Here is a 563633-nt window from a genome sequence, read left to right as displayed (position 1 = left end):
CGTCTTAGGCAATGAGTCCATCAACAAACTATCTTGTTAGTGCTTGGAACAATAGAAAGCAGTGCACAGCTGGGGAAATTGTTAAAGCTCCTTCCTCAGTAGAAATGTGATTTAGGTCAAAGGATATCTCCTGACTCGGGAGAAAGATTGAAGCAGTGTATAGATTGGATCATCTCAACAAGACTAAAGAAAGGGCTGGGATTCAGGTATGTGTGTGTCCATGGCTCAACCAAACACAAAGAATACCGAGATACATCTGATTCCTGGTCCCTGGAAGTTCAGGGCTGGTTCCAGACCTGGGTGGGGCTGGGAAGACAAGTGCCAACACCCAACTCATGTTGCTAATAACTATTGTTCCACCAAGGTTGTTTTAAATAAACCAACTTAGCAAAATATTTATGGATGTTTAAAAGCTATACACAAAGGGAAGGGTGCTTCCCCTGATGTTTTCTGGAAAGCCATTCTTCTTGTGGCCACTCTTTAGAGTCAGATGGACTCTTACTCAAGATTTGGTTCAGATTTCAAGATTGATGATGACACACACACACACACACACACACACGCACCAAGAGAGTATGAAAAGGTTTATTACTCATATTATGAGGCTTTCTGGGGAGAGCAAAATAGGATTCCCATGCCGGTCTAAAAATGGCCTGAGAGAGCAGGGAAAAGAGACAGGGTTTTATTGTGGTTGAGGGGTGGGGAAGGAGGAAGGTTCTCTGGGCAAGTTTGAGCTGCCTGCCGGGGCCAAAGGAGGCAACGTGCAGACTTTCTTATCAGCTTGCCTAAATATAAGGCACAAGAGGAAGAGAGAGGGTGAGGCTTAAAAGCTGCCAGCAGTCATACATCAAAAAATAGAGTCAGATTCTTTATTAAAATCCTTGACAACACGTTGTCTGTTATTGAATTTTACATTTTTCAAAGAATTTTCATGTTTTTCGTGATAGGTTTGATTTAAATGAAACCAAGTTAAATGACTAATCAGGGAGACTCAATCAACTTTTGCTATAAAAATGCATTTTTATTTGGTATTACCTTGCTACATATTTTTAGAAATCAGCTTAGATGTCATAGAACTCATAGAATTACAAAGGTACACACTATATCATGAATCTGATATTTTGTTATCAGTTTTCTAGTCATATCAGAAAACTGAACAGTAATATGATTATTTTTGCCATAGTCAACTACAACAGATGCTAGTTTAGTCACAGCGTGATGAAGCATTGCTAACCCAAGGGGTAAATCAAGAATATGTGGGGGATATTGCTTTTATGCTGTACCAGGAAGACAGCAGCCACCATCAAAGCCAGAATCAAACACAGAAAATAACATTCAAATAGTACTTTATGGTTTAAAAATGGATTTGGATTTTGTTTATTGCTTGTCTCCCATATTAGAATGTAAGCCCTATGAGAAAAGAGATTTAAATTCTGTGTTCCACTCTCCTCTATCTTCAGGTCAACAAACTGGTACATGGCAGGCACTTGTGAATGAATGAATGAATGAATGAATGAATATGTGAATCAAAGAGATTAAAGAGAACCAGATTTGAACCTTCCTTTTTTTTATATATGAAAATTTAAACTCTTAACCAAACTCTTAACTAAAACAAGAACTGCACCTTTGGCCAGGAAAGAACCTATCCCAACCACACCACATGATAAAAAAAAGATGCTGAAAATGACTCTTGGAGGACCCTTCTGCCTAGCTGCTCTGCATTATCAAGGCATGACTCATGACTTCTCATAGGCAGGAGCAATCCCTCTGCAGGATTTCAGCAACCATATAAAGTCAAATGCTAACATGAATAATCACATCTGCAGGAATAAGTTTAAGTTGGATATAACACAGACAACCACCACAGTTAGGAAAAAAAAAAAAAAACTGTTTCAGTTGAAATAACTGAAGTAGCTGAATAAACTACTCACATTTAAAAATTTTTAATGAATATGTCAGACAAAGAAAGATAAATACTGTATGATCTCACTTATATGTGGAATCTCAAAAAGCCAAACTCAGAAAAAAGAGTTGCCAGGGGGCAACCCAAGTGGCTCAGCGGTTTAGCGCCGCCTTCAGCTCAGGGCGTGATCCTGGAGACCTGGGATCGAGTCCCGCATCGGGCTCCCTGTGTGGAGCCTGCTTCTCCCTCTGCCTGTGTCTGTTCCTCTCTCTCTCTCTCTCTCTCTCTGTGTGTGTGTCTCTCATGAATAAATAAATAAGATCTTTCCAAAAAAAATGAAAAGCGTAAAAAAAAAAAAAAAAAAAAAAGAGTTGCCAGGGCTGGGGTGTCAGAGGCAGCAGAAATTGGGAGATGCTAGTCAACAGGTACAAACTTCCAGTTGTAAGAGAAATAAGTTCTGGGAATGTAATGTGCAGCACTGTGACTACCATAAACAACACAGTATCAGTTTGTTAAGAAATTTGATCTTAAATGTTCTCAACACACACACATATATAGAATAGTAACTATGGGAGGTAACAATGTGTTAACTCACCTTAGGTGGTAAGCATTTCACAATATGTACATATACCAAATTATCGCATTATCCATCTTACACAGGGTTATAGTCCAATTATGTATCAATAAAGCTGGGAGAAAATATTTTAAATAAATAAATGAAGTTCTTAATGAAAAATATACATAGTAATATCTACCCCCAAAGAAAGAATGTAAATATAGATATATGCATAGAAGGTATCCAAAAGGAGGGATCTCTGGGTGGCGCAGCGGTTTGGCACCTGCCTTTGGCCCAGGGCGCGACCCTGGAGACCCGGGATCAAATCCCACATCGGGCTCCCGGTGCATGGAGCCTGCTTCTCCCTCTGCCTGTGTCTCTGCGCCTCTCTCTCTCTCTCTGTGACTATCATAAATAAATAAAAATTAAAAAAAAAATTAAATGAAAAAAAAAAAAAAAGAAGGTATCCAAAAGGGTAGAGCAAAGTTTTGTTTAATGACTACTATTTGGAAGTAGAGTATTGAAAGGGTGGCAGGAGCCTTTCAAGTGTAGAGCATATTGAAGACTTTTGCTCATTACTTGGTGTGATTTTGAACTGGTTTAATTTCTTTTACATAAACCTGGGATTTGTTAATATTTTTTAATTTGTTATGATTACAACATCCCATAATGCTTTTCCTGTATATAACAAGTATTCAGTATTTTTCAGTTGATGATGTTGAAAACATGCTTACTATGGCCACTCAGCCCAATTTGCCTTAATATCCACCCTATTATTTATCTACATAATTGCACTTATAGAAATACATGTTTTACATTTATATTTTTATAAAATACTTTTATACCAACATTTGCACTCCTTTTGGAATTCTGTGTCTCACGCTAATAACTCAGCATGATTTCTAAAACTGGTACAAACAAAAGCTATTATCAAAAAAAATTTAAAGTCGGTGCTAGGGAGGATGTGAAGAAATTGAAACCTTTGTGCCCTGCTGGTGAGAACATACAATAATGCAACCACCATGGAAACTAGTATGGCAGTTCCTAAAAAAAACTAAAAATTTAATGACCATATGACCCAGCAATGCTGTTTTTGGGGATGCGCCCAAAGGAATTGAAAGCAGGGCCTCAAAGAGACATTTGCATACCCATGTTCACAGAGGCATTATTTACAATCGCCAAAGGTGGAAGCAACCCAAACATCCATCGACCGAGAAATAGATAAATAAAATCTTGTGTATACATCCAGTGGAGTATGAGTTAGCCTGAAAAAGGAAGGAAGCCCTATTACAGGCTACAACATGGATGAACCTTGAGGACATTCTACTCAGTGAAATAAAGCAGTCTCAAAAAGACAAGGACTGTGTGATTCCACTAATATTAGATGCCTAAAGTAATCAAATCCATAGAGACAGAAAGCAGAATGATGATTGGCAGGGACTGGGAGAGTGAGAAATGGGGAGTTGTATAATGGGGAGAGAGTTTCAGTTTTGCAAGATAAGAAAGTTCTGAAGATGTTTCATCAATATGAAGACACTGAAAAATGGTTAAAATGGCAAATTTTATGTTATGTGCTTTTTACCACAACTTTTGAAGAAAACATAAGAACTGGCACAAACAGTATTTTGTTATCTTAACGATCCTTTGAGCTAATTATGAAACCCATTTTACAGGCAAAAAAAAAACTGAGGCTCAGGGAAGACATGGCAAGATTGCAAGTAAGATGGATCAGCCAGTCTGCGGCCCAGGACCGAATCAATAAAGCCTATTAAAACAACTGCAGAAAAGAGTAGGCATGGTGCCGGTCAAGTCTGGTTTCCAGTTATGTATTAATGGATGAAGTGTATATTGTCTCACGCCCATCAAATTAAACAGCGTTCCTAAGTGAGAATTAAAATAAACACTTCTTACTAGTCCCGGCCTGTCTCTATTTGGTATTTTTGGCATATGTATGCAATTGCAGCCAGCTGAAATCTAAAACAAAATATTGCAGGGCATCATGCTATTTACTGGGAACAAGTCACTTATTCTATTCAATAAAGTTCAAATCCTTTCATATACCTTGAAAAAAGTTGTCCTGTTTCATCGAAATTCAGTTGAGCAAATATTCAAAGGATATCAGAGTGAAAGAAAACCAACCCATTGGCCTCCTCAGAGCACCACTTTTTGCCTGCTTGGTCTATCCACCTGTCTCACTCAGCCTGTGATCCACAAGACACCTCAATCCTAGTATAAGTTCTATCATCACACTTAATTTCATTAATTTTAACATAACGATCAGTAATTGTTCCTTCCACTAGACTGTGAGCTCCATGAGGGCTAGGGTAGTGTTTTACTCTTCTTTGTATTCCTAAAACCCAATCCCCTTTCCATGTGCCTGGACCATAGCAGTATCACTACATATTTGTTGACCGACTAGATAAATAAATAGATGTTTGAAACCTGGAGCTAGCCTTGACTCTCACACATGAGGGTAAGAAGTTCTAATTTAATATTACACAACTCAGAAGAAATTCAACCTGGCCTCGGGTCAATCTCACCTTGAACTACAGTTTAAGTAATGAGCTTTATATTATTCTAACACCTAGGCTCAAAACCCAGTACTCAAAAGTCCTCCCAGTTTTAGGGTTCGTCTTTCTCTAACCTTCCTTCAGCCTTCCCCCTATTTGCTCACTCATTCAACATTCATTCATCAAATGTCTATTAACTAGTTACCAAGTCTCACACACCATTCTGAGCACTGAAGTTACACTAGTGGAGAGGGAGAAAACAGACAATGGATCCTTGCCCCCTTGGAGCATCTGGAATAAAGAAAAAGTATATTGAGAATTCCACCAATGGTCAGGCTGTGAAGGGGATGCCTTATGAGTAGGTAAAAATCTCAACAAGCATATAAAAGGGGTGAGGGAGTGAGTCAAGCAATAGCCAGGACAATGGAATCGCGATTTGCACTCGAGCCGATGCCAACACTCTAAGGCTGGAGCAAACTTGGCAAGCTCAAGAAGCAGAGTCAACAGCGGGAGAAGAGCCTTGGTAGGTGATGCCAGAGAGGTGGAGCTACTGCACAAACATGAGCCCACCCCTTCAACCTAACCTCCTCTTTGCCTCATCTTGACCAGGTATTGCAATCAGGGAGCCAGAAGTCAGAGAGGCCCTGGGTCAGTATTCCTTTTCACCTTGTACCCACTCCATAATTTTGGGAAGCAGTTCCCTCCTACCTGTAAAATAAGCACTTCATGCAAGTGGTCAATTAATCTTTAAAAAAAAAAAAAAAAAAGACTTATTTACTCATGAGAGACACAGAGAGAGAGGCAGAGACACAGGCAGAGGGAGAAGCAGGCTCCCTATAGGGAGCCCAATGCAGGACTTGATTCCAGGACCCCGGGATCATGCCCTGAGCCAAAGGCAGATGTTCAACCACTAAGCCACCCAGGTGCCCCTCAACTAATCTTTTGAAATGTTCTGTGACACAGAAACAAGCATTTCCACTGTAAACGTTAAAACTGTGGTTTATAGGTTTCAAGAAACTTCAGGAACATGCCCAGAACCGTCAGCCTGGGAAATTACTGGATCAGGATGTGATCTCTGGTCATCTGATCCCAAAGCCTGTGTCCTTCCTCACGACACATGAGCTATGCTATACAGGTGTCAGAGTCTGGTACGTGATAAGTGCTCAATAAATGTGATTCCTTTCTCTCTCATCACCTTGATGAGTTCCCTGAGGTTGTCTGCCTTCTTAGAAGATCTCTGAGTGCTAGCTGCTCCTCTGTGGCTCATTTCTCATGGACACACTCCTATATCCCAGAACAAGCCCAACAGTGCCAAATGCCTGTCTACTGCCATGGCGGCATAACCTGGGGCAAGTCATATCTTCACTTGGAAACTGGGTTTGGTGATGATGCCTGCTTGCTCTGATGACAGACACATAAGAAAGAATCCCTGGAAGGTATTTCTCACAGAGCCTCCAGCCTCTAAGAGGCACTTGACACTAGTTATCATCATGCCTTCCAGAACTTGCTTTTTGTCTTCCCCGCTGGCCTCTCACCAGCAGTAGATTGAGCCAGCCCCACTCCAAAGGTGGGAGTAGGGGGTGGGGATTGTGGGTTCTTCCCCCCTGTAGCCTCCTCAGAAGTCCTTCCCACCTCTGGCCACAGCACCAGATGGGACAAATATATCTAATGCTTTAAACAAGCATGTATATTTGATACATTTAATGTTTCAGCTACAAACGTGGGGTGGGAGGGAAGCAACTAACTCCACTGGGGCCAATTTAGACTGTTAATGTACTTAAAATTTTCCTGGAATTCAAACAGTGTTAAGAAAGTTCACTAATCTTTGCAATCGATGACACTTTCCCTCTTAGAAGATGAGCGCAAATGGGGCTGTGGATGTGGCATTGCTCAGCTCTCACTGCCCTGGGAGTCCTCGTGGGGCTGTGCAGCTAGTGGCCCTAGCAGCAAAGAAGGACAAATGTGCACCCATCCCCCAGCTTCTGTGCATGTTGGCTGCTGGGCTCTCAGCTGTCACCTTCTCCGAAGGATTGTCCTTCCCTCAGCCAGGCCCATGAGGCCAATGGAAGGAGGACAAAATAGTTAACCTACAGACACATTGGGTGAAGGTCAGCAATCAACTCCATTGTGGTGGCGGTGGTCCTTTGTGACTGGCTGACCTGAGGCAGCACTTGAAGCCTGGCTTCTGATCCTAACCCAGTTCCCTTCCACGGAGTGACATTATGAATCCAACCCAGCTCAGCCTCAAGACTGTGATTTTGACCCGCCCACTCTCTCAATCAAAATTCAGATGTTGCTCTTCAGTTGGCATTCTTTCCACGTTGAACAAAAGTTATGAGTCATGGAGAAAGGAGTCCAAGAAGAGACTCAGATTTCCAAACACAAACCTCAGAAAAATAGAAGCAAAATGTTTTCCTTGCAGAACACACACCCCTGCCCTGAAAAAAAAAAAATCTCAATTTCCAACACTTAAAGCATAACCTATCAAAATAGGTGAGTATATTGCAGCTGTGATATATTGCAGTATATTGAGCTGAGTATATTGCAGCTGTGATAAATTTCACAATGATTTAATATAACTTTAAACAATTCGTGTTTTAAATTACGTCAGTGACTCCAAGACAAAACAGTCCAATAGCAATAGGCATCTATTTGTGTGTGAAATATGTCTTGTTTCCTTAGGAGAAGGCCTGCAAAGGAATTTAACTCAGAACTACTTGAATTGATTTAATTCAACTATGTGGATGCCTCAATTTCCAGCAAATTGGCCACTTTCTGTATAAATCACTTTATAACATTAAAAGATACTAAACAAATGATAATGCTTATTAAGGCATAACCCTATCTCAAGCAAATTCTTTTAATACGGGAAATATATTTTCTTTCTCTAAAGATAATAGCAAATGTTTGGAATTTTCTGTCGTTGAACTAAAAGAATATTAGAGCCCCATCTGGTGGATTTGATGCTTATTCAAGAGATAAAATGAAATTTTTTACCAAGCCATTTACCGAGCATAGTGCTGGGTCACTGCTTTCAGAATGTGGGTGTTCATCTCTGCCTCTTCATTTATCCATTCATATGTCCTGTCTGAGTGGTGGACTAGTCCCTCCAGCATCTGTCCACCGCCCCCCCACACCCTAAAGAAACAGCCTTCAGCTAGAGAGTGATTAACATGATTCTCTATATAATAAACATTTTATAAAGAATAACATTTCAAAAGGATATATAACAAAAGAGATTAGATAATGTGATCACATAATTGTATCATGGCATAAGTTAAGGATTATATGTGATACATATACATTATAAATTATCAAATTTATAATATTAAAACATATATATTAAACTTTATATACACCTTGTAAGTATATATAAGATAGACAAATTTCAGGAAAATAATAAGGGCCTTCATTGTCTGAAAAGATGAGACTATCTACTAAGGTAGAAGGAACTCAGCTGGTCAAAGGACTGGAATAGTTGAGAACTGGGGGAGAAGGAGAGCTCCTTTCAGAAAAGTAAAAATAATAATAAAATGTTTTAAGTCAGATGGTACTAAGTGTCCAGCTAGGATTGAAGGGAGACAGGGGGAGAAAAAGAGAGGCACCACGTTTATCTGGTTACCATAAATATCAGCAATTTAGCAAGATTTGACACTGGAATTCTGCTAAGTGCATGCTTTTATAGTATCTACAGCAGATAGAACATAACCATGCCATCAGGTTTTGGAGGAAGCTCTGAATCCTGGGACCTCTGCTTGGTTCCAAGCAGCTCTCTATGTATCTATTTTGTTTACCTCTGGCCTACTGGCTGGTTCTTTCTGTTTATTCCACATATATGTCTTTTCTCTACCACTCAGCTTCTCTTGACTCACCATTTCCACTACTCCCTCTTGACTTTACCTAGAATTCAGCCCATCACGAGTTTCTCCTCTTTTTTCATAATAACTTTTGAGTTTCAGCAAATTTTCTCTGTTTTCGATCTAAGTTCTCAAAAGAGACGAGTAGCCAACCAGAGCAGGGGGTGAGGGGAAGTTGGCCAGCCTATTGAATGGCAGTTCTTGGATCAAATTCCCATTCCTGGTCCATAAGAGCAGCAGGGTGGGAGGTGAGGATGCAATCATACCATGCCCACTGGCCTTCCCTTTCATCAGTGACTGTGGGCAGAGGATTCCTCCAACGGGGGCTTATGCACACGGTAGACATTCTGCGATCTGCCTGTCCGATACTTTCCTTCTTACAATTTCCAGATTGGTACTCTGCATTCTCCATAAATTGCTTGTGGAACTTGTGAGTGTGACTCAAACTCTACTCTCTTTCGTCGTATGGAGTAAAAACAGAAGTTTAGAATCTGAAAATTAACAGATATGATCCAGAGTTTATCGTGACTTCCGTCAAGTTACAAAAGTTATGCGACTCAAGCCAAAAACACCTAAGTTTTCTAGACTAAATAGTCTTTAAAAAAAAAAATGTAACTACCAGAAATGGAAACATACATAATCCACTAACTTCAACCAGCCTCTTCTGAGTACACAGATGGCCATAGCACTGAGTTGGATGACTCTGCAAATAAGAAGAGGAAAATTGTCTAGGCTCTGCCTTCAAGATGTACTCCCCATGATGGAGACTGATTGGTATCTCTATCTTCAAATCTGTGTTATCTCTCTGTTCTCCTTTTCTGTGTCTATTATGGGCAAAACAAGCTAAACAGAGCTGAACCCAACATGCTCAGGAAGTGTGCTGCATTTTCCAAAGAGTTCTTGAAAATATCTTACCTGAGAGTTGCAGACATGACTCACTCTGGTTCCATATGAAGGAGTTCAGTTCCAGGCATCATGCTAGGAGGCAGCGGTGTGCGTCATACAGCCCATTCATGAGGGAGGAAGGACTGTGGATGGTTTTACTGAAAGCTTTTACAAAGACAAGAGACTCTTAGAACTCTCTAGTTCAAACCTCTCATTTTGCAAATATAGAAAGTATGTTGCGAAGAAATGAACAGTTTGGACTGAGGCCCCACAATAAACCGCAGAGTTGGGGCTCATGTCTTCGGCAGGTGCCACCCAGTATCTGACTTGGAGAAGAGGAGATCTGGAGAGATAGATCGCCAACAACTGGAAAGGCGGTGGAGGGAGAGAGAAGCCTTTTCCTCCAGTAGCCCTGCCACATGAAGCAGGCACCAGCACGCCAGCTTTTTCCTCTTCCTGTCACTTGTTAAATCGACTCACACTTGTTCCCTCCTCCCATCATACAAACAACATAAGTAATGTAGAAACTAATGAAAGACGTTTTACCCAGTGAGCTGCGTCCAGCTCTCCCGTGACTCACAAAGTGCCCTGCTCCTAGTCACCTTGCCTTCTTCCGGTTCCAATTCTCCTTTAGTAAAGTTGGCCTACTTTCGTTTTCATTACTTCTTTGTCCCCAGAGGTATGTGGAAGCAAGGATTTTACTGTGGTGCAATATTGGCACTTCCTTTTAGCGAAAAGCAGGACACATGAACAAAGAAATATCATTTGTATTCTCTATTATTTACTATTTTTTTAGTAAGATCTTATTGGTTAAGATTCTTACCAGCATATATATTCGTACTGGTTCTTCCTTGATTGCCTTAGCTCCGATCTACCTTTCTTTGGCATTCTTTATAATACTGGAACTGGGTCCTTGTAGAGACATTTCTTCTCTGCTGTTTAGCTTGATGTTTGTGTTTGCCAACAGGAGGCGCCAGGGGGACAGTCCCTGAGAAACAGGTGGGAGGGACTTTCTTCTTCTCTGCAGCCCTCACCTTGGCAGCCTCAGACCAACTGCCCAGGCCCTCGGTGCATGTCCCCTGTCACCAGGAGGATGCTTGTTTTGTGGCTACCATGCCCTCACCAAATAGGACTGGATCCAAACTGGTGAAAGGCATGAGGTATCTCTTCTAAAGTTCTAAGTTCTTTTCTTGTTCACATTCCCTCCTTCATAGCTGTAGTAGCTGCTTTCTGGGCTTGCTCTCTATGTACTCAACTAGGGCTTTATTTCATCTAGTGAACTGCCTTTTTACTAACAATTCTCCTTTTCTAGAGAGGGAGAGATGGGTGGGAAGGGGCAGGGGGAGAAGGAGGAAGAGAATCTCAAGCAGGCTCCAAACCCAGCACAAGCCCCAGGCGAAGTTAGATTTCACCACCCTGGGACCATGACCTGAGCCAAATCAAGAGTCGGAGCTTAACTGAGTCACCCAGGGGTCCCTAGGTAACAATTCTTTATATTAAATATTACCTATTTAAATTACCAGCACGGTTGTTGTATCTTAGCTGAATCTCTTTCAGTGTAACTCTGGCTCAAAATCCTTTTTCTGCCCTACCCTCACCCTCCATATAAAATCAACTGTCTATTTACTCATCCTTATTTCCAAAGCCTCTGAAAAACCTTACACCATTTTTCATTCCCAGGACCACCCACCCTGACCTAGAACCACATCACCTCATATCTAAACATGTGTTTTTGTCTTTTCCTCGGGTCTCTCTTTCCATATAACATGCACACCATTGTAAAAGTAATCTTTCACCACATCACCTCTCATTCAAATCTCTTCAATGGTATCTCCTTAAATGTAGGAAAAGAATCATATTTGGTAGCTGAATGTGACACAATACGTATATAGCCACCTCTTTGGGGGACCATGATTTTGCCTGATACAGGATGTATAAATTTAGATAGATAGATAGATAGATAGATAGATAGATAGATAGATAGATAGAATTATATATTTTAAAATTATATCTTAGTATAATTTTAATATAATATGTTAATTATATTTTATATCTCTATATCTGGCAGATAGAGAAATTCATTTCAGGGAATTGGCTCACACAGTTTTCAAGGGTAGCAAATCCAAACTCTCAGGCAGAAATACTCCAGTCTTGCCACAGAATTTCCTTCCTCTTCTTCAGGGAAAACTGTTTGCCTCCGATCTTCTTCAGGGAAAACTGTTTGCCTCTGATCTTTCAACTGATTGGATAAGGCCCATGAAAATTATTGAAGGTAATCACCTTAAGATCAACTGATTCTAGATGTTAACCACATCTACAAAATATCTTCAAAGTAACACCTAGAACAGGATTTTAATTGAATAACAAGGAACTATACCCAGGCCAAATTGACACATCAAACTAACCACCAACATGGCAAGGAAGAATTAAGGTTTCAGATGGAATTAAAGCTGTTAATCGACTGACCTAAAAATAAGGAAATTATCCTGGATGATCCCAGTGGGATCATTAAATGTTGAAGAGGGAGACAAAAAAGTCAGTGTCAGAGTGAGTGATGTGAGAAGACATTGCTGGCTTTGATGATGTCAGGAGCCATAATCAGAAAATGTGAGAAACTTCTAGAAGCTGGAAAAGGGAAGAAAATGGATTCTCTCCTAAACCCTCCAGAATTTGATCCAGCACTGCTATGATGCTAGCCCAGTGAGACTCATTTTGGACTTCTGACCTCCAGAACAATGAAGCAATAAATCTGTGTTGTTTTAAGGCACTAAGTTTGTGACACTCTTACAGCACTAATAGAAAACTAATTCAGTGGGGGTGCCTGGTGGCTCAGTTGGTTGAGCAGTTAGCTCTTGATTTTGACTCAGGTCATGATCTCGGGGTCCTAGAATGGAGCCCTCCATCAGGCTCTGTGCTCAGCAGGAAGTCTGCCTGAGGATTCTCTCTCTCCCTCCCCTCCACCACTCCCCCTACTCACTCGTGCTCTCTCTCTCTCTCTCTCGCTCGCTCTCTCTCTCTCTCTCAAATAAATGAATAAATCTTAAGGACAAAAAAGAAAAGTAATTCAATGACCAATAAAAACTTTAAGTAATCTAGTACCAATACATCTCTCAAATATTATTCCCCACTTTTCAGCTTATACTTTTACTAATTTGGTCCCCTTATTAACGTATGAATATAAATGATATTGCACAAAGCCCTCAAATTCTAGAACTCTCCACCCAACCTATTTTTCAAATTCATCATTATCCAAGATGCCAGACCAGCGCATTCCAGTTCATAGGGGTTTTTATTTCAAACTCATTGTATTTAATGCTTTGACAAAAGGTCATTGCCTTATAATACATCTTTCTTACCATTGTTTTGCTTTAACAAAGCAAAATCACACAATGTTTTGTGTGATTTAACACATGCAGTTAGCAGTTAGTTCTTTACTCTTCATAACAATGTATCTTTTCTGCTCAGGAATATAAAGTCCACCAGAGCTGGTATTTTGTGTTAAATTCCTTTATATCCCCAACATCAGAAAATAAGTCATGTTTATCATAAACACACACACACACACACACACACACACACACGGCCAGAGTGAATGAGTATCAATGAATAAAATATACTAAGATAGTAACTATCTACTCTATACTTTCATACATAAAGAAGAAAAATGAGGGTAGATTTGTCCTGGAAGATATGTATAGTATGAAGCTATAGTAATTAAAACAGAATGGTATCCATTTACATTATGTATTTGCAGTTCAATCATCCCTTTTGCCACATAGGATTCCATTGTATGAAGAGACCACATCTGATTTATCCATTCTACCATTAGCAGACATTAGGACTGCTGCTTATTTTGGATTATTACACACAGTCATCTGAGAACTCTCTCTTATAGGTCTTTTGGTGTTCACTTATGTATTCATTTCTGTTGCAATTGTATCTAGTATAAATCATTTTAATTTAGAAATTCTACTTATAGAAACAATTCTGAATATTCTCAAAGAGGCTGATATTTTTAAATTCTGAATTCCAGACTCAAACTTTCAGAAAGAGTCCTTTACCACCTTCCCTAATATGAAAAATAAATAAATTTCTGTGAAACAAAAGGTCACGAACATTGAAATATATCCAAATATTAATAGCATAGAAAGTGTAGTAGAAAAGAATATTAGCACTTAACTGATTCATACCTTTGGTCCATAATTGTGAGTTTTATTTTGGGGAGTGTTCAAATTCTGATTTCCTTAATATATTTTAATCTCTATAGAAAATGAATTCTGGCGGCCAGAACCCAAAGCCAAGCAGTTTTTGCCTCAGTTCAGTCCAAATTCACTCTCCAGAGGGCTAGTTGATTGAAGGTTATATTGAAGGAGCATAAAAATAAGATTCTGCTGGTTGTCAGTGATCCATCTGCAGCTTTTCCCTCCCAGAACACATCAGCCAAGAGCAGGACAGTCAAGGGATATGGGTAACAATACTAATGAATGCAAAAAATAATCTTTGTTGGAAACGCAAAATGGCAAAGCCACTTTGGAAGATAGTTGGGGGGGGGGGGGTTCTTATGAAGCTAAACATAGTCTGACCATATGTTCCAGCAATCCTGCTCCTTGGTATTTATCTAAATGAATTTAAAACGTATGTCCATACTAACACCTGCACACAAATGTTTATAGCAGCCTTATTCATAGTTACCAAAACTTGGAAGCAACCAAGCAGTAGGTGAATGGATAAACAAACTATGATACATCTATACACAATGAAATATTATTCAAGAGATAAAAAGAAATGAGCTATCAACAATAATGAGGTACCATTATGCTATCACACCCATTAGGATGGCTAGTATTTAAAAATAAATTTTTTTAACAGAAAATAACAAGTGTTTGTAAAGATGTGGAAAAATTGAAACTTTTGGGTACTGCCGGAGGATGTGTAATAAAGTGGCACAGTAACTATGGAAAGCAGCGTGGTAGTTGTTCAAAAATTAAAAATAGGGGCGCCTGGATGGTTCAGTCAGTTAAAAGTCTAACTCTTATCACTTCTCGGCCTTTTGGCTAAGATCAAGTGAAAAGTCCAACTCTTGATTCTGGCTCAGGTCATGATCTCAGGGTCATGAGATCAAGCCCTGCGTTGGGCTCTGCACTAAGCATGGAGCCTGCTTAAGATTCTGTCTCTCCTTCTCCTTCTGCCTCTTTCCCCTCCAAGCTCTCACATGTATGCTCTCTCTCTCTCTCTCTCTAAAAAAAAAAAAAAAAAAAGTAATTAATTCAAAATAAAACTACAATATGGCCCAGCATCAGGATCTTAAGGAGGTATTTGCACATGCATATTCATAGCAGCATTTTTCACATTAGCCAAAGAATAGAGATCACCCAAGAATAGAGCCTAAGTATCCATGGATACTTAAACATTCAAATAAAACGTGGTATACATGCAATAGAATATTATTCAGTCTTAAAAACGAAGGACATCCTGATATGTGCTACAACATGGATGAACCTTGAGGACATCAGGTTAAGTGAACTACACAAAAAGACAAATACTCTGTGGTTCCATCTTTATGTGGCACATAAAGTAGTCATATTAACAGAGAGAGAAAGCAGAATGGTGTTTCTCGGGGGACTGGTGAGGAATGGGGATTAGGGAGTTATAATGCAAAATAACTTTTTTTCAAAATAAGAAAGTGGAGGTAGATGGTGGTGATGGTTGCACAGCCATGTGAATGTACTTAATACTACTAAAGCAAACCCTTAAAAATGACTAAAATGGTAACCTTTATGTTATATATATTTTACCAGAGTTAAAAAATAATTTAAAGAAGGAAAGTAGGGGCCATCAAGGCAAGAAAAACATGGAGGGAGCTTAAATGCATATGGCTAAATGAAAGAAGTCATTCTGAAAGCTTATAAGCTCTGATTCCAACTACGTGACATTCTGGAAGAGACAAAACTAGAAAGATAGTAAAAAGATCAGTGGTTGCCCAGAGTTCAGGGGAGAGGAAGTGAGTAATGTGTCAGTAAGTCACAGGGGATTTTATAGAGCAGGGAATCTATTAGTCTGTGTGATGTGTTAATGATGGATACATCTCATTACACAGTGGTTGAAGCCCAGAAAGCCCTACAGTACAAAAAGTGGACTCTAATGTAAACTATAGACTTTAGTTATTGATAATGTGTAAGTACTTGTTTATCAACTGTAATAAATGAACTACATTGTCTCAGTCAGTTCCAGCTTAACAAAATATCCCAGACTGGGTGGTTTATAAACAACAGAAAATCATTGCACACTGTTCTGGAGGCTGAAAGTCTAAGATCAGTGTGTCACCATGGCCAAGTGAGGGCCCTTTCTGGTTGCTGGCTTCTGGTTGTCTCTTCCCATGGCCAAAAGGAAAATGGATTTCTCTGGAGCCTCTTTCATAAGGGCACTCATTTCATTCAGCCCCTCATGACCATTCACCTTTTATAGGCTCTATCTCCTACTACCATCACCTTGGGCATTAGGTTTTCAACATATGAATTCCAGGGGCCACCAACTTTCAGACTATAGCACAGGCCAATGCAAGATATTATTAAGAGGGGAAAATGTTGATTAGAGGGATGTGTTTTAAGAGAACTCCATAATTTCTGAGTTATCTCTCTGTAACCTAAAACTACTCTTAAAGAAGAAAGTTTACTATTTTCTTAATGCCTTTGATCCTGTGGTCCAACCAAAGGAATCCTGGAAATGGAGCTTTCCAAAGCTTCTTCCTTCTCTGGGCAGTGAGGTCACTGTTCTTTTAATGGTCACTAAAACCCCCTCACAACCTCTGGTGCCTTTGCCCTGCAACCCTAGCTGCCTCCCAACCTCCTATTTGCCCAGCATGGCCTGACCTTACCTTGAGTCTGTCTGAATTATATCACTGAATTATATTACTGTCATGAAGGCAACCCTAATCCCATGTCTACTGATGCCAATCTGGCCACTGACACTGATCTTTGGTAGGGAGGACCCTATCTTTCCCGCCAAAATACAATAATCTCAAAGTGACCGAACAGGTGGTCCTGATTTCCTACTGAGGTCTTTGATACTCTTTTGTTAGGTATGACACTTCAACAAGGTGTCATATGAGTGATACTAAACAGAATGAGAGACAAAATATCCTTTTGTACCAGTACTCATTAGGCAATGATTAGGGAGGGAAATTGTGTCCTCTGCCTTCCTCCTATCTCTAATAGCCCAATCACCAAGAACACCACCAAACACACGGAAGGTCTAAAGTCTCAATCACTTCATATTAGTCACTTCAAAGCCCTTGAAACTGTTTTCCCTAATGGGATCATTGATGCTGCAAGAAATAGACTCCTAAGGACTCTGCCCTAGCATTCCAGGGTTCTCTGGCACTAGCATTCCCAAGTGCTGATCTGTGGCAAGGTTCTTACAATTACATGACACAACAATAAAAACAAAGATCATGTAATGAGTATTTTCACAAAGCCAAATTTTAAATGTAAAAGATTGCCTTTTGTTGTAGATTAAATCCTCTCTCCACATGGGGAGAGGTAAGGATAGTTAAATGTCAGTTTGTTAATGAAATGGCAGAAGACAAAGGTCATTTTTTTAACCTCATTTGGTTAAATAGAAGGCCAGCAAGCCTCTGTTGAACCCGAACGTTTTTTTGGAAGTCTCTTGATCCATAACAATCTGAAAGTTTGGGATTCATGGTCCTGGCTGAGTAACTGATTACCTTTCTTTCAAGAATTGGAAATGTGTAGAAAAAAAACTAGAAAAAAAAAAAAAAAAAAAAAACTAGATACTTGAAATTACTGCTTAAGCCAGAAATTCTCTAAAACCAAAACGTTCCACCACCTCCCTCTCGCACCATGTCTTCTGCTGGAGCTGCCAACCCAGATAGACTTTTCTGTGCTTCTTCTCTTTCTCTCTTTGGTGACTAAAAGTAGGCAACAGAAGGAAGGAGGTTGAGACCTGTAGGACTGACTCATCCATCTTCTGGACAATCAGAGACTAGAAAACAAGTTTTCTCTGTAGCCCATCTCACAGTTAGATTCAGCACCCAGTCAAAATCTAACAAACCAGGCCCGAAAATCTGAATTGAATCTTCCCATTAATGGGAATAGACATCAAGGGCCAAATCACCAAAGGCCTGCCATACGAATAACTTACTTCTCATAGCATAGCAACCTGTAGGCTTCATGTGGCTCTGAATATCATAGCTTGTACAAGATCTGCTCATCCCTGTGGAGCAGGGGATAAGGAAGTGTGAGCTGAGACCATATTCCAGGAAGACCATCCCACATGGCTTGAGGGGGGGAGCATTATTCCCCCTACTTGGAAAACAAGAGCTCATTTACTTCAGAAGAATCCCCTGTGGGCCACTCCACTGGCAATTGCCCTTTTTTGCAATCCAAAAAGTAGAATAACTCAATTTTATTAGTCACTAGCCAAGATTTTTGGCTATTAGTCATTAGACAAGATTTATATTAAAATTGGCATCATGGAAAATGTTGGTTTGTCTAAGATAAAAGCAAAATTCTTTACCCATATCCATTTCCAAATTGGTTCATTATTTCTCCCTGGCTTTGCATAATGATTCATTCAATGAACTTGGATCCCTTTCTTAGCATCCTTGAAAACAGAAGGGAGGTTGCTATTAATTAATATAACCATTTCGGAGTCAGGGAAATGGAAACAGAGAAGTGCAAACTCCTCAGTGGACAGACAGACTAAGCTGAAGAAAATATCCCTTAGCCCATCAGCATAGTACCTTCCCTGCAATCAGACTACACTGTATTTTAGGGGGGGAAAAAAGCCCCTAAGGAAATAAATATGTGATTTTAGTGTACACAGAATCCTTTGGCTTCTAAGATTCTCCATCATATCCATGTCCATCTAAGTCCTGTATTTGATCAAATGATAAAATGAATAGCAGAGGTTTTTCAACTGCTGCATAGAGAAGTCCCCATATAGAGGGAAAGAAGGTGTAGGAATGGGAGGGGGCTTTGTAAACGTTGAAACTTTGCCCATTATTCAACCAGAGCAAACCCACTTTTATACTTTATTGCATCTTGTGCATCCATGTAGTGATTCATTTCAAGAGAAAATCCATTACTTTCAAAAAAAAAAAAAGCTTACAAATCACTTATAAATGTGAAAATGTTTTCCAAACTATAAGGTACTATGGAAATATTAGATATAAATTTTCCTTCTTACACAAAGAGAATAAAGTCTGCTCATTAGCAGGACAAACTAACATTCACTGAATAACCATTTTACAGAAGAGAAAAATGAGGTAAATTCCCACATCTAGGAGTTTTTGAGAACGACTAATTCCAGAGCCGGCATTTTTTTCTTCTTCATCAATTTCTCTGACCTTTCAACCAATGCATATGTCCGGCCCCTCAGAAAATTCAGCACCATACTCCTGCTTCCAAAACACCCTTAGGGGTTCACCCCGAGTTAAGGTTGGTCAGTTGGGCTTTTACTGCTGTTAATAGTATTATCACACTGTAGGGGGAGGAAAATAATTCTCCCTCTACCATTCTAAGTTCTTATTTGAGATTCCATAATAAAAGACAGATTAACAAAAGAAAAAGAAACAGAAGTTTATTAACACTTAACATCATATAAGTATGAGAGAGAGCGGGGGGGGGGGGGAATGAATTAACTCCTCAAGGTGGCTTAGAATTCAGGCTTAAATACAATCTTAATACGGAAAGGGGTGGGGATGTAGGCCCCTTCGGGGAAAGGAAATGATTTTTAGGGAAGATAAATGGGACTTTAGAAGAACAGATGGGAGTTATGGTAGTTTGTGACAAAGTCTGTCTGGGTGGGGGTGGACCTTTAGTCTGCTTTCCTGTGACAAAAGTCAGTCTTCCCTGGTTGAGGAAACTCCCAGAGAGCCCATCTATGACAACTGAGCTCTGTTTAGAGGAGCTGAAGCCTCCCCCTGCTGTTTATCAAGAGTCTACAGCTCAGAATAATCACTAGACCAGAGTGGCATGTTCTGGGAGGCATGTCCTAAGCTCCTCCAGGCATATTTTGGGGGGTCATATTCTGCAACCCTCTAACACCAAGTGTCAAGAACGTTTTCAAATTAGTTTTTAAAAACACTATTTCTTTTTCAAAATAATACATGTCCAGTTTATATAATGTATTCCTGAATCCATTTATCAAAATAGCTCAATAGGGTGGCCCCACGTGGTGTGTATTAGCCCCAAAGCAGAAAACATACCTGAAAATTGCGGTCTCTAAAAGTGCTTTATTCAGTCTGCACTGCATTTTTCCTTTTCTTCATCAGCTAGAGCCCACAGAGATGCAACTGTCTGTTGTTTGAAAAATGATTGTCATCTTTCTTAATAACTCTGATAAGGAGCCCTATTTTTAACTCCAATCTAAAATACATTAGGGGAGCCATCTAGTTTTCAAAGTTGGCATTTAGGAGTTACATAGAACATCCCTCCTCCCTAAATTTGATTTACCATCTGTGCTCATTCTCAGTGTTCTGAAGCATCCACACAGGTTATATATTTCATTTTGGGGAGAAATAAGATTAAAAATAAGAGCTCTTTAAGCTGCCTCACACCTGATTCCCTGGTACTTGGAACAAGGAACTTAGCTCCACGGTTATTTCCAGTTCTTTCTTGGGGACCAGGAACAGGAACAGCAAGGTAACAGAGAAACAGTTGGTCCATTTGAAATAAATACATTACATGTGCAGAAGCCTCCTAAACAGGAAACATGGGTTATAATTAGCTCTTTTCCTACACCAAAATAGGGTCAAATTTGGATATAGGCAGTGCAGGTAACAGTCTACTTGATGAAATTCCAGGAGCATCAGGGAAGGCCCCCAAATAGCTTCCTCCACCTTCTGCTTCATGCTTGCTAATTTCATAGCAGCTCTACTGGGATGTAATTGACACAGCGTAACCTGTGTATGTTCAATAGACCGTGCAAGTCCATGCATTTCCGCATATGCACACACCAAAAACCATCACCCCAATCAAATAATGAATAGTTCATTATCCCCAAAAGTGTCACAGTGCCCCTTTGGAAATCTATCTGTCTCTTGTCTTCTCTTCCCCTTCTAATCTCCAGACAACTACTGCCCTGCTTTCTGTCATTATAGATTGGTTGGCATTTTCTAAGATCCTATAAAAATGAAGTCATACAGTATGTACTCCTGTCTGGATTTTTCCTTCAGCCTGGTGATCTTGGAATTCTTCCCGGTATCAATATTTTTTTGCCCTTTATTGATAAGTACTGTTCCATTATAGGGATATGCCACCATCTGTTGATCCATTCACCTTTTCATGGATATTTGGATTATTTCTAGTATTAGGCTTTTTTTTAAGATTTTATTTATTTATTCATAGAGAGAGAGAGAGGCAGAGACACAGGCAGAGGGAGAAGCAGGCTCCATGCAGAGAGCTTGACATGGGACTCAATCCAGGGTCTCCAGGATCATGCCCTGGGCTGCAGGCGGCACTAAACCGCTGCGCCACCGGGGCTGCCCTAGTATTAGGCTTTAACAAATAATGCTGCTGCAAATGTATGTGTATAAGTCATTGTGCAGACACTAACTTTGATTTCTTAGCTAAATTTCCAGGAATGGAATTATGGCTTATGTGGTTGGTATTTGTATAATGGCCTGTTTTCCAAATGGTGGTATCATTTTGCATCCCACCAGCAATGTAGGAGTTTCAGTTGCTCCAAATCCTTGCCAACTCTGAAATTTCCAGTGTTTGAATAAAATATGATTTTATCTCTTCCTTTCCCATATGTTGACCTTTTATCTCTTTTCCTTGCCTTGTTTTACTCCAGAGACCCTCCAATACAATGCTGAATAAATATGGTGAGAGAGGACCTCATTGCCATGTTCCTCATCTGAGGAGGAAAGCATTCATTCTTTCACCATTAAGCATTACGTTAACTATAGGTTTTTTATCATGTCCTCTATCAGGTTGAAAAATTTCCTTCAATTCCTAGTTTCTGAGAGCTTTTCATCATAAATAAAAATTGCATCTTGTCATATGCCTTTTCTCTACCTATTAAGATGATGATATTATTCCTTTTTTTAATAGACTTATTTTTAAGAGGAATTTTAGGTTCACAGCAAAATTGAGAAGACACACAGATTCCCCATATTCTTTTTATTCTATTAATATGGTAAATTGATCTTCAAATGTGAAATCAACATTACAGTCCCGGGAGAAACCCCACTTTGTCATGCCACATTATCCCTTTAATATATTGGTGGGTTTGACTTGCTAAAAAATTTTTCAGAATGATGCAGCTAACAAATTCTGATAAAAAGTGGGGAAGAAAACTTGACAGTTCAGGACAAACAAGATAAAAGAGACATTACCTATTTTAAATTTTTGAGAAGGCAATCCTAGCCAGAAACTAATGGTTTGAGAATCCCCATCAGTTTTCCCACCAGACTGTCTGGATTGAAAATGCTACACTGTACATTCTGAGCTTTGATCTATGCACTTAAAAAACAAAAGAATCAGTTTAGGGGAAGAGAATATCAGATCATAGCTTTATTGTGGGTATAACTAGTTAGTTCTAAGATCAGCTATGTCCAAAAAGCAGTCAAGCCATTGTTGTTACCACATTAGATTAGCTAAACAAATAGTTAATTGAATGTGTATCCTCTTTTCTTTTTTTTTTTCAGCTTTTATTTTTAATATTATGTAGGCCTCTTACTTTTTCAGGGACCAGATGAAATTTATAATAGAAATATAACAAAGTTAAAAGTAAAGAAAATTTTACCAAAAATCATCCTATAAAGGATTGTTTATTCATCAAGAAGTTTTAAAATAAACCTTTTTGGCTATAAATCATAAGAATTTGCAAAGAAACCCAATAAATATAAAGCCTCCCCCTCTCTTACCATGCCTTTTACCCACTCCCACTCTTCCATCTGCCTGGACTCCAACACACAGAACAGGAAGAGATTGGAAACCCACCAATTCCATGGTCTTGGCAAGACTTCCAGGAGTCATAGGTTCTGGTCTTAAGGATTAATGGTCCTAAATCCTGATGACATCATAACACATTACCAAGAATTTGGGGTATAAAGAAGTCATTGTAAGTATAAAGTCTTGGGGTCATTTTTCTGCAAAAAATGTGTTTGCCAAGAAGTTTGGCCAAAGAACAGCTTTATCTAGACCAGCTGATCTCTGCAAGCAGACATGTATTTCCCAGTGTACACATCTCTAGTAAGCTTCCATCTCTCTTTTCTTTCTCAATTCCCTCTCCTTCTCATCCTTCTGTCCCCTCTGTTTTCTCTCCTTTCTCTCTGTCACTGCTTCCTTAATGTGTGTGTGTGTGTGTGTGTGTGTGTGTGTGTGTGTGTGTGTGTGTCTTAAATAGAGCAGTAGTTAGGAGCATGGACTCTTGATCTGACTCTGGCTCAAATTCTTACTATGTTTCCCTTTAGCAAAATGACTTCAGCCACTTAATTTCCCCCACTTCTCTGTGTCTCAGTGTCCACATCTGCAAAAGTGAGGATAATAATTGTTCTTACTTCATAAGAATGTTAAGAGAATTAAGAAGTTAATATATAAAAACATTTAAAATAAACCCTGGCACTTAGTAAATTCTCCATGAGGATTAGCCGCCATCATCATTATCAAAGTAAGGAATATTGACTCCCCTGGAAGGATGGAAAGGGAGACGCCCTTTACCTTTTCTGCATTGCTCTTGCACTCAGCTTCCATTCTGACCACTCTCAGAGGTTCAGTACAAATTTGAGGTCCCCTAGAAGAGATACTTTCTGAGTAGCTTTAAGAAGTCAGCCAGCAGATATCCAAGAATAGAGCAGAACAAGGACCAGCTTGTCAAAAGTATACATGGAGAATCAACCCAGATTTGCTGCAAACATTCAATGTCACCTTGTACCATCATTTTACTTCTCCAGTTCTCAAATTTTCTCAACTGTGACTTGAAGGACTTGAATTAAAATTATTCCTTAATGGGACATCTAGGTGGCTCAGCAGTTGAGTGTCTGCCTTTTGGCCCAGGGCGTGATCCCGGGATCCAGGATTGAGTCCCACATCAGGCTCCTGTCAGGGAACTTACTTCTCCCTCGGCCTGTGTCTCTGCCTCTCTCTCTCTATGTCTCTCATGAATGAATAAATAAATTTTTTTTAAAAAAAGTAAAATAAAATAATTAAATTAAATTAAATTATCCCTTAATCCTTCCATGCTATTTCAATTCCCATCCTCTATTCCATGTGATCTTTGCATTTACAAAACACAGAATATACAGGACATTCAGAAATTATTGATTCTGTTGATATTGGGAAATTTGTAGGAAAAGGAAGACTGTCACATTCTTGTGGGGTATGGCCACATGGGTTACGACCAATCCAGCTCTTGACACCTCAACACCACGTAACCAAGAGGGAAATGCAACTAACAGTGTTCTTGACATCTGCCAGGACAGCAGCATCTTCTCCATATAATTGTCCTTCTGGCTGTGTTAAGGAGCATGTCACCAGAATCAGAAAGCAAGGACACTCCATATCCTCACTACCATCCTTTGGACCTTTTCTCTAGTTTTCTTCTTCCCTTCCCACTCTCATTTCCTTTTCCCTTTCTTCTCCCTCTCTGTCTTCAACAACACTTCCCACTGCTGCAGCCACTAAAGTAGATGACATCTTTCCAGATCCTCTTTCTCATTTGATGAGCATGTTTCTCATTTACATGAAGCTAGTTGCACAGTTTCATACAGAGAAATTATATAATTTTGAACCTAACAAAAAAAGAAAAAGAGAAAAGTAAAGAAGAAAAACTTAACCATCAATATTTTGGTATATTTTCTAACATTTTTCTATGCATAGATATTTATGCTCCAGGGAATATCATATATTTCCGTTGTGTTATAATACCACAATTAAATCTGCCTTTTTCACTTAGCACTGTTTCTTAAGCACCTTCCATTATAGTATATATGCATCACAAATAAATTAGTTGTGTTCATTTTGCATCCTCTAAAATACATTTGCCAAAGCTTATGTCATCTATTACCTGTTTCTAAGCATTTCAGTTATTTCCAGTTTTTCAGTATTATCATTGGCACTACAATAACCATCTTTGTGCTTTAAGCTTTTTACATATTTAGACATATTTATATAGGATCCCATAAATTAAATCAAAGAGTATTAACATTTCTAAGCTATGTTTTTCCAAAATGTTCTTTAAAAAAAAAAGTGTACTGATTTCAACCACTTATGTGTTATTCAGTCATTAATTCATTACAAATTTCTATTGAACATATACTATGTGCAGGCACTATCTGGATGCTGTGAAGAACAGTATAAAAAAGGCAGACTAGAAGCTTCCCTTCCTTCTTGCCATCTACAAGAATATTCTCCCTCTGTACTCAGGACTGAGCCATCCCTTACAGAGCTGAGATGACAGCAGTTAGTGTTTCATATGCATTGATGGCTCCTACAGGTCAGTGGTTTATAAAGTTGGTTATAAGCATTCAAAAATGTTTACTTTGTAATAACCCTACAAATAGATAGGTATTATAATAACCCTTTCGTACAGATAAGGAAAATGAGGTTGAATTTATGATAAAGGGCAGGGCTCAGGCCAGGTCTGTTGGCTTTCAAATCTCATTCTTGAATCAATAGAATCGGTTCTGCTTCCCATTTTGCAGCTTTATGTCTTTGGGACCTGCCCTTAATTTCCCATTTTTCAACAAATCCTTTGTTACTGGTCAATTCTCCAGCTCCTCACCTCTGGGATCCTCTCTTCCTATCCAGTTCAACTTCCATGTCATGGTTCTTCACTTCAGAGCGTCTCTCACCAACCTCCTAAATCCTTTGCTTTTGTTCCACATCAACCACTCTGCAGGTCTCAACCCTGAAAACATCCAGACTAATGTCAAATCCCACTCCCCAAACACTTTAGATTTCCTTCAGTTCTCTGAATTCACCATCTTCCTTCTCAGCCTAGGTGTCTGAGCACCATATTCCCTCTGCCCAAATCACTCTTTTTGCCACCTCTTTGTCCAACTTTTACTTATTCTCCATATCTGGGATTATGAGTCACTTCCTCCAGGAAGCCCCAGAATCTCTCCTGTGTGTTCCCACAGCTACCAGAACATGGAATGGTAATTTCTGGTCTAATGGTCACCTTTGCTATAATATAAATTCAATGGGGACAGGAATCCTGACCATCTTATTTACTGCTGTATCCCATTCCTAGCCTAGTACCTGGCAACTGTTAGGTGTCTATTGTTAATTATAAAATGAATGAATTTTCTAAAAATTGTTCCTTGTGGAAATGCTCTGCCAATGCTAACGAATAATTTCTTGTACTCTATACTTTAAATGTCTTGGGTGGTCTCCTTCTTTATGGGTTTAATACTATGTACAAGGGCATGTTCCTGTTCTTATTTTCTTTAATCTGCAGATATAAGTTAAATATATATATATATATATATATATATATATATATATATATATATATATTAGTTTGCTGGAACCATGTTTTGTTTGGACTGATGGCATTTATTAATGCCTGTTTGTTAATGACTGTGGCTGTTGAATAAGAAACCTTACTGAATTTGAAATGTTTCAGTGAGTCTACTGGGGTCTGTGTTTTCTCAATTTTTTTAGATTTTTTATAGTGATAGAATACACATAATATTTACCATTTTAACTATTTTTAAGTATATAGTTCAGTAATGTTACATTCACATTGCTGTGCAACTCATCTCCAGAACTGTTGTGTCTTCTCATGCCTCTTCCCTAGAACAGGAGTGTCTAGATTTTTCAAATTCAAAAACATTTTCTTAATATCAAAAAAGTTCATAGAACCCTGCAGGATAATAGCCATGCCGTTGACAATACAAAAATAAACTATTAATTCAATACAACATATAAAGTGATTTGCATTTTACTACTAATCACAACAAAATATTTATGTAAGTGTAGTAGGCAGGGTTTGGATTTGCTTTTAATCCCCCAGGTCATAGGGGTGAGCTTCTAACAGCCACATTACACAGAAATAGCCACAGATTATGGAGCAGAAGTGGCCACCTGACTCATTGAACTAATCAAATTCCTACACTAAGAATTTAAAAATAGCAGAAAGACAGTAATAGGTAATGATTGATTGATTCAGTGTTTCCATGTAACCAAACTGTAAGATAAATTCAGAAACAGTGGATGATCACAATCTACAGGTTCATCCATGTTCTATGAGGTGGTAATTATTCCCATGTTACAGATGGCAAAACTGAAGCTTGGAGAAGTTTTAAGCCTTGAAGCCAAACACTAGTTGTTTGCCAATAGTTTTATACAGTGGAACACTCTTGAAACTGGGCTGCCATTGCAAGTTCATTTGTCTGTCTTTTCCATTGAACTCTGAGCTCCCTGAGATTTCAGATAATGTTCTGCTCCACTGGTGCCCAATAAATGTTTCTGACATAAGTGAGTGACTTTATACCTGGTACTATATGAGGTTACAGGGAGTACTAGAAAAGTGGTCTATAGGAAATCTACACAACTTACCCAAGAGTTGGAAAAATGCAGTTGCTGTTTCTGAAATACACCAAGACTGGTGTAGACTTTAGCATCTATCCTACAAGAATCTGGAGAAGGAAAATGATTGATGTGTTTTGTGTCAACCTAACCCAAGTATGAGTAATGAGATAAAGCTGTGACAAAAGTTTTCTTGTAAGGCACTCCAAAGCAAAGGCAGACCAAATGATGTCTTAATTGTCTGGGTGTTTTTATTCAAATATCGTGATTAACACTACTTGAAATGTGACTTCCAGACTCATAAACTTTATGTATACCTGTTGTCAAAGTTTTTGAGGGGCTATTAGTTCAACTATATTCCACTCCACAGTAATTACATGATGTTAAAGAAAATAATGAGTTTCTTTTCAATTGTTGGAAAATTAAAAAGGCCTGTGGAAGTGAGATCTAAGTGATTTATGCACCAGGATCCAAAGATGCTTTGGTCTTTGAGAATATTCTACATGTAAATTTAATCTCCCTTCAACACATGTTTAAATTATGCCTTGATCTATTTTTAACACTGTCATAATCCTAATGACTCTCAAAAATTTGAAAACATAATCATTTCAGGATTTCAATTCAAACTCTATATTAAATACTGATTTTTAAATACTTGTCAGAATTGACAGCCTCCACATCCTGGCGATATAAATTAGAAAACTTTATTTGAGGGAGGTGGCTGGGGGATGGGCTAGATGGGCGATGGGTATTCAGGAGGGCACTAGTGATGAGCACTGGGTATTGTATGTAAGTGATGAATCCCTGAATTTACTCCAGAAACTAATACTGCACTGTATGTTAACTAAAAAAATTTAAATTTTAGAAAATCAAAACATTAATTAAAAAAAAAAGGAAAGGAAACTTTGATTAAAACGCCAGGGAAAAATTTTTCTCTAGTGTTATTGATAGATGTCCCAATCTGTCTTCAGATCAAACAGACAAGTTTCCAATTTATTCATAGAACACATTTCACACCTCCTCTGTGTCATAAGTTGAATATTCTTCCTACAACATATTGTATCAAAATGCATAATTGAAATTGGTTCTGCTATAAATTGTTTTAACAAAAGTCTGAAATCAGATTAGTACTTACTGTGAGGCAATAAATTTCTGTCATTTCAGTCATCACGTTTGTGGTGCTTTGTTACTATAACCCTAGGAGACTAATACACCAGGCCAGTTGTCTTGTAGAATATTCCACATTCTAGATGAGAAAGTGTTTTCTTTGTGCTATTGTTTAACTTGCTCCTCTTTCTCCTATATTTCCTGTAACTTGAAAGTTACATCTAACAGCTTGATTGGATTTAAATCAAAGATTTTTGTTGAGACTATTTCATGGGTGCTTCTATTCACCTCATACTGTATCACATCAAAGACGCATGATTTCAGGTGGTCCCTCTGTGGTGACATTAACTTGGATTTCATGCTTAAGGTAGGACAATATGTCTTTAATGACTTAAAAATTGCTTAGCCACTTCACGAACACCAGGGAGGTGGTAAGACGAATGGAGAAGTGGCATGTGGCAGGTATATTTCCATCGAAGGGGCACTCCTTCCTATTGTTCTGCTCCTTCCTCTGGGGACCTCCACCCTCTTTTTCATCTGTTCCTGGTGGACATATCAATCACAGCACCTTAATCCCTATATATGAATGGACACCTAGATATCTGGACCCAGTAAGTGGTTCCAAGATGGGTATGTGAACTGTCTTGGCTCAAGGGCCCGAGAAAACAGCCTGAGGCAAAATTCAGACATGAACACACTGATGAAGGAAACAATCCCCAAAGACCAAAAGGAGGAAGGAAAAAAGGAAAGAGAATGGAAAGGATGAAAAGCAAAAATCAGGTAGTGTAGTACTGAGCTGGCCACAGCACCACCAAAACTATGGTTGTTGTGGAGGATATCTTTAGACACAGCATGGACCCCGCGTGTCAGAACAGTCCATCAGGGAGGAGACAGGGAGAATCACTCATCCACCAGCTCCTTCCAATCTCCTGTTTCTCACAGGTCAAATTTCATCCTGGAGGACACTAGATCTTCGCATCATGGGTCACCTCTGGGGAGCCACTGAGAAGCCAGCTCCTACAGTGGCCACAGCAGCATGAGCCAGGGACACTTCCTAACAATTACCTGTTGCCAGTGATATTTGAGTGATAGTTTAGGCCAACAACATGCCAAAGTGCCCCAAAATCCTAAAGCTTTTTGTGTCTCAGCCATGACACAGAAATCCTGGAAGTAATTAGCAAAGGCCATGAGTGAGGAATAATATGATTTGTTGCACTGAGGTTTCATCAAAGTACATCCTTTTATCCGGAGGATGTCTTGGCCATCTTGGAGCACACTGGTACGTTGTAGGTGATGTGCGTATATTTATCACTAGGTGGTGGTACAACATCACACTCAGCCCTTCCCTCCCAGAGCACCAGAGAAAATAAATGAATGCACGCTCGGTTAAATCATTACCAACTTTCCTTCCACTTCAGAAGTCGCTGAACCTTCTATCACGTGGCAAAGCAACCCAGCCAACAGGCCTCTCAGGTCTGTTCAAGTTAATGATTTATTGATCTTGTTGGCTGATGTTTTCACTTAATCCTTGGGCTTGATTTAACTGAGCTTCGGTAGTTAAAAAAAAAATAATAACAAAACTAGTCGGTCTTGCTAGAATTCTAAACAAAGAAAAATAAGCCTCCTTGTTTATAATCATCTACTGTGGGGCCATTGGCTCTGTGGATCCTAGCAGGGGCCCCAGTTCAGGAGAGAAACAGTAATACGGAGGAGGGAAAGACCAGCAGGTGGGCAGCTGACTCCGGTAAAACAATTCTAGTCTCTGACCTCTGGCTGAGCCCGACATCTCAGCTTCGGATTGCCTGAGTCATAAGTCTCAGGGGGAAGCCAGCTGAGAGTTGCAGCAACCAGTTCCTGCTACCAGAGACTGGGAGGGTGAGCCAGCACCTCAAGTTCATATGCAAATGAAAGTTACACCCAATCCACCAAAAAAAAAAGCCTTTTGAGTTTCCTGAAAGGTCCAGACTTCTAGAGGCTTTTGCTAAAGATCATGTGGCCACCAGTTTATTTCACTTGATCCTTAATCCATTTAATCACTGGATTATTTCACAATCGATTTGATTTATAGCATAAATGCAAATTAAAGAAGAAGACTGTAATACAGTACGATGCTCACATGTATGAAGACATCTCAAGGAAAATCTAACTTGTGGGGTTTTTTTGTTTTTTTTCATTCCAGTATAGTGAACGTACAGCGTTATATTGGTTTCAGGTGTACAATACAGTCATTCAACAATTCTGTGCATTACTCAGTGTTCATCATGGTAAGTGTACTCTTAATCCTCTTCACCTATTTCACCCATCCCCCACTCACCTCCCCTCTGGTACCATCTGTTTGTTTTCCACAATTAAAGAGTCTGCTTTTGGTTTGTCTCTGTTTCTTTGTTCATCTGTTTTGTTTCTTAAATTCCACATATGAGTGAAACTATATGGTATTTGTCTTTCTCTGACTGACTTATTTCATTTAGCATTATACCCTCCAGGTCCATCCATGTTGTTGCAAATGGAAAGATTTCATTCTCTTTTATGCTAATATTCCATTGTATATATACACCACATCTTCTTTATCCATTCATCCAACAATGGACACTTGGGTTGCTTCCACAACTTGGCTATTGTAAATACTGCTGCAATAAACATAGGGGTGCATGTATCTTTCCAAATTAGTGTTTTCATATTCTTTGGGTGAATACCCACTAGTGGAATTAATGGATCATATCGTAATTCTATTTTAAATTCTTTGAGGAACCTCCATATTTTTTTCCACAGTGGCTGCACCAGTTTGCATTCACATCAACACTGTACAAGGATTCCTTTTTCTCCATATTCTCACCAATACTTGTTGTTTCATGCGTTTTTTGTTTTAGTCATTCTGACAGGTGTGAAGTGATATCTCATTGTGGTTTTACCTTGCACTTCTCTGATGAGAGTGATTGAGCATCTTTTCATGTCTATTGTCCATTTGTATGTCTTCTTTGGGAAAATGTCTGTTCAAGTCTTCTGCTCATTTCTTAACTGGGTTATTTGGGGGGGTGTTATTTGGGTGTTGAGTTGTATAAGTTCTTTGTATGTTTTGGATGTTAACCCCTTATCAGAGATACCATTTGCAAATATCATCTCTCATTCAGTGGGCTATCTTTTTGTTTTGTTGGTTGCTTCCTATATTGTGCAAAAGCTTTTTATTTTGATGTATTCCCAGTAGTTTAATTTTGCTCTTGTTTCCGTTGCCAAAGGAGACATATCTAGAAAAATGTTTATATGGCTAATATCAAAGGTATTACTGCCTATGTTTTCTTCTAGGAATTTTATGGTCTCAGGTCTCACATTTTAAACCTCTCTGAGCTTATTTTTGTGTATGGTGTAAGAAAGTGGTCCCATTTCATCACCTTGCATGTAGCTGTCCAGTTTTCCAGTTTTCCCAGTGCAAACTGTTGAAGAGACTGTCTTTTTCCCATTAACTTGCATCGGGTTTTTTTGTTTTCCTTAGTCAGAGCATGTTCCAGAAGTCACCTGCTTCAACTTTAGGGGAAGAAATCACCAGTGGGGTTCTAAAGTAAGGGGAAGCATGTGGAAGGCAGATTGCCCTGGAGTTCACACAAGGGGCAGGCCTCAGCCCCTCTGCATTTGAAGTGTTTAGCTCTCTAAGGAGGAGGAGGAAATCCTACAGGTGCTCACCAGGTGCCTCCTGAAACTGCATCCAGAAAAGTAGAAATAGCCAAGCAGTAAGACCTATGTCCCTGCGAGCCCCTGAACAAAGCAGAGGCCAGCCTACCTCAGCAATCCACGTGACTGGCACAGACCTCATTTAGCATCACACTAGCATCCCTAGTGTGGGAGGTACAAGACCAGGTGTCCTCACTGACCAGGGCCACCATGTGAATGCAAGTGAGGCTAAAGAGTTCAAAGGGCTGTGTTTTCCCAGAGGAGGCAGCCATTCCTCAATTGTGGAAAATTTCTGAGGCACCTGAGTGACTACTCATTCATTTTTTTTAAGATTTATTTATTATTCATAACAGACACAGAGAGAGGCAGATACACAGGCAGAGGGAGTAGCAGACTCCTTGCAGGGCACCTCATGCAAGACTCAATCCCGGATCCCGGGATCATGCCCTGACCCAAAGGCAGAAGCCCAACCGCTGAGCCACCCAGGCGACCCTCTAATATGTTCTATAAACAAGTAAAATAGATTTCAGTCTTCCTTCTAACAAAGAGAGAAATTTGTTCTTTCTTAGCCATAGTTTAGAAAGGTAGGTGTCACATGTCATTAGTGTTGACACTACCTACACTTTTAAGATTGCTGTCATATGTGGAACAGATTTTATTGAGCTTCTGTCAGCATGTGATAATATCCATAATCTGGGCCTTTTGAGTTTCCTTTGTGAACTGATTAAATTTTAATACTCTGAAGGAAGGTCAGTCATTAACTGGTTTTTCAATATAAAGAGTTTTGTAAAGAAATTTCCATTGTCTTGATTTCATGAGAAACCAGTGAGAAACTCTTTGTATTCATCAAGATGTTTAAGATTTACTTCTCTTTCCTTTTTTTAAAAAAAATTTTTATTGGAGTTCAATTTGCCAACATTTAGCATAACACCCAGTGCTCATCCCGCCAAATGACCCCTTCAGTGCCCATCACCCAGTCACCCCATACCCCTGCCCACTTCCCCTTCCACTACCCCCTGTTCATTTCCCAGAGTTAGGAGTCTCTCATGTTTTGTCTCCCTCTCTGATATTTTCACTCATTTTCTCTCCTTTTCCTTTATTCCCTTTCACTAATTTTTATATTCCCAAATGAATGAGACCATACAATGTTTGTCCTTTTCCGATTGACTAACTTCACTCAGCATAATACCCTCCAGTTCCATCCATGTCCAGGCAAATGGTGGGTATTTGTCGTTTCTAATGGCTGAGGAATATTCCATTGTATACATAAACCACATCTTCTTTATCCATTCATCTTTCGATGGACACCGAGGCTCCTTCAGTTTGGCTATTGTGGCCATTGCTGCTATAAACATCGGGGTGCAGGTGTCCCGGCATTTCACTGCATCTGTATCTTTGGGGTAAATCCCCAGCAGTGCAGTTGCTGGGTTGTAGGGTAGCTCTATTTTTAACTCTTTGAGGAACCTCCACACAGTTTTCCTGAGTGGCTGCACCAGCTCACATTCCCACCAACAGTGCAGGAGGGTTCCCCTTTCTCCACATCCTCTCCAACATTTGTTGTTTCCTGTCTTGTTACTTTTCCCCATTCTCACTGGTGTGAGGTGGTATCTCATTGTGGTTTTCATTTGTATTTCCCTGAGGCCAGTGATGCAGAGCATTTTCTCATGTGCTTGTTGGCCAGTGACTACTCATTCAGTTAAGCATGTCCGATTCTTGGTTTCAGCTCAGGTGATGATCTGGCATCAGGCTCCTCACTCCGTACAGAGTCTACTTGAGATTCTCTCTGCCTCTCCCTCTGCCCCCCCCCCTCAAATAAATAAATCTTTAAGGAAAAAAAAGTTTCTGGAAAGCATGGCTCTGACACTGACCATGTACAGCAAAGATCCATGGCAATAAAAAATGATTAAACTTTAGTTTTGATACCTAACCACTTACCCCTCCTCACCTTAGGATTCCATAACCCTCAAGTTCCTGAACAATCTGGGACAATCTCCTGAGAAGGAGATACTGACCTTTCTGCCAGTCAAGGTTGTTTGGGTTTTTTTTCTGCCAGTCAAGCTTTAATTCTTTAAAGAAATGAGACCATGTTTGCATTCACAGTTAGGGAAGTAAGTCACACCATTAACACCCAGAATACTCCTCCAATGGGCAAAGCAGATACTGCTGCTTCCTGAAGACAAATTGAGGCTTAAGGAGATTACATAACTGTTACATAGAAAGGAGATTATGTAACTGTTACATGCAACAAAAGGACTGGAAGTACCCACACCCTGTTCCCAATATTTTGATCTGATAGGTTTAGGAGTCACAGTCTTGCTTTAATAATTAGTTCATATTGCCTCACAGATGAAAGATGGGATATTATGGCCAATTGCACCATAAAAATAATCATTAAAAATAAATACTGCAAATAAATTCCCAATTTGGCCAGCTGAGACCTTGGGCAGATCCCTTGAACCAAAACCTTCCATGTCTACAAAATCCACACAGTGAGGGCTTGACTTGTCTCTTGCAACTGCAGAATTCCCATAATCTGAACAAAAATGAGCCTTGAGCATAAAACAGAAATTAAAACAGCCTCACAACGGCACTGCCGGGTATTATTATCCTGACTGTAAGGAAAGATAAGAAAACCAAGGTCTAGAGGGACAAACCCTCTTAGACAGGATCACTCCTCTTGTAAATGGAGAGCCAGGAGGCATGAACATCTGGCTGCAAAGCCGACACTCATTGACACCCTACATTGCTGTATCAGTTATTCATATAAGATACTGCTTCTTGGGCTCCCCTGCCAGGAGGCTCCCACTATGATTTAGTCCAACATATTTGGGAGGAACCATCCATCATTTGCAGACTAGTGAGAATTTGTTCATATATGGCCATCCAAGGACTGTGGTACTTGGTGGAGAGCTGAGAATGCTGCTAATTTGGAAAGACATAGTATTTGACGAGTATGCCTGGAGGGAAAATAGGGGCTGCCATAGAATGCGGGAATTCAGGCACTTGAAGATTCTGGAAGGTAGCTCAGAGCAGCAGTTGCAAACCAATGGCCCACAGATGTATTTTTTGGTAGCACAGCACATTTTTATAATTGAATGAGTTGCTGACATTTTTTAATGTTTTCTTTTTTAAAAAAATCCAGATTTCCAGCCCAGACTATGCATATCAACTTAACAATAAGCTGGAGCTGAGAAGCCATGTCCCCCTGCATCTTTACTTCTCTTCAGTCATGATTCCATCTCATTTTAGGAGCTTCAGTCATCATCCACTCCCCCAGGGACATCTGCGGGGGTCGAAGACCTGGTCCTAGAGACTTTGAACTGGAAGAGGAAGGAGAGTGGCTCCAGCAGGTAGGACGGGGAAAGTCAGACAGGGCAATAGGACAGTACTAAAGATAACTTCCCAATGATTCCAAATTTTGAACATAAGACTGGCCAACCCCTGTGCCATGAAGAACCCGCAGGCTCAAGCTAAGCAAAAAGATAATTTAAATTAATATGAGAATTAAAACTAATTAATTAATTAATTCAAGGTCTAAGATCAGAGTACTGAACATTAGCCCAGGGCCACTCCACCTGCTCACTCTACCTGCTCCTATATTGCTCTGCCTCTCTGATATCTCATTACCAATCTTTGTTTAATTTCCAGATTCTCTCCTACCCTATTTCTCCAACAAGATTCACTGAAACCGTGGTCTTGTGACTCATTCTTGGATTCTAAACCACTTCTGTCACAGAGTCAGTGACGCAGTTGTGACGATGCTGGCTGGATTATTCTGTAAGCTTCCCTCAGTCACAAATAGTTAATGCTCCACATCACTAGCCATCAGGGAAATACAAATCAAAACCACAATGAGATACCACCTCACACCAGTGAGAATGGGGAAAATTAACAAGACAGGAAATAACAAATGTTGGAGAGGATGTGGAGAAAGGGGAACCCTCTTGCACTGTTGGTGGGAATGTGAACTGGTGCAGCCACTCTGGAAAACTGTGTGGAGGTTCCTCAAAGAGTTAAAAATAGAGCTACCCTACGACCCAATTGGACTGCTGGGGATTTACCCCAAAGATACAGATGCAGTGAAAAACCCAAGACACCTGCACCTCAATGTTCATAGCAGCAAGGTCCACAATAGCCAACTGTGAAAGGAGTCATGATGTCCCTCAACAGATGAATGGATAAAGAAGATGTGGTATATTCACAATGGGATATTACTCAGCCGTCAGAAAAGACAAATACCCACCATTTGCTACAACATGGATAGAACTGAAGGGTATTATGCTGAGTGAAATAAGTCAATCGGAGAAAGACAGTCATCATATGATTTCACTCATATGTGGAATATAAGAAATAGTGAAAGGGATTATAAGGGAAAGGAGGGAAACGAGTGGGGAAAAAATAGAGAGGAAGACAAACCATGAGAGACTACTAACTCTGGGAAACAAAGGGTTGCAGAAGGGGAGGTGGGGTGGGTAAGGGGATGGAGTGATTGGGTGACAGGCAGTAAGGAGGGCATTTGATGGAATGAGCACTGGTGTTGGTGTTTGCCAACACATAGTTGGCAAATTGAATTTAAAGAAAATATTTTAAAAAGAAAAAAAACAGTTTATTGGGCAAAGGTTGTCGGTCTCTGTATTGGACTCAGCAGGAAAAGAATCTTACCTGAGAATTCAGAACCACAGCTTGGACCTTACTCAAGCCCAATATATATATTCTGTATATATTATCTTTATAATTCAGAAGCCCAGAAATTAATATGAAAGTTAGCCCCAACCTTATGATACCTCTGAGACTCCAGGCAGAAACACATGAAACCATTCTAAAGAGAAATCCTCAAAGATTATACTACAGTCCTGTCCCCAATGTAAAAAACCCTTGAATAATCAGCTCTCAATTCAAAATTATGAAAAAGACTGTCACTGAGGGGCACTTGGGTGGATCAGTCAGTAAGTATCCAACTCTTGGTTTCAGCTCAGGTCATGATCTCAGGGTCATGAGATCAAGTCTCTGGTTGAGCTCTGCACTCAGTGGAAAGTCTGTTTGAGTTTCTCTTCTTCTCTCTTCTCCTCTGCTCCCCACCCCACTCATGCTCACTTGCAAGTGTACATGCACATGCTCTTTTTCTCTAAAATAAATAAATAAATAAATAAATAAATAAATAAATAAATAAATAAATAAATCTTTTTAAAAAAGAACTTCATTGAAATACAAAAATTCAGCTGCTGAGCTAAGCATCAAATTCAATATAGCTGAGTAGATACTTAGTGAACATGAAGAGAAGTCTGAGGAATTTACACAGCATGAAACACAAAGAATTAAAAAGATGGAAAATGTAAGACAGAGCTTAAAGGACATGAAGGATGGGAATGATGGTCCAACCTGTTTCTAATAAATATTCTAATTGGAACTCATACAATGGAATACTATATGCTGTGACAAGAATGAATAAATAACAAATACATACAATAATATGGATGAATTTCAAAAACATAATGTTGAGTGAAAGAGACATAGAAATGTATATGTCACAGATTTCCATTTTTATTAAAGCTCAAAAAGGAAACTAATCTATACGGATAGAAGTCAAAATGATGCTTATTCTTGATGGAAAAGGTAGACAGTGACTGGAAGAGCCTGAGGAGGCATTTGAAGTCCTAGTATTATTCTATTTCTCTTCTCTCTCTCTCTCTCTCTCTCTCTCTCCCTCTCTCGGGGGGAGGGGCAGGGGGAGAGAATCCCAAATAGGCTCCACACTTAGTACAGAGCCCAACATGTGGCTCAATCTCATGACCCTGAGATTATGACCAGAGCCAAAATCAAGAGTTTGTCACTTAATCAACTGAGCCACCCAGATGCCCCTGTTCTATTTCTTGACCAGGGTGATGGTGAAACAGGGGTGTTCAGCTTGTGAATACTCATCAAACTGAACACTTATATGCATTTTCCATGTATTTTATACACCAAAAAATTTACATTTGTAGGAAAAAAATAAAATCTTGTGATACAATAGAGAAAATGTGCAAAAGCAATATTCTTGGATACAAAGGCTGACATTTTTCTGGAAGTGACAAAAGGCATGACTCTGCAGACTCAGAACAACAATGGATCCCAAACAGAATGAGTAAAAAGAAATCCCCACCTGGACATAGTGTAGTAAAACTGCAGCAAACAACAGAGATCTTTAAAGCCACTAGCAAGAAAAAATATATATATTATCTACAAAGAAAGCACAATGAGATTGATTACAGACTTCACAATGATAACAAAAGAAACTGTAAGGCACTGAAATGATACCTTCAAATTACTGAAAGAAGGTAAGTATCAACCTGGAATTCTAAACCCAACTAAAATGCCATCTAAGAGTGAGGACATTCAAAAAAAAAAAAGAGTGAGAACATAATAAAGACATTTCCAAAGAAGTCAAGATTAAGTGTATTTGAGGAAGAAGGAAATGGAACACAGAAGAGTAAGCTACAAAATGCAAAGGAGAGAAATAGTGGGTAACTGAATAAGTAAATCTAATGTCATGGCAAATTTCAAGTGTGCAAAAATAAGAAAGAGAGTTGTTACAGATTGAATTGTATCTCCCCAAATTTCCTATGTTGAAGTCCCAACCCTCAACACCTCAGAATGTGACCTTATATGGAAATAGAATCATTGCAGATGGAATTTGTTTGGCTAAACTGAGGTCATTACAGTAAATCCTAATTCAAAATGACTGGTGTCCTTGTAGAAAGGAGAAATTTAGACAAAGGAATATACACAGCAGGGAGAAGACCACATGAAGATCAAGGCAGAGATCGGGATGATGCCTCTGCTGACCAAGGCATGCCAAAGGTTTGCAGAAAGCCACCAGAAGCTGATGAGAAGCATGGAAAAGATTCTCTCATAGTCCCTAGAAGAAACCAATCCTGCCTTGATCTTGGGCTTATAGCCTTCAGGGCTATGAAACAAGAAATCTGTTATTTAAGCAGAGGAGGAAGGAATCCATCCAGCTAAAAGCCATTTTCAAGAGACACACCTACAACAGAAAGATTTGCGATGATTAAAACTAAAGAGATTTACTATACACATACTAAAAAAGACCTGTCAGAACTATTGTGGTAAATGGAATGGTGACCCCTTCCCCCCACCCCCAAAGATATCCCTGCCCTAATCTCCAGGATGTATGAATATGTTAGGTTACATGGCAGAGGAGAAATAGGTTGCAAATGGAATTAAGGTAGCTAATCTACCCTTTAAATAGAGAGATTATCCTGTATTATGTAAATAGACCTGATGTCATCACAGGGGACCTGAAAAGTGGAAGAGGAGCTGTCAGAGAGAGATGTGACTCCGAAAGAACCGCACAGAAAAATGTAACATTGCTAATTTTGAAGATGGAGGAAAGGTGGATGTGAGCCATGGAAGGAGGTGTCCTTCCAAATCCAGAAAAGGCAAGAAAATAGAGTCACTGCTAGGCCCTCCAAAAAGGAATACAGCCCTGTCAACACTTCAGTCTTAGCCCTGTGAGACCAAGACCAGGGCAGACTCGTCACATACAGCACTGTAAGATATCAAGTTATGTTGTTTTAAGCAACTAAATTTGTAATGATTTTTTGCAACAGCAATACAAAACTAATACAACTACATTAATATAAAGTTAAATATACTTTGTATCCAACTGAATTCTTAAGGATAAACTGGTTAACACCTAACCGTCACCCCAATGTTGTAACAATTCTGCACCTGGATGTCCTTGAATGACCTTGCCTTAATATATGTGAAGCAAATATAAAAGCATTACAGAGAGGAATTGAAAATGTAAGAAATCTCTGAAGAACTGATAGATTAAGCAGACAAAAGGTAGTTAGGATGTAGAAAATCTAAACACACAATTACAACTTTAACTGAACAAGGAGAACCCATTGAACTTTATTTACTTGGCTCTAGTCTTAAATAAAAGGAAATTATGAGATTGTGCTTAAAGAAATTCAGGAGCATGTCTTGATATAAAAGCAATGTTTTAAGAAAAATTGGAAAATGCTACATAGTAAGTATTAGGAAGCTTCAAAATATGAAATCCCATGGTTCTTCTATTTCTATAGTTTCTAGATAACATTATCATGAAAATTCTGAAATATTCTTACAGGATAATTTGAGTTGAAGGATCATGTGATTGTGGTTCGGAACAGCTGAAAAACTGTGAGTTCAACTCAAATTGATGGGTCATTGCGGCTATATAACGTATGGGTGTTCTTTTTGTATCCAGGTGTCACGTTACCTCACCAGCAGCCTAAAAACTGCACAGAAAATACTAAATTAAACAAATTAAAAATTCCTGGTGAATGACCATTGAAAAGGGATGAACCTGGTTTTACAGTGCAGCCAGATGAAATGCGTTCCCTACAAAAGAAAAGTCATCATTCCAAAGTGAAGTGTTCACATAGAAGTAATTATCTTAGCTCTAGCTGATTGCTTGGCTTCATAAAAGGGGCAAATTACCCCAAAGAGTAACAGCTCAAATTAATTTCTTCTTTCAGATCTCTTCCTCCATTTAGAATTGATTCGAATGACACAAGTGTGCCATCTAGCCCAGGAAGGCCTGATCCATTTGTGAGACGTATTCTGTGAAATCATAAGCTGGAAATGCAGAGGATACTAGGTCACCTGAAATTTTCCTTACTTAACTCAGCTTGAAGTTCCCCTGCTTTCAACAAAGCTAGCTGACCACCCATCCACATAACAAAAGCCAAATGAATGTGCAAGAATTGCACAGAAGGACACTCGAAATGCACACTGTGTTGTTATGTAGCTTTCCTTTATTGCAAAACAATAATGAAAAGACACACATCTACATTAGCTTTCGGACATGGGAAGTCCCTAAAATTCTTCATGTTGAGAGCCAAGAGGTAATGGAGAATAAATAGCAGTGGGGTCTTCCAAGCTGAGGTAGCAGCTCTCCAGAGCCAAGAAAAAGCTTGGTCAGATTGGACAATGATGAATACCACAGTTCTACATGGTTAGAAGGTACAACAAAATGGAGCTGGCAATGTGGCAAGATACAAGGCTAAAGAAGGAAGCAGAAGCTGCCTCTTATTTTAAGACAATTGTTCTCAAAGTAATTTAGCATTCATCTGCATCACTTGGAGGGCTTATTGAAACCCAGTGTCCTGGAGCCCACACCCAGGATTTCTGATTTAATGGATCTGGGATGGGGCATGAGAATTACGAGTCTAACAAGATTCCAGGAGATGTTGATGCCCTTGGCCCAGGAAACCTCACTATGAAAATCACTGCCCTGGGATGCTTCTTTAAAAAATAAAAAAATAAAAAAAAGATTTTTTTTTTTTAAATTTATTTATGTGTGAGAGACAGAGAGAGAGGGAGGGAAGCAGACACACAGGCAGAGGGAAAAGCAAGCTCCATGCAGGGAGCCCGATGTAGGACTCGATCCTGGGACTCCAAGATCACTCCCTGGGCTGGAGGCAGACCAAACCACTGAGCCCCTGGGGTTGCCTCCTGAGATGCTTCTATGTTATCTTCAATGTTTTGGAAATAGAAAGGAGTGGAAGGCTTCTGGAGATACGTCATAGATGAACAGTGCTCGGTGCCTACAGAGGGCAAGATTGTGAACCAGAGTCAGAAGGGTGTGCAGGGGCCTTGATGGTGAAGACATTTTGAAATAGTTGAGGTGGGAAAGAAGAGAAAACCCAGACCAGGGGTTCGTAGGTACACAGCTGGTTATTTTAAAAGCGTGGATGAGATTGGAGATGATACTCTGTGGTGGCTAAATGTTATCAGTTGTCTGACTTTCCCTAGCAGGATGAGGAAGTGTAGGGGTAACAGAGAATGAGAAGCAGTGGTTTAGGTACAGGACTAGAGTTTTCCTAATTACTGAATAAAAAGAAGGGGGTAGGATGCCTGAGTGGCTCAGCGGTTAAGTGCCTGCCTTCAGCTCAGAGTGTGATCCTGGAGACCCGGGATTGAGTCCCACATCAGGCTCCTTGTATGGAGCCTGCTTCTCCCTCTGCCTATGTCCCTGCCTCTCTCTCTGTCTCATGAATAAATAAATAAAATCTTTAAAAACAAAAAGGGAGGGTGAGGCAAAAGGAGGTGAAATGTTGGACAGTGGTATGCTATTGTGACTTATAAGAAATATATATTAGGTCACTCAGATGACCAAAGTATATTTCTCATATATACCTGGTCTTTTTCCGAGGTTCCTAACAAATCCCAAAATCCTTGGAATTTCTTGAGCAATGGGAGCATTTTTAAGAAATATTTGGTCTCCTGTCCTTAGTTCCTGAGAAGCTTCAGAGCCATAAAGTGAAATGTGTATCTTGTTATTCGTAACAAGTCCCTTCCCACCACCATAAGTGGGTTTATGTTAATGAGGTGACTTTTGAGAAGCTTCTAAGGATGAGGGCTGGTAGAAAATCAACCCTGGGGACAGCTAGCTGGCTCAGTCAACGGAGCATGCCATTCTTGATCTCAGGATTGTGAGTTCAAGCCCCAAGTTGGGTGTAGAGTTTATTTGAAAAAAAAAAGAAAGAAAAAAAGAAAGAAAGAAAGAAAGAAAGAAAGAAAGAAAGAAAGAAAGAAAGAAAGAAAGAAAGAAAGAAAGAAAGAAAGAAAGAAAGAAAGAAAGAAAGAAAGAAAGAAAGAAAGAAAGAAAGAAAGAAAGAAAGAAAAGAAAGAAAAAGAGGAAGGAAGGAAAGAAAAATCAATCCTGAATAGAGTTTAGAACATTTACTCCCACCCCCTGAATTTCTGATGAGGAGAGAGGTTGGAGGTTGAATCAATCATCAATGGCCAATGAGTTAACCAATCATGACTGTAATAAAGTCTTCATAAAAACCCAGCATGAAAACCCAGTCCAAGAGTTTCCAGGTTGGGGAACGAGAACCTCCGTGCCTGACCCTAGGATAAGCTCCTTTGTTCAGGACCTCACCCTGTGTATTTCAATCAAGCTGTTGATTCCTAGCTTTCAATATCCTTTGTAATAAACTAGTAACCTGGTGAGTAAAAGGATTTCCTGAGTTTTGTGAGCCACTCTTGCAAATCAACCAAACCTGAGGAGGGGTCATGGGAACCTCCACTCCGGAGCCTGTTGGTCAGAACTACAAGTAATAGTGCAGGCTGACAATTGGCATGTGAAGTGGGAAGCAGTGTGGTAGGACTGAGCCCTTCACCTGTGGGGTCTGGTTACCTCTCTGGATAGTATCAGGATTGAGTTGAATTGTAGAACACTCACCTGGTGTCAGAGAATTGTTTATTGTCGGTGCAAGGGAAACCACACCCCCACCACCCCACACATTGGAATTGAATGTGCAGGACGTTCTGTGTCTAAACTACTTGGGAAAGGAAATTAAGACCAGTGTGTTCTGATACACTGATAGAAAAGCCAAGAGCAGGAGTCTGGAAGTCTTGATGACAATGTGTAAACGTGTAGTGGTAGTCATGGAGGGACGGTTGTAACCATAAGTTGTGACTTCAGAGTAATAGGTAAGCCAATGAATCTCAGAGTTAGAGAAGTTCCAGGCTAGGGCAGGAGTGAGTGGATGGGCTCCACGGGCTCTGAGAACCCCTTGAAATAATGGAAAATATTATGTGCTCTCCAAACGATATGTCTCTGAGGGGCCATTCACTGCTTTCATCTAAATTTCAAAAGACTTTCTGACCCATAACTGTTTAAGAGTCAATAGCAGAAGAGAGTGACAGAAATGGACTGGAGGTGATGGTGTCTGGGTTTGAAGAGTCCAGATAACCATGGAGCAGAGCATGGAGAGAAAAATGTTACAGAACTATCTATCACAGCCACTAACTCAGGAAAAGAACAGGTGAGCTCCAACCCCAGGGAACCAGAAGGGGGGCTGGACAAATCGAAAGCATAGCTCCTGGCTCTGTTTGCCAGCACTGTTGATGAATAAGCTCAGACAAAATCTTCACAAGAGAAGCCAATAACACAAGGGAGGGGGGTTTGGACAAAGAAATTTATTTCAGGTGCCAGCAGCTAAGGGAGGTGGCAGGCTCAAGCCTTAATAACTGACCTCTCGGCCTGCAAGATGGACAACTAGAGTTTTATAGAGAGGTTCAGGCAGATACATGCAAGAAAGCAGTCAGGGAGCATGTGATCATGGGTGGAGGTTGGTATGTTCAGCCCATTATCAACGTCAGAGAAGGGAATGTGTGGGATGTGGTCTTCTAGGCATTCCATTGCTATCACGGCTTTTCTGGCCTGGTGGTTGGTATGTTCTGGGTCATTGCAAAACACCTTCACCAGTGCCTCAAGAAAGTGTGATAAGAAATAAGAACAATGAGTTTCAGTTAGAGCACGAATGAAGCAGTCTTCTCTATTTCAGGTTTTAAGTGTTGGGGTCTAGAGTGAAGCACGAGGTCTCACTAACAAAGACTATAAAGCTGGAAACCAAAGAATTAGAAAGCAGAAAAATCACAGAGTAGACAGGTGGTTGTGGTGGTCACCAGAGATAGCAGTTATAAAAGCACTTTGCACACAGCCAGTACTTCTAATTCTATACAGGTTATTTATTATTTTGATTTTATTTTCTGATTACTAAAATCAAAATTCCCACTTTGGAAATTATTGAACATACAGAAAGGTTTTAAAAAATTTGAACAAATATGACAGAACTCAGATTAGATTATTACTGTTAATTCTGGTAGCTTTATGGTAAAATGATGAATAGCCAATGTACCAATGTGATCTTGGTATCTGGAAAGCCAAAAATCAGATTAAAGCAGCCTAAAAGAGGAAAGCCCTCTCTGTCAGGCAGCATTCACTCACAGGGGCCACTCAAACTCACTACTCCAGCTAGATAAGCTTGTGATTACAAAGACATTTATTACTATTATAGAGTCATGCCTACAAATAGTGAAAAAATGCCTGCAGATCTCCAGACTCTTGAGTTTTCAGTTGGACAGATTTCCTCTATAGCTCTAGCCTTTAAGTACTGACATCTAAATTTTACATTATATTTCTATGCTCAGCCCAGAACCCCACTTACAAATTTAAAAATTCATTTAGCGGGTGCCTGGGTAGCTCAGTCAGCGAAGTGTCTCACTCTTGATTTCAACTCAGGTTATGATGTCGGGCTCGTGAGACACAGCCCCAGATGGGGCTCAACACTTAGCTTAGTCGGCTTGGGCTTCTATCTCCTTCTCCTTCTCCCCCTCCCCACTTGTATTCTCTAAATAAATAAATAAATAATAATGTGGGGTTTTTTAATATTTTATTTATTTACTATAAAAATCCTATCTTCCAATACAAAATCTTATTTCCAAGTAGTTGCTTGGAGAAATCATAAGTGCAAATACTGCTTTTAAAATACATCTATATTTTCAATTTTTCTGAGCAGGAGTCTGATTGGTAGATAATCTCTCCATGTGAATAACACACAAAATTTGGATGCAACTCATTTTCTCCAACAAACAAGCTATTCATCATTTAGTGTAAAATCTTGACACTACAAATCCTGTGGTTCACATCAAAGTCCTTTTCTTTGAGTTTAGGGCCTATGGCTTGACTTTTTTCTTCCTCCCTTATTTTTAAACCAAATCATCTGTTTTCTAGTCTGGGTACTCTTAAGAACCACAAGAAGAGGGAGGTGGGTGGGGGATGGGCATTAAGGAGGGCACTTGTGAGGAGCACTAGGTGTTACATATGTAAGTGACAAGTCACCAAATTCTACCCTTAAAACCAATATTACACTGTATGTTAACTAAGTAGAATTTAAATAAAAACTTGGAAGAAAAAAAAAAACACAAAGAAAATCTGGGTAGAAAATCTGAATGCAGATGTTTGTAATTTTTCCCCAATTTTCAACATTAGTTGCCTCACCCACACCCAGTTCAACAGCATTTTTTAGTCACTTGCCTTTAAGTCTTTCCCAAAGCATTCATTAAGTTTTCATCAAAAGAAAGACAATGCTTTCATTTCACCCTCCTATTTTATCAATTTATATATTTCAATAAATTATGTAACTATAACAGATATGTCTGGCATAAACACGTACAGAAATCTGATTCTTGGTGAGCACAAATCTCTACAGGTGGGGCCTTAAGGCACAAATGAGTAAGAAAGTATCTCACCAGAGAACAGACTCTGGCAGCCATATGTTTTAAAAGAAAAGTAGAGAATGTCAGTTAATTCACGAGTCTCATAAGAGGAAGTCAGGAGCATTAAAGGAAAACAGTTAAGAGAGCTTGTTATATATGCCAAAAAACAACAACAACAACAACAACAAAAACCAAACAAAAAAACACAGACCTTACAAATCTATTTTAATGACTGATGTCCAGAACACTGGCAACAGCACCTTCTGGTGAGGTTGTAGAGCAATAGAAGCTTTCATTCATTGCTGTTTGGAACACAAAATGGTAAAGCCACTTTGGAATACAGTTTGGCAATGTTTTACAAAACTGAACATAGTCTTACCATAGATCCATCATGACCCTGCTATGTATTTACACAACTAACTTGAAAGTTTACACCAATAAAAAAAACCCACACTTGAATATTTAAGCAATCTTATTTATTGCCAAAAATTGGAGGTAATGAATATCCTTCAATAAATGACTATATGAATGAACTATCATTAGGTCTTTTCAGTGTAATCACATTTATATGAAATCCTAGAAAAGCCAGAATTGTAGAGATCATAAACAAAACTGTGGTTTCCAAGAGTTTGAAGGGAGTGGGAAGAATTAAAGAGGTAAAATATAGAGAATTTCTTAGGGCAGTATAACTGTTCCATATGATGCTGTAACAGTGGATACATGACACTTTATATTTACGAAAAATATTTTGGTATTCACCAAAACTCTATAGAACTTTACAACACAAAGAGTAAACCTCAACATACACAAACTTTAAACATTATTTAGGTGGTCAGAGTACTCTAGGAAGGAATGGGGAAGGTGTCAAAAGATTCTGTGTTATAAATGTATAAAAAAAAACCACACTGAAACAGGTGGAAGGAAAAAGTCTTTACCTAAATAAATTTAGAAATGAGTAGAGTCTAAGGCAAAAGGAACTGTAAACAAATACTGTACTTTTGTTGAAAAATTTTTTTTACATGGAGATATGGGCTAGCAGTTCTGAAACCACAATGCATGGGGTATAGGAATAGAACAACGAAGTACGTTGATGGTGGGAGCCAGGTCTCTTGCTCTTGGACTGGGGGGTTACAGAGAGCTAAGCAGATCTGACCCATGCAGTAATGTTGGAGATGTATAACCCTCCAAAATATTTAGGAATCCATACTGGTATAAATAATAAATGGATGACAAGAGACAAATCTCCCATGCAGAAGAATTCCAAATAATTTTTAGAGATAAAATGAGAATAAAACTCCTTAAGGATGTGCTGTGCACAATGATTTCCTTCCAAAGAATGCAGCATGAAGAGGGGGAGAAAGAGAAACTTTATGGAAGAGATCCCCAATAAACACTACCCCAGCCATGTGGTCAAGGTCAATATCAACAATCCTAAGTTATGTTGATAATATGTACCCTTGATGTTTTAAGAATGACACTTGACCTCTGTGATCTTCTTCCTCAAAACCTATAACCCCCATCTAATCATGAGGACAAGATCAGAATCTCAGTTTTATAAAATATCTGACAAGTACGCCTCAAAGCCATCAAGGTCATCAAAAATAAGGAAAACCTGTCACAGCTAAAAGAAGCCTAAGGTGACACAATGACTAAATGTAAGTGGTGTTCTGGATGGTACCCTCAGAAAGAGAGAAAGAGAGAGGGAGACATTAGGTAAAACCTAAAAAAAATAATCTGAATGAAGTATGGATTTTAGTTCATAATATACCACTATCAGTTTACCAATTGTAACAAATGCATCCTACTAATGTAAGATGCTAATAATAGGGGAAATTGTGAGTAGAATATATGGGAACTCTATGTGCCACCTTCATAATTTTTCTGTAAATCTAAAATGGGATATAGGGATCCCTGGGTGGCGCAGCGGTTTGGCGCCTGCCTTTGGCCCAGGGCGTGATCCCGGAGATCCGGGATCGAATCCCACATCGGGCTCCCGGTGCATGGAGCCTGCTTCTCCCTCTGCCTGTGTCTCTGCCTCCCTCTCTCTCTCTCTGTAACTATCATAAAAAAAATAATAAAAAATAAATAAAATGGGATATAAAATAAGAGGCTTTTTTTTTAAGTCAGCTGGGTTAGAGAGGCCTCTCACTAGCCAGGAAATCTTCTTTTTTAAGAAAAAATATTATTAAACGACTAATACATACTGATTAAACATCTATTCCTAAATCTTAATCCTACTAATAAAATTACAACTTGACTAAATAGATAGGCCAAACTTCTGTTAAAAATGTGCTGTGTAACATTTGCTAATTTGGAAAAGATGAGAAAGAAAATGTTTTAGCAGAAGAAAATAAATAAAAGATTTAAAATATAGATGCAATTACAGTATAAAGTGGATCATTTATATTCATTCAGCAGAATCACAGAAGATTTTAAATGTCATAGATAGCAATGAAAAGTGACTGAAGAAGCAGTAAGAACCCTGTGTTAATTGTATTAAGGGTTTGTTTTTCTAAATCAAGTGCGGGAATGTATGTGTATTTTTTTAAGATTTTATTTATTTATTCATGAGAGACACACAGAGAGAGAGAGAGAGAGAGAGGAACAGACACAGGCAGAGGGAGAAGCAGGCTCCATGCAGGGAGCCTGACATGGGACTCGATCCCAGGTCTCCAGGATCAGGCCCTGGGCTGAAGGCGGCGCTAAACTGCTGAGCCACCCGGGCTGCCCTGTATGTGTATTTTATAGCCAGGATCCAGACTTAGTCACCCTTTTCCTCCCCTGGCATATGTATATAAGGTGAAATAGCCTACCTCAGCCACAGCAGTATACATACGACCCTGATTGTCCTGATAGTCCTACTGTGATCATGAAACACTGCCGGCCTTTTGTTTTGCCATTACTCTGTTTGACTTTATTATAGGCTACATGGTGGATACGACTGCAGCAGTGGAATGATGCTGTCCTTGAAGGCTGACCCTGTGGAATAGCTTATGCAAATGCTTTGTGTAAGGACATCCTTCAGAACTCTCTCGGATTATATCCCAGAGACCTACTTATACAGTGCCAAATTGTTCTCTACAGAGAATAGTGTGGTGGTCAAGTTCATTTAAATGTAAATGGCTTACTGTATTATAATCCTAGACAATAAGGGAAGTTACATTGTGTCCTAGGTTAAAACAAGGTCCTTGAATGGCACCATCTTACTAGAACTATGCACAGCTACAGATGAGCGGAGTCAATTGCATGCACAAGAACCAGGCTCACGGAACCATAAATTGGTGCTGTGTAATCTGAAAAACTATGAAAAGGAAGCTAAGCTACCTTCCCAGAAGAGAAGAGAAGAAAGGAGAGAAAGTCAGAATGACCCTTCAATTGCCTAGGATACCAGCATTGCCCAAGTGCCTAACCATTCCATGAAAGAAAAAATGCACAGTTTCTGTCTATATAACCTGGTCAACCATGGCTGAGTGAATAGCTTATCAGTAAACTGTAGGCAACCAAGACAGGAATATACTACAGGCAAATAATACAGGGAGGGGCGGTAACCATGGAGAAGGGGGACATCTGGCAGTTGGGATGGGAACGCATCCAGGAAAAGTTGGGTGGAGTTGGTTGGGAGCACCCACGTAATGGTTACATATGGTGAGGGAATACCCAATGCTTAGGGTTTGCGAAGGCTCTGGCTCATTTGGTTTCTTTGTGAGTTGACTGTTACACCCTGAACCATCAATAAGTAAATAGCGTTCACCTCACCACAAAGCTTGCTTGTCTACAGTGTCCAACTAAGACAAAGAAATTATAAGGGCCCAGTCATGCATAACCTACTTCAAACTGTGAATGTCTTGGAGTTCGTGGTCAAGGGATTCATGCCACTGATGGAATGCCCTAAACAATAGCCAAGAGTACTAGGCAATAGTTGTTCTCTGCCGTGTTGATGAGAACATTTTTTTAGAAGTGATTCTTCTAAAACCAAACGTTCTAGAAGCAGGCCAAGGGTAGAACCTTTGGGACACATGCAGAATATAGTACAGATGTCACCAGGGATCCGCTCTGTGCAGCTGTTCAGCTTTCATAGCCACGAGTCTTCTTGGATATTTCTGGGCCAGCATTAGTACCCATGCTCTGTGCATTCCTTATGTTGTCTGCCTAACATTCTTCTTGCCCTTTCTGAGAAAGTAGCTGACCTGGTGTGGAACAGAAGCAAAGGGCTTCATGCTGTGCTATCTCCCTAAATAGCTGTGGTTTGTCTTTAGACTCGCACAGAGCTACACAGCAACAGTGGATCACATTTGACCCTAGTATAGGAAATTACTGGACTAGACTAAGCCTGTCCCCTTAACTCTAGATCCAAAAATCCAGTGGATGACATTAGCACTTCTAAACCTAGAAATGTCCTTGGACTCATGGGATAAGATAGCATCATGGAAAGAGTGCTAAACTGGAATTGGAGGACTTTGTGTCTTATTATCGCCCCTAACTTAGTGATCTAGGACAAGGCATCTAAACTCTGAGCCTTCATTCTTGGAATCTTCAAAAACAGGAGCAGGAATGTCCTGGATGGTGTCCACTGGCTCCTCTAGCTTCCCTCTCCATCCTGCCTTCTGTCCTAGGAGGCTGGCTTGTAGGAATCCCATTAGTCTCTTTGGCCCTCTACCTTCTGGTTGGGGCCCTCCAGCCCCAGGAGGAGGCTAGGAGGAGAACAGAGTGTGAGGCTGGGTGTTTACCCCCTGCTCTTTTCTGTGGGGTCTCCCAAAGGTCACTTCTCTCTAGGGCAGCCCTCTGTCCCGTCTTCTCCCAGCTGCTGGTCTGCTGGGGTAACCACACCACTGTTACTAGCCCTAAGGGATTCCAACATCCTGTGTGGCTTGCTAGCCCTGCCTATGCTTTTGTAAATGCTTTCATTAAGTTTAACCCCCACTGCATGCACTCTCATTTCAGAGTGCAAACTGTTTTCTGCCGTAGCCACAGCTAATACGATGAGCTGGATCAGAGGCATGTGAATATCATGGGGTGCCTCTGAGGTTCAATTTGCACTTTGACTTGAATTTTATGGATGCTAACTAAATCCCATAGAAGAATGAAACCAGTTTCCAGAGCCCCATTTAGGAGTTTTTGGATTTTTCAAAATACCTTGACAGTTCTCTTTGGTTGATGCTATCATGAGTCTATAGAATACATTTCAACTTAAAGGGATATTTTACTAGCAAAATTCTACTTCATTTGTTTTATATACCAGTTTCATATAAAATGTTTTTAAGATTTTGAGAGAGAGAGCAGGTATGAGAGGCGGGGGGAGCAGAAAGAGAGGGACAAGCAGACTCCACACTTAGCCCAGAGCCCAGTACAGGGCCTGATCCCAGGACCATGAGATTATGACCTCAGCTGAAATCAAGAATGAGATGCTCAGGGATCCCTGGGTGGCGCAGCGGTTTGGCGCCTGCCTTTGGCCCAGGGCGCGATCCTGGAGACCCGGGATCGAATCCCACGTCGGGCTCCCAGTGCATGGAGCCTGCTTCTCCCCTCTGCCTGTGTCTCTGCGCCTCTCTCTCTCTCTCTGTGACTATCATAAATAAATTAAAAAATTAAAAAAAAAAGATTTAAAAAAAAAAAAAAAAGAATGAGATGCTCAGCCAACTGAGCCACCCAAGTATCCCCTTTTTATTTTTTCAATGATTTTGTTTATTTGAGAGAGAGAGCAGGGGAAGGTAAAATTTTATTCAAAAAGAGGCTTTAATGCTTTAAAACGTTTGATAACCACTGGTAGATAGCCTCTAGTTCTCTTCCAAAATTCTAAGACTCTAAATATTACACTTTGAGGAGACGGGCAAGACTAAGCTTCTACGCAATGAAATAGGGTGACAGCCGCCAGTGGCAAAAGTATAGAGAGAACTCCACAGACCATTTCCACCCCTGCCCAGGGTGACAGCCACTGGAGATACCTCACGAAGGTGATAGAATTCAATAGAGCATCCCTCCCTACTCCTTTATTTCCTTAGCTGAAACAGCTCACTCTTTTCCTCATCAAGATCTCTTAGTAATAATACTCATAGCCACCTACCATTTCTTAACCTACTACGTGTCAGGCTCTGTATATTTGTATTTGTATTTGTATTTGTAACTGCTTCATATTTGTGTATTTGTAACTGCTACCTGACATTACCACTAATATACAAAAATATAATGCTGGCAGCCCAGTTCCCCTAACCAACGGGAAAGTCCAATCCCCACCCCTTCTGTCCACCACAGTGCTACCCCCATCTACTCCACCTCCTCCAGGAATCTCTGTGCCTCACTAGTAAGGGAGGGGCTTCCCACCAGTCCTGACTGCTTCCTTCTCCTCCTGCTGAAACTCAGTCAAAGGCACTTCACCCCAAGCTAGACGGAATCTTCTTTTAGGTTATTCCCCTGAGCTGCTTCCTTTAAGGTCCAACTCTGCCCTCAGGAGAGCTGGGTTGGGATATTTAGAATGCAGGGAGCCTCCGCAGGGACCAAGAGACACACCTGAACCCCGGACTCTTCACTAACTCAAGGCTGTAGACAGCTTCCACCAGCTGCTACAGGTTACACTCCTTTCTACCCTATTGGTAATTTTAGTTTAGGGTCTTTATTACCTTGTCCCTGCTGAGAGTCCTGAACTTTCTGGAAGAGTGTTCTGAATTTTGACTCTGGGGGCAAGGGGTTAGGGTCTTGGTCTCCAAGGTCCAATGCTCTTCATGCAAGTTGCTCAAGGTTCATCCAGCTCTCTGCTTTCCACAGAGTAGGGGATGGGGAGAGGCCAGTGGAGTGTTCCCAATCCCCTCTTCCACTCCCTGTAGTAAGTCAAGTCTCCTCCGAAGTGATGTTTGCAGTCTCTACCAAGAGCTGGCCAAGGTTTTAGGGCCTGAATCACTAAGCACTGAGAACTATACACATCCTGTTGACTCATCTCCATCATCTCCATGTTCCAGCTGAGGAAGCAGCAGCTCTGAGACGTGATGGGCCTTGCCCAAGATCACCCAGTGAGCCTTTAAAATTAGGTCAGTTGGGTTCCAAAACTCAAGCTTGGTCCACAAGGAGGCTCCATACTCTAAGCACCTCTCTTTTGCTCCTTTAGTGTGGCTACAATAACTGAGTAATAATGATGGTTGAGCTCCCTCGGCTACAGCACACAGTGGCCCTGGCCCGACATCCAGGAAAAGGCTTATCTGCATCTTCTTCTTTTAGGGCAGAAGAAAATGCAAACAGTTACTCCTACTTCTAATTTCTATTATGAGCAGAAATCTCTCGAATAAATCCTACTGCTCTGACTTTTAAATTAATCTCGTATTGTCAGGATACCAGACTCTAAAATAGAGCACTGAGGGAGCCAGGGGTAATTTTAGAATCACAGTGAATTACAGAGCAAACAGAGGCTCAAAGTCAGAGTAAGGCAAATGTCTCTGATGAATGAGTTAGCAAAAAAATTTGTTCCACTTCAGTTCAAACCCCTGAAGTCAGACTATGCTGTTTTTAGAATATGTAAAGGTTCTGCTAAGTTCAACTCAAGTTCAGTGGTGTAAAAGAAGAGGCATACTCAGTTGTCGTAATACAAGAGAAGAAGCTCAGGCTTTGGAGGCAGGAAAGGACTCCGATCCCAAGGATGCATTATTTCACTTCTCTGAGGCTCAGAATCTCATCTATAAAATAAGGACAATACTACTTACTTTTTTGTGAAGAGCCAAAGAAATCATAAATCCCCGGCCTCAGGATAATCCTGCCACACTGAATAAGCATTCACTATTTTAATGAATAATGGTCCAGAGCACTTGATATTCACTCAGAAGTACTCAGTGAGGGTTGGTTCTCGAAGTTAAAGCCTTAGGTGTTGACTCAGATCATAAAAGGGAAAGGATAAGGTGCAAAAAAAGAGAGGGGCCTAGAAATAGATGGTGTGAGCAGGACAAACAGACGAGGCAAGGTCATGGCAGGAACCCAGGAGGAACTACAAGGAAGTGGCTTCCCTTCCCACCCTCTATACCACCACCTCCTCCCACCCTTGCCCCCTCCTCTCTTCTCCACCCTCCATCTCCCACTAGAAACCGGAAGTCAAGGGACTCCAGGTGATGCTATCTACAAAGGCCAGCCAGCTGGGGAAGAGGGCAGGAGGGAAGGGTAAAGAGTAGCAGCAGAGAGGTGGAATGGGGGTGGGGGGGAGAGAAATACAGGCCCTCGACTCATAATTCTGTAAACACCTTCAATCTGTCTCTATCCCTGACAGATAAACTATAACGTAACACCACATCTTTTAAGACAGTCTGTTGTTCAGAATCTCCACAGAATCTAACTGGCATTTCCCCAGCTGGCCTGAGTGGAGTTTTACTGCCTGCTGTGTCACACGGTGAGCACATTGTAAGACCAAACAAAAACACCTCAGTAGCTCTATCAGATGGCAAGGAGCCACCGCACTGTTGCTTTTAGAAATTCCCAAATTTGAAAACAACTTGAGAAAATACTTAAAAATTAGAAGATTCTTAGAAAAATTCTTAAAAAAAGAAAAGGAGGAAAGAAAGAAATGTCTATGATGTCTGCTCTGCTTCTCTCTCTGCGTCATCCCTTTGTAGGGACAAGAACTATTTCAGCTCCTTTTGTGAGGACAGATGTGCCCTGACCTACCTTCCCTCCCTGACCTCCCTGAGCTATCTTTGAAACTGGGTCTGCACCGGGGCCCGCGTGTCCTCAAAAGCCTAGAGCGAATCACCAGGCCCTAAGGACCAAGGTATGTAGCTTTTGCTTTTCAGGCCTGCCTACCACTGGATATCCACCCAACCTGGGCACAAGCATGCACACACACACACACACACACACACACACACTCAGCCACATTTCACACTGTAGTCTGCAATGACCTCCAAACTTGGAAAGCCTAAGTGTGTCACCCAACCTGGAGTGGAAGCCAAACTTCCAGGGTGAAGCTGGAGCCACAGCTCCACTTTCTCACCTGAAGACCCACAGGCCAACAAACTCAGACTCACAGACCCCAGGGCCCCAGTGTAGGGAGAGGCCGTGCAGTTCATGGACATTCTAGTCAATGCAAAAAATCTATAGCTACTGCCCAGCGTGTATCAGCAGTTCTTCCAATTTTTTGCATAAGACAATTTTCCTCTAGGCCTGTGCAAAGCATTCTTTGCTAGCAGTGTCCCAGACCTTCTAAATGTGAGGTAAAACAGGGGAGTCTTAGACTTACCCTCTGGGATCCCTGGGTGGCACAGCGGTTTAGCGCCTGCCTTTGGTCCAGGGCGCTATCCTGGAGACCCGGGATCGAATCCTACGTCGAGCTCCCGGTGCATGGAGCCTGCTTCTCCCTCTGCCTATGTCTCTGCCTCTCTCTCTCTCTCTCTCTCTGTGACTATCATAAATAAATAAATAAATAAATAAATAAATAAATAAATAAATAAGAAAAGAAAGCTTCCCTTTAAAAAAAAAAAAAAAAGACTTACCCTCCCCCTCCTCACAGGGTTCCACTAGCTAATGTATGAATTGAACTATAGGAAATTGCTGTTGTTTTTAAGGTAAAAATGGTCCAATGTTGGCATTCACATAATTCAACCTAAGTCCTAGAAACCATAGTCAAAGGATCCATGTTATGAATGGCTTGGAAAAATGCCTAACAATATCCCAAAGACAAGTCTTTCTGGGGAAACTGGATCAGAAGAAGTACATAACTGGGACCGAGATGGAGTTTCCAGTTGTCTTTGCCTAGAACTGATGGCCAGGGCTGTGACTTGTCTCCCTCCAGAGTATAGCAAGAATGGAGGTCCTCCCCAAACCAGGGCACCCACCAAGGTATGCTGGTGGCCTGGAGGACTGCCATAGAGGTGACAAAGTGGGAGGGTTGTCCCTTTCTGTCATTTTAAACTCTAGATAGAAGCCACCCCACAGGTGGCCCTGCATCAGCCTGGGATGTGAAGACCATCAGAAAGCACAGTGTGGTTGTGATGGCTCATTTTATGTCAACCTGACTGCACCATGGGGCACCCAGATTAAGCATTATTGCTGATGTGTCTGTGTTTGCAGAGGACGTTAGCATTTGAATCAGCAGATTCAGTAAGGTAAATTGCCCTCCCCAATGTAGGTGGGCATCATCCAATCCATTGAGAGCCCAAATGTAACAAAGATTGAAGGAAATAGGAATTTGCATATCCTCCTTTTTTCCCTCTGTCTTACTGCTTAGATTGGGGTATCTCATCTCATCTTCTTCTGCCTTTGGACCTGGATTTATACCATTGATCCCCCTGGTTCTCAGGCCTTTGGACTCAGACTTTTTAAAGAGTAAGCACATGTCCATGAGCCCAGGGGTGGAGGGTGGAGGGAGAGAGAGAGAATCTTAAGTAGGCTCCAGCTTCAGCTCAGAGCCCAACTCAGGGCTGGATCTCATGACCCTGAGATCATGACCTGAGCTGAAATCAAGAGTCAGACCCTTAACCGACTGAGCCACCCAGGCGCCCCTGGGACTCAAACTAAATTATAGCATTGGCTCTCCTGGGTCTGCAGCTAAGCTGAAAGAAGCATTGATCCTGCCATGGTGAGGGGAGAAGCAACCAGCAGCAGAAACCTGGGGTTGACTCCCTGACCAGGGAGTTAGATGGAGGCTAATGTAGAAACTAAGGGTTTCTAGAACATCAGCAAGAACCAAGGGAAGGCCAGGTCACCCGGGCAGGCTACTAGTCTCTATGCAGCTGTGAGAATAGATAACACATTTTTTTTAAAAGATTTACTTTTTTATTTTAGAGAGAGAGCATGAATGGGAGGGGGAGAGGAGGAATCTCCAGCAGACTCCCCTCTGAACACAGAGCCTGATGCTGGGCTCGATCACACAACCCTGAGATCATGACTTGAGCTGAAACCAAGAGTCATGCTTAACTGACTGTGCTACTCGGGTGTTCCAGAACAGAACACATTATTAACCACCAAGATTACAGATCCAAATGTGGCAACTAGAGCTAGCAGGGAAACCAGCATCTAACAAAGTTCTGTGAGTCACTCCATACTCCGTGCATGTAGAAACTATCTCAGGCAGGTGAGAGAATAGAATACCTACAAGGGAAACCAAGCAACTCTTGTAAAAGGCGCACATACTAAAGAAGCTGCTTACATTTACTAGATAAGACAATATTTTTCCCCACTTCTCCTTGGGGGATGTTTGGGAGGAAGAGGAGGATTGCTGAAGAAGAAAATGAAGAAATCACATTTGCCCTGACATCTGAGGACAACGTGAGCAAAATCTGTGACCCTGCTAATACATACTTCTTCAATTTATTTTGGAGAAACAAAACTGAAAAAGCCTACACTGCAGTTTTTACTGAAACTTGGCACAAGCTACTATGAATTTTAGTTTATACCAAATATTTATCTCATCTGAAAGGTTCAAGATACAAGACTGTACAGGATTAAGTTTTCAATCCCAACTCTTCATGCCTCCTTGTATCCTGTAACCCTTCACTCTGGTCCTTCATCACATGATTCTGAAGTTAACTTCTACACAAAAGATTGTGTGAACCTCCCCACCCCTGCCATTCGCTTTGGACATGTGACTTGCTTAGACCAAAGAGCTGCTGGCAGGGACTTGACCTGTGGCTATATGGAAGCTGGTTCTCTATTCTTCCATCACCAGAAGACAACAGGCCCTCAGCAGCCTGCTGATACCAGAAGGATGAGAACTACATGGAACAGAGCTACCCCAGTCAATCTGCAATAGGAAACAAAGTTGTCTCAGGTGACTCGTACATTCATAATGTTTATCGCTATAGGACATTGAGATTTTGAGGTTATTATGCTGCTGTAGCTGATGGCAAAAAAAAAAAAAAAAAAAAAGACTTTAATGTGACTTCATCTATCAATATGGACCACAAACACAATATTGGAAAGCAGAGTATCTTTCATTTTACCTCTGACCAACACTGTTAATAAAGGGAAACTATCCATTCAAATAATAGAAATAGAATATAGACAAAATTTCTTCACTCCCCCTCCCCCCCATAACCACAATAAAAATAAATCTGACTGACAGGACTTTTCACTTCACTAGAAAAAGGAAGAACACCTGTCTGAACTTCATATCTTTCAAATGAAGGTTGCTATTATTTTTAAGATTTTATTTATTCATGAGAGACACAGAGTGATAGAGAGAGAGAGAGAGAGAGAGAGGCAGAGACACAGGCAGAGGGAGAAGCAGGCTCCATGCAGGGAGCCTGATGTGGGACTCGATCCTGGGTCTCCAGGATCATGCCCTGGACTGAACACGGCGCTAAACCACTGAGCCACCCGGGCTGCCCTGAAGGATGCTATTATAAGGGATAGAGTAATCTCAATGAAATCTGTGATATGAACTCACTTTGCAAACTCTTCCTGACTAGGTAATTTTGACAATACATGGTGCTGGTAAAAAAAAAAAAAAAAAAAAATGAAGGCAAAGAAACAGGTGAGTAAAACACATTTAGCCTGGAACACCAGAACCACGCACCATCTGAAACAGTGAGATCTGGAGGGAGGTCGGGGGCTGGCCAGGAGAGACTCTGAGCAGAACCAGGAGGTGGGGCTGGGAACCTTCTCTACATCAGTGGGAGCCATTACCTGGTCTGGAAATCTGCTCTGTTACCTGCTGGGCCTGTGATGGTGGCAAGTGATAATCGCCTAGCTTTAGATACCTTGTCTGTAAAACAGAGATAAGACTTACTTATGCAAGTTGTACTGGGAACAAAATAAAAGCCATATTTGAAGCACCTAGCATACCTGGCCAGCACATCCTGCTCTACAAATGGTAAGTTTCCGTTCTACTGAAACATGACCCAGGGCAACATTCTTCCTCACGGGACAATGGTGAGCCAGAGGGAAAATAGGGAGGAACCTAATGTTCAACAAGAGGAAATGGCAAAATAAATCCTATTACATAAACTCAGTGGGATATTAAGAAGCCATTTTAAAAGATAAGTATGAAGTCCATAAAAAACTTAAAAATGGTTTGTTTAAAAAGACAAAATTCTAGATGTACTCTGATTATAATTATGTAAATATATGGGCTGCACAGAAAAGATATATGGAAAAAATAAAGATAGAATACTAAAATCATGAATTTTTTTGGTAAGTTCAACATCGTTAGTTATTAGGAAAATGCAAATTAAAGGCACGATGAAATACCATTATACACCCACCAGGACACCTAAAGAACTTCAGTGTACCTAAGTTACACCTTAATTTTTAAGAAACAGATTATTAATATTAAATAATTTAAAAATTTTAATCAGAAAAAAATTAGGAGAAAAAGTCGAGCAGATTTTATCTTATCTCTCTTTTCTCTGTTTTTTTTTTTTTTTTTTAAGTTTGGAGAACTACCTGATGTACTCAGTGGGAATACATTTCTGAAACAAAAACAGTTGGCCATTTTTAAACCATTATGCAAAGCATAATGCAGTTAAATCTATTTTTGATTTTTTTTATTTTACTTTATAACATTGGACAATCTTTTCCAGATACTTCTGAGCTATAGTTTGTAGGTTAAGAATTTTCTGTGCTTCATTTGGGCCATAAGAATTCGTGAACAAGATCCTGCTAGCATTCAAAAACATTTGGGTATTTTCAGGAATATGTAAAATGTTTGATGTAGTATTCCAGCCTAGGCTACCTTATGTACTTGATGTGTTCGTAGATTCTTTTATGGTTAATGCAATCTCTTTTGTTGCAAACATTTCCCCTTATTTCACTTCTATCTTTTGATTATATATTGTATTCTAAAACATAAATCCTTAAAACCAAAGTTCCTCACAATTTAGTTCAAGTCACTGATTTGTCTTCTGTAGTCTCTTGAGCTCTGTCTCTCCAAGAGTTAAATTTTTGTAGAATGGACTTCCAAAGAGACACATTGAACTTCAAATTGTAGCTTGTCTGGGCAGTTTAGTTTACTTTGTAGATGTGGCAAGAAGCTTGTCTACAGAAATCCCTTCTCTAAGGGCTCAGGACTTGCCTTTTCACAATCAGTCCCAGATATTCTTGGGATCCCAGAACTTCCTCCAGAATCTGCCACCACCACCTCCCTGATCCCCTCCACTCCAGAGAGAAGAAGAGTAGGGAAGTTCTCCTCTGCAAGTATCTGATGGTTGGGGCAACTCCTGACGACAGTGACCTCCCATTACTGTTTATGACAAATGGGAATGGTTCCAAAATGGTGCCATCCCCATTTCTTTGGTAAATTCAACTTACATCAAATAATCCAACAAAGACCAGTTACTAACCAGTTCTCCTAATGAAATGGGTTTTCCCCTTTGGGACAAGAAGCCCAAGGAAGCTTTTCCTCTACCTCTGCTTGTGCTCACCAACCTTCCTCCCCCGATTTTTTACCTGGCATCTGACAGGTCTGGAAATCTTTCTGGCCCTCCTTCTGTGCTCACTGCTGCTGCTTCCCACACTGTGTGCATTCTGCTACTTCACCATATGAACTAGAGTCAGAATAAAGGCATTTAGAATTCCATACCGATATGCCATTAGAAAGGATCTAGGCCTATGCCCTTTGGGAAGAAGAATTGTTTTTATAGGCATGAAGGTGCTGTACTGCATTAATTTACAATTTCCAAAGGTAAAAAATAATCAAATCTTTCAATAACTATGACCACAATCATCAAAGTCAGATTACAGACTAAAAGAGTGTAATCAAAGAATGGTATGATGAGTTGTCAACCCAGCAGAGCCTCTTACCCAGCTAAAAGAGTCTGGGCTGAAAAAGAGATGTATACAATACCTCTCTCTGGGGGCTGCTCCTTACACACTACTTGGGCAGCTGACCTATTTCACTGTCGGAAATAAGGACGTGAGCTTGGATGTAATATTTTTTTTCAACATCTGTAGGCTTGAAAATAAATAGTTTTGAAAACCTGCAGCTCAGCACTTGGCATTTGACCAGAACTTTCCCAAGTCCCAAAAGCCAAATCTGTTTTCTATTCCACTGTGGGGTGCCTCATTTCTCTTTCCCAGGAGAAAATGTGATAAAAACTAGAGGATTTTGTTCAGAGGACATATAATGGACACTTAAAATGATCATAGAATAATAGTTTCTTATGGAAATTGTAGCGGGTCTAGGTTTTTCTAAAAATATGCATATAAATATTAATCTAGCACCCCAGTTTTTATTCTCTTTGATCTCGTCATTAGTAGATTAATGTCAGGTAGGAGAGATTAACACAGCTAACACAGACTAAATCACATGTCTTTTAGTATAATTATTTGCAGAAACCTGAGGATAAATTTTATAGTATCATGGATATCAGACCTTTATTCAAGAGGGGACAAAAAGATCTGATAATATACATCTTTATATGAAAATTCATTTTTTATCAGAAAAATGATAAAAATTGATTTGATGTAGCCTTTTAAATTAAAAAACAAATCTCTACAATGGGAAAAGAACTCAGAACAGTCCTATATGCTAAAATCTGAAAGTACAGATTTAGACTATCCTTGAGGGGTCAGATTTATTTCTGTGAGAATAATCTGGAAAACCCCTGTACAAACTTAAACCATCACAGAATTCAGGGTGGCAACAGGCCCACCACAAGGCCTATTAATTTTACACATGTACGTGTATTATTTTGACCAAAACTTTAAATGAGATCAAAATGTTTAAAAATGTTCAAATCAAAAGCAAATTGTCATTTCCAGGTTGGCCTGCAAAACTGGTTGTATAACCACCTCTGTAAACATCTGAAAGCACCCCTGCTTCTGTTAACCAGTTCACAGAGTCCTTGAGAAGGTCAGCCAGCTGTTCAGCTGCTTCCACTGGCCCACAGTGCAGCCCAGAGACAAAGTAAAAAAAAAACTGTTGTTCCCAGGCTAGACAAAGCTGCCAATGAAGAATGTCCCCATGGACACACCTCTTCTTTGAGCAGGTATCAATACTGTCACCACCTTGTGGAGCATAAAAAGGTGATTGCACATATGTCCACCCCATAGAGCTAGCTGTCCTCCTGCCTGTCTTATGCTGTAAAATGGGAGTTCCCTAGTTCATTTATGAGGTAAAGGACAGACTAGGATGTGTCTTGTCTGTGGGAAAATCTGCACCACTGTCACCTTCTCACAGGTCATCATGGAAAACAAAAGAGCTCTGGCTAAGCTGGTAGAAGCCATCAGGGCCAATTACAATGAGAGATATAATAAGATCCACCATCAGGGGGATGCAACATCAGAGTTCCAAAAAAATCCAAGGCTGTCATTGCCAAGCTGGAAATGCAAAGGCTGAAGATCTTTGCCCACCAAACTGGGATAAAAGTCCAATGTTAAGCATTCTGAACATAAAAAAAAAAGAAATTATCCTTCAAAAAAGTTCAATCTCCTAATGATCTCTTCACTCTCCAAGTTCACATAGTACTATGCCTAGAGCATGCAAACTCATGCATGAATACTTATGGCTACATGTTGTTTTATTAATTGGGTTAATGGGAGTGACCTGTCTTCTCTAGCCCAGTTACAGTCTACAAATTCTCATCTCCCCAAGTTTATGAAACATTCTTCGTCGCTCTACTTTGTAAATACTCAATGGATGTCGTATCTCTCCAATCAGGCTGCAAGTTTATTGAGGGGAGAAAGTGTATGTTACTCATCCTTGGCCTAAATTGATTTAGGGCTAAGATCAATTTTTTGCTGTTCATAGCATCAAAGTTCCTAGAACAATTCTGCTCACACAATAATAGTTTGGAGGCAACAAGCAATGCCAAAGAGCATCCCCCAGGTACTCCATGTGCCGACACCATCTGCCGACATCCCCCAGGTACTCCCAGCTTCTGCAATTACCTCTACACTACAAGTGGTGAATAAGTTAGTAGTTCCAATAATACCATGGTTGAGGACTACTTATAAGAGTCAGCATAACACTAGTCTATGCTACAGCAACAAATGCCAAAATTTCAATGCCTTATCATGGCAAGAGTTCCACTCCTATTTATAAAATGCCTAATATAGATGTTCTTGATGTGGTGACTTAATAAGAGTCTGCTTCCATCTGTGGCTCCTCCATGTCAAAATGGTCACCACCAAAGGGAAGAAGATTTTGAAACCTAAGCTTGTTTTTAACTGCCTTGGGACAAAAGTGACCAATATCCATTTTGCTCATAGTCCATTGGCTTAATGTAGACCCGTGGCCCCAACTCAAGTATAAGCAGGCTGAGAACTAGAAGAGTCCATGGAATATCTGGTGGAGTATTGCTGTCTCTATCATGCAACTGAATTTTTTAAAAATAGAATCAGGGGGCCAGTTAAGGAATGCCACTTGTATAGAGAGATGACTCTACCCACATTGTTATGTGACAATGGTATTGTGTTTTATTGTATCATTGAGTCAAGAGCTCCACCACTTTTACAAGATCCATATTAATGTAATTGATTTTCTCCATTTTGAAGGAAAGTAAGCCCTATAAAGAAAATGTGTTTTCTACTTCATGCAAAGCAATGAGGTATTATGAGTTGGCTTTGGAAAAAAGTTCTTAAAATAATATATCAGGCTCATCTGTTGAGGCCGTCCCTTTGCTGCAGCTTGCTATTGCCCAGTTTTCTATCTCTTATAATAGTAACCAGCTTTGAAGCCAAAATAAACTCTCTAGTTGTTCTTCAGAACACCCCATCTGCCTCATCCTTCAACACCAGGAGTACTTCCAGAGCTCTTAATGGCTGTGGCAAGGAATACTATAAATCAATTGTCATATGGCTTAATTCCATCGAGGCTAAAAAGATGTGCCTACTTCATCACAGTCGCAGGAATATTCAAACTTTTTAATTTCACACAGTAATTTTTTTCAGATCACTAGCTTAAGGACATCTTTGAGATGGTAAGTGGAAATAGTTATTTCCCAAGCAAAAAAATCATCCCGTTCTCTGAAAAACACCCCTTTGGGATCAAAATAATATCAAAAGAGAATAGTCACAAGAGTAAGTTTTATATCTATTAACAAATGCATTTATTCTATTTTTATGCACACAATAATAATTTCCTTATAATCCTTAGTTCATTAGAAAATAAAAAAGAATGGCAAACTCTATTTTTGTAAATTATAAATAATGTTTTTATAACTTATAATTCTAACTCCTTAAAGGTTATGACAAAAAAAGTTATAAAAATCACATTGATGTTCTCCCAATATTAGAAAATTTGGAAATACACAGGTAAACACATAATCAGAGTATGGCATACAGTTGACTCTGGTTTCTCTTTATAGTTCCTCGTAGAGATACGAATGGAACTTTTCTTCTAGAATCTCTTCCAGGTGTTTTGTGATGGCATCACATTCAAATCAAAGAAATAAGGGCTGAAAAATGCCAGCAACTGGCAAAGTCACCAGAAAGAAGTTATTCTCTTCTTGCAGTTTTTGCAATCACTAAAATTGGAAAGTGGTTACCCAGAATCAGAGTGAGGTAAACACACCCCCACACGTGCAAACACGTGTGCACACAAACACTTAAAAACATGTATACGCTACAGAAAATGCATATGTGGATTCTTGTCTTTTTACTGGGCTCACTTACTGTATCAGTTCAGATGCTTTTGCATGTGACTTGAAGAAAGCAGAATCCATATTGTCCTAAACAGAGAAATTAACTGACTAATTAAACTAACTGTAATTTTAAATCCAAAGCAGTGCTTCACAAACTGTGTGGTGAAGGACAACAATCAACAATGGTTCTAATGCACAAGACTTGTACACAATTTCCATCACTTGCAACACATCCCTTTGTTGGACAGCACTCAAACTGGTCTATACAACTATACAGATCCACTGGGTGCACACCCACATGTCTTGGCCATGTCAAATCACTGCAAAAGCTTTTCAATACCACTCTTAATTTCTGTGCTTATATATCACCCTACATTTTGAGCAGCACTGGTCTAGACATAGGGTAGGCATCAGTGACTTGTGTTCCATCTTCCCAATACTCAGGTTGTCTTCCTCTGTGTTCCACCTGCCTTTGGGGACTGGTAAGGAGATGTATGCCATGGTTCCAGTACACATTCCAGTCTATCCAGGAGGAAGACAGGGTTCTTTTAAAGGTATACCCCAAAAAAGCAAAGAAGAACTCTCCCAGGAGACCCTGATAAAATTTTTCACATATGCCATTGTTCTTAGCTATGTTACATTCCTGTTCCTGAGCCTGTTACAGACAAGAAAGAAGGCATTGTTCTTACATCAATTCAGCTGTAAGGGAGCTGGATCTGGGGTTCCATTCTTGGGGCAATGGGTTGCACAGGAGAAATAGTCTCTGAGAAATAAAATTAGGTCTATGTGGTAAAGGAGGGAAGGAGGGATGGATGTTTGATAGGCGATCAACATTGTTGGAAGCATAAACTAGGCTATTGGCATCATCAATAGTCTAAGGAAGGGTTATTAAATAGCCATTAGTTTAATAGCCATGTATTGAGCTTGGGCAAACAGAGAGATTGACTTGTCCTAGAATTCCGAGCACCCGTGGAAGGGACTATGTTGACTCAACTTTCTCTAAACATCTGTGGCCAAGAGATCGAATTTCATAGAACAAATATGGCTGCTTAAGAGAGAGGGTGTTTGAAAGAATGGTGGGGAAGTGGGAGAAGTTACCTTTAGGGATTTAGGGGAGAGAAGCTCCCAAGGAACGAGGAGTCATGTGAGCTGGGCAGATGCCACAGAAAGTGTCTCCTGCAATAGTTTAAAAATTAACTCTGTAACTCCCCATTCCTTAACTTTCTTCCAAAAAATACAGTCTGGAAAAGGAGGAGAAAAAAGAGTAACTTTATAAAAGTTAGACAAATTCCAATAAAGGGACATCCTACAAAATATCAGAACTCTTCAAAACTCTCAAGGTCATAAAAAATAAAAAAGTCTTGGTCACAACCAAGAGGCACCTATAGAGACAAGACAAATAAATGTAATGCAGTATCTTGAATGTGACCCTGGAGTGGGAAAAAATTACTAGATTAAAAACTGAGAAAATCTGAATAAAGTATGGACTTCAGTTAATAATTTATCCACATTGGTTCATCAGTTATAATAGATGTACCACACAGATGTCAGGTGTTAATAATAGGGCATGGGGAGATGGGAACTCTATCTGCTCAAATTTTCTGTAAATCTATAACCATTCTAAAAAGTAAAGTCTTTGAAAATTTTTAAGTGCCTGCTACTAAATAAATGGCTAAAAAATGAACTTTAAAAAGCATATTGCAAAAGAACATATCTAAAATAGCAATTAGAAAAATAAAAATGTATTCAACCCTGTTAGTCATGAAGGAAATGTAAAATAAACCACAATGAAGGATTACCCACCCATTAAATGGAAAAAATTTAAAAGACTGTCAATTCTAAGTGTCAATGAGATACGGAGAAATTACAATTCCTATACACTGCTGATGAGAGTATGAAATGGTGCAACCACTTTGGAAAACTCTTTGTCAGTATTTATTAAGGCTGAACCTACACATCCCCTATGAGCCTAAAATCCCACTCCTGCATGTGTGCATGCATATATTTGCTTATATGTTTGTATTCGGAAAAATACAAACACGGATGCACCCAAAGGTAGATACAGAGTATTTGTAGACATATTCAAACTAAAAAAGTGGAAATTACTCCCAAAAGATCATCAACAATAGAATAAATGAATACAATTGTATGATATGCAAATAATGGCATGTGGCAATGAAGTACTACAAAGTGATAAAAATGAATAAACTCCTGCTACACACACAACATGCAAAATTCTCACAAATATACTGTTGAGCAACAGAAGTCAGAAACAAAAGACTTTACACTGTAATTCCTATAATTCAGAACAGGCAAAACTAATCCAAGGTGATAGAGGTCAGGGCACTGGTTACATTTCAATAGTGATTAAGAGGGGCTCAAAGGGGACTTCTAGGCTGAAATGTCCTGTTTCCTTTTCCTTTTTTTTTTTTTTTTTTTTTTTTTTAAGAGAGAGAGAGAGAGCACACCAGCAGAGGTTGGAGGGACAGAGGGAGAGAGAGAGAATCTTAAGCAGGCTCTGTGATCAGCATGGAGTCCCATGCAGGGCTCCATTGCACAACTCTGAGATCATGACCTGAGCTGAAATCAAGAGTTGGGCACTGACTCAGCCACCCAGGTACCCCAATAATGTTCTGTTTCTTAATCTGGGTGCTGATGATGTGAATCTGTCCACTTTATGAAAATTTACCAAATTTACCAAATCGGCTCACTTTTCTCTATATTTGTAGTACCTCAATAAGGAAGGTTGTTTTATTTTTTTTTCTTTTTAAAGATTTTATTTATTTATTCATGAGAGACACAGAGAGAGAGGCAGAGACACAGGCAGAGGGAGAAGCAGGCTCCATGCAGGGAGCCCAATGTGGGACTCAATCCTGGGTCTCCAGGATCACACCCAGGCTGCCCAGGAAGATTGTTTTAAAAATTACCATAATTAAATGTACACCAGTGGATGGATAGATAAGCAAAATATGGCATATATATATATATATGGATATCATTTGGCCTTATTTAAAAAAAAAAGATTTTATTTATTTATTCATGAGAGACACAGAGAGAGAGAGGCAGAGACATAGGCAGAGAGAGAAGCTGGGTCCATGCAGGGAGCCCGATATAAGACTCAATCCGGATACTCCAGGATCACGCCCTGGGCCAAAGGCAGACGCTCAACTGCTGAGCCACCCAGGGATCCCTCATTTGGCCTTAAAGGAAGGAAATTCTGATACAAGCTACAACATAGACGAACCTTGAGAACATTATGCTCTGTGAAATGAGCCAGATGCAAAAGGACAAATATTGTATGATTCCACTTATATGAGGTACCTAGGATAGTAATTCATAGAGACAGAAAGTAAAATACGCAGTAGTAAAATAGTAGCCCGGAGCCTCAGGGGGAGAGTGGAAATGAAAAGTCAGTGTTTCATGGTACAGAGTTTCAGTTTGGGAGGACAAAAAAAGGTTCTGGAGATGGACAGTAATGAGGGTTGCACAGCAATATGAATGTACTTAATGTCACTGAACTGTACACTTAAGATGTTTAAAATGAAAAACTATATTTTCCAAATGAACATAATCATGATAAAGTATGGTAAATATTATCGTGGTGATATTACTCAGAAATGATAGGTTTTATAAGTAACAGGTGTGTTCTCTATTCTCCAGAAACTCTGATATATATTGAGCATTAATAACAATGTAGGCTAACTCTAAGTAAAAGCTCAGGAGGTGATTAGTGAAGAACAGGGAAACTCTCCAGAAAAAGCATAATTTGAAGTCCTTTTACAAGAAAGGGAAGAATCTGGCTGAGAGGAAGTGTGGGTGACGTTTGATCCAACAACACTCTAGGAAGATTTAAGCTTCTAACTGACTTTGGATTTGAATCTGCTTGAGTTGGATTCAAGCAGAGCACTGGTTCACTAACTCTGACTAACCTTGCAGTGGCCCACCACCCTGCCCACACCTTTGTAAGTAAACTTCCCTGAGTTACCCAAATTTGAATGAGCCACCTGTGTCTTGTTGGGACCTGGACTGACGTATGGAATCAAATTATAAGCCACCAGATTTGGAGTCAGCCTTGGGCAAAATTAAAAAGGCAACTACAGATCATGTGATACCCAATGAAAAGACTTGGAGAAAACAGTATGTTGACATACAATTTGCAAACTCAAAAAGGTGCTGGTTATTACCCTTCTTGGTAAGATGAGAAGACAGAGATAGTCAATATAGTTCAGACTTTCAGAGCAGAGAGCAGGGCAGGAAAGGTGGAAGGTGGATCTAGAAGGGCAAAGGGAAGCTATCCAGCATATTCAAGGAAAATGCTACAGAAGGTTGTGAGGTGGGTCAGTTGTGATACTCTTGGCTGTGAAAAAGAGTAGACCCAGTTAATAGAAGTTAATAGGAGGGATTTATTATTTTACAGTAGGTCCAGAAGAAAGGCAGTTTCAGAGTTTCAAACTTCAAAATTGAGTTTCAATTTCACCATGTCCTTAAAAGCAAGGGGCTTTCCAGGATGCCTGGGTGGCTCAGTGGTTGAGTGTCTGCCTTTGGCTCAGGGCCTGATCCCAGGGTCCTGGGATGGAGTCCCACACCAGGCTTCCTGCCTGGAGCCTGCTTCTCCCTCTGCCTGTGTCTCTGCCTCTCTCTCTCTCTCTCTCTCTGTCTCTCATGAATGAATGAATGAATGAATGAATGAATAAATAAATAAATAAATAAATAAATCTTTAAAACACACACACACACACGCACACAAGAGGCTTTCCATATCACTGGCATGAAAGCAAAGTCTCCTTTCTGGGCCACAAGATGGCTGTAGATGTTCCGAGTGTCACATACCAACCCAACAACATGGAGCCAAGAATGAGAGTTTTGCCTTCATTGTTTTGTTTTAGTGAGGGCTAAACTCTCCAAAAAGAATATCCTCAGATCTTATCAGCCAGAATACTGGCCTACACTATTCCCTAGCAATTTAATTGACACTGTCACTTAAAGTTATCATGATTGACCTCCAAGACTCAGGGCAGAGGGAGCCATCAACTCAGGGTTCTGTCAACAAAGGGTGAAATTTTCTGAGGGGTAATATCCAACATGCTCATCTCAAGAGAGGATAACACTCTTTCCTCAAAAGATAGGGTTTCTCATAGCTTCTCCCTTCTTTCCACAACATGGATCCCCCAAAGTCATGGAAAAACTTTTCAGTGAGAGAAAGATTGGAGATTTCTCTTCCTCTCTGCACCCCTACCTTTAAGAAAGTGTAATGTGGGGGGGGGGGTTACTTAATATTCTTCTTTGATTCATTCCTTCAACAAACATTTGAGAACTTGTATCCAACTTTAGATAACAAAAAAATAAGACAAAGTCCCTGAATTCTGGGAGCTCACAAGAGATGTTAAGAGAGTGACACAAAGAGAAGGGACAGGTGTTTGCAGTCAGACAATAAACAAAGGTGGTCTGGAGCTACCTTCCACTCTGGAGAGCTGGGTAGGCATTGGTTGTAAACCAAAGGAAGCCCAGAAGATAGTTGCCTACGACTTATTTTAGACTCCATCATTAGAAGGGAGAAGCAAAAACCTTTACTAGGGTAAGAAAGTGGCAAGGAAGCAGGACAAAGCTTCAGGACAAAAATTGTGATTGGCAGAAGCTCTCGCTGAAGCTGAGTGGGATGGTGGTGATTCATGCAGGACACCCCCTCAAAACAAGGCAGGGAGGAACATGGCAGGACATCCTAGCCAAGGGACACCATAGGAGAAAGCCTGGAAGTGGGAATCCCAAAGCTAAATGTATACACCTGTGAGATTAGCCTCCCTTGGAGTAGAAGTTGGGGGTTAGAGGATAGAGAAAAATGTGATCAGAAACTACTCTTCATGTAATTCATTCCTAAATGAATGGTGCTAATAAATGACTGTAATAAAGATGATGATAGTGCTGATGCTGGTGGTGGTGGTGATGGTGACCCTGATGAATGACTGGTCAATTTTTAAGCCCCTTAGTTTAGTATAGGTGTTCCCTTGAGTACTCTTACAGTGCCACCTACAGGGAAACTTGAGAAAACTTGACCCTTTCGATGGACCCATAAATTCCTGAAGACCTGATTGATGCTTTCTGAGTAGGATGTTGTTAAATATTAAGCTAAGGATTTGTTGGGTTTTCACCCATACCAATATGAGCACTATATCCTGTTTGAAATGTTCCCACTTCGGAAACTTGCACCACCCCACCAGTTAATGAGCTTTTCTATACATAGTTTCTTCCAGTGTATAATTACTGGCCTGGCTTTATATTATTTTAGGATAGTGTCAGCAGCTAATTGTGGTACAGTCTGAATGCTCTGAAATGAGCTCGGCTGAGTATGAGAATAGCTCAGCAAATTTAGGGCTGTGTGTGCATCATTTTTAAAATCTATTGTTTAGTAGGACACTGAACATGGCAGATTAATGGTGGAGTCCAATTCAAAGGGCAAGCAACTATAGAGTATGACCTGCCTTACATCTCACTTTGAACTTCTCATTCCTCAGTACCTACTTGCCACTCTCAAATACCATTGGACTTGGGTCTGGCCTAAGTGTACCAGGAAGCCTTGGGTCCTGGTGTTGCTGAGTCCCCAGACGTATTGCAGGCTCCGGCATAAGCAGCAGCATGTATTCCCCACCTTTCCATTCCTCTGGGGGCAAAATATGGGAAAAATATCTCTGTCATCTTTTGTCTCTCTTACATACTATTCCCTTAGGTATTAGGGTAGAGGAATGGAGTATCTGATGGATGAGTTTAAGAAAAGGAATGAACATTACTGGCTCGGCCACTCATTCCTTCTTTCTGTATGTCCCTTCTCTTGTGATCCTTTTGGGGGAAGCAGCTTTAAAAATGGCTCCCAAGATCCCCACTTCATGGTACTCACTCCCTCATACAATCCCTTCTCCTTGTATAACTAGTGACTTGCTTCTAGCAAAGACAATATGCCAAAGTGATATGATATCAATTTCAAGATGAGATTATAAAAACCTATGACCACCATCTTGCTTATATTCTTTCTTGTTTTCTTAGCTTGCTTGCTTGTTTCAATGAAGCAAGTTGCTGTGTTGGAGAGGCCCGAGTGGCAAGGAGCTGAGGGTAGCCTCTGGCCAGCAGCTAGCATGAAACTGATGCTTCCTGCCAACAGCCCACGAGGAACTGAATCCTGCCAGCAACCACATGAGTGAGGTTGAAAGGGGATCTTTCCCATTTGAGCCTTGAGATAACAATAGCCCTGACCAATACTTTGCCTGCAGCCTGTAAGAGATCCTGAAGCCAAGGAGCTGACTAAGCCTTCCCAGATTCCTGAGCCACAGATTTTGTGAGATAATACGTGTGTGTCAAATAACTACATTGTGGGATAATTTGTTACATAGCAATTATTAACTAATATATATTCCTTGGCCTTTTCATCATTGATCAAAGCCTTTTTTTAAATTTTTTAATTTTATTTTATTTTATTTTTTTATTTATAATAGTCACAGAGAGAGAGAGAGGCAGAGTCACAAGCAGAGGAAGAAGCAGGCTCCATGCACCGGGAGCCCGATGTGGGATTCGATCCCGGGTCTCCAGGATCGCGCCCTGGGCCAAAGGCAGGCGCCAAACCACTGCGCCACCCAGGGATCCCAGATCAAAGCCTTTTTTAAAAAAAGATTTTATTGATCTATCTGAGAGAGGAAGAGAGAAAGAGCACAAGAGGGGGAGGGGCAGAGGGAGAAGCAGGCTCCCAGCTGAACAGTACTTGATCCCAGGAGCCCCGGATCATGACCTGAGCTGAAGGCAGATGCTTAAGCAACTGAGCCACCCAGATGCTCCTTGTCAAAGCCTTTTGTGGATAGCTTAAATAAAAACAGAGACGAGTGTGACTTACACAAATTTAGGATAGTTTACGGAAACATAGCAGCTACCCCACCATGCTAGGCAGGCAACATCTTGGCTTAAACCTAACTCAAAAAAAGAAAATGTTCATGCAGGTGTCAGATTCTAATATTCCAATATCTTCTTTCCAGTTCTTTCTGAATGTTGTCTGCACTATCATATTCCAAAAACATATTCCAGTACAAGGGAAGGGAAGCAAAAGATACCTAACATCCCTTCACTACCCACAAATCATCTCTCCAGCCTTGACTCTCCATTATGCTTATTCATTCAACATTTAGTAAACATTTCCTATTCTGACACTATTGTGGTTATGGAATTATAAACAAAAGAAATGAAGCCTCGCAACGGCCACATTTTAGCGATTGGGGCAATAAACAAACAAGCAAAAATACATATTGTAATGTCAGGTAGTGAGAAGTGCTATGAATAAAAATAAAATGAAGTAAGAAGGAAGTGAATGGCAGAGTGGCATTGGGAGGAGGGGCAGGTAGTCCAAGGAAGCATCTCTACTACTGGAATACTTTAGGAGAGATCTGAAAGAAATCACAAAGCAAACCCTGAGAAAATCTGACTGAAGTATATTCTAGTCTGATGAAAAAGCAAGTGCAAAAAGTCTGAGGCAGGAACAAACTTGGAATGTCAAGAAATAGCAGGAAAGCCAGCATAGCTAGAGCAGAATGAGCAGTTAGGCATGAGAGCAAGAACGTAGGAGAGATGGGGAAGGGCTTAATTGTAGAGCTTGGTTGGCCATTGTTAAGGGTTTGGGTTTTGAGCATGATGAAAGACTGTACGGAGTTTGAGTTTAGATGATTCCAGATTACCTAACTTTTGTACATGGAGAGAAACGAGCTCCTAACAGTCTGAGATATTTCTGGTAGAAGGGTAAATTGATAGAGAGCCTTTGGTAGGCTCTTAAAAAGTTGAAACGTATATACTCTACAACGTGGCAGATCTATTTCCAGTATATAACATGGAGAAGCCACCACACATTTACACAAGGAAACACACGTAAGGATGTTCATTGTAGTATTGCCTTCAGTGGCAAGACCACTGAAGGGCAATTGAATAAAATAAGGTATATTCACTTGAGAGCTATTAAAAAGAATGAACAAGATCTATCTACATGAGCATGGATATGTTTGAGAAAAAAATGATAAGTGGAAAAATGAACATGTAAATCAATATGAATAATATCATTTATGTAAGTTGAAAGCAAAACCCATTCACAAGCAAGTATTACATAGTAGCTGTAGATGCTTAAATATACATATGTAAAGAAAATAAGGAATTAATTGAATGGACACCTATCATAAAATTATGATAGCAGTGGCGGGAAAAAGACTGGGACATGAGATCAAATGTCACTTAAGGTATATCTGCAGTATTTCATTTTTTGCAAAAACAAAAAGGCAAGCGTAACAAAAATACTCTATGTTAGCTCCAGGTGGTAAGAAACATGTGCCTTTTATACTACATTTTTCTACCTTTCTATCTATATAAGAAATAGCTCAGCTGCTCTACAGCAAGTAGTTGGAGCAAAAGTAAAGTCATTTTGCATACTTATGGCCACATGAGATTATTTTGCCTTGAACAGGTAAAATCAGGTATCTTTTTTGGACTCAGGAAGATAAAATGTTTTCCAGCCTTTTGGTGGGTAAAGTAGGCCTCTTAGAAGCCACATGCGGTCTCTGAGGCTTTGGGTCTTTGCACTCTCTCCTGTGAACGCTCTCCAGCAGCCTCAGAGCCAGGGTCAATGACGCTTTCATCATTTTATGTGAAGAGGTCTGTTCACACAGTCCTTAAACCTACATCCGATCAATTAATTTAAAAGGAAAAAAAAAAAAAAACCTCCTCCCTGTCCCTGGGATGAGATCCAAGGACTGAGACATCCTGTGGGCTGAGAGAAAGTTTAAACCAAAATAAAGATTTAAGCCTTTAATCCATTGATTTCATTCAGCGAGGGGGCCTACATCAAAACTTGTCTCACTGGTTGTGAAGACTAGAAATAAATAAGCAAATTTAATTACATTTTCACCACAAAGCAAATCAGTGGGTACATCCTCTTAGTGCCTGAGGGAGGGATGTGGGGAGGAGGGGGATCTGTTCCTTCCTAGGAACTGGCACGTTTGTTTGCAGAGCCTCCTGCAAGCTGACACAACGGCCCCTTCTGCTGATGTGACAAATGGGCCCTCACGTTCCTTTGGCTCCCCTCTGGCACATTTCTACCAGATCTTACGTTTTTTTTATGCTAAGAGTTCAACCTCTGAGCCTGCATCCATCCATCACCCCCGCCCATTCAGTCTCAGGCAAACAAAAAAGGTTTTCCTCCTCTTTTATGTGGCAAATGAGACATTTACTGTTCAACCCTCAAATATGAGAAACTTGACATTTCTCTCTTCTTCTGAGTCAAGTGGATCATTTTGGGTCCCCGCCAGCCCACTCCCTAAATGAGCCTGGAGAGCCTGGTTAGGAGAGGATGTCTCCCATTTTTCATAGAATTATGTGAGAATCCTGAAGCCAGAAAACCAGAAGAGGGGCTGGTCCAGGGTTTGGACTTTGCTTTGTTGCTGGGGCTCCCTCTGGGCTCCTAAAAGCCAGGGTCTCTCAACAGACCACCCTGTGAAGCACAGAATCCTCCCCCCAACCGCCCTCCTCTCCAAAGCTGGCCTTGGCAGGCTTCCTGTTGTGATGATCAGAGGGGTGGTTAAATCCACAAACAGGTACATTCCTCCAGGAAGGAATCCTGAGATGTGTTTCTAAAGGCCCAGGCTGGGGGGATCCCTGGGTGGCTCAGCGGTTTGGCACCTGCCTTTGGCCCAGGGCGCGATCCTGGAGTCCCGGAATCGAGTCCCACGTCGGGCTTCCTGCATGGAGCCTGCTTCTCCCTCTGCCTGTGTCTCTGCCTCTCTCTCTCTCTATGTCTATCATGAATAAATAAATAAATAAATCTTAAAAAAAATAAAAAATAAATAAAAATAAACACCCAGGCTGCCACCCAAATTCAAACTCCACCTTTCTGTTCCTGTCAGGGTGAGGGGGAGAGCTTCTGTTTCTCATCCCCTTTGAGACTATGGAAAAATAAAATAAATATGGATGACCAAGTTACACCCCAAAATTGAACTTTCATGTTTAAATGTCTTCTCTCTTTTTTCAAGACCTCCACACCAATGGCGATAAATGAAACAGATACAAAATGTTGAAGTGTATGCATAAATAGATCTAATTTTTTAATAAGAGGACATATATTTTGCAGATTTTGACATGTTCATATCTCTCCTGGCCTTCTTCCTTTTTATAACTGCAACTCCCAACTGTGCCCATCATCCCACGTCTGTCTCCCCCAAACTAATAAGAGTGCCATAGCTATGAGACCATTCTGGAGTATACTAGTTTGTATTAATTATTTAAAGAATTCATTATCAAATGTCATGCTTTATTATGAACATAAATAATCTGTGGCATGCTTGATGAACACCACAAAGACCTCAATTCAACTGCATCTCTACTGCAATATTATTTCAACCTTTCCCCACCCTCTAAACCCAGCCCCAAACCTGTTTCTCCCTCCACCTGTGACTCCCCCTACCTGCTTCCATTTCCCGCTGGGCTCTGGTCCCATCCTTTCTCTGGCTCGCCCTAAAATGCCAGTGTGACCAAGTCACTCTCTCAGTGCTGCTGACGGCCTTTAGAATAACAAGTACAATGCACCCCCACCCTGGGAATGCGGTATGGGTTGCATGTTCACCGCACACACCCCGAGCTCCAACCAGCACCGATTCCCCTAAATGCACTCTACCATCTAACAGCCCCCATTTCCTCCATTCTATTCTGCCTGTAATACCACTTTCTCTGCCTCTGTCTTCCCACTCCTCTCCCTGACACCTCAGCTTCATGGTGTGTTGACACAGCTGGGCTCTAGGTCCAACTGCTTGGGTTCAAGCCCAATTATACCTCTGCTAGGCCTTGAGCAAGGCACTTAATTTCTCTTTGTCTTAGTGTCCTTATCTGTAAAACTGAGATCATAATGTGTTAATAAAATGTTAATTTAATTGATGATGAACTGATTATAAATAGTAATAGCAGCACCTATTCATAGGATGGTGATAAGGATTCGATTAGTTAATACGTTAAGTGCTTGAAGCAATGGCTGGCACTAAGGAAAACCACACTAACAGTTCATGTCCAACTTGATCTCCTCTGACGTATCCCCCTCACTCCTCCAGACTGCCTCCAGCACCTTGCCTCACTGTTATGGGGATGGTTTGCTTAGCATTAGTGCATTCCCTCAGATCAGTGATTTCTTTGTCATTAGTTCTGTGCCCATAGTGGCTCATATTACAATGAAAACATATTGGAGTTCAACCAACCCAGGGTTTTCCAACACCCACTGCACATTAGAATCACCTAGGGAGCTTTTAATATGCTTCCTGGGCACCAAGCCAGACCAATTATAACAGGATCTCAGAGGATGGGGCAGAGACTTCAATATTTTTTAAAACCTTCCCTAGGTGATGAAGAACCCCTGAGCTAAACCCAGGTCTAAATCTCAACTCCCTCACTTCCTAGATCTAGGACCTTGGGCAAGTTACTATAAAGCTCCCACAGTCTATTACCACATCTACAAGATGCGGATGGAAATGTCTATTTGTAATAGGAACATTCAGAGGGGCACCTGGGTGGCTCAGTCAGTTAAGCATCTGACTCATGATTTCAGCTCAGGTCATGATCTCAAGGTCCTGAGATCAAGCCCCACATCAGGCTCCTCACACTGTGAGGAGTCTGTTTGAGATTCTCTCTCTCCCTCTCCCTCATTTCCTCTGTTCACTCATGCAATTGCATGCACTCTGTCTCTGAAATAAATCTTAAAAAAAAAAAAAATAGTGACACTCAGAGTGTGATCCCACCACAAATCAGACCTCCACACAAAGAGATCAGAGTATTTACTTTCCTGCCTGCTACCCTGGCAGGTTATCAGAAACGTCTTGGGTCTCTCCATCAAATGCCGAAAAACTCCCATTGGACAGACGTTTCCTATAGATAGAACCATTTACTCTTATTCTAGTAACCATGACCTTCCCTTGCCTCTTCCAATACTGGGGCCATGATGGCTTCCTACTCACTCCATCCTCACAGCCCTTCAGTATTTGTTGGTTCTCTTCAACTCTATCCACACTTTCATAAATAATCCCATTATTAAAATTTCCATAAGCTCATCTGAGTGTGCTATCTATAATCCTGCCTGATTATAATATGGGACAAAAACACTAAAGAGGGGGAAAAAAAACAGAAAAAGAACTGGAATATCTGGTTACATTTTAGAAAAGTATAAACAGGGACACCTGGGTGGCTCACTGGTTGAGCGTCTTCCTTCGACTCAGGTCTTGATCCCCTGGTCCTGGGATCGAGTCCTGCATCAGGCTCCCTGTATTAAACCTACTTCTCCCTCTGCCTGTGTCTCTGCCTCTCTCTCTGTGTCTCTCATGAGTAAATAAATAAAACCTTTATAAAAAAAAAAGAAAAGTATAAACAAAAACAAAAAGCCCTCTTAAACCCTATCTTTACTTGCCAAATATTCTTATGGCAGCTTGAAAAGTCCTCTGAGTATCTATTGTTTACTATATGGAAAAATAAATAACCAGATTGTAGTCCATGTTTCTCTGAGACTTTATTTCAGACCCTTTTCTTCTTCTAGTTCATTCTTTTCTTTCCTTTACAATTTCTTGTTCTTTTCATATTGACAGAAGTCATCTGACAAGATTGCAGTAAAGATTTAAATGAGGTACTCCATGAAAAACGTACCTTGGGGGAAATAGTCTAACAGAATGGTCTCAGGCTTTGGTGCCAAAGTAGATTCAAAATCTGAGTCCCATTCCTGGTTCTGTTAACTAGGACAAGTTGCTTATTGCTTCTAAAAATGGGGTATGAATGGTATGAATTCCTATCTCATGGGTTGTAAGATGCTACATCATGATAATTATAATAGTTAATATTTTTTAATTCCTTTACAGGTCAGGCATTGTGACAAGGACTTTATATATGTATTTAATTCTCACAAAAACTCGATGAAGTAGGTAGTATTTTTAATCCCTAAATGAGGAAACTGAAGACCAGGGAGGTTAAGCAATTTGTCCAAGGTCAAACAGCTAGCAAATAACAGTGTTAGGCAATAATATATGATGTAAGTTGCCTAGAATGCATATTAGGTACATGGTAATGACATCCTCTGATATTTTGATAAGTATTAATTTTCCCCTCCAAGGGAAAAAACAAAACAAAACAAAACCAAAATGAGTTCAGGACAATCTAGTAAAGTTTCTAAGCTAAGTAGTTTTACTACTTTTTCTTAACCCAGTAGCCTGGAACTTAAAAATGAGCATAATGCTCAGTGTCTCACTCCTGTGAATTTTCCCAAGATAAACTATATCCACAAAAAGATGTATACAAGAATGTTCACTGTAGCCTTATTCTTAATAGCCTCAAACTAGAAACTTCTCAAAACCCATCAACATAAAAATGGAAAAAATGAATTATGTAGCACATCCATGCAATGGAATACTAGTCAGCAATAAAAAGAAATGAACTACTGATATACACAACAACATGGATGGATCTCAAAAATATTATATTTAGTGAAAAAAGGCAGAAAATGCACCCCCTTATTCCCATCCAACAAGAGAAAGTAAGGGGCTTGTCACTAGTTATCTTAGAGAACTTTCCTAAAAGCAACACTCCCTGCATCTCTTTGGCCAGAGTTGGATCACTTGCCTGTTCATGAACACATTCCCTGGTCAGGAGGCTTCATTTATTCTTGTAGCAGTGAGGCACACCGATGAACTAAGAATAATCTCCCCAGCCCACTGCTGCTACTTAAGGGAGAAGAGCGGATTTTGGAGAGGCATTCGTAATATCCACTAGGGTGATTGGAAGGTCAAGACTGGAGTATGAGGCTTAGCCCAGGTTGTAGAGAATAGTAACAGACTGCAGAATTTGAGTTTAACATAATTAGTAGGGAAAAGAAAGTGACCTGGGGGAAATAACGATTGTAGTATTAAGGGCATTTTCTTTTTTCCATCTTTGCTAAGATAGAAGTTAGTTGAAATGGAATATACACATTAGCACTAGTATAAAAGAAACTGTGCTGTCCTATCATTTAAAAATTTATCTTGGGACACCTGGCTAGCTCAGTGGTTGAGCGTCTGCCTTTGGCTCAGGTCATGATCCTGGGGCCCTGGGATCAAGTCCCACATTGGGATCCCCACAGGGAGCCTGCTTCTCCCTCTGCCTATGTCTCTGCCTCTCTCTATGCATCTCTCATGGATAAATAAATAAAATCTTTTAAAAAAAGAAAGAAAAAAAAGAAAAGCTCATTGGATTTGAAGTCATAGTTTCTAAGCCTGGTTCTGTGGCATGTTAACTGTATAAACTTTGACTCCCAAGTCTCTTAACACCTCAGGGCCATCATTCCTTTATCAGTAAAATAAGAATAATAATGAGCAATTTCAAATATATTGTTATGAGAACTGTAGTGAAAGATATATTTATCACTCATTCTATCTATATTTATCAAGAATTTGTTAAACACTTGCAATAAAATTTAATAATATAATAAAAAAGTAAGAATAAATGATGCTAAGAACACGAATCCACTCAATAAGTCACTGCTAAGCTCCTTGCTTTGACATTATTCTCTGCAAGTCATCTCTGGCTATCTATGCAACTCTACGTGTTTTGTTTTGTTTTGTTTTGTTGTTTTTTCTGCATCCTTGAAAGGGGCATGTCCTCATGCCTTCATTCACCCAACAAACATTATTATGGGGGGAGTATGAAAGGCTGCTCTAGCATTAATGCTTCTTGCTTTCACGATGTGACTGAATTTAGTTATCCAGACAACCTGGCCCCCCCACTCATGATACAAACAGTGTGCAGAGCAGACCAGCACCCTCCTTAGTGCCTCTCCTTTTCCTAGATGACTTAGGATGTCTCCATTAGGTCCATGGAAACTGAAAGGAATCACATCTGTTGTTTGCTATTTTCAGAATCTCTTTAGGAAAAAAAAAAAAATATTTGAATGAATGGCAAACTTCTGCAGTTTTCCTTAGGACACTATGCCCTTCTAGTTGAGATTATAATTAAACAGAATCTAGCTATTTCTTTTTGATGCTTGCAAAGGTCATTGATATTCAGTACTCAGATATATTTCTTTACACCATAATGAAATGAAGCAAATTAGCCTGAAGAGAATGGATAGCTAACAAAGCAAGAGTTGCAAATGACCAATAAATGTATAAAAAAATTCCAGGTCTTTTGTGAGTGAGGATATCCAAACTAAAATAATAATGAAGCATCTTTTGTCACCAAGTAAATTTACAAAGATGAAAAAGAATGGTAATGCAACGTGAGGGAATTCTCAAATAGAAGTAGGTCTTTGCATTTTTCTACTCTCACAACTACAGCATTTTGCTAGAGCTATAACATTGGGACAAACTTCTTGGAAGGGAATTTGGCAGTAAATATCAAAATTTAAAATATGCATATCCTTTCTCCCAGCAATTCCATTTCCAGAACTATATAATAAGGAAATAATCAGAGATGTGAGTATATTTGCATGTACCAAGTTAATTCATTCCAATGTTATTTATAAGTGAAAAAAGTTGTAAAAATTCCAAATATCCAACAGTAAAAAATTTTAATACTATGTAGTCATCATGTTGTAGAAGAGTATTTTATACTAACATTGAGAAATATACACAATATAACAAAGATTTTTATTTAAGCCACAAAACTGTATATACTATGATCCTTCTAAAAAACATGTATGTGTGTATAAAGGGGAGAGCAAAATGGTGGGACATATGCAAAATAGTAACCCTGGCTATCCTACAGTTTTAGAATTAAAGGGATCTTTAACTCTTTTTTTGCACGTTTTTCAAGTTTTCTGCCATGAATACTTATTTCCTAATAATGGAAATGCAGGGAAAAAAGCATCTTGTGATTCTTAGACTTTTATCAAATTCTCCTTTACCTTAATCCAAAAGTACAAAATAAGTAAAGTTTAAAATAAGACAACACCATATTATTAAATTATATCTTACAGTATATTAGGACAAGGTCCAATTCTTACTACTACCTCTATTCTCTAGATTAATCTTTTCAAATTTAAGCTCATCTAACTAGGTATAACTAGTCCTCCTATGGCAAGTCTCAGATATATTCTCAAATCCATAGTCCCTACTGCTACCAATATTATCTTCTTTTTAAAATAAGTTATCTGGCTCTCTGCTCCTCCCCGTTCGACAGACAGCCGCATCTTCTGGTGCAGGGCCAGCCGCGTCCCCGAGACACGATGGTGAAGGTCAGAGTGAACAGATTTGGCCGTATTGGGCGCCTGGTCGGTCACCAGGGCTGCTTTTAACTCTGGCAAAGTGGATATTGTCGCCATCAATGACCCCTTCATTGATCTCAACTACATGGTGTACATGCTCCAGTATGATTCTGCCCACGGCAAATTCCACGGCACAGTCAAGGCTGAGAACGGGAAACTTGTCATCAACGGGAAGTCCATCTCCATCTTCCAGGAGCGAGATCCCGCCAACATCCAATGGGGTGATGCTGGTGCTGAGTATGTTGTGGAGTCCACTGGGGTCTTCACCACCATGGAGAAGGCTGGGGCTCACTTGAAGGGCGGGACCAAGGGGGTCATCATCTCTGCTCCTTCTGCTGATGCCCCCATGTTTGTGATGGGCGTGAACCACGAGAAGTATGACAACTCCCTCAAGATTGTCAGCAATGCCTCCTGCACCACCAATGCTTGGCTCCTCTAGCCAAAGTCATCCATGACCACTTCGGCATCGTGGAGGGCCTCATGACCACCGCCCATGCCATCACTGCCACCCAGAAGACTGTGGACGGCCCCTCTGGGAAGCTGTGTCGTGATGGCCAAGGGGCTGCCCAGAACATCATCCCTGCTTCCACTGGCGCTGCCAAGGCTGTGGGCAAGATCATCCCTGAGCTGAACGGGAAGCTCACTGGCATGGCCTTCCATGTCCCCACCCCCAATGTGTCAGTTGTGGATCTGACCTGCCGCCTGGAGAAAGCTGCCAAATATGACGACATCAAGAAGGTAGTGAAGCAGGCATGGGAGGGCCCCCTCAAGGGCATCCTGGGCTACACTGAGGACCAGGTTGTCTCCTGTGACTTCAACAGTGACACCCACTCTTTCACCTTCAACGCCGGGGCTGGCATTGTCCTCAATGACCACTTTGTCAAGCTCATTTCCTGGTATGACAATGAATTCGGGTACAGCAACCGGGTGGTGGACCTCATGGTCCACATGGCCTTCAAGGAGTAAAAGCCTCCTGGACCACCAGCCCCAGCAAGAACAAGAGGAAGAGAGAGGACCTCAGCTGCTGGGGAGTCCCTGCCCCAACTTAATCCCCCAACACACTGAGAATCTCCTGACCTCCAATTTACATCCTAGACCCCGAGGAAGGGGAGGGGCTTGGGGAGCCCTACCTTGTCATGTACCATCAATAAAGTATACTGTACCCAGCCAAAAATAAAATAAAATAAAATAAAATAAAATAAAATAAAATAAAATAAAATAAAATAAAATAAAAGTTATCTGCAGGGTGGCTCAGTCGATTAAGCAGCTAGGTCTTGGTTTCAGCTCAGGTCATGATCTCAGGGCTGTGGGATCGAGCCCCACATCAGGCACTGCACTCAGTGTGGGGTCTGATTGAGATTCTCTCTCTCACTTTCCCCCTGTCTCTCAAATAAATAAATATTTTTTAAAAATTTTATTTTTGTTTAAGATTCATTTACTTATTCATGAGAGACACAGAGAGAGAGGGGCAGAGACACAGGTAGAGGGAGAAGCAGGCTCCCCATGGGGAGCCCGATGTGGGACTGATCCAGGATACTGGGATCACACTCTGAGCCAAAGGGAGATGCTCAACTGCTGAGCCACCCAGGTGTCCCAATATTTTTAAAAGGTTTTTAAGAAGAGTAAGTTATTTGTTTGTTCTTTACAATGGGTAATATATGCAACTGGAACAAAAACCCAAAATGTAAAATAGGCAGCTATGCCTCTAAAATATTTACATATATATTGTTTTCTTACCTTTTGATAGAAATAGCTTGTGCTTTTTATTACACAGGTGTATCTCTTATCAACTGATGTTAGGTTGATGCAATTGTCCATTGTTATATTCCCAATATTCTCCTTCACTTTGTTTTAGGTATGTTTTCTTCAGATGCAGGTAGTCAGGTTTTGTGTAGTCATTCAATCAGAGTCTTCTTATTGTTGTTATTAGGTGAAGCTAACTCACCTACATTTATGAATATGAACGGTATGTGTGGTCTTGGTTCTGTCTGCCTATTTTGTTATATTACTAATATTTTCATTGCCTTTAAAAATACCCTTATACTATGGGCTATTTCTTTAGTTTTATTTTTTTTTTAATTTAATTTATTTATGATAGTCACAGAGAGAGAGAGAGAGAGGCAGAGACACAGGCAGAGGGAGAAGCAGGCTCCATGCACCGGGAGCCTGATGTGGGATTCGATCCCAGGTCTCCAGGATCGCGCCCTGGGCCAAAGGCAGGCGCCAAACCACTGCGCCACCCAGGGATCCCCTATTTCTTTAGTTTTAGTATGTTTTTTTAATAGTTGGAAAATGTCATGTTTTTGTTCTAATGGGCACATTCATAACTATAATTTTGCTTTTCTAATTATTTTGTATTTTTCTATTCTTTTTTATTAGCTAAGAAATGAAAATAGCACAAAATTCAAAAGATATAAAAGAGTGTACAGTAAAAAAATGTCTCCTTCTGCCATCTCCCAACACTCATTTCTTACTCCTAGAGGTAATTATTGTTATAGAATTCTTTATAGCTATAATTCCATACAGTTTATTCAATCATTTGTTTTTAGACAGTGTCAATCAGGGTGCCTGGGTGGCTCAGTCAGTTAAACATCTGCCTTTGGCTCAGGTCATGATCTCAGGGTCCTGGGATCAAGCCCCACATTGAGCTTCTTGCTCAGCGGGGAGCCTGCGTATCCCTCTCCCTCTGCCCCCCCTCCTGCTCGTGCTCTCTCTCTTTCTCTCTCTGTCTTTCTCTCAAATAAGTAAATAAAATCTCAAAAAGAAATTTTAATAGATAGTGTCAGTTACTCCTATTGTAAGCAATAATAAAATATACTTCTTTTTTCTTCCACATCGCCACCATTGCCTTATTTTTGTTAATTGAAAATTGTTCTTGCTGTTTATCCTTACATTCTTTAAATATATTTTACATGTGTTGACATGTTAGATTTCACTGATTTCTTGTACCTCTAACATCAAGCGTTGCAATTACAGTATTGAGATTACCTCCAATCTTCTTACTACTCATCCTCCCAAATTTTGATAGTTGTGTCATTTCTACACTGTCAGAGTTTATAGTATGTATTTTTCACTCTTCAATCATTACATGAGTTCTGTATTAGTCTTAATCCTCTGAGTAGGATTCACATTCACACTATTTTTCCATTGAGCTTTCATTGGGCTGAGGTTTGTTCTATAGTAGTTTCTTCAAGAAAAGTTCACCGAAGCTAGAGTTCCTATATTCTTGATTATTCAAAAGATTTGTATGTTGTTCATATACTTAAAAATTGTGACTAGGAAAAAAATGCTTGAGTCACTCTTTCTCTAGGGCTTTTGTGAACAAAGCTCCATTGTCTTCTAACACCAAATGTTCTGCAGAACAGAGGCCATTCTGATCTTTTCTCCTTTACAGGTGGCGTAAGTCCTCCCATCCCTCACCCAAAACATGCCAAAGATTCTTGCTTCATCTTTGCAGACCAGTAACCCTACCAGGGTGTGTATTGCTGTTGATTAGTCTATGTCAAATAATTTTAGATAAACAGGTCTTTTCAAACCACAGAGTCAAGTCTTCTTTTACTACTACTAAATAAATACCTGGAATGTTTGTTTCTTTTCTGGGACAACTGAATATTCAAATCCTCTTTTACTCTTGGAAATGTTTCTAAACATACCTTTAAATATTTTTCCAGAGTCACCTGGGTGGCCCAGTTGGTTAAGCATCTGCCTTCCGCTCAGGTCATGATCCCCGGGGTCCTGGGATCGAGCCCCACGGCAGGCTCCCTGCTCAGCAGGGAGTCTGCTTCTCCCTCTCCCTCTGCTCCTCCTTCCCCTGTTCATTTTTTCTCTCTCTCTCAAATAAATAAATAAAATATTTAATAAATATTTTTCCAGTCTCCTGAATTCAATTCTCTTTTTTACATAACCACTTATGCATTATGTTAGGATGCTTTGTCTTCCCATTGCTCTCAGTTTCTTTCTAAGCCTTTGTTAGTTTGCTCATTTGTATTACATTTTGTTTGCTTTTCTCAGTGTTATCCATATGCTCCTTTGAGCTACTTTAATGAAGCTTTTATTTCTATAATAGTAAAAATTTATTTTCCTCTTCTTCTCTGAAATCTGTTAGTTTGTTTCATCTCCTTCTGTTGCCCTGCTATATTTTTCCTGAATTTTGTATATTTCTTCTCTGAGCTCTTGTTTAATAGACACCATCGAATGGAGCATGAATTCGCTGTGATTTTTAGTTATATAATGGTGCTCATGTTTGGCCACAATCTTCAACTACTCTGAGGTAATACTTTTCTGATGAGTACTTTTTCGTCTCCCAATTGGTTGCCCTCGTTCCTCACTCTTCTTTCAGGATCCTTGTATAATTATGATTATACGGTTACAATTTGTTATAGGTTGCAAATTACAGATTACTGATGTTTGGTATTAGTCATTGTTAGATAATCAGTTCCTCTTACACCAATTACAGAAATTTCATAAAAGAGGGATGAAATTTCTAGAGTATCTGGTTTACAGTTAGGGTCCTCTGACACAGGATTTCATGCAAGTGAGGTGTTTTGCTTGTTTTTTGTTTTGTTGTCATTTGTTTTCTGTTTGGGGTTGGATTTTTTGGTGTCTACTTTTCCGCAATCCAGACTGGTAGCTTCTGTGCTACTCATAATAGAGTCTCGCTCTACTCCTACTTATGGGCAAACTGCTTCTGGCAAATATGGTGGGTCTGTGTGTTTCCCTTTGTTCCAAATTAACCGTAGTTGGTTTTGCCCTGCTAACATTCTGGGAGCTTTGTGCTCTGGGTGCCCCATCTCTTGACACCCAAGCCCGTATTTTACCTTCCCTGAATCTGGCCATCCTATCTCACATCTTGTGCTTCAGCATTACAGCTGTCTCCTCATCTATTCAAACATGGAGGGTTTTTTTCTCTGTTTATTTTTATTTTCAGATATTTTTAGAGAGGAGACTGGCGGAAAACTTTCCTACTGTGCCATTTTAAACACAGATATCTCATTTTCTTTATAAAACACAGAGGGATTTTTTTTAATTATTGCATAAAGTGCAAAACCTTGCTTGCATATGCCCTGTGTTTCATAATCAGACCCCAGCCTGTTGCTAGACCTCCTCTTTCCTCCTTCCTCGCAGTACTTCTATACTGGCCACAAGACAATTTTATACATCATCCATGGAAAACATGTTTTCTTCTCCTGAGATGCATAACATATATAAACTTTATATATACATAGGATATAGAACAATCAGAGGCCAGCCTGATCTTTCCCCGTCTCGGGAGCTCAAGTTCTCCCTCCTTTTGCCCCCCAAAAATGCCAAAGATTCTTGCTTCACCTTTGTGGTCAGTAACCTTACAAGATGTGTAATGCTGTTGATTACTCTAGGTCAGATTTTATATAAAGGATGTTAATCGTACTTGATAAACATTTCAAGATAAACACAGGATTTAGATATAGAGAGAAAACACTCATGAAAGAGTGATCATAACTATCACAGAGAATATTTGACAAAACAAAACCAGATTCTCCCCTGAAGACATTGAAATGTATGAATCAAGAAGTCCTAGGTTTTACATAAGAAAATAATAATTTCTCCCTTTCTCCAATTCCTTTATCAATCTGAGATCCTTTTTTTTAAACAAAAGAAACTGTTCTTACTGAATTATACACACAGATAAGTGCACTAAGTCATAAGTTTACAGCTCGATGAATCATCACAAAATGAACACATATTTGTTATTCCCACCCATATCAAGAAACAGCATGTCTGGCCCCCAGAAGCCCTGCATGGGCCACTTTCCAGCCAGTACTGTCTCTTTCACCACAGAGGTCTCCAATATCCTAAACTGCTGATCATACAATGTGCTTTGGGTTGAGCTTTTTCACTTAGCATTATGTTTGAGATTTATCCATTTATCCGTGTGTTTGTTTATAGAACTAGTTTTTTCATTTTCTTTCTGTATAGCGTTCTGTTGTGTAAATATATCACAACTGATTTATGCATTGATGCGAACTTGGATGTTACCAGTTTGGGAGTACAAAGATGCTGCCAATATACGTTATTTTACATGTCTTTTGGTGAATATATATGCACATCTCTGTTGTGTATACCCGAGAGCAGAGCTGCTGAATAATAAGCTATATATGCCCAGCTTTTAGTAGACACAACTTCAGTATTCCAAAGTAGTTGTATCAAGTACAAGGCTCTTCTGGAAAGATCTTATGCCCGTGGTGAATTTGCATCAAGAACTTATATATCAATTACTTTGGGACTGTAACAAACTATACCAGAATGCAATGGCTTAAAACAACTATCTGGCTATCATTCATGATACTGTAGGCCTGTAATTTCAAAGGCTAGGCCAATCAGGTTTTTTGCAAGGGTCATTCATGTGGCTGTAGTTATTCAGTGGCCCTACTCGGGTCAGATGGGATAAAATGTCCTCACTTAGGTCTTGGCTGAGCCATAAATCTTCAGCAGGCAAACTTGGGCTTTTCACATAAGGCAACATTCCAAAAAGACAAGAGCTGAAGCTGTAATATCTCCCAGGCCCTAGGCTAGGAAGCCATATGCCCTCACTTCTGCTGCATCACATAAGTCAAAGTCCATGATGAGGCCAATCTCCATTCAAGAGCAGAACAATAAACCCCACTTCTTCATGGGAAGGCCAGTAAAATATTACGCCCATTTTTCCAAGCTACTATCATCTTCTACCTGAATGCATTATTTAGTTTCCTCCCCTATGCAAAACACATTCATCCCACCCCAGGAACTCCACATGTCTCATCCAACTGTGGCATCATCCTCACCAAGATCTCACCATCTGTATCAGGTCCAAATGAGGCTTCCTGGGTACTTATCCTCAGGTGCAGCTTCTCTCAGTCTGATAACTACATCAATTTAAAAAGCAAGTTTCTGCCCCCCCCCCATACACAGCCCAAAAATATTAGTAAAGCAGAATAACCATAGTAGATACTCTGAATCAGGAGGAGAAATTGGGAGAGGCATCGAAGTCATTGTTCCATGGCCATTCTGAAATACAGGCACAAGAAGTAGGGAATATTTCTTGATTAGGGTCCATTGCTGCTCCCTGGGTATAGAAGCATCCAGTCCATTTCTCTCAGAGACTCTTAGTTCTACACCCTGCTGTCTTGGCTTGGCCATCTGAAATGAATTCTCTTTTCCATCAAAAATGGCCCATTTTGTAGCTGAGTAGCTTTTTCAGTCTGATGCCTACTGAAAAAGCTACTCAGCTACAAAATGGGCCATTTTTGATGGAAAAGAGAATTCATTCTCTGTCCCCTTTAGACTAAACTGGCAATGTTTCTGCCAGCAACATTCTCTTTAAAATGTTGTGGATTTCCTGTGATTCTGATACAGGTCTACTCAATGGGGCAAAAGTCACATTTATAATTCCTTGAGAGACAAGTCTCTTTCTATGTGGGGTCCTAAGTCAGGCAGTAGTGGGACAATGCTGTCTACTGAGTCTATCTGGCACTGCCTTCAGAGTATGACATTACAGCCACACACTTAATTTGGACCTTGGCCCCAGTCCTCATTTCATTTTGAGAATCTTTAATTGCCTATGGACAGTGGGGGAAATAAATGAGTTTATTTTCCAGGCCAGCAGCTGTTGGATCTTTTATATTTTCTCTAAATTATGCTTGCAAACTAAATAGTTGCAATTTGACTTCATCTGTGTCTTCTTATACCTTATCATATGCATTTAGGACCAACAAACTGACACTTCAACATCCTGCCTGGTGATTTCTTTAGCCAAATCCAAAAGTTTATTAGCAGTGTGTCCCATCTTCCAAGTTATCATAGACAACAGTTTCACAAATTGTGGCACCGCTACATAACGCCACCTGCCACTTACCCAGATTACCAGAGGAGCTTCCTCTCAGTTTTTCCAGTCTCCACAAACAGTTGCTTTGCACACATTCAGCCTTTACTGAAAGTTTTTTCATCATTGTCTGATCTTTCTCTGGGGCAGGATGGTCTATTCAGCTATTAACCTTGAGAGATGAGGTAATATCTCCCTGGGGACAACGAGCAGGCTTGGTTGCTGCTTCCTCTAAGAATAGTAAGTTAATAAATAAAATATTTGTTTAAGGGGGAAGGATGCTCGAGTGGCTCACTTGGTTAAGCATCCAACTCTTGATTTTGGCTCAGGTAATGATCTCAGGGTCAGGGTATCAAGCGGCCATATCCAGCTCCACACTCAGTGCTAAGTCTGCTTGAGATTCTCTCCCCCCCATACTTCTCCCCCCACTCTCTCTCTCTCAAATAAGTAAATATAATCCTTTTGTAAAAAAAAAAAAAAAAAAAAAGAGTAGTGGGTTCCCTATGCTCTGTGCTTCTCAGCTGCATCTGACACCCATTGCATGGAAAATATTCATCTGAGCCACACCACATTGACCCCAGGACTTACAGGCAAAGAGAACCAAAGCAAATGTGCTGATGCTCAAGCTGCTTGCTCTGCCACGAATAGAAACTGTTCTATCTCAGCCCTGGGCAATCTGTGTGTATTACCAGCACTTGTGAAACAGCAACAGGGAAGTAGGGAAGGATCAAGTCCCTGACCTTACAGTCTCTGTCTCCAGAAGGCATTCTCAGTTTAACTTTCAATAAATCTTGACTCAATACTACCAAAGTCTGGCTATGACCTGCAAAAAACATCTCGCTTCCCAAAGATAAAATTAGAGGCAGCATTTTTTTTCCCAAATTCAGGATTATATCAGAATTCAGAGATTGAAGCAAATCGTATTGATGACTCTGTGCTCACATTGCTGTGTGTGTCCAGAGATGGCCTCACCTCAGATCAAGTGAAATACTGCAGCATTGTTGAAAATTGTATATTCTTCAGGTGCCTGGGTGCTCAGTTAGTTAAGCATCTGACTCTTGATCTCAGCTCAGGTCTCGATCTCACAGTTGTGAGTTCAAGCCCTGTATTGGGCTCTACACTGGGCATGGAGCCCCATTTAAACATAGATAAATAAATTTTAAGATTTTTAAAAAAGAAAATTGTGTGTTCTCTTCAAGAAAATTGTGTCTTTGGGACTGTTTATCAATCTAGCAACAGAAAAATGCCAACCACTGGCTAACATGACTGGTTTATACAATTTCTAGATGAATATTATCATTTTTAACTTTGTGGTTCCCAAATACGTCTGCCTTGCAAACAATAAGTCAAAAGAAGAATAGGGATATTAGAAGGGGAATAAAGGATAAATAACACTCATTCAAGAAAGACAAATACTGTACGATCTCACTTACATGTGGAATTTTTAACAGTCAAATACACAGAAAGTACAAAGGTGGTGCCAGGGGGCTGAGAGGTAGAGGGAATGAGATGTCAATCAAAGGATATGAACTTCCAGTTACAAGATGAATAACTTGAGGGAGGGGCAAGATGGCAGAAGAGTAGGGTCCCCAGGTCACCTGTCCCCACCAAATTACCTAGATAACCTTCAAATCATCCTGAAAATCTACGAATTCGGCCTGAGATTTAAAGAGAGAACAGCTGGAATGCTCCAGTGAGAAGAGTTCGTGCTTCTATCAAGGTAGGAAGACGGAAAAAAGAAATAAAGAAACAAAAGGCCTCCAAGAGGGAGGGGCCCCACGAGGAGCCGGGCTGAGGCCGGGGCGAGTGTCCCCAGGACAGGAGAGCCCCGTCCTGAGAAGCAGGAGCTGCACCGACCTTCCCGGGCGGAAAGGGGCTCGCGGGGAGTTAGAGCAGGACCCAGGACACTAACAGACACCTGCGCCCCGGGAGAGCCCCACACCCCGCGGCCGAGCTCCCTAAGGGCTGCAGCGCGCACGGCGGGACCCGGAGCAGCTCGGGGGGGCTCGGGGGCGGCTCCGCGGAGGGGGCTGCGCCAACGGGAGCGCGAATCCAACAGCGCAGGCCCCGGAGCACAGGGCGCCGGGACACAGCCCAGGATCCGGCCTCCCCCGGGACAGGCAGAGGCCGGGAGGGCCCAGGACAGCGAGGACGCTCCTGCCCGGGAGCTGAGCAGATCAGCGGCCCCGCCCCGGAGCCTCCAGGCCCTGCGGACGGAGAGTTACTGCGGGGGCTGACTCCAGGGCTGCAGAGCTGGCCCCACCACTGCGGTTGTTCCTCCAGGAGCCTCACGGGGTGAACAACCCCACTGAGCCCTGCTCCAGGCAGGGGCAGAGCAGCTCCCCCAAGTGCTCACACCTGAAAATCAGCACAACAGGCCCCTCCCCCAGAAGACCAGCTAGACGGACAAGGTCCAGGGGAAGTCAAGGGACTTAAAGTATACAGAATCAGAAGATACTCCCCCGTGTTTTTTTTTCTTTTTTTTTTCTTTTTGATTTCTGATTGCTTCCCCCACCCTTTTTTTCACCTTTCTTTTTCTTTCTCTTTTTCTTCTTTCTTCCTTTTTTCTTCCTTTTTTTTTTCTTTTTCTCTTTTCTTTCCTTCTCTCTCTCTTTTTCTCCTTTTCCCAATACAACTTGTTTTTGGCCACTCTGCACTGAGCAAAATGACTAGAAGGAAAACCTCACCTCAAAAGAAAGAATCAGAAACAGTCCTCTCTCCCACAGAGTTATAAAATCTGGATTACAATTCAATGTCAGAAAGCCAATTCAGAAGCACTAATATACAGCTACTGGTGGCTCTAGAAAAAAGCATAAAGGACTCAAGAGACTTCATGATTGCAGAATTTAGATCCAATCAGGCAGAAATTAAAAATCAATTGAAAGAGATGCAATCCAAGCTAGAAGTCCTAACGACGAGGGTTAACGAGGTGGAAGAACAAGTGAGTGACATAGAAGACAAGTTGATGGCAAAGAGGGAAACTGAGGAAAAAAGAGACAGACATTTAAAAGACCATGAAGACAGATTAAGGGAAATAAACGACGGCCTGAGGAAGAAAAACCTACGTTTAATTGGTGTTCCTGAGGGCGCCGAAAGGGACAGAGGGCCAGAATATGTATTTGAACAAATCCTAGCTGAAAACTTTCCTAATCTGGGAAGGGAAACAGGCATTCAGATCCAGGAAATAGAGAGATCCCCCCTAAAATCAATAAAAACCGTTCATCACCTCGACATTTAATAGTGAAGCTTGCAAATTCCAAAGATAAAGAGAAGATCCTTAAAGCAGCAAGAGACAAGAAATCCCTGACTTTTATGGGGAGGAATATTAGGGTAACAGCAGACCTCTCCACAGAGACCTGGCAGGCCAGAAAGGGCTGGCAGGATATATTCAGGGTCCTAAATGAGAAGAACATGCAACCAAGAATACTTTATCCAGCAAGGCTCTCATTCAAAATGGAAGGAGAGATAAAGAGCTTCCAAGACAGGCAGCAACTAAAAGAATATGTGACCTCCAAACCAGCTCTGCAAGAAATTTTAAGGGGGACTCTTAAAATTCCCCTTTAAGAAGAAGTTCAGTGGAACAATCGACAAAAACAAGGACTGAATAGATATCATGATGACACTAAACTCATATCTGTCAATAGTAACTCTGAACGTGAACGGGCTTAATGACCCCATCAAAAGGCACAGGGTTTCAGACTGGATAAAAAAGCAGGACCCATCTATTTGCTGTCTACAAGAGACTCATTTTAGGACACCTACAACCTGAAAATAAAAGGTTGGAGAACCATTTACCATTCAAATGGTCCTCAAAAGAAAGCAGGGGTAACCATCCTTATATCAGATAAACTAAAATTTACCCCGAAGACTGTAGTGAGAGATGAAGAGGGACACTATCTCATACTTGAAGGATTTATCCAACAAGAGGACTTAACAATCCTCAATATATATGCCCCGAATGTGGGAGCTGCCAAATATTTAAACCAATTAATAACCAAAGTGAAGAAATACTTAGATAATAATACACTTATACTTGGTGACTTCAATCTAGCTCTTTCTACCCTCAATAGGTCTTCTAAGCACAACATCTCCAAAGAAACGAGAGCTTTAAATGATACACTGGACCAGATGGATTTCACAGATATCTACAGAACTTTACATCCAAACTCAACTGAATACACATTCTTCTCAAGTGCACATGGAACTTTCTCCAGAATAGACCACATACTGGGTCACAAATCGGGTCTGAACTGATACCAAAAGATTGGGATCATCCCCTGCATATTCTCAGACCATAATGCCTTGAAATTAGAACTAAATCACAACAAGAAGTTTGGAAGGACCTCAAACACGTGGAGGTTAAGGACCATCCATCCTGCTAAAAGATGAAAGGGTCAACCAGGAAATTAAGGAATAATTAAAAAGATTCATGGAAACTAATGAGAATGAAGATACAACCGTTCAAAATCTTTGGGATGCAGCAAAAGCAGTCCTAAGGGGGAAATACATCGCAATACAAGCATCCATCCAAAAACTGGAAAGAACTCAAATACAAAAGCTAACCTTACACATAAAGAAGCTAGAGAAAAAACAGCAGATGGACCCTACGCCCAGCAGAAGAGGAGAGTTAATTAAAATTCGAGCAGAACTCAACAAAATCGAGACCAGAAGAACTGTGGAACAGATCAACAGAACCAGGAGTTGGTTCTTTGAAAGAATTAATAAGATAGATAAACCATTAGCCAACCGTATTAAAAAGAAGAGAGAGAGGACTCAAATTAATAAAATCATGAATGAGAAAGGAGAGATCACTACCAACACCAAGGAAATACAAACGATTTTAAAAGCATATTATGAACAGCTTATACGCCAATAAATTAGGCAATCTAGAAGAAATGGACGCATTCCTGGAAAGCCACAAACTACCAAAACTGGAACAGGAAGAAATAGAAAACCTGAACAGGCCAATAACCAGGGAGGATATTGAAGCAGTCATCAAAAACCTCCCAAGACACAAGAGTCCAGGGCCAGATGGCTTCCCAGGGGAATTCTATCAAACGTTTAAAGAAGAAACCATACCTATTCTCCTAAAGCTGTTTGGAAAGATAGAAAGAGATGGAGTACTTCGAAATTCGTTCTATGAGGCCAGCATCACCTTAATTCCAAAACCAGACAAAGACCCCACCAAAAAGGAGAATTACAGACCAATATCCCTGATGAACATGGATGCAAAAATTCTCAACAAGATACTAGCCAATAGGATCCAACAGCACATTAAGAAAATTATTCACCATGACCAAGTAGGATTTATCCCCGGGACACGAGGCTGGTTCAACACTCGTAAAACAATCCATGTGATTCATCATATCAGCAAGAGAAAAACCAAGAACCATATGATCCTCTCATTAGATGCAGAGAAAGCATTTGACAAAATACAGCATCCATTCCTGATCAAAACTCTTCAGAGTGTAGGGATAGAGGGAACATTCCTCGACATCTTAAAAGCCATCTACGAAAAGCTCACAGCAAATATCATTCTCAATGGGGAAGCACTGGGAGCCTTTCCCCTAAGATCAGGAACAAGACAGGGATGTCCACTCTCACCACTGCTATTCAACATAGTACTGGAAGTCCTAGCCTCAGCAATCAGACAACAAAAAGACATTAAAGGCATTCAAATTGGCAAAGAAGAAGTCAAACTCTCCCTCTTCGCCAATGACATGATACTCTACATAGAAAACCCAAAAGCCTCCACCCCAAGATTGCTAGAACTCATACAGCAATTTGGTAGTGTGGCAGGATACAAAATCAATGCCCAGAAATCAATGGCATTTCTATACACTAACAATGAGACTGAAGAAAGAGAAATTAAGGAGTCAATCCCATTTACAATTGCACCCAAAAGCATAAGATACCTAGGAATAAACCTCACCAAAGAGGTAAAGGATCTCTACCCTAAAAACTATAGAACACTTCTGAAAGAAATTGAGGAAGACACAAAGAGATGGAAAAATATTCCATGCTCATGGATTGGCAGAATTAATATTGTGAAAATGTCAATGTTACCCAGGGCAATTTACACGTTTAATGCAATCCCTATCAAAATACCATGGACTGTCTTCAGAGAGTTAGAACAAATTATTTTAAGATTTGTGTGGAATCAGAAAAGACCCCGAATAGCCAGGGGAATTTTAAAAAAGAAAACCATATCTGGGGGCATCACAATGCCAGATTTCAGGTTGTACTACAAAGCTGTGGTCATCAAGACAGTGTGCTACTGGCACAAAAACAGACACATAGATCAATGGAACAGAATAGAGAACCCAGAAGTGGACCCTCAATTTTATAGTCAACTAATATTCGATAAAGGAGGAAAGACTATCCATTGGAAGAAAGACAGTCTCTTCAATAAATGGCGCTGGGAAAATTGGACATCCACATGCAGAAGAATGAAACTAGACCACTCTCTTGCACCATACACAAAGATAAACTCAAAATGGATGAAAGATCTAAATGTGAGACAAGATTCCATCAAAATCCTAGAGGAGAACACAGGCAACACCCTTTTTGAACTCAGCCACAGTAACTTCTTGCAAGATACATCCACAAAGGCAAAAGAAACAAAAGCAAAAAATGAACTATTGGGACTTCATCAAGATAAGAAGCTTTTGTACAGCAAAGGATACAGTCAACAAAACTAAAAGACAACCTACAGAATGGGAGAAAATATTTGCAAATGACGTATCAGATAAAGGGCTAGTTTCCAAGATCTGTAAAGAACTTATTAAACTCAACACCAAAGAAACAAACAATCCAATCATGAAATGGGCAAAAGACATGAAGAGAAATCTCACAGAGGAAGACATAGACATGGCCAACATGCACATGAGAAAATGCTCTGCATCACTTGCCATCAGGGAAATACAAATCAAAACCACAATGAGATACCACCTCACACCAGTGAGAATGGGGAAAATTAACAAGGCAGGAAACCACAAATGTTGGAGAGGATGCGGAGAAAAGGGAACCCTCCTGCACTGTTGGTGGGAATGTGAACTGGTGCAGCCACTCTGGAAAACTGTGTGGAGGTTCCTCAAAGAGTTAAAAATAGAGCTACCCTATGACCCAGCAATTGCACTATTGGGGATTTACCCCAAAGATTCAGATGCAATGAAACCCCGGGACACCTGCACCCCGATGTTTCTAGCAGCAATGTCCACAATAGCCAAACTGTGGAAGGAGCCTCAGTGTCCATCGAAAGATGAATGGATAAAGAAGATGTGGTTTATGTACACAATGGAATATTACTCAGCCATTAGAAACGACAAATACCCACCATTTGCTTCAACGTGGATGGAACTGGAGGGTATTATGCTGAGTGAAGTAAGTCAATCGGAGGAGGTTAAACAGTGTATGTTCTCATTCATTTGGGGAATATAAATAATAGTGAAAGGGAATATAAGGGAAGGGAGAAGAAATGTGTGGAAAATATCAGAAAGGGAGACAGAACATAAAGACTGCTAACTCTGGGAAACGAACTAGGGGTGGTGGAAGGGGAGGAGGGCGGGTGGTGGGGGTGAGTGGGTGACGGGCACTGAGGGGGACACTTGACGGAATGAGCACTGGGTGTTATTCTGTATGTTGGTAAATTGAACACCAATAAAAATTAATTTATTAAAAAAATGAATGACTTCCAGGGATGTAATAATGTACAGCATGGTGACTACAGTTAACAATACCATATTGTATACTTGAAGCTTGCCAGGAGCAGATCTTAAATGTTTTAACCACAAGAAATAAAATGTTAACCATGTGAGCTGATGGATCCATTAACTAACCTTACTATGGTAATCACTTCACGATATGTTGTGTCTATCAAATCATCAAGCTGCACACCTTAAGCTTATCCAACATTATATACCAGTTATATCTCAATAAAGCTGGAAAGAAGATTCATACCATATGCCAAGAAACTGCAAAAAGGACCTTGCTGACATTTAGGTGAAACCTTGTTATAACGATTGTGGTATTCATTATCTAAGAGATACTACAGCAGAGCACGTAGGAACACAGGCTCTGGAAAGAGACTACCTGTGTTCACAGCCTAACTTGAAGGTAATTAGCTCTGACACAAGGAGAAAGTCACCTTCTTGATGCCTTTGTGTCCTCATCTGTAAACTGGGAATATTGGCTCCTATTTCACTGGGTTTTGTGTTGAGTCAAAGGGTTAACACACGGAAAGTGCTTACAACAGTGCTGTTTCATTTCAGTAAATAATATCTATGTCAAAGATAGTAGGTGAAGAGATCGAGAGAACAATGTTATACTGTGCAGGAGCAGGAACGACCATTTGCAGCACACTCTGCAGATTCCAAGAAACTGGGATAAAGAACTACTATCCCTGAATGCCTGAATTTCCTGATAACTAAGAAAAGTAACTCCTGAAGCTTTTCTTTTGCTCCATCAGCTTTCTCAAATAGAGGAATTCTACTTTTTCTGATCTTGGATTTCTAGTTTCCAGAACTATAAGATGATACATTTCTGTCATTTGAGGCACCCAGTCTGCACTGTCAGTGGTACTCTGCGATGGCAGCCCTAGAAAACAAGTACAAGATTCTCTGCCAAATATTTTCTTTCTTTTCTGTCTTTTTCTTTCCTTTTTTAAAAGATTTTATTTATTTACTCATGAGAGACACACAGAGAGAGGCAGAGACACAGGCAGAGACAGAAGCAGGCTCCCTCTGGGGAGCCAGATGCAAGACTCAATCCCGGGATCATGCCCTGAGCCGAAAGCAGATACTCAACTGCTGAGCCACCCCGGCGTCCCTGTCTTTTTCTTTTCTAATCAAAGTAAGAAATAGTGGGGCACCTGGGTGACTCGGTTGGTTAAACGTCTGCCTTCGGCTCATGTCATGATCCCAGAGTCCTGGGATGGAGCCCTGCATTGGGCTCCCTGCTCAGTGGGGAGCCTGCTTCTCCCTCTCCTCCCTGCTCCATTCTCTCTCTCTCTCTCTCTCTCTCTCTCTCTCTCTCTCGCTGTCTCCTTCACTATCTCCCTGTCTCTCTCTCTCTAATAAATAAATAAAATCTTTAGAAAAAAAAAAAGTAAGACATAGTAGCGAAGTGTTTATAATGACAGGTAACACTTTCCTGCCCCATCCCTCCTCTGTTGCACCGCAAGAGCCTTTTAAAGGACTCTTACACTGCCACTCCTTCAAAGCCCTTCCCAACTTCCTGGAAATGCGCTTCAGGGCTTCTTGTTTTCACTCAAATTATTCTGATATGAAGACTCCCCTTTGTAGCACATAAAACTCCTATAAAACTCCTATGCCATACCTATGTGTCATGGATGGTTTTTTTTGTTTTGTTTTGTTTTTTGTTTTTTCTGTGTTTGAACTACTCTGAGTCAATCTCCTTTGGAAAGAGGTTTGCTTTTTTTTTTTTTTTTTTTTTGGAAGCCTATTTCACACAGTAGGTGCTACAGCCAAGTGAAAATAAGGCTTCACACCCAAGCACGCCCGACTCCCTACTCTATCTGCCACTAGCCAGGCTACTTCAATGCCTTATTCGTGGTTGCTATATTTTAAAATGGATGTAGGGAACCGATATCTCAAAACATTAAACTCACTGCTCTTCCTTTCTTCTTTCATTAATTATAGCATTGTGAAATATGAAGCCATCACAGAGCTGTATGTCCAGGAGATATGCAATTCTAAAGTCTCCAATACCCAAGTTAGAAGAAAGAACGTTGCCCTGCTCCAGTGATGTTCAACATGACCAGCCACTAAAGACCATGCAAACTAGGACCATGATGATCTATCACTACATGCCCTATCAAAACAGCTCAAATTAAAAATAACAGCAATACCAAATGCTGGCAAGGATGCAGAGAAACTGGATTCCCATACTTCGCTGTGGGAATGTAAAATGGTGCAGCCACTTTGGAAAACACTTTGGTAGTTCCCTATAAAACTAAAACATATGATCATCACACAAGCCAGCAATTGCACGCCTGAGCATTATTTGAGAGAGGGGAAAAACATGTCCCCACAAAAGCCTGTACACAAATGTTTATAGCAATTTTATACATAATAGCACAAATTCAGAAACAACCAAAGTATCCTGGAACAGGTGACTGGCTGACCAAACAATGATAGATCCATAAAGTGAAATATTACAGAGCAACAAAAAGGAACAATTTCTACCAATAATTGTTCTTCTAATTTCTATTTCTACTAATAATAAAACCAATCTGGGTGGATCCCAAGAGCATTATGCTGATTGAAAAAAAGCCAATCTCAAAAATATCATATATTGTACAATTCCATCTATGTAACACTCTCAAAAACTATGAAGTTTTACAGAAGGAAAATAGATGCTTGTTTGTCGGGGATGGACGGTGGCGGGGGCCGGCGGGCCAGGGTAGGGAGAGGGTGATGACCAGGAAGAGACAGAACAAGGAAGATCTTTGTGGTGACAGATCAGTTCTGGATGGTGTTGGCAGAGGTGGACACTGGAAACTACACATGTGATAGAATGCTACAGAACTGTCTACATACATTGTGCCAACATCAATTTGTGCTATAATTATTTAAGTTGCAACTATTAGAAGAAAGCTTGGTAAAGGGTCTTCAGGGCCTTCTGTACTCTCTTTACATCTTCCCATAAATTTGTAATAATTTGGAAATAATTTTTTTAACTCTGAAGTAGTCACCACTGAAGTCAAAAGATAGGAGAGTACCCTCGCTCCAGAAGTCTCCTGCCCCACACACTCCTCGCCACCCATAACCCTCCACATTTATCCTGTGGTGCTGAATTCTTGATTTGTGCCGTACACTCACTATCTCCATGCTTCCCCAAAAATATAGTGTATCTTTTGCCTAACTTAAACTTTACACAAATGGAAGCCATCATATGGAATCTTTTGAACTTAGCTTTTTCCACTAAACATCATGTTCGTGGGTTTCATCCTTAACATGGGTGGCTGTAGCCCTGTATTCCATCAAACGAATGTGCCACAATTTATTTGCCCATTTATTTATGCCCATTTATTGCAGTTGGGCTTTCGGGTATTTCTAGTTTGGAGAATGTTAAATTGCTGTTATGAGCAATGCTGTCATGAACATTGTTATACCCCAGTGCACAGGTGTGTGCTTTTTTCTAGAGCATATACTCAGGAAAGAAACTGCGGGGTCCTGGGATATGCTTATTTTTGACTTTATAAAAGAATAGTAAACTATTTTCCAAAAGGTTGTAGCACTTTTCAGTCCCATCAGCTCTGGGATGAGTTTGTGTTGCTCTTTTTGCATCCTGAAACGCAGACTTTAGCCATTCTGGTGGGTGCATGATTGTGTCTTATTGTAGTGAAAACTTGCACCTATCTCCCTGATATTCTTCAGTTGAGCATGGTTTCATTTATTGGCCATTTGGATTTTCTCTGTTATGAAGTGTCTGCTCAAGTTTTTGCTTATTTTCTACTGTGCATCTTCTCCTGACACATTTGTAGGAATTTTTACAAATTCTGAATACTAACATTTTATCTATGGCTTGTCTTTTCTCTCTTTCCTATTTTCCTTTCCCTGACTCAGTGTGGATGATGCTCCCCCTTTCAGTCAAAGGCATCCATTACCTCAGGTAAAATGATGATCAGTAATAGAATTATAGAGAAAAATAAACAGCTTTTGATCTCCTAAACTGATTATTTAAAACCATATTAATGGAGTGCCTGGGTGGCTCAGTCAGTAAAGCGTCCGACTCTTGGTATCTGCTCAGGTCATAATCTCAAGGTTGTGAGACAGAGCCCTGTGTAGGGCTCCAAACTCAGTACAGAGTCTGCTTAGAGTTTCTCTTTCCCTCTTCCCCTTAGATATTTAGAGAGCCATGCTCACTATCTAAAATAAATAAATAAATAATCTAAAAAAAAAAGAAAAATGTAAATTTTGTTTTTTATCACAATAAAAATATTACTGGAATCATTTTTAAATAATATTTTATTCATATAGAAAGAATATCTGCACGTTGAAAAATAGACATGTAAGAATAACTAAAATTTTTACATTTCCACCATCCAGAGACCCTCAGTGTGGTCTTCTAGATCTAAAAATAGCCTTACACTGTAACAATGTCTTATAATACATTTTAATGAGTACATGATCTCTACGTTTCCACATTAAACTTTTTCCAATTGACCTAAACATGTATGATTGTTTGTAGAGAGGGGTGGCCAGCGAGACAGAGGGAGAGGGAGAGAGAGAATCTTAAGCAAGCTGCACACCCGGCATGAAGCCCAACTCAAGGTTCCATCCCAGGACCCTGAGATCATGACCTGAGTCAAAATCAAGAGTCCAACACTAAACCAACTGAGCCACCCAGGGGCCTCAGTACAATTGTTTTTAAAACAAAATTTTAGGGCAGCCCGGGTGGCTCAGTGGTTTGGCACCGCCTTCAGCCCAAGGCATGATCCTGGAGACCCAGGATTGAGTCCTATATCAGGCTCTGCATGGAGCCTGTTTTTCCCTCTGCCTGTGTCTCTGCCTCTCTCTCTCTCTCTCTCTCTCATAACTAAAATCTTTAAAAAATAATAAAAAATAAAATAAAATTTTAAAACAGCCAAAACCTGTCTTTTTCTTTTTCTTTTTTTATTAAATCAGAAAGCAAAGCTCTGAAGAGGTCACCCATGACATTTATTCTTAAAACAAGAGCTCAGGAAGACCTGAGACCAACCTAGGGGAGCACAAGAAAACCGCAGGGTTGAGAAAGGGAAAGCATGGGTCCTTAGCTCCTGGATGAAGAGAGTGGCCTTGGGACAGCCTGGCCCTATCCAGGTGAACACGTTTAGCCCTGGCACTGAAAGTGAGTCAGAACCTCAGCCAAAGCTAGCAACCACTACTGCCACTCATTAGCACTTCTTGCTCTCCTAAGAAGCCATGGTGGTTTTGCTGGGTCGCCAGAGGTCCTTCCAGGCAGCAGTGAGCCAAGTGCCAGGTGACCCCCAGCCATAGGGATATCTATCAGAAGCTTCAGACTTTGCACAGCCCATCTGGACTCGTCCAGGATCCAGGACGTGTATGTTCCTGAATGCACCCTAATTCTTGAGCAAAGTGCCTTAAACAACCTATCTTCAACGGTTGTTTTAAGGATGCAATAACACCCCTGAAAGCACCCACAATAACATCAATCTCAGCCCTAGATGTCCATCTTCCTTCCTCTTAGGTAGGCCCATCTCTAACTCCAATTATACAGTAATTGGCAGAGTGCCAATGTCACCTGTACCAAGTATCCTATTCTCTGATAATTCAGAAGCTTACAGGAAAGAAAAAAGAAACACAAGTAACCGCATTGCGTGAGTGTAAGTAATGAGGGCGATTCTCCTAAACATGGCAATCTGACTGAAAAAAATTCCCAGCATGGAAATTTCCATACTGTTTTGAGCAATGGCGCAATCACTGAAGAAAGCATATGGTCCCCCCACTTTGAAGATCAGCACTCATTTCAGGGTGTTAACTCTTGTGTCTGTCATTCTCATGTCTGTTTCTAACTCTTGGCCTCATGAATATCCTTTTTGTCATTGCCCAAGATGCTTTTCATTAGCTTTTTAGGTCCTCAGAAATTATTAGGCCCACCAAAAAAAAAAAAAACCTATCTGTACTACAAAATTTTTCTTTTTATGTTTACATTTACCAGTTTAACCTCTTCCATTACCAGGCAACAAATAACATCAGTACTTAACTGAGTAAATACCAGGCACATGCATTGTTATTGGCAGTGAGGTGTTACAAAGGAGAAATCGGACATGGTCCCTTGACCTCTGGTGTCTGCGATCTGACTAAAAAGATAAGACAGCTTAACAGTGAAATCAGGAGTAGAAGAAGGGCCAACTAGAAATATCCTTAATTTTTACAATTCGGGATCCCTGGGTGGCGCAGCGTTTTGACGCCTGCCTTTGGCCCGGGGCGTGATCCTGGAGACCCAGGATCGAATCTCACATCGGGCTCCCGGTGCATGGAGCCTGCTTCTCCCTCTGCCTGTGTCTCTGCCTCTTTCTCTCTCTCTCTCTCTCTCTCTCTGTGACTTCATTAAAAAAAAACAAAAATTTACAATTCACATCAGCTTTTCCAATGCCAAATTCAAAGGAAAACTTAACTTTTTTATGTTCTTAGCTTTTTTCACATTTATCATTTCAATAAGCTTTCATTTTCACATTTGCTTTAAATTTTACTATGTCATATTCATTAAGTTTAAGAGGAAATGAGAAGCTGAGTGAAGTAAGTCAGTCGGAGAAGGACAAACATTATATGTTCTCATTCATTTGGGGAATATAAATAATAGTGAAAGGGAAAATAAGGGAAGGGAGAAGAAATGTGTGGGAAATATCAGAAAGGGAGACAGAACATAAAGACTGCTAACTCTGGGAAACGAACTAGGGGTGGTAGAAGGGGAGGAGGGCGGGGGGTGGGAGTGAATGGGTGACGGGCACTGGGTGTTATTCTGTATGTTAGTAAATTGAACACCAATAAAAAAAAAAAAACTGAAAAAAAAAAAAAAAAAAAAAAAAAAAGAGGAAATGAGAAGACCTAAGTGAAATAGGTAAAAAAAAAAAAAAATTAGATGATGTGTTTTTGAAGGAAAGAAACCTGTCAATTATAGTGTTTTTGTCTGAATATGAACCATTGTTAAAATCTTTGCATTACAAACCATTTGAACTGAATATAAACCATTGTTAAAATGTTTGCATTACAGGGGCACCTGAGTGGCTCAGTCAGTGGAGTGTCTGCCTTTAGCTCGGGTCATGATCCTGGGGTCCTGGGATTGAGCCCCACATGGGCTCCTGCTCAGAGGGGAGCCTGCTTCTCCCTCTCCCTCTGCCTGCTGCTCCCCATTTGTGCTATCTCTCTCTGTCAAATAAATAAAATATTTTTTTAAAAAATCTTTGCATATACAATATTTGCTCATTTAATTATTCAATGGGAACATGTCTCAGAGCGAGGTATGCAGGTTTTATGATGCCCACTTTACATAAAAGAAAGTGTACATGAAAGGTCATGTGATTTCTCCAAAATCTCACCAAGAGTCATAGAAGCAGAAATCAAGGGTTCTCTTAGTCTTTTCCTGTGTCCACTTCACCCTATGTTCACTTATTTCAAAACATTGCTACTTCAATGCATTTCCAGGTTCTTTTCATAGCTGATTAGTTATGCCTACAATGGCTTGGGAAGATCTCTTACATGTCCATTTGTTCTCAAAGGGTACTGGCCTTCACACAACTTCGGAGCTGGAAGGGCTCTTTGAAATCTAGTCCAACGTTCTCATTTTATAGATGAAGGTCCTGAGGCCCAGAGGTTAAGATGCCATAAGAGCAAGAAGATCACAGAGGTGATCAACGGTGTAAGAATAGATTCTATAAGAAAAGGTTAAAGACACTGAAATTGGTTCCCCCAAACAGATAATTTAATAACCTTTGCCTGTTAGAATTATGATTCAAGATAAGGAAGTTTTTTTTTGTGGGTTTTTTTTTTTTAACTTCTCTCTGTCATTACCAAAAACAAAACAAGAAGAAATGAGTTTTGATTACTGTGAGCAAAAACAATGAGGCTGAATACAAGAAAGTATTTTCTGGCAGTCAGGATAATCAACAACTGAGATAGAAAAGCTAGAGATATAATTTACATAACCTATAATTCACCCACTTGAAGTGCACCATTGGGGGCACCTGGGTGGCTCTGTCAGTTAAGCATCCAGCCCCTGGCTCTTGATCCCAGCTCAGGGCTTGATCTAAGGGCCATGAGTTCAAGCCTTGCATTGGGCTCCATGCTGGGTGTGGAACCTACTAAATAAATAAATAAATAGCACAATTCAATGGTTTTCAGTATATTAATAGTTGTGCCACAATAATGGAACCCATTTTAGAATATTTTAATTAACTCAAAAAATACCCATACACTTTAGCTATCATTCCCGGTACCCCCATCTCCTCCAGCCCTAGGTAACCACTAATCTCTATGGATTGGCCTATTCTAAATATTACATGTAAATAAAATCATATTATATGTGGTCTTCTGTCTTCTTTCCTTACCAAGTTCATTCTTGTTGTGGTATGGATCAGTACTCTATTCTCTTTTGTTGCCAAATAATACTCCATTGTATGGATAGACCCCATTTTGCTTATCCATTTATCAGTTATTAAGCATTTTAGTTGTTTCCACCCTTTGGCTTTTATAAATAATGCTGCTATGAATATTCACATGCAGTTTTTGTGTGGACATATGCTTTTATTTCTCTTGGGTATATACCTAGAAATAGAAATGCTCGGTCAAATGGTTAACTCTTTATTTAGATTTTCAAGGAACTGCCAGACTGTTTTCCAAATTGGCTGCACTGTTTTGTATTCCTACCAGCAATGAACAAGGGTTCCAATTTCTCCACACCCTCACCAACATTGTTCTTATTGACTTTTTTTTTTTATTATAGCTATTTTAGTGAGTGAAATGGTATCTCATTGTGGCTTTGCTCTGCATTTCTTTGATAACTTATGATGCTGAGCAACTTTCCATGTGTTAATGGCTACTTATATAACTTCTTTGGAAAAATGTCTACTCAGATCCTTTTCCCATGAAAAAAAATCTTTTTTTTAAATATTTATTTATTTGGGGCACCTGGGTGGCTCAGTTGGTTAAGCATCTGACATTGCCCTAGGTCATGATCTCAGGGTCCTGGGATTGAACCCTGTGTCAGGTTCCCTGCTCAGTGGAGAGTCTGCTTCTCCCTCTCCCTGTGCTTCTTGCCACTCCCCCTGCTTGTGTTCTCTCTCATTCTGTCAAATAAGTAAATAAAATCTTTTACTTTTAAAAGATGTTATTTATTCATTTTGAGAGAGAAAGAGAATGTACACATCCATGCATGGGGTAGAGGGGCAGAGGGAAAGAATCTCAAGCAGATTCCCCACTGAGCAAGGAGCCCCACCCAGGGCTCAATCCCACAACCCATGAGATCACAACCTGAGCTGAAACCAAGAGTTGGACACTCAACTAATTGAGCTCAGAAAATTTTCTTTTTGAAAGGTTAAGTGTGTACTAGACTCTTAATATCTGGGTTGGTTATTTGAGACCTAATCCTCCATTATATAAATTACATGAGTCCTAATCAAATGAATTTGATTTATTCTAGTTCTTCCTAGTTTTATGAATCAATGGTTTGAAAGAATTTTCGTATCTCACGTTAGATTTTCATAGAATGAAAGCTGACCATAAAATGCATCAAAAGCTCCCTACTTCCTTCAGAGATGAACTTTTGAATAGAGGATCGTGGAGACACTTTGCAGGAGGGACCTTGGAGTGGTAAGTCCTGCAAAACAGGCTCTCTATATTGGTGCAAAAACTGACAGAGAAGGGGCCAGTGGGCAAATGTGCTTCATTTTCTATGACACTTTGAAATTATTGCCTGAAAAGATAAACCCAGTTTTTGTCTGAATTACATTATGAGGTGATCCATCTTCAACCCCAGCTGAGAGGATAGCTGAGCTGTTTCCCTAAATGAATGATGTAACATGAAAATGTGCATCTCAAGATAAGCAATTCAGCAGAGGCTCAGTGCGCACATGTTCATGAAAGGTATGGCCATGGATGGGCAAAGCAAGGCCTTTGCTTCCAGGCCTTTCCCTTCATCTCAATAATAATATATCATGTTGCTTCATTTAAATGTGAACATTTCAAAAATATTTTTAAGTTTTTTTTTAAGTCTGTAGGCTCAACAGGCCCAAAAATAAGGCTCTTGATGGTAGGAACGAAGGAAGTGTGTACCCACTTATGAGTGGGTAGATGTAAGATTTGAGAGTTAAGAGTAAAAAATGATGACCAGTTCTGGGGCAGCTGAAGGCATCACAGTTGATCACTTGAACACAATATGAGCTCATTGAATAGTCAAGAATTGAGGATACGAGGGGTTTTTTCTTTTATTTTTTTAAGATTTTATTTATTCATGAGAGACAGAGGCAGAGACAAAAGCAGAGGGAGAAGCAGGCTCCCTGTGGGGAGCCCAATGTGGAACTCGATCCCAGGACCCTGGGACCACGCCCTGAGCCAAAGGCAGCTGCTCAACCACTTTAGGTGCCCCTAAAAATTTTACATTTTATTTATTTTTATTTTTATTTTTTTTTAATTTTACACTTTAAAAAGGAGAAGATGGGACTCCTGGGTGGCTAAGTGGTTGAGCATCTGCCTTTGGCTCAGCACATGGTCCCAGGGTCCTGGGATCAAGTCCCCATATTGGGCTCCCTGCAGGGAGCCTGCTTCTCCCTCTGCCTATGTCACTGCCTCTCTCTGTCTCCCGTGAATAAATAAATAAAATCTTTAAAAAAAAATAAAATAAAAAGGAGAAGAAAAACAAGTCATGGAGCTTTCTGATAACCCAAGACCATTCTGGTTCATCTGTGGCTAGATAGTGAGTGGAATAAAAGGTGAGCAGGGCCACAATGGAAAACATCCACCACAGTCCTTCCCATACCTGATCCTTTAGACTATCTTCATCCACCGTGATGCTCCCTGCTCAGCTATTCTTCCACTTGTTGTGCCTGCTAATGAACAAATCGATAGATATTTCCCTGAATTCAGTCTTTGATGTAGGTTTGTAATGCCCAAAGTTCAGCCAGGGTAGCCGAGGTTAGCAAGAACCTTCCAAAAAACAAAGCAACTGTCAATATATAAAAGGTTGGAGGGAGAGCTGAACTTCATTTTTAGTATGCTCTTCATACATCTTATAACCAGCTTATAATCATTCAATCACTGATTCTTAAGCTGCAAAAGTTCCAGTTTTGGATTCTTGGTAGGATCCTTGAGTGAAACGCCATGAGGACACCCCTCTGCCATCACCTGTGCCCATGAGCCAAAACATCATGTGATGGAAATGAGGACAAAGAAGCAAGGAATGGAGCCAAGTAATTTCAGGATTTGCAGAGACCTTGAAAGTGCTTAGACGTCACCAATAAAAAGTATGACCCATCCAAAAGGGTCTGCACATGTCCTATGAAACAATTTTGAAAAGCAAAAAGTTTAGTTTTAATTAAAGCTTAATTATCTATAAAAATTATAACAAACAGAATGATGAAATGCTAGATGTAGCAAACTAGGTCACGGAGGACCAGGACAACCTAGGCCAAACTTGGTAAGTGAATATATCATTTAAGAACTTAAACTACAAAAAAAAAAAAAAAAGAAAAGAAAAAAGAAATTAAACTACAAACCAAACTGCCAAAAACGTATTTAATAGGGAGGTTTTTTTGTTTCCATAGAAATGTATCTTTATCTATTTTAGAGATCAGTTTCTTTTTTTGGTGTTGATTACTAGAATAAAATTGAAATCCACAGATAAGGAAACTACACCTATATTTTCAAAGCTGAAGTTGATGACATGTGTGCCCAATCCAAGCAGCCCTCAATGGGTTTTGAGTTCTCAAAGGTCAGAGCTCCCTTTCCTCTCTGTGGCTTTGGGAACAGATGGGTTAGCCTAGGATTCCTGAAAGCCTAGATGGCCCATAAAGCTTATATGGTGGGCAAATTGAAACAGGCCAACAGCATGACACTGCTTACCTCCAGCGGGTCATAATTGCAGTCAGATGTCTCCATGGTGACCATGAGGCCGGAACTGTGGGATTAATGACATCCCACGACTGGAGCAACCACAGTGTAGAGAACAGCTTTGACTACTGTAAGTAATCTCCAAACCTCAAATTTAGATGAAAAGTTTAAGAACTTAATCCATACCGAGGAACCAATTTGAGTGGGTCTAGAGGGAAAGTCTCTTTGTGTAAGATCCAGGAGGCCCTTTTAGCTCTTTTACCTTCTGGAGTCCCCATAGTAGTATCAATGAGGAAGGGAAAGGACAGAGAACTTACTAGACAGAAAGCTAGAATGAAAAAATGCAAATATCATGATTGCTCACTGTTCCTTGATACTGTCTTAAATTAGCTGCTGACTGCTTCCATGTACTTAAGAAAGCATCACTTGAGTAGGGTTGCCCAAAAGAACATAGACCATTGTCCTAACTATATGTGCAGTTATCCTGAAACAATAAAAAAAATGAGTTTTTATTTCATTTAGGTGGTTCCAAGGAAAAACCTTTCCAGGACCCATGTATGAGCACAGCTGTTCTCCCTGACAAGGATCCTTGCAGTATCCAAGTAAGACTATCATCAGACCTTGTTCTGTGTCTGGCCACTGCTAATTGCATTATTTCCTTTATAACAAAAAGGTCCTACTTTCTCCTACAATTGTGATATTCATGATCATTTCACTATTTATTCACTGACTAACCAAAGTCCAATCCACCAGGATTTTCTATCCTACTTTCCTATAGAAGGAAAGCCCTTAAAAGTCCTTTAGGGCTTTTAAGGGTTTTCAAGTTTGACTTTTAAGAGCTGATTCTTAATTTCTCATGTCTCAAAATAAATTCTACTTAAAATTTTTAGAGGTCCTATCTTAGGCCTCTAAATATATTAAAAATATTTAAATATCTTATGGTTGTGTCCTCTCAGAGGCTCAGTATATTTATTTTAATTTCAGAGATTACTAGTTAAGTAAAGGAGGGAAAACATAATTCATTTTCATTGCAGGGAAGACTAAATCAACCACTAAGTGATAAAAACCTACTAACCTAATGGATTGCCTTACCTGATTCTCCTAGAACTTAATCCCCTAACTAGGTGTAAAAAAAGCCAGGGCACCTGGGTGGCTCAGTCGGTTAGGCGTCTGACTTTTGGTTTCAGCCCAGGTCATGATCTTAGGGTCATGAGTTCCACCCCGGCTTTGGGTTCTAGGATTCCCCTTCCTATTCCTCTGTCGCCCCCCTCCCCCACTCACACATGCTCTCTCTCTCTAAAATAAATAATATAACCTCCCCCCCCCCAAAAAAAAAAGCCAAATCACAAAGAAAATTATTAGATGCAGGGGACTTGTCAATGGCAATGCCTTTATTACAGAGACTTTAATTTAGACCTTCCTTTTTTTAAAATTTTTTTAAAAGATTTTACTTATTCATTCATGAGAGACATAGAGAGAGGCAGAGACATAGGCAGAGGGAGAAGCAGACTCCCTGTGGGGAGCCTGGTACAGGGACTTGATCCCCAGATCCCAGGATTACAACCTGAGCCAAAGGCAGATGCTCCACCAATGAGCCACCCAGGTGCCCCTAATTTAGACCTTTCTAATCAGTTTTGCTCTATTGTTCCATCACTCACTTACATGTATATATGCTGAAACACCCATAACTCTAGTAGTGGGAGACAGCATTGTGTAAGCATTTTGGGAGAGCTATACAACTGGGACACAGTTATGAACCCTCAAATTAAAAATACCTGGGTGGCCAAGTAATAATTGTCTTAAAGCCCATATGAGGTGGATTACAGGAAATATGCTCTGCTCTATCCTCTGTGCCTATTTTATATCCTTCTAATGCACACAGTTATCTGGTTTCCAAAGCACACAGCAAACCAAATGATGAGAGCAGCTGATGAGTAGAGACAGCCATCATTTTATGTTGGTAGCTACATTAAGTGGCACATGACAAGAAAAAGAAAAAAAAAATGCTTTCAAGAAAAGCAGGTAGTGATATAAGACCTCAAACCTCAGAGCAATTTTTGTTTCAGAATGAGCAACCTAAGTGGCTTCTGTAGTCATCACCCTATTTCAACACAGTGTAATAATGACTTAATTATCCTCAAATGCAGTGGCTGGGAAGATAACCCTAGGGATCTAGTCCAATGCTCTGGATTTACAGATGAACAAGTGGAGGCCTACAGAAGCCTTGAGGGCCAAGTTCAGGATTATAGCTGGTTAGCGGTGGAGTTCCCACTGGAACCAGGATCCCCTGACCCCAATGCATTTTTTTTTTTTCGATAAAAAAATGGTTGGAGTCTCACTGGTTAAACATAATGATTGAATGAGATAATGTAGAGGGTTAGCATTCAGACACAGAAAGGGAGTGAAGTCTCATTGGCTAGTATATTGTGAATAACAAAACTGATACACAACTGTGGAATATTTTTAATATTAATCTCTGAAATAACTTTGCTCTCTCAGAAAATTGTCATGGAGCAATCCCTTCCCAGATGTTAAAATGTCCCCTCTTCAGAAAGATCGCCCCTGACCAACCTGTTAAAAATAAGACCACTTTCACTTTCTATCTTCTCACCTTGACTTAATATACTTTATAACCTAACACTTACACTTTTCCTCTACAGCTTGTCATTTTCTTCTAGTTTTTAAACAGAATAATTTTCTTTCCTTAGAAGAGACTTAGCCCTAATTCTGTAGCTCAGAACCACTAAACAGTCAATACATACGGGCCAAGCCCCTGGAAGAACAGAAATCCCTGCAACTTAGTTCACCTGAATCCAACCTGAATAAGAAATTATGTAATCCCTTTATAAATGATGGTGTTTAGATGTAAATACCAATCAATAGTCCAGTTTTCAGCTGTGCTTTATCAGATTTTCCATATGCAGTTCTGTTTTAAAAGAAAATACTTGACTTACAGCTGAATCCAAGCAACACAAGCCTTTTTACAACATGGTTTCAATATCATTCTTACTTTACATGGCAGTAAGAACTTAAAACACATTCCTGCTTTTCCCCTACTCCTTTCCCTCATGCTTTAAAAGGACAAAAACTATTATCTCTCTGATAATCAAGCAAAAACATTAGCATAAAGAAAGCTAATTAGATTACACTTCTATTGAGCTGGGAGGAGGACACCATCTGACATCTCAGCATTAGTTTGAACTAATGTCTTTAAATAATTATTTTAATTTCATATTGTTATAGCATTGTTTCTCAGTGAGAAGGGAGAGAGGTAGATTAGACTGTTAAGAGCGCTGAGTAGCTGAAGAAAATTTAGAAAAAATAAATATTACTCCTCAAGTACAAGAAAATACAAATACAAAATAATCCTTTCAAATGTTATAGTACTGACTTTTTCTTTAACATCTCTGCCTACTTGCTCTTCCAACTATCTTGACATTCATTTGTGGATTCCCAGGTATTAATTCCTTGCCACTAGAGATCTAATTCCCTTCTCATGACTAATAATGTTCAATGTACCACCATCAGTTCCCTCTTAGGATTATACTTATATTGTGCATGAATTATAATCCTCCTCTGCCTAGCCTCTGAGCGCCAGGATGTCCCAGGGCTGAATCCTTGACCCTCTTCTCTCTTCGCCAGGCAATGCCACCTACTTCTGCAGCCTTATATGCTATGAATAACATGCCTCAGTGGGTATTTCCAGCCCTGTCCTCTTCCAGGCATCCCTGTCCAACTGCTTGCTGGATGTCACCACTTGAATGTCTCCTTAGCATCTCAAATTTACCATGAATGAAACTCACCTCTCAGTTTCTTCTCGCCAGACCTTACCCCAACTCATCCTCGTTTTAGTGGCATTGACCAAGTCCTAGGCAGCCTTGACTTCTCCATCTCACTTCCTCCAGAAGAGGATTCACCATGGAGCTCATGAAGCTTAAGCTTCCAGACCATTTGTTCACATAGAGGGGACCTCATTTTTGCTCAGTGTTTCACTTTTCTTTTGGAGAGCCCTCAAGTTGTGTTAAGTTTCAGGTCCCACAAAACTTGGATCTGCCTCTGTACCTTACATCCTACTCTTATTTTGGAAAGCAAACTATCTCAATCAGACTACTCTGGACACTATGGAATTGCTATATAGTCCAAGCCACCTTATTCTCTGACCCGAAGTACTACAGTGACCTCCTCCCTAATGATCTTCCAGCCTCCTCACTCCCTCCTACTGTTTCCTATATTGCACCAAAATAACTTTCTGTAACTGTTTAAATGTTAAATGACCTGTTAAAACTGCTCATATCCCTTAAAATGGGATCCACATAAAATAAGTCATACTCCTGAAGAATCACAATGCCCCTGGCAATCTGGCCCCTGCTTGCCTCTCAGCCCTCCGCTCATATCTTACTCCTCTCTGGCTGTACCCTTCCTTCCTCCTGGAATACACCCAACTCCATTCCGCCTTGGGGCTTTTGCACTCGTTGTGTCTTCCAATGGAAATAGGAATTTCACCTATTTCTTCAACTGGTTTCATCTTTCAAGACTCTGCTCAGATATCTTCCCCAAGGTCCAACCAATCACTCTTGACCTCATTATCTTCTTTTCACTGGTCCTAAGATTTATCTAATCTACTCAGTTGACTTTTTTTATTGCCTGGAGTCTTCTAAAAGATAAGCTCCACAAAAGTGGAAACCCAGTTCTGTTCAATCCCCACAAAGAGTGCCCACTGCAGAGAAAGTGCACAATAAATATTTGCTAAATAAGTGAATAAGTAAAATGTCTAAAAAAAAATGGTAACACTTAAGTGTGGCATAGAGCAGTACAATGCATGGTGTGGGTGGAATTGAAGAGTATGAACTATATTATGAGGTTCCTTTAATTTCTACCTCATTAATTACAGACCACTAAAAATCTCTTCTGCCAGTACATGCAAATTTGAGTTGTAGATTGATGTCACAATTGATATCTCACTGTGAACACCATCATAATGCATGAGGTAAAATATGCACATCATAGTATCCAAACTGTGAGATGCTAAATCATATCATTATCTCCCCAGTCTCTTTCCTCCAAAATAATGGCCTAAGAATGTTCAGAAAGTTTGAAGGTTATGAATGTTATCATCCATGTAGTCTGAATTGTATTAAAAAGTGTGAAAATAGAAAAAATAGTAACTGAGGTTTGGATCAATTTCCTTCAGATCGCGAAGGAAAAGTATTGTTTAAAATAACACGTTTATTGAGATACAATTCACATACCATAAAGTTCAAACTTTTTAAGTGTACAATTGTTTGGTGTATCCAGAGTTTTATATCCATCACTACCATCACATTCCAGAACATTTTCATCACCCCCCAAAAAACTCCATACCCATTAGCAGCCACTCTACTTTCCACCCTCTCCCCTCCAGGCCCTTGGCAACCATGAATCTACTTTCTTTGTCTATGGATTTGCTGCTTTTGGACATTTCACATAAATGGAACCAAAAAACATGTGACTTTTTGTGTCTGACTTCTTGCACTTAGCATAGTATTTTTAAGGTTCATTCATGTTGCAATATGTATCAGTATTTTGTTTCTTCTTATTGCCAAATAGACATACAGCATTTTGTCTATTCATCAGTTTATGGATATTTTGGATTGTTTCCACATTTTGACTATTCTGAGTAATGTTGCTATGAACATTCATGTACAAGTTTTTGTGTAGACATGTTTCCATTTCTCTTGAGCAGGTATTTAGGAGAATTACTAGATTATATGGTAACTTCGTGTGCAACTTTTGAAGAATTGCCAAACTGTCAAATGGACTGCACCATTTTACATTCCAATCAGCAATGTCACAGGGGTCTAGTTTGAGGGGTCCAATTTCTCTACATCCTCATTAATACTTGCTATTATCTTTTTTATTATAGTTATCCTAGTGGTATACCCTTTTATTGGTTTTGATTTGTATTTATATAATGCCATTGAACATCTTTGAGCATACTTACTAACCATTTGCAGTCATGTATCTTCTGTGTGGGAAGGTCATCTAAATGTCTGTTTTGCCTATTTTTTAATCTAGTGTCTTTTGGTTATGGAGCATAAGAGTTTTTTTTATATATATTCTGGCTACAAGTCCCTTATCAGATATAAGATCTGCAAATATTCTCTCCCATTCTGTGGGTTGCCTTTTCACTCTCTTGATGGTTTCCTTTGAAGCACAGAGTTTTCAATTTTGATGAAGTCTAATTGATCTTTTCTCTTTTTTTCATCTTTTGTAGTTTTGGTGCCATATCTAAGAAACCATTGCCTATCAAAGGCCATGAAGTTTTATTCTTATGCTTTCTTCTAAGAATTTTACAGTTTTAGCATCTACATTTAGGTCTATGCCCCATTTTGAGATTTGCATATGGTACAAGACAGCAGTTCAGTTTCATTCATATACATGTGGATATCCAATTGTACCAGCAACATTTGTTGAAAAGACTGTTCTTTCACATGAACGGCCTTGGCACCTGAATTTGTTGGGGTTCTCCAGAAAAAAAGAACCAATAGGATATATATAAAGAGACCTATTTTAAGGAACTAGTTCATGTGATTATGGGGGCTGGCATGTGAAATCCTTAGGGCAGGACAGTAAGTGGAAATTCAGGCAAGAATTGATTTTGTAGTATGGAATCTGAAATTTGTAGAGCAAACCAAAAGGTATTTCTATGTCCTGAAGCAGAATTCCTTCTTCCTCTGGAAACCTGCCTTTGCTATGAAGCCCTTGCATTGGTTAGATGAGACCCACCCATTAGGGAGGGTAATCAATCTACTGAGAGTCAACTTACAATAAACGTTAATCACATCTACAAACACCTTCACAGAAACATCTACTGTTTAACCAAACAACTGGATGCCACAGGCTAGCCAAGCCAAAACATAAAATCAACCATCATAGCACCCTCATCAAAAATCAATTGACCACAAATATAAGGTTTATATCTGAAGTCCTCATTCAAGTCCATTGATCTTCGTGTCTATCCTTTTGCCAGTATCTCTGTGCTTTATAGTAAGTTTTAAAATCAATGTGTGAGGGATGCCTGGGTGGCTCAGCAGTTGAGCATCTGCCTTCGGCTCAGGGCGTGATCCTGGGATCAAGTCCCACATCAGGCTCCCTGCATGGAGCCTGCTTCTCCCTGTGCCTATGTCTCTGCCTCTCTCTGTGTGTCTCTCATGAAAGGATAAATAAAATCTTAAAAAAAAAAAAAATCAAGGTGTGAGTCTCAACTTTTATTGGCTTGAGATTATTTTGGCTATTTGTAGTCTCTCACAATTCATATGAATTTTAAGATCAGCTTTTTCTGAAGAAAAAAAGCAGTTGAAATTTTGATAGTATTGTTTAAATCTGTAGATCAATTTGGGGAGTATTGCCATATTAATATTAAGTCTTCTAATTCATGCACATAGAATATCTTTCCATTTATTTAGACTTTCTAAATTTCTTTAGCTATTTTATATTTTCAGTGTACAAGTCTTGTATTTTGTTAAACTTGTTCTGAGTATTTTATTACTTTTTGATGCTATCACAGAGATTTTAATTTCATTTTCTGCATTGTTCATTGCTAGTACATGGTACATGATTTTCTGTGTAGTGATCTTGTATCCTGCAACCTTGCTGAATTCATTTATTTGTTCTAATAACACAATAATAATGGATTCATCAGAATTTTCTCTATACAAGATCATAATATCTGTGATTCTCCAGTACAATGTCGAATAGAAATGGTGAAAATGGACATTCTTATTCTTGATCTCAGGAAGAAAGCATTCATTTTTTCACCAGTAAGTACGATATTAGCTGTGGAGTTTTCATAGATGACAATCCATTTGAGGAAGTTTCCTTCTATTCCTAGTTTGTTGAGTGTTTTTATCATGAAAGCATGTTGGATTCTGTCAAAGGCTTTTTCTGCATCAATTGCAAAATCATGTCATCTTTATACTTTATTCCATTAATATGGTGCATTACATTGATTTATTCTTATGTTATACTAACTTTGCACTCCCAGGATAAAACCCACCTAGTCATGATATATAATTCTTTTATATGTTGCTGAGTTCAATTTCCTAGGATTTTGTGAGAATTTTTGCATCAATATTTGTGTTGGTATGCAGTGTCCTTGTGATGTCTTTGGTTTTGGTATCAAGTTAAAACTGGCCTTGTAGAATAAATATTCATTCTGCTTCTAGTTTTTGGAAGAGCTTAGAAAGGATTGGTGTCAATTCTTCTTTAAATGTTTGGTAGAATTCCCCAATAAGGCCATCTAGTCCTGGAACTTTGTGGGAAATTATTTTTATTACTGAGTCTCTCTACTTGTTATGGGTCTATCCAGATTTCCTTTCCTTTCCTTTCCTTTTTTTTTTTTTTTAACATTCTATTTATTTAAGAGAGAAAAAGAGCACAAATGTGTGAGCAAGCAAACAGGGTGGGGGAGGAGGAGCAGAGAGGGAGAGGGTCAAGTAGACTCCCCACTGAGCGTGGAGCTGAGTGTGGGGCTTAATCTCAGGACGCTAAGATCATGACCTGAGCTGAAACCAAGAGTTGGACACAACCGACTGAGTCACCCAGGCTCCCCTCTATTCAGATTTTCTATTTCTTCTCTAATTCATTTTGGTAGTTGTGACTTTTAAGAGATTTCCATTTCATCCAGATTATCTAATTGGTAGCATACAATTGTTCATAGCATTTCCTTGTAATTATTTCGTTCCTGAAATTGGATATTGATGCCTCCTCTTTTTAATTTTAGTAATTTATGTCTTTTTTTTCTTGGTCAATCTAGCTAGAGGTTTGCCAATTCTGTTGATCTTTTCAAAGGAATGCCTTTTTTCCTCTTCTTTTTTTTTTTAATTCTCTATTTCACTTATTTCCTTTCTTGGTTTTATCATCTCTTCTGCTTATCTGGGTTTAGTTTGACCTTTCTCTGGTTTCTAAGAAACTAGGTGACACTATTGATTTGCGCTTTCTCTTCTTTTTTATTGAAGACGTTTGCAACTCTAAAGTATCCCAAGAGGACTGCTTTCACTGCATCCATAAGCTTTGGTCTCTTGTGGTTTTGTTTTAATTCATTTCAAAGTATTTCCTAATTTCTCTTGTGACTCCTTTAACCCGTTTGTTATTTAGAAGGATGCTGGTTAATTCCCACTTATTTGTGAATTTCTCAAATTTCCTTTTGTTCTTGCTTTCTAATTTCATTTTACTGAGGACAGAGAACACACTTTGTATGATTTGAGTCTTTTAAAATCTACTGAAACTTGTTTTATGGCCCAACACGTGATCTCTTCTGGAGAATGCCCCTGTGCACTTGAGAAGAATATGCATCCCGCTATTATTAGATGGAGTACCTACAGATGTCTCTTAGGTCTAGATATATAATGTTCTTCATGTCTTCTGTTTATTGTTAATCTTCTGCCTAGAGGTCCTATCCATTATTTTTTTTTAATTTTTATTTATTTATGATAGTCACAGAGAGAGAGAGAGAGAGGCAGAGACATAGGCAGAGGGAGAAGCAGGCTCCATGCACCGGGAGCCTGATGTGGGATTCGATCCTGGGTCTCCAGGATCTCGCCCTGGGCCAAAGGCAGGCGCTAAACCGCTGCGCCACCCAGGGATCCCCCTATCCATTATTAAGAGTGGAGATTGAAGTCTCCAACTATTTTGTTGAACTTCTTCCTTCAATTCTGTCATGTTTTGCTTCATGTATATTGGGTACATGTGTTTGTAACTGTTGTGTCTCCCTGATCGATTGACCATCTTTTTATCATAATAAATATCCTACTTTGTCTCAGATAATTTTATCTTAAAATCTATTTCGTCTGATACAAGATGGCCATTTTGGCTGTCTTTTGGATACTGTTTGCATGGTATGTCTTTTTTCATCCTCTTACTTTCAACCTACTTGTGTTCTAGGGAAAAATGCTTAAAACTAAATTCTTTTACTATGTATATTTTTATTTCAGGTGCTAAAATGCAGCAAATGATGGTTTTTAAATCTATTCACCACATTTAAATGAAAATAATCAGCATTAAAAAAAAAGATGTTCTTCCTTCTTCTAGTTCTTAACTAGTTCTTGACTTATAAGGATTCATTCTAGAAGCTCAAATCTGAAGTCCTACCTACTTTCTAAAGGTTCACAAATCTGTTTAATGTCAAACCAGCAGGGAAAGGAAATTCCCAAGCAAGGAACACTGCTCAGGAAGTACTGTACCATGTCTCCAAATCCCTGAGAATCAAGTCAGAAAACTGGAAGTAACAGAAAGCACTATAAGGTAAGTGATTTCCACTTTGTTTGTTGACAAATCACTTCCTAAATCTAAATTAACAAAGTATGCAGGACACTTGTGTGTAGCTAGTTGGTTCTTTTACTCTTTAGCAAAGGTACTGTTGAACAGAAATAGCATGTGAACCATAAATGCAAGTCATATTTATAATTTTAAAGTTTCTAATATTCATATTTGAAAAAGTAAAAATAGAAAAATATAGTTAATGATTATCACTTATTAATGAGCATAAATAACACTTTAACTCAATGTTATTTCATTGAGTTCACATTTCTGCATGTGATCAACATAAAATTGTTATTCTTTTTTTTTAAGATTTACTTGAGAGAGAGAGAGAGAGAGCACAAGCAGGAGAGGCAGAGAGAGAGAGAGGGAGAGGGAGAGAGAGAATTTCAAGCAGACTCCTCTCTGAGCGTGGAGTCCAACGTGGGGCTCAGTCTCACAACCCTGAGATCATAACCTGAGCTGAAATCGAGTAAGATGCTTAACTGACTGACTCAGTCAAGTGTCCCAAAATTGTTATTCTTAATTTTCTACTAAGTCTCTGAAATTTAATCTATAGCTTGTACTTAAAGCACACCTAATTTCAGACTAGCCACATTTCAAGTGATCAAAAGCTATAATGGCTAATGGCTACCACTCTGGACAAAGAAATGTAGCATTTAACACTAAAAATGGCCTTAAAATGCTCTATGAGGATCACATCAAACTTAAATTTTTTTTCCTTAACCACAATTTATTATACATTATGATCACATGACTGCTTATATAATAGGAGTATAAAAACATAATAACCTAACGAGTAAATGGCAATCAGAATTAAATGTAGAAATCTTGGAGGTATCCATCTGCATCAGTAATGACAGCTAACATTTATTAAACATTTACTTTGTGCTAGGCATTACGCCAAGTATTTTAACACATGGTAGAAAATACTTCTGTTATGTCCATTTCATGGAAGAGGGAACTGAGGCTGAGAAAGTTTAATTAACTTGAGCAAGATCACAGCATGTAAATCGTAAAGTCATTATTTGAACTCTCATTCTGGTTGGTTCTTGGAGCCTGTGATCCTAGCCTCCAAACTCTACTTCTTCCTAAAATGTATCCAACCACCGGCAGACATTCAGTGAATTTCATATATAAAACTATGAGAGAGAAAGAAACAGAGAGAGAGGAAAAGAAACTAATCGAATTCAAATTTCCCCTGCCTGTGTTCAACAATTTGCTGACTATTGTGGGCAGTGCCCTTTCGGAATATGAAGATTTCACTTGCCCCTGGTTGGCACGCTCTGACTGTAACAGACCGCTTCAGACAAGGGCTTGAAAGTCTTAATAAAAAGCAGCTGAAGAAATGTAAACAGTTCATCATTTTATTTCCAGCAACCAGCTTTCCTCAACAGTTCTCAGCTCTTTTGCTGATTCTTCTCTAACCAACAAATGGCATCAATATTAGAGTTAGAAATCTTATTTATCAGTCAAATGCCTATTAACTACCATTAACCTGTCAACGTACTATTTAATTATGCATGATTGGGAGGGTGACTAATAGAAAATATACAAATGCACTTTATACACACACAAGTGTGATACATACATCTATATCACATGTAGTTTTAAGAGTAATTACTTGTCTATTTCTTATTTAACCCTAAAATCCATCTAATTAATAGAAGCTGATAATTACTGAGTACTATACAGACACTATGCTATGAGCATTTACAAATATTATCCTAAGTTTTACAATGTCCCTATGAAGAAGTATTGTTCCCCTTTTCCAAATGAGGAAACAAAGCCAACTTTTTTTCATTGTACCATGTTAACTATTAATACAAACACCTGTAAATAATACCATCACCTTATATATGTATAGTTATACATAATATTTTCATTCATCTTATTTAAACTAACCCTCATTGTAAATTGTGATACAGACAGCACATGTTTACAATTACCAGGACAAGTAGTTGAGGTTCCTTTGGAGTCCTGTGGCAACTTTTAAAAATGTACAGATTGTTCATTAGGGAGAATCTTGTTTTACTTACATTCAGCATCCAATAAACCAGAAATGACAGACAAGACCAAATTCTACTCCAATTGAGAGAAGCTTTCACAGGGGTTTTCCAAACCTAACTTCTCCAGCCACTTCCATCAACATGAGAACCCATCAAACCAAGAGCAGTACCTAAACAAGATTCTGTGCTCTCTCGTTAAGGAGTCTTGCCTCCTGTATTATTATAAGTAGGTCATGACAAGGCTGTGCAGTACCTTCTGACACACATCAAAAAATCCCAAGTTACCAGGGCACCTGGTTGGCTCTGTCAGTTAAGTGCCGACTCTTGGTTTTGGCTCAGGTCAGGATCTCAGGGTTTGTGAGATGGAGCCCCACTTGAGGCTCTGTGCTCAGTGGGGAGTCTGCTTGAAGATTCTCTCCCACTGCTCCTTCCTACTATCTCTGTTTCTCTCTCAAATACATAAATCTTAAAAAACAAAAAACTAAAAACTAAACTACCTAGATTTCATGTCCCAGTTGAGAAAAACTTCCAGTCTTCCATTTTCCCAACCTCACCCTTTTTCACAAGGGGCTGTAAATGCTCTGAGCAAATATGCCCCGGAAGTAGTGTCAGGTCTAATAAGCTGAAGTGAAAGGTATCAGGTGCTGGCTGTTCCGTTAACCCATCCAAAGCAATGACAGCTAATCAGGAGCAAGCAAAACTTAAAAGTTTTCTACCACTCCATTTCATTTCCAATTATAGTTTAATGTCAGAACTTTTGTGATTAATATTATACCTTCATAACCATTATTATTCCATATTACAGATGAGAAATTGAGGCTTAAAAGACATTAAGTACTCACTCAGGTTCACATAAGTAGTAAGAGATTAAATATCCAAATCCATTCAACTCCAGTTCAAGGTTTTTTACCTTCCATCAATCTCCTTGGGAAATAAACCTATACTCTCGTGGGCTGCCATTATACAATATCTAAGTATTTTCTTATGGGGAAACAATACTCATAAACAAATAAGACTCTCTCCATGGGAAATGGGTTTCTAAGGGCAATAAATTCCCTGAAAGCTGAACATCAGGAACTCTCCAAACTGGCAGGCCTGCTGTTGAAAATGCAGTTCCTACTGGGGCTTCTTCCTGGACACCAAAACCGGTCTCAATTGTCCAAATGGCTGATATCCACTCCAAGTTTATAGGAATTTTTCCCATTTGGGGATCTCTTTGTTCATTACTCTTAAAAAAATCTCCTTCCTCTTTGATTGGATACTTACAATATTAAAAATAAGGCTGGGCTGACATTTCAAATTCTAGCAGTTGATATCACCACTAACTTGTTTTATTTGTAACCTGATTATTTCAGGTTATAATAAGTTTGTGCTTTGCCCCACCAAAAAATAAGCTCCTTGGAATGCCTGGGTGGGTCAGTGATTGAATGTCTGCCTTCAGCTGAGGGCTGATCCTGGAGTCCTGGGATCAAGTCCCACATCAGGCTCCTTGCAGGAAGCCTGCATCTCCCTCCTCTTGCTCTGTCTCTCATGAATAAATAAAATCTTTAAAACAAAACAAAACAAAAAACAAGCTCCTTGACATATTTGTAGACTTACATTGGAATTTCTATTATTTAATAATCATTAAACAAACATATGTAATCTACAGAGTCATTGCCCATAAAACACATACCACCGCAGATGTTAAAAAGTAACTGGAGGTCAGGCCATATCCTAAGCAAGCCTCTACGCAGTTTATCTTATTTCACTGGTAACCTAGACATAAAACAGTTTTGATAAGAAATCCCCCACATCTTAATCATCTTGGGTGAGGGAAAAGCTTCCTCAAAATCTGGATATGACCACCACTGACCTAAATAAATACCAAACAAAAAACAAACAAAAAAAAAAACCTACCCCAAACTAATCTACATATCGTCTATCTTCAAATAAATAATGTGTCCTAAGAACAACGAAGCGTCACATCTAAGAAGCATCAGTTGCACAAAGGTAGGCCTGCGGACCTCTTGTAGGGAGTTCATCATCACTGCCACAGCTCAAACTTCCTAAGCCAGTTTTCCCCACCAATCGGGTTAGAATCCTCTAAAAGATCTTGGCCGACAATCACAATTGCATAGCCATCCCGGGGCCTCGGCCCAGATTCTGGACCCAGTGGCCTGGATTCTTAATATACAGCGAAGGTTTAAAGTCATTCACTTAAAAGCAAATGTTTTACGCAGACTTCAGAGAGCAGAACTTCATGAGAGTCAACAGGAAATTAAATTCCCTACAGGTTGCCACAAGTGTAGTACTCTCCATCTCACCCAACGTGGAACCTCCTCCTCCCTACCAGTGTCCTTTTGAGGTTTAAAAAAAAAAAAAGAGGATCCCTGGGTGGCGCAGCGGTTTGGCGCCTGCCTTTGGCCCAGGGCGCGATCCCCGGGATCGAATCCCACGTCGGGCTCCCGGAGCATGGAGCCTGCTTCTCCCTCTGCCTGTGTCTCTGCCTCTCTCTCTCTCTCTCTATCATAAAAAAAAAAAAAAAAATTAAAAAAAAAAAAAGAATTATTTTCTCTACTATCACCCTTAGCTCGGTAGGGGCTCAAGGGAAGTGCCCTTTGATCCGAACACAGCTTTGGGCACTGGGCAGCTCTGTAGTAAAGGAAGATGGGACGTATTGTCTCTGCCAAATCAGGTCTCTGGGCCCCTGGATACCGGTAGCAATCGATAAACGTTTAGATCAGCCCTGCAAACCAGTGTTGCTTTAGGGAGGGTCTGCCTCTCTCTCGGCTTCTCCCCATCATGGACACAACGGGGACCCCAAAACGAGGAATCCGGGGGAATAGCCTCGGATCCTGGGTGGGGAGGGGATGGAGGCATGTGTGCTGCGTGGACAGCTCGGGACGACCCCGGGCTGGGGAGGGACGGGGGGGGGGGGGAGAGGGGAGAGGCCGGGGCTGAGTCACCCCGCTCCCCTCCAGCCGCCCAGCCCCAGGTGTGAGTCACCGGCGAGCGCGGCGTGGGGAAGGGGCGGCCTGAGTCACAGTCCTGCGGGAGGGAGCTCGGAGGGTCTGACCTGGGAACCCGCGGGTGGGGGTCCAGGGCCCCGAGACCTGGGGAGCTGGGGCGGGGGCGGGGGCGCAGGCCTCCCGCCGCGGACCAGGCTGCCCGCCAGCCCGCCGCGCCGAAATCTCCCGCGCTCCGGCGCTGGCCCCACCTCCCCGGCCGGACCTCACGCCCCGCGGCGCGGCTCCGCGCGGCCCGCCCGCCGGCCCCGCCCGCCGGCCTCCCGACGTCATCCCGGGCCCCAGCTGGCCGGCACAGTCCCCGCCCCGCCTCGCCCGCGACCAGCCCCGCGGCCCGCCGCCCCTCGCCAGTGACGGCACCGCGGGGTGCGTGGCCAATCGGCGCGGCCCCGGCGGAGGCGGCCTCGGCCCCGCCCCCCGCGCCTGCAGCCAATGAGGCGCCGGCGCTGGGGGCCGCGGCGGGGTGAGGGGTCGCGAGGCCCCGCCCCATCCTCCCCTTTCCCCTTTGCCCCGCCCTTTCCCGCCCGGCCTCCGCCCCCCAGCCCCGCGCCGCCGCTGGTGCAGGTCCCCGCGCTGGGCCCGCCCCCAGCCCTCCCGCCGGCCCGCCCGCGCGCCTCACGGCTCCTGTCTCCCCTCCCTCCTTCTCTCTCACACGCCTAGCGCAATGGCGGCGGCCGCGGCGGAGCAGCAACAGTTCTACCTGCTCCTGGGAAACCTGCTCAGCCCCGACAATGTGGTCCGGAAACAGGCAGAGGTAACCGAGCCCGCCGCGCCCCGGCCGGCGCGCCGCCCTTCCCCCGACGCCGCCCCGCCGGGCCTCGGCCGCCCAGCCGTGGCGGCGCAGGCCGGGCCGGGCGGCGGCCGCGCAGCCCACGTGTGAGGCGGCCCGCGGCGCCCGGCCGTGCCCCCGGGCCCTCCCGGCCCCGGCCGCCCGCCGCCCCTCGCGCACACGTGCGGCCGCCCGGGCCCCGCGGCCCCCGCGACCCCCGCCCGGGGCGGGCAGCGGGCGGCGGGGAGGGGTGGGGGGTGCGGGGCGGGCCCGGGCTCCCCTCGCCCCTTTCCCGCTCTCTCCCGGCGGGAGCCTCCCCCGCCCCGCTGGCGGGTCTCCACCCAGCCTGGCCCCGCGGCGCCCCGACCCCGGGCGGCTGCTGACCCGTCACCCTGCTTCCCTCCCTCCCTCCCTCCCTCCCTCCCTCCCTCCCCCCCCCCCCCTCCGAGACGTGTGTCTTGCCCTCCTGCCTTCCTACTTACTTCCATGTGGTCCTCTTTCTCTGGTCTAGTTCACAACCTCGGAAGCTGGATTTCCCTTCTCCCCCCCCCCGCCCCGCCACAATTTTGTGAAGTTGCCTTGAGGGTTTCTGTCCAAGCACCTTCCACCTTACTTTATTCTTCCTTCAGACACTTGTGCTTTGATCTCTAGAGATTTGTGGTCTCCTAACTGCGATGTCCTGGGACTTCCGTTGTTTAAGTGGGCCAGGGCCACCCTATGTTTAAGTCTTTCATTTCATTAAATCTAACCTGAATCTCTCTCTCTCTCTTTTTTTTTTTTTTTTTTTTTTTTTAAACCTCTGGCTTGTGGCCTCCACAAAGTGTGGAGCTCTGAGTAGACTTATTTTCAGGAGACAGTATTTCAGGGGTCTCTGCAAGCTCCTTTACCAAGTAGCAGCAAGCCCCACTTGGTTCAGAAGACTGATGTTAACGCTGTCAGTGTTGAGACCGCGAGGGATGCGTGAGACGCCCAGAAGGGAGGGCAGGGGCTGTCTAGTGTTTTTTGTTTTTTTTTTTTTTTTTTTGAAGTGCGCTCTCAGAACCTGTCTTCCAACTTGGCCACATGGAGAGGTCCCTGCCCCCACGTGATTGAGTATCTTTACAAGATTCGGTGAAGGATGTTCGGGTATTTTTACAAAGCAGAAATTTACGTGTAGCTAATGATATGGGGAGGGGGGGGGCTTGTCCTCCTGAATTTCATAGATGTCTTCAGAATCACAAAGTTAATATTTGCTTTGAATAGATTAGGATATGCTGGCTGCACTGAGTGGTTTTATGATACGTGATGAAGTCACTGTATTGGATGTTCAGTTCTGTGTGAAAAAGCATGTTGAACAACCGTTAGTCTACTGATTTTTTTAATTCATGTAGTATACATGGGATATATGTGTTCAGGGTAAAAATTGAAACAGTGCAAAATAGTTTTTTTTTTATCCCGTTCCCCGAAGATAACTTTTAAGTGTCTTATGAGTCGTCCCTGAAAATACAAGTGCATATGTATACATTGCATTTTTACGTGAATGAGCCTCTCATATGCATACTGTTGTGCAAGTTGGATTTTTTCACTCAAAAGTATTTCAAGTTGCCACATAAGAGATTTTGTTAAAGCAGCTACGCAGTATTCCATCATATGAATGTATTATTTATTCAACCAGCACGTTTACGAATGGACGTTAAGATTTCCAGTGTCCTCTTAAATATAGGAGTACAAGCATTCCAATCTTTTCGGACTTGGGTTTGCTGGGTTTGCTTGTGGAATACTTTAAAAAGTAGCATTTGTCCTTGGAAGTAATGTGCATTGATTAGTTGCATCAATGTGCACTCCTATCAGAGGGATGTGATGATGCCTATAAAAACATTTTAGTGCATTCTGCTAACTCTGGGGGTAATTTTTCACCAAAATAAGTTCTTAATCCCAACCCATAATAGAAATTGCCATGTGTTGCAAAGCAGAACAGCATTGTAATTAGTAAGCGAGTTTAATTCTCCCTCTTCCCTCCAGTTGCTTAAGTCTCTATTGTCAAGCCTAGTGGGGAATCTCTCTTCTATTGAACTAAATACCAGTGTCTGGTTCAGCTTGAATTCCAATTGGTGCCTGTTGTAAATCTTTTTATCACTTCCATCACTTTAGGGATAGTTAGCAGCATTCAGCACATTTTCTCATAAAGAACAATTGAAAAGTACAGTTGACCCTTGAACCACGTAGAGGTTAGGGACAGGAGCCCCCACCCTCTTGACTCCCCAGACACTTAGGTAACAGCCTCCTGTTGACTGGAAGCCTTACCAAGAACATAAACAGCCAATTAGCACATATTTTGTATGTTGTATGTATTATATACTATATTTTTACAACAAACTAAGAGAAGAAAATGTTATTAAGAGTATCATAAGCAGGGATCCCTGGGTGGCGCAGCGGTTTAGCACCTGCCTTTGGCCCAGGGCACAATCCTGGAGACCTGGGATCAAATCCCACGTCGGGCTCCTGGTGCATGGAGCCTGCTTCTCCCTCTGCCTGTGTCTCTGCCTCTCTCTCTCTCTGTGTGACTATCATAAATAAATTTAAAAAAATTTTTAAAAAAAGTATCATAAGTAGAGAAGATACATTCCAATACCGTCCTGTATTCATAAAAAATAAAATCCGTGTATAAGTGAACCCATGCAGTTCAAACCCATGTTGTTCAAGGATCAACTGTACTGTTATGGTTATTCTCTTTATTCCTATCATTCAGGTAACACATTTTTGCTTTCTTTGTATATCTCAGAAACACTAATATGTAAATTAAGTATCATAAAATAGAAAATTCTTTTTTTTTTTAATAGAAAATTCTTAATTTGACACCAAAAAAAGTAAATGTTAGAAGGGAAGTTTCCTAGTCTCTCTATAACACAAAGCTGGACTGTAAATAGAGCTGCTTACAAAAGCAAAATATTATTTGAAAAATAAAAAGCTGCATATAATGATACTTGAATACCCCTTTTTTTGCCTTATGAAATGAGCTATTTATAAGTAATCAAACTAAATTAAATTGAGTATTAAAGTCTGATATATAAAAAAAATAAAGTCTGATATAGCAAATATAGAAATTTTTTTAACAAGAATTGACAAAATCTCAGTAAATATCTTTGTAATTTCATAAATACTTAGTTGATACAAATACAAGACTGTTGAGTAAGGTGACTTGTTTTGTATTCAAACATGAAATCAAGTACAGTAGAAGACTAATTGTAATTTACTGTTGAAAACATTGAAGGTCTTCAGAACTTTTAAAAGTTTTTAAACTTCCATTGTATAAACCATTTGGTGGGCTTTATATTTTATTTCTGTTAAATCTTCAAGAATTTTTCTCTTTAACTTTATAAAAAATGTTTCTGATGCTTAAAAAAATTGTTTCAATGCCACAAGTCTCAAAATATAATGATTAACGTGAATAAACAATTGAATAAGCAGTTGACAGGTAATACAAAGTTGAATGTCCATGGCATTCATGACAAGACATTTTATATGACATAAGCTTAAGTATTTTATTAATCATATGCATGGATTTTGCATTCTTATTTTTTCCATTGACTTTTTCATTGAGTTTAAAGATTTTATTTATTTATTAGAGACAGAGAGAGAGAAGCAGAGACACAGAGAAGCAGGCTCCATGCAGGGAGCCCGACATGGGACTCCATCCTGGGTCTCACAGGATCACGCCCTGGGCTGAAGGCGGTGCTGAACCTCTAAGCCACCGGGGCTGCCCTTTTCATTGATTTTAATATAGAACTTCATTAATGAGGTTTTAATTGGAGGAGAATAACATACTGAAAAATATACTTGATTTTTGAGAAACCAGGGTGTTTACTAGGTAAAAGTTGTAGTTAGGTAAAACTTGTTCCCTCTTTTCATATGCAAGGTAGGCTTACCATGAATATTTATGGAATGAGTGAAATGAGTGCTTACTAGCATTTTTTTATGGACATGAAAGGGGAGGTGAAATCTGCTTTACATTGTGTGATTGTGCATGGTGAAACCAAATGGAATTGAAATTCTTTTTTTTTTTTTTTTTTTTAAGATTTTTATTTATTTATTCATGAGAATACACAGAAAGGAGAGAGAGAGAGAGGCAGAGAACACAGGCAGAGGGAGAAGCAGGCTCCATGCAGGGAGCCCAACGTGGGACTCAATCCCGGGCCTCCAGGATCACGCCCTGGGCTGAAGGCGGTGCTAAACCGCTGAGCCACCCCACCCGGGCTGCCCTGGAATTGAAATTCTATTTGCCATGACATTGGCAGCATTCACTGAACCTGCCTGGCTTAGTGCTAGGAATATTCTTAGAAAGATTCTTTATATTTTTATATATATTCTTTATGTATATACTTTGTATTTGCTGCACTCCAATATGCTAGGTGCTAGGAATACAAGGAGAAAGAGATACCATCCCTATCTTCGTGGAACTCTATTTAGGCTGATAACCTGGTTTTAAGGCTGTGTTCTTTTTTGCCAAACTATTATCCTTAACCAAAGTTACGGTGTAAATGTAATACTATATCTGGATTGCCACAGTGGAACGTAACAAATGGGGAGAACCCTCTCTCAGGAGTCAGATGTCACTCTTACTAAACTCTCTCTCTCCATTGACTTCTAATTCCTTAAGGAATAGAGTTTAGTATTTGACCTAAATGTTTTTAAGTGTCTACTAGAATTAGCATAGTATAACTGTCAAGCTATTAGTCCCAGTTGGGCAAGGTTTTCTGAGAGTGATAGTTCAGTAAAGAATTTTTTTTTTTCTGAAACTTGATTTAGATCACTGGAAAGTAAAATGGTAAAAAGTTATAACATCTGCAGTGCATCAGGGGCTAGGCTAGGTACAAAGGATAAAAAGACATTTTTATTGTAGTGTGAGAGACTGTGTTTAAATGAAAAGGCTATACTGGCCTTTGAGTTGCATTCATAAAGATTAAGTGAGAAAAATCAAGGTACATCTCTGTTTTTGCAATCATAGAATATCTCTACATAAAATTACTTCATTTCTGTGTACAGAAATTCAGACCATCTTCTCCGCTTTTTTTTTTTTTTTAAGATTTTATTTATTTATTCTTGAGAAACACACAGAGAGGCAGAGACATAGGCAGAGGGAGAAGCAAGCTCCCAACAGGGGAGCCCGATGTGGGATTCGATCCCATGACCCCAGGATCACAACCTGAGCCGAAGGCAGATGCTCAACCACTGAGCCACCGAGGTACCCCGATATTCTCAGCTGTTAATTCTTGTCACAGTTTTCAGCGTTGTTGTGTTCCTGCGTGCTAGTGTATTTGAGAGGAACCTAAGGTTATTGGGAGATTTTGAATTCTCCTTTCCCTCACATGTGTTCTTAGGATTAAGATACATTTGAGAAGTTTGAAAACCGTGTAGCACTGCATAAATAGAACTGGTTGGTTGGCGGAGTCATACAGACCCCAGGAGTGAAACACAGAAAGAGCATTCAGTGCTAGGGAGATTTTAAGTACAGTTGACCTCAGAAAACCAGAGTTGTTTCTGTTGCTTATTGTATGTGACCTTGGCCAGGTCATTTAACTTTTGAGCCTTTATTTCCTTATCTGTCAATATCTCAGGGATGCCACAGAGCACTTAGTAAAAGTTAAAATAAGGTAGACATGGATGGATTCAAGGAGACACTGTGTTTCATCTGTTGTCCTTGGGACTTCTATCCAGAGAAACAAAGTAGGTTATAGGGGTGGTGACTCTTAGAGAGCAGACAAAGGTCAAAGGTAAGAGTCTTCTTGGGGAAAACAATTCCAAATATATTTCAAAGAATAAGGTATTTTCCACAGTCCAAGACTGCTATTGTTAGAATTCTTAAATGTGCACATGAATCTATACTTCTTTTCAATTTAGTTTTGTAGACAGCATGTATTTAGATCTTATATTTTGATCCACCCTGACAATCCATCTTTTAATTGGTGTCAATTTTTTATTGTTAACTAATTTGTTCTCGTTTTACATTATTATTGGGAAAGGAAAGATGTGCCCTGAGTCACAAAACCTGGTTTTCTAGATTATTAAAATGATATTAAAGGAATTATATTAAAGTCTCTTGGCCAAATTTCTCCTGGCCATATTCATTTATTTATGTATATAAGTTTTAGTATAATCCTTGCTTGAAAGAAAAAGTAGCATAAGGAATGTGAATACTTTCTTTCCCTTTCTCGGATTTATTTCATTTGAGATATGTTTCTGTTGGTTGTTAAGTAGTGGTAACTTGAACCCAATTCTACATCTTCTGATCTAGAAAATGTTGACAAGATAAGTAGTTTTCCATGATGTAAAGGGATACTAGGTGAGCACTTTACAGCATGGTAGCTCAGGTCACATTGAAGATTTTTTTGGCCCTCTTTTGGCCTTGAGTTTTGTTCATTAGGGAAGCAAAGTTAGGGAAAATGCGCGTGCATTAGAAAAATCTTAAAGCTAAAGGTAGAAGGGAGCTTGAAAGTGATTCTCTGGACATCTTTTCTTTCCAACCAGCTGAAGTGTATTTTGTGGTAGGGGAAAATTTTAACAGCATGATTTCTCATGCATGAATCTTTCCCAGTCTTCATTTCATTTCTTTCCACTGGTGTGCTGATGACATTTTTAAACATATTCTAACCTTAAACATTTTTCTTTTTCCTGTAGGAAACCTATGAGAATATCCCAGGCCAGTCAAAGATCACATTCCTCTTACAAGCCATCAGAAATACAACAGCTGCTGAGGAGGTACTACTCTAATATTTGAGATTATGACATTCTTAAAAAACAAGTTGGAGGGGATCCCTGGGTGGCTCAGCGGTTTGGCGCCTGCCTTTGGCCCAGAGCGCGCTCCTGGAGTCCCGGGATTGAGTCCCGCTTTGGGCTCCCAGCATGGAGCCCGTTTCTCCCTCTGCTTGTGTCTCTGCCTCTCTCTCTCTCTCTCTCTCTCTATCTCATGAATAAATAAATAAAATCTTTAAAAAAAAAAACAAAAAAAAAAAACAAGTTGGCTATTAGATACGGGTCTACATGGGTAATGAGAACTGTTGCCATAGACGTTACCAGAACTTTGAACTTAGATTTGCTAAAAGATACTTTGCAGTTAGTTTTTTTGAGTACCCTATATTAAGAATGAAATTTCTTTTTTCCGTGTCAGGTTGATATGTCCAGGATATTTAAGTTAATTTTTTTTTTTAAGTTAATGGTTTTTAAATAATTACATAAGAATTTACTAAAGTGACTTCTGTAGCTATAAAAAAAATTTCTTCCTTTAAACAATTCATTCTGAAGGAGGAAATTTAATTCAGTGTTTTAATGTGTGCCAAATGTTTTCTGAGAAAATATGTATTGTCTGTCTAATCTCTAAGGTAGCAAAGAATATGTGCTAAAGATGTTTAGGAATAAAGAGACACTTTGGTGAATCCTTTATAAATCATGGTTTTCAGCAAATGACCTTATAACTGTACCAAATTTAAATTTGTTGTTTCTTACTGCTTTTCTATGCATTTAACAGTGGATTTTTTTTTTTCCCCAAAGTAATATCCTTATATATAGAGTCTTAAGTGAATGTCAAAATATCCCAAGTCTAGAAATCTAGTCTCACCTCTGTGAACCATGGAATTGAGAATTTGTAAAGTGAAGGAAGACTGGCTGGCTCAGTTGATAGAATATAGGACTCTTGATCTTGGGGATCATGAGTTTGAGCCCCACATTGGCCTTAGAGTTGGTTGGGATTTTTTTTTGTTGTTTTTTTAAGTGAATTTTTAAAGCAAGACTTCTTTACTAATATTAAAATGTGATGAAAATGAAGTCACACTAAACTGCTATATAGTATTGCACCTGACTTGTACTCAGTTTAAATTTGATGTTCTGTGGCAATGCTTAGAAAACAGTATAAAAGTGCCCCACTTTTTAAAAATAGATGACAGAAGGCGCTTCTTCACCTTCGTAATATATTCTTTAATTCAAAATGAATGTCACATATGAAGAACAAACATAAAGTAATGGCTGTTTTAAATCTTGAAATTTGAATCAAGTTAGCTATGAAACAAATTTTAAAGCTAAGAATAAATAATACTAAAAAACTCTCGAATTTTCTTTTTAAAAACCTATGTTGAACCTTTTTTAAATCTTGATTTAAGAATTAGATGATTGTGAACTAGCCTCAGGATCTTGACTGGCTTCATACTTGTTAGTGTAAGTGTGAGAATTGCGTAAACTTGAGATTAGAGATTCTAACCATTTTGAATCCTTTCTAGAGCATTAAAATTTCTTTAAAAGTTTGCTGTATGCCAAAAGTAATTCAAATAAAAAATTCAGTGAAAAATGACTTGAGAAAAAAATTGGCACATTTTATTTGTGTGGCTTAACTCTTTTTTTGTTGGCCACAGTTCCATACTGATTATAGTGATAATGAGCTGCAGCCCAGAAATGAAAGAAAACACGAAAAATTGGTTTAATAGTTTCAAAGGCCTGTTGATTTAATATGATAAAATTTCAGAATGGTGTTTGTCTTTGGATAATCTAAAGGGGAATATTTTACAGAAAATGCCAAACTTAAATATATTCTACAGGTTTTAAATGGGATAAGAATATACACATTGAAATTGATTAGCACTTTCAGGCATTAGGAGCTTGTAATGTTTGTTTGCTCAAATGAAGCATAAAGATAAATGGATATGATAGCATGTTATCTAAGAGGCTAATGAAAGGGCTGTGAAACAACGAGATAGTCCAGGGAGTAATATTAGTAGGTACACTAGAATGAGAGAGCCAGATGGAGAAGTAGGAAAGGAGCATTCTAGGGTTTGCAGTTTATATTAACATTTATTTTTCTTAAAAGAAGGTATTACAAATAGAAATTAAAGGCAGGTTCATCATTGCTAAGATATGTTTCTGATTTGTGACCTGATGGGTTCAAGGGCTTTTCCTTAGCTATGAATAAAAAATAGCTTTTGGGTAGCGTTTTCTGTACACTAGGCTAATGTGATTAGAGAGAGTTTTATTTATTTCACCTGTTTTGTAAAAAAATCTAACAGTGCTTTTGAAATGAATTGTAAAAATAGAATAGTAAAATCCATCAATGGTGGAGTGAATGTAGTCTGTTGGCAATTTTTTCTCTTGTAAGACACCAAGTTATTAACCTTGTTATCCATTTATAGGCTAGACAAATGGCTGCTGTTCTCCTAAGACGTCTTTTGTCCTCTGCATTTGATGAAGTCTATCCAACTCTTCCTTCTGATGTTCAGACTGCCATCAAGAGTGAACTACTGATGATTATTCAAATGGAAACCCAGTCTAGCATGAGGAAAAAAATTTGTGATATTGCTGCAGAGTTGGCCAGGAATTTAATAGGTGTGTATGCGATACATTCATTATTATGTTGTAGAAGAAAATGAATATATCCCTTTTTTTTAAGTGGCATCTTTTTAAAGAAAGATTCACAAGTACCTGAGTACTATTTATTCTGTTCAAAATGAGAGTGATCATGGATTCTGCCTTTAGAGCCAAAAATAAAATGTTTGTGAAGTACAGTCATAATATGTACCTGCTGGTTTTCAGAACATCTGTGTGGAGAAATAGTTTTGTAATTTGCTTAAAAATTGTCAGTTTTATTTCCCCCTTAATCAGGAAAGTTTGGAAAGCACAGTGTAACTTACAACTTACTTTGTAGGTTAAACTTACCAACAGAAGTAAAAATCAGTGGACTCCAGGAGCTTTTATTGTTACATTTGTGTATTAGTAAATTATGCACATAGGCTATTATACCACTATTCTGTGTAGTTTATGAAATACCTCAAAATATTTTTAAACAGTGAAATAAAAGGAAAATCTCTAAAAATGCATTTTACCAATAATCAAAACCCTCTTTGGTCATATTAAAAATATTAACGTGATTGAATATGCTTTGTTACTTTTTTTGACAGATTCAGATATATGTTTTTTTCAGTGAACTTTATTTTAGAGAGCGTGGGCAAAGGGAGGAGGGACAAGGGAAGGGGGGAAAGAGAATCTTAAGCAGACTCTATGCTGAGCACAGAGCCCAGTGCAGGGTTTAATTTCACAACCCTAAAAAAAAAAAAAAAAAAAAAAAAATTTCACAACCCTGAGATTACCCCTGAGCTGAAACCAAGAGTCAGATGTTTAACAAACTGCACCCCCCCAGGCACCCCAATAGATACGATGTTAAACTCAGTTCATTTATACAGTATATCTAAAGGTTGAAAAGGATGCCCCACTAAGTATAAGGCTAAATGGGAATATCATTGGTTATAAATCATGACACTAATTTTTTTTTTTTTAATTTAAATTCTGGTTAACATATAGTGTAATACTGGTTTCAGGAGTAGAATTTAGTGACTCATCACTTAAGTATAATACCCACCAAATTGCTCATTGCAAGTGCCCTCCTTAATGCCCATCACCCATCTAGCCCATCCCCCGCCCACCTCCCCTCCAGCAACTCTCAGTTTGTTCTCTATAGTGAAGAGTCTATGGTTTGCCTCCCTCTCTGTTTTTATCCTTCCCTTTTCCTGTGTTCATCTGTTTGTTTCTTAAATTCCACATATAAGTGAAATCATATGGTATTTTGTCTTTCTCTGACTGACTGACTTCACTTAGCATGATACACTGTAGCTCTGTCCATATCATTGCAAATGGCAAGATTTCATTCTTTTTGATGGCTGAGTAATATTCCAAGATTACCACATCTTCTTTATCCATTCATCAATCTGGACATTTGGGCTCTTTCCATAATTTGGCTATTGTTGATAATAATGCTGCTATAAACATTAGGGTGCATATACCCCTTCAAATCAGCTCTTTTGTATCCTTTGGATAAATACCTAGTGTAATTGTGGAGTATTAGGGTATGACACTCATTTTTTAATCTCCACTACCAGTATTGCCAAAATTCTTGTTCAAGTCAGCTGAGTGATATTTTTTTTTTAAGACTTTATTTATTTATTCATGAGAGACACAGAGAGAGGCAGAGACATAGGCAGAGGGAGAAGCAGGCTCCTTGCAGGGATCCTGATGTGGGACTTGATCCCAGGACTCCAGGATCACTCCCTGGGCCAAAGGCAGGCACCAAACCGCTGAGCCACCCAGGTGCCCCAGCTAAGTGATATTAACCAATTCTTAAAAGTAGGAAATGTGTTAAATTTTTTATTTTAAATAAGTTCAAAACTCACTGAAACCCTTAATTTTGAATTTTTTTAAGTAGCCTAGGGAATCTGTTTTAAAGTTTTTTTTAAATGTGCAGGTATAAAGTTTTATAGGTGACATATCATTTCTAATTCAAAATCATTTAATAATGCACGGTTTCTAAAATGTTTCAAAATGGTCTCTCCATAGATTTTTATTTTTCATTCCCTCTTGACCCCCAAGCATGACCTTTATGTTAAAGGGACTGATTAGGGTTGGTTTTTTTTTTTTTTTTTTTTTTTTTATGTCAGCTGTGGCAATGTACACTTGTCATTTCAAAAAAGTTCAAATATAGAGGGACATTTTTTAAAAAGTACATGCATAGCTTATCTGTAATTTCTATGTCTCTTAAAGTTCTTTGTGACAATATAATTGGTAAGTCATTTAACTGGTACAGATTTTTGTGGTTGTTCACTTTTATTTCAAAGTACCACAGAAATTCTGTTTTTTAAAATCTTATTTAAAAATAAACACCTTGATAGCATGAGTACTGCTCTGGGTCCTGGTATTCCCACTCCTAGATCTTCTCCAGTTTGCAGGCAATTTTTACAGTGTTTTGGTTTCAGGACCTTGATAACAAATATTAACTATGCCTACTTTTTAAACTTTTAATAGCAATAGTATAAATAAAAGATTTAGCCAATCATAGAGTCATAGTGCTGCCTTTTCTCCATATCCCACTCCTTAGAAATAACCATAGCCAGTGTCTGAGCACATAACCCAAAAGCATGGGTGTTTTTTTACAAGATTAGAATGCCATGTTATGGTTAAAGGACCTAATCTGATTAGGATTTTTTTTAAAATACATAGCGTGTAACATTTTCTATTACATACATTGGGGCGTATGAAATGAAAAGATTCACCCTTCATTTTTTGAAGTTTTGACTTCAAAACTTTATGCCTGGATCTCTTTACTTTTAGATGAGGATGGCAACAACCAGTGGCCTGAAGGTTTGAAGTTCCTTTTTGATTCAGTCAGCTCTCAAAATATGGGACTGCGGGAAGCTGCCCTTCACATTTTCTGGTACATACATGGATCTAATTTTCCTGAAAAATTGTCGTGAATGTGCAAAAGCACATTTTAATTGATTGTTTTAGTCTGACTTTTTAGACTTAAATAATGACTTTAGATGAGCTTTGTATTTGTGTTGGAAGTAAAACTGAAAAAACATAAAGCTTCTAATTTCATATTATAATCCTTTTTTGTACACAAGCGTTCTCTACAATTTTTTTCTTTCCTTTGTCTTGTATGATTCCACGAAAGACAGTTACTTCTTTATTTAGAGGTTAACACAGTACTGAATATAAATATGTCTTTTAGAAAACCACTATAATGATGAAATCTTGAAGAAGAAAGAAAAGGCTGGTGAATCCCTATTATTTTCTAGGTCTTCTATAGCCAGACTTAATAAAGTACAGTATTTTAATAAACTTCTATATACTTATAAGCAAATGGTCTAAGTTTAGAATTACGAGTATCTGCACTAAGAAAAATTTTGTCCGTGTTATCAGACAGTTCTACATTAAAAATATAATTGGATTTACAACATTTCAAGATTATATATTTTTTAAAATGCGATCTACCTTGAGCATCAGAAGAGAATAAGGGTAGAGATTACACCATTTTCCACGTCAGTTGTCAAATGTATCTTACCTATATTGGTAATCCAGAGAAGAGAATTAGTTAAAAGTATTCAGTGTAATTGTTAGCCACATTTAAAGCAGAGCAGAATTTGGACTACCTGGATCACTGACTAAACAAGCAGATTATTAGGCAGTGTGGTTACTGCAGCTACCATCTGAAACGTTGTACTTGCTTTTGCCCTATCCTGTACTCCAGGTCACCTTCCTGTGGAGACAGGGTGATAAGGATAAATTGTAGGGCTGGAATTGGCTGCTGAGTAGCGTGCGCGCACCTGGATTGCCCCTGCTTCCAGCCTAATCCTTTCTGCTCTGCTTGTTGCCATTTGTCCAAACCCCAAAAGAGGATTGCTTGGAGGATGGGTAGATGATGTTCAGCCTTCAAGGTTAATGCACACTTGAGTCGGGCTGATGTTTAAGGTTAGATTAGAACATTAGATGTTCCGGCTGACACTACTGAAATATAATGTCATTTTGGATCTTGTTTAGGAACTTTCCTGGAATTTTTGGGAACCAACAGCAGCACTATTTAGACGTTATCAAACGGATGTTAGTTCAGTGTATGCAAGATCAGGAACATCCATCGGTAAATAATTCCAATTCCATTAATATTAACACCTAATTCAATATAACCTTTAACTTGTGAAAGAAATTTCTATACTTGGAGATTATCTTTAGTTTTAATACTTTATAAATACTAGTTACTGATGAAAAATTTCATCTTGAGTAAGAAATCTTGAACTTGAATCCATCAAAAATTTCTCCTGTTTGACATTTTTTACTGTCTTCACTTTAGATAAGGACATTATCTGCCAGAGCTACAGCTGCATTTATACTTGCAAATGAACACAACGTTGCTCTATTCAAACATTTTGCAGACTTGTTACCTGGATTCTTACAGGTAAGAAAACAGTATAAAATAAGTGATCCTTAAATCCTTACTGGTTTTCTGCAGCGTAAAGTCTCATCAAAGTTCTCTAGTGCATTCAGTGTATTTGTTGCCTACTGTGTGCTGGCACTAGACACTAGGAGTTCAGCAGCAAACAAAATGCAAATCTCTAGCCCCATTGAACTCCGATCTTTTTCCCTTCGTAGACTCTCAGTCTCTTAAAAATTGTAGGTTAGGGTTTCAAAACCTTTCTATAACATAAATGATAAAAGCAATTTATGGCTATTAATGAATATGTAATCACATAGGTTATTGCCATGGAATCAACCAAATAACCTACAAAATGTAATGCCCATTTTACATAAGGGGAAACTAAAGAGCGGAGGTTAGGAAACTTGCCCAAGATCACAGTGTTGGTAAGTGATTGAAGCATGTCTCAAACCCAAATTGGACAGCAGTACTTAGTCTTCAATCCAGGGCTTGTAACAGTTTATACTATAAAGTAAATGGTTTATGGTTAATTTCACTTCAGGGTTATTATTATTTTAAGGATACCTTCTGCCTCAAGCAGAAAGTAAAATAAGATTGGGTAAGTTAGAGCAACTTGTTAGACCCAAATTTTGTAATAACTGTATTTTCCATTTTGAAATGCATAGGTAACATACATATGTACACATACAAGTTTAAAATATAAAAATAAATTGCCTTAAGTTGTTACAAAGAAGAAATAAAAAAGGAATAAACAGTAAAATGGCATGCTTTTCAACTTGTATATGGTATGGTATGACTTCAATGAAAGACATATAGACTAGGTGTTTTTTAAGTGACCCATGCAACACAGTAGCTAAACATTTGAACTGATAGATACTATTGACAAGGCAAACACCACAAATGCTGTTAGTATTGATGGTTTGATTTCCAGAAATGGTAAAGATCCAGACAAAACAAAGTTATGTATTCATCCTTGGTTTATACAGTATTTATACTTGGAGGGTGAGGGGGAACCCATGGTACATTAAAAACAAACAAAAAATAATTTGTGAATTTGGTTTTATGTTCAGATCATTGTAAATTAGGTTTTTGTTTTAGAAATACCTGACTTTTGTGACTGTGTGAGATGCATGATAAGCTCGTCATGTGAGTTCCTCAGAAGCATTTGTGTCACAGATGCAGGATATCTAGAAACCCTGGCCTTTGCTCTTCCTCAGTCATTGTGATGACCAAGAAAACTCCTGGGAGAAATAGCATCCCTATTGAGAACCACTGGCTTAGAGAGGATTTGGAAGAGCTAAAACTGAAAAGTTCCATATGAATTCTGCATATTTCAGTAATTTTGCAGGATTTAGTAGAAACTTTTCTCCCTATACTGTCAAACTGCAAAGATAGTTTAGGTCAATGACAAACATTAACTTGTCCATTCTATCATTTTAGTAGTTTATTACCAAAAAATTTTGTGAGTTACCCACTGCTACATTCTAATCTCAGATTTTTCTTCCCCTGAATTTAGAGTAAGCTAAAATGTTAGCCAAAACTTCTAGGAGTTGTCACTCTGAAATAGGGAATGGTAAGATACAGAGTGTATACTTAAATACACAGTGAGTTAACTTGATGTCAAAGAGAAATAAATTGAGTAATATTGGACATTTTAAATGTATCATAGGGTCTAGTAGTTACTGCATGTCTGAAAAAGACTAGGATATGGATATTGGAGGGACAGAGAAAAGTAATTCCTTAACAGCCTTAAGTTTGCTATGCTGGTTACTATAATTCCGGCTTAGATTTAAATCTTTGTATGTTTCTAGTTAATATTAGTCAAAAGGAAGGAATATATGCGGCTGTGAGATTTGCACTCTTTAGATTGCTAAATTGTTATTTAGTAAAAAATATTCTTCAATAATATTCTGTTGTCTGCCTTTTAATGTTTTGACAGTGAGACATCACATCTATAAAGTAACTTGAACCTAGACCTTTTTCTTTTCTCTTTCATTTTTTCTAGGCTGTGAATGACTCGTGCTACCAGAATGATGATTCAGTCCTGAAATCCCTTGTTGAGATTGCAGATACTGTTCCAAAGTATTTGCGTCCTCACTTAGAAGCTACTTTACAGCTAAGTCTAAAGGTAAATTAAATATTTCAGTAAATGTCTGTTTATCCTTTTCAGTTAATAATCTAAACTACTAAATGTATAAAATACGTTTTCTCTATAGTTGTGTGGAGACACGAACCTCAATAATATGCAACGCCAGCTTGCCCTTGAAGTAATTGTGACCCTCTCTGAGACCGCAGCTGCTATGTTAAGAAAACATACCAATATTGTTGCACAGACTAGTAAGTCAAAGGTCTTTAAATAGTTTGTTCATGTGGAAAAATTGTTGGATGAACTTGCTGAAAATTGTGTAAGCTCACAGATTTCTTGAGAATATTATAAAATGTCTTTCACAAACAGATGAATGGGGAGAAATTTATCTCTGTACACATTTATGTGCATGGACCCAATATGGTAACTATGCTGTAGACATTCTGAAGTCCCACAGTTGTAGGCATGACTTGTGACACCTGGATATCAAAATATATAGAAGACTTTTTTGGGGGAAATCGGATAACATGTTGAAAGACTAATAGAAGAACTAAACATTTCTCTTCAAATTGATCTATAAACGAAGACAATGTTGGTCATAAGGTTGATCATAGAATTTGTGTAAAATAACATATGGCCTGAAGTAGCCAAGTCAATTTTGGTGAGCAGAGTGGAGATCTTGCCTTCTCAGCTATGAAGATTTAGAAACTGTTGGTGGTACAGGTGTAGGCAAATGGATTGTAGGAAACAGGATTCTATGAGCAGATCCGCTTACATGGAAACAAAGCTGACTTTAAAAGATAAATAATTGGGGCGCCTGAGTGGCTCAGTTGGTTAAGCGTCTGTCTGCCTTTATAGCTCAGGTCATGATTCTGGGATCAAGCCCCATGTCCAGCTCCCTGCTGAGCAGAGTCTGCTTCTCCCTCTGCCTCTCATGTCCCCCCACCAAATAAATAAAATGTTTTAAAAAACTAAGAGAACAGTTATTGACCAAAGGTCATTTCTGTGGCAAAAATCTATCCCAACCTCGGATATCCTATAAAAATTAATTCAGGGTTGATTTAGCACCTAAATGAGCGACACGTTTTACAAACAAAGTTTAAGAGTAGAAAGAAGTTTTTTAAGACTGAATTACAAACCATAGGTACAAACATTGCTGAATTGGCAAATACTAAAACAATTTTTTGACCAGATACACTACAAGTGAAATTAAAAGACAAGCTGCAGGCTGGGCAAAAGCAGCTACAGTGCACACGGTCAGCAAGTTCAGGTCTGTAGGAAACAGACAAGGGCTAGGAACTGGAAATCCACAATGAAGGAGCTAATGAGCCTGCTCAGCGTCAGTAAACACCAGTGCAGTTGGGGAGTCTGGTGTCAGGTGTGGAGCAGAGAAGACTCAGAAAGCTTCAGGGCACTTCACACATGGTTGTGAAATGAGACAGGTCTCCTTTCAAACCTGGAGCAGTGCACATTTAATGCAGCCACTATGCAGAGCAGTTAGTCTTTCTTAGTAATATTGAAGATACCTGTAACAATTCCATGCCCTGAACTCACACTTGTCAAGGGTATATGGATAAGAATCTCATCAAAGCAAATTTTGTAATAGGGAGAAAATTAGAAACAACCAAAATGTCCATCAGTAGAATAGTGTGTTTATGTAATAGAATATTCTGAAGTAATTAAGTTGAAATCCATGTGTGTTGAAAAGGAAGCAAATTGCCTACGGATATATACATAGTATGGTACCATTTATTGTGTGAAAATTTAAATCTTGAGATAGTGCTATATTTGTTTACAGAAAAATCTGTAGTTCAAGTATAAAAACACTTTGGGAGTGAGAAGCATCGATTTTATGTTGTGCTCACCTCTGGTGAATAAAGAATATAGTAGGATCTGGGAAGTTTGTCTTTTCTTTAATGTTAACTCTTAAGCAGAACAAGATCTAAAGCAAATGCAACAAATATTTGTTAAAAATTTGTTGAAATTGGGCAGCCCAAGTGGCTCAGCAGTTTAGCACCGCCTTCAGCCCAGGGCCTGATCCTGGAGACCCGGGATCAAGGCCCACATCAAGGCTCCCTGCATGGAGCCTGCTTCTCCCTCTGCCTGTGTCTCTGCCTCTCTCTCTCTGTGTGTCTCTCATTAATAAATAAATAAAATCTTTAAAATAAATTTGTTAAAACTTAACAAACCAGATGTTGGAGGCACAGGCAGACTTTTCTGTCTCACTCTTAGAGGCAAGGTAAATCTTACTTTGTTTTTTACTTCTTAAAATTCTTGTTAATAAATGGTGATATTGATAAAAAAAAAAAAAAAGCCATAGTCTTCAGAGATGAAATGATGATTTGCTTTAAGTTCCTCAGATGTTAGCAATGATGGTTGACCTTGAAGAGGATGAGGACTGGGCGAATGCAGATGAGCTGGAAGATGATGACTTTGACAGGTAATCATGCACCCAGAAACTGCATTAGAGGCTCCCTTGGTGAAATGGAGCGAACTTGGGTGGCAGCTGGAGTATAAGGGTTCCTGGAGCCCGTCTCTTCCCACCATATTCTGTAATTCAAAGTTAAACTTCTAAGTTTAGAACATGGGATACTCGGCTTTCTGTGTCAGATTTTATAAATATTTTATTTTTCATAAAATAGGTATTTTTTCCACCCCATTTTACTCTAAATTTTCAAGATTTTTTTAGTGTAAGAGTATCTTAAAGTATGTATAAAAAAGCTTTATTGTGAAAAATGCCTTTACATACATAGACCTCATGTAGAATATTTGGTTCCGCACAGTTCCCTGCAAAATGCCCTGTTTTCCCAATTTCACACAAGTTAACCTTAGGCTAGAGAGGACAGTGGTGGTGAGATTTATACTGTAGCGTTCAGTGACACTGGAGCTACTGTTTAACTTGTTTAGACTTAGGCTTTCATGGATAAAGATTCCTATGGAAAATCCACTGGAATCGAATTCACTGTCTAGTAGTGATGGCCTCTTACATATGTATGAGACGTGCACTTCAGAACTCTATTAATGGATCTTTCAGTGGTCCTAAAGGTATATTCTCAGGTAGCGTTAGAAGTGGAGGACAGGTGGGTTGAGTGATTTGCTCAGGTTTTATATAGCCTATCTATAGACTGAGACTTCATGCTGTTCTTTTACTCTTTGCAGTTAATCAAACTACCTCCCTTTCTTAAAGAGAACTGAAAGTATTTCTCTGAAAGACTGGTAGTTGAAATAAGCTATTAAAACAGGCATTAGGTAAAATTAAAGACATTTGACTTAAAGAAAATACAGTGTGTTTTTCAACTTAGTCCCATTATTAAAAATGACTACTCTGGCTTGAATGCTATTTTGAAGTACATGAAAATAATCCTTCACTGGAAATAACCTCATAGGGCTAAAGGGAAGACCAGGCTCAGACTGAGTTTCCTTTGCCTGGTTCAGTTACTGTAATGTACTGCTCCCTATTCAAGGCACTTAATTTATATGGCTTATGAAGCTATTTTTCCTGGGCTAGATGAACAGGATTTTCTTATCTGGAAGTAAATAGGTTTTATTTTATTTTATTATTTTATTTACTTTATATTTATTTTATTTATTTATTTATTTATTTATTTATTTATTTATTTATGTAAATAGGTTTTAAATTATTTCAAAAGTAAGTTTAAATATATTCTCTAAAGAAAATTTGTAGCTTCATCTTTATAGTCTCCTCAACCCAGCAGTTTGAGATGATGCACATGACAAACTCATTACTAATCTTGCAGTTCAGAGACAGTGCAGAGGCCCTTCTGGCCAATTTTCTTCTGTTTTCCATGAAAACTCTGGTATTAAGTTTCACTGGTGCATTATTTGTGGCAACACAGTTTACATCCCTTTAAAGTACATAAACTCACAGCAAGGAAGTCATCCTCCAGAGTCTCAGCATGGCTTTCAGTTTTCTATGTTCTGTCCGTTGAGTTGAAGGATGTACAGGAAATGAGATAACAAGGCTCTCCTAAACATTGTACTCCTACCTCTGAGTCTTGAAAGCATTAAAGCTCAAGCGTTACCCAGTGAGGGGTGTGTGTGGGGAGAGAAATAGCAAAGTCTTGAAAATTAAGATGGAGACACAGCAGGACTTTTTACACTTTGGCAAATGAATCATGGAAATGTTATGTGCCCTCCCCTTTTTCTTTAACTCTGGATATTTAACCTATAAGTTCATAGGTTTAGAAGACTGCTTGAATTGGTAGTTTAATGTGATAACGTGTTTTAGATCTGTGTGTGTACAGTGCACTATTGTGTCTGTTGAACATAATGAATATGTTCTTTGGTCTCTGTGCAGCAATGCAGTGGCTGGTGAGAGTGCCCTGGACCGAATGGCGTGTGGACTCGGTGGGAAACTGGTGCTGCCGATGATCAAGGAACACATTATGCAGATGCTCCAAAATCGTAAGCTGGATATCCCAAAAGAGAGTAGTGTAGCGTGCTTTTCTAAATCTTCAGTTCTGACAGATGCTTAGACTTAATCTTTCTTTGCCTTTTTATATCCTGTGTTTAGTCCAATTTTTATATTATACTGATAAAATCCTATTTAGTCCTCTTTGGAACCATTCAGTCTTACGCTAAAGAATGTTTTTCCTCACTATTGCAGATATTCAGTTCTGTCTCTAGAATTGTCTTCAATCCATAGGGAAAAAAAATTTCAAGGAAAAGCTATAGATTTTCTCCCTACCCAGAAATAACTAGCTTTTAATTTAAATAAGACATCATTATTTCATGTCTATAAAATATTAGCATATTCAATTCCTATAATCTTCCTTTATCCACTACTTTTTGTTTTCAAAAATGTATAATCAGAAGAGAAGCCACTTCCATATTTCTCTTACTGTTTTCATAGCAAATATTTGGTCATTTGTATCTGTACCTTTAATTTATTTATATCAATATCAAAAATTATTAAATGTGTGTTATATTTTTATCTTTTTTTTTTTTTAAGATTTTTAAGTAACCTGCACTCACTGTGGAGCTCAAACTCATAACCCCAAGATCAAGAGTCGCATGCTCCACCAGCTGAGCCAGCCAGCCACCCCTTATTTTTGTCTTTTTATTTATAGAATTAAGGTGCTTGGCTTTTTTAAAAAATTCAAATACAGAAATGTATAAACTGAGAGTCCATTAGATTTAGAGGTGGCCAGTTAATACGTTTCTGAGACTTTTCTCTGACCTTCTTTTTGTATATGCAGTTTAAAAAAAAAAAGTGAACATAGCTTACGGACACACCATACTTACCTTAAGCTTTGCCCCAGGGTTAATCATATCACCACATAACAGCTCCCCCCTCATTTTTTTTTTTTTAACAACCACATAGCCTTCTATAATACCCCATTAGTTGTTAATAGTTTTTGTTGATTACAAATAATGCTAATGCATACACTCTTCTACAGAAATCCTGTATGGATCCTTGTATGGATATTTATGTCTATAGGGTACATTCTGTACAAGAGACACACTTGAGGGGCAAACCATTGGTTCTGCATTTTAAAGTAATAAAATGGAGTAATAATAGAATACCAGCTTCAAATGAAAGTGAACCATTGAGAACTGAAGCCCTTATGCAATTTACCTAATTCTTACCCCATGTAAGATTCTTTTGAAAAGGCATGGCCCAAAACCATTATCCCTTTTTAATGACGTGATTGTATATCTGGGTCTTGAATAATTGTCTTACCCCTTTTTTGCCTCCTAAATTTCTTGAGGGTTTTTTTTTTTTTCCTCAGAGGGATGGAGACAGCATTAAAGATTGCTTAAGTTATCAGAGCTGCTAGAAAGTATCTAGCTTTTCCATTTTTAAAATGAAGAAAGTAGCCCAGAAACATTAAAAGATTGCACAAGGTCACCCAGCTGTCACTATTTCACCATCAGTTCACAGTATTCTTCAAATCAGTTGTGAATGTGGTTGTGACATGTAGTAGAAATTTGGCTTTTAAATTTCTGCTGCAGTTTATTAGGTGGATGCTGAAGGCTTTGCATATATGGCAATGAACTCTAAGATATGTTACTGTTAACATTATGGCAGGTCTACTGCACCTTAATTTCCTCATCTGTGAAAGAGGAGAAAATGCAGAGATGTATTTAATGTGTGCACAAAGTGCTTCAGCAACAGCAAACAATATATAGCTCCTAGTAACATGTGCCCCACTTTCTTCCTTTTTTTAAAGATAGTTTTATGGGTTTTCCTTTAAGTAATAAAGAGCAAAATTTAAAGGAGAAACACTATTTCCAGATCCCCATACCATACCATCACATTCTGCTGAACTTATTTTCAGGAGCTCTGTCTACCGGAGATGTATAGGCATATCTTTTTTTATTCTCTGAACCAAATATGGACACTTTTCTCTATCAGTAAATATTTATTGTATCTCTTTTTTAGATTAGTAAATTCAGTGTGCAAAGATGAGCATCTTATTTACTGGTTTCTTAGGATGATTATTACTCGGTTGAAAAATTCTGGCTTAATGGTCTATTGAGTAATTGAAACACATTAAAAATATTTAAAATGGGGATCCCTGGGTGGCACAGCGGTTTGGCGCCTGCCTTTGGCCCGGGGCGCGATCCTGGAGACCCAGGATCGAGTCCCACGTCGGGCTCCCTGCGTGGAGCCTGTTTCTCCCTCTGCCTGTGTCTCTGCCTCTCTCTCTAGCTGTGTCTCTATGAATAAATAAAATTAAAAAAAATATTTAAAATGTTAAAAAAATATTTAAAAATATAAAAATATTTAAAATGTGACCTTGTGCACATTTTAATATTTAAAAATATCAAAAATGTTGTAAATAATAATAAGGGTGTAATTCTTAACAAAATTAGGAATTTTTCAGAAATTCCTTTTTTTTTTTTTTTTTTTTTTTTTTAAGAAATTCTTTCTAGTAGAATTAGTTACCGGCAGAGTTCATCTTTACGTGGGTTTTAGGCTCCCCAAAGTAAATAGTTAAATTGTAAAAGTTCTCAAACTTTCTGTTCTCGAGACCCCTATATACTCTTAAAAATTACTGAAGATCCCAGAGTGCTTTTGTTTATGTAGGTTGTGTCAACGTGTATACCTTTAGAAATGGAAACAAACACTTAAAATACTCACTTAAAGGTAACAATAATAAACCTGTTACACTTTAAGAAATAACATTTTTCATGAAAAATGACTTGTAAAACAAAAATGTTAGAAGAATGCATTTTTAAAAATATCTTCTAAGTATCTTAGCTGAATTTTTTTTCTGCTTTACTTATCTCGTGGGATTTTATATGTGTTGTAATCCTTCGAGTATTCCACTGGATCCCCATAATGAGAGTGAAAAAATATTATCAGGAGAATAGTTTTGATTCAGAGAACCCCAGGGTAGTTGGGCCCCACTTTGAAAACCATTGCTTTACTCAGATACTAACTTTCTATATTGATGTATCTTTTGCTTTACGCAACAAGTTATGTGAAACACCTTAAAGGGAACAGTTAAATGTTTAGAAATGAAAGTCAGGGAAATTATATATTAAAATGATAGGAAGGTTCAGTAAAATAAATACTGCTTAGCTAATATTCTATTAATCTAAAGTAAAGTTTGTCTATGTTCATTTACCATATTGCTAAATAAAAATTCTTTAAAAGCAGTATCTTTCCTCCATGGCTTTTTTCCTTTTTCCAGAAATGTGACGGGGGCTCCTGGCCGACTCAGTCGGTAGAGCATGCGACTCTTGATCTTGGGGTCATGAATTCAAGCTCCATGTTGAGTGTGAAAATTGCTTAAACAGATAAAATGATAAACTTGAAAGAAAAAAGAAATGGGACCATGGATGAAAATCAGTGAATCTATTCAATGAATAGGAATGTGTGACACAAAATCCAGATATTTGTTGTTTATGGTAAATCTTACGGGGAAAACCTTATTTCCAGTAGTTGGTATAAATACTAATAATTTGCTTCCATACTGCCTTTTAACTACCTCTGGAATAGAAATGCTTGTGTGATGTAACCGTCACTCCAGTGAAATACTCCTAGTCAGGCACTCTTTTCTGTCCATTTTTCTCATTAATGTATAAAAATATGTTGATAGTCTTTTCCAAATAAAGAGAACTTCATTTTATACTTCTTACTACCAGAGTGACATGCTAATCGCTCTTCTTTCATGTGTAATTGTTTTTTGTAGCTGACTGGAAATACAGGCATGCAGGATTAATGGCCTTATCTGCCATTGGTGAAGGATGCCACCAGCAAATGGAAGGAATTTTAAATGAGATAGTAAATTTTGTTTTGCTTTTTCTTCAGGATCCTGTAAGTACCAGTAAATATCTGACTAATAATTATTACCGTAGTTTCACATGGGAACCCATTGCCTTTACTCATACAAAGTAACCTATTCCAGCATCCAAGAGTAAGGTATGCAGCCTGTAATGCTGTGGGACAGATGGCTACAGATTTTGCACCTGGTTTCCAAAAGAAATTTCATGAGAAGGTAAGTAACAAGGCCTCAAACACTCAAGTCAGACTTTTAAGAAGAGGGCGTGTAGTATGTTATATGTATGCTTTGAAATGTGGCATTTCAGAATGTGTGCTCATCTGCTTTCATCTTCCAGGTGATTGCAGCCCTGCTACAGACCATGGAAGATCAAGGCAACCAACGAGTGCAGGCCCATGCCGCAGCCGCTCTTATTAACTTCACCGAGGACTGTCCCAAGTCACTGCTTATTCCGTATTTAGACAATTTGGTGAAACATCTGCATTCCATCATGGTTCTTAAACTTCAAGAGGTAAGTTACTAGGTTTTGAGCTCCTACTTAGAAATTAACATAGGTTAATTTAATGGGTAAGACCTAGAGAAAGAAACTTTTCAGCATGGCCATAAAGAATAGAAAGTTAGGATAGGCTATTTGAAGTAGAATAATTCGGTCTTGAACAGAGATAGGCCAATATTGGAATTGGGAAAGAAGATAGAGCCTAAAGGTTAGGTAAAAACAGTATTTGAATTGCCTTGAAAACAAGGCAGTTATTTTGAATTCTGATTTATGTAAATTTGGAAGAACCATTTTGTTCTTAACTGCTGCAAGAAATCATGATAATGTGATTGTAGGAAATTAGCGTGATGGCATTGTGAGGCATAAACAAAAAGGGAGAAGATTTAAGTCAAGACTGTCAGAAGATTATTTCTCAGAGAGCTTGAGTAGAAATTGGGGAAGATGATTCTGAAAGTCATTTCTCAAGCAGTTAACAGTTTCTGCTAGTTTGAATTTAAAAAGATGAAGAAGTAGTAAAAAAATAATGTTGACCATTCTTTTCACCTGGATGGCAGAAGTAGATAAGAAAAAAATCCTTTTTGCTTTAAATATGTTAGATTTCAGACAAGGCCTGGCTATCCAGATAGTTAAAGCTTAAATAAGAGGTGCAACCTAGAAACAATTGGCTTATTAATGTTTAGTACAGCTATGTATGAGAAAGAGGATGCAGGCCAGAAAGGTAAGGGTTTAGATTCAGTTTGCTGTCAAATCCAATGAAAATAAATTGCTGTAAAAATGAAATGAATAAAAAGGACAAACAAAAGCCTTTTAAAATGATTATATTCAATGGACATAAAGTTAACTGTCAAGTTGTTTATAAGTAAAGTCAGTCTGTAACATCATATACTTGATTTTTCTTTTTTCAGATTTATTTATTTCAGGGGGGAGGGTAGAAGGAGAGGGAGAGTCTCAAGCAGACTGCCCACTGAGTGCAGAGCCCAGCTTAGGACTTGATCCCAGGACCTTGAGACCCATGACCTGAGCCAAAACCCAAGAGTCGGATGCTCAACCAACTGAGCCACCCAGTTGCCCCTAGAATATCAATTCTTGTACATTAATTCATTGTGAACCAGTGATAGTTCATAAGCCACACTTTACCTAATTGTGTCCTAAAGGAACAAGATACAGTGTCTCAGAAGGCAAAGGAAGGGGTTTGAAATGGGATGGGTGCTCAATGTCAGATGACAGCAGACCAAGAACATGATGAAGGAACACGAGTTAGTCTTAAGACAGAAAGAAGTAGACCCAAGATGAAGGCATATGAGTTGGTTGGTTATTCAGGAATATATGGATCAAATGTGACTTTACAAGTAGGTTTGGGTAGAGGGCTGAAGTGTAAAGAGAGTTTCTGTTGCATCCTCTTCCGCCAGATAGGCAACATGTCAGATTTTTAAAGACTAAAAGAAGGAATTGCTAAGATCAGCTGGGGAAGAGGATAAAGTGTATGGGCAAGAGTTGTACAAAGAGAAGGTAGTTAAGGAAGAACAGCATTCCTCTGAGATGAGAGGTAGGTCAAGACCTGAAATGTGGAGCAGATGCAGAAGGGAGTAGGTTACTCTCTTATGGAGGTGGTGGAAGTGGTAGTACAAGATGAAGAGCTCTGTAGAGAGTGGCTATAGTTGATGAGGGGGATGAAAGAAATCTGGAATACCCACTGGGTTAGATATTCATATGAATCCAAGGGGATATTGACAGGTGACAACATGAGCCCAGTGGCAAGTACACGGTTACTGGCCAGGTCAGAGAACTAGGTCTCTGGTGCAGGGGAAAGGTGAGCTCATCGGTCTCACCAGATAGTAAAACAGTGTGCAGGAGAGCTCTGGCACCAGTGGTGGTGTTAGTGGTACCTTCTAGGGAGAGTCAGGGAAGGTAAAGGAATGGACCGTAAAGGGAGTTCTCTCCACATATGGTAGGACAGCACTAAGTGGGAGTAAGCGAGGAAAAAGGACTAAGAAAGGCACAAAGCTGGGGATACAGAAATTGGAAGAGGAATCTAATTTGTGCTCAAGCACTAGTTGCTCTGAGACAAGGCCAACATGAGGAGGGAGCACTTTGTTAACAGAGAAGCAAGGAGATCCTCTCTCAGTAGTTCCACAGGGACTCTTCAGTCTGCTCCAGAACCTGTGGTCTCCACTCAGGCTGCTGAAGGGTGGTCTCAGCTTGCTGTTTCAGAGAAGTGTTTGAGAACTATCAGGGGACATGTCTTCCAGCCTCTTCATTTCCATGATTTGTTTTGTGTGTCTTCCTTCTAGTTGATTCAGAAAGGCACCAAGTTAGTGTTGGAACAAGTTGTGACCTCTATCGCGTCAGTTGCAGATACTGCAGAGGAAAAATTTGTCCCCTACTATGACTTATTTATGCCATCACTAAAGCACATTGTCGAGAATGCAGTTCAAAAGGAACTCAGACTTCTCAGAGGAAAAACTATTGAGTGCATCAGCCTCATTGGTCTGGCCGTTGGGAAGGAAAAAGTAAGTAATTTATTCCAAGGTTGAATTTACTATATGTAATTTGGCTGTGGAGGCATTGAAGGTACTAGAGAGCCTTTAATTCTGATAAATGATTTTCTGGATACTTGTTTTTATCCATCATCTTACTCTTCTGTCACTCCTACTTTGTATGGAAATTCATTTTATCAGTGTTAATATTAAGTTTTTTCTTAATTCAGTTATGCTCTTGAAACCACCCCCCCTTTCCTACCACATTTACAGTCTTTCTCCTGGGAGGTATGTGGAGTTCAAGATCATATGTTTAGTTTCACCCATTTAAACATGTACTTGGAAACGTTCCACTTGATTTCTTGTTAATCCAAAAAACATCAGGTGTCCCGAGATAGAAATTCTATATGCATATAACACTTCAGAAAAATAATTAGCAAGGACTGTTCACCAGCATATTTTCCTTCCAGCCAGCACCTCAGAGTTGTCAAAGCCAATCAAAGGAAGTTTCTTTGTCATTGACCCCCACCCCGGGTTCTAACTCTCAGAACTGTCAACATTAGAACCTCTCTGATTGGTCTCCTCCAAAACCATCAGTATTAACTTATAAATAGTTTTCTGTGGGATACTGAGAAGCTAACCAGTAAAACATTTTTGTGTTCCATACTCTATGTATCTGGCTTTCAAACTGTCTTTGAAACACACTGTCTACACAAGGGAGATTGCTAGAACTATACAGAGTTAAATGAAAATGATATAGTTCTAGAGAGCAGTCTAAAATTTTCTTTCTGGAATTCGATTATCTTTTTACTGCTGGAAATAACAAACCATAGAACAAAACTTTATGTCATTAGAAATACCTTTACACTGCAGTTAACCCTGACCTTCATTGAAGAATCTATTTTTCTAGAAAGAGCACTAAGTCTGTGTAATATATAGATGAACATCTTTGAGTGTAACCCTTGTCTGAGGAGTTATGACCCATGTGGATAATGTAATGGTAACACTGGTGTTGATTTTCTCAAATATTTTTGTCTAGTTCATGCAAGATGCATCAGATGTGATGCAGCTCTTATTGAAGACCCAGACAGACTTCAGTGATATGGAAGATGATGATCCTCAGGTAAAGCAGCTTGGACACATTCGCCTTGATCCATTGAGGAGTTGTGGCTAATGCAAGGTTAATGAACTCGACAAAGAAATTAATAGGCTTCTTGAGATAACCCCTGGTTTCAGAGACATTCTTCACTGGTTTTCCTTCACTTCTCATACCACCTTTTTGTCAGCCTGCTGTAGCTGCCCCCTCTAAGATTCTCAATTTTTTTTGGTGCTCTTACGGTTCTGTCCTAGGCCCTCTTAGCTGCTGAGCAGTGTCATTTACATTGTGGCTTCAGTCTTCCTCTGTATGCTGTGACCTCCAGGTCGTTCTCTGAATTCAAGATTTATTTATCCAACAACTTATGAGACATCTTTGTTTGGATGTCTCCCAACCTTCTCAGTGCCACATGACTTCCCTCCCCTGTTGAAAAAGAAGTACAGAAACCTAACAATCTTAGAACATGCTCTGCTTTTCTTTCTGCCGTGAACAAACATTTGTTTCACTTAGACCCCCTCCCCCACTCAGCCTGACTAACCTCTGCTCATATTTCACATCCTGTGTGAGACTTGATACTATGTCCTTATGACCCTGGGGTGTAAATTGTGTGTCATAATCCTAATAGTATTTACGATGCCTAAAGTGTAACAGGCATTCCATAAATAGCTGCTGAATTACGTTTTGACTTTATACGGCCATGCTGTAATTGTTTCCCATAAACTTAAAGTTGGTTTTGTTCTGTTTCGTTTTAGAGTAGGAGTGGGTAGTATGTGTATGAATGAATATGAGGTAGTTATATTGGAAAGTAAAAAATCCCTTTCTCAGTTATCGAGATGATAAATTAGAACTAGATTCTCTATAGGTAATTTGCAGGTGATTAAGACTGTGTAAACATAGTAGTAGAAGAGGTGTCTTAAACATAACCCAACCACTTTGAAAAATTAAAATAGCTGGAAGAAAGGGATGTTTTGTTTCTTGGGTGTTAATGTTTAATACATAGAATGCTAGGCAGTAAGGATACAGATAAAATAGGTTCCTACCTTCAAAAGGTAATGCCTAGGAGTTGGTATGATTAAGTGGGTTTTATTTATGTGGTCCAGGTATTAGAGAATAACCGTATATTGCTTTTTGAAAGTAAGAGAAAATAAAACACGGTCCTGGTCTTTCTCTTTTGCCTCGCCTGCTGTCTGTATCCCAGGGTAAAGGTTCACAATGATTCTGTTGTTTCTGAATGTTTTTAAGTATATGACCTTAGAAAATGTACTTCTGTCTAAAAGAGATATGAATGTAAAATGAAACATTATTTCTATAAAATAGGGAAATGGCTTTCTCTGTGATATCTTTTTACCCATTGTTTTAAAGTCAATTTTAATTTCTTCCCCCAGATCTCTTACATGATATCAGCATGGGCCAGAATGTGCAAAATTCTTGGAAAAGAATTTCAGCAGTACCTTCCAGTGGTTATGGGGCCTTTAATGAAGACTGCTTCGATTAAGCCTGAAGTAGCCCTTTTAGATAGTAGGTGTCTTCATGAAGACATAGCAGTCATAAAATTCATCTCTGTGACTATTTTTAACATAAATTTGTTTTCTTCTCTGTTAATAGCCCAAGACATGGAGAATATGAGTGACGATGATGGTTGGGAATTTGTGAACCTTGGAGATCAGCAGAGTTTTGGTATTAAGACTGCAGGATTGGAAGAAAAGTCTACTGCTTGTCAGATGCTGGTGAGTGTGTACAGTGTTTACCAAATTTCAGTTGACAACTTCCCATAACACATACATAAATATTTCTCAAGGCATTTTTTCTGTAGATGCTAAAGAAGTTATTTTAATGAGCAAGAATATATTCTTTAAAAAGTAAAAGGTAGAAACCTTTTGACCCAACATTCCTACTTCTGGATAAAGAAATCATATAGGTGGGGCACTTGGGTGCTCACTCAGTCACTTAAGCAGCCAACTTTTGATTTCAGCTTCGGTCATGAACTCTCAGGGCCCTGGGATCAAGCCTGCTATGCTCAATAGGGAGTCTGCTTGAGGATTCTCTCCCTCTCCTCCTTCCCTTGCTTACTCTCTTTCTCTTATCCAAATAAATAAACCGTAAAAAAATCATATACATAAATTTCTATTTCTGATTCTATTCTGTTTCTAACAACAACAAAAAAAAGAAGCAGCTTAAATGCCTGCTCTTAGGAAGATAATAATACGATACCCTAGACTATTACACGGCTGATACAAAGCTACATGAGGGCAAGGACTTTTGTCTGTTTTGTGTTTAATGTATAGTAGATACGATGACAAAGGATTACTTTTTGAGTGAATGATCAGAAATTTGCTCATGATACTGAAAATAAAACTGGTATGGTTTCACTTATATAAAAATATAAACATGGTAGGGACATCAAAATGTTTGCAATGATTATCTCTTTATAGTATTTAGGGTCTTGTGTGTAAGTTCTCTTTGAGTTTTTTTCCCCCCTATAGACAGGGACAATATATTTTTTAAAAGAATTAAGTTATGGTTTCAGATTACAAATTTAGCAGTTAAATAAGTCTAAATAAAAATTAATTGCTTACAGTTTATCTTGTATTAATAAAGCACCGTTGTGTTTTCTAAGTCATTTAAACTTGTATTTCTTGAACTTTTGCTTATCATCAGTACTTACTATATTCTATAAATATTTATACCTACAATAATTTATAAACATTTTGAGTTTTTCTGGTATCTTTCTCAAGTAGAGAGCAATTATGTCACATCTCAGAACTATCAAATCTTTTAATGTAGTGGGAAAAAGTAAAGAAACAATGGTTTTTATTTTTTTATTTTATTTTTTTTTGAAACAATGGTTTTTAAAACAGCACTGTCAGGGGCGCCTGGGTGTCTCAGTCACTTGGGCATTTGACTCTTGGTTTCAGCTCGGGTGGTGGTGTGGGGGTCATGAGATCAAGCTGTATCAAGCTCTGTGCTGGGCATGGAGCCAGCCTGTGATTCTCTCTTTCCCTCTCCTGCCCTCTCCCCCAACCTCCATTCTCATGTGCTCTCTCTCTCAAAATAAATAAACAGTTCTGTTTTTCTGTTTCACTGCTGAAATGATTTTTTTTTTCTTTAAGATTTACTTATTGGGACACCTGGGTGGCTCAGTGGTTGAGCGTCTACCTTCGGCTAGGGGTCTGATCCCAGGGTCCTGGGCTCGAGTCCTGCATCAGGCTTCTCATGGGGAGCCTGCTTCTCCTTCTGCTTATGTTTCTGCCTCTCTGTATGTCTCTCATGAGTAAAAAAGTATAATCTTAAAAAAAAAAAAGATTTACTAATTTATTTAAAAGAGAGAGTGAGGGGTAGGGCAGAGGGAGAGAAGGAGACTACTTAAGCAGACCTCCCACTCAGCATGGAGCCTGAAGTAGGGCTTGATCCTGAGATCATGACTTAAACTGAAACCCAGGAGCTAGATGCTCAACTGACTGGGCTGCCCAGACACCCCTGAAATTTTTTTTTTTTTAAGATTTTATTTATTTATTCATGAGAGACACCGAGAGAGAGGCAGAGACACAGGCAAAGGGAAAAGCAGGCTCCCTGCAAGGAGCCCCATGCAGGACTTGATCCCAGATCCTGGGATCACGCCCTGAGCCAAAGACAGACACACTCAACCACTGAGGCACCCAGGCATCCCGATTTTTTTTTTCCTTTTTTAAATAAAAATAACAGCCTGTTTGCAGACAGAACAGATAGGCTACAGTTACATTTTTAGTTTTTGGTTTGGTTTGGTTCTTTGAGAGTGAGAAGACAAGCTGGAAGGGAGGAGCAGAAGGGAGAGGGAGGGAGAATCTTCAGCAGGTTCCACGCTCAGTGTGGAGCCAAACACAGGGCTCAATCTCAGGACCCTGTGATCATAATGTAAATAAATCAAGAGTTGGACACAACCAGTTGAGCCACCTGGGCACCCCTATATCTGTTTTTTGAGGTTTTTTTAAAGATTTTATTAGAGAGCTAGAGAGCTTGTTACAGGCATTGAGGGGAGGGGCAGAGGGAGAAGCATACTCCCCACTGAGCAGGGAGCCCGACATGGGGCTTGATCCTAGGATCCCAAGATCATGACCTGAGCTAAAAGTAGCTGCTTAACCAACTGAGCCACCCAGGCACCCCTCTGCATGCAGCTTTAAATGTATTTCTAGTCAGGGTACAGCATCCTGTGGTCCTTAGGATTCTATTTGTTAAATACTAATACCTAAAAACTAACATGGATCTTGATTTGATTTCTCTTTCCAATATTTTGTTTTCAGGTTTGCTATGCTAAAGAGTTGAAGGAAGGCTTTGTGGAATACACTGAACAGGTTGTCAAACTGATGGTCCCTCTACTGAAATTTTATTTCCATGATGATATCCTACAACTTTGAACACAAAACAATTAGTTAAATTATAGCTTATTCAAGTATTAGACTTTGTGTTAACCGAAGCCTGTGTCACCTTTATTCTTTGCACTAACTATAAGATTATAAACTTCAGTTTTTCATGTGCTTTAGTTTCATGGTTTTTTTGCTTTTGCCAAAAACATGAAGAAGAAAACTTTACCTGTCTTAGTTAACAGCTTTTTCTGTGAACGTCTAAAAGATTTTAAGAATTGATATTTTATTAGCAAATGTTTACATTTGTATATAATTGCTACATTTCTCAAATATCTTTTGATGATGTTAAGCAACTAAGACCATTCTAAATACATTAGAGACCCACTGATAACTTTCTGTGGCATAGCTCTACATTTCAAACATGGATACCACCTTTGGGGAGAAACATTTCTTGATAAATCTGCATGTTAAATATTCTCTTCTCAACATGATAATAGTAGTTAATACATTTAGAAACATTTTTATGCCTTTACATACACAGTTTCATACATAGATTTAAAGAAGAAATAAAGGACAGCTCAACAGTGTTTGAGCCCAGACCTAAACCCAGATCTGCCTGAGTGCAGAGCCCCTGTGTTGTAGTTTTTCATGCAGTATCCCATAGTGGCATCCTTTACAGAAGACCACTTTTGCCCAACAGAAATATACCATGATGCCAGAGGACAAAGAAGTCTTTTTTAGAGGAAATCTCCCGACCTGATTTTATAAATGATATTAGATAGGGAAGGGCATCTTGATCTTCCTTGCAAACTGAAAAGGCTCTGACAGGAGGAGGTCCTCATTCATTTTCCCAGGAAAATCATAGCTTTGGTTCCATTTATTAGAAACATATTGCCTAAAGTTTTGGGATAGGAACATCTTGAGACCTGCTCTTAAGGATCCCAGATCCTTTCACCTTTCGGTCTTGCTGCTGTGTTGTAGGTGACAGAAAAGATAAGAGATAAGTCTTAATGGGTAGGGAGATGTCTGTTTTTATACACACGCTCTATTTAACATAAGCTCCTGTATTGCAATCTCAGATAAACAAGTTATCTGGCGCTCAGTGAGCACTTTAACATTTACATAAGCAAAGTGATAAGAACGATCTTTTGAGGATAGTGATTACACTAAGCGGATCTAAGAATAGTGATCACGTTTCCTTAACAATAAACGTGTTCGAGTGGCAGCAGCAGAATCCATGCCTCTTCTCTTGGAATGTGCAAGAGTTCGTGGCCCTGAGTATCTCACACAGATGTGGCATTTTATGTGTGATGCTCTAATCAAGGCCATTGGCACCGAACCAGATTCAGATGTCCTCTCGGAAATAATGCACTCCTTTGCAAAGGTAAATATTCTTCTCTTAAAAATATGTATAAGGTTGTGTGTTCATTTATTAGTCTTGCTAAATAAATAAAATTGAATCTTTTTGTGCTATAACAAATGATTCTTAATTACCAGTAATGTTTAATTCTTTTTTAGTTTAATGTTTTGGTGTTGTCCTTTTTGTGTTTGTTTTTTTCAGAGTAGCTGCTCTTACAGTCCATTCTTGGTTAGTTTCCACCATCATTTACCTGATAATCCAGCTCCAGAATCTTGGCTCATTTCCAGCACATACATAGTTTCTGTCCTATTCTGTTTTGAGTCCTTCTGCTCTTCGCATTACCTTTGTGCTGAGATAACCTCCCTTGGATTGTTCCAGAAGTCTCTCTCCTTTCTCTCCCTTCCAGTTCATTCTCCTTTGCTTGAGCATGAACTTGCTCATAATTTGTCACTCCACTTCCCATATTCTTGGTTAGCTCCATGGCCTACCTGCTCCACAGTTCGTTTTAAAGTTTCATCACCAGTGTTTGTCCCCTTTTACACTCCTGCAGTTGAGTTTTCTTCTATTTTTCCAAAGAATGCATGCTGCTGGGCCTTAGTGCCACACACACACACACACACACACACACACACACACACACCCCAGCTCATGCTGCTTGGCCTTTCTCCAGCTATGTTTGTGTAGAGTATGCGTGTGGTGATTAAGCTCCTTAGGAGCTGGATGCTCTGCTCTATCTTTGAGACCTCAGCACCTAATTGTAATGCCCAGCATTTAAGATACGCTCAGGACATGTTTCAAATAATGCTGTTTAAATTCTTTTTGAAGTACTGTCATTGTAACACAACACACCAAGTATTAACTACTCATTTAGTCATTAGTCTTCCAGGGTACCGAGTTATGTTAATTTTTCTCATGCTTCCATGTGATTCTTAATGGAATTTAACTTTTGACTCTTAAAACTTAAATCCCATGGCCTGCTTGCTTTCCTTCATTTCACTGTAGTGCATTGAAGTCATGGGAGATGGATGCCTTAATAATGAACATTTTGAAGAATTAGGAGGAATATTGAAAGCTAAACTCGAAGAACATTTTAAAAATCAAGAATTGCGGCAAGGTAAGTTTTCCACACTTTTATTTCTGAATGTAATCCTTGACCATTTTGGCAATATTTAAAAAGACATTTATTTGGGTGTGTTTTAGTTAAAAGACAAGATGAAGACTATGATGAGCAGGTGGAAGAGTCACTACAAGATGAGGTAAATTATTCCCTTCAGAACCTAATTTATATGATCACGTGCATCTGGAAGATTTTTAAATGCTTAAGTTTCTAGAAAGTTCGTTATCTGACTTGTCATTCTGATGGTAATTATCAGTACTTTCCAGCAGAAGAATCTAACATATATTGCATATACTAATTGAGAGAAATAAGTAATTGAAGTTAGCTTATTTGTGTTTTGGATGTTATGGGAGAGTTTTTGTTGGAGTACCTCACACATAACAGCACTTATAGGTTCACCTAGTATTTTACATACTCCTCTCAGTAACTTTTTATTTGGTGGTGCCTTCAGCATTTTAAAGATAAGTGAACTCAAACTCAGGTGTTAAATGACCAACTGGAGCCACACACAGTTGACAATCTAGGACTTAAGGCCAGATCATTTTGTAACATCAGCTGTCTTTCTACCGTACCACAGAATAATGCAGGTTTTCTTACAAATGCTACACCTAGAGTGGTCGATGTAAGTCATCTTCACCTTGTTACTCCATTTTCTCCTCATTCACCTGTGTATTTAGGGCCCAGAGTGTGGCATGTGGCCATCCTGGTGGACCCATGCTAACATGTGCAGGTCATCCCATTTCTGCGTGAGGTGCTCACATGCTCACACACATTGCTCCCAAGGATGAAATGTAGTAATTGACCCCACATCCTTTCACCAGTCTGCTCCAAACTTAGAAACATTCTTTCAGAAAACAAAAAATAATGCTAAAGTAAAAACACAGAACTTCAGTATTTAAGTACGTTTCCAGAAAACTCTGGGATAAGTACAAATTTGCTCACACCTTTAATCTACCGATAGCAGATAGGAGACGTGACCCCCAATCATCAAGGTTACTGCGGTCTCCAGACTCTTTCCTGTGCCCTGAAGAAGTGATGAGAAATTTCTTAGATCTTTTAAAAAATAAATGTAACTGTTGGTCATAATGGAGATGCTTTTTAATACATATGGGTGTTACGCGTTTTTTTTGTTTTGTTTTTGGTTTTAGGATGATAATGATGTTTATATTCTGACCAAAGTGTCAGACATTTTACACTCAATATTCAGTAGCTACAAGGAAAAGGTGTTACCATGGTTTGAACAGCTGCTTCCGTTAATTGTCAACCTCATTGTAAGTGTTGCCTTTCTTTGACCGTTATTTTAGGTAGTTGCCTGGGATGTTTTCAGTGTAGCACTTGAAAACACACTTTCAGGTTAAAATGGGTCTTAGAAATCATAATTTTCAGAGTAGATCTTTAATTTTATCAAGTTTATTGCATTGCCGTTGATACTTTCTCACTTAATATATGCTTATGGTTGGCTAATTAACTTTTCCGTAGTTCGATTAAATTACAATGTGTTCCAGAGACATACAAATGACTTTTCATTATTTGAGGTTATGTGTGTCCTGCTAAATTAACAAAATGATTACTTTTTTTTAGTGGAACCTAGAGGATTCAGTTAAAATCCTTGTTATGTACAACCAGTAGTCGTTTATTGTGGATGATGGCCTTATGTATTCAGTTTTTAAAATATGCATGAAAAGCAACCAATAGGAGTTTGTCTTGTTTTGGCTTTTAATTTTGCATTGTATTTGGTAATGCAGCACGTTTTTTATAAAGGAAATATACGTATCTTGCTGCTTCTGCTGGTGGTTCTGGTATGTGGTAATGTCATGGTGAGATTCTTTAGAAAATCATACAAAGTCTTTCAAACTTGTACTTCATTAAATCTGTGTTGTAATTTGAGGATTGTTACAAAAAGTGATTATTACTGTGTTGTTTTTCATCGTTTGTAACAGGAATATCCATGTATAAGCTGATAGTCTAGAGAGAATTTTTTTTTTACATTCTTAATGTACTCCAGTATTCAGAGCTTAAAAGATTATCTCTTTTATAGTGTCCACATAGACCATGGCCAGACAGACAATGGGGATTGTGCATCTTTGATGATGTCATAGAACACTGTAGTCCAGCCTCATTTAAATATGCAGAATATTTCTTAAGGCCGATGCTCCAATATGTATGTGACAACAGCCCAGAAGTCAGGCAAGCAGCTGCATATGGCCTGGGAGTCATGGCACAGTATGGTGGAGATAACTATCGTCCTTTTTGTACAGGTACTTTCATTTGTTGGTTATAGGCATCCCTTTTATCATTTCCTTCTTCTCTTTTCTACACTTCCAAATATTATATAGCTGTTTTTATTGTATTCTTCCCTTTTTCAAACCTCTCACCTATAGTGCAAATGAATTGGCCTTTATTCTCATAGAAATGGAAATGAAGTTTGGATGAAATCTGAGCCTCACCACTCCTGCCCTCCAGAGTACAGTTCATTCAGGGTTTGGGCATTATACCCCAGCTGCAGCATAGGATTTTTTTTTTCCCCTTAAGATTATATCTATATGGAAGAGTGAGAGCACACATGAGCAGGGGGAGAGACAGAGGGGAAAGAGAGAAGCAGATTCCCCACCCAGCACAGGGGCTCTATTCAGGCACCCCTAGCATAGGACTTTGAAAACATACTGGGGTCCCTGTACGGTTAGTGCAGAAATATAGAGAGGCTTTTAAAGGCTTAAATACCCTGAGGTGAGGACTGTAAATCTGGGGGCTCCCAACTTCGTGTAGTCTTAGTAGAGTGCTGGCACTCCTGGCCGAGTGGGGGCAGCCTGCTGCCTTTCTTTACTCTAGGTCTGGTTCTGCAGCCAAGAGAACAAAACATGTCATGTGTTACACCTTACTAATTCTTCACTATAATTGATACAGTCAAAGCAAAAAAAGAAATTTGGCATAAGAATGTGAGATTTTAACTGACCTTCTTGCAATTGCTTATTTTAGAAGCACTTCCACTGCTGGTAAGAGTTATTCAGTCTGCCGATTCTAAGACCAAAGAAAATGTCAACGCTACAGAGAACTGCATCTCAGCAGTAGGAAAAATTATGAAATTCAAACCGGACTGTGTAAATGTTGAAGAAGTCCTGCCACATTGGTTGTCTTGGCTTCCACTACATGAAGACAAAGAAGAAGCTGTTCAGACTTTCAATTATCTGTGTGACTTGATTGAAAGGTAAGAAAAGGGACAAATAGACCTTATTTTTTTCCTCTTTATTTAAAATAGTGTTTCCTGTGCACAGCCCTCAGATGTTTAAACTGTAGGACAATTAACACTGCCTTACAATTAGATCTAATTTTGACTTTTTTTATGGAATTAAATTCAACAGATAAGGCATTGTAGAACATAATGTTTTTAAGAAGGTTCCCTTTTAATGTTGTCATCCACCCCGTTAATCTGGTTTTTATTTGGCTTTAGATTTTTTGAAATTTCAGCTTTACTGAGGTATGATTGACATACATCACTTATTAGTAGAATAAGATTAAAGTAGGTTTGTTGTTCATGCCATTATTTGACCCTCTTAAATTCTGGGTTTTTTCTTTGGATTCAAGAATCAGCAGTATAAGGAAAGTATTCCAGACTGGTAATCAAAATCTGGCCTTGGGCTCTGGCAATATTAGTGCTCTTTTGTGTTCATGAGGATATCAAAGAATTGCAACAACCTGGAGGCTATAGAAGCTATCAAATCAAAGGCGTGTTCTTTGGTTATCTGTTTTTCTATATCCAAGTTCTAAATATTAGTCAGATCTAGGCTCTGTCGCTGTTAATTACTGCTTTTATTCATGAATAGCTCCAAGAGCCACAACTACTCTCCTGGAATTTGTAGAAATAGGCCAGCAAGTGTATTCCATCGTGCCTGTTTCAGTTCAAGTTTGCACAAATGTTGTGTTTGAGTGTTCCCATGGAGAACTATCATTAAGGGATGTGATAGCCATCCTGGAGACTGTACACTCCTTATCTGCTCCTGTCTCTGAAGCCACCAGGTCTCCATCATTCTGTTTGATCATCTCATCTCCCTTGGAAATGACTTCTGAAAGTTTCTTAATGAAAGACTAGAATTCCAGTTAAATTTACTATTATGCTTCTTTCCATTAAACTTGCTTAAAGTTTATTTCCCAGATTACTCTTGAAATGCCCCTAAATCCTTTTGAACTTCAAATTTATTTGGAAACCACTTTCCCACGTGTAAGTAAAATACATGTTAAGAAGTTTATTCTTAGTAAAGCTTTTTTTTCCCCCTTAAATAAGTTACAAATTATTTATAAAGCACTTAGAACGTTCTATTCTTTTTTGGCCCTTAAAACAAACCTGAAAGATGAGTCAAGTATTTTGTTCTTAATTTACATGGGAAAGCACTGAAGAGCTAATAAATAAAATTAGCTGTTTTTACTCCCACTGAATTTGATTTTAGTGAATGCATAATAATCTTATAAAAACTTTGTAACAAAATTCCATGTTGGAGGAAGCATGTAGGAAAGTATGAGTGCTTGAGTGATTTCTCCTTATAATTTTCATTTATAATTGCTTTATTCTCTTTGGTCAGTAATCACCCCATCGTTCTTGGCCCAAACAATACCAATCTGCCCAAAATATTCAGTATAATTGCAGAAGGAGAAATGCATGAGGCAATTAAACATGAAGATCCTTGTGCCAAACGTCTGGCTAATGTAGTTCGTCAAGTACAGGTAAGCTGTTTTGCTTAAATTGGGGAAGAGGAAATAAAATAGTTTTTTGGGAGGTGTTTATGGTTTTTTTTTTCCTGTATTAAAAAAAAAAAGAAATAGGTACCAGTTTTCATTTTTATATTCTTTGTCTCTGAGTTTCAAATTAATATAAAATCTGTCTATATGTTCTCATTTTTTTTATTACCACTAAAATATTTGTCCTAAACTTGAGACATTTTGAACCTTGCAATTGGTACTTACTCACACATACATGTCTTCTAGGGGTTTTTTGCATTTACTCAAATAAAAAAAGAGATTTTAATAGTAAATAAGCCGTCAGCTACCAAAATCTTTTCAATGATTTATGCTTCCTGAATTCTAATGTATTGTTTACTTGACAGTGTTCTCTATCTAGTGTAGCTTTATCAGGTCAGATTGAATGAAGAAAACTTAGTGTAAATGAACTTTAAATAAATGGAACCAGGTGTCTTGCTTTTATAATGATAATCATGAAACTACCTCAGAAGAAAGTATTTGGCATTATTATAGTCTACCTAATGATGATTAGTAAAATCCTTCCAGATGACCATTTCACTGAATCTAAATCTATGAAACTGTTTTTTCCTAGACTTCTGGAGGATTGTGGACCGAGTGCATAGCACAGCTCAGTCCTGAGCAGCAGGCAGCCATACAGGAACTCCTGAACTCTGCCTGAGGGCCTTAATATCACCACCAGAAAACTAACTCCAAATAAACGTTTACCCTTTTGTTTAGGTTTCTTTGTTTTGTTTTTGAGCAAAAGAGGACGGTAGAGTTGTGTTGTCTAGGCCATTCTTCTGCAAAGCTCCAAGAGTGGGAAGAGAAGCACTGGGTTTCAGAGTGGTGTTTGAAAGGATTTCTATCGTACCACTGAAGAGGTTCCCCGTAAGCCCTACGGTAGCACTGAAGAGTATTTTTCTATTGGTGATAAGCCACTCACGTGAAGGTGAAAGGGAAGTAAAATTAAGTTTTCTCATTAGACATAATGAAATTTAAGACAAAACAGCTTTAAGATCAGCTATTCAGCATAGATGTGTGTTAAAACAATTTGCTCTACACCTAGTGTTAATTTTATTAATTGGAGTGTGAGTCTTTCTCAAGGGTAGAAAGAAGCCTTCTACCCAACAAACTAGTAGATCTAAAAATTGAAAAAAGAAAAAAAAAGCTGAAGACAAAAACAAGCATGAAGATGTCATATTTGATGTCACTTTCGGGTTTTTCCCCAAAAGGCTGATGCAGTGACTCAATTTGGAAAGCTTTTCAGCTTCCAGTCCTTGAATGTGAAGTGTCGTTGGCATGTCTGGCAGTAGTCTCTCATTCACTCCTCAATAAACAACATTGAAATACGAAAGAAGTTTGTGTAAAAATTCAGTACTGTCTGGCTTTGATTCATTTAATGTTTTTAATATAAGAATAAGCTAATATTTTTTTAGAGTAGTAACTATGGCTTTGAGTGTTTTCTTTTCCCCCAGTATTTTCCTTGTGCAGTTTGAACTTTAAAAGCATCTAGTTTTTACCATTTTCCACTTTAATTTAAGCTAAGTTATATATCTATTCCTTCATGATTGGTATCCTTTTAAGGCTTGCAAATTTTGACCAATAGTTTTTTTTAAATTAGGATCGTTCTGGTAGATAAAAAAGATTTGGCTTAGTATTTTCACTGCAAATTATAATTGATATGGAGCCACACACAACTTTCAAACTTTTAATTTTATGATAAATATTATGCCTAAAATTATTTACTGGTAAATTCAGGAAAATGTGTGAATTTTTTTTCTTTGTGTGTTAACCTCATACCAGTAAATGACTTGCTGTTGTTTCTTTACATAATTTTTCTAAGGGGTCTTAGTAGATTTCTGTTGAAACTTCAGTGTTAACATTTTTATAGTTTGTACTAAATTTAACCGTGATACAAAAATGAATTTTATGCATTAGATCAGAATTTAAAATTAAAGATTTTTTCTTTAAGTGATTTGCATTACTTTATTAAAACTAAATCTGAAATGGAATAGAAAAAATGAATTATCTTAAGATGGTTCACTTGGTAGCAGATACCATACCTTCAAATACATTTTCAGTTTTCAGCACAACATTGGTAGCCCGGAGAAGCTTCAGTAACTGGCAGAACAACGTTGAATGACTTCACCAGCACAGACATTGCTTTCAGTGGGCACCTCAACTGTTTTGTAATGTGTGGGGAGCAATGTTTGGAGCTACTTTATACCCTGTATTTCTGTTGGAGTAAAATGTGTCGAGACAACTTCTTTGTGCTTTCTTACATAGAGTTTGAAAAGCCAGTTTGTGTACTGATGCCTATCACAGTTTCACTTTTGTTTTTAATTTAAATTATTACTACACTTAAAACTAAAAATGTGGCACACTTGCCTGAATTGAGATGGAAGTGTGGTTGGAGAATGGCTGCAGACTTGTGGAGAATCTAGTGTCTGCAGAGTTCTGTGCTAACCACTTAGGAATATGACTCTCATAGCTTCTGGTTTAATTAAACATTATGGGAAAGTCATAAAATGGACGAGTGAAGAGTGGGTAAGATCCCTGAAGGAAGAAATAAAAGGGTACAAATCCACCTTTCTGGATAAATGTAGAGAAACATGTAATTGAAATTGAATTCATCAGGAAAGGTTGGTATTGAAGGCCGCTCATGTGACATGATCCTGAAATCCAGGACTCCTAACTAATTGTGATATGTTCATGAACTAGCAGTTCTTTGGAATTATCTGGGGAAACATTTTTAATACCTCATTTTGTCTACACAAGATGAAAATTCATGTTTTTTCCTTTTGTACCAAATTTAGTTGCCTAGTGGCCTTGTGTGTCAACCAGTAATGGTATATTTATGAATCCAAGCTATTTCTGGAAGGAAATAATGTGTGTGGCTCTTAACATTTTCTGGGTATTTTGTAACAAAGGATTAAGTTAAGTGCACAAGTGTTAGAAATTTGTAGCAAAACCCATTTGGAGTATTTTTTTAATGCTGTAAATTTAAAGAAAAGTAAATTGTCTTAAAGCTAATTTGACACTTCTGTAATGGGAGGCAACTTTATCATGACTCTGGAGTTGTAGTTTGGCTAACAGAACCATCACAAAATACATAAGCAAATAAACATTCTTGATGCACCTGGTCTCATAATAAATAAAGGGGGGGTGCATACTTAATAGTGGTGTGAGCATTATATTTTTTGATCTAATCTTGAATGATTGCCTATTCGGAATTTTAAGCAATTTGAAATACTGAGGGGATAGCTAAATGTTTTTAGTGTGGCTTCATTCTGCCTATGAATACTGTATCAAACAATTTTTTGGTTCCTGTCTTGTTCCATAGAAATGACTTTGCTCCTTGTGTCCCTCTTTGCTTCAAAGGAGTGATGGCCAAGACCTGCCATCTTTCATTTCCTTCACTCCAAATGTTATGAGTACCACTGTTTAAGAATGAATAACCTGCAAGGAGTAGGCCTAGATTTTTATTTCCAACACTTGAACTTTTTTTTTTTTTTTTTAAGATTTTATTTGAGAGAGAGAAAGAGCACAAGCAGGGGGAGAGGGAGAAGTAGGCATCCTGCTGAGCAGGGAGCCCAATGTGAGGTTCAATCCCAAGATCCTGGCATCATGACATGAGGAAGGCAGACGCTTAACCGACTGAGCCGCCCGGGCCTCCAACATTTGAACTTCTGCAGCTCAGGAGCAGGGGTAACTAAAGTCATCCTGGACCCGACTGCTTTCCCCTTTTTTATACACAGCCCTATAATCCTGTCACTAACTTGACCGTATTTGACCTAATTCTATTATGTATTTTGTTCATTTGAATGGACAGATACTAACTCTGAAAAGAAATTATAGCTCGTTTGTTACTCTGTAAAAAATGAATCCAAAAGCAGTGCAATGTATGATTTTTATGCAAAACAAGTCTCAGTTCTAGTTAAGGCAGCAGAGTGTACTTCTGAAATGTGTTCCTTGAGAATTCTGGATCTTTCATTGTTTTCTTCTGGTCTATACATTTCTGTCTTCTAGACTAGCATTCAGATTGTGATGGAAATCTAGATTGTGTGTTTGCTGTGGATTAGGAATTAGTTCCCTGTGTTCCGGAGGCTCTGTGACGGTTGAGTAGAAAATGTGTAAGTTTTGAATTGCAGCCTGACAACAATATGGGTCTTAAAGCACACCTTGAAAGAAAGATCATGGTGCTGAGTGATGAAAATCAAGGGTCAGCAAACTTTTTCTAAAGGGCAGTAAATGTGTTAGGCTTTGCAAGCCCTGGAGTCTGTTAAAGCTACTCCCTTGCCATTCTAACGCCAGAGCAGCCACAGAGGATTCTGAACCAAAGGATGTGGCCGTGTCCCATCAGTCTACAAAAACACTGGCTGTGGGACACCTGGGTGGCTCAGCGGTTGAGCGTCTGCCTTTGGCGCTCAGGGCGTGATCTGGAGACCTAGGATTGAGTCCCACATCAGGCTCCCTGCATGGAGCCTGCTTCTCCCTCTGCCTGTGTCTGTACCGCGCCCCCCACCCCCCCCCACCCCCCCCCCCCCCGTCTCATGAATAAATAAAATCTTTAAAAAAAACCCACTGTGGTTTGCTGACCCCTGATTAAAGTCACTGCCTGGGTTTAAAAATATGAGTGTCGACAGCATGGGTGGGCAGATTTAACCTCTGTACCTTAGTTGCCTTGTCTAAGGTAGAAATGATCGTGCACACGGTTTAGCCGCAGCTACTTCCTAGTCTGAGCCGTTGCGAGCCCATCCACCGCTGCCTTCGTGCTCCCTTTTAACTGTTCGACAGCACCTACCACATGAGGCTTGCAGTATGGACAAAACCTGTGGAAGCACTGGGGACAGTGCCTAGTAGGGCAGGGTCGCTACTTGAGTACACGTCTGAAGAGACAATTTGGGCAGGATCTGCTTTTACAACTAGTTAACTAGTTATTTCCTCTGGGAAATGGAAGTAGGATTTACCAACAAGAATCCAGCCAAGAATGTTACTAAGCTATGTAACAAAAATTGACCCCAGTACAAGTGCTGAGCAAAACATGGTCAGCCTTCAGTTAGGGGACACGTAATTCCATAACAAGGAAAAGTAGAGGGTGCACAGTGGAGAATTGGGAGAAATCCGAGAAATACCATAGTAAATAATGCAGTGTGCAAACACTGGCCTCAAATGGAGTTGGGCATTTAGCAAACTGTACCGTAGACACTAAAATTGTGCCCACTCCTGGCACCTGGGTGGCTCGGTTAGTGTCCAGCTCTTGCTGTCAGCTCACGTCATGACTGGGGTCTCTCCCTCTGCTCCAACACCCGTGCATGCTCTCTCTAAAACAGATAAATCTTAAAAACATCTATGCCCATTCCTGGTCACTGGAAAAACCGTCCTGGAGCTGAGGCTTTCAGTCTAGGCTTGCCACCACAGCTGGGGTTGCGCCAGAGTGTGGCCCAGGGTACGGAACCAGGATGGGCTACCTCGCAGGTGAAGGAGCCAGGCAGCCTGTTGGTCGGGTCTCCACGCCCTCTCCCCACAGCTGCCCCTGGCTCCTGCCTAGGGCGGGTATTACCATGAAGTCACAATTAGGTGACAGTGGAAAAGAATGTGCCAAGTGTCTTGTAGCCCATTTAGAAACCTGGTCTCAGTCCCCAGATGCAGCTAACTCTTGTGTCAGCATAGGTAGAAACCTGGTGGGGCCAGCAGCCTTTGTGTGTTTCTGTCCCAGCTGTACACGGCTGCCACTTTACCACTTTATTTCACAGTCCCAGGTTTTCTCAAACTCCTGTACTCTTGACCTCAGCTGCCATGTTTTCTGACATTTTAAATACTTGGCCTTTAAAATATTTATAGGGGGTGGCTCAGCAGTTTAGCGCCTGCCTTTGGCCCAGGGTGTGATCCTGGAGACCCAGGATCGAGTCCCACGTCAGGTTCCCTGCGTGGAGCCTGCTTCTCCCTCTGCCTGTGTCTTTGCTACTCTCTCTCTGTCTCTCATGAGTGAATAAATAAAATCTTTAAAAAAAAAAAAAAGTCAAAAGAAAAGTAAAAATATAGCAACACCGATGTCAGGCATTATAAAATGGATTGAAATTATAACTAATCGTTTAAAGAGCGGTGACTCCTGAATAGCAGTAGGAAGGATTCCGAGGCTCAATGAAGGTGGCATTTGGAGATACTAAGGGGCCTCCCTGATGCTCAATGGAGATGGCCCCTTGCTCTCCTGAGATGGAAGCCATGAGGTCTCTGTCAGCAGAGACCGTGAGTGGAAGGCCTCGCACCAGCCTTCAGCGATCCCACTCACCCCAAAGCTCCTTGCAGAGGCCAGCCCCCAGAAGTCATTCCTGGAGGCTGGGAGCCGGCCAGTGGGACCCGGTTCCACCCTGCCATCTGGCTCCCATCCCCAGCCCCAATTTCCTGGGAAGGGTGTCCTGGCCCCACCGGCTTCCCGCTCACTTGAAAACTTTTCAGACCTGCCGATAAGGGGCCGTTTCCCTTCATCCCCACTCCACATTGTTGTACTAGACCATTTTGTTTCTTGCCTGGCCCTGTTTTCTTTGCAGACATCCCCTCCTGGCCTTTACCTGAGCTAACTGGAATGGATGACATTGTTTCCAAATAGTTTCTCTTGGGAGCTCCAAAGGCTTCCTGTGATTTGTGTGTGGTGGAGAGCGCTGGGGACAGTTGAGTGGAAGGATGTAACCAAAGCGCTGGGGGGTGTGGGGGTGAGGATTCAGGGTAGCCTTACTGTGACAGCTCCGCCCAGGCCCTGGGGATCAGCCCCTAATCGGTCCAGGCAAACATTCCAAAAGCAACCAAGATTGAAAACCTGATAATCTGAGCTTTCTGCTTCAGAACTCATCTGAACATTTTGCGGAAAATATTTCCATTATTTATAAAAAGTTCCTTGACATCTTTTCTGAAACAGATGGCAATGGATAAGTAAGGACTGCTCTCTTCCTTAGTTCGTATATGGATATTTTCAGAAAAGGCTCAAATTCTGCGGTGTCTTAATTTAAAAAAATTATTTAACTTTTTACACAAATGGCCACTTGTACCTGGCTTAAAATTCAAGGTTTATACCTTATTCCGGGAAAAGTCTCTTTTCACTCTTGTGCCTCGGCTAGCACCTTTCAGCTTTCCTTCTGAAAGAAAAATTCAGACTAGGTCCCAACAGAACATTTTTGCTGTGTAATTCATAACCTTCTGGAAGAAAATTAGCATTCCTGATGAAAAGCCTATGTGTCTTTCTGATGGACATGGTTGGGTTAAAAACTATTCTAAGAGGGGTGCCCAGCCAGCTCAGTGAGTAGAGTGTGCAACTCTTCATCTCAGGGTTGTGAGTTCAAGTTCCACATTGGCTATTCAGATTACTTAAAAAAAAAAAAAATTGAAATGTATTTCTAAAAAAATCAAACTGTTCTGAGAAACTACCCACCTATCTAGTTAACCCAGCCTGAACTCTTACCAGACATTTGGTTTTTTGTTACTGTTTTTTTTTTCGATAAGTGGTTATCTAACCTTCTAACCCCCATTTTTTTTTTTTTTTTTGGTTTCTAAATGCCTCTGCTATGAAAGAAATCTTTGAAATTGCCCTGCTCAAGGTCTGTGTTCCTGCAGTAAACTTATACTAAAGTTCCAACATACTAAATTATCTGAAAAGGATTTTTTTAAACACCTTCCCCAGAAGGAAAGATTATCTATTCGTATGTATCCTCCCAGGGCGATAAATATTTAAATGGCTTTTTCGAATAAAAGTTACACCGTTTTGGCTAGAAATTATCAATAACATCTCTTAATGGTAGAGGTTAAACATCTTTTGCTTTTTAAATTGATATGTTCAGTATTGGTTATCAAATTCTTAAAACTAGATCATCACATTTAGAATCTTGTTTTGTCTTAAACTAAGTGGCATCTTGCTAAATATCTTTTTAGTACTAAATCAGCATAGAAAGTCTCTCTTTAGGGGAACCCCTGGTGGCTCAGCGGTTTAGTGCCTGCCTTCAGCCCAGGGCATGATCCTGGAGTCTTGGGATCAAGTCCCACATTGGGCTCCCGGCATGGAGCCTGCTTCTCTCTGCCTATGTCTCTGCCTCTCTCTGTATTGTCTCTCATAAATAAATAAATAACATGTTTAAAAAAAAAAAAGTCTCTCTTTAGGGAGCATATTTTCAAGTATGCATTTTGATAAAATGATGATCTTTACTAGCATTTATTTCATTTTATTTCGGGAACGGCTGAGTGGCTCAGCCATTGAGCATCTGCCTTCAGCCCAGGGTATGATCCTAGGGACCCAAGATCGAATCCCACATCAGGCTCCCGGTGCATGGAGCCTGCTTCTCCCTCTGCCTGTGTCTCTGCCTCTCTCTCTCTCTCTCTCTCTCTCTGTGTGTCTCTCATGAATAAATAAATAAAATCTTTAAAAAAATAAAAATAAGTCTGTGAGTTGATTTTTAAAATGATAACGTGGGGCACCTGGGTGGCTCAGTAGTTGAGCATCGGGCACCATTGCTGCGAGGGTACCGCAAAGATCATGTAGATGGTAAGACTGAAGTCGAATCTTTGAGATACTTTTTCTGAACCGAGGTTCCCAATGCAACCCTACAGGATCTGCAAGTTCTGTTCTCAGGGATGAGAGATGCAATTGCCCCGAGTCACGTCAGGTTAGACAAACAAAACTTGGCAAGAGTATGGCTCGGCCAACACGCTCGTACGCATGAACCAGAAACTAAAGAGCTGTACAGGTTTGGGAGGTTTCAAATTTTATTTCAAAACAATTTCAAATTCATAGGGAAGCGTAAGAAATAGCACAAACAACTCCCACATATCCTTCCTGCAGATTCGAGGGTCCAGCCTGGTGGGTTCAACGGGACCCCACGTACCCCTGATGTCGCCTCTTCCCAGGTTCCCATGCACCGAGCCCCACTCTGTTCCTTGACTGTAAACCCCCACTGGTCCTTGTTGGGGTGACAGGTGAGCCCCACTGCCCTGGACCCACACCTATCACAATGCCCACCCCACCCTCACCCCTTTCTTTTTAAGATTTTATTTATTCATGAGAGAGAGAGAGGCAGAGGGAGAAGCAGGCTCCATGCACCAGGAGCCCGACGTGGGACTCGATCCCGGGTCTCCAGGATCACGCCCTGGGCCGAAGGCAGGTGCTAAACCGCTGCGCCACCCGGGCTGCCCTCGAACCATCTTTCTTTAGCCAAAGCCACAGAATCCTACCCCTGGGTTCCCTTGTATTGCAGCACGCACCTCCTAAGGACAACGACGTGCGCGTCCATAGCACCGGACCCCCGGTCGGGGACCTGCCCGGCTCGCCCCTGGCACCTGCTGCAACACCCAGGCTGGACGTTCCCCAGCGGGCGCGGGCATCCCCCGGCTGTGTGCGCCGCCGCCTCGGCAGGCGTCCGAGGGATGGGCGAGCCTGGTGGGGTCCCGCAGGGCTTCCCGGCCGCCTTGGCCCCGGGTCGTCGAGGTTGACCACCTTAGCTGTTTTCAAAGGTGCGGTCGGTAGCGCGAAGGGCATTTACGGTGGTGCAGCACCTGCGCCCCGGGGCTCGGCGCCGAGACCCGCCTCCCAAGCGCGAGGGGTTCGAACCCTACCTCGGCCCCACGAAGAGCAGGTGCTCCACGAGCTCCCGCCGGGAGGGGGGATGGAGAGCGGGAGCCCGAGTCAGACTGAAGGACTGCGGGTTTCTCCTGGGAGGACCTGCTGGAGGACCAAGCGCGCGCTTGGAAGGCGTTTGAATTGCACAGACGCTGTTTATTAAGTGGGGGGATCTGGAACCCGTGCTTGGCACCCGCTAGCTTCCTACCTCAGTTTGCTCGCTGGGAGATGGGGAAGTGCATACCTACCCTGCAGGGCTGCGCCGATTGCGGTTGCTTAGCGAGGTCAGGAGCGCACCCTGGGCCCTGCCTTCCCCCTGCACCCCTGCCTGGCTCCCCCGCCCTCCGCAGGCCCCTCATGCCTAGTACGATTCTGAAAAACTCTTCTATCTCAGTACAAAACAGAGTTCAGGGGCGCCTGGGTGGCCCAGTGGTTGAGCATCTGCCTTTGGCTCAGGTCATGATCCCGGGGTCCTGGGATCCAGCCCTGCATCCGGCTCCCCCTAGGGAGCCTGCTTCTCCCTCTGCCTGTGTCTCTACCTCTCTCTCTCTCTCTGTGTCTCTCATGAATAAGTAAATAAAATATTAAAAAAAAAAAACAAAAAAAACAAAAATAGGGCAGCCTGGGTGGCTCAGTGGTTTAGCGCGGCCTTCATTCAGCCTGGGGTGTGATCCTGGAGACTCAGGATCTAGTCCAACGTAGGCCTTCTTGCATGGAGCCTGCTTCTCCCTCTGCCTGTGTCTCTGCCTCTCCCTCTCTCTCTCTCTCTCTCTCTCTCTGTCTCTCATGAATAAATAAATAATTTAAAAAACAAAACCAGAGTTGGTAGGTTGATGATAGACACAGTGAAACATTAATCAAGATGGAATTTGTGACTCATTTATACTGTGAGTATCCTACAACCTAAGAATATCAGATATTCGAAAAAAGGTTTTGCTCTTGACCTTAAAATGTATGCAAAATATATCTTTTAATTATGTATCTTAAAGATTCATCATCCTGAATGATGCTAGTTTGAAGTAAATGGCCACCTCACAAAGTAAGTGGAAGATAATATTACTGTCTTTTAATAACTGAGACTATCATTTTACATTATGAGCAGTTTACGTGTGATTCTTATATTCTGTTTTGGGTGGTATTTTTGGTTATTTAAAAATTTGTCTTTCTAGAGAAAAATCTGAGAACCTTGAGGGGGCAGCAGAGGAACATCATGACTTAGAAAGTTAAAGAACAATGAGTTTCATCATTTGGGGGAAGGAACACTAACCTGTATTGAAGCTGTTTCTAAAGAAATTATCAATTCTAGGGGCACCTGGGTGGCTCAGTTGCTGAAGCGCCCGCCTTCAGCTCAGGTCATGATCCCAGGGTTCTGGGATCAAGCCTCATGTTGGGCTCCCTGCTCAGTGGGGAGTCTGCTTCTCCCTCTCCCTCTGACCCCGCCCATTCATGCTCTCTCTCTCTCTCAAAATAAATGAATAAAATTTTTGGAAAAAAACATGCCAACTCTATTAGAAATACCTCAACACGGGGCTTTTGGCTGCCATTTCCTGTTGCTGGTCAGACTTCTACTTTCATCCTTCCAAGACCAACTTTGAGAGCATAAGTAGACAAGAAATACAGGTTATTGTGAATAATTAGAGCCCTTGGGGAAAAAGGACAGCAGATAATTCTCAAGTGGAATAGTTCTATCCTGGGTTAATCGTCACTGTGGGGCAGCCCGGGTGGCCCAGCGGTTTAGCACTGCCTTCAGCCCAGGGCGTGATCCTGGAGACCCAGGATTGAGTCCCACGTCGGGCTCCCTGCATGCAGCCTGCTTCTCCCTCTGCCTGTGTCTCTGCCTCTCTCTCTCATTCTTTCTGCATGCCTCTCATGAATAAATAAATAAAATCTTTAAAAAAAATTGTCACTGTGTTTGGATTGTATTATCTTTTCTGATCCTCTTCCATTGTTGGGACAAATAATCCGATTAACAACATAAACTTGATAAAGCTTGAGGCCTGAACTGCTATTTATGTAAATTTATTTTGAAAATTTTCCACATTGGAGGATTTTTTTCAAAACCCTTTCCAGGGGATCCCTGGGTGGCTCAGTGGTTGAGCACCTGCCTTCAGCCCAGGGCGTGATCCTGGAGACCCGGGATTGAGTCCCTGCGTGGAGCCTGCTTCTCCCTCTGCCTGTGTCTCTGCCTCTCTCTCTCTCTCTCTCTGTGTGTCTCTCATGAATAAATAAATAAAATCTTAAAAAAAAAAAACTTTCCATATTGTCAGTGCATGATAAATGCCAACTAATTATTTGACCTTTAATAAATATACAGCAAACAATTCATTGCTGTCTGATATCTAGCATCATTCTTTAGAGCAATGTTTAGATCACAGCTTGTACCCATTCCCATCAGAATTATGGCCTGGTACAATACAGTTGTATAAATAAGAAGTTGGAGAAGCCATGAGAGTTTTATGATAAAAATAATAGCATAGTAGGATTAAGGGAATCATAGAAGATAAATATTAGAAAATATGAAAACTAGCATGTGCTACCTTAAAATACAGGTTAAGCTAGCTCTATGTACTTAAATCATTTTTGAAAAGGAATATATGTACCAGATGGTGAATACTTTTTACATTGTTATTTATTTGTTATTTATCTCCAGGGGGATAAAACAATAGCCCCTCTAAATGGTAAAAACACACCATTTTGACATAACCCTGGATTTGTTCAATTCTGTCCTTCATCATCAGTGGCCAATATGAACACACCTAATTCTCCCACACTAAGCAGTCAACATGAATGCTCAATTTATTAATGTCTGTGCATGAGCAAAGCTTGTGTGTACTAAAATATGAGGTGGCTAATGACATTGAATATCTTTTTTTTTTTTAAAGATTTTATTTATTTATTCATGATAGATATAGAGAGAGTGAGAGGCAGAGACACAGGCAGAGGGAGAAACAGGCTCCATGCCAGGAGCCCGATGCGGGACTCGATCCAGGGACTCCAGAATCGCGCCCTGGGCCAAAGGCAGGCGCTAAACCTCTGAGCCACCCAGGGACCCCCTGAATATCTTTTCATGTTCTTATTTGCCATTCATACTCCTGTTTGGTGAAACATCCATTTATATCTTTTGCCTATTTTACAATCGTTAATTTGTCTGGTTTCTTTTACTGTCACGTTTTGAGAGCTCTTTATATATTACAGGCATAAGGTCTTTGTGGGACAGATGATTTGCAAATACTCTTCCCAGCCAAGAGCTTATCTTTTACCATCTTCAAAGGGTCTTGGCAGCACAAAGCAGGATAGGATCTGTATGCTGAAAATCACAATATGTGGACGAAATAAAATCCCCTAAATAGATAGAGAGGTATTAGGTACCAATGAATTGGAAGACTCACCATTGGAAAGATATCCATTCACCCCAAAATGTCTATAGATTCAACATAGTTCCCATAAAAATCTCAGTAATATTTTTTTTGCAGATATAGATAATCCAATTCTAAAGTTTATATGGAAAGGCAAAGGAACTACACTAGCCAACACGACTTTGAAAAAGAAGAATTCAGTGGGAGGAAATATATTACCTGATTAAGACAGTATATAGTCTTAGTAACCAAGACAGCATTGTACTAAAGAGGAAAAGGCACATAGATCAACGGAAGAGAAAAGAGAAGATAAAAATAGATCAGTGCATATGTCCAATTAATTTTTAGGAAAGGTACAGGGACGCCTGGGTGGCTTAGCAGTTGGGCATCTGCCTTTGGCTCAGGATGTGATCCCAGAATTCTGGGTCAAGTCCCACACTGGGCTCCCTGCGAGGAGCCTGCTTCTCCCTCTGCCTGTGTCTCTCCCTCTCTCTCTGTCTCTCATGAATAAATAAATACATCTTAAAAAAATAAATAAATAATTTTTAAAAAGAAAGGTACAAATCAGTTCAATGGAAGAAGGACAGTGTTTTCAACAAAAGATGCTGGAAAATTGGACATCCAGAGACAAAAAAAAAATGAAATTCAATCTAAAACTGTCGCTGAAAACAAAAATTAATTCAAAAATGGATCATGACTTTAAATGCAAAATATAAAGCTCTAACACTTGTAGAAGACAACTTAGGAAAAAGTCTTTGGATCCTAGAGCTAGGCAAAGAGTTCTTAGATATGACATCAAAAGCACAAACCATAAAAAAAATCTTTTAATAAATTAAATCTCATTAAAATTTTTGTGTCCATCTCTTTTTGATGAGCCATTCTTTCTCCCTCCCTCCCTAGATACGGGAGATGCCATTTTCTTAAATGATTCCATCTTTATGGCTACAAGGGATGGAACATTTGACCCAAGCTGACCAGTTGACATACCTAGTCTCCTGGTCATGGGAATTGGTGGGAAACATGAACACATGATGCAAATCAGGCTAATCAGACTTTTCTTGGGATTTTTCTGTCCGGGGCCTGGGAGAGTGAGCCTTCTTTCTTCTCCAACACTGGGATATGAGGATAGAAGCCCATGAAGGTCACTGGTAATGATGTGATAGCAGGTGTGCACTGGGAAAGCATGCCAAGGAAAGCAGAGTGACCAGTTTCATATGTTGTTATGTCAAGGCACCAGCCCTAACAGACCCCACCGCCTCCCCAGGGCTGAGGGAAGGGGTGCCACCGCCCACCTATAACCCACGCACAGTATCCTGTTTGGGAAGCTCTGCCATAGCCCACAAGTCCCCCGTTCTTCGCATGGGCTGTTTGAGTTGGGTTTTTGTCACTTGCAAAGAAAGGAATTCTGACTAATTTGAAGCAAACCTAGTTTGAAGACCCAAGACCATCTGGTTTCAAAGGCTGTGCTTTTTACCAACATATGACATACTGCCCCCCACCATGGGCACCCTCTTCTTGTTGAAATTATACTTCCCAGAGACACATTTTCTTCGGAAACTCTCCCATTTGGAAGAATCATCAATTGTATGTCCATCGTGGCTTCTACTACCTTTTCAACTACGCTGAATGCTCCTCTTTGTAAAGGACATTGAGATTCAGCAAACTTGTCTACACTGTTCCAGCTTTCTCATGGCTATTTTTTTTAAGATTTTATTTATTTACTTGACAGAGAGAAAGCACAAGAGGGAGGGGGAGAAGGAGGCTTCCCACCCAGCAGGAAGCCCAACATGGGGCTCGATCCAAAGCCTGAGCCGAAGGCAGACACTTAACCGACTGAGCCACCCAGGCATCCCTCATGATTTTTTCACTTAATACTCAAGTATCCTGTAATGTTATGGTCTTTGAGTTTCATCAATGAGGAAGCCGAGGCTGAAGGTAAGTAAAGGATTGGTCTGAGGCCAAAGGCAATTTTCATGCCACTGAAATTGCCGTGTCCCTGTGAACACTGCCCTTAATGAGCTCTGAGAATTTATGCCTACCCTAGTGCCTTTCCCTTTTTTTTCTTTTTTTGAATTAAAAAACTTCCTCTTGAGCCCTCCTGTATTGCTGGTGGGAATGCAAAATGGCTCCTCCACTGTGGAAAACAGTTGGATAGCTCCTTACAAATTAAACAAAGAATTACCATATGATCCAGCAATTCCACTCCTAGGTATGTACCCCAAAGAATTGAAAGCAATTACTCAAACAAATACATGGACATACATGTTCAAAGCAGCCCTCTTCCCAGCTAGAAGGTAGAAACATCGCAAATGTCCATCAATGAATGAATGGATAAATCAATTGATATATAGTCATACCCCACTAATACATTACCCTAAATAATGGAATATTGTTTAGCCATGGAAAGAAATAAAGTATTGATCCATGCTACAACATGGATGAATTTCAAAAACATGCTGGCTGAAAGAAGTCAGACACAAACGCCCGAATATTGTATAATTCCATTTATATGAAATACTTAGAATAGGTAAATCCATAGAGACAAAATGCAGATTGGTGGTTGCCAGTGGCTGGGGGAGAGAGAGAAATAGGGAGAAACTGCTTAACGGATACAGAGCTTTATTTTGGAGTGATGGAAATGTGTGGCAACCAGAGAGAGGTGTGAACGCACAACATGGATGTGCTAAATGTCACTGAAATTTTCACGTTAGAATGCCTCATTTTATGTCATGTGAACTTCACTTGAATCAAATTTTTAAAGTTCTCCTACACAATACATATCATTACACCAAAGGGAGTGAAATCTGCAATTGTCATCATACTATACTATGCTGGTTAATTTGATGCTTCAGTTTGACTGGGTTGGGGACACCCAGACAGCAGATAGAACATGGTTTCTAGGTGTGTCTGTGAGGATGTCTCGGGGAGAGATTAGCCTTTGAATTGGTAGACTGAGTAAAAAAGATCTGCCCTCATCAATACAGGACGGCATCATCCCCTTCCCTGAGGACCTGAATAGAACAATAAGGCAAAAGAAGAGAAATTTGCTCTCTATTTGAACTAGAACGTCCATCTTCTCCTCCCGTCCAACACTGGCACCCCTGGTTCTCAGACCTTTGGACTTGGACTGAATTATACCACCAGCTCTTCTTTTTTTTTTCTTTTTTAATATTTATTTATTTATTTGATAGAGAGAGCACTCATGGCAGGGGGAGAAGCAGAGGAAGAGGGATTCTTTTTTTTTTTTTTTTTAAGATTTTTATTTATTTATTTATGAGAGATAGAGAGAGAGAGGCATAGGGAGAAGCAGGCTCCATGCAGGGAGCCTGATGTGGGACTTGATACCAGGACTCCAGGATCACGCCCTGGGCTGAAGGCAGGTGCTAAACCACTGAGCCACCCAGGGAATCCCCAGGAGAGGGATTCTTAAGCAGACTGTGCTGAGCACAAAGCCTGACACAGGGCTCAATCTCATGACCTTGAGATCACGACCTGAGCCAAAACCAAGAATTGGATGCTTAACCGACTGTGCGACCCAGGTGCCCCACACCACCAGCTCTTCTGCTTCTCCAGTGTGCAGAGGGCAGATTGTCGCTTGGCCTCCATAATCCTGTGAGTCAATTCCCATAATCTCTCTCTCTCTCTCTCTCTCTATATATATATATATATATATACACACACACACACATATATATATGCTTATATTTATATATAAATACTTATATTTTTAATGTATAAATATACACATGTATACACATATATATGTGTGCCTATACATCCTATTATACATATACATATTTATATGTATATATACTGTTTCTCTAAAGAACCCAGACTAATACATATACATATTCTTTTTCTTTGTTTTTTTGTTTGGTTGGTAGGTTGGGTTTTGGGGGGTAGCCTGTGTTTCTGTTTTGGCTTGGCTTCTCTTCTTCTCCCCGTCCATCTTCCTATCAGGTCCTCCCCAGAGTAACTAATGTTAACACTGTGTTTCTCTACAAATTCTAAGACACTCATGCATATATACATAGACATATGCAAGGGGTTTTAGTTATCTCATAAAATAGGATCATACCATACTGTATGTTCCTTCTACAGAAATTCCTACTGAAATAGATCCCAGTACTGATATAACCCTAACTCTTTATTTTTAATGAGCATATATTCCTCTTCTAACTAAAGCTGAAAGATCTCCACACAACTTACAGTACTTACTATGTGCTCTTATTTTATTCTCCGATCAGTTCCTCCAGAGTCCTCTAAGTCTGTTTTTCATCCCTAAGAAGTCACAGAAGCCCCAAGATCAATGAGGTATTTACTTTTACAGTGTTCTTCCAATTGTGTGATGAGCATACTTTCTCACTCAGGCCCTCCTGGACAAACGACATGCATTTTTAAGAGGCCTGAAGTCAAGATGCATTCCGTAATTGTGTTAGGAGCAAAGTTAACTTGGGCACTTGGGGCCCGAACCCAAGACCGAGGCCTCATTACTGGCAGGCTTGCCACAGAGGCAGCCAGTGGCTGAAGATAATTAGCTGTGCAGTCTCACTCTCTCCTCTCATGGGTCCTTAATGACCAAAACAATCTTTTGAAGCTAACAAAACAGGCTCAGATTGTTTTTCTGCACTGAAATGCAATCATTTTCCTCAGCTTCCTCCAAAATAAGATTTAATAATAGGAGTTGCTGGTTTCAGAGGTTAGTCACACAGGTGGTAAAGAGGCAGGAATAATCCCTTACTTTGTTTATTCAACTTGCTGACAGCTGAGGCTGTTTTTCCTTGTTGTCTGCAGGCAAGGGAGAAAGCAGGGAACACTTTCTTCTCAAATTTATGGGGCACACGGCTTAGCAGGCTGCCCACGCCGTGCCCTGCGTCCCAGGAAGGTGCCAACCATTTTGATTGCTCTGAGGAAGGAACGAGTGGTCTCCACTAATGAAGATGGAGCTGCACGAGCCTGTAATCCTCAAGGGAAACCTAAAATGAGCTACATCACTGGGGCTGCGGCTGAGCCTTGCAAAGTCACGGTGGCCTCGGACGCTTCCCCAGGCCTTTCCTGGTGGATGGAACACGTGGTTGTGCTATTTATCAACTACAGAAGGGAAGTAACTATGATTTTTTAGTAGGAGACCTTCCAGATTTGGTGGCACTTGAGAAAAATAAAAGAAAACAAAAATAAATCACTTTTACAGTGCTCACAAAAATTGATGGCCAAGGGGACAAATGAGACGAGCTCATGCTACTACAGAAACCTGGAGCTTAAGCTCCATTATTGTAGTAGGACAACCCCTGCTTTCCTTTGTTTTTAGGATTTACTTATTCACTTGAGAAAGAGAAAATGAGAGTGAGGAGGGGGAGGGGTAGTGGGAGAGGGAATCTTTTTTTTTTTTTTTTAAGATCTTATTTATTCATGAGAGACACAGAGACACAGGCAGAGGGAGAAGCAGGCTCCATGCAGGGAGCCCGTCGTGGGACTCGATCCTGGGTCTCCAGGATCACACCCCGGGCCAAAGGCAGGTGCTAAACCGCTGAGCCACCCAGGGATCCCCGGGAGAGGGAATCTTAAGCAGACTCCCCACTGAGTGCAGAGCCTGATGTGGAGCTCCATCTCACGACCCTGAGAACCATGACCTGAGCTGACATCAGGAGTTGGACACTCAACTAACTGAGCCACCCAAGCACCCCTCCACCCCTGCTTTTGAGGACCTACTATGTGCTAGAAATTTTCACACACGGTCTCTCATTGAACCCTCCCAACAATCTTGTGAGGTGGTTATTCTTACCTCCATTTATTCAGGATGCCAAGAAAAGTAACCACTTTTTTTCTTTCTTTGTATTTTTTGAATTTTCTATATCATATGTATTTTCTTCATTATCATAAACAACAGTGAAGTCATTTCTTTTAAAGATTTTTTTTAAGACAGTTCTTTTTTTTTTTTAAGATTTTCTTTATCCATTCACAGAGACACAGAGACAGAGACAGAGAGGCAGAGACACGGACAGAGGGAGAAGCAGGCTCCATGCAGGGAGCCCAACGTGGGACTCGATCCTGGGTCTCCAGGATCACACCCCCAGCTGCAGGCAGTGCTAAACCGCTGCACCACCAGGCCTGCCCTTTTTTAAAGATTTTATTTATTCATGAGAGACAAAAAAGAGAAAGAGGCAGAGACACATGCAGAGGGAGGAGCAGGCTCCATGCCGAGAGCCCGATGTAGAACTCAATCTGGGGACTCCAGGATCATGCCCTGGGCCAAAGGGAGGCGCTAAACTGCTGAGCCACCAGGGATCCCCAGTGAAGTCATTTTCATTTTAGAAACGTCCAAGAAAGAAAGAAACACGCTCACAACTTTTGTGCACAGGGTTTAATGCAATTTTGCCAGCCTGTGGCTGGAAGCCTGCACTCAGTAGGTCCTCAGAGATATTCGTCTTCTGTCCTCACAGCTGGATCCTGTCTGGAAGGCTGCATTCTCCGCATGCCCAAGTTGTCTCTAAAGGGCTCGATGCCCAGCTAGGGGAGCAGGAAGAACACTTCATAGATAATGGGTCTATATCCCAAAAGACCATGATTCCAGAGAAATCAGGAAGGTTTTTTTGTGCCTAAATGGTCAATCTCCTCTCCTTCCTCATCATCTCATCCCTACAAAAATAAGCCAAATTCTTGTGCCTGTTGAAGCTCGATATTTCCTTAATAAGAAGAAACATTTTGTCCCCTAAATGGAATTAAGGCTTTATATTTCCTCTGGAATTTTGACATAAATGCCCCCTACTGGCTCCCCCATGCCCACCCCCTTACTGCAGCTGATTCTTATGAGTAGTTTTGGGAGAAGGTGGTGTTCTGAGGATGTAGTCAGCTCTTAAAACTACTGAGTTCTGGGGAAAAGACAGCCCCACCCACCTCCACCTGAATCATGAAATCTGGTTGTGTCACACAGAGGAAAGACATGGGAGTTCAAGATCCTGGGAGAGGATCCCCGTTGTCTATAATAGGGACTGGACTTGTTTTTGCCTGGTTCTCGATGGCAGGGCCTAGAGCAATAGGTGAAAGCTGTGAGTCCAATGTCTCGAGAAGGAAAAAGTTACCAGTAAATAGAATAGATCCAGAGAGGAATGGGTACCTTGTGAAGAACTGAATTTTCATCACTATTAATGTCCGACCTAAGGCTGAAGAAGTGATATTATGGAAAGAATTTCTCAGACTTTAAGGGAATTGAACTAGGCCATTCACATCTTAAAGCTTTTAGTTCTTAAGAGTATACTTCTGTTGAGCTAAGAATTTCGGGGGGGCTAAAAATACTCCACACACCACATGCTTCATTCTGCAAAATATTTGCTTCTCCTGTTATAATCCATATGTTTTTACCAACACAAAGGTCATCATTTTTCTCTTAGAAAACTTTACATCAGTCATGGGGAAAGGCTCCATTTAGTGTAGCCTGGAAAATAATAGACTTTTTAAAAAAATTGGGAATACAGGAGGGAATTGAGGGAAACTACCTGTTTGAGTACATTTTATTTGTATCATCTTACTCCTACGGGGGAGATAATAGTTTTGCGGATAACCAAAGATAAATTGAAAACTCAGGCAAGAAAGTCTGTTGATCCAGGTTGTTTTTTTTTTTTTTTTAAGTCTATTTATGTAATCTCTACAATCAACATGGGGCTTGAACTCATATCCCGGAGATCAAGAGTCACGTGCTCCACTGACTAAGACTGCCAGGTGTTCCAATCCAGGTATTTTAAAAGCTGAGTTTCTTGTTGTATCTTCTACATGATTATAACACTTGGAGCATCTATAAAGATGGCAGAAAAAAATAAAAAGATGGCAGGCAGTTTTTTTGTTTTTATTATTTAATTGCACTTTAATTTTTTATTATAGAACATTTTAAAGGTATCCCAAAGAGAAGATCCTAATGAACCCCCATGTGACTACCATCAAATTCAATAATTAACAACATTCTGCTGTCTTGTTTTACTTCCAACTTTTTATTCCTCAAGTAATCAAATGAAACCCCATTCCCTGCTCCCTTTGATTTATGTGTTGTCTTCTACCTTATCTTTCTTTTCAATTCCAACTCCACTCTCTCCTATAGCTTTAGAACACAGGTGTGTGGGGCTGAGGTCAAGAGTAGAAGTACCTGCCTTAGACACTATTCCTTATACAACAAAAATATCCAATCTTTTTTTTCCTTCCTCCGTAAAAGGATAACATTGGGGGGAAAAAATCAAATCCTAAACATCAAACATTTTATACTTGCAATACTTCAATACATTATAGCATTAAAAGAATGGGTTTTCAGGGGTTCTTTTTAAGATAAAATTTACCAGTAACTGGCAAAAAGTTGATCACCAAAGAGAAAAAAAAGATGCAGACCAAAGCCTTGTCATACACATGGATCAAATCTACATCGGACTGTAACTCGGCTGGTAGAGCATTTATTTATTTAATGAGCAAATACTTGTTTCAGTGACTACTATTTGCCAGGTATTGTACTGTGCCAAGCCTGGAAGATAGAAGACAGACAAGTCTTTGCCCTTGTAGAGCCAACACTGTAGAGGATTTGGGTAGATGAGAGCTGGAGACCTGAGTGGGTCTGCTATGGCAAATAAAGATAGGCACGACACCAGGAAAACACTGAAAGGTCATACAGCCAGCAGCAGATGAGGGGCAACGCGGGGGAACACCATCTCAGACCCCACCAGATTGTGCCTCCCAATCCGAGACAATGTGACACCTTGAGGACAAAGAAAATGTTGGCTGTCTGCTTCTCCCTCTGCCTGTATCTCTGCCTCTCTCTGTGTGTCTCTATAAATAAATAGATAAAATCTTTAAAAAAAAAAAAAAAAAAAGGGCAGCCCCGGTGGCACAGCGGTTTAGCGCCACCTGCAGCCCAGGGCATGATCCTGGAGACCCGGGATCAAGTCCCAGTCAGGCTCTCTGCGTGGAGCCTGCTCCTCCCTCTGCCTGTATCTCTGCCTCTCTCTCTGTGTGTGTCTCTATGAATAAATAAATAAAATATTTAAAAAAAAAGAAAATGTTGGCTGTGCATGATCCAGAATGACATAATCCGAGAGTTGACCCAGGGTCCAAAGGGAGCTATCACAGAGATGAGGCTTAGGAAGATGGCTAATGTTAATTTATTTCTGTAATACAGAGGTCCAACTCACACTATACATATGCAAAAATTACAAAAATATACTGCACCATCCACTACATAAGATCATTGGTAATATGATGCATTTGAGTGGACGACTATATTGACTTAGGTTATTTACTTATATTCACCTATGTGAATAGCTTTCTGTGGTGCTATAACCAATTCTCTCCCACGTTCCATCCTGCTCCTCTCATCAAGAGATGTGTCCTTTGAATCTGGGCTTTCCTTACCAGCTTGCTTACCTTTTAAATCCATGATCCATTTTTAGTTATTATTTACATAAGGTTGTAAAAGGTTGATTTTTGACGTTCATCTTCAATCATTGTTTTTGCTTTACTTTGTTTTTAAAGATTTATTTATTTATTTTGGGAGGGGTGGAAGACAGAGGGAGAGGGAGAGAGAGAACCTTGAGCAAACTCCTGCTGAGCACAGAGCCCAATTTGGGGCTCAATCCCACCTGAGCTGAAACCAAGAGTCGGGCTTTCCTTTCTTCACTTCACATTATGTCTATAAACTCCATCCATGCTACGCTCATAGTGTTACGTAATTCATTCTTTCTTATTAACATGTGGTATTCTGTTGAATAAACATGCCACAGTTTCTCTCTTCAAGTACTGATGAATGATTAGGCTCTTCTAGGAGGCGATTAAGCACAATGCAGCATTATTCACCACAGCCAAAGGGTGGAAACCACCAAAGTGTCTACTGATGGACAAATGGATAAGCGAAATGTGGTATTGGCATACAATGGAATCTTATTCAGCCATGCAAAGGAAGGACATTCCAAAGCGGATGAATCTTGGAGACCCTATGCTGAGTGAAATAAGCCAGTCGCAAAAGGAAAAATACTGTATGATTCTACTTATCTGAGGTACCAACATAATCAAACTCATAGCACTAGAAAGTAGAATGGTGGTTGCCAGGGCTGAGTGAGTTGGGGGGAATAAGGAATTATTGTGTAATGGGTATAGAGTTTCCATTTGGGAAGAAAAAGACAATTCTGGAGATGAATAGTGGTGATGATGGCACAACCATGGGAACATGCTCAGTGCCACTTGAAGATGGCTAACATGGTAGATTGTATGTTTTGTGTATCTTGCTACAACTTTTAAAAGAGACAAAAAGAAGAATGCTGCATTATATATTCTTTTTTTTAGCTTTCTTTTTTCTTCTTTTTAAAAATTATCTTTTTTTTAATTATCTTTTTTTTTAATTTACTTTTTCATGAGAGACACAGAGAGGCAGAGACATAGGCTTCTTGCAGGGAGCCCGATGTAGGACTCAATCCCAGGACTCTGGGATCACGCCCTGAGTCAAAGGCAGACGCTCAACCACTGAGCCACCCAGGTGTCCCTCCTCTCAGTTTCATTAAGACACAGTTGGCACACAACATGGTGTAAGTTTAACATGTACAACATGATGGTTTGATATAAGTATCCACTGCAAACTGATTACCCCAATAGGTGTAGTTAACACCTCCACATCCATCACCTCAGATCATTACAATTTTTGTGTATGTGTGGTGAGAACATTTAAGATTTATTCTCTTGGGAACTTTTATGCATACAATAGAGTACTGTTAGCTGTAGTCATCATGCTCTACATGAGATCCCTAGAACTTAAACCAATTTATAGCTGGAGGTTTGTCCTCTTTGACCAACATCTCCCAGTTTCCCCACCTTCCAGCCCCCGGCAACCACCATTCTACTGTCTGTTTCTATGAGTCTGGATTTTTTAAAAATTCCACACATAAGTGAGATTATTATTATGCGGTATATGTCTTTCTCTATTTTACTTAGCATAATACCCTCAAGAGCCATTCATCCATATTGTCATAAATAGCAAGATTTCCTTCTTTTTTATGGCCAGGTAATATTCCATTGTGTGTACATATGCATGCCATATTTGCTTCATCCATTTATCCATAGATGGATGCTCAAGTGTTTCCATGCCTTGGTGATTGTGAATAATGCTGCTGTGAATGTGTGAGGGAGGGGCAGGGTGGAGACGTCTCTTCAAGGTCATTTTCCTTCCCTTCAAACATAAGAAAATGGGATTGCTGGTTCACATGGCAGCTCTGTTTTTAATTTTCAGAGGAACCCCCATACTGTTTTCCAAAGTGGCTGCACCAATTTGTGTTCCCCCCAACAGTGCACGAGACTACCTTTTCTCCATACTCTCACTGATACTGTGGTCTCTTGTCTTTCTGACACTAGCCATTCTCACAGATGTGATGCATCGCCCATCCTTATCCATGGCTCCTAGTGGTGGTACTCATTTTTCCTGGAATTGTTGAATCATGGGGTAGGTGTATATTTAGCTTCAGTGGCTACTTGGGCCTGCTTCTAAGTTTTGAAGGCCAGTCACATTCCTATGAGGTGATTGTCTTCATTTCTGCTGCCATATAACAAATGAACATAAAATTGGAGGCTGAAAATAATACTCATTTGTTGTCTCCCGGTTTCTTGGGGGCAGGAATCTGGGCACAGGGTGGCTAGGTCCTCTGCTCAGGGTTTCACAAAGCTGCAGTCAGAGGCCTCTTCCAAGCTCATGTGGTTGGTGGCAGAGAGCAACTCCTTGCCGTGTGGGTCATTTCTGCCTCCCACAGTGACTCTGCATACGATTTCCTTCTCTTTCTGCTGAGGCCTGGGGAGCTGGCATCGCAGCCCTTACCTCCTCTGATGTTTTCTGCAGTGTGCTGGTCTGCTCCTCTCGAGTCAGAATCGCCTTGTGTGGTTCGGTCCACGTCCTGTCCTGGGTCTTCCTCAATGCTGGGGAGGTGAAGGGTAGAGAAGCATCCCGCTGAGGCACAGGACAGCCCAGAATCAGAGGGAGTGAATTTCCCTCTTGGTCTCAGTAGGGGAGACAAGAGCCAATGGCTAAATGCTCAGCATCCCTGCACTCCGGTGGGAACTTCTGAAAGATATTCTGTACCCTTCTCAGAGGGCCCATCAGACCTGACCCTTTGGGATTTCTCCATTGTTGCTTTCGGGATGTTGCGGTTTTTATAATGTTCTAAAGCTTCAGAGAAACTTCTCTAGCAGCCAACTATAGAAAGGATCCCTGAACATATAGTTTTCCATTCTTACTTTAAAAAAAAAAAAAAAAGATTTTATTCATTTATTCATGAGAGATACAGAGAGAAGCAGAGACCTAGGAGGGCCCAATGCGGGTCTCTTTCCTGGGACCCCGGGATCACGATCTGAGCCAAAGGCAGACGCTTAACCACTGAGCCACCCAGGTGCCCCTCCATCATTACTTTTTAAAACCCCAACTGGTTCATCTATCTATCTGTCTAGTTCCTAAATATATTTTTTAGCTTTTAATTCTGAACTAATTTTATTTTATTTCATATAATTTCTAGAACATTTATTGTAATAACCTATGTTTGCAAAAAAATATAATCTCATAAGGTTTAGCATCCTTTATTTGATGATGCTTCCCATGTGATTCCACATACCAAATAAGTCTATTTACTCTCTGTTTTCTATGAGGAGAAGAAATCCTTTGACTTGTTCTAGGGATCCTCTTTGAGATCATAAGACTTTATTTTAGAATTTGATTTGGGGGTGGTCTGGACTTTTGATTAAATAGGATCACTGATCATTATGATGATAATGGATAAACTTAGTTATCCATTTAACCAAAGCGGCATTGAAAGGCATCACAGGCAAATACAGAAAGTTAACTAGTTTAAAAATCTTAGCTCTTTTAATGTACAATAGACTGTTTTTCTCCCCTCAGTAATCAAAGACTGAATAATGACAAAATGTAGAATCTTTGTTTTTCTAGGCAGATTATGTGAAAGGTAAAGAAAAGCATGTGTTTACAATTCCTTGTAAAAAGCAGACCAATAACCTAAGAAAATGTTTTTTCAACAGAGAGAAAAACCAAATTCTAATTTTGCATCGGCTTATTTTTGATATTAAAACTCATTGATATATTTATTGTAATCTAAGTCAGTTAACCATATATTTTTTAAATTGCTTTTTCACAAATCTTTATCACATTTCTCCAAAGATCTTGTCCTAAGGTTTTCCTCTTTAAATAACCAGCCTCGATTTAAGACAAAATTACCTTTTTTAGTCCTCAACAAAAAAAAAGATGCATTTTCTTTCTTCACACCTTCTTCTACCCAAAGCACAATCCTACTTTTTTTTTTCCCCAAGTTTTAATTAAACTCCAGCTAGTTAACATACAGCATGATATCAGTTTCATGTGGGGAATTTAGAGATCACACATATGACATGGTGCTGGTTGCAATAAGTGCCCTCCTGAATCCCCACGCCTGTGTAACCCATCCCCCCTGAACTAATTTTAGACTTGCAGAAAAGTTGGAAAAATAGTTCAGTGTTCCTATAAACCCCCCACCCAATTTTCCCTACTGCGAGCCTGAGCCTCACGTAGTCTTTACATAACCATAGTGCAATGATCAAAACCAGACAATTTACACCAAAACAATACTATTAACTAAACCGTGGCCCTCATTCAAATGTCACTAGTTTTTCCATGAACAACTTTTTTCCATTCCAGCATCGTATGCAGGACTCCACATGTCACATTTAGTGGTTCTTTTTTTTTTTCTTTTTCTTAAGACTTATTTATTTGAGATTTGAGAGAGAAAAGCGCGAGTGGGGGGAGGAGCAGAGGAGAGAATCTGGAGCAGACTCCCCACTGAGTGCAAAGCCCGACGTCAGGCTCGTTCTCATGACCCTGAGATCACAACCTGAGTGGAATAGTGGGTGTTTCTTCTAAGTCTCCTTTGGGCTGTGACAGTTTCTTGTTTTTCTCTTGTCTTTTATGACCATGACACATTTGAAGTTCTAACCAATTGTTTTGTGGAGTATCTCTCAGTGTGGGTTTGTCTTCTGTTTTCTCGTGACTAGAATAATGTTACGGGTTTGGGGCAAGAGCACCACTCTTGTGTCCTTCTCAGTGTAGCCGACACGAAGATGTGCTATGTCAGAATGCCTTCTCACTGGCGATGTTAACCTTGATCATTTGGTTCAGGTGGTGTCTCCCAACTGTCTCTACTGTAAAGTGACCACCTTTTCCCCAGGGAGAGATGATTTCAGATGATTCCGATACCCTGTTCCCCCTCAAACTCTCTCCCACCAATTTCAGCAGTCATTTGTTCAATGGTTCTTGTCCATAACAACTATGTGTTAGCAAGTGGTGATTTTTCTACTTCGCTCTTTTCTTTTACATTTTTTTTTCTTTTACATTTATTATTTGACTTCTTCTGTAAGGAATATCTGTCCCTTCTTGCCATGTATGTGTTTGATTATTTCTATCAATATAGAAGAGCAGGTATTATTTTATTCTATAGGCTAAAATCCATGTTTCTCTCTCTCTCTCTCTCTTTCCCTCTCTCTCTCTCTCGCTTTCATCCTACATTAAATTGTTGCAGCTTTGGCTATTAGGATCCCCTTCAGATTGAGGTCTGTGATCTTTCTACAAGCTCTCATTCTTTTTTTTTTTTTTTTAATTTTAAATAAATTTTATTTATTCATGATAGTCACAGAGAGAGAGAGAGAGAGGGGCAGAGACACAGGCAGAGGGAGAAGCAGGCTCCCTGCAGGGAGCCCAATGTGGGATTCGATCCCGGGTCTCCAGGATCGTGCCCTGGGCCAAAGGCAGGCACCAAACCGCTGCACTACCCAGGGATCCCCAAGCTCTCATTCTTTTGTGAGCACTTCCTTACTTCTGACATTACAAGATGTTCCAAGATCATCTTGTACTTTCCCTGCCCAGGCCTGGAACTAACCATTTCTCCAAAGATCTCTGCTTCCTTTTATTGGAGAATGGTATTTAGAAACCAAGATTGGGGTGCTAGGTGTTCTCACTGTTATGTGGTGCCATTTCTTCTTGGTCTTCTGAATAGAGCCAGGAAGCACATGTATGTATAGACACTAACCCACACATGCACAGCCACATGGGAATTTCTGTATCTATCTTTCTGTGTATATGTTTAAAATCATGAATTTATACTAATTGGAATCCACTGCTATGGGGTTCAGTCTAGCCTGTGGTTGAAACTTCTTTCTCCAGTGGGAAGAAACCTGGCTTTCCTTAACTACCCTTACTTATTTGTTCAATTCGTATACACCCACAGTAATTCCAGAATTGCTAATCCATACACCTGTGAGAAACACATTTACTAATAAGACGATAGCATGTATGTAGCTTTCTGTTGATATCCAGGAAAGATATTGGTTATCAAAGCTACCCAGGTTAGTTGTTTTCTTGCCTACCCTCTTTGGTGCTATTCTGTGGTTCCTTTGTGATATACCTAAGGTTGATTTGTTGGTGTTTGTTTCATTTTAGGTATTTGAAGGGTATATAAAACTCTATTGCAGTTCTAAGAGTCAGAGCTATACAAAAAGTATACTCAGAGAAACGTTACTCTCTATGTTCCTGATATCTGATTATATTCACCCCCTTTTCTTCCTTTTTCTCATCCTTCTCTCTCATAGGTAATTGGTGTCTTTAGTTCCTGATTTACTCCTACTCTATTTCTTTTGGACAAATGAACAGATACATATGCATTTTTTGAAAAAGATTTTATTTATGTATTTGACGGAGAGAGAAAGCACAAGCAGGGGGAGAGGGAGAGGGAGAAGCAGACTCCCTGCTGAGCAGGAAGCCTGATGGCAGGGCTGAATCCCAGGACCCTGAGATCATGACCTGAGCCAAAGGCAGACGCTTAACCAACTGAGCTACCCAGGTGCCCCATGTGCATTTTTTAAAAAAGATTTATTTATTTATTTGAGAGAGAGAGAACAGTGGCAGGGGAAATAATCTCAAGTAGACTCCCCACTGAGTGTGAAGCCCAACACGGGTCTCGATCTCATAACCCTGAGATCATGACCTGAGCCAAAATCAAGAGTCACTTAACCAACTGAGTCCCCATGTATATTTTTATAATCCCTTCTTCCTTACATGAAATTCAGCATCCTACAGATTAGCGCTTGTTCTTTGCTTTTCTCACCTCATAATATGCCCTGGAAGTCACTCCGTACCAGGTCACAGCGCTAGCACTTCCCCATTCTTTCTTAGATCTGTACAGTTCTCCATGATAAGAACTTAGCATAGTTTATTCAGCCAATCTCCTGCATAAAGGCAATTACATTGTTTCCAACGTTTTACAATTATAACCAATGCTGCAATGCATAATTATATGATTCATGAAATCATGAGCAACAACATGAATTCATGTTGTTGGAGGCCTATCTACAGCAGAGTCCTAGAGGTCGAACTGCTGAATTCCTGCATCAAAAAATAAAAGTGTGGGGGCATCTGGGTGGCTCAGTTGGCTAAGCGTCTGACTCTTGATCTCAGCTCAGGTCTCAATCTCCAGATTGTGAATTCAAGCCTTGCATCGGGCTCCACACTGGGCATGGAGCCTATTAAAAAAAAAAGTAAAGGTGCATATATAGTATTATTAGATACTGCCCAGTTTTTCCCCAGAAGGATTATGTCAGGGTGTGTGCCCACCCGCAGTAGAAGAGACTATTTCCCCCCACCCTGACAACTGAATATACTGTCATGTTTAAAAATTTGTTCCAATCAGTAAGGGAGAAATGGCATCATAGTGTGATTTATTTCGAGTAAGCCTGGACATTATTTCATTCGTTTAAGGGCAATTTTTATGTTCTTTTTGTGAATTGTTTGTATTTAACCTCTTCCTATTTTTCTATTGTACTTTTAGTCCTTTGTCCCTCAATTTTCAAAAGATTCTCTATGCGTTAAGGATATTTGCCCTTTGTAGTATCATCTGTTGTGATTATTTTCTCCTACTTCATCAGTCATCTCTTGACTTAATTTTTTTATGCAGTCAAATTTATCAATCTTACTGCCACTGGACCTTGTCATAGTTGAGAAAAGCCTTTCCTACCCCAAGTTTAAAGAGGAATTCACCTCATTTTATTTGCTAGTACTTGGATGGTATTATTTTTTTGCCTTCAGAGTCCTGATTCATTTGGAATTTGCTTTGAGTGTGGAATGAAATATAAATCTAATTTTGTCTTTTCCCAAGTGGCCTTGCAATGCTCTCAACACCATTTATTAAAAAGTTCATTTTGACCCAAAGATCTGAGATGCCATGTTTGTCATATACTAAATTTCCCTGTATGTTTGAGTCTAATTTGGGCTTTTCATTTTATTCCCATGGTCCACTTCTCCACTCACCTGCCAGCACCACATTGTTAATTATAAAGGCTGTATCCTGCATTTTGATGTCTGCCAGGGCTAATCTACCCTCACAGCATTTATCCTCTGCTGTTTTCCATAAAAACTCTAGAGTCACACTGTCTAACCATAAAATAGCTTGTTGGTATTCTTATTGGGTAAGGTTGCACTGAATTTGTAAATTAGCTTAGGAGAACAGACGTCTTTAAAATGTTGAGTCATCCTATCCAAGAATAGGGGACATTTTCATTTTTGCTGAAGCTGATTTTTGTGTCTTTCAGGAGGATTCTAAAACTTTTCTTTCTTTTTTTCTTTCTTTTTTTAAGATTTTACTTATTTATTCATAAGAGACACAGAGAGAGAGGCAGAGACATAGGCAGAGGGAGAAGCAGGCTCCCTGCTGGGAGCCCCATGCAGGCCTTGAACCCAGAATCTCAGGATCACAACCTGAGCTGACACTCAACCACTGAGCCACCCAGATGCCTCTAAAACTTTTCTCATACTGTTTCTGCACGTGTCTGTTCTGATCATGTCCTATCCACCCCACTGGTGAAGGAAGGATTCTATGCCCTAAATAGTGTTTTATTGGTGGCCACACAATACCAGCACTGGATGGATGAGATGGACGGTGGCTCATTAGTCACATGCATTCACAGCCTAGGGCAGGACAACCACACCATGCAGGGCCATGGAGGAGCTGCACCTGGGAGCAGAGTGACCCAGCAGGTGCAGCGGGAGGCACTGTTTTGTAGTGACAAGAGGGGGATTATGATTACCATGGGACAATGTGACTGGCTTCTCTGGATTAGCATGGGGAGGCTTTCCTACTGGGTGGGGGGCATATCTGGCAAGAGCAGAACTTACACTAAGGCTTTGGGGCCCCATGAGGCTCAAAAATATCCAGGCAGCACATGGAATTTCAGGTTTTACGATGCAATATCTTCCTAATTTATTCCTGAATAGTTTCTCTTCTTTGTCATATTGTAAATGGGATCTTCTCTACCATTACATTCTGCAACTAAACAATATTTTTTAGAAACTGCCACAACCAGCAGTGTAAGGCAGCTGCTGTTCAGAGATATCAAGACAAGAATGCCTCAATTCTACAAGTGAAAAATCAGGGAAGACATTTATGGAGCAATTTAGGACCAAGCATTACCATCCCAGGTCAGTTACCCTGTCAATTTGTTCTGCTTTGACAGTAGAAGAACAACATTTGTAAATCCTCAAGAACAGAAAGGGCTACCATTAAAATCATTCATTTCAAGGATCATTAAAAATGGACAATTTAATTTGCATTTCAAAGGTAGACTCAGAAGAGTAATTTGTCAGTATGACTAATGGGGAAAGTTGATGGTATAAATTATTATCTTTTGTCTTAAGGAAAATACAGCATAAAATAACAGGGTATTTTAAGAAGAAACTAAAAAGATTTCAAAGCAACAATATTTATGATTTAACAAAGATAAGGAAGAAGAAAGTGACACCCACTAGCCCTCAAAAAAAACTTCAAACCATTTTATTTTATTTTTTATTTTATTTTATTTAAGTAATCCCTATGCTCAACACAGGGCTTGAACTCATGACATGAAGATCAAGAGTCGCATGCTCTACCAACTGAGCCAGCCCGGTGTCCCAAACCATTTTAAAATCCATAAATACCAAGATTGATGTCTAATTCATTTATTTATTTGGCAGCCATCTATTGAGCGCCTCCTGTGAGCCAAGACCCAATCTAGGAGGTGGCATTCAGAGGTCAGGCTTACCACCCCGGCCCTCTGGCTGCTCGCAGGCTTGCGGGGAAGATGGATAAGCAGACAAAGAGGCAGCGGGTGTCATGGGGTTCTATTCAAACTATATAGGAGGGCAAGGACGGGCCACCCGCCCCAGACTAAGAAAGAGAAAGCTTCTCAGGGGATGTTTAACCCTAAATTTCAGGGATAAAGGAAGAGTTAGCCAGGCAAAGAAAGAGGGGGCGGGAATTCCCAGCAGAGGGGAGAGAATCTGCATTCAGGGATTTGGAAAGTGAGGCAGTGCGGCTGGAGCTTAGGGGGTGTGTGCAAGTGTGGGGGGTTGTGTACAGAGGCAGGGTGCGTTCTGCATCCGGGTGCTGCACGGCCAAACAGAGCCAGCACGGGGACAACGCGGCCGCAGGGCCAGCTGACAGCCAGTTACCTAAAGACCATCGCAACAAAGTAAGACACACCAAGTGGAAATGTAGTGCCATGTGACAGTTACAATGTGCACCAAATCTCTTAAAAGAGTCACTGAGTGAATTAAAAAAGCAAGACCCAACCCAGGGCACCTGCGTGGCTCAGTCTGTTATGTGTCAGACTCGCTTTTGGCTCAGGCCTTGGTCTTAGGGTCCAGGGATGGAGCCCTGCATCAGGCTCCCCCCACTCAGCCGGGAGTCCACTTGAGGATTCTCTCTCCCTCTGCCCATCCCCCCATAAATAAATAAATATTAAGGGGGAAAAAAAAAACAACCCAAGGATTTGATGGATTTGGATTATGTCCAAAGACGTATTTAAAGAAAAGAGAAAAGAGGGATCCCTGGGTGGCGCAGCGGTTTAGCACCTGCCTTTGGCCCAGGGCACGATCCTGGAGACCCGGGATCGAATCCCACGTCGGGCTCCCAGTGCATGGAGCCTGCTTCTCCCTCTGCCTGTGTCTCTGCCTCTCTCTGTGTGTGTGACTACCATAAACAAATAAAAATTAAAAAAAAAGAAAAGAAAAGAGAAAAGGTAAGCTAAAATTAAAGCCCATGTAAATGGAAGAGAGGCAGGCATCTTAATCATGATCTCTGAAAAAAAAAAAAAAATCATGATCTCTGATAGAACTTAAACAAAAGCCAAGGAAATATCAACATTGGCACGTTAGAATGATAAAAGGCACAGTGAGTAATGACAACACAGCGATATTCATTAGGTGCCACACATTTTGTAACAACAAAATATATAAATGAAAAGATGACAGTCATCCAAGAGGAAATAAATAAAACTTGGGATTCCCTAGCACCCTGCTTTCAGAATTTAGCAGATCAAATAAACAAGAAGGTGGTAAAAATATCATGTTGCTGAACGAACAGTACCACCGGTCAGATAGAAATAACAAAGGGTTTCAGAGAACTAGATACAAAACTAGGGAATCTAACTTTTAAAAATGTATATAGGGTGCCTGGGTGGCTCAGTCAGTTGAGCTTCAGCTTAGATCATGATCTCAGGGTCCTGGGATGGAGCCCCGAGTCAAGCTCCCAGCTCAGTGGGGATCTTGCTTCTCCCCCTGCCTCTGCTGCTCCCCCTGCTTGTGTGCTCTCTTGCTCACTCGCTCTCTCTCAAATGAATAAAAATCTTTTTTTAAAAAATTAATAAATCTTTAAAAAATAATAAAATAAAATAAAAATGTATATGAATCTTTCTCGCACTCCAACTAACCGTGTATTGGGTTATGAAGTTTCAAGCAAATAGAATAGACAGGACATATGTAGATAAACTTAGAGATACAACAGCAAACATGTAGACAGTGTTAGGTGACAGGCACTGTTGTGTGTGTTTACAAATATCAACTCACTTAATTTTCACCATAAGTTATGAAGTTGTTGGTATTATTATGATCCTCATTTTACAGATGAGAAAATTGAACTGAGAGAAGTTACTGGCCAGATTCCTTGCTAGGAAGTGACAGTCACTCCACTGGGTACACAGGGGTAGCTGCCCACACCACACTTCTCTGTTCTGGGAGCCCCAGTGATGCTCAGACAGTGGCTCCACAGGGGTCATTTCTGTGTTGTATCCTCCCACTGGGCCAGGAAATGGACACCTGGCCCAAGCCAGGTCTACAGATTTTCTCTCCCAGGATCCGAAACCTGCCACAGAGAGATCCAGAGGCTCGAATGGATTTCCTAGCTGGGTCCCACGAGGCCCTGGCTGGGCCGCCAGGCATCTGCATCCCAGGACCTAGCTGATCAGTAATTCCTTTACTGTTTTTGTTTTTTTTTTTTTAAGTTTATTTATTTATTTAAGCAATCTTTACACCCAACGTGGGGCTCGAGCTCACAACCCCGAGATCAAGAGTCTCATGCTCCTCCGACTGAGCCAGCCAGGCACCCATCTCTTCCTATGCTATGAAGATCTGCCCCAGGATCCTTCCAATCTTCTACACTGTTACCTAAGTGATCCAGTACCCAGAAGAGCCTTAACTAATATCCCCATAGAATTTAAAACACTCCCCACAGTAACACCAGAGTTACAGAGAAAGCCCACAAAAATTAAAACATCTTATTTTACAAACACAAACTCCACCCATCAAAATTCATCAATGCAAAATGTTATTTAGAAGAAAATATATTTCTCTAAATAAGTATATGAAGAAGAAGGCAAAAAGGAAGGCGCATGGGTGGCTCAGCTGGTTAAGTGTCCAACTCCTGATTTCGGCTCAGGTCATGATCTCAGGGCTGTGAGCCTTGGGCTCCACACTGGGCATGGAGCCTACTCTAGATTCTTTCTCTCAGGGACACCTGGGTGGCTCCATTGTTAAGCACCTGCCTTTGGCTCAGGTCGTGATCCCAGGGTCCTGGGATCGAGTCCCACATCAGGCTCCCCTCATGGAGCCTGCTTCTCTCTCTGCCTGTGTCTCTGCCTCTCTGTGTGTCTCTCATTAATAAAAAAAAAAAAAAAAAAAAAAGATTTTCTCCCTCTCCCTCTGCTCCTCATCCCCCAAACCCTGTTCAAGCTCTCTCTTGAATAAAAAAAAAAAAAAAAAAAAAAGAAAGAAAGAAAGAAAGAAAGAAAAATAAAGAAGAAGGCAAAAGGAAGGTATAAAACAGATCTCAGCTGAAAGATTTAGAAAAGAAACAAAGTAGTCAAGCATTGTTCAGTGGGATAGCACTTAACAAATTAGAGACTTAAATAAATAGAAAAGATAAGCCAATGATTAGTTCTTCAAAGAGTTAACCAAAATAATAAACCACTGAATTAACTCAAAACAAAAACGAAAACGAAAAAGAAGAAAGTGAGAAAGCTATTAATTCCACTAGAGGAGGGAATTGGCAGTAAAAATAGGACCACACCTGTGTAATATAAAGTCACGGATTAGTTTAGCTTATAGGCTTAAATTACACATTTATTAAATCTGTATGGCTAAGCCACACTGTTCTTTGCTTCTTACCAGCTAATTCCTTTGCTTTTGTTTTGTTTTGTTTTGTTTTTAAGTGCCTTGTTAAAGAAACCTGCCAGGAGTTACCAGTCAGAATGCTCAAATCTAAGAGGATGGAAAGCATCTACAAGGGGTCAGATCTGGGTGCCAGAGCATCTGCACTGTCCTCCGAGGTGAGCCAGCACCCAGAGTAGTGGCCCTTACCACAACCCACAACGCTGTCCGCGATGCCCACCCCGGGGACTCTCACTGCTGCACCCATGCAGCATGGGCTCTGCACCCATTCTCCATATTCGTACTCCACCTCCACTCACACACCCACACCCCTTGGGGCTGGTGCCTTTGGGGTATCTGCTAAATGCAGAAATACCCCGACTACCACCCTTGCCTGTTTGGGGGGAAGCTCGAAGCATCTCTCTCTCTCGCTTCTGCCCCTCTCAAACCTTCCTCAGTCTAGTTCCTCACCTCTGAAAGCCCAGGGCACCCCCCATCAAAAATGGGGTGGGGGGATCCCTGGGTGGCTCAGCGGTTTAGCGCCTGCCTTCAACCCAGGACATGATTCTGGAGTCCCAGGGTCGAGTCCCATGTCGGGCTCCCTGCGTGGAGCCTGCTTCTGCCTCTGCCTCTCTCTCTCTCTCATGAATAAATAAATAAATAAAAATCTTTTAAAAAAATGGGTGGGGACGCTCTGCTGGATGCCTGGCATTTCTGCTTTTGGCTCAGCATCCCCCAAACCGTTAATGAACCCCTGCAGCAATGAAAGGCAGACTCTTGCTTCCTTGGAACAGAGAGGAGGAGAAGTATTCACAGCAGCAAGAGACAGACACAAATTACAATCTCTCCTGACACGGTCCCCTGTGGGTTTCGTGGAGGATTCCTCAGCTCCATGAGTGAGAAGCGCCCGTGGCTTGAGCTATTTGTCAGCCGTGCTCCTTTGGGCATCCACCAAGGAGGGTACGTGGAGGGAAGGGGGCAGAGCAGGCCTCCGAAAGAGGTGATGGGCCCTTTGACAGCATAGACATCATCCTTGTCAGCAGGAAAATGCAATTCTTAAGAGGCTACAAAATATCATCGCACCGATAGAGATCTATTTTTTTTATTTTCTGAAAAAAAAATTATCCTAAAGAATAAGTCAGTGTAATGGGTAACTGTAACAGTAAGTAAAGACCTACAGTTTTATAGATTTTCCCTGCTGTTGTAAATTGTTAGGAATAGTGGCGCCTGGGGGCTCAGTTGGTTGAGCATCTGACTCTTGATTTCGCCTCAGGTCATGGTCTTAGGGTCATAAGATGGAGCCCCCCCCCCCCCCCCCCCCCCCCCCCCCGTGTCCAGCTCCAAGCTGGGTATGGAGTCTGCTTGAGGTTTTCTTCCCCCTCTTCTCTGCCCCCCTCCTGCTGCTCACATGTGCACTGTCTCTCTCTCTCTAAAAAAAATTGTTAGGAATAAATGACCAGAAATAGAAGGCATTTATGGAAGTAGAGTCATTCATAAGTCTTGTCACCGGAGACCTGCCCAATGTTTTAGGTATTTGTTATCAAATAACCATGACTGTGATTCATCAGATTATAAGATAGATTTCATATCTTTTGGAATTGGGAAGTACAGGATATAAACCTAAAAATATATCCCCAAATGAGCCATTACAAAGCATCAAAGGAATTCTGCTACTTTAGTTAAATTAAGAAATAATCTGGGGATCCCTGGGTGGCGCAGCGGTTTGGCGCCTGCCTTTGGCGCAGGGCGCGATCCTGGAGACCTGGGATCGAATCCCACGTCGGGCTCCCGGTGCATAGAGCCTGCTTCTCCCTCTGCCTGTGTCTCTGCCTCTCTCTCTCTCTCTCTCTCTGACTATCATAAATAAATAAAAATTAAAAAAAAAAAAAAAGAAATAATCTGGGGCAGCCCTGGTGGCTCAGTGGTTTAGCGCCACCTTCAGCCCAGGGTCTGATCCTAGAGACCTGGGATCAAGTCCCACGTCAGGCTCCCTATGTGGAGCCTGCTTCTCCCTCTACCTGCACAATCTTATGAATAAATAAATAAAACCTTAAAAAAAAAAAAAGAAAGAAAGAAAGAATCTGAAAGGAATAACACGCTGGCTTGCTAATACATTCATATTTAGCAATTTATAATCATTATTATTATAATAATACAATTAGGATAGTAACAATTCATTATCTTCTAATAGCCAGTTGACTAAGTGCTCACTTGTGGCCTGTCTTTTTCTAAAAACTGTGTGAGTTTCATCATATTTAATTCTAATGAAAAGGCAGTTACTCTTGGGTCACTTGGCTGGCTCAGTATGTGACTTGGGTCACTTAGTAGAGTATGTGACTCTTGATCTCAGGGTTGTAAGCTTGAGCACCATGTTGGGTGTGGAGATTACTTAATAATAGGGATGCCTGGGTAGCTCAGCAGTTGAGCGTCTCTCTTTGGCTCAGGGTGTGATCCCGGAGTCCCAGGATCGAGTCCCACATCGGGCTTCCTGCATGGGGCCTGCTTCTCCCTCTGCCTATGTTTCTGCCTCTGTGTCTCTCATGAATAAATGAATAAAATCTTTTTTAAAAAAAGAGAGAGAGATTACTTAAAAATTTGAAAATTGTAAAAAAAAAGGGGGGGGTGGGGAGTTACTTTTACTGCCCCCTTTTTGAGATGAAATTGAAGCCCAGAGAAGTTAAGATAGTTGCCCAATGTCACACAGCTACTGCATGGTGAAGCTGCAACTTAAGCACAGGAACTATAGCTTCTCATACATCCATTTTCTATTTTTATCAAAGTAATGCAAGCTAATTGGTTAAAGGGGAAATTAAAACAAGATGGCCCTGTAATGAAAAACAGTAGTGCCCTGGCCCACTCTCCCCCTCCAATCAATCCTGCTCATCAGAGGCAACAACTTTCTTGGTAATATTTAAATGGTTACACAGTAAATTTGACTTTTTAAAGTGTATAGTTCCATGTGCTTAACACAGGCCCATATTTGGGTAACTGGCACCACAATTGGAGCACAGAGCTGTTCCATCACTGCTAATGTCGGTCATGCTGCTCATTTATAGACACACTGACCATCTAGATCTAACCCTTGGCAGCCACTAGTATGTTCTCCATTATGGTTTTATCTTCTCAAGAGTGACATATAAACGGAATCACACCATATGTGACCTTTAGAGACCTTCAGCATCATGCCTTTATGATTCATTCAAGGGATTGTATGTATTAGTAGCTTCTTCTTTTTTATTGTTCAGGAATATTCTGTTTTATGGATGTACCACAGTTCATTTGTCCATTTCACCGTGGATGGACCTTTGGACTGTTTCCAGTTTTGGGCCATTACAAACAAAGCCACTAAAGATTTGGGTAAAAGTTTTTGTATGAACATAGTTTTCATTTCACTTGGGTAAATACTGAGGAGAGTGATTGCTGGATCACAAGGTAAGAATATGTTTAACCTTAAAGAAACTGCCAAACTCTTTTTCCAAAGTGGCTATACGGTTTTGGATTCTCACCAGCAACTTACAAGAGCTTGTATTCACATCCTTGTCAGCCCTTGGTGTTATGTGTTTTATTTCGTTTAATGTCAATGGTGTAGTGGCATCTCATTGTGATTTTGATTTGCATTTCCCAGTTGCTAAATGATGTTGAGCATCTTTTTATCTGCGCATATTCCACCCTTATATCTTCTTTGGGAAAGTGTCTGTTTACAACTTTTTGCCAGTTTGTTAATTGGGTTGCTCTTATTATTCACTTTCAAGGGTTCTTTGTGTGTGTGTGTTTTAAGGGTTCTTTATATAATCTGGTTACAATAACTGGTGAAGCTACTTAGGTTACTTACAAGTACTTTCTCTCAGTCTGTGTCTTGCTTTTTGTTAGCTTAACAGTGTCTTTCAAAAAGGAGACTTTCTTGAGCTCCTAGGTGGCTCAGTCCGTTAAGGGTTTGCCTTCAGCTCAGGTCATGATCCCAGGGCCCTTGGATCAAGCCCTGCATCAGACTCCCTGCTAAGCAGAGAATCTGCTTCTCCCTCTGCCTGCTGTTCTCCCTGCTTGTGCTCTGTCAAATAAATAAAAGAAATTCAAAGGAAAGAAAGAGGAGACATTCTTAATGTGAATGAAGTTCAATTTATTGAACTTAAAATGAATTGTTTTTAAGTTATATATACAAAAAAAAAAAAACATTGCCTAACCCAAGGTCACGAACATTTCTTCCTATGTTTTCCTCTGGAAGTTTTATAATTTTAGATTTCATATTTAGATCTATGACCAGTTTGGGGTTTTCTTTTTTTTTTTTAAGATTTTATTTATTGGGGGATCCCTGGGTGGCACAGCGGTTTGGCGCCTGCCTTTGGCCCAGGGCACAATCCTGGAGACCCGGGATCGAATCCCACGTCGGGCTCCCGGTGCATGGAGCCTGCTTCTCCCTCTGCTTGTGTCTCTGCCTCTCTCTCTCTCTGTGACTATCATGAATAAATAAATAAAATCTTTAAAAAAAAATTTTATTTATTTATTCATGAGGGATACACAGAGAGAGAGAGAGAGAGGCAGAGACACAGGCAGAGGGAGAAGCAGGCTCCACGCAGGAAGCCTGACATGGGACTCCATCCTGGGTCCCCAGGATCATGCCCTGGGCTGAAGACGGCACTAAACCGCTGAGCCACCCGGGCTGCCCTGGGGTTAATTTTCATATGTTGTTCAAAGTATGAGTTGAAAATGATTTTTTTTGTGTAGATGTCCAGTTTTTCCAGCACTCTATTCTGCAAAGACTGTCCTTTCTCCATTGAATTGCCTTTGCACATTTGCTGCAAATCCATTTGCCATGTATCCATGAGTCTGTTTCTGAACTTTTTGTTCCACTGATCACTGTATTTATGTTTTCCTCAATACCACAGTGGTTTAGTAATAGTAGCTATATAGCAAGTCTTAAAATAAGGTAAGAGGACTCTTCTAAATTTGTTCTTTTAAAAAAAATGTTTATTCTTGTTCCTTGGCCTTTCCATATAAATTTTAGAACCATCTTGTCAATTTCAACAACCAAAAAAAAAAAAAAAAAAAAAAAAATTTCAACAACCAAAACATCCTGCTAGGATTTTTTTTTATTGCATTGAATCTATAGACCAATTTTTGAAAAGAAGTGCCATTTTAGCAATATTAATTGTTTTGCTGTTTTTGACATGCAATCTTGCACATTTATTGTTAGAGTCTTATCTAGGTATTTCAAGATTTTTTTTTTTATGATAGTCACAGAGAGAGAGAGAGAGAGAGAGGCAGAGACATAGGCAGAGGGAGAAGCAGGCTCCATGCACCGGGAGCCCGATGTGGGATTCGATCCCGGGTCTCCAGGATCGCGCCCTGGGCCAAAGGCAGACGCCAAACCGCTGCACCACCCAGGGATCCCTAGGTATTTCATGATTTTTGGCGATTTTGAAAGTAGAGCTGTCTTTTAGCTCAATTTACAATTGTTTATTGCTAGTTGACAGAGGCAGGATTCTAACATAAACCTATGACATCCACCTTCTGTATGTTCCCCTCATGTTGAGTGCCGGCAGATCATTTCTATCAGTAGGCAAAGGTGAAGACATCTTGCAGATATAATTATAATTCTAATCACTTGACTTTGAGTTACTCAAAAGGGAGATCGTCCCAGGTGAGCTTGATGTGATCAGGTGGGCACTTTCAAAGAGAGTCTACAGATCAGGCAAGAGAGAAGTTAGATGCTTTCCTGAAAGCCCTGAAAGAGAAAACAAGCAATGAGGTGATCTGCCCCAGAAAGGGGTGGGCTCTAGGAGCTGAGGGTTCTGTGCAAGGAAGTGAATCTGCTGACAACCTGAAGGAGCTTGAAAGAGGATCCTGAGCCTTACTTGAGATTACAGCCCCTGCTCAAACTTTCATTTCAGCCTGCTCAGAGCTTGGAGCAGAGATTGGAGCAGAGCTTGGAGCATTTAACCAGTTAGATTCTGAACGCATGGAAACTTTAAGATGTTAAGTTTCTATTGTTTCAGCCCATTAAATTTGTGGCCATTTGTTATGCAACAATAGAAAAATAATACCCTAGTACATGAAAATATGATTTTTCTGCATTGACTGTGTGTTCTGCAACTTGACATACTCACTTATGGTTCTAGGAGACCTATAACATTTGTTGAGATTTTTTACATAAACACTTATGTCATCAGCAAATAGAAAAGGAATTATTTGTTTCCAAACTCTTCTTTTTTCTTTTTCTTGCTTTATTGCACTGGCTACAACCTCTAGCACAGTGTTTGATAGGAGTAGTGAAAGCAGACATCCTTGCCTATCTAATCCTGAGAGGAAAGTATCTGTGTTCCTCATTAAGTGTGATGTTAGGTGCAGGTGTTTGCAGATGTTCTTTATCAGATTGATAAGAGTCCCTTTCTATTTCTCTCAGTTTTAAAACTGAGAATGGTGTTGAACATTGTCAAGTTTTTCCTGCATATTGGAGATGATCATATGGCTTCTTTTAATTTTTTGATATGGTGAATTACAGAGATTATTTTTAAATGTTGAACAAGCAGAACACCTGGGTGGCTCAGTGGTTGAGTTTCTGCCTTCAGCTCAGGGTGTGATCCTGGGAGAAACTCCTTTCTGGCAGAGCCTTCCCCTCTGTGGAGGTAAACCACTGGATACTCAGCTGTGTCCTCATAATAAACTCTACTTTTATCGAAGTCATTTAAGTGAATCTTAAGTAAAGCAAAGAAAAACTAAAGCAAGAGCTCTGAGAGTATATGAAAAGAACTAGAAATGAGACAAAGGGGCCGCTGGGTGGTGCAATTGGTTAAGCACCCAACTCTTGATTTCAGCTAGGGTCACAATCTCAGGGTTGTCAGATTGAGCCCTGTGTCAGGCTCCAAGCTCAGCAAGGAGTCGGCTAAAGTTTCTCTCTCCCTCCACCTCTCCCAACTATCTCTCTCTCTCTCTCAATAAATAAATAAATAAATAAATAAATAAATAAATCTAAAAAAAGAAAGAAAGAAGAGACTAAATATTGAGAAGGAAAAACAATTAGCATTATTTGCAAAAAGCACTAGCTAACATTCAGAGCATTTACTGCATGCCAGGCACTCCTCTTAGACTTTACAGATGCTTTATCATGGACTCATCACAGAGCCCTGGAGGGTAGGCACGATGGCTATCTCTGTTTGCAGCTGGGAGTAAACCCAAGTATGAAGTAAAGAGGTAACTGGCCTCACTAGCAGTGAATGGTGGAACTGGGGATGGGAAGTCAGGCAGTGTCTGCACCCATATCACTGAGCTGCACTCTTACCATGTAGTCACTCTGTTTCTAGGATTCTGATACTGTTCCTACAGAGTCTATCATGTTCCACTCAAAGATTGGAAGTTCCTTTAAAGTTAAGATTTTTTTTTGGAATATTATATGTGTAATATATTTTACCAATTGAAAAAAGAAAACATTAGAAATGGATATTAAACAAAATATTAATGTATCATTGAGAATGGTTTCCTTTCTATCTATCCGGTAAGGTTTTAGGCACACATGGGCATATGTATAAATGCAACAGTTAATAACTAAGGTTAATATTTTATTTTTACAGAATGGTAATATGCCACCCATACTATTCTAAAACTTTAAAAAAAAAAAAATCTTAGCATATCTGGGCCCACCTTCCAGACCAAAATGTAGAAGTGTAATTTTTTTCTTTAAAGAGCCACATAGTGGGGTACCTGGCTGGCTCAGTTGGTAGAGCATGTGTCTCTTGATCTTGGGGTTGTAAGTTTGAGCCTCACATTGGGTATAGAGATTACTTAAAAGTAAAATCTTTTTAAAAAGTAAAATAAACAAAGAGCCACATCGTATTCCATTGTCTATGTATGTCCTTACAGTTGGCCCTTGAACAACATGGGTTTGAACTGCTTGGGTCCACTTACACATAGATTTATTTCAACAAGTATATTGGAAAACTTTTTGGAGATTTGTGACAATTTGAAAAAACTTGCAGACAAACTATGTAGCCTAGAAATACAAAAAAAATTAAGCAAAAGTGAGGTGTTGTGTTCAGAACACAGTACATAACATATATAAGATATGTGTTGATCACCTGGTTATGTTACCAGTAAGACTTCTGGTCAACAGTGGGCTCTTGGTAAGTTTTGAGGGAGTCAAAAGTTATAGTGGATTTTTGACTGCATGGGGGTGTTGATGTCTCTAATCTCTGCATTGTTCAAGGACCAACTGTATTTTATTTTTACCTGTTCACTCTTGTTGAACATATCAATTGTTTTCTAGGTTTTTACCATTATAAATAATGCTACCATAAATATATTTTTATAGATCTTTATACATGTGCTGATTAAGTGAATATGTGCATTTCAAAGTTAATAGGAAATGTCAGTTTATGACAAAATTTGTAATTCTTCCTATCTGAAGGTTTAGAATAAGCTTTTTAAAACCCACATTTGGGGACACCTGGGTGGCTCAGTAGTTGAGTGTCTGCCTTTGGCTCAGGGCATGATCCTGGGGTCCTGGGATGGAGTCCCACATTGGGCTCCCTGCAGGGAGCCTGCTTCTCCCTCTGCCTATGTCTCTGCCTCTCTCTCTCTCTCTCTCTCTCTCTCTCTCTCCCTCTGTGTCTCTCATAAATATTAAATAAAATCTTAAAAAAATATATTTGCTCATTGCACTCCCCCATGGAGAACCTCTGAGCGCTTCTCATTGCATAGACTGTAGCCCCCGGTGTGCACACGAAGCTCTTTGCACACCAGCTCTAGTCAGCCTCCTCAGCCTCATCCCTTCATACCATACACCCTATTCTTCAACCACTCTGAGCAGCCTCTCATTGCTGGGTAATATCAGGATCTCTAGGATCCCATAGCTAAGTATAGGCTTCATTCTTTGCCTGAAATGCCTTTCTCCTTGTGCTCATTCTTCAAGATACAACTGAAATGTCTTGGTATTTATGAAACCTTTCTTAGAGTTCAGGGCAAAGATAGTCCTGTCTTCTTCCATGTCTCCAGAGCTCCAGGGTGGCTCTTACCACAAGAGTACTGTGCTATTGGCCTCAGATGTCTGTTTCTATCACTAAAATCTAAGCTCCCTGAGGCTATGTATTATCTACTTTTGAATCCACATGGTCTAGTCTGTGCCGGGTATGGGGAAGAAGCTCAGTGTTTTACTGACCAAGTAAGCAAACCAAAGAGGAGGAAGAAGAGATCTTATAAACAAAGTGCTTCTGTTACAGTTTTGCAGATGGTGACTTAGAGCAAAAGCAAGTGAACAGTCAAGGAGTAGCAAAAACTATAGCTCTAACTCTCTTGTCTTTGTGCTGAATTGGGCTTAGGAGGCTTAGCATCAATAAAAATAGTTGTGGGTAGGTTTATTCAGCATACACCTTTTCTATTAATTTAATACCATATTCACACACAATTCCCTTGGGACATGAGCTACAAAATGGCAAATCTGAAGCCCATATTTTGGTAAGATGTTGAATAAGTAATCCTATTAACCTATTAACACAAAAGTAATTACATTTTTTGGACAAATATTTCCTAGAATAGATCTAGATATTCATAAGTTTTACTAAGTACCTAATATGCTTGACTCAATAGTAAACCTTTCGTGTCTATTGAATTATCACAGCAAACATGGTTAAGTACCAACCTAATTTCATTGGTAAGGAAACAGGCTCAAATAGTCTACTTACCTGGTCCCAGGCAGCATACATGTTTAAGCCAAAAGCCTGGAGTTCCAATGCAAAGCCTTTGGTTCCAAACCTAGCATGCTACTCGCCACTCTGCAGCACTGCATTCACCTCTGAGCATTTTCAGCGCCTTTCGTGTGTGCGCACTGTGTGGAAATGACTCTTTCCAGAAACTCGGCATTGGGCAAACACCCCCACCTGCATACAAAACTGAACTAAATGTCAGTGTTTCCAAGACATGAAATTGGCAGTTAGAGGAATGTTTAAAAAAAAATAGCAGCCAGAAAAAATAATTTCTGTGTGAAATAACTCAGAGTAACAATTCTGTCTTCTGTTCTGATCAATGGGATTTATAAGAAAAATGATTTCTCCAGGCGCCTGGCTGGCTCAGTGGGTGGAGCTTACAACGCTTGATCTCAGGATTGTCAGTTTGAGCCTCATGTTGGGTATAGAGATTATTTCAAAACAAAATCTTCAAAAAAAAAAAGAAAGGGAAAGAAAGAAGAAAGAAAAGAAAGAAAGAAAGAAAGAAAGAAAGAAAGAAAGAAAGAAAGAAATAAGAAAGAAAGAAAGAAAGAGAAAGAAAGAAAGAAAGAAAGAAAGAAAGAAAGAAAGAAAGAAAGAAAGAAAGAGAAAGAAAGAAAGAAAGAAAGAAAGAAAGAAAGAAAGAAAGAAAGAAAGAAAGAAAGAAAAGAAAATGGATTCCAAAGTCTGTCAATTTCAGGTTGCTTATTTCATGGTCACAAGGAAGAGAAAATACATTTAAGAACCAGTACTGAACAAGAGTAGTTGTCAAAGACCTAGGGGTTTGTTGTTTTTGTTTTACTAAATCTTTTAAATGCTTTACTAGAGGTAGAAAAATAAAGGTGTTTTTTTTTTTAAGAATCATAAACACAGAAAATTAGTTATTGGCAACAAAAATTGATTGATGGGGACGCCTGGGTGGCTCAGTCGGTTAACTGTCTATCTTTGGCTCAGATCATGATCTCAGGGTCCTGGGATCGAGCACCACGTCGGGCGGCCTACTCAGCAGAGAACCTACTTCTCCCTCTCCCCTGTCCCTGCTCATGCTCTCTCTCACTCTCTCTCTCAAATAAATAAATAAAATCTTTAAAAAAAAAAGAGAGAGAGAAAATTGATTATTGGAATTTTGTAGGAACAAAATCTGATATCTTACAACAGCTTTTTACCTCACTGAATATTTATAGTGGGGCCGCGCTAACAGTTTTTTTCTTCTGAAGTGTAAGAATTACATTGACATTATAATTATTTAAATATCTATATGAGTTTCATTATATCACATGGAATTAGCATTAGGGAAACTATGTCATCCTGACCTGACTAAGGTGTAGGTACAAATGCAAGAATTTTCCAGGAAAGAGAATCATATCTTCTTTATCCCTTCATATATCATTCTCCACCACTGATAGACTATGACCCAAGTTCTGGGAAGGTATTCCTTGTTGCTATGGTTGTAAGGCACCCCTTTTCAGATTTCTTCCTTTTTTAGATGCTCTCACTCAGCCCTGGGGGTAGTGACCATCCCCATACCTTCTTTTCCTGTGTTCTTCAGGGTTCTCTCTACCCCTCAGTAGATAATCCCCTCTTAGAGTTAATACTTCTATTAAACTCGCCCTGTCGAGATTACCGTGTGGTTTCTTTCTCCTGAATGGACCTCGACTGGCACAGTGAGCTATTCCCATAATACTTTATAATAAAGGCTACCGTTTGTGAGCGTCTCTGATGTGGGAAACATGGTATTAAGCATGTTGCAAACATTATCTGCCTGAGTCCTGCAATAACGCGGTGATGTTGATATCATTACCTATATTTTCAGATGAGGAAACGTAGGTTCAGTGTTGCCTAAGTAAGAAATGACAAGCCTGGTCTGGTGGACTCAAAGCCTATGCCCTTAACCATCATACAAGGCAGAAGTTCAACTAAGAAAACAACACAGGGGTGCCCAGGTGGCTCAGTTGCTGCAGTGTCCAACTCTTGATTTCAGCCCAAGTCATGAGCTCAGGATCGTGGGATCGAGCCCTGTGTGGTGCTCTGTGCTGAGCATGGAACCTGCTTGGGGTTCTCTCTCTCCCTCTCCCTCTGCCCCTCTCCACTCATGCTCTCTCTCTCTCTCTCTCTCGGAAAAAAGAAAGAAAACAACACAACCTGATATAAGTAAGGCAAAGGTGCTTTCTGCATTCATCCACAGCTGAAATCACAAGGTTTCTTGGAAAACCCATAAACAACTAAAATTGCCTTCCCTTATAAGTATGTCCATCTGCTCCAGGGCAAACTGCCTTCCTTGATAATTGTCAGCTAATCCGCATGTCCAAAGACAAAAAATTAAAAAAAAAATTAAAAAAAAAAATAAGATCAATCTCTGGTCCACAGATGGTCTGCAATTTTTACTTTTATAAACTTTGCCCTGACTTTTTTCCATGACATTTGATTTGCAGATAATTGATCTCCCTTGTTTACGAGTTAGGTTTTGGCTGGGCTTTTAACCACATTCATTTTTCTGAATTATTTTTGATAGTAGTTTGTGGAGGTCCCAATGAGGTCTGCTCCCTGGAATGTGCTCTCAGGGGCCTGCAGAAGTGTGCAGCTCACATGTGCACCTCATCTGGATCCCATGAGTCCTGGTCTGCCTCCTCTTCGTCCCTCTGGGGATGCGCCAATTAGGTTCCTGAGCTCCTGAGTGTTGGTTCTCCTTCTGCTGCGCCCATGGTTATTGTGTGGGGGACAGAGGAGCTGCCAGACAGATCAGAGTGATCATTCTCTGGAAATGTGGTATTTGGGGAAGCTCCAGGGCTGCCATTCTTTCTCAAGTGGCTGCTAGGCTGCTTGTTCCCACATTGATTGATTGCAAGACTGTTGGGTCTCAAGGCTACGCAGCCTTAAAGAAAGGGGATGTAGAATAGGGCAATTAAAATGCCATAGTTCTCACCTGAGATTCAGTCACTTTTCTTGAAAAACAGGCTCTAGATTGTTGCAAGCCTTTGGTTACTTTCCAGACTTCTGAAAAAGTTGATTTGGGCCATTTTTGCTGGTGTTTTTGTTACTTTTATGGAAGACCAGATTATCGGAGATGCCTCCTACTCAATCATTCTAGAAGTGCTTTGAAAACAAGGTTTAAATAAACCATAAGTTTGAGCTCTTTGACATTCTTTCTGAACAAGTACGTTAGGAAACAGTATAAAACAAAGTAGTAGGAATCAGCTACAAATGCCTCCAGAGTTACCTTATCTCTTCTGAAGAGGTTTTTCGGCCATGTGAATATGGAGAGATTTCTAAACAGACTCTTGTATCTTTGGCTACTTTTGGAGGAAGTTAGTAAATTAAACTTTAAAATATCTTAAATTGGGCAGCCCCGGTAGCACAGAGGTTTAGTGCCGCCTGCAGCCTGGAGAGTTGATCCTGGAGACCCGGGATCAAGTCCCACCTCAGGCTCCATGCATGGAGCCTGCTTCTCCCTCTGCCTGTGTCTCTGCCTTTCTCTTTCTGTATCCCTATGAATAAATAAAATAAAAAATCTTAAAAAAATAAAATATCTTAAATTAAAAGACTGCCTATTATGATTGATTTGTAGAGCTGGATAAACACTTGCAATAAAAAAAAAGTTCTGAGTTGCAATTTATTATTTAAACTTTTTCAAAAGACCAGCATTCTTTTTTTAAGTATTTTTTTTAAAGATTTTATTTATTTATTCATAAACTCAGAGAGAGGCAGAGACACAGGCAGAGGGAGAGGGAGAAGCAGACTCCATGCAGGGAGCCCGACGTGGGACTCGATCCCGGGTCTCCAGGATCACACCCCAGCCTGCAGGCAGCACCAAACTGCTGCGCCACTGGGGCTGCCCTTTTTAAGTATTTTATTTGAATATTTTATTTATTTATTTATTTATTTATTTATTTATTTACTTACTTATTTATTTATTTGAGAGAGGGCGAGCATGAGTGAGGGTGGGACAGGGGCAGAGAAAGAGGGCAAACAGATTCCCCACTAAGTAGGGAGCACGACGCCAGCCTTGATCCCAGGACCCCAGGATTATGACCTGAGCCAAAGGCAGACTCTTAACTGAGCCACCCAGGTGCCCCAGGACCAGCATTCTTAAAGAATGTGGAGTTAAATTTTGTTTCTTCTCTAAGTATTCTTTAATTATGCTATCTTGATTTATACAAGCATTTATCAATCCCCATAAATTAAATTATCAGCCTTGATTGTTAAAGTATAAGATAAAAAGCAAGAAAAATTTGAGTTGTTACCAGGCAAAAAAAAAAAAAAGAGAGAAAATACTAAAGTCAGAAATATTCAACAAAATGTAATGGTTTTTAGAGTTTGGGTATATAAATACAGAAAAATTATAAAGGGTACCTACTGATAATATTACTAAACATGATTAATCCTTGGACAATTATATTGCTTTGGTACTTCTCGTTTTTTTAATTTATTTTTAAAGATTTTATTTATTTATTTGAGAGAGTGAGCGAGCATGAGCACAGGGAGGGGCAGAGGAGAAATAGACTCCTGGCTGAGTCAAAGCCAGGCACAAGGCTTGATCTTCGGACCCTGAGATCATGACCTGAGCCAGAGTCAGACACGTAACCGACTGAGCCACCCAGGTGCCCCTTTTTGTTTTAAAAGAACTGTCTGGAGGAAGACATAGACATGGCCAACAAGCACATGAGAAAATGCTCCGCACCACTGGCCATCAAGGAAATACAAATCAAAACCACAATGGGATACCACCTCACCCCAGTGAGAATGGGGAAAATTAACAAGGCAGGAAACCACAAATGTTGGAGAGGATGTGGAGAAAGGGGAACCCTCTTGCACTGTTGGTGGGAATGTGAACTGGTGGAGTCACTCTGGAAAACTCTGTGGAGGTTCCTCAAAGAGTTAAAAATAGATCTGCCCCACGACCCAGCAATTGCACTGCTGGGGATTTACCCCAAAGATACTGATGCAGTGAAATGCCGGGACACCTGCACCCCGATGTTTCTAGCAGCAATGTCCACAATAGCCAAACTGTGGAAGAAGCCTCGGTGTCCATCGACAGATGAATGGATAAAGAAGATGTGGTCTCTGTATACAATGGAATATTCCTCAGCCATCAGAAATGACAAATACCCACCATTTGCTTCAACGTGGATGGAACTGGAGGGTATTATGCTGAGTGAAGTAAGTCAATCGGAGAAGGACAAACATATGGTCTCATTCATTTGGGGAATATAAAAATTAGTGAAAGAGAATAAAGGGGAAAGGAGATAAAATGAGTGGGAAATATCAGAGAGGGAGACAGAACGTGAGAGACACCCAACTCTGGGAAACGAACAAGGGGTAGTGGAAGGGGAGGTGGTTGGGGGGATGGGGTGACTGCGTGATGGGCACTGAGGGGGGCACTTGATGGGATGAGCACTGGGTGTTGTATGTTGGCAAATTGAACTCCAATAAAAAATATACAAAAATAAAATAAATAAAAATATTTTAAAAAATATTTTTAAAAATATTTTTATAAATAAATAAAATTTAAAAACTGTCTTCTCACCGATTTTGTGACAGTATTAAAAAAAAAACTCTCTCCTAGTATTCTAGCTGATAGAAGGCCTGGGTTTATTTTCACACAGAAAGCTTAATCTGAACTTTTAAAATTTCCAGATCTGTTTTTAATGGTCAAATATTTTGACTAAATGTTTTACATTGCAAATGATTAATTATAATATGAGATATCTTCCAAATAATTTACTCTTTTTTTTTAAGGTTTTATTTATTTATTCATGAGAGAGAGGCAGAGACAGAGGCAGAGGGAGAAGCAGGCTTCCTGTGGGGAGCTCGATGAGGGACTCCATCCCAGGATCCCGGGATCATGACTTGAGCCAAAGGCAGACACTCAACCACTGAGCCACCCAGGCGCCCCTACTCTTTAAAAAAAAAAAAAAAAAAGATTTTATTTATTTATTTGAGAGAGAGAGCAAAGGGGGAGGGAGAGGAAGAGGGAAAGAATCCCAAGCAGACTCCGCTCTGAGCACAGAGCCAGACATGGGTCTGATCCCACAGCCCGGGATAATGACCTGAGCCGAATCCAAGAGTTGGATGCTTTGCCGACTGAACCATCCAGGCACCATGAGAGAAATAATCTTAAGCAGGCTCCAAAGCCAGCAACAGAGCCTGTTGTGGAGCTCAGTCCCACAACCCTGAAATCATGACCTGAGCTTAAATCAAGAGTCTGATGCTTAACTGAGCCACCCGGTGACACTCCACATTGGTATTTTCAAACAGCTTTATTGAGATAGAATCCACATACATAAGATTCATCCTTTCAAAGTGTAAGACTTGGTGATTATTAGAATATTCACAAAATCCATTACCATCACCAGTATTGAATTTTAGAACATTTTCAACATCCACCAAAGAAATTCTATACCTGTTAGTAATCACTTCTCGTTCTCCCCTTCATGGCCCTAGAACACCACTAAAGTACTTTCTATCTCTATAAATTTGTCTATTCTGGGCATTCCATATAAATTGAATCATATGATATGTAGCCTTTTGTGTCTGGCGTTATTACATGGCACAAGTATCCTCAAGGTTCTTCTGTGTTGTAGTTTGTGTCAGTACTCCTTCAGATGAATAATATTCCATTCTGTAGACATACCACATTTTTATTCCTCACTTCATAAACCCATTGATATTTTCAATTGATTTTTATTTAAATTTTTAAGTCCATTTTACCAAGGAATAACTTACATGTAGTAAATTCTCTGTGTTTACTTCTATGAGTTTTGACCAATTTGTATAGTTCTAGAACTACTAATCATCCACATAAATTCTCCAGTGTTCCTTTGTAAGTCCATACCCTTCCCATTCCTGGTCCTTAAAAACCACTGATCTGTACTCTATTCCTATAGTTTACTTTTTCTAGAATGTCATATTAATGAGTTCACACAGTCTGTAGCCTCTTGAGACTGGCTGTTTTCACTTAGCGCCATGCATTTGAAAAACTTGATCAGTTGCTCTCAGTCATAGATATTCTCTGGCCCCCTTTAGTGATGTTCTATGAACCTTGGCTCCCACCTCCTTGTCCCTGTACTTGAGAGCCTCCGGTGGAAGACCCTCCGATATTAGCATGTTATGCCTCATGACCTGTGACTCACAAACCCAGAGCAGTTCACACATCGACAGCTGTGCAAATACCGACATGAAGTGTTTACAAACTGAAGTCTAAGCAACTTGTGGGAAATGAAGCCTGAAGGACGAGAGTGGCATGTCCATTTTGCTGATCTATTTGTGAACTCCTCGATTTTCTAAATCGTTTTATTTGTACTTAGTTTTAATTTTAATTAAAGTGATGCATGTACAGAATTTTCAGTTGAATAGTATACAAAGCTTGTTATGAAAAACAATAGTTGGGGCACCTGGGTGCCTCGGCTGGTTAAGCATACAACTCTTGATTTCAGCTCAGGTCATGATCTCAGGGTCGTGAGATCAAGCCCCACGTCAGGCTCTATGCTCAGCAGGGAGTCTGCTTGAGGTTCTATCTCTCCCTCTCCCCCCCACCCAATGGCACAGGCCTTCTCTCTCTCTCTCTCAAATAAATAAATAAATCTTAAAAAAAAAGACAGTTGTCCCCCAATCCTATCACTAACTTCTCTTTCACCATGGCCCACTACTTTTATTTCATTTAACTAATTTTTTCTACATCTATTTATTTTTTTAATATTTATTTATTTATTTAGAGAGAGAGCACGTGAGTGGGGGAAGCTGCAGGGGACGAGGCAGAGAGAGAATCTCAAGCTGACTGTACTAAGGATGGAACCCAACGCAGGGCTCAATCCCACAATCCTGAGATCATGATCTACGCTGAGACAGAGTTGGATGTTTAGAAAACTGGGCCACCTAGGCACCCCTCCATCTCTTTACATAGCACATTTACATTGTTATGTCTTACTTTTTCTTTTTTTTTTTTTCATTTATTTATGATAGTCACACAGAGAGAGAGAGAGAGGCAGAGACACAGGCAGAGGGAGAAGCAGGCTCCATGCACCGGGAGCCCGACGTGGGATTCGATCCCGGGTCTCCAGGATCGCGCCCTGGGCCAAAGGCAGGAGCTAAACCGCTGCGCCACCCAGGGATCCCTTACTTTTTCAATATTAGGTAGCACCATTGACTTCCTGCTACGGAATATGATGATTGAGCTCTTCCTCACGTCGCTGTGCTCCCATTCCCTCGTAGAGCGATATTGTAATTTTGGTTAGAACAGTATCCAGTGTTCCATTCCCAGGGCCATGCAAATGCCACTGACAGGTGAGCTATGCAGTGTGCTCTGGTTATTATTTTTTTCCTATACAACTTTTTTGTTTTCTCTGAAGATAATTATGATTGTTTTTTTTTAATATCCTGGGTTTTCTATATTCTCACCAACGTTTTATCCCCAAACTCTCCCTAGTTTGTGTAAATTACCTCTCAACATTTTCATATACATTAGGTTTCTTTTTTTCTTTCTCTCTGTCTCTCTTCCTTCTTTAAAAAAAATCTCACCAGCATCCTCCTAGCATGCTCCGGACAAGACCGGCTGATCTCTGGGCTGCCTGCACAACTGCCTACCTAGGACCTCTTGTCACCATCATCCTGAGAATTCTTTATTTTTCTCTTAGTTGGAATCCTCATGTTTTTAATTTTTTGGTTAACTACTGCTTTGGTAGAACACATCTTTCCATAGCTTCCTAAATAAGGTACACAAAGAGGCAGCCTGGGTACTCAGTGGTTTAGTGCTGCCTTTAGCCCAGGGCATGATCCTGGAGACCTGGGATCGAGTCCTACATCAGGTTCCTTGCATGGAGCCTGCTTCTCCCTCTGCCTGTGTCTCTGCCTTTCTTTCTCTCTCTGTGTCTCTTATGAATAAATAAATAAAATCTTTTAAAAAATAAGGTACATGAAGGTAAATTATTTTGAGGTCTAAAAATTCTTGATTCTGTCCTTGGACTAGCTTGGTAGTTGGCTTAGAATGAGTTTCTAAGTAGGACATCATCTTCCCTTAGGATTCTGATGGCATTTCTTTATTGTCTTGAACTTCCAACATCACCATTGAGAAGATCTGCTCTTTCTGATCCTTCATCTCATATAGTAAACTTACTCTTCCCTCCAGGAAGTTTTTAGAATCTTCTTGTCTCCAGTGACTGGAAATTCAGGATAATGTAGCTTAGTGTGGGTCTAGTTTTGTCTACTGTCCTGGTTTCCTGGAGAGAAGCTTCTACTCTGAAAACTTAGATTCTTCAGTTCTGGGAAATATTCTTAGATCATTTCTTCAGTGATTTTTCTTACCTCTTTTCTTCCTCATTCTCTCTTTTCAGAATAACCGTGACTTGACTGTTGAGAATCCTAGACTAGACTTCTATTTCCATATTTTTATTTTCTACATCTTTGTCCTTTTGCTTTGCTTTCTGGGAGGTTCCCTCAAATTTGTCTTCCACATTTTCCATTGGGTTTTTGATTTCTGCTCTTCTGCTTCTGATTTTTAGGACCTCTTTTGTGTTTTGTAATTAAAAAAAAAATAGCATCCTTTCTTTGTGTCATGGATTGGGTATCTTCTTGTAAATGTCTAGGGATTGTAATGCTAGCCTAGCCCCTCTCCCTCCTCTCCTCTCTTTGGTCTCTCTTTCCCTAAGGATGCTTTGTTTTTTGTTTCTTCATTTTGCTCCCTCTCTTCTACACTGAGGACTTTCCTCCAGTAGCTGTTGAGTTGGCTCTCTGATCATAGTGGACCCAGTAAGGCTAACTGAATGCTCTGTGTATGTGGGTGCTCTTGCTAGGAGCTGGCACCAGCCCCTCTAAAAACATTGGTCTCTTAGGCAGGTCAGATTGCTCTGAGGACTTTACAATCTCTTGAATGTAGGGTGGAATGATTCCCGCAAGGGCTGGGGAGCCAGATGCAGGTCTGGGGAGGAAATGGCTGGGGGAACTTGTAACATTGTGTCTGTGAACTTCATCTCTGTTTGTGATCTGTAACCCTATCTGCCCTCTGCCTGGCACTCCACAGTCTAGAGAGGAGCCAGCCAGAGGGGGAAGGGGACCCCGGGCTTCACTGTTCTTAAACAGCCGCTCATCATCTGTGTTTAGCTCCTCACACACCCTTCTAGATGAATCGACCGTTGGCTGCAGGAGCCTCTGAGGACATTCTGGATTGCTTTTCTGCTTTTTCGCCTGCTGTTTACAATTCAGAATTCCTGGTCCCAGACAAATCCATTTGCTTAATCCATTTTTTCCTGCTTCCAAAATTTTGTTGGTTTTGTTTTTTCCTTTTTCATTGTCTTGGTTCTGGGATCCCTGGGTGGCGCAGCGGTTTGGCGCCTGCCTTTGGCTCAGGGCGCGATCCTGGAGACCCGGGATCGAATCCCACGTCGGGCTCCCGGTGCATGGAGCCTGCTTCTCCCTCTGCCTGTGTCTCTGCCTCTCTCTCTCTCTCTCTCTCTCTCTCTCTGTGACTATCATAAATAAATAAAAATTAAAAAAATATATTTAAAAAAAAAACTGTTCATTGTCTTGGTTCTTATTGTTTATGCTTTTGTTAAGAACAATTTTTTTTTTTTTTTTACTGAGGACTTAGAGGTTGGGAGACTAACAGGCATATTCAATCTGCCGTCATGTGTGAAAGTCTGAAGGCATTTAGCTCCTTAGAACTATTAAATAAAAACAGAAAAAAAGTGGCCATTTCAAAAAAAGCGACCTTTCCTCACCTAACATTTTGCTCTTGTTGCACTGAAGATGGGCAAAGCTGTTTGGCACTGAGACGAACCAGAAATATTGCATTGTATTCAGGCAAGAGTGGTGTGTTGTGTCCCCAGCACATTTAAGAGATGCCAAGAAATCAAGGAATGGTATTCACTAAGATGCCTACACATAGGAACAAACGTCCCATAGAATCAGAAATGAGTGTCATTAATTGTGTGAATTGCCTGTGTGCGTAAAATCCTAATGCCCCCAGATCAAGAATTTTCCTGAAAAGATAATATCTTTACAGTTTTCGTTCTTGCAATTCAGAGTTGCCTTGATTTTAACTAAGGCACCAACAAAATGCCCTTCAAAAGTGGGCTCGGAAATACCTTATGAAAGCCCCACCTAATACAGATAAACCAACAGTAGCTGAGTATTGATAAGTTAAATGGTGACCAATATGTACATTTATTAAGCATATCTTCTCTACATAGGCTTATGGAGTAGTAGAATAGTAGAATATTTTTAAAGGAAGGGAGTAAGAAAGCCTCATCCAAGTGTCCTGCCTTGCTGTCAGCTGCCTGGAAATTATTCAGATATTCACTCCCCAATACCTCCTTGTGTTGACTAAAATATTAACTCAATCTAAAGGAAGTTTTCTGTGTGGCAAGACTTACTTCCTTGTCACTTCATACTTGTGCACACGTGTGCACGCACACATACACATACGCACCTCACCAGTTGCGATTCTCTACTCAGGGGTGTCCTTTTAGGCACGATGGGATGGCTGTGGCATGGTGGAAAGTTGGCCAGAACAGCAGTCAGGAAGCACACCTTCTAAGACTTTGGCAAATCCCATATTTCTTGGGCCTCAGTTTCTGCCTCTGCAATTTTCATGGCTACTAAGGCCTCTCCCCCAGAGTAAGCAACCCTGATCCTATCTCTGGCTTGAATGGCCTGCTGGTAATTATTGACGTCTTGTTCTTCACAACTGGTCCCAGACTATGACGCATTGTTCCACCTCAGCCTGATGGAGTGGGTGTGCCAGATGCACTGACTGGGACCAAGAGGGCTTTCTTTGCCAAGCAATGCCTCCCCTGGTGAGTCTGTGGCTTCCTGTGGCTGCAACGTTGGTCTCCTGAAATTGCCACTAGCAGGATTCTAGAAAGTTCCTAAAGCATTCAAATTCCCCTTTCTACCACAGATCTGCTAGTCTCATCTACATGCCATCTTTTCACTGATTTTACTTCCATAGAAAGAAGGTGATGATTACAAATCTTGCAGTTATTTCCCCCTAGTCCTGAGAGCAGCTTGAAAAGCATATTTTGTACTCACTTACTTACAGTCTCAACAACATTCGATGTTGATTTGAGCAGTGGGTGTCAGATAGCCAGTGATTCTTCCTTGAGAATTTACCCCCTAAACTGTCACATGTGGCAAAGGACCCACGAGCAGGAAGGCTTGGTGCAACATTGCTTATAACAGCAGAGTCTCAGCTATGGAAGAGATGTCTATTGTAGGGGGATGGTGAATATCATGGGTCCCATCCATGTCATGGGCCATGTGTCCCTGGGAAGAAGGGAGGTAGGTCTGTTAGCCTTCACATTCAGGAAAAAGAACAACTCTTTTATTACTGAGGTATAATTAACAATGTTATTTTAGTTTCAACTTTAGAGCATATTGATTGGACAATTCTCTACATTTCTCGGGGCTCACCATGGTAAATATGGTCACCATCTGTCACCATACAGTGTTATTGCAATATTATTGAGTACATTCCCTATGCTCTACTTCTCGTCTCGGTGACTTACTGTTTTGTAGCTGGAGATTTGTATCCTTTAATCCCTTTTATCTATTTTGCCCATCCTCCCACCCACCTCTCCTCTGGCAACCACCAGTTTGTTCTCTGTACTTAAGAGTCTATTTTATGTTTGTTGTTTTATTTTTTGAACTCCACATTTAAGAGAAATCATATGGTATTTATCTTTCTCTGTCTCATTTCACTTAGCATAATGCCCTCCTGATCCATCCATGTTTTTGTAAATGGCAAGATCTCATTCTTTTCTTTAAAGAAAAAAATTTATTTATTTATTTGACAGAGAGAGGGGGGCAGAGACATAGGAAGAGGGAGGAGAAGTAGGCTCCATGCAGGGAGACCAAGGCGGGACCCTGGGATCACACCCTGAGCTGAAGGCAGATGTTCAACCACTGAGCCACCCAAGCATCCCCAAGATCTCATTCTTTTTTATGGCCGAGTAATATTCTGTTGTATATTTTTTGTCCATTCATCTATCAATAGACACTTGGGCTGCTTCCACATCTTGGCTATTGTAAATAATGCCACTATACATAGGGGCACATATTTCTTTTTGAATTGGTGTTTTCATTTTCTTTGGATATATAGCCAGTAATGGAATCACTGGGACACTTGGTAATTTTTTAAAATTTTTTTATTTATTCATGAGAGACACAGAGAGAGAGGCAGAGACACAGGCAGAAAGAGAATCAGGCTCCATTCAGGAAGCCCAATGTGGAACTCGATCCCCAGACTCCAGGATCATGCCCCGGACCAAAGGCAGGCACTCAACCCCTGAGCCACTCAGGCATCCCAGTAATTCTATTTTTAATTTTTAAAGAAATCTCCACACTGTTTCCTCCAGTGGCTGCACCAGTTTTCATTCCCACCAATAGTGCAAGAGTATTCCTTTTCCCCCACATCCTCGCCAGCACTTATTATTTCTTGTGTTTTTTATTTCACCCATTCTGACAGGTGTGAGGTCATATCTCATTTTGGTTTTGATTTGCATGTCCCTGAGGATGAGTGATATTGAGCATCTTTTCATGTGTCTGTTGGCCATCTGTATATCCTTTTAGGAGAAATGTCTGTTCATGGCTTCTGCCCATTTTAATTGGATTATTTGTGTGTGTGTGTGTGTGTGTGTTGAATTGTATAAATTCTTTATATATTTTGAAAATTAATACCTTATCATTTGCAAATATCTTCTCCCTTTCAGTAGGTTGCCTTTTTATCTGGTTGACCATTTCCTTTGCTATGCAAAAGCTTTTCATTTTGGTGTATTCCCAATAGTTTAATTTTGCTTTTGTTTCCTTTGCCTGAGGAGATATATCTATAAATATGTTGCTAAGGGTAGCGTCCAAGAGATTATTGGCCATATTTTATTTTAGGAGTTTATGGTTTCAGGTCTCACATTTAGGTCTTCAATCCAGTGACTATATTGTTGTGTATGGTATAAGAAAGTAATCCAGTTTTATTCTTTTGCATGTGGCTGTCCAATTTTCCCAACACCATTTATTAAAAAGACTGTCCGTTCCCCATGTATTTCAAGAATAGGGACAGAGAACTGACATCGGGACAATCTTACGTAAACAAACCTTACTAAAAATACTAGTTAGCTTCCATCAGTTCTTTCAAATGTCTCCTAGTCCCCTCCCCATGATTTTTCATTCCTCAAAACCCAAATCTCTTTTCTTTGGTTATAATTGTATACTAGCACTTAAGTCGGCTTTTTTGTGTTTTCATTCTTCATTGTAAACCTTCATGTATGTAAAAGTTATTTAAAATTGTACGCCTTGGGACACGTGGGTGGCTTAGTCAGTTTAGTGTCCACCTGGCTCTTGGTTTCAGCTCAGGTTCACATTGGGCTCCACATCTGCTTGAGGGTTCTCTCCCCCCACTCCCACTCACTCTCTCTCTCTCCAATAGATAAATAAATCTTGAAAAAATTGTCTGCCTTTTCTACTGTTAATTTATCTGTTGCTAGTTTAATTTGCAGGCCCCAGTGCTTGAGCATAAGACAGTAGAGGAAATGTTTTCCTCCTCACACTTCAAATCTCAGTTCTTCAACTTCCTATCTATATGACCTTGGACTCGTTTTCTTTCTTTAAGTCTTCTATGTGCCTGATTTTCTTTATCTACAAAATGATGATAATAATAGCACTCTCATGGGGTTGTAAAGCTTGAACAAGTTAATACTTTTAAGTCTTTAGATCAAAGTCTGATATTTAGTAATTACTTGGCAGATATTAACTGTTATTTTATGTGATCTTCAAAAGGTATAATAACTGCAATTTTATGATTGTGGAAATTGAAGTTTGGAGAGTTTATATTACTTGCCCTAGGCCAGATGAAAAATAGTAGAAACTCAAAACCAGCTCTTCTGACTCCAGATGTTATGCTGTCTGGCTTTTAAGTATTTATTATTTAACATTGTAGAGTTGTTTATAACTTTGATTCTTGCCAAGAGGATTCAGGGTGAAGATTTAATATTAATTAACCAGAGAACTTTGGAAACTTAAGAAAAAAGTGGAAAGATACAAAACAGCAGAGAGAACTCACTTCAAAGACAGTTACTGATACTGAGTAGGAGAAGGTTTAGACAACAAAGAGTAAATGACATATGTAAGGGTAAGTGTGGGAATGAAATTGAGTTAGATAAGTGAGATTAAAACAAAAATAAAAGATCAGGTTTGCTTTTGCCAAATCCCTTGTAAACCAGGGTAATAACAAAGAGCAGATGAGAGGAAATGAATATACCTTTTCACAGTGACCGCTTCCCAGATATCATTCACTCGATTCAGAAACTATAAAGATACAGTCCGTTCAAACAATGCATGGATTTCAGCTCAACGCCAGGATGACATTGAACAGAGATCCAACTAGTGTTATTGGTCATGTGGAGACACAAAATTATAAGACCCATATTTTTTCCTTCATAAGAGATTATAATAGAAGTCAGAAACTATAGGCCCTCTTGGCAGTTTAATTTTTTTTTTTTTAAGATTTTGTTTTTAAGGGCACCTGGGTAGCTCAACTGGCTAAGCATCTGCCTTTGGCTCAGGTTATGATCGTAGTAGGGTCCTGGGATCAATCAAGCCTTGAGTAGGGCTCTCTGCTCAGTGGGGAGTCTGCTTCTCTCTCTCCTTCTGCCATTCCCCATGACTTGTCTTCTCTCTCTCAAATAAATAAAATCTTTAAAAAAATTTTTTTACTTTTAAGTAATCTCTACATTCAACATGGGGCTCGGACTCACAACACTAAGACTAAAAGTCACATGTTCCACTGACTAAGCCAGCCAGGTTCCCCTAATTTTTAAAAAATTATAAGAATGGGGCAGCTGATACAGATTGAGATGATAAGCAGTCAGCCAGCCAGTAGTCTCTTTAAATAAACAAGGAAAAGTTACCAAATCTTTACAAGCCTGTACCATAAAACCTAAGTTAAATATGTATTTATTATGTATCTTGTTACCTTAACATCGTGTTTCTAAATTCTTTGTTAAGATGACAAAGGGCTGGGGCACCTGGGTGTTACAAATGAATAAATGTCCAACTCTTGGTTTTGGCTCAGGTCATGATTTCAGGGTCATGAGAGCAAGGCCCATGTCAGGCTCTGTGCTCAGTGCAGAGTCTGCTTAAGACTCTCTCTCCCTCTTCCTCTGTCCCTCCCCCCAATTTCTCTTTCTCAAATAAATAAATCTTAAAAAAAAAAAAAAGAATGATGAAGGGCTTTCTTATAAACTAAGGGGTTATTTTTAGTAGTTCTAAGGAATATTCACTTGTAATTTGGAATTTAAATATTTATTATATGAAGCTTGGTTTGTTAGAATTTTTGATTGAGAAACTGTTTCTTCTCTTTGAGCTTATAGTTGAAATCAAGCTCATAAAAAAATCAAGCTAATGATTGGAGCAGGGCTTGATGTACTACCACATTTATAATAATTTACTAAGTCCTCACTAATCTATCTCTACTGAACTGAAGATCTGTGCCTACTCTCTTAACCTTGGAACAGAAAGGATTTAGTACTTGTGAAATTCTTGTTTTTTTACAAATAAAAATAAAGGGTTTCAGCTCTGAGTAAAAATTATGACATGTGCATCAGGGGCCAGTTGGTCATGATTTAGGAGTCTTGGCCAGCATATGAAATGCCTACACTGGGGTACTGAAATCAACTACAGGAAAAGGACAGAGGGAAGCTTGGGTCTGTGGGGTCTCAGTGATGAAACCTAGAAAATCCAACAAAGTCTCAAGCCAGATCACCAGATGTGTGGAGAGCAGGTGAAGCAAGTAATGGCTTGCTCTCCTTTGCATCACACCCAAATGTTATGTTAAGACTCTAAGACCCTATTTCAGGAGAGACCACAAGAGCCCAGAGTGTGGCCCTATGTGGCAGCCACGGGCTATACAGCCGGCATCTCCCTTCAAGGATGACTGGCCTTCTAGCAGCAGGGAATGCAGGTGACTAGAGCCTCAAGCTACAGCATCTGTAGGCTCAGCTCAGCTTTCTGACTGAGGCCACTCTGCCTGGTGAGCTTCCAGCCCATGACTGACCTCACTGGGAGCCAGACGCCCTGCCATTTCTGCCTAGAGCAGGACCCGTCTCATGTACAACCTTTGAGCTCCTGGCTGGATTGGGCAAGGCTCTGAGCCTGCAGCGTGTTCTGAGCTCTGTGCAAAGTCCTGCTGGGTCGCCACTCCTTTCCCAGTGGTCAGCTTAGCATTGGGGTCTGAAGGCTTCCCCAGCCTCAGAGCTCATTTCTCCCCCTTATCTCTTATCTCTCAGGCATGGCTCCCACCTTCCCCCAATGCATTACTGGCACTCTTCAACACCATCTTGGCTTCGACTTCCCGAGAAACCCCAAGTGAGGGACAAGGTCAATACTTCTTAATACTAAAAAAAAAAAAAAAAAAAAAAAACTACTTCTTAATACTTAATCCTTCCGGGATCCCTGGGTGGCGCAGCGGTTTAGCACCTGCCTTCAACCCAGGGCGTGACTCCGGGTTCCTGGGATCGAATCCCACGTCGGGCTCCCTGCATGGAGCCTGCTTCTCCCTCTGCCCGTGTCTCTGCCTCTCTCTCTCTCTCTCTCTGTGTCTCTCATGAATAAATAAATAAAATCTTAAAAAAAAAAAAACTTAATCCTTCCAATCACTCTATCAAAGGACCAGGTTACAGTAGGTCAGAAACCAAAATTCTATCTTTTTTTTAGACAGATGGTTAAGTGTCAGCAGCTTCCTCTCAATACTTCGATGGTTCAATAAAAACCACAAGTCTCACTCTCCTGTCTTTGTGCACCAACAGTAGGATGTGAGCCTCTGATGAGCCTCCCTAGTGCAGCTTTTCAGGTACTATCTAGCTTTAAAGTTCTTTGGTTAGGTCAATAATTGAGCATTTTCACACAAGAGTCAAATCCGATTTCTTCCAGGTTGCTCTAACAAGCAGAAGTAAAAGTAGTTTTAGGAGGAATATTTCACTCCATATGGAGAGGAACCTTTTCACCCCTAGAGGAGTCCAAACATGGGATGCATTGGTACTAGAAAGTGTAGGCTCCTGTATCACTTTGCTGGGGCCACCATAACAAAGTACCACGGACGAGGTGGCTTACACAACACAAATTTATGTTCTCACACTTCTGGAGGCCGAAGTCCAAGATCAAGGGATCAGCAGGGTTGGTTTCTTCTTTATTTTATTTTATTTTTTAAAGATTTTATTTATCCATTCATGAGAGACACAGAGAGAGAGAGAGGCAGAGACACAGGCAGAGGGAGAAGCAGGCTCCATGCAGGTAGCCTGACATGGGACTTGATCCCAGAGTCCAAAGGCAGACACTCAACTACTGAGCCACCCAGGCATCCCAGGGTTGTTTTCTTCTGAGTCCTCTCTTCTTGGCTTGTTGAAAGCCATCTTCCTTCTGTGCACATGTGGCCTCCCTCTGTGCCTGGGCATGTCTAAGTTAAAATTTCCTCCTCTTTTTTTTTTTTAAACATTTTTAAAAAATTTTTATTTATTTATGAATGTCACAGAGAGAGAGAGAGAGAGAGAGAGAGGCAGAGACACAGGCAGAGGGAGAAGCAGGCTCCATGCACCGGGAGCCTGACGTTGGACTCGATCCCGGGTCTCCAGGATCGCGCCCTGGGCTAAAGGCAGGCGCCAAACCACTGCGCCACCCAGGGATCCCAAAATTTCCTCCTCTTATCAGGACATCAGTCATGTCCTATTGGAACAGAGCCCACCCATCCAATGACCTCTTTTAACTTAATTACCTCTTTAAAAATTCATCTCCAAATACAGTTACATTCTGAGGTTCTGGGGGTTAGAGCTCCAACATCTCAGTGTTGGTGGGCACAATTCAGCCCTTTACAGCCTCTTTGAAGACATTTTCTTTTTTTTTTAATATTTTATTTATTTATTCACAAGAGATGGAGACATAGGCAGAGGGAGGAGAAGCAGGCTCCATTCAGAGAGCCCAATGCGGGACTTGATCCCAGTACTCTGGGATCATGCCCTGGCCAAAGGCAGACGCTCAACCGCTGAGCCACCCAGGCATCCCTGAAGACATTTTCATTTGGAGTCTAGTGTCACTGTTAGAAAGTTGTAGACTGAGTGTGTCAAAGGCCCTTCCTTAGACAAAGATCAGTGCAAGAAGTTTGTTTGGGAGATAGTTACAAGAAATACTGGGTGGGCAAGGAGTAGCAAAGTGAGGCAGGAAAGAGAAAGAAGTCAATCAAAAAAGCTTCTTTATCTTAAAGATTTTATTTATTTGAGAGAGAGAGAGAGTACGAGCAGGGGGAGGGGCAGAGGGACAAGCAGACTCCCCGCTGAGGGCAGAGCCCAATGTGGGGCTTGATCCCAGACCCTGAGATCATGACCTGGGCCAAAGTCAAGAGTCAGTCTCTTAATCAACTGAGCCACCCAGGCGCCCCCAAAAGTACTTTTTTTAAAACCAGTTATCACTGTGGGTAACTGGGGCGCAAGCCTGCTGGGTACAGCACAGAGATGCACTACAGTTATCCCACCCAGAGGCGAGAGGGCTGGAAAATTCATCCACTGGCTTCACCACGGAGGGCTGCTTTCTGGGGACATGCCCTCGCTGACACGTCCCTCCAGCCCCGCACAGCCACAGCCAGTTGCTGCAGCCAGAGAGCTTCCTGGTGGAGTTGCAGGTGCTGACAGTTGGAAGCCAGGCCAGCATTTTCACAGATGGCTCCTGCCAAGGAGGCATGGGCCGAGCACTGATGCTTCTCCCACAGTGTGAGCTATGAGGTGATTCACAGCAGACAGAATGTGCAGCAGGGCCAGTCACCATTTGGTCTAGAATGGGTATTGCTTGCCACATGTAGGAGCTTAAGAGACGACAACATAAAAAGAAGGTTTGTTTCTGGGAACAAGCAAGAACTTTCCTTCAGACGTGTGAAGGGGAGTTCTGTCAAGGTTGTCCTACTCAAACTATCCTATTGAAAAAACATTACCCTATGACGGGGCACCTGGGTGGTTCAGTTGGTTGGGTGTCCAACTTTGGTTTCGGCTCAGGTCACGATCTCAGAGTCACGGGATCGAGTCTGCATTGGGCTTCACACATGCAGGGAGTTTGCTTGTCCCTCTCTCCTCCCTGCTCCCCCCGCCCCCCCCACCCCATATCTGCAAGCTCTTTCTCGAATGAATGAATGGATGGATGAATGAATGAATAAAATCTTTTTTAAAAACCCACAAAACATTACCATGTGAAACAGTAATCAAGTAAAGAGTAAAATCGCTAGGAATGTGGAATAAAATATACATAATAGGGAGCCTGGGTGGCTCAGTTGGTTGAGCCTCTGACTGGATTTGGGCTCAGGACATGGTCTCAGGGTCGCGAGATGGGCCCACATTGGGCTCTGTGCTGGGCATGGATCTTTCTTAAGAGTCTCTCTCTCTCTCCCCTGTCCCTCCCCTGCTGTCTCTCTCAAAAAATTTTATATATATATAACAATTTATCATTTTAACCATTTCTCAGTGTACAGTTTGGTTTTGTTAAGTACATTCACACTGGGGGACACCTAGGTGGCTCAGAGGTTGAGTGTCTACCTTCAGCTCAAGGGGTGATCCTGGGGTCCCTGTGGTCAAGTCCCACATCGTGCTCCCTGCCTGCTTCTCCCTCTGCCTGTGTCTCTGCCTCTCTGTCTCTCATGAGTAAATAAATAAAATCTTTAAAAGAATTATTAAGAATGCTTAAACACAAAATAAATGAGAGCACATAGAGGACAAATAAAACAATGTAAGTTTTCTCCTGTGACGTGTCCTAGAGGTACCACATGGTTTGGAACTTGCAGGGGTCGGGTGTGTCCCTTGTTCCTGGATGTCGAGGCTCCTCTTTTGGTCTCCCCATTGCCACTGTCTCCCTTCTGTGATGTATTCTAATTATCACTGCTTTTGTGTCCACCTCTGCTGCTTCCAATATGGATATCTGCCCATCTCCCCTTCTTGTCTCTAAGCTTTCCTTTGATCTGATCTTCTCAAGATTTCTGGTTCCTTCCCCTCTCCCAACAATTTTCATCCTTTTGCAAAAGAGCTGGCCTGTGTACATATAAGCTGTCAATCAGAGGACTCCTTGCCTTCCTTGGAATAAACTGATCCATTACAGTCCATCAACGGAAGTTCTGGGTCTTAAGTATTTAAGTATTTAAGGTTGCATTCATTTTAATGTCTTCTTGGAGTTGTCTGCTCCATCTGTGATTACCCAGGATAAATTTGGAAGAGTCAAATATAACTAACTAACTATATATGATTTTGCTTTATGTGATACAGCTGTAAAGCCTTGACTTCATGTAAGTATATTGAATCTCAAGTAGATATGAGTCCATTCTGGGCATGATGGTGCGCCATGATAAAAGATAAAAAGGAATTTCAAAACCTACTAAATATTGGTTCTAGAGGACAGTAGCATTCTGGTCAGGAGGCATCTGCTCTGGGTCTTACCATAATGTGAATGGAGTCACACTCAAAAAACATCCACTGCTCTTGGCTCTAATTCTCTGCTCACCAGGCAACCTTCTGGTTGTTGATTTGGGCTTTCTGAGAACCTAAATGCCTGGAAATGAGTACCGGGTTGGTATGACTTTTCAGGGGCATGAGCAATGGGATGCAAATAGATCGATCACTCTGGTTATCATCAGAAACTAGTAAATGGGCATTCTGTGTTATATATTATTTGTCTCTTCTAAATTTAATCAACATCAATGTGACCAACTGTGGGACATGACAGGATTGTGCTTTAATATATATAAGATGGAGTGTCAGATTCAAGATCCTGGATGCTGATAAAGTACCAAGATGATGTGCAATGTACATCTAAACTGCTGGGGAGAGCTCCCTCCACTCCACTCCCACCTCTCCCTAAGTTTATTTCAGACTATGCCAATGACCTTACCTTGTCTCTCTTTTGGAAATGTTTCAATGTTGTCTCACAAAAGGGCTGTTCCTGTAAATTATATAAAAGATGGGAAATGGTCACTTGGAGTTCTTTCATCCTTCATATTATAACAAATGGTCAAAAATGGCCCTGTCCAGCCTTTCCAAGAAATTTCTTTTCTAAAAGTAGGGGTAGTTGACGATCATTGGGTTGCATTTCTCCTTCTTCTCTATAGTTCATAAAGCTGTCACTTCCCAGGGCACATCCTTTGCCCTTCAGGGCAAAATGAGCAAAATGAGAAAAAAAAAAAAAAAAAAAGATACACAGTGCTAATGAAGTGACCCATGCTGAATAACTTTTTTTTTTTTTTTTTAAAGGACAGTTGTCTACCATTCAGTTACTACTATTATGTGTCACGGGCAGTCCTGAAAGATGGTGAGGTTTAGCCAGGCCACGACTCATGCAAACAAATACAAGCCAAATACTGAGTTCACTTAGGTAACATAAACGCAGTCAGTAAAAGTAATATTTAACAAACACCAGTGACGTGTTCCAAATTTCTAATATCATTCCTTGGGGAAGTTTATTCTTTCACTATTCTGCATGTCAAAATTATTAGATTTTATGTAACATCTATAGGTTATTAATTCAAAGTAAAAGGAAATTCTGGCTTACTTCTCTGTCCTCCACTTATTTATATAAGTATATGCTGAACAGAAAAGGATTCTTTTTAAAAAGTATTTATTTTAGAGACAGAGCCAGTGAGCAAGGGGAGGAGCAGAAGCAGAGGGAAAGGGAGAAACTTTAGAAGAGTTTGTGCTGAGCCTGGAGCCCAACATGGGGCTTGATCTCACGACCCTGAGATCATGACCTGAGCCGAAACCAACACTGGGACATTTAACCGACTGTGCCACCCAGGGGCCCCCAGAAAATGATTCTAATATAAATATTTGTTAAAGTATTCCCCAAACACTGAAAGTTCCTAAAAGGCCCCCTAACTACTGATTAGCCTACTCACATTTTCATTTAAATTGGGTGAATGAGGGGCAGCCGGGGTGGGCCTGATCCTGGAGACCGGGGATTGAGTCCCACATCGAGCTCCCTGCATGCTTCTCCCTCTGCCTGTGTCTCTGCCTCTCTTTCTATGTCTCTCATGAATAAATAAATATTTTTAAAATATAAATAAATAAATAAATAGGGTGAATGAGCTAGATTATAAAAATAGGTAGTAATAAACATTTGAATTCTATTAAAACTTACAAAATAAAAATGTTATTGAAAAAGCTAGTTTCAGTGTATCACCATAATCTAATTATTTTGAAAGAGGGAATCTGACCTAGAGGAATAATTAAACCATTTTAAAAAGGGCTTCACAACCCTTTGTTAAATTGGAAACTAGAAATTTTTCGCTGTGCCTCACTTCAGGGAAAAGCGCACGGCCTTTATTTCTATGGAGGGAAAGCAGTAAAGTAATGCTACCTTTGGCCCCTCTGATTCTTATTGTTGCTAGTTATCCATCATCATTTTTAGGTTCTCCAGAGAGAAATTAGCTCTTAACAAGCAGAGGTATCTTTAGTTAGTTGGCTATTCCTCCAAGCGTCTGGAATATTCTGGGGAGTCCAAGAATCTTTTATTAGAACCTGGCCTTCAGATTATTATAAAGGAATATTTGTCAAGGTAGCAGGCTATAACATATTTGACTTGGCACTTTGTTAGCTTGGCTCTAACTCTAAAGGATTTTAGTCCTGTGGACTGTGCCCATAAATGTATTGCTCGGATCTCTGCCTTCATCTTCATATGGCTTTTTTTTCTTTTTTTTTTTTAATGTCTGCAAGGGTGAGCATAACAAAATACCACAGACTGGATGGCTTAAGCAACAGAAGTTTATTTTCTCACAGCTCCAGAGCTCCAGGTCCAAAGTCAAGGTGTTATCAGGGTTGGTTTCTGGCAAGACCTCTTTTCCTGGCTTGCAGATGGCCACCTTCTTGCTGTGTCCTCACGTGGCCTTTTCTCTGCATGCACCTGGAGAGAAAGGGAACTCTCCCGGGTCTCTTCTTCCTCTTTCAAGGATACCAGCCCTATTAGATTAGGGCCTCACCCTATGACCTCATTTTCACTGGGCCCTGAGGATAGGAATTTGACATATCTTTTGGGGAACACAGTTTAGCCCAGTGAATTTTAACAAAGGTTAATGTGATGTGGAATGACCCAGCTATCCTTCTGACCATCCGTGCGTGTGCTAGGCTGTGTGATTCAGTGATGTCTTAAAGAAACGGTCTACACTGATAGTGGCTGTTGACGGGCCCTCAGGGTTGTACCTTTTAGCAGATATACCTGTACAGTGATCCGCGGGGGCTGAAGGGCTTGGTTTGTTCAGTGAGGAGTGAGATCAGGTTAGTCCACACCACAGACTTTTGCTGGCTAATTGCTTCTCTGGCTCTACCTTCTGTCCCATGATTGCACAGAATCATGGACAAAATTTGCGCTCACAGCCTGACTCCTGGGCTTGAGGCCTGGTTCTGCTAATACCTAAATGTATGGCCTTGGGCAACATATATACCAGCAGCTTTCAAACTGCAGCAGCAGAAGCCCCTGGAGGACTTGATATAACAGCCTGCTGGGTCCCACCCTCCAGAGCCTCTGATCTAGAAGGGCCTGAGGCTGACTCAGACATTTGCATTTTTAACAAGTTTGCCGGTGATGCCGGTAACACTAGCCTGGGGATTACACTTTGGGAACTGTCATTATATGCCATTGCCTACCAAGGAAAATCTAGGCAACCAACAAACTTTAAAATCATTTTATTTCTTTTTTTAAAGATTTATTTATTTATTTTAGAGAGAAGGTACACGCGCGGACGAGTGTGGGGTGGGAGAGTAGAGGGGCAGAGGGAGAGAAAGAATCTCAAGCAGACTCCCCCCTGAGCACTGAATCCAACACAAGGCTCCATCCCATGACCCTGAGATCATGACCTGAGCCAAAACCAAAAGTTGATGCTCAACCAACTGAGCCATCTAGGCACCCCGAATAAATGGAAAACATTTTAAATATACCAAAGTAGAGAAAACAGTAGAATGGATCCCTGTGTATTCACTCTGCTGCAGGGCCAGCTTCATGGGTGTGTAGGACCTGTGCACACAGGGCTCTGTGTTCAGAGGACCCCAGGTTTGGTTTAATGCTTTGCTATTGCTGTCTGGGAATTCTTCATAATTTCTATGAAGGAGGCCTGCATTTTCATTTTGCACTGGGCCCTGTAAATTATGTAGCTGATCCAGCCCCCTAGATTCAATTATGACCAATATTTTGCCAATCTTTTTTTTTTTTTAAGATTTTATTTATTTATTCATGAGAGACACAGAGAGAGAAGCAGAGACACAGGCAGAGGGAGAAGCAGGCTCCATGCAGGGAACTGGATGTGGGACTCGATCCAGGGTCTCCAGGATCATGTGCTGAGCAGAAGGCAGATGCTTAACCGCTGAGCCACCCAGGGATCCCATATTTTCCTGATCTTAATTAGCAAAATTTTATTGAAGACCAATGCAATGTGCCAACTACTGCACTAGGTAGTGAGGATCCTGGCTTTGGAGGGTCTGAAGGTCTAGTAGAGATAAAGCTGCTAGATGTAGCAAATAGAAATACAGGATGCCCGGTTAAACAAGGCCTTAGTTTAAGTGTATGTATGCCCCAGATATAAGTTTTAGACTCCAAATTTTTCTGGTGGACACCCTATCAGTAAAGTCCAGGTACATGCACTTAATAATGTTCATTTATTTATTTATGCATAGTACTCATGTACTACTATCATTAGTTAATATCTTAAGGTGAGAATTATTTTAGTCTTGAGTGCCTGGGTGACTCACTGGTTAAATGCCTGACTCTTGATTCCAGCTCAGGTCATAATCTCAAGGTCTAGAGACTGAGTCCCACATCAGGCTCCGTGATCAGTGCTGAGTCTGCTTGAGATTCTCTCTTCCTCTCCCTCTGTCCCTCTGGCTCCCTGCATACGCACTCTCCTCCCACCCTCTCAAATAGCTAATAAATCTTTTTTTTAAGAAAGAGTCATTTTAGGGATGCCTGGGTGGCTCAGTGGTTGAGCATCTGCCTTTGGCTCAGGTCGGGATCCCATGTCTGGGATCCGGTCCCTCATCGAGCTCCCTGCAAGGAGCCTCTGCCTGTGTCTCTGCCTCTCTCTGTATGTCTCTCATGAATAAATAAATAATTTTTTTAAAAGAGTTATTTTAATCTTAAGAGAGGCAGTATGTTTATTGGTTAAGTGCCAGGAGTCTGGAGACAGACTCAGCTGGTTTCAGGCCTCTCCTCCTTCTGTCCCCCACCTCTGTACACCATGGTGAACAACCATGATGGCTATTGCATCGGGGTGCTGTGGGGTTCCCACACCACTGCAGAGTGCTGATGAGGGTGGGATACACGGTGATTATTCAGGAAGCCACTGCGGCATCTCAAGATCCTAGGAGAATTGATAATAAATGATAACAGGTAGGATACATTAGTATAAACAGTTACAGCTCCAGCCCACTGTCATCATTCGAAGTATGATCATTCAGACAACTCTCTTTCTCTCAGTTGTATGAATTGTGCATATTATTGTTTTAACTATAGTAAAATGCACAAGACATAAAATGTACTATTGTAACTATTCTTAAAGATTTTATTTGTTTGTTTATTTATTTGAGAGAGAGTGAGTTGCTCCATGAGTGAGCAGGGCGGGAGGGGGAGCAGAGGGAGAGGGACAAGCAGACTCCCCGTGGACCCTTGGGCCTTGGGGCTCAATCTCACATCCCTGAGATCATGACCTGAGCCAAAATCAAGAGTTGGATGCTCAACTGACTGAGCTGCCTGGGCATCCCGATTATAACTGTTTTTAAGCATATGGTTCAGTAGGAAGTATATTTGCATTGTTACAGCCCATCTCCAAGACTTAGTTAGCTTCCCAAACTGAAACTCTTGTACCCATTAGATGATAGCTCCCCATTCTTCCTCCCTCCACACCCCAGCCCTTGGCAACCCCCATTCTACTTTCTGTCTCTATGAGCTGGACTACTTTAGATCTCTTGTGTGAGTAGAATCATAACATTATTGGTCTTTTTGTGACTGGCTTATTTCACTGAGCATAACGTCCTCAAGTTTCATCCATGTTGTAGCAGGTGACAGGATGGCCTTCTTTTTCAAGGTTGAATAATGCTCCACTATAGGGATGGGCCACATTGTGTTTATCCATTCATCTGTCAGTGGGTACCTGGGTTGCTTCTACTTGTTGAGTACCATGAATAACGCTGCTATGATCATGAGTACATGTACATTATTTATAACCAGTGTATCCACAAGTAGCAACAACCTTAGCCACCGTCATTTAGTTATTTGTGTAGCTCAGGCTTGTACAGCCAGAAACTGTAAGAAAAACACCTAAACCCTGGGACACAGCATCTGATATCCACATTTCCTGAAATCCATCCAGTGCCTGCATACAATAAATATTTTGGTGAACAAATAGGTCTGAAAAAAAGGTGAATTTATACCTCCCCTAAGGAGATGTTTTGAGGATCAAATAGGATAATGCACTCTGGAAATGGTAAAGGTGTCTTTATAAAAATATAGGTGTTGCTATTAGTTATTAGCATAGCTTCTTCTGGCCTAGATTTCCTTCCGTTCTTCTGCTGTCTCTGTCTCTACCATCTGTAGGGAAGGGAAAAACACCCCTGTTGCCCACAATTCCCTCTTTCTCAGATTTTCTTCATTTTGGTATTTTGTGAATCTTCAATTTCCTGCCTGCTTGTCTTGTGGGATCAAAGAGGCCAGTCCAATCCCAATGGGCCATGTATGATTTCTGCACTTTTCCCACGGCCAGGCTCAGGGCTACTGCCCAGCTCTCCCTAATAACTGCTGAACTAGGGGCTCCCCCAAGAAGCTAAAAACACAAGAAGCCTATCTTCCAGGAGGTGGAGGGGGAAGTTGTGAGCGGCTACCTATGAATTATTAATGTACCCCATTTGCTACAAGGTTTCAGGACTAATTAATTATCCCCTTACAAAGAGTCTGCTCATCTTTCTGCAGCGGCCTTTAGGCTGGCTTCTTGAGGCCCCTGGGTGCACAGGTTTCAAGAGCTGTGCATGTGGTGCTGGGCTGGAGCAGGTGCCCCCCTGGCTTTGACTCCGAGGGTGGGAGGCCGAGAGGTTCTGTGACCCTGGCTGGAAAGAGAGAATGCTAATGACTTGCTCCAGGTGAGTTATCACAGTTGTTGGGGTACCTGGTGATAGAAAAATCAGCCAAGGGGCACCTGGGTGGCTCAGAGATTGAGCATCTGCTTTTGGCTCAGGTCGTGATCCCAGGGTTCCAGGTTCGAGTCCTGCATCAGGATCCCTGCAGAGCCTGCCTCTCCTTCTGCCTGTGTCTCTGCTCTTCTCTCTGTGTCTCTCATGAATAAATAAAATCATGAAAGATAAAGAAAATCAGCCAAGAACATTCACCATTGCCTTATTATTCATGCTCATTATATACATCGAATGGCAGGATGGGGGTCCACCTCCTTCCTCCTCAGCAACCCCCCCCCCACCTTTTAGCAGAGAGACTTAGGAGCTGTGGGGCTCAGTTCTCTTATCACATGTGGCCACTGGAATAAAGTAGGGGGAAAGATCTTCATGTGAGAAGATCCAGTCCAGCGGGAGCCTGTGGCAGCTGGGATCAAAGTTCACATCACTTTTTCTCGTGCTGCCTGGGCTTCCGGCCACACTGCAGAAGATCCTTGGGAAAGTGAACATGATATTTTCTCATTCTGAAGCCTCTTGCTTTTCCCTAATGCATTTCCTCATGATGCCACATTTTATTTTTTTTTTTTTAAGATTTTATTGATTTATTCATAGGAGACACAGAGAGAGAGGCAGAGACATAGGCAGAGGAAGAAGCAGGCTCCCTTCAGGGAACCTGATGTGGGACTTGATCCCAGGACCCCGGGATCATGACCTGAGCCGAAGGCAGATGCTCAACCACTGAGCCACCCGTGTCCCTGATGTCACATTTAAAAATCCTTTCTTCCTGTCCCTTTTCTTGTCACTCCATTATTCTTCACCCTTGTTTCTTTAATCAGAGGTTGCTCTGAGAGTTGAGTATTAGTTCTGGTGGCTGTGTCCTAAAGCTTTTGGATAAAAGAGACCACACCACACGTCAGATATGTTAAAATTCCTTCGTCCATATTGCAGCCATTAAAAAAACCCAACTCACTAGTCCTAAGGAGTCCTGGAGAATTAACTAATTGTTTCAAAACCTAGTAGGAGGAAAGAATGACTCCTTTGGTTTGCCTTTCCAACCTGACCTGTATTCCTCTAGACATTTCTCATTCTAGAACATTTCGGCTTCTACAAATAAAGAAGGAATGATAGAACTGGAATATCTGTAAATATTTCAGTGTGTATGTCTAAAAGATGAAAGCTTGCTTTCAATACATAACCATGATTTAATTACTGCCTCTAAAAATACCCAGTGTCCAAGTGTTTGCAAATGAAATAAGGAATTTAAGCAAGAATCATCTATGAGTACAAACCACATAAAAAGAGACAACCAGATATTATCTGCCTCCTGTTGGAAGTTCACAATATCTACAAATAAAGTATTCCTTTAAAAAAATGGAACTCAACTGGATCAAGTCTTTAAATCTAACTACCAGTTACAGGATATATTGGCGTCAGAGGAACATATTTATACCACAAGGATGTTGTCAGCAAAATCCAGGATGTGGAAAACTATATAAGGCAAATGACCTGATTCCTTCAACAACAAAAAAATTGCAAAGGTAAAAACAACAACACAGGAAAACCTATACACTAAAGGAGATTTAAGAGACGTTGACAAAATGTGATGGGCAGACCTTGTTTGGACCGTGCTTCAAACAAACCAAATGTAGAAGCATTAATGAGACAACTGGGGAAATTTGGACATGAATATGATTAGTGAAAGTAGTGGTACTGTGATCATATCTAAAAATAGTCACACACGCATGCACTGCAGGCTGAAACATTTATGGATGAAATGATATGATATCTAGAATTCACTTTGAAACAATGCCTGATTGTGTGGATTGGTGGGTGTTGGGTGGGGGGCGTGGGTTATAAATGAAGCAAGATTGGTCAAGAGTTGGAAATGCTGAAGTCGGCCAATGGAAGTTCATTATAGTATTGTCTCTACTTCTGCGTGGCTGAAATCTTCCATAATGAAAGGTAGACTGAATGCTCAATGAGTGAATGCACGAGTAAACTAGCCCTCTGCTGCTCCTCACTCCAGAAGGGACAACATCCGAGAATGATTCCCCTGCTTCCCTGTTCAGAGTCAACCCAACCCCAATGGTTTGCTCCTCCCCTACAACCTCTGCCATACCATGGAGTGCGTGAGGCAGCAAAGACCTGCCCTCTATTTTTCCATTCTCCTAAGTCACTTAGAACAAGGACCTGTATTGATTCGAATCACACCAACCTTTAAAAGCAATTCATCATAGGGGCACCTGAGTGGCTCAGTCGGTTAAGCGTCTGTCTTCAGCTCAGGCTGTGATCCCTGGGTCCCGGGATCGAGTTCTGCATCGGGCTCCCCGCTCAGCCAGGAGTCTCCTTCTCCCTTTCCTTTTGCCTGCCTCTCTCCTTGCTTGTACCCTCTCTCTCTTTCTCCAATAACGAATACAATCTTTAAAAGAAAATAAAAGCGGAACCCTGGGTGGCGCAGTGGTTTGGCACCTGCCTTTGGCCCAGGGCGCGATCCTGGAGACCCGGGATCGAATCCCACGTCGGGCTCCCTGCATGGAGCCTGCTTCTCCCTCTGCCTGTGTCTCTGCCTCTCTCTCTCTCTCTCTCTGTGACTATCATAAATAAATAGAGAAAAAAAATTAAAAAGAAAATAAAAGCAATTCATTACATATTAACTGAAGCAGAATCAATGCACACATAAATATCATCTGGTTCTTAAATATTTAATCTTTTTCTCTCTGGGTCTTAAACACATCCAATGCTTTCAGCATGGCTCGCTTGAATATAGATACTGTGTGATATCTTGGGTGTTATTATTCAACATTTGTATGATCAACCTGCCTCAAAATTAGGTCAGCATTTATATTTCAGGGGTGGATTTTTATTCTTGCTTGTACTCTTCATGCTGTTGGCCTAGTTAGTCTTTAACGGTGCTTTCTCCTTCCACCTGGTCACGGGGCTCCTGTGAATTATTGGCACCAAAATCCTACCTGTGATTCTTCTGGCTTCCTTCCGAGGACACAACAGCTACTCCCAGAGTCTGCTCTCCCCTCATTTTACAATAACAAGGAGAAAAGCACATGTTTTGGGTCAGGAGAAAAGATTGTTAATTTTTAAAAGCAACCAAAACTTGAGAATTTTTTTTTTAATGGAAAGAATGCAAAAGTTCTTGCTTTGGGATCCTTTTTGATATTTCTTTGTTGTGCTGAGAAAAAAAAAATAGAGCCCCAAATGCAATAAAACCACATAAAAGCATGGGATGGACAGAGTATAATCATTTCTTTTTAAATCAAAGTAAAGTAGCCAGTTCCTATCCTTTAAATTAAAAAGAAAAATGAACTCCCGGGTCCTTTCAAAGACTAATTTTATTTTAAAAGCAGCATTCATTGCTTTAATAAAAACATGCATTAGTTTAATACTTTCCATATTCTAATTTAAGAAACGTTCATGGGAAATGTTAAAATATTCCACTGTGTTTGAAGTGGGAGTAGAGGCTGAAAAAAAATAGAGATAACTTTTTAAAAACAGTTTTGCTTCTAATTATATATTTCTCGGTTTTAATTTTTCTTCCTTCTGCATTTTCCTCACTATGGGCAATTCATGGTTTTCATACTAATAAGTGCCCAGAATCCACTAATTTTAACATCTTGGGAATTGTATGTCATGACTCACCACTAATTATATCTTTGCTATGAATGAGTGCCATTGCCATGCTACATCCCCCAATTCCCGAACATTCTATCAGCAACGTTTGAGCTTCTGCCGAGCAAACAAGGGATGACTGTCCCTTAGAGCAAAGAGCACCCTGTTTTGTTTTTAAGGGGGATAAGTTGAAATGTTAGAACCTATAGGTTACTGTTTGGCAAATATTTCTCCCAAGCATTTTAAAAAATAACATTTTTACTGAAGACCATGTAGATCAACTAAGCCTAAGTCCTGGAGAATTGCATCCTGTCTCCTTTTTTTTTTTTTTTTTTTGAAGTTGACTCTGGATTGATAAGTAAGGTGATGCTGTTATTAACTTCTGCAGGCAATTAACATCAGCTACCATGCTGTAGGTGGAGAAATATCAGGCTTGCGATAAGGAGATTTTAGAGAAGTTAAAATAAGGTGACCAGGGGCACCTGGGTGGCTCAGTGGTTGAGCATCTGCCTTCAGCTCAAGTCATGATCCTGGAGTCCTGAGATCGATTCCCGTATCAGGCTTCCCTTAAGGAGCGTGCTTCACCAAAAAAAAAAAAAAAAAGGAGCGTGCTTCACCTTCTGCCTGTGTCTCTGCCTCTCTCTGTGTCTCTCATAAATAGGTAAAATCATTAAAAAAAAAAAATATAATAAAATAAAATAAGGTGACCTGAAGCCTGGGTTATACAGTGGCAGTGCATTGACTTAGGGGGTCTCTAGGGGAATATCACACCCAGGATGTGGCCCCTGACTCTCTTAGTGGTGTAATGTGAGATGAACATGAACATACAGGAGACATGTAGCAACTCTGCAGATGATACAAAGAGCAGAGGGATACATACAGTGAGAGAGGACGAACCGAGGAGTTTCAAATAATGACGACGACTCAGGACACCGATCCAAGGCTAACAGGTAGAAATTTAAGGAAGATCAATGTAAACTTAAAAAAAAATGTACCTGGGACTTGTTTTAATTAGGTATGATAAGACATACAGACACAGAAATGACCGTTATAAAGGAAGATATTTTTATTCTTCTCAATCTTTCTTAGAAACGGGGTATGGGGAGCCTGGGTGACTTAGTTGGTTAAGCGTCTGCCTTTGGCTCAGGTCATGATCTCAGGGTCCTGGGATTGAGCCCTGGATCTGGCTCTCTGCTCAGCCAGGATCCTGCTTCTCCCTCTCCCTCTTCTCTCCCTGACTGTTCATGTTCTCTCTCAAATAAATAAAATCTTAAAAAAGAAAGAAAGAGAAAGAGAAAGAAAGAAAGAAAGAAAGAAAGAAAGAAAGAAAGAAAGAAAGAAAGAAAGAAAGAAAGAAAGAAGAAAGAAAGAAAGAAAGAAGAAAGAAAGAAAGAAAAAAGAAAGAAAGAAAGAAAGAAAGAAAGAAAGAAAGAAAGAAAGAAAGAAAAAAGAAAGAAAGAAAGAAAGAAAGAAAAAAGAAAGAAAGAAGGAAGGAAGGAAGGAAGAAGGAAGGAAGGAAGGAAGGAAGGAAGGAAGGAAGGAAGGAAGGAAGGAAGGAAGGAAGGAAGGAAGGAAGAAGGAAGAAGGAAGAAACAGAGGGCACGGCACACCACACAGAGCTCCATGGGGAAGCACCAGAGTCAGTTGGAGAAAATGTGAGCAAGAGCCCACCTGTTGTGATTTCCTTGGGAAAGACAAGGCAAGGCATGTTGGGCTGGTTTAGGATTTGCTAGTTTGCTAATCCCAGTGGGCTCTAGGGTATAGGAGATCCGTCCCTGATTGTCTGGTATATGGTTCTGGGGTGATTAAGACACGGGAATAGGGGCATAGAGAGGGAGAGCCCAAGAGAGGAAGTGGTTGAGGGTGTGGGCTCTGGATTGGTTGGCATTTAAAAGATGATCTTGCAGGCAAATTTTCTCTCTAGAAATTGGCTAGCTCTGGGAAGTGTTGTCCGTCCAGGGTCAGCAAGGCCCCAGGATGTCAAAGCATCAGATATGGAAACAAGAAAATGTGGTTGTTACATAAATACAATGCATGAATCTCATGCTGAAGAAAGAATAGGAAGAGGCTTAATTCATGTGACAAACACTAGGGTTTGGTTTGGTTTTGTTTGATAATGGTTTAATGAATCAACAGGATGATATTTGCTCTTCATGTACCAACTTGTCATCACTTGGGTCCCTGCTCAAAATTCACCTCAAAATTCACCTCCTATTCAAAACTCCCCTGGGTTACTTAGTCAGTTAAACATCTTACTCTTGCTTTTGGCTCAGGTCATGATCTCAGGGTCATGGGATGGAGCCTGTGTTGGGCTTTGCTCTCAGTGGGGAGTCTGCTTGACATTCTCTCTCTCCCTTTCCTTCTCCCTCTGCCTCTCCCCACCAAAATAAATAATTTTTTTTTTTAAAAAGTCACCTCCTAGGGGCACCTGGGTGGCTCAGTGGTTTAGCGTCTGCCTTTAGCTCAGATTGTGATCCCAGGGTTCTGGGATCGAGGTCCCATATCAGGATCCCTGCAGGGAGTCTGCTTCTCCCTCTGCCTATGTCTCTGCCTCTCTCTGTCTCTCATGAATGAATAAATAAGAGCTTTAATAAATAAAAAAATAAAATTAAAATGTCGCCTCCTCAGAGAGGTCCTCCCTGACCACCCTGACCAATACCTGTCCCCATTCCCAGCCACTCCCTATGACATTTCACTGTTTCATGTCCTCCTGGCACTTCTTTATCTGAAATTATCTGAGGCATTTACCTGTCTGCTGTTATAAACATCTGTCCCCCCTGCTAGAATGTAAGCTATTATTTACCTCTTTATACCTAGTATCTAGCACATCACTGGTACACTGTACGAGCTCAATAAATATTTGCCAAGTGGACAAATGCAGAGTTAAAATAGAGGTAAAGATAAAGCCCTGTCCTTCTATGTTGGCGGCTAGGGTTTAGCTCCAGCTGAGGTCTGGTTCTCTGGGAGGGCCTTGCTTTCAGCAGCAGCCAGATGGGGAAGGAAAGCCTCCAGTGAAAAACAGAGTGCATAGGAGGACTGTGGCTTCCTCAACCCTAATAATCTAAAGAAGACTTTGATCAAAGGCCAGACCTGGACAGCACTCTTAGGCTTAGCCCTTGACCAGCCCAATTTTGGCTGGTTATACCGCAGTCCACTTATGACCTGCTGGGTATACATGGAGATCAGCTCCTCTGGCTTGCTTATAATGTTGGTCCCATCTGTGACGGTTGCTTATTTGTGTCAACTTGACTAGGCTATGGTTATTCAACCTACGCTAGGTTAGTCAACTAACTACTGACCTAGGTGTTGCCATGAAAGCATTTTGTAGATTTCATCAACATCTCTAATCGGCTGATTTAGAGTAACAGAGATTACCCTCGATAATCTGGGTGGACCTCAACCAATCAGTTGAAGGTCTTAACAAAGATCAGAATTTCTCCAAGGAGGAAAAAATTCTGTCTCAGGATTGCAGCATCAGCTCCAGCGGCAGAATTTCCAGCCTGCTTGCCTGCCCTACAAATTCTGCTCTTGTCATTCCCTACAATCGCATAAGCCAGTTCCTTGAAACAAATTTCTTAACACACATACATGTCCTGTTTCTTTGAAGAACCCTGACTGATATGCTGCCCTGGCTTTTGAGGGGCATATGCTCCAGGATGCTTTTGTTCTGGACCCTGCCTTCAGACAAACTGTCCTTCTCATTCTTGATTAAATCCTGTGCATTAATGTGGGGTCTCAGCCTAATGGGCACATCTTGGGGCAGGTCCTCCCTGACCACCTATGCCACATTCAGCTCCACTTCGTGAGGTGAACAACTTCATTCCCACGGTAGGAGAGATCCAGTCTATCTTACCTTCACCCTCCCAAACACCTAGCTCCCGGCAGCGCTAGCAAGTGGTAGGTGCTCATAAGTATCCGTTGAATGCATACAGGGTTGCAAGTTTACGCACACCCTTCAGATGTACAAAATGCAGCTTCTTTAATTCACTAACCAAGCTGATCTCCCTGTGAGCACTCCACTCTGCTGAGTAGTAAAAGGGAAAATATTAAACTCTACTTCACTGTGTCATCCTCTTCTCGTTTAAATAGTCTCTTTCAGGGGGAAAAATTAATATATATGAAATAACAAGTGTTTCTAGGGGCAAGAGCATAATCAAAGTACTTCCCCTTTTCCTATAACTCAGCACTAAAGTTTTTTGTGGCTCTATAATTTCTGGCTACTTTGTCTTCACTGGGCATTAGAAATGTTATTTCTTTTTTTTTAATAATAAATTTATTTTTAAAAAATAAATTTATTTTTTATTGGTGTTCAATTTACCAACATACAGAATAACACCCAGTGCTCATCCCGTCAAGTGCCCCCCTCAGTGCCCGTCACCCATTCACCCCCACCCCCCGCCTTCCTCCCCTTCCACCACCCCTAGTTCGTTTCCCAGAGTTAGGAGTCTTCATGTTCTGTCTCCCTTTCTGACATTTCCCACACATTTCTTCTCCCTTCCCTTATATTCCCTTTCACTATTATTTAAAAAGATCCAAACAAAATGATTTGGAAGCCACCTCTAACCTTGTACACTGACTTCAAAAGACACTCTTTGGTTTATTTGGTTTTCAGTTCCCATAAAATTCATATGGTTTTCAGTTATGTTTTTCTAATACATCTAATACAGAAACATGAAAATTCTGCTTATGTTCTTTGTTTAACATTTTTAAAATTCTGATTAAATTTTAAGGTTTCCTAGGGAAAGTGCTCTAAACAACTGTGTTGACATAGAATGTTACATTTTAAAAGCACTAAAATTGAAGCTTCCATTGGGGATTTTTTATTTATTTAAAAAAAATTTTTTTAAAGATTTTATTTATTTGTTCATGAGATACAGAGAGAGAGAGAGGCAGAGACACAGGCAGAGGGAGAAGCAGGCTCCATGCAGGAAGCCCGACGTGGGACTCGATCCCGGGACTCCAGGATCACTCCCTGGACCGAAGGCAGATGCTCAACTGCTGAGCCACCCAGGCGCCCACCCCCCCTTTTTTTAATTGGGGATTTTTAAAATTAGGTTTTATAGATTTTTGATATGCTTCATAGAGACTATTTCTGTAAAAAGAAAGATATCTTTTATTGCTTTAATATGTATTTACTTAATGTATTCACTCATGAGAGAAACAGAGAGAGAAGCAGAGGCACAGGCAGAGGGAGAAACAGGCTCCCTGCGGGGATCCTGATGTGGGACTCAATCCCGGGACTCCAGGATCATACCCTGGGCCAAAGGCAGATGCTTACCCACTGAGCCACCCAGGTGCCCTGAAAGGTTTCTTTTAAATTACTTGATTTCTTTTGGATAAATGCTTAGATTTTTCAACCATGTCACTTCAGTATTGGCCTCCTCCCTTTTCTTCCTGCCTTTATTATTTTTTTTAATTTATTTTTTATTGGTGTTCAATTTACTAACATACAGAATAACCCCCCGTGCCCGTCACCCATTCACTCCCACCCCCCGCCCTTCTCCCCTTCTACCACCCCTAGTTCGTTTCCCAGAGTTAGCAGTCTTTACGTTCTGTCTCCCTTTCTGATATTTCCCACACATTTCTTCTCCCTTCCCTTCTATTCCCTTTCACTATTATTTATATTCCCCAAATGAATGAGAACATATAATGTTTGTCCTTCTCCGATTGACTCATTTCACTCAGCATAATACCCTCCAGTTCCAACCACGTTGAAGCAAATGGTGGGTATTTGTCATTTCTAATAGCTGAGTAATATTCCATTGTATACATAAACCACATCTTCTTTATCCATTCATCTTTCGTTGGACACCGAGGCTCCTTCCACAGTTTGGTTATCGTGGCCATTGCTGCTATAAACATCGGGGTGCAGGTGTCCCGGCGTTTCATTGCATCTGTATCTTTGGGGTAAATCCCCAGCAGTGCAATTGCTGGGTCGTAGGGCAGGTATATTTTTAACTGTTTGAGGAACCTCCACACAGTTTTCCAGAGTGGCTGCACCAGTTCACATTCCCACCAACAGTGTAAGAGGGTTCCCTTTTCTCCTCTCCAACATTTGTTGTTTCCCGTCTTGTTAATTTTCCCCATTCTCACTGGTGTGAGGTGGTATCTCATTGTGGTTTTGATTTGTATTTCCCTGATGGCAAGTGATGCAGAGCATTTTCTCATGTGCATGTTGGCCATGTCTATGTCTTCCTCTGTGAGATTTCTCTTCATGTCTTTTGCCCATTTCATGATTGGATTGTTTGTTTCTTTGGTGTTGAGTTTAAGAAGTTCTTTATAGATCTTGGAAACTAGCCCTTTATCTGATACGTCATTTGCACATATCTTCTCCCATTCTGTAGGTTGTCTTTGAGTTTTGTTGACTGTATCCTTTGCTGTGCAAAAGCTTCTTATCTTGATGAAGTCCCAATAGTTCTTCCTGCCTTTAATGTCATCTGGGGTCGAAGTGGTGTCTTAGCTCGGGTGTCATTAACAGAGTACCGAAGATAGGGAGGGGGACTTCACAGCCATTCACCTTCTCACAGTTCTGGAGGCCACAAGTCCAAGATCAGGGTGTTGGCACACTCAGGCTCTGGTGAGAGACCTCTTCCTGGCTTAGAGACCGCCACCTTCTTGCTGTGTCCTCACACGGGGGCCAGTCGAGGTAGAGAGAGCTCTAACTCTTCTTGTAAGGACACTTATCCTATTGTGAGGGCCCTGTGCTCAGGTCCTCTTCCAAATCTAATTATGTCCCACAGACCCTACCTCCAAATACCATCGCGTTGGGGGGCAGGACTTCAACATATGGATTTGGGGGAGGGGGCGGAATTCGGTCCATAGCAAGCATTTTAGCTGACCTCATGGTGGCAGGATGGGCAAGGGACCCCAGAATTATGCTCGTTCCTCTAGATGTGTGCTGTTTCCTGCTGTGATCTTCTAGCATTTTCTAGTCCCTTTGCCGGTAAACTGCTGAAATGTGACTGGCCCCATCTGGCCTTCTGGGATGACACATTGGCACCTGGCCCTGGACCCTGGCAGGTGGCTGTCTCATTTGGTTCTTCCTGGGCCTCTACTGGCCCACAGAGTCTCTGAAGCTCCCCCTTCCCACAGGCCCCAAACACCTAGGGACCTCTTGCAAGCATGTGTGGGCCTGTTTACAGGGTGAGCCCTTGGTAGGCATCTGGGAACCTAAATTTCTGGAAGGTTCCCACCACTAACTGGTAAGAGTGGCTTGCTGGGCCTAAACTGTTTCTACAAAGGATATGGTTTATGCTGAACACATGATTTCCTTCTGGAAGCCTGGGATTTAGATACATGTCAGGCAGAGGGTACTGTGTAGTGGGCCCCCAATAAAAACCCCGGGGCATTGAGTCTGTAATGAGTTTCCCTGATGGACACCCCCTTACACGTGTTATCACAACATGTTGCGTGGGGAAATTAAGCATGTTTTGTGTGACTTTGCAGGCAGAGGACTCTGGAAGCTTGTGCCTGGCTTCCTTGACTTTGTCCCATGCACCTTTGCCTTTGGTAATTTTGCTTGGGATCCTTTCGGTGTAATACATCGTAGCTGTGGACCCACATGCTGGGTCTGTGGGTCCTCCTGTGAATCACTGAACCTGGGAGTAGACTTGGGGACCCCTCCCCAACACAGCCCTACCTCATCTGGCCCAGGCATCTTTCTGACCTCATCACCCATTGCCATCCCCTGCTAATTTCCCCAGACTCACGAATCCATGCTGCTGCTTCTGTCTGGAGGGCTCTCCCCATCACTGGCTTCCTCACGTGGCTCAGGGCTCTGCTCTGACACCTGCATCAGGGAAAACTTGACTGCCACCACGTAACATTGCACCTGCCCCATCATTCTGTGTGCCCTCACTGCACCTGTTTCTCTTGTTAGCACTTAACACTACTTGATATGTTTATATTTACTGCCGTCTTGACTGCCTGTCCACCCCCAACTGCCTGCACCAGAATGAAACTGCCACGAAGCAGTAATTTTTTGTTTCCTTCCTATTTTGAGCAAACCATCCCGAAAGGATGCCTGCGAGAAATAACATGATGTCTGGGATTTGCTTTAAACTTTATTAAATAAAAAAAGATACGCTGCCATGACCAAGAGCACCAAGAATTCACTTGCGAGACTATGTAATGCAAAATGTCTGTGTGACTTTACGCACTTATTACATCATAAAGACAGGTTCTCGTGTGATAACTTTATAGGTACTTTATTTATATGTATTTTCTAAATTTACCATGAAAAGTTTCAAACAAAAGTAGAAAAGATAGTATAATAAATTTCTATAAAACAAAATGTGGAGCAAGTCATCACCAAGATTGTGTCATATTTGTTTTCTCTTTTCCTGCTTCACTGTAATATTTTCAAGCACATTTCAGATTTCATGCCATTTTACTCCTACATACTTCATCATGTATCTCTAAAAATTATGGACATTTTCTTACATAACCACGGGCCATTTACCACACCTACCAAAATTAACAATAATTTTTGGAATCATAACACCCAGACCATAATAAAAATCCCCTGGTTGTCTTAAAAAGCCTTTCTACATTTGTTTTGTTGGAGTCAGAATCCACACAAATTCCACACATGTTCTTTTGTTCTGTCTCTTGAGTCTTTGTTAATCTAAAACAGTCCCCTTTCATTTTTTGTTCAGTCAGTTATTGCATATGTTTTAAACTAAAATGTTCATTTCAGAAGCACAGATTAGAACGGGGGACAAAAGCAAAATTTTCATGTACGGTGGAAACAGGGTCTTGTTAAAAACATGAGAAATGCAGAATTAGGGAGAAAGGATCTCACTGGTTTCTCGCACAGAGCTTGTGGAGTGGGCCCTGGACCGAATTACGATCTGCTTTCTGCTTCTCTAAAGATAACAATGATTTTAATTTATGTACTTTCGTAGGTGCTGGTGGTGGTCTCTGACTCTGGAACATTTAGTTTAGTACCTGGTACCCAGAAGGCTCTCTGTAGACAGTTGAAAATTCAGACAATTTCATCAAATGATACTCTGAAACATTACAGCAGTTTGGTCTTCACCACTTCACATTGAATATGATGGTCAGTGGGAAGGAGAGGCCGCGGTTCTGTCACAAATTTGGTGCTTTGGCCGTAGGTCCCTGGGCAAATTGCAAATCTCTCAGGTCTTGTTTCCTCATATACAATGCTTTACAAAAATAAAATTTAAAATACAACCATCTTTGTTGTCCATTTTCCCGATACCCTGTTTTGTACAATATGGTTTGGAAAATGCTATCTTTGGATGACTTTACTCTCAGAAGAGTGATTGGATCAGAAATCTGCATTTTGTGAGTTGCATGGTTTTCCTCTTTGACCCCCAACCCCAACCCCCACCCTTTTGGCACTTAGCAAAAAAAATGTAAAAACTGCAGCATGTCTCAGGTGTGGAAAGAGGAAATAATCACAGCGTTGGAACATGCCTAGCACATTAATTAGGACTCTCTGACAAGAAATAGCACAAATCAGATCTGGCTAGCTCTTGTAACAATGGGCTTTATTACTCAGGCATTACAAGAAATACAAAAGCCAGGATACAGCCGCCTTAGAAATGGAACCAGGGGTGGAGGCAGTAGAATCCAAGATTCTGTTTTTTTTTTTTTTTTAAAAGATTTTATTTATTTATTCATGAGAGACACAGACAGAGTGAGAGAGGCAGAGACACAAAGAGAAGCAGGCTCCATGCAGGGAGCCCGAAGCGGGACTCGATCCCGGGACTCCAGGATCAGGCCCTGGGCCGAAGGCAGATGCTCAACCGCTGAGCCACCCGGGCATCCCAGAATTCCTGTTTTGGACTGAACTGTGTCCCGCAAAAGATTGGTCGAACACCTAACTGTGAACAGAACTTTATTTGGAAAGAGGGTCTTTGCAGATGTAATCAAGCTAAGGGGAGGTCACCCTAGAGTAGGGTAGGCTCCAATCTAATATGGCTGGTGTCGTTATAAGAAAAGGAGAAGGAGGGACGCCTGGGTGGCTCAGCAGTTGAGGGTCTGCCTTTGGCTCAGGGCGTGATCCTGGGATCCTGGATCGAGTCCCATATCTGGCTGCCTACATGGAGCCTGCTTCTCCCTCTGCCTGTGTCTCTGCCTCTCTCTGTGTGTCTCTCATGAATAAATAAATAAATCTTAAAAAAAAAAAAAAAGAAAGAAAGACAAGGAGAAGGAGAGATGACCAGAGACAGAGGGAAGAACACCAGGTGAAGACGGAGGCAGAGACTTGAGCGATGTCTTTACAAACCAAGGAACAGGAAGATGGTGACACACTGGAAGCGAAGAGAAAGGCATAGAACAGATTCTCCCTAGATCTTTCAGAGGGTACATCACCCTGCTGACATTTGCTTTCCAGCTTCTCACCTCCAGAACTATGACACAATAGGCTTCTGTTGTTTTTAAGCCATCTTAGTCTAAGACACTTGGATATGGCAGCTCTGGGAAACAAATACACCCTTCTGCCTCTTGCCTCTGCTTCCCTCTGAATATTTGTGTCTGTCTTCTTTCCTACTGCAAAGTCAGTGTCTCTGTTTTCTAGTTCATATGGTAGAAACATCCATCAACAACAGTTTCTGAGTTTACGTGCTACAGCCATAGAGATAGATGACATAGGTTCTCTTCCCTTCTGCTCCAAATTCTTAGGGAAGGGACTTAGGGTCCTCTTGGATTGAGTGCCCATCTCAGGCCCATTGAGTGCTGCCTGATGGGATGGGTTAGGATTGCATTTGTGGAGGAGGTGGGGTCTGATGGTCAAATAATCCAACAGATGTCTGCCAGACACATGGGTTCAATCGAGGAGAGACAGGAGGCCACATGCCACTAGGGTATCCCTAGGAGCCCAGTCCATGAAGTGTGAAAACCCCAAAGAGGCACAGACGAATGACCAGGTAAGGCACCACTTCACAGCAGAATATTTTCTTTTGCCCCACTCCCTACCACCACCTTTTTTTTTTTTTTTTAAGAGAAGGGTGTTTTATTTACATGAATGCTTTAATTGTATGATTTTACTTAATCCTCCAAAAAGCCATGTGAGAAAGCAATTTTCATCTCCACAAATGCAGAAACAAAGGCTATGAAAAATGAAGTTAGATGTTGAGGGTTACACTGCCAGTACATAACTGAACCAAGATAGCACAGAGATAGCACATAATTCTGGTAAATGATGGTGAGTTGGACAGCATGAATTCTGTGGTCTACAAATAAACTCTACAAGTTCTGGGAGTGTTGTTGAACAATATTTGCTTTTATGTGATATCTTTTTTATAAATACTTTGAATTACTTCTCATATATTCCCATTTGACTTTATATATTATCTTAAGATTTTTCAATATAATATAAAAATATTTTTAAAAAATATCTTATTTATTTATTTGACAGAGAGAGAGAGAGCAGAAGCAGGGGGAGCAGGAGAGGGAGAAGCACACCACCTGCTGAGCAGGGAGCCTGATGTGGGGCTCGATCCCAGGACCCTGGGATCATGACCTGAGCCAAAGGTAGATGCTTAACGGACTGAGCCACTCAGGCATCCCTAAAAATATACATATATATATATATGTGTGTGTGTGTATTTTTAAGTTAATTATTTGTTTTTAAAATTATTTTATTTTATTTTTTTAAACAAACTCAAGTATTTATACAGGAATTTATTTTTTTTTAATTTTATTTATTCATTCATGAGAGACAGAGAGAGAGAGAGAGAGAGAGTGAGGCAGAGACACAGGCAGAGGGAGAAGCAGGCTCCATTCAGGGAGCCTGATGTGGGACTCAGTCCCGGGTCTCCAGGATCACACCCTGGGCTGAAGGCAGTACTAAACTACTGAGCCACCCAGGCTGCCCTAAAAAGTATTTTTAAGAAGACAAAATAATATTCATGTTCTAATCTTTCAGAACTACTGGTTTTAATGGATATGTATTTTGAATATTTCTACTTTCTTTTAAATATCAAAATTTTAAGTTATAGTACATTAGAGAATCAGATTAGGTTGAAGTCAGATTTTAGATTTCATTTTGTTTTATTTCTCTACCACTTACTTTGTGATTTCCATTTTGCTCCCATGTCATCCTCCTTGACTGTTTTCTCAGATTTCCTAACATACAGTATTTTGTGTGTATCCTAAGTGTAGTTTTGAACACAAAGCAGAGTCGCCATTTTACAGGCCCCTATTCTGTGTTTTGGTGTCTTGATCCCTCTATGCTCCACAAACCGGGTCCCAAATATTCTGCTTTAGGAAAAAAATCAGTTTAGGGACACCAAAGACAAAGGCTATTGTCTTCAATTACCAACAAAGAGATGATGAGGTCAAGGGGATCAAGCAACCTGCTCTATTAGCTACTAAAACTCTCCCCCCTGTCTTAAGGGTCCTCATCACTAGACCAGTGCTTCTGCAGTGTCTTTATCTATTCACCCAACATGGCTCCCCCTGCAAAGGCAGGGCAAGTGAACACAATGAGAACCCCAAAATGTGGCAGGATTTTGCCACCATGGCACTGAGGAAAGGCTGGGAGGTGACATCTGCAGGTCATACCCTCATCTGATGTTTCTCAGTCCACTTAGTGTTTGCTAGCCTTTGAACAATATGCCCAAGAAACTACAAGCCAAGCCAGTGGTCACTCAAGTGGACTCTGCAGTGTCCCTAGAAGACAGGGTCTCTTTACTGGGCAGGACTAGACACTGAAGGCTCCTGGGTGCCTCAGTTTCAGTCACAGATGAAGTGAGAAGTTATATGAACACAAAGACACAAAGACTAAAGGAAAACTCTTTTACTTCTAGAAGCAGTGTTATGAATCGGGTTGTGTCCCCCTAAAATTCGTAGGTTGAAGTCCTAAACCCTAGTACCTCAGAATGCAACTATTTAGTGACAGGGCTTTTATTTTATTTTTTTATTTTTTTAAAGATTTATTTATTTATTTATTCATGATAGACATAGAGAGAGAGAGAGAGAGGCAGAGACACAGGAGGAGGGAGAAGCAGGCCCCATGCCGGGAGCCCGACGCAGGACTCGATCCCGGGACTCCAGGATCACACCCTGGGCAAAGGCAGGCACTAAACCGCTGAGCCACCCAGGGATCCCCCAGTGACAGAGCTTTTAAAGAGGTGACTGGGTATAAATGAGTCATTAGGATGGGCCCTAATCAAGTAACACTGGTGTCCTCATAAGAAGAGAAGATTTGGACACAGACACACACAGAGGTAAGATGATGTGAAGACACAGGAAGAAAATGGCCACCTACAAATGAAGGAGAGAGGCCCCAGAGGAAACCATCCCTGCCAATGCCTTGAGTCTAAGGACTTCCAGGCTCCAGACTGTGAGAAAATTAATTTTTGTTCTGCCCCCAGCCTTTGGTCCTTTGTTACAGCATCCTGAGCAAGCTCACACACAAAGGTGAGCCTCATGTTTGAGGGCACTTAAATTAACATCAAATTAGAAATAAACAAACATTGCAATTTGGGGTTTGCAAAATTGGCTCTCTGTCACATCATCTATTCTTCCTTCCATATGGCAGAGATACGACTTACTGTGGATGACTCAGTAGCATGAAAAGCAGAGAAACCCATTCCTTATTATCCTGACTGCAAGTCCTGGGAGTCCCCAGCCTCAGTCCTTGGATGTCTAGCTTCACTCACTCTCTTGGTGAGCTCCTCGGTCCTTGGCATCAAATGTCACCTAGATGCTTTTAACTTCTAAGTCAGCTCAGGCTGCCACAACAAAGTACAACAGACTGGACAACTTGAACAGCAGACATTTATTTCTCACCATTCTGGTTCCTGGAAGCCCAAGGACGAGATGCTGGCTGATTTGTTTCCTGCTGAGGACTCTGTCAGGCTTGTCGATGGCTACCTTCATGCTGTGTCCTCAGATGGCCTTTCCTTGGTACCTGCATATGGAGAGTGGGGGCGGGGGGGTTGTCTCTCTCTCTCTCTCCCCCTTCTTACAAAGGCATGAATCCTATCCTGGTGGCCCTCCCTCATGTCCTCCTCAATCACCTCCCTAATCTAGAGCCCCATCTCCAAATATCGTCACATTGGGGATTAGGGTTTCAAAATATGATGTGAACATTCAATCTATAACAATTTCTAAATTGTTAACTCTAGACTGGACCTCTCCCCTAAGACCATACATCTAGCTGTCTCTTGGCATTTCCTCTTAGATACTGAATGGACAACCCAAGCTCAGCATGATCAACACGGAACCTATCTGTTCCCCAAACCTCTTTTCGCTAGTCATCTCTAACTCAATAAATGGTAATTCCACTCTTCCAGTTGCCAAACAAACTTAAATCATCCTTGGCCCCCTATTCCTGTCTCCCTCACATCCACATCTGGTCTGTCAGTGAATCCTCTTGGCCCTGCCAAACTCTGGCAACTTCCTGCCACCTGTATCATTACCCCTTGATCCACACCACCATCATCTCCTGCCTGGGCTACTGCGTCCACCCCTTTTTCAACTCTTGATACAACAACCAGAGAGCTCCTGCTTTCATGAGTCACATGGTGTCCCTCCTCTGTTTAAACTCTCCAAACATTGCCCATCTCACCCCGAGTCAAAGCCAAAGTCCTGTCATTCTCTTTCATTCTTCTTCCTTCACTTCTGTGTCCCCAACCCCTGTGAGTCTAGCCCTGGGCCTTTCTGCCCCAGACATACCAGCTTCATTGCTAGTATCAGACATACCAGGAACTTTCTGTGGCTTTCCCCTCTCCCTATACTGCTCCCTCTCACCCAATAGCCATACAGATGGTTCTTATATTTCTTATAAATGGATATTTCTTTTTTTAAAAAAGATTTTATTTATTTATGAGAGAGAGAGAGAGAGGCAGAGACATAGGCAGAGGGAGAAGCAGGCTCCATGCAGGGAGCTGATGTGGGACTCGATCCCAGGACTCCAGGATCACGCCCTGGGCTGAAGGCGGATGCTCAACCGCTGAGCCACCCAGGTGTCCCTAAATGGATATTCCTTGTAGTTCTCCATCACTGTCTTCTGTTTTGTTTTTTTCTGGATTTGTCCCTTCTCATAAGGCCTTCCTGGCCACCCTATCCAAAATTGCAAGCCCTGAAGGCACTCACTCCCTTCCTCCTGTATTATTGTTTATTCTCTTTAGAATTCTTTATCATCTCAATCACTACAGATTTTGCACATATACTATGCATATTCTGTCTTCCCCAACACTAGAATATAAGCTTTTATTTTATTTAAAATATTTTATTTATTTATTCATGAGAGACACAGAGAGAGGCAGAGACACAGGCAGAGGGAGAAGCAGGCTCCCTGCGGGGGAGCCCGATGCGGGACTGGATCCCAGGACCCCAGGATCATGTCCTGAGCCAAAGGCATATGCTCAACTACTGAGCTACCCAGGTACCCCTAGAATAGAAGCTTCTTGAGGTGAAGCATTTTTATCTGTTTTATTCTCTATTCCTAGTGTTTAAAAGAATAGTTGGTGCATAGTAGGTGCTCAATAAATATTCAGTCCTTGACTAAGTCATATCGTTCTGTCTCTAGTTCTCTTCTGTGGATGGAAAAGTGAGGAGATGGTGGGTGTGGTAGATACAAAAATGCACCCTCCACCTCTGCAAAGATGTCCACATCCTGATCTCTAGGACTTGTGATTATATTGTCACGTACTAAAAAGGACTTTGCAGACATGATTAATTTAAGGATCTTGCCCTCAGGAAATTATTCTGGATTATCCTAGTGGACCAATGTAATCACAAAGGTCCTTATAGGGGCACCTAGGATCAAGTCCCGCATCAGGCTCCCTGTGTGGAGCCTGCTTCCTCCCTCTGCCTGTGTCTCTGTCTCTCTCTGTGTGTGTCTCTCATGAATAAACAAATAAAATCTCTCTCTCTCTCTCTTTTTTTTTAAAGTCCTTATAAAATGGAGGCAAGAGAGTTAGAGTGGGAGAAGAAGGTGACCAAGGACATGTGATGTTGGGGTAATGTGGCAAGGAACTCAAGCATCCTCTTGAGATTATAAAAAAGGTAGAAAACAGATTCTCCCCTAGAGCCTTCAGAGAAGGTAAGCCTTGCTGACACCTTCCCACCCCCCAGATTTATTGAGATATACACGACAAATACAAATTATATGTATTTAGCATATACGACATGATGATTCAGTACCCCCATACATTGTGAAATGATTATCACAATCAGGTTAACACATCCATCACCTCACATAATTACTTTCTTCTGTGTGTGGTGAGAATTTGTCTTAGCAAATTGCAAGTATACAATCCAATGTTGTTAACTGTAGCCACCGTGTTGGACATTTGATCCCCAGAATTTTATTCATCTTATAACTGACAGTTTGTATCCTATGCCCAGGAGTGGGAATCACTGGGTCACATGGTAGTTCTATTTTTTATTTTTTTGAGGAATGGAAGACTGTTTTCCCAAGTGGCTGTGCCAGTTTCCATTTCCACAAGCATTGTGCAAGGGTCCCGTTTTCTGCATATCCTCACTAACACTTGTTAACTCTTGTTTTTGTTTTTGTTTTGTTTTAGGGGGAAGGGACAGAGGGAGAGGGAAAGAGAGAATCTTAAGCAGGCTCCAAGTCCAGCATGGAGCCTTATACAGGGCTCAATATCATGACTGAGCCAAAGACTCAATCACTGAGCCACCAAGGTGCCCCGAGATATTTGGGTTTTCTGTAGCAGCAGGAGAGAGAGAGAGGTAGTGCCTCCAAAGGAAAGAGAGAAGAGAAGGGATTTCTTTCACGCTAAAAAGGAAAGAAGAGCCTGTGATCCCATAGGTGGCAGGAACCCTGCTTCACCTGTGGTCCTCAGCTTTGCCAACAGAGCCTCTGCCCCTCAGCAGGGCATGGAGAGAGCAGAGCTATAGCCCAGGACAGGAATGTGGCCTCCAGAGAGTCTCCCTAACACCTTGATACTACCTGACCTGCTGAAACTCTTATCCTGTGAGAGGTGTGGATGAGGGAGTGAGGGAAGCACACACCTACTCACCCCCAATCCCTCCACACCTGGGGGTGAGTTTCTTCCTGCCTGGAGGGATGAAGTTTGGAATAGACATTTATTTAGATGATATTTTTTGCACAACTGAATTTGGAAACAAATATAGAATTGTTTCTACCATTGAAAAAAATCAAAGTCGCAAGTTAATTACAGTGCGGATCTGCTTCAATGACTGATTTGTGAGAACTAAAGAAAGATGTAGGAGTGATCAGCATCAAATTACATTAAGATGGTCAATGAGATCATTTTGAGGCACTAGATGGTGGAAAGTTATTTTGATGACTAGATCACAAACACTGGAATAGAGAATTTTTGAGAAAATGAAAGGTCTTTCCTTGGAAATGCTTTAAAATAAGAAATTGGTATCCTCTGTCCTACAAGAAGGCTGTGGGATTGACTAGATGCCATTAGAAAGTCCTTATTAGGTCTTCAAATTTACACCAAAGGAAACCAAACTAAATAAAGGGATAGACACACATACAATTCTCAAGTCAGAGAAGGCTTTGGGGAAACAGTGAAGCATAAATCGGAAATTTTGTACTTTTAGGTTGTGGGAAAAATGCTGGAAGCATAAAGGTTGCAAATGGGGGAAGCATGGTCTCAAATTTTGGATAATTAGCTCAGTTTGGAATAGCTTAATGCCAAGAAAATGTGAAGAACATGAAATGGTAGTTTAATGATGGCTAATGATTGTAGAACTGCACATCAATACTCATAAAAAAGAAACACAGGGATATTGGAAGAAAGATATCTATAGTTATAAGTAATTTTGAGCCACACATCCTAATTCCTCTGTTCTTTCAACTTTCGTCCTTAGGCTATGCTTTGTAGTGGATATTATAGGAATGAATGAATGATGATGTATAAGGGCCACTCGGCTATGTAAATAGCGTGAATTCCTTTTGTCAAGGTAAAGGGCTTCTACTTCTGTCCATCCATCCGCCCACCTCCTTGCTCCTCCCAGGAGAATCACTAACTTAATGGGTTGTATGGACAGCAGGTGGAACCATGGGCTCTGAGAGGTTTTATTTCTTCTGTGCTGCCAGTGGACCACAAGGAATATGAGTAAACAACCATAGGGGAGGAATTATGAAAGAATATTAAATGTAGGAAAAGACATTCAAGTTCACCAGTAAGGAGAAAGACATGCAAACCAACATACACTGACATATCATTTTCAACTTATTAGACCGGCAAAAAAGTTAAATGGGGGACACCCCCCCCCCCCTTGCTCTGGTGAGGCAGTGGAGAAGAAGGAACTCTCATATATTGCTGGTTTAAGTGTAAATTGCAACAACCCCCTGGAGGGCGATTTCACAATGTCCATCAATATTATAAATGTGCTGGGATCCCTGGGTGGCGCAGCGGTTTGGCGCCTGCCTTTGGCCCAGGGCGCGATCCTGGAGACCCAGGATCGAATCCCACGTCGGGCTCCCGGTGCATGGAGCCTGCTTCTCCCTCTGCCTGTGTCTCTGCCTCTCTCTCTCTTTCTGTGTGACTATCATAAATAAATAAAAATTAAAAAAAATATTATAAATGTGCAATTCTGATCTTAGGAATTCATCCTGTGGTTGTATTCATGCTTGTGCAAAATGGCACAGACAGGGTGATTCATGGGAGCACTGGCTATAATACGGGATAGGAAATGCCTGTCAATAAATAATTTTAAAAATAATTTCTGGTGCGGAGCACCTGGGTGGCTCAGTTGGTTAAGGTGTCTGCCTTCTGCGGGGGTTATGACCCCAGAATCCTGAGGTTGAGCATCACATGAGGCTCTGTGCTTGGCAGGGAGTCTGCTTCTCCCTCTCCTTCTGTGCCCCCCACCCCTGCTCCTGCTGTCACTCTGTCTCTCTGTCTCTCTTGCTCTCTCAAATAGATGAATAAAATCTTTAAAAAAATAAAAATAAAATAAAAATAATTTCTGGTGCATCGATATAATGGAATACCAGATGTAAAAAAAAATGAGGAAGCACTTTATTTAATTTTCAATTTTTAAAAAGATTTTATTTTATTTGAAAGAGAGAGTACAGAGGGAGAGTAAGAGGGAGAAGGAGGCTCCCTGTTGAGCAGGGAGCCCCATACAAGGCTCAATCCTAGGACCCTGAGATCACTACTTGAGCCAACACTTAACCGACTGAACCACCCAAGTGTCCCTGAGGAGGCTCTGTAATTATTGATATGAAATTATTTCCAAGATTTTTCCCAGAAAAAAAATAGCATCATAAAAGTTCTACATTTTCTTTTCTTTTCTTTCTTTTTTTTTTTTTTAAGAGAAAAAGAGCATATATCTGAATTGGTTTTGATTCCCTAGAAGATAAAGAAGAAACCATCAGCAGTGGTGCCTCTCTGGGGGGTGGGGTCAGGCTGAGGAAACTTGGACTTGGAATCATGTTATGTGTTTTCTTTTGAAAAATTAAAATAGGATGATGGCATCACACTCAGTCAGCCTTGCTGGGGGTTCTGGTATCTTGGGGCCACCTGGAGGGGGTGAGATCCCACTATTTGGATTTAGGTTCTGAGCTCAGCCTCTGCTCCAACCTGGCTCTCCCAGAGCTTGGGATAGGTCTGGAGTCAGTGGTTTGCAACCAGACTGAGCATTAGAATCTCCTGAGGAGCTTTAAAAAATTCTGTTCCCACACTGCACCCCAGACCAACTACATCAGGATCTCTGGGAGGAATAAGAAGTGTCAGCGTTTTTTTTTTTTTTTTTTTTTTTTTTTAAAAGACACCCAAGTGATTCCAATATATACCCAAGTTTGAGAACTGGTGGCCTATATAAAAAATAACTTCCTCATTTCACACATTCATTTTCTGGGTCTCTCTGCCCCTCTGGGACTTCAAAGGTACCTGGGGTGACCAGCAGGGTGTGTTCAGACATTTCTAACTTTGAATGAAGACATCTGTCGCTAGAAATTGTGAAAAATGAACAAAAAAACAGACCTCCAAAATGTCTGCTAGAATATTCGAGTCCTCCAGTTAGAATCAGCTTGACAAATCAAAGATTAATACCAGGTTCATATGTTCCATGACTTTAGAAATTCCTTCCTAAGAAATATGTATTAAAACATATGTATTAGAATATGTGACAAAGATGTTTTCTGTTCATGTTAAGCAAGAGATCTATAATTAATCAGGGAATTAATTGTGTGATAATAGTACTGATCCTAATAATGTTCCTTCCAGTATTTTCTTCTTTTCTTTTTAAAGAAGAAAATAAAACAAAATAAAGATTTTGTTTTATTTGAGAGAGAGAGAAAGCGCGCGCGCGCGAGAGAGAGAGAGAGAGCAAGCAGGGGCAGAGGGAGAGGAGAAGCAAACTCCCTGCTGAGAAGGGGGCCCAACTCAGGGCTCCATCCCAGGCCCCTGAGACTGTGACCTGAGCTGAAATCAGGAGGTGGCTGTTCAGCAGACTGAGCAACCCAGGCATCCCTAGATTTGTATTCTTTATAACAGTTTTATTGAGTTAAACTTTAGATACCATACTAATCACCTATCTTTTAAAAGATCTATTTATTTATTTTAGAGAGAGGGGTGGGGCAGAGGGAGAGAGAGAATCACAAGCAGACTCCAAGCAGAGCATAGATCTCCAGGCAGGGCTCCATCTCATGACCCTGAGATCATGATCCTGAGATCATGACCTGAGCAGAAACCAAGAGTTGGACACTTAACAGAATGAGCCACCTTGGCACCCTCCAATTCACCCATTTAAAGTGTCCAATGCAATGGCTGTTAATATATTTTCAGAGTTCCACAATCAACTTTGGGACATTTCATCACCTCAAAAAGACACCCCACACCCCTTAAGAGTCAGTCCCCACTTCCCTTCAACCTCTAACCTTCCCATCTCTGTAGATTTGCCTATCCTTGAGCTTTCACATAAATGCAATCCTACAATCTGTGATCTGTTGGGACTGGCTTCTTTCACCCTGCATCATGTTTTCAAGGTTCATGGATGTCGTAGCACATGTCAGGACTTCATTCCTTCTTACTGCCAAATACTTTTCCATTACAGATATGTCACATCTGGTTTATCCGTTCACCATTTGATGGACATTCCAGTTGTTTCCACTTTGTGGCTATTATGAATAATGCTCATATAAATACTTGTGTAAGCTTTTATGTGGACATATGTTTTGGGGTGCCTGAGTGGCTCAGTCGGTTAAGCATCCAACTCTTGATCTCAGCTCAGGTCTTTACTTCAGGGTTATGAGTTCAATCCTGCATTGGGCTCCACACTGGGTGTGGAGCCTGCTTAAAAAAAACAACATATGTTTTCATTTCTCTTGGGTATTTACCTAGAGGTGGACTTCATCATTTTATGATACAATTTTCAAGCATACAAGATGAAAACATTTTTATAGTGAATATGTTTCTAGCCACCACCAACATTCTATAATTAACGTCTTATTCTCCTTCCTTTATCACCTCTCTATCTATTTCTCTCTCTCTCACTAACCATCCATCAACTGACCTTCCTTTTAAATCTATTTCAAGGTGAGACGCCTGGGTGGCTCAGTGGTTGAGCATCTGCCTTCAGCTCAGCGTGTGATCCCGGGCTCCTGGGATCAAGTCCTTCCTTGGTCTCCCTGCAGGGAGCCTGCTTCTCCCTCTGCCTATGTCTCTGCCTCTCTCTCTGTGAATAAATAAACAAAACCTTAAAAAAAATCTATTTCAAGGTACATGGCAAAAGTACTCTTCCTCCTCAATAGTTCAGAGTGAATAGCATTTGCCAGAGTTCAATATTTGCTCTGTTTCATTTCTTTTGGGGTAATGTTTACATATAATGAAATGCATAAATCTCAAAGTCTATACTCACTAGGTTTTCACAAAGTCATCTACGTGACCCAAAACTCCGTCAGTACATCATAATCACTCCAGAAGATTTTCTCATGTTGTCCTCACCAGGCGATCTCCACCTTCTGCCCTTCAGAGACAACCTCCATTCTCAGCTTTTCTCTGTGTATTTGGTTTGTGTATCATATAACATCACATAAATAGAAAAGGACAATATGTACACTTTATACGTGTGAAGTTCCTTTCTCAGTAAAATGTTTTTGAGATTCATTAATGTCAGTAGTTTACTTTTTAAAAAAAAAGATTTTATTTATTTTGAGAGAGAGAGAAAGTGAGCATAGTAGGGGGGAGGGGCAGAGGGAGAGGGAGAGGAAGAGGGAGAAGCAGACTCCCCACTGAGAAGGGAACCTGATGCAGGACTCGATACAAGGACCCTGAAATCATGACCTGAGCTGAAGGGAGATGCTTAACTGACTGAGCCACCCAGGCACCCCTAGTTTATTCCTTTTCATTACTGAATTATAAATCCATTGTATATGAGTATCCCATAGCCTACTTTTCCATTCTGTTGATGGGCATCTGTTTGCTCCCTCCACTTCCTATTTATTTATTTATTTATTTATTTATTTATTTATTTATTTATTTTAGTTTTATGAACAAAGCTGTTGTGAACATTTTTGTGCAAGTCTTCTTGTGGACATATGTTCTTGTTTTTCTTGGGCAAATACATAGGAGTGGAATTACTTGGTTTTGCAGTGCGTATATGTTTAACTTTATAAAGAACTGCCAGACTCCCCACCCCCCCACCCCAAGTGGTTGTGCCATTTTACATTTTCATCAGCAATGTATGAGTTTTAGTCGCTCTATCTCCTCATCAAATTTTGATGTTGGTCGTCTTTTAATTTTAGCAATTCTGTTGGATGAATAGTGCATCTCACTGTGTTGTTAATCTATGTTTTTCAGACTAATAAAAAGCTCTTTCATCATTGGTTCTTTGTATACCCTCTTTTGTTAAGTGTTCAAATCTTTTGCCATTTTTTAAAGTTTTACTATCTTGGGCAGCCCCGGTGGTGCAGCGGTTTAGTGCTGCCTGCAGCCCGGGGCGTGATCCTGGAGACCCGGAATCGAGTCCCACGTCAGGCTCTCTGTGTGGAGCCTGCTTCTTCCTCTGCCTGTGTCTCTGCCTCTCTCTCTCTGTCTCTATGAATAAATAAAATAAAATCTTTAAAAAAATTAAAAAAATAAAGTTTTACTATCTTGAATTATAGAGCAGTCTTGAAGAACCATTGATAATATACAAATCTGCTCTATGTTTAAGCAATTCTAAGAGAGGAAAATTTTCTACCTCTCCTTTTTGCATTTTTCTTTTTTGGTATGGCATAAATTCTTACTGCAAGAACTTAATTGACTTTAGATTACTGTCACTTAAGTCCATTTCTCTTGGTTACTCTTCACTCAGATTTAAAACAGAAATATTTTGGGACTCCTGGGTGGCTCAGCAGTTGAGCATCTGCCTTCGGCCCAGGGCACAATCCTTGAGTCCCCGGATCGAGTCCTGCATCGGGCTCCCTGCAAGGAGCCTGCTTCTCTCTCCGCGGGTGTTTCTGCCTCTTTCTGTGTGTCTCTCATGAATAAATAAGATAAAATCTTAAAAAAAAATAAAACAAATATTTAGAGATAATTTGTGATTAGGCATTGCATACTTATGTAAGTTATGCTTGAATGTTTAATGAGGATTACTTCACGGGGGCCCCTGGTGGCTCAGTGCTTGAGCATCTGTTTTTGGCTCAGGTGGTGATCCTAGGGTCCTGGGATCGAGTCCTGCATCAGGTTCCCTGCAGAGAGTCTGCTTCTCCCTCTGCCTATATCTCTGCCTCTCTCTTTGTGTCTCTCATGAATAAATAAATAAAATCTTAAAAAAAAGAAATTACTTCATAAATAATTCTTCCTTTCCCCTTGTATTCTTTTTTAAAAAAATATTTTATTTATTTGTTTGAGGGAAAGAGAGAGAGCGTGGTGGGGGCATGGTAGAAGGAGAAGCTGACTCCCTGCTGAGCAGGGAGCCAGACTGAGGATCCATCCAGGACCCTGAGATCATGACCTGAGCTGACGGCAGATGCTTAACCGACTGAGCCACCCAGGCGCCCCTCCCCTTGTATTCTTAATTTGTATGAAAGGGCAGAGGAATAATTCAACCAAGTACTAGTTTATTGCTACATGTGTCCACCTTCAACTCCATTACTAATGAGCTGAAGAACAGAGCTCTTGCTGAGAAAAGCAATATCCTACTGCTTAGGAAAAAGGTGTGGTTGTGTTTAGGATTTACTTTCTTTTCAAGGATTAAGAACCGTATTTTAGCAGCTGTGATCCCACACAGGAGGATAAAGATGTTAAAGCCCAATTAGTCAAGAAACTCCCCCCACAGATTTGGTGATAATTTGGGGGTTAAGAGGACCAATTGCCCTTAGCTATGCTGAGGGAACAGAAAAGCTCAGAGATGCAGGTGTCCATGTGGGCTAATTGTTTGTCATCCTATCCAGGTAGGGGCAAGTAGATGATTTCTTCTTTAACTTATGCTTTTTTTTTTCTTTTAAGTTTTATTTATTTGAGAGAGAGAGAGAGAGAGAGCACATGTGTATAGGGAGTGAAGAGGAAGGGCAGAGGGAGAGAATCTCAATTAGACTCCCCACTGAGCGTGGAGCCCACCACAGAGCTAGATCTCACATCTGAGACCATGACCTACACCAAAATTAAGAGTCAGATACTTAACCCACTGAGTTACCCAGGTGCCTCCTTTAACTTATGTTTGATAATCTTCCAGCGTGCATTAGCTTTAAGGATCTTTGGCAGCAATTGTTGGGGTGGCGGAGGGGGAATGAACTTTTTTTTCTATTTTTGCTTTAAAATGTGTGAAGATCCAATTTAAAGGAGAGAATAATTATGTAATACATATGGAACTCCTACCATGTATTACTAAGTATCAGAGTTATTTTGCATGGGCCTTCATACATGAGATCAATAAGACAAAGAGTTTTGCTGTTTCCATTGTGCGTATACACGTGGGTATGAGCAGATAGATGATAGATAGATAGATAGATAGATAGATAGATAGATAGATAGATAGTAGATATAGATAGAGATACCCTCCCCAACCCCATTCCTACTTCAGTTCTCAATTTTCTCTTGCAAATGCTTCAAGTAACCATCAACAATGATATACTTTCCCCTTAAGTATCACTTCATTTTTTGATAATCAAAAGGCAAGATCACAGGCCAGATTCAAAATCACTGCACTCTGTGACCTTCCTATGGTTTCCTCCTAAATTTCTCCTTTTGAAGGTGAAGTAGAGGGGCGCCTGGGTGGCTCAGTCAGTTAAGCGTCTGCCTTCAGGTCAGATCATGATCCCAGGGTCCTGGGATCAAGCTCCTTACCAGTCTCCCTGCTCTTGGGGAGCCTGCTTCTACCTCCTCCTGTGTCTCTTTTTATTTATTTTATTTTGTTTAATTTTTTATTTATTTATGATAGTCACAGAGAGAGAAAGGGAGAGAGGCAGAGACATAGGCAGAGGGAGAGGCAGGCTCCATGCACCAGGAGCCTGATGTGGGATTCGATCCCGGGTCTCCAGGATGGCGCCCTGGCCCAAAGGCAGGCGCCAAACCGCTGCGCCACCCAGGGATCCCTCCTCCTGTGTCTCTACCTCTCTCTCTGTGTGTGTCTCTCATGAATAAATAAATAAATAAATAAATAAATAAATAAATAAATAAATAAATAAAATAAATAAATAAATCTTCTATGTATGTATAAAAAGTAGAATGTGTAAGTCTACATTAAATGGAAAATAGACTATAGTGTAGTGAGGGAAAAAAAGGCAGGTTACACAAAGCATGCTAGCGGTTGTTTGTTTTTTTAAGATTTTATTTATTTATTCATTCATGAGAGACAGAGATACAGGCAGAGGAAGAAGCAGGCTCCATGCCGGGAGCCCGACGCAGGACTCGATCCCTGGACTCCAGGATGGTGCCCTGGGCCGAAGGCAGGCGCTAAACCGCGGAGCCACCCACGGATTCCCCTAAATAGATAAAATCTTTAAAAAAAGAATGTATTCACTGAAGTAGTAATAGACATATGTTTTGGCTATTATTACTATTATAGATAGAAAAAACCCCTACAGTTAAAGGTAAAAATTTCAAAGTGATTCTTACCAAGGTGCATATGATTATTTTTCAGAACTTGGCAAAATGATACTAAAATTCATCCAGAAAAAGATATTTGTAAAACTAGGCAGGAAAACATCGAAATTATGGGGTATAAGTTCTTTTAGATAGTAAGATGTTATGGAACTATGAACACAAACATTTTGCTACTGGGACAAGAATAGGCAGATGAGTAGAAAAGAATATGGACTCTACTATATGATAAAATTGGTATTTCAAACAAGTGTAGAAGAGATGGATTATTATAACTATCTGGGTTATTCCTATCCATATTATTATTAATTACAGTCATTATTCTTTTTAAAAAAAAGATTTTATTTATTTATTCATGAGAGACTGCAGAGAGAGAGGCAGAGACACAGGCAGAGGGAGAAGCAGGCTCCCTGTGGGGAGCCGGATGTGGGACTGGATCCCTGGACCCCAGGATCACTCACTGAGAGGAAGGCAGATGCTCAAGCGCTGAGCCACCCAGGCGTCCCTATTGTCATTATTCAAATGGTGTTTAGCCCTTTGGAAAAAAAGGAAAAGTTGGTTCCATGTCCTATTTCTTATGCTAAAATAAATACTAGATAGATGAATTATATAAAAATAAATGGTTAAAGTGTGAAAATACAGTGATTTTTCAAAAAGCCAGGGAAGACCCTTTCAAGCATAATGCAAAAATGTGAAATCATAAAAGCAAACAAGGGTGCCAGGCTGGTTCTGTTGGTAGAGCATGCAATTTTTGATCTCAGGATCATGAGTTGGAGCCCATGTTGGGTATAGAGTTTCCTTAAAAAGAAAAAGAAGGGGCAGCCCGGGTGGCTCAGCAGTTTGGCACCACCTTCAGCCCAGGGCCTGATCCTGGAGACCTGGGATCGAGTCCCACTCCAGGCTCCCTGCATGGAGCCTGCTTCTCCCTCTCTGCCTGTGTCTGTTCCTCTCTCTCTCTCTGTGTCTCTCATGAATAAATAAATCTTAAAAAAAAAAAAAAAAAGAAGAGGAAGAAAAGGAAAAAAATTGAAAAGGATGAATCTGATAATACAACAATTAAGATTTTTTAAAAAGATTTTATTTATTTATTTATGAGAGACACACACAGAGAGGCAGAGGCATACATAGGCAGAGGGAGAAGCAGGTTCCCTGTGGGAAGCCCAATGAAGGACTTGATCCCAGGACCCAGGAATCACACCCTGAGCCAAAGACAGATGCTCAACCACTGAAGTACCCAGGAGTCCCAAAATTAAAAACTTCTTATTGCAAAAACAAGTACCATAAACAAATATAAAAACAGAAAAGAAAAAAAAAACAGAAAAGAACATTCAGTATATGATAGCAGAGGGCTAATTTCCTTAAAGAATCAAGATAATATGAGTCAACAAGAAGAGACAACTGAACGGCAAAACCAGTGAAGGATATAAAGTCAGTTCACGGATGAAGAAATGTTAATGGATAATGAAAAAAAGAAGATTCCATTTACCTATAGGATTGGCAAATATAGGGCAGCCCGGGTGGCTCAGCGGTTTAGCACCACCCTCAGCCCAGGGCGAGATCCCGGAGACCCGAGTTTGAGTCCCACGTCGGGCTCCCTGCATGGAGCCTGCCTGTCTCTGCCTCTCTCTCTCTCTGTCTCTCATGAATAAATAAATAAAATCTTAAAAAAAAAAAGGATTGGCAAATATAAAAGTTTGCCAATACCAAGAGTGGGCTAAGGTGTAAGTAGTAAGCATTCTCAAGCATGGTTAGTGGGTGTCCCAGTCATCTACTGCTTCACAGCAAGCCATGCACAGTTTAATGGCATAAAATAGCCATTTTAGCATAGATTTTGTGGATAATTTAGAAAGGGCACAGTGGGGATGGATCTTATCCACTTCACAGTATCCTTAGCTGGTATGACCCAAAGGCTGGGGTGGCCATTGAGCCCGGGGATAGGTACAGTGGGGCTGGAGAACCCACTCTCTTCTTTACTCACTTCCTGATACTGAGCTAAGATGGTAAGAGATGGGGTCCTCTGGGACTGTCCGGTGGAGCACCACTATGTGGCCTCTTGATTATAGTGGTGTTAGGGCAGCTGCAATGTCTTACATGGCAGCTCAGGGCTCCAAGAGCAAGTGTATGTAGAGAATAAGCTCGAAGATGCATGGCTTTTTCTGACCGAGTCACACTGAATCACCTCTACTCTACCAAGTCGCAAGCTTGTCCAGATTCAAAGGGAGCAGACATAGAACCACCCCACTTCTCCAAGAAGGAGAATCAAAGAATTTGTGGCCGTGTTTTAAAACCACCACAGTGGAGGAGTAAGTTATGGCAGCATCTTTGGAAAAGTTATTTTGCAATATGTACCAAGATTGGCAGCCACTACCTTTTAAGCCAGAAGGGTCCTGCCTGGACAGTCCCTTGGCTCCTAGTCTCTACTTTCCCCCCCAACCCCATCTCTCCTTAACCTTTTCTCTGGAGGTTTCTGCCACCTCCACTGCTATCTCTTCCTCCCCTAGATCTAGAAACTTCTCTGTGAAATAATTAGGTCCTCCTCTCTAGAACCCTTCTTGGAGTCTATACATGGCTTTTCCTGGCAATTGCTTCCTCTGCAACTCAGTATCTGCTGGTTCCATTAAAGGGGAGTGGTGATGAGTGAGTGCTGGCCTCATGGTGGCAGGACTCCAGAAAGGGTAGGGCTCCATTCTGATGAAATGAAATACAGCTCAAAACCCCAAGGTCTTATTTCCCACCTACTCTCAGTTAGATTTATATTTTTCCTATTAACTTTGGATGTGTGTCTTTCTAATGTTACTACTCCTACTATATTATTCTGTGTTTGTTGCTTACCCATTGCTGCATAATGCAATTACTCCTAAGCTTAGTGGCTTAGAACAATAATGTATATCATCTCACACTTTCTGTGGGTCAAGGATCTAGGCATGGCCTTACTGGGTCCTCTGGCTCTGGATTCCTCACAATGCTGCAGTCATTTCAAGGCTCGACTGGGAAGGATCTCCTTGCTCCCTCCTCTGATTGTCATAGGATTCAGTGTCTCAAGGGTTCTTGACTGAGGCCTGGTTACCTTACCAGCTTCCTCTGTTCCTTGGCACAGGGGTCCTTCATGGGACACCTCTCAATATGGTGCTGGGTTCACCTAAGGCTGGGAAGAGAGAGGGCCAGCAAGATGGAATTCAGTCTTTTGTAGGCTAATCATGGAAGTGACATCACCTCACACTTCCATATTCCATATTCCATGTTCCATATAGCAGTGCGGCCCTCACTAGGTCCAGCCTCCAGTCAGGGTGAATGTGAGTATTAGGAGTCCCTGCCAGGGCAGTCCACAAATGCTAAGGGCAAATCCCCTCTTCCTTGACTTGGGTTCTAGTGTAGGTTCTCATGTTACTGCCAGCTATTCTCACATCCAGATATTCGGAGTGCCCTGACCCAGAAAGGTGGGGTTGCGGTGGTGGTGGTGGTATGTTTCCTGGAGAGAGGATGGTGACTACGGAATAAGAGGTTTCTTCTCACTGTGACACATGATTGCTTTAGCATAAAAGATTTAGAGATGCTTTTGTAAAAGCTTAGAACATTTGATTTTTTTAAAAAAGATTTTATCTATTCATGAGAGATACACAGACAGGGAGAGACACAGGCAGAGGGAGAAGCAGGTCCTTCGCAGGGAGTCTGATGTGGACTCAATCCTGGGACTGGGGATCATGCCCTGAGCCCAATGCAGATGCGCAACCACTGAGCCATGCAGGCATCCTGCTTAGAACATTTAAAAAAAATATTTTATTTATTTGAGAGAGAGAGTGCACAAGCAGGGGGAAGGGAGAGAGAGAAACAGAATTCCCACTGAGTGCAGAGCCCAATGATGGGCTCGATGTGGGGCTCAGTCCCTGAGATCGTGACCTGAGCTTAACCGACTGAGCCTCCCAAGGTGTCTCTAAGCTTAGAACGTTTCTGAGGGCTGTGAACCCCTGGGAAACTGATCTCTGAGAAAGGGGACCAGGAATGAAGGGAAGGGTCCCTTATATGCTTTACTTAATACCTTCTGTACTGCTTATTTAATTCTGCATGTACTACATTTATTGTAATAACAAACAGTTGCAATTTAAAAAGGGAAAAGTTAAGAACAGTGTAGCCACTTAATTCAGAAAGATTTCTAAATAACCCCATGTCATGGGGTAAAAAGGGGATCTAATTAATTACAAACCTTTATGGTCTGAAAGTAAGGCACAAATGAAAAAATGACAAGTGAATGCGTCCGTTTTTTAGGGATTCATTGTCCAGGCAGCAGATTTTACAGACCAGGTATCCCTGGCTTTACAGGCAGAGGAATTTAAAAAGTGCTTTCAATGAGATGAAGTACAAAGCACAGAATGTTCTGGAGAGCTGGAAGCTAGGTGGGGGTGGAGGTAGGTTCTCTAGTCGGTCCCAGCTAGCGCCCCTGGCCTGCCCTCTACTCTCTCCTGTGTTAACTATTATCCCTTGGTCTGCAAACCCTCTCAGACGGCCTCCCTTAAAAGTCCTTGCCTCAAAAATGCTGGCAAGATTAAGATTATAAAACATCAGATATATGGTGATCATACATGTGCTAAGAGCTAAACAACACAAACCTGGGATCCCTGGGTGGCGCAGCAGTTTGGCGCCTGCCTTTGGCCCAGGGCGTGATCCTGGAGACCCAGGATCGAATCCCACGTCGGGCTCCCGGTGCATGGAGCCTGCTTCTCTCTCTGCCTCTCTCTCTCTCTGTGACTATCATAAATTAAAAAAATAAAAAATAAATAAAAAAAAGTGAAAACTTAAAAAAAAAAAAAAAAAAACACAAACCTTATTCCAGACCTAGAAAGAAGATGAAAGAAACACTATAGTGTGGTGAAAATGTGTGTCTTCCAAAGAGAATGACTGGGTAAATTTTACTTTTCTATTTTCTGATTTCTATGGCTTTTTGTTTATAGTTGTGAAATATGACAGAGTGCCTGTGTGGCACTCAGGGCAGTCCCTGGCCTAGCAAAATACATAGCATGTGAGAACTTGTTAGAAAAAGTGTCCCAAACTGGATGGCTCAATCAGTTAAGCGTTTGCCTTGGGCTCAGGTCATGGTCTCGGGGTCCTGGGATAGAGCCCTTCATAGACTGTCCTGCTAAGCCAGAAGCCTGCTTCTTCCTCTCCTGCCTCCCCCCACCCCGCCCCACCGCTCGTGCTCTCTCTCTCTCTCTCAAATGAATGAATAAAATCTTTAAAAAAAGAAATAGTGTCCCAAGCTTACTAAACCAGAATCTGCATTTTAACAAGATCCCCAGGTGATTCACATATACTTTAAAGTTTAAAACAATTGTCCTCAAACCTGGCTTTACATTGGAATCACCTGCAGAACTTTAAAAATATTGAGGCCTGGATCCCAACCCCATAAATCTTGATGTACTTGGCTGAGGTGAAGCCTGGTCAATGAGGTTTTTTTTTTTTTTTTTTTTTTTATTCTATTTATTCATGAGAGACACACAGAGAGAGAGACAGAGGAAGAAGCAGGCTCCACGCAGGGAGCCCGATGTGGGACTCGATCCTGCGTCTCCAGGATCATGTCCTGGGCTGAAGGTGGTAAGCCTGCCCTGCCCGGTGGTAAGCCGCTGAGCCACCCGGGCTGCCCCTGCTCAATGGGTTTATTTATTTATTTTTAAAGATTTTATTTATTTATTCATGAGAGACAGGGAGAGAGGCAGAGACACAGGCTGAGAGAGAAGCAGGCTCTATGCAGGGAGTGCGATGTGGGACTTGATCCCAGGACCCCGGGATCACACCCTGAGCTGAAGGCAGATGCTCAACCACTGAGCCACCCAGGCGCCCCAGGGCAATGAGTTCTAAAAAAAAAAAAATCTTAGGTGACTCCAAACCATTATGCTAATATAGCAGTTCTCTGAGTGTGGGCCCAGCATACCGGCTAAGGGAATGCAAATTCTCAAGCCCCACCCCCGAGCTACAGGATCAGAAACTCTGAGGATGGGGCCCGAAGATCTACTAGTTAGCCCTGCAGGCCATTCTGATGCCCTCTGAGGTTGAAGAACCCGATAAGGTAGGTCTGGGGTGACACCCCAAAATTTACATTTCTTAGGATCCAGGTGTTGGAGGTGTGAGAGCCACACTTAGAGAAGCACTGGCCTAAACCCTCTGATCTATGGTTTGTCCAGAGCCACACAACTGCTCAGAGCCTGTCTTTTCTCTTTGGCCACAAACTGCCTTACTGCTGTTTCTTCTCAGGTCTGAGGCCGTGTACACGGCCCTTTTGCACTTCCACCTTCATCAAATATGCAAGCGTTAAAAAAATACAGGTCAGTACCGCATACTAAAAATTTGTCTCTTTGCTCCTTTCTAGAAACTACTCACACCTGCTGCCCCAGGTCCCCCCCCCCCCCCCCCCGTACTTCTAATGCGCTCACTTGTGTCAACCCACACCGCCACAAGGGGCCCCTGCCCTGCTCCTCTCTGGGTTCAGCTATAGCCTCTCCCTTGAAACCTCTCCACCTGGCTTGAGGCCCGAGAACTCCTGCGAGGCGCAAAATAACCAGGGCTGCGGAGCCGCCGGCCTTCAAGGCGGGAACCTCACAGGCTCGGGATCTATCAGGGGGTCGCTTGGGGTGCTAACCTGCTGCCGCTCGCCCTTTCTCCCCGAGTAGGAAGCCTACAGCGAGGAGGAGAAAAGGGGGCCCCGGGGGCTCAGGAAGGGGGGATGGAGACGGTGAAGCAGGAGCTCCCAGCTGGAGGGTGGGGACAGTGACTGTGTCCCGCCCCCCCCCCCCCCCCCCCAGCGGTCCCAGCCTCCCAGGTCCTGAATCTCGCTCCCTTCATTAAATTCCGCAAACCAGCTTCCAACCTCTTCCTTTCCCCGCCGGGGCTTTGCTCCGTCCGGTTCCTGGAGGTGGGGCACGTGGGGGGGGGGGGCGTCCTGGGGATCGCCGGGCTGGGGGACACCCGGCCGCGGCGCGGGGAGGGGAGGGGAGCCGCCCCTCCGGGATTAAGTGTCCCGCAGCCCCGGGTGGTGCCGGAAGGCCGCGAGTGTGGCTGGGGGGGGGGGTGCTCACACCCGCTTCCCGCGCGACCGCGACCCCGTAGGGCCCTGGGTGGGCGCCCACGCACCCCGTTGCACGACCTCAACCAGCGAGCGGCGGAGGCCGCGCCACCGACCTCCCTGCGGCCCTCGGGGCTGAGCCGGTGCCGCGCTCGCCTCCCGCGCTCCTCACGGCGGCAGGACCGGCGTGTCCCCGTGGCGCAGCGCGCTCCCCGGCGCTCCCCGAGCTCGGTTCGGGGGCGCCGCGCGGAGACACGGGCTCTGGCTTCGGGACCGAGTAAGGCGCGATCCGAGGGCGGCTCGCGGGGTCCGGGGGGGCGCTCCGGCCGCGGCCCCCCCTCCCCAACCCCCGGCGCACCTGCCCCCGGGCCGCGCGGGGCGGGGCGGGGCGGGGCGGGGCGGGGCGGGGCGCGCCGCGCGCAGGTTGCCGACCCGGACGCTGGAGGGGGCTGTGGCTCTCTCGCCGTCCCGCGGCCCCGGCGGCCCCAGCTCCCCCCGCCGAGGGGCCGGCCCAGGCCCGGGGAGGGGCGCGACCGCCGGCACTTCCCGCTCGCCGGCCTCGGAGGCGGCGGGTCCGGCGCGGGCGCGGGGCGCGGGGCTGCGGGCGCTCGGCCGGGGCGCGGGGCGCGGGGCGCGGGGCGCGGGGCGCGGGGCGCGGGGCGCGGGGCGGGGACGCGGCCGCCGCCCGCTTGGCGCCGCTCCTCCCCGCGCGAGCGGCTCTCGGCCCGGCGTCGAGGCGGCCATGGCGACCCTGAGCCCGCTCCCCACCCACCCCGCCTGCTCCGCCCTCCCCTCCGCCCCGCGCCACCTCTGATGGCTCGGACCTCGGCCGGCCACCCCCAGCCCCGCTCGCGCTCCCGCGCCGCCGCCGCCGCCGCCGCCGCCCGCGGGTATTAATAGCCGAGCGCCCCCGCCGCACGCGCACCCGGAGCCGCCGCGCCCTCGGCAGCCGGGCGCTCGGAGCCGCTGAGCCCGGAGGCCCGGAGCGGGAGCCGGAGCCGGAGCCGGCGCCGCGGAGGTAGGAGGCGCGGGGCGAACAATGACCGCGGCCGGCGGGGCGGGCGGGGCGGGCGGCAACTTGTGCGCGTCGGGGGCGCGGAGCCGACCCGCGGGGGCCGCGGGGGACACGGGGGCGTGCCCGCGGGGTCCTGCGCGGCGGAGGCGGGCGGCGCTGGGGTCGGGCTCGGGTCCGCCGGGCTCGGGGCAGCCGCGGCACAATAGCAGGGGCGCGGGGCCTCCGGGTCCCGGGCACCCTCCGCGCGGCGCCCACCTCCGCGGACCGGGCCGCCGGGCTGCGCGCCCCCCGCCCCCGCCGCCGCCCCCGCCGCCCGGGCGCCCTCCCCCCTCGGCTTCCTCCAGCCTCCCGGCCCACCCGGCGCGCTGACAGCGCGGGACGCCTCTTCCGCGCCTCCGGCCGTCGTGCTGGCCCCGGGGGCGGCTCGCGGGCGGGGGAGGGGCCGCGGCTTGGGTGCCAGGGCGCCGCCGGGTGCAGCCGCTCGCCCACGCGCGGCGCGAGCACCTCGGTAGGTGACAAAGAGGAACACACCCTCCGCCTAAGTTCGATTTGGTCTCTCCTTACCGCCTGCCTTTATGGAGAGCAAACTTGGTTTTTTTGTTTTCTTTCTTTTCAAGCAAAAGACACAGATTTCTGTGGTGAGCATTTCGAGACAGCAACTTCTGATTGTGGTTTTAGGATTTAAGTTCCGGAAACTTTAGCTGTGTGATCGGCCAGACCCTTGAGTGTGTGTGTGTGTGTGTGTGTGTGTGTGTGACTTGAGGGGGGCTGGGGGGATGCGTTCCCCGTGATCCTTCTGGACTTGGTGTGTCGTTGGGGCCCGGCTGCCTTGGGGTCGGTGCAGGACCCCAGAAAGGAGGGAGGTGGGGCTCACAAAGGAACGGGGCCCCTGCCATCAGATGGGCTTCTGGAGAGGTGGGCTGAGTGCCTCTCCTCTGGAGCAGCGGAGCGGTCTGCGCTGTCTGGGGCCTTCTGGAGTACCCTGGTGGCCTCTGGCTGTTCCATTTTATTATTGTTAATGCCTTTCTTGCTAGCTTCCCAGGCTCGACCTGCTCGGCCAGCTCTCCCCGGTTTCCCCTGTCCCCCCCAGGGCCTGGACTTTTCTGGGCCACTACCTCCCCACCCAGCAGGCAGTCTTCCCAGAGCCAGACCCCTTGGGTTAGGGTTAATGTGTTTTGCACGTGGTGACTTGCCAAGCCCATTTCTGAACATCCCCTTAGCATTGTCTTGCTTCTCTTACTCCCCCTAAACTGGAGTGCAGGAAGAAAGGCCTTTTTGGTGCTGAGAGCTTTGAGGGAGTTGCCTTAAAAATCGCCCTCATTGTTCAATGGGGTGGGTGGGCCCTTCTGATATCTCTCCTGTCTTTGGCTTTCTTCCCTCATTCCACAGCCTGCTGGCTGGGGGTTTACCCTCAGCCTTTCCAGAGGGTTGGTCCTCTGGTATGACAGTTTCTGACCATGCGCTTCGTATGTGGGTTCAGCATCCACATGGCTCACTTTATATTCTTGCAGCATCGTTCTGCAGCAAGGCACCAATATTGGAGTTACTCCAAGCACAACAAAACGTTTGTGTTTTTAGAATGTCTGGCTAATAGATCTGCCTCTGGGTAAAATAAATAGACATTATTGGCCAGTGACTGGCTCACCGGGCAAAGCGTTGGTGGAGATACTGAGTTGATGCCTCCCTAGCCCAGGCCTTCCCAGAATCTCCTGTTTCTTTCATGTGGGCAGGAAACTTGAAATAGTTGGTGATGATGTTGTGCCCCATTGGGTCACAGATTCTATAGCCCACCCCTTGTGAATTGGTGCGTGGTGGTTCATTTAGGGAGTTTGTCCCTATGGAAATCCTGCAGTTAGGTTTATAATGTGCCTTCTCACATTGATAGTCTCTTCCTGGAATTTGTATAAGTGATTTCATTCCTTGGGTCATAATAGAACACTAATGCTACTCTGTAGCCAAATTTACCACAAGGAAATTTAAAAAATCTACCCTAGAGAGTTTTCTTCTGGTGTGTTGCACTTATTTCATAATTATTTTGAGCCCGAAGGGAACCTGGGTGGATGTTTTTTTTTTTTAATATTTTATTTATTTGTTTGTAAGAGACACACAGAGAGAGAGGCAGAGACACAGGCAGAGGGAGAAGCAGGTTCCATGCAGGGAGCCCCATGTGGGACTCGATCCCAGGTCTCCAGGATCACGCTCTGGGCTGAAGGCGGGGCTAAACCGCTGAGCCACCCAGGCTGCCCGATGTTTTTTGTTTTGTATTTCATTAGAGAAACTGTCCAAGTAAAGTTTAAGAATTAAATACAGTATCGAAAAGGTTGGTTTTTTTAAACGGTGGAATTCATCCTCTCATACTCATTGAGCATAGCAGAGTTTAATTCATTTGGAAAACAATAGAAATTTTTAAGGAGGTTGCTTGCGACAACCATCAGAAGCAAAACCTTTTTCCATCCTAGAAGAGGTTAGAGCCCACTGGAGAAAAGGCAAGAGCCCGGTCTTCTTGTGCGCTCAACACTCTATAGGAAAGATGACATTGTGACTTTCCCAGAGAGCGGGGCAAGTTTTGCAGATTTGTAGGTCCCGAGCCAGTGATTTGGTAGCATTGAGACCTGGGCATTTGAAACCAGCCCTTTGTAACAGGCCTTGCTCATCTCCGCGAACTGCCTCGTGTTTTGGAGAAGTGCACCTTCCCCTGTAACTAAAGAAGCTCCAGAAAAGAGAGGGGCCCATATAATACCCGAATATAGTCGCAGGCTGGAGTCCTTTCCACCCTGGGTGTACAGGTGTATGTACCAGGTAGGCTTTTCGGTTGCGGTGCCTGCCTCTCCCTCATCCCTGGATGCTCGTGATTGAAAGGCGGGCTCTCCGGGCCTGGCTACGGAATGGGAAGCCGTAGGTCAACTTCTTTTCCTGGCTTTTGAATGCGTAGAGTTTCTCCGTCCGCCTCCGTTTCCTCCAGGTTAACCGCTTCCACATGTCCAGAAAGATCAGAGCCCAACGGTTTCCATTCAAATTGCTCGAAGTACTGATTTCACCAGCCTCCTTATGCCAAATGCTGTCTTTGTTTTTAATCAAGAAGCCCCTGGCAAATGTTGATTTTAAAGTGGGAAACTGGCTTTTTTAGGCTGTCCTTGTGCTGGTTTTCAGCAGTTAAAAATGTTTTGCCCAGTGGATATGCTAAGCAAAAGTGAGCACTTGACAGATATTAAATATGGTGCCTCTCAGCTTTTGATATTTGTGAACTAAGCCAGGGACCATCAGGTACACCGTGACTAAAATTGAATACATGCTCAGCATTGGCTGGGACCCTAGGTTGGGATGGCGGTTTTCTTATTTTAACGGGGGATGGAAATACTAGACAAACGAGAAGATTGGCAAGTAAGTGTTGTGGGAATTCATCATTTGCACTGAATTAATTTCATGTGTAAAATTGTCATATTTATGCATACATTTTCAAACAAAGGAGCCAGCGGCCAAACCAGATTGCTTTTAACTCTATTATGACAATATTTCTTAACCACAAGAGTAATGTCACTCTGCACACAGACTTTGGCTTCCCATAAACGTATCTTGTAAAAGAAAGCTTGTCAATCCAGTATTATGGGGAGTTTCATTTTTTGTTCTCATCCTGTTAACTCAGGATCTAGTATAGGCCTGGCACATAACATTCCCTTGGGAAATACTCGCAGTGAATATATAAACCTCGTTTTTGATGTCTTTTCCAGTTAGCATTTAAAGTTTTTTAAGGTTGCTATTCTGGGAATTTGAAAATTTGATATTTGATTTTGTTTCCGTTTCATTCTAATTTAACAATTTAAATTAACCTTTAGGGGGGCCTGGGTGGCTCTGTTGGTTAAGCATCTGCCTTTGGCTCAGGTCTGGATCCCAGGGTCCTGGGATGGAGCCCTGCATTGGGCTCCCTACTCAGTGGGGAGTTTGCTTTTCTCTTTCTCTCCCCTCCCCCCCATGTGCCTTCTCTCTCTCTCAAATAAATAAATAAAATCTTTTAAAAAAATTAACCTTTAATGCTGGGTAACATTGTAAAAAGACTATATCTTTTTTTAAGGAGACTATTCAAGCTTAGACCTAACAGCACAAAGAAGAAAGTAGAACTTCTCTGAGAAGCTAGCTTCTGGGAGAATTTTCCTTCTTCCTGGCGTACATTTTCTAGAAGTTTTATTAGTGAATGTCCGTTGGTGGTAGCATCTGTGTTTGTATGCCTTTAAATATCTTTGTTCTGGAATGATAAATGCCCTGGGTGTGCAATTCTGGATTGCTGTTGTATTAATCGACTGTCTCCTGGTTCCATTGTTGCTGCTGCAGTGTCAGCTCAGGCTGATTGTTTTTTTGTGAGTAGTCTGTCTTTTCTCTCTGGCTGCCTTTTTTTTTTTTCTTTTTTAATAGGCTTTATGCCCAGCATGGAGCTCAGTGTGGGACTTGAACTCACAACTCTGAGATCAAGACCCAGATGCTTAACCAGCTGAGCCACCCAAGCGCCTTTCTGGCTGCTTTTAAGATTCTTAGGAGTTCTGCCCTTTGACTATGTCAAGGTACAATTTCTTTTCTCCTTGACTTTGTTTTTTTTCTTAGATTTTATTTATTTATTCATGAGAGACACAGAGAGAGATAGGCAGAGACACAGGGAGAAGGAGAAGCAGGCTCCACGCAGGGAGCCCGATGCAGGACTCGATCCCAGGACCCCAGGATCACGACCTGAGCCGAAGGCAGATGCTCAACGGAAGGCAGATGCTCAACCACTGAGCCACCAGGTGCCTCCCCATTTTTTAAAGTTCTCCTTGACTTTGACCCCCTTCCTCTCCTACACTTGTTTCTCCCACCTCCTCCCTACTCTTCCCTCTCTACTCCTCCCTCCCATCGTCTTACCAATGTCTTTCTGTTGCCCAGTGGCATTTTAGGGCCTGGGCATGTCACCATCTGTCCGTCCACTCCTTCACCTTTGGCCACTCTGGTCGTTTGGTTTGGGCTATCATGCATGAAGCGGTCTGAACAGTTGTGAACAAGTCTTTGTGTGGAGATCTGTTTTTATCTCTGGCTCTTACAACAAGTATATGCATAACTTTATAAGAAGCTACAGTCCCAAGTGTTTGTACTGTTTTCCATTCTACCAGTGACATCTGAGCATTCCAGTTACTGTAATCCCCAGTAACCCTGGAAATTGTGTCTTTTTCATTTTAGCCATTCTGGTGGATGTGTCCTGGTGTCTCATTGTGGTTTAATTGTATATTTCCCTGATGGCTAATGGTTGCTTTTCATGTGCTTATTGGCTATTTGTTTATCGTCTTTTGTCTATTAAATCTTTTGTCTTTTCACTTGTTTTTTGTCTGGTCATTTCACATAGCTTTTGAGGATAATTGACATGATCAACTACACATCCTTAATGTCATTTTATTTTATAGTTGTGGAGATTATATATTCTGGATACAAGTTCTTTGTTAGATCTGTGTATTGTGAATATTTTCACCAGTCTGTTTTGACCTTTTTATTTCTTGATGCTATCTTTTGAAAAGCAAAAGTTATCAGGAAAACATTGTACATGATCTAATTATTGAGCTTATTAAAGGCCAGGGAATTTATTCAACGTTGGAAAAATAACACATTTTTATGTGTAAGGCTTAGGCTAGTGTTGCTCTTTTCAAGAGTTTGACTTCCATTTACTTTGAGGGTGATGGAGCAGTTTTATTCTTTCCTAACTAAAACTTAGTTGAAGAGACTTAAACTTGCAAGAGAAAAAAATACCAGCTTATTTTGAAAATCTGAGGAAACAAGGGTTTAAGATTATGATCAGATAAATTTCTAAAATTCAGAGCTCTATTTGTTTTTTAGCACACAGAAGAATTATGGGAAAGAAATATTTTTGAAATCAATACAAAAATGGAACCCTAGGGAAAAGCAAGATGTAACATATAAATTTTATTTCTTTTTTATTTCTTTTTTAAGATTTATTTATTTACTTGAGAGAGAGCAAAAGCACATGTGCATCAGGGGAGGGGCACAGGGGTAGGAAGGAGGAGAGAGAATCTCCAGTAGACTCACCACTCAGCGAGGAGCCTGATGCAGGGCTTGATCCCATGACTCCGAGATCATGACCTGAGCTGAAACCAAGAGTCAGACGCCCAATTGACTGAGCCACCCAGGCGGCCCAAGATGGAACATTTTAAAAAGAAGGCGGAATGGTGTATGTAGGTAGTTATGAGAGGGTTTTAGTTCTTCTATTTTGGCAGGAGTTATTCTTGTTGTCTCTGTTTTCTCCTCATTTTCTGAACTGGATAATAAACATTATTTGGTCAGAAAGTATATTTTCCTAATTTTTGTTTCTCCTGCCCAGAGAAGGTAAATAAATATTGGTTGATCTGAATTAAAATATGTGTAATGAACACCCCATGACATTTGAGAATGTGAGAGGTAGAAGGTGGTATCAGAGGTAGCAAGAGTTGGGAGTGTAGGCGCCGGAACCAGGCGGCTCTGCTGTCCATGTTTGTGATGTTGGGCAAGTTACTGGTGCTCTTTCTCTGAAACCTGAGGGGAACCTTTAAAAGCACGTTTGTCTTAAAATTGTAGAATGTCTGGCTGATAGTTTAAGCCATCATCAGACATTCACTTGCCTCAAGGAATTGTAAGGGTCTCCCAGTTTGGTGTCCCTGCTCACAGTATCATCAAGGACCCAGGTTCTTTCTCTCTTTCCACCCTGCCATCCCCAGCATGTTGCGTTTCGTACTAGGGCTTGTTGCCTAGTGGTTAATTAGGCTGCCGCCTCCTAATTAGCTATTATGACTAATGGCTGCTACAGCTTCATCCTCTCACACACCTGGTACAGTCAGGTCAGTAATAGCCTAGGCTTCTTCAGGCTCCTTTCATCATCAAGCCAGATCCTTCCCAGAAGCCTCCAACATCTGGGATGTGTGTGAAGGGGTTTCTGGGGAATATTTCTGTGCCCTTAAAAAGAGACCCAAGGACTAGGCTGAATGTGATGCCTGGAGCCATAGCAGCTATGTTGTGGTCAGCCTTGGGATGAAGGCAAGAGGATGATGGAGCTGAAAGATGGGACCAGAGTCCTTGTGGGTGTCACTGAATCATTGATCTTCCTGCACCTGAAGCTTAGTATTCTTTTTTTTTTTTTTTTTTTAAGATTTTATTTATTCATGAGGGACACAGAGAGAGAGAGAGAGAGGCAGAGGGAGAAGCAGGCTTCATGCAGAGAGCCCCATGTGGGAGTCGATCCCGGGTCTCCAGGATCAGGCCCTGGGCTGAAGGCGGCGCTAAACCACTGAGCCACCGGGCTGCCCTAAAGCTTAGTATTCTAAAGAATACTGGGCTTCATGTGCTAAATAATAATTTTACTTACTTTCTAGTTCTCTTATTGCCATCCAAAGCATCTTGGCTGATACATTAGTTGGAAGATTTTATCTTTCTTCTGATGTTTACCATTATCTCTGAGAAAACATGTTTCTCTTTATTAATTATGTGGGAAGTGACTTAGTGGTCCTACCAAATGTCTGTGAGAGATGAACTGTTTTTAAGGGCTTTAGGCATTTGATATTGTGTGTAAGTGTTGCAACTAAATCAACGTGAATTTACCTTCTTAAGGTGTCCTTGTAGGACATCTGTTTAGAATTGATCATTTGGCAGTTTGGATTACAGGAAATATTTTGAGAATAACTTCATTTCTTTAAGAAAAATGATGGCAGAACCTGCCATTTTTGTCAACCTAGAATGACATATACTTAATATTGCTTAGGAGATTTTTTTTTTAAGATTTTATTTATTTATTTATGAGACACACACAGAGAGAGAGGCAGAGACACAGGCAGAGGGAGAAGCAGGCTCCCTGCAGGGGGCCTGATGCAGGACTCGATCCCTGCACTGGGATCATGCCCTGGGCCGAAGGCAGATGCTCAACCACCGAGCTACCCAGGTGCCCCTGTTTAGGGGATTTTTGAGGAGACATTATTAATCAGAGATTGATGTCTCCTTTACAGTCCTATTGGAGGTTTTGGTTCTCTGCCATCAGATCTTATTGGAAGCCAATGTTACTAGTGGAGTGAGCTACTTGAAAACGTCAGGATTTGGATAAACCAGAGGTTTACCAAATTAAAAAATTAGACACAAATATATGTAAGGAAAAGTTAAATGATTTTGTAATAACTTTAATATTAAGCAAATGAATTGAATGTAAAATATCCAGGTGAGTGAAATACAGACTATGGAGCAGTAATATTTCTATTTCCATTTAATTGATACAACTTTTAAAAAGTTGTTTAAAAAAATCTCCCTCAGCCCCCCTTCCCCCATTACCATCACAGTAGCCAGCTGACCAGGGTAGTTTGCATATTCAGTGCTGTTTTATTTTTACTCTAGTTTATGTAAGGGCTTATCAAGTCAACAGATATTTATAAACATCTATGTTGAATATATTAACTACCATTGGTTCCACAAAAGTAAAGCTCAGTCCTTGTTCTCAGAGCATGGCATCCAGGGTGGATGGGAGAATTGTCGAGTAATTATAAATAAAAGGTAAAATATGACAACAACTTTGCAAAAGTTATAGTAATGGTGGAAGTTTCAGGATAGTAAGACAGTGGATCCTGATTGGAAGAAGTAACAATTGAGCTGAGCTTTAATTAAAGAAGTATGTTTTTGTTTATTTTAACATTCACTTTGTAGCATTTTTTTTTTTAAAGATTTATTTATTTTAGAGAGAAAGCACAGGTGTGAGTAGGGGGTGGGGCAGAGGGAGAGGGAGACTCTCCAGCAGACTCCTGGCAGCGCTGGAGGTGGGGCTCGATATCATTCCTGTGATTGTGACCTGAGCTGAAATCAAGAGATGGAGGCTTAACCCCCTTAAGCCACCCAGGCGCTCCTCATAGTATGTTCCTGTAACAGGATTAGAAAGTATTCACATATAAAACAAAGTCAAAAATCCCTTGTAATCCTGCCATTCAAAGATTATGAAAATTAAAAGTTGGTTTATTTCCATTTGACTTTTGGCAACATTTGGTATATTTCCAGTATTTTTTACCTGTGCATGCGAACATACCTTTTTCATAATTTGAGAGAATGATGCGTGTACACTGAGAAGCCACTTTTTCTGCTTTCACATTGAATGTTTTCTGAATTGAGTTTTCTTTGAAATGAAAATGTTTAATGCCTTTGTGATATTACTCTTACGTGATTCTATGTAATGTAACTAACATTACCCTTTACCAATAATTTTTTTTTTTTGCTTGCAGTATTTTGCTGTATTGAACCATCTGTACGTAAATCTATGGTACGAGCATCCCTAGGTCTCTTGTTGCAAGGGACAGATGCCTATCTTGAGCCACAGGATGCAGAATAGGGGTATTTCTTAGTTTTTAGTACCAACCTCAGAAAGGGCAGAGGTGGATCTCAAGCATAGAGACCCAGATTCAGAGTTGGCCCCTATGGGGTGTCTCTCATTGTATCTTGACTATTTTTGCAGGGTATCACTTTCACACTTTGGGTTACCCTTTCCACTGGCTGGTCAGGACAGTTTGGTGATGGTGGTGGAGGTGTAGGGGAGGGCAGGACGTATAGCATCCATGGCTCCTGCCTTAATATCCAAGATTCCTCTAGCCATCCTAGTGATTCATCACACATTTGAGCGCTTTCACTCCCCCTGGGAGAAGTGCTCAGATTGCTCCCTCTATGGTGAAGTATGGTGGGATCACCTAATGGAGTGTGAACCTCCCCCCTCACCTCCCAGAGGAGGCCTCTTTTTTAGGCTGCAAAAGGGACCACTCCTCTGGTGGGGGGTGTGTCTGGGGCAGGGGGCCAGGGAGACTTGAGATATAGTGCCCAGACACCATTAGCCTTTCCAGATGGATAGGATTGATAGGCAAACATAGGGAGGAAATAAAACCTTCCTGGGGCAGGGACCAGCAGGGGAGGGACTGGCAGAAATATAAAAGCGAGGCCTCTGCCCCACTTCCTCCCAGGGCCGTGCAAAGCTTAGCAAGTTCACCATCACATTAATGCTGTCTGTGCTCCAAGAGCAGCAGCTCTAACCTAACGATTCCTTATGAGGAGTGTCATAAGTCATTTGTCACTTGTAATATATTATCCCCACAAGGATGTTCACTCGTGGTCGAATGCATCTTCCAGAGTGGGGAAAAAAAAAGGGGGTAGAGGGATCCCTGGGTGGCGCAGCGGTTTGGCGCCTGCCTTTGGCCCGGGGCGTGATCCTGGAGACCCGGGATCGAATCCCACATCGGGCTCCCGGTGCATGGAGCCTGCTTCTCCCTCTGCCTGTGTCTCTGCCTCTCTGTCTCTCTCTGTGTGACTATCATGAATAAATAAATAAAATCTTAAAAAAAAAAAAAAAAAGGGGGTAGAGCTTGCTCAGGGCATGTTTATAGCATACCTGGCCTATAAATCTGGAGGTTGAGAAAGACCCAAAGTAGAGCCAGGAGCCCTCCAGTAGGCTAGAATGGGCGCTGTGCATACTGCTTTATTTTCTTCTAACGTGAGAATTTTTACCTGCTGACTTTTCTCTGTTGTGGCGGAAGCACTTAAGAAGTGAAGGTGCTAGATCTTCGCAGCCCTGATCCCCGCCTCCCCCCCAGCAAAACATTTGTAACACATCCAAGTCTTGCCTATTTTTCATATTCCCAATTAAAGCAGTGCCTGTTTCTGAATTCCATTGGCATCCCTTTCGGAATAGTGCAGTGCTTCGAGAGCTTACGGGGAGGGCGGAGGATGTAGGGCAGGGGTGCCACGCTGGGCAGAGCTGGTTTCACACAAATGGGTAAGGAATTCCTCCCTTGTCACCAGAATTAGTTCCTGGAGGTCGGGTTAGGGGCCATGTGCCCAACTTCCCTTTTTTCTTCCAGGTCCTTAGAAAAGAGCCTCTCTTTGATAGATTAAAGGAAAATCTTATCACAGATCATAGGCATGGGGACATCACAACTCTTTAAATTCTTAACGTCTTCACAAGTTACAAAGAGTAAAACTGATCTTACTTTTTTAACAAAGATCCGTTGAGCCCCTTTCAGAAGGTAGGTACTGTTCTTGACATTCACATCAGTGAACCAAACAGACACACATCGTTGTCTTCAAGGGGATCATATATAGATTTTTTTTTTTGTCCAAAAGAAGACATTTCTGGGCAGCCCGGATGGCTCAGCGGTTTAGCGCCGCCTTCAGCCCAGGGTGTGATCCTGGGGACCTGGGATCGAATCACATGTTGGGCTCCCTGCATGGAACCTGCTTCTCTGTCTGCCTGTGTCTCTGCCTCTCTCTGTGTGTGTCTCTCATGAATAAATAAATAAAATCTTAAAAAAAAAAAAAAAAAAGCAGGAGCCAGGGGATTCATTCTCAGCCATAGAGGAAAATAAGGAATGGTAATTGAAAGAAGGTAGTCTCTTAAGATACAAATCACTGATTCAATAACTTACTTGTAAAAGTCCTTGGGATCAGCAGTTTTTTTTTTTTTTTTTTTTTTTTTTTTAAGATTTGGAAGTCAAGAGGGCCCTTGGCCCTGAGAATGATTTAAAAAAGGATATATCTCTTAAGGGAAAAGGGAATTGAAATTGCTTCAAAAGGAAAGTACCTGTGCCTCTATTTTTTTAAAAATCAAGATTTAGTGAAAGTGACTTTTTTCCTCCTGTATACAGTTCTGTGAGTTTTACCATGTGCACCGATTTGTGTGAATAATACCACACTCAGGACATGGAACCATGTCAAACAGCTCAAAAATTTCCACATTGTTCCCGCTTTATAGTCACTGTCTTGCTTCTCCAGCCTCTGTAGACACTGGTCTTTGCTCTGTCACTGCTGCTGCTTGGTCTTTTACAGAACAATGTATAAATGGAATCGTAGAGCATGTAGCCTTTTGAGACCTTTTCAGTCAGTGTGACATCTTTGAGGGTCTTCTAAGCTGTTGGGAGCATTCATGATTCTTTCATTTCCATGGTTCTTTCACAGTATTCCACTGTATGGGTGTACCAGGTTTGTGTAGCCATTCACTTGCTGGAGGATATTTGGATTGTTCCCAGTTAGGAGGAGTTATGAATACAGTGTCTATAAATGTAGAGATGCTATAAACTTTCACGGGTAGGGTTTCTTTTTTAAAATATTTTAAAAATTTTATTTATTTATTTAGAGAGAGTGCAAGCAAGTGTGAGCAGGGGAGGGGCAGAGGGACAGAGAAAGGGAGAATCTCAAGCAGACTCCTCGCTAGTGTGGAACCCTTTGCAGGGCTCGATCCCACGACCCTGAGATTGTGACCAGAGCTGAAACCAAAATTCAGATGGCCAACTGACTGAGCTATCCAAGTGGCCCTCATTCATAGATTCTGATGCGAACATAGTTTTGAATTCTCATGGGCAAATACCCAGAAGTGGAATCCTCACCAGCTCTTGATATTATGAGCATTTTTCAGCCTAGCCATTGTAATAGGTATGTAGCAGTATCTTAGCATGGTGGTTTATTTTTTTAAACAAAACGTGCCAAAAACACACCTTTAAAAATGAACCCTGTCAGCTGCTTGTTTTGTGATGGTGTAGACCAAAAAGAACAATTGTGTATATAAAATCCCAAAGTGTAATAGTGCCGACAAGAAGGAGATATGTTAATCTTGGCTGCGCTTATCTCAGAGAACTGATAGGGTGTATAGTTTTGATTTCAGTAACTATTTTGCTCATTCTCTACGTGAATATATGGTGATAATAATTCACAAAAACAGTGATAGAAATTACTGAAAGGCAGTGTAGGTATGGAGAAAACACAGGCTTCAGGGCATGTATTAATTATCTATTGCTGCATGATGAATGGCTCCTAAATTGAGTGACTTAAACCAATAGTAAATATTAATTGTCTTGAACAGTTTCTGCAGGTCAGGTCTTTGAGGGTGGCTTAGTTCCTGTCTGCACATTTGCAGTAAAGATGTCAGCTGGAGCTGTAGGATCTGCTTCCAAGGACACTCCCCCCCGCCCCCACCCCCACCCCCTTGTAGCCTCTCCTTGAGCAGGATGCTTGAGTGTCCTCACAAGATGGCGGCTCGCTTCTCTCAGAGTGAGTGACTTCTGAGGAGTCCAAGGTAGACGCTGCCATGACTTTTATGAGCTAGGTTTGGAAGTCATACACTGTCACTTCCACAGCATTTTTGGTCACACAGGCCAGCTGTGATTCCAAGGGAGGGCACTACACAAGGTTTGGATGCCTCTGCACAGGGCTGAATCCCAGGACCCTGAGATCATGACCTGAGCTGAAATCAGGAGTTAGACACTCAATCCACTGAGCCATCCAGGTGCCTCTCCTTTTTTTTTTTTTTCCCTTAACAACATTTTCTTGTGTCTAGTTTACTCTAGGAATACAATATAGAACTTATAAAATATATGATAATTGACTATGTTATTGGTAAGGCTTCCAGTCAGTGGTGGGTGATTAGTAGTTAAGTTTTTAGGGAATCAAAAATTATACGTGGATTTTTGTCCATGTGGGGAGTCAGTGCCACCAGCTCTTGCATTGTTTAGCGGTCAACTGTAAATAAAAACGGACTGCCTGGCAACTTACAAGAAGCTCATGACATGGTAGGTATCATTTATATTATTAAACTATGAAGCTTTACATCTTAACTGCAGAACATATCAACAAAGACAAACACATTAGATAAGGATAAGTTTGTTTTTAGCAAAGGTATTGGTCATGGCTTCTTTCACTTTTATTTTTGATGCATGTGTATTTAAAAAAATGTTTTTAAAAAATTTTAAAAAGATTTTAAGTAGGGCAGCCCCCGTGGCTTAGTGGTTTAGCTCCGCCTTTAGCCCAGGGCGTGATCCCGGAGATCCAGGATCGAGTCCCATGTCAGGCTCCCTGCTTGGAGCCTGCTTCTCCCTCTGCCTTTCTCTCTCTCTCTCTCTCCCGCCCCCCCCCCCCCCCCCCCGTCTCTAATAAATAAAATCTTAAAAAAAAAAAAAAAAAAAGATTTCAGTAATCTCTATCCCCACCGTGGGGCATGAACTCCCAACCCCGAGATCAAGAGTCACTTGCTTCACTAAGTTAGCCGGGCACCCCCATATTTTCTATGTATGTTTAATTTTTTAAAAATATTTTATTTATTCATGAGAGATACAGAGACAGAGGCCTAGACATAGGCAGAGGGAGAAGCAGGCTCCATGCAGGGAGCCCGATGAGGGACTCCATCCCAGGACCCTGGGATCATGCCCCGAGCCAAAGGCAGATGCTCAACCCCTGAGCTATCCAGGTGTCCCTATATTTTTTTCCTTTCCTTTTTTTCCAGTCTTTGTGAAGTAGCGAACACCAAATTCATCATCTTGTCTTGTTCTCTGTCTTGTTTGAAGCAGTACCCCCAGCGAGAACTATGTTAGTCTAGGTCTGCCGTGTGCTGTAAGGACTCAGAGACCTTTGTGATGAGTTCAGGGCTGTCTGGAGAGCATATGTGAAGGATCAGCTCATTACATCTCTGCCTCTTTGTAGAATTTTTAGAAAATGCTTACTTGTAAACGTAATTTAAAAATACATCAGTCAGCACCCTTTGACTTAATTGGAATAGTCCGGAAAGCTTCCCTGTTCAAAGCGATCATGATGTGAGGTAACTCTACCTGTTTTGCTGTCACTGAAAAGAAGGCGGCTGCACGGAATCTGGTGTCTTGGCCTCCTTTTCTGTCTTCACCTCTTGTGTTCCATCCTCCCCCTGAGCTGCCCCCAAAACCAGCCACAGGAGCCCTCCTGTCTCACACCTTCCCATCTCCACACCAGCTCATCATCCCTCAGCGTGGAGTGCAAGGGCTTTCTACCCAGTTCTTCACCCAGTCCCTGCGCACCTCATTCCAGAAGCCTTCCTAAGGCTTCTGTCCCCCCCGACCCCGCCGCTTTTTTAAAGATTTTATTTATTTATTCATGAGACACACAGAGAAAGGCAGAGATATAGGCAGAGGGAGATGCAGGCTCTTCGAGGCAGCCCAATGTGGGACCCGATCCCTGGACTGCGGGATCACACCCTGAGCCAAAGGCTGACACTCAACCACTGAGCCACCCAGGCATCTTGGCTTCCATCTCCTTCTGGGGGCTGATCTGGACCCCCTGTTTCTATAGTGTGTTTTCTCTCCTCACCACTCATTTTACTTATTAGAGTACTCTTAGCACTTCTGAGTCTCAGGCTGAGCACTAAGTGCCTTAGATATACTGACTCATTTAATCATCCCCACTGCCCAGATTTGTATTCCCCATTTTGTATATGAGGAAACCGAGGCACAGAGAGTTTAAATGACTTGCTAAAGGTCATACAGCTTATAATTGGCAGAGCCCAGGAAGAAGCTTAGGAAGTTGGAGTACATGGGTGGATCAGTGGTTGAGCATCTGCCTTTGGCTCTGGTCGTGATCCCAGGGTCCTGGGATTGAGTCCTGCATCAGGCTCCCCACAGGGAGCCTGCTTCTTCCTCTGCCTATGTCTCTGCCTCTCTCTGTGTGTCTCTTATGAGTAAGTAAATAAAATCTTAAGAAGCTTAGGAAGTCTGTCTCCACTTACTGAGATCCCCTGCTACTGAAGTATTTTATACGTTTGCATTCCTGGTGCCTGGCAAAGTGCCGGGAGCTTAGGAGGTGCTCAATAAATATTTGTTGATACTTAAAATTGCCTTAAAAGGTAAACTTTGTCTCAGATAATTTCTTACATTTCTTTGTAAAATGTAGTCCCCCACCTCCTGGCCTTCTGCAGGATGATGAGATTCTTGAGTTTATTTCTTATGCTACTCATTGAGCTGCTTGTGTCTTGTCACCTACCTCTTCTTTTGTGGTTACACACTTAGCTTGCTACTTGAGATGAACACGTGTGTAAAGTTCTATGTAAAATAAACATTTATGTGTGTTGAGAAAAGGGTTTTACCCATGCTTTTCCTTTAGAGAGGACTTATATGAGTGGTCTCTAGTTTTTCCTTTGAACTTTATCTAAATGTCCCATATTGAATTTTTACTGCTTTTGTAATTATCCAGTCTTGTTATTTAAAATGAGGAAAGTAGGGGCACCTGGGATGGCTCAGTTGGTTGAGTCTCTCCCTTGGGCTCAGGTCATGATTCTGGTGTCCTTGGATGAGTCCCACATCAGGCTCCCTGCTCAGTGGGGAGTCTGTTTCTCCCCCACTCATTCTCTCACTTTCTCTCAAATAAATAAATAAAACCTTTTTTTAAAAAAGAGAAAACTGGGGATCCCTGGGTGGCTCAATGGTTTAGCACCTGCCTTTGGTCCAGGGCGTGATCCTGGAGTCCCGGGATCAAGTCCCATGTCAGGCTCCCTGCAAGGAGCCTGCTTCTCCCTCTGCCTGTGTCTCTGCCTCTCTCTTTCTCTCTCTCTACAGAGAATAAATAAATAAAATCTCATGAATAAATAAATAAAATCTATAAAAAAAAAGAAAAAAGAAAAGTAAACTATGTTTCAGAGACACAAGAAGAGGAAAACCTAAGACATTTTTCTGCGCATGAAGCAGAGCCAGTTCACATATGTGAACAGTCGTGTGAGACATACTTCAGGCATTGCAAATCTTTCCCTGCTGTATTATTGAAACCATCTACTTGAAGGTTGTTTTCTTTGTCCTAGTGTTTCCACGGCACAGAACAAAGGAATATAGGTGCTCATGACACTTGGGTGAGAGGTGGTCTTCTTGGGGAGATGGTGATGGAAAGAAAGGTGGTTCTTTATTTATGGTGTGAAGTTCAAGAGTGCCTGGGGTTTGTGCTCCAAGTCGTGGGATGCTTTTGTTTTGAAGGTAGAATAATTCATAAGGATGAACTCAGACTCTAGACTTTAAGAGCCTGAGAAAAGTGATAATAATGATCCTGAGGTCACATACATGAATCCCACAGTCAGCATGACCAGGTCCACAGTCCTGTGGCTGCAGGATGGTGACTGGCGGGTGGGGGTGGAAACATTTGCTTCACCAGGCTGACAGGTAAATTAGCATGGACTGGAGGGGATAAGAAACTGTCCTGGGGGCTTGATTCCTTTTATTGAAAGATGGCCATGCTTTGCTGTACTACCCCTGAGACACCCAGAGGTTGTTTTGTCTCTTAGCCATGCCAGTCTGTTTGGGTAGCACCTGGGCACTGTTCCATGTCTCTATCCTCCTCGCCCCCACTGTCTTCCCCCAGCCAACTCAGTACTGGGATTGGACAAGAAGAAAAGTTTGTCTTTAGGTGATGGTAAGGACCATCACCATACCTGTCCAACTGATTCCCTGAAAATTGCTTGAAAGTCTACTGCATGAGCTAACAGCACCTAGGAAACACGTTCTGGCTTCTCCTTGGAATCCAGCTACTTGGTGTGAGGCCCTAGAACCCCTGGATTCCTATTGGGGCCCTGTACTTGGCACTTTGCGTTTATTTTTACTTGAGCATTTATTCAGTGAGGAAGATATCCTCTCCATTTTACAGAAGAGGAAACTAAGCCGTATATGACTGGGTAATGTGCCCAAGGTCACACAGCTAGCTAATGGAGGTGAAATCAGATTGTCCTAAAGCCCATCCTCTTCTTTTTAGCTCAGGGTGGGATCTTCCCACAGTATGGCTGCATCTTAGCCCCCCCAGAACTGGGGTCAGAGCAGATGGACCCCGCAAGGTGATGGTCACGTCCTGTCTTTTATTTGAAAATTGCATTATGCTGTTCATTGTGAAATATTTTTTTTTATTACTTTTGATTTTTTTTTTTTTTAAATTTTTTATTTATTTATGATAGTCACACACACAGAGAGAGAGAGAGACAGAGACACAGGCAGAGGGAGAAGCAGGCTCCATGCACCAGGAGCCCGACGTGGGACTCGATCTGGGGTCTCCAGGATCACGCCCTGGGCCAAAGGCAGGCGCCAAACCGCTGTGCCACCCAGGGATCCCTACTTTTGATTTTTAATAAGAGTCGCTAAAAATGATTCTCTTAATGATGGGAGCTGTCTTGGCACTCCCTTCAATTTTGTTCCCAAGGCGAGTGCCTCCCTTGCCTCTCCCTAGTCTCAAGTGGCAGGCACTTGTGTAGACAGCATGATGACAGTCTCATCAGCCAGCAGAGGATTTCCTCATCCTTTCCAGCATTGTAATACTATTTTTTTCTTTCCTTCAAGAAATTTTTGGGGGCTGAGTCACAGTCATAAAGACATAATCTGGGCTTCACCTTTGAAGATGCTGCTCTGCCTCTGACAGACACGGTTCATACTGTGGGTTACTTACAAACCCAAGTGTGGCTAAAGCCACATGTTGGAGTCACCATAGCCTGGTGTTCTGTAACTGGATGCTCATGTTTGGGGGGTGGGAAGGAGTTTGGTTTTTAAACTGAAGCCATATAATACAGGAGCTGTGAAATAAGGCTTTCCAGCCCTCTGGCAGGTGGGTGCTTTTGGCCTGCTGCCGGGGCATGTGCATCATGGGGCTGCAGCCTGGGCCAGACTGCTCCCTCTGTCTCCCTGGGGTTGCCTCCAGGAGGGCTTGGGTGGCCTGGGTGGCCTCAGTAGATCACAAGGCCAGCCTCATGCATTTCACGTGGGAATTGGCTGTGTTTCAGAGTCTTTTTTTTTTTTAATAAAACATTAAAAAATAACCTTGTTTCTTGTGCGTGTGCCCTTTTTAATTGCAAAAGTAATAGGTCATGGTAGAAATTGAAAAGTAAAGTAGTCTGGCAAAACACACACAGATTGCTTTCTTCTTTATTTTCGCTTTATAGTTTCTTGGGTTTTTTTGCTTTTTAATTAAGGCCAACTTTGCTTTTTAGAGGAGTCTGAGGTTCACAGCAAAAAGGAAGAGAAAGTACAGAGTTCCTATATATACTCTTTATCCCCCGGGCCCCCATTATCAACATCTACATTTTCCTTAATGTTTCATTTTCTTCAGATATATAATATATTATACAGATGTTTTATGTGTTTTATGAATTTCTCCCCCACCTCAGTCTTGCTTCAGTAATACTTAAATTAATGTGATTAAGGGGAAAGGTCTGGTGAGGTCATTTCCTGTTGACCTTTCCTCTGAGGAATGCAGCTGAGCTCACAGTGGGGAGGGGGTGGTCCCCTGACGGCTTGCCCTTGGAATATTTATCATGTGGAGATTTCCCAGAATGTGCTTAGAAGGCTTTCAGGGGCTAGAAGAACTCTGCCCATCCTGTCTTTTTTATCAGTGGATTTTTTTTTTCCCTTCAGTGGTATTTGGGGGAAGGGGTCTGGGAACCACTTTTCATTAGAAATGTTGAGCCTTTCTCATGCATTAGAAAATAGAACTGTAGCAAGAGTGTTTCCAGAACAGTCTTGAGTGTGAAAGGAAACACCTAGCTCTGAAGGATGCCTCTGGGAATTAGTACTCCTGTGGGGCTTGCCTGTCTGCCAGCTTGGGGGCTGCAAAGTGGTGCAGGATTTCCAAGGGGGTGCGTGTGCGAGAATTGGGGAAATGTTTGCCTTCTCAGTGATGTGTGCTGGGGAAAAAAGCACTTTTCCCTGGTGAACCTGTAGATGCTGGCTTATTTTGTTCACATCTGTTGTAGCTACTGCCCAGCACAGACTATGGCCTACAGTCACGAGTGGTCATCAAACTGAATGAGGGAACTGAGGTACCCTTTTGGGGCTTCTTGGTGAAATTACCTTGAATGTCTCAAACCTGAGCTGACTGACCTCACCCACTGTTTGGCCCAAATCATCTGTAAAAGCTTTGAATTAATTAATTTTTAAATATTTCACTTATTTATTTGATAGATTGAGCACAAGCAGGGGGGGCACAGCAGCAGGAGAGGGAGAAGCAGGCTCCTGACCAAGCATGGGGCTCGATTCCAGGACCCCAGGATCATGACCTGAGCTGAAAGCAGACAGATACTCAACCCCCTGAGCCACCTAGGTGCCCCAAAGCCTTGAATTTGTAGTCACAAATCTACAGTTAGTCTAACTGTATTCATCACCCTGGTCCTTGGACACTGTTTATCTACTCCAGAGTACCCATCCTGTAGCTTCTGGACTTCATTTCAGTCCCTGCTATGCATGGGCCCATTTAGTCTCTTTGACATTAGAGAATCCTTAAAAAGGTTCTATAAATGGCTGAGGTGCCTTTCTTTTTATTTTTTTTTTAAGATTTATTTATTTATGATAGACATAGATTGGCAGAGACACAGGAGGAGGGAGAAGCAGGCTCCATGCTGGGAGCCTGACGTGGGACTCGATCCCGGGACTCCGGGATCGCACCCTGGGCCAAAGGCAGGCACTAAACCACTGAGCCACCCAGGGATCCCCCTGAGGTGCCTTTCAAATTGGAGCTTTGAGAGCTGAAAAATGCTCATTTAGGGGAAGAAAAACTTCCTTAGTGACCATAAAATCCGACTTCAGTGGCCAATGACTTGAATCCTCCTGGCTACCTCCCTTTCGATGAATTCTAAATAAATTGCTGGGTTGCTTGACTCTGAGCAATGCTGTTGGCACCAATGCCAAGTCTTACTTTGGGTGAACCTTGTATCTGAAGATTATGGGGGAGAGGAGGGAAAAAAAGGATCAGGGAATTGGCATGTAGGTATTTTGCCTCCATTAATGTTTGTCGATTTGCAGGCTCTGTTGGCCATTGTGAGGGAGCACCGAACATCTGGACTCTGTTTACCTGACACCCACTGGGCAGCATTTCAGGGACTCTTGTTTTGAGAAGGAAAAAAAGAGTATTTTAATTCGAGACTGAAGGAGCCAGAAAGTCTGGGGTGTTCTTGGTGGGTTTATGTTGAGGTCTCTTGATTTTTTCCTGATTGAATCTCTTGACTCTTGATTTGTATTTGATACCACAACAGAGCGACACATCTGTGGCCTTTGCTTTATAGGCATTTACACCTACTACTGTGAATCCAGTGGTGGCATTATTAATCCTTTAGAGAGCTGAGATTTTTATTTATTGTGAAACAGGCTTGTACTCTTCATTGTTGAATGAGGTCTATAGCATTCTTCATCGCTGTTGTTCTAGCTTCCTTCTCTGTGACCTCACGTGTATTTTCGTGTGAGAGGAGAGTCTCTGATTTATGACATAGAGTCAGTCTGGCAGGCCAAGAAGTTCAGCAGTTAGGGCTGCTCGAAGTGAAATGATAGGATTTTTGCTTAATCCTACCATTTATGTTAAAAATACTATGATGTTTCGTTTGATTTAAAATTCTTTTGCTTGAGCCTATTTTTGAGTTTGTGATATCTTTAAAAAATTGTAAAATTGTACTATAATTTGGCAATTATGTATTAAAGGAAATGAAACATTTTCTGAGAAATAGTGTTTTAAGGCCGATTAGAACTATTTAATTATGAAGAGGTACCCAGAGCATGCCACTCTGCACATAGCCCAACATGCCTTAGTTTTAAATCCCAGTAATTCAGAGTTCACAGCAGTCTGAACTCTGACAGACTGAAGTTTGTTTTAACAATGCAATGGGGAAAAGATTTGTTAAGCAAATAGGGACAATAAAGTCATATGGGGAAAGTTTATTCGCTGTAAGAGAAGAGACTTTTCCAACACTTGGGAAGGAATCATTCATGATTCTTACCATTAAAACAAACCTGGTAGGACTCTTTTATGTGATAATCTCTCATCATGTAAGAGCATAACATCCAGAAATACTTCATGCATCGACATTAAACATAAATGATACCATATACTATATATGTTGTGTTGTATGTTCTTTTCACTTAATACACTCTGAAGATTGTTCCAGATTAATATGTACAGATCGCTCTTGTTTTTTTATTGGCACATCATAACCATTTTATAGGACTGCCTTCAGTTATCTGTAAAGTTATCCTGTTGGTAGACCTTTAGGTTGTTTCAGAGATTTTGGTCTTATAGACAGTGCTGCAGTGAGGATCCTTGATGTCTCTTTGTGAGTATATCTGAAATATAAATTCCTAGAAGTAGGATGTGTGTCAAAGGGATATTTTTTTCAGTGTAGATATATATGGCCATATTGCCTTCCCAAGAGTTAATACTCATTTATTCATTTTACTCTTACATAGTATTTAGCATGTGCTAAAAACTATTATTATTATTATTATTAATATTAACAAATATTAATTTGTTTAATCCTGAGAGAGACCCTTAGAGGTACTGTCATGATCACAATTTTACAGATGGGGCAAAGAGACCATCTCATTTGGCATTTTTCTTTTTGAGGTTGGGGATGCCTGGGTGGCTAAGCTGTTGAGCATCTGCCTTCAGCTCAGGGTGTGATCCCAGGGTCTGGGGATCAAGTCCCGCCTACGAGGAGCCTGCTTCTTCCTCTGCCCATGTCTCCGCCTCTCTCTCTGTGTCTCTCATGAGTAAATAAATAAAATCTTTGAAAAAATAGTTGAGATTGGACATATTTTCAAATGTGGACAAGCCATTTGGATTTTCTTGGCAATCACTCCATTACCTATTCCTGCCTTTGCCCATTTTTCTCTTGGGTCACCAGTATTTTTCTTGTTGATTCGCAGGAGTTCTTTTGCATATGGAGAAAATTAGCTGTTTGTCAAATGTATTTCAAATATTTTGTCCTACTTTGTAGTTTCCTTTTTGGCTCTGTACTTTATTGGTCATTTCCTCTATAGTGTCTCGAATCTAGGTTATGTTTAGAGAGATCTTCTTCAATCTGAGAGCATTTTTAAAAGTCTCATATTTTCTTACAGAGCTTTATGGTTTTTTTAAAAAATTTATGTTGGTTTAAAGAGTAACATAGGATCCAACTTTATTTTTTCTAAAAACAGTCAGTGGTATTGACATGTAGCTATAAGAGAATAAAAACCAAACTCCCAGTAGATTAGCATTGGGGGGGTCATACTATTGTAATAGATTCTGCTGTGACTATTGACAGCTGCACCATGCTGTTGGCCATATGGCCCATGTTTATAACATGGCTTTTTTTTCCCCCTTTGTGCCCAATTCTACTTTCCCTGGAGTTAATAATTATCTAGCATTTCTTTGTTTCATTTTCCATATACTTACCTAATTTATTTCAGAACTCTCACTCTTACCTAAGTCCCTTAATGAGTATTTGAATTTGTTAGATGCCCAGATAGTCTATGTTTTCTCCTCGAGGAGATTTGTCTGGAACTCTTCTGAGCTGGTGCAGTCTAGGCTATGTTGCTTTCTGGCTTGGTCAGCACCCTTTAATGTCCCCCATGGTTGCCCCAGACATCCTTCTGTCTCCAGCACCTGATGTAGGATCTCTGGCCTAGTCAGCATCAAGGATCTCTCCTGGGAGTGCCCCTTGCTTCTCCTCCTGAAATCTGTTTCCTGAAGCCTATCTCATCGTTTCCACGTTTTCCCTTGTCATTTTGGTGGATCCCCTCATACAGTGTGTGGGGAGACCCCATGGGCTGAAAGAAGCTCTGGAAACAGGATGATGAGGTGGAAGGCTGTTCAAGAAGTACAGGTTCCAGGTCCTCCTCTGTACTTCCTACTAGGACAATGACTTAGCTTTCTGAACTCCTTCCCTCCCCCTCCCAATGTGGTTAGAGTAATGTGTTTGGTTAACTCAGTACTTGGTATGTACAGTATTATCACTGTATAGAGTGTTCACTGCTGAGCCAGATTTTTTTCTTTTGACTGCTTTCTTCAAAAACTTTGTTTACCTGGAGATAATTTACTTCTTAATAACTTGCTTAATTTTCTACGTATCTATTGTTAATATCTTCCAAATAATTCCAACAGATCGCCAAATTTTTTTAAAAAAGATTTTATTTATTTGGAGACAGATTGCTCATGAGCAGAGAAGGGGTAGGGGCAGAGAGAGAAGCAGACTTCCCGCTGAGCAGGAAGCCTGATGCAGAGCTCCATCCTAGGACCCTGGGATCATGACCTGAACCGAAGGTAAACACTTAACCGTCTGAGTCACCAGGCATCCTGAGATCCGTCAGTTTTCTTTCAACTAATTTCACCAAACTCTGAACACATCATATAACAATTCCATTTTTTAAAAAGATTTTATTTATTTATGAGAAACACACACAGAGAGAGAGAGAGAGAGAGAGGCAGAGACACAGGCAGAGGCAGAGGAGAAGCAGGCTCCGTGCAGGGAGCCCGACGTGGGACTTGATCCCAGGTCTCCAGGATCATGCCCTGGGCTGAAGGTGGCACTAAACCGCTGAGCCACCCAGTCTGCCCCATGTAACCATTTCAGCCTCTTCATCTTTTTTTCCCCCAATGTCTGCGACACTCTTATCATCTGACTCCTCTCTGAATGGGTTGTACTCTAGTCCTGGTACACAACCATCACTGAGAGGCTTTCCTTCACTGTTTTCCTTTCCTGGACCCATTCTTTTCTGTATTCTATATACTCTAGTTTCATAGTTTACTGCATTGTTCTGATAGATGCCTACTCCAGTAGCTTTCTCAGAAAGGTGCAATGAAGCTAAATTTCTTTAGAATTTTAAAGGCATGGAAAAATGCCTTTAATTTATGCTTAGATTTGCTTGCTAATTTTACTACATGTGGAATTAAAAATTGAAAATAGGATCTTTGAAATTTTGAAGATGTTGCTCCCTTGTCTTCTAGGATTCTTTGTATGGGACTTATTTCCTTTTTCTTTCTCTCTGAAACGTTTTAGAATCTTCACCTAATTCTTCATATTTTCACAATATTTGGCATATATCTCAGTGAGTCCTTTTAAAATTACTTCTGGGCATTTGCTTTTCTTTTTAGTTTGGAGACCTTGGTCTATCAGTCTGGAACATGTCTTGAATTTAAAAAAAAATACTTTCTTTTAATTCTTTCTGTAACTCCTATTATTTGAGGATTAGGCCTTACAGATTCCGTAGTTATCTTTTTAAATTTCCATTTATTTATTTTTTTGCTCTGCTTTCTATGAAATTTTTTTAGATTAACCTTTCAGCTAACTATAGAAACAAAAATTTCAGTTATCCATATTATTAATTTCCAAGAGCTGTTGGCCTGTTTTTATAGCATCTTTCCCTATATTTTGAGACATGATGTTCTCTCTGGGGATCTTAATTCTAGATTTAAAAACATTTTCCTCTGTTCCATCTAATGTCTGCATTTTTCAGAAGACTTTTTTCTTCCTTTACATTTTGGTCCACACTTTCATTTTTTAAGCTTTCCTTAAACGTTTGCTGATCCTTGGCTGTTTATTAAGAGCAGGTATTAAGAGTAAGGTAAAAAATCAGATTTGAATCTCTGTGTATGTGGACAGGGCTTGTCGATTGTTGATATTTCTTTAAAGTGATGATGCAGCAACCAGTCTTTCTGTTGGAGGAAACCTTCAAATGTCAGTTTGTGTGTTCATTCAGATTCTTCAGACAATGATTTCTCAAGCCTTGCCTGGAATAAGCCTGGGATAAGCTAAGAGTATTCTGGAAACAGGATGGAGGAAGGGGACAGTGGGTCCCATGGGGGTAGTAAGTAGACTTTTCCTTAATTCCCACCATCTCTTGCTGCATTTTCAGCACATAATCACATCTCTCTTTCTCATTGTGCCTGGTGCTACATTGAGTTCCTAATCTCCCCCATTCAATTTCATTGGACAGTAAGCCTCTTAATTGGCTATTGGGGCAGGTAGGGGAGGGGACCTGAGGACCCAAGGTCCATCCTTTTTGTATCTGACCTGCACCCTCTGTTTCACCCTGCCCTTCACCCTCCTCTTTGGCATGGCCTCCCAGGGACTTTGGCAAGGAATTGGCCTATTTGTTGGAACCCCTCAGAGCATCACTTAGGGCACCATCATCAATTACTTCTCTCTGCTCTTCATTCATCACCCAAGGGTCAGCTGATTGTCTTGTCTGCTTTCCTCTTTGTGGAAATTGTTTTGTCCTTTCAAAAAAGGTGTGTTTGCTGTCGTCTTGGTGGATCTTTGGTGGCAGCAGTGATACAGTTATGTGGTTTATCCATCATGTTTATTTTGCCAAGCTGCAAAAATCTGCTGTAGAAGTAGTAATAATACCAGATCTAAATTGTTATGAGAGAATTACGTGACATTTTCATTTTCTAGGGGTGCAGATTTAGTCCAGTACGCGTGGGTCAGTCTAAGAGAATTGTTATGATTTATTATGTGATAGGTTTGTTGTTCAAACACAGGAGTGCCTTGCATGTGTCTACACACTCCCATTTTTCTGTCTTTCTCACGTGCGTGCAGAAAACCAAGCTCTGTCTGTCTGAGAGGTTTTGTTTTGTTTTTTTGCTTTTTGGATTTTGTTTTGTTTTAAAATCTCTTGACCACAGCTGTTTTCCCCCGGCTCTGTGGGGGTTTGCTGGCCTCCGCCAGTCTAGCACTTCTCTTCTGGATGGAACAAAGAGAAGATGTCACTGACAACTCAGGGCCTCGGAAGGCCTGCTGTGCTTTTTCTGCTCTGTGCTGTTCCCTTTGGGTGGGGTGGGAAAAAGTATGAGAATTCCAGTTCTGATGAGCCACAAATGAGACATTTCCAAGCAGGAATCCAGCAGATGCCCAGGCTATTGATTAGATTTTGGCTGCTTAGGGAGGTCTTGGTGACCATGGGGATGAAGCGATGGGAAGAGGGAGAAACTGGCAAAATAAACAAGACTCTGAAAATAGGGCATCATGGGAGTTGGCACGGGGCATGGGCCTCGGCTCAGACGGGCTACTTTACCAGTGCCACCAAGCAGTTATGTGACCCCCTAGGAATTTCCCCATGACCTCACCTCCCCAAGGGTTGCAGCCAAAAGGATGAGAAGCACAGGGCTGCCTCTAGCAAAGCTCCCCTAAGATAGGTAGCCACAGATCTAACAGCTCCTCAAAGTTCAGCATAAAGGAGCAGAGAGAAGTCACCTGTGAACCTATAACTTGCCTACATTCTGGGTGGTTTTTAGACCTCGGGCAAGGGTGATGGTTTCCATGTTTATTTATTTATTTATTCTTTTGGGAAATGGAGAGGCTGGAGCAAGGAGGAAGTGAGCTAATTCCCAGCTTTTCAACACAGTGCTGACTTTTGCATTTCTTTGTACAGGATTTTGCCAGGCCCTTGACATTCGTTTAAAGAAAAAGAAAACTTCTTTCTCTTTGAACATCTGTGCAAAATCAGATAGGGTGGAGGGTTTAGAGCCCAGTGAAAGTATGGGATAATTTAGCACATTTCTGAAAACCCAAGTGAGAGACAACAGATCCACTCCATTGTAGTGCGCTGGCACTGACCCAGTAGCCAAGGCAGGCTGACAAATTGTGCCAAAAAGATGCATTCATATTGCCACATAATCGCGTTTTGAAAAACATGCAGGAGATAAGAGGAAATATGCATTCTGGCAGCTTCATAAATAAAAGTAGTTAAGGACAGCTGTCACTCATTTTTTTAGCTCTAGAGTTGGATATACATATCAGATAAGCAAACCCTATTGGCTAAATCAGCTTGGCATACAGGCCCTTCCAAATTCAGCATCATTTCATCGAGTTTTAGCCTCTGCATTGCTGTGAGCCAAGAAATCTCGTTTAATTAGGTCATTTGTTCCTGAGAGTTGTGTCCTTGCAAAGAAGGAGAGGAATTTTTATGGGCAGTTGGCATAAGTAAAAAGTCAGTGCATGGTTCCATGGTTTACTTAAATTTCAGGTGGTACTTAGGAAAGTTCCTAAAGGAGGAATTTGGTTGATTTCAGGATTTCAATCAACCCAGGTATAATTTCTTTGGATGTTGATTTTCAGTTACTCTAGCTTTTTGCCTCTCAACCTGGAGTCTTTGGGATCCTAAGAGTTTGCATCCGTGGAATGCAGGCCTATGAAGTATTTTTAGGATTTCAGAAAGCCAACCAACAATCATGGAGGCACAGAGTGGGAGTGGGAGGCAGGCCCATCTCATTAAGTCCTTGCAAATTAACAGAAGCATCAGTGTTGTTGGGCTTGGCTGGGTCTTTCTCCCCAGGATATGGTAACACACAATCACCCACTGATCACAAGGACTTACCATTCATTCACATGTCAGTATGACAAGGAAGTAGTTGCAGCCTGGCGCATGTGTTCTTTTTCTTGATCAAGGGTTTGGGGTTGGGGAGTGGTTTGGTGGGAGACTAGTGAGAGGGACCCTGACCCAGAGAGAAGTGATGACAGTGGTAGCTGAAGGCCAGCTGTCCCCACGTGCTGTGTTCGCTACCCACCCTCCCCCCCCCTTATCTGGTAAGCTGATGCTGATGGGGAAGTGCTCTCATCCTGTTTGAGGTTCTTTAAGCAAAAACCAGGGATTGGCCACAGTTTGTAGTCTCAGAGAATGGTGACAGAAAGGTCTCCACTGCTGGGGTATGGGAGGATTCCACTGGAGTCCTGGCTGCTTTCTTTTTTTCCAACTCTAGAATGTTTGTTTCAGATATTAGAAATACACAAACTGGAAGGAAATTGACCAGAACGTTTAAGACTTTTGTTTGCCAGCTGCCCAGTAGTAGGCCAGATGACCAAATTTAGCCACACTTTGCAGTGATTGCCTTTCCGCCTTCATTTGGCAGATGATCAATAATGAGATCTATTCTGTTGCTTTAAAGTGGGATGAACTTTATGTATTTTTGGTGTGTATTGGAACCGTCTCAAAGGTTGCTGACTTGGAGCATTTGACGGAGTTCATGGGTTGTGAGTCCAGCACACTTGAGGAGTTCTCAAACACACATGAGGCACTGTGGCCGAAACTCTAGTGGGAGCTGTAAGGAAAACCCTGGAGCAGAAGCTTAGACTTTCTGCTTATCGCTGCCCACAAGTTTCATATTTCTTTTGTGCAGATTCCAAATGTTTTTGGAAGGCTTGAAAGTGAATAAAATAGCCCTTTGATAGAACTGACAAACTGAGAGATTTGAGGGGTGGGCCCAGTGTGGGTCATTGGACAGAGGCATCGTGTTGTTAGCTTTGGCAAAGACAGTTCTTAGAGAAAGCTCTGTGAAGTGACTCACTTTTATGGGGCACGTGAGCGCTCTGCTTTGTCTCTATTCGACTGCCATTCCCTGTCCTTGAATAGTAATTGTGCACACTTTCAGAGCACCTGGTAGATGTCAGGGATGGTTCTAAGCATGGTTGACACACATCCCTTTCTCAACGAAACACCAAGAGGTAGATACTACGACATTTGAGGAAACTGGGGCACACAGAAGTCAAGCAGCATGTCCAAAGTCACACAGCTATAATCAATAAGAGGCATGCTTTGAACCCAGGCTGTGACCTCAACCATGCCTCTGCCTCTGACTGGGCTAGTGGGGGTGGTTCATGGTTAAATTCAGGTTGAGGGTTTTGCTGAAGCTCTCTCTGTAGCAGGTGTTGGGCAGCTTGATTTAATTAATTTTTTGCTAACCAACCAGTCTTTGTTGAGGCACTTGTTGGCTGTTTTCAAAAACAGTAGGTGCAACGAGGTTCTATTTTTTAAGGAATTCAAGGCCAGAGTTGAGATGTGAGATATGGTTGCTATGAAAGTTTACATAAGGCATAGTATTTTTTTGTTGTTGTTTAAAGATCTACTTATTTATTTGAGAGAGAGAGCTAGAGAGAGCATGAGTGGGGGCAGGGGCAGAAAGAACCTCTGGCAGATTCCCTGCTGAGCTGGGAGCCCAATATAGGACTCTATCTCCAGCCCCTGAGACCATGACCTGAGTCAAAATCAAGAGAATCTTAACTGACTGAGCCACCTAGGTGCCCTTAAGACATAGTTTTTTACGAGTAACTCTACGTGGGCATGTTTGTATCTGTCTTAGGAGAAAATGAGTTGCTATTTTATTTTAATTAATTAATTTATTTATTTATTTTAAATATTTTATTTATTCATTCATGATAGAGAGAGGCAGAGACACAGGCAGAGGGAGAAACAGGCTCCACCTAGGGAGTCTGATGTGGGTCTCGATCCCTGGTCTCCAGGATCACACCCCCGGCTGAAGGCGGTGCTAAACTGCTGAGCCACCAGGGCTGCCCTCAGTTGCTATTTTAAGTGAGAGATGGAAATATACCCAAAAGCGGGGTTACCAGAGCCCTAATACCTCTTTAATCTTCAACTGGTTTCTCCTCGTCTGTGAACAAGATTTGAGTTTTTCCTAATCTTAAAAAACAAAAATGAGTTAAGAAAATTTCTTTCCCAAACCATTCCTCCTATATTGATGTGTTCTGTCCTCTCAGATGAATTTCTTGAAAGACCCATCTTTGTGTGTGGCTTAACTTTCTCACCTAATGCTCATTTCCAACATGTTTCTGTAAGGCTTCCAGTGGCATCATTCCACTGCAATAGTGATTATTCTAAAACACATAGACTTCTTAAAGATTTAAAAGTAATACATGCTTATTGCAGAAAGGAAAATATGTATGCTAAAAAAACCTACTGTAACTTGTAAGAAATTTTTGTAGTTTGTAAGAAATTAGCACTGATCTTATGCTACCTCTCTTCCCCTTAGCTGCAAACTTTTGTCAATTACAAATTTTTATAATACAAAGGATTGTAGCATTTATATTCTGCTCTAATAACATAATTTCTTGTAGCTCTTAGTACTTATCACCCATCTTCTTACTGTGGTTTTGTCATTCCTGAGGTTTTGTTTTTCATTTTAGTTCATTCTTGGTTGGCAGGATCTCACTGTCGGATTGTTTTATTTAAAGCAGTCCTTGTGGGGACTGCATTCCCTGAGTTCTTCACTGCCTTGAGTGGCTGTTTCTTGCCTTTATATTTGAGGATAATTTGGCTGAATATCAAGTTCTTGGGTCACACTTTTTTGCCCTCAGAATTCCAGACATTGTTGTCCATTTTCAGCATTGGGTATTTCTGGAGGAGAAAGCTAAGGCCAGGTTAATGTTTCTTCTCTCTTACTCAGGACTGGTTTTTCTCAATCGATATGCCTATAGCATCTTTAATTCTTCCTCGAGTTTAGAGCTCTATTTACTAGCCTTCTGGGCATTGGTTGTTTTAGGTCACTTTCCTGGGATATTCTGTACCAGTATCTACAGTATCTGTACATTCAGGTGTGTTTTTGCATCAGAAAGTTTTCTTCTATTAGATCTGTTAATATTTTTGCACATAGTTCAAATAGTCTTCACTTTTCAAGAAATGTAGTTGTTGTATTCTGTTCAAATCTAGCATCTAAGTCTAGCATGTCTTTTTGTAATCATTTATGTATCTTTGTTTCTTTCCATTTAATTTTGAGTAAATTAATTTTAATTAATTTAAAGTTTGTTCCCTTTGTCTCTTTGTGTTTTCTGAAGCTTGCCCTGTTTATTGTTGCTGTTGTGTGGCTCCTATTCTGTAATTTTTTCCTAATCTACTTCTGTTCTATCAGTCTATTTGAAAATCTCTTAGAATAATGGTAGTAATCTTGGAAACTTCTAGTCTTTGAGCGCCCTTTTTTAGAGAGACCATTTTATCATTAATATTTTTCAAATGATGGAGGGCTATTTTTTTCTGAACTCTGAATCTGTTACCTTTGATTTTCTTGTCTACACATTCAAAAAGGGCTCTGCGCTTAGACTAATGTTCTGTGGCCACTGTCTTGAAATTCTTAATTTTTGAACAAGGGGCCCTGCATTTTCATAAATGCATTTTCAGTAGCTACAGCTACTCCTGTTGATTATTTTTACAGTGCATATTATTATCTGCCTTCTGCATGGGTTCTTAGGCCATAATTACTCATATTGGGATGAAGCTGAGCTGTTTGCTAAAAACACTAATGTGGGATATTTTGAAGGTTGCAAGGCTCATGTGGGGAGTATTGCAAAACATCCACTCTTGTTCATTGCATCCACTGTTTTATTATTTTTTTGTACCGTTTCTGTTACTTCTTCTACCTTGAGCGTAATCTTCCTTCAGTTTTGACAAGTATTTTAATATGTCATTTTAAAGTTACATGCTATAATAGAGATGTGGAGAAGATATAATTAGAACATTGTTTATACTATTAGAATCTGGAAGCAATTTTAAGGCAGTATATGTAGTGTGATCCTGTTTTTTGCTTTTTAAAAACTGTGCATTAAAACATATTTGAAGGGAAAAATATGAAATGATGTTTCCCAGATTTCTCAAATCTACTCTATTCTTGCCTGTGGGGATTCTGGGAAATGGGAGCAGGCTCTGCTTCCTTTGTAGTATCTCAGTAATAATCTCAGGAATTTGTGAGAAACTCCTTTTCTTTTCTTTTCTTTTCTTTTCTTTTCTTTTCTTTTCTTTTCTTCTTTTTCTTTTTCTTTTTCTTTTTCTTTTTCTTTTTCTTTTCTTTTTTTCTTTTCCTTTCCTTTCCTTTTCTTTTCTTTTCTTTTTTCTTTTCTTTTCTTTCTTTTCTTTTTCCTTTTCTTTTCTTTTCTTTTCTTTCTTTTCTTTCTTTTAAGATTTTATTTATTTATGAGAGACACAGAGAGAGAGAGGCAGAGACACAGGCAGAGGGAGAAGCAGGGTCCATGCAGGGAGCCCGACATGGGACTCGATCCTGGGACCCCAGGATCACACCCTGGGCCAAAGGCAGGCGCTAAACCGCTGAGACACCCAGGAATCCCCAGAAACTCTTTTCTAAAGGGATATTTCAGTTACACTACTTACTCTGTTTTTGCTGATTGAAGTAAAATTCATTTTTACATTTTTGGCTAATGCTAATAGTTGGTCATCTTTAAGCTGATGACTATTTTTTATAAGGTCTGTAATTTTAATGATGAGTACTTTGAATGGGGAGGAACCAGTTTAATAAACACTTCTCTTGAAAAGCAAAACCCAAAACAACCCCCCGGTTCATAGTGTTCGCTGATTCCCATGATGTAAATAGTACCACCATGGTCAGTTTCAGGCTACCAATGTGACATCATTGAACATTGTTCCGTAATATCATCACTATATGGATGCAGTGGGTGAAAATCACCTTGATTATAGATGACAGTAAAGACGTAGGCACAAAATCAGGAACTGATAATGTTTGAATATTTATTATCTTGTTTTTAATTTAAATGTAACTTTATTTTTAAATTATGCCTTTTTAATAACTGGCCAGTAAAAATTTCCCAAAATTTAATAGTAGCTCTTACGAGCTGATTCAAACTGGCTCCAGAGAACTCTTGACAGCACAAGTAGAGTAAAGAAAGTAAAGGGGTGCCTGGCTGGCTCAGTCAGTAGAGCATTGACTCTTGATCTGGGGGTTGTGAGTTTGAGCCCCACGTTGGGTGTAGGGATTACTTAATAATATCTTAAAAAAAAGTAAAGCGTTCAGGCATTGGGGTTAATCTGGTTCTTCAGGTGCTGTTTTGATCTAGAATTTTATCCTGGGGTGACTTACTTTTTTGTGTAAGGCTGCATAAGATCAGGATACTAGTAGAAGATGGAAAATAATCAAGTACTGTGTTCCTTGTTATATAGTTTCTTGGCATTTGGAATAGGATTGTACCTTTCTTGGTGGACATTATTCTTGGCATATCATTCCTTTCAGGAGTCTTTTAATACATCCCAGATGATTTTTATTCTCTGACATTTATTCATTCTTTTTTTGTTGTTGTTGTGTTGGTAAACTACAGATAACATGAACTTTACCATTATAACCATTTTTGAGTTTACCTTTCAGCAGCATTAAGTACACTCACATTGTTGTACAACCATCAGGACCATGCATTTCCAGAACTTTTTCATCTTCCTCTACTGAAATTCTGCATCCATAAACAATAACTCCCTGGTTATCCATGCCCAGCCCTCTGGCAACTTCTACTCTGCTTTCTGCCTCCCTGCATTTACCTCTTCTAGATACTTCATATAAGAGGAATCAGACAATGTTTGTTCATTTGTATCTTATTTCACTTAGCATCATATCTTCTAAGGTTCATCCGTGTTGTATGTTAGAATTTCCTTTTTTTAAGGCTGAAACATATATATGTATTGTTACTATTTTTGAGAGAGAGCATGGGGGAGTAGAGGGCAGGGAAGGGGCTAGGGGAAGAGAGAGAATCTTAAGCAGATTCCATGCCCAGCACGAAGCCCAATTCAGGGCTTGATCTCATGACCCCGAGATCATGAACTGAGCCCAAACCATGAGCCAGAGATGCTTAACTGACTGAGCCACCCAGGAGCCCCAAGGCTGAATAATACTGCATTGCATGTATATGCCGCATTTTGTTTATCCCCTCCTTTGTTGGTAGACGTTTGGTTTGCCTCTCCCTTTTGGCTATCGTGAATAATGCTGCTATGAACCTGGGTATAGAACTATCTGGTGAAAGCCCTACTTTCACTTCTTTTGGCTATATACCCAGAAGTGGAATTGCTGGATTGTATGGCAATTCTATGTTTAAGTTTTTGAAGTATTGCCATACTATTTTATACCACTCATTCATCATTTTTTGACCTGGAAATCAATATAGCTTTCCAAAATGATTGCATTCTTGTTGATTGTACTCCTTCCTGTGCAAATGATATGTCTTTCTATGAGTTTATCTTTTGTGATGGTGTTCTTTTAACACATCATATATTTGAATGTCTTAAGTGTGATGTGATAGCCCAATTAAATGTAAAGATAGTACCATAACATAAAGCATAATATGATGAGTGCCAGAAGAGAAATACAGTATGTTCCGAACTCTCCAATGGAGAAGAACAGGAAAAATTTCGAGGAGGATGTGGCATTTTAGGTAATCTTTGGTAAAGGAACAAAATGTTGCCAGGTGGAGATTTAGAGAAGGATAATCCAGACAGAGGTAAGGAAAGGGGGCTATGTGTCTTGAGGAGAGAGAGAGAGAAAAGTATGGAAAGGTAAGTTTGGGTCACCTTAAGGGACCTTGGATGTTAGACTTAATCATATATTCAGTTTTGTACGTAATAGAGAGCTATGAAAGGCTTTTCAGTAGGAATTCAGTAACAGAATTGTAGTTGAATTGAAAACATTTTAATCTGGGCAGTCAGATGGATTACCATGTGGAGCTGGAGACTGTATTTGCAAAAGCCATTTGGCTGTTGAAATAATCTAGCTGAAAGGTCTTATGGGGAAATGAATAGTTAGTTCTCTCATTCCCATTTTCCTCTTGTTGATGTAATGTCCACGATCAGAGTTTTGTTCAATTATGTCTGTCACCTTTTTACTTTTAGTTACATCGGTCTATTAAATATGATATATAATATATACATTGACCATTCTTATGGAGTCAGTCAAATCATTAAGACAATGAGTTGTGACTTGAGAAAAGTCACATCAAATCCTGAGGGGGAAAATGTTCAAACATGGTATTTCAAGTGGCGAAGACAGAGTCTCTCCAAGTTCTCAAGTTCCTCCTAGTGGGTGCAGTGTTTTTTCTACTGAACATGAGTTGGCAATATTATCAACTTGAATTTGGCTATTGGTCATCCTTAAGGGTGTGGGCTCTTCTGGTGAGGCTGACCTTTCCTGTTTTGGCAGCACCCAGGAGGGGTCCGGAGCAGTTGCTGTAAGAACGAAGTGTCTTGAATGTTGAATGAATTGAATGAATGTAGTTACAAGATAGAGACATGATAGGGAGGTTCTTAATGGTTTATAGTAATGCCGTGCACTGCCCACGTATACTGAGGGCTCGACATGGGCCTCACTGTGGCCATGAGGTTGGTGAGGGCTACGCTGACCACAGTTAATTCCCTTTGAAGGCCCTTCTTTCCTAGAGATGAGTTCCTGAGCAGTCCTCCTTCGAAGTGGTTTGTGGTATTAAACAGGAGTGCTTGTCCTGGATATCCAAATTATACATGTGGTCCCAGAGTCATTTATTTAACTGACATTGGCCTTAATCTTTAGTGGGGAAAAAGTATTGGCTTCTCACACCAGGATGTTTCTGAGATCAAAACTCCAGGTTGGCCCTAAAATGATGTGGCCCATGGACATTTGCCAGCACTGTGAGTGTCAGATTTCCACCTGCTTTCAGCATTCCTTCCCCGGGGCAGTAGAGAGCACTTCCACCTGTTGTGGGATGCATGGCCACTTACCTTTATGCTCCCAGGGAGTGACAAGCCTGGGTGGCCTGCTGGGTGCTGGCCGATGGAGGAATGCTCTTTAGCTGGGAGTGAGATTTAGGTGACAGGGTGGCCAAGTGCATGAACTAATGCCCTCTGAAGGGTTTGAAGTAGGTTGGCAGCCAAGGCAGACTGCTTAAGATTGTGATTGTCAGAAACGTAAATTGGGTTTTGTTGTTGTTGTTTTGTTTTTGGTAAACACAAATCTTTTTTTTTTTTTGCCACTCTGGTCATTATCACAGGTTGATAGTAACTGCTTTCAATCATGTGAGAGTAAAAGATTCCATTAAGAAACCTGATATTATAATGAGCAGTACAGAAAAGGATTTGAATAAATGATAAATTAATTCACCAGATTATGTAAATTGTAGGAATAGAAATTTCCTAGCCGACCAAATGTAATATGAAAATAAAATACATATTCAGTATAGACACTATTTATTATTGCCATGCATATTACAGAGACTTCTCAAGTGAGGTATAGTTAAATTTTTAATTTTTTTAAAAGATTTTATTTATTCATGAGAGACACACAGAGGCAGAGACAGGCAGAGGGGAGAAGTAGGCTCCATGCAGGGAGCCTGATGTGGGACTCAATCCTGGGACTCCAGGATCACACCCTGAGATGAAGGCAGGCGTTTAACCGCTGAGCCACCCAGGTGTCCCTAAATTTTTAATTTAAAAACTGGTTTATGGGGAGCCTGGGTAGCTCAAGTCAGTTAAGTGTTGGCCTCTTGGTTTAAATGCAGGTCATGGGGTAGCCCCCGTGGCGCAGCGGTTTAGCGCCGCTTGCAGCCCAGGGCGTGATCCTGGAGACCCTGGATCGAGTCCCATGTCGGGCTCTCTGCATGGAGCCTGCTTCTCCCTCTGCCTGTGTTTCTGCCTCTCTCTCTCTCTGTCTCTATGAATAAATAAGTAAAGTCTTTAAAAAAAAAATAAATGCAGGTCATGATCCTCATGGGTTGTAAGATTGAACCTGTGATATAAGAAATATATTTCAAATTTTTATTTTCAGTTCGAATTTTATTCACAGCCAGGGTTGGTGATGTCTTGTCTTTTCTTTCTTTTCTTTTCTTTTCTTTTCTTTTCTTTTCTTTTCTTTTCTTTTCTTTTCTTCTTTTCTTCTTTTCTTTTCTTTTCTTTTCTTTTCTTTTCTTTTCTTTTCTTTTCTTTTCTTCTTTTCTTCTTTTCTTCTTTCCTTTTCTTTTCTTTTCTTTTCTTTTCTTTTCTTTTCTTTTCTTTTCTTTTCTTTTCTTTTCTTTTTAAAAGATTTTATGTATTTATTCATGAGAGACAAGCAAAGACATAGGCACAGGGAGAAGCAGGGTCCCTGTGGGGAGCCTGATGCAGGACTCAATCCCAGGACCCCAGGATCCCACCCGAAGGTAGACGCTCAGCCACTGAGCCACCCACGTGCCCTGAGTTGGTGATTTCTGTTAATAGAAACCTTTTGGGTGATTCTTGTTTAAAAGCTTATTTTTTCTTTCTCATTGAAGTTCTCTGTCTTCCCATGATACAATATTTTTAGATATTAGATTATCTAATATCTAAAATAGTAATAAAAGTATCTGTATTTAGTGATTGAGATTTGCTCCTGTCTTCTCTCTTTCTCCTGTTACCACTGTATCATTCCCTTTTGCCCCTGTCTCTGGTTTTCTTGACCCTGTCTATAATCGCCTTTATGTATTAGCTTTTCTCTTTTTGAGCTCATCTATTGAAGAATTGTCACTTTAGCAATGCCCAGATGTCTGTAGTGGGGCAACTGAAGCGATCTCCACTCTTTTGTTATTTTCTTTAAAAATGTATTATTTAAAAAAATTAAAACAACAACAACAACAAAAAAACAAAAAAATATTATTTTATTATTTATTTATTTAATTTTATTTATTTAATTTTATTTATTTTTGTTTTATTTTATTTTATTTTATATTTTATTTTATTTTATTTTATTTTATTATTTTATTTTATTTTATTTTATTTAATAGGCTCCATGCCCAATGCGGGGCTCCAACTTGCAACCCTGAGGTCAGGAGTTGCACACTGGGTCACCTGAGCCAGCCAGGCACCCCTCTTGTGTTATTTTCTTTTAAAACTATTTCACAACAGTCTCCTTCCTGTGAGGATATTTTGCATTGGTATATGGACAGTTACTATGCAAAACTTTTAAAATGGATGCTCTTCCCTTGTCGTCCCTCTGTGACCATCTATTTTATTTTATTTTATTTTATTTTATTTTATTTTATTTTATTTTATTTTATTTTATTTTATTTTATTTTATTTTATTTTATTTTATTTATTCATGAGAGACACAGAGAGAGAGAACGGCAGAGACGCAGGCAGAGGGAGAAGCAGGCTTCATACAGGGAGCTTGATGTGGGACTCGATCCTGGGTCTCTAGGATCAGGCCCTGGGCTGAAGGCAGGTGCTAAACCATTGAGCCACCCGGGCTGCCCCCTCTGTGACCATCTTAATGATTGATGAAACTCAGGAAAATGTCCTTTCTCTCTCTCTCTCTCTCTCTCTCTCTTTTTTTTTTTTTGTTGAAAATGTCCTTTCTCTTAGACATTTCCATCTCTTCTTTCTTAGGGATACTTTCACTATAAATCCAAGTTCGAGGAAGATCCTACCTTGAAGTCTTTAACTCCATATGTTTATTTTGTACTGTTTTCTCCTGCCCAAACTTATTACTAGCAAAATTAAGGTTGGCTGATAGGAAATTTGCAGGGTCTGTTTCCTTCCCAGCCAGGTAATTGATGACACTTCCAGTAGCCCCGTAAACCACAGTGTTCCAGCTCTGGGTGTCAGAACAGCATACCGTAGACGCCTGGGTGGCTCAGTGGTCGAGCACCTGCCTTTGGCTCAGGGCATGATCCCGGGGTCCTGGGATCGTGTCCTACATCAGGTTCCCCGCAGGGAGCCTGCTACTCCCACTGCTTGTCTCTGCCTATCTCTCTGTCTCTCATGAATAAATAGAACAGCATAGTATAGACTTGAGTGGCTTAAACAACACGAATGAGGCAGCCCAGGTGGCTCAGTGGTTTAGCACTGCCTTCGGTCCAGGGCATGATCCTGGAGACCTGGGATCGAGTCCCACATCGGGCTCCCTGCATGGAGCCTGCTTCTCCCTCTGCCTGTGTCTCTGCCTCTCTTTCTCTCTGCCTCTCATGAATAAATAAATAAATAATCTTAAAAACCAAACAAACAAAAAAAACCAAAAAACAACCGAATGTATTCCCCACAGTTCAGGAATGTCCGAGATCTTGGTGCCAGTTAATTTGATTCCTGGTGAGGCTTTTCTTCCTGGCTTGCAGAGGACCTCCTCCTCACTGTCCTCACATGCTCTTTCCTTGGTAGCAGTGTGTGTGGAGAGGGGAGATTTTCTCTCTTCCTGTTCTTTTTTAAGATTTTATTTATGTATTCATGAGAGACAGAGAGAGGTGGAGACATAGGCAGAGGGAGAAGCAGGCTCCCTGTAGGGAGCCTGAGGGACTCGATCCCAGAACCCAGGATCACTCCCTGACCCAAAGGCCGACACTCAACCACTGAGCCACCCAGGTGCCCCTCTCTTCCCTTCCTTATAAAGGCCACTAATTCTATCAGATTAGGACCCCACCTTTATGACCTCATTTATTTATTTTAAAAAAGATTTTATTTATTTATTTGACACAGAGAGCGATGTCACAAGCAGGAGGGAAGGGTAGAGGGAGAAGCAGACTCTCCACTGAGCAGGGAGCCCAATGCAGGAGCCCCGCATTGGGCTCCATCCCAGGACCCCGGGATCATGACCTGACCTGGAGGCAGACGCTTAACTGGCTGAGCCACTCAGGTGCCCCTGGCCCTCATTTAACCATAATTGTTTCCTTAATGCCCTATCTCCAAAGACAGTCACATTTGGGGTTAGAGCTTCAACGTATTCCTTTTTGATTGGGGGAAGGGTCGGGGATTCACAGTTCAGTTTATAGCATATGCTTTCTGTTTTTTTCACATTAAAGACCAACTTTAACATAACATGGGTAGTCCTTGACTCCTGAGTATCCATTTGAATGCTTTAAATGTACAAACACTGGCCTCCTGCCACCTCCTCTAGACCAGCTCCTGATTTCTATTGCCCTCCTGTTCCCCCTTCCCTAAGAGTGGAAACTTGACACACACAGCATGGCTCCGACCTGATGCTCCCTGCCCAGCACTGCTGGAGGCATTATAGGAACCCCCAGTTCTGCCCCTGGCTGTTAACCTCTGATGCTGTTGTACGGCTGGGTTCCTGCAGTGTTCTCACAGGGCTCCCAAGAGCTTTGACCTGCAGAAGCCCAGAATCCTCTGCCAGGGTTCTCAGCATAGACCCTTCCTTGACTACTTGCCTCCCACCCCAACCATCCACCCCCAATAGAGCAACCTTAGGAGTCTCTGAAACAGGTGAAATGAGCACTGGGGGGACCTTGACTTGGGCTACAAAATACACTTTTCTCTCTCTCTCTTTTTTTTTTTTTAAAGGATTTTACTTATTTATTAATGAGAGACACAGAGACACAGGCAGAGGGAGAAGCAGGCTCCTTGGGGGGAGCCCGATGTGAGACTAGATCCCGGGACTCCTGAGCTGAAGGTAGACAACCACTGAGCCACCCAGGCGTCCCCAGAATATACTTTTCAATAGCAATGGAGCCATATACATAGTAGTTAGCTCTTGTTCATACTACTGGTAAACTTCATTGCAGTAAAACAGGCTTTCCAGGGCTGGCTGGAGAATTTTTCCACTGTGTAACAGTGGACACTTGAGTTCCAAATATTCATCCAAATGGGAGTAAATATTAGGAATATAACCAGTTCATATTCCGTAGATACCAAGATGAATTTCATCTCAGTTATGAAGGCAGTACAGGAGACTGTACTCCTTTCTTTTCTTTTTAATATTTCTTTTTTTCCCCTCCTGCAATGTAGCAGTAAAAACCAATCTCTGACTTAAAAGGAAGAAAAACACAATCTTGCAGCTCCAACAAATCAAATTCTTCACCTGTCACATTGAGACCCTATCTATGGTGTCCATAATCACTGTTCAAGTGCAATTTTGCATTCATTCATTCATGCATGCATGCATGCATGTCTGCAGGCAAACTCTGCCCATCATGAGGCTTAAACTTACAACCCCAAGATCAAGAGTCTTGTCCTCCTGAGCCAGGTGCCCCTATTTTTGTGGGTTTTCTTTTTTTACCTTAACAGTATATCAAGTTGATTTTCTTATGTTGCATAATCTTTATGTTTATAGTTTTTGAGTGTACACTATTCCAGGCAGCAGATGTAAAGTAATTTGATTAACTGTTCTTTGGGTATCCTGAGCTGACATGAATGTAAATGAGAATACAAAGAACACCTTGGTGTTTGATGCCTCTTTATTTATTGGGATGGTTTCTCAAAGATAAATTCTCCAAAATGGCACATTCTAGGGAGTCCACATTATTGATGGTATCAATGCATATTGGTTCTAGAAGTGTCATATCACATTTCCATCAACACCAGGTGTACAACATTGAGTTTTACTTGCTATTCTACTTCCAGGGAAAAATTCTCCCAAAAAATTCCTTTGGCATTTTAAGAGAAAAACATTGATTATAGGCAGATGTTTTAAACCAACCAGAAACATGAGGAAGTCAGAGAATTTTGCCCATGTTGGTAATCATTTTGTCCCTTTATTCTTCAATGGATATTCTGTGAAGCAAAATAGATGTTAGTGAGATGTGTTTGCGTTTCCAGTTCCTCACCTAGGCAACAAGGTATGGATGGATGGATAGATGCATGGTTGGATGGATGGACCGATTGATTGATTGATCGGAGCCCAGCAGTCTTTTACAGTAAGATGCCATACTGTATCTTCTGCTGATTATGGTTGTGGAGTCACTAGAAAACCAAGCTGTTCTTACATATGTTTATTCCCCCCCAAAGAAAAATCTGTGCGCAAGTAGAAGCAGCCAGCTGCCTTCTTTATTTAGAGAGACCTGTCAGAGCAGTGGTATTATAGATATCATACTACAAAGACATGTAATGTTGGGATGTTTGATGCATTCCTATCTTTTTTTTATTAAGGTAGAATTAATATACAAGGTTATATTAGCTGGTACATTTCTATTAAATATCCTGGCATTTCTTTGTGTTAGTGGTTCATTATCCATAAATATGATTTGCATGCCATTAAAACCTTTATTGAAGCAACTAACAAAAGATATCCGGTAAGTTACAAGGACTGGGCTTTTTTCTGGGACTCATAGTCTAGGGAGATGTTCTTTAATATTTAAAACGTTTTGGGTACATTGTTCAGTAGCAACCAGCTTTACTGTCACCCGGCCCTTACTCCTCCTGATGCACAACCATGTCACGAACACTTCTTTGGAACACCTCGCTGAATTCCAGCTATTGTACGGCTCTAATGATCTCCTGAGCTCCCCAAGTAAAAATCTGACAAAAACAGAAATGAGGTGATTGCAGCCTGATTTGTTCTTAATAAAGCCATCTTCGTTTCTAGCTTCCTTTCTCAAGTCCTCTTCTTGATGACTATCCATTTTGATGATTGGCCCTTAGCAGTGTATTTTTAATCATGGAACTACATAAAATTAATATATTCTTTTAGTTTCACTGCCTGCTTATTTTCTAGATGGATTTTATGTTGCTCTGTCATGCTCTATAAATATTCTCCGTGGGTTTTTGTATTGCAGAAAATTTATATATTCATTTAAAGAATTCTGTCTTAGCTACCATGTTGGTTCCTTCTCAACCCTAGTGGGGTTTTTCTCTCCATTTATCTTTGTCTTCTTCAGATTGCTAGTTAGCCAGGGCGCCTGGGTGGCTCAGTTGGTTCAGCGTCCAACTCGGTTTCGGCTCAGGTCCTCAGGTCATGAGATCCAGTCCTGCAGTAGGCTCCACGGTCCCCTTACCCCTCCCCCTATGCTCTCTCTAAAATAAATAAATCAGTCTTTTTTTTTTTTTTTAAGTCTTTTTTTTTTTTATTTTTAATTCATGAGATACAGAGAGAGAGAGGCAGAGACACAGGCAGAGGGAGAAGCAGGCTCCACCACGCAGGGAGCCTGATGTGGGACTTGATCCCAGGTCTCCAGGATCAGGCCCTGGGCTGAAGGCAGGTGCTAAACCGCTGAGCCACCCAGGGATCCCCAATAAATCAGTCTTTGAAAAAGATTTCTAATTGGCCATAATTGCTTATCAGGATTGATTAAGATCATTATGAATTACAGTTTAAAAATTGAATAGAAATAAAATAGCTCATGTCAGAATGGTAAAATTTTTTATAATGGTCATAATAAATACGAGAATGCAAGGACCTTTAGCTTTGAAACTGTTGTTTCAACCACTGTTGAAGTTCTGTTATCTGGGGCACATATAGATAAATCCCTGCTGATGATCAGGAGTGGAGCTCCATACAGTTGGCCGTTGTCAGATAGCCACTCAGAGGCAGCTTGACGCCACATGAGGCGCATGATATACAGAATATATGTAGCCTTCCTGTGTGGTGGAAGTGGACATTGGAAGCTGAGAATGTCTGAGAATCAAAGGTTTTAAATTTAATTCAAATTTAAGGGCCAGGTGACAGTAAAGCTGGTTATACCACTAATATACCACTGTATATTAATTCTACCTTAATTTAATTATTTGCCTTTAAATCGTCTATCCATTTCAAATTTATTTTGGTAGGAAGTGTGGGTCCAACTTATTTTTTTTTCCCAAATGGCCACCCATTTGTTGCAGTACCTTGCATTGAACATTTCATCTTTACTCTCACTTATTTAAATATCCTTTACTGTATTTGACGTACTTGGCCACATATCACACACATTTGGGTCTGAAAGTCAAAGGCTTGAGAGGAGGGATCTCTGTGCTCCCTGCTTCTTGCTGAGGTGCACCAACACTAAGTTCTAAATGTCTGAATTTTAGATGTGGGGCCATTGGAATGACTTACAGATATTTAAGCTTACTTTTCTGTTTCAAAATAGTGACAACTTTAAGACGTTAAATTGATGTTAGGTTTCTTAGTACAGTGGAGGTGGAGCTTACCTCCGTGGTTCTTTTCCTCAACCACAGGATCCTGTGTTCATGGCAGGCTCTACAGGTGGTAGTCACATGTCCCCTGCCCTGAGATAGATTTTATACCCTGACTGCCCAGCTCTCATGCCTGGCAGGGATGAGATCCTTTCTGGGACTCTGTCACCTGCTCTGAAGGATGACTGGGCAGCTCTTCTGGAAATTCTTCACAGGCTTGTATGTCTGCATTTCCTTCTTGGCCAAAAAGAGTTCCCTGCCATTTGTCCTGGAGAGGGCCTGCCCCTCCACACTGTCTGTAGATGGGTATCTATTTCATATTGACCTTTGGACCTTCTCAGAAGAAAAGAAAAATCATTTATAATCTTACCCCCCAAAGAAAATCTGTTTTGGTGTGCCTACTACCAGTTACTTTTCAGGGCCTACATATACACACACACACACACACACACACACACACACACACACACAAATATTAAGAATGTATGTTTGGTTTTTGGGGTGCTTGAGTGGCTCAGTTGGTTAAGCATCTGCCTTTGGTTCAGGTCATGATCCCGGGGTCCTGGGACTGAGCCCCATATTGTGCTCCCTGCTCAGTGGAGAGTCTGCCCCCCTCTCTCCTTCTGGCCCTCTCCCACCCTCGCTCATGTTCTCTCTCTCAAATAAGTAAATAAAATCTTTAGACAAAAAAATAACATGTTCAGTTTTTGAATGTGTTTTTTGATATCTCATGGTTATTCTATGCTACTATCATTTCTGGTTATAATGAATTACATGGTCTATTTCCATGGTCTAGTCTATCTCAGAATTCCTAGTTTAAGTCTTAACTTACTCATAGTAGATACTCTTGCGTGCGCTTTTGTCACTTAGGTAGGATTTTTTTTTGTAGGATTTTATTAAGAATTTTTGAATGTAACTTTTTTTTTTTAAAGATTTTATTTATTTATTCTTAGAGACAGAGAGAGAGAGAGAGAGAGAGAGGCAGAGACACAGGCAGAGGGAGAAGCAGGCATCATACAGGGAGCCTGACGTGGGACTTGATCCAGGGTCTCCAGGATCACGCCCTGGGCTGCAGGCGGTGCTAAACCGCTGCGCCACCGGGGCTGCCCTGAATATAACTTTTCTTTTGAAATGTTGTTTTGCTTGGGGTTAACTAAAATGAGTTTGCAACAAAACAAAAAAGGGACGCTTGGGTGGCTCAGCAGTTGGGCATCTGCCTTCAGCCGAGGGCATGATCCTGGAGACCCGGGATCGAGTCCCACATCGGGCTCCCTGCATAGAGCCTGCTTCTCCCTCTGCCTGTGTCTCTGCCTTTCTCTCATGAATAAATAAATGGAGTCTTTTAAAAACACACACACAAAAAAAACAACAACAAAAAAGGTTATTTATCTGTGAAATGTTGGGAGAATTTCCCAGGCTTATTTTTATATATAGACTTGGAGGAGATGTAAATTCCAGAATTATTTTCCAAGTTTTCCTTCTTTTTTTTTTTTTAACTTTTTATTTAAGTAATCTGTACACCCAGTGTGGGACTCAAACTCATGACCCTGAGATCAAGAGTCTCATGCTTCTCCTACTGAACCAGACAGGCACCTCTGAGTTTTCCTTTTTTTTTTTTTTTTTTTTTTTGGTCTTTTCATGTTTTCTGTAACAGATAATACACTTTTTGTTTAATTTTTACTTTTAATTTGTTTTTATATTCTCTTTTCGGTTTCAGAATTCTTTAGATAAAGACTGTTCATTCTTCCTGCTTATATTGGTGTGGGGAACAATCCATTTTCCTTTCAATGATACTTTGGTAGAATACTATTTACTTGTATTTTCAATGTTGAAACTGTTGTTAGGGACTTTAAGAAAAATGTCTTCACCATTGCCGTACTGTGGCACAGAGTAGTCAAGCTTGCAAATGACTGGTTAAGATTCACTTTGTTCTTTATTTCTGATTTTATATTTTATGATCTCAGAATATATGATATATATTATATATAATAATACCATTGAGCTTCTGTTACAGGTGAATTTTGCATTTCAGCAAAGTTGTTCTATGAAAACCTGGAGTTAGAGGAAAATATGTGTTCCTTATGTGCCATTTCTTGCTGTCCAGGTAGTGTTCTTTCTGCTCTCATTTATTCTATTGGGTGGGTTTGTATTTCTTTAATGGCTTGTTCCAGTGGATTATAGAATGTTGGTGCCTTAGGGATGCTGGCTTCTATGAACTAAGTGAGCCTCAGGTGCTCCCCATCTGGGAAACTGAGCTGGTACCTGCTTTCAGGCTGTAGGGAACAAGGAGACCCAGCTAATGAGGGCCAGACAGACCAGCACCTGCCATTCAGCCACCAGCTTGCCAGGACTTGTTTTCCCCTTCTTGGCGCACTAGTTTTTCACAGATTCTCCCCAGGAACCTTTCTTCTGCAGGGAGCTGTCTATATGGTGGTTGTGTAGTAATGACATCATAGCACAAGGAAGTGCTTTTTTTTTTTTTTTTTTTAAAGATTTTATGTATTTATTCATGAGACACAGAGATACGCAGAGACACAGGCAGAGGGAGAAGAGGGTTCCCTGCAGGGAGCCCAATGTGGGACTCGATCCCAGGACGCCCTGATGCTTAACCACTGAGCTACCCAGGTCCCCTGGGTTGTGACTTCTGTTAATAGAAACCCACTTCTCTCTCGTGACATGTGGCTGCAGAAAGTTCTACATGTGCTTTCATGTCTGTTTGTTTTCACCCAGCAGTGTATTCCGTGGGAGCCGACTCTTTGCTCTCTGCGGGTTATCTTTCTTTGACTTTGCCCGGCAGAAGCGATGCAGTTTTGCAGCACTTCTAAGGGCAGTGACTTGGCCTGTGCTCAGAGTATCTTCAGTTCTAAGAACTCGGCTAATCCACGGGTGTTGTGTGAATGCGCTGTCTACTGCCTGAACAGACATTTGTGAAAAATCCTTGCTCAGAGAAGTGAGAGAGGTTTTAAGGCATTTAAACAATTCATAACTTCGAACCATAAAAAGACATTACGCCATACTCTTTATAGGTCTAGTAATAATTCGGTAAGCATTTTGAGGATTTAATGGGTTTGCCCCTTTGGCATCCTTCGTAGCCTGTGTTAGTGATTAGCTTGGTGGTGGCTTGATTGGCACTTCTGTGCTAGAAAAGGTGTTCAGGGGAGGCTGATTGCATCTGAAATACTGAGTCCTGAGATCACTGAGTATTCGAGAGGGTGACAATTTTAGAGGTTATCTTGCCCAGGAGGGCCAATGATGATGGTGGTGAAGATGAGCCTGTCTGCCATCTGGTTCTGCATCTGCCACTTTACTAACTGGGTGACCGTGGGAAAGTTGACTTAATCCCTTGGTCCCAGTTTTCTTATCTGTAAAAGGGGTCAATGATAGTGTCCACCTAATGGTAGTTGTGAGGATTAAAGAAGTTAGTGTTTATAAAGCTCATAGAACAATGATCTGTCCTAGAAAGTGCTATAGAAGTGTTGGCTAAATTAAAATAATAGTTGTATATGTTTTTCCCCCTACAGTCTCTGAATGAGAAGCCTAAAATCTAGAAAAGGTTAATTTTAGAATGCATTCAAGCCTGTCAAAAATTAGGATTAGAATTGGTGAACAATCTGATAGTATCTAGATTGTTTTCTTTCCCTCTGCAGTCCAAGGCAAAAAATATTAGTCATAATTATTATTTTTTTAATGCACAGTATTATTTAAATACCTTATTTATCAGCCAGGCTGACATTTAAACTTACTGTTTTTTACAAGGAGTTTCACTTTTTTATTACTTACTTTTCTTACCTTGACATTTCACTATTTTAATTAATGATTAATTCTAGGGGAAGTGTTTCAGGATGTGATACCCTTTGCAATTCTGTTGAGTTTTATTGTGTCATTTGGTCTGTGATAATACTGCCTAGTTTACTTCTTGAATAATATTGAAACTGTGTGAGAGTAGAAATCTAACAGTCTATTCTTTAATGGCTTTAATAGAAATTGCTTTCCTTTTCCCACCCTGAAGGGAAGCCCTGTCATTTATGATTCATTGGCTTTGGTAAGCTTTAGGAAATGCTTTCTTTTTTTCTTAAAGTTGTGCGAAACATGCCGTTACTCACTCTAGCATAGATGTCAGGAGAATGTTCCTTCCGCAAGATGCAGGATGCATTTAAATTTTGGCATTTCTTTGCTTTTTTTTTTTTTTTAAGATTTTATTTATTTATTTGAGAAAGAGAGACCAAGAGGGAGAAGCAGACTCCCTGACCTGGGAGCTGAGCAGGGAGCCTGACGTAGGGCTCAATCCCAGGACCCTGGGAACACGACCTGAGCTAAAGGCAGACATGTAACCACTGAGCCACTCAGGCACACAGCTTGGCATTTATTTCTTTTTCTTTCTTTCTTTCTTTTTTTAAGATTTTATTTATTTACTCATGAGAGACACAGAGAGAGGCAGAGACATAGGCAGAGGGAGAAGTAGGCTCCATGCAGGGAGCCCCATGTGGGACTCGATCCCAGGACCCTGGATCACAAACTGGGCCAAAGGCAGATGCTCAACCACGGAGCCACCCAGGTGCCCCTTGGCATTTCTTTCTTTTCTTTTTCTTTTTCTTTTTCTTTTCTTTTCTTTTCTTTTCTTTTCTTTTCTTTTCTTTTCTTTTCTTTTCTCTTTCTTTCTTTCTTTCTTTTTCTTTCTTTCTTTCTTTCTTTCTTTCTTTCTTTCTTTCTTTCTTTCTTTCTTTCTTTCTTTCTTTCTTTCTTTCTTTCTTTCTTTCTTTCTTTCTTTCTTTCTTTCTTTCTTTCTTTCTTTCTTTCTTTCTTTCTTTCTTTCTTTCTTTCTTTCTTTCTTTCTTTCTTTCTTTCTTTCTTTCTTTCTTTCTTTCTTTCTTTCTTTCTTTCTTTCTATTTATTCATGAGAGACACACAGAGAGAGAGGCAGAGACACAGGCAGAGGGAAAAGCAGGCTTCACGCAGGGAGCCTGACGCGGGACTTGATTCCCGGGACTCCAGGATCAGGCCCTGGGCTGAAGGCAGCACTAAACTGCTGAGCCACCTGGCTGCCCTTGGCATTTATTTCTTAAGCATCATTTCCAGAGTGTCTGAAACTTAGCAGAAGACGATAGAATGTCAGTTAAGTCTTTTACTAAAAATTTCCTTATTTAATAATGAGGCTGTTGAGGATATCCTAACTTAATCTGAAAACAAACTTAATGCCTTGTAGTTTATTAAAGAAAATACCTAGCACTCTTTTCTCTCTCTCTCTCTTTTTCTTTCTTTCTTTCTTTCTTTCTTTCTTTCTTTCTTTCTTTCTTTCTTTCTTTCTTTCTTTCTTTCTTTCTTTCTTTCTTTCTTTCTTTCTTCTTTCTTCCTCCCTCCCTCCCTCCCTCCCTCCCTCCCTCCCTTCCTTCCTTCCTTCCTTCCTTCCTTCCTTCCTTCCTTCCTTCCTTTTCGGTTATTTGTTAAGTTCTGTCATTTTCCCACAAAGTAAAGAGAGTTATCTCGTAGGACCTCTGAGATAAGCGGCATTACCTGCTGAGGTGTGGGCTTGTCTGAGCTGGAAATTGGCAGCCAAGTGTCTGCTCACAGAACAGCAGGACTTGGTCTCATCTCTCACCTCAAGCCGAGCTGGCACCCTTCGGAGGTGACATCTATACCTTCCATTTCTGTAACTTAAAAGGCATTTCAGAGTAGCCTTGAACTGGAAGCAAGCATGATGTGCTTCACTAGGTGAAAGGATAAATAAGATGTGGTACCTGCGGACGATGCAATATTATTCTGATAGATACGAGCTGTCAGCCATGAAAAAAAAAAAAAACCCATGAAGGAACCTCAAATGCATATTGCTTAGTCAAAGAAGATAGTCTGAAAGAATCCTGTATGATTCTACCCACAGGACTTTCTGGAAGAGGTAAAAGGATAGACGATAAGAAGATCAGTGGTTGTCATGGGATAGGATGGAGAAGGGGGTGGGGTGAAGAACAGGATATTTTTAGGGCAGACAAGTGATGCTGTGTGATATCATAGTGGTGGATGCATGACATTTTGCGCTTGTTACACCCCACACAAGGTACACTGGAGTCGGACTCGAGTTAATAATAATGTGTCAGAATTGGTCCATCAGGGATGCCTGGGTGGCTCAGTGGTTGAGCATCTATCTGCCTTCAGCTCAGGTTGTGGTCCCAGGGTTGTGGGATCGAGTCCCACATCAGGCTCCCTTCTGCGAGCCTGCCTCTCTCTCTGCCTACGTCCCTGCCTCTCACTCGGTGTCTCTCATGAATAAATAAAATCTTAAAAAAAAAAAAAGCACCTTTCCATCAGTTGTAACAAATTTTTCACCCTAATGCAGATGTTTGTAATAGGAACTGTGTGTGAGGAGAGAGAGGGTAATGAGGAGCCCTCTGTATTTTCTCAGAAATACAAAACTCTAAGAAATAAAGTCTATTTAATAAAGATTAGTATGGAGTAATATATTTGCTGTCTGAATTACTAATGGTCACTCTGCCTTCTTCTTCCATTTCTCAAATGATCCCTTTTCACTCCATACCCATGACTATCCGATCATACCAGATCTCATGAATGGACTTTCTTCTTTATCAAAAGATTTTTAAAAAAAGTAATCTCTGCACCCAACGTGGGGCTCCAGTCATGACCCCGAGATCAAGAGCCATGCAGGCTCTACTGACTGAGCCGGCCAGGCACCCCACTACCATCCTTTCTTATGTGGGGTGTTACAGCTGTTTTCTGACTGGTGTCCTGATTGAGCCACCACCTCACTGTCAGATATTTTCTTAAAACTGCATGGTTTCCCCATCCTAAAAACCACAGTGCCTCATTCTGATCCACAGATCTACACTTTGGCCTATTTCAGGCCCACTGAAATCTGCCTCTCACCTACTCATCTCATTTTCTTTTCACTACTTTCTTGCCTCTGTTAGTTTGTACCCACTATTGGCATAGCTCCTGGCATAGGGCAGACACTCTTTTTTTTATTTTTATTTTTGAAGTTGTCTCCACACTCAGCGTGGAGCCCAGCATGGGTACCGAACTCACAACTCTGAAATCAAGATTGGAGCTGAGACCAAGAGTTGGACGCTTCACTGACTGAGCCACCCAGGTGCCCCTGGCAGACATTTTTATTGAATGAAAGAATGAATACCTATTTTCTCAGTTCCTGAGTTCTTTTGTAGCTTCTAAAATTTACATAATACCTGTTGTTAGAAGTAAACATGTTGCCTTGGACAATTACCTCTGAGCATCTGATGTCTGCTGCCTGATAGAGAACACATACCATAAAGACAAACCATATGGTGCCATGTTTTGGTTTTGGGTCCCCTATGAGGCTGAGGGTAGTTGCTGAAACATAATAGGTTCTTCTAAATGCCTGTGAATGGTCACGATCCCAATTATTGTGACATCCGAATAGTAGTCTAAACAGTCTGTTATTTTCGGAGATGCTCAGTAAGCAACCCACTGCTCCCTCACGGCGGGGCGGGGGGGGGGGTAGGCAGGGGTTAGGTGTTTTCCACAAATATTTGTGGAGAGGCTGACAAGTGTCATCTGGAGATAAAGGAAGAGGACTTTCTTTAGTAAGTGGATGAGAATGATGTGCTTTATTTTTATTTATTTATTTTTAAAGATTTTATTTATTTGACACAGAGAGAGAGCACAAGGAAAGGGAGAAATGGGCTCTCAGCTGAGCATGGAGCCCAATGTGGGTCTCCTGAGACTGAAGGCAGATGCTTAATGGACTGAGCCACCCAGGCACCCCGAAAATGATGTGCTTTAAATAGAGTGAGCTCGACAGCAGCCCACGAAGTGCAGCCTCTGAGTTGACACTCAGCAGCCTTGTGTAAGGGAACCGAGGGAGGGCGCAGGCTGGGGTTTTTTGTTTTTTGTTTTGTTTTTGTCTTCAAGAAGACCAGCTCTCTCCTGACATTTTATTTTCCCTGGCCTTTGTGTTAGAGGCAGAATGGAGAGGAGCTAACGTTTAATTTTGTACCCTCAGAGTCATCAAGAAATTGACATCACTGAGGGCAGCCGGTGGCTCAGCGGTTTGGTGCTGCTTCGGCCTAGGGCATGATCCTGGAGTCCCAGGATCCAGTCCCACGTCGGGCTCCCTGGATGGAGCCTGCTTCTCTCTGCCTGTGTCTCTGCCCCCGCCCCCCCCCCCGTGTGTCTCTCATTAATAAATAAATTATTTTTAAAAAAGAAAAAAAAAGATGGGGATCCCTGGGTGGCTCAGCAGTTTAGCGCCTGTCTTTGGCCCAGGGCGCGATCCTGGAGTCCCGGGATCCAGTCCCGCGTCAGGCTCCCTGCATGGAGCCTGCTTCTCCCTCTGCCTCGGTCTCTACCCACCCCCCGCCCCCGTGTCTATCATGAATAAATAAATAAGATCTTAAAAAAAAAAAAAGAAAAAAATTGACATCACTGACATGGGACTAATGGGAGACTGTCCCCACACCCTCCACCCCACTGGGCTAAAAAAAGCCCTCTTCCCAACACCTTTTACCTCCACTTCCATTCTACGTGCTTCTTGCCTTTGCCTATCTGTTCAGTGCAGGGAAGCTTCTACCAAATCCGTGAACGTGCAGATGAAAGTATTGTATTCAATCATTTTTAGAACAAGGTTGGGCTATATGTGAAAATGGGACTGGAGAAGAAATGCCACCATTTCTTGTCAAGAGCTTTTGAAAAAAAATCAGGCTCTCACTGTGTCAGGTGCACGTGGCAAAACATGGTCCACGGATGTTTTCTTGGTGAAGTTACCGCCCAGTCTGTTGTCAGGTGGATTTACTTATTTTAGCTGATCCTCGCGGGGAGGCTGGGAAGTAGAGCAGGGGTTCTCAGGCCAGAGCCTGCATCAGAACCTCTAGAACCTCCCGGAGGGCACCCTGAGCCTTTCTGGTTCAGGGGACCTGTGCTGGGACAGCATTTGCATTTCTTCCAAGCTCCCAGGTGATGTTGTTGCTGCTCATTTACAACCAGGGTTTAAAAACCACCTGCATGAGCCGGCCGGCTTTGTGTGCCTTTTCCAGGGAAGAGAGGGGTCATCTAGAAGAGAGATGTGCATCTGTGTGTGCACGCTGCCTGAAGTTCTCACAGTCCCCCAGCCAGGGCCGTCTCTTGCTCTGATACAGGAGGAGCCTGTCACTCTTCCAGGTAACGCAGCCCCTCTGGACTTGTCATCTAGTTGGCAAGGTGGGAAAAGGGGAGAAAGGCCTGGAAAACAAGTGAGGTTACAAGCCGAAAATAAGCAAAACCTCAGAGACAATAAAGTGAGGCTTTTTTTTTTTCCTTGAAAAAGTAGATCAGGGAAGGCTTTCTGGAGGAGGTGACATCGGAATCAGGGAAGAAAGGCACTATTTGAGAAGGAAGAAATAGAACAGCAGTGGCCAGCTGGGTTAGGAGACTGTTTATTCAGAAGTAGAGACATCAGGGTAGGCCGTGGAATGCCTGGCTAGGAATTTTCACATTTAACTTGCTGTATCGGTCAGATTAGGTTTTTGAGTAGAAAAGGGATCCAGTTAAAACCAGACTTTTGAAATCATGTCTATGAACCTGAGGAAACTTCCACTCTTGAGTTTTTCTTGAAGTACTTTCTGGAGATTTGTTAGGGGTACTTAAGCTAGCCTGTTTAATTCACTTAGTACTTTTTTTTTTTTTTTTTTAACTAGGGTTGGAGAGAAAAGACCATGAAGATAGTGTTTATGAAAGTTGATGGGGGTTTCGTCCTCTCCCTGCCTGTGCTGGAGAATCGGGGCACCCCTGCTCCAAGACAGTTAATGTCCTGGTCTCCTCCCAAGTGATCAAACGGGCCCAGCAGTCTCTTGCCTGTTTGAAGTCTCTGGTTGATACAACACAGATGATCTGCAGTTGTTTCTTTTGCTCCCAGACGTTTTTTTGAAGTAAGCAAATCTATCCGGAGAGATAGCTGGTTTTGAACTTTCTCAAAACCCCTTATCTGAGTCCCTGTGAAAAGACAAACTTGGCCTGGGTGCTCCTGAGTTCTGCTGGCCGCCAGCCTTCCTGGGGCAGCCCCTCCCTCCCTGCCTGCCTGCTCCGCTCCGGGGAGGAGCACAAGGTGGCTTTGTTACCCTGCAGAGCTGGGGTTACACACCCTTCGCCCTTTGCTCTTCTGAGTGTAGCTCCTTTTGGCCTCACAACATGGCTAATACGTGCTCCTTCCCTCTCGGCCTGGGGCGCTCGGAAGTGCTTTGGGGGCTCTAGAACCCAGTCCTGTAGCTTCCTAAAATCTGCATCCTGGGCTTCTGTGAGTAACAGTCTTCTGTGAGTTTTTCTTCACTCAGAATTTTTCAGTGGCATTTATTTATGTACATGTGTCTGTGTGTGTATTTATTTTAAATGTATATTTACGGAAGTCCTGTTTTTTTTTTTTAAGGTTTTAAATTCTAGTTGACCCTAGTGTAATGTTGATTTAAATGACTTCTACTTAAAACTGGAAGGAAAAAAATTCTTTGCAAATGTTCCTCTTGATCACCTTTCTATACTGCAGTTTCAGTTCCTTTAATGGTTTCGTGTTCTCAATGGGATCAAGGTCGTTAAGATATGTCCTCCTAGTAGATGATGAATTTTTTTTAAATTGTCTATTTCTGAATGGGTAATATCCTGCTCAGTCCCATCCTTCACCAGGGGCCAGCTCTCCTACCAGTCACGTCTTTGTCCTTCCAGGAAGGTTCTGTGTGTTCATAAGGATATTTGTGTGGGTGCACGCACTTAAAAAAAAAAAAGTTATTTTAGGGGCATTTGGCTGTAATTGGTTAAGCCATGATCTCAGAGTCATGAGATTGAGCCCTGGGTCAGGCTCAGGGCCTGCTTGGGATTCTCTCTCCCCCTCTGTCTTGCAGCACCCCCAACCCCATGCACCTGTGCTCTCTCTCTCTCTCTCTCTCTCTCTCTCTCAAAAGCTATTTTAATTCCAGGTAACATACAGCATGGTAGTAGTTTCAGGTGTGCAATATAGTGATTCAGTTCTCTAAATCACATGGTGCTCATCGCGACAAGTTGTGCATACATACTTTTTAGCCTGTTGATTGAGGTATAATTTATATAGCCTAACTTTGATGTGTTTTAAGTGTACAATTCAGGGGTTTTTAGTACATTTACAGAATTGTGTGACTACTGCCACAACTTAGTTTCAGGACATTTCCAGCACCCCTAAAAAAATCTCCATCCCTATGACCCTTTGCTGCCCACTCCCATCTCCTGAGCCCCAGGAAATTACTTTCCATCTTTGTAGATTTGCCTTTTCTGGATATTTCCTACAAGTAGGGTCATTTGCTATGTAGTCTTTTGCACCTGGCTTCTTTTACTTAGCAAAGTGTTTTTGAGGTTCTTCCGTGTTGTAGCATGTGTCAGCATTTCATTTATTCTTGTTGGTGAATAGTAGTCCTTTTTACAATTTTTTTTGGATATACCACCAGGTGATGGACATTTGTCTCCTTTCCACCTGTTCCCTCTTCCTTTGTGTGGACATGTATTTTTGTGTCCCTTGGGGAGATGCCTAGGCTTCAGTTAGGGGAACCCAAATGCTGGGTTATTTGCTAAAATTTATGATTAAATTTTAATGAAACTCCCAAAATGTTCTCCCAAGCATCAGCACCTTTTTATGTTCCCACCAGCAATGTAGGAGAATTCCAGCTGTTTCACACTCTAAATAACACACTTTGTTACTGGCCTGGCACCGTGGGTGTGAAAACCTGTCTCATTAGGGATGTCATTTGCATTTCAGAAGGACTAACAATGTTGGATATCCTTCCCTGTGCTTATTAACCATGTGGATGTCTTTGGAGATTTAAATATTCTTTTGTCCGTTTTAAAACCTGTGCTAACAGTTAATTTATCATGCTGCTTAACATCTCAGCTGGTCCTCTGCCCTTTTTTTTTTTTTTTTTTTCTGTTACATTATTTCTAGTTGTCTGGAGTTAACTATATTCTGCTATTATTGTCTTCCTCCCTCTTATGGCGTAAATGGATTTAAAGTTGACCAGTAATCCTTTTCCAGTGTTTTACCCCATTCACCCCTTGTTTTGCTGAGGTTTATCCTGCCAGGAGTTTCTTTTGGAAAGGCTTGGGCAACGATAGTCTGAGTTCTTGAACATTTAACATGTTTGGCTCTTAGGGGTGCCTGGGTGGCTCAGTCATCAGTTGAGCATCTGCCTTCAGCTCAGGTCATGATCCTGGGATCTTGGGATTGAGGCCCGCATCCGGCTCCCTGCTCATCGGGGAGCCTAATTTTCCCTCTGACCACCACCCTGCATACACATGCTCTCTCTCAAAATCTTTGAAAGAAAAATATTTGACTCTTCTACTTGACTGAAAATTTGGATTCCAAGTTTTGATTCCTCTTTTATTTCTTTGAGGATGGTTTCGACAATTTGAGCATTAAACATTGCTGTGGGTGAGTCTGGACTTCTGCCCCCTTGTACTTTGAACTTGGTGCCTGGGCGTCCGATTGTTTCCTTCTTCATTTTTGAAGGTTGATACAGGAAGTGTCTTGGTGTTGATCATCCTGTGTGAGTTGTTTCTGGAACCTATGTTCATTTACGATGGAGAATCCTTTTATTTCTGGAATGTTTTCCTTTAAACTTCCCACCCCCCATTCTATTTTTTTTTTTCTTTAGGGTCACTGGTTGTGGATGAGTTGCATCTCCTGTTTGTCTTCCATTGCTATCACTTTTCACTGTGTTTAAAATTTTTTTGCTCTTATTTCTCAATCTTTCCCCTCAAGACCCTCCTCTTTTCACCTGTGTGTATTTCGTTTTAGCCACTTCCGTTTTATGATTGTCTTATTCTCTGTGGGCTGCTGTAACAGTACCATGGACTGGGTGGCTTATAAATGACAGGACTTTCTTTCTCATGGTTCTGGAGGCTGGAAGTCCAACAGAAAGTCACCTGCTTCCTAGACTGCAGGCTTCCCCCCCACCCCGGGTCCTCACGTGGTGGAGAGGCTGAGCTAGGACTCTGGGGTCTCTGCATAAAGATGCCAATCCCACTCATGAGGGCCCCCCTCAACCATATAATCCCGTCCCAAAGTATACCCCTCATTCCCCCGACATACCATTAGTGGGGATTTGGTTTCAACATAAGAATTTGGGGGCAAATGAACATGTATTTTATAGCAATGATGATTTTATTCATACTCTGGTTTTCTCTTGAGGTCTTTCTTCCTGCTTTATTTTCTTCTCCTTTTTTCCCACAGCTTTCCTGAACTCTTATAAATCCTCTTTAAGATTTTATTTATTTGAGAGATGCCTGGGTGGCTCAGTGGTTGAACATTTGTCTTTGGCTTGGGGTGTGATCCCCGGGTCCTGGGATCGAGTTCTGCACAGACTCTCCGCAGGGAGCCTACTTCTTCCTCTGCCTATGTCTCTGCTTCTCTCTCTGGGTCTCTCATGAGTGAATAAATACAATATTAAAAAAAAAAAGATTTGAGAGAATGAGTGGGGGTGGGCAGAGGGAGAGGGTGAAGCGGACTCCCTGCTGATCGGGGAGCCTGGTGCAGGGCTTGATCCCAGGACCCCAGGATCATGATCTGAGCCTCAGGCAGATTGCTTAACTGACTGAGCCACCCAAACCTCCCTCTCATAAATCCTCTCATGTTTTTGTTTATGGAGTCCATTATTTCATTGTTTAAGTTGGAATGATATGTTTGGAGAAATTCTAATTCTTTTGTCCTCATATTTTTTTTCCTTCCAGCTTTTTAGTAAAGGCCCTTTGTTGTTTGGTGAGTGCTTTATGAACTGGTTATTTGTAGGAGCATCCTGAGAGCCAGGAGACAGGGCCGCATCCCAGGCTCATAGGAACTGTTGTGACCTGAGGGTGTGTGTGTATAATCCTTTCAGCCTCTGTTTTTCTCTGCTTGCTGGACTGCTAGCGTTCCCAGTGCCCTTTCTTGTCTTTTGCACCTGGCCTTGGCGATGGACTGTCCTGCTGGTGTGTCCTACCTGTGCTGTTACCCCATCAGCTCTACCTTTAGTGGGCACCCAGGGAAGCTGTTTGTACTAACCTCTGCATCTATTCCCATTGTTCCCAGAAAGTTCCTGCTGGCTTTGTTGCTCAGGGTATCTTCCATGTTTGGAGAGCACGACTCTACAGGCTTGGGCAGCCTTTCCAAGCATTTTCCTTCTCCTCTATCTGCCCTTGATCGTGATTGTTTCCCCTAGTTTGTGGTTTAGAGGTATAGATGTGTTTCTTCAGGGATGGAGGTGTGTGTGTGTGTGTGTTTTGTTGCTTTTGGGTACATTCTAGGAGGAAGTCTTTCTCTTGTTTTTCTTTTTTTCTTTAATTTTTCATTTATTTGAGAGAGAGCACAAGCAGAAGGGAGGGGCAGGGAGGGGCCCGGGGAGGGGAGGAGCAAGTAGACCCTGCTGAGCTGGGAGCCCAATGCAGGACTCGATCCTGGGACCCTGAGATCATGACTTGAGCAGAAGGCAGATGCTTAAACCGACTAAGCCACCCAGTTAGCCCCCAAGAGGAAGTCTTGAAGCCAGGATACTATGACAGGGCACTTCTAACTTTTTCGTCTTTTCTCTGCCAGTTAAAAAATTGTTGTTGTTGTAGTTACTGTTTCATACAGCCAAAGAATAAAGTCGTTTCAGGAGAAGCTTTTTACTTTCAGGTCTGGAATGGTCGTGTCAGTAAAAATGTACCACAAGGAAAGAAGTGTTAATTTGCCTTACTTTGATCATTCCTTAAGGAATTCGGAAGTCAGAGGTGGTTATGGAGGCAAAGTCCAAATGGAGCCTGGATTGATCTGTATAAGTAGGAGGCTTTTAGGGTTGTCAGACCTGTTTGCCTAGGAGGCTGTGTTGTGTTCCTGGACCCTCAGATTCTGATACCCAGCATCACCCTAGTCACCCATTTTTGACTTGCCAGCGTTCCTCGGATATTCCCGTGACATTCCTAGGATGCTCAACTCAGACGTCTTAGCTAGATTTATATTTGAGTTGAGCAGTAGTTTCCATGTACAGCAGTAGTCTGCATGCAGCTAGGAAAACAAAGGACGACTACATTGTTGAAATGTCCATAACCAGAAGTAGAAATAATACAGGCATGAGATCACTTGAAGTTGGAGGGAAAGGAATTTAAGGTACTAAATATCTATTAATAACTACCTCACTTTAATTTCTAAATGCCAAGGTGCTAAAATTGACAATACATCGTCATCTGGAGATCTTGGGCCTGAGGAAGAGAGCGGGTTCAGTTTAGGAGATGAGGGGCCTTGCCCTTTGCTCAGGCAGGACAAGGTGAAAGTGCTTTTGTAGGGAGGGTCTCTAGTACCTTTGAGGTGGGAGTGATGTGGGGGACCAGGCCCCTTCCTCCCTGCCATCCCCACCTTGTGGGCATCTGAGCCACATCTCCCTGACTCAGCAGAGGAGGCCAGGGGGCCGGGCCTGTCCATCCTGATGGAGGGCAGGGAGGAGGAGGAGGAAGGCAGCAGGGGATGCTTTGAGAGGCAGGGAGGGATCAAGATTAAATGAGGAAAAAGTACAGAGTTGGCTGGGGCTGGCACACTGAGCCCATGTCCGTTTTCTCTGGAGGTTGCGTTTATTTTTAACCATGAGACATCAAGCAGAAAACTGACAGGGAAATAACTTTGCTTAGTTGGCGAAGGTAGTTTTAAACTGATTTCATAACTAATCAGATGTGTATACCCACATCTGATTCACTCAACAAGCAGATGACCTGTTGGCACTTGCTGCACGGCCCCGTGCTCGGTACTGTAGATGAGCCTGGTCCCAGTCGCACCTCTCGAGATGAACAGTGAGTTAAGCAAAGCAGAAATCACACAGCGGACAGATTAGAATTAGATTCTTAGAGAATGCTTATTTGGGGCAGAAATTAGAAAGCTCCTTTCATAACAGATCTGTGAAGTCCCAGGTGGGCATTCAAAAAAAAGGAGGTGCAGTTTTCAGAAAGGCTGGTCCTTTAGCGTTGCCTTGCTACAGAACCCAACCTTGAAAGACTGTATAGAAACGAATAATTTTCTCTCATGGGCTTTGGTGGAAGAGTTTGTGGAGAAATATGTAGTAAGTGGTGTTTCTAGGCGGTCGTCAGACCCTTTCTCCATCCACCCCAAGGGTGCATCTTTTTAGGCTAGGGTGGTTGGAGTCAAGGGCCAGATTGAGGCTCCCCTCTGCTGACCTCAGGGCCAGCCTTTGGCCTCACAGCGAGAGTGCTGAGAGGAAGCGGGGAGGGGCTTCCAGATGGAATTTTGTTGGAGACCTCCGGCAGCCCAGCTTTTCAGGAGAAAGACAAGCCAGGAGTTAGGTGAGAAGAATCTACCAAATGAGATTTGCAAACTGCATTATTTTTTCTGAACAAAGCTTCTGAAGGGTGATTTCAAATACGTAAGACACCTTGCTTAGCTCTGTTCCTCATGCCACAGGCGACCCCTCTGGTGCCCTTTGTCTAACTTTCTCAGTCTCCAGGTTCTTTCTGTGCCTCTTTCCCATCTTCTGCATGGACTCTTCTTGCAGGGCCGCCATAACAAAGCACCACAGGTTGGGGACAGGGATGAGACAACAGAAGTGTTTCCTTACAGTTCTGGAGGCTGGAGGTTCAGACTGCGGTGTCCGCAGGCTTGGTTTCTCCTGAGGGCTCTCTCCTGGGATGCCAGACGGTCACCTTCTCCCTGTGTCCTCACGTGGCTGCTCCTCTGTTCTAGCATACCTGGTTTCTGTGTGTCCAGCTTTCCCCTTCTTATAAGGACATCAGTTGGACTGGATTACAGCTCATCTTAATAGCCTTATTTTAATGTAATCTTTCTCTTAAGACCCTTTCTCCAGATAAAGTCACACTCTGAGATACTAGGGGTGGGGACTTCAATATAAGAATTTGGGGTGGTGGTGAAGGGATGCCTGGGTGGCTCAGTTGGTTAAGCTTCTGCCTTTGGCTCAGATCATGATCCCAGGATCCTGGTATCGAGCCCCACATCGGGGCTCCCTGCTCAGTGGGGAGTCTCCCTTGCCCTCTGGCTCTCCCCCAACTCATACTCTCTTCTTTCTCTCTCAACCAAAATCTTTAAAAATTTTTTTTGTGGGGAAACAATATTCAGCCCATGACCACCCTCTTGACTAGGCACAGTGGTTCTCTTTGCTTTCTTGCCTCTCCCCCCCCCGCCCACCACCCTGCCATTTGCTTTCATTGTGGCTTTTGCTTGTACAGCGAGATGGACTCTGAACCCTCCACCCAAATCCAGCTGCAGCTTCCCCTGCAAAACCCTGAAAGTCCCCAAACTCCCATCTTCCCACCCATGTTCTCCTGTCTGCCCTGATATAAAACTTTCTAGTCATTGCTATACTTTTATATCCTCCTCTGGGTCGCTTACTGTTAACAACAACGGGTAAATTTTTCCATAAAAGTGGGTTTTATGGCCTCACATTTTCCTTTCAATCACCACTGTCCACTTTTTCCCCTCAGGCACAGATTGTCACGGTAGCTTTGTCACTAGACAACCCCCCCCAACCTCCCGCAGTCCCCACAGCTCCCGCCATCCATCTTTCTCCAGCCTGTAGGGTAGATCCTCTTCAGATGGGCTTTTCTAAAATTCTGCTTTTCTTATGTCTTTATTGTTACCCTGTGAGTAACCATACGTGCTTTATCTATTCATCTTTATAATACCCGTGTTACCTAGTAGGTTAGTGTGTCCATAGGAGATAATTAATGGATGCTAATGGTATGGCTTAGGCATTGTCTGTCTTCTTCCATCCAGGTTCAAGAAGTTGTGCCTAGCTTACTGAGTAATAGGTTGAACACAGCTGAATTCAGAGTATGAATAAGAGAGGACTATAAAACTAGGAAAGAAAAAAAAAAAAACTAGGAAAGAAAATATGCTAAAATATGCACAGCTATTTGCATATGTTGGTTGGTGGTTGAAGGTGACCTTATTTTTCATGAATGCACTGAAGCCTCCCCACACATGAGTCCTGTGTAGGGGACCAAGAGCCCACCAAGCTGCGGATCCTTGGATTCAAGGAAGGCTTGTTGGGGACCATGGATGTCCCTTAGGTGCTTGAAATGAGTCTCCTCCTTTTTTTTTTTTAATTTAGAGAGAAAGCACAAGCAGGGGGAGGGGCAGAGGGAGAAGCAGACTCCCCGCTGAGGAGGGAGCCCAATGAGGAGCCTGATCCCAGGACCCTGAGATCATGACCTGAGCGGAAGGCAGATGCTCAACTGACTGAGCCACCCAGGTGCCCCGAGTCTCCTCTTCTAATGCATCTTTCTTTCTCATTGCTTTCTGCAGATAATTGTGTAGTCTGCTTTCACCATGGGAGAAATAGAGCAGAAGCCAAGTCCGGGATCTCGACTGGGGGCCCCGGAAAATTCAGGGGTCAGCACCTTAGAACATGGACAGAAGCTGCCCCCAACACCTTCCGGAAAACTCATGTCCATCAAAATCCAGATGCTGGATGACACCCAGGAGGCATTTGAAGTTCCAGTAAGTTGGGGTATATCTGTGAACTCAAGTGTGTGGGTAGCCTTCAGCACGGGGAGGTTCATCTCCTCCCCAGTGGTCAGTGCCCAGGGGGAGATGGCAGGAAGGGGGTCCGCTCTCCCTCTCCACCCCCACCACACTGCTCTGACCTGTTCTGGTTCTGAGCTGTCCCAGTTTTTAGGTTCATGCATGCACTGCCTTGCTAGTGGTCTCAGGGGGCAGAGCACTTGAATTATACAGACTTTCCTATACAAGTATGTATGTGTCTGTAGAGGCATGTATCCTATGTATATATTTGAACTGGATGGAATTGGGGTCTTGTGGATGCAGCTCTGATTAGCTCACTACAGGTATTCCTCCCACATTGGGGGGTGTGTGTGTGTGTATATATATGCATGCCCCACTTCTCTAAGGTACGGGCTAGAAAAATCCTGAGAAAACCATCAGAGACCTGCATGCGTGTTTTTATGTCAAGAGGAAGTGGATGTCTGTGTTTGAGGGAGTGTAGAAAAACCCTGATCTAGGCCCACAGCGTGGCAGCCCTTGAATTGCAGAGGTCCACCATCCCAGCAGCCAGGGGAGGAATTGGGGTGTCTGGGAGCCAGCCAGAGAAGGAGGAAGCTGGAGCCTTGGCCTCTTTCATCCGTGGGAACCCTGTACCCTGACTCTCACCCCCTTACCTTTATGGTTCTGCTATTTTTCCTCCAAGCCCCTGCCTCCTCCTCTGCAGTCTCCTCCTGCTGGAGTTAAGGGATCCAGCACCAATTACAAGCAGATGCGAATTTCTTGGGCCCAAGGCTGGGAGGGTGAGATGAGCATTTCTGGCTCTCTAGAACTTGGACTGTACTTTTCATCCAGAATCTGTACCCCTTACATGGATTGGGGTCCATAGACCTCACAGCACACTTTGGATTTAGTTTTCTGTGTTCTGTCTCAGGGACTATATACTGCATCTGACATTGTCAATGGAGAAGAAAAAACTCCTAAATTCTAAACAGCCACTTAAAAACAACTTTGGGAACACAACCTGTTTTTAAAGTGTTGACGATCCGTCTATTATTCCTGTTGGCTAGAGGGACTGGGATTTAATAGCCGACATAAACGTCTGTAACCCATCATTTAATCACTTACGCAATATGATTCACTAAATCATATTCATCTTAATATTGTTCCGAGAGTGTGAATTACCATTAAGTGTCTCAGGGAAAGATACACCTCAGAATACCTGTGTTTCAAACTGCCAATTTATTGTACATTTATTTTCTTGTTGTGGAATTCCCGTCTTTCAAGGACTTGGGGAACGACTTGGGGAATGTCTGTGTATTCTGGTGAACAAGGCTGATGCTAATCTGCTGAAACTGTAAACATAAATGAGTGCACCTGCCAGCCTGTTAGAATTAGGCCTTCTGGAACATGTACCCCCTCCCCCTTTCCCTTGCCTTCTCTTCGTTGCCAGACTGGTTTGGTGAGGTATTTAGTTTCAGGGTTTCCTGTTGGTACTGTGCTAAGGACTTCTGAGCCCAAGTCTCTAGCTACGCATTAAGTGGTGTTCCCTTGTGTGGTTTGGATTAAGAAGTGATCAAATATTGCTGTTGGGTGCATGAACTATATTTGACTGCGTTTCTTCAGTTTTCCTAAACCAAAGCATGCAAGACTGTTCCTAGCTGTTCTTTTTAGCTAGGAGCTGTATGGGATCTCCCTAAGAAATAGGAATGGAAGTATGTATTCATCTTTTAAGACCATTTTACTTGATAACTGCTGATGTCTGTGCTTTGCATTTATAAGCCCTCTGTCTGGAAGGAACTTTTTTCCTTTCCTCCCCCATAAACTCCTATGCACCCTTAAGGACCCTAATGGTTTTACCCAGACACTAATTTTTGAGACAGTGGCTGGGGCCTTTTCTTCCCTCCCTCAGACCTCTTTGCTTATACACCTATTATAAGGGTGGAGCTGAACTGCTTGGGTTCAAATTCCATTTTTTTTTTTTCTGACTCCTTTCTCCTTTGTAAAATGAGGCTGATAATAAACCCTACCTCCTTCTAGGGTAATAAAGTTGTTCCATACCCTTTATTTGGACCAACTCGGCACATACTAAGCACTTAATACAAGTAAGATGAGTGGTGCCTTTGCCACTCTGCTGGACAGGGACCTTGCCTTAGTGTCTCAAATCCAGCACCTAGCACAGTGCCTGGCATGTATTAGGTGCTCATTAAATTGTTTACTGACTGCACGTTAGAATGAGTTTATCTTACAAGTCAAATTAATGTCTTTTTTTTTCCACATGTCTCATCCATTCCTATTTTAACTTTTCTAGTTTGGCCAGAGTGTTTCTTCTCAACCAGTGGGTAACAGATGTTTTCTGTAACCGCCTGTAAAAAGGCAGCTATCAGCATTTTTATTGACAGAGCTGATTCTAAATTGCTACCTTGTGCTCTTTAAGAAGAGAAACAGCCAGGCCTTCGCACAGCTGGAAGGCATCAGGCCGGCCACAGTGACTCAGTCTTAGCACTCAGGATGGGAGCACGGTGCACATATGCCCATAACTGCTGGAAAACCTTGCTCTGCAACTTTTTGCTGTGAATTCATAAGGCTGAGCTTCTGACCCTGGAAGTGTCGCCCTTGCCCACACGTGATCGTTCCTTTGATTGGGCACCTCCAGAGAATGACCTCCCTCCCCTTCCTCACTCACATTCACCACACAGATGGGCAGGGCACATGGCCAGCCGTCCTGGCGGTTTCCCTTTGTGAACATTCTTCTCCCAACCCTGTATTTCCTTGGGGATTGAATTTCCTGGGCCTCTCCTCATTAGTTTTGTTTTAGGGTAGAAAGCAGGTGGAGTCATTTAAAATACAAATTCCCTAAACATTTGCAACCACAAATAACCGAACTGTAGACTGCATGGTCATCTCTATTGTTCATAGCCTTTCTTAAAGAGCTATTTAAGGGTTTAACCTTTGGGAAAGCCTCAGTGGTGAGCTCCAGTTTCTTCTACGTGGTAGTTTTAACAACCACCTTTGCTCTTGAACTTGGACAGTTGGCTGAGGTATTTCCTCTGCAGAGTGGAAAGTTCAAACACAGTATTTATAGTAAAATCTTACATGGCATTTTATCATCTTTATGTGGAAAATGCTGTGCAAATAAGCCTCACCCTGTGGTTTGTGATCTGCAGCTTTCTCTTCCCACCCGAGGTTCTAATGTGAAGTGCCTCCTGCAGATCCGAAAGGGTTAATGACACTTCTCCCTGCCCCCCTCTGGCCCCATCGAGGGCCATCCCCCACTTAAGATCTCTGAGAAGGTTTTATATATCCTGGCTTCCTGACCCCACTGGTAAACAAACACTGTTCCTACTGACGTTGGGCTGGTTGCATGAAGCAGATGGTTTTCTCTTCCAAGTGTTTATTCAGTTTGTGTTTTCATTAGCAAGGTCACTGTAGGAAGAGTTGAGAAGAGCAGGGGATATAAAAGGGAGCCATTTCTTTTGCTGCTTTGGAGCAGCCCTGATAAAAACATGTGGGAAAGCTGCTCATGGGAGAAGACACCTGGTCTGTGTTGAGCTGGCAGGAGTGGCTGGCCGGGTGCAGGCAGGCTGGCAGCGGTGTGGGAGCCTTCCAGAAGCATGCCCAGCGGGGCCCAGCGAGAGGAGAGTTGTGGCAGGAGGAGCTCCGTGTCAACCATAGCTATCAGAGGGTCCTGTCATTGTGCCTTCCGTATATTTGTGTCTTGTCCTTACTTCCCCTAGAAGCGTGTATAGCTCCCAGATGCCTGAGGATGAGGTGGATTTGTGAGTGTGGGGAGGCTGGAAGGAGGCTCCCAGCTCAAGGGCTAGGCCGCTGAGCTGCTGGGGCTGTGGTGTCCTCATTTTCCACCCCTGTCCTTGCCAGTTCACCTTCTGTGTTAGCATTGCATGCGAGACCTGCTCTTGTTGCCTGCTTGGTTGGGACTCCAGAGTATAGAATGAGCTGGTAGGATGGACAGGGCCAGCCTCTTGTGTTCCTGCTTGTCGAGTCCTACACTTGGGGGTACCTGGACCCAGCAGACACCTGACGCGTGTGCCTGCCTGCCAATACCTACGTTCAGTCCTCTGACTCTCCAACTGGAGAGGTGGTTTGTGCTGCCCTCCTGTTAAGGTCAGGGCACCCATGGGAAGACCTTTTATTTTATTTACTAATTTTTAAAAGATTTTATTTATTCATGAGAGACACAGAGCGAGAGGCTGAGACACAGGCAGAGGCTCCCTGTGGGGAGCCCGATGTGGGACTCGATCCCAGGACCCTGGGATCACAACCTGAGCCGAAGGCAAATGTTCTGCCACCCAGGCACCCTGGGAAGAGCTTTTAATCCCTTCCCCCATTTTTTGCACAGATTTAAGATAGGCCTGGGTTTGAAGCCCCGCCTGCATGACCCCCAATACCATCCCCTCTTCCCCGCACTTATCACCACCTTTCCAATGGCTCCCAAGGGGAAGGTCACCACATTCTCCTCTCTGAGCTATTTGGTGCTTTCCTCATTGTAAACGCCACCCAGCTTCGCTTCCAACACCTTTATCACCGCCCCACCAACCATCCAGGGCCCCTGTGGCTCCTCCTAGGGGTCTTGTGCTTTCTCCTTACAGTGCTTGTTTTCTGCACCTCTAATTAGACTTTGAACCACGGACTCTGAGCTTTTTTTCTCTTTAATTAGGTCCTTTACATCCCTGCTGAGACCCCGTTTGCTTATCTGCAAAATGAGGTGTTTGGTCAAGATGATGTTAAAGGCCTTTTTTCCTCCCTTTTTTTGGAAGCTGGGACTCTGCGTTGACATCTTTGTTGATGGATTGTTTAACTTTTCCGGACTAGTATTTGTTAATTGCCCAGGAAGATGGTAAACTTTTTGAGGAAAAGGAACTTTAAAAAAACAAAACAAAACAAAAACCCTCTAAAACAACCAGACCTGATTGGACACAGAAGTTACTGTTACCTACAAAGTACTTAAAAAAAAAAAAAGGTGGGGTGGGTGAACAAGTGTGCTGTGATTTATATATGATATTTATGCAGCATCAGGAAATGTCAGTATTTAATTTGTGTGTGTGGGGGCGGGGGTTGCTTCAATCTCAGTGAACTAAGGCTAACCTATATTGAGTTGACAGTGGAAAATAGAAGAATGAAAAGAATGAAAGAAATCAGTTATTTTCTAGACAACACATTAATAGTAGGAAATCCGTTTGTTGGAGACAGAAGACCTTTAAAATTTTTAAGAAATAATTGGCATGTCCTAATAAGAGTCCATAGAGGTTTTTATTACTGGGTGCAAAATGGCCTGTGTTAGCTCAGAACTACTTAGGTGTCTCTGATGCTCCATCCTTTGTTTTGTTTTAAAAAAAGATGTTATTTATTTGAGAGAGTCAGCATAGATGGGGGGAGAGGCAGAGGGAGAAACAGACTCCCCACTGAGCAGGGAGCCTGCTGTGGGGCTCGATTCCAGGATCCCAGGATCATGACCTGAGCTGAAGGCAGGTGCTTAATCGACTGAACCACCCAGGTGCCCCTCTTATGGTCCGTTCTTAAATGATTAAAGATCATTTTCTTACCTTTTGAAATGAAACTCAATATCTAATTTTCACCGGGACTGGGCTTGACATCCTTTGAGAGCTTGTCCTCTGAGTGCTTTGGTTCCTCAAGAGGTCTTAAATGGTCCTAGAATTTTAAAGCTGTCTTCAGAAGCTAGACCTCAGAAAAAGGAGTCAGACTAGTTTGGTTTTAAAGCTCCGTGCTTCCTTGCGGACCTCCGCTTGACGCCTCCCCCAGAGCAACTGTCTTTAGGAAAGCACGTTCCTTTTCTCTCTCTTGGTCTTTATTTTGTATGAATTTTGTGTCTCATCCCTCTACCTTCCTTCTTTTTTTCCTAAGCCGCTGAAAGTCGCTTTTACTTTTTTGTCCCCAAAGAGATGGAATATATATTTAACTGAAGGTCTTGTGCAGGGCAGGGGTTAGTGTGTGTGTGTGGGGGGATGGATCTTCCTTTCTTAGAAATGTTGGGCTTCTTATTCCCCTGGAATTACTGATCCCTGGCTGTGGGGTGGGTTGTTCCCTCCAGTTGATCAGATTAGAGTGATGCTAGAAGGCAGACGGGTTCCAGGACTACTTGATATCTCTCTCTCTTTCTTTCTCCCCCCCCCCCCCCTCCATGAAATGCACTTGGAAGGGGAGTGTGGTGAAGGGAGGAGTTGGTGGTGGTGAGACCTGAATAAAGTTTAATTGGCCATTTTAAAACCGAAGGGAGCTGTGTATGCCCAGCTCTTAAAGCAGCTGCAGTTTGAACCAGAATGAGGGGAAGAAATCTCACCAGTTCACCCAGCGTTTTAAAAATAAGTCTCTCTTTCTTTCCTTATCTCTGTTGCTTTTGGCTCTTCTTATTAGCAGAGTTTCTGAAATAGTATTTTTATGTTCACTCTGCTTTGCATAGTCCTTTCTGGTTTTTATTTAACTGGAATGATCAATGGTGCTGTCTGGGTCTGGCCTCATGAGGTTAAATTTAAAGGCCATTTTAATAGATTAAAACTTTTTCTTCATAAATCATTTCAGCCTAATACTGTTAGCCTTCCTTTCTAGCTCCTTGAAAGCCAAGAGTAGAATTTAGATGTTGGCCCGAAATGTTTGTGTGCGTTCCTTTCAACTTGAATTTAGATGCCTGTGATCAAAGTCTGCTCGTAGCTCTGACATGATTGCAGGAATTCCATACAGCTGTTTGTTCTTTTCTCCCTGAAAGTCTCTCAGAACCTAATAAATTAAAAAAAAAAACAACAAAAAAACCAAACCTGTAATTGAGAATGTCTGTATCTGATGTTAAAATGGGCCAATATGCTGAGAAAACATAGGGAGTTTGAGAGCTGCTCCCCTATCACCCTCTTAATGGGAGATAATAAATTATCTGATTCCAGGAAACAGGAGGTTAGAAGGGGAAAATCCAGGACACTGGATCCTGGCTTCTTCATCACTCCCTGGCTGCGTGGCTCTGGATGTGTAAGATAACCATTCTCAGCCTATCTCCTCCCTAAGTGTGGAGGATGCCTACCTTGTGGGGCTGAGGCGGAGTCAGACGGAAAAACACTGCAGAGCTCTGGACTCGAATCCACTTCTCAAGAAAGTTTGTCTTTTTTGGGACACCTGGGTGGTTCAGTGCTTGAGCATCTGCCTTCAGCTCAGGGCATGATCCCCAGGTCCAGGGATCACGTCCTGCATTGGGCTCCCCATGGGAAGCCTGCTTCCCCCTCTGCCTCTCTCTGCATGTCTCTCATGAATAAATAATTTTTTTTTAAAAGGTGTCTTTTTTTTTTTTTTTTTTCTTATCCTGTTAAGATTTAGTTCCTGGGTTGTTCTTGAACAGAATTGAGATTATGCTAGCGTTTTTGGCTAGGTGAAATTGGGGGGAAAAGTGTGAAAGCACTTTAAGATAAAATGAAAATAGTATGCTCCTGTCAAGTGGAATTCCCCCTCCTAAAGTATCCCCCCCCCCCCATAGCTTTCTACGCAGTCTTACAGTTGATTTGACCTTTCTTTGGAGGGTTTTTCCTAAAATAGATGTATCCCAGGTGACTTTGGAAGGTCTGTAAGCATGAAGTATCACTTGGACAGCTGTGATGAATTCTGAATTCTGTTTCTGAAAAGCACATTTACTTTTTTTTTTTTTTTTTTAATGTATTTGTAGTTTCTCTATGCCTCCACTTCGTTAGCTTTGAAATGGAGGAGTGTTCTTTTAGCTTAATTTTTATGTGCATTCTAGCACAAGCTGGATGAAGGTTTTCAAGGTAGATGCAGGCTGTCAAGACTTCCAGGACAGCTCTTCACGGTGTGGATTCTGTGGGTTCTTTGAAGGAAGTGCTTAGCTGGTGAGGTACTCTTGTGTTTGAATGTTAATGTGAAATATGAACATAAGTCACACTGATTTATTCTTAATTATCTGCTGTTTCTTACAAGAGTGTCTTCATCTCTTTGAACATTTGAGTTGGACATTTTAACTGCTATGAAAGGGATGGAATGATTTTGATGAATTTGGGGTCTTCTGTAAGTGAGCAGTTCCGAAAGGCTTTAACACTTTGCAACTATAAGTGACTGCTTTTTGGGTTTCTCTTTCCTTACTTATATAAACAGGAAGCTAGACTAGATTCCCACAGTGGAATCTGTGGCTCTGGTGTTATTTTATGGAAAGTGACCTGGAAAACACGATAGGAGTTGTGTAAATGTTTATGAACACACAAGGCAAGGTGCGGCTAGTGATAAGAAAGTGAATAAAAATGACTGCCTTTTAAAAATCCCTTGCCATGTGGCAAACATTGTGCCGATAAGTCTGTCCTTCTGTCACTTGTGGCTGAGCAGTGAATGGAGCATGAATGAGGCTTGCAGGCCATGAGGGGCTTGGTCTAGGTCAGAGAGCTGGGAAGTGGGGGGAGCTGGGTCCTGGCCCTGCGCATCTGTACGTTGAAGCCTTGCTTTTCCCACATCATTAGAATGTCCAGGGCCAGAAGTAGCCCTGAGGGTAGCCCTGAGGATAACCCAGCAGGTCACTCATGCTGGCTCCTGGCACGTGCTGGTGATCGGTGCCCTTAGGTGGCCGGGGCTGGGGGGCTGGGATTGAACAGGGCTAAGCCTGCAGGAGGAACACCCAGTGACCAGAGGCCTTGGGTCATTGTCCTGTCTCTGTGGTGTCTACCAATACAGACTCTGGTGGAAGGCCCAGGAGGAATCGAGGAGGTAGAGTGGATCACACTTGGCATCTCACTGGATGGGAGCACCTAGAGAGCGGGAGACCGTACAGCCCTTAGGTTCACAATTTGGGTGGCTTCCTGCTGTCGCAGAGGACTAGGACATCACCCAGCACAGGCTTTCCATGACAACCGCTGTACTAGAAATCGCGTCTTCCTGTAATTGACGGGAAAGGAATGTTGCTGATGTTGCTAATAAAAGGCACTGCCTTATTCTTAATCATGAAGAAGAATCTGTGACTCTGTAAATGAACCTCTAAGATTCATAGTGATTATGTAAATTGCACAGACTGGAAGTATCAAATGGAGGTTGATTGCTTGGTTTCCATTTGTATTAGGAAAATTCTGTTTTAGCATTTCCATTTCCTTGTCATTCAGAAGCTATGCTCTTCAGCACACGGTGAAATTGAAATTTGGGGAGAGCCTTGAAATTTGGGGTCTTGAAAGGAGAGCCTTGAAATTTGGGGTCTTGAAAGGACCTGGTTCCAAGTCATTAGAAAGGGAGGGGGTGAGAGCGGTCCTCAGCTTGTCATTTAATTTTGATGCAGTTTACTTTTTTTTTGTTTTTTAAGATATATTTATTCATGAGAGACACAGAGAGGGGTATAGACACAGAGGGAGAAGCAGACTCCTTGCAGGGACCCCGGGATCACACCCTGAGCCAAAGGCAGATGCTCAACCACTGAGCCACCCAGGTGCCCCATTGAGGCAGTTTACTTACGAGGTGTAGCATAAGGTGCCTTAGGCTGTTAGGTCATCTTCCAGTGATCAGAAGCTGTTTCTGTCTGCAAACAGAACACACATGCTCAATTACCTTTGGCCTAGATAGAAGGCTGAATGTCTACAACATTGAAAAGCAAGACCAAAGAGCATTTGTCGAGTTATTAGAGTGTGGAAAAAATACCTAAAATCTGTATTAGTTTCCTAGGGTTGCTGGGACCAGGCAATTCATATACTACAGACTGGGGGCTTCCACAACAGAAGTGTATTCCATCTCCATTTGGAGGCTGGAATTCCATGATAAGGGTGTCCACAGGGTTGGATCCTTGTGAGGGAGGATGCATTCCACAGCTTTCCCCTAGCTTCTGGTGGTTTGCTGGCATGTTCTTGGGCTTATAGATGTGATGCCCCCACCTCAGCCTCCACGTTTCCATGGCGTTCCCCCTGTGTTGGGTAAGTGTCTCCAATTTTCTCTTTCTATATGAATGCCAGCTCTGCAAGATGACGACCCCAGCCCTAATGACCTCATTTGAACTAGATGAGCTCCGTGAAGGTCCTATTTCCAAATAAAGCCCCATTCTAAAGTACTGGGGGTTAGGAGTCCAATATATGAGTCTCGGGGAACCCAATGCAACCCATAACAGATGCATAGTTAACATTAAGAGAATGAAGGAAAAAAGTCTGTCTCACCCTGAGGCTCAAGATGCCTTTTCCCTAGCACACCTGTTAAAAATAAAACCCTCTAGTCTTTGTTCTCACTGAACAGTTAATAGAAAGATTTTTATTTATTTATTTTTGGTAGAGGGGAAGGCAGTTAAAAACTCATTGTAAGAGTTATAATCTAAAGCATTCCTCCATTCCTGATTCTGAGTATATGCCCCTTAAACTAGGAACAGAAATAAGAGTAAAAGGCATTTGTGATGGCTCTGAAGGTACAGGAGACACTGGAATGTGATAGATGTTCAATAATAAATACTTGGTAACATTTTTATGAAAGCCCATGCTTTTAGCATTCTGTGACTTTTTTTTTTTTTTTTTTTTTAACTCTCCTCTGTCCATGGTGACATTGGCTTTTTGAATCCAACTTGATCTGCCTCTCCATCTTGTCCCTCCCATGACCTCTGCTCTTCACCCTTGTAGCCACCTCTTCTCCCTCACTGATGCTCTGCTCATGGTTCAGAACCCAGTGACTTCTGTTAGGGTGTCTGTCCCTTGCATTGCTGTGATGCTGGCGGTAGCCACAGCTCCTTTCTTCTTTGTGGCAACACCAGCCAGTGAAGGGATGTTGGAAAAAAGTATACAATAGCAGAGGCTTGTGGCTGCTGCAAATGTACCACCTCAGATCTTACCTGGTCATTGGAGCTTTCTAGCTCCTCTGATAGCAAGCCCTTAGTCACTACTTTGCTGTGTCCAGTGTGGCCGTGGCAGGTCATCTAGTCCCTTCTGGCCAGTGCAGTGCACTCTCCTGTGGCCCCACGGGGCGCTGTCATCTTTAGGTTTGAAGAGGCAGGAAGATGGACTGTTTTTGTTTTTTTTTTTCTTTTTAGGTTTTATTTATTTGGGAGAGAGAGGCAGAAACATAGGCAGAAGGAGAAGCAGGCTCAGTGTGGGGAGTCTGATGTGGGACTTGATCCCAGGACTCCGGGATCATGCCCTGAGGTGAAGGCAAATGCTCAACCGCTGAGCCACCCAGGTGCCCCAAGAGGGATTGGTTCTTAGGCCGCTCATGGTGTGGCCGTGCAGGATGGACTGGCCAGCAGGAGTGATGGCCATCACCAGAGCCCTAGCAGGGCCAAGAAGGAAGGAGGGGAGAAGAGAGGTGGGTGATGAAAAGCCCACCTCTGTTCCTGCCACGTGTCTCCAATCAATGTCTCCTCCTGCTGAGCCCAACTAGAAGACTACAAACGATGGCACCATGGCCAGCAGGCTGTCCTGGCCAGTCAGCAGGGGGAATGGGGAAGAGCCAGGACATGCTATCTTAGGGGTTGAGCAAGCCTACCACCTCACAGAAAATTAAGACCACCAGGTGTGGCTTCCTCTAGCTCATACCTCTAAACTTCTGCTTGTTTCTTTTCTTGTGCTTTCACTTCAGCCTTGGGTGAGGGGTTTCTCTTTACACCCTGTGACCCCTCCATCCTTAGTCCCATCTCCCGCTGGACTTTGCATTACCTGGCAGACATCGACACAGATACTTTTATTCACATATCAATCCTGTGATTCATGGACATGCTTTAATTTGCACGTGATTTCATCAGTGGAATCCAAAAGATGAAGATAAAAAAGCCAACCAGAGTTGTGTGTGGCTCTAGTGTATACCAAATAGGAGTTGAAACACAACTTAAATATCCCTATTAGCCATCTGATTATCCCTCGGCCTGATTTAATGCTTTCAGCAAGTACCGAGATGATGTATTTTATTGGAGCTGTTACATGGGATATCTGGTTTTGTAACACGATGCTGGGAAGTATTTCTTCTCCTTCGTTAGCTGGGGTTCGGTTGTATTTAACAGCTGCCTGCATCTAGGTAGATGTCATCGGGATAACTAGTGTCCCTGTTTGCTGACCGCATGATGAAGTGTCTGGGCCCCTGCCCTGCCCAGACTGCTCCTGGTTTAAGCTCTTGCCCATTATTCCCCTCTAAAGAGGAAACCCAGGACACCTGAGTGGCTCAGTGGTTGAGCATATCCCTTTGGCCCAGGGTGTGATCCTGGAGACCCGGGATCCCACATGGGGCTCCCAGCAGGGAACCTGCTTCTTTCTCCCTCTGCCTGTGTCTCTGCCTCTTTCTCTGTGTCTCTCATGAATAAAGAAATAAAATCTTTTAAAAAAACAAAGAGGAAACCCTCATTCCAGGCGAAGTCTTAGTGTTTGCTAACCGTGAACTTGCTGATAACAAAGCTAGTCTGTCTTTTTCTTCCCCCCTCCCCCTTCCTTTCCATCCCCAGGGCGATTTTTGTAAGGTGGGCTTTTCCATTAGTGCTCACCACTGCCTTCTCTTTTGAACCTCCTAAGAGGTACATGGCAGTCTTAGAAAAGAAAACTCTAATTTTCTCCAGAAAACTGGTTCAACCAGACACTGCCAGCAGCCGTTCGGCGCCCTGCCAACCCAGGGCTGTTTGAGAGAGGTTTTATGTGGGTATGAGCTACATTGCTTAGCTTCCAAAATTATTTTTGCCCTCTGTCTGGCTTCTAAAATGCTTGACAAAGGGGCCTGGGGAGTTGGTTTTGTTTTTGGTCTTTGCTGGGTGGTACACAAGGTACTGGACTGAAGTTCTTTTTCTGGGTGCCGTGGACCCACGTGATCCCTCCAGGCCATCTGTGGTGTCAGTGAGGCCTGCTGGCCGCACTAACTGCTGTGACATCGAGGTGACCCATTAGAGGTAGTCTTGTTTCCTGGGCTCCTCAGCCACGTAACGACTCAGTCTGACCCTTGTTGAAACAGAATGTGTTCTAGTTTGCTAGGCCTGCCACAACCTGGGACCGCAGACAGGGCAGCTTCAATGACAGAAATGTATCCTCTCCCCATTCTGGAAACCGACTGAGATCCAGATGTTGGCAGGACTGGGTTTCTTCTGCGGCTCTGAGGGAGAAATCTCTCTCGGGCCCTCCCCTAGCTTCTTGTGATTTGCTTATGATCTTTGGTGTTCTTTGGCTTGTAAATGTGTCTCTGCCTTCATCTTTGCTTGGTATTCTCTCAGTGTGTCTCTGTTTCTCCCCTGCTGATTTAGGGCCCTAGGCATTCTAACTTGATCATCTGCAAAGACCCTATTTCCAAATAGGGTGCTGGGGATTAGGACTCACATGTGAGTTTTGTTGAGATCTCATTCAGTGCCTACGTATAGTACAGCGACTCTTCCTTGTTCAGCTTCCTTATGAAGTATCATTTGAGAAATGGTTGGGCCATTTGGTGCCGTGACTCCTAGCTTTGCAATTTATGCACCACTTTTCTGCTCTGGTTCCTTTGGAGCACTGTGTAGGATAGGACCTTTTCCTAGTAAGTGGAGGAGACTCGTAGCACCCAAGGTTCCTCTTAAATCACACATCTGCATATTTGAAATGAGACCTGTGGTATGGGCAACTGCATTAGATGAGGAATCTTGGCTGTTTCAATCAAGCGAACCACAGGAGTAGGTTGGTTTTGAATAATTTTCCTTCCTCCCCCAGCATTTTTCCATGAATCTGTAATGGGAGAGTGCTAGCTTGAGAGTTCTTGAGGAGCACCTCCCCACATCATCCTCTTGTGTTTCTCACGTCTGTCCATTCACTGATTCTGGTGAAAATAGTTCCTTTGACGTCTTGGTCCAGGTTGAAAACACAAGCCTTTATTGCTTTCCCAGTATTCTCTCAATCTTTAAATGGTTATGCCACACATCACTGACCATTCAGGAAATGCAAATTGGATTCACCGTGAGATATCCCTTCCCACCCATGAGGATGCTGCTATCAAAAAACCAGAATCTAACAAATACTGGGTGAGAATATGGAGAAAGTGAAACCTTTGTGCCCTGTTGGTGAGAATGTAAAATGGCAGCCACGATGGAAAATACAGCAGTTCCTCTGGAATTACCCTACGATCTAGCAGTGCTAACTCTAGGTATATATTTAAAAAGAAATTGAAAACCGAATCTTGAAGAGCTATTGGTGTACTAGGTTCATTACAGCATTTTTCACAGTAACCAGGAGGTAGAAGCAACCCAAATGTGTGTTGGATGAGTGGCTGACATGTAGAATATACATACTATGGAATAGACTTAGCCTTAAAGGAAGGAAATGCTGTCACATGCTGTAATGTGGATGAATGAACCTTGAGGATGTTAAGTGAAATAAGCTACAAAGAGACAGATACTGCATGAGTCCAACTTACATGAGATACCAAGAGTAGTCCAATTCATAGAAACAGAAAGTAGAACAGTGGTTGCCAGAGGCTTGGGAAGGGAAGTAGGGAGCTGTTTTAGCAGAATGTAGTTCCAGTTTTGTAAACTGGAAAAAATTCTGGAGATCTACATGAATATATGTAACACTAGTGAACTATATACACTTAAGGAGCATTAAGATGGGAAGTATTGCTGGGGCACCTGGGTAGCTCAGTCAGTTAAACATCTGCCTTCAACTCAGGTCATTGATCCCAGGGTCCTGGCATCCAGTCACATCAGGGTCCCTGCTCAGTGGGGAGTGCTTCTCCCTCTGCCTCTCCCCCTGCTTCTGCTTTCTCTGTCTCTCTGTCAAATCTTAAAAAAAAAAAAAAAAAGTATCACTATATGGATTTTTTTTTAACCACAATTAACAAAAAAGGAAACTAGTTAAAACAGCCACAGCTGATTTCAGCTCTAAAGATAAACAGGCTGGTCCTTCATTTCCACTGCGTTTCAGGTGACTCCTCACAGGGTAGCAGCTGGGGCTTGGGCTATGGAAATAGGATCAACCATGGGGGAAAAGGTTTGGAGGTAGGAACAGATTTGTTAAACATAAGTTAAAATACTAGCTCCTGAGTATGTGACCTCCACTCTGTAGATGACTGATAGGAGATACTTTGAAAACATCCAAGGTGACTTTGAAGTTTCGCTAACATTCACAGCATCGTTTGGTGTTGGCGTTTATCGCTTGATTATGTGTCATTAGTTATTATTTTATGGCTCTTGCCTCCCACAGAGATGTTAAATTCCTTTAAGGCTGGGTCTGGGTTCTCAGTGACCTTCACTGGCAGTTGCGGGTTTCCTGCACATACCAGGAGTAAATAGCCACTAGACCTTTTTTTTTTTTGCCTATTGATCTACTTGGGGAACCTTTGGCAAATCACTTCTCCCTAAGGTTCACTTCACCTCCAGGTGTGGTGTTGGCTGGGTCTTGGGTTATCCTATGATTGAGAACGCTTTGTGAAGACGCAATTTCAAAAATGATCCTAAAGTTACCAAAGATGTTAACATTCAAAGATGCCAAGTGTTCTTTACTTTTTAGCATTTCTATGTGAATTGACCAGTTGAATAAGATTCTCACAAACTTTTAATCTTTTAATTTTCTCTTTTAATATTGCATAAAACCTGTCTTCAAGTAAGCAAGCCAAGTGGTATCTCCTTGCCGAACTTGGCACACAGATCTGCAATTAAATATTGTTTTTGAGTAATGTATGACATTCCAAGCGGAGAGCTGCCAAGACATACGATTTGGACCTTATTCTAATTAATTCCCTGCAAATGATAAATTTTCTATTCTTTGTCCTTCTGCTCACATTTTCTCCTCCTTTGCAGAGATTCTTCTGACCATGAACATCAAACAAGTAAAACAAAACAAAACAAAACAAAAACTACTTATTCTGCTTGTGTTGTAGCATTTGGAAACCTGTGGACCAGATTTTTTTTTTTTTTTTTTTTTACAAATTTTAAGTTGTGTCCCCAAAGTATAGCATTCAGGCAAATTTTCCTGGTATGAAATCCTCTTTACTTAAATTTTATTCACAGCTTGAGGCCTCTGAGTGACAACGTCAAATATTAATTTATGGCAGTGACAGGACATGATAGCATAATCTCAAGAGTTTTTGTTAGAGGAATAAGGTCACAGGACATTAATGAAAACCAGGAGGGAGATGTCTGCACACTGGTAGAAGGATGTGGAACTTGGGATATCTCACTGCAGTTATAAGGCTCCCTTTATCTCTGCTGTGTTGCCTGTTACAGGTTAGAGAAATGGAAAAAGGTGATAGAATATGTAATTCTAGTTTATGAGAGTTTTAAGAATTATTCAGAAAGAAAGCATTCTGTGAAAGCCAAGTTGTGATAGTCTAATGTTTTTCAGCAGGTTACTTATTGGTCATAGTCACTGATCATGCCTAGGAGCCAAGGGGCTGTGGGGTTAATGAGTCCTTGCTTCTTTACTTAAAGACCTGAATACCACCCCATCTGCCCCTCCCCCTGCCAAGAGATTGGGGCATCTTGAAAATATTGTCCTTATCCACAAAGATACCTTATTAGTTGATCTTAATAATTGCTTGTTAACATGATAATTTTGAGCATTAGAGGCTTTTGCGTCTTTGAACAGGTTCTGGGATTTAGTGAGCACAAAACTTTTGATCTTTAAACACAGATTAACTCTAAAACCTTTTGAAGCTCCTTAATATGTCTAAAGTAATCTGTGTTCATTTTAGAAAATTGGGAAAAATGCACAAAACTGTCAAAAATCAACTAGGCAAAGATACTGATATTTTCTGCTATTGCCAGGCAGTTGTCTTTGGGTTGTAAGCCACAGGATGAGGCTGTGCCTAGCGTAAGTAAAGAAGGGGGCTGTCGAAAAGTCTGTGGCAGCTCCCCATGGCCAAATAGCACGGACATGAATAATTGTGAGCCAGGCAACCACTCTGTCTTCTCCAATACCTTTCTATAAAATGAGATGTGTGGATTGGGTGTTCCTCATTCTCTCCATCTTGGGAAATCGAGTAAGGGGTGGAGGGACTGGCAAAGAGGAGGACGCTCAGGGGGTAGGGGGTGAACACAGAGAAATTATCTCTAGCTGACCTGCAGGGAGTGGTTTAGCTGTTCACCGGGATGGGCTTGGGAGCACAGAACACCATACGATGCTCCCTGGGCCAGGCTGCTACTTGGATAGAAGACAGAATGTGTTCTTAAGATCTGAGCCAGGGAAGCATAGGAAGGTGACGCCAGGAGAGTAGAACCCTGAGCAAACTATACTGGCAGTCAGGGGAAAAGAAGAGAGCAATAAAGCAGTTAATAGGGCAACCTGTAGATCTTCCCATTTAGATACTATTTTGTAACCTATTTCTGTTGCAGTCTTAGGATTCATAAAGGGACTGGGGTATATTCTTTCCCTCTATGAAATTTGCCTTTTTTGCTTAACCAGTGACTCCATGAATCTTTGGGGGCCTGATGTTTTCATTCAGTTTTGCTTGCTCAGTTAAGTCTTTTTTTTTTTTTTTTTTCTTTTTGATTGCAAACCATGGTTTGAAGTGCAGGAACTTCAGATTTTATTTACTGTTACTTTGGAGGAGAACTGCTAGGGTTTGTAGGGAAAAGAATGTTCATCAGAGATAGTATTCAGGGGGCACCCGGGTGGCTCAGTGGTTGAGTATCTGCCTTCAGCTCGGGGCGTGATCCCAGGGTCCTGGGATTAAGTCCCGAATCTGGCTCCCCATAAGGAGCCTGCTTCTCCCTCTGCCTGTGTCTCTGCCTCTCTCTGTGTGTGTCTCATGAATACATAAATAAAATCTTTAAAAAAATAGTTTTCAGATTTCTATGCTATGAGGGTAGATTTCATAAATTGGCACTAATGTGACTCACTTAAGGCATGGAAAGATCTTACATTTTGGATGTATGCCTATTGAGAATTCAGGACTTTGAAACTTTGGAGTGATGTTTTTGATAGTATTGCCTGATTTTCCCAAAAAGTCTATAATAGCTTTCCTGTCCACAGAAGGTTAAGTGAGGACCCCATGAAGGCCTTTCATGGTGTTTGTTGTTATGTAGGAGGTCCACATGTTTATGGGCTTCTCTTTGGAGGCTTGCCTGTCCCCCTATGTCCCATGCCTGCAGGTTTTCTGTCTTTTTTTTTTTTTTTTTAAGATTTTATTGATTTGACAGGGAGCATTTGCATGAGCCTACTCATTCAGCCTACTGTGCACAAGTAGGCAGAGCAGCAGGGAGAAGCAGGCTCCCCACTGAGCAGAGAGCCAGCCATGGGGCTCCATCCCAGGACCCTGGGAACATGACCTGAACCTAAGGCAGATGCTTAACCTACTGAGCCACCCAGGCGTCCCAGGTTTTGTACTTCTAAATGAGTAGTGCTGCCTTGGATTTAACTCTGGCCTAGTGTGTAGGCTTTTCTTAGCAAGCTATAGATGGTTGAGGATACTGGCAAAGTATCCCATTCAGCCCATTTTATATTTACATTAGAGTTCCTTGTTGAAATAAAGGGATGGTTTAGCCTTAAGAAGGATGAGTAATAAGTAAGCTCTTTTTCTCCTGAGTTCAGAGCCAGCTGAGAAAGAAGCATGCTACCCATGGATGGCCACAGTGTTAGGCCAATGAGTGATATACACCAGGCTTCTTGCTGGCTGGCCATGCTGGTATCTGTGCCCCGAATCAGACTCCCTACTCAGTCACTGGCACACCCAGCTTCTTCCCCCAAAGTCACCCATCTGACAGATATAAATTCACCCCAGGAAAGGCGTGAGTGAAGGGTACTGAGCCAGGCCAGCCAGGGTCCCTTTGTAAGGAACCACTACAAGGTAATGGTGTTTTAATTGTTGTTAGAAGTCTTGTAGGAAGGCTCTGTATATGTAAAGAAGTTGATCTCTTAGGGGGAAGAAACTGAAAACTTTGGGACTCCCTCACCACTCAATTCAATGGAGAAGTTTTAAATTGCTAAGGAATATTTTTACTTCCTTTAAAAATTCAAGTTGTTGATAAGGACTGACATGCAATTCTGACTTGTTAGGGTATTAACTCATTTGGTATCTTCTGCTTGTGCTCCAGTGTCTGGAGTTAACTTGGATTTTGCTCTCAATTTCCTGCATATTTCAGGGAGGCCCCAGCTATCACAAGGACTCCCTTCATATTTCCTTTTCTGATATGGGAAAGGTGAGAAAGTTACCATCCCTTGGTGTGTATATGTATACCTACCTATGAGGATTTCTTCCCCAATCAGGAAAAGTTTGAATTTGCAACTAGGTTGTCAGTTACTAAGTTCATCTGTTTAAAAACAAACAAACAAACAAACAAACAAAAAAACCCCAGGTCTAGATAGTTTTATAGCCAGTCTAGAAAGAATAGATACTTTCTAAAATATAAAAATATAATACATAAAAAAAAATAAAAATAAAAAAAAATAAAATAAAAAAAAATATAATACATACTATTATATGATATAGCCTCAAAACCTAATATAAGTGATATGGAAAAGGAAAGTATAGGTCAATTTTACTATGACTACAACAATTGTATGAGTAAAACACAATTAAATTTACAAATTAATACCATGTGTGGTATTTTTTCAAATGTCAGCATGACTTAGGTTTATTCCATGAATTCAAGAATAGTTTGAGATTAGGATATCTTAAAATACTAAAAGAAAAAAAAAAAAGTGACTAGATGTTAAAAATGTATCGTAGTTGTTTTTAGATATGATTTTTAATATCTGAATGAAAGAGCTAGAAATCGAAAATGAAGACTGATTACCAAAATCCAACAACATTCAATTGCATGGTGAAATACTAAAACAGTTCCCATTAAAATCAAAACGCATGATTGTCTTCTCACTGTTTCATAGTGTTTTGAAGGTTTTAACTTCTAAGAGTAAGTTACGACATGTCTACTTTCTAATAAGCTTAATCTTAATGGCTGTAACTTCTGAGAACAGTAAGAAACTGGGAAATTATTTCCAAAGGACATCATCATACACTTAATTCAGATGTCCTTAAAAAAATTATCTTCGGTTTTTAAGTGAATTTGGATGACTGAAAAAAAAGAAATACATAGAAACTAGTGGCCTTTTTTTTTTTTCCGTCCTTGGAATAACCACTTAGAAATGGGGCAAAGTTCAAAATTGTGACCGAGAGTGAAAACTACTTAGATATTTTACTAGGAGGGAACAGAAGAACAATGTAAAACTTTATGGAACAACTTTTAGAAGCAAGATCCAAGTGGTGAAGGAATATACTGGACTCCGGGGCGGGGAGACTGTATCCTCAAATATTAGATCTCTCCATGGGAATTGACACGTTTGTCTTATTCCCATTAGAGCACTATGATTTCTTGGGAGGATAGAGTAAGAGGCAAGGTGATTTTTAAGTTCCTGTGAGAGAATAAGTGTGTGAAAATCACCAAGACTTTTTTTGAAATACGTAAAATGGCCTTGCTCTCTCAGACGTTAGACTCTTAGAACCACTGTAATTAAAATAGCAGGTACTAGTGCAGAAATAGAATCAAGAGTCTGAGTACTTGTGGGAAATGATATGTGGGAAAAGCACGCTCAAACTGGGTGGGAAAAGAATGGTTTGCTTAATAGATGGTGCTGGCCTGCTTAGCTATTGGTTTGAAAGAAAAATTTAGATTTTTCATCTTCTACCAGATACAGGAAAAATCTTTGAGGAGGATTAAAACTCTAGCTCTAAATGTAAAAATAAAACATGAGGAAAACATTTGGCAAACTATTTATATAGCCTTCAGTTATATAGGAAGCCGAGACCATGAGGGAAGAGATGAGTAATACCTACCTAGTCATTCATTCATTCAGTTTGCTGCCAGAAATGCACACCAGCCTCAACCTAATTTGACTGTCTCCACGTCCCAGGCTGGCTAGTTACTGGGACACATATGGCCTAATCCATTTGTATCTGTCATAATTCACCATGTTACACATTTTTAAAAAGATTTTATTTATTTATTCATGAGAGACAGAGAGAGGCAGAGACACAGGCAGAGGGAGAAGCAGGCTCCATGCAGGGAGCCCGACGTGGGACTTGATCCCAGATCCCCAGGACCATGCCCCAGGCCGAAAGCGGCAGTAAACTGCTAAGCCACCAGGGCTACTCCCATGTTACAAATTTTAATAAAGCACCACTTTCAGGGTCAGTAAAATGATTGACCAAGGATGCTGTAGATACTCAGAGAAATTGAAGTTGCTACGTTAGTCCTCTATTTCCTGAAATTCCATTAGTAATTGCAAAGCTATGGCTAAACTTTGGAGCCAGGAGGTAGATGGTATATTGAGAAAGCCCTTTTTGACTTAAGAGCTGCTGTAGTCTCCCACGCTCTCCTCCCCTCAGGTATCCTGGTCCTCTCACCACATTCTGATGAGAGAGGGAGAATGAATAGATATGCATTTATTTGCACTAAAGTGTCTTACTGGACATTTATGATCGTGCCGGCCCTATGAGCACTCATGGGGGCTGGGGGAAAGATAAGTGTTGGGTCTGTAATAGGTGAAGCAGAGGAACGCATCTGATAATATTTTTTATTTACGCCCAGTAATCATCAGGATAATGAAAACACTCTTACAAAAGCGTGCGTGTATATACACATAGATGCACTCATTCTGTGCCGTATATAAAAATGTAAGCACTAATTACTTGGCGTAGCTCCTTAAAAATAACAAGTAGTTTTATTTTGAGTTATACATGATGAGTGAAATTCCAACTCCATGTGGGCATCCCAAAGAATGTTTCTTGAGGGATGTGTGGAAGGAAAGAGAAGTTAGAACATGTACTTGCTTCACTGCCTGAGAAAGAGACAGACCAGGGGGCTCCTCATTCTGGTTTGATCTTTGGTTTTCTGCATCCACAAGGTCTTCTGCTCATTTCTTCAGAGGAAAATGTGTTCATGTCGCTTTCAGCAGCAGACCTATCGGTGCCCACCCCAGAATGTGGGCCCAGGTCCCCTCTACCCACCTGTCTGCTGGCCCTTCCTCCTCTGCCTTTCAAGACAGCAGCAACCCCCACTGCAGAGGCCAAGGGACCCACAAAACCAGTTTCTTCTGTGTCTGCTAACTTCGATTCCTGGCAGACGTTGTCTGTACTGACCTGTGCACCCAGCCCTCCCGCGTTGCCTCTGCTCTTCTTTATGAGCTGAGCATATTCTTTGTCAATTGCCCGAGAAATATCCTTTGCTGCAATGGACTCCAAATGAGTTGTTTTTCTTGAACCTTTCTTCTTTTTCACTTTTCTGGGATATGGGCTCCTTTCCCATTTTCTCTAACAAAGGAAGTCCTTGGAAGAGAAGGCTGTCTTGAGTGAAGGTGGAAGACGCCACCACCTCCTTTGTGTCCCTGTCCTGCCAGAGCGCTGCCCCTGACCCGAGGAACAGGAGTGATGGCACACCATGTACTCCAGGGCTGAGGTTGGCGGTGCTGAGTCTGAAGGCATTGTGTCTAGTTGGATGGTCTGCATCTCTGGGGGAGATAGTGGCATCTCCCCATCTGGGGGTGGGGAGGGAGGGGCAGAGGAAGCACCCTATTATTGGGCAGAGCCAGGCATGGAATTTAACCACTTGACTACCAGTCTTCTGTAGTTACTCCTGGGAGGATACAGAACATTTTAAGCCCAGGGTTCTGAGTGTCGTTTTAAAGCCATTAATTAATTAAACTCTTTGGTTTTTAAGAATATCCCAGGGTGGTGAATACCAAGAATTTTAGAGATTGGATCTTCCATGTTGAAATGGGGGTGGGGGACGACACGGCAGGTACCTGGGCACTCAGCAGTTTCTGTGCCTGACCCCCTCGCGGGTGGGGTCAATGGCTGGGTTCGGACTCTGGTGCTCCCTCCTCCCCTCCTTCTTCGACCTCCCTCCGTGTGCAGACAAGGGCTGTCCTGCTGCTGACCCAGTTCCGCCGGCGGCTCTGGCTGCAGGTTGGGTCCCCATCCTCCCTGTTTTGGGTCTCTGTATCCTTGCCAGTTGAGCAAGGCAGCAACGAAGATCACTTTGGCATTACATCTCGTATTGTTAGCAGTCTTCAGTGGTAGGTTTTTTTTTCCAGGAGGCTGGCCTGGAGTATTCTGGAAAGTGAAATTCATCCTTTCTTTGGAATAGCAGCAACAAGGAAATGGTAGAAAGTTCGCCGGAGTGGACTCTGATACGGTGCACACCTGTTGTATTCTTACAGGTGTGTAGAGTGACTGAGAAGGAAGTTCTCTTTATGCTTAAGGTACTGAAGTACCTGATTCCTAACAGTATTGGAATTCATCTGTTCATACTTTCACATCTTTTTTTTTTTTTTTTTTTTGATATCTTAACATTTCTGTCAAAATGGTCTTTCAAGTTGTCATTTGTAGTGATTTGTCACACCTTGGGTTTTTAGGATTTCTAATGTCTATTTTCAGTGTCTGGAGCTTCTGTAATTCTTTCTCTTGGGTTGTCTCTGTTTTATGCTAATAAATGTATTTATAACCATTTGGGTTTTTTAGAAGATGGCTTTTGCTTCTGTGCAAGTGGGTCCCTGCCAGTACCTGGGTTTGATGGTGGCAGTGGTGGCGGCAGTGGCAGCTCCCCGCCGGTTCCCATTGACCAAGCCTGGAAACGTGTTAGCTCTTGGCCTACTTTGTCTCTTATACACACAACTTTCAAGACAGACAGTGGTATCCCCATTGTATAGATGAGGACACTGAGTAAGTTGCCAGATCTGTCTGGGTTGGTCAGGTTCTCCAGAGAAATGGAACCAGTAGGATGGGGACACCTGGGTGGCTCAGTGATTGTTTGCCTTTGGCTCAGGGTGTGATCCCGGTCCTGGGATTGAGTCCCACAATGGGCTCCCTGCATGGAGCCTGCTTCTTCCTCTGCTTCTGCCTCTCTCCGTGTGTCTCTCATGAATAAATAAATAAAATCTTAAAAAAAAAAGAACAGGACGTATATATTATATGTGCATATAGAAAGATTTATTATAAGGAATTGGCTCACATGATTATGGAGGCTGGCAAGACCCAAGGTCCTTGGGGTGAATTGGCACGCTGGAGACCCAGGAGGGCTAAGGCATAGCTCTAGTCTAAGTCTGGAGGCATGAGCGTCGGGAGAGCTGATGGTGTAAGTTCTAATCTGAAGGCAGTAGGCTTGATACCCTGGAAATGCCAGTGCTTCAGTTTGAGTCTGATGGCAGGGAAAAAAGCTTCCTGTGCCAGTGGAAAGGCAGTCAGGCTCACAGAATTTCCTCTTTCTTGGGGGAAAGCGCTCCTCCCACCTTCAACTGATTGGATGAGGCCCATCCACACTGGGGAGAGCAGTCTACTAAAACACCTTCACCTACACATAGGAATGTTTGAAAAGTTTGACCAAATACCTGGGCACCCCATGGCCCAGTCAAGTTGACACATGAAAGTCACCATCATACCATCCAAGTCCAAACGAACAGTTTCCACTTGAGAGTATTACTTTTTTTCAGTAAAGCCTGGCATTCAATCTCTTGGGCAGTTTAAGTACCTGCAAACCATTCCGGAGGCTGGAAGTCCGAGATCAGGATGTGAGCAGTGCCTCACTCCCCTGAAGGCTCTGGGGAAGGACACCCCTAGGCCAGTCTCCACCTTCTGATTGTTCTTGGCTAATGGCAGCAGAAACCCAGCAGTACCCTGTGTGTGCTCCTGTGTTCAAATTCCCCATTTTTGTAAGGACTCCAGTCCTACTGGATGAGGGGCCGATCCTACTCCTGGAGAACCTCATCTTAACTGCTTTCATCTGTAATGACCCTGTTTCCAAATAAGGCCTGATGCTGAGGTCTTGGGGGTTAGGGCTTCACAGGAATATTGGGGTCCCCAGTTCAACTATAGCAGGTACCTAAACACATGCTGAACCAAACAACAACAACAACAACAAAAACAACAAAAAACAAAACCAAAACATAATTATACTGCTCTTACTTTCAAGTGGATGGGTCAGTTTTTAAAAAAATATTCCTGAGAGATGGTAGTTATTCCGTCTTGTCACTCTTCTATGTTTTGGACCAAGAAGCATGTATTTTCAAGCTTTTAATTTGCAACTTTTAATCCATTCTTTGGAACATAAGACACAAATGTTGTTAGAAATCTGAGTAAATAAATTCTGAATTAGACCAGGTGTTTAAAGTTGTCTCATGTATGGCCATAGACTGGACTATTTTTGTGATTACCGTGTGACACAAAACCCATAGTTGGTAGTTTACCCTTATATATATGCTATGGGCTGGGTTGTGTCTCCTCCAGAATTACTGCATTAGAGCTGTAACCCCCAGTGTTGATGTAAGGATAGGGCCCGGGGTCCCTATCCTCACCCTCTACCTTCAGGCTTATGCAGCCTTGTTGCATAGCTGCTCAGAATTTCATGTGCCCCAATTTCGGCATCGATTTTACGAGAACTTTCTGTGGTCCTCTCTGTGGAGTACCCTCCCCCACCCAGAGGCACAGGGACAGGCACAAGAGCCTCCTCATACTGCCCAGGTTGTCCACCCCATGGAATCCAGTACAACATTCTCATGGAAATAAGTCCTCAAAAAGCCTCCCATGACCTGAGAAGATACCATCTGAGGAGAGATTGCACTGAAGGAATTTGTGTATGACCTTTGGATTACACCTAGTGTAATTCTAGTGTGAAGGAACTCCGGGGGAGGTGGTAAAGGGAGCCAGAGGGGTGCTGGAGAAAGGTGGGGGGAAGCCGCCTCCACCCACCCGGATGCTGTGTCCGTGTCCTGGCGGGAGACAGAACAGGTGACAGCCACTTTGAAATGGGTGCTGTTTTTCCAGGCACCCTCTTCTCCTCTAAAATTAATTTTTGAAATTTCCAATTGTAGCAAAAGGAAAGGGGGGAAGAAAACGCCATACCACGCAGATTTACCATCTTCATCACTTATAAGTGCACAGTTGAGTGTGTTCACATTGTTGTGCAGCCGGGCTCCAGTGGCGCTTTATCTTGCACGGGGCAACTGTGTTCCTGGAACGGCGCCCCTTCCCTTCCCCAAGCCCTTGGTCACTGCCAGGCCCATGTTTAAAACCGCTTAATCTCCTATAACTCACAGGCCGTACGGTTCACCTGAAGTATATAGGATTCCGTGGGTCTCAGCATATTTACAGAGTTGTGTGGCTATCCTGAATTTCTGAGCATATCTGTCCTCCCCCCCCTGAAAAGAAACCCCACACTTATGAGCAGTCACTGCCTACACCCTTCTCCCCTCCTCTGGCCACCACTAACCAGCTTTCAGCTCTATAGGTTGCCTGTTCTGGCACATTTCATATAAATGGCATCATATAATATGGGGCCTTTTGTAACTGGCTTCACAAAAGTCTTTAAAAAAATTGTTAATGAACTCACTGTATGACTGAAGAACAAAACATGGTAAGAGTTTGTTGAATCATAACCCTCAACCCAATGGCATATTTTTTTTTCCTTCAAAAATCTTAATTTGTAGCCAGGAAAAACTGACTTCGCTAAGATGTCAGGACTTCTTCTAGTGTCACCTGTATGAAGACTTTAGGAGAAAAATTGCTTCCAGACAAGATTTAATTAAAACCACGTAGGGCCAGGGCACCTGGGTGGCTCATGCATAAGCGTCTGCCTTCTGCTCAGGTCATGATCCCAGGGTCCCGGGATCGAGTTCCACTTTGGGCTCCCTGCTCAGCAGGGGAGTCTGCTTCTCTCTCTCCCTCTGCCCCTCCTCCTGCTCGTGCGCTCTCTCTTTCTCTCTGGAATAAAACCTTAAAAAAAGAAAACCATTTAGGGTCATAAATCTAGTCCTATCTAGTCAAAGACCAAATAAAACTGGAACAGGAAATGCATAAATGTTGCCAACATTTCCTATGTGCATTTCTCAAATAATACCTGGATTGCGAAGCAGGTAATAGAGAAAGCATGTTTTGCCTTTGTTATTTTTGGAGTGGGAGGGACTCCAACTTCCTGTCTGGGAATGCTGGATTGGTGGTCCGGACTAGATCTTACATTTTAATCCTCACAGAGGATCGTACTTCCTTATGGACTGATATATCTTCAGACTGTTTTCCGCATATTTTTGATGCCTTCCTGTGGCTGTGGGAAAATCATTAACCCCAGGATTCAGTAACAGATTTACCATGTTAAGGAAGGACCCCAAGTCCTTGTCCAAGTCCTTGGACATATGTGCCAAGCATGGGCATGTGGCTCCTGTTTGACTCCTGCTCTGGCCAGGCCCTCGGGTGTTGCTTCCCTTTATCCCCATCATAAAAACCAGAGGCCCTATTCCCCCAAGTTTAGCAAAGCTTCCCAGGGCAAGAGTTGTCTCTGTTGTAGCCCATTTATTACTTGCAGTTCAAGCTCTCCGACCTGAGTGTCCATATTTGATGGCAGCAGTGCATTGACAAAGATTTTTATGTTCTGTCTAGCATTTTCAGTTATTTTAAGTGGCTTCTGTGCCACAGGATAACTAAGTAGTTCAGGAGAGGAGATCTAATCAGAGCTAAAGGACTGATCCTCCAGAGTGGAAAGGGTAGAGGTCAAGGTTAGGCACCGATGTTGGGAAATTCCTGCTGGAGTCCGAGCTGGAGTGGGGTACAGCAAGAACTAGCAAAGGGGCTAGGGTGAGCTGGGGGTGCAGGGGGTACAGAGCAGGCCTCTCATGCTTGGCTGGGCCGCCGGATGGCTGGTGGTAGGCTAGAGAGGAGCAGCTCGGGGAGATGATGCAAGAGGAGCACAAGATGGTTTTGAGTTAGGAGAAATGTCGAGGAGGAAGGAGGGTGGCGGATTGCAGCTCCAAACTAGATGTCCATCTGGAGTCCTGGGCGCACGGTGGTGCTAGTCTGTGCTAGGCTAGAGCTCTTCCAGGAGGGATAAGAAGAGAAGGGCAAGCTCGAGGCTGCTGGCTCCATTCCAGAGGGTGAGCCCGAAGTCTCACTGGACAGGACACCTTATTGGGAGGAAGCATCAGCCAGAGAAGGGTCAGCCAGAGAGGAGCCAAGCTCAAGCTGCCTTAAGCTTTGGCATAAATCAGTCTCCATGGCAACTGCTTGGGTGGTGTTCTGAGGCCTGGCCAGAGAAAGTGGTGGATGGTTCTTGTTTGTCCAAACATGGTTGTGCTGCCCCTTCTTGGAGCTGTTTGAGAGGAGGATGAAGGTATAGGACTTATGGGGGGGGGGGGGCGGGGGGGGCAAGGAAATAAAAAGGGAACCTCCATGCATTTCTAGGGCTGACATGTTAACAAAATTATGAGTAATTGTACAAAATCTTTTGTTAGTGGACACTCTGGGTCTTTTGGTGGAAAATGAAAATGTTAGAGCTGGGTAAAAAGGAAAGAAGTCATTTGGTAAGAAGGATTGGAGGAAAATCTGAGTCGTTCAATGGAGGTGAGCCTGTGGCTATGAAACTCTCACTGTGTGATGAAATTACCTGTGGTTCAATAAAGAATGATAATCTTAATTAAACACAAAATCACCATGTTGGTAGATATTACCCCAGAGTGTGAGAGTTGCTTTTATAAAGTTTTTTCCAGTTTGTTACCTGTTTGTTTATGATGAAAATTTTAGGATGGGGGAGATAGGAAAAGGAAAAGGGGAAGGGTGGAATGTAAAGAATGTGGTATATAATCTGGAAACCCAGTATTCCCTTAAAATCAGGCACTGCGTTGTCTCCCTTGACATATTGTGAGTCACTGGAGATTAATCTACTGTTGTAGACCGTATGACAAGATTCTAGAGGATGAATCGGTAGGAAGAAAGTAGAAGACCAGCTATCTCTGCCCTACTGAGGATTCTGATCCAGTGTGTATGCAGACAGTGGATGAACAGTTATAGTATAAAAACGTGGACAAGTATAAATGACCAGAGGGTGAGATAAGAGAAATTCATGAGCATGGGGGGAAGGTAGCATCTGGCAATCTGAAGAGCTGGGTGGAGTTTGGGGATTAGGATGGGTTTCTGCCACAGATAAGCAGCAGGTGAAGTTTTACAAAAAGCTATGCACAGTGTGAGCAGAGTTCCAGGGGCTCAGCGTGTGTGTAGGCAGGAAGGTGCCCAGTGTGCGTGCTTCCACTTCCAGAGGTGCATGCCATGTGCTGGCCTGGGCCCGAAGGACCCTTGGAAGAAATGCCTCGTGAAGAGATGTTGAGCAGTTTCGATGAGTGAGGCCCTACTCGCCAGCATGTTCTGTTTGATGGCTTGGACTCCATGTAAAGAGGAGGGAAACCTCTTTGGGTGGGGACATATTCCATACGGCTGGCCTAAAATACAAACCTCTGTTTTGTTCTTTGCCATACAGCTTGTTTATGTTTCTGTTTTATGTGAGCACCATAGCCATGCATCTTGCTTTGACAGGCTCTGCTTTAAGTCTTTTTGTATTCAACAGGACCTGTTTTTGCATGGACCACCCTGAATGTTATGTGCAGGATCTCTCAAAGACACATATTTCTTTAATATATAAATATTTTGAATGTTCTTCCCTCCCCTAAGGCAACAGAGAAAATTAGTGTCTACTATCCACATTGAAACTGGCTTTCTAAATGCTTTTGTCTGGAATAATAGTATACATTCACTAGCTGAATAGGAAACCTTTCTGGGGGAGTCATTTTTAATATTAAAGAAGATTCTTAAAAATCTGGACTTAGTGAATATAAGTTCAGTGAGTGCATATGCTGCTATATATACATATGTATATATATTCTAGAAAATAGATTTTTTTCCTATTCAATATGGGCATATCTCCTTTGTTCCAAAGATCTAAAAATAAGAACATAAAAACACCACTTAAGAATATTTTATATTGATGTATGAAACTTTGTGAAAGACTAATGTCTTTAATTACATAGATTTTAGAGATTCAAATTTTCATTTGTGTATCTATGAATTTCGTGAAATCAAAGCTTCTACATTTTTTTTTTTTTTTTTAAATAAAGAGTTAGAATGAGAACATGGAGAGGGAGAAGCAGACTCCTCACTGAGCGGAGAGTGGGGTGGGATCATGACTTGAGCGGAAGGCAGACTTAACCCACTGAGCCACCCAGGTGCCCCCTAGATCTACTTTTAAAGGGTATTTTCTGTGGGCAGAACTTTGAGTTTTGACTGCTGTCATCTGGAGGGTGGTATTGGCAAATTCTGTAGGATGAAGAATCAGCTACTTTGTTGTTGTATTCTATTGAGAAAGAAGAATCCATACAACTTGCTTTGGCCTTTTAGGTAATTCTTTTTTCCCCTAGCTTGATAAAAGGCCTCAGTGTTGACCATCAGTTATTTTTGTAATGAAAACAACCTAAAACTGATTTCAGTGTTGGCTACTTTAGAAGTGTCTTATGTTTTTACCCCTGCACACGTGTTGGATTTTAGTGTAATTTTAAACAACTTCCTTTTTCTTTTTTAAGATTTTATTTATTCATGAGAGACATGCACAGAGAGGCAGAGACCTACGCAGAGGGGAGAGGCAGGCTCCCTTTGGGGAGCCCAATATGAGACTTGAGCCCAAGACCCTGGTATCATGCCCTGAGCCAAAGGCAGATGCTCTACCACTGAGCCACCCAGGCATCCCTAAAAAACTTCTTTAAAGTACTTGAAACTTATAGTCCTATTAGGAAAGGATTACAAAAGAAGTGAGTCAGTCCCCCAACCCTGCATCTTCTTTCTAGAGTCTTTTTCCATCCACCTCAAACAAGCTCTTGAATATCAATGATGATGATCCTTTGGGCCGATTAGAAGTTGATTAAAATTTTAGGGAGATCTTTTGTTAATTAAGTATGTTCACATAAATACCAGAGAATTTTGCACAATTTTAAGGCGGAATAGAATTGGGTACAACATTTGTGATGAAAATACAGTCAGCCCCAACTTTGTGCTGATTGATTGTTGGCAGTATGGCTTTCCCAGCAAATGCCCTTTTAAGAGAAGTAACATTTGCTCTGTTCCCTTCCATGGATACTCTATCTTTCCATCCCCTGAGTACCTGATCCACTTGGATCATTTTGTGGCCTAAGCACTTCATTCACCACCATTTGCACGTAATTGAAGAGTTTGGAGAGGACTGCATTTATCACTCCTGGACAAAAGGCTCAGTTTCCTCCATAAATTGGATTTGAAGAGTTAGGCAGCAGCTTTCGCTGAAGAGCTGCTTACGCTCTACTGAGTTAAGACTCAAAGTTCTGTTTCATTACTTCATGTGAAGAAAATGCTTGGCAATGGCTAGCATTATATTAAAATAGGATGTGAACACCTTTTGGTGGTAAGTACTTTCTTTTTCTGCTGGGTGGGCATAGATGGAGATGTGCTCCCAGGTTAGCGAAGATGCCCTGCTTGCTCCTGGGAGCCGAGTGCTCCCAGATTGGGTACCACTTGGAGGGGAGCGAAGAAGACCATTCTGCTATGTGGTGTTTGATGCTAGGGGAAGATTCACTTCTTTTCCCCTGACATAAATTAGACCAAAGAGAGGAATTTGGTTTATTGCTTAGTGCTGAAGTTAAAAACCATTTCTTTCCCGTGTGGTCTCTTAATTAGATTCATTAGCTTTCAAAATGTTGATTGGAATTGCTGTAGTTCAGCTCTTGAAAGGTTTTAAATTTAAAAGGAACACCTCATTTAGTATACTACCGTGCTCTGAGTACTCCACGGTAATTTTTTTCTTCATGTTTTTGAATTCAAATAATGGATTATTAATTATAAAGGTTTTTAGACTAATAAAACCAAGTATCTAGGTTTTTTTTTTTTTAATGATTTTATTTGAGAGAGTGTGAGGAGGGGGTGTGGGAGAGGAACTGGGGGAGAGAATCTCCAGCAGACTCCCACTGAACATGGAGCCCAACTTGGGGCTTGATCTCAGGACCCTGAAATTATGACCTGAGCTGAGATCAGGAGTCATTTACTCAACTGATGGAGCCACCTAGTTGCCCCCATATCTATTTTAATTCCTGTTTGTCTTACTACTTTCTTGATAAACATTTTATAGGATGCTTTCAGAAGTTTGTTTGGATGCAAAAACAAATTTTCAGCTTCTATAGTCAATGTTTTATATATGACAGAGTCCTAATACCTCAGTAATAGGAAGCAAATGCTTTAATTGAAACCGATGATTAGAGTGACATATGGGACAGTTTCTACTTGTGTCAACTCAAAGCTTTCTTTTAAAAAGTCTCTTCCAGCTTTCCTTCCCCGAGTAAGGTGGATGGTTAGGCCTGAGCTAGTGAGAATAGCAGATGTTTATGCCAGTATTAATTCTTGAGAAATCTTTTGGGGCTAACAGAGCAGTTCTTTAAAAAAAAAAAAAACAACCAAACTTTTGTTTTGTAATTACAAAGGTATGACATGATTACCTGACAGTAGCAATTTTGAAACAACAAAAAAATAGAGATGTGTCTTGTTCTTATAACTTTAGAAACAAATTCTTAATTATCATGGGCAGATCAGGAAAATAAACTTAACCATCTTCTGATTCTTGTAACTTAAATTTTTTTTTTGTTTTGTTTTTTTGTTTTTGTCTAGGAAAAGTGACTATGATTCTGTTAGCAAATTCTCAAAAGTCAGGTGGGATTTGTATATGTTCCTGTATGCTCTGTTGTCTTTGGGGATAATTTTAAAAGCTCAAAGTCCTTAGTCACACATACGGAAACAGGGGGTATTTAGAAAAGTTTAATTTTAACCAGGTACTTGAACTGTAAACAAACAGAATGACATCACTTAAGGAACACAGCACTTTAGTCAATAGAGGCTTTGTCATTGTTTTCCTAGACCAGAGCACTGAAATGGAACATTAATTGTTAATTAGGTTAAGGAATCCAGCTGTTCACTGAACCCAAGTATCCTGCCTGCCCGTACTCTACATAGTGTGGAGAACCGGGCTCCTTGTGTCCTGGGCACCTGCCTTCTTCAAGGGGACAGCCTTTCTTTTGCACACCTGGATGAGTATGCCTGCCATCTGCCCATGGTGTCCCACTCCAGGTGTGTGGCTTATTCCTGGTATGCAGTCTTCCACACACCCAGCTGACAAGGTGCGGCCCACTTTGGTTCCCACACATGATTTCCTCAACTGTTCTTTCAGAAGGTCACAGGGGGCCTGACATGACCAAGCCAGGTCACTTATGCTGGTGTGGGTTGTCACTACCCACAGTCCTGCAGGGTAGAGCATCCTGGGAGGATGCATGGCCAACAGCAGCAGTTTGAACTAATGAGGGGTGATGGCAGGGAAAAGTAAGTGCGGAATTCTGTTGGAACCAAAAGCAGCAGAGAGACCCTCTCTGGAGGAAGTTAGGAGGTCAGATTGTTATACCTGCTCCCCCAGCCTTACAAAGGATTGGAGGTAGTTACAAAAGAGTGTAGAGAGTGTAAAATGGAAGTAAGTTAAAAACCAAAAAGTCAAAGGGTGAACGAGGGCAAGATATAAACTGGATCCAGGGAGGGGGCCAGTTCACCAAGTGAAGCTGCTTAGTCCCAAAGGTGAGCCACCAGTGTGGCCCTTTGCTTTCCAGCAATCATTGTGAAGAGCGACCCACATTGTGTACTTAGTCCATGATTTGTATGCCAAGAATGAACCAATTCGCGGGAAGACTCCTAGGTTTCTCACCCTGAGACCAGAATCGCACCTTTCCACCGGGCCTTACAAAGGGAACGTCACATAATGGCCAAAGCCCTCAACACCTTTGGTATCACAGAGGCCGTTTCCGCAGATCATTTTCTCCAGATAGGCAGATGGGCACACCCTACCCCAACCCAAGACATAACCATTTTAATGGGGGAAATGTGTCAGTTACACATCTATTTCTAGCTTGGGCGAAGCGCAGATTATATACCTAGAGGAAACACAGTTCTCTGTGTTTGGAACATTTTGTGAGTTTTGAGCTCTTTATGCTATATTTGGGTGGAAGAAGATTCCATAGTGGATGCCAGGAGAAGGATGGTTGGAGGAGTGACACAATGTCTGCCTAGCTGACAGTGTGAACAGCCTTAGGATAGGTGGCTCGTGCAAGGAAATGTTGTGTTATGGCCACAGAAGTATTAGGCTGTTCCATCATAAGATGGAATAATGTCCGGAAAAGAAATACTTGATATGTTTTTTAAAATTATAACAAAACTTCAGAAACATTTTTAGGTATTAATTTGTTAAAATTGTGACGTGCTGAGTCATTATGATTTGTTGAACTACAGCTGATCTTCCTTATTTGCAGGTTCTGGTATTTGCAAATTCTTGTACCCCCTCAACTTTATTTGTAACCAACCCCAAATCACTACTTGCGTTGCTCTGAGATCATTCACAGACATGCGCAGAGCCATGGTGAGAATTTTGAGTTACCCACTGTATGTGTTTGCAGTGAAGGCTGAATGAGGGGCACTGCCCTCTGGTTTCAGCTGTCGTTGTAAACAGCTGTCCTCCTCATGGTCTCTGTACTATCACCTTTTGCATGTTTTTGTGCTTTTTATTGGTGATTTCACAGTTTCACATGGCCCCCAGGTGTGAGCTGGAGTGCTCTCTGGTGTTCTCAGGTACAAGAACTCTGGGAAGTGCCTTACAGAGAGAAATACGTGTGTCACATGAGCTTCATTCAGGCATGAGTTACAGGGCTGTTAGCTGTGAGGTCCATGTTAATTAACTGACGATAGATGTGAAATAAAGTGTCTTTAAATAGAAACACATTGAATGAAATTATGGGTTGGATTAATAGGTTGATGAAAATGCTGTGACCAGATACTCGTAGGAACCTAACCCTGTTTTTCTCCTAGGAGCAGTATTTGCTAAATAAACAGCAATTTTACAGAACAGATTATAGTGAATAATGAGCATCAGCTGTGATTCAGTTTATAAGAATGCCCAAGTTAAGCTATAATTGTTTTTTGTGTGTGTGTGTTACACTATTTCATGTAACACTAAGCAGAGAAATAATAGGAATTTTTGGGTAAGTTATACACAAGTGACACAGATCAGGTGATGTGTGGGTGAATTTTCATGATACAACTCTGCCTTTGGAAATAGACAAGCATAATTGTTCCCTGTTAATCTTTCAGGGACTTTTGGGGAAAATGATAGTTTTGTTGTTGTGGTCCTTCTTTTACTTGATATGGTAAGACTTAAACATTTATAATACAAAGCCCCTTTTACCAGGGTCAGTCTCTGACCCCTTTATTTAAGGAAGAATTCTTCATTTTTGCTCAAGGGTTGTAGCATTCAGAATAACTTCCAGTTGAGTCCATCTTACTTTTTCCTTATGGTGACAGTGATATTTTAGTAGAAAAGATCTTACAATTCCCTCCCACATTCTCCATCCAAATTCTGGTCCTCTGATGACACATAAATTCTTTGGCTATGGAAATGATTGATGCTACATAGGGCTGCGTCTTGGGGAGGCAGAATAGTAACCAGACAAATGTCTGTGAAAGAAAGATCACAGGGGCCTTGTGTTTATACCTGTCTTTGAACATTATAGAATAAAAAAGACCAAAGGAAAACCTGAAGCAATACTGTTTCTTAGTGACAGTTGCCAGTGGTGGTTTTTAAAAAAGGAAATTCCACTGGGAAATGAACACTCTGGTTAACCACCTCTGTCCTTTCAATTTACATATGTGATGTGTGACAGCTCCTTTCCCTGTCTTTTGGAAGTCTTCAAAATTAAGCGAGGTTGAGGCTGTTGACTTTTTTGGAAACCTAATTTTTATTGTTTATGATATTTCAAGCTCTTGAGCTTCAGGTAGAGAGATGCATTTGAGAAAAGTGTGGGACTTGTGTATATTAAATAATACACTAGCGTAAATTTATTTATGAGATTGATCAATGATTCCCAAACACGCCCAATTGGGGCTGTTCATTGACTTAATTGGAAAAACTTCTGTACTTTGAAAAGGAGGCTTAAAACAAAAACTGAAATATTGTTCTTTAACTTGCCCCCTCCAATCACATCAAAGCTCTTATGCTAAAATCTGAATCTGTGTATGTTTTGAATGCTTTGGATTCTAAAGAAATGTTTTGCAATGGCAGTCTTTTGGGTTAGTACATGATTTATTTCTTACATAATCTGTTGAAACTTGAGATTCTAAGGTATGGCGTATTTGCAAAAGAGACTATAAAATGTGTAAGTATAGTTTAACAAATAAGAACACAAACATCTAAGTTAAAAACCATAATATTCCCAGTACAGGTCCCTTCCTCATTGCTCACCCTCCCTCCCCACAGAAGTAATCACGGCCTGAATTTTGTGTTAATCATTCCCTTGTTTCTCTTTATACTTTGGCACACATGTGTGTAACTCTAAACAATAGCGTGTTTGGTCCGTAACTTGTTCAGTGCCTGTCTTTCCACTTAACTGAGAGGAGAGAATTGTGTGGTCTTTGGTCTGTTCCTAGTGTCAAGCGCAGTGCTTGGCACATAACAGGGAATTAATGCATGTTTATGGATTAAATGAATTAAAAACTGTTCTTATAAAACTAAGTTTCTAATTTATGATTAAGATGCATATATGTGTATTTGAGTAATCCTAAAAGAAAGTAGATAATATGAAAATGTATTTTTGGAAAGTGAATTTGGATGACATTTAAAACTGGGAGACCATCCCCATATCCCCTTTACAAAATGAGAAAAGTGAGCCTCAAACAGATAAATGTTCTGACCAAGGTCATTTAGCTAATGGTGGCCAAAATGGGGCCAGGACCTCTCTTTCCTGCTTGTCCAAGATTTTGTCAATGAAGACACAGGACACTCTCAAGGTTTTAATCAAGAGATGGAGATGGTTTTCTTCAGTTTAATGGAAAGTCCCTCTTGGGGAGTAGTGGGATAAACTACAGGAGGTAGTCTATTCACACATTACATTTTGTGCTCTGATAAGCTCCCTCATCAACCAAGAAAAGATACTAGATTGTGTGATAGCCTGATAGTTAATTGTGTATATTTTTAAATGTATGTATAATAGAGTTTAGAGTGACAATATGGTCAGATGCATTTTTCAAAAATAGTTTCTGAAACATCATTTTGGTCTATCCCAACTTCTTGATCATTTGGTGTAGAATCACAAGGCTAAAAGGGCATGTGGTTACCATTCAGTAACTTTAGACTTGCAGTGTGGTCCTTATCTGGTTGATAACCACATGGTCTTTAGTAGACTTAATATAAGATTTTATTACCTGAATTTTTATTTATCCAAAGATGGTATTTTCCAAAGGGTTGGGTCTGGGTTTTGGTAGTTGAAGGTTTACCCCACCCCGCCCCAGCGCGCGCGCACGCGCGCGCACACACACACACACACACACACACACTCAGAGAGATGATTTTGCTATTACTCTGACATGAACCCAAAGACAAGCCAGTGGTACCCCACAAATGGGCAAGAGAGCTGTCATGCAAGCCTTACCCCTTGGGTATGACTGAACGCTCTTAACTTCTGCTGTCACTGGCTGCCCTCAGAAAAATAGTCATCTCTGTACTTTATACTTTGCAACACACTTAAAACTTGTATCTTTCATACCAAGCCTTCCAGGGGCCTGAAATTGTGTGTCAGTCAGTGTTAAAGGAAGCATCTGGTGTTGGTCTTTAAAGAAAATTTGCGGGAACCCTGGGTGGCGCAGCGGTTTGGCGCCTGCCTTTGGCCCAGGGCGCGATCCTGGAGACCCGGGATCGAATCCCACGTTGGGCTCCCGGTGCATGGAGCCTGCTTCTCCCTCTGCCTGTGTCTCTGCCTCTCTCTTTCTCTCTCTGTGTGACTACCATAAATAAATTTAAAAAATTAAAAAATAAATAAAATTTGCTTTTACCCCCCCGCCCCGCTCCCTGCCATAGGCAAGTCCATATCTCCGGGAGCCTTGGTGGTAATTTATACTTCAGAGGAAAAGACAACTGCCCCTGATTCTCCGAGTATTAGTTTTAGAACACTTCCAAATTGTTTGACACCAACATTTTTTCGACTTGATTTTGGCAAGCAGAGACCCAAAATTTCAGAGTAGCTTTTATCAAAATAAAACCAGCTCCTCAGTTCCAAGTAGGTAGAATTCCAAAGGTTGGCACTGACGTGGTTACGTGCAGAGTGTGATGGATTAATAGCTGCATGTTGATTTAGGCTGCAACAAAAGTGATTTTCAAGCCAAGTTCAGGGAAAAATGTGAAGCTTCTAATCTTTGATAGGGTGTTTGGGGAGATGAAAATAATTTGAAGCATGAAAGAATATTGTGACGTGTTTATTGGCAGTAGCCTTGGCCTTGCTGCCCTGCTGCTGCTGTAGATGGTGATGACGATGACGATGAAGGGTGATGAGAGCACAGTAGCTGTTGTCTGGGTGCTGCTGCAGAGTACTTCTTGCATCTGTCTCAGGAAATGACTGTAGCCACCCTCTGAGTCAGATATTCTGCTCTGGCTTGGCAGCGTTGTGGCTTATCAGTGATATCAGGATTTTGATGCTAGGCAAAAACTGGGTTCGAATCCTGTTGCTACCACTTTTCAGCTGGGACCTGAGGGTTGCCATGCATAAAATGAGGCTGATAGGATCCCTCTCCCATGTGGTTATGAGGATTAAATGAGCCTGCCTATCTATCTATCTGTCTGTCTATCTATCTATCTATCTATTTATTTTTTGAGATGATGTATTTTTTTTTAAAGATTTTATTTATTTATTCATGAGAGAGACAGAGAGAGGGGTAGAGGGAGAAGCAGGCTCCATGCAGGAAGCCCGATGTGGGACTTGATCCCGGGACTCCAGGATCACACCCTGGGCCAAAGGCAGGCACCAAACCGCTGGGCCACCCGGGGATCCCTGAGCCAATGTATTGATAATGACCTGTGGCTGCTGCTGCTGGGGCCCAAGGTCACACCACAAGGACGTGTCAAGCTTACTTCTAAACCTCCGTGTTGTTCTTCCCCTTTTCCACATGAGTATCGGGAGCATCCTGGTCTGTTCACAGCACATTATTGTGTAAACTGGGCCATGTGGTGTTTTGGTTTGGGCTAACAGGTACAGTACTGGGTGGAGGCAGAATTCCTGGGTTTGAGTGCAGAGTCCCTCGGCGTGTGTGGGTGAGAGGATGCATGCACACTTTGGAAGTGGGATTTGGAACAAATTGATCTGTGCTTTTGTCTCCTTTTTCGTAACCCAAAACGGGGCTTATCAGATGGTTCTGAACATCTTTGGCAATAACGGCCTCTGTTGTCCACATGATCATCCAGTTTTTTATGTTCTGAGACCACCTCAGCCTCCCTCTGGTTCTGGGAAACTCTCAGCCTCTGGGCAAAGTGCTGATAGGAGGGTGGCATTGGTAATGTGTGAGCATCCCTGAAAAGCACTGGGCCCTCCTCCCCATCCCCAAACAGCCGTCTTGTAATGAAACACTAAATGTGTGCATCCTTGGTGTTTGTGTTGTCTTAGCATTTTGGGTTTGGAGTGAGAGATGAGCGTTCACACCTTAGTTCTACTCTTGTAACTAGGATTCTGAACAAACTACTTACCTATGGTGAGTCTCTGTTTACAACAGTAGGTCTTTTGAGTTGGCAGCAGTGCCTGCAAAGTGACCTAGATTGCACCCTTGAAGGTAGGCAATTTTTGGCACATAGTAGGTGCTCAGTAAAAAGGAGACATTGGCTCTCTGATACGGACACGAAGCTATCATAGGAATTTTGTCTCTTGCGTTTGTATTGAATGTATTAATAAGAAAAGTATTTTTCTGCCTGTGTTGCTCTAAATGCAGAATGAGGTTTAAGCCAGAGAAGCCTAATGCACAATAGTTTAGCCCTGGTCAGCTGTTTACACATTCAGCTTCAGCCTCAGCATAAATAGCCTTACCGTGAATTCATAAGAAATTGCTGAGAATTCAGGATCTTAGTCACTGCTGGGATTAATTTCTTTTCAACAGACTGTCTAGAGACTATCCATAATGCTATAAATGAAAACATATGTTCATATAACCGATGGTAGTGGGGAGATGGGAAAAGTAACCAGGCAATTTTCAGGAACCACTTCATGGGGAAGCGTTGCTGGCTTGGCTGCAGCTGGGGCAAAAAAAAAAAAGCTGGATTCAGTACAAAGTTTCTTTTTTGGCATTCTCTCTCTCCCTCATTCTCTCTCTCTTTCCTTCCTTCCCTCTCCCTCTTTTTTAAAATCAAAGGTTTTGCTTTGAGAAGCAAAGGAAGAAAATTTTATTTCTAGGAGAAATTTTTAAAATGATGAATTTCTAACACCAGAGAATTTAGCTTCATTTGAGAAATGAGATTTTGAGTTGTATTGGGGGAAATTAGTGCAAAGAGCTCTTTTTAGGCTCCTTTTGGCCACCCTGAGGAAGCTCCATTAATAGGCTCTATTAAAACGTAGGAAGATGTTGGTTTTGCAGTTTTTCTTGTACATGCAAAATGGTTGCTTGTGTAATCACAAAATACACTGATTTGCTGATAATGTAAAATATTATGAAACTATACTCTTTTTAATTGAATTTGCTTTCATGGATTGGTTTTTGAAAAATATTAGTAATGAGAGAGAAGTCTGTATTTTGTTTATTGTGTGTTTTATAGTCCTATGCAGCAGATTTCTTTCAGGGTTCTATCTTCAGCTGTTTTAATGGGGAAAAAAAATGCTTCAGAAAATCTGATTCCTTGCTCATGACCATTCATGACCTTTGTAGATTTCTTATACCCTTTGTCAGGCAGGCAGAGATCCCGTGGAAATGGTCTCTTATAACTTCAAGGAAAGGCTGGGTAGGTAGTACAGACATTTAGTGGGAACTGTGTCATTGTTTATCGACTACTCTCCCTCCCCATCCCCCAAATCCAGAGCAATCTACTTGAATCTGAGAAGCATCACTAAAAGTTAAAGCAACAACCTTTCTGGTGGGCAATTTGGCAACTGGTCAAAAATCTTAAAAATGTGCTAGCTTTGACCCAGCCGTTTCATTTCTAGTGAGTGCTCTTACAGAGCTAAACTAAAAGTCCATTGAACGATTGCATGAAAGTGATGATGATAAAACCATAAATTCACTTACATGATAATTTATGTGTACACAGAATTCGATGTAAGTATTAAGATCTTGCTAACTATTTTTGTTGCAGTTTAGATACATATGTTATACTGTATTTTAATAAATCAATATTTGGAATCTGAGGGAGGTTTCTTGGTATTTTGTTATTAATTCTGAGTTTGACCAAGGGAGCTCTGCAAATTGTATGCGTGGTAGAGACAGAACAGAACAGAAAGTGGTGGTTGCCAGGGATTAGAGGGAAGGGGAATGGGGAATTGGTGTTTAACGGGTGCACAGGTGCTAGTTTGCAAGATGGAAAAAAGTTCTGGAGATGGATGGTGATAATGGTTGCATAACAATGAGAATGAGCTTAATCCCCCAAACTGTACCCTTAAAAATGGTACATTGTTTGTAATTCTACCACACATTTTTCAAAAAAGGAAATATGACCGGGGCACCTGGGTGGGTCAGTGTTTGAGCGTCTGTTTTTGCCTCTGGCTATGATCCTGGGGTCCTGGGATCAAGTCCCCTATCAGGCTCCCCGCAGGGAGCCTGCTTCTCCCTCTGCTTGTGTCTCTGCCTCTCTCTGGGTCTCTCATGAATAAATAAATAAAATAAAAAGGAAATAGAATAAAAAAGAATGATTAAAAAAATGTATAGGTTGGCATCTCTCATCAGGTTCTGGAACGTTTTGCTTTCTGATGGAAACTTTTGTTTTTAACTGTAAACATTTTTATTTTTTTAAATTATGTTACAGCATGAGAGAGTGAATGCTTGTGAGCTGGGAGGAGAAGGGAGGAGAGAGAGAGAGAGAGGTCTCTGCTAAGCACAGAGAAGAGGTGGGGCTCAATCTCAAAACCCATGAGATCATGACCTGAGCTGAGTCCAACACTTAACCCACTGAGCCACCCGGTGTCCTGTTGTAAATGTTTTTCGTGTGTATCACTTGAAATACGGATATTTTTTTTAACACCATCACTATCCCATTGTCAACTGAAAATACATATAAAAAATTCTTCAACATCACTTTTGATTAGAAAAGACAGTATATGTTCTTAACTTCCTCAAGTTTTTTTAGAGATAGAATCATCTGTGTATTTAGACAGCCCCCAGCCTTGACTGTGTCGGTAATCTGATAGGATAGAAATGTGTTCTGGAAGCTTTTGGATATGGTAGGATTTTCCGAAGGGGGAGAGTGTGATGGGATTTGTTCGTTTTTCTTCTTCTTCTTCTTTTTTCTTTCTTCTTCTTTATTCATGAGAGACACACACAGAGAGAGAGGCAGAGACATAGGCAGAGAGAGAAGCAGGCTCCATGCAGGAAGCCTGATGTGGGACTCGATCCCTGGTCTCTAGGATCAGGCCCTGAGCCGAAGGCAGGCACTCAACTGCTGAGCCACCCAGGCGTCCCTGTTCATTTTTCTTCTTGACACAGTCTAATCAATGTCAAATTAAAAACACATATTTTCCTTCTCATTTTGGATTTTCATTACCTTATTCTCTCCTTCTGCCTTCTTGTTCTTTATGTATCTGTTCAAATCCTTCTTGAAGAAGAACTCCAAGGGCACGTGAGTGGCTCAGTTGGTTGAACATCGGATTATTGATTTTGGCTCAGGTCATGATTTCAAGGTTGTGATACTGAGCCCCATAGTGGGTTGTGTGCCCAGCATGGAGCCTGTTTAAAACTCTCTCTCTCTCATTCTGCCCCCCCCCCCCCAAACACACACAAAATTGAAAGAAAAAAGCAACTTCAATTGATCTGTGGCTTGGAAGATATCCAGGCTAAAATGCGCGCTGTATAAGAATCTGACATTTTACTCGGTATTTACCTGATTAGTAGGACTTGATAAGCTCAGGCTATGAATGCCTCTGTCTCGATATGCTTTTTCCTCTGAAAACTCTAATAATAGTTGTGAAGATCACCAACCCGTATGGTTTTGTGTGAAGGATGGGTCAATACATCTAGATAGTGCATAAGACTGCTGAGCATCATGCTTATTAATTTGTGACCTTACACAGATGTCATTCAACCTGAGAAGGTAAAGCTTCCAGGAGTACAGGTTTAAGTAGAAAAATCAGAGTGTTTGCAAAGACAGTAAGCAAAGAAGAAAGCCAGAGTCCGTCACCAAACCGTCTGCCGACACCTCCTTTCTTGCCCTCATGATGAAGTGACAAATTCCATAGAAGCAGCCCAGGAATATTGCCACCTGGTAGGATTATTCATGTATATTTATGTGATTTTATTTGGTAATTAATTCAAGAATTTAAAATGTTCATTTCTGGTTTCTTTCTTTCTTCTTTTTTTTTTTTTTTTTTTTTTGGATCAGTACACATCTGCTGGTCTATAATTAGTCTTAGAATTTGATTGGTGAGGGGCTTCCATGTAGCCTCTCTCAGTACCCACCTGCCCCCCCAGTGTTGGGCTGCCCTAGATGTGGCCAGAGAGACTGGAGCTTTGTGTCATCGAGGCCTGTTGGCTTCTGGCAGTTCAGACAGCCCTCTTCAGCAAGTTTCACAGTGTTTGATTATAAAAATGGCAGCATTTAAAATTCCAATAACAAGATGGTTTCTTGGAAACTTGATCTCTTACGCACTTCAGAGGGGAAAGAGTTGTTGGTGTGAGTCATGTGGAGCTTGGCTTAAGCTTCAGGCCAAAGATTTTGGTTGGATGGAGAGGGGGGAGGAGTCTGGGAAATAGTCCGGGGGGCCATAGAAATGGGGTGTTTAATAATACCTCGAAGAGGGGTGTGTATGTTGGGAATTGCTGTGCGACCTGGGGCCAGTTGCCTTTGAACTTCAGTTTGAATGTTCATAAAACAGGGGAATTGGAATAATCCTTCAGGCTCTTTCCTACTTTTAGCCCTCTGGGCTACACTAGTAAACTCCTGTGTGTCCTAATGAGAAGTCGGTTCCAAGGAAAAGTTTAGAATGACCAGTCTTTATATTGGGGAAATGCAATTAAAAAAACAAAAAAACAGCACTCAGCTTCTTTAACACAATTTTTACTTCATGATTCTCTTACATTCTGAGTGCCTGCCTGCTGTAGGGAGGGAGCACTCTACTTTTAATTGTTGGTCTCTTCGGCCTCTGAGGATTTTTGTGCTTCTAAGTTTAGTTGACTGAATAGATTATTTGTGACTTTGGACATTGGCTGACCCCAGTGGTTCTGGACCCCACGGGAAGGTATAATACATTCTTACTTTTGTGTCTTTGGTCACTCATTGCTCATCTGGTGTCTGAAATGTATAAAGCTGGTCTTCTTTTTTAAGATACTGTTAATCACGTTGGAAGTCCCCTAGTACTGGTTGATCGATGAAACATTGCTTCATTTAAAATGTTTCTTTGCTCTCTTTCAGCTTCTTCCATTAAAAAACACAAGACTCAGGCATTATAGCCACCTGCATCTTTATGGGTTCAGCCACTGCAAGTATTTCCTGCATCCCAGATAAACCATGCAAACATTGGAAAGGTCAAAGTTATGGTACCTAGAGGTCTGGGCCTCAGCCCAGCTCAATTCTGGACCCGTGAAAGCAAAACAATGCCAGTAAACCTCAAACTCACCTACAAGTGCTTGTCTTACTAACACTGTCTGGATGCCTTCCTTCTCCACCTGCCTTTTTAGAATTATTCTCAGAATCCCCCTGCTTTAGCTGGAGTTGGTTTTTCATGTTCTCCCAAGGCAGGGGGTTCTAACACGGAACTATGTTCCTGTTTCAATCCCCCTGTTCTGCCAAGAAGCTGACCAGTGTTTGGAAGTGACTTCTCATCTGCCGCTTGCCAGATTTATCCGGCCAAGAGGAGTGTTAAATGAGGCCACAGACAGGATGCAAAGGGCCAGGCACCATCCCAGAGCCCTGCCGGCTGGAGAGAGTCAAGGCCCGCAATATTAATCAGTTCTACACAGGCTACAGGAGAAGGCTCTGGAGAGATCTGCATGATTGATTGGAGGCTTATGTCTGCATTTAATTCCTGCACTGTTGCGGGGAGGCGGGGGGGGGGGGGGGGGGCGTGCATTTTAGGAGGGCTTCTTGGAATTAGGGATGGACAGATGTTGGCAGTTGCTGGGGAGGATGGGATTCTGAGATCCCCACCCTAAGGTATTGTGTTGCTAAGGGGACATGTGCGGTCTCATACCTTTGTTTTCTAGGGGAAGCCCCAGGGGAGAGAGGATGCATTGCTCAGGGTCCCAGGGGGAGGTGCTAGCCGTCCCCTCGGGTGGCTGCAGTGATGGGGAGTTGCTATGAACTGGTCCATCCTGGGGTAGGGTGCAGTGATGGAATTCCTGCCTTTCAGAAAGAAACCCTAGTGCCTGTCTCTACCTGCCATGGATGCAACCTTTAGTTCCACGCCCTCTTCTTCACCACCTCCCTTCTTTGACCCGGTGGCATTCCTTCCTTGCAGAGTTAAATCAGCGTCCATAAATCTGCATGACTGTGTACTTCCGGCCTGGGGAGCTTTTTTTGTTTTGAATGGGCTGAGGACCATGGAAAATTGTATGTGGCAAGGGAGTTTAGCTTGTAATGAAGATGCTGTCTTACCAATATATAACATGCTTGTGGTGGGGGGAGTGGAAGAAGGAAAAAGCAGCACGCGGTTTGAATTGGTCTGGGTGGATGATTTCAGCAGCCCTCTTTTGTGCTGGTTGTGCTTCCTATAGGTTAGTACCGCATTATTCTTACTTGCCAGCTGTTCGTCTTCCTCCCGGCTCCAGACGTGTAATGCAAGATGCACTTGGCTTATTTTAGGGCCACTTAGGCAGCCGGAGGGCAGCTGATGATTGTGACTTCCCTCTTGTGTTGGGTGAGGTGATCAAGTGTTTTTTCCATTTAAGATCATGGAAAACGAGGCTTGTTGAGAGGACTAGCAAAAAGCTCCAGTTAAAATGAAGAGATTGAATTTGAGTTTTAATGGGAATTGGTCAATCCAGGCATAGCATTCATGGAATCTGTGCCTTTTGTATTCACTGGGGGTAACCTGGTGGCATGGCCAGGATTGAAGTAATGTGCTAAAATGGCAATGTGATAGCTGTTCGTGTTAGTTGCATGTGAATTTTAATTAGAATATTTTTTCAAGTAAAATTGGGACAGAGGAGAATACAGCCAATAATCTGTAAGACCCAAGTGAAGTTACCATAATCATATGATTACTGTTCATTAGGTTGAGGAGGAGGTAGGTAGTGGGTATTTTTTTGGAGCAGCAGGTATTATCATGGTATAGTATAGGTTGTGACATTCCTAACAAGAGGTGTTCCAGGTGTCGCAGACAGTGTAACCATGTGACTTCCCTAATACAGAGCCTTCAACATTCTTCAACATTATTCTTGTTTACAGTGTTCACATCTAGAGAGAATTTCTGTCTATCTCTCAGGAAGATAAATATAAGGGTAGTTATTACTGAAATTGATCTTCAGGAGTAGAATTGGAAACAACTTAAATATCCATAAACGAGTTGGATATATAGAGAATGGTGTATTTAAACCAGCAGTGTGCCAGAATTTAAGGAGTAAACTGTGGTTATGTAAATCAACATAGATCTCAAGAACATAATTTTTGAATGATGAGAATGGTTTAATTCATATTTAAAAATCATACCTACAAAGAGCTCTCTATATTTCTGTAGGGGTGTGTGCATGTGTGTATATAAAACATATTGGAAAAACACACAAATAGGAAGATAGAATGGGAATAGTTTTACTTATGAGGTTTTATTTCTACTTATTAAAAAACAAACAAACCCTGAACCAAATGTGACAAAGTGTTGTCATTTCTGAGTGGTGGATATACTCTTTTACCTTTCTTTGTACTTGACTCTGTTTTAAAAGCTATTCTCAGTTTTCAAAAAATCTATGCCCATTCAAAAGTCATAAAATATTGAGCAATATAGAGAAAAAAATCTTATGATCTCCTATAAAAGTACATAACCTTATGCGTTTTTGACTAGTGATTGCTCTTTGAAGGGATTTCTTCTAAGGAATGGCTCAGTCTATGTGCAAAAATCAAGCTGCCTGGACTAGGCGGCCGCATGGGATTGAGTGAATCATGGCACATCCATCATCTAAAACATCCTGAAGCATTATGTGATATTTATCTTCTTAGAATTGATCTCATGTTTATGAATCTGAGCCTTTTATACTGTGACATTCCTCTAGTGGTTGTCCTTTACCCATCATTTCTTTTTAGGTCTTTTCCCTAACTTCACTGGTTATCTCTACCTAGTTTGGAAATAAAGTGACTTTTGTTCTAAGCATTGGCATATCCTTGATTCTAACTTAGTCATTGATTCACTAGTGACCTTGGGGAAAATACTTGAGTAAGGTACCATTCATGGAGCCCTAAGCCCTGGATGGGGAGGGCCAGTGGAGTATAAGGCAGGCATTAGCCCAATTCCCACAGAGGCCTTGGTCTGCCTGCCTCTGTTCTGGTTTCCTAATCAATGAAATGAAACTATAAATACCTGCCTCATTTCCCACAGGTGACTTAGGGAGCATCCATCTTTCCCTCAAGTTTTCGCTCCAGTAAAAGTAGTCCATCTCTGGTTCCCCGAACACATTACTCAGTGTGCTAAGGTAGCACCTTTGTATATACTGTGTTCTCCTTCTGGAATGCTTTTTTCATGCTCTCCCCTCTTCCCTACCCCCACTTGGAAAGCTGTTCCCCCTCAAAACCTTGCTGGGACATCATCTCATTTGGGAAGTCGTGCCATCTCTTGATCTAAGATGTGATTTGTTATTGAACCTCACCTTAAGGGACAGGTGACCCTTGACCAGCGTTCGAGGAACTGTGGATTAACTCATTTGTGTTACATTTGTTTTTGTTTTTTAGATAAAGATGGTATGTATTGTAAATGTATCTTCCTTATGATTTTCTTAACATTTTCTTCAGCTGAATTGAAGACACTTGGCAAAGTATGCAGGGGGCTAAGCATAGGAAAAGTGGTATCATTGAACGTATCTGAATGTGTGGTGTTTTGAATCCCTGGATGCGTCCAGGTGGTGTTGGACAATAGAATTCAGTCTTTCCATATTAGTGGTGTTGGTTACAACATGGCACACACATTCCTCCTGGTGAATATATATTCCTATTGAGCTGTTCAGGTACCTAAAGTTAGGGGATTTTAATCGTGCTTCTCTGGGCTACACCCAGCTCCTACTGCTGCATTGTAAAGGTGATTATTTCCACTGTATTTTCAACAACAAATGTGTACTGGGCTTCTGTTCTGCTTGAGGCCCTGGATCCTGTGGGGGGTGGGAATGCCATCTCAGAAGTCAGTCTTATGGCAGAGGTAGATGATGTCAGTAAGTCTCTGTGTGAAGCTGAACATCAAATGGTGCACTAGTTGATTTTCTCTGTGACGGCTTATAAAGTTCTCTGCCCTGCCAGAATAATCCCTTGATTCCCAGGAGTGATGTCGATCATTCTGTGTGACAGGAAAAATAAACTAAAAACAGCTAAATGACTTTTAAGTGCTTTTTTCCATTTTTCCTAGCATGACTGGCTAAAGGGGGAAAAATTGGTGTCAAAGGCATGAAATTAATAGATGCCATTTGTGCCAACTCATTCCTTTATAGATAAGGAGCGAGAGATCTAGTGAGAATGAGTTACCAGGAGGTTGCTGCTTAAAATCGTTTTCCAGCTCACGTTAACAGTGGTTTTCACATTATTTGATTTTCTGTTTAATCTATCTGAAAGGCAGTGAAAGAGAGAGGGAGGGGGGCGAAGCATCAATTTTGGTGTCAAAGATCTGGGCTCCAGTCCCAGTCCAACCACTTACTAGCTGTGTGGTTTTGGGCAAGTTTGTTCTCTGGGCCGCATTGTCCTTCTCTGCAAAATGGGAATAAAAATACCAACTTTGTCCTTTGAAGGAAATGTAGATAAGGCACCAGGGCCCAGCACACTGTCCACATCAAATTAATCACAGTTCCTATTCATGAAGCTCGGTCATTAACAGAGCTTACTCATTTGCTTGGTTGGTGGCAAAGGGAGGGTTTTAGGTTTGTCATGAGTCACTCTTTGGAACCGCTACCTTTGGAAAATTTTCTGTAAGTCCCAGATTTCAAACCAGTTTCCAGAACTTCCAGATATTACATGTAGATTAATGAATAAAAACCACCCCAAGATGCTCTTTGAGTATTAATAAAACCCATCATTGAAAACTATAAAAGGATGGAGTTAAAGGCATGGAGAAGAGGGCTAATATTTTATGTAGGCATTCAACAAATTAACATCATAGGAAGAAAAAATGTTTTTGTGTAAACGAATTTTAGCCACAGACCAATTTTGCAGCAAGAGCCACTACTTTTTCTTAACGAACCCCACACGTTCTGACCTGATCCTTTGGTTTTGTGGCATCACAGGCCCAGCCGGCTGCAGTTGTCCTTGGGATTTGTCTTTCTGGGTCACAGTCACTGATTTGAGAAAAACTTGGCATCTCTATCTCCATCTGGTTATTGGTGTGGACATGGGAAGCGTGGGGTTTGGAAATGCAGGCCATGTTTCCTTTGATGGTGACGTAAATGCTTTCAGAGCCTAGGCTCGTGGTCCCCAGACTTTTTGGGTCACATCTGTACTTGGCTTTCCCCCTGAGCCCTCTGCTTTGGCCAACCCCTTCTGCATGCCAGGACATTTGGATGTGCATCATCCTAAAGGGCCTTGTGGATGGCTGCTGAGGCAATGTGTGGGTCCCCTACTCAAATCCAGTTTTCCTCTGCAGGGGAGGATTCCAGTTCAGTAGACTCACAGCCCAGAGGGACGGGCTACTCTGTTCACAAGCCCTCAGATGAGGCCTGCAGAAATATGACAGGAATCCAAGCAATGTCTGTGCCTTCACACAGAGGACTGCAGGACTCTCTGCTTCACTGTGGCCTGGGATGGAAACTGCTATCTAGTGATTTCTGATGTCAGGTTTCTAGTCATGTTGGGTTGATAAGCAGTAGTACATTTCACATCCTATTTCTGAGTAATACCAGGAGATTATATCAGCTCATAGTCCTACCAGCCAGGAATGGTCTTTTTTTTTTTTTTTTTTTTTTGACTTAACAGTTTTTAATTAGAGCAAAATATATATACCGTAAAATGTACTATGTTAACCATTTTTAAGCATATAGCTCAGCAGTGTTAATTATATTCATATTGTGGGCAACCAGTTGCCAGAACTTTTTCATCTTATAAAACAAATTATATTTCATTTGCATTTTTAAATGATTGAAAAGTAAGAAGGGTAGTATTTCATGACATGTGAAAATGACATGAAATTTACATCTCAGTGCCATCAATAAAGTTTTATTAGAACACACCCGAGCCCATTGTTGACATGTTCATGGCAGCTTCTCATGCTGCAGCAATAGAGCTGAGTGGTTACAATGAGACCATGTGGATTGTGGACCATAATATAGGTACTGTCTGGCTCTTTACAAGAAATGTTTGCCAACCCCAAAGCAAGTCTAGTTGACACAGGTTCTGCTTACCCCTCCTCAGAATTGATTTAAGGGACCCTGTGTATAGCATTATTGTGGATCCATAGTATCTAATAAATTTTGCTAGTTTATTGGCTTTGTTGTAATATTAAAATTATGGTAACATATGCTGTCCTAACTTTGTCTGAATCAACCCCATAGAAGTGAATGTTCTTCACTTGGAATTATTTTTCTTTTTAAATTAATTAATCTATTGGAGAGAGAGGGGGGTGGGGAAGGGGCAGAGGGAGAGAGAGAGTAAATCTCCAGCTGACTCCCTGCTGAACGAGGAGCCCTGACATGGGGCTCAATCCCGGGACCCTGAGATCATGACCTTAGCCTAAATCAAGAGTCTGATGCTCAACTGATTGAACCACCCAAGCGCCTTCTCACTTGCAGTTCTTAATGATGATCTTTGCAGGTGAATGTATTGAGCTACTTTTTGTTTTTACTCTTTAATTAACTGGTGAACAGGGACATAGTTACATGGGTAACCCAGATGTAAACAATAAAGTCCTAATGGAGTCTTTCAATATAAGAGGAAAATAAGCTTGAATTTAAAAGCCACCAGCACTTACAAAGTTCGGATGTTGCCCTGGGTACCCCCTCAAGAAGATTCCAGTTGTTCCTGTCTGTCAAGCCGAGCATTGCCTGGGTCATCTTCACAGCTTCAGCTCCAGCATACATGGAGCAGATACCCATCTCTGCTCTTGGTGGTTGAGGTTCAAAAGGGATTTGTCTCGGAAGTCTAGGAGAGTCAGGACTGAGATTCAAATCAAGAGTCCAAAGGCTCAGATACAGGTGTTCTCCTCCAGAAAGAATTCTACTTTTGTAAAACCATGATGAATGGAGACACATGTGTGTCACTTATATATTCTTGGGGATCATGCTCTTTCCTTCTCTGGAGACTGTTACCATTGTCTTGATTTGGGTGATGTGCATCTTTTCCTCTTGGTTGTCACAGCTCCTTCAGTTACTCTTCTTTCTCTTACCCATTTTTCTCCTGTTTCCAGCTTCTGTGTAATTCAAACAAATCTCATTTCTGTCCTTGCACTTCAAGAGGTGGAGGTTGTTTTAAGCCCTTTTGAGCTTAGATAATTCATGGTCCTTTAGGGGCATTCCTGTCTTCTTCTCTCACAACAGGCTTACACTACCTCTGGTTAGAGACCTGGCTGTGCATGAGGGCTCTTCCTGTATTTGCTTAAACTATTTGTGTGAATACATAGGGAATCCAATTAGATTTTCCTATAAGAATTAAAAACCTACAGGGGCTCCTGGGTGGCTCAGTCAGTTGAGTGTCTGCCATCAGCTCAGGTCATGAACTTAGGGTCCTGGGATCAAGCCCATGGTTGGGCTCCCTGCTTGGAGGAGAGTTTGCTTCTCCCACTCCCTCTGTTGCTACCTCTGCTTGTGCTTTTTTTTCTCTGTCAAATAAATCTAAAAAAAAAAAAAAAAAAAAAAAAACAAAAACCAACTACCCTACAGAAACATGACCCTTATATACCCATTCCTTTTATTCAGCAATTAATGTTTGCCTGAATTCCATCTATCCATTTTCCATCATACCTATTTGTTGAACCTTTTATTTATTTTTAAAAAGGTTTTACATATTTATTTTAGGGGGAGGACAGCAGGGGGAGGGGCAGAGAGAAAGAATCTCATGCCAACTCCACACTGAGTGCACAGCCTGATATGGGCCTCGATTCCACAACCATGAGATCATGACCTGAGCTGAAACCGAGTTGGATATTCAACCAACTGAACCACCCAGGCTCCCCTGTTGAACCATTGACATCTTTCACTCTTCTTTTATTTATTTTTTCACTCTTCTTTTAAAATAAACTTTTAATTGAGGCATATAACATACATGCAAAAAACCTCACAAAAGACAAGTGTACAGCTGACAAGTTTTCACAAAGCTTTAGTTAGCTCTTCAGTACTCTAGAGTGCATCTCCAAAAAGTAAGAATATTTCTGCAACTAACATACCATGAAATCCAATTTTAATGTTAAATTCTTGGGACAATTCTTGGGACAAATTCCTCCCTCAGAGGCAGGAATCTTGTCCTTCTCATGGGCCAATGTGATGTGTCCAGTGACTGCTTGATTCTTTGCCTTGTTGCTGTTTGTTAAGGGAATAGTCAGGAGAAAATTTAGCTAACAATTTTTTTTTTTTCACCTTGGTTATTTGGAACATAGTGACTAGGTGGAGGGTTTGTTAAGAATCTGGTTTTAGGTAAGAATAAAAACCAGTGGTTATTTAAGACTTTTAACCACCAAGTCCAGCCATACTGCATCCAGTGGAGAAGCTTTGAGAACAGGTGATTTTAATCCTTACTCGTAGGTAAACTTAGAGTCAGTGTTCAATAGTAGATTTCACATTTGACCAGTAGGAAGACGTGTAATAAGCCATCATTACCCCTTCCCGATTGGTCAGGGTCTATCACAGTTCTCTGTGGAGACTGAGCTGTTAGTGTATCTTCAATAACACATGGCCAATAAATCTGGCAAAATGTGTTTTGTTCTTTTTTTAATTTTTTAATTTAAAAAATTTTTTTAAATTGGAGTTCAATTTGCCAACATTATAGCATAACATCCAGTGCTCTTATTTTCAAAAGCTCTTGAGGGCTGTCCTAAATTCTTTATGTGGGCAATACTAGGTGGCACATCTGGTTTTAAATGTGTGTGTCCACGGGCTTGGTTGGGTCTTGGTTTTTAAACTATTAGTAATTTATAAAGTCTCAGTATTAGTAATTTATAAAGTCTCAGTATGTTTTTCTTGGAAAAATCCATTTTGTTAAATGTTCACTCCTCTCCTAGATGTTGGGCAGTGCGTGGGATCTTGAGAGTTCCTCTGTGATTAACAGCTGTAGAGATGTGAAACTGATGAGTTCACAGATACCAGCTTCGTAATGGCCTAACTAAGCCTACTGGGGAATCTTAAAATTCAACCGAGTAAATTTGAAGATGTAATTGGCTTTATTTAATCGATTCATGAATCGGGCAGCATCCCATCGAGCACGTAGAGGGATGCTCCAAGGAGTCATGCAAAACAGGTTTTTGCAGGAAGGAAGATGGGTCAAGGCAGTTACTAGCAAAAGAAAAGGATTGTTCTAGGCAAGATCACCTTCCTTTTGTGGGAAGGGGGGGAGGGGGGGCGTCTAATTGCCTCGGTTAACTCCTCTTTTTTTAGGGGACAGAGAGGGCCCGCGTGACAGATTATCTCTTTGGTGTTGACCAGAAAATTTCAAATTGACTGGCTTAAAATTCTATTTCTGGAGAGGTTGAAACTGCAATTAAGACTGGGTTTGCTGCCCTGGGGGCAAGTGTCTCCACCTTGGGCCTATGGGTTTCTTAACAGTAAGGAAAAAATGTGAATATTGTCATGGTTTATATCTGTTATGTAGCCAACTTTCTTATGTGATGAGAGCAGTTTTCTTAGTCTGAGAATTGAGGTGGCTCAGAAGCTGAAACTGAGTGTGCGTGTGTTAATTTTTCTTTTTCTCCCTTTTTTAAAATTTAGTGAATCACTCCTTTGAGACTGTGTGTAGTGATAGTGAGGACCCAGCCAAGCGGTGGCCCGAGATTGGAAGGCCAATGTACGAATCCAGAAAGCTACTCTCTTCACATAATTATGATCCATAATTTCCCCCAGGGTTTCACTCTTGTCCTTTGAATCCAAAAGCATGAAGTAGGAAAAGGCAGATCACGGTTGTTGAAGCTCTCTCTCTCTGATTATTAGTACATACTTGTGTTGGCATCACAGTTTCACAGGTCAGGATGACAGAAGAGTTGAAACCAGCCTTCTTACAATTACTCAAGGAAGTGGAGGACCTACTTCTTTCGTTCATAAATATTTGAGAGTCAGCTGTGGTTTAGATGCAGGACTGGTTGTTAAGGCCTGGCATCTGTACTCATGGAACCGAGTTTGGAAGAATTTTCAGACATTCTCCAAACAGTAACACAAGTGACTAAAGTTTTGCAAATACAGGTAGAGAGCAAGGAGGGAAGCATTTGGTGGCATTTGCCAGAGGCTCCCTTAGTGTTGACAAGCTGATCTCCTGGACACTTGCCTCACTGCTGAGTCTAGCTTGTCTTACACCAATGAAATATATTATTTTAAAAGTACCACAGATACCACTCTTTGCACGCCCGCAAAAAGCCCAACAGTTACAGAGAATAGTTGAAGCTAAAAGAGAAGAGGAAATTTTCACTTGGGGGACCAAGTGAAATACAGTCTTCGTTTTTCTTCTCACTTCCTGTCTTGACCTTTGTGTTTGGGAGCCTAAGGGATCTTTGTTTAATTGCCCAGGGGCCCCATATTAAAGTGTGAAGAGGGGGGAAGAAGAGCACTTAGTAGGTTGCACTTTTGCCAGCTGTCTAACTGGGAGGAGCTGCTTGGAGCATCTTGTCCAAGAGTTGGGGTTGGGGTTCAGAGTCCCGGGTGCTGGCCTGGATTAAGGGTGTCTCTGTGGGGCAGTGAGAAGCCACAATTGCTACTCTTGCATTTCAGCTCATATCAGCTCACATTTCAGAGATAATTAGTGATAATTACTGAGCACAGACTGGAGCCATGAGAGCAGAAAGAAGCCAGGGGCTGGGCCGTGAGAAGGTACCAGAAAGAAGTACTTCGAGTTTTGCGTAGGGCCAGAGGAACCACTGCCACGCTCTTGTGAGCTGTGCAAGGACCAGGACTCCCGGCTTCCTGCCCTCAGTGGTGTCTGGCCCCAGAGGCATTCAAGAAGTTTTGTCTGTTAGCGTTGAATAGAATCATCAAGTTGTGTGTAGGGAAATAGAAAGTCAGAGACCACACAAACGAAGCTTTGTGAAGTCAGATGGTTCTGACTTCCAGGGGAGGAATTCAAGGTTAAACTGCGGAGGGACCAGTAGAGCCGGGATTTGAACCTCCCTTGTCTCCTGGTAAAGCCCATCTTCTCTCTACTACAAAAGGAAATGTTGTAGCTGGTTAAAGATTTGAGCTGCTTTATAATCAGCCTTTGTTTAAAAAGTGGCAAAACCTAGAGTTTTGCGTGGTCAAGGATTAAAAACAAAAAGAAGAAAAGGAGTTTGCTAAGTGTGGCTGCTAACCTTGGCCTCCTCCCCCACTGAGCCATGCCCTCAGTGTGAACACCATCTCCACTAATATATGCATGGATTTGCTGCTTTGTCAGGGATTTTTTTTTTCCCCTCCTCACACTTTATTCAGATGGCATCCTCTGTTAAGCTTGGTTATTTTGTCAGGGTGATCTCTGGAGGGAAAAAATGTGAAAGGCTGAAAAATGATTTAAAAAAAAGGCACAAGATACCCCCAAGATACTCAGATTCCCTGGAGCTTTTGGTGTGCACACCGGCATGCTGGCTTTGAAAGATGCAGTGCTGGCTGGTCAGGTTCTCTTTGAAATGGGGAGTTTTATGGGTTCTTAACTGACCTTGGGTTTCCCTGTCCTGATCAGCAGAGACTGAGTGAGAGAGCAAGGGGCCAGTCCTTATTCATTCACTACCTATAGGAGATGAGCTTGTCTGAAAATCTTTGCTTCGTTTTAGATTATATTTTCATAGAAGTGCATCTTTTTAAGATTTTGTTTCTCTCTCCCTTCCTCCCTTCTCCCTTGGCCATTTCTCCATAAAATCAGAGGGGCTGGGGGATCCCTGGGTGGCTCAGCGGTTTAGTGTCTGCCTTCGGCCCAGAACGTGATCCTGGAGTCCCGGGATCGAGTCCCATGTCAGGCTCCCTGCATGGAGCCTGCTTCTCCCTCTGCCTGTGTCTCTGCCTCTCTCTCTCTCTCTGTCTCTCATGAATAAATAAATAAAATCTTTGAAAATAAGAAATCAGAGGGGCCTGGATGATCCCACGGAGAGGATTTCTGTTAAGCATGAAAATACTAGCAAAATTATTACTAATCTGCTCCTACATTGGTCTTGACCATCCAGAATCTTCTGTGTCAAAAGAAAGGTACTAGTACCATTCACATAAGTAAAAACCTCCTTAAAAATGTTAGGATTGGGCGATCCCTGGGTGGCGCAGCGGTTTGGCGCCTGCCTTTGGCCCAGGGCGTGATCCTGGAGACCCGGGATCGAATCCCACATTGGGCTCCCGGTGCATGGAGCCTGCTTCTCCCTCTGCCTATGTCTCTGCCTCTCTCTCTCTCTCTCTGACTATCATAAATAAATAAAAATTAAAAAAAAAAAAGTTAGGATTGGGACGCCTGGCTGGCTCAGCAGTTGGGTGTCTGCTTTCAGCTCAGGGCATGATCCCAGGGGCCGGGATGGAGTACTGCATTGGGCTCCTTGTGGGGAGCCTGCCTCTCCCTCTCCCTCTGCCTGTGTCTTTGTCTCTGTCTCTCTCTCATATGAATAAATAAATGAAATCTTTAAAAAAAATGTTAGGATTTTGGGGCACCTGGCTGGCTCAGTCAGTAGAGCATCTGACTCCTGATCTCAGGCCCATGAATTCAAGCCCCACATTGGGCATAGAGCTTACTTTAAAACAGAAAAAGTTAGGATTTTAACTGCACATCAAATAAATATGAGCAGTCATTTCTCTTTTGAGGTTTTAACTCAGGTCAAATAATAGATACTTGGCTAATTGATTTCCAAGTAACATGATTTTTTTTTTTTTTTTTAAGATTTTATTTGTTTATGAGAGACACAGAGGCAAGGACATAGGCAGAGGGAGAAGCAGGCTTCCTGTAGTAGGGGGCCTGATGCAAGACTCCATCCCAGGACCCTGGGATCATGACCTGAACCAAAGGCAGAAGACATCCAACCACTGAGCCACCCAGGCACTCCGAAACGTGATTTTATTATAAAGTAAACTTCAGCCACATGCAACTGTATTCATCTTGCTGTGCTGGGGCTGGGTTGGTGAATTCACTCGTGATGCACAGCTGCATTCAACTGGCAAATCTCTCTCTAAACTCTCCGGCAGTGAGGGATCAGAAGGGGTGGTTCCTTTTAATTTCCTACATGTGGTTCTCTAGTAAGTTAATGCCTTAACTTTGTCTCTCCTGCCACAGAATTTTATAAACACTAGCAAGTGAACTCGGGTTCTTGTCATTCTAAAGTAGACTTAACACACTGGGTTATTCATGCATGAAATAAATGGTGTCTGGGATGTGCTGCCCCATAAAATGGATGTGTGTGAGTGTCGTTAGGGATATCAATGAAATAGGACTGGCCACGAGTGATTATTGTGGAGGTTGGCGATAATTTGGTATGTTTTAAAAATAATCAACAACAAAAATAATGGCTTTAATTGGTTCCCTCAGGCAAAAATGTAGCAAGTTTCTAGGAAGGAAAAATGCTGGTCTAAGGAGAGTAATTTGTAACATTTTTGCATTTGGAAAGGAAATCCCCCTCCACCCCGCACCCTTCTTGTATCTGCAAAAGATTGAGCTATCAATAAACTATCATGATTGTTAGTTCATATAAAATGTGAGTGGTTGCCTTTGGTGGCTGGTCACTTTGGCCTGAGGAGAGAATAAAGCTTTTGCCTGATGACTGGCTAATGTCTAACCCCCGACCCGCTCCTCCACTTTCTGGGTTGGAGCAGTGAGTTGCATAATGTTTAAACATCCTGGAGAAACAGAAAACACTCTTCCAGGCATGCATTTATTAATGCATTTGAAAAGTGTTTTCATGGAGAAGCTGCAAAAGGTACCATCTGTATGTAAAATGACAGAGGTGGGGGGACAGGATGGATGTAACGCTCAAAGTCAGCTTCCTTCTTCCAAGGCCTCGAGGCAGATGGAGTTGCCCTTTGAGGGTGACAGCTCCCTGTAACGTTCTGAGCCCGTACAGGATGGCAGGTCTGGCCAGCGCTGATGGCTCCATGCCTGTCACCAGTGTCGTTAAGCATAATTGGAGGCCAGATCTCTGTGTTCAGCCTTTCCTTTATTAATGTAGTTGATGGAATGAGCACCCAAAATGCCAAGGACGAGATCAGCTTCTAGATTATTGGATGTTTCAGAGTCTCAGAAAAAGACATTTGGAAGCATCAGAGCCTGCAGATTTTGCCTGGGGTGTCCAGGATTTATAAGCAGCGTTGTAGAACAAGACTTCCTCCTTGGACACCGTGTTCCCCTCTGCCTGTTTTATAGAGCTGTTGATTCACCTACTAGAGCATCATAGTGAGTGAGGAAAAGCAGGCGATGGGATGAGATGGCAGCCTTGATTACGAAAGCTATGTGAAGATACTGTACCAGTAAACCAAACACAACACCTAAACACATTTATAAATGATCGCGTTAGGGTCTAGGGTCTAGGGAGCAGAGCTAACGTTTCTTCTTGTTGCACATTGCCTTTAATGTTATTATGTTGTTTTTACGGTTGGATTTTGGTTTACAGAAGAACTAAAATAAATCAGTTCCAGGACTCAGAATCCCAAGACAGAATTTCCCAATCAGAGCGTGGTGGCTTAAGGAATGGTTGGACTCCATGATGTAACTGGACAGGATTTAGCAAACCCCCATTCCTTTCCCGAGACCTGAGTGAGGACACCCCTCACATCCTGTGTGAGGGGGAGGAATGGGTTCCCGCAACTGCCCCACCGCTGGCATGGGTGCATTTCCAGCTTGCGGGATGGGGTGGGGAGAAGGAGACGTGGGAAGAAGGGGGCAGCCCCCACTTGCTGTTTACATGAAGGTTATTTTGCTATTTGGTTCTTAGTTTTAAGATTTTCTGATAATTTGTTTTGCTGGCAAAAGCTCCTTGATATAGAAGAGGCTCAACATTATAAGTATTTACTGTGTTCAAACTGATTTGTCAGGTCAGGATATAGTTTCAGACTGTATCTGAGCTCTTGGATTTCGTCTAGAAAGAAACATTTAAATTCACTCATTAGGGGTTCCTCTGTGGCCTAGTTGGTTGAGCTTCTGACTCTTGGTTTTAGCTTAGGTCATGACCTCAGGGGCCTGGGATCGAGATCCATGTAGGGCTCATGCTCAGCACGGAGTCTGCTTCAGATCCTCTCTCCCTCTGCCCCTCCCCCATGCATTTATGCTTTCTTTCTCTCTCTCTCTCTCTCTCTGAAATCTAAAAAAAAAAAAAAATTAAATTCACTCATTTATAGAAAGATTATCCATAACCACATAAATTGCTCCCATTTGTTCAAGCAATTTTTGAGTGCTGATTCCTGGGCTTATACTGTGGGGTAGAGGTGGGTACTGGCAGTTAAGGGAAGACCTGCTGTGAGCACCTCCTGGGTGCACCTTTGGGATGAAACTTGAGACAGATGTAGTGGATTAGTCTGATCTACTGGGGCTTATATTTTGGGTTCATGACTGCTATTTAAATTTCCCAAGAAATAAGGCATCGGTTTCATTTAGCGCAAAGGTTCTCAATTGTGGCTGCCTTCTAGAATCACCTAGGAATCTTATGAAACACACATGCCTGAATTCTAGCGGAAATTCCAATTTGGTAGGTTGGAGGGGGCCTGGACATTAGTATTTTTCTAAAGAGCCTTCCAAGTGATTCCAGCCTACAGTCAGGGTTAAATCCAGTGCCTTGGTGGATAATAGGATGCTTTAAATTGAGCTTAAGGAAAATATTGTGAATATTAAAAAGGACTGTGTTTTCTCCCGTGAGTCCCCTAAGGACGTCTTAATTGTGAGCATAGAGACTATGGAAAAGGTTGGTTTAGGGGTGTCTGGGTGGTTTAGTCAGTTAATCGTCCAACTCTGTTTTCAGCTCAAGTTATGGTCTAGCGGTCCTGGGATCGAGCCCTACATTGTGCTTAGCATAGAGTCTGCTCATGATTCTCTCTCTCTCTCCCTCTGCTCTTCCCCCTGCTTATGCTACGTCACTCTCTCTCAAATAAAATCGTTAAAAAAAACAATAGTTGGTCTAATTCATAATAGTTCTTTCCAACTGTCTTCATATTAGTGACTTCATGGGAGCCCTTAAAAAAATATAAGCCCTTGCCCTACTGTCTACCCCCATGCATTTTGATGGGCATGGCTTGGGCCTGGAACTGGTCACTGGTGTGTGTGCACATGTGCACGTGTGAGCGCTTCCCCAAGGATCCAGAGCTTTATTCCAACACTGTCCTTACCCTCCCTACGCTGGTATTTGAACATTGAACTTTCACTTGTTGGCATAACTACTAGTATTTATCAGTAAACTTGTATAGAAGGCCCACAGGATCAGTTCCTAAATGCTCCTTTCAGCAGCTCATTGATTACGGTTTTCTGCCCTTGGTTTCCTGGAAAATGTCATAAATTTAAAAACATGAAATGTGAAAAATACTGAAGCCTTTTTGACCCCTACTCTGATGAGGCTGCAATGTTTTTCTTACTATTTTCATATTATTTATCCACACTGACAGCATAATAAATAAATACTAAGTTTATATATGTACAATAGAAAAATATTCTAGCAAACCGTGCCAACACTTGAAATTTATCGTTTCAATTATAGTTCTTTGACTATTTTATGTATTCAAGAGAATGTCAAAATAGTGTTTTTGTTTTCCACATTGATCCTCTTCCCTGAGCGTTTTACCTTTTTTATTGTTCTTGTTTTTTTAAAAATAAACTCTAGGCTCAACATATGGCTTGAACTCAAGACCCTGTGATCCAGAGTCGCAGGCTCTACTGAGCTAAGCCAGCCAGGTGCCCCTCTTCACTGAGAACTTTAATCTATGATGGAGTGAATTTCTACCTTTTCGTTAATAAAAAATTTCTTCACCTCTTGCATATGCTACTTGAAGCAAATTCCACACAGTTCTATCCTAAACCTCTGTGATAAAGGAAATGTTTGGTGTCTGTCACTTGTGGTAGCCACTTAGAATGTAGTTCTTGGATCTGAGGAACTGAATTTTTTTTTTTAAGGTCTTATTTATTCATTTGTGAGAGACACACAGAGGCAGAGAATATGTAGGCAGAGGGAGAAGCAGGCTCCCTGTGGGGGCCCGATGCGGTACTCCATCCCAGGACCCTGGGATCATGACCCAAGCCAAAGGCAAATGCTCAACCACTGAGCCACCCAGGCACCCCAGGAACTGAATTTCTAATCTTACTTCATTTTAATTAAATCGCAAAAGGCCAATGTGGTTAGTAGCTACTCAGTAGACAGAGCAGGTCCGTGAAGCTTCTTCACAGCTTGAGAAGAGATTTGGCTGAGCTGGGAAGCAGGTGACAGATGTCCTGTGTTAGGGGCCTCTCTTCCCATGGGTGACATGAACCAACCCCTGCATTGGCTATAGCACTCATAGGGGTTTGGGTAGGAATGAATAATCTTAAGAAAGGACACAGTCCAAAGGCTGTGACTCTGGGGGTAGAGCTAGGGTTCTTCTAGAAAATTCTTCATCTTGCCGTGCCCTATACTCTGCCCCCTATCTCACGCCTTACCCCCCATTCCTCAGATGCCTGCTCTAATGCCTGGAGTGCCTCTCTCAGGTATATTCTGGGCCTCTCCCTTTGCCCTGGCTCCTTTCCTACAGGATAGAACCACTGTCACATTAGTGTCCCCAATGCCCAGCCACACCCATCTCTCAGTCATCTTGCCTGAACTTCCTCTTCTGTTTCCTGTCCTACCCCCACTTCTGTTAATTTTAACCTAGACCACTGTCGATGGCTTTGCCAAGAAAACAGACTCCTCGCTATGTTTCAGGGGCTCTTAGGATCAGTTGTCCCTCAAGCTTCTCCTCTGCTCCATCCCCCACCCTGGCCCCAGATCTACCACAGTGGGCACCCTAAATGGACTAACCTGCCATTTCCGGGGCCTTGGCGCACACGTGGCATGACCCCTGGATGCTCACTCCTTGTGTTGCTGAGATGCCTCTTATTGCAGGAAGTCCCCGATCCTTCAAGGGGGTCCGATGGCCTTCCTGCATGCCCCCAGTCCCTCTTGCACCGCTGTGTCTGTGTTCTCTGAGCAAAGCCGAGCAGTCCCCGGCGGGACATGGAGCATGCAGCCTGCACTCGGTGACTGTGTTTGGTGAATGAGCAAGAGAAACAAGTTAATTACCAAGCCTGGACCTCAGGTGCTTTCTGTTTATATATGGTTCCTTAAACCCCAGGCTTGATAAATTAGGGAATTTTTACAGAAAATCGATCTGGACTTTATTCCTCAAACTTGCTCATTCATTGCTCAATTTCACCAACTCCATACTTTTCTTTTTAGGAGAGCACACTATTCCTGCTTGGGTGCTATTGACCCACTCCTCATAGCCCGTTGTACTTTATTCATAGCCCAGAGATGGCTGGGGTCCCATAAAGAAAAGTAAAAATAGAGCTAACAAGTAGATTTCTAAAAGACTCCATGTAAACCGCCCTAAAATTTTTTGATAATTAATAAAAACAGAAGCAAGAGAACCTTTACATTTCTTGCTAATAGTTGATAATAAATCTTTTGTTTAGACAGGTTTCAGAGGAGCAACTATTGAGTGGCATCCATGGTCTAGGCATTACTGTTCTCCGTGTCATGCACTTGTGTGCCCTCCGACTTGTATTTCTGTGTTGCCCTACACACAATCCACACTCCTTGTCTCCCCACCTTCCTATAAAGAAGCACAAGAAAGTCCCTAAAAGCATCCCCCAGGTGCTTTAAGCACTAGCTAATCTCAGCAGGAAAAACAACATGGTGCTACCTGCAGACAGAAAGTTTGCTATGCGGTCACCATGAAAGATGACAAGATTTTGGTGTTAGAAAACTTACGGCTGAGGCATCGCTAAGTTATTGATTAGCTATGCAGCTCTGATATTATTGCTAGAATTATCTACTAGAGTAAACCTAATTCTGGCAAATGGTAAATTAACTGGTTAATTTTATATTAATTGAAATTTGGACTTGAGGTGTTATTTGGAGACTCTGCTTCTGACCTCTTAAGCTTCCTTGTCACGTGGAAAATTTTAACGTAGCTAGGGATGCTGGGGAGCGTGGGGTGGGAAGAGAACCTCTGAATGCTTCGCTTGGCAGAAATCCTTTGCCAACAGCTATGTACTTTGCTCTTTGGTTCCTCACTCAGAGCATGATTAACTCAGTTAACCCACACAGGCTTAATTATTGCTCCTAGTACATGGAAAATTGGAAACTATAAACCAGGAGACTGGGCAAAGCAGGCTATGAGAATTGATAGCTGATGTTCTGGCTTTGAGGGATGTTCAATAAAAAACTTAAAAAATTCAGTCCTCCTGTTTAAGAACCCAAGGAATTATAAATATACTTAGAAATGGCTTCTATCAAGAGGATTAAAAGAGATTTGATCTTAAAAGGGAAGTTCTAGAAAATTGTTGAGTGCTTTATTCTTTGACATTGCTGTAAATATAAGATGTCATTGTACCTACTATCTTAGGATATGCATTTCACTAAAATAATTATGGTGATAAGTACACCCGAGGTATTATGCATATTTCTCTGTAATGAGGAACTTTGTGTGCACTTGAGAGAATTTCTCTTTCAGTACTTTAAAAGGATCATTTTTGGCTTGATTAAACAGGATAATTCTACATAAATGCTGTAATCTGTGTATGTGCTTTGGTGGGGGAAGAAGTGGCTTTCCTGTAATTTTACTTAGTTTGAAATTTTCATAAGGAAAATGAGGACATCTTTTTAATGAGGAGAAAACCAGGGAGAAGTTTGAGAGGAACCCATCAATGCAAAATGATATCAAGAAAGTCTAAAAGTAGATGGGGTTTTGACCTATCCTCAAGCTCTTCAGAACCTTCAGAACAGGATACAGTAAGCATTCCTTCTGGAAAATGTCACACCCGGTAGTGCCTAAGGAACCAACAGAGTGTACTGTGGTGGTAGTGGAATCACCCAGAAGACCTTGTAGCAAGGTAAGATGGTAGGGAACTAGGCCACCAACCTGCGCAGAGTCCAAGTCATTTGGCATGAGAATAGCCAAGTCTGAGATTGGTCATGGGACTAAAAGTTTTTTTTGGTGTTTTTTTTTTTTTTTTTTTAATCTTAAAAAAAAAGGGTTTTCAAAAACATTCTGGTTTCATCAGCTATTTTTCTAGGTATTCTTTCTTTGGGAAAATAAAAATTAAAGATTTGTGTTTTTAGATAATTGCTATAACCTTTAACTGAAAACTTGCTCAGTATGGTTTTTCTATCTCTGAAGATGAAGATTGATGAGTTAGCGACAAACTACCTCACACATGCATTTTTGCTGACTACAGCTGAGGCTGTTCGCTCTCCTTAATAATCCTAAAAACAAATCCTAACATTTTCAAGGTTAGCATTTTGTATTTGGATCAGCAGCTGACAAAAGTTAGGTTGTGTCCTTTTTTTTTTTTTTAAGATTTTATTTTATTTATTGATGAAAGACACAGAGGCAGAAACACAGACAGAGGGAGAAGCAGGCTCCCTGCAGGGAGCCCGACGTGGGACCCCATTCCAGGACTCCAGGATCATGCCCTCGGCTGAAGGCAGGCACTCAACCACTGAGTCACCCAGACATCCCATTGTGTCTTTTTTTTTTCTTAAAGATTTTATTATTTATTTGAGAGACAAAGTGTGTGTGATCAAGAGAGCCCAAGCAGTGGGAAAGGAGAGAAGGAGAGGGGGAAGCAGGCTCCCCACAACTTGGGGCTCTATCCCAGAACCCTGGGATCATGTCCTGAGCCAAAGGCAGACCTTAACCTACTGAGCCACTCAGGCACCCTTAGGTTGTGTCTTCTAAGTATATGTTGTACAGTGTGGTAACTACCAGCCCCATGTGACTATTTACATTTAAATGCAATTGAACTAACTATTCCTTAATTGCCACATTTGGCTAGTGGCTGCCATATTTGACAGTGTAGATATGTCTAGAACATTCCTATCATTGAAGAAAACTGTTAGCACTTGGAATAACCATTGCCACTACCTCCCCTCTATGTACAAGTGTCTTAAAAAGTCAGAGATGATACCTATATGATAATTTTTCCTATCTATGCCCTGCTCCAGCCCTGCCATCACCTCTTAGCACCTAGGCAGTGAAGCTCACTCCATGAGAAATGTTCACACCAACCTCAGAGTTAGAAATTGAGCCCCCCAAACCAGGTGGGTTAGCTGGCTCCTGCAGACACAAGGATACTTGGTAAAAATACTAATAACTCTTTACGATGTCAATAACTGGTTGACTGAACAGGACGATTGCCTTTAGTATTCTCCTAAGTGTGTGAGGGACTCCCAGACTTTGCAGAATGACCAATTCCAGGTACTTAACTGGATTGCTGACTCCCTCCCTCCCTCCATGTCTTTTCCCGGTTATATTTGCAAGTGAAGTTTGGGCTCATAATGAGTTGAGAAAGTTAATTTTTAATATTCAGAGGCGCTCACATGCCTGAGGGTAATTTGAGAAAGCATGAGATTAAACCCAGGTGCAGGAATCTGTCTTTCATTGCCAGCCGCTGACAGTCGACTCCCCTTGAGCGAAGGCCTCACGTATCACTAATGCTCAGAAGTACTGGTCCCCTGTTGGACAGATGAGAACATTTCATTTCTAGAGCAGAGACGAGCTCCCCTGGACCTGAAAGCCACATGGGGGTCTGTGTCCTGTCTTACGATCTGATTTCAGAATGAAAGCTTTTGAAAGCTGCTTCCATGTCACTACTTTTCTAAAATAGGCTAGTGTTAGTATTTTAGCACCTAAAATCATGCTAATGTTCTCATTGACATTACTCCATTCAATAGAGTGAGTAATCCAGATTGTGACTGTGTGCATTTCCCCTTATCAGACTTACCAAAGCCATTACTAATTCAGAAGGGAAGAAAATGCACCATGTATGCATTTTAAGTTTTCCTGAATTTGTTCTAATATGGAAGAGATTCTCCTCCTCCACCCCCCAAATCTGAAGATTCTCTTACTTGTCGGGAGTTAACAAAACTGGAACACAGCAGATCAATTTAGATTTCCTGGTCATGAATCCCAGCCTCTTTTGATAGCTACGTTTCTCTTTCTGCTGGATCGGCTATTCATTTGATTTCATTGAGAATTTTCTGAGTGCTTTTTCTTCATCTCAAAGAGGCTCTGGGAAGATGCAGGGCTGCTTAGTGATGTCACTCGCAGTCTGAGCAAGCCAGGTGCGTGCTAGACATTAAAACACGCTCATTATCTTTCCTATAATCTGCTCCCTTGTTCTCGCAGAAACTCAAGACCTAAGTGGATCCTGGTTGTAATGAAAAGAATGATCATCAGTCCTTTTTACATCTGACGTCGGGATAATTTTGTTAGGCATATTTGTTCTCAACTGCTTTTTAAACCAAGAGCCGGCATTTAAACTGCAGTCTTCCTTTGTGGAGATAATCTAGTTCATGCTTCAGCTATTAGCAGTCCTCAGAGCTGAAAATGAAATGCTCAGAGCAAATAGCTCAGGAAGATCAGTTGTAGATCTTGTTGGTGGTATTAATAGTTAACTCAAAGGAAGTCGTGATGTGATACAAAACCAATCCAGTTTTCACAGCCTCTGGATTGAAGCCCCTCACTTGTGGCCTCGTGGTCCCATCAGTGGCCTTCTCATGGCCACCTGTGTTTATTTCTGGCCACATCTCTTTCTATGCATAAGCGGACTCCTGTATCATCTGACAGCTCCCCTTTGCTGCTCCTTAGATACCAGATTGTCCAAGCTCAGAATCTTATCCCTGTCACCTCGTCCTTAGAGTTCTTAAAAATCACTGTCCTCACTGTCCCTTCTTAGCTTCCCAGACCACACCTGAGAGGCAGACTTAGAGGAATCCTGTGTCTTGCTGGTCTTTCCCCCTCCCTTAGGATGCCCCCTTTTAGCCTACTCGCCCAAGCCCACTGACAGATGGGTTCAGTCAATCGTTCATTCGTTCGTTCGTTCATTCATTCATTCATTCATTCATTGTCTATTCAATACCTGCTCTGTCCCAGGCACTTTACTCAATAGTGGGAACCCGGTGAACAGGAGAAACTCAAACCTTGCCCTACTGGAGCTTAAGCTTTGTAGGAGAGGACTGACATTCAACCTCGTGAGAAGCATAATCAACAATGATGAGCAGGATGCTAGCTACGTTTATGCATAGCTGAGCATGTCATTCCTCAGTGGTGTCCCTTCATTTTGGGAACAAGATCCAAACTCACTCCTTAACCTATTTTCAAGGCTCTTCAAGAATCAACTGGGACCTGCTGATAGGCTTACAGATGCCTCATGCTCCTCATGCTTCCTTGTCTTCGTGTCTATGCTGCTTTGGGAGTGCCCTGGTCCCTTGTTTCTTGGGCAAACTTCAGTATGGAGCTCAAGCACTGTCACTTCTTGTGATCCTTTCCTGATTCCTTATGTGCGCTATTTCTCTTTTGCATTCCCATAGCCTCTCTGTGCCCCATCACCGGCCATTTCACCTGTGTGGTTTTTATTATTTTCCTGTCTAATAGGTTCTGAGACCCTTGGACACAGAAATGATGTCTTCTACCATTTTGTCCTTAGACTGTAGCATGACCTAGGACATATGTATAACAGGTGCTTGGTAAATCTAGAGGTGAGAAGTGCCTGCAGATGGAAACACTGCTTAGGTGGAGGTAGTAACACCTGGTTTCCACAAGTGTGTCCAAGATCTGATGACTGAGGTTTCTTTATTCAGTGGGATATTGGCCTCCATGGCATTTAAATTTCCTGATTCTAAATTGTCACTGCTTGTTTTCTGTTACATAATTATTTATTTTTATCAAGTTCCCAGATGTCTTAATTGGGAATGTCATATGTTATGAATTCTATTTCTAGGTGCTGGAGGAGCTGCTCCCCTAAGTGCTACTTTTCTGATGATGAACAATTTGACTCGATGGAGTATTCTATTTTATAATTCGTTAATGTTTGTCATCCCATGTACTCAAATATTCAGTATCAGCTGACAGCCACCACTGGAATTGATTCCTTGGACCATTAGAACACACTTTCCTGCCATGTTAGTCCTATGCCAGTAATCGAGGGAGGTGCTTGAAGCTAGTGGCAGAGGGGAACCCCATGCTTGGCCTGATATCTGTATGTGTGGGCAAGTAAATCTAGTCCCTTCTTTCTTTCTCCAAAGAAAGAAGTGACTTTCATGTTACTTTGGCTCATGCAAAGTATTGAAATTAAATTAAGCCCAACAAAGGAAATTCTTTTTTTTTTTTTTTAACATAGGAAATTCTGAGAGGTTACCCATAAAATGGAAAACTATCTCATCCCTACTGAGTACAAACCTTGTATGTTCTCTAGGGGTATGTACTTCATATCCAGGGACTTTCTTCGAGCTTTTATTGAGCTTTTACTGCACATGGGTCTTGTGTGAGGCACCGGGGACAACCTAAAATGAGCAAGATCCCAGCTCTCAAGTAAGCGACTGTCCAGATAAATAGATGCTGAGAGCACAGGGATTTTCATGGGGCTCTTGGCCCAGACCACGCTGTATGCTCTTTCTTCTGCAAAACTTTAGAGAAAGACCCACTGTCCTGGAGGCTAAGTCGTTTAGTTTAATCCTGAGAGGATAAGCAGATGCTCTTGCCAGGGCCTGGCATCTGGGACTGTCAACATCTATTACTGAAGGGACCCGATGAGATGGAATTAAAATGAGCCTGTGCAGAAAGAGCACAGGAACTGTCAATGAAATGCATACTTTTGTCCTGGAAATCAATGGGAAACACTTAGCTATCCTGTCAACTTTCTTTAAAAAGTAAGAACAACCATGTCCTGCATGATAGCCAGTGTGCCATGGTGCCCACTCAACCAGAGGGTTACTGGGGCCAGGTCATCTGCCATCCGAAGCTCTGGTCTGCTCTGGCATCTTCATTCACTCAGCAGACATTGACTGGAGCCTCTGCAGTGTTTGAGGCTCTCCAAGCAAGGTCCTGGGTATGTGACAGGTGACCCTGAGGGACAAGTCTTCTGTCTCTGTGGGGTGTGGGGTATGTACAGCCTCCTGGGATGACTGAGTTTGGGAGGTGGCCTGGAGAAGCACACAGCTTACTTATTTGTGACAGAGGAGAAGGACAGTCAGTGTTTGCTGAATAAACGACTTTTTTTTAAAAGTAAGCTCGATATCAAACGTGGGTCTTGGACTCATGACCCCAAGATCAAGAGTCACATGCTCCATTCTGAGCCAGCCAGGTGCCCCATGTTGAATAAAGTTCTTGACACAGAAGTGAGGTATTTGTCACACACATACCTGCATACACATTTCATTTTCACTTCACCATAGAGCTCTCTGATACAGATGTATATGGTGGGCATTTCTGGTTTTTTTTTTTTTTTTAAGTGGGAGAGGGCAATCAAGGTTTTATTCCAAACCTTTTGGGGGGATCCCCTCATTATATTACCACTGAGGGGGAGCTAGAGTCCCACCTCTGATCAGAGCAGCTCAGTGGGGCAGATGCAACCTCTCCTTAATGCAACACAAGGGAGTGCTGCAGAGAAAGAATTAGTGAGCAATTAAGTGAACCTGATTTTTAATCCAGAGTGGAATATGCAGAACTATATTGTCCTAAATTCATTTGCTTTATATAAATTAGGTTGTGATTTTTTATGGCCCATAACTTGAGTCTTTCTCATGATGTTTACATCACATGAATTTCATTTTGAGAGAATTCAGCTTTGTAAAAGACCAACCTAAATATTAAAAAAAAACCCACAAAAAAACCACAGATAAATGGATTGAACACCTTCTATGTGGTAGATGGGCCCTGGGGATAGAGCAGTGAATCAAGTGGACACAGCCCTCATGCCCCCATTGGAACTTACATTCCAGTAGAAAAAAATAGAACCAAATATATGCCAAGTGGTATTAAATGCAAAGCAGAAACACAAAAGAGTATAGGTGTGGCATATGTTTTGTGCTCCTATTTTATATAAATGTGTTAAGGAAGCTCTGATCATGTGATGGTTAGAGGCCAATGGGAAGTGAAGTAGCAAGTCTACATTTTGGGATGAACGTTGTTTCAGCAGGAGGGAGGAGGATGTGCAAAGGCCCTGAGGTGAGAGAGTATTTGATGTGTTTGAGAACGGCAGGGTAGCCATAGTAGCTGGAATAGAATGAGTGAGAGAGGAAATGAGTGAGGTGCCCAGAGAATTAACAAGGGGTCTGGTAGGCCAGAAGGAGGAGTTTAGATTTTATTCCAAGTGACATAATCTGACTCGGCCCCGTACAAGCACCATCCCTACTGCGGAGTTGAGTGGACTACAGTGGCTGGGTGAGGAGGCCACTACTGCTGTGGTCATCCCAGAAGCTGGTGGTGGCACTCAGCTTTGCATCCCCCAGATAGGTTTTGAAGACAGAGCTGATTGGATTTGGGGTGTGAGAGAAAAAGGAGTCACGGATGACTCAAGGGGGGCCGCCTGAGCAGCCAGCAAAGTGGAGTTGCTGGTTGTGAGAAGGGAAAGACCAGTGTGCGTGAGAACGACATGAGCCTCTGATTCTTCTCTCTTGTTTCTTTGTTCTATGCCAGAAGAATTTGGAATTTGGAAGGTCCTACATCTCTGAAAGTTAGAAGTAAATCTTGCGGTTGACCAATTTTCGAGATTATGGGGGGTCGATGAAGTTGGCCTTAGCTGTCCGTCACCTAGAGGGTTCTGTGGTGGCGCTGTATGTCACGCTCAGGGTGGCCCATGTGGGTGGATCCCAGGCTCACAGAGTAACGGTCACGACGGGCAAGTTGCCCCCAGGGATGCTCTCCACGCCATTCAGAGGTTGCTTTGCGCTCAGCAGCATCCCGAGTCCCCATGCTGAGCAGCGTCCCTGGGCCTCTGACGGGCTGTGACCCACGCTCCCACCTCAAGGCGAGTCCCCTTTAACCACCATCTGCCTTCTCCTTCCGTGGGGGCGACTGTCCCTGATTCCAAGTCTCACCTGTTCAGTGCTAGGTGACCCTGCCACCACTCCCAGGATCTGCATGAACACCACCAGGGAGACACACTTTGGCCCAATTATGTGGCAGCATTTGCTCGGAGAAGGATCGTCTCCCAAGGCCTGGAGACAAAGCCTTGTTTGAGGAGAGCTGTTGGTTGGGGGTGGTGAACAATAGCGTCTGTGTTCTGGATGAGAACCTCTGGAGGGAGAGCAAACAAACTTGGGTGGGTGGACGCTGAAAAGGCTTTTCCTAGAGTAGGAAGCAAAATATAATCCTCCTGCCTGTCACGCCTTCTCTGTTGACATTTCCTGCTCCTTAACAAAGTACAGTGTGTGCCCTGCAGTGTGTGGCTCTCGAAGTGTCCCCACAGCCACTTTGCTCTGCCTTATATGCTGTGAATAATTGATTTTTATTTCTTAATTTTTAAAAAATATTTGAGAGAGAGAAAGAGAGCATGGGGATGGGCGGTGAGGCAGAGGGAGAGAGGGAATCTCAAGTGGACTCTGCACCATGCGTGGAGCCCAATGCGGGGCTGGATCCCAGGACCCTGAGATCATGACCTGAGCCAAAGGCCGATGCTTAACTGGCTGAGCTACCCAGGCATCCCTACATGAATAAATCTTAAAAAAAATAAAGGCTAACCAGATGGAAGGATCTTTCCTTAACTTGATTGTGGGTTGCCACCATATTATTGTCTTATCACTTAAGTTTAAATGGAGTCAGTTGTTTTCTTTTCTGTGTGAAGAGCAGGCAGGGGGTTGGTTATCATGCTTTTGCTTAGGCCAGGCAGGCTGGACAAATATTGACTAAGTCGACGAGGCCTGTGAGAGCAGGTCTGGGTTGGGGGTGCTCGGGAGTGGGTGACATTCCCCTCATAGCAGAGCTGCCTCACCTCCCTGCTGCCAGACACCCCAGGAGGCCTGTGGTTATACTTCAGAGGAGGTGACCACGGGCTACCTGCTGGAAGGTATGGTGACTTCCAGATCAAGACCACTGAAGACATGGGACCCTTCTCTGAGGGGCCGAGTGATGTGCCTCAGGTGGTCCCCGGAGCCCCTGGCACATTTTTCGGGTGTAATGCAGTTCATCACAGACAGGTTTGGAAGAGGCTCCAGGCAGCACAGGGGAGGCATTCCACACAAGGTGAAATGTCGTCAGGAGAAGTAGTTGGAATTTCTCTGAGTTCACAGCTTATCAAGGGCCTGTGCTGAAGTGATCCTGGGATCTGTTGGGAGTACAAACAGGCCCAGGAAAAGGCCTGGAGGAAGGCAGAGCATAGCCTGAGCCGGTGGAGAAGGTTCTCCGGCCACAGAGAGTCTGTGCAGCCCTGTCCCCATGGCCGAGGGGCCATAATGTGTGGCTTCACTAACATGGCCATTTTGTGCATCCAGATCTTTCTGCTCATCATCACGGTTGAGTCTGCAGGTCTTTTGTTCATGACCAGGTTTCCAGATGGGTTTGGACTGTGAGGTAAATGTGATGATCCTTCAAGACAGGTTTGCACTTTATAAACCTATTTAGTTTGTAAAGAATACAGATAGAGATCCATCTTATGAAATGTCTGTAGCCTTGAGCTCTTTTCCCCAGATTTGATCATTCTCAACAAGCGGATCATCTCTCTCCTTTCCTGAAAAGGACAGAATAGATGCTTGTGTCCCGTGGCATCATTTGGCTGCAGGGTTGCCTCCCTCAACCCTCGTGTGACTGCCAGGCCCTCCCTCGGCAGTGGTGGTGGTGGGGACACTGGGAAGACAGCTCCAGGTTGCTTACGTGATGCTGGTCACCAGCACCAGGAAAGCAACAGACTTTCGGAGCCCCTGACTGAAAGGGCAGATGACCAGATGACCAGAGTCACCTGTCACTCATGATGCACCCAGTGTTGGTGATGATGATCACATATTGGTAAATACAGTTACAAGATTTTTTATATACTTTATTGGTCTCATGCCATGCAGTTGAGTTTTCCTAGATGTCCTGTTACTTAATTAAGAAAACAGAAACAGGGGTGCCTCTATGGCTCAGTCAGTGAAGCATCTGCCTTCGGCTTATGTCATGATCTCAAGGTCCTAGGATTGAGCCCTGCATGGGGCTCCCCGCTCAGCTGGGAGTCTGCTTCTCCCTCTCCCTCTGCTCCTCCCTCTACGGTGTGCTCTCTTTCTTTCTCAAATAAAAATAAATGAAATCTTAAAAAAAAAAAAAATCAGAAATGGGCTCTCCTGGGTGGCATAGTCGGTTAAGTGTTCAACTCTTGATTTTGGTTCAGGTCACCATCTTAGGGTTGTAAGATCGAGCCCGATGTCGGGCTCTGCACTCAGTGTAGAGTCTAGTGGAGATTCTCTTTCTCTCGCTCTGCCCACCCCTTCCCAAATAAATAAATATAATGTTAAAAAAATACAGCCAGTGAGGTGAAGGCTCACACAACTCTCTGTGTGAGATGTAGGGGAAGTCATAATGAAATAGGCACAAACCTGGCCCTTGGCATGATGGTTAATTTGTGATGTTATGTTCAAAGGTTAGTACCAAAGCCTGTTTTAAGATGAGGGTTTTTTTCCCCCTTATTTTTTCTTTCTCTTCTGGCAGGAGTGAAAAGCATTTCATTCTTTAACCCAAATTTATGTCCCTAGACATTTTTTGTAAATCAACTTCTACTTACCTAAAAGGCTATATTGTTGGTTTAAATGAATGGAATCAGTGTTTTAGGCTTCTTGCTCAGTATAAATTGGTACTCTTTCAAAGTAGTCCCCGTGAGTGGTTCTTTTTAAAGTGGTGTTAAATTATGGGGCAGGAATCATAAATTGGTTTTGATTCTATTGCCGAGTCTGGTTGATTCATGATGGCTGAGAGAGCGCTGCGTTACAAGAGAGAAGGCAACTCCGTCAGTGGTGTCCTTGTGGGACATGGGGAGGTCGAAGGGACAGTAGTTGTGACCCAGGTCTCCTGACCTTTGTGACCTGGGGGAGTGCCAGCCATTTAGATTTCTGGAAGTTTGCTGGGTCACTACCTCTGCTTCACCTGTTCTGCTTATAAACTCGAGATTTGTCAGTAAGATGACCTTTGAATGCATTGAAGCTCTTCAGATAAGTGTAATCACTCAGGACACCCCCTCACCCCCACCCACACACAGCGTGCTGGCGGAGTCAGTTAGGAAGCCTACTTGACTTGTTGATCTTGTCCAGCAAAGCATCAGGGTCTCACTATGTAATAAGGAAATTTTGAGACTTTTTTTTCCTACCCAGTCTAAACATATAATCCAGAAATCAAGGTCACTTTGGATTTGTTAGTATCTGCAGTAATTAGGTTACTTTGCATATCAATTTGCATATCATAGCAAAGAACCATTGCTAGAATTCTCTGTTCTAGTGAAGAGCTGTACCTGAAAGATAAGGCTGTGTGCGTTATGTGTTGATCTGAGACCCTTTTCTCCTCATTCTTTTTTTTTTGTTCTTAAAATTGATATGCAAAATTATGTGGAAATAATTGTTCTTATTCAAAGCCCAGGAAAGAGCCCTGAATGTGGATGACCTGGTGGCTGCTTGACCTCTAGCCCAGTGCTTGTCCATGCCAAGGGCACAATAATCTCACCTGGTGAGCTTTTTAAAAAGAACACTGATGCCCAGTTCCCATATCCGACTCATTGAATCAGAATATTGGGGGATGGGACTCAAGCACTGATACACTTTTTTTTTAATGGGAATTCTTTATTTTTTTTTCAAATTTTTATTTAAGTTCTAGTTAACATACAGTGTAATAATTGTTTTCAGGAGTAGAATTTAGTGATTCATCACTTACATCTAACACCCAGTGCTCATTACAACAAATGTCTTCCTTAATGCCCATCTTCCGTTTAGCCCATACCCCCCTCCCCGGCCACCTCGCTCTATCAACCCTTAGTTTGTTCTCTGTCCTGAAGATTGTCTTATGGTTTGTTTCCCTCTCTCCTTTTTTTCTTTTCCCCCTCCCATATATTTGTTTTCTTTCTTAAATTCCACATATGCGTGAGATCCTATGGTTTTTGGCTTTCTCTGACTAACTCCACTTAGTACAACACACTCCAGCTCCATCCATGTCATTGCAAATGGCAAGGTTTCATTCTTTTTGATGGCTGCTATTCCAGTGCATATATACATCACATCTTAATCCAGTTATCTGTCAGTGGACATTTGGGCTCTTTCCAGAGTTTGGCTGTTGTTGATAATACTGCTATAAACATCCGGCTACAGGGGCACCTGGGAGGCACAGTGGTTGATTATCTGCCTTTGGCTCAGGGCGTGATCCTGGGGACCTGGGATCAAGTCCCGCATCAGGCTCCCTATGCCTATGTCTCTGCCTCTCTGTGTGTGTCTCTCATGAATAAAGTAAAAATCTTAAAAAAAAAATCTGGGTACATGTGCCCCTTTGGATCTGTATTTTTGTGTCCTTTGGGTAAAGACCTAATATCAACTTGCTGGGTTGATAATATTTTTTTAAAGCTCTGCATCATTGTTGTTTGAGTTGTCGTCTTCTACTCCCTTCTCTATAAAAGCTCGTTATCCACAGCAGGCCATCTTGGGCTGGCCCATCTCTCTTGCCAGCCTCAGCCCCCATTACTCCCCAGACGCCAGGCACATCCAGCCAGGAGATCCTGCCCATTTTTCTGACTCTGCCTTTGTATTTGCACAGGCTCTTCTTTCTGACTTCACTGCTGTTTCCCCAGCCTCTTCCCTTCCCACTTTTCTGCACAAAATTACTGAGATTCTAGTTCAATGCCCTTTTCCTTGAGAAAACCCTCTTCCTCCCTGGGGCTGACTTGGCATTCTTCGTTTTCATGGCTGCTGGAAGACAGGGACCACCCCTTTTCACTTCTCCACACCCAGCCCAGTCTATGCTCAAAAAGCATTTGTTCATCAATGAGTGCATTGGCAGTAGTAATACCCGCCTTCTGAGATTCTGAGCCATGTTACAGTGCTTGGAAGCCATAAACCATTTTACAAATACAAAGTGGTTTGGGATTATTGCTGATTTGGATCCTTAAATAACAGCAAATGATTGTCATTTTCCCGTAGACTGTACTCTTCAAGTCAGCATGTGGGACGCTGTGCTTTATTTATTGTTTAGAATACAGTCTGGTTGCCCTTGGGGTGCATGGCACAGTAACCCCCCCCCGCCCCCCCCAAGAAGGACAGGATGTCAGGTTTCCACTGCAAAGTGCAGCTCCGCTAATCAACTGGAGCTAATGAGATGATGTGTTTGCCCTGGGCAGCATCTCCGTAATTCCAAAACCTTGTCCAAATAGCCAAGCTATCTGTGAACTTTTATTATGTGGACTTACCTCTCTCAAAGCCATCTGTGAGCCTGGTTTCGTGAAGCAATTATATTGCAGGTGTGCAATAGAGGATGAAGTAATGGCTTGATTATTTGGTGAAGCAGCAGGCATTTTGGACTTCACAAACTTCCGAGGCTTGCTTCATGCTATTTTGTTCTTCGGAATTTTAACACAACCTAGAGCAAGAGAATTGTTGGGACTGCAGCCAGCTGTGTGTACAATAATTTTTAAAAGTCAGCGTGTGCCTTATTTTAATCACAAGAAGGTCTGGCTGATTCTCTTATTACTGCTGTGGGGAGGGGCTCAGGGTGGGGATTTGTGTTTCTGAATAGTCTGAAACGTAAGCAGAATTTCGGGATGTATGTAATATTTGGGAGAAGAAAGCCTCTTTCTTTCATCAAATTCTCAGAAGGGTCCTGCAGAACCCCTACCCTCAGGGGAAGTAAGAGTATTAAATGTTGTTTTATGTTTCTTTGAAGTTGTCAGTAGTATCTAGGAGTTAAAGATAGGTCTTGAATGAATTTTGTCTTTTTTCTATGGCTTCAAAGTAGATCAGAAGCCAGTTCATTTCTAAATTATCTGTTCTCCTGTGTCTTGTTTGCCATCATCCTGTCCTATGCATTTGCATTTTGACCTTGACATTTCTGATGAGAACGGGCAGAGAGGTAGAGAATGAAGTGAACCACACAAAACGGGCAGAGAGGTAGAGAATGAAGTGAACCACACAAAATAGGTGCTAAGTACGAAAAAGGATGATCCAGGATTTGTATGTGTAAGGTCATCCAGGACTATGATGGAAATGCCCCCCAGCCCCAGAGCTGGGTTACTCTGTGGCCTACATTTCTGAGTACCTGTCATATACAAGGCATTTTGTTTAAACCTTCATTTTTAGCCGTCATACTGGCATTTCAAAAGAGACCACGCTTTACCCATTTTACCAAGGAAAGGTCAAGAAGCTGTGGCTCATGTTTAGACATCTTGCAGTACAGGGACTGCACTGGGGGGGCTGTGCACATACCGGCACAGAGATGGGGCTTGGGAGATGTTTGTCAAATTTAACTGCTAGCTTAGCAAACACAGTTCCTAAAGCAGTAAGGAGGGCCTCTTCCGGAACTGTGCCTCCTGTTCTCTTTGCATCTTGTATGAAAGATCTCGTTAGGATACAGCAATCAGCTTAATTCCTTCTGCTTGCCCCTGGTTTTCAATTATTTGGGTTGGTTCTGCCAGCTGTTCCCAGGAATATGGCAAACTGCTTGTCTTTTTTTTTTTTTTTTCCTGTGTCAATGCTGTGGATCTTTGATGCGGAGTCTTGTCCTCATCCTCTGTGTTTTGTTTGGGAATTGAGCGCTGTACAGAGGAGTTAAGCGCAGCCCCTGCCTTTTAGGAGCGTGGAGCATACGAAAGGAGCGTTCTGTGATTAGAGCACCGTGGGGTGTGTAATAATGCAGGGCTGCAGGTGAGGGGGGTCCCACCTGCTAATGAATGGCTGTGCCGTGTCTGGCTATGATGCTGAAATCTGGAGGAACTACAATAGTGAGCAGGCGTTAGGGACTGATTTGGTCACACAGTAAGCTGTGTGCTTATATCAGAGTTTTCAGACTTTGCTCAATGAGACTAGCACGTTGTAAGTGGAGTGGGTTGCCAAACGCAGAGGCGTCCTGCTTGGATGCCATCTGGCTGAAGGGATGGAATGGGAAAGCGTGGGTTTGGTTGGGGGTGCCATGAGCAGGTCTGGGCATTTCAGCCACCACCACAATTCACAGCTTCAGAAAATACCGGTTATATTTAACTTAATTTTATTATTTTTTAAAAGATTTTATTTATCTGACAGCAAGAGAGCACAAGCAGGGAGGGAGGGTCAGAGGAAGAAGCAGACTCTCCGCTGAGCAGGGAACCCCACATGGGACTCAATCTCAGGACCTGGAGATCATGACCTGAGCTTAAGGCTGATGCTTAACAGACTGAGCCACCCAGGCACCCCTGTATTTTATTTTTTAAAAATTGATTTTAATTCTGCCTAAGAAAGTAATACCTATTCCTCTTGCTTTTTTTTAAATTGAACCCAAAAAAAGTTAAAAAAAAAGGCAAAGAAATTCTACCTTGCATAGTTGACCATTGCTATAAAATTTTGGTGCCTATTTTTCTCTGCTTGCAGTATCCTATTAGTATTGACCTTTGCTTAAAGCAGCCTTTTCTCTTCACACCAGCCTTGTCTGGCGCTGAGAATTAGCCAAGAGACATAAAAGCATGCTCTGGCTGGCTCCATTTAAATGGTGGATCCCAGCAGGTGAAGTGCATGAAAATAGGGCTGCCCATCCGCAGCGAGGACTTTGACATCATGCATTCAAATGATTTTTTTCTTTGCCTCTTCTACAAGAGACTCCTAAGCTTTGAGCTTTGTGGCTCTTTTCCTTGAAGATGGCATGATTGCTAAAGAAAGAAAAATATTCATAGAGATAAGATTTTGGGCCCCAAAAAACTGCCTTTAAGTTTTAACTCCCATAATCAGCTTGGAAATCTGAATTCACAAATTATAAGAACTCTTTGACTATCCTGCTTTTTTTCCCCCCCTCTCCTTTCTGTGAATAGCCTTAGCAAGAGATGTAATTCTTTAATACTGTTTGAGAGTTGAAGAAAATAGTAACACAAAGTTGTTTGGAGCGGGTATGGCTGTAAAGCACGAGCGTGTGTACAGAAAAGGTGTGCCGATCACTGCTGCTTTAATGATGAGTGCATTTGATTCTAGTTCTTTACTACTTGCAAGTAGTTCTTTGTTGATCCCTTTTTTCTTGTTTCCTGCTTCGCAGATTATCTGCTGTTTTGTCTACAGTGCTGATCATTTGGGACTGAAATGTTCCAGGAACGCTGAAAATTGCTCTTTTGCTCTGATGTCACCTTTGGATAGTGTCTAATGTTACCCTAAATAATCTTCTAAGAATTTATTGATTAAACTCCTTCTAGGTCCCTAGAGTATACCAAACCCAACCAAACTCAGGTTTTGACCACACCCTTACCCTGAGACCTCTGTATCCATGTTAAAATACTTATTTAATCAAGACCAAGAGGAAACAGGTCTTCAGTTAGCAAGTGCCTGAGTAAGGAGAGCATGGTCCATGCTACCATACTGCTCAGGCTTTCCCTTAAGCCACTTGGCAATCACTGGGAACATTTCCTTAGGGTCCTGGACCACTGTCAGATGTATGGACCCTGTATCTCTCCGGATTTGGTAGTAATCATGCAAACCACATCATTATCTTATTTTTATAGGCCCCTCTATGGATGGCTGTTCTTTGAAGGGAGATGGACAGATGCGTGAGGTCCCTCCTAGTAGAGCACCCAGGGTTTGTGTGCATTACTTTTTGAAAGGCTTGGTTTCCAGGGGAAATTTTATCTTCAATAAAATAGTAATTTTATAAATATCTGCAAAATATATTCTATAAATGTAAACTAGTTTTGCTTTTTCTGCCTGTTGGCCTTGGCAGATCTGTTATCCTCAGTAGCTGGGGAAAGCCACTTTCCTGCTTGTCCAAGTGGGGCCATTCTCCCCTGTTCGCTGTGTGCTTTAAAAAAGAAAAAAAGTAGGACCACAGGACCACACCGCATTACTAATACTGTTTTATTTGCCAAGTAATAGTTTTGAAATATGTATGATGCTCTAAATAGTCTTTGAAAAAAGACTTCTCCAAATGTGTTGGCCTGCTTGGATACCATTGTTTTTGACCTCTCTGTTGCCACTAAGTAGGCTGTTCAGTAACCTTAGAGAGTTACTCTTTAAAGGCCTCTGTTGAACTCCTCCTAAATGATGGGCCTTGGCCTAGAAGATCTCCTGAGTCTTTCCAGCCCTGAAATCGATTCTGTAGTTGGTATGGACCAGGGGACCATCTGCCAATGTCTGCAGATTATGCTGGCTGTCTTCTAATGGCATCCAGCAAGTATAGGCCAGAGAAGCTGCTGACCAACCAACCATACACAGGAGGGCTCCCACAACAAGGAATTAGCCCCCAAAATGTCAACAGTGCCAAGGTGGAGAAGCTTCCATGTGGAGGATGCTGGAGGAGCTGTGGTGACTAGCTCCCGGCCTTCTCAACACACTTTCTCTCTCTAGGCCTTGCGGGGTTTTCTTGCTCTCTGGTTTGTATGTCCCTTTCAGAACTCATTTACCCTCTGGAAGTTCTCTTGGTGAAGAGATGCAAGAGCTGGCTTCTGGGAAAAGTCTGATGGGCCTGGTCCAAGGAAACAGAGCTTCTATTGTACGGGCCTGCGGGCTAGCATGAGAAGCCTGAAGTCACCTTGGATGGGGGAGTGTCGGTTTTCTGAGCCGCGTTAAAGATGTGTGGCTCATTTTATTCTCTTATTTAGAATTTTCCTGGCAATGACTTAGAAACTCGGCATTTGTTTACTTTTCCAATTTCCAGTACATTCCTGGGACTTGGATTCTTGTTGAAAGCTTCGAGTTTTCTAGACTATAGCATATCATTTAATCTTCCTAGGGGCTAATGACTGAAGAAGAGTCTTTAAAATAAAATAAAACAACGTGACTGTATAAACCTTTCAGAAGGCCTTTGTGGGGTGGGGAACAAGCCAAGAAATGATGGTACATTAAAAACACACAGAGGAATGCTCTAACTTGCTGCCTTAAGGAGCAAATGTTTTCATTGTTTATTTAAGTGCACATGTACTCAGTGGCATATGGCTTGGCCCTCTTTAAAAAGCAGAAACTGAAAACTGTCCTCTGAGTGAAAAGCCGGGGCCAGGGCAGGAAGGGTGCCCAGAGCAACCTCATTAATCAGGGTGATGAGATTTCACAAATAACACACATCAGCCTGGCTATAGCCACTGAGTCACAGAAAAACATTATTTTTCCCAAGGAAGCCAGTTTCGTTTAAGAACTACTTACTGTAGACACACCTCAATTCTGACTCCATATACAGACTCTCTCTGTACCTACCCTGAGCTCCCCTGGTGAGAAAGAGGAGGACAAGAAGGAACTTTCTGTGCTTTGGGTTCAGCTGCCACATTCTGGCACAAAGTCAGCTAGCTATACCTTAGTGTTGGATGGAAAGCTGTGATCACACCTCCACAATACCCAAGCAAGTGCACTTTAAGAAATTCATGTCTCCCACCTCCCTACTGTGAGGGCCAAGCATCTCATGCTTATTCCTTCACTTCTAAGAATGCTCTTGCTGCATTTCCCCCACCCCACACAGTTTTTTTTTTTTAACCACTCAAGTCACGAATGGCCACGATAGTCATTTTTGCCTTCCATGACCTATACCTCTCCCCGAACACAGGCAGTCTGGTTGGCCAAACCTCATCCTTTATGGATGTGCTCAGGCAAACATATGTTTTTCCCCTGTAACTCAGTTCTCTAGACAGACAAAAGGTAAGACGAAGAGTAAGGAGGAACTTGAAGATCTCACGAGGGTGGAAATTGAACAGTTGTCAGTTATGAGGGCACATCCCGAATCACTGAGAGAACAAGGGAGCCATATAACTGGCTCTTATTGATCCCTCAGGATGGAGGTGGAGGCAGGAGTGATCTGACTTGCAGCCTTGAAGTCAAGGTGACTGAAATACCCCTCTTTGGTAAATGAGAGAAGAGGTTTCAGGTGCCAGTGTGGTCCTGTGGTCATAGGCTCCACATCTGGAGGTGACCAGTTGGCCGGGGTGGGATTTTTGATTTCCCTTGGATATGTTCTTTGGATAACTGGCTCTTGATTGGAAAGGCTAGCCCTTCACTGAAAAATCAATGAAATTTACCTTGATGGAATCTGTACAATGTGGATGACCCTCAGAAAACATTAGCTAATAAGTGAAGGAAGCCAGCTACAAATGGCTAGGTGTCGCTTTTATTTAGATAAAGTGAGCTTATAGGTGTGGGAAAGCTGATGGTTGTTTGGGGCTGCAAGGGGAAGTAGGAATCAACTGCAGACTGGCTTGAGGGGACGTTCAGGGGAAGTGGAGCGGTTTTAAAACTGTATTGTTGTGGTGTTTGCACAGTCCTACAAATGTACTGAAGGTCATTGAGTTGAATACTTACAATGATTGAATTTTATAGGATGTAAATTGCACTTCAGTGAAACTGTTCAATTTTTACTTTGATTGGGTTTTGTTTGGGGCTTGTACAGGGGGAGAGATTGAGTACCTACAGAAAGATTTATATGGTATGGACTTGGGCCCCATTATGTTAATTGTGGTTTAGGGAAATGTGCCTGTGAATGATGTGGTTAACAGTTGGAGCTTCTAAGCAAAGTCCTATTCTGAACTTGCTCCCACGGCTTCAGTAAGTAGACCTTGTATGTATAATCATCATTTCATGTTCTGAAATATTTAATGTAAAGGAACTCCTAGTTTTTTATACAGGACATACATTTATATGCACAGGAAAATCTTTAGCCCAAATTAGTAACCTCTATCTGTGTAAAAGGAGTGAAATCCTATTGACTCCCAGGGTTAGAAGGACTCTGAAGGTTAAGAGCTGAAGGACAGACATGTGAAGAATAGCAGACAACGATTAGGAAATTCAAAGTGTCTGGACTATATTTAACTAGTGGATTGAAAGACCTCAAAGTTAATGTATGCCCCTTTAATTAGAAAGTTCTAGTCATCAGAATGCACTCATTATTTGACCATGGTGGTGGTCTGAATTTAATTGAGAGTCTCCTTTCCCCCTGGTGTTTTGAAAACCCTGTACCTAACCATAGTCTCGTGTTTATTTTGGGAAATGCTGTCATTATTAGCAAGGCTGCTGAAAGTTGATTTAAGGCTGGTGAAAACAGAGTTTACACTCCCACCACCCCCACCAGTAGCTTCATCTTGGTGTGCAACTAGTAGAGCCTAACCCCATTTTCAGAAGTTTCTCTTTCTATCTTGGATTTGATCATGGAATCCAGCGACGTTACAAATAATGAGATAGGACTTTCTAGCTGCCACATTAAAGCCTCTCGTTTTTTACCCATATTCACCAGAAGTTTTCCTTTTGATTATGATTTTTGTCTAAGGATCAGGTAGCCAGAGTACTTATTTTTAAAAGGTCAGAGATTGTAAAAAAGCTTTTGAAGCAACTTATATGGCTTGGTTTCCTTCCTTCCTTCCTTCTTTCCTTCGGGCAACACACATGTGCTTTGCTGTGTGATGGGTCCAGAAGAATGACACAGTTCTTGCCTGAGACAGCTCTGGGCTGTTGGTAAGGAGCCTACAGGATAATAGAGGGCCGAAGCCCCAAGACCTAGAAACCAAGAAGCTAGCCCTATGTGGTAGGTTTGTGATAGGTGGTGGTGCAAGCTGCTCTCAGGCCCATGGGCATCATGATTTTAAATGGAATCACCCTTGGGACACCTGGGTGGCTCAGTGGTTGAGCATCTGCCTTCGGCTCAGGGTGTGATCGCAGGGTCTTGGGATCAAGTCCTGCATCGGGCTTCCTGCAGGGAACCTGCTTATCCCTCTGCCTATGTCTCTGCCTCTCTCTATGTCTCTCATGAATAAACAAATGAAATCTTTAAAAAAAATAAAAAATAAAAAATAAATAAATAAATAAATAAATAAATGGCTTTTGCCAGCCAAAGTGATCACCTGAGAAATGGTTTGTGATGCTGACCTTCATCTTGCAGGTCAAAAGCCTGCATTTACTTTTCAGTGTTTACCCCTTCCTGCCTGTCATCCAGGCACTAAAAAGTCATGACCTCAACTGGCTTGGCTGTAAATTCATGGGATAGCAGGTCAACGGGTTTGTGTTTCGGTCTGCTAGTTAGAACACAGTATTCTTATCTTTCAGTGTAACCTTCAAAAATAGAACATGTGCCACAAAGAAACTTTCTCTAATTTGGTCTCAGCTTCTTTAAACGTTGCCTCTCTGTGGTCGATGTATTCTTTATCTTGTGTAGTGATAGTGATTAGGCATGTTTAGCAAGAGAAACAAGTTCACTGTTCTTTGTAATTAATGAAGGCAGTTGCTATGTAAGAATTTTTAAATGTCTTTTTTTCCCCCTAGGATAAAACCGTTCTTCATCCACCAATATTGTTGGGATTATTTGTCTTTATAGGGGGGAAGTATAATCTTGGTATTGGCCACCATATGGGGAATGACCACGAGCCTGGCAGAGTGCCAGTTGCTTTGAACATGAAAACACCTCATTCTGACCTTCTCCGTGGCCTGGATGGAAGTTGATTATATCCCCATTTCACAGAAGAGCAAACTTGGGTTATAATAGGTAGAATAACTCCACCAAAGTCACACAGTGAGGCAGAGCCAGAATTTTAAAATTATCATTCTTCCCTGACCTTTAAAAATTTTTCTTCAAAACATTAAAAACATATGCATAGGGAAATGGAGAAAATAGTAAAAGTAGTATTTATGTAATACCCCATAATTTAAAACCTCAAAAACATTTGCGAATGTTTCACTAAAACTCATCACAAGCTGTTTGAACAGTAATTATCAATGTAATTTGTGACACAGAGTGAGTGTTTTTCTCTGCCTTGGTCACTTTTCGTCCTGTTGAAGTCTGGATCCACTTCTAACATTTTCTCCTTTGTGTGTTTTCAATGCCACGAAATATCTCTGAGAATTTCCTTTGCTGGGAAGCCCTTTGTGGCCTCCCCTCCTCTAGGATACCTTTATCCTTTGTTCACAGCCACATTCTGCATTTATGGTGATAAATTTGCCTTTACTGCTTTTCTCTGGCTACACATCCCAGAGTCCCTCAAATGTGGGCAATGCTGATATTCTGTGCTTGGCTCTTAATTCTCTGACTCCATTTACCTTCGGTTTGCATTTCCCTTCGTGCCTTTTCCCTTCTTTGCTGCATGTTCATTTTTGTTGGCCAGTTCCCTCTTTCATTTGTCCACGTATGTGAAATGTTACATGGGTTTACCTCTGGGACACGAGATGGCCACATGGCTGCAGGCTGTGGTGTCTGCAGGAACAGAGTAGTGAACATGCAGTGAGTGATCCATGGCTTGGAGACTGGGAGAGCAGTGGTGTGACTCGTCAGTGATCACCATGCACATCTGTTCTTCATGGAGAGCTTTGTGGCCTGAACACCTAGTGGTGAGTTATTCACCATGAAATGTACTGTGATCACTGAAAGGTGAATTGTGTTGCCAGGAGACTGGTGTTATTTAACCAAACTGTGCAAAGCTTTGTACTCTCAGAAATGTGAGAAAGGAGGAGGAACTTGACCCCCTGCAGTTCTCTAACTTAGGAAGGAGGAGGATGAGGAAGAACAGGTTCTCTACTTTGGTGGCATCTCGCATGCTAGAAGCTTCACCTGTGTTACTTTACAGGGAACAAAATGGAGGAGTTTTCCATCACTTGCTGGAATGCAATTAGAAAGTGGAAGGCTGGGCAGCCCCAGTGGCTCAGCAGTTTAGCACCGCCTTCGGCCCAGGGCCTGATCCTGGAGACCCGGGATCAAATCCCACATCAGGCTTCCTGCATGGAGCCTGCTTCTTCCTCTGCCTGTGTCTCTACCTCTCTCTTTCTCTGTGTCTCTCATGAATAAATAAATAAAATCTTAAAAAAAAAAAAAAAAAAGGTGGAACGCTTATATTCCAAACTTAGGTCTTTCTTGCTCCAAAAGCCCTGCCTTTTATACTATGCCACTCTTTGGGAATGAAACCAAATGCTGTGATGGGAAAAGAGAAGAAGCCAACATTTACTAAATAGTGGGTTTGGGCCACATACTGCTTCATTCCTGGACCTCTGGACCCTTCTCCACTATGCCTGTGTTCCAGAAGAAGGAACAGTACAAAGGTCGGAGAAGCTACAAGGCTAATGTTGTGACATGGCTGGTTGATGTCGACAGACTTTACAAAGGACAGACGGGCTAGTCATCCCTAAATGACTAACCTGTGTTTTGTTGTTTTTATTCTATGGTTAATTCTTCATTTCAAGATGTGGTTCATATCAGAAAGCTGGAAAGGCAAATGTTTCAATTTTTACTTATACACTTTGATCTTTTTCCTCAAAAGGTAGTTTGGGCTTTAATAAATAATTGATTTTTGGATGATATTGGGAGCTTTGCAAAACTTGGCAGAGATTGAATTTGAATACCACATGTGGGTCATGTTATGGATGGAAAGAATCTGTAGAAGTAATTTTTTTTTTTAAGATTTTATTTGTTCATGAGAGACATAGAGAGGCAGAAACATAGGCAGAGGGAGAAATAGGCTCCCCGCTGGAAGCCCGATGCGTGACTTGATCCTAGAACCCTGGGATGTCGACCTGAACCAGAGGCAGACACTCAACCTCTGAGCCACCCAGGTGCCCCTGTGAACTAATTTCTAATGAGAAATGTCCTTTCCCCCCTGAAACACATCCCTTGCCCTGGGTCTGTCAGCGTCTCCTGGCCTTCCCTCCTCCTCTACCTCGTCTTCCTCTGCCTTCTTGATTGGCTCTTCCAACCCTAGATGCTCAATGGTGTGGGTGTCTTTGAGGTTTTGTCCTGACTCTAGTTCTAACGCCATGGGCCTCTCATCTGTGAGATTTCCACCAGACACATGTGGAAGGATTTAACACTAGTGTCCCTTCATCTGCACCCTGTCGTCTTTGAGGGCCTACCATGTCCCAAGGCGTTGTGCTCACGTCAGGTTCCTCTCCTGCCTCTGTGATGGCACTCTGTTGAGCTCTTTACAGCAGCTAACTGGAATCATTTCCATCTCCCCCCTCCCCTTTTTTTTTTGCCACACACTCCCATTACCCTACCCTCTGCCAGAGCTAATAGATCCCAAATTTGATAATATCAGGCTCTTGCAAAAACACTACTCAGTTATTTTTTCATTGCTCACAGGATAAGGTTCAAATTGCTCAGCAGGTCGAACAAGATCATTTACACCAGCCTGACTTCCTTTTTTTTTTTTTTATTGCATACTTGTATGCATGTTTTTCGGGAAGACTCTGCAAGTTTATGCTTCTCAGCCTTTGTGCTATCTTCTTGTTGCTCGGACCACCCTCTCTCTTTTGCCTTGGTTGGACTCATCTCTGAAGGTTTCCCAGGCTCTAAAACCCACAGAATTCATTGTAATGTGTTCTCCCTCTGGGGTTTCCAACATGTGCTTTCCTTGCGTGTAGTATGTATCCTATTGGCTTTGTTTAGGTGGCTTTTCCCAAAGGACTGTGTGAAGACTTTGAGGACCACGATGGTCATACCTGCATTCATCATGTAGTGGGTAAATATTTAGTCATCAAATAGATTTCAAGACCACTACCCATCTGGTGCCCATTCAGGCTATGTTACAACTACCAAACCACATTATAAGGATGTGCTTTGTTGATTTGGTAGTTGAGAACTATGACTTGGAGAGACTGACAAATCCCATCCCCACTTAGCTGGTGTATTGGATGAATCATGAAGGAAGAGTGGAAAATAAAGAGAAAACAGACTTAAAGGCTAGAAGAACCCCACTGTGCAATATAATCCCACCAGCCACATGTGGCTACTGAGCACTTGAAATGTGGCCAGTCCTGAGATAGGCTGTTAGCATAACATACACCCTCAATTTCAAAGACTTAACATCCCCAAACCCCCAAAATTAAGATAACTCAATTTTAACGTATTGATTATATGTTAAGATATATTTGGAGTATATGGGATTAAATAAAAAGTTAAGATTAATTTCATTCGTTTGTTTTCCTGCTATTAAGAAAATGTAAATTTCATTTATGCCTCACACTGTTTCTCTTGGGCACCTGGACTAGAGAGAAGCGATACGGAGCCAAGGGGCCAGTGATGACAAGCAGGGAGGCAAGAGGCAAATGCTTCAAGAACCAGAGTGTAAATTAAAGCAAGGGGTTTCTCATGTTTGGTGGGTACTGCGAAAAGTTGAAAGGAAGACAGAAGTCACAGCCAGGTTCTGTTGTGAGAAGTGATGGGGAACGTAGCTTGCATGGGCAGCCCCATATCTAGAACAGGCCAACTTGAATCCAAACAGTGGATGAAAACTTGTGTTGCTTTTCTCTTCCAATGAAGTCATTCCTATTTACTGCACCATAATTAGAGAATAAAGTCAGCAAACAAGGAGAAAAACCTATTCATCACCCATAATTCTAGTCTTGAGAATCTGTCCCCTTAAACCTTGGTATATTATCATCTTTCAGATCTCTTTCTGGATTTATATGAATTTATGTATGGTTTTTATGCAAATTAAAACATTCTTTATATACCTTCTATGTAACTTTTCTTGTTTCACTTAATAGATTAAGTAGTTTTCCTTAGTAGGCTTAAATGTAAGATAATTATGCTGGAGGCCAGAAATAGAGAATGTTAGCTCCAGAATGCAGCATGCTAGCACCACCCCTCCACCCACCCCAATTCCTGGGTTTCCTCTCTTGGGGTGACAGCAGCCCTGATTTCCACAGCATCTAGACTGACAGCCTGGATCCTGGAATACTGGGTTTATTACGAAGAGGCAAGTCGCCTCTGTGCCTCTTCAGGGATTGCCCAGTTAGTAGCATTTCCAACAGCCCACTAGCTAAAAAAACAAAAACAAAAAACAACACCCTCCTTCTAAGGATTATAGCTATAGACTAGAATAAGTCTGAATATCAGTAATTTGGCATTCACGATGATGCAACACCATCCTGTAGTCCTAACACGGCCAGAATGAGCAAGGTGAGCAGTGTTCTTGGAGTCTATTTGATGACTACTTAAAAAATAAGCTGCACGTATGTCAGAGCACATTGTACTGGGAAATTTGAAGCTATTCTTGATGCCATTTAAAAAATTACTAATTGCATAGGTTCTGTATCCTGAAAGTTCTAATCTGACATGTCGAGGTGGGGTAGTTATTAGCTACCAGGAGGAAAACTTTGTAGATTTTAGACGCTGGGAAGAAACCTGACCTATAGGGAATGTGTGAAGAGACCAGCAGCTTACCTGGAGGTGGTGAGACAGATCACAATGTACATTTGTTCCCAACAGAAACTTTATCTGCCAAGAAATACAGTATTTTTTTAAGTACACTCAGACTGTTCATTGAGATTTTGTTTCACATTTCCCTTTAGAAAAGAATCTCAGTTTATTTACACTGCTTCCTACTCCACCCCATTGGCAAAGGGAGTCCCAGTCGTCCTTGGGGACACAGGTCAGCGCATTGCTCCTCCTGATGACCCAAGAAAGAGACATAAAGGGGCATGGGGTGGCACTCCTAGGAATTGTCAGGGTTCTCCAGGAGTAAAACCAGTTCCATTTGTGATGGAGGAGGGAGTCCAGAAGCTCAGCAATGGACTGGCCTTAGGTTCTGGCTTCTTAATATCAGTGGCATTTATACAAACAGCAGAGGCATTAACACAAATCAGGAACAACACCACCATTCATTGAACTTCGCTGTGGGCCTGGTGCTCCACAATGTACCTTTCACGTGTGCTGGTTTAACCTTTACAACAAACCTACAAGGGGGGGGGGGTGTGTGTCATCCTTACTTTACAGACCCAGAAACCGGAACCCCAAAAGGTCAAGGCCTAATTAAGGTCACAGCACAGGAGTGACTTTCTCCGAAAGCATTGGGATTGCCCGAGTACCAGCAGAGCCTAAACCCCCACTGCCACCTCATTTCCTTTTCCGTTCGGGTAGAGAATTTCAGCTTTGAAAATATGTAGCCTCTTTTAGTTCTGGGACAGGCTCCTTCAACCTTTTCCTGCCAGCTGAGAGCAAGGAAAATGGACAGCAAATCAGGTCTGTGTTTGTGACATGGCTTTTTAAATGCATTCTCCGTGTTGGGTGATCCTATTTTCTACTTTAAAAATCTTCTCTTGGGGATCCCTGGGTGGCTCAGCAGTTTAGTGCCTGCCTTCAGCCCAGGGCATGATCCTGGAGTCCTGGGATCAAGTCCCACATCGGGCTCCCTGCATGGAGCCTGCTTCTCCCTCTGCCTGTGTCTCTGCCTCTCTCTCTCTATGTGTCTCTCATGAATAAATAAATAAAATCTTTAAAAAAAAAAATCTTCTCTTTCTGGAGAAATTTTTAAGAGCCCTTGAGTGTACCTCTCAACCAGAGAAAACTTGTTCTTTAAAAAATAAACTTTGATGAACAGGACTGGCCTACCATAATTATGGCTTTGCCTTGATTGCAAATTAAGCACCAGTTTTTGTTTTTTTCCTAAGGTTTATTTATTTATTTGAAAGAGCGCTTGCAGAGGGAGGGGGGTAGGGACATTAGGGGGGAGAGGGAGAATCTCAAGCAGACTCCTGCTAAGTGCAGAGCCTGACAGGGTGCTCGATCCCATTACTCTGAGATCATGACCTGAGCCGGGATCGAGTCAGACAGACACTTAACCAACTGAACCACCCAGGTGCCCCATTACCACTGTTTTTAAGATGGTCTTTGCTATGTTGGCCAGGTTCACATTTGCTTTCCAAGTTGTCAACATTTGAGATAGAGAAAAGTAGTTTTCTTATAGCATTTTAGTTCTAATTTTGATGATATGTGAATAAATTTTGGAATACTGCTTTTCATATGAAAAGAGGTTGCCAGAATGCTGGAATAATAAGTACACCCAGCTGTGGTAGGGTGGGTTTTTCCTCTTCTTCTTCTTCTTCTTCTTTTTTTTTTTTTCTTTTTCTTTCAAGGAGGATGGAGATAGAAGACAGGGATATTACTTATAAGAAAAAAATTTGAAAAAACAAGCATCTCTTGCATAAGAGGAAAAGAATAGCTTTTGACACAGAACAGAGCTGAGTGCTATTGACCTTCATTCTTGTGCGAACTCCAGTTTGACCCGCACAGGGCGCTCTCTGCCTCCTTTCTCAGCCAGTGTCACTAGCTCACTTGACATATCTCCAGTCTTGTCATGGATTTCATCCATGAATGTAATTTGGGTAAAGGGGGGCAGCAGGAGGAAGGGGCAGGATTTTCCATGGCTGCTCAGGAAGACAAGGTGTTAATGGTTGCATTGTGCTCCCCACCAGAAGGAGCAATGCAGGCCCTTGATCCAGTGACCATATAAGAAGGGGAGAGACCCAGGGAGGAGACTGCCCTGGGAGGACAGAGGCACAGATCGGAGGGATGATGCGTCTACAAGCTGGGAAGCAAGAGTTTCCAGCTACCACCAGAAGTGGAGAGGGACCAGTGGGAGGAGAAGCATGGAAGAGATTCTCCCTCAGAGTCTCCTGTCTCAGAGGCCAACCTACTGACACCTTGATTTCAGACTCCAGGCCTCCTAAGCTGTGTGACAACACGTTTCTGTTTGAAGCCGCCCCCCCCCCCCCGAGTTTCTGTTACTTTGTCACAGCAGCTTCCAAGGCTAATCCACCTGCCTTTTCTCTCTGCTTATAGTTTGCTCACCCCCTCCCCACCAAAGCTCCTGTAATATTTCACTTTTAGAGAAGAATGTACTTGAGAAAAATGACCCTGAAAGTCACCACAGTCTAAACAAAGATGGGGCACCTGGGTAGGTCAGTGGTTGAGCGTCTGAGCTCCGGTTGTGATCCTGGGTTCCTGGGATTGAGTCCCACATTGGGCTCCCTGGAGAGAGCTTGCTTTTCCCTCTGCCTGTGTCTCTGCCTCTATCACTCTGGGTCTCTCATGAATAAATAAATAAAATCCTTAAAGATAAAGATGGTACTTCAGATTGTTTGGGGGAAGGGAGTGGAGTGGGGGGTTCACCTCATGGCTACTCCTTCACCTGTTGGCCCCACAGCCTTGGGCAAGTTACCGAGCCTCCCCAAGCCCCCATGTCCTTATGTGTACAATGGACTAACCTGGTCTGAGAGCCTGTGTTGGTGAGAAGGACGTGTGTGTGGGTCCCAATCGTGTCAGGTGGGAGCAAGAAGACATGAGCTGAGCCCTAGCTCTAGCCTTTAGAGTGTGATTTGGAGGCATTAGAATAAATCCTGTGCTCCTTGCCAAGAAAGTAGAAGGATGGATGGATGGATGGATGTTGATCCGAGAGCATACTATATACCTGGTGCTTTGCTAGGCACCAAAATGTATTACTTTACTTAACGTTTTCAAGTAAGCGATTTATTCTAATGCTTCTGACATGACCTCATAATAATTAAAATTTCCCCCAAATAATCCCTGCCTCTCAGAATCCTATTAGGATTAAACAAGGAAATATATGTTAGGTATCTGGTACAATTTGCAGCATTCAGTAGGTGCTCAATAAATGCCAGGGTGTTTTTTTCCCCTCCCATTCACATTAATTTACAAATCAAATGAGGTAAGAGACCATGCTGGCTGAATAGTATTTCGCTCTCCAAAGTATTGTTTTATAATTTCAAGACAGCTCAAACAAAATGAAAGAAAAAAAAAGTCTGTGCTTGGAATCCTATGTAGTTTGATGTGACAGCAGGGTTTGCTTTAATGAAATCTCAAATAGAGGGTGGCATTTCTTGGGGTGGCCGGGCCACCTCTGGAAGGAACGTGATCAGATTAGAGAAGAGAGAGCAACAGGCTAAGTTTACATATTTGTGTGTGTGTGTGTTGTTGTTGAGAGAAACTTTATTTTCCCAGGGACTCTGATTGGAGGCAGCAGATGGTCTGCCCCCCCTCCCCCCCCCCCCCCGCCCCCCAGTTGGAGCAGGAAGTCTGCAAAAGGCCCAGGGTGATGGGAAGGGATGTAGAGAGCCAGCCCCAAGGGCAGAGCAGCAGATGGGGCTCTCCCAGGGACCCCTGTGGACCCCCGTGGACTGCTTCAGACGGTTGCACAATAACAATTGATTGCAAATTAACGAGATGTTTGCAGCAAATACCTCCTATTAGTATGAGTAATGCAAGGTCAAGTTCTTGTGCATTTAAGTCTGTGACCTTCACAGCTCGAGATACTCACCTATGCCTAACCCTTCTCCACTCTGGAAGTAGTTCAAGGGATAAATGTGAGAATGTGGCCTTGTATAAAAGGACTGCATGTTCTAGAAGAATCCGTCTGTGTTTGGCAGGCCAAGATGAACACAGGCATCGGTACAAGTGCTCAGTAATAACTGCCTGCTCTCTCTTCCTTCCTTCGTCTCATGACGTGGTGGAGAAGCAAGGATAGAAGCGTTATTCTTAAGGTCTGTGGTCCTACAATCAGGAGAATGAAGGCACTGATGGTTTTGTGAGTTCCGATTCAGCAGATGAGCAGTTGGGGAGTAAGACACATCAAGCTGATTTCAGTTTCAAGTCTGAGTCATAATTATGATCCTCAAATAAAGTCACTTGTAGAGCTTTGTATTTTTCAGCATCTTCTCGTCATTAGCAATCTTAAACAGTTTCAGATATTCAGCAAAGTCGGGCCTCTCCCTCCTACAGATCGGACTCACCAGCCAGCCCTTTCCAACTATAAAAATAAATGCCATCTCAGGCCATGGGCCTGGGGAGTGTGGAGGCGGCTGTGACAGCAGACCATGTCAGTGCGATTGCGTGGACTCTCTCTGGCTGGGATCGAACTCCTGTTTGTGGCAGGGTGTGACTGGAGTCTGGGCTCTCATTCAGTATTTGTGTCCTCCCTGCATCAGGAGGGTGAGGCTGTCTGGCGCACCATGTGAATTAGATAGAGATCCCGTGTGGGTGGATAAATTGTGACAGAGTCAGCCGTTGGGCGGAGACAGAGGCCCCACAACAGCACCCCCCCGCCCCCCAGAGAACCGGGAACCCAGAGCCTGGCAAGGGTCCCTAGCCACTGGCTCGATTGCTCTTGGAGCAACGCAAGAGATGCAGAATCTTCTCTGCTCCATCCTCACAGTCTCCCATGTGGGGTTGTGCAGTCCTCTGGGGTGACCTTGGTATTTCTGTGTCCAGGGGCCTAGAGGCCTTCAGGCCCTGGATCTTTTTTTTTTTTTTTTTTTAATCTATTTTGTAGGACAAGGCTTTGCTGTGGTTTCATTCTGGCATTGTGGATTCCTGCCTAGAAGGGCCTTCCCCCTTGGCTGGACCAGCTCTCCCACATTCCCGTAGCCTCTTCTACCTGGCCTCCGGCTGCCGTGCTGCTTGCTCCTGAAGCAGAGGGACTTTCTTTTTTTCTTTTCCTTTTTGTTTTTTAAGATTTTGTTTATTTATTCCTGAGAGACACAGAGGTAGAGACAGAGGGGAGAAGTAGGCTCCCCACAGGGAGCCCAATGGGGAATTTGATCCACGGACCCCAGGATCATGCCCTGAGCCGAAGGCAGACGCTCAACTCCTGAGCCACCCGGCGAACCACAGATGGACTTTCTAAATGAACAGCCATGACACCGGTGATGAGCAGCAACACCTAACTATAGCTCCTTGATGTGAGTCTCTATTTAATCTTCCTGAGGATCTTGTCCTGCTATGTGGGTGCTCCTTTCATCCCCAGTTTTACCATGAGAACTGAAGGCGTAGATGGGATTGACAACTTCCCAAGGTCACAGAGCTCCCACACAGGGTACCTGACCCCCTGCCCCTGGTGAGGGGGTCTGAGGCTCCTGGTGCTGTGCTGTCTCAACCCAAGGAGCTTCCCGCCCAAGAGCATCACCGTGAAGGGTGCAGCCAGTGGAAGCTCATCCTTGCTGCTTTTCCCATGCAAGCCCCTTTTAGTGACTGTTACAGTGCCAAAGCTATCTGTTAGCACAGCTGAGATTTCAGTGATGACCGGATGAATTCCAAAAGACCACATTTCAAGCATGTTTGTAATTTTTACCCAATGATCATGTTGTGGGAGATGGAGGTGGAATGGGTCTTGTTCCCTCAGGTGGCGTTGTGGTGGCCGCAGATGTGATGTAGGCAGAGATAAAATTAGGCCTGACATTTGAGCATGTGCGATCAGGAGGTTCATTGTCAAGAATCAACTCTAGCTCGGAAGCAACCAGATGGAAAGCAAATAGAAGTGTTCTTTCTATCCTATTTATGTTACATGTTCTTGCTAGATGGGTAAGCCTAGGAAGGAGAACCTGTAAGGCTGATTCTAAAAATACCCCCAATGTTATAGCCTTTGCAGCAGGAGCTCTGTGGTGCAGAAAACAAGCTGCTTGCTTTTCAGTGGGTAGAGGCTGCACAGCTACATCCAGTGCGGGGAAGCTTCTGTCTGCTTCTGGTCCCCACTCCTTCATTCCACCATCACCTTCAGAAAGGTGGGCTCTTTCTTATTTTGGCCAAAGCTAAGCATAAAGGAAAATCTGCCAGAGAGCAAGAGAGATTTAATAACAAAACTTCTTTCTTAATGGTCTGCATCATTGCTTAGAACTGGATGCATCCACTCCGCACATGTACTTGTGAGTGAAAATTTGCTCTTGAGACAAAATTCCCCTCCTTTATGTTTAAGACTGCTTTCAGCTATAAAGGTGACTGTTCTGTTTCTGGCCACTGGACGGCTTAAAAATACAAGTTCTGGAGGCTAGAAGCCTGCCGTGCTCCTTGACAGCCCCCTGCCCCCCTCCACCTCAGGCAGCAGGTGACCAGGCGGCCATTGCTTGCCTTCCGCCTTTTGCTTTTTTCTCTGGAATGTGTGTTTCATTTAAGCAATTGTGTAATAGATTAAATTCATATGTCTTCAGATGTATACATCTCACACCCTTTGGAGTTCACTTTTTAACAATTAGCAAAATACTTGGGAGAGAGAAATATGGTCTGTTCTGGAAAATCAGAAATGAATTTACAGTTCTCCTGTAGTTCTCTAGTTTTGCCCCATAAATTTATATATAAGCCCACAATAGAGCAATCAAAAAAAAAATCTCAAATACAAGTTGGCAGGATCAAATTATTTATTTTTCTCAGATAACTTGTTATAATCCTTTGTTCTAGAATATTTTTAAAATTTCAGGTTTTTTGAGGCATAGTCAGCATATAAGATCAAAGGATTTTGAAAGTGTCCGTTGTGGTGATTTGTGTATGTATATATTATGAAAGAATCCCCCCCCCCACATACTGAATACTGTAATTGCCTTCCATATTTATCTCTGTGTGTATGAGAATATTTCCTACTCCTTTAACAAATTTCAGTTTTACACAATGCAGTGTTAACTGTAGTTACCATATATGTGAGATCTTTAGGCATTATTTATTCTTTTTTTTTTTTTTGTAAGATTTTATTTATTCATGAGAGACATACAGAGAGAGGCAGAGACTTAGGCAGAGGGAGAAGCAGGCTCCCTGCAAGGACTCAATCCCAGGACCCCAGATCACAACCTGAGCCAAAGGCAGATGCTCAACTGCTGAGCCACCCAGGCATCCCGGCCTTATTTATCTTCTAACTGAAAGTTAATACTTTATACTCCTTTACTAACCTCTCCTTACCCACTTACTCCCCACTGCATCCCCACCCCTGATAACCACTTTCCTACTCTGTTTCTAGGAGTTAGACTCCATATGTAAGTGATGCTGCGTAGTATTTGTCTTTCTCTGCCTGGCTTATTTTAGTTGACATAATGCACTCAAGGACAAAAATATGCTAGAATATTTTTAGTAGACATCCAGGCCTTGTCTTTATTTTTGATATCTGGATACCTATTCACTGAAAAAATTAAAAAAAAAAAGACATTCTGTCCTTGAAATATGTTGGAAAAAACAGTTATTTCTGAGTTACTTTTGGGTGGCATAGGCTATACCTGGAAGGACTCTAGCAAGACGATATAGACAGGAAATGGAAGTAGATTCTCAGACACCAGGGTGGGACTGCAGCTGAGGACAGTGACCTTACCCAAACTTTCCCTCAGGGACCTGCCTTATTCTGCCCACCTATAAATCTGTATTCCTGGCTTCTCCAGGCCTCCCTGAAGGTGGAAGATGCCCCTTTTCAGACACGAGCCTAGAATCACAAGCCCCACCACAAGGGGAGGTACAATCATGCTCCCCGTTGCGGTTCCAGATTCCCGAAGAGGCTCTCTGATTGGCACAGGTGTGCTCAGGACTCCTGTCAGGGCCCCGGCCCCCGAACAATACAGATGCATCCCTCTTGCTGCCAGATGTTTGTATGATTGTAGTTTTGCACAGCTCACCCATCAGCACTTGGGACCCACACCTGTGCCTGTCCTAAGCCCTGCGAGCCTGAATTTTTAGAATCCTCTGCAGAAGATTGAGAATGAAATGAAAAGGAGAAAACAGATAATCTCTTCTCCTTTCACTTCTGGCTTGCCTGGCAGCTGTGGCACTACAACTCCCGGGATTGCTGAGGCAGTTTCTTGAGGTGGGTAAGACTGAGCAGACTCAGCTGCTCGCCTGGTGACACCTTAGGTGGTTAGATAAACCTCAGGATTTGCTGCAATTGGACTTGTGAATGCATCGGTCTTAAAGGGGCTTTGTACTCAGAACTTCTGCAGCAGTGACTGTCTAAGAAATGTGGGCACAGTGCTTCTTGTCCCCTTTTCTAAAAAGCCATCAACTCTGCAGGCTGATAGGAGCTACCAGAACTATGGCCATTTTCAGAAGCACTAATGCTCTGTGGAGTGCTCAGGTTTGTTTTCTGTCTCCTCTGCGTCCCTGTACAAGGTCTGGGAATCTAAATGCAAAAGTGGAGCTGACACTGACTCCCTGAGAGGCACCTCCAATTTGGGAATGTGTAGGGACCCCCCGCAGGTGTCTCTCAATGTCTGTGGCCTGAGGACTTGCAGCCCTTTGAATTATGTAAGAGGAATGTGACCTCTCACTGGCTCCTTTCAAAAGGTTGAAAGCTGGGATGTGCCAATGTGCATGCGGCTCTTGGGCTGCTTCAGACAAACCCTCCAGTCCTGCTGGTCTGGAAAGCCGACTTGTCACTACAGACCTCGTGAAATAGAAGACCCCCTTCTTCTTCTTTTTTTTTTTTTTTATCATTTCACACTTGTTGGCTTGCTTCCCCTGTGTCTTGAAGCTGAAGATCCTATTTCTGTCTGCAGAGTCATCAAGAAGCACACTCCTGTCAGCCCTTGACCCTTGGCTTAACTTATTAAAACTCATCAGTGCAGGGGCACCTGGGTGGCTCAGCAGTTGAACAGCTGCCTTTGGCTCAGGTCCTGATCCTGGGGTCCTGGGGTCAAGTTCCGCATCAGGCTCCCTGCATGGAGCCTGCTTCTCCTTCTGCCTGTGTCTTTGCCTCTCTCTGTGTCTCTCATGAATAAATAAATAAAATACAAAAACAAACAAACAAGCCCTCGTGAGTGCAGACAATAAAAGCAAACCTGAGTTACATGTCAAACCATTAACCTAAATTGTATGTTAAACTTACACTTAGAAATGGTTGGGTCTGAAAAAAGGTTTTAAGAATGGAAAGCAGCTTTAGGACAAGAACAAAAGTCACCACCCGATTCCTCCAAGGTTTTTGCAGTCTTGCTCTTTAGGGAACAGATGGGCTTTTGGAGGTATGGCTGGAGCAGCAAACACTCAGATGAAATTCCAGGGGGAAAAGATCATGACACTTGTGGGAAAGAGGTATGTTAATGCAGAAGGTGGAGAGAGAAGACTAGAAAAATTAACCATGAGTAATCGTTGGCCCTCCTAAGAAATCAGTTAAGGGAACTTTCTTTGCCTCAAATAACCTTCATATCTCAGTTATTAAAACCATACCTTGTTTAAGCATTACTCTTTGGAAGTCTTATGGCCTAGAAGAATGTCTGATGTAATTCTTTCCCGGAGGGAATGAGACTTCTCCACCTACCCAGGCAAGGCTTTGGAGTCAGGCAAACCCAAACTTAAATCTTAGATATACTCTTAGGAGCTGTGTGACCTGGGGCAGACTACTTACCTTACCCTGAGTTTCTTCTGTAGTCTTTCCTGGTGGGGTTTCTGTAAAGGGGGGATTAGACAGGGTTTGGAAACTTCCTGTCACAGTGTGGAGCAGATGGTCAGCAACCCCTGAGAGGCACTTGATGAAAAATACTGCCAATGTGCAGAATCCTCGGTGACACATAGTGACTTCCAGAATGAATGCCAGCCTGCCTCTGACCCTGCCCCCATGGCCTTTGAACCTTGGGATTTGGGCTGTTCTCCACCCCATTTGGCAACAGCCATGGGACTGACTGTCCTACCTTTCTCCTTAGTTGTCTATGCTCCTTAGCCAAATGTGGTTCTCTCTGAATGCTGTGTGGCCAAGAGCAGGATGTGGCTTGGTTGTTCCTTACTGGGAACAGAAGAAAACTCGTGAGGAACGAGGAAGAAGACAGTGACTGAGGGAAGTCACCCAAGCATCCTAGCTCAGCTGAGGAATTTCTAGTACTCTGGAATTTACGACTTTAAAATTTTATTTATCATAGTGGCCATCTTGAGCGAGAGGCAGCCATACCCCACCAATTGAAAACACATGCATACACATCATACGTAACACACACATCAATGTTAGCAACACACAGAATTGCTATACCAGAATTGGGTGTGTTTATTTCATTTGTGATAATTTGTGGTGAAAGCGTGTGTTGCTTATAATCAACAACATGATCAACATATTCTTTTAATACCTTGAGAAGGGGTTGATTTTTGGTTGGTATTTGGAAGCAGTCGCCCTAAATCTATATCATAAAGGGCTTTAGATTCGTCGTTGCAATTCTCATTAGTATGGGTAAACTACTCTGCCCAGGTAGTGGAATAAGAAAGGCCACTAGACTTTATTTAAAATGTGGTCCAAATAGCCTCCATAATGAGAAACTTATTGGTTCATAATGAGTTTTTCTTTATCTTGCTGAGTGTGCTGCTGGCTTTGGGATGTGGTTATTTAAGATAGGCTTTTTTTCTCCATTTGAGACTTCCATTATTATTATATCAACAATAAATATATTGAATTTATGCCTATTAAATATTTTCTGGCTTCTTCTTAACACATGGAAGTATTACGTAATTGTTTTGATTTATGTTTATCTGTTCTTTCTGGAATGCTCCATTTTAAAGGCCATTTAAAAAAATATTTTATTCATTCATTCATGAGAGACACAGAGAGAGAGAGGCAGAGACACAGGCAGAGGGAGAAGCAGGCTTTAGGCAGGGAGCCCGATGTGGGACTCCATCCTGGGTCTCCAGGATCACACCCCAGGGCTGATGGCGGCACTAAACCACTAAGCCACCGGGGCTGCCTTTAAAGGCCATTTTTAAAAGGTTTTTCTAACTGGCAGATCTTTGGTTATTAATTTTTTACTTCTCAAGGAAATTAGAAAACCAGATCTTCAAATAAAAAAAATTAAAACTAGTTTATTTTGCTGTTTAGAACAGAGAAACTTAAATTTTTACCATTTATAGTTAATTTTATTGTCTTTAGAGAGAAAATTAAAAAATCCCTCCTTTTCTAGAATATTTTAGAGAATATTTGCACAGCTCTGTAATTGTGTCTTTTGATCACATAACTGTCAACAGTTATTTTTTTTTTTCCCCAGCCTTTAAGGAAGTTAACTTCAGAGCAATTAAATACTGAAGATCCAAAATAGAATTTAGTCATCTTTGTTTTTATAACTAATATACATTCTGAGCTGCATCACAGCTGAATATGTCTGAAAAGTTGTACATAAATCTGTTGTGTTACTTGATTGATACAGCCAATGTAGTAGGAAAATTTGCTCTTAAGGTCTGTGATTTAAGGGTTAAAACAATACTTCAACTTATTTCACTTATAAATTTGAATTTTTGTGTCATGCTAATTTTGAAGATGTTTTTCTCAATTCCAGGTGGCTCTTGGTTTTCTTTTTAATTTGTGGCTTGGAAAGAAAAAAAAATAATAAAGCCAAGTTGCTCTCATACTTTATCACCAGTCTTTCATGAAGGAAATCCCATTTTCATGAGGAAATCTTGCCACATCTAATCCACCTTGTGTGTTTTGGCAACAGGGACAAGGAGAGTACAGTTCTTGCTGCTCCTTATAAAGATTTATTTTGTAGCGGGTAACCTTGGTAGTCAGACTGTTCACATTTATTTATGACTGTCTATAAATTGTTATGAAGCTGAAATTCACGATTTGTTCATCCAATCTGAATAGCTTGATGGAATGATTTGACATTTTCTTTTTTTTTTTTTTTTTTTAATTTTTATTTATTTTATGATAGTCACAGAGAGAGAGAGAGAGAGGCAGAGACACAGGCAGAGGGAGAAGCAGGCTCCATGCACCGGGAGCCTGACGTGGGATTCGATCCCGGGTCTCCAGGATCGCGCCCTGGGCCAAAGGCAGGCGCTAAACCACTGCGCCACCCAGGGATCCCTGATTTGACATTTTCTGGAAAGAGTCTACTTGTTTGATATGTTGCCTTTATAGAGTTCTTTTCTTAAAAACTTCAAAAGAAAAAAAGTTTTGTTTTTTTTTTTTTTAAATCATCGGAAGAAAATGTGAAGCCCTCACTGGTCTGTTTTCTGTGGTCAAAATTTGTTGGGCAGGGACACCTGAGTGGCTCAGTGGTTGAGCATCTGCCTTTGGCTCAGAACATGATCCCGGGATCAAGTCCTGCGTTGGGCTCCCCCTCCCCCCCTGCCCCCCCCCCCCGCCCCGCAGGGAGCCTGCTTCTCTACCTATATCTCTGCCTCTTTCTCTCTCTGTGTCTCATTAGTAAATAAATCTTAAAAAAAAAAAATTGTTGGCAAAACCTGATATGTGTTTCTGAGCATCTACCATGGCCTGTATCTTCACAGCCAACCCTCCCAAACTCATTCCTTTTCCCCTTTGGGTCAGGACCCCCTGGAAGTGCCAGGCCCTGATGGGCGAGTCCCATCCTGAGGGGCCTCAGGATGCTATGTTTCTGCTTTTTGCCATCCAATGAAGACTTGCTCACCTCTTGACCCCCAGGACTCTCGGCTGCCTTCCTCTCTCTTGGGGAGGACACTGTGTACCTCTTGGGGAGGTTCTCTGTATTGGCCATGCCTGACACTTTTTTGAGGCATTAACAAGGTAATTGAAATTTCTTAGCCAAATTGGATGGAGAATATGAAGTAGATACCAGTGAAAGCAATTCAGGGCACTTTGTTGTCAACCATTGGGAGATAATGAGGATTTCCCAGCGTGATGAGTCAGTAATTTGTAGGGAAGTTTTATGAAAATAAAAAAATGAATGATTGCTCTCTACACAGTGGAAATTGTTATGGGATAATAAGCCACCACCTTGAAATCTCATCATGTTATGGGGTTTCTTTTAGTACTAGAAATCCTTGAAGTGCATGATTTTTATTATTTTTGCTTGCCAAGAAAGTTATACTTCAGAAGGTCAGTACTGGAGGGTGGTTCTTTTCAGAGTGCCTTTTACCAGGAGGTGGACTTTCCATAACATGACACAGAATGAGCAGCTCCTTTCTAGCCCATTTCTTGCTCTCTGCCCCCACCTAGGAGCCATCCTGGCAGAAACCCACTGAGCATGGGCTGCTTCCTTAGGTTTTCTTTTTCTTTTTTTAAATCAATCAATTAATTAATTAATTAATTAATGATAGTCACAGAGAGAGAGAGAGAGAGGCAGAGACATAGGCAGAGGGAGAAGTGGGCTCCATGCACCGGGAGCCCGATGTGGGATTCGATCCTGGGTCTCCAAGATCGCGCCCTGGGCCAAAGGCAGGCGCTAATCTGCTGCACCACCCAGGGATCCCTTGCTTAGGTTTTCTTCCTCGCCTGCAGACCCATCCCTGGAAGGAAGGGAGGGGCTGCCTTGTTGGGGGGAGCATGCAGGCAGAGTCAGCAGGCCTATGGAAATCTACAGTATGTGCCTCACACAGGCAGTTTGTCGGCAGAGTGGCAGACTGCTGTCAAAACTGTCCTCGTTAATGTCAAAAGCTGGCTCGAGGACTAATAATTCAGGACTTGGATGTTTGTCAGATTTCAGGAACATAGAGTTAGGTCAATCATGAAAGTCAATGAAGTCTATCAAGTTATAACAATAACTTGTAAAAAAACATTTTTAGAGTATAATTATCATACAGAAACATGCCCAAATCGCAATGAATGTGAATGAATACATACGATTACATGAAATGAATATGCCGTAGTATCCATCACCCAGATCGATAATAGAGGATTCTCAACCCCTGGAGACGACTCCCCACACCAGTTATCACCTCTCTCCAAGGATAGCTACTGTCCTGATTTTTTTTAAAGATTGTATTTATTGACTCATGAGAGACACAGAGAGAGAGAGAGAGAGAGAGCCAGAGACACAGGCAGAGGGAGAAGCAGGCTCCCTACCAGCAGCGCAATATGGAACTCCATCCCAGGACCCCATGATCACAACCTGAACCAAAGGCAGATGCTCAAGCACTGAGCCACCCAGGTGCCCTACTGTACTGATTTTTAAGACCATAGATGAGTATGACAAATGAGTTCATGATCAGTGGAATCAGATCTATATTCTTCCCTGCAAGTTCTTTGACTCAGCATTATGTTGAGACCTTCATCCGTGGTATTACTGTGGCAGTAGTGGATGCATTTTCATTGCTGGGATGAACACCACAATTTATTCATTCTACCAATAATGGATATTTGGATTGTTTCCAACGGGGTTGTCACATGTCTTTGGGTGAGTTTCCATCGCATGTTTATGGGATCGCTAAGTCTATACATATATTCAGTTTAGCAATCCCTACGGTTTTTCAGAGTGGTGCCAGCACACCTTTAGCAGTGCTGGGTGCTCTACATCTCTCTGACATTTGGTATTGTCTTTCTCATAACACACTCTAAAATTTTTGAAATTGCGGTATAATACACATAAAATTTACCATCTGAACCATTTTTGAAGGTCATGTAGTAGTAAGTGTATTCACATTGTTGCACAGCCAGTCTCTAGAATATTTTCATCTTGCAAAACTGAAACTATTCATTTAGCAACAACTCCCTCCTGCCCCTCTCCCCGACTCTGAGGCCCTGTGCAGTATATATGCAGTATTTATCTCTGACACAGTAAAATACTTCTAAAGAGTAACATCTACCTGCTTAATAGGAAGCTGGTAACAGTATGTTGTATGCAGGGCACATAGCTTGGGTTCAGCCTAACATGCACTATAGAATTGCAGGTTACCCCACTATATTCAGTAACGGCATTTGTGAGCACCCAAAACACTTGACATTGGGTGCAATGCCTTGAGGAGTTCATCAAACTAGAAACTTAGAGCACCTTTTCGGTGTTGGTAAAAATGACTGTGATTAATTGCACTACATTATTCTTCAGTGGAGAAAGAGAGAAGACATTTATTTTTTTTTTCATAAAAACAATTCATTTGATAGTTTCCTTTCCTTTCTCTCTGGGCCAGAATTGGATCCAGTTTATGACAAATCCCCAACTGTGGGTTTCCCCCTTCTTCTTTGTGACTAATCCTATTAATCTTGAGGGTTTTTGTTCAGCGGTCTCTTTATTAATATGTTTTCAATTCTGTCACTTTGCCAATTTAAATGGTCTTAACCTGTTGTAGAATCCCCCCACCCCACCCCTGCCCCGGCATAAAGTGGAGAAGGTCTCCAGGTATTCTTTAAATAGTACTGGTAACATTGTTTTATTTGGGGGAGAGGAGATTGTGTGTGCAAGAAGGCATGGAAAGATCCGGGTCCTGGAAGCTGGTTAACAAATCAGCGCAGTGCTGTCCCTGGACAGCCAGCCAGTACTGGTGGTGGTAGGAAACCACTTGTCTCCCACAAGATAAATTTTTATGTATGCAAGATACAGATCACTAGGCCACCTGTAAATTGTGTTGTGCAAATAATATGTGGGCATGTACCTAGAAACCCACACATGCATGTACATCAATAATTTGTAGGTCTTTTTTATTCCTTCTAAGTTATTTGTAACATGTTGCTTCAAGGGATTTTCCATTTCCCAGCTGGATCACAGTATCTTAGTATTTGATGGCACCTGAGAGCTTCTCTAGGTACAGAACATCCTGCCTCATGTTTTAGAACTGTTAATTTTCTTTTAAAAATGATCTAACCACGGACCTGCCCAGGAAGTAAGAAGAGAGCTAGGAGGTAAAGCAGGAGAAGGATGAACTTGTGGGATGTGGGGAGAAGAAAGCACCATGAGGCAGGAAAAGGAACCTTCTCCCCAAAGCCAGCATCTTCTCAATTATTCCATTTATATTTAGACCCTGTTGGAAGTGGTAACTCATTTCTTTCCAAGACAAACAGTTATACTGTTGAATATTTTTATTTTAGTGTGTCCATTCCCTCTTAGAGCTAAAACTCTTTTTTTTTAAAGATTTCATTTATTTACTCATAAGAGAGACAGAGAGGCAGAGACATAGGCAGAGGGAGAATCAAGCTCCTCACAGGGATCCCAATGTGGGACTTGACCCTAGGACCCCAGGATCACACCTTGAGCCGAAGGCAAAATGCTCAACTGCTGAGCCACCCAGGCGTCCCTAAAACTCTCCTTTCTTACAATTTTCTGTGGATCCTGAGTCTTTGGGGCCGAGCCTGGTCCTGTTTCTTTCCTTTTTTTTTTTTTTTTTAAGGTATTTATTTGAGAGAGACTGCAAGAGTGAACACATGAGCAGGGAGGAAGGGCAGAGGGAGAGGGAGAAGCAGACTCCCCACTGAGCAGGAAGCCCAATGCGAGGCTCGATCCCAGGACCCTGGGATCATGACCTGCGCCAAAGGCAGACCCTTAACCTAACTGAGCCACCCAGGCATCCCTCATCCTGTTTCTACTGACCAAACTGAAAACCATTCTCCATTATTAGCCACAGCAACAACTGCTCTTGAGCTTGGAGTTTGTTGCATCCACAGTGCTTGTCCTTTGTGTGGTCCCAGTGCCATACACAAGAAGTGAACAACTAGATTTAATGAACTTGTTCTGATGTGAGATTTTCTTGGCTGGTTCCTCTTTCTCCTACCTGCTAGATCTTCCCTTCCCCCTCTTCCCAAATCCCTCCCTATGGTGGGAGCAGTTAGCTCTCTGCAGAAAGAGAGTAACAAATGTACTCTTTGTGGGGGTTTGGATATCCCAATAACATGGGTAGAGCTCCCTTCCTATTTTTCTCTTTTTGAATGTAAAATTTGCTTTAGAATAGTCATAAGACATGTTAGTCAGTTGGAACTGCTATAACAGAATACCGTATACTGAGTGGCTTATAAACAACAGAAATTTATTTCTTACAGTTCTGGAGGATGGAAGAGTCTAAGATCAAGGTGCCAGCAGATACAGCATCTGGCAGGAACCCAGTGCTGATTCATAGAGGGCTGTCATTGTCATCTTGCTGTGTCCCCACATAGGAGGAGGGATGAGATAGCTCATGGGAATCTCTTCTCATAAGGGCACTAATCCCATTCATGAGGGCTCCACTTTCTTGACCTAATCATCTTCCAAAGGCCCTGCCTCCAAACAGCATCATCACATTGGGGATTAGGTTCCAGCATGCGACTTTTGGGAGGACACACACACACTTAGTCTGTTGTACCAGTGGTACTGAGTTTTTATACATTTGATGCTGAAATGGGAGAAATTATTTCTTTCTTATGTTTCAACAACTGTCTTCCCCTGAGTACTGAGAACAGTACTCCTAGGGCTATATATATAATTAGTTGACGGCATCACTGGATCCATCTTTCCATTCAACTTCCTACCAATTCAACTAATAAAACTGTTGACCTTTGTTGCTGGCGCTCTCTTATGTGCTGTTCCTGGTACTCCGGTCTCTTTGCCTTGTTCCTAAAATTAGAGGCTTACTGATGACATTTAGACTGGGCTGGTGGTTGCAGGGGTAAGCAGTCTTATCAGCACGCTTCCAGCTTCTTCATTGGTGAACTGCTGCTGACTTCTGGGTGGAGGGTTACATACTGAAATGCAGGAGAAATATGAGGCCCTGCGTATCTTGCTAATCCATCTTGCACCTACGACCTCAAACTCAGTTCCTTAATTCAGAATTACACATGTGTGTCAAAAGGCAATGATTAACTGGAACACCTTCCCCTTCTGGAACACCTACTCAGAAGATTTCCCAAGAATATTTATCTTAATATTTGTAGCTTTTCTAATGTGGTCTTGATGGAACTGTCCTATAGAAAGAATTTGTGGTGGAGGAGTTAGCAAAATGCAGCTGTTCATTAAAGTTATGGCTCATGTTTAAAAAAAAAAAAAAGAAGAAGAAAGGAAAAAAAATAAACCCTGAAACCACCAGGCTCTGAAAGCCAGACTGTGTTCCTAATGCCTTGAAACAGCCACAGGGTATTTCAGCAGAGAAAACAGAGCTTGCTGTATCGCTGCCCTTCCTGGGTTTGCCTGTGTGGCTCGCAGGCACACGCAGTTAAAAAGGAGCGGCTAATGATATAATAAATGCTTTTGAAATTTTTCCATTGAGCCGTCCATCGGGAGGTGACTGCTTTGAAAAATGAGTATGAAAATCAAATATAAAGTCACCAATGGCTCCGTCTACTCAGTAATGAATGAAGCCCCAACAGAAGAACGTGTGCGTGCATGTGTTACCGGTCTGTCGTGCTTTGTTTCTGCTTTGTATTTTCTTTTTTTTTTTTAAGATTTTTATTTATTTCTTCAGGAGAGACAGAGAGAGGCAGAGACCTAGGCAGATCCAGGACCTTGGGATCATGACCTGAGCCAAAAGCAGATGCTCAACCACTGAGCCACCCAGGCGCCCCGCTGCTTTGTGTTCCATGAAATTAATAAACCAGCCTGGCCTGTGGTAGCTAGTGTCAAGGAAAGATTCTTTTTCACAGGCTCAGACCTAGAGATTTGGTCCTCTTTGCTTTTTCTTTTTTTTAAATGGTTAAAAACATATAAAACTTCGCTCTCACCCATTTTTAAGTCTGCAGTGCAGTGGTGGTAAGTATATTCACGTTGTTGTAAAACAGATCTCCAGAACGTTTTCATCCTGCAGAAGTGAAACTCTGTGCCCATTAACCCCACTGCTCCCACCAGCACCCCCTCACCGCCCCCACCTCACTATCCTACTTCCTATTGCTATGATTTTGGTCCTGGCCTTTTTTTTTTTTTTTTTTTTTTTTTTTACAAGCCTGTGTATTCTGGAATCTTCTCTCCTGCTTCAGTGCAGTTTGGGCTAATCTTGCCATTAACGAGGACAGACCAATTCTTAATTTTCACAGGGGTTTTATAAAAGAGAGCACCGGCTTATACCCACATTGTGCGGGGCTTTGATGGCAGGGCTGTTGAGAAGGCCGTCGTGCATGATGAAGAAATTAGACACTGAATGGCCAATATAAAGTTTAATAACCAGATCTTTTCCCTGCCTCTCTCCTCCAGAGTCGAGTCTAACTATCCAATTTCTGGGCAAACCTGTAAACTCTATTTCCTTTATCAAGGTATACTTAATTTTCAACAGGTGACAGTCTGTTTCAAAAATGTGCTTCTTGCCCTCCTGTATTTTATTTTATTTTTTAAAGATTTTATTTATTTATTCATGACACACACACACACACACACACACACACAGAAGCAGAGACACAGGCAGGGGGAGAAGCAGGCTCCATGCAGGGAGCCCGATGTGGGACTTGATCCCGGGTCTCCAGGATCACACCCCGGGCTGAAGGTGGCACTAAACCGCTGAGCCACCGAGGCTGCCCCCCCTCCTGTATTTTAATTCATGTTTTGTAGCCCTCATGTAAACACTTAAAAATTGGGACAAAGTGCATTTCACGAGTGCACACTATCCACAGAATATGGTCACCGTGAACAACCCAGACTCTGGATCCAGGGTAACACGATGGTTTTGGTTTGTGCATCCATGTGTATGTAGCTGCTGCAGATGAACATTTTGAGTGCTATTAGGTCACAGAGGATTTTTTTTTCTAAGATTTTATTCATGAGAGACACAGAGGGGGGGGGGGGGGACAAGGAGAGGGACAGGCAGAGACAGAGGCAGAGGGAGAAGCAGGCTCCATGCAGGGAGCCTGATGTGGGACTCGATCCCGGGGCCCCAGGATCACGCCCTGGGCAGAAGGCAGGTACTAAACCACTGAGCTATCCAGGCGTCCCCTAGAGGATTGTTTTTTTTTTTTTTTAAAGGCAGTTATTATTGCTTGCTTTTGCTCTTTCCAGAAACATCTGTTTCTGGAAACATCTTCAAATGTGGCTTTTCTCTCATTGCTGATACTCAGCCGCTGTTGGCTGCCCATGCTACTGGGCAGGATTTTATTTCAAAGATGTACTCTCTACCTGTGCTTCTTATTACATCTTAGACTTGCCTTTCATTCCCCTGCCACTCACTCTGAGCTGTGGTAACACTACATAAAAAATGAAGTATCCCTAAAATGCCAATTACTAGGATGGCCTACTTGAAAATAAGGTTTTACATGGGGCTTGAAGTGAGCCCCAAACTGAAAATCTGTACGATTTAACAACAGGTTGGGCTGAATCCAAGTCATCCTCTTTACCACATTTTGAAATGATCACTTAAGAGTAAACTAGGGATCCAGTTCAAAAAGGAACAGAAGGCCTGGACACTTTGGAGCTCTCCATCAGTAACAACAGCCCACATGGTGGTATATTCTCTGAACAAGATTTGAAAAAACACAGCCCCTCCTTTTATTTCCTGTTATCTCGTTTCCTCATAAAAGCAGGTGAAGATTAAGGCAGAGACACTACATGGCCAGTTAGTCCTGGTGATAGAGGCTGAGATCTGCAAACAGGCCTGTGTGGCTAGACTGGAGTGAGGAAGAGGGAGGATGCTTGGATATGGCCTCACACATGACAGGGGAAGAGCAGATCTCCCCGAGGCCTTGTTTTTCCATTGTAAAGATTCTGATTCTGAGTTTTGAGGAGGAATGACACATGATTTAGTACAACATGGCTTTTCCTGTTAGAACTGACCTGAGAAACTATTTGGGAACTGTTTATGTAGTCAGCCAAATGGTAATTCTAAGTACAGAGGTCAAATGCAGCAAAGAAACACAAGGAAGCTGAAAAAAAAATTTCATCAAGGTATTGAAACAAGTGACTTTGAAAAGAATGTCATAAAAGGTAAGCTGTGTGGTTTCCAAGTTTTGAGTGTCATGAAGAACTGTGGATGTGTGCACAAATCAGAATTGTTGGAGGGATACTTCTTCGAACTCTTTGTGCATGCACACTCTAGATATGTATGGTTTAGAGGCTGTGACTGGTGTCAAGTTTCCGGGTGAACCTGATTTTCCAGATGAACCTGGAATTAGCTCCTAGAAATAGCTCCTGACTCGATCCTTATTTCTTTGTACTAGGTTTGTAAGAACCTAAAGAATGTGATATAAACCAGCTAGCCAGCACTGGTTTTAATAATACCCAAGGAGCTTGTTGCCTGATAACTTAAAGGAAAACTGTTTAATTCACACTTTCAGTCTTTCTCATGGACTATCCATATTTTTGGAAATGCTCTGTATACTTTTGCTGTGTATACTTACCTATGAGCTTTTTCCTAAGCCTATAGTCTACGCATTTAGACTTTGTCTTTCTCTCTAGCAAGTTGGTGGCAGGAGCAACCCATCAACAGTGAACATGCAGAACTTCTTGCTTTCTAGGGTTTTCTAGTTTGTGAATCATACAGACTTGTCCACCCCTGCCCCTTATTCCCGTTATCTCATTCTTCAACCCCTCCTCAGAAGATTCTGGAATATAATGTTTTATTTTATAGTGGTTAAAGTCTTAAAGCTACTCAAGGAAGTTTTCATAGATAGAAAAAGGTGGAAAAACTTGGAAAGCCTTCAACTACAAATGAAGCCAGCATTTTATGTGTTAACCTCATGGAATTCTCAGACCCACCTCATTATGGGGTATCATTGTTCTATTTCTCAGATGGAAAAATCAATGCTCAGGCAGGCCATGTAACTTGTCTGGGTCATATAGCTAGTAAGTGACAAGCCAGGCATCAAAGTCCTATCTTAACGACTCTGGAACCTCTGTCCAGTGCACCTCGCCTCCCCACTCCTCCATTCTATCCTGCTCCCAAATGTAATCTCACACATTTTTATACCTAGTAGTAATAGCTTCGTCCATTGGAAATGAGGCACAGTTTTGGTGTCTGTCTTTCTTTATAACGTATGCTTTGTTTACAATGAAAATACTCCATATAGCCCTTGACTTTTTCTCCACCCCCATTCGCTAATTCCTATAGTAGATAATCAGTCCTTTTGGATATTTTCCCATTATAATATACAGCTAACATAGAATTTACCATCTTAAGCATTTTAAGCATACAGTTCAGTGGCATTGAAGTACATTCACATTGTTGTGTAACCATCACCACCATCCATCACCAGAATTTTGTTCATCTTTTCACACTGGGCTCTGTACCCCTGAAACAATAACTCTCCACCCCTGTTCCACCCCCAGCGAAACACCATTCTACCCTTTGTCTACTTTTGGTCTCTGTTGCTGCCTTGTTTGTTTGTTTCTTTTTATTGGAGTTCAATTTGCCAACATATAGCATAACACCCAGTGCTCATCCCATCAAGTGCCCCCCTCAGTGCCCATCACCCAATCACCTCAACCCCCTGCCCACCTCCCTTTCCACCACCCTTTGTTCGTTTCCCAGATTTAGGAGTCTCTCATGTTCTGTCACCCTCTCTGATATTTCCCACTCATTTTCTCTCCTTCCCCCATTATTCCCTTCCACTATTTTTTCCCCAAATGGATGAGACCATATAATGTTTGTCCTTCTCTGATTGACTTATTTCACTCAGCGTAATACCCTCCAGGTCCCTCCACGTCAAAGCAAATAGTGAGTATTTGTCGTTTCTAATGGCTGAGTAATATTCCATTGTATACATAGACCATATCTTCTTTATGTTGGATGCTTTTTGTTACCCTTGTTATATACTTGTAAGTTTCTTTTCACCGTGTCTGGAGCCTCTGTGCTTACATTAATCTGAGCTTTCCAGTTTTTCGAAGGAGGAGAAGTACAGTTGACCCTTGAACAATGCAGGGGTTAAGGGCACTAGCCCTTTCTTTCTGTCTAGTTGAAAATCTGTGTATAACTTTTGACTTCCCCAAAACCTGACCAGCCTACTGTTGATCCAGAAGCCCTACAGATAACAGTTGATTGACACATACTTTATATGTTATGTGCATTATATACTGTATTCTTAGGATAAAGTAAGCTAGAGGGAAAGAGTTACTAAGAAAACACCATTACAGTATGATAGGTATTTAATGAGAAGAATCTACATGTAAGTGACTCATGAAATTCAAACCGAAGTTTTTCAAGGATCAGTTGTACTAACTCAGATTAAGAATCTGACGTCATTGCAGATATGCAAATCTGGGGCCGAGGCTCACTTGCACTCTCAATCTTCTTATGTGCTTTAATAGGATATTAAACCTGTAAAGTACTTGAAAAGGAATGAAAAGTAAATAGTATTTATTTGGGAGGTTTCCTGGGGACTCCAGAGCTGAGAATTCTTAAATTGTCCCCAAAACTTACATATTCTTAATTCAAAAGCTTTATGCATAAGAAATAATTCGAAAGTCCTTTTTCAGGTTAAGAAAACGTTCCCATTTTCCCTACTGACTAACTGAAAAACGTGAAAAATGTGTTGTTGAAAGTGTCTGTAAACATTTAAAATAATTTATTCATTCATTTAGTGTTCCTGAGGGTGTCTAAGAACCTTGGAGATTGGTTCTTGCAGGGAAAAGCCGTGTTTAAAAAGCATGGTAGGAAAAAATCTGCCTGCACGAGAAGAGAGAGGAGAAATGGGAATCACATGATACTTGGTACTTTTTACAAAGTCTTCACCCTTCTGTTAGAATGTTAAGCTAAATTCAATAAAATATTTACTTTTCATCTTACTTTGGAGTAATAATTTTGGAGTAAGTCCACGATATCAGGTGTATTTTCAGAAAGTTCAGGCTCCATGCACTGAATGCAGTGTTGATGTTTAATTAGATCACGGAGCCCAAGGAGATAAACCCCAAACTAAATAGACATAAGGAAAATGAAAGCATTTTTCTTTGGGAAGGATCTAGTGCTTTTCCGGAGCAGTCGTGATCTGGGTTGTCCTTGCCCTACTCATTATTGGCGTGATATTTTATTCCCTGACTAAGGGATATTTTTTTAAAGTCAAGATTGTCTTATTTCGATAAACTTTGGAATTTTTTATGCATTACTTCTGAAAGGGATCCAAGGATAATGAATTGCTCAGGGTCAAGAGCAGAGAAACTCAGCACTAGGGCATGAGCACATCTTCACATTTTTCCTGTTTTGCTCACTGCATGGGGGGTTTGCGGGGAGCCGTGGAAAGCCTCCGCTGTGCATGCGCACGTGCAGTCTCGGAGCCCAGGCAGGGGAGTGACTTCTGTCTTAATGTCACTGTGGTTATAATGTAGCCAGAATTACAGCCCAGCAGCTGAAAGCCCCCATTCTCCTCTTGGCCTGGAGTCGGGGCTCTGAAATCCAATCTGAAGTGTGTTTAACGAGTGCTCTGATCACTGGGGCTCAGTGTGGCTGGAACAAGGGGCGCAGTGTGTTTGCAGACGGCGTGGCCACCCCTGGAGCCGCAGCGAGTAGCTGGACAGGCCGAAACATTTAGCTGCATCCTCCCAGAATGAGGGCCTTGTCCTGGTGCCCAGACTTCGGGTCTGAAGTTATCGTCCCTGCTCCTGCCCTGGTTGGTATCTCGCGGCGGCAGCAGTGATCACAGTGTCTGCCGATGAGGCCACCACCGATTTCCTGCTGGGCTTGGAGTCCTTTTTGTCCCTCCCCTCCCCATCATCACACGGATTACCTGGTCGAGTGTTGGATATGGTCTTAAGAGCTCGGAGTACAGTAGATCGTGCAATCCTCACCACAACCCTAAAGAAGTGGTTTGGCCATGATGCTCATTCTACGGAAGGGGTAGATGAGGCCCAAAGAGTAACTGGCCCAAGGTCACACTGCCATGGAGAGGAGATAGGGGATTTGCAAGAAGGCAGATGTCTTCAGAGTTTGTATTCTATCATTAATTTTTTTCTTAAGATTTTATTTATTTGTTAGAATGAGAGAGAGAGAGAGAGAAAGAATGAATGAGCAGAGTGGAAGGGCAGAGGGAGAAGCAGACTCTCCACTGAGCTGGGAGCCCTAGGTGGGGCTAGGTGCCAGGACTCTGGGATCATGACCTGAGCTGAAGGGAGACGCTGAACTGAGCCACCCAGGTGTCCTGAGTTTGTATTCCTTAAAGAAAAAAAATTTTCTTTAAGGTCGGGGAGGAGGGCAGCAGAGGGTGGCAGAGGGAGAGGCAGAGAATCTCACGCAGACTATCCAGTGGGTGCAGAGCCCAGTGCAGGCTCAAGCTCACAACCTTGAGATCATGACCTGAGCCAAAACCAAGAGTCAGAGGCTTAATCAACTGAGCCACCCAAGTGTCCCCAGAGTTTATATTCCTAATAATGACATCACACTGCCTCTCTACATCACCCAAAGGCTTGGAGAAACAGCATGAGAACCATCTCCCACATTTCAGTTGTCTCATGTCTGTGTTCCCTAAGGAGTCCTGCCTTTGTGGTGGAAGACCGTGGTTGGCTTATGTCACACTCACCCTAGCTTGCAGGGGCTGTGCCTTATTTTGCTCATCCTGTGTCATATTATGTGGCATACCAACCCACTTTGGTGCCTCTCATTATAGCTCTTGTAAAGCATCAGCCTCTTTCCTTTGAAAGTTTTCTCCAGAACAATTTGAGTCATCAAAATTGCAGGTAGAGGTCTTGAAAAGAAGAGGGAAAATGGAGATAGTGGAACTCAGAGATTAGGAGCAGATTCTCTGAACTGGGTTTGAATCCCAGCTCTGCAGCAAGAGTGTGATCTTGGCAAGTCTGTGGCTCCCCCATGTCCCCCCAGCGCAGAGTGCCCCAGGGCAGGTAGCCTAGCAGAGCCGCAGGTCAGCAGCTGAAGGGATCCATAAGTCCCCAGGGTGAGCCCTGGCCAGTCTCATCTGCCTCTAGTGTCTTTGTTGACTCTGGCAAGCCACCAGCCATTATTATTGACCTCCTGGAAGGGAAAATGGTAGGGACTCTGTTCTGTGCTATCAAGCAGTCTAATGCCCTGATTGTGAGTCACCAGCCCTTCTTTTTCCTCCTATAACATTTACAATCTTCTATTTCTTTGGGTTCCAAAATTACCCAGACATTAGCCTTGAAATGGATTGTACTCATTCATTCTGTGAGGTCCTCTCTGGCCCTTTGCAACTTAGAAAGTTACACTCCACCACTCTGCAGATTTCCTTGCATTGCGCTTGTATAATCTCCTTTGCTCTTAGGTCTCTCTAGAAGTCACATTGGTCAGACATTGGGACTCTTGAGCCCGTAAATGCCCTGCACCCTCGTCTCATTGCCATCTCTTGGTCAGGATGTCTTGTTTCTAGGAGTTTTCACCTGTACCTTTAATCCCTTTCAGTGAAATTTTTATTTTTGTGGTATTTTTTTTTAATTGCAAGGAGCTCTTAATTGCTGTACAAATATTTTTTTTGTACAAATATTTCTTTTTATATAACCCTCTGGATTTGTTTAGGTTTTTTGTTTTTGTTTTTGTTTTTTTCCTTTTTTTAAAAAATTATGAACTCCAAGCTATATGGGGGTACATACTTAACGAGTGTTTTCAGAATACCTGGGTGGCTCAGTGGTTGAGCATCTGTCTTCGGCTCAGGGTGTGATCCTGGGGTCCTGGAATTGAGTCCTGCATCGGGCTCCCTAATGAGGAGCCTGCTTCTCCCTCTACCTATGTCTCTGCCTATCTCTCTCTCATGAATAAATAAAATCTTTTTAAAAATAAAGCAAAACAAGTGTTTTCCTGTAGTCTGCATCATCAGAAGTGCCTGGCATCTCCCATTTCTGACCTTTTGGGGGAGGTTCTGTGTAAGGTGGCTGCTTCCCTACTGTAGACTCTCTCACCTCTGCTCTGAGATTAGATTTCAGCATTCTCACCTGTCCTCTTCTTCAATTAGGGGGAATTTCTCACCTGCTGTCTCTTGTCTCATTTTCTTGGTTTTCTGTGAATCTAGTCCTCTTTTTCCTCTATCCTTTACAATTTTTTTTAAGCAGGGTTTCTGGGTGTAGTGGAGATGCATGTATTCAGTTGGCCATATTTAGCCACAGACTGACATTCTTTTCATCGTTTATATTAAGCTCTGTCTGGCAGTGGCCTTGTGCTATATTTTCTAAGAGAAACATGCATTTATGGACAGTTAGGTGGGTTCCTGTGGAATTTCTGAAATTGTACTCTCCTTGAACTTCTGCCCCATTGGCAGCTCCTGTCGGTGTGCAGAGGGGCTGGGAAGGGGGAGCCCTGGAGGGATCGCTGGGGTGTTGGGAATGTGTATGATTGTGTGCATTCAAGGCTGATTCCTGCCTCTCCAATCTCACAGGTGGAAGGGTCTCAAAAGAGAATATGTCTTAAAAAGGATTTTAATTCTAGAACACCTTTCACATCTAGAGCAATAGCTGTATAAAGGAGAATATCTTTTAACAGCAGGAAAGATAAATTACCTTCTGTAATTAGTATATAACTTGCTGAGTGTATTTATTTGGTCAAATTAGGGAAATTTTGAAGGCCAGAGTTTTTATGTTATTCCAAATTGCTTATTGGCTTGTTAGTTCCTTGTAATCTCTTTTCTTCGAAAGGGACTATTCTGGATGTGACTGCATTGTCTCTGCCCCCATGTGGCTAAGAGATGGGTATGAATTTGCTATAGCTGCTATAACAAAGTACCACAAAACAACAAATGGCTTAAAACAACAAATGTAATCTCTCACAGTTCTGTAGCCTACAAATCCAAAATCAGGGTGTCATCAGGGCCATGCTCCCTCCAAGACTGGTAAATCCTTCTTGGCTTCTTCCACCTTCCAGTGGGAGGCTGTTCATTCATCCTTGGTAGTCCCTGGTTAATAGTCACATCACTCCAGTCCTTGCCTCTGACATCGTGTGGCCTTCTCCCAGTGTCTCCGTCTCCACACCATCTTATAAGGAATCAGCCATATTGAGTTAGGGCCAACGTATTGGCCTCATCTTTAATCTTTACTTGACTACATCTTGAAGACCCTGCTTCCAAATAAGGTCACATTTGCAGGTACTGGGAGTTAGGGCTTCACATCTTTTTGAGGGACACAAGCTCATAAACGTAGGTTTGGCTTTTTTTTTTTTTTTTTTTTTTGCTACAGTTAAGCCTCTAGCTTGATGTTCGCCTCAAACAGAAATCAGAGCGACCATAAAGCCAGCCAGCTATCCCTGCATTTCAAGGATCCACATGTCATTCAGGAACAACTGATCCATGTGACTGGTACCTTGCTACTCAAAGCGGAGTTTTTGTACCAGCAGCCACCGCCCTGGGACCCTTTGGAAATGCAGATTCTCAGGCCTCACCCCATTCCTCCAGAATCAACACTTGACGCTTATTAAACTTATTATATATTACATTATATATGATAATTATTATTATTAAGCTTATTATAATCTTATTAAGATTGATGGGCACAAAATTCAGAAGTGCTGCTCTCTGAGTCACCTCCAGCAGGGATCCTGGGATGGCCTCTGCCCTTGGAGACATCTCCATGTAGCACGCCGATGTGGCAGCCAGGTTTTCTATCCCATAACATTGCAGAGGACTGCCTCGGTGGTTGGAAAATGGATCTTCCTTCTCAATGTCAACTCATTCCCCTGACATCAATTCTATAAATTAACATTTTTCCCTTCACAGTAGAAGCAGCAATAATAGAGAACTTGTTCTTCTGTGCCAGGGCCTTTGCTAACCACTTTGCAATCGTGGTTTTAATTTTTATGTTGATACTGGAAGATAGATGATAATGTCTCTGGGCCTGTCATGACTCCGTGTCCTCTGGACTAAATTGTGCTCCCCTGCCCTCAATTCATATATTGAAACCTTAACTTTCATTGTGGCCATATTTGGAGTAAGGAAGTAATTAAAGTCAAATGAAACCCTGATTGAGAAGGATTAGTGTTCTTACAGGAGGAGACACTAGAGAGCTCTCTCTGACATAGCACTTACCATAACATTCTAGTTTATCTGATTACTTGGCTGTAGCCTTGACTTAAGAGATACTTGTATTGATTTATTTCTTCAGCACCTAGCCCAGTGCCTGCATGTGGCTACTCGCTTGCTGTCTATACCACAGGCAGGCTTGTAAAGCTGGCAGAGTTAGTACATCCTAGGCAAAAAGTAGCAAAGGTCCGTGAGAGAACCTACAGTATTCTAATGCCCTAGGATTAGACTTGTTGAAGGTTAGTGAGTTATAGAACTTTGAATAATATTCTGATAGGCATTAAAGGTAAGAAAAAGGAGACCAAGGCCTTTGAGACAAGCCATTCTCTGCTGGATAAGAGCATGCCCTGGTTGTCATGGTAACGTTAATCCTAAAAGGGGGGGGGGGGTGGAGGAAGGAAACAAAACACTTCCAGAAACAGCTTTCTGAAACCTCAGCAGATGCAAATTTTTTAAACCAGGGCAAACGTTATCTTTATAGATTTGTGTCTACTAGATTGCTTTTGAAAGGTTAGAACCTTAGCTTGTACCAAGTAGGGGACATCATTTGTTCAGATGCTTTGAGGAATTAAGGAGAGGGAGAAAAATCTACCCCCACCCCAGAAAGAATTATCTGTTCTTTTGAAAGAGAAAAAAAATTCCCACATAAAACTTTATGTAATAGAAATAACCTGAGGCATAGAGATATTTTAAAGGTACAGTAAATGAAAGCAACTTTGACAATTTTTAATAGCTTAAGACCACATTTGAATGTTCATACTGCTTGTTATTCAGTACTGAGTGGCCAGACATTCCCCAAGAATGCAAAACCTCCTTCTAAAAGATAATTTTATAGGATTCTGTGACCAGAAAATCAACAGGAGCCCCCAATTTGAAATCAGCCAACTAACTTGTGAGCTAGGCTAAAATTCAGATGCGTTTTGGAGGAGCATCATTAAAAGTAGCCAATAAGAAAAAGTGATATACGATTATATAGTTTCACTAATTGCTGATTTGTTCTCCAGAATAAAACATATAACTACTATTCAGTGTCTTTTCTGTAAGGCACAGAGTTAATTTTAATCAAGACTTGGGCAGCCCGGGTGGCTCAGCGGTTTAGCACCGCCTTCAGCCCAGGGCGTGATCCTGGAGACCCAGGATCGAGTCCCACGTCAGGTTCCCTGTGTGGAGCCAGCTTCTCCCTCTGCCTGTGTCTGTCTCTGTCTCTCTATGTCTCTCATGCATAAATAAATAAAATCTTAAAAAAAATTTTTTAATCAAGACTGGCTGAATATGGGGACGTCCAGACTGACCGTTTCTTTGAGGCTATGGGAGTCTTTTTTTTAAGAGTTTGAGAGAGAGAGGCAGGGACAGGCAGAGGGTGAAGCAGGCTCCACACAGGGAGCCTGACATGGGACTCGATCCCGGGTCTCCAGGATCAGGCCCTGGGCTGAAGGTGGTGCTAAACCACTGAGCCACCTGGGCTGCCGAGGCTATGGGAGTCTTAAGGTCAGTTTCCTCAGCCCCAGTACTAATACTTGGTAATAAGTTAAAAGTTCATTTGTCATAAGATCCTTTTCATATTAAACTTTATAACATGTAGGTTTTTTTTTTAATATTATTTATTCATGAGAGACCGAGAGCGGCAGAGACATAGGCAGAGGGAGAGGCAGGTTCTCTGCAGGGAGCCAGATGTGAGCTGAAGGCAGATGCTCATCTGCTGAGCCACCCAGGTATCCCTCTAACATGTTGGTTTGCAAATGCCCTGCAAATCACTTGGTTTCCTTTCCTCGTGTTTGGTAGCTTTTGCAACATTCAGTAGAAATGTGTGTGTATCTTTAAAGTGAGCCCCACTTTGAGAAAAAACCTTTACAGGTCAGTCTTCTTAGGGTCTCTGCTTTGTGCTCTGCTCACTTTCTCCCTGCTGTTGGATATACCTCCTTCCCCCATTCATACTTCACTGACTTATTTCTAGATTGGTTTTAGCAACAGGGCTGGTGGATTTATAACTTTTTTGAACCTCATCACTGGCTACTAGTGCAAAGCCTGCCCCAAGTGCAAACTTTGTGGTTGCTCCAACAATGTTCCTTTCATGCCTAACACGTAAAAGCACTTTTTGAAACAAGAAATCTTAGCGAGTGTTGAGCTCACACACATGGGTGTTCACTCACTCTCCCCATGTGATTGGGCCATGGCCACTCTTACCCCAGCTAGTCTTACCCCTCAATATTTTCCTAAGTTCCAGTTTCTTAGAAGAACTCATTTGCTGGTTCTTAAAAAAGTTGAAACAGATTCTATTGTGTATCACCTTCTCTGGCTATTTGTAGATGTGAACCCCGTCCCCATTACTTTTTCTTGTTTCTTTTTCCTTCTACATTTTTTCATTGTGACAAAATATGTATAACCTAAAATTTCCCAGTTTAGCCATGAAGTGTACAATTCACTCACAATGTTGTGCAACCAACACCACCATCCATTCTCCCTTCCATGATGTGATTGCTGTGTGTGTGTGTGTGTGTTGAATTCAAATTCTAGTTGGTTAACATACACTGTGATGTGAATTTGAACAAAATTACTTTGTGAAGTTCCAAAAAATTCATCAGACTAGTGTTGAGGAATGATGTTGCTGACTGAGTAAATCCACTATAGGAAGTAAAGCAAGGATGATTTCCTTTAGAGAATGGGAACGAAATATTTTCCTTTTATTTTTTAAGATTTTATTTATTTGAGAGAGAGAGAACAAGCAGTGGGGGTGGGCAGAGGGAGAGAGGGAAGCAGATGCCCCGCTAAGCAGGAAACCCGACATGGGCCTCTGTCCTAGGACCTGGAGATCATGACCAAGCCAAAGGCAGATGCTCAACTGCCTGAGCCACCCAGGTGCCCCTTTCCCTTCTTAATTACACATTACAATTTTTCTCATTAGTTCTGACACAGTGCCCGTGGGATGATTCTACCAGTGACCCTTGAACCAGGCACTGAAAGAGCTTGGTGAGGTTGGGATTATCCACACAATATCCATAGAGAATATTGTATGCCTTCAGATAGCTGTGATTATCTTCTGGATTTTAGTGATGAGGAATATGGGATAAAGTGGCATCTGGTTTTTTTTGTTGTTGTTGTTTTGTTTTTTGTTTTTTGTGGCATCTGTTTACAGAAAAAAATGCTTAATCCCTGGACACTGAAGCATCTTTGACAGCTCCTCAGGTCGTCCTGGGCCAGGCTAGTGAACATGCCCCTCTATGAACTCGTTAGGCTGTAGTTCTTACCCTCAGTTAGTCTCCTGGGTTACTAATTGGTTCCTAGAATGCTCTGCTCTTCCCAGAGGGAAGGTAAAAGCATAACAGCAGTAACTGGAAATGACTTTGTTTTGAAATCTTTTCTTCCAGTGTTTGATCCGTGTGGTGGAATTGGATCCACTTGACTAGTGGGGTCATTAGGAATCCACCAGACAGTGAAGAGAAACCAAGGCATATGATTCTTAGTGTTTAGGGTAGACATTGGGTTCTTCTATAGCCGGTTTCCTTTCCCCGCAGATTCAATATAAAGAAAATGCATGTAGAGTATTGATTTCTGCAGGCATTTGATTGACGGCCAAGTGCTTTGCTAGACAATAAGAACATAAAGGTGGAGATAAGTAGCCCAGAATTTAAGTGGAGAGACAGGCTTGTGGTGTACTTAACTATTTATAATATGGTGGAATGAGTAAATTTTATTCTTTGTTCATTCACTTCCAAATTGGTCTTTAGGCACTGCAGATACAAAGATTAATAAAATACAGCCTTTATTCAGTGTAGGTGTGGTATGGATGAGAGTTTACACAAAGTGCTAGGAGAACCTGGGGAAGAAAGCCGTAAATTCTCCCTGCCAAGGAACAGGGCCAGAGGTTCCTCTGCAACAAAAAGGCCACAAAATCATGAGTTGAAAACTTATGTTCCCACAAAACCTGCACACAAATATTTGTAGCAGCTTTATTCTTAATTGCCAAAATTTGAATGGTAACCAAGACATCTTTCAGTAGATGAAGGGATAAATAAACTGTAGTACATTCATACAAGGGAATATTATTCAGCAATAAAAAAATAAACTAAGAAGCCACAAAAGGCATCTGGAGACCTAAATGCATACCACTGAGCAAAAGAAACCAATCTGAAAAGGCTACATGCCATATGATTGCAACTATACAGCATTTTGGAAGAGACAAAACACTGGAGACCGCAGAAAGACCAGTGGTAGTCAGGAATTGAGGGTGCGGGAGGTAGGGGGATGAGGGTTGAATGGGTGGCACACAGTGGAATCTTAGGATGGTGAAACTATCCTCTGTGACCCTATAACGGTGAGTACATGATATTATAGATTCGTCAAGATGTTTAGAGCTGTACAGTGCAGCGTGAACCCTGATGTAAACTGTAGGCTCTGGGTGATGATGACATGTCCGTGTTGGCTCAGCAATTGTAACAAATGCATCAATGCAAGATTAATAATAAGGGGTACTGTGTGTATGGTGGGAAGGGGTACATGGGAACTCTCTGTTCTTTGTCTTCAATTTTCTGTAAATCTAAAAGCACTCTAAAAAATATTTTTTAAAAAGGGATGGGGTGGTGCCTGGGAAGGGGTAGGGGGGAACTGGCAGAGAATTAGCATCTAAGTGTGAATACAGCCTGGAAATGCCTCCAAGGTGTGCAGCCGGGAGTCTGGTCAGTGTTCATGGAGGTGGGCACACTGAGAAGGGCTGGAAGATTCGGGAATGAAGACGCTTCCCAGGGTGGAGCCATGGCTTGTTTTCATCTCTGCCTGCGCCAGAGGGGGTAACTCCTGTTGTTTCTGTTCACAGCAAAGAGCTCCGGGGAAAGTATTGCTGGATGCGGTTTGCAACCACCTCAACCTCGTGGAAGGGGATTATTTTGGCCTCGAGTTTCCTGACCACAAAAAGATCACGGTAAGTGATGGGAAATGAATGCCCTAAAACAGAAGAAAACCACCTAGAAAGCCCTTGTTAATCTTTTTGGAAAGTATTACGCACATAGGATTAGCAGGTTCAAAGAGAATACTCGGTGAAGACTGGCTCCCTCTGACCCTTTCCCTCACTTCTCCCTCCAGGAACTACAGTTACCAGCTGCCTCTGTATCCTTCTGATAAAAGTCTGTGTCTGTGTGTATACAAACACATATTTTTGAAACACGTGAATGTGGGGAAGCAATATACAACATCCTATATCTTCCCCACCACTTCTGTTAATGTATTGTGAGGATCTTTTCCCTTTCCATGCATAGAACCCACTTCTTTTTTTTCAGCTTCATGCCATTCTGCCGAATGGACATGCCATAATTTATAACATCTGTTCTAAATCATAGGATATTTAGGATCCCAGCCTTTTCTTTTACAACAAATGAAGCTACGGCAAGCATACTAGACAAGCCTGTGCTCAAGCGTTTTAGTACTTGAGATCCAAAGGCTTGGAGTTGCCTAACCCATGGCTTTTGATCATTGTAAAGTTTGAAGAATATGTCATGTTGTTCTTTACAAAGGTTTCACCCATTTGAACCCAAAAGTTAGAACATAGCTTATTGTTCCTTTTGTCTTTTGGCTAATGGCACTTTCTTCAGGCTGTATCTGGAGTCTTTAGACACTCTTTGAGACTATACATTGATTGTGTTTCTATTTATTCTAACATTCAGTACACAAAGTACCTAGAACCTTTGTCAGCCACTGTGCTGGGGACCCAATAACTATAAGATACAGGGAACATACAGTGGGGTGTCAAGCTTAGTCAGTGACCAGCACAGGACATGTGACAAATGCCCCCCTGGTGCCATGGGGCATTGGACCCTGGGGGACTGGGGGCAGCAAAAAACATTGGTGTTATGGGAATCCTTCCCAGGTACTGCAAAACTGAGTCCCATGAGGTCAGTAGGAGTTGACCTAATAGAATGTTCCAGTGAGGGGAGTCTCACGTTTATAGAGCAGAAAGCAACCTTTAGGAACCTGCATATAAGGCAGGAGTTGAGAGGTAAAGGGGAAGGGCTCAGGTGAAGGAGGTGAGAAAGAGGAAGCTGGAAGGTAGGCAGGGAGCCACATCTCAAAGAACTTTTTATACAGTTACCATCCAGTAGGAATAGAATATGAGCCACATATGTAATTTCATATTTTCTAACAGTTATGTTAAAAAAAAAGTGAAATTAACTTAAAAGCACATTTAACTTAATTTGATATGTCTGAAAACATCATTTCAACATGTAATCAATGTCAAAAATTATGGGGCACCTGGGTGGCTCCATCAGTTAAGCATCTGTCTTTGGCTCAGGTCATGACCCTAGGGTTCTGGAATTGAGTCCCACTTGGGCTCCTTGCTCAGTGGCCAGTCTGCTTCTCCCTTTACCCCTTCCCCCTGTTTGTGCTCTCTCTCTCTCTCAAATAAAAAAAAAAAATCTAAAAAAAAATATCAAAAACTAGGGATAAGCTATTTCATTTTTTCATGCTGCGTCTTCGAATCTGCAGTTTTATTTAAATGACACAGCCCTTGATTCATGCTACCCACGTTCCAGAGCTCAGTGGACATGTGTAGCCAGTGGCTATCATGTTAGATGGCACAGCTCTGTACCAAGCTAATGTGTTTGGGAAGCTGTCCGTGTATTTTAAAGGGAACATGTTATGATCTGATTTATGGTTTAGAAAGAGGACTGTACCAGACTGGAATATAGGACAAGACGAGAGTCAGGAAAGCCCTTAGGAGTTTGCCATATTTCAGGCTGGAGACAGTGTTGGAAGGAATTAAGGAAGAACAAGGTGGAGAGCTGGAAGGAGGTGGGTGAATTTAAGAGGCTTTGGGAGAGAAGTGGTTGGGGCTATGATTGAATGGATAGGCTTGTGAGGGGAAGCAGGCTCCGAGTGGCTGGGTTTTCCAGCTTTGCCACCTGGGGGAGGATAGTGGCATCAATCACTGGAGATGAAAGTCTCAGAAAGGCCTTGTGTGTGAAGAGATAAAGGCAATGAGTTCCACCCCAGACGTGAGGACTCAGGCATCAGTGGACACCCTGGTGGAGACGTCCAGTAGGTAGTACCAGTAGGTGTATCTCCTGGAGCACAGGAAAGCTATCTGAGCAGAAATGTAGGCTTAACAAAACCCAGGATTATTTTATTTAAAAAAATTATTTTAAAGGTTCTATTTATTTATTTGAAGAGAGTGAGTGAGGGCGTAAGTGGGGAGATGACCTGAGCTGAAATCAAAAGTTGGATGTCTAACCCATTGAGCCACCCCACCAGGATTATTTTAAATATTAATCGAAGCTCTGAAACTGGATGAGAGGGTAGACCATGGAAAAGAAGGTAGCCTGGAGCACCAGAGAAGGAAGAGCCCTCAGAGGAGATGCAAATGGGGAGGAGGAAAACCAGGGGAGGGACACATCCCAGAGCAAGGGAAGAGAGTGTTGCAAGAAAGGTGTAGACAGGAGGTGAATGGGTAGGTGGTGAATGAGCAAATCTGTCACATACCTAAAAGTGGGTGTGAATATTGTTTTCTCAGCTTTTCTTTTTCTTTCTTTCTTTCTTTCTTTCTTTCTTTCTTTCTTTCTTTCTTTCTTTCTTTCTTTCCTTCCTTCCTTCCTTCCTTCCTTCCTTCCTTCCTTCCTTCCTTCCTTCCTTCCTTCCTTCCTTCCTTATTTGGGATAGACAGAGAGAGAGACAGACAGACAGACACAGGAGGAGGGAGAAGCAGGCTCCACGCCAGGAGCCCGACGCAGGACTCGATCCCGGGACTCCAGGATCGTCCCCTGGGCCAAAGGCAGGCGCTAAACTGCTGAGCCACCCCAGGGATCCCCCTCTCAGCTTTTTTCTGTCTCCAAATACTCTTCAGCATTTCCTCATGCTTAAGTTAAATCTAAACCTCCCTGACTCCCATTCCTTTTTCTGATGTGGCAAATGACCACAGATGGGCCAAATCTAACTCTACATTCTGTTCATCCAACAATTATTTTGTGCCTACACGGTCTCCGGTCTCCGTCATCAACTTTTATACAATAGAAGCCTCGTGATATAAAGTGACCATGAGAAGTGGTTATGGTTTCCATTCATTAGAAGTGAGCAGCTTAGGGAAAAAAAAGTACACAGCCTGGTAAGAGAGACAAATAATTACAATACAATGTAGCAAGTTCTGTGGAACATTGTTTCATAAATTTATTTTATGTCGAAATAACGATTCTCAGAACACTGGAAAATACATTATCTCATTTCTAACAACTTTGCCTGAATTACGGCAAAGGCCTAATGGCTTCCCTGATTCTACTCTTGCCCTGTTCTGAAAGAGCTGGAGTTGCCTTTTTAAATGATAAATTAGTAGTGGTGAGGGGCCTGAGATTCTCAGGACTGTTCCATATCTGGGTCAGCCATATAGCCAATGCTGGAGTTGGGATTCTAACCATGTTCTTCTGACCCCATGTTCAGTGCCCTTCTAGAATTTACATATCTCTTGATCCTCCAATGCTGGTTTCTTCCAAGTTTTATCAGCCTTGATTTTTATGATCTCGGTACCTTCGTATAATACCCTTTAGGAATGTGGTCAGCCGCAAAATACAGAAAACCCACCACATGCCACATGAGTGCTTACCATGTGCCAGACTGTTCTGGTTGCTTGTGGACACGACAGCTAAGGCGGCCCATGTTCTAAAACAGGGATCAGTACGCTTTATAAAAGGTCAGCTGATAAATACTACACAAAGGCTTTGCAGGCCACGGGGTCTCTGCTGCAGCTGCCCAAGTCTACTCTTGTGGTGCAGGAGCAGTCATGGACATTACGCAAATGAATAGATGTAGCTTCGTTCCAATAAAACTTTATTTGTAATACAGGAAACCGTAGCTTGCCAACACCTTCTGTGAAGAGGAATAACTCTGGGCAAGACATCGTATTAGTTTTACCTACAGTATTTCGCTCATTACAGAAAAACCCATCGTACTCTTTTTATCTGTTGAGGAAAGTGAAAGGCCCAGAGGCGAAGTCATTTTCACAAAGGTGCACGGCGAGGAAAAGGGGTAGCCGTGATTCAGGTTCAGTTCTGTCTAAACGCAGGTTTGTGTTCTCCGTTACCCTTCCATTCTGGCCGTATTTACATATTTTGTTCTCTGTCAATTAGGAAATCCCAACCTGAGAGCAAATTTCATAATGTCTAAAAAAAAATAAGTTGTTTCAACAGAACCGATCGGTGATGTTAGATGAGGCAGGAGAGGTGCCTGGGGAAAGGTACAAGGAGGGCTTCTGGGGCCTTTGGCCCAATTCTGTTTGTTGATCTGGGTGCCAGGTCTATGTATGCAATCGGCATGTAAAAATTCAGTGAATTGTATGCTCATCCCGTGTGCACTGTATGTGTATAAAACATCAATAAAGGTTTACCCCCAGGGACATCTCTGTAGCTCATTTGGTTAGGCATCTGCCTTTGGCTCAGGTCATGATTCCGGGGCCCTGGAATCAAGCCCCGCATCGGGCTCCCTGCTCAGTGGGGAGCCTGCTTCTCCTTCTTGTTCTCCCTCAAATAAATACAGTCTTTAAAGAGTTTATCCCCAAAATGCAGTGCAGTAATTTCTGCTCGGAGAAGTAGAAATAATGACCAAAAAATGCCCGAAGGCTGCCTGACAGACTCTATTTTGGAAGAGTCAAGGATGAGTCTTGATTTTGTTGAACTGGGGAAGAACCTCTCACCTATGAGAACAGTAAACTCTGGCTGGATTTTCACCTCTGTGCTTAGTAAAGTTGAGAATTTAGATTTGTGTGAATTCCAGAATTCTCTGGACTCTTGTTTTCATCTTTATTTTTTATTTTATTTTTTAAAAGATTTTATTTCTTCATTTGACAGAGAGTGCATGCACAAGCGGGGGGGGGGGGGGAGGGCGGAACAGCAGGCAGAGAGAGAGGAATAAGAAGACTCCCTATTGAGCAGGGAGCCCAGTGTAGGGCTTGATCCTAGGACCATGACCCAAGCCAAAGGCAGATGCTCAACCACTGAGCCACCCAGGTGCCCCAGGTTTTCATCTTTAAAAAACTGAAATCCCATGCCCCTTATACAACTCCTCATTTCCCCCCTCCCAGTCTCTGGCAGCCACCATTCTACTTTCTGTTTCTAGAAGTTGGGCTACTGGAAATGACTCTAAGTGGACTCACATAGCCTTTGTCTTTTTGTGACATATTTCACTGAGCATCATGTCAAGATGCATCCACAGTGTAGCCTTTTTAAGGCTCAGTGATACTCTGTTGTAGGAATGTGCCATGCTTTGTCCATCCACTGGGACACGGTGGTTGGGAACAATCTGCCATGAACACGAGTGTGCCATCAGCATAGTTTTTTGTTTTTTTTTTTTTTAAGATTTTATTTATTCATGACAGAGAGCAAGAGAGAGAGAGAGAGGCAGAGGGAGAAGCAGGCACCACGCAGGGAACCTGACGTGGGACTCGATCCTGGGTCTCCAGGATCATGCCCTGGGCCGAAGGCAGGTGCTAAACTGCTGAGCCACCGGGGCTGCCCAGCATAGTTTTTTGATGCAAGGTGATTAGTACCTTTACCAGCTTCGTTTGGGAGGCTGCTTCCTCACCTGCCAAAGCAAGAGGAAGTATGGTGGGTCTCCACATGTCTAAATGTGGGCCATCGCAGCTGGCTTTGCCCATGTGCCTACCTGTGTGTGTTACATGTGAAACTGAGGCCCCCCAAGGGCCTGGCATCTGAGTTGAGGGCCTTTGTACCAGGTGGTAGGTTCAGGAGGCTCATGTCACAGCTTAACCTTATGTCCCTTGGCTCATGGGTTCCATTGCATGAAGAGCCCTTGTCAGAGCTTGCTGCTCAGGAAGGGTTTGAAAAACACTAAGGGGAAAAGGAGTGCTTTCCATGGTCTAAGATGTGTTTCTCAAGATGGGATGTAAACTGGTGATAATTGGTAATCAATTATGTTCTACCCATAATGAGACGTGTCCCGTGGCTTGCCACTTAATAGAATGGCAATAGATTGCTGTGTTCACATGCGAGTTTGGCTCTCCCTTCGTCCTTGAGTCTAGACAGCTTTCCCACGAGATTGCCCCACAGGAGCAGACAAGTGTTTTCATCAGCTATTTTATTGATTGGTCTTTCCATGGCAGAAACACTAGGGATCCTGGGAATCAAGACTCTGTACTTACTATGCCAGCTAATTGGTAGCTAGAGTCCAGGGAGGCTGGTGAAAGGCCAGAAAGTTGCCATGGGGGTGAACTCACAGACCTGACTGTCCCGGAGCTTCTACTGTGTGCCCTGGGCTCTGCTACACACCATATTGCATCTCATTTGTTCTTCGAAGGAGAGGTGGGCATACACAGTGAGAAGGTAAAGGTGTTAGGCTTTAAAAGCTGTACTGTGTCTGTGGCAACCACCCAACACTGCCTTCGTGGCACAAAAGCAGCCACAGACAATATGTAAATGGATGTGCATGGTTGTACCCTGGTAAAACTTTATCAAGGGGCATGGATTTCTGAATCTCGCAATTCTCACGTTGTGAAATACAGTACATCGATCTTTATGTTTCAACCACCTAAAAGTGTAAAAGCCGATCTTTGCATTCAGGCTGTACAAAAGGACATGGTAGTCAGAATTCGGCCCATGGACCTTAGTTTGCCAATCTCTTGCTTTATAGTATTTTTGTGAGATTGGTATTTTATCATGTGCATTTTACAGGGAGCAGATTCAGAGAGGTAACTTGCTCAATGCTTACAACCAGGTTTATAACCAGAATTTACACACAAGCTTGTCTCAGCCAGTGCAAAGCTGCTTGCTACACTTGACTGCCTTTCCTCACACTGGCCCTTCTCAGAGCCCTGTGAACCTAGTAGGGGAGAGAGGTGTGTAAGATAGATCTCAGCAGCCAGTCAAGGATGCTGGGAAAAGCCTGCATTGTGGTTTGTAAATCTCTTTATTTTTATTTTTTAAAGATTTTATTCATTTATTTATTCACAAGAGACACAGAGAGGCAGAGACATAGGCAGAGGGAAACACAGGCTCCCCACGAGCCTGATGTGGGACTCTATTCCAGTACCCCAGGATCATGACCTGAGCCGAAGGGAGATACTCAGCCACTGAGCCACCCTGGTGCCCTGTAAATCTCTCTTTAAACATTTGCTTCATCCTCTAGCAGCTGGGTAGATTCTGTACATTATCTGGAAAATGAGATTAGTAAATCATGATTTTATAGGATGGTCACAAAGAGTAATTCAGAGACTTTACAGTGATGAGCCCAGCAGGATTCCTGTGCATAGTAGGCACTCGGGTATCCATGGCGTTTTGTGCTTGTGTTTCAGCTCAGAAACCAGTGAAGCTGGCCCACCAGTCTTTACTAAAATTACATCACTTACCTATCTGATACGACAATTCCAATTTCTAATAAATGCTGATAAAACTCAGGAAGAAGATTGGCCTCTTTTCGTTCAGTTTGATCCTTCTTTATGCCAAGAGAAAAGTTTGCTGTCAGTAGGTGTCTTCGGTCAAGCTGCCCTAACAAAATACCACAGACTGGGTGGCTTGAACAACAAACACTTATGTCTAACAGTATTGGGGGCTGGAAGTCTGAGATTAGGGAGCCACCATGGTCAGACTCTGGTGAGGACTGTATTTCTGGCTGGCAGATGGTTCCCCTCTCACGGTGACATGGCAGAGAGACAGATCTTTTCTTAAGGCCAGGTCCCTATTGGATCAGGGCCCCACTTTTATGACTTTATTAAACCTTAATTACCTTTAAAAGACCCCATCTCCAGGTACAGTCACATTGTTGGGGGGGTTAGGGTTTCAACATAGGAATTTTAGAGGGACGCAGTGTAGTCTATAGCAGCAGGCATGCTTTCTAGGGGCTTGAAGCCACAGAAACCATGGCTATATCCCTTGCTGGTGGTTTCCCAGCCTCACCGGGGTCGGACAGACCTCCTTCATGTATGCTTAGTAACAGCCTCCTGACCTTGCTTCTCCTTGGGGATCTGAGGGCATCTAAGACCAGGAAGGACTCTGTGGAACATGCTGGGTGTAAAGGATGAAGACTGTTGCAGAGCCACAGGCAGACAAAAGTTTGGGAATCCAGCAGAAGTGAGATTGTGGAGTGCCTTTGTCACCATGCAGAGCAGCACTGGCATTGGATACAACAGTGGCTGTGTTAATGGCACAGTTCTCAAGAGGATGTAAAGCTCTCCTTGAGCGGAGAGCCTGGGAGGAGGATGGATCACTGGAAAAGATAAAACAATGGGTGATCTTCCATTTCTTATGCTGGGAATATACGTGGGGTTGTTTTGTTTTGTTTTGTTTTGTTTTTCAATTGCTAGACTTTTTTAAATTTTTTTTTTTCATTTATTAGGCAGAAAGAGAACCTGAGCAGGGGAGGAGCAGAGGGAGAGGGAGAAGCAGGCTTCCTGCTGAGCAGGGAGCCTGGTGAGGGGCTTGATCCCAGGACCCTGGGATCATGACCTAAGCTGAAGGCAGATGCTTAACCGACTGAGCCACCCAGGCACCCCATTTATAGACTTAAAAAAAAAGCATTAGATTTACAGAAAAATTGAAATTATTTGCCTTCCTTTTAGAAAAAAATTATATTTTACAGTGAGTGAATGGGGCAGGCAAAGGGAAAGGGAGAGAATCTCCTGCAGATTCCCTGCTGAGTGCAGAGCCTGATGCTGGGCTTGATCTCATGACCCTGAGATCATGACCTGAGCTGAAATCAAGAGTCAGACACTTAACTGAATGAGCCACCCAGGCGCCCCAGTTTGCCTTCCTTTTTGAAAGACATTTTTGCTGGGTGTAAAATTCTAGTAGGAGTTTTATTCCTTTAAGGATATTAAAAATCTTCCTCCATTGTATTCCCACTGGCATTGTTTCTGACGAGAAATCTGCTGTCCAGTTTATCTTTGTTCCTTTGTACATAATCTTTGTCTCTGTGGCTGATTTTAAGATTGCCTCTTTATTGCGGTCTTTGAGGGATCCCTGGGTGGTGCAGCGGTTTGGCGCCTGCCTTTGGCCCAGGGCGCAATCCTGGAGACCCGGGATCGAATCCCACATCGGGCTCCCGGTGCATGGAGTCTGCTTCTCCCTCTGCCAGTGTCTCTGCGCCTCTCTCTCTCTCTCTCTCTGTGACTATCATAAATAAATACAAATTAAAAAAAAAATTTATTGCAGTCTTTGAGCAATTTGATTATGATGTGCTTCCATGCTGTTCTCTTCACATTTTTTACAAGATTTTTAATTAATTAATTAAATTTTTTTTTTTTTTTTTTTTTTTTGAGAGAGAGTTCGAGAGTGAGAGCCAGGAGCAGAGGGAGAAGTAGACTCCCTCCTGAGCAGGGAGCCCAATGTGGGGCTCAATTCCAGGGCCCTGGGATCATGACCTGAGCTGAAGGCAGACAGCTAACCGACTGAGCCACCTGGGTGCCCTTTCTTCACATTTCTTTTTTTTTTTTTTAAGATTTTATTTACTTATTCATGAGAGACACACAGAGAGAGAAAGAGACAGTCAGAGAGACAAGCAGAGGGAGAAGCAGGCTCCATGCAGGGAGCCCGACGTGGGACTCGATCCTGGGTCTCCAGGATCACGCCCCAGGCCGAAGGCAGGAGCTAAACTGCTGAGCCACCCAGGCTGCCCTCTTCACATTTCTTATACTTGGAGTTTTTTGAGCTTTTTGGATCTGTGGGGTTTATAGTCTTCATTTTGGAAAAATTTCAGCCATTATTTCTTTTAATCTTTTATCTGTTTTTTTTTTTTACCCCTCCCCTGCCATCTCCTCTCCTTTGTGGCTCCAATTCCATGCATGTTAGGCTGCCCAAAGTTGTTCTACAGTTCTCTGATGCTCTGTCAATTTCTTGGTAATACCTTTCTGTTTCATTTTAAATTCTTAATATTGCTACATCTTTAAGTTCATTAGTATTTCTTGTGCAGCATCTAATCTGATTTTAATCTCGTTTAATATTTTTTGTTTTGATCTCAATACAATGTGGCTTTTGTCTCTAGAGGTTTCATCTGGGTCCTTTTTATAAATTTTGTATGTCAACTTTGAACATAGAGAATGCAGTTGTAATAATTGTCTTTATGTCCATCTCCACTAAATTCTAATATCTGTGTTCCATGTCAGATTTGATAGTTGTGTGGTTGTTATTGTTGTTGTTGTTGTTTGTCTGATTATGGCTCCTATTTGCCTGCTTCCTTATATGTTTGGTGATTTTCTTTATTGAATATCAGATTTGGAATTTTACCTTGTTGAATGCTGAATACTTTTATGTTCCTATAAATTTTTATTGAGTGTTCTGGGATGCAATTAAGTTATTTGGAAACCATTTAGTCCTTTCACATCTGGATTTTAAGACCTATTTGTTGGGACTGGTGTAGTGTATAGTACAGGGTTAATTATTCCTTATTGCTAAAGGGATGACTCTTTAGTACTTTATTCAGTGCCCCAGAATCACGAGGCCATCTGGTCTGGCTGGTGAGAATTAGTAATAATCCTGATACTGTGAGCATGAGGCCCTGGTACCTTAAGTCCTTTCATTGTTTTGTTTTGCTTTTTGTTTTTTTTTTCCTCCCTAGTCTTGGGTACTTTTCTTATAAGCTAATATTTTTTTAATACATTTTAAATTTTTTTATTAACTTTTTTTATTTATTTATGATAGTCACACAGAGAGAGAGAGAGAGAGAGGCAGAGACATAGGCAGAGGGAGAAGCAGGCACCATGCACCGGGAGCCCGACGTGGGATTCGATCCCGGGTCTCCAGGATCGCGCCCTGGGCCAAAGGCAGGCGCCAAACCGCTGCGCCACCCAGGGATCCCTCTTATAAGCTAATATTGATCAGAATTCAGTTGATTACTCTCAAAAGGAACTTTCTGTACTCTGCCAAATACTCTTCCCAGATGGAGCTTTCTACTCTCTGGTATTGCCCTGTGAACTCTCAGCCCTACCTTTTCAACTCATGGATTTTGCCAGCTTCTTCCTTCTATACTACGGCCTAAAACCTAAAGCCTAAGGCAGAAGGCTAGGGCAAGTATAGGGATCCTGAGTCTATTTTCTTGTCTCTCCTGAGCCTTCAGATCTGTTGGGGCTAAAGTATGTTTTCTGTTTTGTTTTGTTTTTTCATATAAGAAGATAAGTCTAGGTGCTGTTAATCTATTTTGACCAGAATAAAAAATGTCTAATAGGTTTAAAAAGAAAACCCTTAATAGGAAAATTACATTTAAAGAAACTATTATAAACAAAAATTCAAAGTAAAGTCATTTCTTATAGAAGTCAGCTTGCAGAAAGACTACTTGGTTGCAATGAATTCTAGACACTAGATAATTTTCTGTAACATTTTGTCTGGTTCTTCTATGGGTTATAGTTGTTGAAAATATTTTTGTTGTATGCAGTTTTGGTTTTTAAACCTGAAGAGGAGTTTTTGTTGAGTGTGTTTGCTTTTAGAGGAACAGCATATTATGTTGCAGAAAAAGCACAGGTTTGGGGTTACATGGACATGATGTTGAAGCCCAGCTGTGTGACCTTGGGCAGCTTAAAAAAGCTTTCTGAGGTTGGCTTCCTTCCTGTGTAAAATGAACACATCGTCAGGAGCATTTAATGAGACTGTATAAAGCACCTTTCTAGGGGTGCCTGGGTGGCTCAGTCTGTTAAACGTCTGCCTTCACCTCAGGTCCTGAGATTGAGTCCCAGGTCAGACTCTGTGCTCAGCAGGGCATCTGCTTCTTCCTCTCCCTCTGCCTACCCCTGTTCATTCTCTTCCTCAAATCTTTAAAAATCTAAAACAAAACAAAACACAAAAGCACCTGTCTAGTGCCTGGCAACACAGGACATGCTCAAGAAATAGTCTATTCCCAGTGCCCTGTTGTGATATCAAGTCACTGAGTCTCTTTTAGTAAGAATCTTTCCAAAAATACCTCAAATATTTTAGTTGCCTACAAAATCTCCCTAAAATGTCACTTACCAAAATAACAGAGACTGAAGATGTTTAGAGAAAGAAGAGAAACCACTTTGGGAATGATGGTTCAGCCTGCCTTACCTTTCACACCTAAGCATTAAAGTGTTTCTCCTAACACTAACATTAATAGAAAATTGGAGGAAAATAGGAAGCCTGACAGAAATGTAGGCAAATGGGAAGAAGGCGAGGCTGGAAAGCTGGGTTGAAACCAAATTGTGGAAGGTAGACTTAAGGGGCTGACTTGTGTCTCCCCAAAATTTGTATGTTGAAGCTCTACCACCCCGTACCTCAGAATAAGACCACACTTGAGGACACAACCTTTATTTCCTTTTTTAAAGATTTTATTTATTCATGAGAGACACAGGCAGAGGGAGGAGAAGCAGGCTCCATGCAGGGAACCCGATGTGGGACTCCATCCTGGGCGTCCGGGATCAGACCCTGAGCCAAAGGCAGACGCTCAACCACTGAGCCACCCAGGCATCCTATGGACACAGCCTTTAAAAGAGGTGATTAAGTTAAGTGAGAGTAGGCCCTAATCCTACTGACGGTTATCACTTCACAAAGTGGGAATTTGCAGCTACCTGAGAGACGCTGGGGGTGTGTGCACAGAGGCAGGGTCAGGAGAACATGGCCAGGAGGCAGCCATTTGCAAGTCGAGGAGGCCTCAGGGAGAAACCAAGCCCACGACCCCATGAGCCTCCAGAGCTGTGAGGAAATAAGAGCATGTTGTCCAAGCCACCTAGTCTGTGGTGGTTTGACATGGCAGCCCCAGCAACCTCTTACTAGCAGGGAAGTTCCCTGATGAATGAGTTTTACTGACTGGAGTGACATTTCTGGAAATCCATTTGTTTTAACCAAATCCCTTTATAGTCCAGTAACGTGGGCGTGTAGGTGTGCCCTGGAGACCAGCAGCATGGTTTTGGAGAGAGCAGGGATGTGTGGCTTGGGCGAAGGGGTGGGTGGTAGGGTGAGAGATAGATCTTTACAGTTGTGACCCTCTAGAGATCCATTGGCAGGGAAGGAAAGATGATGGTGCTTTTGTCGCCTTTTTAATTTGTCTGGAACTTGTTTCTGTTCTGCCTAGGTTGAGTGAACAAGTGATCTTTCTACGGTGACCTCCTTGTCTTCAGATGCTTCTCGATGGCCTTTCCTATAGAGCAAAACTTCAGTGCTTATCTCCAGTCAAGCAGCAACCTTATTTCTCTTCTTGCTCCTTCTAGCTCATCTGTTTATATAGTAGCTGAAGTTCTGCATGTGCAGCTCTTTTCTCTGAGCCCTGCATATACCACTGTAACCTGGTTCTCAGAGGCCCTGAGTTCTCCGGCTGGGTTGGCTGTGACGTGATGGATGGTTACTAGCGTGGTTACAGCAGAGCCGTACCAAACAGGCGAATTCAGGCCCGTCTGATGTTCCCGGACCTACTTGTTCTAAAACCACATGCTCAATTGGCTCCAATTAGTGCTTGTATTTGATGCTTTCCACAGAAATGCTAAAAACAGACGAGAGATGTTTTATAACAATTCATAAAATTGGCAACTACGTTGCCAGAGTGCGGTTGTTTTGTCCCGAGCGGTTTGCGGAAGTTGAGGCAGCTTCTGTGGCAGAACTGGCGATGGTGATGGTTCCCAGAGAGGGTTCCCCGAGGCTGTGGTGGCCGGACCAGCACAGGCCTGCAGGCTCGTGAGTGCTCCCTTCACAGTGCTCCCACTGGGGTTCTCCAGGTAACGTGCTGTCCCAGGCAACGCGACGACTTTAGATTCTTTCTACCTGTGTCTGTCCTGCCTCCCTCTGATTTTATAGGAGAAGCAGAGGCAGCAACAAGGAACTTCCCTATCTTCCCGACCCAGAACTGTAAACTCACACGTGTGGTTGGCCTTTCTGTCTCCCTCAGTGGAACAGCTCTTCCTTCTATTTTGGGCCATGGCCCTGGGTTTTAGGGCTATCTTCTCACATCCCTTAGGACTTTGGTTACTAACCCTTCTTGGTCATATTTGCAGTCCTGCTTTTTGGATGCACCTAGTTTCTTTTCTTTTTCTTTTTTTTTTCTTTTTTTAAGATTCTATTTATTTATTCATGACAGGCAGAAACATAGGCAGAGGAAGAAGCAGGCTCCCTGCAGAGATCCCAGAACCCCGTGATCATGGAACCCCGTGATCACGCCCTGAGCCAAAGGCAGATGCTCAACCACTGAGCCACCCAGGCATCCCTAGATGTACCCAGTATCCTGTGAAAAATGAACAAGTAGGGGTTCTTGGCCAGCTCGGTCAGTAGAGCATGTGACTTTGATCTCAGCGTTGTTGAGTTTGAGCCCTATCTTGGGTGTGGAGATTACTCTTAGAAAAAAAAGAAATAAAAATAAAAGCAAGCAATTAAACAGTGCCCTTATGTGATTCCTTACCCCCATTGCCCTGTTCTCTTGCTGCCTGCTTCACAGCCAAACTTCTTGGAAAAGCTGAGCATCCTTCCTGCCTCTTCAGCACGCACCACTTTCTGCCCCACCACTGAGCCAACTGAGAAGCCAGTATTTCAGTTCTCATCTTATTTGACCTTTCAACAGTTTTTGCTATAATTCATCCTGGAAACACTGTCCTCCCATGGCTTCTGTGATCCAACTCTCCTTTTTTTCCTTCTGTCCTTGTCTACTTCCTACCTGGCTGTTCCATGGTGGAGGGCACCATCTATGCTCGTGCATTTCATCCTCTGGACTCGATGAGGCAGTCTTACCTTCTGTGGGGTCAGAGTTGGAGGCGACTTCTGATGTGGGATGTCCTGCCCAGGCTTCACTTCTGAGCTCTGAACAAGTGCACCCCATCATTGCCATACTGTCTCTTACTCATGAAATCCAAGGGCACCTTGTAAAATCAGTGTCTAGAACCTCCATCCTGGCCTCTTCCAGAACTCCTGTCTTTGTGACTGGTGCCAGTATCTATCCAGAGGCCCTCGGCAGAAATCCTGCTGTCATTTTGGTCATTGTCTCCACACACACACCCTTGGCCACCATATCCAATCCATCAATAAATCCCTTTCGATTTTACCTCTTGAAATTTTCTTCAGTCCACCCACTTTGCCTCAACTCTGCTTCTGCTCCCCTGGTCCAAAATCACATTCTCTCTCACCTGGAACAATTGCCACAGGTCAGCCTGCATCTGCTCTGGCTCCTCTGTCCGTTCTCACAGTGCCAGATTAATCTTTTTAAAGTGCACATCTAATCGTATCAGCCCTGTGCTTATATCTAACTTTATATTGCTCTGAGGAAAAGGATGGAGAATCTCAGCATGGCCTCGGGGGAGCCTGACCCCTTCCGACCCACCAGCCTGGTTCTGCAGCTGTAGCGCTCCCCATGCACCTCCAGCATCTGGACAAAGGTTTTACCTGTGTGTTCGTCTTCTCTTCCCCTTCAGATCTCCACACACCATCATCCTCAGGGACCCATTCCTTGAACAATATAGTGTTCACATCAGGTCTCAGGAGCCTCTTACCCCCATGCCTGGGTCAGACCTCTCTGCCCCAGCCCCTAGGAGTCCTTTGTGCCTCCCTTCATTCTGTTTGTGTCAGAAAGGGTTTTTGGTCCTCGTCTCTTCCTCACTAGACCATCAGCTCCATGAAGCAGGGATCATGATAAGTTTTTCTCATCACTGGATTCCCAGAGCCTAGCATAGAAACACAGTGATTTTTGTTGTTAAATGAATTTAAAAAATTTAAGAACAGGATTTAAGTTCCAGTTCTGCACCCGGATTCTCTGGATCTCAGTTTCTTATCCCATGGAAAAACATTTGCCGCCTTACCCATCTGTTAAGAATCTTACAAAGGAAATAATAGATCTCGCAAATGATGATTGCAGTTATGAATGACTGTATTCTCCTTTTTGAATGTTGAGGTTTATGATTATCACAGTGGAGATGATCCTAAGTCAACTAATGCCGTTATTTTTTTTTAAGTTTATTTAAGTAAGTAATCTCTATATGCAACCTCGGGCTCGAGCCCACCATTCTGAGAACTCACCATCCTGAGATCAGGAGTCCTATGTTCCTCCAACTGTGCCAGCCAGATGCCCCTAACACCCTTGTTTGTTTTTCTCTTAGAGGAAAACAGCAGTAGGGGATGGGAAATACAATAATGAGAATTTCATTATGAAACCTTATTGCTTTGAAAAGGTGAATGGGGAAAGAGTAACCTGAATAAGTAGAGGCTTAACATTTTTGGTGTTTTCATTATGAGAATGCTTAGTGCTTACTTAAGCTAATTTGGATAATGGAGTAAAGCAAAAGACCGGAAATCACCCATCTTCCAACCTCTTGAACACATTTTCTTATGGATGTAAATATTCAGCAAGAACATAATTTTTAATGCCTGTGTGGTAATGTGCCCTATAGATTACTTATTTATTTAATGTTCTTATAAAAATTTTTCCACCATTAGGAATGCTAATCACAGCATGTGATTAGGATGTGAAACACATCATGTAAATCTTTGTGTACATAAATGCATAATTTACCAGAGTTTCATTCCTGATGAAAGAGTATGTGTAGGAGTGGGGTTCCTTTTTTTTTTTAAGGGTTTAGATAATTATTCCCTTAGTAGTCTCCAGGAACATACTGATTCATCTTTCCAGTGATAGTTAAGACACTACACATTGCCTGGCACCCTTGCTAAATTTGGGTATTATAAAATAGGAATGTGCATGTACATATCATCCTACTAGTGAACGTTTGGTGGGTGGAAGTGGTATTTAATATTTCAGACTTACATCTGTAGTGCAGATTGCCCCAGAATTTGACCATTTTGTCCATTAACCATTGTTACTTTTTCTCTCAGTTACCTGTTCCTCTTTGCATAGTTTGGAAGTGTTCTGTATTTCCTATCTGCTTATAAAACCCTCTTTACATTAAACACAGTAACCTTGTCTTTGTCAGATGTGCAAATAGGAGTTTCCATAGAACCCTTTCCAGATGACCACAAATTCAAAAGGAATTGAGAGAAAAGCAATGTGTGAAATGGAATAATATGGCTAAGTCATGCTTTATCCAGGAGGGCAACTGGTTGCCCTCTCTCTTAATCTTTGCCTCTTAAACTGCCTGTGTTTGAAGAGTCTGGACTTTGACGCTGGACAGACCTGGTTTCTGTCCTGGCTCTGCCAGTCTAGACAGATCATTGGCCCCCTTCAGGTCTCTGGTTACTCTTCTGAGCAACGAGAATCCTTCTGGCCCGGATTTGGGAGGTCAAAAGCTTGTGGGTGGTGCCTGGTGCAGAGGTGATGGTCTCTACATATTCCTTCCATTTCCATATCCCTCAAAGATGTGCTGTTCTGTAAATGTGTAGACACACATGTATTTTGTTTCATTAAGGAGCGTGCATATTTCACTCTGCTTGTAGCCAGACCATGTGGTCGTGCATCAGTATTTGCTGAATAGCTAACCGTGAAAGAGAAGTGCAAACAAGAGTAGAAAAACTCTTAGTTAACCATTTGAGTCTGGGAGAGACTTTAACTTTGAAGCTCAGGGATATTATCAGGAAGTTTGGATCTGTACCGTGAAAGCGGTACATGATGGAAGATACACCATCCTGCAGAAAATAGAAACAGATGGCCTCAAATATTCAAAAATATTTTTATTTTAAACAGCTCCCAGTCAAGTCTCATTTACTTGTGCTCTTTCATTGAGAATTTGTCTCAATCTGTGTTTTCTTTTGTGTTTTCTAGGTGTGGCTGGATCTCTTAAAACCTATTGTCAAGCAGATTAGAAGTAAGTATAGCCCTCACGCACATTTAACAGTGATGTGAAATATAAAGCCAGACTTTTTCCTCTTCTAGATGTCATGTGCCCTGTGGCATCCAGCACTGGTGATACAGATTCCTTTCTTTCTTTCTTTCTTTTTTTTTTTACCCCATGATTTCCTGTCATTATCCACTAATCTGTGTGCTATTAAAATGTCTCTTCTGCAATTTTAATATTTAATAACTTGGTACTCAAAACCTTGCTTAGAAAATCAAATCTCCTTTTAACAACTAGAGCATGATGTTAATCCCCAGACTAATTGAGCTTGTCTTGTCCGTGCCGGTGTTTGTTACTGTCACTTTTGAAGGGGAAGGTGGAGCCATGTATTCAAAAGATTGGTGTTAGGTGTTCTGTCCTGCTTCTTCAAAGCCTGGAAAATCAGAGTGCAAGTGCTGCGTGGAAAAAATGAGGTGCCCCAAAGTGTGTGTGTGTGTGTGTGTGTGTGTGTGTGTGTGTGTGTTCCTGAATGGCAAGAGAAGTGAAGGGAGCCTGGCTTGCATTTACGCTGTGTGCTGGAGAAGATTGAGGGGAGTAAGAAAGAAGGCTTGCTTTCTCTCTCTCTACTCACCTCAGACCAGGACTATCCCCCCCAACCCCCTCCTCCCCATCCTGCCTTCTACTTTGAGGTCAAGTTCAGAGTCAAACAAGTCATCCCCAGGGCTCTCTCACTGCGGCCACAGCAGGGGCAAGAGTCTGAGGATAGTAACAAAATCGCATTCCATTAGTTGAACAGGAAGCACCACGCCTTGCCATGATCGTTTTAAGTCTGTCTAAGAAACCCCACTGGGCCACTTCTAGCAATTTATGTGGGTGTAATAAATAGGCACACGGTGTCTGTTCGGGCCCTTCTGCATTTGAAATTGATGTTGCTCTTCTGTCATTTAAATTAAGCAATTATTGATGTTGAAAAACCACCATTGTTTTTTTTAATATTCCCCGGGGAGGCTGGCCAGCAGCTGGGCATGGGGGAGGTGGGGGACGCATTGCTGAGCCAAGCCCCCAGGCCTGATGGGGGGCGGTAGGAAGGGTCCAGGATGATGACGTGGGTCCCTGCAGTAAGTCCTGGGAAATCCTGAGTGTGGAAAGGTGTCTTTGAGCGCATTGCCAAATGCAGACAGAAGAGGTGTCTGTCGTTGGATCCACACCGAGGGGGGCTTCTTCTCCGTTTGCTGTGACTAGTTGCCTGTGAGACAAAACTGTCCTTTTACATTGAGGGGTAGCATCTTCCTAGCTTCAGTTTTTATAAAGATCTGAGTAGCTTCCTGGGATTCCTCACAGAGAGGAGAGAGGCTGGCTTTCCTGTCTTCCCCATTTTGCTGTTGTTACTTGATGATCCAGTCTTGACAGGTGAGGGGTTCTGTTAATTGCTAACATGGTCAAGGAAGAGGCGCCCAGCATCTCTGGGCTTTAATATTTCTCTGCCTTGTTTTTCCTCCTGATTTTATATATATTGCCTACATCTTCATCTTCTGTTGTTTGATAATAGAATATTTTTTGTGACAGTGTAAGGTAGAGCAAAAGATACTTTCTGCTTTTATGTAACTGCTGTTAAAATTTGGATTTCATTATGGTGCCTTCCATTTCATAGAACAAACTCATTGCTGTCATTCTTAAATGGCAGAACCTGTAAAACTGCTCTGGTATTGAGTGTGTGTGTGTGTGTGTGTGTGTGTGTGTGTATGTTGATACATAAAACAAGCTCTGATCTAGGTTACAAATTATAATCTATTTGATGTTTTATTTTCTTTTTTTTAAAGATTTTATTTATTTATTCATGAGAGACACACAGAGGGAGAGAGAGGCAGAGACACAGGCAGAGGGAGAAGCAGGCTCCCTGCAGGGAGCCTCATGGGGGGACTCATCCGGGACTCCACAGGATCACGCCCTGAGCAGAAGGCAGACACTTTAACCACTGAGCCACCCAGGCGGCCCTGATGTTTTGTTTTCATTCTGAAAAGAAAAGTTACCCATCTCCTTGATCCTCTCCCTGTCCACCCATCCTAGATCTGCTTCCCAATTTTGCCTGAACTCATCTGTATGATGGTTTATAAAGGTTCTGGCTTGCTGCCAGGGGCTGGGCCATGTCTTGTTTGTTTTCTCTCCAGAGCTCAGGGGAGCACCTGGCACATAGGTGCTCATACATATTTGATGAACACATTAACAGCTGTACCTTGTGGATGGTTTAAAATATAAAAATCGTATAAACTGATTGACATGTTCAGTTTTCCCTCAAGTTATCTGAAATAACAATGGCCAATTTGATAGATTTTTGAAGACAACTGCCTGTTTTTATGCTCTGGGTACAGTCTTTAAGAGAAAAAGTTGAATCACCTGAAATACCCTTGCCAAAGCATTATTTCATAACAGGCATCTGTGTCTCTGCAACAGGGAAGTATAAATGAGTAACTCAACTCAACCACCTTTTCAGTGACCTGGACGTCAGCAGATGTACTCTTGGCAGCTTGGAATGAGACTCCTTAGTTGCTGTAGAATCTATCCTCTGAGGTCTTTTTTTTAATTGCATTTGAAATCAATAAATGCTTTACTGCTTTTTCTCCCCCCCCCCTCCCCTTTTAGGGCCAAAGCATGTTGTTGTTAAGTTTGTGGTGAAATTCTTTCCACCTGACCACACACAACTCCAAGAAGAGCTCACAAGGTTAGTGGTTTGGAAACTGGGTATTTATTGCCATGGGGTGCCAAGGACAAGAGAAAGTTTATGTTCTCAGTTGACTGATGAAACATTGGCACAGTACTAAACTGACCAGCATCTGCACTCTGCTTCCCAGTGTAACCCTTTGCCCCCAGTTAGGCTTACAAACATGGCAAGAAAGAAAGTACCACATTTTCCTCAGAACCTGGTTTTCTTGAAAGCCACGCTGTGAAGTGAAGCAGTCTCAGAACCTCTTACTGTCCTATGTCTCCTCCTTCTCTCCATTCCTTCACAGGATGGTTTGGGGAAGTCAAACTCTGTGAAACCAAAATGTGAACTCTGTTTCTTTTTTGTTGCTGCCATGGGTGGGTGGATGTGAGCTAGTGATCAGTTTCTTTGAACGTTGGCCAAGTCAGAGAAGTGTGACCATGGAGGTGGGCCTGCCTTTGATCCCTGTGTGATAGCCTATTCACGTGTTCCCTCTGTGTCTCTGCTGATTCCCTTGTCATTGTGACTGTACTGGTTGCTCAGCCAGGGTGGTTTGAGGAGAAGGTGGTGATATACATAAGGTGGCTGGAACCAATAGGAATGCTATGTATGATAAACATCATCACCATCACTTTCTAACTTACATGACGCACATGGTATGCTAAAGGAGAACAGAGCCTAGTGGCAACGCATGAAGACAAAATGTCTCCTTTTTAAGAGTGTCCTTATGAGTGACCTACCAATCTGACCAGCCAAAGTCTTACCACATATGGCTTTCAAGCTGTAGCTGGTCAGACAAGGCCTATCCCATCCTTCTCCTCCCTCTTGGTACAGAGCACAGTATCTTGGGTGGTTGACCATCATTTGGCAAAGGGATGAAGACATTCTGTCAGCACTACTTTCAAGGTGGACACTGTGTGCAAGCATTGTTCCAGGCCCTGGGAGTACAGTGGTGAAGACAAGCCTGACTCTTATGGAAGTGGACAAAATGATTAAATAAACAAGAAAAAATATCAGATGATGCTAATTAAGGAGGAGGATATGAGAGAAGTTGACCATGTGATGACTTTAGATGGGTTAGTCTGGAGTGTCTCTGAGGAAACAGTGAGAATCTGTCCATCCTTTTCGGAGGAAGAGCTTTCTAGGTAGAAGGAACAGTTGGACAGCACTCACACGAACAGGCTCCCAATGCTCAGATACCGTTGACCCTTGAACAGTTCACAAAGAGGAGAGGCAGCTGGGCTGCTTACAGCCAACACACATTAGACGAGTCAACGACAGTGGAGTCTTCCTGTGGTGTCATTGCTGGGGCTACCGTGTCTCGGTCTCTTGTTGGAATGCACATTGCTCAAAGCTTGGCATACTGACGTAGATCTAAAGGCGAATCCAGCTGCATGTCACTGGACCTTTCTGCTGCTTAGGAAGTTGGTGGCAGAAATCCTTGGTTTTCCCCCTTCCCATTCTACTTTGCTTTGAGTTTTGCACCTTTTCAGTGTTTGTGAATCATTATCCCTAGAGGTTTGTAGTTTCCTGCCATACTGGTTTTTGTTATAAAATTCCATACACCTTGTGCCCATTACCCAAGTGCCCCTGGTATGTTGCCAACTACTCTGTCTGACCTGATAAATTCTCCAGTGACACAGGCTCGGCTGGATGTGGCAGCTTTGGGGTGTTGTCGTCTTTGTTTTCTGGCTCCCAGTGTTAACTGACATCTTGAAAGCCTTTTTCAAGGAGAGAATCCATTTGACACAAGGGTGAATAAAATCAATATGAAATTTAGAAGCTCTCCATTGCTTTTGACTTTGTCACAAGGTATAGTGGGAAGGGGACCTTCCAGATCCAGTGTGTTGCCTCCCTCATTCTCAGATTCCTGTGTAAGCAGAAATTTAATGAGGTGACCGTTGAGATACCAGGCACTTTTCTGTAGCAGCTAGGGAATGAGGGAGGGCTTGGGAGAAACTGTATGGACGGCACTTTAGGCGAGTGATGTAGGGACAACGTGGCTATGGAGGTGGGCCTGCGGGTTAGCAGACTCTGAGTAACTCCAGTTTTGCAGTTAATTCTTGGGGCCTTAGGAATAGGTTTCAGCTTCCCATTTATATAGATAGAAGATTAAATCACACTTCGCTGCTAATTCCTTTCTATTTATTGAACCTTATGTTTTGGGGACACTGTATCCTGTTGCCACCAGGGCCGAGGCCTCTAGAAAGAGAAAAGTAGATGTGGGTTTGAAACAGTGATGGGGAGGGATCTTTAGGGAAGTTACCAGGTTTTCTTATTGCAGAGTTCCAAGCCACTCTTGCAGAGCTGACGAGTTTCAGCACGCTTTGCTCTGGGCGTCCTGTCTTCAGTTGGATCCAGTTTCTCCTTGGCTGTGTTCTTCTCAGAGATGGGGAGATCTGTCAAAAGTTGCTGCTGAATCTTCAAGGGCCTGCTCAAGGGTCTCCTTAGGCTGGCATAGAAATTGTCAATTACTTTCCCTCGAATAAGGAAAGAAAGATCAAGACCTCCCAAATGAAATAAAATAGACACGTTTAAAGCAAGGCATCAGATTGGTGTGATTTGCAACACTTGCTGTCTCCGGAAGCCAGAAGCCCTCTTGATTGGCCCTGCCACCATCATCCCCTTCTCCAGACGTGCACCCTTCTGCCAAGGACCCGCTCTGTTTGGAACACTTTGCATTTTCATCATTTGCCAGTTTAATTTTATTTCGTGCCTGCTGAGTTCAACCTAGCCTTTAGCTCCTGTGGATTTCATTGGGATCACTGCAGTGTAGAGTGTGAAGGGTGTTGATGTATCTCTAAAGTTAGCACTGCAGCTAGCTTGTGCGATTTACAGCTGTCCTTAAGAAGTCAACAGTCAGGACCCAGGAAGGTCATTCTCATATTACAAGGGCCTCAGAAGAGGAAGACTCAGCAGGAGGAGGGAGTGACACGTTCATCCTGCAGTCTTCAAAATGCCTAAATGTAGGAGCTTCCAGAAGCCAATGGTGCATTGGAGCCCACATGAGACCATCACCAAAGTCCCCAAAGCCTGTCAGACTCCGACCATTCATCCGTCCCTGAACATTTCCCCGCAAACACAGACCTCGAGTTTGAACTGGTGGATGGTAAAAAATTCAGAATGTAATGCTTTTATGCCTTCTGCTTATTTTAAAAATTAACCAGATAGAGGATTCAAGGCCATGGGGCTGAGAAGTATTAGGTTCAAAAAATCGTCACCTCTGCCTAAACGAGAAAGATGATTTGTGCTGCCTCTTCCTTTGGAAACCTGTATGTTGATGTTTTGGTTCTTTTATATTCTCTGCTTTTCTTCCCTTTGACTTCCCAGAGACACAGATCGTGAGAGTAAGAATATATGTCAGGGGTGGGGGGAGGGTGTGCTGGGTAAAGATTAAATGTTATCAACTGGTGGATCTGGGGGTGTTTTTCATTTTGTTTTTTTTGGGGGAGAACTGGTTACAAAATTGTCTCTAGTTTTTTAGTTCTTAATGGAATTTCCTAAGTAATTTAAAGGGGATTCATTTTTCTTTTCTCTTTTTAAAAATTTTACTAAGTCTACCTGCCCCCCCAAAGTGGGGCTTAAAGTCATGATCCTGAGATCAAGAGTCACATGCTCTACTGACTGAGCCAGCTAGGCATTCCTAGTTTTTCATTTATAAGAGAAAAATTGCTAACATTTATTGAATATTTTTGTTTAGGCACTGAGCTTTCCATGGGTTACTTCACTTAATTTTTATTGAAACCTCTGTGGTTGATCTTATTAAAAGGCTTCCTTTTTAAAAATTAAAAGTAACCTTTCATTATTACAAAAAGAACAGATGCACATGGTAGAAAGTTAGAACATACAGATAAGCAAGAATAAGAAAGTAAAATACTGTATTCCTGTGGCCCAGAGGTGACCATTAGGTAATACATTAGGGTGCTATCCTTTGATTTTTCTCTATGCATCCATATATACTTTTCATTTCACCTTGGCCATACTCAGATTTCCCTGTCTGTCCGATAAACATCATTTGTATCTGCTCATCTAGAAGGAGATTTGCTGTAGGACCACAGTTGCACTTGGTTATATCCTTGAGACCTCATTTTAATCTAGCAGAGTTCCTCCTTTTTCTTCCTTCATGATCCCACCTGGTTGAAGAAACTGGACTGGCTTCACTATAAAATATCCCACCTCTCAATCTTGTCAGATTGCTTCCTCATGGTGTCATTTAGCTCCGTCATCTCTCCTCTGTCATCTTTCAAAAAAAAAAAACACTGGAAGGTAATTCTATAGACTTGATGGATATAAGTTGAACATTTTGGGCTAGAATCCATCAGTACTGATGTTGTGTGCTTCCCATTTCATTAATGATGCTAATATTCATCACTGAATTAGGGTGGTGATGTTCCAATCATGCCACTGCGGAGCCAAGTCCCATTACTTTGTCTATATTTAGACGCTTGTCTCCTGAATGGTTTTTACACCAGTTAACAGTCTTTGCCAGAGTCTAATCTCTTTAGAGGTTGTAGAATGAGGATTCTTGCTGTTATTAGTTACTAGCTGTAAGGAACTTTGCCTCATCTACTTGGGTTTTCTGGATATCCTGAAATGCCTCTCCTATTGGAGAGGCAGAGTCTATGCTCAATTTTTTGCCCCAGGTTATCAAGAATTGCTTTAATAGTCTCCTCCAAGGGTGATGCATTCAGTTTTCCCCGCTTTCTCTTTGTTTCTTTTGTTTTTAAAGATTTTATTTATTTATTCACGAGACACACAAAGACACAGAAACCTAGGCAGAGGGAGAAGCAGGCTTCCCATTGTGGAACTCTATCCTAGGACCCAGGATCACACCCTAAGCCAAAGGCAGATGCTCAGCCACTGAGCCATCCAGGCAGGCATCCCTCCTGCTTTTCGTTTGAATACTGAAATGGACTCATGAATTTTCATTAATTCCATGTGTTTGGATTCACTTTACTTTTTTTTAAATTTTTTTTTGGATTCACTTTAATTATTCTTGTTGATACTCAAGTTGCTACAGCATTGAGCGGTAGACACCTCCTTGAGATGTCTCTTTTGCCTTTAAAAAAAAAAGATTATTTATTTATTTGAGAGACGAACAGAAATGAGGTGGGGTAGGGGCGGAGGGAGGGAGGGAGGGAGGGAGGGAGATAAACCTCAAGCAGACTCCCCGCTGAGTGTGGACCACTCCCCTATGTGGGGCTAGATCCCAGGACCCTGAGACTATAACTATAACCTGACCTGAAACCAAGCTCAGTTGACTGAGCCATCCTTGTGCCTCTCTTTTGCCTTTTAAATACAATCCATTTATATTTCTTTTTTTTTTAATTATTTTAAAAGATTTTATTTATTTATTCATGAGTGACAGAGAGAGAGAGGCAGAGACACAAGCAGAGGGAGAAGCAGGCTCCATGCAGGGAGCCTGACATGGGACTTGATCCCAGGTCTCCAGGATCAGACCCTGGGCTGAAGGCAGCGCTAAACTGCTGAGCTACCTGGGCTGCCCCTATTTCTTTCTTTTTTTTCTCTTTAATATTTTATTTATTTATTAGAGACACAGAGAGAGAGAGAGAGAGAGAGAGAGGCAGAGGGAGAAGCAGGCTCCATGCAGGGAGCACGATGTGGGACTCGATCCTGGGACTCCAGGATCACGCCCTGAGCCAAATGGCACACGCATTTAACTGCTGAGCTACCCAGGCATCCCAGCAAATATCTTTCTAAAAATGTAGGAGTTCATATTGATTTTTTTTTTAAACCCATTCTTACATTGCACTGTTTTTATTTAATTTCTTTGACTTATAAATGCCTCTTTTCTCTTTCACCAAAAATGTTTACTTGCTTTATTCTGCAATATAAAAATAGCTTTAAAATTAATTTTTTACAGATCTGGTAACTGAGGCTTTTGGAAGAACCTAAGTGAATATTATACCACAAAGATAATCTCATCTCTCCAATTCCCTCGGCAAAAAAGCTCTCCCTAGCCTTAATAAACTACTGTTATTATCTGAGCCCTAAAGTTATTTTTTGTATATTTGATCTGTGAAAAGAAATGTAAATGTTAGTTACACCCTGCAAAAGTTATATATAGAGAGACTAAAAATATAGTCTTAGATTTTTATTTTTTCTTTAAGATTTTATTTATTTATTTGAGAGTGTGAGCACAAGCAGGGGGAGCAGGAGGAGCAGAGGGACCAGCAAACTCCCTGCTGAGCAGGGAGCCTGGCTTGGGGCTTGATCTCAGGACCCCAGGATCGTGATCTGTGCCAAAGGCAGATGGTTAACCAACTGAGCCACCCACGTGCCCCTAGTCTTAGATTTTTAAATGGAAAGATGGAGCGTAGAATAAAATGTATTACTCATTGCGTGAAAAGGTTTTAGAGCATGTTTCTGGGTCCTTCTGGCAACCGGTGCATGTTGACCTCGAGGTTGGTAGCACTGGGAGTTCATCCTGGCCGGTGCAGACTTTGTTTTCCTTGGTCTGTGTACCTTTCTCTAGTTCCTCACAGTGTGGACAGGTTGTCAGAAGTGAGCCTGACTTTGACCCCACACCTCCTGCCCTCTTTGCAGGACTCTTGACTGAAGGTCTGTGACGCTGGTCTCTGTATTTGTGTTCGCAGGTACCTGTTTGCTCTGCAGGTGAAGCAGGACCTGGCTCAAGGCAGGCTGACCTGCAACGACACGAGCGCGGCTCTCTTGATCTCACACATTGTACAGTGTAAGTTCTGTCCGTTTCTCTTTTGAGGTCCTGTTGGAGATAACCGTGATCTGATTTTTGGGGAATAACCACATCTATTGAACACAGTAATTATATCTTTGTGTTATTTTGCTGTTAGCTTGAGTGCCAATGGATTGAAGACAGTACTCCTCAAACGCAATAGGTCTACCTACCACCACCACCCCTACCCAATATTGGCCTGTGAATTCTGTGTTCAGTGTCTACTTTTATTTTTCTTTTCTAAAGATCTATTTGAGAGAGAGAGAAGGGGGGAGGGACAAAGGAAGAGGGAGAGAGAGAATCTCAAGCAGACTCCTTGCTCAGCAGAGCTTAACATGGGGCTCAGTTGTACAACCCATGAGGTCATGACCTGAACCAAAACCAAGAGTTGGATGCTCAGCTGACTATACCACCCAGGTGCCCCTCTTTTCAAGGACTAGTATGCAATTGTTGATAATCTCAGTTGACTTAGAGGAGAAGCTTGGACAGATGATGTCCAGGTAAATTAAATTTGTTCTGTTCTGTTCTTGGACTTTTTTTTTTTCTTGGACTTAATACCCATTATTGAATGTGGCACATTAGCCTTAAGACATAAAACCATCAACGATGGCACTTTCTGTATTCTATAGAGTTCAGTAAACACCAAGACACATGAAGCTGTACTGAGTCCTAGTGATGCTTGAAACTGGATATTTTAACTTTCTTAATCTAGGAGTGCTCATTCTAAGGCTTACTGATAACTCAGCTGGGCATTTTCTTTTTTCCATCTTTGCTAAGGTAGAAGTTACTTGAAATGGAATATACACATTAGCACTAGTATAAAACAAACTGTGCTGTCCTGTCATTTAAAAATTGCTCTTGGGACGCCTGGCTGGCTCAGTGGTTGAGCGTCTGTCTTCGGCTCAGGTCGTGATCCCAGAGTCTTGGAATCGAGTCTCGCATTGGGCTCCCCATAGGGACCCTGCTTCTCCCTCTGCCTATGTCCCTGCCTCTCTCTCTCTTTCTCTCTCTCTCTCTCATAAATAGTAAGTAAGTAAGTAAATAAATAAATAAATAAAATCTTAAAAAAACAAATAAAAACTTCTCTTGTATCTAGAGTAGACTCCTATAATCAGCCTATTTGAATAACTGCCCAGGTAACAAGATTTCCAACAGTTTGCAGAAAGCGTCACTCCTAGTGGTTAATAAATGACTTAACCTAATATGATGAGGTATTCCTTGAGCCCATGCTTATCTTCTCTTTTATATATGGGCCTTACTGCAGATCTACTAGACTTAGGAAGTAATATTATTGATTTGTCATAGCAGCAGGAGGCTAGAAAATGATTGATTCTTCCACTGGCCCAGCTGGAGCCAGATGAGTTGGCACTGTTTTGTGCAGAGCAAATATTCTCAGTGGGTGTGATTTAGAGGAACATATAGGCCATATCCTGCATGATTACTGGAGGTGCATTGCCCAAAGTGTGACAAGCTGCTTCACAGGACAAAATGAAAGGTAGGTTTCTTAGCAACTGTTCACTAGCTTTTACTCAAAACAGCTGGGCTCTGGTCATTAGGCTACTTTTTATTAAGCTTGTTACACAGACCATATGATTCAAAGAAAAAGACATGCTGTCCCAGGGGTATTAAATTGGTATAAACTGAGCCAGAGCTTGTGTTGTTAAGGCACAATTATTACTTTAAAGGTCTGTCCTTTAGATTTCCAGATCACAGCAATTTGGGGACTCTGTAGAGGTTACGTGAGAAAAATATACCTCCTAGTCCTCGTAGATGAAAAATAAATAAGAATCTGCAGCCTGGCCAGTCATTGCTGACTCTAGGACTTTAAGAAACTTAATAAACTTTGTTTTATGTTACCAAATTACATCATGTATATTTATGCCTATTTACTATCGGCTTTTCTCTACATGAGAAAGCATTTGGGGTTTGCACTAATAATTATTATATACAAGAGTTTCAAAAGTTAATATTGTAAAATTTGAAATTCTGGGACTTCTTTAGAAGTCATAAGGTCATAATCCACATGTCTAGAATTCACTGCCTAGAACAGAAGTACTCCTGGTTGGGTGGGGAGGAAGGAACATGGATGGATGAAGATAGATGGACGCTGAAGTTTTATTTCCAGCTGGTAGAGATGACAAAGAGGGGGAACCATCCTTTCATGTTGGTACAGTTGTTAAATATGTCCTCACAGGATGTCTTCTGACATCCAGCCCTGACGATACACAAGGCTGGGATCACCTTGTCTGCTGCCTTCTGGTTTGCTAGCTGGGGAATGTTCCATGGGGAATGTAATAGATTATGAAGTATTAATCATTTGTGGCTGGGTTTTCTTCTTCTGTTTCTTGGTAGCCGAGATTGGGGATTTTGATGAAGCATCAGACAGAGAGCATTTAGCAAAAAACAAGTACATACCTCAGCAAGATGCGCTAGAAGACAAAATCGTGGAGTTTCACCACAACCACATGTAAGTCCCACTGGGCGCCTCATGTTCCCTTTGGGGTGTTTCTGTCCTTCAAGCGTAGGTGGGTGTACACACACACGCCCAGTAGCTATTGGGACGAAACATGCAAAGGGTGAGAGAGAAGACCACAGAGGTTCATGGGAGTGTTGTTACTCACCTTGGATTCTTCAGACCCCGGTTATCCACTTAGGACCAGAGCTCCATGGTCCTTCTTGATTTCCTGTCCTACTGGAGTAGGCCTGGGGTGTAGGACACCGTGCTATGGAAATAAAGAAAGTGTATAAGATCAATTAACAGGAAATCTAGAAAGTGATATGGTCAGCTAGGGGCCAAGTAGGAATGTTACAAAAATCTAGAGTCTTTGTATCTTCTCCATTTGGGTGGTTTTTTGTTTTGGGTTTTTTTTGTTGTTGTTTGTTTTGTTTTTTGTGATCACTAAAATAATCTTTCAAAAGATGCTCTGTGCCTGTTGTTTTGTTGCTTTGTTTAAGGAGGGTACTTGAGCTTTGATGATAGTATGCCAGTGTTGCCTTGAACCTTGCTTCCAAGTGTAGGCCCATTGTAAGTGACTAAAAACGTGTTTTAACACAGTGGTGTTTTGCTTTTATGTGACCTTAAAGGGAACTCTTTGAGATTCCAAAAAAACTGGGCAAATGTGAGCTAGACTTTTAGGGTTTTGTGTTACACAGGCAATAGGGCTTTTGTCCTCGTTGCTAGACTTTTGGTGATAATGAATAGGAGGTTGGGTGTCATCTGATCAGATAGCTCCATTGTTTGTGATGAAATGCCTTTTTATTTCCCAAGAGAAGTTGCTTAATCTCGAATTAATAGACACAGGGAATTCAAATCTCCTGGCCTTTCTCTTTAATTTTTTGTTTTGTCAGTGGACAAACACCAGCAGAATCAGATTTCCAACTTCTGGAGATTGCCCGTAGGCTGGAGATGTATGGGATCCGGTTGCACCCAGCTAAGGACAGGGAAGGCACCAAGATCAACCTGGCTGTTGCCAACACGGGAATTCTAGTGTTTCAGGTAAGAGCGTGTAGAACACAACTCCGTTCTCTTGGTGACGGAAAGATCAGAGTTGGCCCTTCAGCTCTGATTCCGTGTTGGGTGGGCCAGGTGAAGACCTCTATAGTTAATTTTAGGTGAACAGGGGAAAGACTATAACCTCATCTCAGGGTTTCTAATTCTCTCCAGGCCCTGAGCGTCCAGATTCTAGTTCATTTGCCCTTGCTCTGGTTGGGAGAATGCACAATTCAAGATTCGCTTGTGTTTATTGACTCTGTAGGATCACAGAAATCTTTATCAGTGGACCTGTGCTCAGAACACAGGATGGTAAAATCAGGATTTCAGATCCCCCAAAATAAACACTTTCTTCATACTGGCACGTGATACCCATGTCATTTCCTCCCTCCCCCCGCCCCCGGCCTTTTTTTTTAACCTATTGAGATTTTTAGTTGTTTTTTTGTTTTTTTTTATTTTTGTTTTTGTTTTTTTTTTTACCAAATTTAGGGATTTTTAAACCTAATTTAGGTTTTCCCTGAGTCAGCTGGTTTGTGACTTCAGCTATACATAACTTAAAAATGTAACTTGTATCTTTTAAGATTGAGCGGTTTTATAAACTCCTAAAAGCCAGATGCTATCGTAAGTCTGTAGCAAAACATTGCACTTGAATCCTAACCTGTGTTTTACTTAAAGACATAATTTTCTGTACTCTGAAATGTGTTCTCTCTTGATCACACTGCTATTGTACTGTTCTCTTGATCAGTGCTGCTTTTTATCTCTTAGCAGCTTTGTTGAGGTATTGTGGACCGTAGAGTAAAATTTAAAGTATCCATTTTCCTTAGTTCATATATATGTGTATATATATATGTATATGTCCTGAAGCCATCAATAAAATCAAGACCCTGAACATATTCATCACCCCCCCAAAAGCTTCCTCAGTGTTTTTCTTTTAAACAAAAGCAAGTCATCTGTGCTTTGATATCTTTTCTTTTTTATCATTTTTTAAAATTTAAATTTAGTCAGGTAACATATAGTGTATTGTTAGTTTCAGAGGTAGAGCTAAGTGACCAGTTGTATATAAACTCAGTGCTCATCACGGCATGTGCCCTCCTTTCATGCCTCTCACCCAGTTACCCCGTCACCCACCCCAACTCCCCCAGCAACCCTCAGTTTGTTCCCTTTGATTAAGACTCTCTTATGGTTTGTCTCCCTCTCTGATTTCATTGTGCTTTGGTTCAAAGGGATACCGAGAAAGTGCCTGCCTTTTAAATAGGGTCATTTTCACCAGTTTTGAAGGTGTAAATATGTACATAATCTAAAATACTTTTTTAAGCTCTGCCAGGTTTGGTTCTGTCTCCCCCTTCCTGTTTTACCAAAATAGTCCCAGTGCTTCTCTGCTCCAGTATCAGATGTTTACGACGGACGTGAATTATCACAGAATCCTGTCCCAAGAGGAGTCAAGGTTGGGTTTCATGTGGGAAAGTAAGAAGGGAAGGTTTGAAAGCAGGATGGTATTGGAGGCGGTGACCGCTCTTCACAGTGTTTGACCTGCTGAAATAACCTAAGGAGTATTTGATGAGTAAAATGACCATGAGCCAGATAGAGTTTTCGGTCCTACCCTGAAATTTTTAAAATCGGAAGCTTTAGACATTTCTAAAAATCATAAAGGGGGGAAAAAGAAGTGCCTTAGAATTGAATTAATTTGCTTTGATTATATGTGATACAATCTAAATATTGAGAATTGCTCAGTTATTTAATCATGTACAGAGGCTGTATCTTGGAATTAATCTTCTTGCCAGTGCCTAATTGTTTCATTCCTACCAATTTAAATAAACGGTTCTGGTGTTCGAGCAGACTCCGGAGGAATTCTAATTTTAGTTGAGATGACAGGACAGATGGGAGCTAGTAACTGGCAGCTTCCTCTTGCTTCTCCATCACCCTGTCTCTCCACACCTGTCTTTCAAAGATGAAGATGTGTCCTTTCCTGAGACTGTTCTCTGGTCTAGAAGACACACCACAGGCCAGGCCTCCCCTCCCCATCCTTCTTGGATGTAGTTGGCATCCTGCTGGGCATGGGAGCCAGACCAGTGTGCGCAGTGGGGGTTGATTGCTAACCTGCGGGTTGCATTTACGGAGATTAACAATTAGCTGCTGGTTAAGGGAATCTCGGGATTCTCATTCTACCACATGAACTGTGTGATTTTGGGCACGTTAAAATCTACCCATGCAGCAGTCTCCACATCTGTAAGAGAAAGATAATAAACTCATCTCACTGAGTTTTGTATAAGGTTTGATAAGATAAGGCCTGTAAAGTCCTGATGGAGTGCTTGGTACTCTGGAAGTGATGGTCACTAATTATTGTGCTGGTTGTCATGGTTTTTATTGTTGTTTTTTTTTTTTTTTTTTTTTTAAATCTTTTGGTTTATCCTTCCCTTGGCCAGCTGCTCCTTTCCCTGGAGGCAAACTTCGTTTGAATGCCAAATCATATAATTAGTGAAAAATAATGCTCCAGAAACAGGCATCAGCCACAGCAGCAGCAAATCCTGAGAATTCTCTAGCAGAAGGCGTTCTTCTCGAGCATTCCAATGGCAGGTCCCCATACGCAAGGCAGACCAAAACCCCATGTTGCTTATTAAGCATTTCCTGACTCACTGGCTGATACCTTTCTCAGGGTTTCACTAAGATCAACGCCTTCAATTGGGCCAAAGTGCGGAAGCTGAGCTTCAAGAGGAAGCGCTTTCTCATCAAGCTCCGCCCGGATGCGAACGTAAGTGGATTGGGGGGTGGGGAGGCTGGAGACCAGACCAGACCACCCAGTGACCCTGGGGAGTGGAGGGGCTCTGCTAGGGCACAGGCTGGAACTGCGGCCAGCACTGTGCAGGTGTCTGAGGGTCTGTACCAGAGGCGTACCCAGATGCTCAATAGCCATGTTGTCACCTGGGTGAACAGAGCCCCTTTGGGTAGACAGCCTGACCCATGAGTTGCTAGGGCTCCAGCCTCCAGGTCACCTCCTCAAGACCCCACTCAGCATCCACCAGATCCGGGGCATACCCTTGCCCACATGGGCCTCCAGCTGGCCCCAGTTTTCATGTCCCTACTCTTGTCCCTAAACCTCCGATAGCACCACCCACTTCCTGCAGAACTCCTCGAAGATGTCACTCACCCCAGGACCAGGTCAGGGAAAGAAGGAGCATCTCCTTCCCCTGCTGGAAATGGCAGTGGAGGACATGGATGATAGATCCTGATGTCTCCAAGCAGAACTTGAAGATCGTTTCTTTACCATGGAATGAAAGATGACAAATGGCCATCTAGGCTTATCGTTCAGCCACAGAACACATTAAATCAGCTTTTATGGCCAGACCTGGGAAGCAGCCACCCACTAGAAGTTGTTTTTCTGTGGGAAAATGCTTTTTGAGTTCCAGAAGGCTACTTACCAACATAGAATTGCGGCACACTTGTTTGTAAGTTGGGACTGCCCAGAGCTGTGAGAGCCCGCAAAATAGTTGGAATGGCTAGGAACATTCAGGACTGTGGGGAGTCCTGTTTATAAAATATGGCCACTGACATTGAGAGCATTCGGTCGGGGAATAGGAAAATGACACTCTCGGCTTTCCAGAATCAACGGACATGATTTTTTTCAGACTTGAGTGTGACACTTCATGCTCCACCAAAAGAAATGTTCATTTCTTATATGGTCCCTGGGGCCACCTGGAGGCTTGAGCCATATGTTGCTCAACAGAGAAAAGACTGAGACCAATATGCAAAGTTGGCATGAACCTTCAGGGAGAACATAGAAGTATGTTTCAGTTATTTTCAGGAGGTAAAAAAGGGATTGTAGTATTTGGATTTTTTTTTAAAGAAGGAAATGTAGGCCACATACACAAAATCTGTTTATGAATTCTGTCAAAAGAAGTGTTCTGACTTCTAAGTATTCCTGTTTTCTTTAGTTCCTTTAAGGAATTCTGGGGGAGGGAGGGAATGGTTGAGTGGTGACTGTATTTTATCATTAGCAACAACTGTATTTTACTAAATAGGTGAATTTATGGTCCTGCTAGATAATAAAATACACAACTGAAATTTTATTGGACATATTTATTTTCTGTCCCCTTTCACATTGTTTTGCCCAGTGTCCATGGGTAATGGGGGGAAAAAAACCACAAAGTGGTATTTTCTCTTTTTAGAGCTCATACCAGGACACCTTGGAATTTCTGATGGCCAGTCGGGATTTTTGCAAGTCCTTCTGGAAAATCTGTGTTGAACATCATGCCTTTTTTAGACTTTTCGAAGAGCCCAAACCAAAGCCAAAGCCTGTTCTCTTTAGTCGAGGGTCATCGTTTCGGTTCAGGTAAGGATTCCATGTCACACCCCTGCAGTTTGCCATGGGAACATTTGTCCTGAGACCAGCTGTTTCCTGCTGCCTGTGATCACTCCTGCATGGTACAGTGGGCTGATAAGAGGAAAGCCAACTTCCAGGAGCTCTGGCTGCTGGGGTGATGGCGTGATCAGTCTGGGAGGCTCCTGGCAACCCCTCGCTTGTGTTTGAACTAACATCAGCCAAGAGACAGTCCAGTCCACCTGGCCACAACATACTCCTGACAGGACTCTCTAATCCAGAAAAGATTTTCCTTCTCTGTAGAAGCAAGTGTCTCATTAACATTTGGTGTAGCCTCCGAGAATGCTGCATAGATTTGCACATCATTAGTTCACTGTCTCACTTTTTTTTTTTTTTTTTAAGATTTTTTTATTCATTTGAGAGAGAGAGTACACATAGGGGCAGAAGGAGAGGGAGAAGCAGACTCTCTGCTGAGCAGGGGGCCCTATGTGGGACTCCATCACAGGACCTGGAGATCATGACCTGAGCTGAAAGCAGATGCTTAACCATCTGAGCCACCCAGGCACCCCTCACTTCTTCTTTTAGCAAACATTTGAGTGTCTTCTGCATATCAAGGCCTAGTCTAGGTGCTGGGGATTCACAGCGAACAGAATTATCCCTGCCTCCTCGAAGCATACAGACTCTCCCAATGGTTGCTTAATAAGTAAACACAGAATTATTAAGTGGTTTAGTCATTTGAACACTTGCTGTTTTAGAAGGGAAATACCAAGAGATGAAATGGACACACAGAGTTTCTCTTAGAGCTGCTCTTATTCCTGGCTTGCTGAGAAAGCCCACAAATCTCCCAGTCATGGAAGGAGAGGGGGAGGTAAAGAATGGGATGTCTTGTGTTTAAATGAGAATGCCTTGCTGTCTTCTCTTCCCTCTCATCTTCTCCCTTTTAGCGGTCGGACTCAGAAGCAGGTTCTCGACTACGTGAAAGAAGGAGGACATAAGAAAGTACAGTTTGAAAGGTAAGAGAAATTTCGATACTCCTTCTGATGTGACAAGAGTCATTCTCTCCGGGTGACAGTGCATTCTTGCTTAGTCTCTCTTCACCCAGGGTTGGTGAGTTACCAATCTAGTGCCTCATAGTAAAACTGGATCAGTTTAATGAACAGAAACATTGGAGGGCTGGGGTATGTCCTCAAGGGTGAAGTGACATGTGAACTGACCTGGAGGGCCAGGTGAGGAGGAAGAGGAGTAGGAGATGGCAGCGAGGATAAAGCACTGTAAAAGTAAAAATATCGTCTTCTGTGAGTCCTTAAGTATTTTGGGATTTGAATCGAAAGTATTTCTATAAACTTTTAATTAAATACAGTTTGGATGAGAAGCAGCAGGATTTATTACTGTCGTTAGTGAATGCTTATAGCTCTCGCCATGTTTCCACACACTCTGCATACATTAACTCAGAGTCTTCATACCAGCTCCATGAGGTTGGTGCTCTCCTATTGCTTTTTTTTTTTTTTTTAAGATTTTTATGCATTTATTTGAGAGAGAGAGAGAGACCACAAGTGGGGGCCGGGGAGAGGGAGAGAAGCAGACTCCCCACTGAACATACAGCCTCATTCCAGGACCCTGAGATCATGACCTAAGCTGAACTCAAGAGTCAGACGCTTAACCCACCGAGCCATCCAGGCAACCTTCTGCTATTCGCTTTTTTAAAAGATGAGACACTGCAGCTCAAAGAGATTAAATTACTAGCATCTCAGAGCTAGCAAGTGGCCCCTGGTCAACCGGGTCCAAAGCCCCCTGCCCTGACCATGGCTCTGTTGCCCCAAAGGGAGAAGCAGAGAATCTAGGGACAAAGATAAAAGGGTAAACAGATCATGATGTGATGGTGCATTACAGGCTGTTTAGTGCATGTGGATTTTTTCTTTCCAACATTTTTCTTTTTTACATTTTAATACATCCTAAAAATACAATATAACACAGAGAACACAACAAACATCCACATTTTTTTTTGTTTCTGAGTTATTTTCCCCTTTTCTGTGTGTAAATACTTGTGACAGATGTAGCTACCCCCTCCCCCAACCAACAACCGTCTTTGCTATTTCCCTCTCCTCTCCCAGAGGCAACAACTGCCAGCTTCATGTTACTTCTGTTGTGCATATTTATGCATCTGAAGAAAATGTGCAGGATTTCTCCGGGGTGTGCTTTTTCATTTAACTAGTAGCTCACCATACATAATTCTGCATCTTGCGTTTTAAACCCTACCCTGGGGCAGCCTGGTTGGCTCAACTGCTACCTCCAGCCCAGGGCGTGATCCTGGAGACCCGAGATCGAGTCCCACATCGGGCTCCCTGCGTGGAGCCCGCTTCTCCGGAGAACTCTGCCTCTCTCTCTCTCTCTCTCTCTTTCTCTGTGTCTCATGAATAAATAAATAAAATCTTAAAAAAAAAAAAAAGTCCTTTAAAAAAAATAAAAATAAACCCTACCCTGATTTGGGGATTGGTGTTGGTATTTTAGGATATTGTGAAAGTATTACATTTTATGTATCTGATTCTCTGGTGATAAACATTCAGAGTACTCGGTGTTTTGTTTTGCTTTTGCTGAAATGAACTTCTGGTTGTGACCATCCTTGTCTGTTTGGAGTATTTGGAAGAAAAGCTGAATGAATGTACATTCGCATGTAATTTCTCTGTATTTATATGGTTTTGTTTGAGTACCTGAAAAGTTTCTAATGCTTGTTCACTGAGGAAGAGGAGGACACCGTAAAGTCAGGCAAAAGATGGAGAGGTGCTAGTGGCATGAAATACAATTTTCCTTCTGCTACTGGGACTGTAAATTCATTCATGGGGGCAGATCTTCTCTGAACTCACCACTATGAAAGAGTTAGCTGATGAGTAGGGATTGCGTCTATTCTAGAATTGATCTAGGAAATCATCACCCACAATACATGAATTGATACTGTATTGTCAGACCAGAACTTGCAATTCCGTGTTATCCTTGGGCCCAGCCACCTCTCCCTCCCAGGGACTTTTCCAGAACTAGAAAGATAGTGAACAGTGGCTGGAGCTCCTGACCACTTGTACCATTGAACAGGACTAGGGGCTTGCAGAGAATTTTTTCAGAATTTAAGTAACCCCTGAACCCTACAAGTAGTATAAAGAGAATGACTCTCTCTTCATGGAGCAGCCATACACACTACTTGAGATGCCTTCATATTGAGGAAGTGCATAAGGCTGTTATTTTTCATTTAAAAAAACAATAACAGCAGCTTACCTAACTTTGGCTATCTTCTGTGATTTCTTCCAGGAAACACAGCAAGATTCAGTCCATCAGAAGCCTGGCTACACCGCCTACAGAGCCGAATTCAGAAGTGCCAAAACAAGTCAGTAAATGCTGATCAACTATTATAATTGTTGGGGGAGGGTTGTTACCAAACTTTCTCTGCTAAGTACTGGGTTTCATAGTATGCTTCTGAGCTATTTGCCCTTCATCTTTGGGGTTCTTTTTGTAGAGGAGAATATAGCTATATGCCCTGGCTTTGAGCACCCCAGCCTATGCTCCATGAGCCCCAGAGTGGGTCCTTTTTTAGCTGACTTCATGTCCTCTGTCCCATGCGTTTGCCATGAAGTTTGCTCTGTTGGCCTGAACTCAGCTTAGGAGTGGAACCACCCAGAGAGCCAATAGAGCGGAGTCCACCCTCCCCCTACACGGGGGTGGTTGTGTGAAGACACCAGGCCCTCCTTTGCACCTGATGGGTGTAGCTCCCATTCACGGCCAAGGTCAGAACCCTTTGTTGGCACCAGACTGGGTGGTGAGTTCCCAGGACTCATGTTACAGGGCAGTGACCGCAGCTGGCAACCAGAGACATTATCACTCTTGCCCTGAGGTTGGTGAGAGCTCATTTTCTGGATGTGTTTTCGGGGTTTTCTCCATGAGAGAATACCAACTTTGTTGGGGAAGGACATGAAGCAGAGTCCCTTTGTGCTTCCAAAGAGAGTGCCTAACCTGTCTGCTCTTCCCCGAGAAGTACAAAGAAGCTTTTGTCTTTTGTCTGAAATCCGTGTTAACTCGCCTTGGGGGGTGGGGTTGGGGGGGGGGGGGGGAGGGTTCCAGTCCAGGATGTGTTTTCCACCTCTCCCTGCCCACCCTTTCTTGGGCAGCCCCCTGCGGGGTTGCAAGGACTCTAAGAAAGGTTGGCAACCCCCTAGGGGCCTGCAGGCCCCAGGGAGCAGACGCAGCGCCCCACCTGGGCTGCAGGAGAGCCCCCCCCCCCCCAGAGAACCTTCTGGATGCCGACCACATGCACTCGGGGGTGACTGCTGATTAGCCGCGTGGCGGTGCGGATCGCCGAGAGCAGCGGCTACGTGGCCGGGAGCTTCCGCAGGGGTCCGAGAGGAGCCCCTGAGTCGGCTCTGCGCTCCCCGCCTGGGGCCCGCGGTGACCCCCCCCCCCTCTCTCGCCCGCGCAGGCGCAGCAGCGAGCCAGCCCTCCCCCCGGAGCAGCCCCCGAGCCCGCGGGCGCCCCCCCAGGAGCCGCGCCCGCCGCCCCTGAAGAGCGCCCGAGCCCCGCGCCGCCCCGGAGCCCCGCGGGCGGCGGGAAGGCGGCCGGAGCCCCGCGGGCGCCCGCCGAAGAGGAGGAGGAGGATGGGGCCGCCGCCGCCGCTGAGGACAGGAGTCCGCAGAGTAAAGCTCAGCCCCCGCAGCCGAGCACAGGTCCAGCATCCAGGGCTGCCAGAGGCAGCAGCACTTCCATTCCTTTCATTGACTGCAGTGACGTAGATAGCGAATCCGACCTGCTCAGGGAGCAAGCGTCCCAGTCACGGTCCCAAACAAATGACAACTATGAGGGTGATTTGACCAGTGGGGTTTATCTGCTCTCCCGGGAGGAGAGGCAGGCGGAGGCTAGGCTCAGGGCATCCCCCCGCTCCGTGAAGTCGTCCCGGCCTCCCTCCAGAGAGTTCCTCGACGGCGATTCTGCAGACCTAACCTTCGATATGAGCGGGAGCCCCAGACTCCCCAGACATAGCTCCCTGATAGATGAGCTGTTCAGGGCCTCAGACGGCCACAGTACCCCCGGCACCCCACTGTCTCCCAGGAGCAGACGGTCGAGTCCAAATAGGAGCTGGGACAGGACTGGGTCTCAAGGCTATGTTTCTGAAAACGGGCATGACCCACGAGAGGAAAGTATGAGAGAAGAGACTCTCCCAATCCAGGGTCCTCCGGGTCCTCCTGAGAGCCCTTCCCCGGTCCTCCAAAGGCCATACTTACGGAGTCTCCCCAGTAGGTACAATAAGTCAGAGACAGACCCGCTCATCCTCAGCCAAGTAAGTTCAACCCCAGAGCCATTGGATGGGCTTGATGGCCGTGGAAAGGGGAGACTGGGCAGCCTGGCTGCATCCGAAGGTAGAGTGCTGGCTAATGGTGCACCTCTCGGGGCTCCGACCTCAAAGATCCCCCCCCTGCGGTCAGGGTGTGCCAGCGACTTGGCAGACCAGCGAGCACCCCTGCAAGTGACGGAGGGCTCCACCAGCAGCGGGACTGAATCCAGTGATTCAGACTCCGAGATGGTGGCCTCTTTGAGCCAGCCGCTCACGTTTGGCAACCCAGCAGTGCTGAGCTCCCCTTCCATGCTGAGAAGTCAGAAACACTTGGGTGGCCTGCATGTGAGTGAGGAGGAAGAGGAGGATGAGTAGGAGGGCCGGCTTCAAGTGTTGGGAACCTAGAGTCCTGAGTCTTGTGTTTCAGTGGAGATGATCTGTTCTAGCGACTCATTAATCTTTAGTCAACATTTACTAGGGGAAGTTTTGGACAGATGTGTTTGGATAGGGTATGGCTGGCTCTAAGATCTTTAAGAAAAATGAAACTTCACACAGTGGGCTTGCTTTCCAAAAAACAAAAAAACAAAAACAAAAATAAAAAACGTGGACAAGATAAATAGTAAGATGTAATGACAAGTTACCATGAGCCTGTTCATCTTTCTGGTTGAAGGTGAGGAAGAAATACGTAATTCTGAATCTGATCATGTGTATAGTGTGTTGTATTTACGTGGAAATCTTCTGTGTGTGTTGAGTTTGTATGCAGATCACGCTCCTATTGACTGAATGTTTGGACTGACGTAGCAGTGAGATCCCAGGAAAGGTGTTGGTTTTACGTTTTCCCCCTTTAAGAGGAGGTGCTGCTTTTTTGGAGCCTCATAAAGTGAGGGATTGACATAATTCAAGACCATTTGTAAGTTGATTGCTGGTTGAGATTAAGTGTTGGTGAAATCTTAGTCAAGAATAATGAGCATTTTAATGGGAAGAATAGTCTTTCTTCTTTCCAGACTTCTTAGGAAATGATGTAAAGGATGTCAGGTGGAACTGTAATTTACGAGGGATTACTGGTTTGGTTCGGATTTGCATCAGTCGGTCAAATTGTTAGCTATGTTTTAAGAAGCTATAGCTCTGGCTGTCAGAATTTCTAATTGAAACTCAGAAATACTGTTGAGTGATGATGGGGGGTAAAATAAGACCTCGCAATAGGCACTGTTGTTCCCAGGCTGGCAAACCAAAGGGCTGCCTCTGAACCACACGCAGCCTAGAGAAAGATCCCAGTATTGCTGCCCCTAGTTTGGTTGTTATTTTCATTCTTAGTGTTCACACGTGTGTGAACAGTGTCTTCTCTTTGGAACAATGGCTTCCAGATGTTTCTGTGTGCAGGAAAAAGGTGTAAGTAGTGAGAGGTTTGATTTCTTAACTGGCCCACCTCTGCCAGTGCCTTTCACTCAGCATTCCTGCATCTGAAATCAAAGAGTCTTGTTTTAACCCGCTTGTTTCTCGGCCCCAGCTGTGCAAGGGAGTCACCTGAGACATTTTTAAAAAATCAGTGATGCCTGGGCCCTGGCCCTAGACATTTTTATCTAATTCATCTGGGGGTGCCACTTGGGTTCCCCGGATGGTTCTGCTGGGCATCCAGGGTCACTCCTCAGCCTGACACAGTTGCCTTCTAGCATCTAGTGGTATATCTGAAACTGATAGCTAAATTTCTGGCTTGCTTGCAGAGTAAGGAAAGCATCACAAATGAAGTACTTTTGTTAATTCCTGTTCTTTGATACTTTTCAGTCTTTAGTACTTTTTTAAAAAATGAATTGTAGAACCAAAATTTTAGATCATAACTATCAGATTATTGAAAAGAGTTTTAACGATGATCCATCCTGGCATGCCACCTTGCCAACAGCCTTATTAAATTTATCCGTGTGACATGATCACAAGGGAAGAGTAATGCGTGGGGAGGAAGCAGGGGAGAATTTGGCAGCCATATATAACAGCCGTACTGACTGACCTTGTGGCTCACAAATGATTATCTGTCCACATGAGTGTTGACAAGTTGATTTTGAAGACACTAACACGTAATCCATTTCTATACAACCTTTTTTTGTTGTTGTTTTATTTTCCTAATCATTTGATTCAGTGCATGATTGATGAATCAAACTGATTATTGGGTAGTTTGAAAGATGTTCAATGAAGCAGTGTGTTGATGTCTTGCCTTAGAGTAATATATTTAACAGAGTCACAGAATTTTTAAAATTAGAAGGGACCTTAGAGATCATCTAGGGGAAACCTTCATTTTATGGATGACAAGCCTTGTTCTGTTGAAGTCCATACAGCTACTGCATGATAAAGCTAGAACCCTGGCCCCTAGCCCTTCAGCTTTGGTCTGTGTGACATCTTGGTGCAATAGGACGTTTTTGATTAAGTACTTTAATTTTGGAGAATCTTGTTCAGATTAATAATTAAAATCAAATGTGGAGACCAGCGATCATGTAGACTTAGGCAGTTACAGTCCATAATACGTAGGAAGAACTGCTTTTTCTGTCGTGGGATTTTTGCACTTATAACATGTCCTTGCATATTTCTGTTTTGGACTTAGAAAAAGATGTCGATTTGCTGTATAAAAATTGAGTCCAGTGTGAGTTAAGCAGAATCACATTTGGAATCCTGTGGTCTATTTGTGAAGGTGATTTGTTCAAATGAGTTTTCTTTTTACCTCTAATGACACAGCAGTCTGATGAAGTGTGAATAAGCAATGGGTATTCCCTTACCCAGCATACAATGTGAATCAGTAAATGTAAATCTCCAAAGCAAAACATGCTCCAGTAATTATTTTGTTTTGCTTTTTACTTAAAGGAGTGATTTTTTTTAATCTGAAGTATTCTAAAAACAGCTGATCAATGGTAGTGTACTCAGTTCTGTATTGACAAACTCTCCCCTTTTAGGGTTGCTCATCAGTTTTTTTCTCTGGTTGGTTTTGTACCAGCCAAGTGATTCAATTTCTGCTTCTGGGCCAGTATTTATGAAAGCAGCAATCCTGATGTGATTAATGGTGCTTAACAGAGAAGGGGTATGGTTTGTTCATAAGCCACATAGCCTAAAGTGCTGAGAATATTCACTAATTGCCTCTGGTGGAGCTTGCCCTGTACTAATATTCTAAGCATGAGTGGGGGAGTAAATTTAAGCATTCTTTGAGCCCGGTGCAGCCAGATCACAAAGGAGACATGTTCTCTGACTGTGCAGAGGTCAGGGAAAGCCCACAGCCTCCCAGCCTTTTGTGAGACTCTGGTTCCCCATGTCTTTACCTGCCTTACTATGTAGCAGAGAAGAACATGCATGGTCACAAAGTTGTACCAAGAGTGTGCAGCAAGACCAGCAGTGGGGTTGGCTGTGAAGAATAGGTAACCTGTGAATTCATTCCAGTTTCCAGAGGGTTTCCCAAGACCTGTCATCTCTTTGTCGAAGACAATAGCTAGTGTAGAGTCTCCTGAATCAGTAAAGAGCCCAGATCTTCGGGTAATAGCTGCTCTATGAAATACAGTACCTTGAGGCCTTGGATAGAAGACAAACCTTCTATTAGAAGCACATCTTCCAGCCACCAGGCCACCTTGCATTAATATCTTTTGTTAGACGGTATTTCAAAGTATGCAAATTGTAGCCCCCTTTGTGGTTGATTTTTGTTGCTGTTTGTTCAGGGCAAAATAAAATGCAAGAAATTCTTTTAGCATGAAAAAGTGCATTTAATGAGTTCTGGAACTTACTGCACCGCTCCTTTGACAGACATCTGTATGCCATTGACGATATTTTATTAGACAGGAATTTAATTAAAGGAAGTCTGTGAGCCAGATTCTTCCCCACATATGTGACTCATATTTGGGGATTTCTCACAGATTTAGCTCCAAATTGTGCCACGTGGCCTGCCTTTAATATGTGAATAATTCTGATTTTATTCCCAAGAACTTCTTTGAAGATTCAAACCCAGCAGTTCTTTAAAAGAAAAAAAAAAAAAAAAGCGGGCCCACAAAACTCAAATATATAGCCTGAGCCTCTTGAAATTTGCACCAAGTATACAGAACCCAGTCTGTCCTCTGTTGAATCAGAAACCCAACTTGCATATTAGCCCTGGAATCCTTTTGATTGTGTTGTGAAGCAGTATCTAAAAAAAGGAAAAATGAATAAGATTAAATTGTCATTTTAAATTTTGTTAAAACTTGTGCATATGCGTACAGCTTCTTTTTTCATGTTTATAATCAGTGTTCCATGCTTTCCATCAACTTTTTCCACTTAAAATGTTATTCTCTATTCAGCACAGAATAAGTTTGGTGCAGTTGTTGTCATTAGCCAGTGATTTGCCCAGCCTTAAATTAAGAAATTTGGGGGCCCTCTTCATCATTGGGTTTATTTTGAACTTATTCTATTTTAATCACTCTTTGCCTCAGCCCTTACTTTTATCAGCAAGAATTTAAAGAGCCCTCAGAATTGCATTCCTAAAAAAGGCTCTGTTTTCTGGATCTTCCCTCTGGTAGGCTGTAAACCCTCCTTCTCTGATTAGTTACGAGGTTCTTCACTCTGAGGCTGGCTGGCCTTCCTGTAGTTTCATGGGATGGGCCTATTTTATTGCGAATTTTATAAATCAAACTGCAAAAGAATCTTTCTCTGCCATCCTCGAAATAGAGTGAGTTTCTTCTGAACCTGAAAGAAGTGAATGTTTCAGAATAATCCCCTGCTGGTAGCTCTCTGATGCGTTGCACACTCAGCCACATTCACCACATCCGTGAGGGCAATATGGAAAGAGAAGTAATAGTCATAAACTTCTAGAGCAGTAAATGATGAACAAACGACTCAGGTGACATTAGAGAATTTACTGGCACTGGTTTTTCCTTGCTAGTTTAATTCCGCCTCCCTCCGTTTAGTTGAGTGAAAACAATACAAGGCAATGGGGTCTGCAGCGTACATTTATGCATACCTCTAATACCACTTGCTGGTTTTTAAAATGAAGCCATGTCTTTTAGATCAAGCTAAGCGTGCCACTTAATATAGCAGTTCTCTTCTTATTAAAAAATAATAATGAAAAGAAAAAACAAACTTCATGATGATTTGGCCTTGTGTTGTGGGTATCTGGTTGCCCCTTGGTTGGCCATCCTTGAACAGGGCTCCTTATTGTTTCCTTGGATAACCTAGAGATTTCCAAGTAATTCCCTGGGAACAGAAGTTACCACTGCTCCTGTATGCCATACAAATGTTTGGGAGGTGGTGGGTGGGGAGTCTTGCTTTGACCCCCGCCTAAAAAACGTACATCATTCCAAAAACCATAAATGACACTTCTAGCATGAGAACTTTTTCTTCTTTTCCAGTGGAAGCAATTAAACATCTCTTGGTGGAAGCTGGGAATGAAGTAGAAAATCTTCTTTTCCTGAAAGCTTTCAGAATTGAATAGACTGATCTGTTGAGGATCATTTCCGGATAGACTGAAATCAGACACCTCTGCTTTACCTGGGAACAGCCCTCAGCGTCTTGGCCTCTGGTATTTGAGTGTAGCTCCCAGGGGAAGGCAGCTCCTTTGTGTCTTTGTGTGGGTTCTAGATTGGGTTACTCTAGAATGTCCTGGGGTGGCTTTATAGATCTAAAGCAGGGAGAATTAATAATCAGCCGTTTACATGAGATGGCTGATCTTCAGGTGTAGCTGAGAGCCAGTTGAAGAGGTTAACTGCAAGCCTGTGCTCTTCATGCCATCATGGGGAGAGCACTGGAAGATAGGTGAGTTGGCTGCCGGGGCGGGCACAGCGGGCTCAGGATATTGAAGGGTAACTACAGATCATTGCCAAATGTGGGACAAATCAGGGGCACCAGAGGACAGAGTGAGGACGCTGTGTGCATGCACATTTAGTAAAAAGCACCAGTGATTCACTCATTCTCCTTTTGAGTAAGAGGTGGACGTGGTAGTGGTACAGGGAGTCTGCAGGCAGTGCTCTGCTTTCTTAGGAATTTGGGTTGTTACCTGGCTTTCAAATAAGATACAAGGACAGGTTCATTTTGGAGTCCTCAAGGGTGTGACTGGCATTTCATGACTCACGGACAGGCTTTCTGCCTCATGAAATTAGGCTAACAGCTCCTTCTTCCTGGGCCTCAAAGTTCCTTCATAAGAAAGCAAGAATTTGTCACTCTGCCTTTAGTGATGTACAGAAAGACCAAAGATAAGCCTTCTTTAGTGAAGACCACATACCTGCTCTTCTCTCCACACACACACACCTAAATTCCCGATGGATCCAGCCCCTCGCGCTCACCCCCTTTCTACCTGGAAAGTTCCCGCGAAAACCTAACTAACCAAATTTCACAAGCTTGGGCTGTATTATTAATCCAGTTCCCTTCTGTTCTTTCTGTGTGTATATTTAATACTGTAGATAAAATATTTTATTAAAAACATCTAATACACCAAATTTTAAAATTTAGAAAAGGCTGGGGACTTCATTCTCATTTTTGTCATTTGTTCAATAAATTTGAGAAAACATTTTTCTGTTGTTCCATTGTATGCACTGTTTGTCAGCATGTACCTATCTAGGAGAAAAAAAGCTCCCTCCCCCACCCCTGATGTTCTGTCTTTATCCTCAGAGCATGGTGTACCTTCTGTTCCGTGCATTGTTGGAGCACTGTCTGATGTCTTTTTTTTTTTTTTTTTTTAACACTGCTGAATACCAGTTTGTACTTGGAATACCTGTTTCCTCTAGAATACAGTGATCCTGTTCATGAAACAGCAAGCTTTAACATGGAGACATGCTGGGGTGTTACCCTATTTCCTGAGGGTGGGGAAGAGAAAGCAAATGGAGGGCTTAACTTTTTGGATTTCATCTTCTAGGAAGCCTACACTTTGTATGGTGTGTGCATGGGGGTAAGGAGGTCTTTGGAAGTGAGCAGGATCACTGTAATTGAGGGGAGAGGTCTCATGGAAACAGAGCGTATCTGTGGCAGGAGCTTACATAGGGGAACTCAGACAACTAACCAAAGGATTGGCTTCATGTGTTGGTTGGGAGCATCAATTCAAATAGGAGTAGAGCACTTTCCATAGTTAGTATATATAAGAGAATTTAGTTGTGTGGGAGGAGGACGTTGGAAATGTAAAGAAGACCCCGCCCAGCTCTGCCTAGTTGGCTACTCATGGCCAATAAGCCATTATTAGTTTTGATGTGTCCCCAAAATGTAAGCTCTCACAGATACTGTCTGGTTTCATCTTCTCTCCATGGCCTAAGAGTGCAGCATCTCAATAAAGCATGGATTTATACCACCGGGGAAGGGTGCTGGCTTCTCCCAGTAACAATGAGCTTGGTGATTCTTTCAGCATGGAAGGCCAAACTCTTGTAACAGTGTATGCACGATATTAATATCTCTTTGTTAATCTAAACTGAAGAGGCTTTTACTTGTCCTAACAGGTATCTTGCTGTAAAAATACTGTCAATTGTAACTGTTCTTTTCCACTGATGGCTGAAGCTTTGTCCTGAGTACAAGATGGTATTTTTTCATTGGTACGAAGCACCATGTCCCCCCAACCCAAACACTGCCACCACTGCTGCCACCACCACCATATATGAACAAAGGGAAATTCTCCTTTCTCTTTTCCCCATGAGTAAGAGCACACAAGAACATCCACTCTCTTTGCGCCATTGGTAGCATTTCTCTCTTTTATTTTTCTGAAAGTTGCATTGTGGTTGCTCTTTGAGTTGCTGGATGATGAACACCAAAAGTGGATACTTAACTGCTTGTAAAACCTTGTTTGAAGGACTTTGTTCTGAGAATAAGAAGCACATATACACATTACCCTCTACACATACTCCATTGGGGTGGGACCCAACTGAGATATCACACTAGAGTGAATCCTGTCCATTCAAGAGATTACCCATTTTCCACTCGATACTGACTTTTGATAACTGCCTTTCAAATACAGACAATCTCCAGGGAGAATTTATTGTATTCTTTTTTAGAGGGAGATGATGGATTTAAAAAGAGCCTTTTTAAAGATCCATGAAAACCTACATCTTGTAATGAATTTCCTACATGTGCCTTTGGAACATATTCTGGGTATGTAGAGATAAAATCTATATTTTAGAACCAAATACCAGGAGACAAATCGTGATAGATGAGTGGCATCTAAAAGCTCGCCAGGTAACGTTCTTTAGCAGGGGATACTGAAGAATCAGCACACTGTTTAAATTGTACTTACTAAAATTTTGGAAAGAGGAATTGAGAAAGCAATCAGCATCTAAATATATAACAAACCTGCTATGGATTACTATTTTTAAAATGATGATCAGGTTTTCTAAGCACTTAGCAGGAAAAATAACTTAGCTAATTAAAACTCAGATTACCAATGTATTGACCAATTTAAAATACAGGACAGGTACAATTAAGTATTCGAAATGCCATTTTCTATTGCTTGGAAAATAGAGTAGAAAGTTCTCTTTTCCCAGGCTCGTGTGCATTTGTCCTTAAGCCTTAGTACAATCAGAGGAGGTTATGGTGCAGCCGTGCCCAATCCCAAAAAGGGGGAAGAAAAGCATGGAGTTTGGCTGGCTGGTCATAAACCATGTTCCTGCTGTTTACGTATCTCTGACAAGGGCTGGTCAGGCGATATTGTAGTCTGGGTGATGCTGTAGAGCTTTCCCAGAGCAGCCAGGAGAGAAGAATTATGAATGTATTTTACATTAAAAATACCGACAAGCCAAGCCAATTTTTCAGTGAGGTGATAAATTGAATCCATAAATATAGCCGTGCTAATTTGAAGTTCCATAATTGTTTGTCATGAGAATGTGTACATGTAAAAGGATTTTTAAAAGTAATTACCAGAAATGCCTCTCTTGAGAGCAGTATTCGTGATGGCATTTCCAGTCCATGGGGGTGACATAAACTCAGCCCTCTTGATATGGGTTAATGGCAGGGAAGGGGAGGCGGCTATCGTGGGGGGCATGAAACCATTTGGAAGAGGTGAAGAATTTGAGAGTTACTGAATACTGAATACCTTAACAAAATGTAGGGCAATTTCTGGAAATAGGAAAAAATAATTTTTAAAAGAATCAGACTCTTCCAGACTTTCGGAGTCTAACTGATCTTTTTCTACTCTATATTTAAACTTCTTTCCACCTATTGCCTTAATATCTAGGTGCTTTCTCAAAAGGTCCCCATAAATTATTTACCTAGAGCCCACTGCTGGAAGAAATTACTTTGTGTCAGTTTGTCACAGAGGGGGAAAAACGGTTAAAAAAAACAAAACAAAAAAAGCAGGCATTAATGAGCTTACTGAGTTAGCTTCCTCATTACTTGGGGCTGTGCCTTCAAAGCAGGTGACCAGAGCTGCATGATTTGAACAGGCTTGATAAGGCTATGTAGATAATAAATGGGCTCCTATCTTACAGAGCAACCATGCTTGTTTGTTTGTAGAATGGACTACTTCAGTGAAAACTGGTTACATGTCATTCTACTAACTGTAACCTTAGGCACTGATTTTAAGACCCAGTTCTTCACACCTGCCCAAGGATAGACACCACTTTGTAGAGACAGTTGTCACAGCACTTTGGCTCAGAATCAAAAGAGCATTTTAATTTCTCATCAAGCTGCCAAATTCTACTGACAATCCTCATCAACATATCTCATTGATTGCTGAATGGTAAATGAGCTACACGGGTTTTTTTGGACCATGTCACCTATAAATTTTCAAAGTCTCAAGTAGTTTGTCTTGCAAGGGGAGAGGAGGGCTATTCTCCATGGAAGCAGCTCAAATGAGCAAACTTGAAGAGTTTGGACCATCCCCTTCTGTAGAGTAGTGGACAGATATTAGACCAGGCTGCTTGGGATTTATTGATTTGTTGGTTCTGTTATTAAATACACCCATCAGCCTTCCCTTCTTAGGCCCTAGGAGTAGACACAAAGCTAGCTGACGTAGCTAAAATTGGCGACCCTAATTTGGGTCATTCTCCAAGTCTGTGTGTCCTACCTGTGAAGTTGCTGATCACCCACATCTTTGGGCTACGTGAGTGAATGAGCAGGTTGTCACCCAGCAACCTGTGGCTGACCTGGGGCTGTCATTTCCTCCAACTGGGAACGTGGGTTGTCATCAAGTTCACTGTCAGTGTCCCATTTTCTGAATCCTGTCTCTGATGGGGTCCAGTGTGGATTCTTCTAGACGGCTATTTTCTTTGAATATGCCCTGCCTTCTTGGCAGGACAGATGTCTCCTGGAAACCCTGGTCGTTTTCTCTTCTTTTCAGTCTACTAATAGAAATGTCCCCAGAGGGATTTCACCTAGGCCAATGGCTTTTGAGCCATTTTGGAGGGTGGAAGTGTTTGTGCTTGATGGTGGCCACCCACATTTTCTCCCTCACGGTGGGGCAGGTGGTTTTTTATCTGCTGCTGGATGCCGTCCAGGGCCTCATTGGTACTGTTTCTCACCCCATCCCCCCACTTCTCCTACAAGCCAACCTTCTAACTGCTTTTTATTCTTGGCTGCAACTCTCACTGATGAGGTGAGTGTTTTTTTTCTGCTCCACGTCACTGCAAAACCAAGGCCCCGCATGCTCTCACTTCCAATGGCCTCACCTGACCTCGCACACAGTGTGAGAGCTGAAGGTAAGCCCCAAAGTTTGCCAGATTATGGTGGACAAATAAAAAGCGGCTCTGATATGACAACTCAAAAAATGCATGAAATGTTTTGATCTCTAGACTGCCAGAATTTCTCTTTTCTATTTCCTATTTGTAGTGATGACACTTTCCTTTTTGTGATTTTTTTTTTAAAGGAGAGACTAGTGTAGTACCTTGAAACATTTGCAGTTCTAATTGTTGTCACTATTTCTATTTGACAAGTTCCAATTCTTTCGAAATTATTGTATTCGGTTGTGCACTAGTGTCAATAAAATTGACATTTGTGAAGCAATTTCTGGCCTTTTTCTCCGGATTTCGCTGGGTCTGGTGGTGTGTGGGGTTGAACGGGTCTTTATCTAACACCAGGACTTCATTTCAGTGATGTTTTTTAAAAATGCCAGGATTTCAATGTAAAACTCAAACTTCTCTAAATCTTTCTCATGTTTTCAAATCTCATTCTTCGATGATCATTTTTCTGACCAACAGTCTGTAGCAGGATGTCTGCTTTTTTGCTGTTCTGGGTGCGGCAGCTTTTCCCACATGTATTGACAACACAGCTAGCTGGTCTAGCTGGGACGGGGTGGGGGCTGGTGGTTTTTCATGGTTGGTTCATTCATACTGTGTCAAGATCACTACCCTCCATTCTAGGCCATCCCATCTTGTAATTTCAAAGTGGATATGCATGAATCCAAAGGGAGAGGATAGATGTCAAGAAAATGGGGTATGCCCAGAAAACTGCACTCCACCTTTCTCTCCAAGATCCTTGTCAGTGTGCGGAATAGCCATGAGCTGAAACCGCAGTTTTGGAAAATAAAGCATTCACATCGTCTTTCCTTATAATGGTAACAGATGGGACTGCAGGCTACTTGAACTTTTGTTTAGCCTCGTGCTAGTCCTAGCAAACCTGTGTTAGAATTATAAATGTGTCAGGTGAAAACATGCAGGTAGGAAGTATGTTTTGAAACATTCCGGTTAGCTTCAATGGGCTGAGGTTTGGAGACTCGCAGAATTCTGTTGGCAAAATGTTTCACGTACACGTCCTCTCCTTTGGCTGATGTATAATGGGTAATGATACGTTTTCATATTATTTAATGTATCCTTTGCAGAGGAATCATTAATGACCTGTCACTTTTTTGACTCATCAAGGGGAATTGTGATAATGTAATGACCTCCAGCTTTGCATGTAAATGTGATGCTAAGTGTTTCTGTCCCAAACAGTGAGAGAGACACGGAATGCCATCACCAGGTATAAGCTTGCTTCTGTTCTTGGTAGAATGGGGAGTTAGCTGCTCATTCTTTCTTTGACTGCGGCCCGTTGTTACAAGGTGTAGTCTGTCCTGGGTATGTCAGTCATTTAGTTTCCTTTTAGAGTAGCTCTATTTTTCTAGTCCTTTCTCTCATGTCTCCTGGTGGTATAGACACTATCTTTCTCGAATAATTCGTAGAAGCTAAGGCAGTAGTAAGGAGATAGAGATCCCATTTGGGGATCCACTATGCTTCTAAACCCCTGTAGCCATTCCCTGAGCAGAGTTCTCTGCGTTATCATTAATCACAGAACTCTGGCTCCATTGACTCATTCATACTATGGAATCTTTAGTATGAAGGCAGCCGCAACTCCCAGAAAAAGTAGAAAATCATGAAGCACATTCGATGTGCAAAATGGTAGTCAACGTTTAAAGATTTGATACGGGGGAGAATTGTAAGTAGCAATCTGGTCCCAGAAGGAATTACTTTTTTTTTTCTTTAATACTTCTCATCCCCAAATAGGCTCCCTGACTGGTAGCCCTCACCTTTCAGAGCTGTCCATCAACTCCCAAGGAGGAGCTGTGCCTGCCAGCGTGATCTTGTCTCCCAACCTGAGCCCTGACACCAAGCAGTCCTCTCCCTTGGTCAGCCCGCTGCTGAATGACCAGGCATGCCCACGCACTGACGACGAGGAAGAAGGCCGGAGAAAGGTGTGGGGACATGCGTCGTTACTCTTTTTTAATTGCAGTAGTATACATAACATTTGCCATTTTAACCGTTTTTAAGCATATTTCTCAGGGACATTAAGTATGTTCAGTGTTGCATAACCATTGTCACCATCCCTCTCCAGAACTTTGTCATTGTTGCAAACCAAAACTGTCCCCATTTAACAGATCTCCATCCATCCCCTTTCCCCAGCCCCTGGCAACCACCATTCTACTTTTTGTCTCTGGATTCTACTGGTTAGGAACCTCCTACAGAAGGAATCCTGCAGTGTTTGTCCTTTTGTGTCTGACTTTCACTTAGCATCATGGCCTCAAGGTTCATCCATGGTGTAGCATGGGTCAGGGATTCTTTTTTAAGGCTGAATCCTATCCCGTTGTATGCATAGAGCACACTTGTGTTTATGCACCTGTCTGTTGATGGACAGTTTAGTTACTCACTCCCTCTGGCTGTCTCGAATGCTGCCGCTGGATACAGGGACAGACAGGTGTCTGGGTCTCTGGTTTCAGTGCTCTTGAGTATATCCCCAAAGATGGAAGCGGGTAGACTCTCATGGAAGCAAGCAAGGTGGCTAGCAACAAGGATTTCCTTTTACTTACTGTTTAAAGAGAAAGCAAAAGCCATGGCAGGCTCACTGCTGAGAAGCGCCTGCTCATCTAAGCAATGGGCTCCAGGGAACTGAGTCCCAGCACTGTCACCGGCTGCTTTCACTTTGTCCCCTTAGCTCAGCCACCTTGTGTATTCCCACAAACACCCTAGCTTCCGTTTCCTGTACACACCAACCCCACCGGCCCCCAGCTCCCGGGACAAAGGCCGCTGTGATTTCTGTTTCTTCTATTTCCTGGAAAATTGCATTGCTCTGATATTTTACTAGTTGGTTAGATTTTCAGATGCCCAATTTTGTATGAATAATCCTCCTCAGTGGCCAACATACTCATTGGAGGCCTTTGACTGAGGGTAAGATTTCTGTGGAAGGGAACATTCCTGGCTCTTTCCTCATCATGGGAATTCACTCTCTTCTCTTAGTTCCTCACACAAAAAGGAGAACAAGTAAGAGTTTATTTAGCCTTGAGCCCAGTTAACAAAACATCGTAATTTAGCAACATATCACTTTAATCAGGACTTTCTTAGAGAGATGTACTCAAAGGTTATTAGGTTATTATTACGTCTTGTTTCTTCTGTGGATTTTGCAGAGGTTCCCAACTGACAAGGCATACTTCATTGCTAAGGAAGTATCCACCACCGAAAGAACGTATCTGAAGGATCTTGAGGTCATTACTTCGGTATGTATAGCATTTCCCCTAAAGTATTCAATTACATAACTTATCTCAACTCCTATGTAGCTTTCAGGGAGAAGCTGGATCTAATTAAATGCTGGGTTCTCTGACTCCAATTAAAAGGATTTGGTTCTGAGTTATAGAAATTAGACGGTCATAGTATATTTAATTTGGCCCATGCTCTGTAAAAATTTTTATTGTTGTGATTCTTAAGTGCAAAGGAAGGACGCTTCTGAAGTGGAGAAAGCTAAACATTTTACTCTCTGGGTTGCACCAAGGCAGAACAGTTTGTGTTTTGCCCTGTCATCAAATGTAGCTACTTTTGCTTGAGGAAGACCCCAGAGGTGAATAGAAGCCTTGTTTTAGCCCTGATAATAAATTAAGCCATGCCAGCAAACCTACCAGAAGACTACCTTTTAGTATTTTAATCAGTCCTATTCAGTCTTGGAAACAAATTCAAAGCGTTGCAGATATCTTTATGATCCCTGGGTTCTGGGAAAGAACTAGCCTTTGGAGGTCAGTAGGAATCACGGGGCTTCTGTTACTCTGGGGCTTGCATGGCACCTGCCCTCCCACCCCCCAGCCCAAGCCAGGTGCTCGATAAATGTTGTGAGATAGCCCCGTCTCACTGCAGCAGGATGAGTAACTGTAATGTGAAGGCAGAGGCTTTCTCTCTCCAGTGCAGCTTCCTTGGTGCTCAGCATTTTCACAAAGGAGCAGAAATGGATGCTCCAAAAGGACCAAACCAGAGGGTATACTATAGTGGTCTCCATCAGGAATGACGCAGTGAGTTGGCCAGAATGCAAGTTTTGATTTGAAGTAGCTGCCCATTTCAGAGATTTCTCCTGGCCTTGACAATCCATTGGTAACAGGTTGTGGGAAACCATCATGATGAGCTGGGTGCTTCTCGCCCCATCTAATGGGAGAGAGGAATAACAGTAGGATCTGGGAGCCCCTGATGCTCCCGTGTTCTCCAAGCATGCTGGGCTGCAGCATTTCTTCTGCAGAATTGCCATCATTCATCTGAACTCTATGTGTGTCCTCTTTTTATTCCAGTGGTTTCAGAGCACAGTGAGCAAAGAGGACGCCATGCCCGAAGCCTTGAAGAGTCTCATCTTCCCAAATTTTGAACCTTTGCACAAATTCCATACCAGTTTTCTCAAGGAAACTGAACAACGACTAGCCCTGTGGTGAGTACAGTTACATTTAACAATCAGGTTTGTCCCCACACCCTCCTCTCTCCCCATAATGTTGTTTTTATGTTGTTCGTTCTAAGCAACTGTCATGACCAAAGATATAGGCAAGAAACACTTCAGCGAAGCCAACCTTGAAATGGTTTTCCATTCAATTCTGTGTGTATTTAGATCTCATCCTGGATTTTTGTTCCCTTTGTTTTATAATTCTTCAGAACACATGTTTTCTCATAATTAAGTGAATATCACAAAATAAAGATGGTAGGTTCTTCTGGAAAGCCAACAAAGGTATTGAAAGAATAGAGGCATATGGAAGGACCTTTGGGGGTTTTGGTTGTAGTTCACTGATGCTTGTTTTCTAGTCCTTGATGAAGTATCTGTGTCTCATGCAGCTCTCAAACTTATATTACACTGTGTTGAAGAAGTTCTTGGAAAAACATAGGGCCCTTTGTACCACACACTTGTAACTTGAATCCCACTTCTAGAAATTGGTCATAGGATACATCTATAATGTGAAATGACATATGACAAGAGATAGCTGTACTAGAATTAAAAGACTGCAAGTGATCCAAATGTCCATGAATAGAGGGGTTTAGAAGAACATTAAGTCTGTCCATTTAATACTGAATAAACACGAATCAGAGGAAGAGGGTGGCGCAAAAACTAGGGAAGCACTTTGTGTACTGCAGGATGCGAAATCCAGTGTACCCTTCCCTAAAATAGAAAAATAAAATAGAATCTTTACAGAAAATTCTTAGGGTTGTTTTTGTTTTTGTTTTCTAAGACCGTTCTACATAGACATTTGAGGATTTGACTGTCTACTAAATATGCATTTGGAAAATTCTGGGAGAAAATAGCAAAAGGCTTTTGTGTTTTTGGCAGAGGTGGAAGCTGTTATATTACTGTATCCCTCAGTGGAAGTGAGAATTTGCTTTAAAGTGTTCTCAGGGCATTTAGTGACAGGGGGCCTGAAGGTGCTATGGATGAGATGGTCGCACTCCACGTGATCCCAGACCAGAGGATTCACACGTCAGTTGAAGCAGGTTAGCGGGGCTGCCCTTCCGTGTTGTGAAGTAACGAGCTCAGGTGTCCAGCTTGGTGTGTGCTTGAGGATCATTCACATGGAAAGAAGTGAGAGGCTTCTCCCCAGGTTGAGGAGTGCAGCCAGGACTGAGATGGGAAAAGATTGGAAACCCCATTTCAGACTCTTATTCTAGGGTGGTGCTGTGAATGTAAGAGAAATGCCTCTTTTCAAGATGAAAAAAAAAGAAAGAAAAAATATTTTACCAAATCTAACTTCTTATTTGACCTCCCAGAGCTTACTGAGAAGCTTATGGTTGTGTTCTGACATGTTATGTTGCCTCCTCATTCCTACGAAGCTTGATGATGCTTTCATAGTGGAGTCAGAGAACTTACAACTCGGGAGAAATTGGTTCACAGTTTGTTTTGTGGCCAGTGAGATGTGCATTATTATGGTTCTAAGTCTTCCCATTAGGCTCAGAGCATCTTGAGCTGTGGTCACTCTAGCAGCTTTGATGAATCTAAATAATGGCAGTTGACCTAAATAATGCAGAGGAGGTCACACAGATGAAATGTCCCCAGCAGGACCCTGGCAGCCCAGCCTGGTGGCTTTAGCTAGCTCCTTCCGCCCCAGAGAACTTAGGATTAAATGCCATGCTCTTGGATTTATCTGTGACCATAAATCTTTAGCATCTGGCCCTTAACTGTGAAGGAATATCCAATTGCCTAAAAAGCAGCTGCTATCATTTATTTCCCAAAGGATTTCTAGTAGAGTTTCTTTCAGAGATCTATAATTTTATTCATGTTTTACATGACGATACCAGAAGCATGCAAAAGAACTCAAAGCTAGAGAGAGAGAGTGGATAGTTGGTATGCAGCTCGAGGACACAGCGTGTCCTTGCAACAATGGACCCAAACCAGATTGATGACATTTATTAGGAATAAATGTAAAAGTCTGCCGTAAGTTCAGCTAATCATTTCCTCAAGTGCATGATGAGGAAGACTTGCCTTGGCAGGGATTCAAGGCAAAAAGGCTGAGTGAGTGTAAGTACGAGGCAATAGTATGACATGGAGAGGTCTCAGTGCCTGTATCCGTAGCTCTCAACATTGGCTGCTCATTCCAATCACCTGGAACCTTTAAAAAATCTTGATAACTGACCAGAACCCCTAGAATACTGGAATCTCTGAGAGGGAGGATGTAGGCACCAGGAATTCATAAAGCTTCCCACTGATGCCAATGTGTAGCCAAGGTCAAGAACGCTTGTCGTGACTGTCCTAGACATGAAAGAGGCCAGAGCATGAAAAATGAAACCTTCAAGGCTTAGGGCTCCGTCAGAACATTAGGTCCAATTCTGAGTTTCACATTTGAAATACGATAATAAGAAAATGTACTTGATTTAAAAAAAATATATGTTGAAACTATGGGCTTTTGTCCTCGAAGAGAAATTTTAGAATATATGTTGGCCCTCTTTAGGCTGGTCATGTACAAAGGGGAGTGAGTGTCATTTTCATTATACCAGAGCACAAAATTTAAACCATAAATTTCCAAATGGGCACGTCGTGTCTAAATATAGAGAAGGATTTCCTAACACTAACAGCAATGAGAGACTGCCTTATGAGGTAATGAGCTTCTCCACCTTGGAGTTTCTTGAGCAGAGGTTGACTATTTTTAGAAGGTTTTTATCTATTGGGCAAAACCCCAAACCTGGCAGTGTATCAAGGTCACTTGGAATGGGGGAGGGGGAGTTTTGAAAAAATACACATCTCCAGCCCCCATCCAGCCCTCCTGAATCAGAACATTGGGGTGAGCCTCAGGAATGTGCATTTCTTTTCTTTTTTTTTTTAAGATTTATTTACTTATTCATGAGAGACAGAGAGGCAGAGACAATAGGCAGAGGGAGAAGCAGGCTCTTCGCAGGAGCCCGATGCAGGACTCCATCCCAGGTCCCAGGATCACGACCTGAGCCAAAGGTAGTTGCCCAACCGCTAGCCACCCAGGCATCCCCAGAAATGTGCATTTCTAAAGTGCTTCTTGAGATGACTATGATGAAGACCTTTTCTGGAGCCACTGATACCTAATTCTCTTGACAAACCTAGGATTCTGTGTTCTTTGATTTGCATTTTGGTTGTAACTCTTGTTTCTTCTACAAGCTGTGAATAAATGCATGCACAGGTGGGCGAATGAGTGAGTGAGCCTAGTGTTCGAGTGTTAGGCTTTGCCCCTCTGGAAGCTTGCAGCCTCAGAGGGAGGAGGCCAGGTCCTCTTGCGGATGAGTGGACCATATCCAATGTGGGCCCGAGGCATCCCTAGCCAGTTCTGTCTCAAAGGACATCTGGGCCATTGATACCTGCATGGCAGAGGCAGCCCATGAGTGAATATATTTAAGGAGAAGAAGGGAACACAGGGAGGTGTATTAAGGAAGGAGTTCACACCGAGTTCCTGAACTATAGGCCACATAGAAGTAGGTGTATATGTGTCTGAATATATGTGTGTATTCAGTCTGTGATAGGGGTACCTGGACTAGCTGGTGCAGATTGGGATGGCTGTGTCCTGGCTGTGTCCACACTTGCAGCTGCACCACCACCTGGTGTCTCTGTCTAGCTGCCCGGGGCCCTTGCAGAGCTTCATGCCTCATCTGTCACGTGTACAGTGTGGTCTCCAGCTCATAAGGCTGTTGCCTGGACTAAATGAGACAGTGTTTGTGAAAGGCTTACTGTCCTGCCCCATCCACAGAAAGGAAGGATGGGGAACTGATCATTTTTTATATTAACTTTATTTTGAAGCAATTTTAGATTTAGAGAAAAGTTGCCATGACAGGAGAGTTTCTGCATTACTCTTCATGCCTGCCCTTCCTTCAACGTCAGCTGCTTCTGTACCACGCACATCTGTCTGAAATAAGAAACTCACATGGCTAAGTGACCATCAACTAAACTCCAGACTTTATTCAGTGAACGTTTTTTTGTTTTGTTTTTTTGTGTTTTTTTTGTTTGTTTGTTTGTTTTTAAGATTTTGACACAGCACAATTGGAGGTGGGGAGGGAAAAGCAGACTTCCCGCTGAGCAGGGAGCCCGATGTGGGGCTCGATCCAAGGATCCTGAGATCATGACCTGAGCTGAAGGCAGATGCTTAACCAACTGACCCACCCAGTTGGGAAGAGGTGCAACCAATAGCCCCCAGTGATACTATTTTAAATGACTGTTGTTAATGGAAAAAAAATCTGAAGTCTACCATGCACCTAAAATCCCCCCCAAATTTGGTACTGAAGTAACAGCCACTATGCTTCTCCTTTGCAATTCTACATTCAGTTGTCCTATACTTCCATCAGCAATGGGAAGTCTTAGGGCAGAAAGATTACCAGGACATATTCCTGAACCATGAGGCTGAAGCCCTGATCAGTAAACACACCTGTCTATATCCAAATGCTGCATTTTCCTCAGGAAACCCGCCCAAGAGGAGGATGGACCAACTGATCCTGGCCAAAGCTCAGGCTACCTTATTTCCTCAAAAACAAGGAGAAAACAGATTTGGTGACTTGTGAAAACATGAAGAATGCTTTTCTTTTTGAGAGCCAAGATGTTTTACGCAGCTGTTCAAATGCATTCAGAGAAAGCCACTTACAACCTTTGGCTTTCAGAGCAGGGTCTGAAATTCCAGCCCTGAAATGCCTGGCAGGCATAGAATACACACTAGCCAACTCACTCCCCAGAGACGGATGAAGACCTGCTCTGACACAGTGTGCCTTAGTGGACTCTGCTCCGCACAGACTCTTTTATTGCTGGGAGCTGGGGCAGGGGATAGAATCCTACAGAGAGGCCCTTGGGATAGGCTCTGGGTGCACACCATTCTCAAGAAGGTTCAGCTGCATTTATTAGAAGAAACTTGCAGGATTCATTTGGGAAGAGGTGCAGAAGTCTGGCTAGGAGAGGTAGAGACTGGAGGTCATTGAGCAGACAAGTAGGGTTCATGAGACCAAGGAGAAGGGAAGGCCCCATGAGCTTTGATCCTGGTTACCTGGGAGGATGCTCATGAATTTAAGAAATTGAAAGAAGACAGGAAGAAGCAAGTATGATGGAAAGAAAATGAGTTTGCTTTGGGGCACATCAGTTTTGAGGAGTCAAAAATGGAGTCCTTCTGATGATTGGAAACACAGGTCTCTGGCTTGGGAGAGAAACCAGGTGGAGTGGTGTGAGTCTGGAAACTATCCACAAGAAGAATCCCCTCCTGTAAGGAATAATGGTGAGATGGGAGGAGAGCCAGGGACAGAATCGTACTGAATACACCTGTTTGGCAACTTTCCATAAACATGTATCTTATGGCAGAGTAAGAACCAGCAAAGGAAAATGAAGAAGCCACCAGAGATTTGGGGGGGAAATGTGTACACAGGAGTGGAGGGTCCCAGAGGAAAGCATGTCTGGAGAATGGCTGGGCACACACAGAACAGGATGAGACAGGGGTCGGGGGCAGGAGCAGGCTTGGACCCAATGGAGTGGAGAGACAAGGAAGGTGTTCATCCAGAGCAGAAAGCAAGCCTGTCTGTGAAGGGTGGGACACTCCTGCAGATCGTGATCAGAAATGTCACACATGGAGCAGTATTGTCTCACCAGGACTGTCCAATGGCAGAAATGGAGTGGGGGTGACTGCCTGAGGATCAGAATGGTTTGTAGCAGCAGCCCCCACCACCACCAAAGAAGAACATCTTCATAGTAGCTTCACGGTGAACAATTATAAAACAAAAATGAATAAAATATTATCCTACCAGCCCTTTGAAGCTGGGCATCATTAAAAAAAAAATCATCAGGGATCCCTGGGTGGCGCGCAGCGGTTTGGTGCCTGCCTTTGGCCTGGGGCGCGATCCTGGAGGCCTGGGATCGAATCCCACGTCGGGCTCCCGGTGCATGGAGCCTGCTTCTGCTTCTCCCTCTCTGCCTGTGTCTCTGCCTCTCTCTCTCTCTGTATGACTATCATGAATAAATAAATAAAATCTTAAAAAAAATAAAAGAAAAGAAAATCATCAGAATTCCTAAAAAAATTAAATATAGAATTAATACATGACTCAAAAGTTCCATGCCTAGGCATGTATTCAAGAGAATTGAAAGGACCCAGACAGATACGTCTATGCCCATGTTCGCAGCATCATTATCCTCAATAGTCAAAAAGGTTTGGAAACAGCCCAATGCCCACTGACACATGAATGAATAAACAAAACGGGGTACAGCATACAGCGGGTTATTATCCTTAAAAAGGAAGGACATATAAAGAACTTTTTAAACTCAACAGCAGGGCAGCCCGGGTGATTTTGGTGGTTTGGCGCCACCTTCGGCCTGGGGCGTGATCCCGGAGACCCACATTGGGCTCCCTGCGTGGAGCCTGCTTCTCCCTCTGCCTGTATCTCTGCCTCTCTCTCTCTGTCTCTGTCTCTCATGAATAAATAAATTTTAAAAATCTTAAAAAAAAAAACCCTCAACAGCAAAGAAACAAACAACCCAATCATGAAATGGGCAGAAGACATGAACAGAAATTTCACCAAAGAAGACATGGCCAACAAGCACATGAGAAAATGCTCCGCGTCACTTGCCATCAGGGAAATACAAATCAAAACCACAATGAGATACCACCTCACACCAGTGAGAATGGGGAAAATTAACAAGACAGGAAACAACCAATGTTGGAGAGGATGCGGAGAAAAGGGAACCCTCTTGCACTGTTGGTGGGAATGTGAACTGGTGCAGCCCCTCTGGAAAACTGTGTGGAGGTTCCTCAAAGAGTTCAAAATAGAGCTACCCTATGACCCAGTAATTGCTCTACTGGGTATTTATCCCTAAGATACAGTTGTGTTGAAAGACCGAGACACCTGCACCCCAGTGTTTATAGCAGCAATGTCCACAATAGCCAAACTGTGGAAGGAGGTATGATGTCCATCAAAAGATGAACGGATAAAGAAGCTGTGGTCTATGTATACAGTGGAATATCACTCAGCCATTAGAAATGACAAATACCCACCATTTGCTTCAACGTGGATGGAACTGGAGGGTATTATGCTGAGTGAAGTAAGTCAATCGGAGGACGAACATTATATGGTCCCATTCATTTGGGGAATATAAAAAATAGTGAAAGGGATTATAGGGGAAAGGAGAGAAAATGAGTGGGAAATACCAGAGAGGGAGACAGAACATGAGAGATTCCTAACTCTGGGAAATGAACAAAGGATAGTGGAAGGGGAGGTGGGCAGGGGTATCTGGTGACTAGGTGATGAGCACTGAGGGGGGCACTTGACAGGATGAGCACTGGGTGTTATGCTATATGTTGGCTAATCGAACTCCAATAAAAAAACATACCAAAAAAACCCCATAAATAAATAAATAATTATAATAAACAATGAAAAAAAAAAAAGGAAGGACATTGTGACACCTGTTATAGCACAGGTGAACTGTATAAAGACCGGCTAAGTGAAATAAAAGCCAGGATACAGGGCCGCCTGGGTGCTTAGTGGTTCAGCATCTGCCTTTGACTCAGGGCATGATCCCCGGGGTCCTGGGATCGAGTCCTGCATCAGGCTCCCCTCAAGGAACCTGCTTCTCTGAACTCTGTCTCTGCCTCTCTCTGTGTGTCTCTCCTGAATAAATAAAATCTTTAGAAAAAAAAAAAAAGCCAGGAGACCTATACTGTATGATTCCACTTGGGCGATCCCTAGAGTAATCAGATTTATAGAGACAGAAAATAAAATGGTGGTTGCCAGAATCCGGGGTTAGGGCAATAGAGCGCTAGTGTCTAACCTTAGAGACAGAGTTTCTGTTGGGGAAGATGAGATGTGGGAATGGATGGCGGTTACATAACAGTGCGAATGTACTTAATGCCACTGAACTAATTGTACACTTAGAAGATGGCAAAGATGATCAACTGTATCTACGTTTTACCACCATTTTTTTAAAATAGAAAAAAAAATCCTAAGTTGTCCAGTGCATAATAGACAAATGACTTCAAAACGGTGTCTTGCACACGAGGGACTCTGCCCGTGTGGTCACTCTGTGGGCTTCCCTGGTGCATCCCAGGACTCCCCCGTTTGAACCTCAGGCAGCAGCAGGTGAGCCAGAGGAGGCAGGTGTGGGTGCTGGTTGGATTGCCCTCCATCTGACCACCCCTCCACACCCCCGCCCCTGAGCATTCGCAGCCGGGGCTCTGGTGGGTTAAGCTGAACCAAGCATATGCCTTTAAGCCAAAATCGTACTTGAGCCGTATGCTGAGCACTTGCTTACAGATGCAGAGTGGGGTATAGTCTACCTTTCCACATGGATGCGGACCACACAGTGCACACATATCCCTTTTGACGGTGTTCCTCATTCTTGGAGGCTCCTTCATCTCCCCTGAACTGCCCCACTGCTCTGGGAGGTCAGCAGGGCTTTCTCCTCAACCCATGGAAAGTGAAAACAGACTTTTTACCTTTCTTAAGTGTCACAGAAGGAGGTATAGCCAGATGCCATACCTTTCTCCTGAGGTGGGACCCACAATGTTAAAACTCATTACTTCTCCGGCCTGTATTTGGATTTGGGACCATGTTGGGGAAATGCTAGAAAGGAGCCCAAAGGTTGGACAGCCTGTGTTCCTGAGCTCACTGCACACCTGAGTTTGCTGTAAGCAGGGCAGGTAGGAACACTGTCCTTTTCATGGACTCCTGAGGGCTCCCTGCCCTGGCATGATGAGGCCTTCCTCTACTCTTCAGAAAGTAGCTCTCCCTGGAGCAGGAGCAGCTTCTCCCAGCATCCTCTGCTCTGGCAGTAGATGCAGGTGTTTGAACCGGGCCTGAGCACGTGCCACATTCCATACGTGTGTGTACATGTACACACACACACCATCTACCCTCCTCCTCTCCCCTGTAAGAGTTGGCCCCTCCAGCCTCAGCCGTGCACCATCAAGGACTGATTGGCCTCTCAGCCCCATACTGTTGAAAGGCCGCCAGGGGCTGCTGGTCGCTGCCCACAGAAAGCCCAGGCTGGCGTTGCCCATGCAACTTACATGATGCCTACGCTTTGGTCCTCCTAGAGTAGACCTCTGTAGGCTGCTCCCCACATGGGCATAAGGAAAGCGTTTAATTTCTATATTGTTTGCCAACATCAAAATATTTGTAAAATTGACTGCAGGTGACACTTAAAATTATTTAACTGAATAATAATTACTGTCCCACAAACTTTGTTCACAATTGCCTAACCTTTCCCAGACGAGGTCCCATCTGGTGGAGGTCTCCTTTCTTACCATAGGACAACAAAAACTGTTTTCCTCCTTTTAGAGTAAAATTATCTGCGGTGCCTTTTCTTGTGGAACATTCTTGTGTGCTGTATCCCGCAGCCTCACGGGCTTTAAATACTCCCAGGGTTCCACAGTGATGAATCTGGTGGTGAGCAGCCAGTCTAGGTTACAACCCTGTGTGTCAGAAATTCTGAGACAGTCTTTATTCCAGCAAAGCCTGTTAACCGCACTGATTTTTCTATCTATGAAACAGCACAGTTCAGAGGCCTTAATCCTCCCCGTCCTCCATCTCTGAACTTCCAGGACTGTTACCAGCCTTCTTGTATCACTGACCACTCTCCACCTGGCATCTCTGTTCTTTATGCACATGCTTGGCACCTGGTTAGTCAGTCCTGTGCCATTTAGTCTAGACTGGAACTCAGGAATGAGGTTGGTGTGGTCAAATGAATGATTTTTTGCCTTTAAATTGCTTCACAACTTGGTAAGGCTCATTATTATTGTGGTTTCAAATTCTTTCGTGCCTCATCTTCCTCCAAGACTTGAGACAGTTTACAAATGGAAAACAATGTTAAGAAAAAGAAACCTATAAAGTCACACTGTTCCTCATGGCAGCTACTAGCCACTTGTAGCAATTCAAATTTAAAATCTACATTCAACTAAAAATTCGTTTTCTCAGGACGCCTGGGTTACTCAGTGGTTGAGCACCTGCCTGGCCCAGGGTGTGATCTTGGAGACCTGAGGTCAAGCCCCACGTCGGGCTCCCTGCATGGAGCCTGCCTCTCTCTCTCTGTGTCTCTCATGAATAAATAAATAAAATCTTAAAAAAGAAAAAGTTTTAAAAAATTTGTTTTCTCAGTAACACTAGCCACATTTCAAGGGTTCATTAGCCACATGTGGCTAGTGGCTGCTGTATTGGATAGAAGATATAAAACACATTTTAAGGGCGTCTGGATGGCTCAGTCCGTTGAACATCCGATTCTTGGTTTCAGCTCGGTTCATGATCTCAGGGTTGTGGGCTCGAGCCCCATGCTTAGCAAAATCAGTTTGAGAGATTCTCCTCTCTCTCTTTCTCTACCTCCTCACCCTCCACCCCTCCCCCTGCTCATGCTCTTTCTCTCAAATAAATAAAATCTGTAAAACACATTTTAGGGGCACCTGGTGGCTCAGTCGGTTAAGTGTCTAACTCTTGATTTTGTCTCAGGTCATGATCTCAGGGTCATGGGCTTGAGCCCTGTGTCAAGCTTCATGCTCAGCGTGGAGTCTGCTTGAGATTCTCTTTCCCTCTGCCCCTCCGCTTGCTCTCATGCACTTGTGCTCTCTCTCCCTAAATCTTAAAAAAAAAATCATCACAGAAAAAGATCTGTTGGACAACATTGGGCTAAAAAATGAATAAGAAATAGTACTTGTTACTACAACAAACACAGGGCCTGGGGACACAAGAGTTGCTCAAAATACCTTCAAAACATGCATGAAGTGTCTTGGTTTTGTCCAGGGTAAGGATTAATCTTTGATAAAGCAGAGGGGGCCTGGCAAATGAGGAAGGACAGTGCTTTTATAAAGTCTTACTCACATGCAAAGTTCATGGCATTACTATTAACAATAAACTACCATTAATGAGAATTTACTATGTGCAAAACTCTTCAGGAACCTCGTACCACTCAAAGTTGTCGTTACTGTTAAAAACTTAAATGACCACCCAGCTTCTCCCTTTTGATCTTCAAAAACAGGTTGGCAAACTATGACCTATGGCCGGATCTGGTTTGCCACCTGTTCTTGTTAATAAAGTTTCATTGGAACACAGGCATGCCCATCCTCTTACGCATTGTCTATGGCTGCTTATCCAGTTGAATATTAGTGACACAGACTGTATGGGCCACAAAGCCTAAGATATTTACTGTCTGGCCCTTTACCAAACAAAGCGTGTTGCCCTTGTTGAAAAACACTTCCCTGGGTGTAGGTGTTACTCCTGTTGTATGGTGGGAAAAATGGGGCTCAGAGAGGTGAGAGCCCTCTCACACAGCCCGTAAGCAATAGCGGCACAACGTGAACTTAGGTCTGATCTGATCTTCAGCTTGTGACTTTGCAGCTGTGTTGTTGAAACACAAGGAAAGGCGCTGGGAGTGCACTTGCCATGGATTCCTTGTTCTTCAGAGGAGAAAAGGAGTGTGCATTGGCATGCCCTGGCCACACAGGAACCCCGCAGAGCCCCATCCAGCACCTGTGTCCCCAACTCCTGCATCCCTTCTTCTGCTCCTGGCTTTGGGAGGTCAGCTCTGCTCCCCAAGAGCCCCTTCTGCTCTGCACACCACCCTGTGGTGTGTGTCCTCCTCTCAAACGTGGCAGGAAGTACATGGTGGCATCTGGTCAACACTGGGCCCGGGGTGGCTTTGTCTGCAGAAGTATCACCTTTAGGTCTCAAATCTGATATGATGGATTTGAATTTTTTTCTAATCTACCAAGAGACTTTTTAATGGTGAAATGGCCACTCCAGGGATAGTGATATTATCAGAGGTGACCCCTGTAGAATTTAGCCTGGCCATGTGTCCTCAGAGCCTCTCTGCGCCCGAGGGATTGCAATAGAAACAACAGAAGTGATAATAAGACCTGCCAGGTATGCTTTCAAGCCCTTACACACCTTGTTTCAGCCGTGCATCAGAAAGAGGGGCTGAGCCTCGGTTGGTAGGATGAGTAGCCTGGCCAGGTTGCAGAGTTAACACTGGATTTGAACCCAGGCAGGGGATCCCTGGGTGGCGCAGAGGTTTAGCACCTGCCTTTGGCCCAGGGCACGATCCTGGAGACCCAGGATCGAATCCCACGGCAGGCTCCCAGTGCATGGGGCCTGCTTCTCCCTCTGCCTGTGTCTCTGCCTCTCTCTCTCTCTATCATAAATAAATAAAAATTAAAAAAAAAAAAGAACCCAGGCAGCGTGGTTTCCGAGTCCTGCTCTCCACATCATACTCAACTAACTGCCTCTTAACTTTCCATTTGCCTTGCTGCTCTCTCCCTGTGAAATTTCTGCCAGAGCCTTAGATTCAAACCACACATGCTATTTGCTGAGGGACCAAGAGGCAGAAGAAAAGTACACCTCTCTCCACGCACTACTTTTCTCAAAGTACATGGGCTGTTGGGCATGATTCTCTTCAACAGGTGTAACTATTAGCTGCGGCTTTCTTCTCTGGGTCTTAGGGAAGCTTTTATATTTGCTTGGTTGCTTTTTTTTTTTTTAAGATTTTATTTATTTATTCATGAGAGATACAGAGAGAGAGGCAGAGACATATGCAGGGGGAAGAAGCAGGCTCCCTCTGGGGAACCCAATGCAGGACTTGATCCCAGGACCCGGGATCACGACCAAGCAAAGTCAGACACGCAACCACTGAGCCACCCAGGTGCCCCTGCTTGCTTTCTTTTTAACACGTAAGTGATGTACTAGGAACTTTTAAGGACCCTATTTTGTGTCTGTATTCTTTACTTCCCATGAAGTCTGGGAATTCCTGAGCAGTGGTATTTTTTGCCGCTGGCTGATTCAGGCACAAGGTAGGTGCACAGCTGTGGGACCTGAGAGCAGAGAGCATTGTCCTGTGGTATCTGCTTGGCCTTGGTTTAGATCAACAGAGATGTTAAAACCATTACAGTCTGAGATGAGGCTCTTTCTGTATATTACTGTTAAGGAGCACTTTTATTTTATCCCTTTCATTAAAAAAAAAAAAAAAAAAAAAACCAGGTTGCTTGCCAATGTTGGTGAGAGTTTTGGTTAATGTGAATTGAATGTTTCCTGTGTTCTGGAGATTCTTTTTTTTTTTTTTTTTTAATTTATGATAGTCACACACAGAGAGAGAGAGAGAGAGAGAGAGAGGCAGAGACATAGACATAGGCAGAGGGAGAAGCAGGCTCCATGCACTGGGAGCCCGACGTGGGATTTGATCCCGGGTCTCCAGGATCATGCCCTGGGCCAAAGGCAGGCGCTAAACCGCTGTGCCACCCAGGGATCCCTGTTCTGGAGATTCTTAATCACTGTTCATATATCATGTCATTTAATCTTTACAAAAATGTCATCAAGTAGATATTGTCATTTCCTTACCCCACAGGTGAGGAAATGAGGCACAGAGAGGGTGAGTTACTTGATAGATGTCACACAGCTAGTTAAGGGCACACCTGGTTTTTGAAACCACCTGGTCTGGCTCTCACTATGCCTTCAGCACCAGAAGCTTTAAGCCTAACATTTAGAGGGAAAGAACTCCAAAGAAGCAGGCTGATTGCTGTTCACTTGTAACATGAAAACAGCTTCTGGTCCCCAGGAAACCCCAGCCCTGAGTGTGATCTGAAATAGTCACTGCCTGCTACCCTGTGTTGCCCATGCTTCTCAGGCCATTTCTGCCCACCCCACCCCACCCCACACACACACATAGGCACACAGATGCATGGATGAGGCAAGGATGTGACACACCTTTTCCTTCCCAGTGATACGCCCAGGGCTTTGAGGGCAGGGGCCATCTCTCCACCTCAGAGCCTTGAGCTGTGTGCATGCGAATCCCTCTGTCAGCAGACTTGGCCAGGATCAGCTTTCGTTTATTCACCAAATATTTACTGCATCCCTACGATATGTCACCCTTCCCAGTGTTCAGTGAACAAAACCAGCACAATCCCCGTTCTTCATTCTGGTTTCCTCCTTCACTCTGCTGTGTCCAGAAGGCAGCCAGACCAGCCTGATAGATAGGTTTTGAAAGGGGCACCTGGGGAGAGTTCAAGAGCTCAAAGGGCATCTGACCTTTCCTCAGAACAGAAATCACTGTGCATATTCCAGAGGTGCTAAATGTAATGATAGCTTTAAGACTGGCGGCATTTGTACAGGAAAGCACCTCGCATTTCTGCAACATCTTTCAAAACATTTTCCCTTAAATATCCTCACTTGACAGTCAAAACAATCCTGTAGAATTATGCCCACCTTCCCCTCCCTCTGGAAAATGAGGCTCTGCAAGATGGTCGGGTTAACATCTTGTTTTCCCTGGAGCCTGTGAATCTGGGGGCAGGAGAGGTAGCTGAAAACCTGCTCCCTGTTCTCTCTTGAGGGATGCTGTCAAGTAGAACTTCTGGCAGTGATGGAAATATGCTATATCTGCGTTGTTCAACACTAGCCGCTAGCTACATGTGGCCATTGAGCATTTATATAGGGCTAGTATGACTGAGGAAATGAATTTTTAAATTTCATTTTAAGTATACTTAAAACTTAAATAGCCATATGGGGATACTGTACTGAAGAGCACGGTTCTCGAGGCTTTAGAGCAAAAGGAGCTCTGGAATAGAAGGCAGAAGAATGTGGGCTTCCTTTCCCATCATGACTGAATGTCCCAGCACTGAATGACATGTGCTTTCCCATCTAAATTCCTGGAATTCGGAATCTTTGAGGTTAGCTGTCAAAAAGCACAACTCAGGGAGATTCTGTGAGCCCCACATGCCCTGCTTCACCGGCATCAGGGTTGCTTCTTGTATGCAAGAGCATTTATTCAAAGATTTTTCATTGGTTTAAAAAATAAGACCATGGACATCGGGGTGGCTCAGTGGTTGAGCGTCTGCCTTTTGCTCGGGTTGTGATCCTGGGGTCCTGGGATCGAGTTCTGCATCGGACTCCCTGCATGGAGCCTGCTTCTCCCTCTATGTTTCTGCCTCTCTCATGAATAAATAAATAAAATCTAAAAAATAAAAAATAAGATCATGGAAAAAGGGTTTAAAAAATCATTGCTCTCCAAGTAAACAGCAGTAAAACTCATTGGAGACAAGACAATGTGGCCTACCTAGAAAACCACTTGGAAGCAGAAACAGTGGAAGAAAAATTAGCATAAACAATGAAAAAAAAGGATGTGTGGGGTTTACCCATATACTATGCAGGAGGATCACTTGTATACTTATTTTTATAAATGTAATCAAAGTTAAAAATTACATGTTTGTTTCAAAGCCAAGAAAGATACCACAAGGACACTGATTTCATTTATATTCTGTCCCAGCTAGCTCTCCACTGTCCACCTGGGGTTCCAGGGACGTTGGTGACTGTTTCCTTTTAACACATGAGTAAAATGAAATGTTCTCCATCATATGTGGGAACTAGTTTCCTGGCTTATCTGCCGTGTTCCTAGCTGTATAGCCCACTGTGCTTTGAGAGTAGGCTGCTTTCCTAGGAAAGTGAAAACAATTTTTCCAATTGTCTGAACCACAGGTGAGTTTCTGCTGGAAGACACTGAGAGAGAGCCCTCTCCAGGTCACTGATGAGTTTAAAACAGCTTTTCTGTCCTGTTGCATTTTCACATGTGGTTCAGTAATAGGACTGAACCCAGGTAACCGTGTCAGGTCTCCTCTGGGTGTTATAAAGCCTGCCTGTGAGTGGGGTTGTAACTTTTGCTTCTCTTAATAAATGGGACCTGGTGCTAAACCTCAGAAGAAAAGCCAGAGCTTTAAGCATCCCAGTATTGTGACTGATGAGCATGACACTGCCAGAGCGTGTCTGCCTTCGGACAATGCTGGTCCAAAGGGTAAATCCCTTACCTGTAGCCACCAAAGGGAAACCCGAAAGCCCTAAGCCCAGTAAGGACGCCTCTTACACAGATGTCTTTCTCACAACAGGGGATGTGAATTAAAATTCGAATTAATTGGATTTTCCTCTCCAGGGAATCTCAAAGGACAATGAAATCCACCAACAAATATTGAAATCTACATAGATTACATATGGCTAATGTTTTTTAGATGTTCTACGTATTATGTATAATATACAAATATGTACTATAAATATATATAAACATCTAAGTATTCGCTATAGAATAAATATAATCTATTCTGGATAAATTGTTTTTTTTTAACCCAGCAACCCCCCTTCAGCCACACAGTAATAGAATATCTTTATTCATTTACTTATTTACACATTATCTTTCTACTTATACATAGATGCACAGATACATGTGAATATAGACTCTTTCCTTTTTAAAATCATGGAAACACAGAGACTAGTAAGAGCAAGGATATGATGTTTGATTTGCAAATGCAGCCTAAAAATGAGGCTCACAAAGTTGGGTCCATCTCCCGGGGTCAGGGAGCACCCAGACACAGAGCCCAGTGGCTGGGCCACACTCCAGCTCCAAGCTACAGTGAGCTTTGTCCTTCTGAGACGATGCTTCCCGTGTTGCAAGGAGAAGGGGAGGGCTGAGTGCTTAGGGAACATGCTTGGATTAATAGTGGGCTACTTGAAAAGCCCAGTGGATCGGTCACTACCTTCATTCATGGTAAGGAATCTCCTCTGACACTTGACTAAAGCCAGGCCTGATGTCCTTTTCTCAGAAAATACTCAAGTGGGGGACTGTATCACCAGTGAGGTCGTGGACATGCTGTATGCTGTTTTAGGGCTCCACGTAGATTTTAGGTTGACGCTGGGGCTGTGAAGGGGGAAGCAGAGTGGTGATTTCTCCCGTTGGCCTTGCCCACCTGCTCCTACAGCCAGTGTTGTGGATTCCCTGGTGGCTAGAGTCAAAGCCCTCCGGTGCCGGGGCTCCTCTGCCCCTTGTAGACAGCCTTGCTGTTGGTCAGTGGCGCTCCCCCAGGGAACTGGTCCTAATAACCTTTTCTTCCTCTTCTTGGGCTGCCGGCTGCCAAATTAGTGACCAGCTCACATAATGGTGAATGAAGTGTTTACAGAGGGTCGGGAAGACTTGGAGATTCATGGTGTGTGTGCGTGTGTTCGGCCCCTATGCTGAGCTAACACGTAGTTGCTCTAGAGAGTACGTTAATCATGGTGCATGGGTCAGAATTTTGCATCCAGGAGGCTTCTGAGTCCATGGGTTTCAAGAGTGGAATTGTCAAAAGAATTTTCAGCTTTGTTGCTGCGCGGTAATTACACAGACAACAAATATGTGGCCCTGTCTTCTAAACAAGGACCCTTTTCTTGTGAGGTTAACATCCGGAGGATGTTCTGGAAGAGTTATAATTACTTTTTTCATGTTCTTAATAATAAAATGACCTTTTAGTTCTTCATAATAAAGCAGAGACTTTGAACTTGCAGATTTGGGGGTATTAACATGTACAGGAAGGAAAAACAGAACAATGTTTCTATAGGCAGCAGCAGGAGTTTCGGGTTTTGTCCTCTTCCCATGGACTGACTCCCCATTCTGGAACCGTGTGGGGCTGGGACTGGCCATGTGCGCTGCAGAGGGGAGGGTACAGAAGGCGGGCAGAGCTGCCTGACCTGGTTGCATTGACTTCCTGGGCCCCAGCCTGCTTTCCCCACACCACCTAGAACTGGCCCTGTTTGAATTTATCCACATCACGGTCTCCCCACCCCCACGGCACAGGGCACTGATGGTAGGAACCTAGAGCTGTTTCTAAAATGCAAGATGCCAAAGACAGAGAAGCAGGGCTCTGCTAGCAAGCCAGTGCAGGAAAACGTCCCCTTGACTTTGGGGCTTCAACATGAGTACATTTTCTTTTAAGAAACAGTTGGCAGAAGAAGAAAGGAAGTGAAGTCAATGAAGTTTGGCTTCCACATGGTGCTCCGCCCCTCCCCTAGTGTCCGTTTCCAGCACTTCATTTTCCCCTGGGCTAGGGTGTTATCTGTGAGAAGGAGGAAATTGCTTGTTATTAATATTAAGCCAGAGGACGCCCCCACCCCATTTCTTCCCTTGCCCACCCAATCCACAGGACTCTGTTAAAATATCAAAATTATGTCCTTCAAACTAAGTAAAGACCTTGCTTAGCTGCGTGGTCAAAGGGCATGCCCATTTGAGAGGTTTGGGATCACTTACATAAGTTCCAAGTAATATCTACATACCCACGAATCAAATTGCAATTGTGTCTTGCCTCCTTTTATGAACGTATGGCATTTAGTCAAAATCAGGACATTCTAGCTCAGTATCTGGGTCTTCCTTTTTGTTCAGGTGTTGGGAGGCAGTGGGGTAAGGGCAGAAGAGCTTTCTAGCTCCTACAGGAGCGTCATGTGATGGCAAAGGCGCAGGGGGTGAGTAGTTCTATTAAGCAAAAAGCCTCCTTTTCAGGTGGAGCTCCTTTCTGCTCCAAGTATACGAGGAGAAGAACAATCAGTAAATGCGCTAAAATCAGGCACACATCAGGATCAACAGGGTGGCCAAATGACCAACTTCTCAGTAGAGACTGGATTAATAACCATATGCTAGAAATCCAGAGATGCCTCAACCCTGCAGTCGATGGAGCAGATTACTAGGCAGTGATTAGCCTTGGACCGAGGACAGTCTCTAAAGCAGGGCCTGGGTTTAAGTCCGTTGCTTAAAATTCTCCATGGACCCCATTTTGGGGAGAATTTGATCCAGTGGGTGTGGATATGGGAGACAAAGGAGGATATACCTGCGGTTCCTATCTTGGGGTTCGAGCATGGGGCAGAACAGTTTTATCAACAAGGGGATTAATATAGGAGGAGGATTGGGTTGGGGCAAGAAGATAATTAACTCTGGAACCTCTTTGAATTTGAGATACTTGCAGGGTCATTGGTGGAGAACCTTCTGAGTGGTATGAGAAAGACAATCCCTGGGTCGGTAGCTACAAGCATCGTTTGGGTACAGATGTGACATCGTGAATCAAGACCCTGGGGAATCGAGGAATTACACAGGAAGAAATAGGAAGTGGAGAGAGAACAGGGTGACCCGTGCATTCCCAAAGAACACACACCTCTTAGGAGTGGCTGCAGCAGGAGGAGGTGGCCATGAGGACTGAGAACTCACCTTGAGGGGAATCTGGGAGCCTGGAGAGAAAGGCGTCCCAAGGCTAGAGAGCAGAGCGCCCCACGCTTCAGGCACCCCGAGAGGCTGCACAGGGGCAGAACAAGGAGGTTGATGGGATTCCTTCACAGAAGCACTTCTGGGAGTGGTGGGGATAGAATCCATACTTAATTGGAAGAGAAGTGAGTAGTAATGAAGGCAATCTGCCAAAGTTTGTTTTGGCAGCTAAGAGGAAGCAGAAGGATTGAGGAGTGCGGTGTCGGGGTGGAAGGGAAGGAGGAGCAGGTTAAAGAAAGCATCCAGAAGCCGTTGACAACTCAGACTGGGAGCATAATGGATGCTCTCTCTCCCTTTATTCCAGAGAAGCTTTAGCTACCACCCAGTGGGTCTGGGTGCTCTTTCTCCCGTGATTTCATCCACAGTATCTGCTTAGTTAGAACCAGTGGAATGAAAAGCGCTGTTGACTGCCTATTGCAGGAAGCCAGGGGCTGGGCGACGAGCCAGCCCCTCTTTCTATCTGCCCTGGCTTTTCTAGCTTCTGGTTTACTTCCTTAAGTGCATGCATTCCTCCTGCCCTCCTCTGCCCATCCTGACAACCGTGATGAATTGGAGGTGGGGTCAACAGTTCGAGAGGGCTCCACAGGCTCAGCGCTGCTTTAGCTGAGAATGAAGGTCAGTCTCGGGATGCTGGAGGCACAGAGCGAAGGCACCCGTGGGGCTGAATCACGGCACATCCTGACTTGGGTTCAGGGTTTTGTTCCATTCGGAGCACCTCTCACTTCCGACGTGAGGCCCCATGCCCAGGTTTTTACCTTTTTTCTTTTTTCATACATCCCTTTCATTTAAGTTGGCTTCTAGCTTTTCCTGAACAGTTGGTTTGAAGATACTAGCCAGATTCATTGTTGCAAATGGTGTTTTGTCTCTGGAATATTCTTTTCTCATCAGTGCATCAATTCACAGGTATATGCTGGCGCTGTGCTTGGAGGGGTTAGGCTGGAGCCCCTCGACTCAAGTTCAGGCTCACGATCTCGTAATAGCTGACGTTAGTCAAGCCACACAGTTTTTGTGCCTCAGTTTCTAAAGCTGTTTAATGGTGGTGTAGATGGCACCTGCATCATAAGGCTGCCCCGAGGGGTAAATCAGTTCGTGCTTGTAATGCGCTCAGCACAGCGGACTGTGCTAAGTACCTACTGTTATCAATATTCCTTTCCTCTCTGCTGCTTAAGTCCCTGATTTATCAACATTGGCTACAGCCCGGAGCCATAAGAAATATAAATGTATACTCAAAACAATGCTGAAAGTGCCCACATCTTTGTCATTTACCACCCAGCAGGTGGTGGTGGGGAGGCTGGACCCTCCGTGTACCTGGGACACCCATCCTGCCTGCTTCTCCCTCCAATCTCCCCTCCATGCGTGGGTCTCCTGTATCTCCTCAGCCCTATTTTTCTCTTTCCAAGGGCTTTCCACACGGCTCTTTGTCTGCTTCAGGCTAAGAGTTCTAATAACGCCCAAATCACCCAAGTGTGGAGGCGGAGGAAAAAAGATGAGACCAAATTAAAATGACAAAATAGTTCTTCCGTCTAAGTACGAGTGGACTGCTCCGTCTGCAGAATGAGTGGGGTAATTTCCAAGTCTCCTTCCAGCACTAACATTCTCTGACACCCAGAGAAGGGAGAGGTACAGAATAATGGGATTGGAAAGGATGGCATAAAGGTCATTGTTGTGTGCTCTCTGGGGCTTGGGACAGTTTCTGGTAACGCGTCCACTGCTTAGGCTTTTGTTTCCAACCCCTTTGCCTCTGTTCTCAGGGAAGGCCGCTCAAATGCCCACATCAGAGGAGATTACCAAAGAATCGGAGATGTCCTGCTGAAGAACATTCAGGGTATGAAGGTGAGCTGCTCTGGGATGCCCGGGGGAGGGGGGGATAATGGCGGGGCTGCCGAAGGTCTGTAACCGCAGTCCATAAGCACACAGGAGCTGATTTGATGATCTACAGATAACAGGGTAAATCCCTCTTTCAAGATCATCTTATTTGGAAACATAAAAGAAAAATGCAGTCACTTGGGGTGTGGGGAGGGGAAGCACTCTTAGTACTTTCTCTTTGAAAGCTCTATGTTATAATCGAAACAACAGGTATTTTCTGTGAATAAATCACTCAGAACTCATTTTTAAAAATATGTAGAAAAAACATTGGTTGACTGAACGCTTCACTTTTCGTCAGTTGTTTTTGGCTTCTTGTAAGTGTGACAAACATACTGGATTCTGAGCCATGTAGGAATTCCATCAATCCTATGACTTGACGTCACGGTAGCAGGCAAGAGGATTTCTAACGAGGGAGCCGGGTCTGCGCCGAAACAGAATGAAATTATACCCAAAGAGTCAATACATATTGAACCAATATTCTACTTCATTTTTGATATCTGCCCCATCTCTTACATCTGAAATTTGCATTTTCACATTTTCACTTTCAGCTATTAATCCCTTTAACAGAGGATGTTTTAATTCACACAGTTTACCCTTTGCATACAAATACATCTATATTTGCATTTTAAAGCCATCTGCCTACATCCCCTAAGCCTCTCTAGTAACCTTAACTGAGAACTAAGAGCAGCCCCTAAGGAGGGCTGGTTGCTCATACTGCCACCATTTCTAAACCAACCAGCCCGCCAGCCAGCTGTCCATCTAGGTTTAGCTGAACACCTACAACGTCTAAGACATTTGTACAATAAAAGTTACTGTTGGAGTTTGAATTAATTCCAAGAACTTTGCTAAGTTGTCTGGTGCTTAATTTTTCCCCCTTTAGAATGATCTATCTCATGAGGTAGGACAATGTGACAGTGGGGGGGGGGGTTAGAAGGGGGGACACAGAAAAGATAGGCTTTAAAGCTACTCAAGAGATTTCCTATTTCTCTTAAAGATCAAGATCTTATTTAAGAGGCCCTGAGCTATTGCTCACTTTTTCTCCGTGTTCAAAAAACAACACTCCTCTCTGGGCAAGAGAAGAGAGAGGCCATGGAGGCTAGTGGGATTGCAGAGTCCTATGCAATAGAAGCAAGGAATTCTCTAAAATGTTCTACAGCTGTGGTATTTTTAATGCCCTAAGTCAGGCTGATGCATAAAACTCAGATGTAACAGTAAAACATCTTTGCACTTTCCATAGTTATTTTATTAATATTATTATTATCTTTAAAGATTTTGTTTATTTATTCATGAGAGACAGAGAGAGAGGCAGACACAGGTAGAGGGAGAAGCAGGCTCCATGCAGGGAGCCCGATGCAGGACTCGATCCCAGGACCTTGGGAGCATGCCCTGAGCCAAAGGCAGACACTCAACCACTGCCATCCAGGCATCCCAATATATTTTATTCTTTAAAGCAATTTCAAGTTTACAGAAAAACAGAGCAGAAAGCTCACACAGAGGTCCCATATCCTGCCCACCTACACATGTGCATGCACAGTGACCCCTAGTACTAACATCTTGCATGGCTGTGGTATATTTGTTACTACTGATGCACACTGTTCTTCCCTAAATCCGTAATTTGCATTAGGCTTCACCCTTGGAGTGGTGCATCCTGTGGGGCTTTGCCAAGTGCAGGATGTCCCGTACCTGCCACGACAGGACAACAGGATGACACAGGACAGTTTCACTGCCCTAAAAACCCTGCGTCCTCTACCTATTTCCCCCTCCCCTCACCACTGATCTCTTCCTGTCTCCATAGTTCTGCCTTGTCCAGAATGTCACTGAGTTGGAATCCCACAGAGTGTAGCCTCTTGAGACTGACTTCCTCACTTTAAGAGAATTCTTTCTTTTATAACAGGTCTTCCTTACTGTTACACTTTTCCAGTTCTTTCCCTCATAGGAACCTCTTTTGCCCAAGTTCTGCCTGTTTTGTGGCCCCAGTTGGGCTTTTTCCCTTGTCTCTCTGGGCTCCCTTCATCTGAGATGGCAGCTGACCCTCGAACAACACGGGTTTGAGTGGCACGGGGACACTTCTACGCAGTTTTTTCTGTAAATACAGCAGGGTACTGTAAATGTACATTCTCTTCCTTGTGATGATAAATATAACACTGTGCACTAATCAGCTCTCGCTGTTAACCAGAAGGCTTCTAGTCAACTGCAGCCTATTATTAAATGTTAGGTTTGAAGGCAAAGTTAAATGTCGATTTTTAACTGCGTGGGGGAGTTAGTGCCCCTAACCCCGGCGTTGTTCAAGGGTCCACTGTACGACCCTGCCCAGGGGGGCTGCCACCTGCACTCACTCCCTTTAAGGAGGCTTAAACTCCACCATGGCCTCCACCATGGCCTCCAGGGCCAGCAGTTGGAGACCTGCCAGCCTGTTCCCTGCCCCCTTGGGGACAGTCCCCAGAGGTGTTCTGTTTGCCAGCTGTCCTTTGTTGCTCACCCACAGAGAGCTGACATGCCGTGGGCATCCAGGCTCCTCTGTGTCCACCTCGCACCTGAGACCTCCTAAAACATACCTGGTTTATGCTCCTAGCAGTTCTTTCTCCCATGTCTGGTGAGTTGGCATTTTCGTGTTGAGTCGGCTTCATTGGCTGTGCTGGCATGTGAGTTAGTGTGCGGATGCCATGAGCATTTATAGCATGGAGCTCTGTGCAAGCAAAATAAAAATAGGTGGGGAGGCTCAGACAGCCACTGGTAGCCTTTTTTAGAATTTGTTTGGGTTGCTTTTTCTTGTCGTGGTTACAGTTGGGTTTAAAGAATTTTTGTGAAGTATGAAGGGAGGGCCGCTAAAGGTTCTAGAGATACAGGAGCCTGGATTAGCACTTTTGTCCAAAATGCTTAGAGTGATCTGTAGCTTGCAGTGTCCTTCCTGCCCCTCACCCCCCAAACCCCTGTGCTTTGGCCTGCATTTGCAGGGGCTCAGCAGGGGTGGTGTCAGCAGCTACAGCAGAACTGTTGGTTCCCAGAGCCTCCACTTGTCACCATGACCCATGAGGCAGCTAGGCCAGGGGCTGCCACCCCCATCAGAAAGTCGCATACCCAAATTGTGATCACCAGCTCACACTTTGAACTTTCACCTGGAAACACCTGCCTGCCCAGGTGCACAAAGGCACTTCAGAATCACACAAAAGAGATCCGCCTTCACACAGGCTGTCTCCTCATGTGTACAACTCATGCCTCCCTCTCCTTAACCTCCTATCACATTCCTCCTTCTGGTTCTCAGTTTGCTCTCTCCTGGATGACTCGACCAGCTTTCTGCTGCCTCCCCACCTCCCCACAAGCTTAGCTCCCAGTCACCATTTATATTACAGCTAGGCTGCCTAGGCTCAAAACCCTCCTGTGTCTCCCTGGATGGGACATTGCAATCCAAACCCAAAAGCTGATGGAGACTTTCATGTTCTAGCCTTGGATCTTTCTGGGTCCTTCCTGCAATCTTTCACATTCCACTTTGTGCTCCAGTGGCCATGAACTGGCCTCTCCAGGCACTCAGGTTCTTGCAAGATTCCTGCCTTGGCTGGGTGCATGCATGGGTTCATACATTCTGCTCCCAACATGGAGCTCCTACTCACAATCCTGAGACCAAGAGTCGCCTGCTCTGTCTACTGAGTCAGCCAGGTGCCCCTCATTTACTCATTAATGCATGCAGGGAACAGACATTTACTGAGTATCTGCTGTGTGTATCAGGCCCTGAAGATCTAGGAATATGACAGATGTGCCCTCTTAAAATCAAATAAGGGACTGCAATGTGATAGCAAACAGGGGAGTGTTGTGTGCAGAGGCTCTGAGTGCAAGAGCCTGACCCGTTCAAGTGCAGGTTGTTCAGTGGGTGGCCCTGAGATGAGTGGCAAGAAGCATGATGAAGGGGTAGGGGGATTATATCCTAAGGGCCCTGTGTGCCCTGACGAAGACTCTGGAGGTTGTCCCAAGATGGGGTGAGCTCTTGTTGTGTTCCACCCATGAGGCCACGAGCTGTGCTCCATCGCTGATTCGTGTCAGTGGCTTAGATGTGGAGGGGTAAAGCGTGGAGGCAGAGGCTCCAATAGAGACACCACCACAGTTGTAGACAGCACAAGGCCAGAACCAGGGCAGTGACTATGCAGAGAAAGGAAAAGATTTGATATTTTTAGGAGGTAGAATTGTAAGGACTTGGTAAAGGATTAAAAAAATGAGGGAACCTGGAATGTTCTCTTGGTTTTTCTGTCCCGAATAACTGGCACCCATCCTGAGGTTAGAGAACCACAGGGTGACCCCAGTGTGGGATTTCCACCTGGACTTACTGGCTCTTTATGAAGCCTTTGCAGAGCATGGAAATGCAGATGTGGGGGTAATAGCTAGCCCACCCCTGGGAAGTAACTCTTGAGGACAACTGCTGTTCTCTCATCCTAGATGTCCTTGTGCCCATCTTATCACCTTTATCTGTCTGGAAATGTCCTTCACTTGCCATTCTTCCCCACCTGCCACCAAGAATGAATTCTTCCTTTAATGCTTTGCTTGTAAGCGCTTTATCCTCACCAGTCTCCACCATGAGCTGTGACAGGAAAGGAATATTCAATGGCTTGGGTAAAGCAGACTTTATTCAGGGCCATTGTGACTGAGGTAGGTCCGCAGGTCCACTGCGGTGGGGTTTTCAGTGGGGGAGAGACTGGTCTCAACTCTGAATACAGCGCAGACAGCGGGGATTTCTAGCCAAGGGGGCAGGGTCAGAGGGTGAAAACATATGACCAGGAAACATCAGGGGTAAGTCAAGCTCTGGCCAAACCAGCCTGACAGCCTTCTTTGCTGAAGACAGGGTGATCTGACATCATCTGGGGATGATGAGAGATGAGGAACCCAATGTCAAGGGTGACCAGACATCCAGTTCTGGTTAGGTTGACTTAGCAGGGCTTTTACTAAAACTGTCTTTCAATAAGGAAGTTCACAGATCAAGGAAAAGGTTCAGGAACCTGAAGAAAGGTTGGTCAAGTGAAGCATCTTTGTCAGACCCCAGTAGAGGAGGGTCCGTGCGTAATTCTCACCCAGCGCTCTGGGTTGGAGCAGAGTCAGTAGCTCAAGGCGGATATTTACTGATAAGCAAAAGGGGTGAGTTAAACAGATGCACAGTGGTAACTGTATGACATTTACTGAACGGGTCTACTTATTTGTCATCTGGCGACAGTTAGAAGATGACCACAGGCCCGCTGAAGGAGCTCCTGCTTATCTGTACCCCCTCAGTTTGCCAGTCTCACCTCTAATATTATACATACACATCCTGCTCCAAAACCCTAAGTATTTTCAGCTGCTTAATGCTTTAATAGAGCTTTTTGCTTTCATCCCAAGAACCTAATTAAAATTCTGAAATAAAGAGTGAAATGGGAAACTAGGAAATAGAATGAAATGAAGCCATAAAGCCAAGGCGATCTTCGTTTCGGAGAGTCAGACTGGGTAGAACGCAGGTACGCTTGTCTTTCGCCCCCTCTCCCCGCCCAGCAACTGGCGGCCCACCTGTGGAAGCACAGCGAGGCTCTGGAGGCGCTGGAGACGGGCATCAGGAGCTCACGGCGGCTGGAGAACTTGTGCAGAGACTTCGAGCTGCAGAAGGTGTGCTACCTGCCGCTCAACACCTTCCTGCTGCGCCCGCTGCACCGGCTCATGCACTACAAGCAGGTCCTAGAGCGGCTGTGCAAGCACCACCCGCCCAGCCACCCGGACTTCAGGGACTGCCGGGGTGAGCCGGGGGCCGGGGCCTGGCGGGGCGGGTGGGCTGAGACCTGGGTCCCAGGTGCTCGGCGGCACATGGGGCAGGCTCCGTTCTTTTTAGCATCTGGTCACATGTCTTCTGTTAACTCTTGGTCTTTCCATAACGGAAGTGATGAGGGTCATTAGACCTCTCCTCTCCTTCGATCTTGGGTGGAATCAGCCTTAGAATCAGCCCCCTCCGGGCAGCACGGGTGGCTCAGCGGTTTGGCACTGCCTTCAGCCCAGGGCGTGATCCTGGAGACCCGGGATCGAGTCCCACGTTGGGCTCCCTGCATGGAGCTGCTTCTCTCTCTGCCCGTGTCTCTGTCTCTGTCTCTCTCTCTCATGAATAAATAAATAAAAACTTAAAAAAAGAAAAAGAAAAAAGAATCAGCCCCCTCCAGGAAGCATTCCTCTACCTACACAGTTGAAACTCATCACTCCCTTCTTGGACTGGCTACGGAAAATGGCCTCGAGTAAGTACTGCTGCTAATTGCTGCTGGGCGTTTGTAATGTGCCCGTCACCTTAAGAAGCACTTGACCTCTGTTGATTCCTAATATTCATGACTGGCCTATAAGGCAAGGGAGAGCTCATTTTGCATATAGGGGCTGCTGAGACCAAAGAGGTTGAGAAGTATTCCCAGAGTCACACAGCTGGAAGGCAAATAACTTGGAGCCTAAACCCATATATAGGCTTGGAGCAAGAACCCATGTTCTTGACCATCCTGTCCTATTTTCATGATGATATTACCCACTGCTGTTCACTCAGCAACAGATCAGGTACTGTGCCAGGTATCTTACTAATATTAACACATTTACTCATTTAACAACCAACAACTACAACAACAGTAAGTATCTTTTAAAAAAAAAAAAAGATTTTATTTATTTATTCATGAGAGAGAATGGCAGAGACATAGGCAGAGCAAGAAGCAGGCTCAGTGTGGGGATCCTGATGCGGGACTTGATCCCAGGACTCCAGGATCATGCCCTGAGCTGAAGGCAAATGCTCAACCACTGAGCCACCCAGGTGCCCCTCTCCTAAAGTACTATAAACACCTCCCATCTGTGTCCTCTTTTTCTAAATGCACCTCTTACTTATTTGCTTAAAACCTGGATGACACCTGATTCCCTCAGATTATAGTCGAAACTTTTCATGATCTGGGCCCCGGCCAGTCACTCGTGCAATAGGTATGCATTGAGGACCTGCTTATGTACCAAGCGTATGAGACAGAATGACACGGATATAGCCCCCACTCATAGGACCCACTAGTAGATACAGAGGGCAGGACACCTGGGCAGTGATTGACCTGTGACCTGACCCAGCCTTCTGGGCTTGGAGGGAGCTTTCTGAGGGAAAAGTTGTTTTTAGTTTAGATCTAACATAAAATATAGGAGTTTTCCTGGATGAGGGGAGGGTATGGAGTATAGAGATAGGAACAGCACATACAGAGGTCCAAAGGGGACAAAGACTATGGAACATTCCAGAAAGTATTAGTTCTGTGTAGAACACATAGAGCAGTAGAAAGGAGATTAGCAAAGTAAGCAGAGACCAGATCCCGTGGGGTCTCATAAACCTACAAGACTATAAGGAAGAACAAAGAGAAGACAGGGAGGGTTTTAAGGAGGGAAGTGGGATGAACTTGAGCTTTTTGCAGAAAAATCACTCCTTTGGTATCTAGGATATGTAGACAAATCTTATATATATATGTGTGTATATATATATATATATATATTTTTTTTTTATTATTTGAGAGAGAACACACATGAGTGGGCAGAGGGAGAGGGAGAAGCAGACTCCCCGCTGAGCAGGGAGCCCATTATGGGGCTCAACCCCAGGATCCTGGGATCACGACCTGAGCCAAAACCACAAGTCAGACACTTAATCAGCTGTGCCACCCAGGCATCCCAGTTGACAAATATTTCCTGATGAAAATACCTAGATGCTCAGCTGCTGTGGATTTACATGTTACCTAAACTTGTACTAATTGGGCATCAGGTCTTTTTCCATATCAGATTTGTACAGTGTAGGGGAGATGTGCCCATCCTGCAGAATAAAGTTGCCTTTTGCAGTTATTCTTTGTAGTCATCTTGGTAAACAGTATGATTTCTGCAGAAGGAAGAACTGGGCTGGGCTGGAATGTCAGGTGCCCCAAAGTATCACACGATCGACGAGACCCTCCCACAGAAGGATCCCTCCTTTGCCCCAGATTTTTCTGTGGCCTCCCTATGCTCTGTTCTTTCCAGGTAACAGGAAGTGGGTAGGAACCTCTGCTCCAGGGACAAAATTCCAGGTCCCCTGCTGCTTATTTCCCTACAAGTGGATTCTAGCTGAAGGACAGCTGTCCACCACGTAGCTACGGAAGCGGCCATTTACATTTTCCAAATGGTTTTGGGAAAGTCAAGGAAAGCAAAGAAGTACATACTGCAAATTTTTTTAAAAGTTTGTTTGTTTGTTTGTTTGTTTGTTTGTTTATTTATGATAGACACACAGAGAGAGAGAGAGGCAGAGACAGAGACACAGGAGGGAGGGAGAAGCAGGCTCCATGCTGGGAGCCCGATGTGGGATTCGATCCCGGGTCTCCAGGATCGCGCCCTGGGCCAAAGGCAAGCGCTAAACCGCTGAGCCACCCAGGGATCCCCATATACTGCAAATTTTTGTGAGAAATTTTTATTTAGGAATAGCAGTGTTTTCCCTAGGAGGATGGCTCCTAACTCAATTTAGCTACTGGAGGATATGACCCTGGAGGGGGGGAAAGACCCTTGTCTGCCATTCATGCTGCAAGTTTCTGCATCTGTTCTTCTCGTTAGCTGCTCTGGCAGAGATTACTGAGATGGTGGCACAGCTTCACGGTACGATGATCAAGATGGAGAATTTCCAGAAGCTGCATGAACTCAAGAAAGACTTGATTGGCATCGACAATCTTGTGATTCCAGGAAGGGTAAGCAGCTGCTGGAGGCCAAACCAGAAAGGCGATGTTTAAGTGACTTAAATTTGAACCTTTTGAATATGGACTCTCCCGTTTAAGACCCCTTCTTCCTAAGGGATGTGGCTTCCTTCCAGCTGCGAGGCAACTGGGAAGATTTGAACATGACAGCATGAGTCAAAAATTTTGTTAGGAGATAAAGCAAGCCTTTGACCTTCTATTCTACTTTTTCTCCTTACCAGTTGATTTGCTAATTTGCTGTTTCCCTCCCGTGTTCTGGGAGCATTTGAGATAGCTTATTTTATTTTTTAAGTAAAAAATTTTACTTTTTTTAAGTTGGGTAAATGAAAATGGAAGCCAAGGAAAGGAAGCCAATTTTTTTTTAAACAGTTTGGTAAAATGATGATATAAAGGCCCAAGATGAGTGCCCAAAAGTACATAAATTCCCATGTAAATATGAAAAAAAATTTTGAAGGATGCAATTTTCTATATATAATATGATATTAACTTAGAATTAAAAGAACGTCTTAGCCAAAACGTGGTTCCAGGAGAGATGCACATTCACTTAAGCTGTTAACCTTCACCTACCCTGTGCTTCAGAAATGTATGTCACTCACGGTGAAGCAGGGCCTCGCTGCGCACACACACGCGTCTTCCAGGGCAGGGGGGAATGTGAAAACACACGGTGGCCTGCTGCTTTCAGCTCTTTTCCTTGGAAGCAATCATTGTCCAGAGATCAAAAATATTAGGCGATACAATACATCAACTTTCTCTATGAGATTTTTGCCCCTAGAGCCCCACCCCCACCCCCCATTTCAAAGTATATGTCAGCCAGGCTCAAATTTTAGCATCTTTGGTCTTCTGCATATCTGCGTTACTGGGTTTTTTTTGTTATTTGTTTTTGTTTTTTGAGAGAGAGCAAGCAAGAGAGAACATATACACACACTCGTGAACAGGGAGAGGGGCAGAGGGAGAGAAAGAGGATCTCAAGGAGACTCCTCACTGAGCAAACAGCCCAACACGGGGCTCGACCTCATGACCTCGAGATCATGATCTGAGCTATCTACCCTTACATCTCCCTAATCTTCAGACAGGTGCTGTGACTGGTATACTAGGGGCTTTCTGTCTTATCCACCAGGCAGCTGCCCTGGAAACTTTTAAAAGCCTGTAACATAGGGAAGACAAAGGAACCTCTCCTAGATTTGGGTCTTTCTGACAGGGAGCCTGATGACAAGACTGACAGAAAAACTAATTGCAAAAGATTGTCAGAAGAGGTGTATGTGGTAAATGCTGGGTGGAAATGAAGAGCTGGGGCTTGCTTCAGCTTCGCTGGTGAGAAGGTTCTGACAAGCCTCAGCACACAATAACCACGTTTACCCTTCCACATGGAGACCTTGGTAAAGGCCGGCAGCGTCAATGTGATTTTCTCCTAACTTTGGATATCCTAAAATGTGTAGCCTTTTACGCTACGTGGCAAACAGACCATCTGTAAAGAATTTCTTATTTTGAGGAAAGGTTCCCATGATGCTACAAAAAGAGGAGCAGATTGGAGCAGGAGGCCCTAGGTTCAGGTTCTGGCTGCACCAGAGCTGGGTGTTTGACCAACCAGAAAGTTCTTTCTGTAACATGGGCATCGTATGTTCTCCCTTGTAGGCCATAAGGATCAAACGAGATTTAATGTATAAAAATAACACAACAAATGTGACATTTTTTCTCCTTCCCCCACCTATAGTTCTTTGAAAGGGATTAAGTCTCGACTTACTATAATGTCAGTGACTCATAGCACAACATTGTGGAAGGCAGTTAGCTAAATATGGGTTATGCCACTCACTGATCTTGGGCAAATGTCTAGATCATGTTGCTCCTTCGTTTCTTTATCTGAAAAATGAGGATGAAAATACTGACCTTACAGGACTCACGTATGGAGCTAATATAAGCATCCAGCAGATGTCAGGCACAAACCATGTGCTAAATAAAAAGAGGTCATTATTACTTACAAAAGTGAAGTAGGAATTGGGGTGCTGGTTACTAACTACTTTATATCCATCTTCTTTTGTTCATCAACCAGCCTCAAGCCCACCCTGAATAAAATGGGAAGAAGGGAATCACGGCCCTAAGAGGAACGGGTCCTATGATGGGGTATTCCATATGCCAAAGCTAATTGATGATCATTAATTAAATTATCAAATAACCTAATGGGTAGGACGAAATATAGAAATTTTAAAAATTGAGATTGAAAGGTAAGCAGATAATTTTGGAGCTGCCCACTCAGCTACATGCAGTGTTAATTCCTGGCATGGCCTGATCCTGCTCACCTTCCCTGCCCGGGTCAGTCTGAGATAGTATCACATCCTGGAGGCCAGGATTTCTCCCTGAGGCATAGAGGCCACTGCACACTTTGGCCTGCATCAGCCCCCCTCACCCTGTTGATCCTGAGGACTGTGTGACTGAGGGCGAGCTTTTCCTGGGCTGGCCTTCCTGTTATAGGAGCACATTCAGAAAGGAAGCAGGACTGGAGGTGGGTGAGGTTCTTTAGGTTAAAACTCAAGAGGTGTGGGCTAGATTCCCCCCCAGAAGGAAGCAGCTTGCTCTTAGGATATTAGGGGCCTTCCCTGCCCCTCTTCTGTGGTTTTAAAAGCAAAATCTAGGCACGAGATGTGTTCATCTCCAGCCTCACACATTGATGGTTGCGTCCGCAGCCCTTCCGTTCCCTGCCTCGGAAGCCCCCCCAGAACACAGGCAGTGCTCCCTTGTGTTCTTGCAGTGTGTGGCTCAGGGCACCTCATCTCCCCCACAGAGAGCAGTTCTGAGCTCCCTCAGATTTGTTAGAAAACGCATGTGTTCTAGCTGTGCCAGGTGAGCGCAGCAGGGTAGAGTCCCGGTCCCATCCTCGGCTGTCTGGCAGTGATGTCTTCTGGGACATCATCTCCTCGGATTGCATAGTTGAGGTCTGATAGCATCCATCCTGAGGTCCTGCATAGGATTCACTGTATGTTCCTTTGTTGGTTCCCAAAACATGTCCGTGAGATTGCCAGCAGACAACAGTCTTTGCTCCACATATCATAAGAAGACAAAGAGTTGAGTCAGGCTGTGCAAAAGTCTATAAAATCAAGTGAATTGCTGAGTCCTTGGCTCAGTAGCTGCCACAAGCACAGAAAAACCTTGTGGCGGCTCTTCTAGAAGTCTGTTGATAACATAGCAAACTACGACACTTGGTAGCTGACAACAGCTTGTCAGTATAGGTCATGTTGTGCAATTCAGGAATGGGGCAGGGTTCAGCTGGGTGATTCTTCTGCTCCCTGTGGCATTGACAGGAGTCCCAGATGGGTGGCCTGGAGGGTCCAAGACTGATATCTGGCCGGGACATCTGGAGGCTGGCCCTGGGTCCGGGGTGGTCTTGCTGCTGTGTGCCACTCAGGGTTCCAAGAGCACATGTTCCCAGGGACAAAGTGGAGGCTACATGTGGTTTTGTGACCTAGTCTTGGAAGTCCTGTAGTGTCAGTTCCACACTCCACTGGTCAAATCAGTCACCGTGCACCCCCATCCACAGGAAGCAGAGAGAGAGAGAGACCCCACCTCTACGGGAGGAATGTGAAAAATGTTAATGAACTTGCAGCCTTGTTTCAGAAGCAGCATGATGGAGAAGTTTGGTGGTTCCTTTATAAGTCAACCATAGAACTTCCATAGGACCCAGCAATTGCCCTCCTCTGTATATACCCAGAAGAACAGAAAACAAGTGTTCAAACAAAAACTTGAATGTGAATGTCCATAGGAACACTGTCCACAGTAGCCAGTAGGGGAAAAGCCCAAGTGTCCACCCTCAGATGAGTGGGTTTTCACACTGTGCTGTATCCATACAGTGAAACAGCCCCGGGAAGGAAGAGAGTTCCAATACATACCACGCTGTGGATGAAACCTGAAGCCAGACACAAAAGGTCACATTCGACAAGATTCGATTTATTGGAAATATCCGGAATGGGCGAATCCATAGAGAAAACAGATTGGTGGGGGCCAGGTGCTTAGGGAAAGGGGAGTGTGGGGAGTGACCGTTGAATGGGCACGGGGTTTCCTTTCCGGTGATGAAAATCTCCAGACCTAGCTAGTTCGAAATGCATACACTCTCTGAATACACTAAAGGTCACAAATGGTCTTTTTTTTTTTTTTTTTTTTTTTTAGAAAAAGATTTTATTTGTTCATGAGAGACACAAAGAGAGAGGCAGAGACACAGGCAGAGGGAGAAGTAGGCTCCATGCAGGGAGCCTGACATGGGACTTGGTCCTGGGTCCCCAGGATCATGCCCTGGGCCAAAGGCGGCGCTAAACTGCTGAGCCACCCAGGGATCCCTACAAATGGTCATTTTTATGTGTATTTTACCACAATTTTTAAAAATGATAGTTTTGTGGGGGTTTTTTAATTTTGTTTATTTTAAAGATTGTATTTATTCATGAGAGACACAGAGCGGCAGAGACGTGGGCAGAGGGAGAAGCAGGCTCCCTACGGGGAGCCCGTCTATCCCAGGACCCCGGGATCACGCCCTGAGCTTAAGGCAGATGCTCAACACTGAGCCGCCCAGGCATCCCAGTTGTTTTTGTTTTGTTTTTTGTTAATTCCCTGAATGCCCCGTGCCCTCGGTAGTTTGCTTATCTGGGAGGAGGAATTAGACATGTTGGCTTCTTGCTTTGTCCTAGAGCAGTTACTTGTTTCTGGAACCGGAGCTGTGCATCAGGGAGCGTCCCTGGATCCCCAGTACCCCACTACAGGCTTGTCCCATCCCAGGGCCCTGCAGCCACCCTGTCTGTGGCCATGGTCCTGCCACTCCCTGGCAGCGGAAACCGGCAGGGCCTTGGACCCCCAGGCACGCTGTCCAGGCCCGAGCACAGGTGACCAGAGTCCTCAGAGTCCCCGCCGGCTTCCTGGGAGGGACAGGAGCTGAGAGGCGGCTGAGCACAGTGTTCAGGGGACGCTAACCAGGAAGGCTGTGGTTCTCACCCCGAGAGGGAGCCCGGCACAAGGCCGCCGGCATCTCCAGGGTGCCCCAGGCCTGCACCCCCCACCAACCTCCGGTCTCCTTCCTCCGCAGGAGTTCATCCGCCTGGGCAGCCTCAGCAAGCTCTCCGGCAAGGGGCTCCAGCAGCGCATGTTTTTCCTGGTGAGTGCCGGGAGCTGTCGGTCTGTCCTGTGAGGTGTGACCGGTGGGGTCACACAGGGCACCCGGAGGGCAGGAGGAGCGGCCCGAGTGGCTCAGCCTGGAGATGCTGCGATCGATGGATGAGCAGCCGTGCGGGATTCTAAATACACACTTTCTGCACCCGTCGTGTCCCTGGCGCCTGTCCATCTCACCCACGCTTGTCCTTGCTCCTCTAGTTCAACGACGTCTTGCTGTACACGAGCAGGGGGCTGACGGCCTCGAATCAGTTTAAAGTCCACGGGCAGCTCCCGCTCTACGGCATGACCGTGAGTACGCGCCGTGGGCACCAGGTCGGGGGGCCCTCCCTGTGGGCAGCCAGCAGTTGGCACACCAGGCTAAAGGGAGCAGGAGTCTGTGACATTGAGGAAAGAGAAGAAAGGTCGTTACCAGGCACCTTCGGCCCTGCCCGGGCACCCCGAGAGGGGCTCGGGACACTGCTCTTCCCGTGCAGGAGATGTACGGGTAACTTCCTTCTAAAATCAAGTGAGGAAGCAAGCTGATGTGGCATGAGGTAGGAGTTTGCCTCTCACTGCTCCATGCCTGGCCCCCAGGACCCCTGAAAGACAGTTGTCACCTTCCACAGGGAGAGGTAGGACCCATCCCCAGAGCGAGGAGCCACCTGTCGGCCCCCAAAGACTTGCCTCCCCAGTGGGCAGGTCTCTGTGACTGCAGGCAGGATGCCAGTCTGCATGGGATCTTCTTCCCTGGCTTAGACTCACTGTCTCCTCAGTCACTGGATAGAGGAAAGTTTACAGGCTCTGCCAAAAAGAAAAAAAAAAAATCCAGCGCATTTTGACCTTCTTTCAGCTTTCTGATTGTGATTTTTCTACGTGGCTCTTCTGAGCCGTGGCCAGTGTAGTGAATGTTTGAAAACGCACTGTTGTGTCTCACTTGCTCCTTGGCAGTAACGTTATGCACACTCGTCCCACAGATCGAGGAAAGCGAGGATGAGTGGGGCGTGCCCCACTGCCTGACCCTCCGGGGCCAGCGGCAGTCCATCATCGTGGCGGCCAGGTAACGCGGACGCCCGACCTCTCACCTGTTCACCCTTTTCCCTGCTGTGATCTGAAAACCTGCCGTCCGTGTCTTCAGCTCTAGGTCCGAGATGGAAAAGTGGGTTGAGGATATACAAATGGCCATTGATTTGGCAGAGAAAAGTAGCGGCCCCACTCCCGAGTTCCTTGCCAGCAGCCCCCCTGACAACAGTAAGTGTTGGGTGGGAAGGATCCTTCCTGGTGCGGCACAGGCGCGTCACCTCCAGGAGTCAGCCGTGGCGGGGCGGGACAGCTCTGGCTTACGGAGGGAGGACAGCCCGTGGCATGTAAAAGTCACCCTACCGGGGACACCCCATATCTGTGGTTGACATTTGTGTTTATTTTTTTTATTTCTGAATCTTTATTACATATATACAAAATCATGTCCGTGGAAGTTTACAAAATAGAAAAAAGAAGTCCCTATAATCCAAGCACTTTAATATAGATTCTGTTATCAATTTGATGTGTCCTTTTATCCTCATATGTGCTTTTTTCTTGCAAATTTTTATTTAAATTCTAGTTAACATATAGTACAATATTGGTTTCAGGAGTAGAATTCAGTGTTTCATCACTTAGATACGACACCCAGTGCTAATCTCCAGCGCCCTCCTGAGTGCCCATCCCTTATCGAGCCCACGCCTGCCACCTCCCCCATCCCAGTTCTCATATGTTTTGTCTCCCTCTTTTTTCTCCCTTCCCCTATGTTCATCTCTTTTGTTTCTTGAATTCCACATATGAGTGAGGTCATATGGTATTTGTCTTTCTCTGACTTCTTTCACTTGAGCATAATACCCCCTGGGTTCATCCGCGTCATTGCACATGGAAAGATTCCATTCTTTTTGATGGCTGAGTAACAGTCCACATCTTCTTTATCCGTTCATCAATCAGTAGACATCTGGGCTCTTTCCAGAGTTTGGCCATTGGGGATAGACATTTGTGTTAATAAAACTAAAAATCAAGGAACTTGCACTCCATAAAAGTAAAACACCCCTTAGAAGAGTGTGAGAGAGCAGGGACCAGCGTCGCCACTTGTCACGTAGTGTGCCAGCAGTAGGGAGAGGAACGAAGGCCGTCCGTGCTGGGAGAGCACCGCAGGTCCCAGTGCCCAGGTGTGTTTGGGGCTCCCGGGCAGAGGGGCTGGCGGGACATGCCCCCCACCCGAGGTCAGACCCTGACAAGGAGATGGCTGCTAGTGTGACTTCCCGCTTGGGGGGTGCACGGGGCTGCCCAAGTGGGTGCCCCCTGCCATCCTGGCCCATTTGGCACGTGGGAGGGTCTGGGAAGGGGTCCTTTTCCCGGCAGGCAAAGACCCAAAGTACCACCTTTTGCCACATCATGCAGAATCCCCAGATGAGGCCACGGTGGCGGACCAGGAGTCGGAGGACGACCTGAGCGCCTCACGCACCTCGCTGGAGCGCCAGGCCCCGCACCGCGGCAACACCATGGTGCACGTGTGCTGGCACCGCAACACCAGCGTCTCCATGGTGGACTTCAGCGTCGCCGTGGAGGTACGTGCCACCGGGACCGTGATCTCTCCTGGCCGGGAGCTGGCCGTGGGGCAGAGGGTATCCTGTGCGTACAGGCGTGTGGACACTGGCCACTGTGCGGGCGGGCGAGAGCTGCAGGTGGCAGGTAGCTGTGACCTCGAGCAGGACCCAGGTGCCGGGGTAGGTGGCAGGGCAGGGGCACGGGGAAGCTGGGCCTGGCTGGGGTCGTGTCGCCTGTGGTTCACAGAGGAACTCCTGGGTCTCTGCCACACGATCGTGCTGGACTCTGCTGTGCAATCTGGACTCTGCTGGACTCTGCTGCCCCAGGTGGGGCCTCCTGGATGACATCCAGCAGAGGCGCTGGGTTATCTTCTTAAACTCTGAAAACTTCTGAATTCCTACATGGGCCCAGAACATGTCACTGGAGACTGTGAGCCAGGGATGGCGACTGGTTTGCTTTTTGAAACAGTGGTGTTGGGAACGTGCCAAGCGTCTGTCAATGGCCAGTCCGTGGGGGTTGCCTGAGATTGGTCTCTGGAAGTGACCTTTGGGGTTCCACAGTGTGGCTTTTACTGCTTGCCTGCCACGCGGTGACCTAAAGCCCATGCCTGTTTCTGAAAACATCTCATGAGCACATATGAGAGGTGCAGGCGCACTGCCTAGGGCTCCCCCGGCTGCACCAGGCCTCCCTGTCGGCCAGCAATGACTGTCCCCTCCCTCCTACCCCACAGGGACAGGCTTTGTCCTTCTGCCCAGCCCTCTGTACTCAGCATCCTTCCTCCTTTCACACTTTAGAACTAGAGATTTCTCTGAGACACGGGGGCAAATCTTTCCAGATGGAGGAAGTAGGAAAGGACCAGTGGCCGTCTGGTTGACAGGGATACCCCCGATCAGGCCTGGCCTGTCCAGCTGGTCCGATGAAGCCTGAGGAAGGGCGTCACTGAGGGAGAAGTGCTCTTTGCTTCACTCTGTACTGACTGTTGCGGCACGTGGTTAGGGCCGCCAAAGCATGGGAGGTCGGTAAGCTAGCCCTGGAAGCACTTAGGCCATTCGAGAATGCCGCAAAGCCCTAAGTCAGGTAGGCCCTAGGGGCCCTGACACTGCAGGACCAGCTCCTGCGGGGACTCCCAGCGGCAGTCCTTTGTCTACAGCGTCAGGTGAGTGTGCAGGGCCAGGTGAGTGTGCAGGGCCGGCCACAAGCCAGCCCAGCCCTGGTTGTTCAGAGCCCAACTCTGCCGCTTGGCCTGCGGAGCCCGTCCGGAAGGCTCCAGCCCCTTGGAGCAGGGCAGCGAGTGCCCGGCCCGCGGGTGTAAGGAAGCAATAATGCAGGTCAAATACCCGAGGAACTAGCTGTCCATCCCCCAGCTGGTGACCCCGCCCTTGCCAGGTCCCCTTCCTTGGGCACATGGTGTTGGTCTGGTGTCTGTGGTGGGCTGCCTTTGGGTGCCAGGCATGGGCCATCCCCCTTCTCCCAGGCCCTCTGGTCCCACTGGGTGAGGGAGAGAGGGAGGCAGCCCCTCCCCACCGACTCCGCTGCCCCTGAGCCCCCCACATAGACCCTCTTCCCCTGGTTATCTCCTGCGGGTGGAGAGGAGGATTGGGGATGTGAGGATGAGCTGGGTGCGACCCAAAGGTTGTGGGCCAGCTGAGAGCACGAGGTCGGGGGAGGCCCACATTAGATGTGGGGAGCAGGGGTCCAGTGCTGGGAGGGCCTGTGGAGCCTTCCTGTGTTTTACACCAGAGGGGCTGGTGCCAGAGGCCTGGGGAGAGGCGGGTAGTCTGGATCCAGGTGAGGACCAGGGGAAGGCACAGCAGTGGGGTGTCTGTGCCTTTCCTGGGCTGCCATGACACCGTCCCACCCCTTCCACCCCGACCCCCCACCCCTCACTTCCCATGTTTGCCGCTGCTCTTTGGTGTTTCTTGCCTTAGAGACATATCGCCCCAATCTCTGCGTCCACCCCTTGGAGGGATCCCTGTGTGTCTGTGTTCAGGTGTCCTCCTAACAGGACACTGGTTGTGCCTTAGGGCCACCCTACTCCAACAGGATCTCATCTTTGACTTCTGCTAATCCCAGGTACCTGGGCTTTGGATCTGAACATATCTTGGGGCAGGCTGGGAGGGGGGACGTAGTCTGATCCAGAATAAAGACTGAGCAGCGATGGGAGCCGGGAAGAGGGCAGAGCACAGAGGCCTGCCTCCAGGAGAGGAGGCCGCCGTGCAGGGGAGCGAGCCCGGTGGTGGCCCGTCAGGGCAGCAGGACTGGCCCGTGCTGGACACAGACCTAAGCCTTTGCCCAGTGGGTTTCGCCTCTTGAGAACGTGCCCAGAGAGAGGCGGCAGGGCTTCGGGGCCCTGAGACCTGGGAAGGGGACGGAGCTGTCCCCGAGTGAAGCCAACGGGAGTGGGTGCTGGAGCGCAGGGGGGACCCCGGCGCCTGCTGGGACGGGGGAGGCAAGGAAAGAGCAGTCCAAAGAGCAGGCCACTCCGAGCTTCGGGCGGTGGGGCGGGCGCGGGCGCGAGCCTTCCTGTGAGGCCGCCCGGACTGGGTCGCTGTGCCCAGCGCGGTGTGGAGCCGTCGGCGGCTCTCGGGGCCCCGGGGACCGGGATGGGGAGCTTCCCCTCCGCGCCTACACTGCCCCCGCCTGCCTGGCACTCAGAGCACCGTCGTCCTGTCCCTTTCTGCCCGAGGGTGGGTGGCACACGGGGGGGGGGGGTCGCCTGATACAGGGGTCGCCTGGGGGGGGACGCTGTGCCTGGCCCGCCTGTTCGCGGCGTCTCCAGGGCAGGGGCCGTCCGCCTCCTGCTCCCCCGCCACCGGGACCTCACTCACGCAGGGAACGGAATGCTTCCTGGAAGTAGACCAAGGGATAGGATAAAGCGACTCAGGCAGATTCTTAATTATATACGGTAGTAGTTTGCCCGTGTGACCGCCAAGTTGTGGGGCTGTCCCCATCGTCGTTTCCTGCCTCTTCCGGTCTCCCTGGTAACGAGGTTGGTCAGCGATGCGGACGGGCCTTCTCGGGGTCCCACCCTAGCGCTCAGGACGTGCCGCCTGGGCGCTCCCCGGAGCTAGGGGTTCAAGCAGGACGCCCGTGGGGGGGGGCGCCTGTTCCTCTGCGGGGAGTCCCAGGAGCCCCGGGGCCAGGCCGGAGCATCCCACGGCGGCCCGCGTCCTGGCCACTAGATGGCGCTCGGGGGCCTGGAGCCTCTCCGGGGTCACCGTCTGGGACCAGAAACCGGGGCGTGGAGGAGACGCAGCACTGTGGGCCGGACCGCAGGTGCGGTGGATGAGGCCGGATGTGCGCCGCACTCCCACCCGGGCCACCCGGGCCACCCGGCAGCTGAGGTGGCGACGGGGAGACGAGGACCCCTCCGGCCCGGAGGGCGCACCCCCAGGAGCCGGGCCCTCTCCCTCGGGCCGATGCAGGGAGCCCCCGAGCCGTGCCCCCCGCCCGCGCCCCTCACGGGCAGACTTGTCTTGCAGAACCAGCTGTCTGGGAATCTGCTGCGGAAATTCAAGAACAGCAACGGGTGGCAGAAGCTGTGGGTGGTGTTCACGAACTTCTGTCTCTTCTTCTACAAGTCTCACCAGGTCAGTGCTGCGCGGCCGGGGTCGGGGTCGGGGGTGGGGGGGGCCGCCTGGGCGCTGCCTGGACCCACGCGGGCACTTCGCCCGAGGCTCAGGGCCAGCCCCGCCAAGCCGCTTTCTGTCGCTCCGCCCAGGACAATCACCCCCTGGCCAGCCTGCCTCTGCTCGGCTACTCGCTCACCATCCCCTCGGAGTCCGAGGACATCCACAAAGACTACGTATTCAAGCTGCATTTCAAGTCCCACGTGTACTACTTCAGGGCTGAAAGCGAATACACGTTTGAAAGGTAATGCCGCCCGCCCAGGACCTGGCGGGAGACGGCCACGCCTTCCTCCCAAGTGAGCCTGGAGGACCAGGCTCTTCTGGGAGTGGCCACTCACTGCCATCCGTAGGCCTGGGCACTCCTTCCAAAGTGGCCTTGACCTTTACGGGGCAGGCTGTCCTCTCGGCCTGACCCCCGTATCCACCTGTGTTCTGAGAAGCAAAAGCAGCTAACCCGTCACCCGTTGAATGACATCAGTCCTTAACCTGTAGTGCCGAGTCTGTGTACACACACGATGTGCTTTTAAATCTCTAACAAGTGTGCTTTTATTAGAACATGACAGAGAGAGGTCACAAGCAGGGGAGGGCTAGGGGAGAGGTCACAAGCAGGGAGCCCCACGCAGGGCTCGATCCTAGGACCCTGGGATCATGACCTGAGCCGAAGGCAGACACTCAACCCACTGAGTCCCCCCAGGCGCCCCCGTCTCTGGATGATTTAGCTGGAATATGCCCAGCTGTGCGAGGCCAGAAGCCCACCCGAGGAAGGGAACAGATCCTAGTGCTTCTCAGGATTACCTTTTAAGATTTCCTGTGTGCTAGAATGAGACCCGGGAGCTGTGATCTTCAAAGTAAAATCTGACCGAGTGTTCTTGCAATTTACAGTAGAAATGCGGGCCCCCAGGAACTGGGAGCCTGTAGCTGGCATCACTGTTAAACCACCATCTTTGGGGGCAGGGGGTCTGCAGGCCACAGACCAGCCCAGAGCAGTGGTCACCAGCCCACTAGGGAGGATTGGCTCTCCGGGCCTGCTGTCCGTAGGATGGGAGTGTGTTCCTTCGCTACCCACGAATGCCGTGAGGCCCGCAGGGTCGGGCCTGCACCCCACCACGAATGGTGGTTGGGTGGCAACGGCACAGTGGTGGAAAGCCCAGGTCAAAGCCTCCCCCAAGCAGCACTTCCTAAGATACACTGCTTGGAAAGTGAGCCCAGGGGATAACTTCTCAAATTTGAGCCGGGGCCGATTCCAAGAGCTAGGCTCCTGCTGCTGTAGCAAGGACCCTTGAGCCTTATGATGGCAAGATCCTAAAAGACCCGTGATTAGAGAATTTCTTTTAAAAAGCCCTGCTAGTTCCTTGGAGGCAGGAAGCTTGGCTTTCTCACCCTCCGCACTGCGACCTGTGAGACCACGTGATTCCGTGGGGGGAGGGGGGAGCCCCGTCCTGTGCATTAGTGGATGTGCAGCAGCACCCCGACCCCCTCCGTTGTGACGACCAAAAACATCTGCAGACATCGTCCACTGGGGCTTCTGAGAACCACCGAAATACTGCAAATACTCACATGTATAAAATGAGCTGCACGTCGCCGCCCCGCAGAGATTAGGAGGGAGAGCAGGGGAGCAAGAAACCACCCCCCGCCCCTGCTTTACACGGAGCATGCTGCGGCATCACCCAGGCAAGACGCCTCCATCCGGGACGCTTCCCCTGCTCTACCGAAGGAGCACCCAGGCCAGTGGTTCTCAAACTCTTCCTCAGAAACACTGAGAGGAACGCTTAGCCTTGTTTTTGTTTACTGGGGTACGAAGAGTTCATTCGAGAACTCTCCTGCTAAAATAGGGCGCATTACAAAAGCAGCCACTAGTGCATCACGCTGTTTTTGTAAGTGATGAGGTACTGTCGAGTATGAGTATCGTGGAGCTGTTACAAGAAAAAAACCTGTGTAGGTTTGTAGGAAGTGGCCCTTGACTATCCTCTCATTCTCTGGTCTTAGGTGGATGGAGGTGATCCGCAGCGCGACCAGCTCGGCCTCCCGCACCCACATTCTGAGTCACAAAGAGTCTCATGTATATTGACGGCGGGACACGTTTGTTGATTGGCTCAGCGGTGGCTGCTTTCCTGGGAGATGCTTCCTCTCCTGTGTATTAATGAAGCCTAGTAAAATTAACACCTGTCTGGAAAACAGAAACATGGTTTTACAGCCACTCTCCTCTGTCTCCACAAAACCGTTTTTAACCTTGTCTTTTCGAGCTGTTAATGTGTCATCTGAACGGAACAGCGCTCCCACCTCTGATGCTGGTGGCTCTTCGTCTGTCATTCTCCCGGTGGGCTGTTTCTAGCTTGTGCCAGTATTAAAACGTTGTCATTAATATAGTGCCAAATGACCGTTTTTCTCTTCTACAACTGCACCTTAAAAGCAGTACAACCACATCCGTTCAACCAAAAGACAGGGCAAGTGCTCTTCTTTTTCTTAAAGAAACTTATTTTGATTTATAGGCTGGTGCATTTTAAAACAACAAAAAAAGGATTTTCCAATGTTTGTGATACACATGGCACAGTCTTAAATGAGATCATTTTCAGATTTCGTTTTTTCAATCTTTCTACTTTTATAATAATAGCAAGTTAGTAGGATTTACTTCTTTGATTAATAAGCAATTTGCAGCACACGACGTACATTCCCCTCTGGGGTTTTACGCTCCAGTGAAACGCTGTTCTTGGCACAAGTTGACCAAATTGTTCCAGTGATTACTCTTTACAGACCGTAGCGGGTGGTGTTCTGTTCCGAGCAGCAGAAATCCAGCGCGGTGTCTGTGCTCTCGCTGTCCTAGGAGTGGTGTGTACGATGGGAAGATGCTCAGCTGTGGTGTTTGCTGTCTGTTTCACAAGCATGAGAACCTGTATGTCCGTGATCAGGGCCATTTGTGATATGTTACGTGACGGAGGGTGTTTTGGGAGCTTCCAGTGGCTGTGGGAGGCACTGTGATGTAAGGTGCGCGGTCCCCTGGTCCCCACGATCATACCTATATCCTGCAACTGTGGTTTGGAGCTGCACATTCAGTAGTAGTATATATTGTGCCTGTCTTCAAGAACATTCTTTTCTCCTTTTTATACTCATCCTTCCCTCCGGCCCCCCAGGCATGGGGTAGCAACAGGATGACCTTGTGCATCGTCCACAGTCGGACTACACAGGGAACAGGGCTCCAGCACCCGCTGGGGCCCACTAGTCAAAATCCGCCTGCCTGTTCTCTGTGGAGATCGGGGGGCTGCTATTCCCTGGTATTCTTCACCCCTTTCTACCACGGTCCAGAGGGGGCCCGGCCCTCCCAGTGCCTGTACCGCAAGCACCGCTGGCCGGCCCGACGCTGCGGAGCTGGGACTGGTGTACATGGAAATGTCAACGCAGTAGGGGCGAGGGACTCGAGATGTGTGCGTCGTTTGCCTTACGCTGTGTACCAGGTGGGTGGAAGTACTAACAAAAGGGAATAAAAATACCTCACGCCACAATCCAGCATATTGAAGTCTTAAGGCAAAACATCACCAACCTTGTCTGGTCCTTATTTTCGTCCAAGGTGGGTGGGTGGCAGGACCAGAGCTGCCCTGGGGAGGATGTGGCGGGTCACCCGTCACACGGGGCAGGTGTGAGAGCAGGTGACTCACTGCTCGATGAACAAGCAGCTGGTGCTTGTGGGGGAGCAGAACCCTGCTGGGAACATGTCAGTGGCTATAGAAGGACGAGAACCTAAGTGATAAAAGAGGGCAGGGGGGCTCCCTTCGGCTTCTTTGGTGAAACGGGGGCCCTGGACCCCTGGAGACTAGCTGTTCTGTCCCAGAGGTAGGATGAGAAAAATTCTCCCCCTACAAATCACCGGTCATTGGAATTCTACAAGGCTGGGGGATGAGGTGCTTGCACCCCGTGTCTCTGAGCAATTCCAAACCGTTTCCATGATCCTGTGGGTGCTGCTCTATTAGCCCTCTGGGATCCCTGGTGACTCCAAAGTGCCAATCACACAGGCAACATAGACCACTGCCAAGGACACATGGGGAGTTTCAGAGACACCCTGGTTCTTAGTCCATTTGGGCCACTATACCAAATGTATCGAGGCGGGCAAGTGCAAGATCCAGGATGCCGGCAGCTGTGGGATCTGGCGAGAGCCCTCCTGGTTCCCCACCAGCAGTCTTCACACTGTATCCTCACAGGTGGGAGGGAGGAGGGTCTCGGGGGCCTCTCTTCGCCACTAACTCCGTCACGGGCACTCCACTCTCCCGACCTAATCACCTCCCACAGGTCCCACCTCCAAATACCATCACACTGGAGGATTAGGATTTTAACAGGGGGGTGAGGGGTTCCAGCCTCTTCCCTCTATACAAGAGACAGAATTACAAAAATAGTTTTCTGTGAACTCTACCGACCCCTGCACGACACAGATCCTATACTAATGAACACGCCTTGCACTACTCTCCCCATTTACTGCCATCTTTTATAGCAGAACTATAAAAGCCATATTTAAGGAAATATAAGGACACTTATAAATGAGCCACATTTTGCCAAAAGAAAGGTACAAAATGCTACATGAGGAACCAAACTAGACACACAGAAACTGGGGATGCAGAAGGTGTGTGGCATTTGGTGATATCAAGACAGTCATGAGGCCAACTGATGGGCCAAGGCATCCAAAGCACACTGGTGGCCTCCTCACTTAGCGCACCCAGCTGGGACACAGGAAACATGATTTCTAGGAGGCATGAAAAGCCAGCCAGACACAGCCCACTGCCTGTTTCCACAAGGCCGCAGCTGTGCTCCCCGAAAGCATCTCCCATGCCAGGTGCACCACCGCCATCTAGTGAGCGCATCAGCTGTAGCTGAGGGGGGTTGGCATGGAGAGGCTTCCAAGCGCCAGCAAATCCATTCCAGATGCCGGGTTCCCAGGTCTGGCTCCCAGGCGGCAGAGTTGATGTCTGCGCCAGTACGGGGTCTGACAAAGACTCGAAGTGTCTACACCACGACCAGCCTCCCTGGCTTGATAAGTAGCCCCTGAAGGGGACACAGCTTCCTGGTGCCCCGAGAAACCAGACCTCGGTTTGCGTGTCTACAGAAAGCAGCAGGCCAGAAGAGATGGGGGAAGAGATCCACTTTGAAAACCGACTCAAACCACATCTTCTCCAGGGAGCTTCATCCACAGAAGATGCTCGAGTAAGCTCTAGAAGAAGAATCTGCTGCGCTACCTGGGAGACGGCGCTGCGCTGACAGTCTGGTCCCCGAACCCTGCGTGCTAACCCTCGCACCAACACAGGCTTAACTAGAACCCAGTTTCCCCAGCAGCATGAGGGTCCCTCGCATGGGAGACTGGCTCCAGCACGTCATCTTGGCGCCCCCACCCATATGCACAAGTGCAGACCTCGGAGAAAGCCACTGCCTCTGCTGGCTGGCTAAGAGCAGACACGCGGCACCCCCGGAGAATGCTGCGTCATGTCCTTGAGTGATTCTCCTGCAATGAACAAAACTGACCTTGGACTTGCATCTCACGCAGGGAAACAGATCACTCTCTCACAAAACACTCAGTAGACACATGAAACATTCTCCAGTTCCATCATCCAAGTTAATGTTCCTGCTGCAAAAGAACACACACAATAAAAACCAGCAATTCAGTTCTATTTCCCCTAATCAAAATGTACCCTTTACAGAAATTAATAATTCAGCTTCTAATTAAAAAAAAAAAATCATGACCATTTTAGACTTTTCAAAACTACACTCAATGAACAAATTGAAACAATGAGCACACACTCAAACCTCTCCGGCTCTATGCCTCTATCCTCTCCCCGTAACCCAGGCCACTGGGGCGGCAGAGAGGAGACCTTCCATCCCGAAGTTGACCCAGTCCCCTCCTTCTTCCAAAAATCCTTTGTCTTGGGACACCTGCGCGGCTCAGTGGTTGAGTACCCTGCCGCCCAGGGCGTGATCCTGGAGTCCCAGGATCTTATTTCATGTCAGGATCCCTACGTGGAGCCTGCTTCTCCCTCTGCCTGTGTCTCTCATAAATAAAAAAATCTTTAAAAAATCCTTTGTCTTCCCCTCCGAGAGGACAATGATTCACATCAACAAATATAAAATAATGCCACGTGTACTTAGTCAAGAACAGCTTCAGAAACTCTCTTTCTCACCCCACAGACCCAGAAGTGATTCATCCTGCCTCCCACCTGCACAAGCAAGGCCTTGCCACAAGCCAAGAAAAACACAGACCCTCCTGGCTGACAAAGAACAAACCTGGGTGCCTAGATTAAGGAAACAAAACCACTCTCAATCAAGGTCCTTGGAAAGAACGTGCAATTTTACAAATCAATATC

The 563633-nt window shown here is 42.5% G+C and overlaps 2 protein-coding genes, 5 long non-coding RNA genes and 1 pseudogene across 17 annotated transcripts; 4 read left to right on the top strand and 4 right to left on the bottom strand.

Moving 5' to 3' along the window:
• Positions 1-24011: 24011 nt before the first annotated feature.
• On the bottom strand, positions 24012-108746 carry LOC144287799 (uncharacterized). The gene is made up of 3 exons (XR_013355552.1): positions 108130-108746; positions 25462-25587; positions 24012-24469 (listed from the first exon to the last, which is right to left on the bottom strand). It is a non-coding gene; the product is annotated as an uncharacterized LOC144287799 (long non-coding RNA).
• Positions 30284-37092, top strand: LOC144287444 (uncharacterized). Its single transcript, XR_013355242.1, has 3 exons — positions 30284-30583; positions 35232-35332; positions 35631-37092. It is a non-coding gene; the product is annotated as an uncharacterized LOC144287444 (long non-coding RNA).
• LOC144287443 (glyceraldehyde-3-phosphate dehydrogenase pseudogene) lies at positions 81741-82966 on the top strand (annotated as a pseudogene).
• Positions 108747-109250: 504 nt separating the features above from the next.
• On the top strand, positions 109251-165690 carry IPO5 (importin 5). 4 transcript variants are annotated; one of them, XM_077855145.1, is made up of 29 exons: positions 109251-109329; positions 109722-109801; positions 119370-119480; positions 125173-125266; positions 131936-132016; positions 134431-134623; positions 137396-137498; positions 138605-138701; positions 138912-139016; positions 141001-141123; positions 141212-141332; positions 143434-143521; positions 145400-145506; positions 149247-149371; positions 149463-149552; positions 149674-149847; positions 152124-152342; positions 153349-153432; positions 154791-154923; positions 155011-155132; positions 157683-157779; positions 158957-159129; positions 160108-160219; positions 160306-160361; positions 161371-161493; positions 162261-162480; positions 163199-163427; positions 164797-164938; positions 165546-165690. In XM_077855145.1, the coding sequence occupies exons 4-29, from the start codon at positions 125177-125179 to the stop codon at positions 165630-165632; spliced, it is 3294 nt and encodes a 1097-aa protein (XP_077711271.1). In that variant the 5' UTR covers positions 109251-109329; positions 109722-109801; positions 119370-119480; positions 125173-125176; the 3' UTR covers positions 165633-165690. The 4 variants fall into 4 exon arrangements, with proteins under 4 accessions (XP_077711271.1, XP_077711273.1, XP_077711272.1 ...); XM_077855146.1 differs by having other exon boundaries at positions 109260-109329; positions 119373-119480; XM_077855147.1 differs by lacking the exon at positions 125173-125266.
• Positions 165691-205635: 39945 nt separating this feature from the next.
• LOC144287797 (uncharacterized) lies at positions 205636-274195 on the bottom strand. The gene is made up of 8 exons (XR_013355551.1): positions 272631-274195; positions 270747-272416; positions 255619-255739; positions 250804-250974; positions 249564-249643; positions 231986-232036; positions 210074-210268; positions 205636-206124 (listed from the first exon to the last, which is right to left on the bottom strand). It is a non-coding gene; the product is annotated as an uncharacterized LOC144287797 (long non-coding RNA).
• LOC144287792 (uncharacterized) lies at positions 234843-242154 on the bottom strand. 2 transcript variants are annotated; one of them, XR_013355548.1, is made up of 3 exons: positions 240449-242154; positions 238015-239117; positions 234843-237661 (listed from the first exon to the last, which is right to left on the bottom strand). It is a non-coding gene; the product is annotated as an uncharacterized LOC144287792 (long non-coding RNA). The 2 variants fall into 2 exon arrangements; XR_013355547.1 differs by having other exon boundaries at positions 234843-236435.
• On the top strand, positions 271053-559660 carry FARP1 (FERM, ARH/RhoGEF and pleckstrin domain protein 1). 7 transcript variants are annotated; one of them, XM_077855140.1, is made up of 28 exons: positions 271053-271105; positions 274056-274126; positions 338015-338209; positions 460984-461088; positions 478782-478824; positions 481435-481513; positions 488113-488210; positions 490563-490677; positions 491559-491706; positions 494354-494449; positions 495864-496027; positions 496960-497028; positions 499313-499388; positions 500475-500718; positions 513734-513891; positions 515098-515187; positions 516238-516371; positions 537167-537248; positions 542787-543024; positions 545844-545974; positions 551040-551108; positions 551324-551413; positions 552079-552161; positions 552240-552352; positions 553523-553689; positions 557152-557259; positions 557391-557542; positions 559285-559660. In XM_077855140.1, exons 3-28 carry the CDS (start codon positions 338039-338041, stop codon positions 559364-559366), a joined length of 3105 nt encoding a protein of 1034 aa, XP_077711266.1. In that variant the 5' UTR covers positions 271053-271105; positions 274056-274126; positions 338015-338038; the 3' UTR covers positions 559367-559660. The 7 variants fall into 7 exon arrangements, with proteins under 7 accessions (XP_077711266.1, XP_077711260.1, XP_077711265.1 ...); XM_077855134.1 differs by having other exon boundaries at positions 513704-513891; XM_077855136.1 differs by lacking the exons at positions 271053-271105; positions 274056-274126 and adding exons at positions 328802-328908; positions 329424-329654 and having other exon boundaries at positions 513704-513891.
• On the bottom strand, positions 533950-539991 carry LOC144287795 (uncharacterized). Its single transcript, XR_013355549.1, has 3 exons — positions 539837-539991; positions 535362-537702; positions 533950-534222 (listed from the first exon to the last, which is right to left on the bottom strand). It is a non-coding gene; the product is annotated as an uncharacterized LOC144287795 (long non-coding RNA).
• Positions 559661-563633: the final 3973 nt, after the last annotated feature.

Source organism: Canis aureus, chromosome 17 (genome assembly GCF_053574225.1).
Source record: "Canis aureus isolate CA01 chromosome 17, VMU_Caureus_v.1.0, whole genome shotgun sequence".
In the NCBI taxonomy this organism is placed as follows: Eukaryota; Metazoa; Chordata; class Mammalia; order Carnivora; family Canidae; genus Canis; species Canis aureus.
The sequence above is the reverse complement of the archived record's forward strand: the minus strand, read 5'-3'. Positions and strand labels throughout refer to the sequence as shown.

Excerpts from the sequence above, each read along its gene's own strand:
- IPO5 (XM_077855145.1), top strand. The coding sequence starts at position 125,177 with ATGGCGGCGGCCGCGGCGGAGCAGCAACAGTTCTACCTGCTCCTGGGA. Across the intron at positions 132,017-134,430 it reads ATACAACAGCTGCTGAGGAG|GCTAGACAAATGGCTGCTGT; the intron begins GTACTACTCTAA and ends ATCCATTTATAG. Across the intron at positions 161,494-162,260 it reads CGTTAATTGTCAACCTCATT|TGTCCACATAGACCATGGCC; the intron begins GTAAGTGTTGCC and ends TCTCTTTTATAG.
- FARP1 (XM_077855134.1), top strand. The coding sequence starts at position 338,039 with ATGGGAGAAATAGAGCAGAAGCCAAGTCCGGGATCTCGACTGGGGGCC. Across the intron at positions 494,450-495,863 it reads AGCTCCGCCCGGATGCGAAC|AGCTCATACCAGGACACCTT; the intron begins GTAAGTGGATTG and ends TTCTCTTTTTAG. Across the intron at positions 552,353-553,522 it reads CAGCAGCCCCCCTGACAACA|AATCCCCAGATGAGGCCACG; the intron begins GTAAGTGTTGGG and ends CACATCATGCAG.